The 492,156-nt window shown below is 46.7% G+C and overlaps 1 protein-coding gene across 1 annotated transcript; it reads left to right on the forward strand.

Moving 5' to 3' along the window:
- The first annotated feature begins 139,401 nt into the window (after positions 1-139,401).
- On the forward strand, positions 139,402-398,204 carry GPN3 (GPN-loop GTPase 3). Its single transcript, XM_069619549.1, has 8 exons — positions 139,402-139,579; positions 266,700-266,808; positions 269,290-269,457; positions 271,177-271,301; positions 287,307-287,422; positions 335,662-335,758; positions 395,228-395,356; positions 396,235-398,204. Exons 1-8 carry the CDS (start codon positions 139,532-139,534, stop codon positions 396,301-396,303), a joined length of 861 nt encoding a protein of 286 aa, XP_069475650.1. The 5' UTR covers positions 139,402-139,531; the 3' UTR covers positions 396,304-398,204.
- Positions 398,205-492,156: the final 93,952 nt, after the last annotated feature.

Here is a 492,156-nt window from a genome sequence, read left to right on the forward strand (position 1 = left end):
CGATAATGTTGTTAGCTAATGTTTACACAACACAAGAAGGGTGCTGTCCACTGAACAATTTTGCTGGAATGATTCATAGTGTTGGATGGCATTTCGTCCTTGCTAATTGCTTACACAAAAATATGTGTTTTGATATTTTTGTTTAGAAAGATTTTCAGTGCTGGATGAACTTTGGGGATTGTGGCCGTGGTGGAACAAGAAATGCCCAAACAGCATATATAGAACAAGTTTCAGACCCTGCAGGCAGCTGTCCAGGGCGGTGGAGCTAGCAGGAAGACCAGCAGACAGATACAGATGGCTGGATGGAGAGTGAGAGCACAGAGGCTTTGCAGTTGGGAGGGCCATCTCCCTCGCTTTTCGTTTACTGGATTTTAAAGCCACCAGGCTGGATTCTGGCTATTTTGAGTCCCTAAAGGTCTCTGCCTATTGGCTTTTGAACAGAACTCGGATTTTGTTTGTGCTGCTTGAGGAACAACTTATTTCCCTCAAACAGTGAAGATCAGCTCACCACCAAGAGCAGACACCTTAATCTGGATTGGCTATATGCTGGCACCATTAATCCCAATGGACATTCAATTCTTTTTTGAAGAATCTTATCCTATGCTTGATACTTTTTTGATGAAAAGATCATGGTGCATTAACAGGTGGCCTTTAAATATTTTTTGAATGTTTTCATTTTTCATTTTTTCCTGGAATTAAGGATTCCCGCTTTTTATGCCTCTTGACCCACTCTGCCTCTCTCTGTATTGCAGTTCTCACCAGCCTTTAGGAATGTGACACTGAGTTCCTGCATGCCGAAGCCTCATGTCCCAGATCCTGTGTTCCTGCCCCTGTGGAGGTTGGAGGGGTTAAGGAGTGTTCTCCCGCTATAATGGGCATTCAAGAGAGGGGGAGCATCTCTGCATGTGGTAGGGTGAACTGCTGGCCTCCAGTGATCTGCAGTAGGTCAAGGCTCTGACAGATTGTAAAGACCTTCGTCTTGGGAGATTTGATAGCAGGATTGCAGACTGTGTAAGCCAAACGCTTCATGCATAAAGCTGAGAACCTGCACTTGGTTGAGAAGTTAGCTGATGTACAAAGTATGTTCACCACCAGACAACAAGTAGAACAACCTTCCCCTAGCAATAATCAAACACTTATCTGTCAACTTGTTCATTTCCAGCATTACTGTGGACCCAGGCTGAAATGGAAATGCAGACAAGGCTGTTATGACAGGACCAGGGGTGGGACTGGAGATCATCCCACCATCAGTGCCCATGCCATTAAGGTGAACCAAGAACCCAAGAATGTCCAGGAACGTTAGAGTCAATGGGCCAGATTCTCAAAAAGCACAACAAATGAAAGGAGCACAGAGAATGCACTGCTTTCAGAAATGCTCAGATCATCTTACTCTCAAGGGTGACGTGAGCATTTCAGGAGGGGCTGGACAGTGGTGCAAAGATGCCTTGTCCAGCCCCCTTGCATACATTACTGTCAGAAGCGTGCACCCGAAACTAATGTGTGACAGTCACTCAGTCACTGTGTGGTTGATGGGGTGCATTTTACTGAGACGGGTCGTTAAAGTGGCCATCTCAGTGAAATGATCAGAAAAAAAACAATTCCATCCCTGTTTGGGGGATGGAAATGCAATTGTAACAGCTGAGGTTTAATCTGCGACTGTCACATTTCAATAAAAAATCATGGCAGGGTCAGAAATTGTTTCAAAAGGCGCAGGGGCCGGCCCCTCATTTCTAGCCATTTTAAAATGTATACCATTTGTGAATTTAGGATGCGCTTCAAAATGCGCAGAAAGGCCCCCTTATTTGAGCAAATGTGCAAAGGGGGTGTGAAAAACCAGAGGGTGTTTCACTGCCTAGACCCTGGGGATCCCTTACTCAGGTGGCCAGGGAACGGCAATTGCCTTTGGATCCAGACCTTGGGGGTGGACAAGTGCGTGTGGATCACCTGTATGCGGGTCCCTGGGGGGGAGGGGGAGGAACGCCTGATGGTGAGACATGGTATCCCCCTTTCCAAATTGCCCTGTCCCATCCCATTTTATAAGATATTCCAACTTCCCAGATTCCCCCTTTCCTACACAAACACTGAGCCGAGGAAGAGGAGGTCTGAGGCTGAAAGGAGAACCACCCATGCAATACATTGGAGATGTCCCACTTATAAGATCAGGCAGGGTCAGGCACTTGATCTTAATGACATACACCTGGTACCTATTAGCACTCCCCATATGGTTAAAAGGTGGAACACTGAGACACACTCTGAGCAAGGCAGTGCACGAGAAGGAGCAGTTCTTCTAGGACAATGGCAAACCAGGCGGAGCAGATCAGCAAGGCGAGGGCCGGAACCGAGGTACGGAGAAACCTTGGACACAGCGGCAAGAGATTGTTGCCTCCAAACGGCCTTGAAGGTTGTGCAAGGAAGTACAGCTAGAGAGAAGAGACAAACCTCTTTTGTGTCTCAAGGATACCAGCCACCCTCCCGGGTGAACAGCAGAGTTGGGGAGGTGCAGCAGTAGTGGTATCAGCCTTGACTTCAGGATCAAAGCCACAAAAGAAGAAAATGAATTAACACAGCCGGTGAGTTGATGAAATCAATCAAAGTCCAGTCTATGTTAAATTAAACTTGACAGCAACAGTATCCGACGAATTAAGTTTGCGCCTGTGCCAATAAGACGTGAGAGAAAGCAAAGCATTCTAAAGAACTGTAAATTAAAGATACAAAGTAACAGAGTGGTCCGGCGAATTAAGATTGCTCAATCGAAAGTCTCTGTGAAATGTCTGATGCTATATAAGCGGCGGGAAGAAAACGAAACTGAGATGCAAGATTTGAACTGTTGTTAGGTTTGATCCTGGCAGAGGAAAACCTGGATGTGAGAAATGACTTTGAACTGTTAGGTTCGATCCCAGCAGAGGGAAACCTGGATGTGAGAAATTACTTTGAACTGTTAGGTTTGATCCCGGGAGAGGGAAATTTGGATTTTAGAGATATCTTTGAACTTTGAAATAAGTACTGTGCTCAAAACGACATTTACCAAGAAGCCTTGGTGTAGGAGAGAAAAAGTGATGTTGTAAGGTCGAAGTGGTCATGCCGAGGTAAGAGCAAAAACCTTGCAGTTTCGAAAGTCTTCTACAGCGGAAGGAAAGTGAAAAGAGGCATGAGCCCGACAGAGGGAAGCCTATGAAGGCAGGATTGATGCTTGGGGAAGGGAACCCCCACAAATTGTGATTGAAATGTTTGAGCCCGGCAGAGGGAAACCTTTACTAAATTGTAGTAACCAGAAGAAAACAAACTTTTGATGAACTGTATTATGAGATAAAAGGTGACCTCGGCTGGAGTGAGAGAAAGCCGAGAGGCCCAGCGGCTAAACTAGTGACTTTTTTTGTGGAAGGACAAATGGTCCCTGGTCCACGAAACAAACTGCATGCTTGTGTCACAAGGTCCAAGTGTGCCACCTTACCCCGTGCTACAAAATGTGGGGATGGGAGTTTACTTAGCCATACTGACTTTTCTTTTGAACACTGATATTCCTTTTTGCATTACAAATTCCTGTTACACATTTATTGTATTAGAAAGAGGTCAGGCATTAGGTTTATTAGTATAGGCCATTTTATGTTGGCTAAGGACTGACTAGGTCTGTATTCTATTTTTGTTTGATGGTCGAGAAAACTCCTATCTTAGTTATAGGGCAAGATAGGAGTTTTCCATCCCCTTTTAAAACGTACAGCTCTTGTGTCAGTGTCTACTTGTGAAACGATGCCTCCCTTACAGGGGGGAAAAAGGGAATCTAAGTGCATAGAGACGCCCTTTGTGAATTGGGCTGCTGCTTATTATGGTGGAAGTAAGGAGATGCGCTAGCACATCTCTTTTCACCCAAAAGATATTTTGAGAAACTGGTCGAAAGTATTTCCATCCCCGTTTGGGGGATGGAAATGCTAGTGTGACAGCCGCGTGTTAAAGTGCGGCTGTCAAACTTCAAAAACAAATCATGATAGGGTAAAAAAATGAACCTGCCATGATTTCTGCCTCCCCCTGCACCTGTTTCAAAAGGAAAAGGTGGGGCCTCCTTTATGGGCATTTAAAAGCGCATCCTATTTGTGAATTCGGGCTGCGCTTTTAAATGTCCAGAAATGCCCCCTTTTTTGTGCAAATGTGGAAAAAGGACATATGAATGACCGTTTTGAGAATCTGGCCCAACATGTTTTACAATTTATTTATAGGTCATAGTTATTCAATGGATTTCGAAACATCCTAGATTGTTATGCAGTTGTCCACCATGAAAACATGGGTGTCTTTCAATTCTCATCAAGAACATGTGAGATGTATGCATGAGCCACTGAGTACTAAGTCTTCACAACAACAGATGCTCTTTAGGTTTCATGATAGCACTTTATCCAGGCAGTATGGATCGAGAAATACTTATGACCTCATGCAAAGATATGCCAAGTTAGAATGTATATGTGATAACTAGAGACAACATGGCCAGGGAAGCAACTTCAACACCTGAGACAACCACAGAGAAGGACCACTGCCAGTTTACTATAACCCATGTAGTTAACGTCACACCCATGGCAAACACTCACAGTGGTTTTGTCACAGAATTCTCACACATGAATGATGGATGATAAGTACATTGAGAACACCCACTTTACATCACTGTCCCATGTTCTTACTGTGGCTGAATTAGCACACACTCTAAATCCAATGTGTTTAATTAAATGAATTCCCCTCATGCATAATGTCAGATAAGGGAACATGATTCCTCTCGTTTTTGGAAAGAACTTCACTGCTTACTGTGGAGTATAGCTATGTCTCATATCTGTGTACCATCCCCAAACTGATGGTCAATCTGAAAGGAATAACCACTGTTTTGAACAACAGTATTTAAATACACTGTATTTGAAAGCACTAGTATTGGAGCAGTATCTGTGAGCGACACATTGTTAAGCACACCCTCTCATCTTTAGGTAACGGTTGTAGGGTATCCCCTCTTGTGATCCAAATCATTGAGGGTGGCTGCAGCTATACTCCTGATACCTTACCTAGACTGGCTTCATCTAGGTGTTGGAACTTGGCTTGGGGTCTACTGGATGTCAGAAGACTTTGGATCCTAAAATCTGCAGACTTCCTCATGCTTGCCAGACAGTATAACAAAGAAGAGAATAGGTCTAGGAAGTGTATTTCCAAAGGCTTGCAGGAGCTGCTTTATTGCTTCATCCACTTGTCCCAGGACCAACCCATTACAGGGATCCCCTGTTCCTCTGGTCCACAGCTCTAGGTTCTTCGTGTGCACCACCAAGATCCTACATGAATCTGTTTCTCTGAACATCCTAACAGACCTGTTATTTTGTTAACGTGCTTGTCGTGCAAGCTACACATCACTGATGATGGGTGTTGAGCCTAACAAATGTCTGCGGTTGCTTGTGGTCTCGTGCAGAAGGGATTTGACCTAGCAGTTCGGGCTAAACTGGGACCAAGCCCGATTTAGGTATGGCCTTTCCTCTTCTGTAATGCCTTGGCAGGCTGAAAAACTATGGTCATGTGGGTTGCCCAAAGCGATGCTAGAAGTTACGATTCATTCAAAAGCTTCCAACCAAACCATTTCTCTTTTGCACCTTTATATGTCCTCAGCATCAGGTCTACCCTTTTGCCTTTTGCAAAGAGTGAGGGGTACGTCTCTACAATACTTCTCAGCAACTATCCCATCATTACTTAAAGATGAATCATGGGTAGAGGACATTTAGGGGATAGCTGGTCAGAGTCTGGGTTTCTTCTTTGCATGCTGCTTGATTCAGTCTGCCTCTTTCTGGATTGCAACTTCCTGCAACCTGGTGGGTGATGCCACTGAGCGCCTGCATGCCCAGGCATGATGTTCTACACATGGTGTCTCGGACCCTATTAGGGCGGCTGGGAAGGGGAGTTATGACAATTCTGGGAATACCACAAAGAGAGAGGGGCTCTCTACCTGGGGCAGGGATGAACCGCTGCCCTCCAGTGTTCGCCAACATGTCAAGACGCTGATTGTGAGTTTCATGGGAGGGTGAGGGAAGATGCTTTTAAAGTCATTGAAGTCAATGGAAACAGGCACTTCTTTGGTGGGTAGTGAGTGTTTGCAGGAGAAAGATCCCGTTGACGTTTATGGGGGGCGTTTTGCTCTTTTAGAAGAGTGAAGAGAGAGGCTTGCCCACGTGCCTTTCAAAGCCAAACAGGGCTATAAATAAGGCTAGACCTATTCTTACCACACCACTGACACATCACTGGGCATTTACCTGTGTATTGGAAATGAGTCCCCAGGCTGCAAAACACATTTCAGGAGATTGCGCAGAAGAGATATGTTGCCACTGTTAATTTCCACTCAGTGCTGTCGCTATGCAGAGCCTGCCGCTCCCAGGAGAATTTTAATGAATCGACTCCCCGCCAGTCTGTGACTGAAATACTAATGGCTTGAATTAGGTACTGCTTGGGCCTTCAACAGATACAACCATGCGATTGACTGTGCTCTGCGCAAATTTCACGTGTTTCTCGGTGATAAAAAAAACATTTGTTTTTATTGTGATATAACCACAAGGAATTGTTTAGTCAAGAATAACTAATATTCCTATTTATGAGAGAGAGGAGAGAGGAAGCATGTGTGTGTGTGTGTATATACACACACACACACACGATATATATGCGTATGAATACCCATTATCTCTCCTCTTTATATATATATATATATATATATATATATTCATATATATATATATATATTCAGCGCCTCGATGCCCTTGGGCCGCTGTGCGCTTTATAAACTGAAATACATAAATAAATAAATAAATAAATAAGTGCATTAGTTCAATTATCTCCATTAAAGCGCACCAAGACTATAATTCTTCTCTTTGGCTAGAGTACTGATTGCCAAAGCCATCCTGATTGCAATGCACCTTTCACGTTTTGTGCACGAACACAAATGTTAAATCATGGTCCTATTAAATACATCACTAAACTTGTTCTCTTTTTTTCTCGCATTATAGGTATGGGGCTTCAAATCCCAGCATGCAAAGTGATGCTGGCTAGAAAGGTAGAACTGGAAGAATGAGCTCCACTTCACACGGGGGTCAGTCGATAGCCATGTTTAAATGCCATGTGCGACCGGAATCTAGACACAACTATCGCGCCAGAGCATAGCCTGCAATCATAAAACCACTTTAAAAAAAGGAAAGATGGAGAACATCCACATTTTCCCCCTCACCTGGTCGTTGCTAAGTACCTCTCTGGTGAGCTTTGCAGGGGATGCCCTGTGCTACTTGGGTGTACTCTTGACTGCTGATCAATGAAAGAGACCTGCTTTTTCATGTCCCCTGCCCTTCACAGCACTGCGTCTTCTTCCCGCGGTGCCCGGCGGCAGAGAAACGCATTCAGCATCACTAAGAAGCAGAGGATGGCTTCTGTTTCCCGGAGCACGCCCCAGTAGCAGAAGTCCTGAGATGAGCGCGCAGGCGCGGAGAGGGACAGTCGAGGGACCTGTCGCTGAGGCTCACATTGTAAACAAACTGTTAGCCGTGTCAGGAGGGAGAAGCTCGTGGTTTCAGCATAGAATTCTCTTACTTGCATTTATAAACGAAAACTCTAAACTACAAGTTCCAGACTTCAAGACAGACGAGGCAAGACCACCAGGGACAATTGACAAAGGAATACAATCAAGAACCAAGGGGGCACATAACCCAGCCCGAACATGAGCTAGGCCGTCTAGTCTACTGGGCGCAGAGAAAGTGCTGGGACTTAGCCCTCTTTTCAAAGTTCTACCTTGCACATACAGACCCTTGCTAGAAAAGCCCGGACCAGATTGGCTGAAGGGTGCTGCCCAATCAGTTGGGAAGGACGGGAAACAGGAAGTGTGGGTTGTTTGGGTGAGGTCCGAAGAGGAGAAGGAGGACCAAGTGACTGTCAGTAGGAAGGAGGGAGTAGATGTGGTGTGGAGACTATTATTGAGAAAGTGAGGTATTGGTAGTGAGTGCAAGGGTACTGTGGTTTGTTTGTCAGTGGGTGAAGTGAATGAAGACAGCTTATGTAGTGTGAGGGGATGTTTGTGAAGCAGTTGTGTGAGTGAAAGAAGGGTGTGCTGTAGAAAGTGGGTGGAGTAGTAGGTGTGGCAGTAGTGGGAGTGGGAGAGTATTAGTGGGTGGAGGAGAGTGGTAGTAGTGGGAGGAGAGTGATAGTGGGAAGAGGAGAGTGGTAGTGGGAGGAGCAGGCTGGTAGTAGTGGGAGAAGGAATGTAATAGTGGGAGGGGGAATGTAATAGTCGGAGGAGGATAGTATTAGTGGGAAGAGGAGAGTAGTAGCAGTAGAAGGCGGGGAGTTGTGGGAGGAGGAGAGTTCTAGTGAGGAGAGTGGTAGTGAGGCTGGTAGTGGGAGGAGGAAAGTAATAGTGGGAGGAGGATAGCATTAGTGGAAAGAGGAGAGTAGTAGCAGTAGAGGGCAGGGAGTAGTGGTGTGGAAGAGGAGTGATTGAGTGGTATGGGAGTGCTCCTTTTGCAATGACACAGACAGGCTAAACAACGGTGGTGTGGAAGGCGGCCTTGAGCTATGCCAGTGGTTCAGATTTATTCAAAACCTTCCGCCTATCACTTATTTGGCTATGGGAGGAGTCATAACATCAGTGGACAAGTGTGGAGGCGAGAGTGAGGAGGACTGAAACATCGAAGGGTCAGCAGAGTAGTGGGTGGAGTAACAAAGAGGGCATGAGAGTAGAAGAGAAGAGGTAAGCGTGGATGTGAATGAACAAGCCTGGCTCCAACTGAATAAGTGCAAGGCACTTCCAAACTCCCTCAGAACACTAACAACTGGCTAGGGTAGGGACAGCTAGGAAGTCTTAGGGAGTCATCAGTAGCCAAAGGCAGAAATAGACAGTAGGGGTTACCATTCGGAAGCACTAACTGGGAATACAGAAACCTGGGTTAGGGAGGAAATACCATGGGAGACGAGAGAAAGAGGGACAGGGCCGATACTACAACTAGGCAAGGTTAGGCGCTTGCCTATAATGTGAAAATGTTAGAGCGGCAAATGCTGCCAATAGCAATAATCACTTATACAATTTTTGTATACACATATTTATTGTTCGCTCTCTTGAGTCGTGAGGTGGACGACACTCTCAGAACTGCCTGCAGTAGCATGCACCTTGAGGTTTGGGTTGGGACTCGGGCGTGGGCGTCAGGCCGCGCCTGCACATTAACACCGCATGTACCCGCTTGACTGAGGCTTGTGCAAATGATCTTCTCTTCTGGACAGTCATCTGGTCTGGAGCGTCTGATGCCCGCCCTGCACCCTAGCTGCAGCCTGCCACCGTGGGTTGCAGCCCTGCCTGCTGATAGTGACTCAGACACAAACACAGCACAGGCAGGTGGTGAAGGGTGCCCTATTTTTATGATTGTTCTGCCTCTCGGTCTCCTCGGGGGCGGCAACAGCCAAACTGGGTGGGATAGAGAGTTGATGTTTGGAAGCGGAAGGGAGAATGCGTGTATATACACACATGTATGTGTGTGTGTCATTGTGACTCCTGTGGCCCTGGGCCGCATATTAGCTTGGGCCAGCTGGACTATTTCCCTGGTCACAGCTCAGCAGGGAGAGGGGCAGGGCCGATGTTAGAACTGCGTACATTGCATTTAGCTGCCAATGCTGCTTTCCTATCCAATAACAGCCAAGGAAAGCAGAAACCGAGTGATGCAGGTACTGACTGTAACAATTCCAGCACTTCTGCTGTCAACATACGCTCATTGCCCCGATTGGGGTTGTGTGGGGGTGGGGGTGGGGGTGGGGGTGTGCGTGTGCGTGTGCGTGTGTGTGTGTGTGTGTGTGTCCCGTCCTTAAGGAAACTACTCTGCCGTCTGCCACCAGCTTTGCCTTTGACCACAGAACATGTCCTGACAGCCGGCCTGCTACACTGTGCCTTCCAAGACTAAGCATGGACAGTGGTCAAAGTGTACGAAAAGAAGTAGTGGCACTATGTTCCCTACTGGCCTGCACCGCTCCCCACAAACGCCATTGCTGCGCCCTCTACCCCACACAATACCAACCCCAAAACACATGCTCCTGTTGTTTAGGGGAACACTCAGTGCAGTGCCCTGAAAGTGAAAGTTTCAACTTCTTCCTACACTTTTATTTTAAAACTAAACCATTCCGGAACGGTTTATTTTTAAAATAAAAGTATAGGAACTGTAAAACTTAATTAGAAGAAGTAGAGGAGCACCGCTCCCGCCCACTTCGACCACTGAGCATGGAGGACAGACACAGAGCTTAAGTTAACTCTGGCCTGTTATGTGCAGCCCATACAGCTGGTGCTCTCATATGCTATCCTTTAGTCCTAAGCCTATTGCAGTTTAGCAAATGTTTGAGGTGGCACTGCAGTTGAAACCACACATCAAAACGCAGGGTTGGACTGTACACAGATGTTATTTAAATGTTTACTATACCTGGGGAGTGGCAAATGAGGCTGTGTTTTTTTGCCCAACCCCCATCTTCCTTAGTACTTCGTTTTGTGGTCTAGTCTCAGTTGTCCTCTGCTAGTGCCTTTCATCATGGAGACCTACTTAATTAAATAATAACAGTCCCATTTAAATACACTTTTTCACAAGGAGTTGCTATGAGGTTTGTTGCTCTGCCCAAAACTCGGATTTAAAGGCACAGAGTGTCGGCTTAGGTGGGAATACTGTAGGTAATGCTGTGGAAACTTTGAGCCAGGTCTTGCCAGGGTGTATTCAACTAAGGGGGAGGGGCTTGAAAGGAGGCATAGGTGCAGAGGAGAAACTTGCCCTAAACCTCCAAATTATCGTGTCTGCAGAAGCAATTTCTTTCTATGCTGCTACTCAAGTGCTTGAATACGTGCCTTTTATTACATAATATAAAGCCCTTTTCAAGCTTTGTGGTAGAAATGATTATCAAATGAGCGAAAGTAACTTCTCCCTTCTAATGAGTGTGTCACTCTTCCGGAACATTGTTCTGTTTGCCGGTGTCTATAACTGAGCATAAATACTCACTTTTCTGTGTATCTGTTCACAACAACCCTGTAAATGGGGCCAGGCGGCATGTTGCAAGGCACTTGACAAGACAGGTGACAAACACCGACATAACCAGCATTGTATGAATGTGTGATTTTTCAACTGAGAGGGGACATAGGCAGATGGAATGCAGTTTTGCAATGCAGTCTATAGCATTTCAGCTTGATGCCTTAGAGATCCGGAGCTGCAAAACATGCCCTTCTATGCATTTGTAGGATGAGACGGTCTCTCTTTATCACGTGTGTCCCCTCTGTGTACATTTTTTCTGAGCCAGCGAGACAGGTGGCTCTGCCTGGGCAGTGTGCACGGTCATCCTCGCTGATCTGCAGCATGGTCTGTCAATGGAGGGCACAGTAACGAATTGTCAAGCCTTTTGTTATGTGGCATTATATTGGGTGAATTTCCTTATAATTGCTGTGATAGGTGATACGTGTGGGAGTGGCTATCTTGAGGTTTACTTATTTATTAGGCACACATTTCAAAGGCAATATGGCTCAAAGCAAAACCTCCATGTGCCCTTTGTGTCTCCTCTCTTGTAAAGGCCTTGTAAATTGTGTCATAAAGAAAGCGAGAGATGTTAGAAGTGTGTGCTTTCTTTCTGCATAACATATCTTGTTAAGTCACCTGATATTCCACGATTGCTAACTACATTTTTGTCACAGTTATCTATAATTATTGTGCGATAATACATAGGCTTACTGATCTATCAGAAAGCCTTGAGACTGCTGCCCAATTCCTTCATTAGAAAACATGGAATTAATTAAAAAACATATGTTCACCTATCACACTCATTTTATAGTTCTTTCTAACTTAATAACCAATGGAGCAAGCAGGAATATGCAACCATGGTCAGAAATAATATTACCCTTGATACCCTGATATTCATTAGGTTATTATAATTGTTTTCCCAACTTGGCCATTGACAGAGAACATTACCAGGCGATGCCAGCCTAATCTGTGGCATGGGGCCTAGTGAAAGGTCTTTACCCTCTGAGGGTTGAATGTGGCCTGTTTGAAGCATGTGGGCTGTATCAGCAGCCGTCCATAGTGCCCAGCTCTACCAGGACACAAAAGTCCTCCTTGCACCCTGATTTCCAATCTCAACAGAGTGGCTTGAGCCAGAATAGGCTTGTCGAAGAACCAATGTGGGGAAGTTTGAGCGGCTCCCCACTTGGGTGCCATGTCGTCAACACTGTGATTTCTTTTTCCAGACCATCTTAGTCCAGCAACTGTCAGCTGCTTCTCAATACCTTCCACCAGTAGAGGAGTGTACATAAATGTCACAATGCCTGGGTAGCATTTTGCAGGTACTCATTGAGCCTGTGTCAGGGTGGAGCTGGTAGTCACATGCCTGAGGGATGCAGGAGACTGCGGCACACAAGGAGGTGTGCCACCAAGAGTTCAGTAAGGGTAAGTAAGGGGGTGGAGGGAAGTGGGTCGTCAGAAATGTCCGCAGATGGGAAAACTGAAAGTTATTTTCGGTCAAAGAACTCGTTTTTTTCTCCCTCATACATTTCACGTTCGAACAAATTCATGGTCGCCTGAATGTACATGTACGGGCACAGCCAGCATGAAAATGTTTTTCATACTGGCATACATTATTTCCCTCACTTGGAATTTAGGAAAACTATAAGTCCAAGAATCCCGGGCAAAAACAGGACTGGATGGCTTTCTTGCACATTGCCATGGGAAACATTAGAGCTCTGCTCTGTTAGGCAGTATTAATGTGGGCCTTGAAGTACAACATTTCAATATGTGTACCAAGTGCAGCATGAAAGATATGTGTTCAAGTGTCTAAGTGAGGGGGGTCACCAATCTGACACTTTGCCTAAGGTGGCAAAATTCCTTGCACCAGCCCTGGAGAGGGGCGTCCCTAGCAGCACTTCCTAAACCCCTTTCTCAGCCCGGACACAACCTTGAAGTACCTGTCCACCATTTCACTGAAACATTTGATAAATCCAACTTTAAAATACTGTGAAAATTAAAAAGGATTACAACCCTTGAAATTTCCCAAAGTCTCTGCAAGTTATCTGAGACATCTGTGACAACACCTATACAAACTGCCACTCCCTATGGAAACTGAGGTTGGGAATTTCACTGTGGGAAGTTCTCAGAAACACCCTTCAAGTGAAAATCTATGTTTTGCTTCATACAACAAAGCTCTCAAGTTACCCCATTCAATGCGTGAGAATGCCACCCTGTCCCTTTTTTACTTGGAATTTTGGGATTTATATTTCTCAAAAAGGCAAAACTACAAGTCCCAGAATTGCAAGGAATAAATAGGACTGTATGGCTTCCTCACTCATAGAACGGGGAAACGTGAACGATCTGTACACACATGTAAGACGCTAATAAATAGTCATGTAATTGCAGAGCAATTTTTTCAATCCCACTTCATCTAATCACTGTTGAAGATCCTCCAAAAGACGAGAGAAAAACATTACTAGCAGACTTACAGGATTGTGTAATAATGACAGTTTACATAAAGCATGCCATGTTCTGTAATGTGAAATAGTGAGCGACAGAAAGAGGGAGGCAGCGATAACACACGCAAAAGAAGCAAGAGTGAAAGAAAGAGCCCAATGAGGATCAAAAGCAAGAAACAAAGAGAAAGAAAGAGCTAGACACAGAAGTAGCGAGTGGAAGCAAGCACGAGTAAATCGCATTGGTGGGACAGACTCTTTTGACTGGGGTCGCCCAAGTCGGGCACTGACTTATGCAGGGGTGGCATGAAGTACGTGCCTACGCGCACACACACACACACACACATGCACACACACACGTGCGTGCGCCTGAATAGCATTGATTTACTATCTGGACTATTTACTATCATAAAATCATATACTTACGTCTGAATAGCATTGATTTACTATCTGGACTATTTACTATCATAAAATCATATACTTACGTCTGAATAGCATTCATTTTTACTATCATAAAATCATATACTTAAGTCTGAATAGCATTGATTTACTATCTGGACTATTTACTATCATAAAATCATATACTTACGTCTGAATAGCATTCATTTACTATCTGGACTATTTACTATCATAAATCATATACTTACGTCTGAATAGCATTCATTTTTACTATCATAAAATCATATACTTAAGTCTGAATAGCATTCATTTACTATCTGGACTATTTACTATCATAAAATCATATACTTACGTCTGAATAGCATTCATTTACTATCTGGACTATTTACTATCATAAATCATATACTTACGTCTGAATAGCATTCATTTACTATCTGGACTATTTACTATCATAAAATCATATACTTACGTCTGAATAGCATTCATTTTTACTATCATAAAACCATATACTTAAGTCTGAATAGCATTCATTTACTATCTGGACTATTTACTATCATAAAATCATATACTTACGTCTGAATAGCATTCATTTACTATCTGATGCGATTTGCTATCATAGTTTATGATAAATGGGTGGCACATGGGTTGGCTAATCAGATTCCAGGGGTCGCACATGCCACCCCAGGCCACTCCCTGGATACGCCTATGAGTGAATGGGTGAAACAGCAAAAGAAATAGAAGAACATAGAATGAAAGTCCAAAAGTAAGAGCAATAGGGGAAGGATTGACCAAAAGTAAGAGAGCCAAAGAAAACGTAAAAGAGCTTGAAATCGAGAAAGAGCAAAGGAGAGAGCAAGAGAGAGACAGCAGAAGAAGGCCACCAGGGGGCACAGGCAAGATGGACGCCTGAACGGAACGCTCCGCCTCCTGTCCCAGATACATGCGAAGTAACTGTGGAGAGCTAGACCCGGGAACCACATTGCAGGGTTCCTTGGGTGCAGTAGATGGAGAAGGTGGAGAAGCATAGCTTGGCCAAACGTGAGGCAACCACAGCCGGTGGCGATGGAGAACGGGGCACTGAAAGGCAAGGCCACCCCATAGGCAGCAAGTGAATCAGCGCGGCCTCTGCCAGCTCCACGGCTCGAATCGGGAGCTGCGGCTGAGGAGGAGGCAAAGTTTCCAAACCCTGAGCGGCGCACACCCACGACGAGCCCTCAAGAGGAGTCCCAGACACTGCAGGCATGGGGCTGCAGCAGCAGCGACAAGAACAGTGAAACTGCTGCAAGGAGGAGCCGCAGCCAAAGCACCGAAACACACGGTGAGGAAGCCACAAGAGGCTAGTGGGGGATAGCCCTCTCCCTGGAGGCCTGGAGGTTAGGGCCTGGTGATCGAGAGGTGGCCGGCAACCCACTGCCCAAAGTAATCCGCAGAGGAGAGCCACGACAGTGACTTATAGTGGAGTGGGGAGCCCCTTTTGAAGGGCCACGAGTGGAGAGAAAAGCCAATAGCAGGGAAACCTAAAAGTGGCGGCGAGGAGGAGCCCACAAAGGAGAACAAGCCACAAGAATACAGTAGAGGACAGCCCTCTCCCTGGAGGCCAGGAGGTAGGGCCTGGGGATAGAGAGGCAGCCGGCAGAATGCCCTGCATAGAAAGCGACAGAGGAGCAAGAGGAGCATCCACGCCAGCAGTGGCATACAGTTAGAGTAGGGTGACCACTAAGGGCTACAGGCTGAGGGAAAAAAGCGGCAGACTCAAAGGAATTGAAAAAACAACAGAGGGATCATCCCCCAGTGGAAAGGGGGGCACAGGGAGGCACGTCAGGTGGCCAGAAGTAACCCGGGGGTAAATGCAACTCAACCCCGAAGAGGAGCACAAGGGACCAGAGACCTGGACAGTGAATTGGGGCAACGCACCTGAAAGAGGGGACACGAAGTGTGAAACGGAGGAGCAAGCCCACCACAAACCGGAGTATATGATTAAGGAGATTCAAGTGGCAAGGAGATGAAAGAGAGGCACGGAGAGGAAGGTGGTCTTGGGGGGAGAGTGACAGCAGAGGGTATTTCACAACATAGAGGCTAGGCCAAGTCAATGAATGGGAAAACAGCGCTGTCGCAATTCCAATACCCTGACAGGGAAGACATGGCAACCACAAAGGCAGAGGGTGGATCCCCCATGCTCCACGGAAATTGGCACTATAAAAAGTGACATTCAGATGATTGTGGCGGAAATTCGCAGAATGCGCACAGACATTAGGGTGAAAGTGGCGGACCTGTCTGGGAAGGTGGTCACACTGGAAGAGCGAATAGAAGGTGTGGAGGCAAACCAGGCCTCCTCTGGAGTGCTGGAGTCACAGATAGAAGTCCGACTCTGAGACATTGAGAGGAGAGAGGTGGACCTAGGGCTCAAAGTTTCGATATCAAAAATAGAGAGAGGCGCAATAACCTTTGCTTCTTTGGTCTGAAAGGAATGGGAATTGATGCCCAGACTAGAAAGAAAAATCCGGGAAATTATAGGAATGGAACTAAGGAAGGGAACTAAGGAAGGTGAACGAGTGGCCCTAGATCAGGTAAACCGAGCAGGAGGTGGCACCAGGGGACCAGAACCCAACTGCATGCTGTCTCGCCGGAAGACGAAATGTGAGACGGCATGCAGTTGGGTTCTGGATAGAAGAAACAAGATTCAGAAGTAACATCACGGCCGCAATTGTTGGCGGCTTTTCTGGAACAAAGAAAAGACTGTAGAATTGAATCGGAGCTTCTTGAGCTATTTGGAATCAACAGGTTCCCCGAGATTGAGTTGTGAAGAACCCCTCTTGAAGAAAGAGTTTGAATGTTCTGCAATAAAATTGAATATTGAGATAGAATTGATTTGAGTGGTGATACTCACCCTACTCGATGCTTATGGGAATAAGAAAACTCCCCTAAATGTTGTCCTGAAGAAGGTTGTATGAACTAAGGGTCGACGAATGTCCACGTCCCGAAAAAAGACAACCGAAACACGTGTAGACAAATGTCGGTGTGATTAGGAACACACAGACGGAACCATCAGATGATTGGATGGAGGACTTTTGTTCAATGTGTAAATAGAGTTGGAAGTCGTTCATATATGAGGCAAAATATATATGTCAATAATTTGATACAAAAAAGCAAAAAGTAGAATGAATGGTAGGAGTGAATCAGTATGAGTGGAACTTGTAGATATTTGTTTGTTTAAATATTTTAGTATTTTATATGAATTTGATAAGCAAATAAAAGTTTTTGTAGAAATTGACAATTGAACATTTATTGGTATTTATGAATAAATAAATGTATTGAAAGGCTATTCCCTGTTCCTTTGGTCCAACCTTTTTTGACTATTATATGACGCCTGAAGGACCAGGAACTGTAATCAGGCACCCCTTTGTTTTATAATATGGCAGGGAAGGTGAGACAGAAGGGGGCATAGGGAAAGTTGGGTACAGATAAGAAAGTCCACTGACATGGGGGACGGGCAGATCGAGAGGGGAATGGGGGAGGGGGGGCTACATACAGGACCATATCACAACAGAATGGGGGAAGGTCTGACAAAGGACAGAGGTGGAGGGAGGTTAGAAAGAAGGGACGATGGTTAATTGGAAGGTGGCAACGCTAAACGTGAAGGGACTGAACTCCCCAAGCAAAAGATCGCTCACAGTAAATATGATCTGCAAAGCTAAAATAGCAGTATTGTTCCTACAAGAAACACACTATAGACAAGGAATGGCGCGAGCTCTAAAATGGGTAGAGGTAGGGCAGACCTATTGGACCTTGCACAAGACAAGCAAAAAGGTAGGAGTGGGGATCGTCCTCTCGCGAGCCATACAATTACGTGAGGTACAGGTGAAGAGAGGGTTGGGAGGTAGGTTTCTGGCAGTGAAAGGGTGAGTGGAGGGTCGGTCGATCACCCTAACATCTGTTTACGTACCTCCGGAAGGCACTCTTATTGCTTGAAGAATGGGGGGAAGGCATGCTGATAGTAAGAGGGGACTTTAATTTGACAACTGACCCGGCGGTAGACTGGTGGTCAGCGAAGGGCGAAAAGGTCAAGGTGAAAGGAAGGGAGCACAAAGCATTTTCCCAACTGCTGCAGGATGACTTCTGGGTTTATGTATGGAGGTCTAGATTCCCACAGGCGGGAGGATACACCTTCTTTTCGCCCCCATACAACACATTGGGCCTCATCACGAGTTTGGTGGTAGCCCTTAAATGCTGTGGTAGCGCTGTTACCGCCGCATTTAAGGGTCCGCCAAATCATGGCTTTGGCTGATTTCCCCCCCAGCTCTAAGCTGGGGGCAAATCCGCTGAAAATTTGCCGATTTTCGGTGCATTTGCCCCCGGCAGGAAATCCGCCGGCGGTAAAAGCATGAAATCTCCCCATTGAGCCCAATGGGGAATGGGGAATTCCCGAATGGGCTCAATGGGGAATGGGCAATACCCGTTCCGCCAAACCCGTGATCCAGCGCTAATAGCGCCGGTGGGTTTGGCAGTATGGCTAATAAAGCCAGCGCTATTAGCGCCGGCGTTACTGCCCAACTCGTGATGAGTCCATACTTCAGAATTGATCTCTTACTGGTCCCAAAGGAGCAGGAGGCCATGGTATCATCACCAAAGGTAAAGACAGTGACATGGTCAGACCACGAGATGGTCACGACAGATTGGTGGATAAAAGAGGGAAGGAAGGGACAGCTGCGGTGGAGTTGCAATGATGGTCTCATCCGAGACCCAGTATTCTGGGACTTCCTGCAGACAGAGATCACTCAATATTTCGAAACAAATGAAAAAGGGAGACGCAGCCAAAAATGGTATGGGAGGAGGCCAAAGCGACAGTTAGATGCCTTCTTATAGCAGAGGGGGCCGGTAAAAAGAGGGAAAGAGCACTGATAGAGAGGAGGGTGAGGGAGGAACTGAGGGATATGAGGACAAGGTTAACGAGACCATGGGTGGCCAGAGAGGGATTACTGGAAACCATGTGGGATAAGAGACAAGAACTACACTCACTCTTGATAGAATGTAGGGGTGACAGGAGGGTCCCCCAGCTGAGGGGTGAGGACGGGGAGGTAGTCAGACCAAGGGGAAATATCACTCAGCGTTTTGCAGACTACTATGAACTATTGTACTCCCAAACAGGAAAATTAGGGAAGAGGGAGGTCAAGGAGTACCTGGTCAAACTCCCCGTTCCACAGCTGACAAAAGAAGGGAAAACTATGTTGGACATTGATATAACAACGGAGGAGGTGAAGAGGGCAATAGGCCAGCTGTAGGCAGGGAAGGCACTTGGGGAAGAAGGATACACAACAGGCTTCTACAAGCAGTTCCAAGAAATCCTTGCACGGCCCATGGTGAAGGTCTTTAACTCCATAAGACAGGTGGAGGATACGCCCCCTACTTTCTGGGAAGCACTCATAACAGTGATCCCCAAGAAGGGTAAGGACGCAACAGACTGTGCCTCATATAGGCACATATCCCTGCTCAACATAGACACAAGGGTTTTCACCAAAATCTTGGCTTCCCGCCTGGAGATACACCTGCCGCGCCTGATACACTCAGACCAGACGGGATTCATTCAAAACAGGCAGGGCTCTGATAACCTAAGGAAAACCCTACACATCCTAAACGACCCTAAGCTGCAAAGGGAAGGGGCCCCGATCCTCTCCCTTGATGCCAAAAAGGCATTTAACTGGGTCAACTGGTCCTTTATGTAAGGGTTCTTGAGGAGATAGGCATGGGAGATAGGTGTATGGGGTGGATCAGGGCCCTGTACCATACCCCAGAGCAAGAGTGGTGGTTAATGGGGACATATCTCGGACAACAAGGCTGCAAAAAAGAACTAGGCAGGGATGCCCCCTATTACCTTTACTATACACACTAATCATGGAGCCATGGGTAATAGTACTGAGAGGATGCAGGGACATAACTGTGGTACACATAGGTGGACAGGAATATAAAGCAAGTTTGTTTGCTGATGACGCATTGTTACATCTCACAAACCCACGGTCCTCGGTATTGACCCTTCTACAGGGCCTGGAAGAGTATGGGAAACTATCAGGGTTCCTGGTAAATCTTACCAAGTCGGTGGCATTCCTAGCAGTAAACTGGAGTCAGGAGGACAGTAACTGGATAGAGAAATCGGGTTTTAAGAGGAGACAGAAGGGCCTTCGTTACATTGGGATCGAAATCACGATAGAGGCCAAGAGTCCATTTGGCAAGAACTACCTCCCACTATGAAATACAATAATGGAGGACATGCAGTGCTGGGGACGGATTGGTCTCTCATGGATGGCATGGCTAAACTGTATTAAAATTACAATCTTCCCCAAACTGCTGTTTCTCTTCCAGATGCTCCCCATGACAGTCCCAACCAACTTCCTAGCCACAATACAGAAAGCCCTCTTGGGGTTTCTATGGGCAGCAGCAAAAGCTTGAATAGCATATAGGGTGCTAGTACTGTCAAAGGAGTAATGGGGAGTAGGATTCCCTGATCTGGGTGCATGCTACAGGGTGGCTCAATTGCTGATTATGGTAGACCATCTGGATCCAGAAACAAAGAAGCAATCGGTCCACATGGACACCGCGATCTTGCAGCTGGTGACACTGGGTGAGTGGATGTGGGTTCCGCAGAAAGCGATCCCTTGGTGAGTGCTGGAGCACCCCATCCTGGAAGTGTTCTGGTTCATCTGGATCAAGGGGAGCGCTACCCGATGGTTATTAACATGGCCCTCCCCCCTCAGTTGTATCTGGGCACCACCCATACAGGACCTCATCATAGACCGTACAAGGTTCCAAACGTGGTATGAGGCAGAGCTCTCGAGGGCGGGACAGATGTGGGAGGGAGGGGAACATATGGGCTCACCCCATTGATATATTACCCACACATAGGGAATGGGCTGAAGATATGGAAGTTGAATTGACCGATAAGAAGTGGGGTAAAATGTGTAGGGGTGTAAAACGGTCCACGTTGTCCCTGCAACAAAGGATGCAGGCATTCAAACTGCTACATAGATGGCGCTGCCCGCCCGCAGCACTAGCAAAGATGTACCCGGAGGTAGACGCATGTTGTTGGCGTTGTAAAGGAGCTAATGGGGACTATTACCACTCATTCAGATATATTGGAAATATTGGGCTGGCTAAAGGACCTTAATGGGATACATAGACCCATGGAACCTAGCCTACATTTGTTTGGGGTGCACGAGAAGGAGGAAAATGGGGGGGGAGTAGGGCCACATGAGCCACATTCTACTAGTAGCGGCAAGGAGTTGTGTGGCACAACATTGGAAGTGAGGGAGCATGCCCATAGAAAAGGAATGGGATCAGAAAGCGAAATCTATATACAATATGGAATATCTGACTCATCTTTTGGACGAAGCACGAATGGATATAGAGCGGACCTGGCGTCCTTTCTTTAACAAGCATGGACAATAATCTTCCCTTTGGATAAAATGGCATGAGGCAGGGACGTAACGGTTGTGATAAAGAAATAAGAGAAACTTGAACTGCATGTAGGGGGATGGGAATCACAGAAATTAAATGTAGGACACGTTGGTGATACTGTTGATGTTTCTTTGAAAAATGATAAAACATGATTTTAAAAAAAAAGAGACAATGAAAAGAAAGAGAGAGTGTGAAAGGCCAAAAATGCGTGAAAGAAAGAGTTAAACATGAAACAAAAGAGTGAAAAAGCAAAACAAAATGGAAAATGATGGAATGTCAGCAGCATTGGGACTGGGGCTATTGAGCCTACAGGCAGCAGTGCACATGGGGGCAGCAATGGTGCAGAGGAGGAGGAGGCGGCGCAGGTGGCAATTAGAAAACCCTGCACCCATGCGAAACCTAATTGTGCAGCCGGCACACCCTGCAGGCAGCCTGCAATATCCTGCATCAGGGCCTCACCCTGGAACCTGACCCCAGGACAGATCCACACATTATACCGGCTGGACCGTCCAACAATCATGTACATCACCACCATGATTGAGGACGACATCAGCAGCCGCATTGGCATTTCGACAGCAACCCCCCCCCCCTTCTGAAGGTGGTCTCTGTACTGCATTTTCCTGTCACTGGAACGTATCAGCACACTGTTGCTGAGCTGCACAGGCTCTCACAACCCTGTTTCTCAAGAATACTGGGCCAGGTACTGGATGCCCTGCTACACCATGTGTCGGAACACATTGCCTTACCCCGTACCCTTGCCCAGGTCATTGCCACCAAGTTGGCCTTTCATGCCATTGCCGCCATGCCAAATTGCAATGGTGCAGTAGACTGCACCCACATAGAGCTGACAGTACCATGTGCAATGGAGATGGTGTACCGCAATAGGAAACTATACCACTCACTGAATGTACAGATGGTATGTGACGCTGGACAAGTGATAACACATTGCTGTGCATTTTCCAGGGTCAACACATGACTCAATGGTCCTACGGAATTCGACATTGCCACGGTACATGGAATGCTATGCTGGACAAAGCACATGGCTATTGGGTGAGTACAACTGCCAATGCACGGCCCCTGTGAAAAGGGGGGGGGGGTGTCCAGGGCAATGACCTGTCTGACTGGCCTGCTACAACTGCCAATGCATCACCCCCTGGCCAATGTAATGAACAGTCACCACAACCCACACATCACAAAGCTACACATGACAGGTGGGCCAAAGGAGATGCACAACCAAGACATGTTCTGGTAGCACAAGCTAATACGACATGAGCCACTTAATACACCCATACACACTATGCACCACTGCCCCCCAATGCACATGATGTGTGCACATCAGAGAATCTGCATCAACCACATCATCACAGTGTCTATTGACTGACTCCTCCATGTGTGTACATCACTGCACAATGCCATACTCACCAACCACTACTGGCCACAAGGGCAACTTCATATGCACAGCAAGTCGTTGGGCAATGTCCAAGCGCCAATGTGGACAACAATGACCCAGGAATGGTAGTCACCCACTGGTCAGACCCAGTGGTCGAAGTGAGCGGGAGCGGTGCTCCTCTACTTTTTTAAATTAAGTTTTACAGCTCCTATACTTTTATTTTAAAAAGAAACCGTTCCGGAACGGTTTCGTTTTCAAATAACAGTGTAGGAAGAAGTTGAAACTTGCACTTTCAGTCCACTGCACTGAACATTCCCTTAAACAGCAGGCAAAAGTGTTTGGGGGCTTGTATTGTGCGTGTGAGGGAGCAGGGCAATGGGGTTTGTGAGAAGCGGGATAGGCCAGTAGGGAACATAGTTCCACTACTTCTTTTCTTACACTTCGACCACTGGTCAGACCACTGCTTGACCCATATGGATGATTGCCTAATGACAGATGTTTGCACTGCATCTGATCAAGACATGTATACCACAAACACTGACATGTTCCCTCCCTTTACATCCCATGTAGGTGCTGCAGGATATGCACTCACGCCATGGCTGATGACGCCCGTACGGAGGCCAAAGAACAGGCATGAGGAGGCCTACAATAGGGCACACGTCCGCACACGTGGCATGATCGAGAGGACATTTGGCCTACTGAAGGTCAGGTTCCGCTGCTTGAGCAGATCTGGCGTATCACTGCTGTACAAGCCAGTGAAGACAAGTAAAATAGTGCTTGTGTGTGCCATGCTTCACAATCTGTGCATGCGCAGGAACATTCCACTGCCCCCAGACACAGTGGATGATGATGGAGTTGATGATGAAGATGGGGATGGGATGGCTGTACTCCCTCACAGAGGGGCACAGGATGGTCAAGGTCAACATGCACGGGATGCACTCATACGCATTTACTTTTGAGAGACTGCACCCGAACAGCATTGCATGAAAATGATGATGCACGTTAATAAATGGATTCATTGCAAATGAAATTACGGATGTCCACTTGTGAAAGAGTTTTCAAAGTTGATTTATTGTAAACAAAGCAGGAAAGAAGGTCTGTTGGATAGGAAAGATGTACACCCATGCGCACCCACCACCCAAACGTACCCACCCCAAACCAGGCCCCAAACCACTAACCCCATAATGGACCTCCCCCACCACCCAAACGTACCCACCCCAAACCAGACCCCAAACCACGAACCCCATAATGGACCTCCCCCACCACCCAAACGTACCCACCCCCATAAACCCATTGTGTCCCAGAATGTCTTGTGGACAGCCATTCCCACATGGCACTATTTCCGGCGTTGCTTATGTGCATAAGCGTCCTTGCCGGAGGGTCCAGCCAGCCGTCTGGAGCGCCTCCGAGGGGTGGCAGTGGCAGAGCTTGATGAGTTGATGCGGGTGGAAGTCACTGGTGGTGTGACTAGTGGCACACGTCCAAGAAATGCCTGCTGGGCAAACAACATGGATTTGTCGATGGTGGATGTCACACTGTTGCCCTCCCGGACATGGCGTGCCAAGGTGACAATGGTCGTGGCGAAACGTTCGATGGCCCTGGAGAGCCGACGCACCAAGTCGCATTGCTCTCTTGCTGCAGCCCCGCCTCCTCCCGCTGCTGCATCACCTCCTCCCGCTGCTGCATCGCCTCCTCCCGCTGCAGCCTAGCCTCCTCCAGCTGCCTTTCCACAAGCTGCGATAGAGTGGCCTGTTGTTCCTCCATCCACTGCATGCTGGCACTTAGCTCTGCCATGAAGGGTGTTGGTGACTTCATGGGGCTGTGCATTGAGGGGGGGGGCTGAACTGCAGGTTGTTGAGGGATGACAGGTCATCCGTGTTGTCCCCCTCCTCCTGTCCTCACTTCGTACTGCATGGCTGGGGCACTGTCGCCGCTGGATGCAGCCTCCTCCGCAGTGCAGACGGCCTGCAGGATGGAATCTGTGGCCATGGTGGGAGTGTGTGCTACTTGTGTGGCGGCAGCTTGCATAGGGATGGAGACGTCAGCTGGTGCATCGGTGCCAGATGCAGCTGGTGCTAGTGCCTGTGTCCCGCAGCAGCTTGCCTCGTCATCCCGGGCAGGAGAACTGCGTTGGCCATGTGCAGGTGGACATTGCGTCGCCTATTGGGCATTGTCGCTGTCACTTGACATGCCTGTGGGGATACAGAGGGCTGCTGTTAGTTGTGTGGTGGTACTTGATGGGTCCATCACATGCATCACACTGAACGATCTGTGACCACTTGCATGTACACACATTTGACTTTTGATGCACTCAGGTGTGTGTGTCTCTGCTTCTACTCAGTCACGCACTGTGTGCATGTCCAGGGCCATGTATTGGGTGTGTGTTGCTTGTCACCTGGGTGATTGGTGTGTCCGTTGGGTCACTCCTGCCCTGGCTGGGAGGGGGGGGTGATCAGTGGGTCCATTGGGTCACTCCTGCCCTGGCGGGGGTGGAGGGGTTATTAGTGGGTACATTGGGTCACTCCTGCCCTGGCTGGGGGGGGGGATTATCAGTGGGTCCATTGGGTCACTCCTGCCATGGCTGGGGGGGCTATCAGTGGGTCCATTGGGTCACTCCTGCCCTGGCTGCGGAGTAGGGGAGTTATCTGTGGGTCCATTGGGTCACTCCTGCCCTGGCTGGGGGCGTTATCAGTGGGTCCATTGGGTCACTCATGGGGTCCATTCACACTCATAGCTTTGCACTTTGCGCACTTACCGGCATCAACAGGTGGGCTCACTCCTGCCTCTGCGTCGCCAATGACCTGTATGCCCCCAAGGTGCAGGACACTGCTGCACCGCTCCTCCCACAACTGCAGTTTCAGTGGGGATGCTGTGCCTCTACCGGTGCCAGTGCTGTGCTGGTGGTGTGCAACAATGATGTTGCGCACTCTAAGCCGGAGGTCATCCCACCTCTTGTGGCAGTCCTTTACGGTGCATGTGGTCATCCCTACTGCTGTGCATTTGCTTGCTGCTTCAGCCCAGACCTCCTTACGGCGTTGCTGGGTGGCACGCTGCTGGTCTGCGCTGAAAAGCATTTCGGCATGGTCCACTGTATGCTCCACAAGCACTGTGAGCTCTGCCTCACTGAACCTCAGCTTGCGCTGTCTTCTTGCTGGAATCTGGGATGCCAAGGTTGTTGATGATTTTCAGAGCTCAGGGAGGTGATCTGGCTTGTGGTGTGTGAGGATGGCAGTGGATTGTGGTTTAAGTAAGGGCCGCCTCTCTGTTTCCGGTTATCGCAGTCACTGTATTTCTGCTTCCGGTGATTCTGTGTCCGTGACGGCGGGGGCGGTCGCAGGTTTTCCACTGCTTTTTGGGGCGGTATGTCCGTGGGTGTTTACGTGCCGGCGGTGACACCGTTTCCGCATTGGTGTGGTGCGCGCGACCGATAAGCCATAATCGGCCGTTCATTCCGCAACCTTGCGGTCACTGTAACGGTGTCACCGATTTCACGGAATCACCGGATTCCGGTCCGGCAGACTCGTAAGGAAGCCCAATATGTTCCTAGTCTATGCAAAAAGGATGAGCATACTCTTCCTTGGCACTTAAGGGGTTAGCAATGTTTCCTGTGAGGTCATTACATCTATCATTCACCCAGTGGCATGTTTAAGGATAATGTAAACAGAAGCCAAGTTCAATGGGCAAAATTGCTTTCTCCTTTAGCCCATTTGCAAACCTTTTGTGGGGCCAACAAACATTTCTTTACAGTTGTTGCTTTTCCCTGGGGTGTCAATGGTTATTACTTAATTGTTTAAAACAGAAATTGATGCATAGCAGCGAGTGCCCCGGGCGAGTATGTTCGCCTTATTTACATAGGAATGCAGAATAGCCCAGATAATAAGGAACAGTTTTCAATATAAATTGATTGCCGACTTCTCTACGTATTTTAGTCGCAGTGATTTATTTACGTATTTGATATCTGATGGTTCAAGGATGAAATCTTTTAACTTTTAACTTTCAGTTTTTATATTTTGCATGGTCAAGCTATGGAGCCTGCACGTGAAAGATTGGATGGTCTTTGGAGACGTTATGCCGTGTTTTGGCGCCGAACGTTTCGGCGCTGCGCTTTTGGCGCAGGTCCCTTTGAGGTGCGCGTTGTTTGACGGCGCAGAGGTAAATATATTCTCATACAAAGAAGATGCTCCAAAGCCGTCAAGGCAACCAATTTCTGCATGGAGCGTGCCCTCACAGTGCATCTCCTTGATTGCAGACGGGGTGCGTGTCTCTTATCCTTTGCTCTGCTGCCACCCAGCTGCCATTTAGAATATGGGTGATAAGTGTGTCAAAATCTCCTATCTTCTGATGTCCACGTTGGCCAGAAAAAAACGTGCATTTGTGGTTATCTCTGTCACCTGGCGCCATGCAACTTTATACGCACACAGGGAGAGCGTGAATAACATGCAGATACCATAACGTTTTCCTCAAACTAAGTAAATTCCAAGTAACTTTTAACACCACAGTGCTCTTGCTATTGAAAGCCTGGATGATAAGGAATACGTTTTCACTATAAATTGATTGCTGACTTTTCTAGGTATTGCATGGACAAGAATTCATCAAGCTGTGATTGTATTTATTTAAATTTTGCAAATTGAGTGCGTTTTTTAATGCTTTTGTGACGAATGTGGAAATAACGCTTATTGATTGATTACAGATACCATAAAGTTGTTGCTACCCACATCAGCAGGTGTGCTAATCTGATGAGCTGCCCCTCTGAAGGTTTAGTCAACAGCCAGGCAAAGGTGGTTAGCCCATGCCCGCATGAACAGGAAACCTCTACCGAGGACTGGTCTTAGGCCAGGGCCGCCAGGGCGACCGCCTGAGGCCTGAGGGCGACCCCCTGAGTCTTTCAAGCTGCTCCCCCAAGCTGGCATGGTGGGTGAAGGCGCGACAGGCACCCTATTGAAAATAAATGCGCCCCAAGCGCCGGACTTTCTAGTACGAGAGAGAGGAGCATTTAATAACAATAGGGAATGGGGAGTTAAAATACATTTTCCACCCTCCCAGGGGGTGACCAGGGTGCACAGGGGAGGGGGGGGGGGACTCATTTTTGTTTCACTGTCTGGGGCGCTGTCGCTGCTAAAGCCGCTAGTTATTAGTTATAATGCGCCTATACACAAGTGTTACTACATAACTTTCGTTTGGGTTTACACGTTTACCCATGACTGCAAATTCTGCGACAGTAGAGGGCACAATTATATTGTGTGCCCCAAGAACATGGACATCCATGTCCTCTCCAATACCGGAATAGCGAGCTTGTTAGATCAAAACCTCCAGCCAGACATTCACCTCTCCTATCACTGTGCTCACTCTTTACACCAACACACAATTAGAGTGCAGTTACACCCCTCAATCAATTCGGCCTAGCTGCTCACATACGAACAATACTCCATGAACACCTCAGCATCCTAATCAAATGCAGCAATACCCCACGAAAATCAGCCTAGCTGCACACATAAGCGTCCTACACAGGCCTAAAGCAGCCAGAACCCAGTCTTGGTGACCATCATCCAGACTGCACACATTCAACTGATATCAAATACCACCACAACTAATGCTAGGATGCAGCTACCATCAGGCAATCGCACCAGCTGTGCACTTAATCGGTGCACCCAAGCACCCTCTGACACCTTACTCTCTCGACTGACCTCGACTACGGGCCCCAAGGGCATTCCACCTACCAGTGCTTTGAGGTCATACCAATGATATATAGAGCGCTATATAAATGCCAAATAACATAACATAACATCCCGCCCCAGACACCATATGTAAGGAGCTCATGGTGGCAATACCAAAGACAGACACAAGTGATCACAGTTCAAGTGTGTTTATTAAACTGTAGAGCAAAGGTTGCATTCACACTGCGCACAGATTACAAAAGCCCATGCGTAAATTGCATGTATTTAATTGATTGTAGGTCAGCCTGAGACGTGTTTCGAGCTATGTGCTCTTCGTCCGAGGCTTGTGTAGTCTTGGTGTCAATCAATTGTCGAGTGACCATGGGCGCACTTATTGTGGTAGGATGGAGAAAAGGTGTTGAAAGAAGGGGGATACCGTGTCTCACCCGTCGGTGTCCCACTCCCCAAGGACCCCCGCATCCAGGTGATCCTCCCTCACTGGTCCACTGGCAGAAACTGGATCCAATAGCGATGGCTGTGTCCTGGCCACCTGGAAGATGGATCCTCAGGGACTAGTTAGGGAGACACCTTCAGGTTTCTCACATAGGGTAGAGGGCTCTTGGGGAGAGAGAAGGAAATCCCCAGAGGAAATGGCTGCCGATCTAGCCAGTATTATCGCCCAATTGGCAGCCCATCAGATACAAGTTGAAAACCGACTCTAGGAGAATCTAACTAGACTAACTGAATTGCAAGCAAAGCAGTTACTAGCACAATGCTTAGTCTAAGCATATCTTGAAGGCGAGGACTTGGGAAATGTTTTCTTAAACTTCGTACATCAGGCCGAACAACTTGGGAGGGGAGAGAATCTTAAGAAATTCTATTTAGGACCCTTGCTAAAAGGAGAACTCCAAACTTCTTATCAACTACTCAGCCTTGCACAGGGAGCCTCCTTCTTAAACATCAAGGAAGGCTTGTTGAAAAGAGTAGGGCAAACCTGCAATTTGTATCGGCAGAAATGATGAGCCATTAGGTTAAACCCAGGAGAAACTCCTTTAGAAATGGGTGAATGGATCAAATATACAGTAACCATATGGACAAATGACAAAACTCTAGAAGAACTGAAAGAGATGAATGCTTTAGAACAATTTACAAATTCCTTACCCCCTTTTTTGCAAAAATCAGTCCTTCAATTAAATCGACCTACCCTAGCCATGTCCATTGAGACTGCGCAAAACCATGCAGATGAGGCTAAATACTTCCATCAAGCCCATCGATGGGAAGATTGAAGAGAATATAAGCCCATCCATCACCCTACACCCCAGAGAATAGATAAACAATGGGGGTTATATAGAGTCAAGGAAGGGATTTTTTGAGAAAGAGATGAGGTCCAGAAACCTGACCCAAGACACAAAGATGAAAGCAGAAGGGAGGAAGCAAAAGAAAGCAAACCACCTCCTCTGATCTGTTTTTCCTGTAGAGAGATTTGACATCTAGCTAGACATTGTCCAAGGAATATAAAAGAAGAACCTATGGAAATAGGCTGCTTAAAGGGGGAAGAGTGGGAAGAAACTTAGGAAGAGCTAGAGACCTTTAGTATCTGCTTATGTCAAACCCCCACCAACTTCACCTATGAAAAGGCCTGGGTAAATGGGAAACAGGTAAAACCTCTTAACGACTCAGGTAGTAAACAGAGCGCTATGGGGGCCGATTTAGTTACACCACAAGATCTAAACCACGCAACCCTAGTCCGGGTAACGCGTGTACATGGGGATAATTAAATCTATGCTAAGATACCAGTAAACATAGAAATCCGGGGCAAGACATGTGAAATACCATCAGCCATAATTCCAGGGCTGCCTGAGGAAGTCATCCTGGGGTGACACTTCCCCATCTTCTCTACTCTCCTACAGGAATCTCCACCACCTTTGGAGATTTTCTGCCCCAGAGGTCCTGGCAGGAAAATCATCTCCCAAAACTCTCCAGTATGGGATTGGGAAAACTCAAAAACCATGAAACTCAAGACAGCCTTTGAAACACAATTCATAGGTTACTGTAGAGAATCAGATAAAATCACTTCACCTCAAACCACTAAAACTGGCCTTGAGACAAGGCGAAGATAGGTCAAAGTGGTCATACAGGGGTCATGTAAAAACCTCTGTACCGTCAAAGTCTTTGTCCGACAGATGATTGTGAAGAAGGTGAAGTGAATCCTGCATGGTGAAGATTAGTAAGAGTGAACCTGGTAGAGAGATGCTAATGAAAAGGGGCAACGTCTAAAAGTCCTGTGAGGAATTGTTAGTAAGAGTTGACGAGAGTGAACCCAGTAGAGGGAAGCCGACGAACAAGGGCAAAGTCCAATGAACTGTGTTTTGTAAAGTTGGCAAGAGTGAATCCGGCGGAGGTATGCTAACGAGAATGGATGGAGTCTAAAGTCCCGTAGTGCACTGGGTTTCTTAAAGTTGGCCAGAGTGAACCCAGTAGAGGAAAGCTAACGAAAAGGGGTGATACCTGAAGTCCCTGTGAACAGTGTGTTGATAGAAGTAAACTAAATCAAGGGAAAGACACACTACATTGTTTGAAAAGAGATTAAGATTAGTGAAAGCAGGAAATATTGAAGGACAAGGGGAAGTGAAGTGTCCCCCTTGTCAATTTGGATCCAAGCCCTGCCGAGGGAGATCCAGGGGTGGAAAGTCATCTTCCAAAGTTCACTGAAAAAGGAACTGTTTGGTTACTTTGTTGAATACAACTTGTGAAGGGTCTGCGCCCAGAAGAGGGTGACCCAGGGGTGAATTTATCACCCAAAATATATATGGAACAGAACTTTGTGTTTGTTTGTTGAATGCATCAGGCCCTCGAAGGCAAGAGACGTTTGTTAAAAGGAGACCGTCGAAGAACCTGATAGCCAGAATGGAACTGTTATCTCATGCTGAGAAGGCTTGAGTGTGTGCTTTGCTCCAAGGTCCCACCTTGTCTTGTGCTGAAAACATGGGGAAAGGAGACCCCTAGCACTAACATCCTCACTTATTATTTATCCCACACTCTTTTGTGTAATTAGTTGTAAGGAATTGGCAATATGTTTTCTTAATGTAGGCCCTTTTATTTTGACACAATGCCACAAGGACTGCCTTATTTTTCATTTGATAGTCGACGCTTGCTCCCATCTTAGATTTAGATTAGGCGTTTTTCCACCCTGCATTTACATGTTAATAAACACCCTTGAAATGTGATCACTTGTGCCTGTCTTTACTGTTGCTACCATGAGTTCCTTTAGTTCCTTACAGTAGTAAACAAAAGGCAGTTAGGGCTGACCTAATAACCCTGAAAGGTTGGAGGGCGCTTCCCTAGTTTAAATAATATGCGTACATGGAGATCAGGAAATTTACCCTAAAGCAAATGTCCCCATTCAAGTCAAAGGTATAACTACCAACTTTCCTTCTGCCATTATCCCTGGGTTACAGGAAGAAACTTTTGTTGGAACTGACTTCTCTAATTTGTCATCATTATTACATGAAGTCAACCCTTGCAGAACATTCGGGTTTTCATCTAACACTTGGCGAAAGGATACAGTTAAGACAGATAATACTGTATGCGACTTGACTGAGGTCCAGAAAAGGTAACAGCATGAACCACCCCCTTTCAACCATAGAACAACACTCCCTTGTGTGGGAGGCCAGTTGTATAGGGGAAGGGTATGTGTGAAACCTGAGAACGTCCTCACATCTTCCCCCCTGCTATCCTCTGCATAGGCGACCAGGGAAAGACCATTACTCTTGTATCCTGATCCTGGGGTGGAGAAGTGGGGGAGGGTCACCTGGGTAGAGGGCTCTTGGGAAGAGAAAAGGAAATGTCCTCATGGGAAACACAGCATTTTCCCTTTCCACTACATGATGAAACTCTAATCCCAAAAGCTTTGATGGGACATTGTTATCCCATTCCCTTTGGTCAAAATAACAGCTGGAGAAGAGACAAACATCGAAAACCTAGAAGGAAAGATTGAAAAAGTGGGGGGCCTTTTCGAGCGGGACATGGTATCTACCTTTCCCTAGTGACAACCAACCCAACCCTTCCCCAGCCTTTATGGGCTATTGTAAGCCAGATCCCCTAATTTCTCCACAATTGACACTTGACAGTACTGGACAAAGAAGAGGCAACTAAGAGCAATGAAGACTATGCTCTTTTACCACTCTAATACTGGGACGAGGAAGATGTCTGCTAAGAGCAATGAAGGTCAGGCATGTCCCTTTCATTGTGGTCAGGCAGGGCTGAATAATCATCCACAACTGCAGCCTGTCAAGGGACTGCAGGTGTATAAATGGAGCCCAACCCAGTGGCAGAGGGGAACAACAGGAGAAGGAGCAGAAGGCCAGTGCAGGCGGCACAGGACCCTACAGCGTGGCGTGTAAGTGGGGACTCCCTGGAGCAGAATAAGAAAGGTGAAGGGAGCCATGCTGGAAGGCTACCCCGTTCTTTTCTATTCAACGTGATCATTCCCCTATGGTGGAGGACCACCTCAGAAGTGTCTAAGGGGCAGGAACTGGAGACCCAACATGAAAGGAAGGCTGTGTGATCTGTGCTGCAGTTCAAACATTTAAAGCGACCAGGGAGACCTCAAGACCTGAAGAGACTAGTGCATCTTAAATTCAAGAAAGGGAATCCTGAGACTTTTTTCTGTGTGGAACTATTTTATACTTGGGGAAAGGAGCTGAAAGGAAGCTATGAGCTGGAAGAAGCTCAGAACTTTATGTTGAACACTGTTTTCTTGGTTGCTGACTTCCTTACACTTTATATGGATTCATTATGAAGGCAAGCATAGGTTTTGGACACAGACAGATTACTAAATTGAACTATTTAACTCAAGCTTTCCTTAGTTTTGTTTAGGCAGAGAAATCCCACCTTAGTATAGCGCAAGTTAGGCCTTTCTCCATCCTGACATTTACGTTAATAAACTTGGTTGTTTTGAATTTGAAATCTGTTGTCTGTGGCCTTCTTCTCATGATGCCTTCACAAAAGGTACACATTTATTGTAACTGAGATGAAATATGAAATGAGTATTTTTCAGAAGAGAAACAAGCTTTGTCATGGGAAGAAGATTAAGATAGCAGACTAGTTAAGTGCTCTTCGAACATATATGTTCTCTGAGAGCGAAATCTGGGTGTCAGTTATATTTGAAATGTTCTTCTCTCCAAGCGCATATTTTGTAAAGCGTTTGTTTAGGCCAATTTCATTATAGGGCGGCTAGGGAGTGTTGGGCTGAGTGGGCTCAAATTCAGATGGAAATAAAATATACGCATGTGCCATATATTTCATTGAGACGGCAGAACATGTGTCGTATGAAAAAGATCTGTAACAATGTAAAAATATGCACAATGCTAGAAGGTTACAATTTTTTACTTATGTAAACAAAGATAGGTCAGACAAATAATTCCCTCTCAATAGCCCTTCTATTTCTTTAGTTATCTTAAAAGGGAGGACTTAAATTAAAACGTTGGAAAATGAGAATAATTTCATAAAGGAATTCAACATTTTGCAGATTCTGCTTCTCTAATGTCTCGCCAAACTTTCTTCTCTCCTCTCCCTGGGGATAGTGTTGGGTGGCATGGTGCATCACAGTTGGAGTTCTGAGGGTCACACAAAAAAGGGGTCAGTGCAAAAGCTCTTTCAGTTCTTTCCCAAGACAGAGTTCAACTCCCTTCCGAGGCTGGATATGCGGGATTATGTGTATAGATGTAGGTGCGTGGCATCTTTTTTTAATTTTTTGTATTGTGATTGGTTTCGTTTTCAAAACATACAATACCAAGTTTACAATACTCTTATATAAATTGCATATTATACATCAATATTAAACATATAACATCATTCAAGTTCATCACAATTATCATAGTTTGGTGCTAAATCCTCAAAAAACAAAGATATGTTTAAATTCACAGCAGATAGGCGAAATGTCTCTCATTTTTGGTGGATTGCGGGCCATACGGTCAAAGTCTCAAAAGAGATGAAATATTTAGGGATGAGAATATATTCTCGACCCAACAAATCAGCCTTAATTGATTATGTGAAAGAAAAGGCCTAGTTATTGTTACCACAAATGAGACATTTCAATTCACGCTTTTGAAAATTCTCGTTACTTCCGATTTTAACATTTCATGATGCTAAAATGATTCCTTATGGAATTGAAATGTACCTGTATAAGTTGTATACTTACAATTTTGTAGCGTTGGAAGGTTTGTTCTGGAAAGTCCTTTTAGTACTACCAAAGTCAATCCCATGACAGCAATTAGGTATGAGTTAAGCATAGTGTCCATAAACGCAAAGGGTGTTGTGGAAGAGGCTCTAAGTATGTAAAAAAAATGCTACAGCCGCATGCGGATTCATTGTATGACATTTTTAACACAAGGAATGAAGTTTCTGAACATCATTGTGTTACATTTTATAAAGAGCAATTGAAACAAAGGGGCTTTGATTGGTGTCAAACTTGTGAGGCTGTGGGGAATTTTACGAGGTTCCCAGATCTTGCAAACCCTCATGGAAAATTGGGGGAAGTTGCCCTATATTTAAGAACAATTCCAAACTGGAAGCTTGGTAGGGCAATTGTATGCTTTCCATTAAATATATTACCCACAAGGGAGGTTGAGGGGCAATGAGGGAATGGGAACCTTGAGCACCTCCTTTGTAGACATTGTGGCAAAGATGTTGAAAGTCTTAAAAATATACTAATCCATTGTGAGTCATTGCTCTGTCATCGAAAGAAATGTCTTGATCAATTTATGAAGGACCTTAGGTTGAATGAGCAGGACCTTTCATGAAACAGTCTCATAAACTCTACCTGAGCTGCACTTAGAAATGCACTTTGTATGTTTTTAATGAGTGTAGGCCTTGTTTTTTCATCTTATTTGCCCTTGTTTTAATCTGTTTAATCGGTTATTGACTACTTGCTGCTTAATTGTTCATAAACATGCATTCTTCTGATTTTTGTTGACTTTAAGCAAAGTTTTTAGTGGTGTAACTAGGATTTTTCAGGTTTAGTGATTAATTGTTTAGGAGATAATTTTGTATGTGGATTTTATTCTGATTCAGATATTTTTAGGAATTGTCTTGTTTTTGTTGGAGTGGAATGTAATATTATATAAAGATGGACTATTTGTGTAAGGTTTTTAAATGTAAAACCATGTACACAATTCAAAAAATAAATAAATCATCATATTGGTCCACCAAAATGCTTCAAACCTACCTAATACATTCAAAATGTCATCACAGTGATCATATAATAATATTACAAAATCTTAAAATTAGTGCCGTCCAATTCACTTTCTAATTTTCATCTAATTAATCTTAAAATCCATTACAGGGATATGAAATTATTATCATCCTACGTTTTCCTCTCCAGCATACTAAAAAGTGACTTTAAGAACCTTGTAAAAGCCAATATCAAAGAGTTACTCAATCCTTGCATGCGACAAGGCCACAAATATTCAACCACGCCAGAAAAAAAAGGTTGATAAACTCATAAAAGCTTATGCCGTCATGGGCAGAAAATAACCAAATGTTTCAATGTTTCAGATGCTTTTGTGTTGCAACATAACCTACATTTTCTTTCTTTAGCTTCCAGGCCCCATCGTGGGCCTATACATTCTAAGGTAGCTAACTGAGTTAACTTAAAAAGCATATACAAACTTCTCGATTCCCTGCAAGGAAAGAGCTTGAAATAGCTAGGTAAATGCTCACACCTACGAATAAAGGCAGTATATTCATGATAAAGAGAATAATTTCTCATGTGTTCAGTGGTTAGCCTCCAGTCCCACATGTAAAGCTTTTTCTTTGTTGCAGATGGATTACTTAAAAGTTCCCCTACATTGGAGCAGATTTCTCTCAAAAGAGAGACTTGGGGTGAAGCAAATGCCACCAATGAGAGCACTGTATTCTCCAGGAAAAACCCTCCTGAGATCGACAAATAAAGAGTTCTCCGGAGGGCATACATACTTTGCATAGAAGAAGAGCTTTTTTGAGAGTACTAAGGTTTTGAAAGAGATCAAGCCCAGCTCGTGCCTTAGGACACAGTTTGGAACACATAGTGCAAGTCCTAGGGGTCTCGTCCATAAGGTGCCTTCCAATGTATTTAGAAGCCCCCCCCCCCCGAGATCTAGTGCCGTAATCTCCAAACCATAGATCAAAGTGGGAACTATTTTCACAGAATAAAATGTGATCAATGGTAGAATTGAAAACTTACATAGGTGCCAATAAATAAGTTGAAGTTTAGGCCTGTAAGGGCTTCATTTTATCTCTCAATCTCTGCTTCTGGAGTACCCTGCAAGAATGATTAGAGACAGTAAAACCCAAATAGGTCAAAACCTCTGCTCTATCCAGCCAACTGTTACCTACCGTCCATCGACAGACCCTGGGGACATGCTTCCTAGTGTGGTGGGCAAGATAAGGCCCCCTCGACCAGCCTCAGTTTGCAGCAAATAAGGAGATGAGACAGGTGGGTGATCATTTAAGCCTCTTGTATTATATGGCAAATACACAGTGTAGAGGAGGTCCCAAGCACAACCCGCACTCAAAGCGCCCATTTTGGAGTGCCAGGAATGCTCACCCCAAGATACGTGACGTACGATGAGCAAATAAACCAGCAGAGAGCCGCAGTAGGGCTCTGCCCGGTACCGATCAGACCGACAGCACCCATTGAAGTACCAACACCAAAGAAACCTTGGACAGTAAGGTACCCATTGAGAAAACCATATCGACAAGTGAGACAGAATGACGATTGTCAAAACATGATGCCGGAAGAAGCCACGAAAGTCCTAAAAGAGGACGAATGGTGACGTCACAAGAACTTGGACTGACTCGCAAATAAAGAAAATGACGACCTGTGAATAACAAAAAGAGACGAAACACCGTGAATAAGCGACATCCTGCGTGAAATTAAAAGGACAATGTCAAGTATAAGAAGCTTATGCCATAAAAGCGATGAAGATATGCAAACAGTTTACACGTGTACATATGCTTGGAAACGCAAGAAAGCTGAGGAAATTGTGTGGGTTGCTATGCTTAATAGGAAATTAGATGCGGCAAGCGCCACATATATATATTTACCTCAATAGGAGCACTTTATATAACATATATGTCCACTTTAAAAAAAGGCAGAACCAACCGCAAGTTACCAGAGGCCCCAGGAGAGAAGGCCCTCAAACACGGTAATTGAAAGCCAAGGACAGAAAGGAAACTCAGAGGCATGAGGCCTGTGCAAAGAAACCAAGGTCATCTTAAGCTGACACAGGCTAATACAATTTATGACACCAAGAGCGGAGTATCCTGTTCAAAGGAGTCGAGATAAGCAGCACAAGGCATTTGGTGGACAGAAAGCTAAAATCAAATACATGAATTAAAATGAGACTGAGACAATTTTACGGTGCCTAAGACACGTGACCTGCCAAGCAAGTAGAGCTGGGGCCTTCACACCTACGCGCAGCCTTGAGCCATGCACAGATATCTGAGTTCTCCCATACAGAGAGGCAGCGTCAAGGCCTACAAATTAAAAACTAATTGACACATGGCCAGTGGGTCAGTGATGGATGGTGGTACTGGTTGGTGGGAGGCTAGGGCACCTGGCCGGCCATTCTGCATGCTGCTAGGCAAAGTGGAAAAGTACAAGGTGACGTGGTATCAACCCAATCACAATGCACCAAGTAATCTAGGATCCTATAGCCTGTAGAACCAATGAGACAGCGTTCTCTTTGTGACATTTACAGTAGTCATTCTGAAGGAAGGCCTTAGATGCCCCACCTGACGGTAGTTACCCAATCCCCTCTCCTCGTTACCATATACAGATATAATACCTATATTAAAGTTACCTTCCTATAACCAATAGAATTGCATGCAACATTTTTAGCGTTTCGCGTCAGTGATGGCTAGTTTTTAGTATAAAGGATGTCATTTCTGTGAAGTTCATTGGAGATGAAGCGAGGAGGAAGATCGCGCCACTGCTGAAATTCATAACTCCCCGTGTTTTGTACTTGTCATTAAACGGACTCCCTTTGCCAAACCATTGAGTTGTCATTATTGATTTGATGCTTGAGTACGAATCTGCATCCCCATCCATCTCACGGGTGCTGCTATTCCATCTTAAATTGCTGTTTGGGTAAAGCCCAGTCCTATGGGCCGGCTGGGGTCCCTCCTGCACAACAGCATACAGAGTGATCAGCAGGGAACACAGCACGCAAGTGTTCAGGCAGTCAGCATAAGGAGCTCTCTCTAGGGTCCCCACCCTAGAGTGTCAGTTTATATAGCCTATCATAGGCAAAAACTAATATGTTTCAGTACTTTCACACTGGGGGTGTTACTTGGCATGCTATTGCAGATCTTTGGCAAGAACTGTTGACATCTCACTTGTGGCCTTGTGACGCTGCCCTCTGGGGACATTGTGTTGTATTATGGATAAGCGGCATTCGCAGAAACCCCTTCTGTTATCTCCCATATATGGGGCTAATGCTATACTTGTAGAGAATAAACAGAAGGGATGGTCTGATGTGTCCTCTACCCTACGAGGGGTTTGGGCCTGTCCGGGTTGCTGCATGTAGAGCTGGCAGAGGGAGGCAGAGGGAGGTGACATGGAGGCTCTCTATATGGGAGAGCGTAAGGGAGCATACCATAGCATAGCATTATATTGCATAGCAAAGCATGGCCTAACATAGGATAGCTTTGCATAACATAACATAGCATAGCAATCCTGCCACATCAACCTACCGTTTGATCGGCCCTGTGACAGGGCGTAGACCATCGGGAGCAGGATTAGTACATAATCTCAATCAAAGATACCCAGGCATATGGATCACATGAGGAAAGGGTGGAGAGGCACAGGGATTGCTATTGAAAGGATATTCTTTCTTGAGACAGACATTGTGGCACTAGAAATTCCACCCAATCAGTGTTGTACATCTTTCATTTCCTGCTCAAATGAGCCGTCCTGCGTATTGTGAGATGTCTCTATTCCAAGTGGCAGCAGTCCCGCCTTGGTGGGCAAGTGTGAGACACCTGTCTAGCAAAGCATGGCAGAATGCCGCATAAGAAAAACTATCATGGCAACAGTGACAATCATAACAACAATAATTAAAATACCATGTAAAATAGAAAAGCCCAGTGAACCAAAAGTGTTTGAAAGTGGTGAAAGAGATCAGATTGTGTGGAACAAATGCGGTCGGTATCCTGGGTGGTAAAGTATTGGCGTAGCTGAGGTAGAAAAGAATCCCTGGGAAAAGGAATGGGTCATAACACCATTCAGCAACATTGAACGGGATGGGGATTAAGGGAATCCCCCCCCACTGGCATACATAGGAGTGTGGGAGCATATAATTTATTAGGTCTGTGTAGGCCTGAGAGAAATTGAGAAATGTGTTAGCATCTGGGTGTAGGATGGTGGATGTAGAGTGAGGCAGAACAAATACCATGGTAATTAATACCAACATGGTGCAAATACTTCACATATAGTCATGCAACAGCAATACTATTCCTAGCTTTAGCATTCCTACCCTACGCAGATTGGGGCCTTATGACCAAAAGTTCGAAAAGAGTGTCAGTCGTTCCAGGTCCTTGTAGACAGGAGGGACGATAATACAAATGTTCAGGATCCCTGCAAAGATGATGATGACAAATGCGTAGAGATGGAAGAAATCAACTGCAGTGCTGGGCCCACCTAGCTGGCCTCCAAAAACCTGTTTGGCTGTAGCACTTATGCACCTATTCTGCCAGTTTGCAGCGTTATTGTGGCTGCTTGGTGACAAATACCTTTGAGAGTAATGGGCCACCCGCAGGACAGAAGGGTAATAAAAGATTTTGAGAGCGATAGGCCACCCATATGAGACGAGGGTAGCAAACCTTTGAGAGCAATGGGCCACGAATATGAGACAAAGGTAGCACACTTTTGAGAGCGATGGTTCACCTGCTAATATCAGGAGAGATGGTGGCCGCACTCTGCAAATTGTACCTTGGGATAGGCAGCGAAACTTCGTCTTTGAGTAGTGCTGGAGGCGAAGTCACCAGTGTTTTAGGTGCTGGGAACTCAGTGAGCTGCTGAAGAGGGGTCTCTTTTGCCTGTACCCCTGCAGATTGAAGCTTTGCTGTGTCTTTGGTGATGGAGAACAACGCATTGTCTTCGTCCTGGACTTTTTGCTGTTTATCGTTGAGTGGCTGGCGTGAGCTGCGGCGTGGGTTGTCAGGAACTTTCCAGCGAGGATGCAGGGATTTTTTTCACTGATGTAAATTTCAGGACCACCCAGTCCCCCGGCAGGAGTCGGTGGTACAGCATTTCAGGTGGTCGAGGCAGAGCCTCTTATATTGGCTGGAAGTGAGAACTAACAACGAGCATTAGTCTTTTGCAATATGACACAACAAGATCATTCAGTTGTAAGTCAGAGTTCAGGGGAAAGTGGTGCCGTAACTGGCCTTATCATGGGTTTCTCGTGGGGGAGACCTCTGTCAGAGTTTATGGAACTGGAAGGCCAGGATGGAAAGAGATGCTAGGGGGTCCTCAAATCGTAGGAGAAACAGCGGCACATCAACAGGAGCCTGAGAGCCATGGAGGGTGCTGTCAGAAGGCCGAGTGTGGGCCCTGCACTTCATAATGGCCAACTTGGTATGTAGCAGAATTGCAATAAGCGCAGCTTTAACCTACGGTGAATTGAGAATCGGAGTACCTTGTGTAGTTGGGTAGCCTCTCTGTTTCCAGAGGGTCCCGTAGTTGTGTGATATACAAAAAGCGTAATGTGAATCAGTGTATATAGTGGCTGTGCGTTGTGTGGCGATCGTGCAAGCCCGTGTTAGGGCAATGTTGTCACCTTTTGTAAGGAGAAGGGCAGCAGCAGCTACCGCTCTGAGACATTTGGGAAAGGCAGAGGCTACAGTGTCTAAAATGCTAATAGGTCCCTGTGCGTCTTTGTGAGTACGCCTAAGGCATACCCCTCTTTCTCATCACAGGACCGGGTGAATTAATTAGAGTAGTCAGGAAAGGCCAGGGGGGTAGCAATGTAGAGGGCAGTCTTGATCTTGGTGAAGGCTGTGGAAGCGTCAAGAGACCATGTTAGCTTGTCAGGCTGGGAGCCATGTAACATCTTCTGCATAGGTCCATATCAATATATTACACAGCCACGGTAGTGGCCGTGTAGTTATGGTTAAGTTGCTGTTTCCATAGGAAGAGCACTTTTTGGGCGGCTTATAACTTCGCGCCCCCTGGACGAATCCTCACCAAACTTTGCAAAACAAGTATATGGCCCACTCTGAATTTGTTTGCAAAGTTTGGTGATGTTTGGTCCAGGAGGGGAAAAGTTATAGGGGGGGTCCCAAAACATTTTCTTTTCCCATAGACTGAATGGGGGAAAACTTTGCGCACAGCTACAGGCGAAACCGCTGGACAGATTTGCACCAAATTTGAGGCAGGGGCTTGGGCGTGAAAGCGTGCTTTTATACAGTTTGTGCCAATCCATCCAGTAATTCCCTTAAAAATGATCAAAAAGTATGTCGCTAAATTAGTGATATCTATGTCCACTCCGCGGTCACACTTCCCTGTTCGCTCCGTGGAGAACATTGCAATTGGCTATTCCATGGCGTGCTGCCCGTGACCATGTTGCGCTTTCACCGATTGGTTGTGGCACAGCGTGAAGTGCGTCGTAATCTTTCGATACGTCCACCATGTTTACTTCGTTTTCTGTTCAACGAGAACATCGGCGCTAACATACGTAAACGAAGAAGGCACCAATGCACTTATAACACTTATGGAACACTTTTTCGAAAGGTGAGCGTTAATGAGACATGGTAGTAGAAAGTCAAACTTTGAAGTATTCTTGTTAGCACTGGCATACGGTACAGTGTGACTTGCTACTGATTGTACGACATGAACTTACTTCGTCCATTTTACAATGCATAAACAACATTACTGTGGTCAGAGTGGTGGGAATCTGAGGCAGCCACCTGCTCTATTTCGTACACACAGCCCTTCTGCATGTGTACGCCAGTAGCGGTTCTCATAAATAGACGCTGATATGTTGTTGCAAAATGAGAATGTATTTGCATTCGGAGTGAAGGCCACTGCATTTTCTCTTTTCAACACAAGCTCAGTACGGCCGCATATTTGTCGACACCCATAAGGGTCCCTTGTTTTTTAACCTTGAAGTACAGGGAAAGTAGAAAGAATGTAGGGAGTAACAGTTTGAAAAACATATCGTTTGATAAGGTTATGCTTCAAAAACCTTTGCACCAACCATGAGAAATTAGTTCCCGAACAGGCAGTCTTCCAGATACACTAGTGTCTGACTACAGCTAAAGCAATGGAGGCGCTCCACATCATGTAAGTGTATTTTTTCCGCCTAAATTCCGAATTGACGTTATTTTTTAGTTTGTAAAAAAATAAAATATTTTCCCTAATGTTTTACAAGTGTTATGTGCTGTTGCAATTTTTTCCCTATTATGGACATTGCACATTGTCGCCGTTTGTTGGGTGCCACTACATTTCCCCAAATTAAAATAATATTTAATAAGAAAGGTATGTGTTACAATTTTTTTTTTGTACAGAGGTTGTGCAGTTATACATGTTTTATTTCCCCTTCCACCACGCAGCTACTTCCAAAGAAAAATTGTATTATTAATAACGACGTTCCAGCTTTCTGTGTCGTTCGATTTATTTTTCCAATTATGGACATTGCAGATTGTCGCCGTCCCTAGGGTCCCACTACATTTCCTTCTATTGAATACATTTTTTACTGAAAATGTTATGTAGTACAACTGTGGTTTATCCAAACGTTGTGTATTCATACATCTTTTAATTCTCATTTCCTCCTCAGATACTTTCTTCCCTATTGTGATTGTCACGGATTACAGATGCCAAGTGATGGGTTTTTTAACCGTCAAATGCAACTGTTAATAACCGGCTGTCTCAGCATCATCATTCACTGGGATATTCGTGTGGGCCCTTTGTGCCCTTACACAGCTGTCGCTATAAGAAGTAACATTCCATCCTTTCTGGTGGTGTAGATCATAGCGATTGACGTCGTCTTGCACATCAATGTGGGAGGAAACGACTATTGTGGCGGCAACGCTTACTTTCTGTGTTTGGAAAAAAACAACGTGCCATTTAACATTGTAAATGTCGACCAAAGAGACAAACTTAATACTTCTATGGAAAAGCAAATAGTGATATCTTTTTGCACAGTTCATTGTGAAACAAAACCATTTTAGTACTTGCATAAAGCGAAGATTTTGCTCACTTTATTGTGAAATAAAACTACTGGGCACATTTTAAAATGTTAGTCTTTTCTTTACAAATTTACTCTCTGTTTGCACAATGTGGCATGCTACGTTGCAGGTTGTAGTGTGTTCTTTTGTAGGTGCTACATCACGGCACGTACGTCCATATGGACGCATTTGTTTAAGATGCCAAGGAACGTTATGGAGAAAGGTACTCCATACCACTTGCATTGGCTACCAGAGGGTCTGGGCCATCTCATATGCATTAGTGCCGTCAGGCCAATTTCTGTCACCGTCAGCCCAATTTCAGTCACCCAGATGCCCTATGCACAGAAATGTTTGTACAATAATATATGGTTAACCCTCCCAATACACATATCTTCACACCTTTCCACCTGTGTCACTTACAAAATTTTGTGTCGAAAGGTGAGTGGTAATGGTGTTGCATCCAGTATTTCTGACGTCATTCCGCTTCGCATCACAGAGTTTGTTTGGTATTTTATGTCAATATAAGTACAATACTCCTTTGCTGTTTTAACACACATTTTTACAGAAAAAACTTAGTACATGTACAACACATGTATGTAAAGGTCAATGATGACTGAAAAGCTTTGTGTTGTGCATGTGATAGTCTTTTCATATTTAACGGTACAGCTTCCGTCTCTGAGGAATAGCCTCTATTTATGGGTAGTGCCCACATTGTCGGGGGTATGCCTACTGGCCTTTACTGCAAGGGAGAAAACATTGCATTGAGGTCGCCATGTCCACCAGGGACTGCCTTTCTGGTAAAAGTCTTGTTCATAACCACATATTTATCAAGGAACACAAATGTGGTAACACAGTTTCTTTTTTGCTTTCTGCAGCCTGCAATGGAAAGCGAAGAAGGCTTTCTATCCAATGCCCGTCTTCCCTTTGTATGGTGGCCATCTTGAAAAAGGATTTGTTTTTTTCAGCCGGTAACGCCGGAGGCGTTCCGGTTGAAGATAAAAAATCCTCTTTTTTGGTACGACGAATTACTGCTGTAAAATCTCGATTGCCAATGGCATTCATCCCCCACTCTTTGGGGAGGAATGGGGGTGAATGATCCAGAAACGTCGGTATGCATTCTTGCCTATATTGTGTTGCACACTTGCATTGTGGAGTTCTGTGGCGGAAATTTTGCAGTTAGAAGGTCTTACAATAATACCTAATGTATTTCGCACTATCAACCAGTTACACATGTCATTGTGAAGTGTGTATGACTGTTCGAACATGCCCCCATGCTATACGTCAGCATATGACAATGTAGAATGCTTCAAAAGGTGGGCAGTTACTTCAAATGTTCCTTTACAGTCGTATGCTTACGTGTTACTATTGGAACCCTGATAAATGTAGTCGAAAATTTTTCTTACAGTAAGGTTATGATGAATTTATACTACTAAAAACCTATGGCATTCAGTTAAAAAAAGTTTACTACAGGGAGGTTACGGTTACGTTGCCCTCCCAAAAACCTTTAAAATTCACTAAAAAAAAAACTTTGTTGAGGGGACGTTATGGTTAAGTTGCCCTACAAAAAACCTGTGCACTTCACTAAAGAAAAATGCTCACCCTTCCCATTGTGGTTCAAATTAAAAACGAAAAACCCCTGAAATTCGCCTGTTATGGGAGACTGAGCCCCCTTACTTGCCATCGCCACTGTGCACTGCTAACACTAACACCCAGAACATGAAAGCTGTCCTCTGAAATGTCACAGATGGCATCACTGACGACATTACATGTTTAGCCTATTTGTTTTCGTTGCCTGCCATATATATATATGTACATTCAGTAAAAAAACTTTGTTAAAGGGATGATATACTTCACAGTGAAACCAAAGAACACTGCACATTCCCTCATTATGGTAAGCTAAGTAACCATAACTGCCCGCACCACTGTGCACTGCTAACACTAACACCCAGGACAAGAAAGATGACATCATAAATGTCATTGATGACTTCACTGATGACATCACATGTGTAGCCCCTTCGTCTTTGTTCACTGTCATATCTAGGCCAGGTAGGTGTTTTTACTGACAGTCAGAAAGTTACCTTTGAAAAGGTATTACATTTATAGATATTGCTATTCTCACATGTTCTTACATTACTTTCCTTAGAATTGAATCGCATTTTATGATGTACATATATAGGGGAAAAAGCAGGCCTGAAGCACAGCAATCATTTTTGTAAATGACTACAATAATTTACATTATACACAGTTGCTAATGATACTGCCTCTTGTATGCTTACTTTACACTCCATATATAAGCCCCATATTTGTATGCATTGCAGTGTATTTATGTTTTGTGTGCATTACTACAAATATGTATTGAGTGATGCATTATAAACAACTGAGTACATGTTTCAGAGACCAGAAAAGTCTGGTACAGAAGCATTCATCATTTTATAGTACAACTTTGGAAAGTAGAAATATAGCACCTCTGTGGTGTATGCTGCAGCCAATACCTACGTTTTTGTATGAGTAGGGTTGTGTACTAGAAAGAACACTGCAATGGAATTTTCTTTAGAACACTACATTGTGTGCTGAAGTATGAAGTTTATTAGACATGTCCCGATAATCCCTGATACTTTTTTTACCAAACATACATTCTCAACCCCTTGTCTGAAAATTAAATTCACATGTGATGTCATCAATGACATTTTTGATGTCATCTTTCTTGTCCTGGGTGTTAGTGTTAGCAGTACACAGTGGTGCGGGCAGTTATGGTTGCTTAGCTTACCATAATGGGGGAATGTGCAGTGTTTTTGGTTTCACTGTGAAGTATAACATCCCTTTAACAAAGTTTTTTTACTTAATGTACATATGTATATATATATATATATATATGGCAGGCAACGAAAACAAATAGGCTAAATATGTGATGTCGTCAGTGATGCCATCAATGACATTTCAGAGGACAGCTTTCATGTTCTGGGTGTTAGTGTTAGCAGTGCACAGTGGCGATGGCAAGTAAGGGGGCTCAGTCTCCCATAACTGGTGAATTTCAGGGGTTTTTCGTTTTTAATTTGAACCACAATGGGGAGGGCGAGCATTTTTCTTTAGTGAAGTGCACAGGTTTTTGTTAGGGCAACTTAACCATAATGTCCCCTCAACAAAGTTTTTTTGTAGTGAATTTCACTGGTTTTCGGGAGGGCAACTTAACCATAACGTCCCCTTAACAAAGTTTTTTTGTGTAGGGAAGTGGGTAGGTTTTTGGAAGGTGGAAGGTAAGCATGAAATTGTGGCAATGAAGTTGGTGAGCAGAATATACACTGAAATCATGTGATTTTGAGAGATATGTAGTATAATCTACGTACTTGACATACATTTAACATGGAACATACAGAACCCCCTCCCTATTGATATTGGAAAGGTAAGGACTGAGCGCCTGTTTGCAGACCGGGGCGGACAGGATCAACATTACCGAAAGAGGCGGGGGGGTAGTAGAAAATGTACTATTGTCTTACACAAAAAGTGTGCAACGTAGAAGAAGGACATAAAGATATTATAAGTAGTAATAAGTAAATATGGAAACCTGAAGCTGGGAAAATAAAACAACCAATTTAATATGCATGTAGAATGAAGTGGATGGTACCATAAAAAAAAAGGATGCCTCCAGAGTAATCACTTCATAGAAACTTGGCAGTCTGGAACGACAGTGGACGGACGCAGTAGGACAAAGGGAGATTACAGCAAAAGAATGAGTGCAGATCATTTTTTTATATGCGTAAGGTTTTTTTTGGTATGTGGTGCATAAATAATAATTTCTTTCTGTTGTTTTCACTCAGAAATGGCTAGTACTTTGGAGTGGCTGGAGGAGAATTTCCCGCATGGGGAAATGTCTGAAGACACCGACAATAATGGTACACATTGCTCTGCATATGCAAAATAGTGACCAGTATTTTAGAGGCATTGAACTTATGTATTTTTGTTTTGAACAGACCAGAAAAAAAAGACGAAAGGGTAACAAACGAGACAGAAGAAGACAGGATAAAGAGGATAGAGGAGAAAATGGACATATTGAACGCCAATTTTCAAAGTTTACGGGAGTTTGTGGAGGACTGTGTGAGAGGAAAAGTTTGTTATCATTGCCCACCTGCACCTGCCCTGCTTCTCCATTCCCTAGTGAACCATCCCCAAACCTTGGACAGGAAAATAGACGTTTTGACAAAATATCCATCCCTTCTTCCCCTCACAAATCTTCTCCTCATAACCAGCCCGTGTTGAATCCTAATTCTCCCATATTTGTTTCAGTGTCTGCTTCCCCTGCTACTTCTTTCGATTGATGTGTATGTGTGTTTGAAATGTTTTTGTACAGTAGTTGTAGAGAAAAAGTTTGTGTGTAGATTTTTTTTTTTTTAAAAGACGTAAAATGTTTGCGAACAGCACGCCTGTTCGACCTATCCACAAGGAATGGAATGTGGGTCTGTGTAATGTCAAGTAAGACGGATGTGATGTGTAACTGCACCATCTGTTGAAATTGTGCGTACATAAATAGAAAGGGGTGTCCAAAGGATATATTACCTTGGCGTACTGCTTGGAAACAAGATAATACATGTTCGTAGAACACACCAGATGTCCAGAATGGGTGTAAATGAGGAAAATGGGAGTGTGTGAAGGACAGTATAGCGGTCCGTATCGGGCGCAGCCAAAATGGTGCCATCCATAGAACAGGCACGGTTGCCGGCAAGTTCGTAGGCAAACAAAATGGAGTTGTCCTAAGGACACAGGAACTGTCCGTACAGTGAACATAGCATGCGTGCACATGCGCAGTAGAAACGTATTGCGATCATCGCGCCTGTTCCTAACTGTCCGTCTCACTTGTGTCGCACTTTGAAGTAGTTTGAGAACCCGAACACTGTCCGTAGGACACTTGTGCGCATGCGCACGTTTGATTCTTTGCATTTGCTGTCCAGGAGACTTTCATTACTGGGGCGGATGTGTTGAGGACATCATCATGTGACCGCACCTACACTGAGCGTGGGGACTAATTTCTGCGGTTGGTGTGCTTCCGCAACAATACAAATGACATTGTAGACACAAGGCAAAGTATTGTAGAGTTTAAAAATGTAATTTCACACATCCCAAACAATAGGCCACCTCACGACTTGCTGTGTAAAATTTGTGTACGGCTTTGTAGGGATGAAGACAGTCACGAGGCACACCCCTCCACCCCTACAAAATGCCACACCCCCAAGCACATCTTCATTGTCCTTCTAGCTATAACAGATTGAGGTGTGTTGCCTTTACTGCTGTAAAGACCAAAAGGAAACTAATCGGTATGGCTTCCATGGCTGCTGTTGGGTCATTAGCCTGTGCACCACCCCCAAACCCGCCACCACCACCACCTCACCAAGGGCCTGCAGAAAAATATATGGGTGAGGATGTAGAGATCGAGGAAGAAGAGGAGAAAGAGAATGAAGTGGAGGAACTCCGCACTAGGAGCACTCGGCGGGAGTCGTGGGTGTGGCGGTTGTTTTCTGTTTATGGGAATGTACCGAAAGCATGTGCGAACCTGGTGAAGTGTAACCAGTGCGAGGTGGTGTTGAGTCGCGGGAGATTTGGAGCGTACAGTTTTGGTACGACAACCATGAAGCAACACCTCACTACGTTCCACACTGCGAACATTCGCAAGGTGATGCCATGTGACGAGCTTAGTCGTTTGAGTTCCTCCACAGCATCCTCAGTATCCAATCCTCCCACCACAAGAGACACTCCTGTGGGGGAGCGCCTTCCTCCAGCTGCCTCACAAGCCATTTGCAATGCTGTTGACCCTTACCTTTCAAAGGTGACAGTAGTGTGCACGTATTGTGACGCAGTACTCTGAAGGGGGGAGAGTTTTCGAAGTGCTTTTGAGGCTGCAGTCACCGAGCACCAGAAGATCTGCTCCTTACCTAAATAAAGATCACCCTAAATATTTCTCTTTCAGTTGCCCTTTCTTATCCCTGTGGCTAGTGTCCCTACCTTACCCTCCTTTCGCCTCGTCTCCTAGTGTGTCGTGTGCTGTTAAACAATGAAAGTAAAAACAACAAAAATTACAGAAAAGGCTCTTTTCAGAGCCGCCTTTCTCAGTATAACAATAGAACTATGAAGTTCTAGCCGTAGACCCCTGTGGAGTTCTGAAAAGTTTGCGGACAGTCGTGGAGGAAAAAAGTGAGGGTGCAAGCGGAGCAAACACAATAAAGTGTACGTTGGGAGTAAGTGGCGGCTCTGAAAAGAGCCTTTCGGTGGTGTGTTGTGTTGGTCAAAAAAAGTGGATTGGGGAAAACGGATTGTCAGATAGGGTAGTGTGATTGCAAAAGAGGTTGCAATGCATTTTGGACATTGCAAAGAAAAATCTGATTGCCAGCATATGTGAGGTGGACTCCATCTCTGTGGAAAATGAAAGTGCTGCGAAATTAAATGTTTTCATTGTGGAAAGAGGACAAGCCAACATCTCTTAAAAATGCACACACAGCCTTATTCACATTGTGTCTCGCTTTCTCCATTTGTGGACCAAATGCAGAAGAACGCAGCCATATTTGTCTTTGGGCAATACAGGAAAAATGTATTTGACAATTTGGAAACATGTCCATGAGCTTCGCGAGTCCTTCCTTCATTGCAAATTGAAAAGAAATTCCAGACACATGGCGTAAACTGTTTCCTCCACAGTGAATGATCAGTATATCTGGAGGACGCTCTGTCAGTAAAGTAACACAAAGAGGTACCAAGTCCAGCCATCTCATGCCACGCACGCCATGCCAGTGCACTTCCGCATGTGGAAATCCGAGATTTGTAGATAAACTGCAGCTTTCTGCATGCACCTTCAACCAATGTATCCATGAGTCTCCCAAAATCCAGATAATCTGTTTTCGAGCATGGAAAGCCATGGCTGTGTGGTCTCCTGTGAGGGAGAAGACAGTCTTACTAAAGTACATCGGTCAGAACACACCTACTGAACTTTATGACCAATCCCTAGCTCCGCTCATTCTCATTTACATGCGGCTCCACCCTTGAGTACCCGGTGGTCATATGTGCTGGCTGCTAACTACTGCCATGTTAGCGGACATGTACAGGATCAGAGCGTGACGACGGTACATTAAAGTACTATTCCCCTTTTTCCCCTTTAAGGTAGGCTCTGAAAAGTGCCGTTTATTTTTATTTTTGGCCAGATACCGTACAGACATCTGGTATTTTATGTATTTTTTTGTATTTTTTGTCCTTGCTTTACTCTTGCAAACATTACAGAACCTTCTCTAAAGCAAGCCTTACTTTCCAAAAGAACATCGCATTTCCCAAAGAAGATAGCGCAACACCATCTCCTTCAAAGTAAAGCGCATTGCTTGGAACAATGTTATCGTGGCTACAAAAAAACATACCAATGCGTAGCATGAATGCACGCATGCCGCGATTGATGATACACCTCCCGATGCTTTGATCTGGACAGAAAACAGAAGTGTTGTTCCATTGTACTCTCGGGAGTAAAGCAGAAAAAATTACTTTCGTTGTTGGGAAGATGGTCATGAGTGCTTCAACCAACTGTGCCAAATCTGCCAACAAAGTACGTGAAGTCAGGTATCCCAAATGGCAAGCACCGTAGTGCAAAATTACCACATGAGGAGTGGTCATTCTGCGCATATCTCTACAAACTTGCAGAATTGCCGCAGCATTGGCAGCGCTCCACACCACCTCCACTCCTCGCACATCGAAATGGTGCGCCACATGCCTACTCTCGGCATAGTGTTGTAAGCCTAGTACAAAAATGTCTCCAAGCATCAAAACACTGACCCTCTCCACCTCTACCATCTTCAGTGTGCGCACTGTCTTTCAACACAAAAGAGTAATGTGAACATCTGATTGGCTGATGCCTACAGTCGCCTTTCCATGCAGGATTTGCTGTAGAAACCCGTATGTGACACACCCTGCCAGCGGATAAGCGTTGGCTACGTGCGGCACGTAACTCTTACCCAGTCCTTCCACCCTTTCTACAGCGGTACCAAAGCGAGTCCCTCATTGGACACAACTAAGTGGTCGCACAATCATCCACCAATCACATAGAACATCGCTAATTTGAACTCCGTCATCAACATTGCGCACTTCAAAATTACTGTCGATGATTCTTACTGGAAATCGCATACGATTGCAAAGCACCTACTTTGCAAGCTACTGTGCAAGGATTGCGAATTTCTACATACAGCTCCATACATGTCCAGATGCATCAGTATAGAGTACAGGTATGTATATTTTAATCAGAGAACATGTGGAAGCCTTATGATTTAAAATAGACAAAATAATGCCGCTAAATGTCCATAGGGAATACATAACAACGCTCCCCCTTTAAAGTGCAAGATTGCCGATTTGTCATTCACAAATCGCACGACTGCTTACTGTCTTCCGCATAACTTGTACATACGTTTCAAGCATGCCTATTTAGGGCAGACCTCAATTTTGTTTGTGAAAATGTCAGAGTTCTGTACTCTGTACTGCCTACAGTAATGCTACTTGCAATGTGATCGTATGAGAATAGTAAGCGCTCCCGATTGTAGTGCTGACATGTCCTTCTGAGGGTCTCCCGATTTTTCGACATTGTGCTTTTCATTAACAAGTACAAAGTGTTTCCCCATCTAGTACTTTGCCCTATCGCTTACAAACCTCTCTCCTATGCATAGTACACTTTGTAAAGAACATGGCATTTCCATACCCTTAAAAGATTTAGTTATTTTGAAGGACTTTCAAGTACCATATTGAAAGTACTAGGCAAAGACTGCACAGAGTGAAGTGAAATGTGAACGTGCACTGGGTTGAAATATGAAAGTTCAATCCTCTGACGAAAGAAGCACAAGTAATGTCTGCAGTATCATCACTGCTGCAAACACACAAAGTAATTGATATTGTTTTTTTAATTGCTCACCGCATCGCCGCTCTCTGCCCCTACTTCCAGTGCTATGCAGACGATACCCAGCTCATTTTCAGGCTACCCTCGGCCTCCTCCTCTCCTTCCCTCATCTCCGACTGTCTGTCTGCTATCCAGGAATGGTGTGCCGCCAATGACCTCTGCCTCAACGCCAGTAAGACTGAGATTCTACTCATCGGCACACCCACTCCCTCCTTCCCTGCAGCTCTCTGGCCGGCCTCCCTTAGCCCCCTTCCTGCCCCTACCTGCAAGGCTAAAAACCTCGGGGTCATCTTCGACTCCACACTCTCCTTCTCTCCTCATATATCTGACGTCTCTAAGAAGTCACACTACCAGCTGCACCTCCTCAGAGGTATTCTTCCCTTCCTCTCCTTCCCCCAGAAGCTCACTGTCTCCCGAGCCCTGGTTCTCTCAAGGCTGGACTACTGTAACAGCCTCTATCTTAATCTGCCTGCCTCCACTCTCCGCCCTCTGCAACTTATCCAGAACAGAACTGTGAGACTTGTCCTTGGCCTCAAGCCCAGGGACCGTATCTCTCCAGGACTGAAATCTCTTCACTGGCTCCCAGTGGCTGCGAGGATTAAGTTCAAAACCCTCTGCATTGTCCACAAGGCCTTCTGGGGCCTGGGACCTAAATACCTTCAACTCTCTCTTCCTAAATATCTTCCTTCACGAGCCCTTCGCTCATCCGTCTCCAACTCCCTCATGGTCAGCCGCTTCTCGAAGCAACGAGCTGGGGGTAGATCTCTCTCCGCAGAAGGGGCCTCCCTCTGGAACAGCCTTCCTGCCTCCCTGAAACTTGAGGAGAACCATCTCCGGTTCCGGAAGCACCTCAAAACCTTCCTCTTCGCTTCTGCCTTCTCTCTCCCTCTCCCCTGCTAATCCTGCTTAACTCCCCACTGAATTCAGCACTAAACCTGCATCTGGGCCACTCTCGGCAACCTCGGTCCAGGGCCCAGCCACTCTCCACTTGCACTGCCTCCCTGGCTCCCCCTGCACTGTGGGACTGTCACTGTATCCCTACAGCCCCCTTCCCAGCACTTGCTCTGCACTTACCTCGCACTTGCCACCAGCTGGCCCTTTTTATTTATTATTTATTATTTTTGACGCTACTTACCTTGTACTGCACTTCCCCCCCACCCCCTCCCCCTGCACTTCCTCCTTTTCCCCTTACCTCTGCACTTGCGCGATCTGAATGACACCTGGCCTAGTAGGATCGTTTGTCTGTCTTCCCCTTGTTTCCCTCCCTCCCTGCCTCGTCGCGCCTTGAAACACTTGTGTATAGGCGCGTTACAAATACCATATCATATCATATCATATCATAATTCGCAGTGAAGACTACTCCCGAGAATCAACAACCTCTACACTGCAGACGACATATCCGAAGAAACCTGGTCATCTTGCACAAAAAAAGTAAGTACAGTACAACCTTTATATTGTAACTACTCCTTAAAGAGGCTGCGTGGGTTATTTCTTTATTTTGGGCACCAAAGCAAGCATTGATTTGTAAACCATTCTACCTACAAATATCCATTTATTGAACAAAGAATAACAGGCAGAATGGCTGACAAATCCCTGTGTGTTTGGTACTGAAATGACATAGGTAAACCTTAAAAGGTTAGATTGTGAAAAGAAGTTACTGTACCAAGTTTTTGGCATTTCAGTTATTAATAATGGTTCTCGTCACAAGTAGGCCACTTTGTACTCTCATCTGAAGCACATTGTAGTAGTATACAAACAGTAAAGTAGCCTTACCAAATAATTGTTACAGTTCACTGTATGTTGATACACCATGCCAAAGAGCTTCCCCATCAAACTTATGCACACATACATTGGACAACAGAGCAAAGAAGAATGCCTACCAAAAAGCAACTCCGTAGAAAGGAACGCAGAATTAGAGCAAAAAAAAATAAAGGAGCCCAATGTAAGCATGCACCTGTTGTAGAGTTTGTAGAGAATCTTGGTACAAACCAGCTAATGCAGTTGGGTAACATAATAAAGGAAGTCTCAACTACCGAAACTGTACCTCCTCCATCAAAAAGTGTCACAAAACACAGAAATGTTATAAAAAAATGGCTGCCAATGCAGCTAACAATGTTCCTAATAATCCTGATAGTGTAAGAAGAACCCATAGTAAAAAAAGTATTTTAGCAAAAATGTTTTGTCACAGAGTCCTTCAGAATCTACTAAGAAGAGGACCAAAAGTATCCTCACCCCTTAAAACGTACCGTAGAAAGTAAATTCTACAAGCACTCGTGGACAGTGCAATCGTTCTCAAAAGGAAGTTGTTCATATTAGTGTTAAAGAGGATGAAAGCACTAACAAAACTAAGTACCAAACTACAAAAGAAACTCAGCAATAAACAGAATGTGAACAAAAATAATTTCTTGAATGTTTGTGGTGGTGAATGGAGTCACACAACAACCACAGAGCCATATTTTAATGAAGAAGCATACAAACAAAATCAAACAAATACAATTGTCATCCATAGCAGTGGACGAGGGTATGAGAAAATCAATACTACCATCATGGAACAAGAAACACTGCTTACAAAACTATCTCCTGAATTACCTCTCGATTCAGCATAACCACACCGTCCAGTATACAAATGGCTGTGCACATCAATGTGTGCCATTCCAAACAAAGCTTTCAAATCTTTAGGTCAGTTCCTCAATCAATTTGTACAATGTAAAGACAAAAGTAAAATGAAGGTGCTGCAAAATATGGATATTTGTGCAGTGCGGAAAGACACAGGACTAAAAGGACATTCATTAGCCTGCATTTCTGGGCCTATTTGCAAAAGTACCTTCCATGATATCAAAAGAATATCAGTACATCATTCCAAAGTAAGAACTTTAGTGTATAAAATATACTATGCAAAAAGTCCAGCTTCAGAATTAGGCAATTTGAATACCACTCTTCTGCATGGTACACCCAAATACTTACAAGAAGAAATGGACCGTATTCAGAAAAAGTATTTTGGAAGTGAGAGCCACATAGAAAATGCAACAGTTTTAGAACATAGAAGCGACAATTCTGCACATAGCAACCTTCTATTACACACATACAGAAAAGAAATAGTCAAATTTAAAAGGTCATCGGCTGAAGTACCAAACCATGTGTGTGTGTGTTGCCGCAGAACGTTTTACAAAAGGAACACAAAAAATGTGGACATAGCATACAAAATAGAAAACAATGAAGACTCTAAATGGTTTGAATTAGCTTTGTACCTTTTAGCTGAAAACAAATATGAAATAACTGAACGCCTAATATGTTGCAGTTACTGTACTGCAAAATTAGACAACCACACTCCTTCACCTGCTATTACAAATAATTTGGAATTGTTTCCATTACCAAAAATCCTGCAACATCTCAATTTGTATGAGAGCATAATAATTCAAACAGTTCACCCATTTCAAGCAATTATACGCCTTTATCCAAAAACAGCAAAATTACCTTCCTCTGAATTGGTGAAAGGCATTCGTGGCAAAGTAGTTTACTTGCAATTAGATCTAACGGAAAATGTACACACTCTAGGAGTGGAACGTTCAATAGAGCATTCTTTAATAGTCTTGGTAAATGGAGTACCAACAAAGGACAAAAAAATTTGGCAACAATTAGTGGACTTACACAAAGTTAGACAAGCATTGTGATATCTAAAAGACAATAATGAGTATTACAAGGAAATAAATATTGATGAAAGCTTAAGGCAAACAACTGAAATAATTCAAGAGCCATCAGAATCTGGCCAATTCGAACTTCTGGATCCAGCTACAGTATCCACTCTTTTGGACGATTATACAATTCATCCATTGCATTCCAATGAAAGCATAGATGATGCACTAGAAACTTACCAAATGCGACAAACCAAAGGGTCACCAATGAGTATTTGGGAAAAAAGTATAGAAGCACGTGCTTTTCCACTGCTATTTCCTACTGGCAAAGGTGGAAGATACGATGATAGACCCACTCAAATTGGGGCATAAGAATACCGCTCATTACGAATGTATTCACAAGATCCCAGATTTAGACAAAATGTTGAATACATATTCCACCTACTCTATGAAAGTGAATTAGCAACACTATGTTATGGAGTTGCACACATTCTTAAATCTGGAACGCACTTTCAAAATATGTCAGCTTCGCAGTTAATACAGAAAGTACAAGAAAAAGATGAGGTGTTACAATCAAGTATAACAAATTTGTTTGCAAACATGCGTGGTACAAAGAAATACTGGTTCAGACGGCACAGAGACGTGCGTTGCATGATCAGAAACCTTGGACCACCAACTTGGTTTGTTACGCTAAGTTGTGCAGAATATGCATGGGAAGATTTACATGAGTTCCTACACATAGCAAACAGCAACAAAAACAACATAGATATATTAACACCTGGAGAACTTTGCTTTCTAGATCCAGTTAATGTCTCAAGATATTTCCATCATCGTTTCATTGCAATGCTACACTTTATTTGCAATAAAACTGTTCCTCCTCTTGGAGAAGTGCAACACTTCTTTTGGAGAAAAGAATATCAAGCGAGAGGAGTACCACATATTCACATGCTGTTATGGATCAATGGTGCACCGAAATTTGGGCACAACAGTGATAGCACTGTTTTGCAGTTTATCCAAAAATATGTCACATGTGAAATCCCTTCACAACAGACACGTAGTCTCCGCATGGGCAGATTTTACAATTTCAAAGACACAAATGTGGCAAATATTGTCGCCGCAAATACAAAAAGAACGATAAATACTACACCAAATGCCGCTTTGGTTTCCCTAGACCAGTTACAGAAACAGGTGAAGTAAACAACTTCATGTCTTCGGTTGTCATAGTGTTAAAGGTAAATCACCTAAGAACACGTATTACATAAAAAGAAGGGAAGAATCAAAAATATATCAATGATTACAATGCAATCATTGCCCTCTTATGGAATGCAAACATAGATGTGCAGTACATTGCAGACAATTCAACTGCTGTTGCACGATATGTTACAGCCTACTTAACAAAGGCAGAAAAAACAGAGCTTCAAGACCTCTGGGATGACCTAGCATCAGACAAAACATTATCACAGAAATTGTACAGCCTAGGCATAAAAATGCTCTCTCATAGAGAATGTGGGGCCTATGAAGCAGCAGATCGTTTAACCGGCACTGCTTTGTATGGAAAATCAGACAACATAGTATGGCTCAGTCTTGGTCCTGCAAAATCTAGAAAAAGAGTGCTAAAATCATATGAGGACATAGAAACAATTGCCAAAAATGATCCCAACAGCCAAGACATTCTAAAAAACAATTTACTGGACACATACTATCCAAACAGGAGTACCACTCTGGAAAGCATGTGTCTATACCACATAGCGCAAAACTTTGCATACAAAAATAATGTAAAACCCGATGAAAGCAAACGTAGATATAGAGTGACCGATTATGAAGGGAGATTAGTGAAACTTAACAAACAAAGCTTAATTAATCATGTGAAATTGTCATTAAAAACTCCTCAACAGAAAGAACTATATTACTTATCTCTGTTACAACTTTTCAAACCATGGAGAAAAGAGGAAGACATACTAGATAATTATGAGTGCTATGAAGATGCTTTCAAAGCAAATGAAAGCACTATCACCGATGTGAACTTTACGCAGTAAAAAACAATGTTACACAACGAGCAGCAACAGGAAGAAGAACTTCAGGCCCAACTAGATAAAGACTCTTCCAACAGTAGTGAACCTTCTGTAACAGGAAGTCAAGAACCATTAGGACAACCACTAATAGCAAATGAGACTGAAGAAGCTATGGCAGAAGTAGAAAACACCATGTATCAGTATCAAGAAGATACAGAAGACAACTGTACAACAAGCAAAACTTAACAACGATCAGCACGCCATTTTTGAAGACGTAACAAAACGCATTGTACATGGTGAACAAAATGAAAATAAAGAATGTACCTGCCAAAATTACAAACCTATACTGCTGTACGTGAGTGGTGAAGCTGGATCAGGGAAAACATTCTTAATCAAAATCATCAGCAAGTTCCTTCAACAATTCACAAACAACAAACTGTCAGCTGTTGTAACGTCCCCCACAGATTTAGCTTCCTACAACATCGGTGGTGTGACTTTACACCGATTACTATTGCTTCCAGTAGAGCATCAAAATAAATTAGACTACTACAAACTTTCTGCAGAAGCTGCAATGGAATTACGTAGAGTATTGAAACAAATGAAAATGCTACTAATAGATGAAGTGAGCATGGTCTCCAACCTAATGTTGGCTTTGATTCCTCTCAGATTGCAAGAAGTACTTAAAAATAATAACGAAGAACTCTTTGCAGTGAAACACATTATCGTTTTCGGAGATCTTCTACAATTAACACCAGTGAAAGGTGAACCGATTTTTAAAACCTTAGGCCACAAACTCTGCCGGAAAACTGTTGGTAGCATAGGTAATGTTAACCTTTGGCAACATTTCCAATACAGAGAATTAACTGAGAACATGCAGCAATCTGCAGATCGCACTTATTCCAACATATTAAAAAGTATTAGAGTTGGTGTATTATCGTAAGAAGCACAAGCTGTATCGAAAAACCGGCATATACATGCAGTTTATGGCGATACTGCATGTGCAACTGATGTTATGGAGCAAATAGCGCACAAAAATTTCAATTGTATGGCCTTAATGCCAACTCTTGCAAGCTGTTTCAAATTCAATGAAACAATGTTAAAGAAAGAAATGCAAGCAATAATAGAAATTAGCGCCACAGACAAACTAGACGTACATGGTATGACAGTACCCATGTGTGAACAAGCCACAACAAGACTAAATAGTTTAGAAAATTCAATCTCCAAACCAGCTGGGTTGGAACAAATATTGAAATTATCATTAAATTGTAGAGTAATGCTGTCATGATTCCTGCCCCTCATGTCCCCAGCCCTCCAAGATGTCAGGCTGGAGTCAGGCCACGATCGCCTACATGGCCCTCAAGGGCCTCTCCATCCCTCCAAAGACCCACTTGGAGTGAGACTTGGCGCTTGTGGCACCAGACTCACTCACTCCCATAGAATAACATTGGGGATTGGACTTGTAGTGCATTGATGGGGACAAGATGGATGCCCCCACATATTTTGTTTCCCAGAACTGCATGTGCAGTCTAGTCTTTTGGGTGTGGTTCAGCCCAGAGACACCTGGGATACCCAGAGACTATTTAAGCCACGCCCAGGCTGAGAAACATGCTTTGTGTTTTCTGCACCTGCAGCGTGACACTCACCGTTTTCGGATCGGTCTCCAGTAGGCCTGCACCTTTCTTCTGCGCTCAGCTCCTGCAAGAACAAGAACACCGTTAGGAACAGCCTTACCTTGCGGCGCTTCTGCCCATCATTCATAGCTTCTTCTGTTCTGCGGGCATCTTCGGCGGTGTCATTCCGATCCCGGCACGCCGCTTCCTAAGGAAAAGGGAAAAGAACAGAAAAAAGGCATTAGTAAGCATTCAGCAAATCTTTGCTTATTTTTAAAGACTGTACGAGCTTCAAACGCTTACCTGAATCCCAGCCGCTCTGGGGGAACTCTGTCTCCGGAACTTCTCATCCATCTGCAAGAGGGAAAATGCACTCCAGGTTAGCGCGGAAACATCTAGAGGCGCCGCATACCACGCTTACTCACCGCATTTCTTCTTCATAACCGGCATCCACGCTGAAAACGTCGCGGCACCTAAAGACACAGAAAAAGAACTCCGTTCAATACAAATACGAAAGGTTCGCATCGCGCATCGCGCTCTCACTCACCTTCAGTGGTACTCATCTCAGCAGCACGTCACCATCCCCGGATGCCGGCCATCATCTAAAGAAGGAAAGGAACGAAGTTAGAGAACTGTTCAAAAGACTCATTATACTTACCTGTCGGACTCTTGCCAGTGAAGTAACTAGGCAGCAACGAGCCTGCATCAATCAACGTGCCCCTGCACTGAAAGCAGGATGGAGAGCACACCTTCCAAGAAAACAAGGTGAGCTGTGGATCAAAGGAAGGGTTGGACCCCGGGGAAGAAGGGGTTCAAGCACACAGAGACAATAGGGAGTTAAACTCTACCAATCCTGTGTTTCAGGCCCAGTCTCCAGTCGAGTAGACTCCAGGGAAGGGTTCGAGGTCATAAGAGGCCAGAACAGGCTGAGTGACATCCCCGTGGATACCAGGTGAGCGTTACAGAACACAAAGCCTCACATCAAAATCCACCTGGGCGTCATGGAAACGTCAGAAACCGACCAGTTAGCCCACATGTTGGGGCAGCTACGTTCCGAAGTACATGCAGCCAGGCAGGAGACCAATACCCTGAGGAGAGAGCTGATAGTAGCCAAAGAACGCAATGATGATTTAAGCCGGCAACTTCTCCAGTCACAAGCAGGGCATGCACCATTGCCGGGAAGCGTGCTCTCGATGCCAGCACCATCAGCCAATCCTGTTCAGATAACCCTTCCTGGGGCAGTTCCCTTGGCCCCGCCTGAACGATTTACGGGGGATCCCAAGATGTTTGCAACGTTCATGAACCAGTGCCGCCTGCACTCCCTTTGTAGACCAGGGGCCTTTCCGAATGACCAATCACGGGTCGCTTTTGTGCTATCCTACCTGAGTGGTAGCGCCGCGGACTGGTCTGTACCCTTTGTGGCCTAAGAAGATCCTTTGCTGCATGACTTCAGGGGCTTTCAGCAGGAGATGGAAAAGCTGTTTGCCCGTCGTACTGATGGGCAGGCATTAGACAACGAACTTCTGTCCCTACGCCAAGGGAATCAAGACCTATTAACAAACATAGCCCCGTTCAATAGACACGTAGTTGAAGCAGAATGGCTAGTGGAGAAGAGAACCACGTTATTTCATTGGGGGGAGCTCAAGGATGTTCTCGCACAAGTAGTGAACCCCCCGAAAGACTGCTCAGAATTCATTGACCTTGTTGTTCAACTGGATCATAGGTTGCAGGACCGAAGAGCAGATCGAACCAGACCGGACCCTCGCCCTATGTATGTGCGTTCAAAGGAAAATATTGCCCGCACAACGGAAGGTTCAGGAGAACCAATGCAAATCGGGGGGGTCAGATCCCCCTTGACTAAAGTGGAAAGGGATAAAAGGAGAGAGCAGCAGTTATGTCTGTACTGTGGAAGGGCAGGTCATTTCCTTAAAGAGTGCCCTGTGAAGCCACCGAGGAGGACGGTAGGGGCCACGGACAAGGAAGATACCATCAAGGAATCGGAAAACTCTCCAGCCCGGCAAGTGTAGGGGTCCACTTGTCGAGCGAAGAAAGTGAACTACAGACCTCCCATTTTGCACTATCTGTGGTCTTGATCAATCACCAACAACCATCTCGGATGCACGCAGTAAGAGCGTACCTTGACAGTGGAGCTGTTGGGAATTACATCGACCAGGATCTTGCGGCAAAGATGGGGCTTCCGTTACACCCTAAATCAACCACCGACACTGTTACCACTGTCGACGGCACGGAAATAGCTTCTGGTCCAGTATCCCAATGCACTCCAGCTTTAACCCTTCTGTGCCAGGATGGACACCAAGAATCTATCGGTTTCGACCTCATTAAGGCACAACAGTTCCGGTTGATTTTGGGAATGCCATAGTTGGTAGCTCACAATGCTCTAATCGATTGGCGAGCAAAAGAATTGGCCTTTCCCGAGACTCGCGCCCACAAAGGTTATTGCCAAGAGAAACAACCAACAGACACCAGAACCTCCACGCTTGCGACTGTGGCATTCGGCACCCTACCAAGTGAATACCAGGACTTTCAAGATGTCTTTGAGAAAGAACAGGCTAATACCCTGCCACCGCATAGACCATACGATTGCCGAATCGACCTGATACCGGGCGCACAAATCCCTTGTGGGCGAAACTACGCACTCACAGAACCAGAAAACCAGCACCTGAAGGCCTATCTTGATCAATACCTGCCCAACGGGTTCATCCGTCCCTCGATGTCTCCAGCAGCCAGTCCTCTATTCTTCGTACCGAAAAAGGAGGGGGACTTGAGAATGTGCATCGACTATTGTGCACTGAACCAGATTACAGTAAAAAAACGCTACCCCCCTGCCACTGATCCCTGAATTGCTTGATCAAGTCAAAGATGCCCAAATCTACACAAAACTAGACCTGAGGGGGGCATATCACCTTGTTCGCATAAAACAGGGGGACGAATGGAAAACCGCTTTTCGCACCAAATACGACTTGTACGAATATCAAGTAATGCCCTTTGGCCTTTGCAACGCGCCTGCAGCATTTCAATACTTCATAAACGATGTCCTACAGGAATTGATTGATGTCTGTGCTCTAGTGTACATCGACGATATTCTAGTATATTCCGCATCAAAGCAGGACCACGTTAAACATGTCCGATCCGTATTGGAGAAACTGTCAACACCAGCTCTACGCCAAGCTCGAAAAGTGCTCATTCCACGTCTCCGAGGTGGAATTCTTGGGCTTTATTCTCAGCCCCAATGGAATCCGAATGGAGATGCTATCCTGAACTGGCCATCCCCAAATTCATTCAAGGGGGTTCAAAGTATGCTGGGTTTTGCAAACTTCTACCGCCGGTTCATCACAGGATTTTCGCAAATTAAGCATCCCATCACGTCATTGCTAAGGAAAAGCAACAAAAAGTTCCAGTGGACAACAGAAGCCAAGGAAGCTTTCCAGGAACTCAAAGCAAGATTCACATCTGCCCCAATCTTACGCCACCCTCGCCCTGATCTCCCATACCTGGTGGAAACGGACGCCTCAAGCATGGCTATGGAAGCGTCCTCTCACAAAAGGACCCAGAAACGGGCCAATTACACCCTGTTGCCATCTGGTCGCGTAAATCACACCCCCTGAACTCAATTACGCTATCACAGACAAAGAACTCCTGGCCATTAAGTCAGCCTTTAAGGCATGGCGGCACTACCTCATGGGCGCCATACACACAATCACCGTAATAACTGACCACCGGAACGTCCAGTACCTAAAAACAGCAAAGGCCCAATCCTCATGACAACTACGTTGGGCTCTTTTTTTTGCTGAATATGACTACGTGATTACATTTCGACCAGGGGTGAAAAACGGGAAGGCCGATGCCCTTTCCCGTATGGGGGGGGGAGAGCAAGAGTATCAGACCCCTGGCCCAATGGAAATCATCCCGAGTGACAAGCTCCTAGGAATCACAGCAACCATAACTCAGAAAGAATGACATGAAGAAATCCAAAACCGGATGAGTCCAGAACAATTACAAGCGTGGAGTGCACAAGGAGAACATTACATGATAAAAGATTGGTTGCCCTACTTCAGGAATCGTTTATTCTTACCAAACCAAGAACTACGAGAACAAGTCATGTCCGGTTATCATGATTCCTTGATCGAGGGCCACCCCGGAATCGCTAAAACCCTAGCCAAGGTAAAACAAAATTATTGATGGCCCACGTGGCGTAAAGACATTATCCAATTCATCCTATCTTGTGGAGTGTGTGCTCAAAACAAATCATCCAAGCAGAAACCGGCTGGGCTATTACAACCATTGGAAATCCCACCAGCACCCTGGTACACGTTGTCCCTCGATTTTATTACTGACTTACCATAAGAAATGAAGGTTTTTTTTAATCCGAGAAGGATTTTTTTTCCCCAGACCCAAGGATTAGAAAAGCAAACACAGAAACTGAGCGCAATGCACAGTACACTGGTTTGTAAACTAAATATGAGGGTCCAAAAAAATAAGTGAACTGTCTATTATGCAATGTAGTAAATTAAAGAAAAAATGCAAACACTAACACACCTTTTTCTTTCATTACAGAAATGGAAAAAGTGATACTTCCGCCAAGTACGATATCCAACTAAAATAAAGTATGTGGACTCTGAACAAAGTAAGGAGTAAGTATATTGGCAGGCATTTTCTACACATGGGAATGTACTTGTCTAATCTATGGTACTAATATGCTGCAGTGCCTGTAGGCTGCCCTTCCATCTTCGGTGATTAACCTCTTAAGTGCCATTGAGGTCCCCCCCCCCCCGTGCCAATGGGTTTTTTTTTAAATCGCGGTATTCACTGCCCAAACCCGCCAACATTTCCCCCCTCATTAACCCCTTAAGTGCCACTGACGAGCCGGCTCGTCGGTGGCAACCTGGAGCGTTTTTTACCGACGAGCCGGCTCGTCGCTGGCATTTAAAGGGTTAACCTACCACCTACAGCTTACAACCAAGGTATAAGGAGTATAGTTCCTATCCACAACCATCGCTGCATATGGAAACCATGGTCTTTGTGAATTAGCTGCTTATAAATTTACTTTTCGGACCATTGTCTGCAGCCATGAAGTTAAGACACAAGGGCATCAACACAACTACCACATTTCACCACATCCATATTAACTTGTAACTCCACTGCTTATGACTTCAGTCTTGCGTGCATGGGCTTTAGCCATGCACCCAAGAGTGCAGGGTCTCCCCACAACCACCTCTGTGATGTGTGGTAGTGGGGGTTATTCTATAGATGTGTTATCCTTCAGTACCTCTGCCCAGAGGCTTCCCTCCTAGCTGTATGCCTGTAGATCTTACATGGGATGGGTGTGCAGTGTCTTCCAAGTCTAGTACTTACCACTTTGTTCTTGGTTGTATGGCCTTCGGCCATGCACTCAAGACTGCACGCACTCCCCACAACTTGCCAATCAAAACACAACACTACGGGTGTATGCATGGGTGGCACATGCGGTGGTGGCTGTGGCCAGGGCCTACAGTCTTGGAAGTAAGGCCTTCGGCCGACGACCATGCATCCAAGACTCTAGGCCCTGGCCACAACCACCGTAGCATGTGCCACTCACGGCGGCGTACTAATGAATATAATAATAGCCATTGGAAAAAATAATGCATTCACGTCATGTTGCCAATTTCAATGTTCCCTAACACCACACGTGTCCTTACAAATGTAACAACTCCCCCGTGCACTGCACGGGCTGAAATACTGGCCTTATTGGACCCCTCATTTTCTATGCGTACAAGGAGGCCATAGAACATACGTCATTAAGTAGGTATAAGTGTACTGTGCGTACAAGATGTCCATAGAAATTACATCATGACGACCGACCCCCAGAACAAATGCATTGGTCACCCATATCTTAAGACTGTAGCCCCTGGCCACAACCACCGTAGTATGTGCCACCCATGACAGCGTACTAATGAATATAATAATAGCCCTTGGAAAAAATAATGCATTCACGGCATGTTGTCAATTTCAATGTTGCCTATGTATACGCGTGTGCTTTCAACAGTTACAAATTTCCTGTCCACTACATGGACTTAAGTGTTACAAATTTCCTGCCCACTACATGGATTGAAGTGCTATCCTTATTACACCCCACATTTACTGTACGTACAAGGTGTCCATAGATTTTACATCATGACGACGGAAGAACAAATGCATAGATCACCCATTTCTTACTGTCTGAACCTTTCCCAATGCTCTGTGACACAGCAAAATAGTTTAATGAAAAAAGCATGTGTACGCTGGTTGTTGCTCCGCTTTCCGCGTATCCAAGATGTCGGGCGCATCCAAACCATCTGACGCAGAACACGTATCGCAGCAGCCAATGAGCAGAGACGTCGCGTGTCCGTGCTCATGACGCCAGCCCCTTAGCCAATCAGTATCTTGTTCGTCGACCGAACAGGGAAGTGTGACCGCAGAGCGAACATAGATATCACTAATTATTTCAGATGTACTTTTTCATAATTATAAAGAAACATACTGTACGTATGGTGACCAAATTTACAAAACCACGCTTTCTGGACCAAGCCCCTACACCTGCCGCAGATTTTGTCAAAATCCGTCCAGCGGTTTCACCTGTAGCTGTGCGCAAAGTTTTTCCCCCATTCGGTCTATGGGAAAAAAGACGTTTTGGGACCCCACTATAACCTATTACTTTGCCCTCCCCTGGCCCAAACATCTCCAAACTTGCGAAAACATTTTGTAAAGTTTGGTGAGGATTCGTCCAGGGGGAGCCGAGTTATAAGCCGCCCAAAAAGTGCTCTTCCTATGGAAACAGCAACTTAACCATAACTACATGGCCACTACCGTGGCCATGTAATTATATATATATATATATATATATATATATAATCAAGGATCCAGGGGGGACAATAATCGCTCATTCCTAAAAAGAAGTGTAGCCGCCTTTCAGTGGCACGCATGGCACAATGTAAGATGCAGAACACATAAAAGGGGGCAAGGTGCCTGGCACAGTGGGAAATGTCGTGTCCTTGGTTGCCCACTGTAGGTAGGCAGAGCTGCAATTCAACTATACTTTGTGACCTTTTGCTCCCAGGGCAGTGAGGAGCCTTTCAGAGTCGGTAAGGGAGACCTGAAAGGAAGGTGATGATAACAGTAGGTCATCCACGTATTGGATCATAGTGGAACGCCCTGGGAAGATGACATGCTGGAGGTCTTCCTGCAGAATCTGGGAGAAGAGAGATGGGTAGTCAATAAAGTCAATGGATGGGGACGGGGACAGAGAAGAAGGCAGAGGCAAGATGTAAGTGAAAAATGGGGCGTGGGATCTTGGAAGTTGAAGTACATCACACAAAGAAAGCCGCAGGTCGCAGGCCTCTGGCCTACAGAGCCATGTGGAGGACAGCAGCCAGAGGATGGGTGGAATGGGCAGGGCATGGAATAAAAGGGGGTGCAGGGGTATAGGAAATGAGCAGCGAACTAAAGGGGGAGAGCCTGAAAGAAAAAGTGAACAGCAACAGAATACATAAGAAAACTAAACAAGAAAGAGAAGCAGGCGTAGTTCAGAAGAATAAAGACACAAAATAGGAGGAGGATACGACTTGCAGACAGAAGGCATGATAATCATGAATAAGAGAGCTAGAGGAAAAGCCAGAAGTAAAAGACAGAGTCAGGAGGCAAGACCCAGAGAAACAGTGTGAGGGAGAGTTCATGGAGACAGAGGAACGTCAGGAACATGAGAGCACAGTGGACAATTTGCCTGGACCAAGCGAGAGAGGCTAAATCATTGGGGAGGAGAATAGATAGCTGGAGCCCGTAAAAATCATTAAGGAGAAACAGGAATAAGAGACACCGAGGTCAAAGGGTGTTCTGGACACATAGGGCGAGGAGGAATAATAGAAGTGAATGAGTCTGGAAATCGAGAGAAATACCAGAAATAAGAGATATGTGAGTGTTGGGTGGGGGGAGAGTTTGGAAACAGGATAACAATGAATGCGAGAACGGGAGGCGAGGGATAGTAGGGAAACTCATAAACAAGATAGGCGTCTGGACCAGCGACAAGTGAAAGAGAGGCAGCACTAGTCTGTGAAAAGAGGGGAGAGATGACATGCTTGATACCCTCCTCTGCTTGAGGTGATATTCAGTACTGGGGCACATGTAGGAGAGGTACCCCTGCATTGAAAGTGGTGCAAACAGGTTAAGCAGAGAGAATGTGTCCTACCATATTGGCATATGTTGCCCAGAAGGCCTCTGGCAATCAGCCAATAAGGTTTTGTACCTGTGTAGCTTGTGCGGGTGTTAGTAGTGAAGGAGGCTCTTTAGGAGACTCCTCTTAAGTAGGATGTCGGAGGAAAAGCTAACAATCATCTTGCCTAGACTGTCGAACCTCTAGATAAATACCATCAGGAGAACAATAAATGGTATAATGCATCTTGCATAGCAGATCAATACCTAACATATTAGTAGGTGAGCAAGAGCTTAACAGAAAGGGGTGGTGTTCAGTGATGGAACCAATGGAAACAGATAATTCAGGTGATACCGGGTGTGAGATAGTGGTGCCAAATATGCCAACAGCATTGACAATTTCCTTGGAGACATTTACATTTACAATCATCTTGCCTAGACTGTCGAACCTCTAGATAAATACCATCAGGAGAACAATAAATGGTATAATGCATCTTGCATAGCAGATCAATACCTAACATATTAGTAGGTGAGCAAGAGCTTAACAGAAAGGGGTGGTGTTCAGTGATGGAACCAATGGAAACAGATAATTCAGGTGATACCGGGTGTGAGATAGTGGTGCCAAATATGCCAACAGCATTGACAATTTCCTTGGAGACATTTACATTTAGAAATCCATTAGCTCGCTGCGTGGAGTGCCTGGCACCAGTGTCAAGTAGTAGCAAAGAAGCAGGCAGCACAGCTGGGTCCGTCTGGAAATGTCATTGTGGATCATAGGATAACTAAATGTCCTGGTAGCCCCTCCGCCCCCCTGCCAGGAGGAGGAAGTGATAGTGGGGCAGGTGGAGTGGGTGTAGGGTAGCAAAATAGAACTGGTAGGATGAATGAAATCATTGCGAGTAGTAGTGGGGCCATATTGACGTGGTCTGGAAAGTTTGGTAGGACATTGCAATACAGACATAGAGGTTGCCTTGGTAGGGGCTGCTGGGCAGGCAACAAATTGGTGTGCAGAAATCTGCTGTGGCTGGTGTCCCTGGATAAAAGGCGGCAGAGGATTCAGTTGCGCATAGGGCTGGTGTGAAGACCCAGGCATCCACGGCCCTCAGTCAGTCTTTTGGTGAGCCTGCTGTATCTGCGTCCTGAGGCGGGTAGCCCCATCTTGCTTCTGGCATTTGAGTTTGTCATGGAAATCTTGAGCTGCTTGTTGTGCTTTTTCAATAGATTAGGCTTGCCCTCCCCGCCACCTGAACATTTTGCATATCATTCGAAATTTCCGGAAGTAGACCGGTTACAACAAATTTGGTAAAAATCGTCAGTCAGTCTAGATAGTCAGTCATAGGGTATTCACATTGGTTCTGTTTAAAGATGTGATCTTTGCCCAGTCAAATTGGACTGAGTATTTACTTTGATGAGGGCGGTAAGAGCAGTAACATTAGCAGTAATAGCCTCACCTTCTGCCAGTGTGTCAGGCCATTACAGTTTGTCCATAATTTGTTTTTGTATAGAGTTTCTTCAAGCACAGCTTGTAGGAGTTGTTTACTGTCCCCGAAGGCAGGATCATAACAGGCAATCACAGTGTCCAAATGTTCCATGAAAGCAGTGGTGGTTGTCAGGCAATGTGGGGAATAGTTATAAGTCAGTGGAGCTCCAGGGAGTCTGAATACTCAGAGGTTTTGCATCAGTATTAGCCTGAGGGAAGGTGAGCATAGGCATAAGGGCAGATGGAGCGGAGGACGTTGAAGCGTTCACTCACAGTGTATAGCGAGGGTTTCTCAGACATTAATGAATGTGACAATTGTATGTCTTGCCCGGTAAATTGTCCTGGCCTGGAGATAACAGTGTGGGAGTCGGACAGTGCCTGCAAGTCCTCCATGTATTTCTGGCATGCGCCTGTAAGACGGGGGTACCCAGGGGAGTGGATGTAGGTTGAGGTAGGCGCTTGGAGCGCATCCAGGGTGTCGTGTAAGTAGAGGCCACTGGCAGCGGAAGTGGAATCGGGCAGGGGGATGAGGATGAGGTTGTGGTGGGAGAGGAAGATGAGGCGGCCGGGGTTGCAAGCGGGGGTGTGAGAGGCAGGGGAGGGTGATGGGGATAGCTGGTCTGGCAGCTTGCCATGGTGTGGGTGGTTGGGGGAATGTGACAGTTGGCGGTGGCATGGCGGGTGGGGGCAGAAAAGGAGGTTTGCAGGCCCTCAGGTGAGGTGAGCAAGGTGCAAGTTCATCTAAAGGTTCTTCAGGTGGCGCTACAGGTGCTTCTGAAACAGACCCTTTAACAGTGTCTGCAAAAACACTTAGGTATATGGCTGTTTTGCAAGTGTGTTTACTGTTTGAGGGATGCATGTACTGCCTGAGAGTTCTCAAGCAACCTAGTCTGACGGTCCTACAATCTGTCTGTAGAAATTTTGGACCAGGCGAAATAAGATGACCAATGACCAACAGACATCTTATACTTTCTTTGTTCAAAAGCCTCGTGCAAGACAAAAAGGTGATCCGCATGAAACGACCCCTCAAGTGGCCACTGAAACTCCTTTTGAACCCGCGTCAAAAATTCCACACGTTTAAATATTTGCAGGTGAATGCCTTATCTGTTGAAAACATGAAGAAGGCATCAGTCCCTACTGCAGGTGTAAGTTGTGTTTTGAAAAAGCTCAGAGCCCATAGCTAGAAATCAACAGAGCAGGGAGACACAAAGGGAGGTAGGCCCGCAGGAACTGCAGATCAAGAGGGGTGGTGCAAACAACCTCCCAGCGAATGTACCGGTGGTGGCAGCAGAAAGACAAACCAGAGAGGTGGTACACAAAGGAAGACAGGAGCAGGAGCAGCCAAGTATTGATAGAGTTTGCTGAATATAAAGATAAAGTCATACACATGAAGGACCAGAGGAACCGTGTCCGGCTTATCTCAGCAATCACATTCGGGACTTAACTGCCGAATGGCCAAGAACATAGGTATAGACTGCAGGACTCTGAGTGTTGTAATAGGTAAACCAATGAAGATTGGAGGCCACCAACACAATTTAGTTTTGCAGGAATTTTGTTCTTGTCACACAAGGGCTCCCAGTGCCTCGAAGCAAAGCATGTAGGTAAGTTGACTGTGGCATGAATAGGGCATCAGTGAAGAATAGCAAAATAAATCAGTCAATTCATCAACCCAAAAAATATCACAATGACACGAAACCCCAAGGGAATATGGCAATTCCCTAAACACGGTAGGCCTGCAGGCAGCATTTTAAAGATAACTGGTGTAGGTGAAGGATTTGTGGTAATGGCATACCACGGTGATCCTCTGAATGTGTGGCAAGGCAAACTACGACTGAATAACACAGCAGCGGAGAAAAAAACACCAGACAACACTGTCAGCTGCACTCCCAGAAACTGTTGCGCACAGTGCCGGTGCTTCCGTCCTCCCCATTCCTGTGGAGTCCACAGGAATGGGGATTAACAGAATTGCCGGTGCCAAATTTACCGGACCCCCGGGGCTGTAATGCCCCGGTTAATCCGGCAAGTCCGGTGCCGGTAAATCACTACGGGTCCTTCGGCAGCCTGCCGGTTTTATCGACATGCTACTGCCAGACTCGTAATGAGCCCCAAGGTATCCCCCTTTTCCTATTGATGACCAATCTAACCCTTCCCCGACCTTTATGGGTTACTGCAAGACCTCTCCCCTCATTTTCCCACATTTAACATTTGAAAGTACTGGGACGAGGAAGAGGCGACTAAGAGTGATGAACGCTACACCATTTCACCACTCTAGTACTGGGATGAGGAAGATGCCTACGAAGTGCTGTGAGGGTCAAGTATGTCCCTTTAATTGTAGTCAGGCAAGCCCAATTGAGAATCTACACCTGCAACCTCTCAAGTGGTTGCAGGTGTATAAACAGCAGGCTGGAGAACCGCAGAGAGAGATGTGAGAAACCTGAAGTTGTCTCCCTAGCTAGTCCCTGGGGATCAGCCATCCAGGTGGCCAGGACATGGCTATTGAATCCAGATCCTTGGCGTGGACCAGTAAGGGAGGATTACCTGGATAGGGGAACTCGGGGGGGGGGGGGGTAGAAGTGGGACACCGATGGGTGTGACACGGTATCCCCCTTCTTCCAACACCTTTTCCCCCATCCTACCACATAGGACATTCAGAAACACTGCCCCCCCCCTTTTCCACACAAACACTTTTGCACATCACGAAAGACAATGGACTTAACAATAGAGCCGTTTACCTGATATGTCCTAATACAAAGGTCAGGCAAAGTCAGGCAGTTGACCAGAATCACACACACCTGACAGCCCTTTCCCTTCCCCACAGGGATAAAAGGTGGATCACAAGATCACAGTACGAGCAAGGCAGACCGCACAACAAGACAGGTAATCAAGCACGGCAGTTCAAGAGGAGGAGAAAGGCGGCGAGAACCAAAGGGGTGACAAGGAGAGTAGAGACCTTGACCTTTCCGACCCAGACCTGCAAGACCTACGTGGAAGGAAAATGAAGACCGCAAACAATAGCCCAAGTGTGTTGAAGCAGATGTCAATGGTACACGGAGCGTGCCTACGCTGATAAGCATGACAGAAGGAGACACCTGCTACAGTGGTACCGGCCTTGACTCCAGACATTCTGAAAAGCCAAGCGGTTCATCATAGCCGGTGATTCGAAGGGGAACTGATAAAGAAACCGAACTGTGTTGAATAAAAAAGTCGCAAAATGGCAAATTGAGGAAAGTTCAAAGAACCGTAAATTATTAAGGGAAGACCTGCTGCAGAGGGGTCCGGCACCACGTCAGTGCTCACTCGAGAGACTCTGGTTGGTCCCAGGTTGAATGAAACTACTAATACCAGAAGGCCCTAGGGGAGCCACAAGGAAAAGGTCAAAATGGTCCTACAGGGGCCTAGCTAAATCCCTTTACAGTCGAAAGTCTTTGACAGACAAACCATTGAGAACACAAGGGAAGTAAATCCTGCTTCAGAGGAAAGTAGAAGGAATTGTGAAATGGCACCTGCAAGAGGGGCAAAGTCTAAAGACCCAAGAAACAGTGTGTTGTGTGAAATACCTGAGGGTATCTCACATAGCAAACCTCGAGAAACCCTTATTCAGGTGGCCAACGAAGGGCTGATCTGCTCAGATCCCAACTCTAGGGCTGAAAGAACGAGAAAAGCTCACCAGGATGGGGAAGCCCAGGGTTGTACTCAAGGGAATAATAACACAGTATTGTACCGGAGAAGGAGAGGAAGGCAAGATCCCTAAAACCTTTGTGGGCTGCATTACATCTGCCGCCCTTCCTCCCATTAGATCTCTCCTGTCCCAACCCGACGTGCCCTCCATATCTGGCAAATACCCCAGGAGCATGAACCCTATTAGACTTGAAAACCACATCTCGAAGAAACCCTGCTTTCATGCTTTCGACGCGAATACTTGCCTCTGATAATTTTTTTTACGCACTCCCAACCTACTCAAATAAAACACTCCCATTCCCACAAACCCCGCTGTTCATTTCACAATCCTAGCGATTCCCGTTTACCTCACAAACCATCCTACTCATTTCAAAACACCTCTAATACAAAGGTTGTAATTCCATATAGCACTGTTTTCCCATCCTACCCTGTAGAACAATCTGACACTCTAACCCCCCATTTCCGACCCAAACACCTTTTTGCCCCACAAAAGACAACAGACCCATTGAGCTGTTTACCTGACATGTCCCGACACAAGGGTCAGGCAGACTCAGGTATTTAATCAGACTCACAGACACCTGGCAGCCCTTTACTTTCCCCACAGTGATAAAAGATGGAGCAAGAGAGCACAGTACGAGCAAGGCAGACCGCATGATGAGGCAGCTAATCAAGCCCGGCAGTTTAAGAGAAGGAGAAAGTCGGCGAAAATCGAGAAGGTGCCAAGGAGAGAGACAACCTTGCCCTTTCCAGACCAGACCCACGATACCTTCAAAGAAGAAACCATAAATCCGGGAACAATAGCTATACAGTCCTGCAGCAGATGTCAACGGTACACGGGCATGCCTACGCTGATAAGCCGGGGCGAGAGAGACTCCTGCTACTGTGGTATCGTCCTTGACTCCAGAGGCGAGTAAAGCCAAGCGGTTCATCACAGCCGGTGAGTCGAATGGGAAGCTGATAAGAAACCGAACTGTGTTAAATAAAAACCACAAAATTGCAGATGGAGAAGAGTTCAAAGAACTGTGAATTTTAAGGGGAAGACCAGCTGCAGAGGGGACCGGCACCACGTGGGTGCTGACCCGAGAAACTCTGGTGAAACCCAGGTGAATGGAAACTACTGATACCAGAAGGCCATAGGAGAGCCGCCAAGGCAGGTCAAAGTGATCATACAAGAGGTCGAGCAAAATCCTTGGACAGTCGAACGCCTTTGACCAAAGAACTGTAAAGCAAAGGAAGTGAATCCTGCAGATAATGAAAGCGAATGTGAATGTGAAGTTGGCAAGAGTGAACCTGGCTGAGGGATGCTGACGAAGAGGGGGCAAAGTCTAAAAGTCCCAAGAAGCAATGTGTTGACAAGAATTAACCCGGCATAGGGATGTCCACTATGAACTGTTTGAAAAGACATTAAGAAGCAAAGGGAAGTGAATCCCGCTAAAGCGAAGAGAAAGCTGAGTGAACCCGGCGGAGGGAGGCTGATATTTGGGGGACCCAGAGGTGACGAGAAGTCACCTCAAGTGTAATCCGAAAGGTACTTTTGTTTGTTGTTTTTTTTAAAACCTATCAGGCCCTCGGAGCCAGGAGGCAAAACCACTGAAGGCCCTGATACTGATAGGACCTGTTTTTGTGGATCCAAACTCAGAAGGGGGAGATCCAGGGGGTAGAAAATGTTACGCTCACCTTGACTCCGCGGGGGCGCTGGTTCCGTCAGGAGGGCGGGTTCTGCTGCGCAGTCCAAGAATTTGCAGCTGCTTAGGGTTCCCTAGCAGAGGAAGGTATGCCTGCAAATGAGAGGGTCACGGTAAGTTCGAGCCACTGATGTAGCCCTGGACCCGCCTCCCCTTTGCCCCTGTACGTGGTTCTTGTGGTTAGGGATTCTTCTTACCTTATATATATGTCATGTTTCCTGCCCCTCATGTCCCCAGCCCTCCAAGATGTCAGGCTGGAGCCAGGCCACGATCACTTACATGGCCCTCAAGGGCCTCTCCATCCCTCCAAAGACCCACTTGGAGTCAGACTTGGCGCTTGTGGCACCAGACTCACTCACTCCCGTAGGATAACATTGGGGATTGGACTTGTAGTCCATTGATGGGGACAAGATGGATGCCCCCACATATTTCGGTTCCCAGAACTGCACTATTTAAGCCACACCCAGGCTGAGAAACATGCTTTGCGTTTTCTGCACCTGCAGCGTGACACTCACCGTGTTCGGATCGGTCTCCAGTAGGCCTGCATCTTTCTTCTGCGCTCAGCTCCTGCAAGAACAAGAACACCGTTAGGAACAGCCTTACCTTGCGACGCCTCTGCCCATCATTCATCGCTCCTACTGTTCTGCGGGCATCTTCGACGGTGTAATTCCCATCCCGGCACGCCGCTTCCTAAGGAAAAGGGAAAAGAACAGAAAAAAGGCATTAGTAAGCATTCTGCAAATCTTCGCTTATTTTTAAATACTGTACGAGCTTCAAACGCTTACCTGAATCCCAGCCGTTCTGGGGGAACTCTGTCTCCGGAACTTCTCATCCATCTGCAAGAGGTAAAAGACACTCCAGGTTAGCGTGGAAACATCTAGAGGCACCGCATACCGCGCTTAACCACCGCATTTGTTCTTTATAACCGGCATCCACGCTGAAAACGTCGCGGCACCTAAAACACACAGAAAAAGAACTCAGTTCAATGCAAATACGAAAGGGGTGCATCGCGCATCTTGCTCTCACTCACCTTCAACGCTACTCATCTCAGCAGCACGCCGCCATCCCCGGACGCCGGCCATCATCTAAGGAAGGAAAGGAACGAAGTTAGAGAACTGTTCAAAAGACTCATTATACTTACCTGTCGGACTCTTTCCAGTGAAGTAACTAGGCAGCACCGAGCCCGCATCAATCAACGTGCCCCTGCGCTGAAAGCAGGATGGAGAGCACACTATCCAAGAAAACAGGGTGAGCGGTGGATCAAAGGAAAGGGTTGGACCCCGGGGAAGAAGGGGTTCAAGCACACAGAGACAATAGAACACTCTATCAATCCTGTGTTTCAGGCCCAGTCTCCAGTCGAATAGATTCCAGGGAAGGGTTTGAGGTCGTAAGAGGTCAGAACAGGCTGAGTGACATCCCCTTGGATACCAGGTGAGCTTTATACCAGTGTAAGCTGGTCCAGGTAAGCGGAGATGTAGCAGTCGTTGCAGCGGGCATGGCTGACAAGGATGAGCTGATTCAGGTAAGCAGCGGTGGAGCAGGCGTTGCAGGTAAGCGTAAGCTGGTCCAGAATTATGTAGATGGGCCTAGGATGCTGAGCGCCGGTGAGCGTGTGCTGCTTCTTGGAAGCAGAACAACGCGAATCACAGGTTGCTGGAAAGGCGTGACTTATATAGCCGGCCCTGCCCAAGGATACAACCACACCCTAAACACTGGCCCGCATGCAGAGGTTCCGATCCTGACTGCTCCCCGCTATGTTGAATCACCTAGAGAGCTGCACTGAAGCGCCAGGACTGAATCCAGGTGGGCCCTTTTCCATGCTTGAGGGAGTTGATGACCTGGCCATGCAACACTGGACCATGACAGCACTCCTCCCCAAGGTCCCTCTCAAGGGTGGTCTCTTCTCGGGCCCGGGTTTAGATGGGTTATTGTGGTGGTAGCACTTGAATAACCATGGTGCATAAATATGGTCGCTGGGCTCCCAGGACCACTCTTGAGGTCTGTATCCCTTCCAATCCATGAGATAAAATACTTTGTTCCTGATGATTTTTTAATCCAGGATGTCCTTAACCTCGTATTCGGGTTCGCCATCCACAATCATCGGGGCAGGGGGTATTCGGACCAGAGTTCCAGGTTGTACTGGCTTTAAGAGGGAGACATGGAAATCCCAGTGAATTCGCATATTTGGAGATAAGGCCAGCTTCATTGCAACTGGATTAACAATTGCCTTGATGGTATACGGTCCCAGGTATCTGGGACGGAAGGTTCGAGGCCATTTTAACACAATGGGCCTCATTCCGAGTTTGGCGCAAAGGGATACCGGGCACCGGTAAGGACACCGGTGCCGGTAATCCCTTTGTGCCCTATTCCGAGTTCCCTTAGCGGGTACCTTCCTTAACGCCTGGTTTTACGAGGAAGAATTGTTAAAAAGGATGGGACAAACCTGCAATTTTTATTGGCAGAAATTACGAGCCATTAAGTTGAAACCGTGAGAAACTCTTTTAGAGCTGGGTGAACGGGTTAGAAACACTGTGGCCCTGTGGACCAATAATAAAACTTTAGAGGAACTGACAGAGATGATTACCCTGGAGCAATTTACAAATTCCTTACCCCCTTTTTTTGCAAAAATCCATCCTTCAGTTAAATCAACCTACCCTGGCTGTGGCCATTGACACAGCACAAAACCATTCAGACGCAGCTAAACACTTCCACCTAGCCCATCGATGGGAAGAGCGGAGAGATCGTAAACCCATCCATCGACCTCAAACCCAGGGAATAGATAAACAAGTGGGGGCCACATAGGGTTAAGGAAGGAATGCCACGAGAGAGAATAGAAATCAGGGTAACTGATCCAAAGGAAGAATTGTTAAAAAGGGTGGGACAAACCTGCAATTTTTATCGGCAGAAATTACGAGCCATTAGGTTGAACCCGGGAGAAACTCCTTTGGAGCTGGGTGAACGGGTTAAAAACAAGTTGGCCCTGTGGACCAATAATAAAACTTTAGAGGAACTGACAGAGATGATTACCTGAGAACAATTCACAAATTACAATTTACAAATAGCACTTTGAAATACATTGTGTATAGGTGTATATAAATAAACACTCAATCATCCTGGGGTGAGATTTCCCCATCGTCTCTACTCTCTTACAGCAATCTCCACCTTCCTTTGGAAATGTTCTACCCCTGAAATCCTGGCAGGTGAACTGCAATTACCAAAATGCTCCAATATGGGGCTGGGAAAACTCAGAGCCAATAAAATCCAAGACAGCCCTTGAAACCCAATTCATAGGTTACTGTAAAGAGGCTGATAAAACCACCCCGCCTCCACCTATTAAAACTGATCAGTGGACTATACGAGAGTTCCTGGACATCTCTCATCCCTGTTCTCTGCCCAGTCATAATAACAGGAGACCTGAACAAAGAACAGGCATATCCACCTCGCATAGTGGAAGGGTATGTGAGAAACCTGAAGGTGTCTCCCTAGATAGTTCCTGGAGATCTGTCATCCAGGTGGCCAGGACATGGCCATCGCTAATGGATCCAGTTCCTGGCGGTGGAACAGTGAGGGAAGATCACCTGGATAGCAGGGCCTCAGGGAGTGGCAGTGGGACAGCGACGGGTGAGATGCGGTATCCCCCTTCTTCCAACACCTTTGAAGAGGGAGACCCGAGACCACCCCTCTGCAACCCCAAGTTCTAGTCAGTACAAAGAGCTAAAAACACTTGCCGTCATTCCTCTTATGTTTCACCAATCCTGAGTGCACCAATGATCGACAAGTATCCTGAAAGATAACATCTCAGCTAGCCATACAGACCAAATACAATGCAAGTCTTCCCATATGTAGGAGAAGAGCCAGCATTCGTGGACAGGGAAACCTATATGGAAAGTCCATGCTTTTATTATTTTTGCCATTTGCCAAATGCAGAAACATGGAACCGCAAGGCACAAGAGATCCCAAGCAAGCTTGCTGATGCTTAAAGCCGATAGTCGCATGGATATACAAGAGTATATACGTAACCTGATAGAACCATGTAAAGCTCATCTATAGGGAACGAAGCACAACATAGACAATGTAAAAACCGCATTATAAGATTTAGGAAAATTACAGCAGGCCTCAAGCCACTGAGCATGAGACAAGAAGAGCTGACTAAGGATGCACAGAGAGCAAGATGCGTGAGACACGCCCACAGCCAGGGTCAGAGATACAAAGACACATTCAAATCTCCAGATGATAAAGGGACCAGCTGCAGAGAAATTGAATAAATGCTCATAATTGCAAGCTTCAGAGCTCAAATTCATGGTCTCTAAACAAGTGATGCAGGCAGATGAGACAATGGACAGGCATCCATGATGGGAATGGGAGCCGATCCCAGCAAAACTAGATCCAGACTGTAAAAAAGTCATGCAACGTGAGAAACATGGTCTCATAGGCAAAGGTGTTATACACAAGCTACAATACAGACACATAGTCATTCACATCACCTTGAAGAGGTACACAGCAAGCTGAGAAATCGATCGTGTCCCAGGCCTGGGGGCATCAGCTCCGACCAATCACAGTTTAGTATTGCAGGGGTGGATGGCAAAGGGTACGAACCAATGGTACGCCCACTACTCTGCAACAATGTAATAGATAGCTCCTGGCAGGGCCGGTCTTTGCGTCAGGCAGCCCAGGCGGCTGCCTGACGTCAGTCAGCCTCTAGGGAGCGCTGCACCAGCAGTCCACAGTGCTAGAATACACGTGTAACACGTTAATTTTCTAACATTATAAAAGTGAATGTGCCTGTTCATTTTTATAATGTTAGGAAACAAACGTGTTACACGTGTATTCTACCACTGGAACTGCTGCAGGCTGTGGCCTCGGCCAGGGCAGTTTCTAGTCTATTTGGTGCCCAGGGCGAAACACTAGGAATGCGCCCCCCCCGCACCCCATCACATGCGCCACTCCCGCTCCACTCCCGCCGCACCCCGGGCTCCATTCCCACCGCACCCCACGCTCCACTCCCGCCGCACCCCGCGCACCACTCCCACCACACCCGCGCACCACTCCCACTGCACCCTGCGCACCATTCCCAAACTACACCGTTAAGGAACTCCTACCCAAAGTCAAACAGTCTGTCACACAAGGAATGAATTGCCATTTGCAACGGTGGGCCACTTTTTCACTGGTGCCCAAGACAATTTTATGCCCCAGCCCCACTTAGGCTGCAGACAATGAGGACTGGGCACGCCAACCAAGAGACCATGAATATGGCAGAGGATGCAGTATATACAATCAACAAAGAACACAAGATGCTGAAGGGGGTTTGGAGGCAACCTAAGCCAAAAGGGTAATGACAAGGAGACACCTGAACCCAATAAACAATCACTTTAACATTCTTTGAATGGGAATCAAGGGTTATGCTTTGATACAGTAAAGTCTTGACTATTGTAAGGATACATGGACCAGGATTATTTATTCATGCAATGTTTGTCGGGTACCTGTATATTTATTTATTTATGTAATGTGTGTTGGATACAGGTATCCGACAAACATTGCATAAATAAATAAATTATCCGTCTCCATGTACCCGAAAAACATTGCATAAATAAATAAATAAACTGGTTTGTAGCTTAAAGAATATTTACTCAGCAACACTGTTCAAAACTATTATCCGCATAGTGAAGTAACTCATCACCAGTGCCATGGAAGTGGTTTAAAGTGTAATTGATATATAGTTTGGAAAAGAAGCAGCATGAAAGAAATAGCACTGCTTTAAACTATTATTTTGGCCATTTTCTGGCTTGCAGGGACGCACCATGGGCCCAAACGGGTCGGGGCCCCTGGTGCATCCCTGCAAGGCACGCACACTCCCCAGAGCCCACTGCACCTCCCCTCCCATCTCAATGCCAGCACAAAACCATTTAGTGAATAATGGGCCACCATTAGCAGTTTCCTACTGGCATTGTGATGGAAGGGCTGGTCTTAGCTGCAGTGGGACCTAAAGTGTTTTTATTGGTGTGCTTATGCCCCCACCCCAAGTGGTGCAAAAGTGGTCAGACTTCTGTAATGTCACGTAGTACTTTTGTACTACGTGACATTACAGTCGGAAGGGGCAGCGCCAGCACCTGACCGGCGGAACTTTCCCCACGTCAATGCGCCGCTCCACAAACTGGGGAATTCCATCCCCTCCAGAGGCTCCAGGGACCGGGGCAATTGCGTCCCCCGGGGCTATTGCACCCTAGGCAGTTGCCCACCTCGTCCGGGCCAAGAAACAGGCCTCGCCTCGGCCCTGAGGCAGGGCAGGGCAATTGGCAAATAAATTAGCAACATTTGTTGCTTTATTACCTTCCCCCGGCCCCGGGTGGCGCCATTGCTGCTGGCGCCAGCCATGCCCATGGGCGCACGTGCGGTGTGCCCTCCTCCAGGGTATAGGCGCGCACTGACACTGAAGTGTGGATCGATTGGGGATGGATGGTGTTGTCGGCCCCGGCCATTACAGAAAAGAGGAGCGAGTGGGTCACTAAATCCTGAAGTTGTTCCCATCACAAGCACACACTGCCAAGCAGCAGCAGAATCAGCAAATACAAACAGTTCCTGCCCTCACTGATTGGCCTTGTTTCAGGAAAGCCGGCAGTAACTACAGCCTGCCGAAGCAAGCACACTTCTTTCCTCCTGCTCCCGTCCTCGTAGGTGAGGCCTATTGCTGCATAGGCGTTTTATTTAATTTAAAATGGTACTGCGGAGAAGACTGGGCCATCCAAGAACAGCCTCTGAAGGCCACAAAGCTAGACACTTTTGTCAAGGCTCAAGTAGTCATGAAAAAGGAAGCGAGCACTGGTGGTGGACATCTTAGACAGTTTCACATTCCAGCAGGGTTGGATTGGTCGGTCTGTTGGCCGGGCCAAAATCACTTCCAGGGCTAGGCCCTGGGGGCCGGTACCACGCTTGGGCCGGTTTGGGGGTTACTACGCCCCCCTAGTTCCCGCTCCCGAGCATATTGTTCGTCGTTCCCTTTCCTGGGCATGCACTGCTGACTTTATTTTAGTGCAAGAGTTTCATACATTTCACTGTTCGCTCAGACTTGTCAGTTTCACATTCCAGCAGGGTTGGATTGGTCGGTCTGTTGGCCGGGCCAAAATCACTTCCAGGGCTAGGCCCTGGGGGCCGGTACCATGCTTGGGCCGGTTTGGGGGTTACTACGCCCCCCTAGTTCCCGCTCCCGAGCATATTGTTCGTCGTTCCCTTTCCTGGGCATGCACTGCTGACTTTATTTTAGTGCAACAGTTTCATACATTTCACTGTTCGCTCAGACTTGTCTTATACTCTCCTATGTCGTTGTGCTTCTTTTGTTTGGAATAGTAATCACGCTAGTCTAATGAGATAAACAAACACCTACACTAACGCGCCTTGTGAATGATGGTGTGAAGGATGGATGCAGGCGCTGGGCCAAAACCTGTGCGAAGTCTGCACAGCAGCTGGCTTGGGAAAGCTACTCAGCAACTACAGTAGAAACCATCTCCGTGGACGGTTGATCCGTCTTCCGTATAATTCAAATACCCAGACTTGTAGGATGCATGCCTCACGTTCTTTGTTCCATTGGGGGCGACATGCTGTAGCATCAATTCATGGCCTTTAAAATACCCTGCACGGTGCAGCTTCCGATCTCCTTTAACACAAACGCTGGCATATGGCCATGACTAGCTAACGCCACTTTAATCAAAGCCAGGTCTCTAAAGAATGGTTCAAGTGTTGGGGAATCACCTGCTCACACTTTCTGTCGTGTGACCAACCAGTGCGCAAAAGATGTTTCAGAGCGTGGGGCTCTTGATGCCACCCATTTCTGCATTTGATACACCAGCAGCTAAACACACCCTGGGGAGGCAGCTCCTTCTGCATAGTCCATTTCTCTCCCAGGCTCGGGACAATGTTCTTTACCATAATGGAGAATGTGAAAAAGCGCAGGGCTGCAAGGCTGGGGGTTGAGGGTGGAGGGCAAAGCGCACTACGCTTGGGGTACACTGGAGATGCTTCCCCTGATACCCGCAGTACTCCAAGTCCCTTGAAATGAAATTCGTCTATACACTGCAGTCATAAAATCGAATAAATAATGTCGAATTACAAAAAATTCGAAAAAATAATGTCGAAAAAAAAGTTGAATGTTTTATTTTTATATTTATATATTTTTTTGGGTTCCGCATGTAAAAAAAAGGAGAAAACAAAAAATAAAAATAAAAAAGGGGGGTTGGGGGTGGAACCCCCCATTTCGAATAAAAAACGTAATAAAAAAGAAATTCAACATTTTTTTTTTCGACATTATTTGTTCGTTTTTTTGACTTTCGACATTATTGTATTCGATTTTATGACTATAAACCACTGCACAATGTGCAAAGGCCGCTGTTATTCAAGCAGCACGCGACTAGTAATTTGCAAAAAGTAAACTTAACGAGTCCCAAGAAAAGGTCATCTTCCACCCTTTAAGAATTTGATTGTTTTTGTTTTTATGTTGGGATGGTAGACATCGTTTTTCTTTGCGATTTTACAGTTTCATGGTGCTGTCGGGAGCTAAAATGAGTGATCACGAAGGAAACATTTAAGAATTTGGAAAGTTCACAAGCATGAGCGAAACAAACCCCAATACTCGAACTGCCATTTCTCTTCCGCGTTAATGCACTGCAGTGTGTTTCAATGTAAAGTCCACATTGTAATGTCATAATTTTAGGACGCCACCTCTCTAACATTAACATTGGGAGCTATGTTGAATTGTACATACATGTTAACTCTCTACATATGTTTAAAGTAGACTTTACCACTCACATGGAGTAGTGATATTGTTTACGTGTGTCCCTCCTAAATATATTTAACTTCCCGTGAAATATTTGATGCAATACATATTGCATAAATGCATGTATTTTAATGCCGAGATAGACGGGCTTGTACAGCTATCGGTGGGTATGTTGCTGGTGCTTGTTCTTGGAGGTTTGAGTAACACTGTTCAAGACCAGTTCATTACCTTTTAAGAGTGGCTAAATGTTTGAGGTCATACGAATGACATTAGTGTAGATCTGAAATTGTCGATTCGCTGACCCGAGTCACAGCAGCAAACTGGTCATTGTTACTAAAAATGAATAGCAAAAGCAGACTAACATAACCAGGCCTGTTCGGGTTTGACCCTCTTATTGCTGTTTTCTGAGGTTCATGAAATTCAGCAGATGCCAGCATTGACAATTTTGTTAACTGATAGTCCCCACTCCCACTGCTCAGCCCATGACACATGCATGAGATCACAGGTCGGGGGGGGGCGCCAACCATGCTTCCCGCCTGGGGTGCAATCTGTTGTAAGACCGGCCCTGGCTCCTGGCGATGACACAGGCCAGCCACCTGACATGCGAGGACCAGTAGAATAATACCTATAGGGTCCACTATATGTAGTAGGGACCCTTGGTAGCCTATCCCGTGGGGCGATAGATTGCTGGCGGAAGGGCTCGAGTGATGATGCAATATTGCTAGAAAACCGGCCTACACACCATGGAGCCTCAAGCTGTGCCTGAATCTTGCTGTATTCATGTACTGATCCCTGTTGGTTTTATTTGCAACAAACCGCAGTTTGTACATGCCATTTGACTGAGTCCTCTGTTTATTCTTGGGAGGGAGTTAGGCCCTCTGAGTCCGCAGACCCCCAGCATCACTCTGGCATACCTGTGAGTCCTACCTAAAAAGCTGGTAGCAGAGCTGATGGTTCGCTGCGTCAGCCCGACACAAAGCTGTCTCCTCTGCCGCGGAACCTGAAAGGCTGCAGGACCCTTGCATATTTCGAGAAAGACAGGGAACGCGTACCAGTGGAAAGGCCGTCAGGAGACAGCTTGGAAAGCATCCTGGCCGAAGTCAGCGAGGTGTCCAGGCAGACCAGGACTGGGAAGTAGCAGGTTCTGGGGGACACGGCAGCTGAGCAGCGCCAGCATACTATGGAGTGTAAGTATTGACCCAGTCACATGGCAACTGTGGGTGTGAGGGAGGGTATTGGGTATTGTGGAGTAACGTTTAGTATCATTGAGTATTGTCAAAGTATTGTCTAGCATTGTGAAAGTTAGTAAGGACAGGAGCAGCGGTAGACAGCATTGTGTGTGGGTAGGGCGCATTAGTGCTTATAGGTAAATGGTTCTGGTGAATAACCTAGACTATTGACTCGAGGGCACGGATGATATGGACTCTGATAGGAACAGAGTATCGACACTGTCCCCCGAATGACAAAAGCCTAATGGATTCAACCCTCCTACTGTGGTTGGCACGGGTGCCTGACTACAGGGAACCTTGTGGCAGCCAATGGGGGGAAGAGGGATTAGAGAGAGTTGTGGATGGGGAAGGGGAAGTTAGGGAAACAGGAAAAAGGTAAAGGGGAAACGTAGTTGGATAGGTATGGGGAATTGAGGGAAAAACTCATGTAACCAGAAACACCTGCTCCTAACCTGACCCTGACTTGACTTGCCTCCTAAAACAGTGACCCTAAACCATACTCCTACAATCCCTACTCCGTAGATTTGACAAGGCAACATAGACACAAATCATGAACACATGAGGGTCATAAATGTGCACACAAACTAGCCATATGGAAACACACAAGGGATGCTTTCCCACATGAAGTACAAACGCATGGCCCGTTGGGTAAAGCAATCATGGATCAACACTAAAAATGGACAAATATTGTCTGCGCTCCCCCGACCACCAATAACGGAAGAACACCTTGGAGTGTTAAACAACCCGATCACCACCTTTGAAGTTCAGGGAGCAATTTCTAACCTAAAAGCAGGTTCAGCACCGGGACAGGACGGCTATACACCTGCCTTTTATAAAGCCAACAGTACCTCCTTAACCCCCTTCCTCACCAAATTATTTAACTCAATTTTGGAAACGGGCCAAGCACCTAAATCATTTACCGAATCCACGATTATCGTAATCCCCAAGGAAAGCAAGGACCCCCTAGAATGCTCATCATACCGCCCAATCTCCCTCATAAATGTCGACGCAAAGATCTACTCTAGTATCTTAGCGGCTCAGTTAGCGGTAGTCCTACCCCAACAGATTCACTCCGATCAGGTTGAGTACATAAGGGGAAGACAGGGGGCAGATAACATTAGGATCTCATGGCGACACTTCGAGAGGCAGGAGAGGGCCCCCTTCTGTTATCGGTCGATGCCGAAAAGGCGTTTGACCGTGTTGAATGGCCTTTTCTGCGGGCAGTACTGAGGTGGGCCGGTCTGGGAGGCACATGGATCCAGGGGGCGAGAGCACTCTATCACACAGCCCAAGCCAAAGTATCAATTAATGGAATCCCCTCGGCATCGTTCACCCTCAAGCGAGGCACAAGACAGGGCTGCCCGCTGTCCTCCCTAATATACGCCTTAGTTATTGAACCATTTGCCCAGGCCATAAGATCAAGCCCCCTGATTCATGGAATTCCGCGAGGAGGTGAGGAATACAAACTAGCTATGTTTGCAGATGACATTTTATTATACCTCACCCAACCTACAGAGTCCGAACCTGTCCTTTTCCGAGAACTACTTCGATACGGGGCCCTCTCGGGCTTCCGAGCCAATCTACAGAAAACCATAGCGGTCCCTCTAAAGCCTGACACCGATTCGCTGGAGCAATTAAAGGCGGATTGGGGATTCCTAGTGCAACCCCACTCCGTGAGATATTTGGGCGTCAACATAACAGTCCCCATGTCAGGCCTATTTGACGCTAACTCCGTCCCTCTGTGGAAGGCCATTCAAGCAGGCGTACATCGATGGACGAAGTTACCACTGACCTGGGCTGCCCGCTTCACCTCCATAAAAATGAATGTCCTACCTCGATTTTTGTTTCTGTTTTAATCCCTCCCTATAATCGTCCCGGAGTCGTTTATGACCGAGGTCAAACGAACGCTCCTAAGATACCTTTGGGCCGATAAGAAACCCAGAATCCCATATTCCACAATGATTCAACCCAAAGAGTCAGGCGGCATGGGGTACCCAGATTTAGAGGAGTATTACAGAGCATCCCAGCTCCGAGTCCTATCAGATCATCTCTGGGAAAACCCCGAAAAACAATGGGTGGCCATAGAAAATGACATCTTTGCACCAGTCACATTGTGAGAATGGATGTGCGTCCCTCCACCGGCAATGACCCGCAGAATACGAGAGCACCCAATTCTGAAAGTCCTGTGGTCCCTGTGGCGCCCCTCCCGGGCAATGAAGGGAGTTACTACATGGCCTTCCCCTCTTAGTTTCATCTGGACCTCCGCCATTCGAGATCTTATAGCTGAGGTGCAACATTTTCAGCCGTGGCTCGAGGCAGGGCTGACACGGGCGGGTCAGATGTGGAGGGAGGGTAAATTCATTACTTATGAAGAAGCACAAGAACCAATGCGAGGCAACGAGGTGACCCCCATGCTGTACTTGCAGCTATGAAGTGCCCTGAACGATGCTAGGTGGGGCACGACGTTAAAACATCCCCTCACTCCATTCGAGCAGATATTAAGCATCCCCCAAACAACGAAGGGTCTCATCGCACGTATGTATAAAGCCCTGCTCATGAGAGGTCATCTGAAACGTCCCCAATCTGAAACCAGGTGGGAATTAGAGTTGGGTCTCGCAGAACAACCAAAAGTCTGGGATACTATTTATAAAGCAGTGTGGACATCATCAATCTCAGTGCAATATAAAATGCACAATGCACGCCTGCTGGTAAGGTGGTACTACACTCCCCAAAGGCTGTCCAAGATGTTTCCCGGCACGTCTCCCCTCTGCTGGAGAGGTTGCGGTAAAATATGTGATTATTGGCATCAGTGGTGGGACTGTCGGGAAGTGCAAACGTATTGGAAGGAAGTTCTGGGGTGGATACAAGTTATAGATGGGATACCCAGAAATTTAACCCCAATTTTGGTCCTGTTCGGAGTAGAATCAGACGAAGAAGACTCCAATGTGACTCTCACACACATGCCCCGCAACCTAATGCTAGCAGCGAGGGTCTGCTTAACGATAAAGTGGAAATCCCCATCCCTGCCCACGAAGAATGAATGGGTTACTAAAGTGCACACCATTTATGAGATGGAAAGCCTCACAGCAGCTGTCCAAGAGACTAAGAAGAATATAAATATGATATGGCTGCCCTTCCTAGAATTCTATTCATCACACTGGGATACCGTAAGACAAAGCTATAGAAACACACCATCGTGAACAACGAGAAACACACAGAAAATCGCTCCCACTGGCCCATTGACCCACACTAGATAGTAGGAACTGCGCAAAACAGTGTTCCAAGCCTTATACAAATATCCAACCTGAAAAGTGCGGAAAGAAGCACCTCACATTCTGTTCGACTGGATTTAGTTATATCTTCATTTGAGCGGTTTTAGGGAAGGGAGGGGGGAGGGAAAGGAGGGGAAAGAGGGTTGTTTATTTACGTATATGTTATCTTCATATTGTTGCCGTCTCTTTCATTTCATGTTCATTCCAAGGTTACTATAAGCATTCCAGGATATATGGAAAAGTGAAATTGACATGTACTGTTTGGCACTTGTTGGAAAAGAAAAATAATAAAAATATAAATAAAATAAAAAAATGGACAAATAAAGATTGTAGCCTACTCGGCTCAGAACTGTACTCAAGAGTATACTATTACAAGTATGGTGGTAAGGCAACAACGGTGCCGGTAGCGCTACCTGCACTGTTGCTACTGTACCGCCATACTACGAGTTCAGCTCGCGGTTGCCTTTGCAGCCACCAGGTCTAACCTGGTGGCCGTACTGGCACACGCGAGCAGAACATGACTGTAGCAGCGGTACCGTTATTAACAGTACTGATGCTACCACCTTCCCCTATGGGGCCGAATGGAAATGGGAAGTCCCTTATTAACGTCACCCGCTAATGGGCAATTACCGGGTCCACCATACTCGCCATGACCCGGTAATTGCGCATTCGCGGGTGCTCGTAATGAGGCCCTATGTGTCTTTATGAGAACACACACACACACACCCTCCTTTAGACGGTGCGGGATTCCCGCTTCCTACAGCAAAACTCTGCTCCACTTATCAAAAGCGAGTTACTGCTAGCAGAATCATCAAGTTCAAAGCAAAAGGCTGCTACCGTGATTATCACGTTGAAAGCAAAGGCTGCTAGCGTAATTATCCAGTTCCAAACACACTGCTGCTAGCATAATTGTAAAGTTCAAAACCCCCAACCACCAGAGTTTTCCGATAGTATGTGTGAGCCACTAGTGCTTTTCTCCAAAGTCACACGTGTGTGTTCCCCATTGAGCACCGTATATGCATTCTAATTATCTGAGGGTCCGGGAGCCTCACGGGACTGCCTGGACCAGAAGTAGAATGGTAATAATCTCGGGAAACACGTCCTGTCACCACCCTGACCCGGGCGGCTTACCCCTCATAGCCCAGTCCTCTGCCGTCGTAGTTCCTTCAGCGCTCCTCTCCTCAACTGCTGACCAGTGTCTAAAATAGTTCAAAGCTGATTGCGCAACCAGATTACAATGCTTTCCCAATGCTACTGGGAAATAAAGTTTCTCATGCCTCCAGATTAATCTCAGCATTTACCTCGCCTAAAGCTTCCTCTTTGGCCCCAACCACTAATCCGGACAGTACCTCCTCTCACAGGGTCTTTCCCAGGACCTGGCATCTCAGGATGGCGTATATGAAATTGTCGCACCAATCTTGGAGCATGAACCTGCCGGTTCCCATGAACAGTCTTCTGGGCCATAACCGGCCCAATGAATTAAATACCATGATTCACATTGCTTCCTCTTAGAATCCATGATTCGTTTCACCTCGTACTACACTTGGCCTTCTTTCATGATAGCAGGTGGTCGTTGGCTAATCATTCCAGGAGCAGCAGGTTTAAGCAAAGACACATGGAACAGTGGATGTATCTTTAAAGTTTTGGGCAACTGCAATTTCATAGCCATAGGTGAAACATAATGTACAATCTCATAGGGCCCAATAAATTGAGGCACAAACTTGTGTGGACCCACCAGGGAAAGATTTCGAGTGAATAACCATACCATGTCCCCAACCTTATATTCTGGTGCCTCTTGTCGTTTCTTGTCAGACTGTGTTTTACATGCCCTCTTAGCCTGTTCCAGATTGAATCGTGCCTGCTGTCTGATGTCTAGAAGCAACTGCTTCCTCCCTTGTAGAACAGGGACATGTTCAACCTCGGGCAAAATTTCAGGTATCATATTCTGTTTGTGGCCATACAAACATTCATTTGGAGCTATACCCAAGGCTCTCACCCACGATTCCATACCGTCCCTGTTAATCAGCAGGCGGAATCACAAAATCAGTTATCAGCAATGGAACTTTATTCTGTGTTGAATAGTTCACAAAACAAGCATTACAGGATAATTCTCCTTGTTAAGCGTTCAGTTCATAGCTTCTGATAGCGTTATTTAAATGTCTCTTTGAGCCGTACAACGTGAACCAAAAAAACGCAATTTAAATAAACTCACGGCTTGGCCTTGCACAGCGGTCTGATTCCTACATTAACATTCCTAATGGGTGCCGTAATACCACTGTACTGCCGTGTTCACTGCAGAAGGAACAGGCACTTGGCTCTGTGCCGGGTCGAGCCGCTCAAAGTTCATAAACACTGAAAATGCCGCCCTTGCATTTAGTGATTCTTTAGGCTTAAACAAAACCCTTCAGAACTCCTTTCCACTTCGGGTTTTCTTTCGTTTCCCTTCTGGCATAAGGAGTCATCCAATGCAGGTTTTCCTCTGACTTAATATGCCCAATTCCAACTGGTAGCGTCCTCCGTCCACCCTTCTCCCTCTTCACACCGCTCCTAGATCCAAACAGAGAGAGAGCCCCTGAATTCATGCATGCTGCTTTTACTGTGTCTTCACCCCGCCCCTCCCCTGGTGTAATCAATTCCTCCCCACCCATCTCCATCAACCCCTCCCGTCACTCAGTTTCAACTCTCTGTATTCCTGCCTTCTGCTCACTCTGTGTCATACATTGTCCCATCATCTTGGTTGGTTTTCTGCCCGCCCTCAAAGTCCTCCAGCCCTGAGGATAAGGTAATGGTCTTTCGTTACGTTTTTTATCTGTTTGTGATTCAGGGCTTTTCATATGGTAGCCTGTTTGACTTGGTTCCGGGAAATGAATTATGGGCGCAGGAGTTCTTCTGGCTATAAACAGAACGCAATTAATTTCTGTTGTTGCTGTTACCTCTGCTTTATGTACTCTTTGGACCGTGGGTTCCTCCGTCCCCTCTTTGTTCCCTCCCAGACCACTATACTCAGCACCTTTTGCCTGGTATTCTCTCACCATCATGCTTGTTTTGTTTTGCGATTTCTGATGTCTCTTAGGTCCAGCTTCACAGTCCCCCAGGTAACATAGCAGATATTGTTCCAATGTCTGACTAATCCTTCCTGTATGACCGTCAGTTTGTAGGTGATAGCTCGTGGACAGAGCACAATCAATTCCCAACATCTGACAGAATGCACACCAAAACCGAGAGGTGAATGGTGGCCCTCGGTCAGAAACAATACTTTGAGGACGACCATGCAATGAGACAATATGATGTAAAAATAATTCTGCCAACTGACCAGCCCCTGGAATTCCTCTACACGGAACAAAGGGAGCTTGTTTAGAAAGATAATCCACTACCCAAATGGTGTCATACTGATTGTCTGGTGGGAAGTCTGTAAGGAATCCATAGGAATGTGTGTCCACGATTTCTCAGGTATAGGTAAAGACTGTAGCAATCCCATCTTTCTGGAATGGTCCGCACTGTTGCGAACCCAATTTTCACATTTTTGAATGTAAGTGACAGTATCCTTTCTAAAATTGGGCCAACAAAAGTACTTTTCCAACATGCTCTGAGTCTTTTTCTTAGCCGAATGGCCTGCTAACGGGGACTTATGGCAACAATAGAATGCCTGATCTTGTAATTCCCTAGTGGGCAAACCTGCATAATAAGGAAGACCATTCCATCCTGTCCTTAAAGAATGACCCACTTCCCACCCTTGTAATTCCTCCTGACTCATTCCCTTGCTGACCTGTCCTAACAGATCCTCAGCGACTGCCCCAATTACTTTCTCTGGAGGAATGGTTGCTTTGACTTCAGTGATCACATTCTCCAAATTCTACTGCCTCGTCAAGCCTTCCCATTCCTCTTTCCGGGGACAAAAAGTCACCATGAAATCAAATTCGTTAAAGTATTGAGACCATCGTAACTGCCTAGGACCGAGTGTCTGTGCGGTTTTGAAATACTGTAAGTTCTTGTGATCTGTCACCACCATCACCTGATGCCTAGCCCCCAACAAATAATGCCTCCATTCCAAAAATGCAGCACAAATGGCCAGCAATTCCTTATCTGTGATTGAATAATTCTGCTCACAGCTCGTGAGTTTGCGGGAGTAGAATTCCACCGGATGCCATATACCCTCCTCATCTTTCTGAAACAATACTGCCCCCATAGCCACGTTGGATGAATCTGTCTCCACCTGAAAAGGTTTCTGAAGATCTGGATGTATTAGCACTGGTGCCTTAGTAAGTAGTTTAGTTATTGGGGTCACAGTTTGGGAGAAGATACCACTAATCCTCCTGTAGAAATTGGCAAACCCTAAAAATGCCTGCGGAGAAGGCCAATCTGTAACTGCCTGCACCTTTTTTTTGATCCATCACAATGCCAGTGGGTGTCAGGATACACCCCAAAAACTCCACCTGAGTTGTGTTAAAAGCACATTTCTCAAGCTTGACATACAATTGGTATTCATGCAACTTTTGCAACATTGCCTTTACATGTGTTATGTGTAGGTAGAATATATCAAAATATCATCAATATACACAATGACAAAGACATCAATGAATTCCCTGAGCATCTCTTTCATAAGAAACTGAAATGCGACCGGGGCATTGCACAACCCAAAGGGCATCACCAAATATTCAAACAAACCAAATTTGGTCCTGAAAGCTGTCTTCCAATCATCCCTGCTCGTCATCCTTATCAAATGATAAGCTCCCCTCAAATCCAATTTTGTACATACCACTGCCGACTTCACCTGATCTAATAAAACAGCAATCAAAGGCAAAGGGAACCTATTCTTGATGGTAACCTTATTCAAGGCTCGATAATCAATACATGTTCTGAGTTTTCCTTCCTCCTTGGGTACATAAATAATGACAAGGATACTGGCAATGTAGAGTGCCTGATGAAACACTTTCCCAGCATCTCATCCAGATATTCCCTCAAGTGTTGGTTCTCTGCTTCTGTGAGTGCGTATATCCTGCTACAGGGTAACTTAGCCCCGGGTTCCAAGTCAGTCAGGCAATCATAGGATCGATGGGTGGCAATCTCTCTGCCCCCCCTTTGTCAAAGATGCCTGCAAACTCTCTATATTGGGGTGGACCCCTTGTCCCAACTGCTCCCACCACCTGCGGTACCTGTGCCTTTTCTGCCAAAAATATAGCGGGTCCAATTTCCTCCTGCACATTCCCCTCACACACTTGGCCTTCAAAAAACACTTCTTGATTTAACCAATCAATTCGAGGATTATGCTGCACCAGCCAGGGCATCCCAAGAATAATACCAAATTGCTAAACCGTTATTAAGTCAAAAATAATCTCTTCCTCATGTCCTGAAGCACATACCATCCGTAAGAGTTGAGTTTGCTGTCACATAGGTCCTGAAATTAATGGTGATCCGTCCACCGACTGCACTCCCTTCACCCGTTGCTTGTCCTACAAAGGTAATCCCAACTGTTCTGCCAAAGCTACGTCAATAAAGTTACCTTTAGTTCCTGAATCGGCCATTAGCAACACTACCTCCTTGGTTAGGGCGAAGAACAATGTCAGCAAGATATATAAATGAGACGTCCTACTCCCTATTGTGTTTGCCACCCAACTGGGGAACCTTGATTCCATCAGGCCCATCACCTGTGTTCCATCTCAGACCGGGCCAATCCTTTTCCTGTCTCCACCTTGCTCCTATCTCCCCCGCCTCTCTTAGGTGTATTGGGGCAGGTACGAATAATGTGTCCTGATTGCCCACAATACCAGAATAGATTATTTGTTTTACGCTGTTCCTTCTCCATGGGAGACAATGGCCCCCTCACACTCCAAATCTGCATGGGTTCTCCCTCTACACTTCTAACCCCTCGACCCTTATCTAGCTGTACAAAGGGCCCTACTTCTGGTCTCTTCTTGTCCCCTTTACGTTCATTCATACAATGATCTAATCGTAAGGCCAGATCAATCATAGTGGTACAGTTAGAAAGTGGTGGCTCTACCTGAGCTATCGCATCCTTCAATTCCTCCTGTAGACCCAGGTAAAATAACACTGTCTTTTTGATCTCGGGCCAATCTGTCTCAATCACAAAAAGATTGAACTGCGACACGGGCCTCATTACACGGATGGCAGTAAGGGTTTACCGGTACCAGTATTTTACCGGTTCCGGTAAATCCTTACCGCCTTACTACGAGGTCCCTTTGCGGGTTGGGGAATTTAACGCCTGCTTTTTGCAGGCAGTAAAAACCAACCCGCAAAGGGACCAGGGAGCTAATTACGGTACCGCAATTTGCGGTACCGTAATTAGCGCCTTCCCCATTCCCATAGAGCCCTATGGGGCAAAAATGGGAATGGGGAAGGACAATGGTGGAAGGGGGAATTACCGCCCCGCCAACCTTGGAATATGGCGGTAATTCCCCTTTCCACCAAGGCGGTGCCGGTATTTTACCGGCATGAACCATGGCGCTAATAGCGCCATGGTTCACCGCCATCCGTGTAATGAGGCCCATAGGTTACCAAATCTTGTGTCCCCTGCCACAGGGCCAACAGTTTTTTATCCTGTGCTAACGACACCTCCTGCCTGTCAAACAGCCTCCCAAACTCAATCAGGAACCTGTCCCAATTGTACAACAAAGGATCAACCTTCTTAACTAAAGGCATGGCCCATGCTGCTGCATCCCCAGTCAAGTAAGATATTACGAATGCTGTTCCGGCCTGTATTGTTTCAAAGGCAGTAAGTTAACATAGAAAATGCAGCCGACATTGTGTAAAGAACATCATATATTTCCAAGGATCTCCAGAAAATCTTTCCGGTGTGGCCAACGGAACGCTACTAGGAGGTTGTATGATTACAGTAGAAGGTCGACTGCCCAGTCCTCCCAGAGATGATCCCAGGCTGCTTCCAAAGGGGTCCCTTGAGCCACTAGCCCCTGTACCTGAGCCTTTAAGGTGGTAAATTCCTGTCTAGCATGAGACCACTCAATGTGAATGTCCTGTTTTGCCTTCAGCACATCTGCTTAAGGAGGAGGATTCGTCTCCATTTGGCTTGGGTGGTAAAAGTATCCCTTTACGGGGCGGATTATTATGTCACAATAACTCTGATAGGAAGAGAGTATCAACACTATCCCCCGAAACACAGAAGCCGAATGGAGTCCACCCTCCCACCGTGGTTGGTACGGGTGCCTGATGTCAAAACTGCAGGGAACCATGTGGCAGCCAATGGGGGGGTAGAGGGATTAGGGAGAGGTTGTGGATGGGCAAGGGGAAGTTAGGGAAACCAGAAACAGGTAAAGGGGAAACGTAGTTGGATACGTATGGGGAATTGGAGGAAAAACTCATGTAACCAGAAACACCTGCTCCTAACCTGACCCTGACTTGACTTGCCTCCTAAAACAGAGTAACTCTAAACCATACTCCTATAATCCCTACTCCCTAGATTTGACAAGTCAACATAGACATGAAGCATGAACACATGAGGATACATGAGAGACATAAATGTGCACACAAACTAGCTGTATGGAAACACACAAGGGATGCTTTCCCACATGAATTACAAACGCATGGCCCACTGGCCAAAGCAAACATGGATCAACACTAAAAATAGACAAATAAAGCTTGTAGCACACTCGGCTCAGAACTGTACTCAAGAGTATACTATGTGTTTTTATGAGAACACACACACACCCTCCTTTAGACTGTGGGATTCCTGCTTCCTACAGCAGAACTCTGCTTCACTTATCAAAAGCGAGTTACTGCTAGAGGAATTATCAAGTTCAAAGCAAAAGGCTGCTAGTGTGATTATCATGTTCAAAGCAAAGGCTGCTAGCATAACTATCCAGTTCCAAACACACTGCTGCTAGCATAATTGTAAAGTTCTAAACCCCCAACCACCAGAGTTTTCCAATAGCATGTGTGAGCCACCGGTGCTTTTCTCCAAAGTCCCACGTGTGTCTCCCCTATTAAGCACCATACATGCATTCTACTTATCTGAGGGTCTGAGAGCCCCACGGGACTACCCGGACCAGAAGTATAACGGCGACAATCTCGGTAAACACGTCCTGTCACCACCGTGACCTGGGCTGCTTACTCCTCATAACCCAGTCCCCTGGCGTCCCAGTTCCTTCAGAGCTCCTCTCGTCAACCGCCGTGGCCGTCAGGGCAAACTGTCACACTCACCTGTATCTTTGCAAGAGCGATGGTCGAGCCTCCCTTGACACTGAGTCTTCACTTCCCTTGTCTCACCCAGAGGAATACCTTGATCTTTAGTAGGGTGTGCACTCCATCCTGCATTTGGAGGGGCGCGATTCACTCATGTGATTGGTGTCAATGTCTGTAGGCTGAGTTCAGATGCCAAACGCTGTTTTATGACTTCACAGCGAGGCCAAGAGTTCAAGGCGCCAGTTTCTTCACTGGCTAGAAAGTCCTTCCCACAAGTGAACGTTGCGCGGAGAATGTTGAGTGTCCATAATTGTCCGTATTGTCTACGTTTGCCGGTATTTTTGTGGGTGAGTAGCGCTGCGTGTAGAAGCTAGCTGCTGGTAGGTTTGCGCAGCGCCTTCAATTCGAGCGCGCCTGGTAATGTCTCTCCCTTTCCCTTGCAGGAGAAATTATGTGGTATTAGCGCCTCGAGTCCGGGTTCAGCACTACTGGAGACTTGGTGGTTAGGTACGTTTGCACGGAGGCTTTTGGTAAGTATGCACTGCGTAGAGAGAGAGAGCGCAGTGAAATAAGTGTCTGCGTTATTAGAGCGAGCGCAATGAATAATGTCTCTTCTTTCTTACAGGGGTTTGTGCGCTCGTGCAACTAACCTGGATTCCAGCGTCGCAGGAAGATTCGGTGAGTATGCGCAGAGTTACTGATGTGCGCGCGTTAACGCTGTTCTTCTTTGTTCTTACAGGTGCCGGTGTAGAAGTCCCCTCTTGACTGGAGATAGCTGCGGCATGGAGTAAGAACCAGGTAAGCTGAAGCTGAATGATCCAGAGCGGGCAAGCAGAAGCAGGATGATCCGGAGCAGGCAAGCAGAAGCAGGAGTATCCGGAGCAGGCAAGCAGAAGCAGGACGACCCGGAGCAGGCAAGCAGAAACAGGATGATCGGGAGCAGGCAAGCAGACGCCGGCCGATCCAGAGCACGGCAAGTGCGCCGCCGACATAGCCCACAGCAAGCAACATGAAGCACTGGAAGAATCTTGGGTGTGGCTTATATAGCCAGACACACCCAAACAATAGAGAGCTCATGAGTTATCATGCACTTCCTGTTTCGCAACAGGAAGTGGTAACCAGGAAGTTACTACAAACACTAGGAAGGAATGAAAGGAGGGATTTGTTATAGGTTCTTTGTGTGCCTATGCCAGGCCTGCCAAGCCTCCACCCAGCTTGCCCCAACTACCTGCCTGATGCCCATGACACACTTCCTCCTCAAGACCCCTCCCAATGGTGTGTATGAGGGCTTTGGTTTCTCAGGATGGTCCCGATGGAATTTCCGCACCAATCGGGGGGGCATGCACGTGCGTACTGGGTTCCCATGATCTTTCCTGGGGTCTGTACCCCTTCCAGTCAATCAAATAATACAGGGTCTTTCGTACTTGTTTGGAATCTAATATGTTCTTTACTTCCTATTCTGGTGCTTCTTCACCCACTTGTATGGCTGCAGGAGGTGTGGAAGTTCGGGTTCCTGGGTGTGCTGGTTTTAATAGTGAAACGTGAAATACGGGATGTATACGCATATGTTGAGGTAACGCCAGTCTCATGGCTGCTGGATTAATTACTTTTTCTTTGTATACGGGCCGATGTATCTAGGCTGAAATTTCTTGGGACCCTTTAAATCAATGTGTCTAGTTGCCAGCCAGACCAAGTCTCCCACTTGATAATCTGGGGCTTTTCGTCGATGGCGATCAGCGTTTCTTTTCTGTGTTTCTTTGGTTTGCTGTGGGTTCCTGCTGGCTTCTCTGGCTGCTTTCATGATGCTGGCATGTAGATTCTTTACTGCGGGCATTTCAATCTTTTCTGGCGGATTGTAGACCGACGGTCTGGGGTTTCGACCATATATAGTAAAGAAGGGTGTTGCTTGGGTTGATGAATGTGTTGAGTAGTTCTAGGCATTCTTAGCCATCCATAGAATTTCTGTCCAGCTTTGGCTTGTTTGGTGTAATAGACAGCGCAAATACTGTTCCATGGTCTGGTTCGTCTGCTCGGTTTGGCCGTCCATTTGAGGGTGGTGACTAGAAGACAGATGGACTTCTACTCTTTTCCAAAAAAGAGATACAAATTGGCTGCCTCTGTCAGAAACGATTATGGTAGGGAATCCATGTAACTTGACGATTCGGTCTAGAAAAACCTGCGCCAGGCTCTGAGCGTAGGGAATACCCTTTAGAGCTATGAATTTGGCCATTTTGGAGAAGAGGTCCACTACTACAAGGATGGTATTATAACCTGAGTTAGGAGATAGATCAGTGACAAAGTCCATTGATACTGTGTGCCAGGGCGTTGGCGGAATGGTGATTGGCTGAAGGAGGCCGACTGGTTTTTGCCTGGATGTTTTGTATTGTGCACACACCTCACAGGTGCCTATGTAGGTGGCAATATCTTCTCGCGAAGTTGACCACCAATAACATTTGCTTACTTTCTTCATGGTTTTGGCTATACCCGGATGGGCTTCTAACAGCGAGTCGTGGTAGTCTGATATGATTGCTTGTTGCAGATCCTTACTTGGAACATAGAGGCGTTTTTGGTAGTATTTTAGTTTGACTTGAATGGTGAACTGATCTCCCTTCGTGTCCCAAGCCAGTAGGTCTTCTTCAGACATATTTTCTTTTATTGTTTCCTGCAGAGTATTTAACGGAGATGGGCCAATGCAGAGGCCGAGAATGTTATGGCTGGGTATGATCTCCACTGGGTTAGGGGCATTGTAGACTTCCTCTCCTGTGCCAATGCAGGATAACGCATCCGCTTTCCTGTTCTTAACTCCGGGGCGGTAGGTGATTACACAGTCGTATTCCATTAAGGATAGGGTCCAACGGAGCAGCCTAGAAGACTGAGCTTTTGCTGAGCGTAAGTATTGCAAGTTCCGATGATCTGTTATTATTGTGATGGTGTGTTTTGCTCCTAGTAAGTAATGTCGCCATTCACACAGTGCAGTTTTGATTGCTAGGAGTTCTTTCTCAGAAATTGCATAGTTTAATTCTGCTGGGGAAAATTTCCTTGACCAAAAGGCAATGGGGTGAAGGCATCCGGTTTCAGGATTTTGTTGAGACAATACGGCCTCCATGGCAATGCTTGAAGCATCCGTTTCCACGATGTACAGTAAATCGGGCTGTGGGCGCTGCAGAATCGGGGCTGAGGTGAATTTTTCCTTGAGAGCTCAGAAAGCTTCTTCCGCCGCTGGTGTCCATTCGAACTTTTGGTGTTTGCGCAGCAAGGACGTTATTGGATGTACAATATGTGAGAATCCTGGTATGGAGCGTCGATAAATGTTTGCAAACCCTAGGAAACTCTGTACTCCCTTTACAGACGTGGTTGAGGACCAAGTGAGAATTGCCTCCACTTTTCTATTCTCCATCTTGATCCCCTGCAGTGTCAGTACATATCCCAGAAACTCCACCTCGGTGACGTGGAAGGAGCATTTCTTTAGCTTTACGTACAGTTGTTTTCACGCAGTTTGCGGAGTACAGCTCGCACGTGGGTTACGTGCTCTTGGGAAGTGGTAGAGTAAATCAGAATGTCATCAATGTAGACGACTGCGCAAACATCGAGGAGTTCCCGTAACACATCATTCATAAAATGCTGGAACGCAGCCGGGGCATTGCAAAGCCCAAAGGGCATGACCTGGTATTCATACAAGCCATAGCGGGTACAGAACGCAGTCTTCCACTCGTCCCCTTTCTTCATGCGTACCAGGTGATATGCGCCGCATAAGTCTAGCTTGGTGAAAATCTTCGCTTGTCTCACCTGGTCTATGAGTACTGGTATCAGAGGTAACAGGTACTTATTTTTTATGGTGATTTGATTTAGGGCCCGGTAATCAATACACGTTCTTAAATCCCCCTCTTTCTTCGGCACAAAAAAGAGTGGGGAGGCGGCTGGTGACTTAGATGGTCTAATGAAGCCATTGGCCAGGTATTGATCCAAGTATGTCCGTAGATGTGTTTTCTTCCTCGGTTAATGCATAACTGCGTCTGCACGGTACTTGTGCCCCTGGTTGCATGTCGATCTGGCAGTCGTAACCTCGATGTGGTGGTAGTGTATTAGCTTGCTCCTTTGCGAACATATCCTGGAACTCCTGGTATTCCCCTTGTAAAGTGCCCACCAAGCCTAAACCTACTATCTTTTCCTGTGACGCTAACAATGGGCTTCCTTTGATCCCTTTGATTTCGTAACAAGCAGCGCATTCCATGGAAAAGAGCAATCTATCTTTGGGTTGTGCGTCTCTAGCCACGTTATCTCAAGAATCAGCTGGAATTGGGGTGCAGCGATAAGGTCGAATCTAATACTTTCTCTGTGGCCATCTTGGCAGATTAAGGTGATGGTGGAAGTACACTGTGTTACTGGTCCCGAAAGAAGTTCTGTACCATCCACAGCTGTCACGCTTTCTGCGGTGTCCTTACGGTGGAATGCTAATCCCAAGGTCTTTGCAGTGTTTATGTCCAGACAGTTCCCAATAGCCCCACTGTCTATGAAAGCCTTGAGGGCATGCATTCGGGTGGGCTGTGAAGGGTCTACCCAAACCACAGGAATACTGAAATGTGAGATCTGAGTGCTCGGTTCCTGGCTCGACAGACCGACCTCTACATCTGCCGGGCGTTGGAGTTTTCCGCTACCACACCTGTGTCTTCCCGTATGTTATCTAATACCCCCATTGTCTTCCGTGGGGGTTTAATCGTGCAGTTCCGGAGGAAGTGACCAGATTGGCCACAATGTAAGCAAAGTTTTTCCTGACGCCTCCGTTCTCTCTCCGCCTTCGTGAGTGGTCCTCTGAGAACACCCAATTGCATGGGTTCTGAGTGTGTTTCTGAGGCCTGTCGATGGGATGCTTCCTTTGGTCGAACATACACTGGTCTCTGCTCTGATCTGGTTCGGTCGGCCTTGCGATCCTGTAACCGGTGGTCTAGTTGCATAGTTAGGCTGATGTATTCACTGCAATCTTCGGGAGGATTAACTACTTGCACCAAGACATCTTTTAATTCTCCTCTCAGTCCTCGATAAAATATCGTTATTCGTTTCTCCTCTGGCCTACCTGATTTGGCTATTAAGCGATTGAATGTGGCGACATATGAGATTAGATCATGACCACCCTGTCGCAGAGAGAGTAGCTATCCAGAGCCCGACCTCGAGTCCGATGGGCAAATAGTTTTTACAGTTCACGCTGAAAACCTGGGTACTTTCTCAGTAAAGGGTCGTCCCTAAGCACTAACGGGACAGACCAGTCCGCCGCGTGCCCTCCTAAATAGAAGAGGACAAAAGCTACTTTAGCTTGGTCATTCAGAAAGGTGTCTGATTTGCATATGAAATGTAGCCTGCATTGATTCATGAACGCTCCAAATTTCTTGGTATCCCCAGAGAAGCGTTCCGGAGGTGCTAAAGGGATGTTGCCTGGAAGCAATACCTGAACGGGTGTAGCTACAGGTGTCAAGGTAGGTTGCCCCTGTGGAACTCCACCTGGTAGGGGTCCTAGACCAGCTTGGGTCTGTAGGAGCTGTCTTGCCAAATCGTCTGTTTTGTCCCTGTTGACTACCAATTTGCACCTTAAGGCATTTGTCTCTGAGTGGGCTGCATGCACCTCGGCCCGTAGTTCACCTAACAATAGGGAAAGATGGTCTACCTCAGAGGTTTCCATCGCTCGGGCAGAGGTATTGAGAATGGCTTTGTGTTCTGTCACACTCACCTGTGTCTCTGCAGGAGCGATGGACGAGCCTCCCTTGACCCTGAGTCTTCACTTTCCCTGTTTCACCCGGAGGAATACCTTGATCTTTAGTAGGGTGTCCATCCTGCATTTGCAGGGGCGCGATTCACTCATGTGATTGGTGCCAATGACTGTAGGCTGAGTTCAGATACCAAACGCTGTTTTATGCTTTCACAGCGTGGCCGAGAGTTCAAGGCGCCAATTTCTTCACTGGCTAGAAAGTCTTTCCCACAAGTGAACGTTGCGCAGAGAATGTTGAGTGTCCAAAATTGTCTGTTTTGTCTTTGCCAGTATTTTTGTGGGTGAGTAGCACTGGTTTGCGCAGCGCCTTCAATTCGAGCGCACCTGGTAATGTCTCTCCCTTTCCCTTGCAGGAGAAATTATGTGGTATTAGCGCTTTGAGTCCGGGTTCAGCACTACTGGAGACTTGGTGGTTAGGTAAGTTTGCACGGACGCTTTTGGTAAGTATGCACCGCGTAGAGAGAGAGCGCAGTGAAATAATTGTCCGCGTTATTGAAGCGAGCGCAATGAATAATGTCTCTTCTTTCTTACAGGGGTTTGTGCGCTTGTGCAACTAACCTGGATTCCAGCGTCGCGGGAAGATTCGGTGAGTATGCGCAGAGTGACTGATGTGCGCGTGTTAACGCTGTTCTTCTTTGTTCTTACAGGTGCCGGTGTAGAAGTTCCCTCTTGACTGGAGATAGATGCAGCGTGGAGTAAGAACCAGGTAAACTGAAGCTGAATGATCCGGAGCGGGCAAGCAGAAGCAGGATGATCCGGAGCAGGCAAGCAGAAGCAGGACGACCCGGAGCAGGCAAGCAGAAACAGGATGATCCGGAGCAGGCAAGCAGGCGCCGGCCGATCCAGAGCACGGCAAGTGCGCCGCTGACACAGCCCACAGCAAGCAAAACAAAGCACTGGAAGAATCTTGGGTGTGCTTATATAGCCAGCCACACCCAAACACTAGAGCGCTCATGAGTTATCATGCACTTCCTGTTTGGCAACAGGAAGTGGTAACCAGGAAGTTACTACAAACACTAGGAAGGAATGAAAGGAGGGATTTGTTATGGGTTCTTTGTGTGCCTATGCAAGGCCTGCCAAGCCTCCACCCAGCTTTCCCCAACTACCTGCCTGATACCCATGACACAAACACTCAATAATCCGCACCTGAGCACAGGCGTCCGGTGTCTAAAATAGTTCAAAGCTGATTGCGCGCAGCTGATCCAGCGCGGGCAACCAGACAACAATGCTTTCCCAATGCTGCTGGGAAATGTAGTTTCTCATGCCTCCCAATTAATCTCAGCATTTACCACACCTAAAGCGTCCTCTTTGGCCCCAACCCCTAATCTTGACATTGGCGTTTTAGCTCAGATCATAGATGACAGTATTCCTGCAAGGTATATCAATGAACATAGGACAAAGAGAGCACGAGACGGTGAGGAGCTAGCATTAGAAACCTGGGATTGACAGATGAGGTGAACAAGTGGCAGTGCGCAGAAGGCGTATGCGCAAGTTTGTGGGTGTGCCTTATTAAGCAGCGATTGTGGAAAAAGGGCAGTGCACGGAGCACGCCTGGTAAGGTGTCGAGCCGGAGAGGCTCGTAGTAACATAAGAGCATCGTGATTGCATTGTGTTCCTCCATTAACAGTGGACAATCGAGACCCTCAATTTGAGGTCAGGTAGACGCAAGAGCAATGTATCAAGGGAAGTGCAGGGGAACACGCCCCTCCAGCACCCGTGTAAGACACTCCCACCCTACATGGACAAAATATGCAAATATAGTATAGAATGGTCCAAAGGTACCAAGGGAAAATTAACTAAACCATGGCCACCTTGCGGAAAGTTCTCCAAAGATGTGCAGCAATCACTACTGACACACATACAGGGCATCTATAAGGGGAAGACGCTTGCAAGTTACATGGCAATATTCGAGCTGGGGCGCATGTTCCAGGAGGGTAAGGGGGATGCAGTGAGGTGTCAGTGGATGCTGAGCCAGTAGGAACTGCAGGGGCCAACACACCTGCCTCCCTCACACGTCCCTCCGAGTGTAGTATCTGATGACACAGAGGATGACAAAGAGATGTAGCAATACGAGAATTGAGAGCGGCAGAGGGGTATTCAAATCAGGCATTAAACTGCCACCATATATTCGAGAAGAGGAGCCGAGAGGCGCAGGGGAACGAATAATGAGACACAGAAGGACGAAAAGGAGTGGTTAGGGGGAATAGCCACGGGTGAAAGGATATGGGGACAGATCCTCCTAAAGCTAGAAGGGAAGACAGATGGGGGAGCAGAAGGGGCAACTAAGGCAATTGAAGGGTTGAAGGGGAGCAGGGAAGCATCGGATAATATGGAGGAAAAGGACAGAAAGGAGAAGGAAACAGAAGAGGGACTAGAAAGTGAGGACAGGGAGAGGAGAACGAGAGGAAGAGAAGGAGCAGGTGAGAGAAAGAGAAGAAAGGATAGAAAGGGATCACAGAGAAAGCAAGAGGGAGGAACGGTAGCAGCAGGACAGAAACATAAGTGAAGGGGAAGAGATTGAGAGACAGAGGGAGGTAGCAGAGCAGGAAAAACACAAGTTGACTGAGGGAGAACAAAGAAAGTTACAGGTAGACAGACTGGCTAGAGAACCCGTATACAAGGAGGCGAACGAGAGAGCAATAAAGGCTGTAAAGACACAATGGGCAACGGACCAGGGGAAGGACACACTTGAGGAGGGCAGACGAGCAGAGCCAGATAGCACAAGCTCACGGGACAGGAACACCATGGAGCGAGACAGAACAGGCATGGGGGTCTGGGGGGGTGGCAGCAGATACGACTTGCGGGACATCAACATTGACACAAAACCCAACACAGACACGACAACTAGGAAACTGAGTTTTGTAGATGACTTTTGTAATAACGCAGACTCAGGGTCCAACAATGAAGGACAAAACAGTGGGGACGAGAGGGGGGATATCCACAGGCCTCGATTAACGGGACCAGCACAGACAAGCGAGTGACATCGGAAACAGGGACTGGTACAGGGGGAGCAGGAGGAGGCAGCATGGACGAGCGGGGACGAGCGGGCATCCAGGTTGAGGGACGACCTATGTACCATCAATGACATAGCAACATACGTGGAGAGGCTCCCACGGATGAAGGAAGGGGAGACAGCTATAGTATGCTCAAGGGAGACGTTAACAGGGGAACATGATGGCAGCGTCCGAATACCCATACCAAAACCAATAGACACATATATGGGCATCGTTGATGCAGACAGACAGGTTAGGCTAACGAGGAGCACAAATGGGGAGATAGGGTTCACACAGAGGCCTCTGCTGGAAAAGGGAGGGGGCGACCCCAGTATATAAAATTGAAACACGGAAACAAGGAAAACGTGAGGTGCAGGCTACCTTCATTGAGCGCGGGTGCAGGAAAATTGATTTATAAGATCGAAACGCATGGCAGCAGGACAGAATTTAGCAGTGGGAGATGTAAAGGGACTACTTGAGGCAATCCTCAGAGACCTGCTGATGGCGTATGGAAGAGGACGGGGTTCCCTGGGGTGATGACTCAAAAGACTGCATACATTGGTTCGCCGTTTGCAAACTGCAGGGCAATTAGGTCCCAGAAGATTAAGTGGGACGAAGACCCGTAGAGTACATTCAGGCGATCCAAGAGCTTTGGCGCCTTGAAACTCGTGAACCATGGGACAAAACAGTAGCAGTGTTCTACCATATAATATGCCAAGGACTGCCAGAACCAGTGCAGAAGCAGCTGAAGAAGCTAATCGGCATTGAAGCAAATGCTTGGCCAGAAATACATGCTGACGATCATCCACCACTGTAGGCTGTTGCAGTAGAAGCTTAAGAAAAAGGAGGTGGACTGAAAGATAGATGAGGCAAAGTTAGCGCAGAAAACCTTATCGAAGTACGCCATAGAAGGGGTGGTACTGATGAGCGCATCCGCACCTGGGACACACCAACAATACACCCAGCCGCCCATGAGGGTAGGGTTCATGGGGTGGGGTAACATGCAGCAAGGATTTAGAGGAAGAGGGGGCCACTGGAGGGGCCACGGGTATGGACCACAGACACATCATAACCAAGGGGGATTACGAGGAGGGTTTCGAGGGCACAGTCAGCAGGTGCAGCAGGGAGGGAGCCGCCACAGTGCTGGTCATGTGGACAGCTGGGACACATTTCGAGAACTTGCAAGAACAGGGGGATGCAGCAGAAATGGGCAGGGCCATACCATCAGACGAATCAGGGGGACCAGGGTGATTACTATTCGCATGACCAACCACAGATACTGCAAGGACAGACACAGGGGGTGCCCCAGCAGGCACACCAGCCCATGACACAGATACCACAGATGCAAGCACCCGTACCATAGTATTTGCAAGCACCACAGATTCGAGGAGGCACACAGCAGGTGCCACAAATACAGGACAGCGTACAGCAAAACGACGGCACAGGCCCACTTATGGACTCCATGGGCACTGTACCCATTAGGAACTGGGAGGGGTCACCATGATAGGGAACAACCCATTTACAGGGAACAGGATCTCCATGTACCCTCAATAGGACAGTCCACAGAAGGACTTGATGTGTTCCATCCTGTTGATCACACCCAACCCTGCGGAGGAACCTCACATGAGGTGGTGATAGGTGACAAGTCTTTTTCCTTTCTTGTAGCTACAGGGGTAACTAGGTCCTGCATTCAGGAAGAAGCATTTACATTGTCAAGCGATGGCATGAATACTCAAGGATTCTCTGGGGCTCAGGAAGTGGTTCCTTTTACAGATGACATCTCTCTTTCTATAGGAGAACCTGATTGATCTCTGCCTTTACTCTACTCCTGACAGACACCTGTAAATATACTGGGACGAGACATTATGAGCAGATTGAACATGACAATTTCATTCACAGACAAGGGGATAGTTTGCACTACACCAGGAATACACATGCTCAATGTAAGAGAGATCATTCAAGCATATAGTGGACGGAAGGTACAGAGGGGGGTGCCAGTGGACAAAGAGCTGTTCCAGTAAGGAACTGACATGGCAATTGCATGGCTCCCATGGATTACAGGAAAGATGTGGTGGATGCCAAATGAGTACTTGTTCAGATCAGAGATCCCTATGGATGAAAAGGAAGGGACAATAGTGCCAATAGCGATCCAGGCAGTAGTTCTAAGGGACGATGGATAGAAATACATGGGATGGATGACACAGGTCGGTCATGGCGAGCGCTGATTGCGGTGGCCGGACATGACTACAGTGACAGACAAATAATTATTTAGAGAAAAATGATCAGAACACCAGGTGGTGTTTGAGATGAGTGTGGCAAACTGGCTGAGGATACACTACAGGGAGGTGTCTCAGAAGATGGCAATGGCACTGGAGGCGCCACCACTCTTCTGTGCAGAGGATCTGACCAAGATACTCAGCACCCTATGGACCACAAGTCCCTATAATGTGGGTCTACTAGAGGGAATAGGGGGATTGAAGCTAAAGTTGCAACCAGGAGCAACTCTACCCACATTAAAACGGTATCCACTTTGAAAGGAGGCAGATGAGGGCATTTATGAGACAGTTGCTTCACTAGTGAGAGGGGCATCCCGGTACCATCAGAATTCCCATCCAACATGGCTGTGTAACCTGTCAAGAAAGCAAAGGGGGGGTCATGACATTTCATGCATGACTTACACCCTCTAAACCACATTGTAGAAGCAGAATATCCTTTGGGCCCAAATCCAGCAACAATTTTATGCAGCATTCCGGCGGAAGCTGCTTGCTTCACGGTAATAGACTTGAACAATGCATTTTTCTCAGTACCACTACACCCAGGCTCACAAGACTTGACTTCCTTTACGTATAGAAACCAGAAGTTGAAACATACAAGGCTCCCACAGGGGTACTGCAAGTCCCCCTCGATATTCAACAGGGTCCTCCGGATGGACCGAGGCAATGTACAGATGGAAAGCATGGTTTTGCAGTGCGTAGATGACATTTTGATTTGCAGCACGGCAGAAGAGACATGCTGACAGTGTTAGCAGATAAGGGATACAAGGTGGACAAGGCCAAACTACAGTACTGTCAGAAAGAAGTACTATACATTGGACAGACAATTTCCCACAACGGCCGACAGATCACGCCAGTGAAGGGCGGAAACAATATGCAGGACAGCCAAACCCACGACAGTAAGAGAAATGCAGCAGTTCTTAGGATAATGCAATTACTGCAGAGCATGGTTATTCGACTACAGTACATACACAAGGCCATTACTGGGTGCTCTGAAAGAAGCACAGAAGAGGCACAAGACAATTAACTGGACAGATGAGCAGACTGAGGCATTTAATGAACTAAAGGAAGCAATATGCACAGCTCCAGTGTTAGGGATCCCAGACTACAAAAGGGATTTTTTTACTGTTCTCACAAACTGACGAGATAGTGATGAAGGCAGTACTGACACAGAAGACAGGTTTGGGGCACAAGTCCATAGCTTAATACCCCAGGAAACTTGACCCAATAATGAGAGAACACTATCAGTATGAACAAGCTTTGGCGGCTGCTGCATTTGCAGTGGAGAAATCAGCAGGGACTACCATAGGATGCACTACCGCGCTTTACGTGAAGCACGCACTCTTTGCGATACTGCAGAAACCAAAGAGCATGTTGACAACACAAAGAGCATCAGGATACGAGGTGATACTATCAAATGTCGCACTGAAAATAGTGAGGTGCAGAGTGGTCAATGCAGCAATTTTTCTTGCAGATATTCTTCAGGTGGGCGACTACGCACACGACTGTACAGCAAACATACAGATGTTCAGTGACACCCGCAAGTTTCATGAGGATGCATTTGAGGGGGGAGACGTGCTGTACATTGACAGGTCTTCGACAATTGACCAGACAGATGGGGTAAGACATACAGGGACAGCAGTGGTGAGATTGAGGAAGGATGGGACAAGCGAGGTAGTGGCAAGTGCGTGATTACCACCACACTATTCAGTACAAGCAGCAGAATTGATGGCCTTAATACTAGCATTAGAAGAAAGCAGAGAAAAAGAAGTGACAGTATACTCGGACGCAGCATATGTAAGGTCAACGATAAATTCAGGACTGTCACAATGGATCAGGGGCGGATTCAGGAGAGCAGATGGGATCCCAGTGCAGCATGCACTTTTATTGGGCACACTGATAGAAGTAATTGATCATCCTAACCAGGTAGCCATAGTGAAATGCCAGGCACACACACAAGGGGATGTTGCTATTTCAAGAGGAAACAAAGCAGCAGACTCAGAAGCAAAGCATGCAGCATATTTTGGAAAATTGATAGAGATGGAAGCAGCATCAAATGTCTGTTCAGCAAGGACAATGATACTAATGGAAGGGTACAATGTGTTGCAAGAAGTGCAGATAATGGAGTTGCAGGGAGCTGCACACAGGGAAGAAAAAGACTTATGGACAAAAAGGAGATGTTCAGTATCTCTGACTGACGCCCTATGGAGGAAAAACAACACAGGGAAGGTGGTGATGGCTCTAGCACTATTGAACACAGCACTGACACAGGTACACTATCCAACGCACACAGGGAAAGAGGTAATTGCTGCCAACATGTGAGAAAATTGGTTCTGTGCTAATTTGGCAGAACACGTGGCTGAATTTGTGAGCAATTGCCTTGTGTGCAAACAATACACGGCAGGACATACATTGAGAGTTGTGAGAGGAGCCATACCACATCCAGCAGATACATTCCAGCATCTACATGTTGACTACGTTGACATGATCCAAGTATGCCAAGGGCATTGCCAGATGATAGTGGTTATGTGCCCATTCTCCCGATGAATTGAGGCATTCCCCTGTTCTCATCCCAATGACCTTAGGGCTGCAAAGATTTTGATCCGGGAAGTGTTCCCACGATGGGGCATGTGTGAGGTCCTGCGGTCTGGCAACGGCCCTCACTTCGCCAATGAGATTTTCAAGCTGGGCATTCAACACATGTTCTCCTATGCGTACCACCCGCAAGCAAATGGAGTGTGTGAAAGCCTGAACGGCCTCCAAAAGGAGGCAATAGCCAAGACGAAGCAGAGCACAAGCAAGAATTGGCTGTACTGCCTACCCCTTGCCTTGTTTGCATTGCGAAATAAGCCTGGGTCCGACCACCATTTAACGCCCCATGAGGTGGTGACAGGACGGCACATGCAACTCCCACTGGCACCTCCCACTAGGGCTTTGAAAGATGCTGAGAGAAGTGCAGATGTATTAGGTCAGGAAATGTTCAATTACATTACTTCCTTGATTGCTAGTGCCTCTTTTATCTCTCGCCAGATACAATGGTTCCGGGCAGGCCCAGAAGACAATGGAGAAAGCGACAGTGACAATGGACAAAAAGACTCTGGAGTAAAATGACAGATCAATATGGGAGATACGGTCCTGCTCTGCAACTTTATAAGAAAGTGGGAGGCACCCAGATTTATGGGTCCCCACACCATTGTAGCAGTAGGAACCAGTGGGAACCACTTGCCAGACATCAAGCCCGACAAAACAGCTGCCTCGCCTGGCAACATGTTCAACAGGGCCAACGATCTGCAGCAAGCTAACTCTGTACTTACTCTGCCAAGTGGAGGAACCCCAATGGTTACTCACTCAAGGGCAGTAGAGTTAGGGAATGGACTACTTATTGACTTAGAGTGAGGATACACAGGGCCTCATTATAAGTCAGGCGGTAAGGGGTTAACGGCACCGGCACCTTTACCGGCGCCATCAACCCCGTACCGCCTGATTACGAGGTCCCCTCGCGGGACCCGCTCTGCACGTCTGGTTTTACCAGACGTACAGAGCGGGTCCCGCGAGGGGAAGAGGGAGCAAACAACGGGCTGCTCGTAATCGGCCCGTTGTTTGCTCCCTCTCCCCTTCCCATTCAGCCCTATGGGAACCCAGCCATGCCACCAATAGTGGCATGGCTACAGCCAAAGTCGTAATGACAGCCACTGTCTGTTTGTTATTTTATTCTCTACACACATTTGTCGAGAAAGTCGACTGTGATATTACTGATTGTTTATGTTACCTGTTGACTATCACCCTGATACCTTCTCGAACCAATTTTTCCAGAATATGAGAAGACCCAGTACCTTCCGAGCATGTTCACCCAGAGTGTATTATCTCGCCTTTGTAGAATATTTGGCCCAAGCTTAACCACAGCTCGTGCACCCCCTTCTATCCTAGCCACACTGAGAGACCCAGGAGTGAGGGCAGTGTTGGAGCAAGTGTTCATTTTTGCCATCAATGATTATCTAGTTTGCAGGGCTTAAAGAATTAACTAAATACTAACAAGATAACACACACTTTTGCACATTTCGGGGGGGCGGGCAACTACATCGTCAAGCTGCACGGATCAAGGAGCACAGGTAAAGATGGGGGAAATAATAAAAAATGTGACTATATTATTGTGTCTCTTTAAGTGGAGTTTTTGTATTTATATGTTGGAGGATTTATATTGTTGCTAGTGCTACCGCTGTATCCTCTACTAACATTCCCCCGACCCAAGCAGGCGGAACAACCATGTCAGGTGGACAGGAGAGCACTGCAAGCACGTTAAGGAGAGGTAAGCACAGTGCTGACACAGACATGAGAAGGGTAAACATGTATCTCACTTAAACTGCTTGAGTGTTTAACAACATGTGGTACAAACACATGACAAAAGTAGGTAAGGAAACCACTGGAGCTGTTATGACTGCTCATTAATCCCCTATGCCATGAGTGCCTCCAGAACGTCTATAGCAACTGAAATACCAGCAGCAAGAGCTCAATGCCTTATGTGCCTGTCAATGGTAACAACTCGAGGAAGATTTCAGGGGAAAACAGCAACACGGTGATGGATGTCCCAAGCAATATTCTCGTACGAAGACAATTGCATAAAGACATTGGACATGATGAACAATTATTGGCAGTTAGACGAAGCAATACAGTATATCACTGATGGGCCTGAGAAAGGGGAAACAAGGACTATAACACTGAAGGAACTGCCATGCCCATGGACAAGAGTAACAAAATAGGAGGAGAACCTGGGTGCTGGAAGAGACAACAGATGCTCGTGTATGGTCAAGTGTACACAGAAGACGAATGGAAGGATGGGGTGGTAGGGATCAAGGCCCTGACCCAAGTGCAATCACCAGTAAACAAAGTACAAGAAGAAACTGATAAGTGCCTGAAGGAGTGGAACACAAGTGCGAAGTTGCTCACATGGGTGGAAAATGAAGCTGGGCCAATACCAATAATACCCTTGAAGACACCTGCACTGTGTTATCAAAATGATGGTGAAGTGGAAGTGGGGGAAAACACAGGATGCCAAAGCATAGAAAAACAGGCGGCAATGAAAATAAGCACTGCCGTTCTAATGGATCATTACTGGGCCTGCGGATCCAAGGAATACGAGAAGCTGCCTCCCAAATGGGGAGGAGTGCGTTCACTAGTGATCATCAATATGCCATCATTGGTGAAAGGACGTGCAGCTCGATGAGTTCCTAAAATTGGACACTAATAGAAGGAAAAGAGGCCCATAGAAGAAGATCAGATAAGTAAGATTGTGAAGCAGGGCAAGAAGCCGGCGGAGTTGAAGAGAGTAAAGAAAGGAGGCAATTACTTCTCTGAAGCATCAGAAACAGCACTCGGTGAAGAACCAGCCGAACACCGGCTGTTCAGCCAGACACAAATGTTCTTTTCATCGTTTATCCCATCTGTACAAACTTAGACAAATGCGAAATGGCTGCAGATTACCCGTTGGGAGCTGATGGTGACAATCAACTACACAGTAAATGGGTTCAACGCAATAAAGAAAGAGCTCTGAGCAGTACAGTTGGTGGCACTCTTTAACCAATATGTTCTGGATTAACTCACAGCAATGGAAGGAGGAGTTTGCACAAAAATTGGGACATCCTGTTGCACATTCGCACCTGCCAACTACGAAGATAACGGCACACTGACGGAAGCAGTAAATCAGCTATCACAGATGCATGCAAAGATGGAGGAAGAGGCTAAGGGGAATGGAAAGGATCAGAGTTGGATAGCATACATATGGTCATAGATGCCGTCATGGCTATCAGATGGGCTGAAGGAGGTATTGGGAGCGCTAATATTGGGAGGAGTGACAATGTGTGTGGTGAAGATTTGCATCATACAGTGCCAAAAGAGAGCAGATGAAACTATAGGAATTAAGGTTTTGATGGATGTGAATATAGGAGGAGCAAGAGACTTGCTTGTGGAAGAAAGAGACAGGCTAAGGGAACGTATAGTGAACTGTCAGTTGTTCCCACACAAGTAAATGAAGCTGGACAACCCGTTCATTGTGAAGTACTACGAATGAAAATGGGTGTGGTGCAACCTGGAAGGTGCACGCAGTTATATGGAATGGACTTTCGACGATCATGTGAATTACTATGGACACCTCAGAGGGATTACAAAGATATGGCAACGAGAGCAAAAAGATTAACTTATAAGGATGTGGTTGACAGGTCGACCAGAGGAGGGACTGAAGAGGGAGCCCCGAGACCACCCCTCCATGCCCCCCCTGGTCAGGACAAAGAGCTAAAAACTTTTTCTGCCATTCCTCTTATGTTGGACGAACACTGAAAGATATCCTCTCAGCCAGCCATACAGACCAAATACAATGCAAGTCTTCCCATGTGTAGGAGAAGAGCCAGTGATCGTGGACAGGGAAACCTATATGGACAGTCTGGACTAGACACCAAGAAGCCATTGTACTGACGTCATTAGTGACCACACGACATATCAGTGTTAGACATGAAGCACATGTGCAGACCACACTGCACCACATGAACATACACCTGTATACATTAAGAACATGAGTACACTGTTCTATAGCTAGAATACAGATACATTTACATACTGTCCATGCTTTTATTATTTTTGTCATTAGCCAAATGCAGAAATGTGAAATCTCAGGGCACAAGAGATCCTGAGCAAGCTTGCTGATGCTTAAAGCCGATAGTCGCGTGGATATACAGCAGTATATACACAACCTGGTCGAACCACGTTTAGCTCATCCATAGGGAATTAAGCACAACATAGACAATGTAGAAACTGCATTATAAGGTTTAGGAAAATTACAGCAAGCCTCAAGCCACTGAGCATGAGCTCACTAAGGCTGAACGGAGAGCAAGAACCATGAGACAGGCCCACAGCCAAGGTCAGAGATATGAAGACACATTCCAATCTCCGGATGACAAGGGGACCAGCTGCAGAGAAATGGAATAAAACCTCATAAATGAGAGCTGCAAAGCACAGATTTGTGGCCTTTAAACACGTAATGGAGCCAGACGAGACAATAGACAGGCATCCATGATGGAAAAGGGAGCTGATCCCACCAAAACCAGACACAGACTGTAACAATGTGTTGCAACGTGAGAAACATGGTCTAATAGGCAAAGGTGGTATACACAAGTTACAATACAGACACATAGTCATTCATATCACCTTGAAGAGGTGCACATCGAGCTGAGAACTCGAGTCCCAGGCCTGGGAGCATCAGCTCTGACCAATCACAGTTTAGTATCCCAGGGGTGGATGGCATGGGGCACGAACCAATGCTAGGCCCACTACTCTGCAACAATGTAATAGATAGCTCTTGGGGATGGCACAGGCCAGCCACCTGACATGCGAGGACCAGTAGAATAACACCTATGGGGTCCACTATAGGTAGTAGGGACCTTTGTAGCCTATGCCGCGGGGAGATAGGTTTTTGGGGTAAGGGCTCAAATGATGATGCAATATTGCTAGAAAACTGGCCTGCACGCTGTGGAGCATTGAGCTGCGCCAGAATCTTGCTGTATTTGTGTACTGATCCCTGTTGGTTTTATTTGCAATAAACTGCAGTTTGTACTTGCCATCTGACTGAGTCCTCCATTTGCTCTGGGGAGGGAGTTAGACCCTCCGAGTCCGCGGACTGTCAGAGTTCAGGCCAGAGCAGGGGCAAGGAGGGTGGTGGGCAGGACAACCAGGGTGGTAGCTGCCCTGGCAGAGTGCAGACAGCCTTCAACCAGGCACTCCAGGCGTGTTCTCCATCCCTTTCACAGGACTGAAGCCCTGGGACGGAGAACAGCCTGGATACTACAGTTCCCAGCAGGCTGTGTTCAACACAAGCCTGCTGGGAGGAAGATAGCCACGCCCCAAGCCGCGCCCGCACCAACGCGCATGCGCGAGCCGCGCCCAAGGAACGGGGCTCGCAATTCTGACCAGCGCAGAGGAAGGACGTGTGGCAACCAAGCTCCAGTGGCACGCCTTTCACGGGGCACCCGCCCGCCGTAGTAGAAACCCCAGCCCCGCGTACACATCAAGATAAGTGCCGCTTGCAGTAACGCGCGCAGCCTGCTGACATAACTTGAAGGGCCGGTGTTAGAAACCGACCCCCCTGAAGTCAATCTGCACTTCGGACCTGCAGAAAGCATGACAGGGGGAAGCTAGGCTCTCCCGAATTAACCCCGCATGCGAATGGAACCTAGGCGCATACGCGTTAACCCGCATGAGAGAGGAACTGATAACCGCTGTATGTGTTCTTAGACAGTGCTTGGTTGCATGAGCCCACAGTTCAGACCAACTAACCTAAGTTAGAGCCACGCAAGGGGACGTGCTCTCTTATTGACATTCTTGTTCCTCCTTTTAGTGGAGCTTGACACCGGAGGTGGCACCGAGGGGAGCCAGTACTACAGGGACCTGAAAGGACGTTTTCTTGGACAGAAGATGAAGCTAAGTGTTTTAAGGCTTGTGTATCTAGAGTATTGCATGGGGTAATGTGATATTCGTTGTATTACTGCATGAAGGCAATGCAGAATTGCTAAGCAGCAGGAAGGGTCACGTTTGGAAACCTTGCATGAAGCAATGTAAGGTAGTGCATAGAACATTAGCACCCGTAGCACAGGATGTACAGTGTCCTGGTTTAGGGGCTCCAGCACAAAGGCCCCCTACAGACCCTGGGGCATATTGTGTGAATGAGAGAAGAGTGCAAGGGCGGAGTACCGCTGAATCAGGAGCAGGAGCCAAGGAGCATGTGTACCTAAACTCCCCCAACCCATCCACAACACCTCCCTAAACCTCATTCCGGTGTACCTAACTTCCTCTACCTATCCACTCCACGGACCCTAACCCACTTTCCCCGAAGGGTCAAGGTGGCCTGTGTTATCCTCTCCCAGGTGCCAAGACCTAACGGGGAGGGAGGCGTTTGTGCTGCCTCTGCGCCAGGAAGAACCAGGATATGACACGGACCCCCATTATCACTCTAGCATACCTGGGATTCCTACCTAATACCTTTTCCCATCCTACCACGTAGGACATTCAGAAACACTGCCCCCCCTCCTTTTTCCACATGAACACTTTCGCACATTACGAAAGACAACGGACTAACACCAGTGCCGTTTACCTGATATGTCCTAATACAAAGGTCAGGCAAAGTCAGGCAGTTGACCAGAATCACACACACCTGACAGCCCTTTCCCTTCCCCACAGGGATAAAAGGTGGAGCACAAGATCACAGTACGAGCAAGGCAGACCGCACAACGAGACAGCTAATCAAGCACAGCAGTTCAAGAGGAGGAGAAAGGCGGCGAGAACCAAAGGGGCGACAAGGAGAGTAGCGACCTTGACCTTTCCGACCCAGACCTGCAAGACCTCCGTGGAAGGAAAATGAAGACCGCGAACAATAGCCCAAGTGTGTTGAAGCAGATGTCAACGGTACACGGAGCGTGCCTACGCTGATAAGCACGACAGAAGGAGACACCTGCTACCATGGTACCGGTCTTAACTCGAGACATTCTGAAAAGCCAAGCAGTTCATCACAGCCAGTGAGTCGAAGAGGAACCGATAAAGAAACTGAACTGTTTGGATGAAAGTAGCAAAATGGCACATTGAGGAAAGTTCAAAGGACTGTAAATTGTTAAGGGAAGACCAGCTGCAGAGGGGTCTGGCACCACATGGGTGCTCACTCGAGAGACTCTGGTTGATCCCGCCTTGAATGAAGCTACTGATACCAGAAGGCCTTATGAGAGCCGCACTGAAAATGCCAAAGTGGTCATACAGGGGTCTAGCAAAATCCCTGTACAGTCGAAAGTGTTTGAACGACAAACCATTGAGAACACAAGGCAAGTAAATCCAGCATCAGAAGAAAGTAGAAGGAATTGTGAACCCGGCGGAGGGATGCCAATAAAGAGGGGCAAAGTCTAAAGACCCAAGAAACAGTGTGTTGACAAAAGTGAACCTGGCAGAGGGATGTCAAAAGTGAACTGTACAAAAAGACATTTAGACTTGTGAATGCAACAGGTGACAGTGTTTTTATGAGAGCCAGAGTAAACCCGACAGAGGGAGGCCAACATTTGAGAAGGGTCTGAGCCCGGCAGAGGGGGATCCAGGGGTTGGAAAGCCAGCACCCCACCGACACATGAATGCAACAAAGAAATCTTTGGAATACAAGCCAGAGTGAACCCGATGGAGGGAAGTGAATATTCAAAAGGGGTCTAAGCCCAGAAGAGGGGAACCCAGGGGTGAAGAATCATCACCCCAAGTGCTATCCGAAAGGAACTTTTTGTTTGTTATTTGAACCATTCAGGTCTTCAAAAGCAGGAGAAACAACCTCTGAAGGTCCTGATATTGATCAAAACTGTTTGAAGGGTTTGTGCCCGGAAGAGGGGGACACAGGGGTAAAGTCATCACACAACGCACATTTGGAACAGAACTTCCTTTTTGTTTGTTAATTTTGGAACTCTTCAAGTCCTTGGAGGCAAGAGACTTTTTGTAGAAAAGAGACTTAACCACTGAAGGTCCTGATACGTGAACCAGAACTGTTGTCTCGTGTTGAGAAAGCTCAAGAGTGTGCTGTGGTCAGGATACCTGCCTTGTCCTGTGCTCAAAACATGGGGAAGGAAGACCCCCGGCTAACACATCCTGACTTATCATTTGTGAACACTTCTTTCTTTCTTGCAAACCTTTTCCCACACTCCTTTTGTATTTAGCGTAAGGATTGGCAATAGGTTTTTCTTAGTATAGGCCCTTTTATTTGACACAATGCCACTAGGACTGCCTTATTATTATTTGATGGTCGTAGCTTGCTCCCATCTTAGATTTATGTTTAGAAGAGGCGTTTTTCCAACCTACCTATACAGTTTAATAAACACCCTTAAACTGTGATCACTTGTGTCTGTCTATTCTTGATACAATGCCTTCCTTACAGAGAGAAACAGGGAGGCCTGTGTGGGAGAGACCAGCAGGGGACCCTTTTTATGTGGAGGCAGCCATGGTGGGACCGGAGAAGGAGCCAGGACGCCGGCAGAGATCTCAGAGGATTTATGGGGAACCAAGACAAGTGGGCCATGCCGTTGCCACAGGTGTGGGAGCCTTCATGACAGAGACCGAGTAGCTGGAGCTGCGAGCGAACCATGAAAAAGATAGGATGCCGTCCGCGTCCAAATATAAGCATTTTGAATTGCCGGCATGCAGAAGAAAGTACCCGGCATTCGAGCAGGGCTTGCAAAGTTTGTCTGCCGGCCTCGCAAGCAGAGAGGCAGCAACGGGAGCCATCGGAAGGAGATGCAGAGAGCCGAAGAGTGTCAGGGAGAGCACTAGGCCACTGGGGCGCTCCTAGCAACCCGTAAACACCCCACAGCATCCAATAAGACACCCCTCTCAATCTGGGAAGTAGAAAACATTGTCAGGAAACTTAAACCTTCAAATTGCCAAGGTGATGCCTGCCCTGCCCCGATCATCAAAGCCGCTGCGCACGATCTGGCACCATTCATAACCAACCTCATCAATGCCTCCTTCAAAACTGGAGTAGTACCTGATAACCTAAAAGATGCGTGGGTCATCCCACTCCTTAAAAAACCTACTCTTGATCCAGTCAACCCGTCTAACTATAGACCGATAACAACTGTACCTTTCTTATTAAAAATACTGGACAGAGCAGCCTATTTACAAATACAGGCCTACTTGGAATCAAACAATCTCCTAGGACTTAGGCAGTCAGGTTTCCGACCAAGACACGGTACGGAAACTGCATTAATAGATCTCACTACCCAGATCCAAATCCTGAAAGACAATGGCAAACTTGCACTCCTCCTATTGCTTGACCTGTCAGCAGCTTTTTACTTGGTCAACCATCAAACACTCTGTCACCATTTGAAAACTGCAGCACACTTCTCAGACGCAGCCACGGCTTTGATCAGTTCCTTCTTGGAGAACAGAACCATGAGGGTCTTCTCTCCCACTGATTCTGCTGAACCCTCACCAGTACCCTGTGGAGTCCCGCAAGGCTCTTGCGTGTCCCCAACACTCTATAATGCATTCACAAAGCCCCTCTTTGATATCCTTGACTATCTGGGTGTCACGTATACCAATTACGCGGACGACACCCAGATACTCATTCCTATCTCGGGGAACTATGAAACAGACAGCAAAACCCTTAATGAAATCTACTCAGTAATTCAAGCATGGATGGCACATCATGGACTCTGTCTCAATGACGAAAAAACCGAGTTGATCATCCTTGGCACTCACGCCAAACTCAATAATCTCAATCCCGCATTTAAATCCTTAACCATAGACGGCAATCTCATCCCCGTGTCAAATAACACCAAAACCCTTGGTGTTTACATCGATGCCACATTATCCCTCTCCAAACAAACTAACGCAGTAGTATCATCAGCCGCTTACACCTGTAAGCTGATCACTGCACGTAGACCGTTCATCTCCTCACCCAATTGCATTACTCTTGCTAGAGCATTAGTCCTATCCAAGATAGACTATTGTAATGCCCTTTACTTAGGCACTAGCTATAAAAATATCAACAAACTGCAAGTAATTCAAAATAATGCCATCAGGGCTGCCCTCAACATCCCCAAAAAGATGCACATCTCGGAGACCAGACGCAAACTACGTTGGCTCCCAGTCAAGTACAGAATATCCCTTAAAACTCTGGCCCTTACACATAAAGCCAGGGCCAACCATGCACCTGCCTACCTCACCAACCAACTTACACCTCTCACTTCTTCAAGACCACTTAGAGCAGCACAAGCTAACACTATGTCCATACCGAGATTTAAACTTCATAACTCGGGTGGTGCTAGCTTCCCTGTACAAGCCTCTAAATTATCGAACACAATCCCTGCGCTTTTGCGAGCAGAACCTTCATTTAACCTATTTAAACACGACACGAAGTGTTGGCTTCACAACATGGACGCTATGACAGCCTAACCGCCTGATCCTAGCATGATTGACTCTCACTGGCACATTTTGTAATTAATGTACTTATACTAGACTATGTATATATGCATTTGCATGACTAAGTTTGTACCCACCTGTATCTGCAATGTAACGTAACCCATATTGACTGCTTTCAATTGTAACTGTAACCAGATCTAACTTATGCGCCCGTTTGCCCCTGGGCCTGGCTGCGCTTTATAAATAAAATAAATACAAATACAAATAGTATATAAGAAACTGTCCTTGAAAGTAAGCACAGCGAATGCGTATTGAAAACTGAACTGAACAGACACTTGAAATTAGGCATAACAACTGCATCTTAAATACCAAATCGAAGGGAGAATCTGAAATTAAGCATAACGCATGCATATTGAATACTGTACTAAATGGAAACTTGAAACTAAGCATAACAAATGCATCATAAATACCAAACCGAAGGAAAAATCTGAAATTAAGTATAACGGATGCATATTGAATACTGAACTGAATGGAAACTTGAAATTAAACATGTTGAATGCAAATTGAACACCGAATTGATTGAAACCTTGAAGTTAAATATATTAAATACTGAATGGAATGAAACTTTGTGGGCAAAACAACACAACTCCCCGAAAAGTGAACTTTTATGATTGAATGCAGTGCGGCAAGGCCAAAGACTGACAATAGGTGTGTGACACGTGGCTAATAAGGAGAAGCCAGAGAAGTGCAAAACTGCACATACAGGCAAGAGGCTGACAAAGAGGAACTAAGTGAAGGTGACTTGGTACACAGGGGCAAGTGCTTAAGAACCTGTGTGGGCTGGAGAGCCTAGGGATCCTGGTTGTGCAACCTGTGATGGGTGGACCCTGTGGTCTGACAGCTGCGCCTAGACCAATGAGCCCTGAATGAGGAAAATCAAAGACATTGAGCATCATTATGATGCCGTTAACGCTACCGGCACCGTTGCTACCATACCGCCATACCACGAGTTCTGCTCGCGGGTGCCTTTGCAGCCACCAGGTCTGACCTGGTGGCCATACCGGCACCCGCGGCATAACAGGACTGTAGCACCGGTACCGTTATTAACGGTACCGGTGCTACCACCTTCCCCATTCCCATTCAGCCCTATGGGGCCGAATGGGGATGGGGAGTCCCTTATTACTGGCACCCGCGAATGGGCCATTACGGGGTCCACCAAACTCGGCATGACTCGGTAATTGCCCATTCGCGGGTGCCGGAAAAAAATGGATACCGGCGGCAGTCTCGTAATGAGGCCCATTGTGAAACAAACAAAGGAGAAGCACTGTAAATGAACTGGTGAGGCAAGCCAGAAGGAGGGTCAGGTTGGCCTCGAGTTATATCAAACCTTTGAAAAGACTGAAAAAAGTATAAGTGGCAGAGTTAAAATCTTGGGAAGGGAACCCTGCGACTTGAGCTACTACACGTGCTGTCATGCGAACAAAGTCTCAAGAACGCTTTACTTTTGAACTGTGTTGCCTGGAACTTGGAGAAGGGAACCCCAACGTGCATGTGGAACTGTATTGCCTTGAACGTGAGAAAGGTAATCTTGAGACTTTTGTGGAACTTTCTTGCACTCGGGGAAAGGGAGCTGAAAGAAAGCTAGGAGCTGGAGGAAGCTCAGAACTTTGAGTTGGGCACCAATTCTTTAATTATTCACATCCCTACACACTGTGTAGCTTTAGTTGTGAGTGCAAGCATAGGTTTTGGACACAGGCAGACTTTTAAGTTGAACTCTTTGACTCAAACTTTCCTTAGTTTCGTCCGGGTACGTAAATCCCACCTTAGCACTGGGCAAGTTAGGCCTTCTACCATCCTGATATTTAAATTCATATAAATATTTATTGTTTGAACTTTAAGTCTGTTATCTGTATCTTGCTTCATGTTGCCTTCACATTAATCAAAACCCTGCGTCCCTTCTTCTCACCCTCTTCTGACTTGATTGCCAACAATGTTCTCTGCTTCTGCTGCTGCTACTGCTGCGGCCATTCCGGCTACAGCTCCCTCTCCATCACAACCTCCACCTCCATTTACATCTAATAGCCTGCACCTGAGGAGGCCTTTTAAGCTTCTCTGCTTCCCTCAGGTGCGGGTCATTAAGCTAAAAAGGCTGACTACTCCTGCAACATGGCTCTTGAGCCCTCTTCCTCGTCCCAGTACCTAGGCAGTTATGGGACTTATAGTCCCAACCATTAGAATTAGGTTTTTGTGTCAGCTTTCTAATTTTAAATTTAGATTTATTTCACTTATCTGCATTTAAGGAAAAGTCACAAGAGTGTATATGAAAAGATGAAGGCAGTTGGTTCAAGCAATTATTTATAGGTTTGCTGTCACTATACCTCTGGGAGAAAGGGGGATTTTTGATCTTAGAAGTGTTAACTGGTCTTTCCTTCCTTCAAGTATTTAAAGATGTCATACCAGCTTTACCCACATCCATAAGCTTAATAAATGGTTCAGATATAACATAGCGACAATAGGCCATTACATGGCTTTGAGTCTTTAAAAGGTTCTCCTCCTTCAAAGATAAATACTGTCGCTCATCCCATGGGATCTCCTAACCACCATGGGCCTTGTCATGGGCCTTGTCTCCTCCCAGGTGATCCTCCCGCAGAACACCACCTGCAAGGTCAGTATCAGGAAGCGTCTGCCTTTCCCTGGCTATCTCGGAGGAGACATTAGGCAGGGTTTTAGTGAGGGAACAGCAGAATTAATCACATAACGTAAAACAAATAAAATGTCTTCACAAACTTTTAAAGGGAGGATCTACTATGGCAACTACTCATGACCTGTACTCTGATTTTCCCTCAGACTTGGCAGGTCATAGGAGGGGTTGCTGGAGGTAGGTTTTCCCCACCGTTAATTCGACTGAAGATGCACAGGAGCTGTGGATGCAAGCAAAGTTTCAGTCGGGTCCAGGAGCTGAGTGCTTCTGGTGTGGTAACCCAAAATGGGGTTGGTCAGCCCATCAGTTGGCCCAGGGACATTTCTTGTGGCCCTGCTGTTTGCAGTCTTCAGAAGACATCGAGACTGGTTGGTCCCACCAGTCCAAAGGGTTGAAGCACCAGTGAGGGAAATGCGAGCTAAAATAACATGGCGCCAGTGCGCAGCCATCTTGGACACACATCTTCCATCACCGTAATGAAAGCCTATGTTTTTCATGGGCTCAGCAAAGTAAACGTGCATCCCGGCAGTGAAGACAAAGCAAGGTCACATAAATATTGTTGCTGAGTGGACTTACTGTGGAGAATAGTTATTGTATTGTCCGCTGAAGGACGAGCCAGAGAGGGAGTTGGAGCGCTCTGCAGGTGCAGTGATAAGGGGTCCTGGGAGAATGCGAGGAGAAGGAAGCTGGGCTTTTCCACTTCTGGCTGGTTTTTTCCACTCTTTGCCCCCTTCCACTTGTGACCTGCTCTTCGGTCGAGGGCAGTCATAACTGAGAAGGGCGGGTACATGCCTCCGTAAAAAGAAGAGGTTTTTCCTCTGTGAAAAGCAGTTAGAATCTGGACACCTGGGTGATGCAGTCTCGCTGAGAGGGAGGACGCTCCGCTCCAGACCCCATTATTACGTGTGATCTCTTCGCCTAACTGCTTTGGGACTAAGCAGTGTCGTAGTGGCCAAGATGAAGGTGTCTTCTGCAACATTGATAATGGTGATGCTCATTTTTTCTATATTTCTGTAAATGTTTATTTTGTGTATGATGTGTCCATATAAAAGGAGTTGATAACGAGCCTATAACGAGCCATTTACATTTTTTACCATAACTAATGGTCTATTTGTGATTTTTGCCTGTCTGAGACCAATAACTTGCTTTGCCTGGAGCAGGGGAAAGGTAAGTCTAAAGTTCTCTCCACGTGGTCAAGGAGAAGCAAAACAGATCAGTAGCCAGACAGGGCTCCATCGGAACAGCAGCAACAAATGGTTGCCAGGCCTCTTCAGGATGGGTGCTTGGGTCTTCATTCATCTGCACAGCTACACATTATACTTGACTCCTCTTCAGATCTGCTGGAATGGTTGCAGGACTCCTCTTTTTATCCTAAAGCTCAGGCAAGCACAGAAACTCAGCCCTCTGTGAGTGAGGAGTCAGGAATGAAACTCGGACACAGGTAAGATGTGATGTTGGCTAAAGATGTTTATTGATACGTTTTTTAAAAAGTGTTGGTGAAATGTCTCGCTGTCCCTGCACTAGATGTGCTTCCCTATCGGAACTCAAACTAAGGATCTGTCAGTGTCAGAATGTCCAAAACAAAACTGTCCTATGACCAAAGTACTATTCTGACCCGCACATTCTAAAGAAATTAACTGTAAAAGTAAAAAGGATAATGTCCTTGGCCTCCAGTGTTCTAGAAATGTTAAAAGAAAGAAATAGACGACGCAAGGATATGGTTCTTTTCTCCAAAGGGTACTTCGCCTCCCCTGGAATCAGCTTCACTCTCCTTTGAATTAAAAAATAACAAATGTTGCTGTTCCTCTTGATCACTGCTATTCCAATATAGAAGCTCCTCAGGTATCTGTGCTCTGGGGTGGTTCTCTTCCTCTTGTTTCGTCTCACTTTTTTGGATGTTAGAGCTTCCATACAAAAAAGGCTTTACTTCTCTGAATGCTAACAAAAACAAAGGTTCTCTTAGGGTTGCAAGCCTCTGTTTCAGAGGTAGGTTCCTTGTCCTTCTCCTTTGAATTCCGTGGGTTTTGGGTAGCCAAGATATTTCCTTCTCAGGGCTTCTCTTTCATTTGTTTAGTTTACCCCAAAGTAGTTAACAGTTTGGCTTTTAACTTAAGGTTCTCAAGATACCTGGTACACTCACCTGCCAGGGCCTTTTTGTTCTTTGGGTGTACCCTTTGATCAATAACAAAATCATAAGCAACTTTGTTTGGACTTTGTTTTGTCAGGGTACCTGGTGTCCTTTCCTGCCAGGTTTTTGCTGCTTAGCTTCTATCTTTTTAGTTGTTCATATATGCTCCTCAGTTTGTCCTTGCCTGGTATGTTTCCCTACCAGGACTTTCTCTCTACACTTGTACATGCCTGGGATACTCTCCTGCCAGCTTTCTTGGAATCATGCTCTTGCAATTGCCTGGTATACTCTCCAGCTAGGCTTCCTGGAATCACACTCTTGCAATTGCTTGATATATGCTCCTTTCAGGGCTTCTTGCAAACATAGATCTGTAACTGCCTAGTATACTCTCCTGTCAGTGTTTTCCACTTGTGTGCCTTTGCTCACACTTTCACAATTTCACTCTTGATAGTTCACTACATTAGCTTTATTGGCTAATACAATCTTTCTGTTGTATACTATCTTGTTAGCGTTTCTTATATGCATATGTGGCACATATTCGCAAACTTCAAAGTCTCCCTTCTTTAGAAGATACTCTTTCACTTTCTCTCTCTCAGTTCTTTTATGTTTAATTATTTGAAATTGGCGAGGCCGCCAATATGTCCGTGTTCCGTCTTTCCCAGCGTGGACTCACCAGCTCTTCATGGTGTTCCCTATTCCTCTTGCAGTCCACCGGTACCCGTCTTCAGGTGTTTTCTTCCTCAAGACCATTCGCTGTCTGCGTTCCTGCAACCCGCTGCTCCACCTGGGCTCATCTGCTTCACACAGGTCTCCGCGAGGTGAGCTGCTGCTTTCCGACACTGGCAAATGCCCAGGAGCCCTGTGCTGGCTTCTGGCGTTCCCGCTGTGTGTTATCTTCTCTGCGCAGCCTTCTGATTCTGAGCTCCTGAGCCGGTTCGCTCCACCGACCTTCTTCCAGCCGTCAATCACATAGAGAGGAGTAGCCTGCTCCCACCAGCAGTCTCTCTGAGTTTCTTGCGGTTCTGATTTAAATGTCCCATGCACATGTGTGTGCTCCAAGCAACCAGAGCGCTGCCTGTGCGCGGGGCTACTCTTGCACTGCATTCCTCCAATACTTCTTCTTCGTCGCAGTGTTGAGGTGTTTATGGGAACAGTAGTCCCCTTTTGGAAGCCTGCACGGAAAAGTTGCATGAATGTCCATAATGGGTTTGGATGGCAAGTCAGTCATGGAGGATTGGTATATGGAGTTATGACAAATGATTTTAGCAGATTTACAAGGCAAGTCCATGTTTGAGAGTTGGTCTATAGGTTGTGACAAAAGGGATTCAATACCTTCCATGGAGTGAGCAGGGGAGGAATTACAATAGGCCATTAGAGTGTTGTAAATGGGAGGTTCATCCTGCAAGGGGAAAGTGAGATACTATGGGCCTCATCACGAGTTGGGCGGTAACGGCGGCGCTATTAGCGCCAGCGCTAATAGCCCTACCGCCAAACCCTCCCGGTGCTATTAGTGCCGGATCACGGGTTTGACGGAAGGGTTATTGCACATTCCCCATTGGGCCCATTCGGGAATTCCTCATTCCCCATTGGGCCCAATGGGGAAAATTCACACTATTACCGCCATCGCACCGAAAATCAGCAATTTTGCTGCGGATTTCCCCCCAGGTCACAGCTGGGGGGAAATCCGCCAAAGCCATGATCTGGCGGACCCTTAAATGCAGCGGTAATAGCGCTACCGCCGCATTTAAGGGTTACCGCCAGACTCGTGATGAGGCCCTATGTCCCACCTGCTGATATCATCACCCCCTCCCGGAGGTTGTCTCCCCCATGTGATCCTCCCTCATATAGCCATCCCCAAGGTCAGGGTCAGGTAGCGAATGCCATCCCCTGGCCACATGGGAGAAGGTCACCACTGAGAAAGGAGTGATGATACCATCTGATTCATCACACCTCCAATAGAATTATCTGCCCCACACATACACCCCAGCCGTGATCGAATCAGGGACCACTGTGGGCAAACTCATACATAAACTCTAGACACACTGAAACCAGTATCTGGATTAATTCTAGTTTGGGTGAGCTTACCAATGGTCATTCGTCGTGAAAATGAAAAGATGAGAAACTGTTTGTTTTCAGTGGAAAAAGTGATTCCTTTTATTTGAAAATTTAAAGCCTTAGTGGATGACAGGTGTTTCGGCAAACAATGCCCTTTTCAAATCCAGGCCTGATTGTAGTTCAAAATGATGACAGCATAATGCAGTGGTGTGCAGTTGGGTCATGGGATCAATCCCGCCTCGTTACAAAACGTCCTCCGTGTGCCGTCAGTATCTGGATTAGGCCCAGACAGTTCCAACCCATTTCCTGGGTTCCAACACCCATGGCCTGCACTAGATCACGTAAAGCACAGCTTTCCCGGGCAGGTGCATGACCATAAAAGGAATTTCCTGACCTGGCAAGGCCAAAGAACAAGCGAAAAACCTCACAGCACCGCCATGTTAGGATACAGTTAGTATCTAAACACTGTAAACACAAATGAGCTAAAATACAGTAAGAATGGTAAAAAGATAACCGTTGCCACCAGCTTGTCTTTAGGCACATTTTAAAGTAATCAAAAATCCTTTGAGTGGAGGTCTATGATGATATGAAAGTATCCCTATTGCACTGTATAATAATCATAACAATAATAATAATAATAATAATAATAATAATAATAATAATAATAATAATAATAATAACTTTATTGTACATAGTTCTTGAAAGAACCCAAACATCTGAGGATTTTATGGAGTTGTAGTTGTGAACAAACTGACCCAGCATGACCATATAAAGGCCACCCATTTGGGGGCACTCTGTAAGAACATGTTTGGCAGACTCTAAGTTGGTTTCAACCTTGCACATTCTACAGAATCTGGCTTCTGGTGCCATATTCAACTGCGCACCCCGCACAGTTCAACACCGGCAGTTGGTTAATCCGAAAGCCTTAATCAGAAATTGCATAGTGCTGGATCTGGACATAGCAATAAATAACGTTCTGGCTGCATAAAATGATAGACCACATTTCCCACTCTCACATGACCCTTTAGTGTAGCAAGGTGGTCAAAGTTACGATGCCACTCCCATTTAACCACACAGCGGATAAACACCCCTTTTTAGTGTTGAAAACACAGAGCATCTGTCAAAGTCAGGTGACCAATCCATCATCATGCATAATTTGTGAAATAATTTCGACTGGGGAGAGGAACCTTTCCCCTGCTTGCCCAGGTCGTAACTCCTACCCAGATTTACTAACAGAGGACATATTGGGACCGTCTTTGCCTTCTACATCAAAGAACCTTTGCAAACTAAAAGTTGTGATTTCAAAGACATCATGCCTAGCTCAAGATGGTTCTATGTCATTTCAAAGCAGGATGTTATTTTGCTGGGTTTTTTACAGCAGATTTTTCAACGAAAAAACTCATTGCGTTTTTGTTTTTTTATTTTTGGGGGGTTCTCCACACAACCAAAACCCCCATCCCCTTTTATTTTTTTATATGTTCCAGAACACCCACACCCCAAATATATATTTTTGTAACCCCCAAAGATTTCGATGAGTTTTTTTTTGTAAAAAAATCCACAGTAAAAAAAACCTGCGAAAAAACATTCCGCGATGAAAGCACGTTGTACCGCTTAAGATGGACATCTTCGATCGGTGTAGAAGTAGGTAACCCCAAAACAACTTTCCAGAAACGGGATTCCACTCCATCCAACAATTTTAGATCTTTCATACACAGTGCTTCCAATCCGTACAATACAGTTGGGCATAACCACTGTTTATAAAGTAACAGAACTCCTTTTAGTGAAAACCCAGCATGTTCCAACATGAATTTCTAGCCATATATGTAATCTGCCTAGCCCCTCTTACCTTGGACGTGTAGCCGCGGGCCACTGACATTTCGAGTCCCAACTATTTGTAGGCATCGGTATACTCCACTACGCCCACTGAGGTCTCTAGCTTAATCCTATGGATTTATTTTGGCGAGACTAACATTACCTTGGTTTTGCTAAGGTTTATTGTGAGCCGATTCTCATTTGCATACCTCCCCAGCTCATTCAACATACCTTTTAGGCCCATTAACAGATGGTCAAAAATTGCCAGGTTGTCTACATTTAGCATCCCACCAATGGGTAAACGACCAATCTGAGGCAGGCAGGCGGCTCTTGCCATCAACCTGTTGAACAAGTCCGCTACGTAGATGTTAAAGAGCAGAGGGGCCAACATGGAGCCCTGCCTCACCCACCTGGTAAGCACTGTATTGAAAGATCAATTGTGTAATATGAAAAAGTGACCCACAACAGATAACATGTAAAAAGAAAAAAGGAAAGATATTTTCCCAGTACTGATAGTCTGAAGGACTGGTCAGTTTCCCCATAACAAATTAGCAAAAGGCCAGTGGAGTGAAGCTGAATGCTTCACTTCACTATAAAATGTCAGGGCAAGGTGTAAAAACAAAAGCAAAATGTTTTGTTTTGGGGTCCATAGAATACAGAGGAAAAGCTTCTTAAAGAGAAAACTTTCCTGACAATCACCTGTGCTTGCTCTACCTTCAGGCCCTTCATCGCATCCTCCATGTGTGTGGTTCTCGATGCCGCTAGTTTCTGGGCCTTATCCAATTTCAGTATCCTCGTCAGTAGTAGTACTGGTTCTTTGAAAATCTGCTTCTGCATCTGGTTGGAACTGCACTTTTGTATAATTTGCCAGCGCAACTCCCACTCCTCGTCAGGGAAAGCGTATGTTGCTGCTAGTTGGCATAGTCTGGTGTAAAATCCATCCAGGGTTTCGTGTGGTCCCTGCACTGCTTGCTGCATCTGAAACCGCTTATAGTCCATGTTCACCAGTGAGGTGAAGTAGTTGTTCAGGGCTCTACACGCATTGCCATAGGAGCCATCGCCCTGAGGCAGGGTCTTAAACAGTTTGTGTACCCCGCTTCTTGTGTAGATCATAAGGATGGACTTCTTATGGGCGTCTTCCATTACACTCACAGTGTCGAAAAACGTTTCGAGATGTTCCACCCAGAGTGTCCACCCAGTGTTGACGGCAGACTCTGCATGTCAAATTCTGGGACTGGGCAGCTATGTAACTACGTGGTGTGATTTTGGAGGTCGGCCGCGTGGCTGTGTGGCACTCCTCCCCGGGGTCTTGGACGATGGCGAAATATCTTCATCCCCGCCATTCACTTCTAAGTGCCTGTCCCTGTATATTGTGGTGCTTGGATGTGTGGTGTTCCACCAGGTTAGGCAGCCTCAATGGTGTACTGTGCTTGCCCACAGCTGCCAATGGCAGGGCGTTTCAGGCAACACACGTTTCCCGAGCTGCTTTCACTCCCTCGAGGTGTAATGTCTAGGACTTTGGACATTTGCAGATCAGAATTCCATCGGTGAGTGCATCTCGCTCGGACCCTCACTGGGTGCTATTTTGGACTCATTTGTCCCATATATTTTATTGAGTGAGCCCTGTGTGCTTGTATTGAATACCCAGTCCCTCTCCCACTTCCTGACCTGAAATCTCGCCTCCTATCTCTCACAAACCGCCTGATTGGCCTGTGGTTCGTGTGTGTGTGTGGCCTAGTCCACCAGAGCTGCAGCCCGCTCCCCCTTGCTGATCAGAATTCCATTGGTGAGTCCATCTCGCTCCAGACCCTCCCTGGGTGCTACTTTGGCCTGATTTGTCCTATATATTTTATTGAGTGAGCCCTGTGTGCTTGTATCGAATACCCAGTCCCTCTCCCACTTCCTGACCTGAAATCTTGCCTCCTAGCCCTCACAAGCCGCCTGATTGGCCTGTGGTTTGTGTGTGTGTGGCCTGTCTGCTGCCAATTGGCTAGTTTGATCCACTTAACAGACCCTCCCAGGACAGCCCTCTTCCCATGCAGCCCCTGCGGCTAACGGCCCTAAGGCAAAGGGCGGCTCCAACAGAGGTGGCGCCAGATCGTGTCTGCAGATGTCCGCAGCGCAAGCCAGTTGCCAGCCGTCAACCAGCATCTACCAGGTCCAGTATGGTAGGAGGGGCCTAGAACCCCATCCATTGTCAAATCCACCTACAGTAGCACAATATTGTATTAATGTTCCATCTGGATGAAGGGTCCAAATTGCAGGTGCGGCTCAACAACTCTGGAACCCTATTAATTCCTATCCATGCCACCAACGGGCTTCGACAAGGTTGTGTATTTGCACTCACAATCTTTAATTTGTATGTCTCAGATGCTAGTGCAGTTATAGAAGCCACTGCTTTTGCTCCCCTTGTGTTGGAGGGAGTAAAAATCAGTTGGACAGCCTACACGGATGACTTTATTTTATTCGATCAAACTCTGCGTGGGCTGCAACGACTACTGAACAAGTTTAGAGACTATACATTGGCGAACTGTCTATATTGTTAAATGCTAAAAATAAATGTGATTTTAAGACTGCATCCTAGACCTTATATTCAGAAACATTCATGGTACTTGAATCACGTTAAACTGGTGTTTAGCTCACAAGGTGTGCAAATTAACATGTACCGCCGTCAGAGAATGACATGATTAATGGCTCAATATCGAATGAAGAAATGTAACGAAGCATATGCAGAAATTCTGATACTAGCATGTAGATTATTGAATATTTTTTGTTTCTTTTTCTGAATTTGTTATTTTAAATTTGTAGTATTACTTTTTGAGTTCAGTTTGTTTTATGTTGTGTTTGAATTATACTTGTGTATTATTGCACAAATTACTCCCAAATGATCAGATTTTTAAAATATCAATTAACGCATTATTGTATATACTATTATGCTTGTTGGATCTTATCTTTGTAAGTGCCAAGGACGAGTATACTCATCCTTTTTACATAGACTTCAATAATAGCCTGGCACTTAAGGGGTTAATGATGTTATTTTTAGCATGATTAATCTTATACAGGACTTATTACCTGATGCTTTATACTTTGTCGAATTTTTTGTAAATTCAGCTTTCTAGTTTTTCTTTAAGTTTTCATTTTCTCTTTCCTTTTTGTAAAGGTTATGTTATAACTAAATACAAATAAAGAAATAATGATATTGTATTAATTCCACCTTCTGCAACCTCACAGGTCTCTCAAATCTAGCTGTAGCCTTCTTTAAATTGCACTGTCTGGTATTCAGGTTGCATTGATAGGCCTCTCTCCCGCTATGCAGGTCTCTCAAATCTAGCTGTATCCTTCTTTAAATTGCACTGTCTGGTATTCAGGTTGCATTGATAGGCCTCTCTCTCTCGCTATACAGGTCTCTCCAATCTAGCTGTATCCTTCTTTAAATTGCACTGTCTGGTATTCAGGTTGCATGGTTAGGCCTCTCTCCCGCTATACAGGTCTCTCAAATCTAGCTGTATCCTTCTTTAAATTGCACTGTTCTGTATTCAGGTTGCATTCATAGGCTTCTCTCCCCCACTATACAGGTCTCTCAAATCTAGCTGTATCCTTCTTGAAATTGCACTGTCTGGTATTCAGGTTGCATGGATAGGCCTCTCTCCCGCTATACAGGTCTCTCAAATCTAGCTGTATCCTTCTTTAAATTGCACTGTCTGGTATTCAGGTTGCATTCATAGGCTTCTCTCCCCCACTATACAGGTCTCTCAAATCTAGCTGTATCTTTCTTTAAATTGCACTTTCTGGTATTCAGGTTGCATTGATAGGCCTCTCGCCCACTATACAGGTCTCTCCAATCTAGCTGTATCCTTCTTTAAATTGCACTGTCTGGTATTCAGGTTGCATTCATAGGCTTCTCTCCCCCACTATACAGGTCTCTCAAATCTAGCTGTATCCTTCTTTAAATTGCACTGTCTGGTATTCAGGTTGCATAGATAGGCCTCTTCCCCAGTATACAGGTCTCTCAAATCTTGCTGTATCCTTCTTTAAATTGCACTGTCCGGTATTCAGGTTGCATTGATAGGCCTCTCTCCCACTAAATAGGTCTCTCGGGTCTAGCGGTGACCTATCTCAAATTATCTGATACTCCGGTCGCATTAGTAGACATTGTCAATTAAACCCATCAGGACAATTCTGTAGTTACTAGCTATACCCCTCTTAACACCAGCAAACCTCTTCCAGGGAGACCCACACTAAAGACAGCCACTTGAATACCCAAACGATATAACCCTAGCAAACCTCCCTTACCTCACCCCAGACAACGACTGAACTAACCAACAATATTAGCTAACAAGACACCAAACAGACTGAGCCCAAACTTCCACCGGACAACTCCCGACACCTAGTACCACACCACAAACAGCAGGACCAAAGCAAAACAACTGTGCATCAACAAACACAAATAAACATCAACAAAAATGCTCAAGCTCAAAATGCCACGCAAATGACCAGGACCAGAGGGAAGACAAAGATCAGAAAGAACAAACACAACCAACCACCACTGAAGACTCACAACTCTGCACCACAACCCCACAGACAGGAACGACAACCAAACCAAGGCTGAGAGAAGAGAGAAATCACTATACCTAACTCCATACCTTGCAAATAACGGTGTCCGGTCAAATGTTCGAATGCAAAGGGTCGAATGACCTTTCAATTGAAAGTAAAATGACCGAAAAAAAGTATCGTTTTTTATTTATTTATTTATATTTTTTTAGTTTAGCATATATAAAAAACTTTTTTATAAAAAGAAAACGGGGGAATGGGGGAGAACCCCATAAAAAATAAAAAATTCAACCCTTTTTTTCGGTCATTTTACTTTTCGAAAAAAAAGCATTTGAGCCTTTTGTTTTCGAACTTTTAACCTAGAACCGCAAATAACCAGTCACCAGAACGAACCAACCGAACAGAAGAACCAACAACAGACAACCAAACACAACCACACAGAAGAAGAATGGACAACGCCAGAAACAAGAAGCCAACCGACGCAATAACACCCTACATCACCAAAACTAGAGGAACTTGCACCCAACACCCACAAAATTCAGACGAAGAATCTGATGAAAACAAAAACCCAAGACTGAACCTAGAAAAACTCTTCGACAACACAGACGCACCCGTACCAACACCTTTACTAGAGATCGACCTGGAAGAAAACCGTAACACCAATCAGGGGACAACAAAGCACAAACCAAACCACACCTTTAAACTCCACTGCAACCTAATAAACGCAAGATCCATGTCAAAACACTCAACAGAGATCTTTGACCTTCTCTGCGACAACGGCATCAACATCCTATTCATCACAGAAACATGGCTGGACGACAACTACAAAATCACGCTCCAAAGCTGCCACCCAACCAACTTCAAATGCCTTCAGGTAAACAGGAAAAACAAAAAAGGAGGAGGCCTCGCAATAGCATTCAAAGGACACCTGAAAATAAAAACAGACGAACCTCTCAACATCATTAACTGCAAAACCATGGTCATGCACCTATCAGCGAACCCAAAAACTAACATCACATTAATTCTGATGTACAGACCACCGACATACGATCCAACCTTTGTCGCCAACTTCATTGAAGCCATCACCAACTTAGCCATCAAGCACGAACATCTAATAATCCTGGGGGACTTCAACATCTGGTTTAAAGAAAAACATGCCAACTCCGAAAACTCCCTAATAGGGCGGCTAACCACCATGAAACTATGACATTTGGTCAAAGGGGCAACACACTCGGCAGGACACACCCTCAATGCAATCTTCGCCAGGAAAAACTCATCATCCCTGCACCGCCAATACAAATACTGTGGAGCGACCACCTCATCATCCCATTCGTGATCACACTCCCAACCCAAGTCCGCATCCAGACCCCTAAGCTCACAACCATCACAAAAAGGAACTGGAAAAACGTCAAGGCAAGCAACCTAATGGAACAACTGGATATGACATAACACTTGACTACAGAACTAGAGCTGGCTGACCTAGACGGGAAAGCAGAGCTACTCCACAAATGGATAGCTGATACAATCGAAAACATCGCCCCGGAAAAACCATTCACCCCCTCAAAAAAAAGGGCCACGGCAAAATGGTTCACCCTGCTACTAATCACCATGAAAAAGGACAACAAAAAGATGGAATTGGAATGGAGAAAAGAATACAGTCAAGCCAAGAAAATACTGTCCCATAAACAAATCCGAGCCTACAAGAAGGAAATACAAAAGGCGAAGAGAAGGCATTATGATAACAGAATCACCTATACCAGCAACACACAAAAAGAAATGTTAAATATCATTAAAGAAATGAGAAACCCACCTCGCTGCGACAACACCCAACCCCCTCAGAAAAACTCTGAAACGAGTTGGCCGACGATTTCAAGAACAAAATCAACGACATCCGACAAATCATACAAAACAGACCAACCAACCATAACACTCAACCAATTGGACCTAAAGAAGAGCCTCGGCACAAACTCCAAAATGGTCCTAAAATTTCAGCAGAGGCTTTCATCAAGCTGGTTAAACACAGCAAGAAAGCAGGATCACCCATGGATCCCTGCCCCCCCCCCCGACATCTACAAATCAATCCTTGCACAAGGAACGCCATCAGAATACTACTGAAACCTCCTAAATCGCTCACTCGCAACAGGAACAGTACCAAAATCCTTCTAAGCACCATATATCAAACAACTTCTAAAAACACACGTCGAAGACCTCTCCAACTAAAGACCTATTTCAAACATTCCCTACCCGGCAAAACTCCTAGAAATGTATGTATACAAATTAACCCAAGAACATGTTGAAAAACACCACCTGCTAGACCAAGCACAAGTCGGATTCAGACCCGCAAGAGGAACAAAATCTGCACTATTATCCATCTGGGACGACCTAAAAACAAACGCAGACTCCAACACAACCTCAGCTTTGATTCTGCTTGACCTCTCCGCAGCCTTCGCACAGTTAGCCATGACACCTTAATCAAAAGACTGGAAGACATAGGCATAACGGACATGACACTATGCTGGATTAAATCATTCCTAGCAGACAGAACAGAAACTGTATGGCTAAAACCCTTCAAATCTACTCCACAAGTTAACGACTGTGGAGTACCACAGGGATCCTCACTATCACCACTATACTTCAACATCTACCAGACTCAAGTAATCAGAATCTACAATAAATACAACATTACATGCTACAATTACACAGACGATACTCAAATCATCTACAAAATCGAAGACACTCAAGCCGATCATTCAACCCTAATTGAGTGCCTAAAAGAAGTCTTTAACTGGATGAGCACCAACAACTTGAAGATCAACCCAGCAAAAGACATAAATTATGATTATATCCTATAACCAAGAGAACAACACCTACATTCCGTGGCCGACTGAAATAGGAACAGCTCCAACTCCATGTACGGTAGTAAAATATCTGGGAGTCCTGATAGAGAACACCCTAACTCTAGAACCACAAATAAATGCAAATGTCAAGAAATGCTTCTTCTTCCTTCACACAACAAGAAGAATCCTACCTTTCCTCTCCTTCACCCACAAAACACTCACAATCGTCGCCCTCATCATGTCAAGAATCGACTTTGCAAACAGCCTCTATCTCGGGATGCCAGAATACCTCATGAAGAAACTACAACGCATCCAAAATGCAGCAGCCAGACTTCTCCTCAAACTATCCAGAAGAGAACACATCACCCCGGAGCTAAAAATACTACACTGACTCCAAATCAAACATTGCATCACCTTCAAAACAATGTGCATAACACACAGGGCAATCAGCGGACAAGGAGCAGAATTTCTACAAAAGAAAATAACAATCTACAAGTCAACGAGACTTCTCAGATCAAGCAGCGAAATCTGCATGGAACAAAAACCGTACCTCAAAAAATAACTAGGAGGCTCCTCCTTCTCCCACCTGGCTCCAAAAACCTTGGACCAACATCCCGAAAGGAATAAGAAACACCAAAGACCACCCACAATTCAGAAAACTACTAAAAACCTGGATCTTCAACACTGGAATTTCCAACTGAAAAACTAAACAATCAAACGGGAGACACAAAGAACAGGATTACAGATTTTAGGATGACACGATCAAACACCAAGTCCGACCAAGTAAACCCCTGCAATTACAAGAGAGACGACACTAGATCACATAGGGCGCAAGTAACACCTCATAAAGAGAGAATCGGCTGCCTTGGCCAACCCTTCCTACAAGCTCACCATTCCTTAAACACTACCAGATACCATACTTGAACTGAGTTGAGTGGATGTTGGAAGCCGCCACACTTGAACTGAGTTGTGGACATTGGCATGGACTAGGCCGGGATAGACTTGTGATTGATGGCATGTGCTGCGCATGCATGCATTGGCCGGCATCGCATCTGGATGGGATCGTGAGTGTCGGCATGTGCCGCACTTTGATGGATCTGTGAATGTTGGCATGTGCCGCAATCGGATGGAATCATGATTGTTGGCACGTGCCGCACTTGGATGGAGTTGTGAATGTTGGCATGTGCAGCACCTGGACGTAGTCGTGAACACTGGCCGGTGACGTGTCTGGATGGGATTGTGAGTGTCGGCATGTGCCGCACTTGGACACAGTTGTCAATACTGGCATGTGCCACACTCGGATGGGTCTGTGATCATTGGCATGTGCCACACTTGGATGGAATTGTGGTTATTGGCACGTGCCGCACTTTGATGTAATTCTGAATGTTGGCAGGTGCCACACCTGGATGTAGTCGTGGACGTGGGCCGACGTCACATATGGATGGGATTCGGGATGTCGGCGTGTGCCACGCCTGGATGGAGTGGTGGGTGTTGGCATGTGCCACACCTGGACATGGTCGTGGGCATTATCCGACATCGCATCTGGACGTAGTTGTGAACGTTGGCTGGCGTCGCGTCTGGATGGGATTGTGGGGGTCGGCATGTGCCGTGCTTGAATGGAACTGTGATTGTTGGCATTTGCCTAATTAACCAACCCACTAACAATTTCACCTCTCTGCATACACCTCTCAAACTCTAACCAAACACAACCACAAGCCTATAACACAACAATCTGCACAAACTTCACTACACTGCAACAACAAAACAAACCACACATAGACTTGCACAACAGCACACAACAACTAATGACCAGAAAACAACCCAAGCCCAGTCACAGGATTTACCAGGTTGAGGCTGCCAACAGCACATCACTGCTCCCTTGCACTTTTCCAGCTTATTCCCACTAACTCAACCCCCCTGTTCCACCTTGTTTTCAGAGCAGCCAGAGCGCCAGGGGACCATTCCGGTGGTGATAGTGCTCAGTACAAATATCCATTAACATTAACATAACATGGCGTGGGGCGTTGTCCTCCTTTGAATAGAAACGGGACCCCTGGGTGTAGGCCCTCTGAGAGTGGCCAGCCACACAAGCACCCTCCGCGTGGAAAGCCACGGTCGGGCACCTCACCTGTGTAGTGGTGGGAGCAGTTACAGCCATGGTGTACCCGTCCTCAGTCTGTGCTGCAGTGAGAGGCTTGCACTGCTTCTTCGCTGTCATGCCCGAGGCCAAACAGTGCGGCCTGCCGATATGCCGCATGACAGCCTCCCACGCTGGGTCCTGTGGTGACTGGCAGCTAAAGTCACTTCTCCACCTCGTCGCCAATTGTTATGGATGGCGTATAGTGTATGCGTTACTTGCGTGCCGTTAATGAGCGGCATTCAGACTACTGTACTGGTGTAAGTAACTGGCAGCCGCACTCTGTCTTCTTGCCGAAAGATTTTATCCATCAGCTGTGATTATTGGATACCAAGGCTTGAGCCTCATTACTCCATGGATACCGAGGCTTGAGCCTCATTACTCCATCTTCTCGGGTTGAATATGTAGTCGTGGGTTTGGATTCTTCATGGTCTGTGTGGACTTGTCACAGTAGGGCTGGTTTCACAGGGTCTTCGCTGTGATGGACCGCCTCCTTTTATTCAACATGTGACGAGGCACACACCTATCTTGGTGTCATGCTCACACCAGCACAGCTTCTAGAGGCATAATCGGCTGGGGCTACCAGGGGAGTTTTGAGAGCCCCATCCCACTTAAAGCCTTTCATTTCCAAATATGTCTTGATGAATAAGAAAAATACAAGCTTCAGGTTTTGCCATAGAATAATAGGACATTTCAGCCACCACATATTCTTCCTACAAAAAGTATGGAGTGGAACATTAACACATTATATCACAGAAAAATCAACTCTACTTAATCAGACCGGTGAGGCAAGCGCTCTGCTCTGGTTTGGGCTCTGTGCTAGAAGACAACGCTGTATAATAAGCCATATTATAAAAAAAGTGGTGAAAGCACGCTTTCACCACTAGACCGCTCGCAGACATTAGAACTTGTGGCGGCCATATGAGACGAGGATGAACCAGCTAAGATCCCATGAGGACCAAACGCCCGCCCCTTTATAAAATATGAATCGATTCAGTCACACTTAAGATGACCGCCGTGCAGACGGAGCAAACTCACTCACGCGGTCTAGTGGCTAAGATAACTATTATTAGTTTCTACAGTTAGTCCTTCCTCCATGTCTCAGCTCTGAGTTGTGGTGCAATGGCAGGTCTTGTGCTTCGGGATGAGTGAGTGGGGACCTGCTGGCTGATATTTTTGTTCCGGTGCGTGGGGCAGAAGTTGAGCAGGCAAACGAGATGCCTCGTTACGCGCAGCTGGTGATGGGGCCCGCCGGCAGCGGCAAGGTAAGAGCAATTAGGGAAAGCAGAGATCTCAGATGTAAAGCCAGCGCTTACTGTCAGCTGGGTAAGGTACCAACATATAGACAGACCTAGGGTTAATGATTTTCATCACATTATATAACCGTCTCCCCGATTTTGCAACCTATTGCTGGACACAAACAGGCGAAAAACCAGGACTTCCAGTTATGCTCCGTTCCAGTTCCAAGCAATAGTCACCGATAGCCACCTGCACCAATGCCCAGCACATGGAACATTAACGCACAGCTGCCTGTTGGCTAAATGAAAGTAACACGTACATTATGATTGAAGATAAATGTGCATGGGCAGTGCTAGAAGTGGGATAATAACTTTGGGATTGCATGATGGGGGGTCAGGGAGAGTTGTGTTTTGTTCCTGCACTAGGGTGTAGTCGTGGCAGAGAAGTGCCAGGCATTTACAAAGTGCAAAAACGGAAGACTACAGTAAGTGATTATTTTAAATATGCAAACATTGCATAATAAAGCAACCTGACAAGACAGTTAAGCAAATAGAGTATGAGTCCTTGCTTTATTCCCCATCCTGAATAAAATTTACAAATACCGGCATACTGATTATCGTAATCCCAAAAAATGCCTCTGAATTTAGAAAGAAACAGTGCAAGGAAAAGCAACTGGTTTTACTCATGATATTGCACAGCATGCGTCCACCCACCATTTGCACCTATTAAGTTGCGACAGCTGCTCCTAGTCCTTCACTGCACTTTTATGTGCTTAAGTGCAAAATAAAGGATAACACGTTCATTCATAAAGACAAGCGAGAGCAGAGCTCTTTTGAGTTCGGAATGTCTGACTGCTGAGAAACAGCATGTGCAATATTGATGCAGTGTATTGAAGTTGCTCAGCAAGTGCCTAGGCTGTTTGTTCTGCCAGATTCAGGATCCATGGAGATACGTTTGCCAGATAACGAACTCACGAAAATCCAATTCCAGCACTGTCCACATTATGCACTTGTCTGCCTCTCATTTAGTGTTGTGCCATTAAGTCATGGCAAAAGCAGCAGTGTTACATTTAAAAAAAATGTATTACAAAAGCTTATTGTAGCATCCTCTAATGTGTGGAATGTGAACATAGAAAATGGAACCTGGATTGTGGGAGGAAATATGCAGTACTGTGTGTGAGTTAAGAGGGAACCAGAGAAGAAGCCCTGTGGATCTTTTCAGTTATTGTTTTTTTCTGCAAGCTCCATTGGCATTTTCGTGGTCTCTTCGCTCTTCAGTGGATCTGATGGAGGGGATTGGGTTGTGTAAGAGGGGAAATACAAGGTAGCTTGTCTGTTGTGTTGATGCATGGAGTTTGGAAGAAGCCCCCATGTACAGTGTGCAAGTCTGTTTCTAGGTGTCTTTAAGTCGAACAAGAATGAGTTGGGGGATATAGGTTGATGGTAGAGGTGTTTTTGATGTTGGATTTCTGCACGGGAGAGGTATGCAGTTGTGTGTAGTTGGTATGTGCATTGTTTGTTAGAATGTAGCAGTTGATTGTTAGTGTGGGGAGTATTTTTTGGCGTAACTGACGGGACTTGGGAGCCTTTATCTGGTGTAACTATGGCAACATTGTGTTGGTGGTGCACCTCGCAGAGTTTGAATTTGAGGGGAGCTGGGAACTATTTAGCTCCTGCTTGTGGTCTAGAAGAGACTGGTTAGCTTGACCCAAACAACTACCAGAAGATACTTTTGGCTCCCCAGGCCAAATGATGGCGTACAAACACACCTATGTGAAATTAACTCTGTGCATTTGAGACAACCAATAAATGAGCATTAGGACCCGTCTATATGACACTTGACATAAGGGGGGTCATACATTATGGATTAAGTGATATGTTTGCATCCTATGTGGTAGTTAGATTTGCAGAATGCTGTGGACTAGCTCCTGGTTCCCCAGTGGTAGCTCCTGGTCACTGGTTAATGCTGGATACCTAGGAGCAGATTTTAGGCCCTGCTTATTGCATCTTTTAATTTCGATCTCTGACCTCCGGATAATGTGAACCCTATGTCAGGTTGGTATACTTGGCACTGAACATTTTGCAGGGACTACTCCTGAATGTAGAGTGAAGAAAGTGGGGAAGACGCACAGGAGCAGGCAGCATTTGGTATTCTGTAAAGAGTGGCAGTGGTGTGACTTGTTTCAAGGGAGAAATCAGTCAAAACACCCAGGTGCATCTCACATTGGCCAAAGTGTCATTTGGACTCCGGGGAACACATCAGTGGGAAAAATCATAGCCGCTCACAAAGGATGAAATAGTAGCTGGATATCAGAGTCTGAGAGTACAGTTGAACATTTCAGCACCCATCCTAGAAGCAGAATTATAGTGGGAGGTCTGGGAGCAAATTGCAATGGACAACTGGTAGTAAAATCACATCTGGCAACATGAAATTGGGACTTCTCTTTTCATGTGGTCCATGAGGTCCCGCTGATGTCCAGTGGTGACTGCAATGGTCCTGCCTTGACATGCTGTACCAAATCTAGTGTGAGGTCCCATAACGGTTCATGTTTCCTGGATGGATGGTGAGACATGTTTTATCCCGTGGATGATGCATTGCGATTTCTCGATGGTTGGTCATTCCTGAGCTGACCTGTGTTAAACCTGGTAGGCATTCTCTCTTCGTATATCAGTCTGTTGGCTTTGATTCACAGCCAACACCTGGAGCTGAATCTTAATAGCAGTGTCTTGATTGGTTTTGCTGAAGCACCAGGTCTTTATTATTTTTGGGAAAGTAAGTTTATACTGGATTGTGCACATTCTCCTTATCAGTGATTTGCAGAGTTGGGATGTGTTGTTGGCAACGTCCAACCATCTCTGTCTCTTTCTGATGTGTTGCAGGATTGGTAGTACATCATTACGGGAGCTATGGGGTCTTGTCAGGTGGTGTGGGATGATTTCCTTTACAAGAACTTAGTTCCACCACGCTGAAGATCATGGAGGTTGATGCAGAGGTCTTTGAAGTTTTATTTGTTTTTTGATGTGTAGTCTGTGGATGTTCTTAAAGCTGGTGTGATGTGGTCAAGGTTTAGTAGCTCTGTCCTGGATCTGTTTTAGTTTCTTTAGTAGTTGGTCCGGCGCCAAGGTATAGTCAGTTGACATAGTTGATAAAACCACTTAATGACAACAAAAGCTGTATGTGGTAAGACCAGGACAGGCATAATCCACCTGATTGAGTGCAGGTGACAAAAGTCCTTCTTGACAATGGTGTATGTTTGTGGTTCAAGGGTTAGCCTGCTGTCCACCAGAATCCCTAAGTTCTTGACCACTCTCACTGTCTTTAGGTAATGCTGTAATATCAACAGTGGTAGGATTGCCGTCTTCTGGCTATTATCTTCCCAACAGTTCACTTAATAGTGGGCTGCTTTTATATTGTTACTATACTGTGCTGATACCAGGACAGAAACTCAAATTCACATCTACCCAATATGTTGGCTCCACCCACTCATTCATATTTTTATGCAATCTGGGAATCGTTATTGAAGCAGCAAAATTCAATTTATTTCCATTAAAGTCAAGCTTGTTTCCAAGTTACACAATCCCACATGATTCCATTAATGTTATGCTTGATATGAAGGCGACCAATGTTTCGGGCACGTGCCCCTTATCAAGACTTCCATTCAATCAAAACAAAAAAAGAGCAGCAAGCACGTACAGTCCATTAAAAAATATCATCAATCAATATAGTCTAGTCATCTGCATACATATACATCAAGGAAAGCAATAAAAATACATGAATATGGATGCATTCAACATATTTTCATTGAGGCGAAGTGTGGCTCTAAGTGTGCAGTCGGCAGAGCTGTGTGGCTGCTACCTCTTCACTGCTATCTTTGGGCAGTTGTGGATTACAAGTACTGTGAGTACGGAGGGCCGAGTGTTTGTTTGGGGTTGATGAGCAGTGCTGGAGATGCAGGCTTTGAAAACGCACTGATTTAAACTGAACTCCACTAAACTACAAATCGAAATTCATTAATCCATCTTTGGTTGGGAGTCCGATCCTTCGCCCTTGACTATCCTCACTGTTGCCCATTGGCACTGGATTCCACCATCAGTTTTTCACTGGGTGACTGCGGGGGCGCGCCCCTTTGAGCCTGGTGGTTGAGCTCAGTGCAAGTGGCATGCGTGAAGTGTAACGGTGGTCTGACGAGGGGCTACAAGGAGCTGTTGTAAGTTATATACACTCTGCTACTTTACATATACCCAGCCACCTCGCCTTGCTGACTATGGTCTATATATTTATACTATGAAGTTAAAGACTACGGGTAGAGTGAGCCTGGGCAGTGATGTCGCAAGGAGGGGGAAACTATCTACGAGCCCAACGCATACCCGTAAATCTCAGAAAGTCCCCGAAAACCAAAAAGGGGAAGGAAGACTGCAGCCTCAACGGCTGTGTTCCGCCCACCACACAATGAAGGATCTCAGGATTTTTCTCAGGATTGCGTAGTGCTAATACACAATTGAAGAGCAATAACGCATCGGACCCGCTTTCAAACTCTGATTTAAAACTAATGCAGCAGGGTACGAAGGCGTGTCTGCTTATTGCACACATTGTATGCCTGATGAAAATAACACACATTTGTCCTGTTCCACCCACTCCCTCGATAATAGTGGTTCCTTGTTGAACATGAGCAGGACTTCACAACGCAATTCCATCTGGCCAGGTTTTCCCATGAACTGTGATATCCTGGCGGGTAACTTATCAAATAGCCCTAATCTTGATGCACTGGCCGCAGACTTGGAATCTGATGCTAACACAAACCTTGAGTCTGAGAACACAGCATTGCTGTGTGACCCATAACACGCTTACAGGACTGGGCCGCTTACCCACTACTATAAGGTTATGCTGGCTAAATTCGAAGCTATGTTTGTCCTCTGTTCCGTTTTGGATACGGACCAACGCAAACTGAAATTGACGATGGCCAAGGCCCTAGAAGCTACTGCGGCCATATTGCCCTGTCCCAAACCCATGCCCCTGTAGGTCTGCTACAGATCTTGATCTTGTGGACCCTGTTTTTATCGGATGGGGCCCCTGAAAGACCTACAGACATGCGGGTAGCATGGAGTGAGGCCAGAACGTTGGATGGCCAGGGCTCCAGGAGCCTTTTCTACACCGATGAGTCTGAGGTCCCTTGGAGGTCTCAAGGTTCAGTAACAATTGCAGCTGAGAACGAGGAAGACTCATTGGAGGCATTGTGTGCTGTGATATCCATGATGGGGGGAAAAGTCCCTCCCCTCGGTACCCAATCCTAATACCATCAGGAGGGAGCAGAGTGGAGACGCACCAAATAAGCCAATGTACCGCTCTCCTGTAAGTTTGCCTGGTGGACGGGACAGGCTCTTAAGGCCCCCAAGGACTGATGATGTATGAGCACCTAATAAACCTAAAACAATTAAAGTGCAAGTTAATGGAACCAGGCGTACTGTGATGCTGCAGAGCCCCCTGGACAGATGGGCCCTTTCAAAGGCCAGTCCTAATTTGGTTAACATCATGGAAGGCATTGGGCCACGAAAGATTAAAAAAAAATGAAAAATGTGGTCAGGTAAAGAAGTGCACGATTGGAGGATGTTGGTCATAAATCTAAATATCCCTCCTCACACAAAATGTTTGGAGGAAGCGTAATCTCTCCTGGAAGTAATTTGGCAGTCGTTGATGTGAGTTATGGGGATTGTCCCATTTTGTTGGGAGGGGATCTTAATGCAAGATGCTTAGATGAAATTACAGTTTGCTGCCTACCATAACGTGACTAAACAGTGTGGGATGCAACAGGGCAAATGTGATAACAAGGGAAAACTATGGGTCACCTTCTTGAGGGGGAGGGACCACTTTATGATGAAGGGTAGAACCAGGGGGGATATCCCAGGCCAATATACTTGGGCTGGGAATAATAGCCAGGCTACACTTGACTATTTTTTTGGGAACAGCGCTTATCTCACAGCTAGCCAGGATCTGAGTGTTATTGCTATTTAGCATAATGACCACAATATTCTGGCTCTCACCATTTTCATCTTAACGTGCAGGATTCTCGTGGTTGCTCCGGTTCACAGCTTAACCATGCTGTGAGCTGAATCCATTGGCCTGCCAGAAACCTCCAAAAGGTGGGGGAGCGGGTCTCTGAGCTTACCGGAGACGATGTTAAGTCCCTGAGTGCACTTGGTTGTAATGAGGTTAAAGCATGGCTTAAATGCCTAACCACTAAAGTAGGCTCCTGCCCAAAGAGGTACCTGCTGGTTTGTAACAAAACTAATAACAAATTTGATAGTGCCATCCGTGATGGCAAGAGACTTATGTGTAGGAGAGCAGTGTGAGGCTGCAGGTGGCTGGTGATTGAGAAGATAAGCCGGGTGAAACTCATCAGGGACAACTATAAGCGCTGGAGGTGCTCTATTAAAAGTAAAAAAATGTTTTAAAAAATTTAAAAAAATACTCATTGGCCAAGTATGATCTCGGTACTCAGGAGAGCTAACACCATGAATACATGGCTAATGTTATCTAGGGCTAAAGGGGATAGCAGGGGAAAACATTTTAAACCCTATCCAGGAGCCTGAATGGATCAGTTATTCTAATTTCTAATGAGGTGTTGGCCATTGATAATTTGGGAGGAAGAGATAGAAATTACGACTGTGAACCTTAAAAACTCCAGGGCTCCCGTGCCAAATGGCCTTGCTAATGTTTTATTGAGGCCTCTATTTTAAAAATCTTATTCGACAAAGTGTGTGCTACACAGGAAATCCCAACCACTTGGCAGCAATTGGTACCGGTCTATAAAAGATAAAAATGGTGATCGATTTAGTGCCAGCACACTACAGACTGCTGTCTCTACTAGATGTCACAGGAAAACTCTTCTCTACATTTGTCCTTAGGGCCTTGCAGAATTGGGTTGATGAGGCACAATTACTAAAATGTACGCAGTCGAGTTTTCATCCGGGCTGTTGTACCTCACATAAACTAAGGATTATGGATACACTGTTAAGAGAAGCTAGCTCACCCGGGGGGTCCACATTGTATACCATCTATGTGGACTTCTGAGTGGCTTTTGATGGGGTGTGCCGTAACAAGCTATGGCTTAAGATTGAGGGTGCCTCCAATGACTCATGAATGTTCTTAAGGGCCATCATTTTAACACACAAGCGCATGTGCGATTGGACGACCAGGGTGGCTTGACCGCACCGGTCAACATCTATAGGGGGATAAAACAGGGCTGTACTCTGGCTCCCCTTTTGTATAACATCTATATGTCTGATCTACCCTCGCGATTCACCCAAGTAGTTGGTTGTTGCCCAAGAATCAGTGGCTGGACAATACCTTGTATGATATATGCTGACGACCTGGTATTGTTTAACCACGCTTGCAGTGGAGCGAGGGCCATGGTTGATACTTGGGTCATTTTCAACAGCATAATTTACCAGTGTCAACATGGACAAAACTAAGGTAATGGTGGTTGTGCCTAAGAAGGTCAAGTGCCCAGACTTCATCGCTAGTTTGGGGGTGCTTGACATTGTGGTAAAGTACCCCTATTTGGGGTTGGAAGTGAGTTCTAACACTTAGTTCATATACTCCTATAAAAGAGGCCAAATTCATAAAGGCAAGACGTATGACCCATCTGATGTTTGCAAACCAAACTGCAGGTAATTCTCTCTAGGGGGAAATGACCCTCTATAGCCACTGTCTTTGCCCTATGATACTCTATGGCTTAGAGGCCATGGGCTATTTACACTGGCTTGACAAAATCTAGGGTTATTTTTGGAAGCGGATATTAAAATTATGACCCCTGTTGAATACCTTAGATTAGAATTGGGGTTAGTCTCGCTAAAGGGCCAAGCGATGATTAAGCAGGGGTTGCTCCACCTTTTAAATCACACAAGGCCAAAATGCCATTACGTGCTTTGCTGGGACCCGCTCAAGATATATGCAAAAAGCCTAAAGGAGAGAAATTTAACAGCCTAATTGTATGAGAATATTGGTTGGTTCCCTGATTTCAAACAAGGTACTAGACTTAATATCTTACATCAGTTATTTAAAAGTAAACTGAAAAAATGGGACTGAACAAATAATTATATGCACCTCTCAACATTGAGTACATATTCACATGTTCCAAATGTTACCCATAGTTTTGTGCAAGCTCAGAGACATTTGAGACAGTGCCCCAGCCCTGTGATCCTGTATTTTATATTGAGACTATCGACAAATCAACTCCCTTTGCTAATATTTCGTGGTGCACAGCTCAAGATCCTGCTACAGCACAGAACCTGTTGCATATGTAAAACACCTGGCACTCTTGAAACAGCTAAACACTTATTTACTGAGTGCAAAATGCTGGGCCAGGCTATTATTACTACAGTGGGTGGCTTTGTGTATAATTATGATTCTATAAAACACAACGCATTTTGGAACTTCTGCCTTAATACAGAGAGTGACGGTGTATACTAGCCCTGTACCGAGTTTGATGTATAACTGTGAAATCATTACCCAAGGATAACCGTTTGTGTTGAGGATAACAATCCCACCTTGCTAGCCTACAAAAAACGTCAATTGACCTACGGAACTGATTGAAGTGTACTAATGGTTCCTTTTTTATTTCTTTTAATCTGTATAGCTAATGAGTGGTACATTTTAGTATTTAACTGTTTTTTTTAAAGATTTCATGGAACGTGTATAGTGATTTAACACTTAATACTCTGTATCTGTCTTGGTGGATGTTAAAATGGATGGATTAATTTCATATATTGTTTGCACACCTCCTGGATGAGATTCGCAGGCCGATTCATGGAATAATTAGCGCGGCGCAAGTGGGCAAAAACGTGCGAATCGCAGTGGAATAGCGAAAATCGCAGTGCAATTGCGAAAATCGCACGAAAAGCAGCGCACGTCGATTCATGGAAGGCCTTGCGCGAGAAAACCAGCGGATGTGCGATAAAAAAGTGCGCGGCGCACGTTGGCGCACAGGCCATCTAACAGCGTGCGCCAGGTCACAGCGAAAATCGCACAGGCCACAGCGAAATTCGCACATAGCGCGGCGCACGCAACAAAAGTAGGCGGAACACGGGCGTAACACTCGGAATGGGGAACAACTTGCCAAAACGTGGGCGTCACGGGGGAAGTACAGGGCACAAGTGCGCGGAACGCCCACACGCTCGCCTACAACACGTATTCATGGAATAGAATAGGGGAAAAAAGCGCACGCTCAAACCAGCGCACAGGCACAAACGCGACCGCCACAAGAAAGCAGGCGGTAGCGTCTCTGCGGCTGTAAGAAATGTGCGCCAAAAGGTGCGCCAACAAATAGCACCTATATACTGCCATGATGAATGTCCCATACTGTGGCCCTCCAGGAAAAATGACGTGCAAAGGGGTACCCACAAACACGGACACCCGCTGACAAAAAATATGTGTGCGTGTATACCGGGGTGCGCGGGAAGTCTAACACGCGATTTCAGCAGGGTACGTGCATCACAGGGGTTCGCGTGAAGTTATTCACGCGATCGGGCCTGGGGGAGCGGGCTACGTGTATTACAGGGGTTCGCGTGAAGTTTCTCACGCGATCGGGCCTGGGGGAGCGTGCTACGTGTATTTCAGGGGTTCGCGTGAAGTTTCACACGCGATTGGGTCTGGGGGAGCGGGCTACGTGTATTACAGGGGTTCGCGTGAAGTCCCTCACGCGATCGGGCCTGGGGGAGCGTGCTACGTGTATTTCAGGGGTTCGCGTGAAGTTTCACACGCGATCGGGCCTGGGGGAGCGGGCTACGTGTATTACAGGGGTTTGCGTGAAGTTCCTCACGCGATCAGGCCTGGGGTAGCGGGCTACGTGTATTACAGGGGTTCGCGTGAAGTTCCTCACGCGATCGGGCCTGGGGGAGCGGGCTACGTGTATTCCAGGGGTGCGCGGGAAGTTCCACACGCGAATAGCCTGGGCGCGTGTATTTGAGGGGTGCGCGGGAAGTTCCACACGCGAATAGCCTGGGCGCGTGTATTTCAGGGGTGCGCGGGAAGTTCCACACGCGAATAGCCTGGGGGCGCGTGTATTTCAGGGGTGCGCGGGAAGTTCCACACGCGAATAGCCTGGGGGCGCGTGTATTTCAGGGGTGCGCGGGGAGTTCCACACGCGAATAGCCTGGGTGCGTGTATTTCAGGGGTGGCGGGAAGTTCCACACGCGAATAGCCTGGGCGCGTGTATCACAGGGGTGCGCGGGAAGTTCCACACGCGAATAGCCTGGGCGCGTGTATTTCAGGGGTGCGTGGGAAGTTACACACGCGAATAGCCTGGGCGCGTGTATTTCAGGGGTGCGCCGGAAGTTACACACGCGAATAGCCTGGGCGCGTGTATTTCAGGGGTGCGCGGGAAGTTCCACACGCGAATAGCCTGGGCGCGTGTATTACAGGGGTGCGCGGGAAGTTCCACACGCGAATAGCCTGGGCGCGTGTATTTCAGGGGTGCGCGGGAAGTTCCATGAGTGGGGGCCTGGTGGAGGGTGACCCTGCACTGCTGGGGTGTGGGGGTGGTGGGAGACATGAGTGGGGGCCTGGTGGAGGGTGCCCCTGGTGGCTGGGGGGTGGTGGGTGACATGAGTGGGGGCCTGGTGGAGGGTGCCCCTGCACTGCTGGGGTGTGGGGGTGGTGGGAGACATGAGTGGGGGCCTGGTGGAAGAAAATGTTCCTTCAAAAAACAAACTAAATACAGGAATGTACCAGGGTCCATGAGCCCAACACCATAAAGGAAACCTACTACTACCTAATGAAAAAAATATATACAAAAAAGTGGCCATTGTCCGAGCGGTCCAAAATAATAAAAACAAATAAAGGAAACCTAACACTAACTAACTATATAACTATATACAAAGGCAGCGGGCATGTAAAATGCCATTACGTGCTTTGCTGGGACCCGCTCAAGATATATGCAAAAAGCCTAAAGGAGAGAAATTTAACAGCCTAATTGTATGAGAATATTGGTTGGTTCCCTGATTTCAAACAAGGTACTAGACTTAATATCTTACATCAGTTATTTAAAAGTAAACTGAAAAAATGGGACTGAACAAATAATTATATGCACCTCTCAACATTGAGTACATATTCACATGTTCCAAATGTTACCCATAGTTTTGTGCAAGCTCAGAGACATTTGAGACAGTGCCCCAGCCCTGTGATCCTGTATTTTATATTGAGACTATCGACAAATCAACTCCCTTTGCTAATATTTCGTGGTGCACAGCTCAAGATCCTGCTACAGCACAGAACCTGTTGCATATGTAAAACACCTGGCACTCTTGAAACAGCTAAACACTTATTTACTGAGTGCAAAATGCTGGGCCAGGCTATTATTACTACAGTGGGTGGCTTTGTGTATAATTATGATTCTATAAAACACAACGCATTTTGGAACTTCTGCCTTAATACAGAGAGTGACGGTGTATACTAGCCCTGTACCGAGTTTGATGTATAACTGTGAAATCATTACCCAAGGATAACCGTTTGTGTTGAGGATAACAATCCCACCTTGCTAGCCTACAAAAAACGTCAATTGACCTACGGAACTGATTGAAGTGTACTAATGGTTCCTTTTTTATTTCTTTTAATCTGTATAGCTAATGAGTGGTACATTTTAGTATTTAACTGTTTTTTTTAAAGATTTCATGGAACGTGTATAGTGATTTAACACTTAATACTCTGTATCTGTCTTGGTGGATGTTAAAATGGATGGATTAATTTCATATATTGTTTGCACACCTCCTGGATGAGATTCGCAGGCCGATTCATGGAATAATTAGCGCGGCGCAAGTGGGCAAAAACGTGCGAATCGCAGTGGAATAGCGAAAATCGCAGTGCAATTGCGAAAATCGCACGAAAAGCAGCGCACGTCGATTCATGGAAGGCCTTGCGCGAGAAAACCAGCGGATGTGCGATAAAAAAGTGCGCGGCGCACGTTGGCGCACAGGCCATCTAACAGCGTGCGCCAGGTCACAGCGAAAATCGCACAGGCCACAGCGAAATTCGCACATAGCGCGGCGCACGCAACAAAAGTAGGCGGAACACGGGCGTAACACTCGGAATGGGGAACAACTTGCCAAAACGTGGGCGTCACGGGGGAAGTACAGGGCACAAGTGCGCGGAACGCCCACACGCTCGCCTACAACACGTATTCATGGAATAGAATAGGGGAAAAAAGCGCACGCTCAAACCAGCGCACAGGCACAAACGCGACCGCCACAAGAAAGCAGGCGGTAGCGTCTCTGCGGCTGTAAGAAATGTGCGCCAAAAGGTGCGCCAACAAATAGCACCTATATACTGCCATGATGAATGTCCCATACTGTGGCCCTCCAGGAAAAATGACGTGCAAAGGGGTACCCACAAACACGGACACCCGCTGACAAAAAATATGTGTGCGTGTATACCGGGGTGCGCGGGAAGTCTAACACGCGATTTCAGCAGGGTACGTGCATCACAGGGGTTCGCGTGAAGTTATTCACGCGATCGGGCCTGGGGGAGCGGGCTACGTGTATTACAGGGGTTCGCGTGAAGTTTCTCACGCGATCGGGCCTGGGGGAGCGTGCTACGTGTATTTCAGGGGTTCGCGTGAAGTTTCACACGCGATTGGGTCTGGGGGAGCGGGCTACGTGTATTACAGGGGTTCGCGTGAAGTCCCTCACGCGATCGGGCCTGGGGGAGCGTGCTACGTGTATTTCAGGGGTTCGCGTGAAGTTTCACACGCGATCGGGCCTGGGGGAGCGGGCTACGTGTATTACAGGGGTTTGCGTGAAGTTCCTCACGCGATCAGGCCTGGGGTAGCGGGCTACGTGTATTACAGGGGTTCGCGTGAAGTTCCTCACGCGATCGGGCCTGGGGGAGCGGGCTACGTGTATTCCAGGGGTGCGCGGGAAGTTCCACACGCGAATAGCCTGGGCGCGTGTATTTGAGGGGTGCGCGGGAAGTTCCACACGCGAATAGCCTGGGCGCGTGTATTTCAGGGGTGCGCGGGAAGTTCCACACGCGAATAGCCTGGGTGCGCGTGTATTTCAGGGGTGCGCGGGGAGTTCCACACGCGAATAGCCTGGGTGCGTGTATTTCAGGGGTGCGCGGGAAGTTCCACATGTGATTTGACAGTGTGGGTCCTCCCAGGTGTACCCTGTACACCCTCCACGGCCCCTGCAGGCAGCCCACCCAACAGGGGACTACCCTGCATCCCTGGTCATGTCCCGCAGGCAGCCCACCCAACATGGTCATGCCCCCCAGCAAAGGCACATGTCTCCTTGAACTAATGAACACCAACTCATGTCCCCTTGCACCCCCACCCCCCAGCACTGTGGGGCACCTGCCACGGGCCCCCACCCATGTCCAACTCATGTCTCCCACCACCCCCACACCCCAGCCACCAGGGGCACCCTCCACCAGGCCCCCACTCATGTCTCCCACCACCCCCACCCCCCAGCAGTGCAGGGGCACCCTCCACCAGGCCCCCACTCATGTCACCCACCACCCCCACCCCCACCCCCCAGCCACCAGGGGCACCCTCCACCAGGCCCCCACTCATGTCTCCCACCACCCCCACACCCCAGCCACCAGGGGCACCCTCCACCAGGCCCCCACTCATGTCTCCCACCACCCCCACACCCCAGCCACCAGGGGCACCCTCCACCAGGCCCCCACTCATGTCTCCCACCACCCCCACACCCCAGCAGTGCAGGGGCACCCTCCACCAGGCCCCCACTCATGTCACCCACCACCCCCCAGCCACCAGGGGCACCCTCCACCAGGCCCCCACTCATGTCTCCCACCACCCCCACACCCCAGCAGTGCAGGGTCACCCTCCACCAGGCCCCCACTCATGTCTCCCACCACCCCCACACCCCAGCAGTGCAGGGGCAGCCTCCACCAGGCCCCCACTCATGTCACCCACCACCCCCACCCCCCAGCCACCAGGGGCACCCTCCACCAGGCCCCCACTCATGTCTCCCACCACCCCCACACCCCAGCCACCACGGGCACCCTCCACCAGGCCCCCACTCATGTCACCCACCACCCCCACCCCCCAGCACTGTGGGGCACCTGCCAGCAGGCCCCCACCCATGTCCAACTCATGTCTCCCACCACCCCCACACCCCAGCCACCAGGGGCACCCTCCACCAGGCCCCCACTCATGTCTCCCACCACCCCCACACCCCAGCAGTGCAGGGTCACCCTCCACCAGGCCCCCACTCATGTCTCCCACCACCCCCACCCCCCAGCAGTGCAGGGTCACCCTCCACCAGGCCCCCACTCATGTCCCCCTGCACCCCCACCCCCCAGCAGTGCAGGGTCACCCTCCACCAGGCCCCCACTCATGTCTCCGACCACCCCCCAGCCACCAGGGGCACCCTCCACCAGGCCCCCACTCATGTCCCCCACCACCCCCACACCCCAGCAGTGCAGGGGCAGCCTCCACCAGGCCCCCACTCATGTCTCCCACCACCCCCACCCCCCAGCCACCAGGGGCACCCTCCACCAGGCCCCCACTCATGTCTCCCACCACCCCCACACCCCAGCAGTGTAGGGGCAGCCTCCACCAGGCCCCCACTCATGTCACCCACCACCCCCACACCCCAGCAGTGCAGGGTCACCCTCCACCAGGCCCCCACCCATGTCCCCCTGCCCCCAGGTCCTGACGATACACAATCATGGCAGTAATGGGCAGCATACCCAGCACAAACACCCAGGCAAGGATTGCATCCACCCACATAGTGAATGCAATTACATGACACAACCCCAATGGCAAGTATGTAAATGAACACATGTCCGTCACACACACATACACAATGGCTGCAAGTGAATGTCAAAACCCATATCATGACATGTATGAAACCAAAGACAAAATAAGACAAGTGGAAGTAAAAATAAAAAATGTATTAAAGATTAAAAATAAGTAAACTAATCAAACATACAACTATGTGGATAATAAAATAAATGGTCCATGTTGGAGAACAAAAGTAAAAATCAAAAAACGAAAAAGGAATACAAAAACAAATGTTGACCAAAGCAATATCAAGTAGAAGCAAAAGAATGAAAAACCATTTCCACATGGTGAACACAATAATGAAAAAAAGAAAATGTTCCTTCAAAAAACAAACTAAATACAGGAATGTACCAGGGTCCATGAGCCCAACACCATAAAGGAAACCTACTACTACCTAATGAAAAAAATATATACAAAAAAGTGGCCATTGTCCGAGCGGTCCAAAATAATAAAAACAAATAAAGGAAACCTAACACTAACTAACTATATAACTATATACAAAGGCAGCGGGCAAGTCCTGCGGCTCACTTGTTGATGTTGCTGGCCAGGGCATCATCGAACTCCATGTCGATGTCCTGGAGGCGGGACTCTGTCCTGGCCCCGAGGTCTCGCAGGGATAACCCCATGTTCAGCTCAAACTCCCTGCGAGCTTCCTCGAGGCACTCAGCCCGCCTCAACGCCCGACGCATGGAGAACTCCGCCCTGACCATGGCGAGCCGCTCCTCTTCCGCCCGCTGCCGCTCCGCACCTATCCGCTGGACCAACTGCTCCCACACGGAAGACACCACCATCCCAGGGTTGCCCTGCCCTCCGGCCGATGCCTGCCCCTCTGATCTTGATGGCCCCGAGCCATGATGCCTCCCACGTCGAGCCCGCTGCTGCCTCCGACGCCACTGCCTCTGCCAGCACGACGGCATCCAGGCTGATGGAAACCACCGACGCCGTCGTGCACGTGCCCTGCCTGATGATGCTGTCACATCTTCCATCTGCTGGGGTCCAGTTGCTGTGTTGTCCACCCCTGCTGGACCTCCGACTCCCAACTGTGGCAGGGATGGGATCCCCACCGAGCTGGCTGCATTGGTCGGGGCAGGTCCACAGGGGGCCCTGGTGGCATCTGGGCTGGAAGACGGCAAGGGGAACGACTGGTGGATAGCCTGCACAGAGGAGGAGAGGGCCGCCACATTGGCCAACACATGCAGGAAACCCCCGAACATGGCCGATCCCAATTGGGCCACGTCGGCACGGTGCACTTCGTGATGACGTGCGTGCTCCTCCCGGGAAGCACGCACGGCATCACGTATCACAGCCGTGCGCATCGCGACCCCAATCGGGACCTTCTCCGCACGGCCAGGGGTTCCCACGTCCGCAGGTGGAGGGGAGTCCGGTGACATGGACATCCCCTCTACCTGCGGACAGGCCTGGGACGGGGCATCCCTGCTGGTGCATGGTGGTGCACTCACAGGGTCAGGGACAGCGACATGCACAGGCCCCTCCACGGTGACCTGTGCTGCCTCCTGCCCCTGGCCCTGGACTGCACCACTTGCACCAGCAGGGATGCCCCCACCAGGCCCCATGTGTGCCCCAGTGGCGGCCTCCTCCTCCTCTGTGCAAACCACCAACCTGGATGGCTCCTCACCGTCTCCCACCGTAGCAGGCCCCTGTGGGGGCTCACCCACCCCTTCCGCTGCAGCCGTGGGGGCATCCCCGCCGCCTTGCTCCACAGCGCCGTCTCCGCCCTCTTCTTCTCTAGCCGCTGCGTAGAGGGAGACAAAGAACACAAGCATCAGGGCGCTGTACAATGGTCCCCTAGACAGGAAGCAATAGCAGATGAGCACCACTGTCAAAGTACACTTCCATCATGTCCCTCCACAACACATGGGTCAGTCCAGGCAAAACACACACAGTAACAGGCATGGTGCATGCCATGGACATTTTCATGCATGTCCAATGGACTCTTGAAACATTCAATGATATGTAACTCACATGCATCATGGCTCATGCCTATCACATGCACACACTTCACCTCAGTCACATCCATCTGGCCCCAAACACACCAAACACAGCGGATACAAGGGTAATTTGGCTGCTTCACTGAATCTGTGCATTGTCACACACGTGTCATGCATCCATGGCATGCACAAGTCACAGACACGCAGGTCAGGCACACAGACATGGCTACCATATATGTACCTGGCATCAGCACCCATCCCTCACCCCCACCCATGTCCAGGTACAGAGACTGCCATGCTCTCATGTTCAAAATCTGCATAGGGCTCCCCATGAGGCATTTCAACACATGCAACAACCATGTGGATCACACATCACTGGTCGCACATGCATTACCATGATGTCCCTGCACACATACATGCATACATGGCCTATGGCACACATACAGGCAAGTATCATAGAACCAGCACACCGCAACATGCCCTGTCTCACACAGTAATGCTTGGACACTTACCGCTCAACTCCAGACGGGCCTCCCTCTCAAGGATCTGGGCGTGGAGCGCTGGGCGTATGCGTTCCAGGACCCTCATCTGGATGGAACTCATGCGGCCCCCCTCCACGAGGCGCCGGGCCTTCACAAGGGTCCTGGACCTCAAGTCCTCCCAGCGCTTCTTGATCTTCAGGACGTCGCGGGTTGCCACCCCCTCCGCGTTGATGGCAACCACACAGTCGGCCCAGATCCTCTGCCGTCCTTCCTTGCTGGCGTGGGACGATCCAAAGAGGGCATCATACTGCCCCAGGACATGCTCCACCAGGACACCAACTTCGGTGACAGTGAAGCTGGTGCCCCTCTGCCCCTCTGGCCTGGGGTTGCCACTGGTGCCAGATGTGGAAGTGCACGACATGGCAACCCCAGAGGCAGGTGTGGGTGGGCAACTGGGTCCTGGGGCTGGGCTGTGGAGCGATGTAATCCCAGTCGGGAGTCTTCAGTTCCAGCAGGGGTGGACACAGCAACTGGACCCCTGCAGATGGCTGATGTGCAGGCACCAAATGGCAGGGCACGGTGGCGGCAGGCAGCAGCAGATGGCACGTGGGAGGCTGCTCGGGGCACTGGGGGGCAGTAACTCGGCCTTCTGGGCAGGAGCGTGGTCTTCCGTGTGTTTTCGCGTGGCCAGCTTGATACGGAGTGATTTGGCACGTGAAAATCCTGCACGTCAGCGTGAAATCCGAGGAAAGGCCCTTAGCGCGTAAGCGCGTCAGCACGCATACGCGATTCTATTGGACCAGAGTCCCTCAGCGCGTAAGCGCGTCTGTGACGTGACCCGCACGGGTGTTCCCCACTCAGCACGTGATGACGGGGCACACGTGGAAATACTGCACGTCAGAGTGTCATCGCGTGTAATTGGACAAAAGTGCGCGTACACGCGATTGGCCTATGTACGTGTATTTAATGGGTGCGCGGGCACTTACACACGCAAGTACGTGAGCGAACCTGTATCCCGTGGTGCGTGTGAATTTCCACACGCTATTGGACTGGGAACTGGATTCCAGGGGTGCGCGGGTCACACGCTGTATCCCGTGGTGCGTGTGAATTTCCACACGCTATTGGACTGGGAACTGGATTCCAGGGGTGCGTGGGTCACACGCTGTATCCCGTGGTGCGTGTGAATTTCCACACGCTATTGGACTGGGAACTGGATTCCAGGGGTGCGCGGGTCACACGCTGTATCCCGTGGTGCGTGTGAATTTCCACACGCTATCGGACTGGGAACTGGATTCCAGGGGTGCGCGGGTCACACGCTCGCCTAGAACACGCGCAAAGCATACATTTGCGGACTTTAACAATAACAAGCTCAGACGCCAGGATGAACATACCGTTCCTAGCAGCAGTGGCAGTGGGCTACCAAAGGAGGAGGAGGAGGATAGTCAGGGCCAGAATATTCACACCCAGGTGTATGGGAGGTACAGGTGTCCACCACACATTATACTGGACCTGGTGAGTGAGTGGGAGGATGACCTCACATCACCCACCCTGTGCTCCCAAGCACTCAGCCCCCTGGAGAAGGTCCTCAATGTACTGCACTTCTTAGCCACTGGATCATTTCAGCGGACAAGTGCCATAGTGGGTGGGGTGTCACAGGCCACCCAGTCACGCTGCCTACACCAGGTCTTGAACATCATCACTGCACGCCCATCAGTCCGCAGGCACATATACCTGCCCAGAACACCTGCAGAAAGGCATGCTGCCGCCCTGGATTTTTACGTTGTGGCACGATTCCCCAAAGTGCTAGGTGCCATCGACTGCACCCATGTGGCTCTACGTCCCCCCAGGGCATCTGAGCACATCTATAGGAACCGCAAGCACTGGCATTCCATCAACGTGCAGGTAGCATGTAATGCCAAGGGAATCATCACCTCAGTATATGCCAACTATCCTGGCTCCACCCACGACAGCTTCATTTACCGAATGTCCACCCTAAGCCGGGACCTAGAAGCTGGGCGGCATGGCGATACATGGCTGCTTGGTGAGTATGTATGCCACTGCACATGCATGCATGTTGGATACTGAGCAAGGTCACAACCCCACCAATGATACCAATCACCACCTCCACAGGGGACAGTGCCTACCCTCTCAGCCCACACATGATGACGCCAATTCGGAACCCCACCACGCCACCCCAGGTAAAATATAACACAGCCCACATTACAACCAGGGGCATAGTGGAGCGCACATTCGGAGTGCTAAAGTCACGCTTTCGCTCCCTTGACCGCTCTGGCGGGCAGCTGTTATACGCTCCCCCAGTAGTGTGCAGGATCATAGTGGCAGCATGTGTCCTGCACAACGTTGCAACACGCCGGGGCCTGGCCGTGGACATGGTGGTGGCCCCACATCCCCAACCACATGCACAGCCGCTGCGCATGGGAGGGGAAAGGGCACGGGGGGAGGCAGCCCGTACACAGCTAGTGGCTAATTACTTCACATAGAAATCACACCCCTGTGGAGTGCACACTGCCCTGGCACATTCCATCTGACAATCAATGATGACTCAACCTGACACTGATCCTGAATGTCTGGAGAATGAACCGGGAATACCATGTCAGCCTGAGATTGTTCACCTGGAAGTGTCACAATGTGTGCATCCCTACCCACACAGACACCACCAATGCAGTTTTGTGAAGTCACACATTGAAGCAGCTAAAATGAATACCCACTTGCAAAATGCAACAAGAGGACAGTGCCATGTCAGCCAACCCAACCCCAGCACCGCCACACGACACACCGTGCCATGTCATGCTAATTGCAGGTAAACAAAGTAATCCCCACAACATGACATCAGTCTCACTATGTACAGTGGCACTATTAGAAACCTGCAACACCTGAAATGCTCACAGCAATGCCGGACCAACAACATACTTGAGCACGTACTACCATTAACATGACATCACAAATGTTACATATTAGTAGTCTCACCACCTGGAAATGCCTGCACTCCCACCACTACCAACTGTGCAGTGTTGTCGCCATGTAGAGTTGTAGGTGCACTGCTGCCAACATGGACCCCATCTCCAGACTAGAGGTCCTTGTGTGGACATGAGGAAGGGACCTGCAAATTGGGAGGTAGACACAGAAGAAGAGTTACACATCAATGCAACATGCAGTGTACAACACAACAGCAATATGCACTAGGAATGTATACACAGTATTGACTACAGACTGCCCACACAGCTCATGGGAGTCCAACGTCACTGTGTAATTCACTGTCACTTGGGCACACCCTTTGCAAGCCCATGGAAACGGGAAGCAGGAGGGGTGTGTGTGACTCAAACCCAAGCATCTGAACCAAATACATTACAAGCCTGCATGTGCCCAGCCACAATGCAGCGTATGCCCACAGGAACCACGGAAGCCAACAGATCGTCCCAAAAAAATTGGGAATAAAAGAAATCAAAATAAAAATAAGAAACAATCAAAAATGGCCATTGATGGGCCCGGGGGGGTTGGGGAGGCCACCCAGGAGGTCCGAGGACAGGATGCACACCAGAACCCACCTGCGTGGATCCTGGGAAGATAAAACACCTCCATGGGCTCATGGCCCACACGGCTACCCTATTGTGGGAGTATCACTGCTGTCGCTATTATCACCCTGTGCAGCTGCATCCGGAGGTGGTTGCACTATGGGAGGCAGCCCACGCAAGGCCCTAGTCTGCTCCTCCATGGCTGCAAGCATGCGGGTGTGGTAGGTCTGGTTCTGGAGGATGAGTGTGCGGAGGTCCCCATGCAACAACTCACGGGATGCCCGGACCTCCGCCCTCGTTGCCTGCATCTCAGCTGAGAGCGTACGGGTGAGACGCTCCAGCTGCTGTTCTGTCCTTTGGTGTGTTGAAGCCTCAAGCTCAACAAGAGTCGTCCTGAGGTGAAGGAGCTCCTGCCTCAGGGCTTCCCTGTGGCCCTGGGACTCAATGGAGATGGCCTCCTGCAGAGTCGCCAGTGCCGCCCGCCTGTCCCTGTTGGACCCCAACATGTCCTCCCTGTGTGACTGGCAGATGGAGTCGGTTGCCTGCTCTAGTCGCTCCATCAGCCTTTCTGGGGGGACAATGGAAGTGGCCACCCTATCCATGGGCTGAGCCATCATCTCGGATGATGCAGCCTGTTGGGTTGCCATACCGTAAATGGATTGCTCCCATGCGGTATTGCCGGGTGGCGTACGGCCACCACGTCGGCGGGCACCACACCTGTCTGGGGCAAGGCGAACTGCGCCTTGCTGTGCCGGCACTGCCTGAGGCTGCAGGACTGCATTCCCCCTTTGATCTGCTGGCCCAGGAACAGGATCAGATGTCGCGGAGTGTGACCCTGCATCCGTAACCACCGAAGGCGTAGCTGCCAACACTGACATCCCCATGGAGGGTTCTGACCCTGGTGCAGGTGGGTGAGACAGAACAGAATCCCTCCCTGGAACACTCACCTGCGACGGCACGTAGGTCTCATCCGAATCAACACCTGAGTACAGCTCGGGGGAGGTGCAGCCAGAGACACCCCTTGAGAGCACGACCTGCAGCACTTGTGGGTTCTCCCCCACCACCACACCACGTCCCTCACTGGTGGTTGGTCGGCCCTCGGACCCCTCCTGGGTCTGCACCATCTCCACAACCCCAGCAGTATCAGGTGCGTCTTCCCCTGCAAAGACATGAAAACAAAGAAATGGAAACAGGCATTAGCACCATGGCACACAATGAGGGCTGAGAAGCAAGAGAACCAGTACTTGATTGACACATGTCCCACATGACTAAAACCCTCCCATGCATGCACCCTCACTGCGTATGAAGTGCAGGCAAATGGCACACACTGATGACACCAAGATGGAAGATGAACACATTTTCTGCATGCTGCCTGGCAGTGGCATCACACATTGGCCTGTGATTGCCAGGTGAAACACACATGCCATCACACAGATGGCATGTACCATTGCTATTGAGTGAAGATGGAGAGGAGGGCAGCACCTATTCATTCAGTCCAGTTCCCGCATGTAATTGCTTTTCTAATTCTAACAGGTCAGATTTTTCACCTGGAGCTGCCAGTCTGAAATGGTCCAATTGCACAGGGACATGTGTGTACAAATGATATCCAGGTAACAAAGTCACTCCACTTTACCATACCCATGTCAGACATGTGACTAGTGGACAGCGACATGCCTAGTGAAAGTGGTGGAATGCAAACAAACTGACTGAATGAACAGTGAAAAATAAGCAAATATGTTGTGGCAAGGTGACACTTCAAGGGCAACTGGCGTGCAGTTGGGCTAGATGTCTACTGTTGGCAGAAGGGATACTGCTATGGCCAAATGCAGCTGCGCAGGAAGTATTGCATGAAGCACATGGCTGACCCATACGACTCAGGCGCACACACTCTCACCTGGCACACAAACAGAAGCCCTCACACACACACCATGCACATGTATGACACACACATGCATGTGCACTCACCGGACAATGCCTCGTAATCAGCCAGATCTCCCACGCCTTGGATCTGTTCCTCCGTGACATAGGTCCCAGCGACTGACTCATGTGGAGTGAGTTCCATGTCTACTACTGGAGACCCACCTCCAGTCACTAGAGTTGCGGCATGACTTGAGGCCAGCTTACTCGTTGCCCTGCGCTTTAGGTGATTCCAGCGCTTATAGCAATCATTGGCTGTGCGCCTCACGATTCCAAGGGCACTTACGATGTCCGCAACGGTCTGCCAGTGTGCCTGGCGTTGTGCAGGTGTGGTCTTGGATCCTGCAACAATGACCATCTCGTTGTCATGTCCGGACACATACTCGACAAGTGCATTCAGTTCGTCATCCGTGAAGCTGGGCTTCCTGGACGGGCCGGACTGTGTAGCCGTGTCTGGGGCATCAGCCTGTGCCGGACGAGCACTCTTCCTCTTCGCTTGGAAGGTGGTGGTGATCCTGAGTGTCCTGCGCCGCTCTGGACACTAGGGGCAGGAGCCCTGGTGGACTCTGTATCAGGAGTGTGGGATTGCACACTCAGCATGGGAGTTGGTGCAGGCATTGGCTCTAGTGTGATGGTGTCAGGGGGAATGTCAGCAGCATGGACTAGGACCGACACTGTCCTGGCTGGGTGTGTGAGGGCTGGGGTGGATGGAGCCGCAGCTGCCCCTGCAGCCTCTCCGCCCTGCCTCCTTGGTGCAGCAGATGACCTTGCTGCCCCAGATCCACGTGGCATGATGGCATCAACGTGCACCAGCGCACGTGTCGTAGCCCTGCTGACCTGGAAGTCAGCCATGGAGTCAGCCAGGTCTGGTGCCACAATGGGCTGGTCCAACAAGGGCTGAGCATGGATGGTGTCAGCCACATCAGCCTCAATGGGAGGGGGGGAGGGGGGGATTATGGGTGCCCGTGACTGGTCCTCCACACATGGGGGGACAGGCTCACCCTGCAAGTTACGACCACGTCCCCTACCGGATCTACCACAGCCACCACTTGTGGCTCTTCCACCTTTGCCACCCTTACGGAATCCTCGCCTCCCAGCCATGGCACTGATGTTAATGTGCGTATGGGAGTGGATGTAGACTATTGTCCTGGGCAATTGGGGGTCAAAGGGGTTGGGTACCAGATGGTAATTGTACCCTAGTGCTCTAGCCAGGCTGAATGTAACCCCTGGGGAAAGATGACGGGTCACGCAACGCACAGGAGGCCCAAAAAAGGGAGATGACGTGCACGCAACCCCTCCTAGACCACGTGTGCAGAAAGAAAAACCTGCACTACGCTGTGGCACCCAGAAACACAAGAATGAACGTATGCGTGTCACACGCAGCCTAGAATGACCTCTGAAGGGGTAGGCTACACACGGGGCAAGCACAGATGTTAGATACGTGCGTGACTCACCGTCTGCCTGGTAAACGAGAGTGTAAAAGGAGCACGTTTGGTTGGCAACACCCCCGCCAAAAGAAGATTTGTACGCTGTCTGAGGAGACAGGACAACAGTAGAAGGGAACACTGTTTGAGGGAACAGGCCCAGGTAAACCAGTAAAAGCGAAAGAAGAGAAAAAGCTGTCAGAGGTAACAGGGAATACGAACTTGAAACGCCGTGAAGTAAATCGCGTGTGAAACGACGAAGTACAGAATTCACCCACTCGCTCTCCACGAAAAGCACGTACAAGGAAGTGGTGTTCTACGCGTACCTTTTATACAGGCCCACACGTCCAGCGTCACTTACGTGTACGCGCTAGGGCCATTTCCACCAATTACACGCTTTGTCACTTCTGCGTGTAGGGACATTTCCTCCAATTACACGCTTTGTCACTTCTGCGTGTAGGGCCATTTCCACCAATTACACGCTTTGTCACTTCTGCGTGTAGGGCCATTTCCACCAATTACACGCTTTGTCACTTCTGCGTGTAGGGCCATTTCCACCAATCACACGCGATGAGACTCTGACGTGCAGTCTTTCCACGTGTGCTCTGTCATCACGTGCTGTGTGGGAAACACCCGTGCGGGTCACGTCACAGACGCGCTTACGCGCTGAGGGCCTTTGGTCCAATAGAATCGCGTATGCGTGCTGACGCGCTTACGCGCTAAGGGCCTTTCCTCGATTTTCACGCTGATGTGCAGGATTTTCACGTGCCAAATCACTCCGTACCAAGCTGGCCACGCGTAAGCACACGGAAGACCACGCTCCTGCCCAGAAGGCCGAACTACTGCCCCCCAGAGCCCCGAGCACGCTCCCACCTACCATCTGCTGCTGCCTGACTGCCTGCTGCCCACGTGCACTGCCATTTGCTGCCTGCACATCAGCCAGGGGTGCTGTTGCTGTGACCACCCCTGCTGGTACCGAAGACTCCCGACTGGAATTCCATCGCTCCACAGCCCAGCCCCAGGACCCAGTTGCCCACCCACTCCTGCCTCTGGGGTTGTCATGTCGGGGCAAACACCATCTGTGACTACTGACAACCCCCGGCCAGAGAGGCAGAGGGGCACCAGCTTCAGTGCCACCGAAGTTGGTGTCCTGGTGGAGCAAGTCCTGGGGCAGTATGATGCCCTCTTCGGAAGTTCCCGCGCCGACAAGGAAGGACGGACTCGGATCTGGACTGACATCGTGACTGCCATCAACGCGGAGGGGGTGGCAGTCCGGGACTTACAACATGTCAGGAAGCGCTGGGAGGACTTCAGGTCCAGGACCCTGAACAAGGCCCGGCGCCTCTTGAAGGCAGCGGATGCCAAGGGGCGCCGGGGCCACTTGTCGGAAGAACAGATGGGGGTCCTGGAACGCATATCCCCAGCGCTCCAGGTCCTGGAGAAGCAGACCCGTCTGGAGTCGAGCGGTGAGTGTACATGCATCCTGATTGTGAGCAGTGCGTGTGGTGATTATTCGGTATTGTGCAGGTTGCACATCTGTTTGTATGGGGTCGAGTATGGTTGGGGGTGTACATGGCCGTGGGGCTGACACATGCGAGGGCTGTAATGTGTGAGACATGGATGGTGCTTGTGTGTGTAGGCTTGCATGGCAAATGCAGTTGTGCGTGCACACATGTTTGTATGTATGTGTATGTAGGTAGACATGTCCGTGATGTCACGCATGTATGTTGTATTGGGCTGCATGTATGAGCACTGTGTACATGTGCATGTGTGTGTATTTGACAAGGGTGCAACAGTGATGCAACATGGATGCATGTGACTGCGGTATGTGTAAGCCTGATTGGCAGATGTGACATGGATGCCCGTCTGAACAGTGCGACACTTGGCAGAGGTGTACACATGCATGCAAGTGTGGTGGTGTGTGTACATGTGTGGTGCACTTCCTGTGTTGCATGTGATGTCTGGGTCACCTTTGGCTGCTCATGCTGTTGTATGTGTATGGATGGTGGTGGCAGTTGCGATATGGCTGTGGTATGGCTCATGTGTGCGAGTTGCAATGACATGTGTGTTGGGGATTGTGATGACATGTCTGAGGTTTGCCAATGCCACTCATGTGCAACTGTCATGTGTGTATGTGTCCATTGTACAGTGCCCTGATGCCTGTGTTTTGGTTCTCCCTGTCTGCAGCGTCAACTGATGAAGAGGGCGGAGAAGGTGCTGTGGAGCACAGCGGCGGGGATCCGACCGCCAGCCGGAGACGCAAGGCCCGGCTCCCCTCCCGTGTTGTCATCTCGTCGGGGAGTGAGGAGTCCGGTGCCGCGTCCCAGGCCGCAGCTGCCGGGGGGAGGTCCAAGAGGCGGAGGTTGGAGTTGGACTCCTCGGCAGCAGAAGGGGCAGCTGGGACCCCACAGGGCCCAACAGGGGAAGATGGCATGAAGTCATCCAGGTTGGTGGGGGGTCTGGTGGAGGAGGAGGCCGTGCAAGCACCAGAGACGGGGTCTGGAGGTGGGGATCCCACTGGTGCTAGTGGTGCAGTCCAGGACCAGGGACAGGAGGCAGCACAGGCCGCCGCGGAGGTGCCCGTGTGCAATCCTGTCCCCGATCCTGTCCCTGCATCATCTTGCACCAGCAGGGATGCCTACGTCCAGACCCGTTTCCAGGCAGGGGATGAGCTGACGTCAACTGGCCTTCCTCTGCCTGCGGACGTGGCTATCCAGGTCCGGGTTGAGCCTGTCCTGGCTGGTGTGGCGTTGCGTCAACGGGCCATGCGAGGTGACCTGCAGTCTTTTCATGGAGAGACTGCACGTCATCTCGAATGGCTCGTTGACCACGTCAGCCTGCTGGGACAGGTCACCCAGACCGGATTCCTCCGTCTGATGGGGCTTGTTCCGACCCCCTCCTCAACTGGACCCCCTACGCGCCAGTCGTCCTCTGTGCCATCTCCCCACCCATCAGTCACCTGGGTGCCCTGTGGAGCTGCCTCTGACAGTGCGGCCAGGCTGGTGGAGGAGGCATCCCTGCCACAGTCGGGAGTCGGACGTCCAGCAGGGGTGGCCACATCAACAACTGCACCCCAGCCGGCGGAGGATGTGCAGGCAGCAGGAGGCAGTGCACGGGCAGAGGCAGAGCAGCAACATGGTGGGAGCCATGAAGGCTCGGGGCCTTCGACATCGGAGGGGCAGGCATCGGCCGGAGGGCAGGAGGACCCAGGACAGAGAGTCTTCCGTGTGGCAGCGGTTGGGCCACGCCATAGGTGCGGAGCAGCGGCGGGCGGAAGAGGCGCGGCTCACAATGGTCAGGGCGGAGAACTCCATGCGGAGGGCCCTGAGGCGGGCCGAGTGCCTTGAGGCAATCCGCAGGGGGTTGGAGGAGGACACGGCGTCGTCCCTGCGGACCCTCGGGGCCATGGAACTGGACCGCCTCCGGGACATCGAACAGGAGTTCGATGATGCCCTGGCCCGGAACACCACGGAGTGAGCCGCTGGACTTGCCCGCCGCCTTTGTATATAGTTCTTTAGTTTTAGGTTTCCTTTGTTTTTTCTTATGATTTGGAGTCGACGGACACTGCTCCACTTTTTGTATATAGTTGATATTTAGGTAGGTTTTTTAGGAGGTTTCCTTAGTTCAGTTGTGATGATGGACCCTTGTTATTTTTGTACATAGTTCTTTGTTGCATGGAGAGTTTTTACATTTCACTTTGGACAAAATTTTATGGATTTGATTTTCTACTTTTGTGTTTTTATGCGGACATGCAGCTTATTTTTTCACATTTACATTGTAGTTATTTTTCTTTCTTTACCATTCGTATTTTTGTCCAATACATTTTTTTTTTCCATTGTTCACTGTGTGGTTTCATCTCATTGGTTTCATGCATGTCATGTTGTGTGTTTTCCCATTCAATTTGAAAATCTGTGTGTGACGGACATGGGTTCATTTGCTTCATGAACATTGGGGGTGTAACATGTGTTTTCATTTCCATGTGGGTGAATGGGTTACTTGGTAGGGCTTTTTGGCTGTGGAGGCTGACCATTACGCACATGATTGGGGATTGTGAGGACCTGGTGGGGGCTGCACATGGTGGCAGGGGGGTGGGGGTGGTGGGAGACATGAGTGGGGGCCTGGTGGAGGGTGCCCCTGCACTGCTGGGGGGTGGGGGTGGTGGGAGACATGAGTGGGGGCCTGGTGGGGGCTGCCCATGGTGGCAGGGGGGTGGGGGTGGTGGGAGACATGAGTGGGGGCCTGGTGGAGGGTGACCCTGCACTGCTGGGGGGTGGGGGTGGTGGGAGACATGAGTGGGGGCCTGGTGGAGGGTGACCCTGCACTGCTGGGGGGTGGGGGTGGTGGGAGACATGAGTGGGGGCCTGATGGAGGGTGACCCTGCACTGCTGGGGGGTGGGGGTGGTGGGAGACATGAGTGGGGGGCCTGGTGGAGGGTGCCCCTGCACTGCTGGGGGGTGGGGGTGGTGGGAGACATGAGTGGGGGCCTGGTGGAGGGTGACCCTGCACTGCTGGGGGGTGGGGGTGGTGGGAGACATGAGTGGGGGCCTGGTGGGGGCTGCCCATGGTGGCAGGGGGGTGGGGGTGGTGGGAGACATGAGTGGGGGCCTGGTGGGGGCTGCCCATGGTGGCAGGGGGGTGGGAGACATGAGTGGGGGCCTGATGGAGGGTGACCCTGCACTGCTGGGGGGTGGGGGTGGTGGGAGACATGAGTGGGGGCCTGATGGAGGGTGACCCTGCACTGCTGGGGGGTGGGGGTGGTGGGAGACATGAGTGGGGGGCCTGGTGGAGGGTGCCCCTGCACTGCTGGGGGGTGGGGGTGGTGGGAGACATGAGTGGGGGCCTGGTGGAGGGTGACCCTGCACTGCTGGGGGGTGGGGGTGGTGGGAGACATGAGTGGGGGCCTGGTGGGGGCTGCCCATGGTGGCAGGGGGGTGGTGGGAGACATGAGTGGGGGCCTGGTGGAGGGTGACCCTGCACTGCTGGGGGGTGGGGGTGGTGGGAGACATGAGTGGGGGCCTGGTGGGGGCTGCCCATGGTGGCAGGGGGGTGGTGGGAGACATGAGTGGGGGCCTGGTGGAGGGTGACCCTGCACTGCTGGGGGGTGGGGGTGGTGGGAGACATGAGTGGGGGCCTGGTGGAGGGTGACCCTGCACTGCTGGGGGGTGGGGGTGGTGGGAGACATGAGTGGGGGCCTGGTGGAGGGTGACCCTGCACTGCTGGGGGGTGGGGGTGGTGGGAGACATGAGTGGGGGCCTGGTGGAGGGTGACCCTGCACTGCTGGGGGGTGGGGGTGGTGGGAAACATGAGTGTAGGCCTGGTGGAGGGTGACCCTGCACTGCTGGGGGGTGGGGGTGCAGGGGGACATGAGTGGGGGCCTGGTGGAGGTTGACCCTGCACTGCTGGGGGGTGGGGGTGGTGGGAGACATGAGTGGGGGCCTGGTGGAGGGTGACCCTGCACTGCTGGGGGGTGGGGGTGGTGGGAGACATGAGTGGGGGCCTAGTGGAGGGTGACCCTGCACTGCTGGGGGGTGGGGGTGGTGGGAGACATGAGTGGGTGCTGGTGGGGGCTGCCCATGGTGGCAGGGGGGTGGGGGTGGTGGGAGACATGAGTGGGGGCCTGGTGGAGGGTGACCCTGCACTGCTGGTGGGTGGGGGTGGTGGGAGACATGAGTGGGGGCCTGGTGGAGGGTGACCCTGCACTGCTGGGGGGTGGGGGTGGTGGGAGACATGAGTGGGGGCCTGGTGGAGGGTGACCCTGCACTGCTGGGGGGTGGGGGTGCAGGGGGACATGAGTGGGGGCCTGGTGGAGGGTGACCCTGCACTGCTGGGGGGTTTCGGTGCAGGGGGACATGAGTGGGGGCCTGGTGGAGGGTGACCCTGCACTGCTGGGGGGTGGGGGTGGTGGGAGACATGAGTGGGGGCCTGGTGGAGGGTGACCCTGCACTGCTGGGGGGTGGGGGTGGTGGGAGACATGAGTGGGGGCCTGGTGGAGGGTGACCCTGCACTGCTGGGGGCTGGGGGGTGCAGGGGGACATGAGCAGGTGTGCAGGGTAGTCCCCTGTTTTGTGGGCTGCCTGCTGGGGCCGTGGAGGGTGTACAGGGAACACCTGTGAGGACCCACCCAGCCTAATTGCATGTGAGAATTCCCACGCACCCCTGTAATACACGTACCCAGCCGAATCGCGTGTAGAACTTCCCGTGTACCCCTGTAATACACGTACCCAGCCAAATCGCGTGTGATAATTCCCACGTACCCCTGTAATACACGTACCCTGGCCAATCGCGTGTAGAACTTCCCACGCACCCCTGTAATACACGTACCAAGCCATATCGCGTCTGATCATTACCACGCACCCCTGTAATACACGTACCAGGCCAAATCGCGTGTGATCATTCCCGCGCACCCCTGTAATACACGTACCCAGCCGATTCGCGTGTAGAACTTCCCACGCACCCCTGTAATACACGTACCAAGCCAAATCGCGTCTGATCATTACCACGCACCCCTGTAATACACGTACCAAGCCAAATCGCGTGTGATCATTCCCGCGCACCCCTGTAATACACGTACCCAGCCGATTCGCGTGTAGAACTTCCCGTGTACCCCTGTAATACACGTACCCAGCCAAATCGCGTGTGATAATTCCCACGTACCCCTGTAATACACGTACCCTGGCTAATCGCGTGTATAACTTCACGCGTACCCCTGTATTACACGTGCCCTGGCTAATCGCATGTAAGACTTACCGCGTACCCCTGTAATACACGTTCCCTGGACAATCGCGTGTTGAACTTCCCGCGTACCCCTGTAATACACGTTCCCTGGACTATCGCGTGTTCAACTTCCCGCGCACCCTTGAAATACACGTACCCTGGCAGCCTGGCTAATCGCGTGTATAACTTCACGCGTACCCCTGATATGCACGTTACCCGCTTTGCGTTCCTTGTTTGGCAGCCCTGTAAACTGGTCCAGGGTTAGCGCAGCCCTTTGCGATGATTTAGCGATTTTGATGGCTTTTCCTTGCGCGAGGGCGTTCTTGGGGGCGTTACTGGCGCTGCTGCAGGGTCGCTGCGATACTCTGCGCCACGGCTGGTTTGGGAGCCTAAAATCCATGAATACGCTGTGCGCGGAAATCGGTTTTAGCGCACGTGCCTGGCGCAGACAATCGCACGCGGACACTCTGCGCCAGCCGCTTGCGACACTTTTCTGCGAAATTCTATGAATTACCCTGTTAATTGGCTGGTAAAGTCCTAAAATAGATTCAATTTGTGTAATTTAGTTTATGGAAAATATTGTGTATTGTGATTCTATGTGATGTTAATAACTTGTTTTTAAGTTTGTAAAAGTTCTTGAACTAAATATAAATAAATAAAATATTTTCATTAGAGTCATACTTGTTCTGAAACCATATGATCAACATACTTCATTAACGTCCTGTTTGTAGTGGGGTCAAATTATACATATGTCCTATTTGATCCTATTCCTTATGTTATTAATCTGATTCATACAGCTAGGGATATCCGCTTGCGTGTTTTCTGTATCACATAGTATACTTGTGTAAACATATTAAATGGTATCAAAACAATACAATCCCAGAACACTGAAGGTTCCATGCAGTGGGACAGATTTTGCTCGGGCCTGTAACTATGGGCCCCAGGGCTTTACCTGACTCTGTAATGCCCCGCGTCTCGGGGCTTATTGCATAAAGATGTATGCTGAGGTTGGGAAAGGGCCCAGTTGTTTTCCACTATTGAAATGTAAAACAACCTGACAAAATCAAAGATCAGATGATCCACCCTGCCTAATTATTGATACTCTGTGTCCATGTTGCAGATTCAGTTTGATACACCACAAAATCCATGTACACTGTATTTTACGTGATCTGTTAACACTAAACCTGAAACATAGACCTCTCAAAAGCAGTGTAACCCATTTTCTAAATGTATCGTCCCTTATATCAACAAAGAAAGTGGCTGAAGTGCTGCAAAATTGATTTGGTGAAAGGCTCACGGGTTGAGTTGCCATCACAAGTAAGGTCTCCAGTATTTGATCTTTATTCACTTATGTCCAATGAAGAAGCCCTTATTCAATACAAAACTTATCTCCTGGATACATTAGGCCGGGTGCAAAATGTCCAATCACCATTGGCTGGTGATTTCTGGCTCTTGGAGAATGTGTGCTGTACATATGTATGGAATTTAGTTGGCAAGTGACCTTTTTTATGGCTGGCTAGTAGCTAGCAACTAGAATTACTACTGCCTGCGTTAGGCTATAAGATGTTTTTATTGCATGTACATACTTAAGGCACTTTTGTCATATTCATTAAATAGAAGTCTTGATAAGGTGTGTGTACCTGAAACATGCGTCGACTTCATATCAACCATAACATTAATGGAAACCTGTTGATTGCAAACTTCAGAACAAGCATGACTTTAGTGGCATCGAAAGAAATTGAAGTTTGTTACTTCAATAAATATTCTCAGACGTGATTCACTTTGAAGAAGTTTGCATACACATATTAATGAGTGAGTGGAGACAACCTACTTGATCGATGGGATTTTATGAGATCTTTGTCCAAGTCCCATTTCTCTAGACCATGGAATTATATCCTTGGCTGGGAAAATCAAAACCAGTATTTGTCAGAGTTGGATTTTTGGTTGTCTCTCCTATGTGCATTCACCTCTGCAAGGCATCTTGTGAGGTTAGCATTAGTCTTTTGTAGTCTGTCATTCTGAGAATGACTTTTGTGTCCTGCGTAGTTGTAGCAAGGGAGTCTTTCTCAATGAGTCCCTTGAGTGGAGTCGTATATTTGTTGACAATCTGTTCTGATAAACGCAATGCTTTCAGCCCTTCACAGGTAATGTTGCAGGAGTTTGATCCTCATCAACTTGTTATTGCTCTCTCTGAGGAATGAGTCCTACACCATAGTGTTTCCTAGGCTTGCTTCCTGGAGTCTCTTTATTAGTGATGGGTGCCTCACTATGTTAAACACTGCAGAGATGTCCAGGATTGTGAGGGCTCAGATGATGTTGATACCACCATTGATTTTTAGGCCATTCCATATGGGTAGAAGTGCCGATTCTGTCCCACTCATGGGTGAAAATCCTACTTCGGTGTGGTCCAGGATATTGTTTCACTCAACATGTTTTTAGGATAGCTCGCTGTGATTTTTGCTGGGAATGGTGTATTGGATATCAGGGGGTAGATTGTGTTGTCTTGCGGTTTTCCAGTTGTGCTTTTAAGCAGCAGTTTAATTTAGCCGTCGTGAATTATAGTGGCATGATTCCAATCACCATTGGCAAGTTCATGAATTCCCAGGAGATGTAGACCAAAGTTTCCTTGATCGTTATGTATTTTATAAAAGGCAGAGAGGTAGTGGAAGTTGCTGAACCTGCTCTCTTGCTCTCCTCAGCCAATTCGGAGAATTACATGTTGGTGGTGGGTTTAAAATGGGTGAGCTATAGTTGTGCATTGTTTTTGTTTGTTCCTGTTGCATCTACGGCTTGCTGGATGTTCTTTTAGCTTGTTTTGGAAGTGGTTGGTTATGTTGTTGCATAGTCTTTAAGAAGGGATAATATTTTTGTTGCACCAGTAGTAGTACTCATTTCATTGATGATTTTGAACATCTTTTTTCCATTCTGACGCCTTCTGTATAATGTCGTTTTTATGGTTATCGGCCCATAATTTTGCTGCAAAAAATGGCGTACACAAAAATGTAGCATTTCAAAGTGCGCATATCCACAAAACTATATGAGGCTTGGGTTGGGGTAATACAAACTATAAGTGGAGTATGGGGGCTGCAGGTACTCTCTCCCCCCCCTCATGTAATTGCAGTCACATGTGCATAAATAAAATCGCCATTTTCATGTTAAGCATTTCCTTTCCGTAGTAATCACACAGATCAGTTTTTATGCCTTTAGGACTGCTGCTGTGTCTTTATGGCTGTAGCTTTTGGCTGTAGCTTTTACCTCTGTGTCTGTTTGTTTCCTGTTGTATTTCTTGAGGTTGCGTGGCTGCTTGTATTTTGTCTGATGTGCTGAATGGTGTCATCACTGCCAGAATTTCTAGTGTTTTCATAATGCATTTGTGGGAGTGTTAGTGCTTATTCGATTTAGGACTTGTGGGTTTAGGTCAGTGTCATCCATTTGTTTGTCTGGGAAGGTGTTTTCCAAGTTCTCCTTCTGATGGGAACTTGCTTTGTCTCTTATGTGTTGGGAGTGAGTGAGTAGGCATGTCTATCACAAAATGTACCATGTGATAGTCACTCCACAGTACAGGGATTGGTGGGGCCATCTTTGTTAGGCCCTCTTTGTGTAAAATTGTGCTTTGTATTTTTTCACTTCTTCTAACCAGATTGTAAAATCTCCTAGCATGACTAGGTGGTCTTGTGCGACCATGAGGTTGGTGAAGGTGTCTGTGCACTTCTGTACAAAAAAAGAGAGTTATGAAAGTGGTTGATATATATGGATGAAGGACATGCCTTCCTGACTGTCACACTTTGTGTATTCGGAGTGACTCAGAGTTTCCGATGTTGGTGCTGTTCTTACCCTGAAATGATTGTGCACAACAGGGATTCCTCCTGATCTTTACTTTCCAATTGACATAAAGAATATTGACGTTTTTTGGGATGGCTTTGAGTGCATTCATCATCATCTCACATCCATGTTTCTGTGGTGGAGAATGTCAGTGCCTCTTTCAGTTAGTAGTTACTGGATGTCCCGTTCTGTGCTTGGACATAGAGAGCCCATTTATCAGATTACAATGCATCTTATTTTTCGCTGGCAAACCTCTGTGGTCCTGCTTGTGGTCTGTTCCTATTTGTATGGGGGTGATTATTTTCCCCTGTGTTCATATTCCTGAATTGTCTTGGTATTGAAAATATGGAGTTTCTTCTCAACTGTATTGGGTTCCCGATTGAACTTTCTAGTAGGTCACATTTTGGGTCATTGTGTTCTTTTACCATCTGGTTTCCAGAGAATGATTGTGTTGCTGACGAGTGGCGTTCCAGTCCTTTATGATGCAGGGTCTGTTTAGGTGCTGGACGTCCATTGCTTTCTCCGATGGGTCTTAATTGTTGTGTGGACATTGGTCAATTTTTGCTGTAATAGGATGGGCGTTCCTAGTGTAGCGCTTTGGGTGTCCATGTGTTCTATTGTGTGTGAATCTTTCTTGGCCACCTGGTCCTGACGGTCTTACTGCTGTTTCTTGTATCAACAACGTACTTGGGTTCCTATTGCGCTGTGTGCATATTGCCATCATGTCGAAGTATGGGTGAGATGTAGTGTTCACTGTCTGGATGTTGGTTGTGGTCTGCTCTCTACGTGTATTCCATATTCAGTGTTGGTGATGGTATTCTTCTTTGAGTAGTGTAGTCAGATGTGGGTGCTTCCCTTCTAGGCCAGCTATCATTTTGGTGCAATACATAGAATGCTTGGATGTTGGATTTCAGAAGTCTGCTCTCGGTGGGTGGGCACATAGCAGTGCTGCTTGTCTAATGATGCTCGTGGAGGGGTTGTTGTAACCCCATGTTCCCTGTTAGGGACTTTCCTAAACGTATGTAATACAGACCACCATACACGAGAAAAACAATCTGAGGAAAATAGCTTGGTACACCTCTTGCAAGGAAAACAAGATTTATTTTCTATACAAAAAGGAAAAAGGTGACAGAAGGTGCCATAGAACCCAAAGCCACTGAGCTCACTGGGTTAGTTCAAAGCTGACAGAACATTTTAAAGTACATCATCTTCACTCGTTACGCAAACAGCATACAGTGTTAGTCCACCACCCTCTTTGCCCCCCCTTATGTATATACTACCAGTGCCTTTTTAGTATCTCAAACGATTGTCCACATCTTATCTACTCCAGCTCCCCCAAGATGTCGTATTTTGCCCACCCAACCTTGGCTGATGCTTGTATGATTGGTGGGCATCTGGGAATGGTACCCTCACCATGGACCTTGTCACATGATGTGGATTCTTTTGACGTCAAATCGGTCCTCCGTAATAAAGAAGCGCTTCTCGTGATCCCATACATACAGGCACCGCTGTCATTCCTCCTTTCTCATAGAGTTGGATTTGTTGGCATCACCCCTTGCACTTTGTAGTACAAATTGCAGAACCGCTCACTCCTTGCTCCCCCCCCAATGCCCCTTTTCAGCTGCCCCGCTCTGGTGCGTCACCTGGGCTTTCCCAGGACCCCACTAATCAGCCAAATTGTGAAGGATTTAAGTGTTCTGGTTATGGGCATCTGGCAGTTCAAAGGGGATGACCATCATTCTGGGGGGCGCTGGTGCCCTAAATCTAAACTTGACATGAACCAAGCTTAATGTAAGACAGCTTTTCATATCTCGTGTGGCCTGCAGGCATTGATAGCCGAACATTTTTTGTCAAACATACAGCACACTTTAACACAGAAGGTTAGTGTGCACACTTGCTGAACAAATATTCTTAGGCTCTGCAAGAGCACCGATGTCCAGGAAGTGGTGCTTTCCTGTTCTGGCAGATGAGCAGACCACAAATGATAGCTAACTGCCTGTTTTAACTGCACATGGGTAAGTGTGAGCTTTGACTTCACACCAGTAGTTGTTATCTGAGGGTAGCCAGGGGAACTTACAAGGGGAAGTGTGGTATCTGATAAAGATTCAAGTACAGGAAATAGACAGACACGAACAAGAAGCATTGTGCACGTTTGCGTGGGTAAGGCGCATAGAGTACAGTGGAGACAATTCACTGAATGGGTGCAGAGCTCTCACTGTGAGGTGTGAAAATGCACCTAATATAGTTTTAGATAGGAAACCTAACTTGACGAACACAGTGACACACTAAGCCCTAGTCCTCACTGTTCAAAATAGCAGATATGACTACGCACACATGCAGGGGAACCATGTTACTTGATACATATAAAGGCCACGCACAAAAAGGGGAAAGGAGGAAGCCCAGCAGACTTGCAAGTCCATTCAGACCGGAGGGGCTGGGGAGGAGTGCATAGCAGCAGCAGCATAGGACTGAGACTGCCAGGCCCAGCTAAGCAAAACTCAGCAACCCAAGAAGGGACTGGTTCATTTGAAGCACACTCTGCGCTAAACGTAAGTGACGGGTGGGGGCATGCTTTTAGACTGATGGCGTGTAGTGTATAGTGTAGTGTAGCTTCAGGACACATATATTTTACACATGCTGAACCACCATTTGTTTATTCAAACATGCTCTTTGCCCACATGGCAATCTTGTTCATAGGTGTGATATGTTATAGCTGCTTTCGCTTTAGCTTGTTTGATCAAAATAAGAACCCTCATGAGATAGGGGGTTTATATTAAATGCATTAACATAACTCCTGTGTCAAGTATATGATAGTTGTATCTGAGTCCAGGAACCCTACAATTCCTAGCTGTATATCATGTTGATAAGCACATGAGCCTAGGCATGCCTGTCTTTTAGCGCTGAGACACAGCCAAGGGTGAAATTTGACATGAATGACTGATGATCAGGGGTGTTTTCACAGCCTCAAACGAGGTGGAGATAAAAGGCTCTTGGTCATGCCCAAATCATAGGCAATCAAGACAAACTAGGCTTTTAGCAGCTCAAGACCTCTTCCCCGGCTCCCACTAGTTTGGCCTTTAGGACGGGCGCAGCCCTGCCTGTGCTAGGGCCATTCGCATTCCTTTTTGCTTTCACAGGCCTGCAACATGATACAATTGTGTTCTATTTATCTACCAGGACTGAAGGCCTTCGTGTTCAGCTCTTTTTCTGGGGAATAGGATGGGAAAAGGACTTGTGACTCCTTACCATTGTGTGGTAGACTAGGACTTCTAATATGGTAGTGCTTCAGTAACTCCCGCGGTGGTGACTAAGGCTGGCTGCTACGTTATTCTTCATTGGGCCTCATTATAAGTTTTCCGGTCCGGAAACGAGGGTGCTGGTAAACTCACTGGCAGCCTTGTTTCCGGACCGGTAAACTAAAAGTTCTGCCTGCCGGGGCCACTATGTTACCCCGTCTTGGCGTATTTCACCCCACTGCGATCGTGCACATCCATCTTTGCATGCACTTAATATATTTAATATAATTTCCCTCAATCTAAATCGCTTGGGGGAGGGGGTGACACGAGCTGGATGGCATCCCAAATTCCCCCCGCCCTCCCTTTTAAGTAATCCTCAATTAACTAACACATTTTACCTCACAAGCCTTGTACTGGTCATCTTTGGGTACCTACACCCTGCACACATGTCACAAACCTTCCCCTGCTTTGGCATATATATCTGGGGTGTACATGAGGTAAATGCATCTACCTATCCCCAGCTAAGTTGACCCAATAATCTGTGTAGTCTTCAGGATCTGTTTGAGCACACCAACTTTTGTATTAGGAAGTGCCATATTTGGCCCTATCGAGACCATTACCTTAGCACTGTTCAAGAGTGTCTTTACGTAGCATGTATCATTTTACATGTGCAGCACATCATCACCAGGATAGGGATTGATCTCTTCACCACTGCTCTGCGCCAGGTTGATGCTCAAGAGAGCATTGTGTCAAACCAACTTCAGCTTCCACCCCTGCTTCACTTTCCATGTGTGTCTTTAGTTTGTGAAGGGCCCCTATGATATGCCATGGGGACACGCTTTCTGCATCGTTTGGGGGACGTATGTGCAACATGATATTTCAATCTTTTTTCCTTCCATGGCATAGTTAGGTCGCCCATATGGTGAGACCGTCCTTGTTCACATTCCATATTACTACTTCTTCTAACCCCGCCCCACCCCCTGCCGTGCAGCTCACTTCTGCTTCCTGACACCTGTTGGACATGAACAACACACCGCCCATCTTTAGCAGTGGGCACGGTTTACATTGTGGGTCTTTTGTAATTTTTTGCACATTTATCTTTGTCTTTGTCCGTCAGCACAACTTGTACTTTGTGCCCCTGAAACGAGCTGCAAACCTGACATGGTGCTAGATGAACCAAACACTGGCCATCTAGAGATGGCATTTCCTGGGGTACTAACCTTTTGGGTGCCTCTGAATCGTGGGGGATCAGAGAGCAAAGATCTCAGCTCCCGTTCACCCTCTGCTTCCCCACGGAGTGCATGTGACTATACCATACGTTACAATGAATGACGTGCACCATCCAGATAGCAGTATCAAATATGACCCCTTATTACTGGTCATAGTCTCTCTTCTCATCCACCCCCTTTTTTTTTTAACTTGCCTGTTTCCATTGCCATGTAACTGTCAATTACCCATGCCTTTTTGTAGGTTCATTTGTCAGGAAGACCCTCAGTGCAGACAATACCATACCCAAACAGATCATTTTCATTTTGTATACACCCTTCCCTATATTACAACCCCCTTTATATGTCTCAACCATATATTACCTGGCTGAATGTATACATGAAGAAACCTAACATAAATACATCAATGAATTAATCGATGAGTGTCATGCGAGATCTGCAAATGGCGAGATGTATTAGGTAATCCTGCAACACCCAGGGCATGCTTTGTAGTTACAAATGCAACTATCGTTTCATAGCATTTAATGAACATTATAGCAGGAGAAATCCACATTTCCTGATTGCATTGTTATCGTTGTTGGAAGAGATGAGGTAGCAGTGCTGTATTGAGGTAGTATGGTTGATGCAAGGAAGGAAGGCAACTCTTGACACAGAGAGTGAGCAAGGAAAACAAAAAGACAATCAACTGAGAAAGAACATTCTCGTGCACAGTAAAAAGTGATGTTTTAGTTTGGTTCCAAACTTTTTCATCTGTCTTTAGGATGCGTTGTGCAAAGAAAATTTGGGAGAGAGAAGGAAAGGGGAAAAATGTCTTGAAATTTTAAATAAGGCACTGAAGGGTATTAAAGTCACTTAAGTAGGTGATACAGATTCGAGTGAAGGAGGTGCTGTTCCGGGGGTCCACCTGACATCTGACAGTTACCCAGTTCCACAATTCTTTAATTTTGACTGCAAATGTAGTGGTATAGATGACTGTAAATTGGCCATTGTACATAGGTTCACTCCAACTGCAGACAAAATTGCGAACATCCGCTGAGTCTGCTGGTGACAACTGAAGGGGGGGCGAGCTCGCAATTTCCAGTGCACCGCTGTTTTCTTCTTGTGTTCTCCTTGGTGCTATCTGTTGAGAGATGATCTTTATTGACTTCATCAGGTTACACAAATACATTTTAAATTCGTCACCCAGAATGGACACAGCCCTGTGAGCATCAGAGGTGCTTTGTATGAGCGAGTGGTGTGTGCATATGCCATCCTGTCACTATTTCATGAGGGGAAAAGTGATGGTCCTTGCAGGGCTGTGCCCACATACTGAATAGGGCCAGGGGCAAACAATGTACCCAATTCATTTTAAGGCTGACAGAGTTTAGACAGCTTAGCCTTTAAGAGACCATTGATCCGCTCGACCATTGGCTTAAGGATGATATATGGAGCACAATCTGTGTTTGAACCCTGAAAGAGCTGTTATTTCTTTAAATAGCTCATTAAAGAAGTGGGTGCCATTATCGGATTTAAGTCCTTTGCACACTCCCCTGTGAAGAAACACTTCTCGCACTAGAGATTTGGCTGCTGACTTAGCTTCTGGATGTGCACATGGTCCAGCCTCAACCCAATGGGTGAAGGGGCTAACAATTAAATAACAAAAGGTGCTGCACCATTCTCCCATGTTGGCAAAATTGACGTTTTTTTTTTCTCTGAGCGGTCCGCTGGGGCACAGTAGTGCTCCTCCCAGCATCCGTAACATCTTCCCAATGTTCTTTTTGACAGATCACACCATTTGAAATCAACACATTTAGTAGCTCTTGTATATTTGGCATGTACCAATCCCAAGGCAGAAAATAAGCAGTGTCGCATAGCCATTTGCTATGCAAGTAGGTTTGCTAATCAAATGGGCACTTGTGTAGCAAAGTTAGCTATTTAAGTCGCCCTCTACTATTAAATCACAGCTCGCCCTGCATTCCACTTGTCTTCAGTGCTCTCTTCAATCTCTTTTTCACTGTTCACAAGTGCTAATGGAATGAGAGTGCAGCAGTAATCATCTCCTCCGCTTTTAAGTGCCAAAGACATTTGTGGGAGTGCTAGGCAAGAATTTCTTTCTTTTTCAAATAGTTGCGAATCAGAAATAATTGGGATGATACTTTTATTAAGTTTACATTTCCTGTCTGGCAAAGACCACTATGTGTCAACTTTACATTTGTTAAAAAGACAAATCGTGCAATTCCATTCCTAAAATGTAAGTTGTTACATAATGCATAATTACAGTATTGATACTGTAAAACACTGCATCTCCAGTAAAGTTTAGGTTAGTGTTCTAAATTTCATATTGTCAACTATATTTCATTTTGTTGGGGAAGATGCATCATATTGACAAGAGAACACATTTGAAAATGTACATGATCAAATGCTTTTGATGGCAAACCTAGTTCTGTAAACTGCAGGTTGATGCATCTTGCAACTGGTGCTCCCATGAGCGAACCCATACTATCACCCTCTTGCTTTATACCAGTACCGTGCAAGTGAGATGACCACAAACTACAATATTCCACCTAGTTTTCTCAGTTCTCTGCCTGCTCTGCAATCCACTCTGTTAAGTTTCTTTCTTGCCTCTTACATAACGAATACACAAAGCGAACTAGATGCTTATGCAAAGTAGTGATCAATAGTTCCATCCAGTCTGTACATATACAGATCTACTGCAATACCAAACACTTTGCTTTGATTGTTTTATATATTGCAACCTGCAGGAGACCGCTGGCCAAACTGGTTTCAGAGCCTTTTTATCTTATGTATTTGTGTCCATTCATGCGGCTAGCCTTCTATGTTTTACAGACACTCATCTAAGGCTCACAAAGTCTTTTCACCCACCTCCATAGTCAAGTGTATTTTATGAAGGGTGAGTAGCATTTGCAAGAGATGTTTGAATCTTTTATTTAACATTTACTTTGTTTGCAGTAAATGTCAAATAAAATGTCAAAACTTTCACTGTGCATAGCGGCCTCTGGGTGGCAGCAGTTTTCCGAACATAAAGTGGGTTTGTAGTAACATGCACCATTTTACAGAAATCGCATTTAAATTTTTAATTTGTTGACCTCCGTTGCTTTGGGTAGAGTGCATTTCTCTTAGGTTGAATAGGTAAACTAAGTTACCCGAACTGAAGGTCTAACTGACTCCTCTCACTAATGTCTTATTTTAGCGGTGCGCAAAACTGCTGTATTTTTGCTAATTTCATGTCTTGGGTACAAATAACCTCTTGTGACATTAAAAATATTAGTACAAAATTGCTAATCAAATGGGTCTGTTTGCTAATCAAAAAAGATTTAATTAGCAAACTCTGCTAATCAATTTTTGAAAACTAATTTATGCCTTGAATCCTCCTGTATGTCTGCACCAATGTGCTGTTTGGATACATGGGAGGGATGGTGCAGCTGCTCAAATGCTACCTTCACCAGCTCCTGGGGCATCAACACCTTACCCATGGTACTCTGTCTCGATATTAGATAAGTGTGCGTTTGTTCACACCCTCTTTTCTGCTGTAGGATTTTTGGCCTGCGGTGCTTGACCCTGTAGTAACTGGTAGTTTTGTGTACAGAACGTCTAGTTGTAGTTGCATACTCGCTATCTCTGGGTCTTCTGCAATGTCTGTTACTGGGATAAGCTGCTATTTTAGCTGCCCGGTGTGCTGCATTGTTCCCAAGAGAAATGGTGTCTGTGTTGCTCCTGTGCTCAGGGCACTTGACCACTGCGACCAAAGTGGACCGCAAAAGCGCATCAATTAACATGCCTAGCAGGGTAGCATGTTGCACCACAGACCTGTCTGTTCTTCTAAACCACTGTCTTTGCCATATTGAGAATCCAAAGTGAAATGTGATGGTGACGTATGCAGGACCAGAATAGATGGTAACTTGACAGCCCTGAGACACCTCTAGTGCTTCTATCAAGGCAATGTGCTCTGCAGCTTGGGCAGAGTAATGCGTGGGCACTCTTTTGCAATAACACTTTATATTCCCTATCCACTAGCTGAACTACTGCGGAACCTGTGTGCCTTCTGCCCATCTCCTGGTCAATAGTCAACAAAGAACACCTCTCAGTTGTCAAGAGAACAGTCTTGCGCCTTTGGAATGTCATTGTTAGGTCCTTCGTAAGTGGCACAGTCATGTACATCGTCAGTGATCGGTTCAGTCAGGAAGGTGGTTGGATTCACAGTTTTGCATCAAACAATGTGAATGGAAGCACTGGGCCGTATGACCTTGTACACCAAGGCTTTCTGTGTAGTCTGGGTGGATTTGGACCTCTAGCATGGTAAACGCTGCATGCTCAACATATAATATAACAGAACACCCCATCATGATGGTGGCAGACTGCTCGATAGCAAAGGCGGCTACAAATTACTGAATTTAGCTTGCAACTGTAATACGCTCAGTAAGGCTCATGTTACATAGTTTTCTTTTGTGTCAAAACCGCTGTCATCATTTGGCCATCTGAGTGTGAGAAAAGGTCAAACTCTTGGGAATAGTCGGGCATCGCTAAGACTGGGCAATGGCAATAACGTCCTAAAGCTCTTGAAAGCTAGTGAGCATTTCTTGAGTCCATGTGATGGTGTTTTTTGTTTTTTAGGCCTCTGAGTGCCTGCAGTAATGGTCAAGTGTATGTCTAGTAATCGTAAATCCATGCCCTGAAATAATTGTACAACCCATGTCCTTAACTGTCACTGGTTGGTGTGTGTGCTGCGCACTGCTGCTGCGTGCTCTGGATTTACTTTCTTGACATTAACAGAAATCAGTTGGCCAAGGTACAATACTGCATTGTTGTCCATTAGCGCTACACACTAGCAAATCTACATTCTGGATGATGGTACTTGCCACATGTATTTTACCCAAATCGGAATGTAGAATCCTGTTAAATATACTGTGGGACTCTCAGTACTCTTGTGGGAGCTTCGTGCGCTGGGACTGCCTCCTGTCATGTGTAAATGCTGTGAGATATTGGGAATCTGGGTGAAGTAGAACAGAGAAAATGCATTTTTCAAATCAATGACCGTGAAATGGGTGGGTCCAGTGGGTATGTTACATAGTATTGTCGCAGGGGCGTGTACAACTGGAAACTCCACCTCTATCATATCATTCAGAGGGCATAAATCATGAATCATCTTCCGACTAGAACCCTTTTGATTTATTTTTTATTTTGATAGGTTATATAGCTGTATTGCATGGAGAATTGGACGGCACAATAATGCCTTGGTGTAAAAGTGCTCTGATGGTGTCGTTTATTCCCCCCTCTGCTTCTTTGGACAGGGGGTATAACTCAACCCTAGGCAGCACTGCTCCTGGTTTTGACCGTAATCTGTACTGATGCAACACTCTGTAAGAGTCCTACGTCATGGGGATAGTTTTTCCACACAGAATCAGGGACCTGCGCTAAATCACTCTGGGCGAAGGCTGGGATGCTTTCTCTCAGTAACATGGTGCACAGGACATTTTGATATTGTATCATAATTGCACATGGGACACACACTGCCAAAATGATCTCCCGATCATTGTCCTCAAACAAGTTGCAGTCTGTTACATCGTTTAAGATCTATGTTGGGTCTATTCACAAACTGTATGCCATGCTCCCCCCTCCGTATCTGTTCCAATCAGGACAACCTTCTCTTTTGACATTAGCACCCCTTCTAAATCTACCATAATGATGGCCCCTTTGACATGTTCCTGGGGCTGAGTTGGCCTGAATATGAATTCAGACGGTACTCTCCAGCACTGATTGGCCATGTGTGGCACTGCATTAAACAACACTGTAACCTTGTAGATGAACAGATCTGTGTGTACCAGTATTCCTCTGGCTGCTGCCTCACTTCCTAAGGCGTGTTTAACCAACATGGCTCTTGTGTGACATAGCCCTGGGATGGAACACCACTCTTCTCTGTGAACGAGATGGTCATGCTCCGCTTGCTGAGCAATCTCGCCCCAGCAAGTTGACAGACACTGTCAAAAACAACTGGGCCCATACCACCCTGTCCCCTACCTTGATGGCCAACTCTTCTGTGAATGGAACCGCTTTTATTGCCCCAGAGAACTTCTGCATGTCCATAACCTCACCGATGAAAGCAAATGCCCCTTTCGCTGATGCAAGATTGTGTTGCAACTGTGTCTACCATGAAAATGGTTTGTCTCCTATCTCCATGCCCACCAAGGGTTCCTCTTCTGGGTTGGCAGTGACTGACAGGACTGGACAGGCTAATGTTCTCTGTGGACTGTCCTATTCTGGGTATGTGTTTGTCCCAGGGAAGGTAAAAGGGTCCCCCCCATTACACTGACCCCTTGATAGTGTTTTAATGTGCCATGTGCCACTGACCCCTTGATAGTGTTTTGTTGTGCCATGTGGAACTGCATTGTTATTAGCTATGTGGGGGCCCTTCTGCTGCAGGAGATGTACCACATATGCTGGTGTGCTACCAGGGGGTGGCGCTTGCAATTGTGGAAACTATGGTGGGGGGGGCAGGCAGGGCCATAAGCGTGGTGCACCATAAGAGGCAGCTGGGGGAATGGGGGCATAAGACTGCAGGTTACGGGGTCTACACATACAGGGGAAATAGGCTGATTGTATTTTATTTGTTTATTTATTTGAATTTATAAAGCGCACAGCGGCTCTGAGGCATCGTGGCGCTGTTATAGAAGGTTTACTTGTACATTGGAAGGGAAAACATTGCATGTTGATTGATTGAACATACTGGTGTGTTCCTTGGTTACAGTGGAGCACATGACATGGTTCATAGTAAATACATATTTGGTGTGATCCTTGGTTACAGTGGATCATAGTACAGAAGAATCTAGTTGAATAACTTTGTTTTCAGGGCTTTTCTGAAAGCCACCTGCCTACTCCTACATTCCCGTGAGAAATGCCCCATCCTCCCACATGTCCAATGCTGCCCCTTGTTCCCCCCCCACCCCCTCAGGCCCATTCACCAAAACCTCCCCTTCCTCCTCAGGACCTTGCAAATCCCACCCCCCTGCAGATACCCGCCCAGGGGCCAGCCTTGATAATGCAGTTGAAACCCACTGGTCCAATCGTAGCCACCCCCCCATGCAGGGGCCGCTTGTACTTCTGCCTGAACTGCCCTGTGCTCCGTCTGCACATTTTGCAATTCTGCTACTACCGCCTCTTCTAACAAAATCTTTGCTAACTTCTTTTGTACCAGTTTTGCTTTCTCCATCTGTACTCTGTGCTGTTTCCTTTTCTTTCTCTTTCAAACATTTACAATGATGTACAATTATAGACTGTATTTCCGCCCACCCCTTTACTTCAATCCCTACTATTTTGTCAAGTGCTTTCTGTATCTCCTTGGGGAGCCCTTTTTTTTTTTTTACCACAAAATGGAAAAATGGGATTGATTGTTCCTATGATTCGCCTGTTTGCCTCCCCCCACATCCCTTGTGTCTGTAAAATATACTGGGCTGGATCTTCATCCTGCATTGTGCATTGCATGAATGACTGGGGATCAGTGTGTCTGGGTTGGCACGTCGTTGCACCACCTACACCCGAGCACTGATATAATTAAAATGAGCTCCATCGTGGCTGTCATCCCCTAATCGCACTACAGGGTACCCCTTTATCCCAAATGACATCTGCCTGATCTCCTAGTATTGCGGCAAATGTTTTAAGTCCTGTTGTCAGCTTTTCAAATGCGTAAATCCACTTTCCTGCCCCAGCTGTAAGGAACGACAGCATTTTTATCAAATTATTCTGGTCCATGTGCGGCCATGGTACATACTGTGTCCTCCCTGGTCCTTTTGTGCAACTGTGGGAATTTTGCCCCCACCGCCTTTGTTGCCTTCTTTTTCTCCACCTTCTTCCCATTGGCAACCGCCATGAGCCCATACCGGTTCCTTAACCTCAGCTCCCACAGGCTCTCGACCTGTGGTGATTTCAGGGATGTGGCCTCTTCCCTCTCCAACTCGTCCACCATATCCCATTACTCGTCCCCCGCTCCATATCCTCAGACCACACTGTCCCATAATCCAGGCTTCCTGCCGATGTATTCCCCGTCCTCTATCCTCTTTTTCAATGTGCCCGTCTCTGATTGCTGTACTATCAATTCTGAGCACAATGTCTCCCGCCCTCCACTCGTCTGTCCAAACAGGTACCTGCTGCTGTCTGTCCCTCCTATCAAGCGATGGGGTTCGGGAGATTCTGGGCCTGTGAGGAGAGGGAGGATTTGTGTACCCTGCTGCTGTGCGTGTGGGGGGTAACGCCCTAATTGGGGCTGCTGCGCTTCTTGTGGTGGTTGTATAATTTGCATCGTCCCTTATGGGGCAGAGCATTCCTGTATCACAGGGACTCTGGGCGTGGTCCAGGTCGGAACACATGATGGAGGTGTTCTGCCAACTGTTTTTGCAGGGCCAGGCGAGAGTCTACTAAATCCTGTAACATCTTCTATACTTAAAACTTCCTTCCTATTCTTCAACTTATTCCCCTTATATTTTGCTGCCAAATATGTGTACCTGTGGCAAGAACATCCTTGTTGTTTGTCCTCCTGTTCTAGCCATGGTTTGAACATACCCCCCCTTTCAGCGACTCGCACCCGATCATATTTCCTGATCTTCTCATACAAGGGCAGGGCTGCTTAAATATACTCCAGTTGGGTTGCCGGCTCGATTGTAGCTGATATATCTTTTCTTATTCATGTTCTGATCCAGCGTGCTTTGTCGACCCATTACCCACGTCCCCTCCCCGTTTCCAATACCGTGTCCCTCGTGTCACACCACACATACGCACCTCACTTTCCTCATACCAATTGTCATGGTCATTGAGCCAAGGACACAGACCTTACAGGGTCACACACACAATGGGGGGCGGATGGACACAGTCCTGGTGCCTTTGGCACCAGCTTCATAAAGAACAATAAACAAGACATTCATTTGAGGAAGAAATGCTTTTATTATGGACATGCCATTTTCATTTTGGCTGCATAGTGTATTTCACATGGAACTTTCATCTTTAACCCCTTAAGTGCCACCGACGAGCCGGCTCATCAGTGGAAAGCGCTCCAGGTTGCCACCGACGAGCCGGCTCGTCGGTTTTGGCACTTTGCTTTGCTCGATCCCTTCGAGTGGACACCTGAGCCAAGGGAGGAGTGCAGGACAGCCCCCCTCCTCCCCCATTATCTGCCCCTGGGGAGGGCTACATGAGATGGGCCGCCCCTCCAATTTGGCCATGAGTGGATTCCCACGGGTGTCCTCTTTTGGGAAACGCATGGGGTTCCCCGTTTCCCTTGCTGACTTCGACGCCCTAGGCCCAAATCTGTAGGTTGCCCACATGAACAAAATGGGTGGTGGCGAAAGACTTGGGGTTACTAGTGGGTTACCCTTTTCCTTTTGCACCCCTGGTAGGTGCACCCACACATGTGAAGTACCATTTTCATCGAGACACGTGTGGGGACGTGGGAAGGTAGGCCATGTGTTGTTGGCGGTGTGTTTCGGTGGGTGGCCAGAGCGAAATGTCTGAGAATTGTCTTCATTTCCAGCCAATTTCAGAGACATTTCCCTGTGTCCACTCACCGAAACAGGTCGCCAACAACGGATCTTCTCTCGCCCCCCCCCCCCTTACAGCAACCTAGGATTCCTGGGTGGCGTTCCGACCGCCTACATGTGGCGAAAAAAGGAGCCAAATTTGGCCGAGATATCTCATGTAACAAAAAAGTTACAAGCCATTGAATGGCCACATACCAAAATCACCAAAAAAGGCCCTGGCACTGGGGAGAAATACCCATGGCACTTAAAGGGTTAATGCAGCCCCACATGTATTCTTGGGTGGGGCCACTGTTATTTCCTGGCACGTGCTGACTCACTAGGAGTGGCAGGGTGTGGCAGGCAAGCCTATCCTAGTGGGCGTGCCCACGAGCACAGTTCTAAAAGCTGCTCAGATCCCTGAAGCAAACGGTTTGCGTTATTCTGCACTTCCATGTAGCGTAACGCTCACCGCCGCTTGGGATTCACCTTACCTTAGGAGCCTTGTCTCCTGCCTGCCTCCATGCTTACCATCTGGGGGATCCTGCTCTCACATGTGTGCGTCTTCATCTTGGCTCCACAGCTCACCTCCAAATCTTCCGGAGAGCAGACATCTTCATCAGGGTACCGGAGCTCACTTCTACATCATCCAGGACGTTGAAATCATCATTTGGACACTGCAGCACGACGCGCTTCACCCACGACCGCAGATCCTGCGAATTAAACAAAAGGCAAGCTTAGACACTCAACAGACATTATGTTTAAGCTCATGCTACCACCAAACCTTGCGCTTTCCCTTAAACCATCACTTACCTGTTGTTGGACATCGCGGTTTCAGTCATCTGTCTCCCGGCCGCGTGCCACGCCTCCACAGTTGCTTTGGGCCACATTTCCAGCTATTGGGAAGAAAACGGAAGAGAAAACGTTATTCAGGAATTAACAACAACATTGAGAGCAATAATATCAAGGTAATAAAACAGAAAGGGGAAAAGGCATGAGACATTAATAGACACTTACCACCAACCAGGAGAGCATAGTTGCAGCTGGACTGGACTATTACTTACCTTGATCAGTGAAGGAACTAGATCCCACCAACAAGCAGCCCTGCCAGAAGTGACAGGACGGAGAGCTCATCTTCCATACTGACCAGGTGAGCCTTATGGGACGGTATGTACCGACTGAAATCGCACCTTGGGTAGAAGGGTTGGAGAGGAATAGCAGTCACCAATTAGCGCACTCACGTTTTCTCATACCCACACAGGAGCACTACCACCAATTGTCGCCGCCCACAGCTTATTTGCAGGGGGAGAGGCCTGAACGGGGAGATCTAATTCCTAGGAGGGCTCCAACCGTGCCCCAATGCCTCCGCAGAGACCAGGTGAGCGTAACAGAACGCAAAGCCTCTACAGCTCGCTGCCTGGGCGTTATGGAAACTTCAGATCTATTGGCCCAGCTACTAGGGGAATTATGGGCTGAAGAACATGCTTCAAGACAGGAGATCAGTGCATTAAGGAGGGATCTCATTGTAACTCGGGAAAGAACTGAAATAATCTACAGGCACAAGCGGGACAGACTCCCTTGCCTGGGACAACCCATGCTTCTACGCCACAGCAATCGACACCGGTTCAGGTGGTTCTTCCAGGTGCAGTGCCCCTAGCTCTGCCCGAATACTTCAACGGCGATCCAAATAAGTTTGCCACATTCATGAACCAATGTCGCCTATATTTCTTATGCAGATCAGGAGCCTTTCCTAATGATCAAGCCAAGGTTGCATTCGTACTCTCATACCTAGGAGGCAGCGCGGTGGACTGGTCAATACCATTCGTAACTCGAGATGGCCCTTTACTTCAGAACTTTGGGGATTTCCAACATGAGGTGGAGAAATTGTTTGCTGACATACTCAAGGACAAGCTCTGGACAAGGAGTTATTGTCACTCAGACATGGCAATCAAGACCTATTAACCTACATTGCAACCTTCAATCATCTCATAGCCCAAACCAATTGGCCAGAAGAGAAAGGAACTATGTAAGATGTGCTGGCTCAAGTTGTAAACCCACCAGAGGGGTGTGCGGACTACATAGACTTAACAGTGCAACTCGATCATATGTTACAGAACAGGAAAATGGACCGAGCCAGAACACAAAGAGGGACAGTTTACGTATGACCCCGCGAGACCCAGGCCAAACCAGACGAATAGTCAGAACCAATGAAAATCGGTGGGTTACAGAGTCCTCTAACCAAGGCAGAAAGAGAAAAAAGAAGACGGCAACAACTCTTCCTATATTGCGGTAAGGCAGGTCCTTTCCTAAGTGAATGCATGGTGAAACCCCCCAGGAAAATGGTTGGGGCAACGGACAAAAATAACAGAAGTACAGGACTCGGAAACTCCAATGCCAGCAAGCAAAGGGGTCCACTTGTCGAGCAAGAAAATGTAATGCGTACAGACCTCACATCTAGTCTTGTCCTTCCGGTACATTTGGTAAATAACAAGCAGCCGTCAAAGGTACATGCCTTGGAGGCATACATTGACAATGGGGTAGTAGGAAACTACATTGACCAAGATCTGGCAATCTTGATAGGCCTTCCTCTTAAACAAAAGCAGAAATCGGAAAACATCACTGCGGTGGATGGAACTCGGCTATCATCCAGACCTGTGACACAATACACAGAGAAAGTCAAGCTTCGGTTGCAGGATGGGCATCAAGAGGACATTTTTCCTTCGATCTCATTGGCGCTCCTCAATTCCAGATGATATTGGGAATGCTTTGGCTGGAGACCCATAATCTTAGGATCGACTGGCAAAAACGAGTTCTGACCTTTCCTCAAGATTGTGCCAACACCTGTTACAACATAGACGTCATTAACCTGAAGCCCAAGAAAGCTATCGTGCTGGGCCTCACTGGCTCTCTACCACCTGAATATCTGGATTACCAAGATGTCTTCCAAAAAGAACAAGCCAACGTTTTGCCCCTGCATAGACCCTACGACTGCCAAATAGACCTCATGCCGGGAGTCCAAATTCCATGCAGCCGGATCTACGCTCTAACGGATCAAGAAAACCAACATCTTGAAACCTATCTGGATCAGTATTTGGCAAACGGTTTTATCCGCCCATCCAAGTCCCCTGCTTTGTCGCCTCTTTTCTTCGTGCCTAAAAATGAGGGGGACTTAAGAACCTGTATTGACTACAGAGCAATCAATCAGATCACAGTAAAGAATCGATACCCCCTTACCACTTATACCAGAGCTCCTGGATCAGGTGAAACACGCTCATATTTACACAGAGTTGGATTTGCGAGGGGCCTACCATCTTGTGAGTCAAAAAAAGGAGACAAATGGAAGACGTCATTTCGCACGAAGTGTGGCCTCTTCGAATACCAGGTCATGACCTTTGGGTTATGTAACGCCCCTGCGGCTTTCCAATTCTTCATCAATGACATGCTCTGTGAGCTATTGGATGTCTGTGAAATTGTTTACATAGATGACATTCTCATTTACTCGAATTCCAAGTAAGAACATGTCGGTCATGTCCAACCAGTCCTAGAGGAACATCGAAAACATCAGTTGTATGCCAAGCTGGCAAAGTGTTTTTTCCATGTGACCGAAGTCGAATTTCTTGGTTGCATGCTCACTCCACAGGGTATACATATGGACCCACAGAAGGTGGACTCAATCCTGCAATGGCCCTCACCGAAATCCACGAAGGGAGTACAAAGTGTGCTCGGATTCGCTAATTTCTATCGTCGATTTTATACCTGGGTTCGCAAAAAATTGTTCACTCAATTCCTTCCGTGCTGAGGGAGAAAAAGAAATTCCATTTGTCCACAGAAGCTGAAGAAGCCGTTCGGAAGCTAAAATTAGCATTTACCACAGCGCCAGTTCTTCGACACCCTCGACCAGATCTGCCATACGTGGTTGAAACAGAAGCTTCAAATGTAGCCATGAAAGCTGTGTTGTTCCACCGGGGCCCGAAACAGGACAGTTACATCCCGTTGCATTCTGGTCCCGCAAATCTTCTGTCCCAGAATTGAATTAAGCAATCACGGATAAAGAACTACTCTCCATTAAAGCAGCATTCAAGGCATGGAGACACTATCTTCTTGGGGCAAGACACGCTGTCACCGTCATAACGGACCACCGTAACTTACAATATTTGAAAACTGTCAAAGCACAATCCTTGCGCCAACTCCGTTGGGTGCTCTTTTTTCGCAGAATACGACTTTATCACCTGTAGACCTGGAGTCCGGAATGGGAAAGCAGATGCACTTTTACGCATGAGTGAAGAAAGAGGCTTTTATAACAGATCCCGTGGCCATCATTCCCGAAGAACGAATCCAAATCACGATCACTGATACCACATGTATAGATGACTTAAAACCCCGTTTGTAGTCCCAGATGAATCAAGCAACACAACAGCTTTTAAAGGGAGACCAGTACACGTACACCATTGAAAACAATTGACCATATTTTCACGGATGCCTATATATACAAGACAAACTGCAAACTCGAATCATCACAAACTATCATGATTCACTAATAGAAGGGCATCCTGGAATAGCCAAAACGCAGGCTAAGATGAAACAAAACTACTGGTGGCCCACTTGGAGAAAAGATATTGCCCAGTTTATTGCAACCTGTGGAGTCTGCGCACAACATAAATCTCAGAAGCAAAATCCTGCTGGTTTACTACGTCCCTTTATGGTACTGCCAGCATCTTGGCACACACTATCAATGGACTTTATCAAGGCTCTTCCACCCTGCAATGGTTACAACACCATCTTAGTCATTGTGGATTTATTCTCCAAAATGGCCCATTTCATTCCCCTAAAGGGACTTCCAACTGCATCGACTCTCGCTATTGTGTTATTAGAACAAATTGTCCGGTTACATGGATTTCCATCAATATTAATCTTGCACCGTGGAGGAACTCGATTTGTTTCCGCCTTTTGGAGGAGGTGTTGTGCAATTGCTAAAATTGACCTCCGGTTATCCACAAGCCAGGACCCCCAAACCGATGAGCAAACCGAACAAACTGATCGGATGTTAGAGCAATATTTAAGATGTATGCTACAGCACTCGAAGACTCCTGGAAAAACATACTCTGGGTAGCCGAGTATGCATACAACAACTCAGTTCACATGAGTACTGGGCAAACCCCATTCTATACTGTATACGGAAGACATCCACGGACATCAGTGTTTGATCCACCCAATGCGCTGGAAATGCCAGCAATAAACACCTTGCATAAAACCATCACTCAGGTTCTTGAGGAAGCGACAGAACACTTGACTAAGGCCAAAGAAAGTCAAAAACCGTTGCTGACCGACACTGAAGAAAGGCTCCCGATTGCCAGATTGGGGATAAAGTTTGGTTGCCATCCAGACACATACCATTGAAAGGACCACGGGCCTTCCGGCCCAGATATTTGGGCCTTTATACTATCAAAGCAATAATTAACCCAGCCGCCATGAAATTTCACCCAGTATTTCATGTCTCTCTCCTCAAACATATGAAACCGGATAGACGGATTAGTCCTCCGCCAGAGCCCGAATTACTTGATGGGGAACCAGAGTATGAAGTTAAATCCATTTTGGACTCCAAGGTAGTCCGGTCCAAATTGTATTACCTTATAGACTGGAGTGGTTACGGACCTCAAGACCGAACATGGGAACCCAGTGAACCTGTCCATGCTCCACGTTTAAGCAAGTAATTCCATCGGAACAATCGCACCAAGCCAAGATCAGGAGGAAGACCACCCTTGAGGGGGGCCTTGAGGGGGAGTGCTGTCATGGTAATCGGGCCAGGGACGCAGACCTTACAGGGTCACACACACAGGGGGCCCGGATGGACACAGTCCTGGCGCCAGGCGCATAAAGAACAATAAACAAGACATTCATTTGAGGAAGAAATGCTTTTATTATGGACATGGCATTTTATTTTTTGGGTGCATAGTGTATTTCACATGGAGCTTTCATCTTTAATGTAGCCCCACGTGTATTCGTGAGTGGGGCCACTGTTATTGGATTGCCTGGCACATGCTGACTCACTAGGAGTGGCAGGGTGTGGCAGGCCAGCCAATCCTAGTGGGCGTGCCCACGAGCACAGCTATAAAAGCTGTTCAGATCGCTGAAGCAGACGCTTCGCATTATTCTGCACTTCCATGCAGTGTAACGCTCACCGCCGCTTGGGATTCAATTTACCTTAGGAACCTTGTCTCCTGCCTTCCTCCATACTTACCATCTGGGGGATCCTGCTCTCACCTGTGCACGTCTTCCTCTTGGCTCCACGGCTCACCTCCAAATCTTCTGGAGAGCACACCTCTTCCTCAGGGTACGGCGGCTCACTTCTACTTCATCTGGGAGGTTGAAATCATCATTTGGATACTGCAGCACCTGCAAATAAAACGAAAGGCAAGGTCAGACACTAAACAGACATTACGTTTAAGGTTGCGTTGCCACCAAACCTCACGCTTTCCCTTAAACCATCACTCACCTGTTGTCAGACATTGCGGTTTCAGTCATCTGTCTCCCAGCCGCGTTCCGCACCTCCACAGTTGCTTTGGGCCGCATTTCCAGCTATTGGGAAGAAAACGGAAGAGAAAACGTTATTCAGGAATTAACATCGAGAGCAATAATATCAAGGTAGAAAAACAGAAAGGGGAAAAGGCATGAGACATTAATAGACACTTACCACCGACCAGGAGAGCATAGTCGCAGCTGGACTGGACTATTACTTACCCGGATCAGTGAAGGAACTAGATCCCACCAACAAGCGCCCCTGCCAGAAGTAGCAGGACGGAGAGCTCATCATCCATACTTACCAGGGGAGCCTTATGGGCCGGTACGTGCCCACTGAAATTGCACCTTGGATAGAAGGGTTGGAGAGGTATAGCAATCACCAATTAGTGCACTCATTTTTCTCATACACACGCAGGAGCAGTACCACCAATTGTCGCCGCCCACAGTTTATTCGCAGGGTGAGAGGCCTGAAGGGGGAGATCTAATTCCTGGGAGGGCTGGGAGGGCATCAACCGCGCCCCAACGCCTCCGCAGAGACCAGTTGAGCGTAACAGAACGCAAAGCCTCTACAACTCTCTGCCTGGGCATTACGGAAACTTCAGAGACAGATCTATTGGCCCAGCTACTAGGGGAATTACGAGCTGAAGTACATGCTTCAAGACAGGAGACCAGTGCATTAAGAAGGGATCTCATTGTAACTCGGGAAAGAACTGATGATTTGGCAAGGCAGATGATACAGGCACAAGCAGGACAGGCTCAAAGTCAACAATACTAAATGCCACGTGGTCTTCCTACTGAACAACCACACCCCAGTTGCTGTGTTACCACTCTCCCACATCCACCAACAGTCATGCTTTCCTCCTCCCTCACATGTTGTTGTTTTCAACCGCAAAAGGTGCACTTGCATCTATGTTCTCTCCTGAATTCCACCCCAGAGTTCCACCCATCATGGGGACCCATCAACGGCCTACACAATCCGGCAGCAGTGCCCCGCTCCAAAGAACAGACTGGAATTCTGGCAGCCCAGCTCATGTAAACCTCTTTAATCTGTACGCAGGGGACTGGTTGCTGCTGATGGGCGCTGTCCCTTTGGATGGGTGGCCAGGAATCCTCTGTCCCTGTGGAGAGTCTGGGATCATGTTTGGGTCACCAAATTTGTAAGGCAGACCACCAGGCTACCAGACACAAGAAAAACAATCCTATGAGGAAAAACGCTTGGTGTACCTCTTGCAAGGAAAACAAGATTTATTTTGTACTCAAAAAGGAAAAATGTGACAGAGGGTGCCGTAGAGCCGAACAGCCATGGAGATCACTGGGTTAGTTCAAAGCAGACCGAACATTTTACATAACATCATTGTCAGTTGTGACGCAAACAGTCTACAGTGTTATTCCACCACCCTTATTGACTACCACTATGTATATGCTATCAGTCCCTTATAGTGTCTTGACCGATTGGCCAAATCTTCTGGCATCTGGGAATGTTACCCTCCCGATGGACCTAGTCATGTGATGTTCACCTGGTCGTTGATACATTTGAGGTCAAATTGGCCTTCTGGAATAAAGAAGTGCTTTTCGTGATCCCAGACACGCACCCCCCACCCCCCGCCATGCCTCCCCGTCATAAAGCTGGATTTGTTGGCATCACCCCTTGCACCTCGTAGTTCAAATCACAGGGCTGCTCACTCCTTGTTCCCCACCCCCCTTATCGGCTGTCCCTCTCTGGAGCATCTCCTGGGCATCCCCAGGACTCCACTAATTGGCCGAATTGTGAAGGATTTTGGTGTTCTGGTCATGGGCATCTGGCAGTTCAAAAGGGATGACTGTCATTCTGTGGGGCACTAGTGCCCTAAATCTAAACTAGGCCTTTTGGCATCTAAGGGCCTCTGTCCGGACTCACATGGGTTTGTCCTTCGGGATGGGCACAGCCCTGGCCATGCTTAGGCCTTTCACATTCCTTTCTGCTTTCGCAGGCCTGCAACATGATACAATTGTCTTCTATCTAGCAGGCCTCAAGGCCTTCATGTTCAGCTCTTTTGCTGGGGAATGGGATGGGAAAGTGTTTCAGGACTTCTTACCATTGTGTGTTGCTGCTTCCACTGTGGCCTATGGCAGACTAGGCCTTACTTCTATGATAGCGGTGCTTCAGAATCTCACACGGTGGGGACTAGCGCTGGCTGCTACATTAGTCTTTTTCTTTTTGTTATATTCTACTGACGCGCACACACACGCCTTGTACTTGGGCCTACCTAAAGTTCCACACCTTGGTACGGTTCCCCATATGTTACCCATTTGTTGTGATCGCGCACGTCCATCTTCGCGTGCACTTAATATAATTTCCTCAATCCAAATTGATTTGGGGGGCTAGGGTGGGCACAGGAGCTGGACTCTGCATCCCAACACCTATTCAGAATTATAATCTTATCTTTAAATTTTCTTTTTCTGATTACAAAACTTCACTTTTTATACGGCTATCCGTAAGTATAACTTCTGCATAGTTTTAAAATGTGTGTGGTTTAAACACCAGCTGTTTGCCTTGGTCCCACACACTGTTTCTAGAAAGCCTGCACAGTGCAGAGTAGCTTTGGTTTCTCCACCTTCTAGCAAGCCTGTGCCACGGGCTGGCAGCTTGCTGTCCACTGTTGCTTCCAGAGTGTCTGCATATTTGTGGTTGCAGTAGCAACTTCCACTGGCTATTTCGGAATGGTGGGTGCACTACCTATAGCAGATTGGTAGTTCCGAGTCCACAAGTCAGCATAACATAAGATAACCTACTAGTTGTCTTGAAATGAGGCACCAGGGATCTCATCACGAGTTGGGCAGTAGCCCTTAAGTGCAGTAGTAACTCCATTGCTGCCACATTTTAGGGTCCGTCCAAACATGAGTTGGCAACATTTACCCCCAGCTGTAAGCTGGGGTAAATGTGCTAGAAAAATGCAGATTTCCAGTGAAATTACTGCACGGTAATGCCGCTGGCAGTAATTGCACCAAAAAGTGCCCATTGGGTCCATTACCGCCCAACCCTTGATCCAACGCTACTAGCACCGGATGGGTGGGCGGTAACGCAAATACAGTTGTGCAGTATCCCAGTTGGGATACCGCCCAACTCGCGATGAGGCCCCAAATGTTTTTCTACTTATTACATGTATCATCCTCGTTATTCTCTGGTTCTATTGGTTGATGGGTGGCGTATTTTGACCATCTAGTCACAGAAAATATGGCAAACGTGCTTCCATACTGTAGGAAAATGATGATCAAATGCAGAAAGTCCTTATTGAACTGATGAAGCTGCCTGTCAAACACCATTGCTTAATCTTGTACAGCTCTTCAGTCCACCTCTGCAGAGGTCTTTGCACTGGTCTTGTGCCTGTGGTGTTTTGCTGGCTGTCCTGTTCTCTCTGAGTCAGGTGCCTGTTTGCCCTGATAATAGCACTGGTGACTGGGAATCCTTAGAAAAGAACGTATGGCATAATTGTTCCAATTTCAGCAGTACGAAAATGATGTACAGCTGAAATAACCGAACAAGTATGCCATACGTTCACATTACATCGAACAAGGGTAGCAGGGGTGTCCCCCGCACCCTTGTTTGCTGTAATGTAATTAGGGGTTGCGGGGTGTGCCCCGCTATGTGATAAATAAAGACATTTAAATAGAAACATTTAAAAAAGCACCCTGCGATGCCGGTTCACGGCCACGTAAGTGGAAGGAACTGGCATCGCAGAGAGACAGGGGAGTCGGCGGCACACAACGTGCCGCTGTAAAGGAAGTATGGGGGGGTAGGAGGGAGAATTAGTGAAGATTAGTGAGGGAGACGGAGCAATGTGAAAATGTTGAAAGAGAAATGCAGGTTAAAAAACTCTGGTTTTCCCTCCTGCAGACTTTTCGCTTTTGACACTTTCATGTACATCTGTGACTGTGCAGGGCTGATTGCAGTTATATGCCAGCACATTTTTAAGACTCATCGGCTGGGCACGTGCCTGCATATAGACACCTTCTCTAACACTTGAGGGACTAGAAGTCTCAAGGAGGGGGGAGTGAACCAGATATTGAAATATATACCACAAGAAAAACAAACTCCATGCCTCTTAAGGTCAGGTAAAGTACAGTAAAGCAGATCACTAGACTTGTCGGGGATGGGTCACATGTATACACTCTTAACATCAGGTCTTTGTGTGTATGGAGGATTCAACCAAATCACACTAAAATTAATCAAAAAAACTACAGTAAATTTAATACACATTCATAAAACACAAATGTAGTAAAACATCATTAAAAAAATCTCATAAAGTGACAATGTGCAAGTGCAACCTTATACTGGTAGAATACCTCCAAGGGGGGGGTCTACCTATATGAGGTGCAAGTAATATCGAGAGCAAAACATACATGGGAAAGCACCTATTTAACAACACACTCAAGGTATAAATATTTGAATACAACAATTAAGTCAATTTAAAGCAATGGTCTAATAACCATATTAGAAAACCACATTTAGAAAAAACAAACGGAAACCCAGGAGGTAGAGTACTAGACAATTCTGCTTACTCTATGGTTGGTACTTTTTGTCTTGTATTGATCTAATAAGCAACCTTTGAGGATGTTAATCTCATTCAGAACATTTAGTATTAATGTTGACATGAACAGTGCCATACTGGCTGCATACTGGAAGAGAGTGGCAGTGCCCAGTGTAACAAAGACCTGCATATGCCCAGTCAGTGTATCCACGTGCAAAGGTGCAACAGCTGTGCGTCTCATGTGCCAACCACACCCCTGGCATTTGCATGTACGTGCCCACCTGCCTACTGAACAAGTTTGCTTCACTTGGGACTGTGGCTGCTGCCCGGACCACAAGCTTTAGCCCTTCCCTTTTTTACGGCACTGCTGCCAGCTATTAAAGTAGCATAGAGGTGCCAATGTTGTGCAGATTGGCAGGAACATTGTGCAGGAATAGCTAGCATGTGTGGCCAATACTGTCACCTGATTGTAATTCATGAAAATTGATGGGAGAGCTGATCAGGTAAATGAATAACAATGAGCTGGTCCGAAATGTGCAGTCATGTGGTCCGAGCACACTGTTGTTGCTTGTTGTGTGACTATGTTCGACAGTCTGTCTCAATAATAATGTTGCCAAACCACCACATCTTAAACTGAGTCTGAGACAATAAATCGTAAGGCTCAGCCCAGGCAAATGCCCTGGCAAATTAAGGATGTTTTTTGTACTGATTGGGAACATAATGTTTATATGTGTCTGTGTTACGCTCACCTGGCTCCCACAGAGGCGTCGATCTGAACTGGACAGTTGCGGTCTCCACCAATGTGATGCGTAGGGCCGAGATGACGGACTGGACTGGCCCACCTAGCTTCGTTTGCTTGGCCCGTAGGAATATTCTTCTGCAAATGGAGAAAGGGGATTAACCTCCCGTGGAGTTGAGCGTAAATCCCCCCACCCCCGCTATTCTCCCCACAGATCACCTTTGATGTCCCCTCTTATAGTCTCACCTGATGGTTTGAAAAGATGAGCTCTCCATCCTGCATTGAGCGCAGTGGCGCGTTGATAACCAGTTGCTTCACTGGCTCGAAGGAATTGGTGAGTTCCTAGAACAATATTGACTCCGAAAAGTATGTAGTTCGTAAGAGTTCACATGCCTGACTTTCACTATTGTTCGATTCCTTGCAGTTTGCAGCTAAAAAGGCCAGAATGTAACCTGTTGCTTGCTCCCTTATTCAGGCATGGAGAGAAAATATGAAGTTCGGGGAATAATGCCTCCGGCAGTAAAACTAGGTAAGTCTATTGTGGCGAGAAGAGTTCCCCTTGTTTGTCCCTTTGTCTCACCTTGTTGTCCTTTTGTTCCCCTTAGGGGCCGGGGTACGGCGAGGATGCAATGGAGGCTGCGCCGACCCGTGAAGAGGAATAGTAACCCCGGCGGTAATCAGGTAAGTCTATGGGGGTAGTTACTATTGCCTCTGTTTATTCCCTTGGCTCACCTTTGCTGTTCTTGTGTTCCCCCTAGGTGCCAGAGTGCGGCGGGAACGTGCAGAAGGATGCAGTGGATCGTGAGGTTGCTGCGAAGGCCGGAGAGTTCAGCGTGGCGCTGCAACAGGCGAGGCGACGCGCGTAAAATGCTTCTTTCTTCCAGCTCGAAGGCGCGGTGGATCCGGAATTCAGGTAAGGATCGAAGGTTTTGCTCTTATTCTAACCTCTTCTCCTTCTGTTCCTCCCTTTTTCTTAGAGCTGCAGACTCGAGGCGGGCGTGGCAGAAGACTGGATGCAGGCTTGCAGACACCGTGAGCGTTACGCTGCTGGATGCAGAATAATGCGAAGCGTGTGCTGCTCTTCTGACGTGGTTTAAATAGCCTCCAAGGTAGTCCCAGGTAAGTATTCCTTCCCAGCCCCACCCGAGTAAAAAATAGTCCCTTCCAAGCCTCATTTGGCTTGGAGCTCTGCAGCATTGTCTGCATCAGGTAAGTTCTACTCTATGAGCCTGGCGCCTATGGCGCAAGGACTGACTCTTCATATGAGCCTGGTGCCATAGGTGCCAGGACCGCACCCAAACAGCCCCTAGCATGGGTTTTTGGGCTTGCTCAAAATAACTTGATGCCTGCTTTCGGGGTTGCTGGACCTGGTCTGGTGCCCCGGGGGTAGGCATCATGACAGTCTGTAACATAAATATTTATGAAAACTTCACACACCTTTCCATATTTGTCTCGGTCATGTCTCTGCTGAGGCACAGAACTGGTGATTCTAGTAGTTTCTGGATGGGGGTCAGGGTGTGTACAAGCTTCCAGAAACATAAGTAAAGGGCAATGATCGCTTTTGTACCCATGTTAAGTTTGACATGTGGGAACGCCCCTTTAAGCCAGAAGTCCCACCCTAGAAGTGGCATCATGTGGGTTACCCGGAAGGATCGCTTTGCCGGACGCCCCACCCCGGAAGTGGTCACCCAGAAGTCACTCCCTGCTCCTATCCCGGATCTGACATCAGGTGGATCACACGGAAGTCACACCCTGGAAGTTGCATCTTGTGGATCACCTGGAAGTCCCATCCTGCTGGACTTCCTATCCCGGATGTGGCATCAGGTGGGTCACCCGGAAGTCCCACCCTGGAAGTGGCATCATGTGGTTGACCTGGAAGCCCTGCCCTGCCAGACGCCCTATCCCGGATGTGACATGTGGGCCACCTGAAAGAGTACCACCCTCTAGGTTGTGGGTAAGTGCCATTACCATTTTGACCCGGTAGTAATCTGTGTGAAGGCCTGTTTGTGTAACCCCTACACTGGTTTATGGGGTGATAATCTAATGTGGAAATGATGTATATGCTATTGACCCCCGCAGGTATACCCACAAGATCCGGAAGCATGTCATAGGGTTTATAGTGCGCTGGGGAGATGAGGCAGGCATTAACCTTGATGCTTTGGGGTAGGTGTGATGGAGGCAGGGCACTTTTGACCCTGAAATGTGTCATGGTGAAGCAGGGCGCTGTGGAGATTATGTTGGCGCGGTTGGCCCCTATGGGTGGAGTGAAGGGTGTGCATGTATTTATGTATGCATGTATGTATGTATATACAGAAGGAATGCCGGAGAGGGGTATACATCGCTTCTGAAGACTTAGGAAACCTGCTTACACAATGCCATTGATGCCCTGAATCATGAAGCGCTACAGCTGCTACTCTAAGAATACCTCAGGGACTGATGACTTGAACACAGTTGAAAACTACTAGAGCCTGAAAAGTCTGATAATCACTCCTGTAGCTGATGAGGAATCTCAACACCCTGATGCTAGTGCTATGTAGTGTGAGGATGATCTGTATCCGCGCCTTATGATGAAGCTTGGTGATATGATGCTTTCTGTTCCCCTATCAAAGCTGCTGCTGAATGCTGTGATGGTGTAGATGCTGTTATAAACGATGCAGACGCTGTTCTAACCGATGCAGACTGCATTGATATGGATGAGACTATGAAGACTATTAAACCCTCTTGTATGAGGACCTGGGTGTTCTGGGTGATCTGTTTGCAGAGGCTGCCATGTCCCCAGACCTAGAAGCATGTACTAATGAAGCTGCTTATGGACACTGTTAATGCTAGTGAAGCGTGTGGTCTTGACCAGTGCAATCTGGTATATAAATGTGTGTATATGTGTGTTTGTGATTGCAGAAAACAGCAAATACAGTTGACGGTGCTGAGAGTCAGTGGTCTTTATTCAATACTGTAAATCTTTAGTGCGCGTGCTGTTAAAAAAATGATGGAAAGCCCAGCAGCGCAAAGCAGTAATAAGTGTAAGAAATGTCTGCCTAAAACGCTTTGAAGGTTCTGATAAAGAAGAAGAGGAAACTATGACCCTATCGGAGACCTTAACTGTTCAGGCTTTTGTGGCCTGTGTAGTGAAAACATGCTTGATGCGTTATTATTACTATTGGTGTTATGGGCATAAATGCGATGACCTGCAACAGGATGCTCATGAATGCCTACAACCGCACGTTTTGCAGATGCTTAAATGTTTTATCAAAAACATTCCTGGAAATAAATGGTTGTCTCAACCAGAGGAAAAAATGAGATCTTTACAGGTGGCCGACCCCGTGGTTATTAGAAATCGGATATCCTGATTAATGCAAAAAGGTTTTTGTGACCTATGCCTTTTTAGGAACCCCCATGAAGAGTATCTGATATGCCGGAAACTGTTTTAAAGAGAGACAAATATATTGAGCTTGCACCTTTTTATGTGTACGTTTGTTTCTAGGATAGAACTTCTGAAGTTCAAGCAATGCGTGTGGAACGTAAACTGAAGCCAGGACTTGTATGTGTGGAAAAACTGTTATACACTATGCTGAAAGATATAATATCTGAAATCGTGTCAAATACCTTGAAATATCTTTGGGTATCTGCACCCCAGCGCAATTGTCCTTGTAAAAGTGTAATGTGGATGAATACTGGCATTTGTACAAATATGTGAACTCTCTATACTTACACCCTGCTGCGGTATTGCAGCAGTTCCTGGATGACCTGTATGAACACTACTTCAGCATTAAAGGATACTTTTTACAGGACTGGGAGTTGTATGAACTTTTAAAAGTTTCAAGTCTTGTATGCATGCAGTTATATGTGGGGGAGAGAATGGGGGGGTCTTTTAACGCCATTTATAATGCTGTGGAAAAAAATCACAATTGGTAACATTGTGTCCGACCCTACATGTACAATATCTGTAATAAAAATTAAATGTCTTTCACCAGCCACGGCTCTGTTTATTTTTTAGAGTGCTTCAATGGATAACTCATTTAAGAATGCATAAAAGCTGTTATGATAAAAGTGGAATTGATGGTTTTGGTGGTGTTGATGCTCTTTATCGAAAACTATAACTCGACAAACAGCACGTCACACGTGGAGCTGTTTTGGAATGACTATCTGGTCATGAGGCATATACCCTACATAAAAATGCTAGAAAACGTTTTAAAAGAAGAATGACCATGGTATCTGACTGTGACCGACAATGGCAGGCGGATTTAGTGGCTGAGTCCTTTTGAAAAGCAGAATGACTGTGTACGTTGCATCTTGACGATGATAGATATTTTATCAAAATACGCTTTTGCTGAGGTCTGGAGGGATAAGACTGGTTCAAGAGAGATGGCCGCTTTCAAGCATGCCTTCAGTAAGGGATGGGCGACTGCAAACTGCTGCCGGAAAGGAGTTTTTAAAGGGGCCCCTCCAATCTTCTAAAACACGGAGAGCATCATTTTATAATGCACAATGAGGTTAAGGCTGCTATTGTTGAGTGCTTTAATAGACCCTTCAAATCTAAACTCTGAAGATTTTTCACAGCTAATAATACACATCGTTATGGGACATATTACAGCCTTTTATAGATGTGTATAACAGCTATCACCGGTCTATTAAAATGACTCCAGTGTGTAACCCCAGAAAATTCATTAACAGTGTGGAGAAACTTGAATGTGAAAAGGTTATCGGAGAAGGCCAAGAAAACACCCTTGCGGGTAGGGGACCATGCCAGAGTTTCCAGGTTAAAAGGTGTCTTTCCAAAGGTGTATCTACAGTCATTTACTGATGAAATTTGTATAGTGGCGGCTGAATTCTCTGTGAAAGAGGGAATATACATCTACCAACTGGTTGATTATGCTGGGGAAGGTGTAAGCAGTCATTTCTATACCGAGGATTTAGAGGGTTACAGATGATCCACATATAGAGTCGAGAAAATTATTCAGAGTAAAGGTAAGGGGTCTAATAAACAAAACCTTGCGAAATGGGTGGGTTGGCCTCAAATCGAGTCAGCACTGCATCTCTAAAGGATCTAAAAAGCCTAGGAGTTCCATGTTAAGATGGAAAACACAGCATTTTATATCACCTTACCCAGTTACACTTCTTTAGATACATTCCCCAACAACGAGATATTGAACTATTGTGTTAAACTGGCTCAACCAGTGGCTATACAAGGCTTGTGGGAAGCGGGGCTAATGGAGATTCAATAACCCCATATCTGGGACACGAAGATAGAAGGGAGGCAAAGTTTACCATCGAGTGTGAAGGACCTGGTGAACTGTTACACATGGGTTTTCCTCATGGTTTTTACCCCAGCATACAAGGGCTGCAAGATGCTGGCAACAAGTTGCACGCAAACATCGGGAGCTATTTTGATATACAGCTGTTTCTGGATGATACCCAGAAGAAATTATTGCTAAGATCGGCCGATCTTACTACACAGTTTATATTGTAAGGAATTACCAGGTTACTCACCGCAGTGACCACCTTACTCCTAGTCCATAGTCCCCTTTCCTCCATACTTATGGGGATATCTCCCCGTCCTGTGGGACGGGACCGGAGCACTTTGTAAAAAGCATCCAAATGTTTTTCAAAAATTTGTCCCTCCTCTCTTTTCTGCGCGGGGCCCGGCACGCGGCCGTAACCCCGCCCACCTTGGTTCCGCATCGCCCATCAGTCCTTTTCTATCGCAGGGTCCAAGACCCATTAGCAATAACAGAGGAACCTTATTAGAGGGGATGGCGGGCGAGCGTATGGAGGAAAGGGGACTATGGACTAGGAGTAAGGTGGTCAATACGGTGAGTAACCTGGTGATACTCCTACGTCCCGTCCCCTTTCCTCCATACTTATGGGAGATTCCCAAGCACTCCTTACAGGAACTATGGGTGGAAGGAAATACCCCTTACTGAAACAGGTTCTTCAGCACAGCCTGGCCGAACTGAGCGTCGGCCCTAGAGCTCATATCGAGGCAGTAATGCTTACAGAAAGCAGATGGGGAGGCCCAGGTAGCCGCTCTAGCGATGGACTCCCAGGGAACATATTTCTCAAAAGCAACCGCAGCTGCCTTGCCTCGCACTTGGTGCGCATAAATACCTTGAAGTGGTTTCAGCTTTTGGACGGTGAAAGATTCCGTGATACAGGCAGCAATCCATCTGGAAATGGATGCCTTAGACACCGGCATGCCCTGGGGTTTACCGAAGGTCACAAATAGTTGGGAAGAGCTCCGAAGCTCGGCAGTCCTGTCCAGGTAGATCTTAAGAGCTCTTCGGACATCCAGGCAGTGTAGAACCCTTTCCGCCTCTGAGGCAGGGTTCGGAAAAAAGACCGGAAGGGAAATCGACTGATTCAGATGGAATTCGGTCACTACCTTTGGTAGGAAAGCTGGGTTCGTCCGAAGGACTACCTTGTCCTTGTGAAAAACCAAGAAAGGATGCTCCACCGACAATGCCTGGAACTCACTCACTCTCCTCGCTGACGTAACGGCGACCAGAAAGGACACTTTCCAGGACACGTACCTGAGGTCAACCGTAGCCATTGGCTCCAAAGGTTTATGGCACAGCGCCGTCAGGACTATGTTTAAGTCCCAGGGCGGGTGCAGAGTACGAACCGGAGGGTAGATGCGTGTCAAACCAGCAAAATGTCTCTTCACCACCGGGTTAGTTAACGAATAAGAACACCGGTCTGTAGAGAGGTAGGCGGAAATCGCCGAGAGATAAGTCCTGCAGGACAAGACATGAACCCCTGACTTTGCTAGGGAGGAGACAAAGGACAGCACTGTCAATCGTCGCCACCCTCGGGTCCAATTCTTTCTTCAAACACCAATGACAGAACCTGAGCCATTTACTCTTGTGTTGGGATCTGGTCGAGGGTTTCCTGGCTGCCTGGATAACGCGCATGTTATCCGCAGACAAACCCAAAGGCTCTAGCGCCGTGAACTCGGGAACCATGCCGCCAAGTTGAGCGATTGTGGGGAGGGGTGCCACATCTGCTGTTCCCCTTGTTGAAGAAGATCGGGAGTTACTGGTAACCTGATCGGCGGACACGCCGACAGGTTTTGAAGTTCTGAGAACCAAAACCTGGCCGGCCACCACGGAGCTATCAGTAGAAGAGAACAGTTGACAGAACTTTTCAACTTTGCTCGATGAACCAGAGGAAGAGGCGGGAAGGCGTAAGCTCTCATGTTGTGCCATGGGATCTCGAGTGCGTCCCCCAGAGAGGAAGCTCCCAGCCCGCCTCTGGAGGCGTACTGAGGTAGCTTCTTGTTCATCGCTGTGGCGAAGAGGTCCACCTCCGGTGTGCCCCAACGTGAGAAAATCCATGATAGGATTTCCGCCTTCAACTCCCACTCATAGCTGACCGCTGTCTGCCAGCTGAGGGCATCTGCGGTGACATTCAGCCGGCCCGGGATGTACACTGCAAGCAGCCAGACCCCATGAAGCGCGGCCCACTCCCAAATCTGAATGGCCAGATCCACGAGAGGGGGAGACTTCGTTCCCCCCTGCTTGTTTATGTAGTACATTGACACCACATTGTCCGTTCTTATGCGGACCACCTTGTTGACAATGAGAGGTCTGAATGCCTTGAGTGCCAGAAAAATCGCCAGAAGCTCCAATTGATTTATGTGCAGGAGCTTGTCCTGAGGTGACCAGAGGTCCGAGACCTGAAGAAGATCTAACGTCGCACCCCAGCCGAAAAGGGGGGGAGTCTGTCGTGATCGTCACCATGGGGCTTGGGTCCTGGAACCCGACGCCCACTGACAGGTTGCTGAAAGAAGACCACCAGTCCACGTCCACTCTCATGGAATCCGGAATCATTATCCGTTTGGAATCCGAATCCACAGCCTGATACCAGGAACTCCGAAGAGCCATCTGGGTCCGCCTCATTTTGAGACGAGAAAGAGCCAGCACACACGAGGCCATGAGGCCCAGAAGCCTCTGGAACCACCAGGCCGACATGCTCTCCGACTGCGTAAACATCTGACACATTGCCAACAGATCCGCCATTCTGTCCCCGGTCAGATACACACGGCAGTCTATCGTGTTCCAACGAAAACCCAGGAAAGTCAGGTCCTGTGAGTCCGTCATGGAGGATTTCCGCCAGTTCACCGACAGCCCAAGATGGAACAGGAGCTGAAGGAGAGACTGGAGGTTGCCCGCTGCTGCCAACGGGCAAGGGCTGCGTAGGAGCCAGTCGTCCAAATAGGGATACACATGGATACCCTGGAGACGAAAATGGGCCGCGATCACCGTCATCATCTTTGTGAAGACACGCGGCGCCGAACTGAGGCCAAAAGGAAGCACCCGAAACTGGAAGTGCTCCTCTCCCAGAGAGAAAGGGAGATATCTCCTGTGTGGGTTCCAAATCAGGATATGCATGTACGCATGCTGAAGATCCACCACGCTGAGCCAATCGCCCGCCTGCAAAGAGGAGCGAATTTGGCCGGGCGTGATCATCTTGAATTTCTCTTGGGGTAGGGAAAGATTGAACTGGGAAAGGTCTAGGATGGTGCGCAGGCCAGCCTGGTTGGGTTTGGGCACCGTAAACAGCCGGGAGTAGAAGCCCTCCCCTCGCTCCCTAAGGGGAACGGGTTCCACAGCTCTGAGGAGCAGAAGTTTCTGAACCTCGGCCTTGAGGGAGGGTGAGCCCGACAGCTGAAAAGGAAGGTTGAGGGGTGGGGTAGGGGGTAAAGGTAAGCGGAAGCCCGCTCGAGCGACTGACAAGACCCATCTGTCTTCTGTGATGGTCTGCCACGCCTCCCAATGAGACGCAATGCGTCCTCCCACCGGGATCTCGTGCGAGCACGGGAAACCCTCATTTGGCAGGTTTATCGTTGGCGGTGCCACCTGAACCTGATGAGGAGGCTGAGGAGCGGGAGAAATACCGCGTACGCTGTTGTCTTCGGCAGTTATTCCCCGCAGGAGTATCCACTCTGCGATTTTTGCGGTCGAGGAAGCCCCTAAAACCAGATGAAGGTCGACCTTGCGACAATGGCCTTTGAGTCTTGAAGGGAGGTTTAACCAGAACAGACAAAGATTTAGCTGTCTGAGTGCTGTCTTTGGTTTTGGTGAGCTCTACATCAGTAGAAGAGTGAAAAAGCTCCTTACCATCAAATGGGAAGGTCCAGGACCGTGTCTTGCACCTCCTTCGAGAACTTAGTGGCATGCAGCCATGCTTGCCGCGAGTTATCAACCCCTAACATCAGACCCCGAGCCGAGGTGTCTACGTGATGAGCCGCAGCCTCCAGGAGATCCTGGGCCAAGACCCTGGCATCGGAAAGGCCTCCTCTGAAATCCTCCAGCTTCTCGACCGGGATATGCTCCTCAAACTCCACCTCTCCACATCCGCATGTTAGCTCCCGCCAAAATCAATTCTGCATTGGCCTGCCTGAGCTGCAAGGCCTAATGTGCAAAGATTTTCCTCCCTAGGGAGTCCAGGAGCTTGTCCTCCTTCCCCAAGTCCTGAGTCGCCGTCGCGGAGGAGGAAGCTGCAGGTCTGGATTGCAACGTGGCCGCAGCCACCACTGTGGAGGAGGGAGGCGGACAAGACGACAAGGCCACTTCTTCCGAGGAATGTAGCCTGTACCTCGCGTCAATCTTTTTATTGACAAAAAGTCCAGAGTGTGGCTTTTCCCAAACTCTTCGCAATTCTGCCAGAACATCCTTCTGCAAGAACAGGCTGGTACGCTCCAAAGGAGACCAGGTGAACGCCCGCCCTCCTGCGGAGCAGGTGCCTCGGGCACCGGAACATCCAAGAAGCTCATCATGTCCAGTACCCGGTCATGGAAAGCTCTGGTAGAGCGGGGCAGGTCCTCGTTGTCCTGATCGCCTTGAGGGTCATCTGACAAGTCCGGCTCCTGCTGAGCCAAGTCAGGCACTGCCTTGTCCACTGGGGACAATGTCGGCACAGGCAGAAGCACAGGGGGAGGCACCATGGGCAAGGGAGGCGCCGGCAGAACCGCCGACGGGACGGTTGGAGCCGGAGGCGCGGGTGGACATATCTCCTTGAAAAGCCCCTTGAAATATTCCCTCATGGGGTCGGTGCGCATAACCGCTTGAAACTTACCGAAAAAGGTGTCCTCAGGAGATTGTTTCGGAACCTGAGGAGGCCTCCCATTAGGTGGACAAACCCAGGGATGCAACGGGGACGGGTGCCACACCGGCCCCTCCGCCGACGTATCCACATAAATCAAGGGAGCCGCCCCCGCGGGCAACGAAACATTGTGCGGAAGAAGCATCCGGGCGTTCCAATAAAAAACTGGCCGGTAAGGATGCGCACAAGGGACCTTAGGTTCACCCAAAGGACCGAACCCTACACCAGGGGCCGATGGCGTAGTTGTAGGGGTAGTACCTAAAATGGCTGCCGCGGTCGTGGCGGGAACGGGCGCCCCTTTTGTCCTCATCTGAGGGGAACTGCGGCACGTGAGGAAGTGAGGCAGGGGTCCCCGTCGATTGATCAGGGGTCTTAATTTTAGCCTTAACGTAAGGAACCTCGGCAGAGCCGGTACTATGAGGCCTGGAATGTTTCTGCGACATACCAACCGCCAACTGAGCCTTCGAAGGAAGAGCCTCGGCACTGCCGGTAAAAGAAGAAACCACCTTCTTTGCCCCCTCAACAGATCTGGGGTCGCCACAAGAGTGGGAACGGTGCGCCGTCACCGACAGTGCCTTGCCCGGCCCCTCAGAACTGTTGGTAGCCTGTACGAGGAACCTCGGACCTAAGCCCGGTAGAAGCCTTATCGGCACGGGCCTCGAACATGCGTTCGGTAACCTCAAGCCCAGCCAAGACCTCGGGGCGTACCCTGGTTTTGTTTTTGAGGGAAGCCGAAAGAACGGCCCCAGAGCAAGCTCCGGTACCCCACGACTCAGTAGAACTGGGTCTACACACAGCCCCCACAGGAGGGGCCTCGGAGTGTACTCCGGTGAACACAGGCCCCATACGGAGACCCTCGGAGAAAACTCTGGTAGAATTATTAGGCCCGAGAGGCACCTCAGGGCGAACCCCGGCAACAGAGCGATCGACGCCTCTCCCGGCTCGAGAGGAACCCAGGAAGGTATCCCCCGGCCGGGGTGCTCTGAAAATCAAAGAACTTACCGTGCGTTTTTTCTTCTCGTCGATGAACGCCTGAAAATGCGAAGGAGGAGTCCGACCGAACACCTCCTCCCACCGCTCCAACCGACGTTGAAGAGCCCGAACCGAAAGGGAGTCACAGTAAAAACAGGAGTCCCAACGGTGTTCCGGACCCAAACACTCTAAACAAAGAGGATGGGGATCCGCCCTCGCGAAGCGACGGTGACACAATGAACATTCTGGAAAATCTAGTTTAAAAGACATAGTAAACGAACGCTAGCGAGAGCCAGAGAGGGAAAAAGGGAAGAAAGTCTTCCGAGGATGCAAGTGCGTCCGGCTCCAATCGTGCGGAGAAAAGGACTGATGGGCGATGCGGGGCCGGAGCCAAGGTGGGCGGGGTTACGGCCGCGTGCCAGGGCCCGCGCAGGAAAGAGAGGAGGGACAGATTTTTGAAAAAAATGTGGATTTTTTTTTTTTTTTTTTTTTTTTTTTGATGCTGCAGTTTATTTGCAAACTTTTTCATCATTTACTTGATTTAGAATCGGTTTTTAACTTTTGTTTGTTTAGTTCGAGTATAGAAGATAGGAAGAGAGCAATTGTGTAGGTGTACTTGTTGTTGTGGCCGCTTAGGAGAGCGGTCCATCTTTCTTGCGTACGCATTTGTGTCGATGAGAGTTGAAAGAATGCACCGAATTCTTTGCGTTGTGTGGCGAGTTCGTTGCATTCCATTACGAGGTGAAAAATGGTTTCCTCGATTTTTTGGTCTTTACAGAACCTGCAGTAGTTGTCTTCGGGCTTGATCTGTCTTTTTGTGTATAGGTATGCTTTTGTAGGAAGAATGTTTAGGCGAATTTTTAGGAATGTTGCTCGAATGGTTTGGTCTGGGAAGGTTTGCAGGTACGCCGGTGGTTCGTGGATTCTCCTATTATCTTTTGTGCATTGTAGGTTCTGTTTGTAGGTATTTTTTTGTTGGATGGTCTTTATCCAGTCGTTGTGCAGCAGTTTTGTTTTTGCGTGTTGTGGACGAAGTGTGAGCAGTTCTTCTGTGATATTTTCACTATCCATTTCTTTTCTCATTGTATCTTTCCATTTTTCCAATATTGTCGTGTTGAAGGTGTTTTCTTTGTGTCGAAGTATTTGAATTGCTGGAGTTTTCCCATCTGTCAATATTTTCCGAAAAATGTCTAGTCTTTTCCATTGTACGACTGATTCGATTGATTGAGTTGCCAGTTCGTAGCGTATTCTTGGCATTGGAAATGTTTGCGGGAGTCGAAGGACTTTGCGCCAGAAAGTCGCTTCATATTTTGTCCAGTTGACTCTCTGAGCGTTCAACATTGCTTCGGTACCGTAGGTGAGAATCGGAATATACTTGTGTCTGTAGTAGGAGATAATTGGCTTAAAGGAGAACTTGCCGTATTTTCTGTGAAGGAGGCAGCCTTGTCTTGATAGAGTTTGAGATGTTTGTTCGATTTTGTCTATCCACTGCTCTTCTGATTTTGACTGGTTTATTGTGATCCCTAGGTATTTGAACGATGTAACATTTTCTATTTCTGAGTTGTCGATCGTGAAGATATATTGGTTTGTTCTTTTTTTTGATGGTTTGGTGAGGGTCATTGTCTTTGTTTTTTCCGTATTGATCGTTAGTTCGTTTTTTTTCATGTAATGGCTTAGATCTGCTAGTGTCGTTTGTAGCCCAGTCGGTGTTTTGTCTAGTAGCACAATGTCATCAGCGTATGCCATGATTGGGACTGGGATCGAGTTGATTTCGGGGGGATTGGTTTTATGTGATTTTAGATGTTCTTCGATATCGGCAGTGAACAAGTTGTAGAGTGTCGCTGCAAGAGGACAGCCTTGTTTAAGTCCGTTTTCTGTTGGTATGGCAGATGTTGTAGCTCCTTGTCTCGATAGTCTGACTTTTATCGTGGTTTTTGAATACAGCAGGATAATTGGTTCTAGGATATCAGATGGACAGTTCCATGTTCTGAGTTTCGACCATAGTTTTTCGCGTGAGATTGTGTCAAAAGCCATTTTTAGGTCAATAAATGCTGCGTAGATTGTCGAGTTGGAGTTGATGGCTTCATGTTTGATTGCTTGTAGTAATATCAGGTTGAGGTTTGTTCCAACATTGGCCGTGAATCCTGTTTGTCTGGTCGAGAATTTATTGTTTTTTATGGCCCACGCGGTGAGTTGGTTTAGAAGTACTGCTGCAAATAATTTTCCTAGCGGATCGAGCAAGGCGATCGGTCGGAAGTTTTGGGGGTCTTCTCTAGGGCCTTGTTTGTGGATTGGTACGATTACTGCTGTTCTCCAGGAGTTTGGTATTCTGTGCAGTTTATTGATCAGTTTTGTGATGTGACACAGGAGGGTTGCCCAAGCGTTAGGATCTTCTTTGATTATGGCATTGGATAGTCCGTCAGGGCCTGGGGCTCTGGAAGTGTTGAGTTTGTTGATCAGGAGGATGTAATCTTCAAATTCTGCATGTACTTTCCATGTTGGGTCTGTTATGGGTTGTGTGTTCTGTTGAACCGTTTCTCGTGATGCATAGATGGTAGTGAAGTGCGTTATCCATTTTTCTTGGGTTACGTTAGCTGTAAGCTTCTGCTGTTTTTGTTGATTGTCATTGAGTAAGTTCCAGAGTTCTTTTGTATTGTGGGATTTGTGGATTTTCAATATGTTCTCTGCATCTGCCTGCTGAATGAGGCTTTTTTGTGATTTAGTCCAGTTTCGATGGTTGTTTTTCAGAGTTTTGATCTGGTTTGGGATATCGAGAGCTGGGGTTTTCTTTATCTGTCTTATTGTCCGATTTAAGGCTTTTTTCCTTTCAGCAATTTCTTGGTTGTAGAAATGTCGATGGTCTTTCTGCGGGCGATTTTTACTGGTTTGTCGGAACGGAATTAGGATCCATTCGTAGTCAATTTTTAGAGCATTTGTCAGACTTGTCTGTAGGAATTTTTCCGGTAATGAGGCTAAGGATGCTTGTGGGATTCTCAGTCTTGTTGTTGTTCCGTTTAGTTCTAATAGAGGAGATGGTAGCCCCGTCTCTATTTTTTCCAGTGCCGCTTCAGAGTGGGCGGTAAGTTGATTATGGTCGCTCCTATCTGTTAGTATCGTCTGCACGTTTGTGACTGATCGGTGAAGTTTTTCAGATAGGAATATATAATCGATGATCGCATGGGATGAACCTCTGCTCCATGTTGGTGTATAGGGTTTCGAAGTGTTCCCTTGACTCAGAAGGAGTAGGTTGCGTATCGTGGTTTCTTTCATCCATCTCTTTGCGTTTGCCGATAGGTCTGAGTGCTTTAAGAGGCCACCGTTCTTATCGTATAGTTTGATGTTCAGATCGCCACATATTATTACTTCCGATGACGGATGTTTAGTTGTGGCCTCATCGACTGAGATGAAAACTCCATCTAGGAACATATCTGTTGATATTGCTAATGGGTTCCAATAGAGATTTAGGATTAGGATTGTTGAGTTGTCTTTCTCTTCTCGTTTTTGCTGGTTTTTTGTATATATTATTGTGGTCAGTTGAATCCAGGGGTTTATGTTTTCGGAGAGTATTACTGTGCTGTGAGGGTTTATCTTGATTAGGGTGAGTAAGCCTGAAGCGGGTCTTCCTTGTTTTTGTACGATAGCTGGGTTTAGGAGTGTGATAAAACCATCACATGCTGGTGGGTCGCTGAGCCAGGTTTCTTGGAGGCATATGAATTGGTATTGCTCTAGCTCAGCAGCTGAGTCCGTAAATAGATGGAGATTTCCTCTGGTGTTCCATGAGCACAGTGACCACGTAAATCCATTGTTCGTTAATTGTTATGAGTTAGAGTTCATTGAGTATTCTGTAGATTCTGTTTCTGAGAAGGTGGTTTCGAAGTCATAGATTCTTCTAATTGCATGGGCATCTTTGTCTGGTTGTTGGCTTCTTATTGAGTCTTCTATAGATTCAATGTCTGATGAAGGAGTTTCAAAGCTTGTTCTGTTAGATTTGTTATTTCTGTTTAGGTATGCTTCTTCTGAGGCACGATTTGAGTTTCTGTCGTCAGTTGCCTGTTTTTGTTTCCTTTGGTCGTTGTTTTTTCTTTCGTATCTTGCTGTTTTATATTTTGGTTTGCTTGGCATTCTTGTGGATGTTGAGGCCCAGCATGAGAAGCCCAAATTGTGCAATTGTCTTCGTGTTGATATGATGAGTTCTTGGTTATTGGGGTCCGAAAGCTCTATGACGATTTTATCCAAGTTTCGATCGTCTTTAAAGGTTATCAGATCAAGGTCTTTTGTTGTGAGTTTTTTCAAGCAAGGTATTACGCCAAAAAGGCGTAGTAGATTTGTTCTATTTAGGATTACCGGTTCCAGGTTTTTATTTGCATTTTCAATGTGGATTTCATATATTTCATTTTGTCGTAGTGGATTAACAAATGTTGGTCGCATCTGGGTTTGTTGACTGGAGTCTTGTGGTGTTGTTGTTATCGAGATCGACGAGATGGGGTCGTAAGCTTCGTCTCTGGTTGTGGATATTGAGATGTTTTCCATTGATAGCATCGAAATTTCTTCTAGGGAGAGTTCAGTAGAATTGTCTTGATTTTGTTTCGCATGTTGATCAAGGATTGTGGTATATTCATCGATTATTATGTAACTCGTCTGGATTATTGATTGCGAAGCCTGTTGATTGTTTTCTGATGGTTGTTCTTCGTGGGTGGTCATGTTGAGCAGTTCCTCATCGATCGGCGAGTGTGGCAGGATAGGTCCCGCTAATTTGGGTTTGGTCTGGGCTAGATGAACTTGAATGCTTTGTGTGTTGGCAGCTGATATTTTCTTCTTTGGTTGTTGAACAGTTTGGGCGTTCTGGTTTATATTTCGTAGAAATGCTCGAGAGCCCGTTTGTCGTTTTTTGTTATTTTTCTGTTGGGTGGGTTTTGTTTCATTTGTTATTTTTTCTTTTTCGAAAATCTGAAAGTTTTCATTTGGGTTCTTTGTTATGTTACTTGGGGTGATGGTTTTTGTTTTTTTGTTAATAATATTTTGACTTGGTTCTTTTGGTACTTGTTGGGCGAGGTCCGAGGTGGTTTCAGATAGTTGTTGTGTCTGAATTGGACATTGTGACGCTTTTAGAGACGGCGGGGTTTGTAGTCGTTGATCGTTTGGTCTGGTTGCTTGCTGGTGATGGTGTTCTTTGAGCATCTGTACTAGTTCTCCTGTAAGTTTTGTTTTCTCTTGTCGGTCTCCTCTCGCAATCTCGGCTAGTCTTTGTTGCCACCGGTGTGTCTCCTCTGCTTCTATTGTGAGTCTTGATTCCACTGTCGAGACAAAGTGTTCGATGTGTATCTGTTTTGAGTGAATTAGCGCTAGAAGGGTCGCCTGATCTTTTATTGCATCTTTCATATCTTCATGTAATTTCAAGAAGGGGATCATCGACTGGGAAAGTGTTGCGATGAGCATGTTTTGCAAATCTAGCATTGTTGTTGGGATTCTTGGGTGTGGGTCTTCTTCGGATTGTTCGTGGTTGTCGTTTTTCTGTTGGGGGTCTTTTGATTTTTGATTCTTGATTACTGGATCTGGAGTATAGTAAGATTCATCTGTGTCATAGTTGAATCGGGATGGGGCAGTTTTACGTTCATCCAATTCTGGTTGACGTTCTTTTTTCATCAGCTTGTTTTGGTTGCCCTGGGGGATACCTGGTGTTGATGTTAGTTGCATTGGGTTTGCTTCCGTTAAGTCTCCAAATACTTCTTTTCCTTTTTCTGCAGTAGTCATGATTGACTCAATTTCGGTGATGTCCAGTGATAATTTTTCCAGTCTGTTTCTTGTTTTTGATGTTGTTGGTTCCACTGGGCTGGTGGATTTGACGGAGTTGTGGGTTTTAAGCCACGCAAGTCGTGCTAATCTTGCTTTTTCTTTTTGCTTCTGTTGTTCTGGTGTTGGGACTGCTGGTTTTGTAATTTGGTCTTGTGTTCGTTCAATTTGTTGGCAGTTTGAGGTAGGCTTGAAGCCGATATGTTGAGCTGTGCGTTTTGGTTCTTGGTTGTTAGCAATTTCCTGAGGATTGCTGACTATTTCGTGCGGTTTCTTCAGTTCCATGGATTGTTGATTTCGGATTTGTTTGTCCGATGTTAGATCCTGTTTTGTCGGTGTCTGCAACTGTTTGTTTGTAAGGTCCATGGGTTCTTTATTGCTGATTATAAGATTTGTCAGGGTGTCTTGTGTCCTATTGTTTGGAGGGTCTTGTTTTGTGGACTGGTGGGTTGTGTTCAGAGCAATTGGAGGATCGATCAGTTGCTGTTCAGGTTCGAGTTGAAGAGCCGGTGATGATGATACGGACATGGTGGTTTGTCCAGTTGTTGTGATTGGATTCTGAGCTTGAGTTTTAATGTCCGGACTCTTCATCTCGGTTGAGGTAAGTTGCTGATTTTCAACTGTGCTGTGTGATTCCGCTAATAGTCGAGGGGATATCACAATGGGATTAGCAGATTCAAGGTTTCTTTCTTTGAAGTCTTCTGAGTTCTGTTTAGAGTTTGAATTCTGTGTCAGGGACTTTGGAATTTCTTTATACAATGTCACTTTCTTGAAGGATTGCTCCAGTGTTAGCTGCAGTAAATTTTCGTGCGTTGTGTTAGCGCTCACGGTCTTGGCTGTTTGTCTTGTTTTTGGACGTTGAGTTGGGTGTTGTTTGTTGGTGCGAATTATTGTCATTGTTTCCAGTTTGTAGATTGCAAAGTTTAGGTTTTGGGGGGTTCCTATTTGGTTTCTTAGAATACTGGCCCCCTGGTTGCGGCTTGCTACTGTTGTCTATTTGATGAGGTCAGGATCCAAGGGTCGAACCCTTTCGGTCTCCTGATCAGCGGGGCTGCGCAGGTTTGTCTTCGTTCTGCTTTTCTGTAGAGGGTCAAGTTGCGCTTTCAGGATCCAAGGGTCGAACCCTTTCGGTCTCCTGATCAGTGAGGCTGCGCAGGTTTATCTTCGTTCTGCTTTTCTGTAGAGGGTCAAGTTGCGCTTTCAGGATCCAAGGGTCGAACCCTTTCGGTCTCCTGATCAGTGAGGCTGCGCAGGTTTATCTTCGTTCCGCTTTTCTGTAGAGGATCAAGTTGCGCTTTCAGGATCCAATGGGGGGGACCCTTTCGGTTTCCTGATCGGTCAATGGTACGGGGTTGTGCGATCGTTTTGTTCCTGTGGGGCGGTTAGAGCTAAGTTTTCGGGATCCAAGGGACGAACCCTTTCGGTCTCCTGATCAGCGAAGATAAGCAGATGTTGGAGTCGGAGTCCTGACAGGTCTGGTATAGGGCGTTGAGGGGGCTGCTGTACAGCTGCGGGTGTCGGGAGTCAGCGCGTTGAGTGGCCGGGGCGGGGCTGCGAAAGCACACGCGGCAGAGGACCCTGTTCGGTGTTAGGTAGATGGAGCACGATTACGCCAGGCACAGGCAGGCTCCGGTGTCAGAGGAGAGTCAGAGGGGAATCGTTCAGAGGGGTCGTTCAGCTCCGGGCCAGCCGATACGGACACACGAGGGGACAGCGCAGCTGTCAGCGGCGAGAGGCAGGTCACTTGCAAGGTTTTGAATGTCTTCGAGTGACTCGGTGGGCGGATTTTTCTGGGGGGGCGCCGCGGAGCCTGCAGAGCCTAAAGACCAAAAGACTCTGCAGCAGACTCCGCGGCCGCTCCGCGGTCTTCTGGGTATTTTAAAGGCACCAGGTGAAAGCAGGTGAAACAAAAAAAGGACAAGAAGCAGGTCCTCACAGGGTTCAGGAGCAAAAGCTGTAGAGTCCTCTCGCAACCGCAACCAAAAGACTCTGCAGCAGACTCCGCGGCCGCTCCGCGGTCTTCTGGGTATTTTAAAGGCACCAGGTGAAAGCAGGTGAAACAAAAAAAGGACAAGAAGCAGGTCCTCACAGGGTTCAGGAGCAAAAGCTGTAGAGTCCTCTCGCAACCGCAACCAAAAGACTCTGCAGCAGACTCTCCGTGGATGCTTTTTACAAAGTGCTCTGGTCCCGTCCCACAGGACGGAGAGATGTCCCCATAAGTATGGAGGAAAGGGGACGGGACGTAGGAGTAGGCATGGTATCAACAGTAAGACGAACACAAGTGGCCACAGTTCAAGGGTGTTTATTGTACTTAAAAAGGGTTTTAAAAATGTCTTTCTAATCCTAAATCTACAGATGGGAGCAAGCTGTAACCATCAAATAATAATGCAGTCCTAGTAGTGTCTTGTCAAAATATAAGGGCCTATACTAATAAACCTATTGCCAATCCTTACCTCTAAATACAAATAGTGTGGGAAACAATTTTACAAAAAAGAAAAGTATTGACAAAATGATATGTCAGGATGTTCAGGCCGTTGCCCTCCCTTCCCCATGTTTTCAGCATGATATGATTGGTTATTGATAACGCACTTAATACCCGGAGGTTTCTAAGCGTGGACCCTGGGATCGAACCTGTGTTGCTCCGTGTCATCTTTCTTCCAATGTAGGAGGGTTTAGGCCTAATTTACGTGGGAAAAGCTCCTGCAAAAAGAAAGGATTAAAACGCTGCATTACAAAAATTAAAAATCAGCATCGAGATCTGCTCAGAAGAGAAACACAGACTGAACAAGAGAAATTAAAAAAAAAAAGCCCCAAAATTAAATATTTTCTAAGATTGCCTTCATCCATTGTGCCTCTGGGGAATGTGTCAAATCCGAACTAGACCTGTTTGCCATACCCCCAACACAGACGAGCATTGAAAACAGTTTGTTGTTGAATGTTGCGCCCCTTGCTGAATTATCTCCACAGAGTTTTTCATATCTGGCTCGACGGAAACATACCTGGATCTGAATGACACTCTACTTTACCTGACCTGTAAAAATAACAAAAGCCAACAGGACAGCTATTACAGCCGCTGCTAAGGTAGCCACAAGTTCCTATCGGAGTGCATATCCTGTGGCCACTCTTTAATCAGGTTGACATCACTCTAGGCAACCGCCTCATTACACAGAGTGACATGTTTGCCTATAGAGCATACATAGAAAGCATTCTGAACTCCAGCAATGACGCATTGGACACTCGGCTCACAGCAGGCATTTTTTGAAAGGACACAGCAGGGCATATGGAGGATTATGCTATAGATGAGTCTAAACAGGGGTTTATAATGCGAGCAATGTATAAAAAACTTATGGTGAACGGCGTTGATCTGAAAATCAAACTCTCTCGAAATAAAGATGCCTTTCCCTTAATAGCGATGACGCAGAATCCTATGAGCTGGTAATAATATCAGCGAGTTTATATATTAATGATATGATATGGCATTTATAACGCGCCTATACATGAGTGTTTCAAGGCACGACTAGGCAAGGGAGGGGAACAAAGGGAGGACAGACTATGATCCTACTATGCCAGTTGTCATTCAGATTGCGAAACTGCATGGGAAGGGGAGGGAGGAGAAGTGTGGGGGAAAGAGGACAGTGGACAGTGCAGTACATGGGATAAGAGGAAAAACAAAATAAAAAATAAGTGAAAGTACAGGTGGCAGGTGCAAGGGTAAGTGCAGACATCAGGTGTCAAGTGCTGGTAATGGGACTGTAGGGATACAGAAAACAGTCCCCAAGTGCGGGGGTTGCCAGGAAGGCAGTAGAGAAGTGCAACTGGCGGGGGAGGGTACCTGGGCCGGAGATCAGAGGGTGACCAGGAACCAGTGCAATTTCAATGTCCGCCAGGAAGTCAGCAAGGGAGAGGAGGAGAAAAAGCAGAAGCAAAGAAAGGTTTTGAGGTGCTTCCGGACCCGAAGATGATTCTCCTCAAGTTGCAGGGAGGCTGTTCCAGAGGGAGACCCCAGCTGAAGAAAGAGATCTACCACCAACACGTTGCTTGGAGAAGCGACTGACCCTGAGGGAGTTTGAGGTAGATGAGCGAAGAGCTCGAGAAGGAAGGTATTTAGGGAGAGAGAGTTGAAGGTATTGAGGCCCCAGGAGGCCTTGTGGACGATGCAGAGGGTTTTGAACGTAATCCTCGCAGCCACTGGGAGCCAGTGCAGAGATTTCAGTCCTGGAGAGATGCGATCCCTGGGCTTGAGGCCAAGGACAAGTCTTGCAGTCCTGTTCTGGATACGTTGCAGAGGGCGGAGAGTAGAAGCAGGCAGATTTAGAAAGCGGCTGTTGCAATAATCCAGCCTAGAGAGAACCAGAGCTCTGGAGACCGTGAGCTTCTGGGGGAAGGCAAGGAAAGGAAGAATACCTCTGAGTAGGTTCAGCTGGTAGTGCGACTTCTTAGAGATGTCGGAGATGTGAGGAGAGTCGAAGATGACCCTGAGGTTTTTAGCCATGCAGGTGGGGGCAGGAAGAGGGCCAAGAGAGGCCGGCCAGAGAGCTACAGGAAAGGAGGGAGCGGGTGCGCCAATGAGGGGAATCTCAGTCTTACTGGCATTAAGGCAGAGGTCATTGGCGGCACACCACTCTTGGATAGCAGACAGACGGACAGTCCGAGATGAGGGAGGTAGAGGAGGAGGCTGAGGGTAGCCTGAAGATGAGCTTTTTAGGGACGGGGTTGTTTTACTGTCCAACACCTATATCCCCAGTTTTTAACACAGTTTTTAACACAAAAATATGGTAAGGGAGTATTTGAGTCTAGTCTCCATCAGTGGTAAACACTTGCTTGATAAAGGCTTTCTGATACTGCATGATGTCTGATGGGGGGGTTACACGCTGCTGGCCTTTGATCACGCTGCTGGCCTTTGATTTGAGACCCGATAATGCATCATCCGGCCATTATAATCTGATTAGGAATGGTAATCTATGCATCGTGGTATGCTTTGCTGCAAATTTACCAAACACAGTGAATCTTATCATTATGGCTCTATTTGACTCTGTCATGGAACTTGACCATCCACACCAGGTGCTGTACGATATGTGATGGGTACCTACCAGATTAAACGTTTCCTGAGTAAAGACACATGCTAAGAAAACATTCTGCAGTGTGTTTTCATGTGATAACCTTCCAAGAGACAACGGTGCAATAGCGGTCTTTGATAGCCTGGGGTACTGCCCTAGCCACCAAATATACAGAGGCGTAATATTGGACTGTTAAACATATTGCACCCATAATACGTTGTAATAGAACACAGGTGCAACATCCTGACGCTGTGACGCATAGGCAGCACTCCTGCTACTTTGTATCTAAAATGTCTGAGAAACATTCTCTGTTGGGGGGTTATGCAGACCTATTCACTTGATCACAGGCAAAACGATCTGATGGTACCTTCTTTTGTGAACAAGAACAGACATCGCAGACCCCCTGTACATGCTTTGATTCTTGTCAAATGCACCTTTGTTACTTAAACCCTAGAGCTGTGTACATGTGCAAATAAAGACAGTTTATTTTAAACAAAAACCTTTTTCTCTTTATTTTTTATGTATTTAATACTTAAAGGGTGGCTGTATGTCTAGACATGTTTGAAATGATTAGACATAAAACGTTTGGTGGGTATAAATAATATATTTATTACAACCAGCGCCCTTTAATTTTACAGAATATTACAGCTGTTAAACATTTTTTCTTGAACTAAAAAAAAACACATTTACACAGTTCTCTTTTCTTAAATGCATTATCTAGAGAATCAGCTTTATCGTCAGGGTTTTAACATCAGACTTTTAAGGTTTCGACCAGCTCACGTTGACCCATATTTCCCACCAAGGTGGTGGGTATGTTTATTCTCATTTTTGTCCTGAGATTCATTGAATAGCTGGTCATCTTGTGGTAGTCTGATAAATAATGTTGTCTTAGGATCTCTGGCATTTCAGAGTCGATCCTTAGGGTGGCTGATTTGTGAATATCCGGTTCTTCACAATTCTGGGTACTCGAACCATCCAGCTGGCATTTGTCAAACAAATACCTCTTCTGGCTGTACTCCATTAACCACCCCCTAAAAGTCTAGTGATCGGAGACAAAGCAAAACCTAGTAGCGATCCTATGAACTCCCCCCAGATTCTTTTAACAATGTCCTTTTAGCTGCACCTTGTCTTTGTTAAGGCTCCTAACTGACGGGTGGATAGTGGAAGGTTCCCCTTTATGGTATGGAATGCTATCTCGGCTATAGCCGATACTAGATCATCAGAAGCTGAGCACAGAATGGCGTTTCGTTGTTGGGTTGGTGCTGTTAATAGCTTTTTAAGGAGAGCAAAGTTCTACGTATTCATGCCATCATGCTGGCTGTTTGGTGGTACTATGAGGAAAGATTTTTTTTTTGCTGGGTTTTCTAGAAGTCTTTTGTATGTAGACCACAGGTCGATCAGGTGGGAAAAGACCGGCACTCAGAGCTACACAATGTTATTTGGTTTTCTTGTCATAACTGCAAGGGCAGTTTCTAAAAGCTGTTTAATAAAATAGCATTTACTGCAGCTGGCAGGGCCCGCTAACATGCATGCAAAAGGGTGTTGTAACCTGGTGTCCATCGTACGCGATGCTTCCTTTTTAATAGCCGTAGGGTACTGTCTTGTAATAATCTGTGAGCATGTGCTTATCAAATACAACCCTCAAAGTTTTTTTGTAGCATTTGGGTGCTGATCTCCCATCGTTTTTTCTCAGGCACTATGGAGGGCTGCTGGACCACAATAGTCTGTCATCTTTTTTGAAGAGTACTCTTGCACCAACTCCTTCAAGCTATCAAAATTGATTTTCATAATGTTACTGACATTCATAGTGATGCCTTTTACCTTCATGCAGACCGCCCCTGAGGATGTGCGATACAAACCGGTTTTGGGACCTGCAGTAACTAATTCTACAATGTGTTCACCCGGAGCTCATTCGCTTGTTAAGTTGCCCACATAATCACCCAAAGGTTGGGTTCTCCTGACTGGGGGCACTGACAAAAATGACAGTCTGTATCATAGTACAAACAGCGCTCTTGGAGTGCATCCATTACTTTGTACAACTCCAAACAGGCATGGGCAGTTGTGAAACGGGCGATGATGGATGTTGTTGGAACACACCGGTTACTCTACAGCATTTTTCCTGCACAGGCACGCTGCTTCCTCATCTATGAACTGCAAGCTTGAAATGTCTTAGCTTGCGTCAAAAAATAAGTGGTCAGCTTTGCTGGGTCGTTATGATCGTTGTGTTTGGGAGATTGGTTCTCTGTGCATATTTCCCCCAAAAGGAATTTAAACCTAGTTTAGCTAACTGACTCCTGGAGAGGTGATTTTCAATTAATTTGGATCTCCACTGGATCTTCTGATGTTTGTAATACTCTTCTATGTAACGCTGTCAAGAGAAGGGGTCCTTATAGTTCCCTGGATATCCTGAGGCCTCATATTTATTGTGCAGGAACAGACTCCTGTAACCTCAAAACAGTTTTACTGTGACCTTCTCAAAATGCATATTTCATGACTCCTCACCAACCGATACCCTTTCTGCAAGGCCGCTTCCTGCTCAACAGTGCACCGGGTACCCGTGATCGACCTCTCCTCATCACTTGATGTGCATTTTTCAGTTTGTTTTGACTTTGCACAGGTCATGCATAGAGGGAACATTAACTTTCCAGAAACCAGCTGTGGGAGCACCAGAAAATAAGTTTCTTAGGCGGGTACACCTGGCATTTGATCATGCCAAAATACTGTTCTACATCCCCAAAATCTTTATAGATGATACAGGGATGCCTTAGAGGGTAGGGTTTTGAATTGTTGACAAAGGGGTAGAGACTGGTAAAGTCACAGTAATGTACCTTTCCACCTAGCACTGTTTTGTGGTACAGCTTGACCGCTTTAGTCCGCCCGCTAAAAAGAGGTGTCACGCGGTTCTAGGGGTTCTGGTAGATTTTTCTGTTTGCGAACATTTTTTAACCTCATCGTTTTTTCAATATCTCCGTCCACCTATGCTCGCAAAGCGTGAAAACACACAAACCTCTGAGAACATTTTATATTTTTAAAGCGTTCTATGTAAATGGACGTAGGTACAGTCCATCAGGGTATTATAGTCCTCTTTATTATAGCAACGGGGCACCTTTGAAAATTTAGAGAAGCATAACTGTCCAGAAATCAGGGCCCCATCCTTTTCTCCCCCCTGCACAGGGCATGTTGTATAGGTACATTGACCTGATCAGACACATGCATCAACCACTGTATGGAAGGTGTGGAGAAGCGTTTTGGTACAGGTCTGGCAGTACGAGGGATATCGTTTCTGGCTCTAGAAACAATTGTTTGTATATATTCCTATAAATGCTAGCTAATGTAATAAAGGTAAAGTAGGCTACATAGCTATCATATTTTACCATCTCTGGAGTGCCCAGGTTCGGATGGTGCCCCTTTGCAGGTCAGCTCGATGATAACAGGCTGTTCTAAAAGTATGTACATCTTCACTGAAATAGGTTTTTAGCTCCCTCTTAAAATAAAAAATACACTTACGGGACTCTGAATACAATTTGAGAAATGCTTCCTGAAATGCTTCCTTCTCTTCAACCGTCATGAATTCTGAATCATAACACTGCACAGGGGGAGTAGGTCCCCCCTCATTTTGACTCTGTTCTGTGTTAATGAAATGTGGGCAATAACCTTTCGAACATGGGAATCCAAAAGCTTTAGGCAGCTTACTTAACTTCATGGGCAAGAAATTCAAACTGTCACTAAAGCAGATTTTACGCTCCGATACCGGTAGCAGCTTCAGTGTTGTACCCTTCGTTATGCGCTTGATGGCTACTTTTTCTTTAATCAACTGCTGTATTGGGGGAAAAAACATCATAGCCTTGGCTATTCTGAGCCAGAAAGCTATGGCCCCTGAATTTCTGAGCCAAATGTCTAGCATATAGTTTGGAATGTGAATGCCTGTCTCTTGCATGCACTCCATATCAAAGACAATGTATTTCTCTGTTTTGGGCACATCTTTTGGGGGAGTCATGTAACACATGTGATTCCCCCATAGAGACAACTTCAATTTCACACCTGGGGCAGATGTGTCCTTTACATTTGTGATCGGCCCTTATAAAGCGGCCACATGAGACGCATGGCATTTTGAGAGGAGTCTGCTAACCCCTGAGATGCCTTCTCAATATGATTTTTTTCAGATTTAGATCTGGCAAATGTATTGCACTTGAGACATTTAAACCCTGATTCAGCAATAACCTCACGGTCATCTCTTTGGCAAGCGTGACCATGGAATTTACACCTGTGAGCCATACGGTTGCTGTATATGTGGCAGCAAAAATGGCTACATTCCTAGTCCCTAGGAAATCCTGGGGGTGTAAGATACCCATTGCCAACGTTAGGAGCAGGAGCTTCCAGGACGAGCCCCCGCTGGTAAGCGCTAAGCTCGTACGCACCTTCCTGAAAAATCAACCTTTAAATCTTGAATCTGCATTTTCCACCGATCCGCGCCACTTCTGAAGGAAGGCTTTGCTTCTATGCAGCCCAAATCATGAGAAACTAAATTTAATCATTGGTGCAGTACAGGAAACGCCATTAAAGTACATGAGATACTTTGCCTTTTCAAAATGGCTGCCCGCTTTCCTATTGCCTAACTTCATTGCCTATTGAGGCTCCAGCATCCTACCTGATAAGCAGCCGTGCGTTCTTGATCCACCATTGGCCACCGGCAGGTGAAGCCGGCCCACATCTCCCAAGGCCCACTGCAACAAGGCCAGCACCTGTTAGATGCCTGTTTATGCCTGTGTCTGCCAGACCCCCTGTCTGCCGCACGCCAGGTAACTTCTAAACCTTCACAACACTAACATTGTGGCGCAACGCTGGGGAGCATGTCCTTCTAACGGTCACATTAGTAAACTCTATTCTGAGTAGCCATGACTCTGCCCAGCAGCAACAAAACTGTATTTAGATTGATGTCATGTGATTGACTCTTGGCCATACTAGCCACTGCTTTAACATATTGCACCCAGAGTATCCCAGACTCTGCTTAACCACATAAATTGTCTATAGACTGCCTCCCTCTTAGTAACTGCATTTAAACTGCTGCAACTTGTATGACCTTTGCCTCCTTGCTGCATATATATGTATATCAACGGTAGCCTTGGTTGCTAAAATCGAATTTAGATGACCCTTGGCTTGTGCATGTTTCTATTGTCCTTATGCCTTGCCCGGTTGCTAAAAATTGAACTCGGATGACCCTTTGCTTGTGCATTTTGCTATTGACCCAATGTTTTGCCCTGATAGCTAAAATTCGAATTCAGATGAGCCTCTGCCTGTGCATTTTGCTACTGACCTTATGCCTACGCCCTGGCTGCTAAAAAGTGAATTCAGATGACCCTTTGCTTGTGCATATTGCTATTTACCCTATGTTCTTGCCCTGGTTGCTAAAAATCGATTTCTGCTTTGCCCTGCTTTTGCCCTGGTTGCTAAAATTGATTTCAAATGACTTTTTGCCTGTGCATTTTGCAATTGACCGTATGCTTTTGCCCTGATCGCTAAATATCGAATTCAGATGAGCCATTGCCTGTGCATTTTGCTATTGACCCCATTCTTAGATCCTGTAGGTCACTCCATTCCTATAACACAAACGTACTGAAGTTCATTTTAGGGTACACTATGTACTCTCCAGTCACCAGTGTCGTAGGTCTTCATGTGCTCTCCATGTGCCTGCCTTAGGCCTTAGGCCTTTTGCGCCAAAATCGAATCCAGATGTCGGTATGCTTGAACATCGCCACTGCATCTCTACAATTGAAATGCACTAAAGGTTACTTAATTGTACATCTCTACAATTGAAATGCATTAAAGGTTACTTCATTGTACTTCCCATTTTAGGCGTATTGCTGAACACATCTGCTACCCAAAGTAAATATCTAGTCGCCAGCACACAGTATGCTCCTGGCATAAACAGAAAATGTCCCCTACCGACCTTATTAAAGTCACCGGGACCATAATACATAGCATAATGGCCTCTACTATCAAAACTAGCCCCCCTAAGGACAGAAATATGAGACTCGGGTCCAGAGTACTAAGTATCTACCTGTAAGAAACCACCAGAATAATGCTAACAGACGTACTACTACCCTGCCAAAAAACTTGTCTCGCCCAGTCAAGCTATCCACCTACACCAGCGATCAAACGTCTACTAAAACTCGCGCAACTCTAGATACCCTACCACCAAAAATTGATCAAACCAACAAACCTAATAGCTCTTTAACGCTGATAGGATCCCTCATTAACGCGAGATCAGTGGTGGCCCACGCCACAGAAATTGCCGACATCCTAAATAATGACAACTTGGACCTATTGGCCATAACTGAGACCTGGCTTCACGAGGCTGCAGGACCAACACTAATGTTTACTGTGCCCGATAAATACCAAATTCTCAGAGCCGACAGGCCTAATGCCAGAGGCGGTGGACTAGCCATCATTTTTAAATCTACCCATCCCATCAGACTTGCCACATCAGTCTCCTTCTCATCCTGTGAAGTACTCGCAGCCAAAATGTCCCTCTCTAATAGCCGCACGCTCTCAATCCACCTAATATACAGACCGCCTGGGCCTTTAGGTACTTTTGAAGACGATCTAACTAACCTCATAGCTAATAACACTAAAGACCACTCCCAAACCCTACTACTCAGAGACTTTAACCTTGGCTTTAATAATACTGACAATAAACATGCTGAGTCAGTTGCAGCCCTGCTCAAGGACCACGGCCTTGATCAAAAAATCCTCTCCCCTACCCACATCAAAGGAAGGACCCTTGACTGGGTCACCGAACTGAACTGCAACATCAGCATCACTGAGATTGCTCCACAAACCTGGACCGATAATTATCTAATAACCTTCTCAGCCACACTAGATCTCCTTAGCCCTAAAATTAACAACATGGTTCCCCCTCTCCCGACCAGAAGTAAGAAGGATATAACTGCTGAAAATATTATCCCCCTCCTCCTTCCGGCCATATCCAGACTGGAAAGCAATAACCCTGACACCCTAGTAAAGACTTTCAATGATGCCATGATTAAACCACTAGACGCAGTTGCTCCAAATAATCTACGCAAAGCTAAACAGGAAGCCCACCTAAATGCCTGGTTTACGCCCCACCTCAAATCTTTAAGATTACAGAAAAGAAAGCTACAATCCATCTGGCGCCATTCACCGACTGAATACAACAAAAATAACCTAACTGAATTTGCCAAATCTTACAAAAAAGAAATAATCAAAACCAAGAAGAACACCTTTAACGACAGGATTGCAAAAGCTAACTCTAATACTAAAGAGCTTTTTGCCATCCTCCGTGAACTGGAATCCCCTATTCAACCAATAGAGAACACCCCCAAAAACAAAGACTGGTGCACAAACATACAAAACGCCCTCTCTAACAAAATGTTCTCGATCCAATGCAAAATTGCTAAAAAAAAAGGCCACACTGTCACCACTGGACCAACAAATACCCCAATCTCAGGAGAATAAGAGTATTGCACCGTTTGGATTCAAGACTAGCTCCATAATTGACACAGAAAAAATAATACTCTCCCTCAAACCTTCAAACTGCAAGGGTGACTCCTGCCCAGCACAACTAATAAAGGACGTAGCTAGGGACCTAGCTCCCTTCATCTCCAAGCTCATAAACTCCTCCTTTAAATCTAACACGGTACCCACCAACCTCAAAGAATCATGGGTCCTCCCATTACTAAAAAAACAAACCCTGGACCCCACCATCCCCACCTACTATAGACCAATCACCACCATGCAATTTCTACTAACAGAGCTGCCTACGTACAAATCCAAGACTACCTGGAACCTAACCACCTGCTTGGCTCACGACAATCTGACTTCCGCCCATTCCATGGCACAGAAACAGCTCTGTTAGACTTCAAGACACAAATTGAGGAACTAAAGGATAATGGAAAAACAGCCTTGCTCCTCCTACTGGACTTGTTGGCAGCTTTTGACCTAGTGGACCATGCAGTCATATGCAACCATCTCAAATCTGCCGCCAACTTCACAGGAGACGCCATAGCCTGGGTCCAATCCTTCTTAGCTAATCGCACCATGCGAGTCTTCTCCACCTCTGACTCTGCTGACCCGATCAAAATAACCTGTGGTGTCCCACAAGGATCATGTGTCTCCCCTACCATGTATAACCTCTTCACCAAGCCTTTGTTTGACAGGTTGGACAGACTGGGTGTCACCTACACGAATTACGCAGATGACACTCGGATCCTCATACCCCTTTCGGGCGACTACGAGACAGACTCAGCCTTGGTGAACAAGTTATACACCGTCATTCAGGCATGGATGGCCTCACATGGCCTCTGCCTGAATGACGACAAAACGGAGATACTAATCCTAGGCTCTGCAGCCAACATCCAAAAACTAAGCCCCAACTACACATCCTTCAGCATTGATAGCAGCCCTATCAAGGTGATGTCTGTGGTTAAAACCCTTGGATTCTATCTGGACTCCTCCCTCACGCTCAAGAAGCAAGTCAACTCCCTTGCCTCTTCTACTACTTACACCTGCAAACTCATCCGCGCATCCAGACCATACCTATCCAGTGCCAGTTGCATCACCCTAGCTAATGCTCTTATCATGTCTAGGTTAGACTACTGCAACGCCCTGTACTCTGGAGCCAATAAATACGTCACAGACAAACTTCAAAGACTGCAGAATAATGCCCTGAGAGCAGCACTAAACATCCCCTACAAAGAGCACGTCACCAAATATAGGAAAGAGGCTAACTGGCTAAAAACAACGGATAGAATCCTACTCAAAACAGCCTCCCTCACATCTAAATGTTTAAACAACCTAGCCCCCCCCATACCTTATGGAAAAAATCACTAGGAAAACCTCCACGCGACCCACGAGATCTGCCAACACCTTCAAATTAGAGACTCCTAGGTTTAAACTCTCGACCGCGGGAGGAACCAGCTTTCCGGTCAAAGCTGCTCACTGCTGGAACAAGTTACCGCTCGACCTCAGAACTGAACAACCGTATCCTAAATTCAGACTCAAGATAATCAAATGGCTGCGTGCCAACGACACATAACCTGACTAACACCTAGCATACTGCCACCTTAGCTCATACCCTATCTTCTGCTCACCTGGACTTCTCCACTCCTAAAAGCCGAGCATGCATCCCTCCCACCCACCTAGCCTATATTTGACACCAGATTTATAGTCTGACCTATAAACCTGTTCATATAGCCACCTGTGTAGATAGTCACGCTAGAGTGATTCGGACATCCCAAGATATGCCCTGATTCTGTACATATGTTTGTATATATTCCTGTATATATTTGCTCTTTCTTGCCTACGTGTTTATACTCATGCCAAATACTGTAACAAGCTTAAGTTTTCCTGTACACTGTTGCGCCCGGCTACCCAAGGGTTTGGCGCGCATTACCAAATAAATAAACAAACAAACATACCGTAATAATGCTGATCATTATGTAGAATGTACACGTGTTTTTATTAGAGGTGTCACCCGACAGAAAAGATTTCAGAAGCCGGTCTTCGTTATATAGAATTTTGATCGGTACTCCGAAGTAATCTTCAAATGAACTCAACTCATTGAAACCAACCATAATATCTGTGGGTATACCCAAAACCTTGTGGGCCTCCAAAGCCTTTGTATGTAACCGTCTGTAACGGTTCTAGCCTCCAACAGACCTATAATGTTAGCAGCCATGCAGATGTTTAATGGCCCATAGTTAAAGTCCAATAGCCAACACCTCTTCAATGCCATAATCGTGCTGTAAAGTGTTCTTTAGCGGCCTGTACACTCCACCCTCTCTAGCTCTCACAACCTGGGACACAATCCTCTAAGGCTCCATTATGGTGGGCTACGCTTTACTTTGTTACAGTCTCCCAATAGTTTCTAAGAACTCCAAAACATCAAAGGTTTGTGAAATTAACGCCTGGTGAAAAGAAGCCTGTTTAAAGTAGAACTGTCTAAACAAATCTGCACAAAGTTATTACGGCCTACTGTGTCAAGGATGCATAAAACAAGCCTTTCAACTGCTTCTGTTATTAATAGACTGTGGCTGTTAACTGATCTAGATTTAAAAAGCGAAAAATTGCATAGTATTGAACACTTTTATATTTTGGTAGATCTCTCTGGTATGTTCCCACACTCTGTAGACAAACAACGTCCATCTTGGGAGGCTGTGGTGTGTTTGGGGCTGGGCCACTAATTCTTTCCTTGTGCTTTCTTCAAGCTTTTCAAGAACATCTTCACGGGATCAAAGCCACTTTAAACCCCAGTCAGCGAAACCTTTCATCGGTAAATGCAGTCTTTCAACATGACAGGCGGTGTCATTGGATTCTCCAACACAGACACAGGGGACTTGGGACAGGCATTTAGCTCTGTAGGTCTTGTGTGCTTCCCAAGCAATGGCCCAGGTCTTGGAGTTAGGGGTCCTGCAAAACTAAAAGTAGCTTCTACAAGGCTTTTTAACCGACCTTTCTTTTTCTGTGTGTACTTTCCAGAGTAAAGTGCAGGTTTTTAAAATTCTTTTTGGAATCTTTTTTCTTTTTTTAGATTTCAACTTGTACAGGATGTGTTTGGCTTTAAATACACTCTTACGCATGTCAATTAAAGAATTCTCACGCATGTCAATTAAAGAATTCTCAACAGTGTTGGGTCTTAATCTATACTTCTGGCGTCATAGGGTTGTGCTGTTATGTATGTCAAACATTAAGAGTTTTCACTTTCTGGCTCGTGTTTTACAAATAAATGTTTAGCTGTCACACTCCATTTATAAATTGGTGTATTTACCCCAGCGTTGGGCTAATGAGCATGTTTAGACATTTGTGGCTTAAGTGCCTGCTTATTATGGTTTAAGTAGGAAATGACAGTTATACCTTGCCGTTTGTTTACACCGTTTGGTTCTTTGCAAGAAATATCAAGGGGTCTTGGGGCATTGTTTAATCTGCGAATGACAGGCATATACAAATTCTTTGGCTCTGTTTTTAAGGGGGAGTCTGTAATAACGATCACAGCCTCAGAATATGGGGCTGCAGGTGCAACAATGTCCCCCAAGGGTTGTTCTAAAACTTTGGGAATGTTAACATACCACTCACGGCTGGGGATGGATCGTGGGTGAAAACACATGGGGCGGTGTCACCAGGAGACCGTGGCTGAGGGGTGGCAACTGCTGGGGCAATAGATTTCTGTAACTATCTGGTGAATAAATAAGGGGTACTTTAATTTTGCCACAGCCCCAAGAACACGGCCTAGGGCTGACAACCCTCGGGGGCTAAAACGGTATTCATATACAAAGGTGTAGAGGTACGATACGGGTGGGGTATTTGTATGTCAAAGGCTTTGACAGTTGGAGCCCATGGGGTGTTTGTAGAATTTTGCAGTACTTTGGACTGCCCGAGTTTGTTACCAAACAGATTATTATTTTTTGTTTTTCAAAATAGTTTGGAGCCCCTTGCATTCCTGATAACGTGACGGTTGGCATGTGCTGGTGTTGTGTTCTGTCTGACCTGCAGTCTTCAGAATGTCCATTAGTAGGGCCACAGAGGTCTTATGCTCTAGGGCTGCTTCCTTATGCCCACTCCAAGACCCTAAAATAAAAATAAAATGTATCAAAAACAAGGATTTGTGTAGAAGGTTACAGAGATTTATGAAAACAGCTGTGCAGAAAAAGTATCATGGAGTCTTATGCCCACACCAGACCCAAAACATTACCTGTATAGGTAAGAAAACATGTTTTTTGTTAGTAGTTGAGAAACTATACAAACGTACCGTGCGACCTGTCATTTGGATTTTTCCTTTTCAGAGCCGGGACACCAGACGCTTCTGCTACAGGCTGATGTAAGTCTGAAATAAAAGAAATAAAAAAGATTTGTGCAATTTACCTCTGGATATTCTCGTAAGAAGCAGATGACAAATGCAGCTTTCAAAGGAGGCTCAATATTGTTCTAACTGAATAAGCATATGTTACAAAAAAAATACAGCTGCAAGAAAAGATTGTTTCCTCATACCCACCCCAGTACCTAGTACAAAAAACAAAAATGTGTGTAGAGCTACATAGATACATGCAGCTGTTAACTTGTATAAATTGGAATAAACGGTTCTGTTAATAGCTCAGTACTCGTACAAATGTACCGTGTGTCCCGCCCCTGGAATACTTGCTTTTCAGTGCAGGGCCATTATATAATACTGCTGCAGGTGGGTGTGACTCTGAAATAAAAGAAAACATTTTACACACACCAAAAGTACAGCTGCAAGAAAATAATTACTGGAAAACACCAACGGGTATAGACTGGTTTCTTTTTAAATAACATTTTTATATATAACTCTTTTTATTGATTTATTGGCAATCCAGGATATGCATACCATACATTGTTCATACCAATAGAAAAACAAACAAACCCCAGCATTCAAACAGAATGGGTCGCAAAACCGTATTGATTGTCTCATAAGTATGGTGATAAGGAGAGGCATTGGGTGTCGGTGTGGGGGGGGGTGAAAGGTGAGAGGTAGAGGATTTCGGCCCCCGCTCCCCTCCTGCATCATAGCCAGCTCTCCGTTTACTACAGCCGATCATATAAGTTCAGTCCATTTTCCCCAGACCTTCAAGAACTTCCCCGGACAGCCCCTGGTGTTGTATATGCACTTCTCAAGGGACGCACAACGGTCCATTTTGTTAGTCCATCGGTTTAGGCTCAGCCAGTCTGAGGCCCGCCACATAGAGGCTATGAGTCTTTTTACCAGTCCCATTGCGACCAAGATTAACATTTCCTCATACATTTTGTATTCCACTTCTCCCCATCTCCCCATATCCCCAGTAATGCCATTTTAGGATCTTGCGTAACAGGAGAGCCCAGAACCCCCTGATCTCATCGATACATTTGTGCCAGAAGTCTTGTATGACCACACATTACCAGATCATGGGGAAAAAGGTTGCCTCAGTCCTGCAGCAGCGTAGAACGTCTCATCCTCTATCTCTCCCCTCCCCCCATTTACTCATCGAGGATCGAAGAGTGGTAGGCCCGGTGTAAAATCTTGTATTGTATTGGGTGGAGTCTGGCGCCTGTGCCAATCTCTCGTGGAAACATTAGTGCCTCAACCCATTCTTCTGATTCCAACGTGCCCACCACCCTCTCCCACATTTCCCGGAGATAAGACAGCTCCCGGGTCCCGAAGGCGGTGATCAACACTGATAGTGTTGATGTGGGTTTCCTCAGGATCCTGGCCGGAAGGATGTTTGCTTCTAGGGGGGGAACACTTTGGGATGTCCGCCATTGTCGGGAATTGGGCCTTTAGAGCATGTGTTAGTTGTAGGTGTCCGTACAGTTCCCCAGAGGGCAGAGCAAACCTCTCTCGGACCTCCCCTAACGACAATAGTTGTCAGTCATGTATCACGTCTGCTAGGGTCCTTAACCCTTGGTCCTCCCATCTGGTAAAGTGGCCTATTGTTAGAACTTCTGGAATATATCTATTATTCCATAGGGGTTGACCTAGTGTCTGTCTGTCCCCCCAGCCAATGTGTTGTAGAGCTTCTACCCACATTGTTCTAATTTGTTGCAACATCCCAGGCATAGTGAATAACATTTCTTGATGATGCCATTAATTGACTCTCAAGATAACTGGTGTGTCTCTTGCTATCTTTGAATTCCCAGCCTCAACATTTACAGGGGTTGACTGCATATGAGTGATCCGCTGCAATAGCATCTAAAAGCATATTCATTTTTATTATATATTTTAAACGGTAGTGCAGAGTGTGTACACATGAGATATATTCAGGGTTGGGGGTTTAGACAGCATAAGTTTATAAACGGCTGCTTGGGCTCTACTGCTGGCAGGAGCCTGTACAAATTCACATTTAAAAAAAATATATATATTTGAACAAAATCAGAAGAAGATGTCTACCCTCTTATTTGCAAGCTAAGTTTAGAAAAAATTAAATTCTACACTGAAACAAAACAGTCTGTGCTTGCATGTCTAAATCTAGAAACGCCCAATGGGAAAGATGAGCTGTCTGTTATCACTTATTAAGCATAGATTGTACATGTTTCTAATATTTTGTGAACGACTGCTAAAACATTGAAAATATACAGTCATAGCAGGTTCAAAACATGGGACATTTTACTCAAAAAATCCGTAATTCTTACACTACATAAGAATAGAATAAATGGAATCATTTTTAGCATAAAGATGAACACGGTTTTCAGCAAGAATATCTATGATCACTTGAGAGCCTATAGCAATTACACATATGCTGTCTTCATCATCAGACTAAACAATGTAAATAATTATATTCTAAAACTCAGTTATGCCAAAACTGCACCATAATTACACAAGCTCACTGAGCTATCTGCAGAGGCACAAAGCACTTTGCAAGCACACACTGCAGACAAACAGCCTCTCTGAAAAACAAGGCCTCCTATCTGCTTTACAGATCAGAGGGGTTCAGAGCTCCAAGGACATGAGATGCAATGAATGCTTAAAAATGATTTTTTATTTTTTTTAAAGAGTGCGCACACACGAGCAATGTTAGGAATTTGGAGTTTAGACAGCATAACGTTATTAACGGATGCTTGGGCCCTGTCCATATCCATGTTTGATTAGATGGACACGTCTAGATGGTATTTGCAAGCTATCCTGAGAATAAATAATTCTACATTCCAGGGAACAACCAGGGTTTACAGGCCTAAAGCTGAAAGTCTCACAGTGATAAAGATGAGCTGTCCATGTAAATACTTGGCTAACTACCTACCATTTGCTTATTTTTTTTAAAACATTTTTGCTAATATTCTACCAGGAACTGCTAACACATTGAAAATATACAGTCATAGCAGGTTCAAAATGTAGGAGATTTCACTCCTTTTTTTTCCTTCAGAATTCTTGTACTACAGGACAAGAAATATAAATGGAATTATTTTTTACCATGAAGTTGAACACCATTTTAAGCAAGAATATTAAGCAGCACTTGAGAGACGGGAGCATCTACATCTATGCCTTCTTGTCCTTCATCAGAAGACTTTCTAAAACAACAAAAGAAAAACATTAAAATAATTATATTCTTTAAAAAAAAAAATCTGCCAAACTGCACTGTAGTTACACAAGCCCACTGAGCTATCTGCAGAGGCACAAGGCCCTTTACAAGCACGTGACCAGAGCTGTTTTAGTCATTACGCAGTTTTCTGGATCGAATGACGGCCACGACCAATGTTTACAGTGTAAGAATAAACAATGTTTTAAAAACATAATACTACTTGACACACACACACTCTCACTAATTCACTCACACACATCTGTATTTCACATTAATCCGCATTAGAGCACAGCACACGAGGCGTGATCCTTGTTTACAAGCTTTTAAAAAAGAAAAGACACAATCTAGCCTGACTTTTAGGCTTACAAGGCTTACAAGGCATAAGACCCCAGACAGCACAAACTTAAAATACAGACTGGTAAATTCTTTTTTTTCAAACTACCTTTTTTAAAACATTTTGGTATAAACCATTTTACACCTTTTAAAATACATAAACAATTATAGGATAGCTCACCAGATCTTACTAAAAAGTCTACACAATCCTAGAAAGAGGGGGCTGCATAAATCTAGAGGAGAGTATATAAGAAAATAAATAACTAAACCGCATATTAAACAGAATATTTTACGCTTTTCAGAGCAGCCAAAACGATGAATTCGCATTCCAGGTGTTCCAGCATGTTTTCTCTGTCTAAAGCATATGTGGGGTTAGCAGATGGCGTGGCAGTTCTCTAATGCATGGCTCTGCAGGGAAGATATATTTTTGTGGGCTTCTCCTCGAGACAGGCCGTCCGATGTAGTCCATATGCGGCCTGAGTATCCCTTGCGCTGGTGCACACCACCTGTTACATTTTATCACAAGACATTCCCCACAACCTGCCAGAATATGCATATCCGGTATCCCCCCCTCCCCCCACAGACAGAATACGCATGTCTGGAGCGACAGCATTTGTTACAATTCCAATAACCAATTACAATTTACAATTACAATCACATGGATTTTGACAGGGTTACAGATCACACATCTGCAGCAATGCCTCAGCACCTGTTTAGAATTCATCACAAGGAATTACACAAGTTTGACAGAACATGGTAGTGGTGGTGGGGGGCAGGGTGGATATCATGTGTTCCTATGCGCAGCCTTGAAAACCTTGTAAAGCCTTACGTCGGCCCCGTATATAACAGCTAGTCTCCTGACACTTCTTGCAGTGGTATAAATAGGAGCTGTAAGTGGCTCATAGAATGGCAGCAGGGCCATACCTTGCAACAAAGTTGCCAGGTAAGTTCTAATGTTAGGTTCATACAGCTGGATCAGGGCCTAGCAAATCTTCACCACATTACAGCGGTTTGTTTTTTTAAAAATTATTTTGTAATTATTTATTTAAACAGGGCTGCAAAAAAGAGTATAAATATTAATATGTATATTACACTTCTTATTACAAGGCAACACAAACCTTAGTACTGCTCGATACTGACAAGCCTCTTTTTCACCCCAAAATCACCAACCGTACCAGGTATTTGGAGATGTTTTTAACCGTGGTATATTTGGCCTTCAGCCCAGCCATAACATCACATACATCAGGATAGAAAGGCTTCTAGAGCGCTGTATACCTCTCTGGTACTCCTTCTGTGTACATATACCCTTTACTCCACCCCTACGGGCGACACTGCACCAACATCCTCTCCAGTAACTTTCCCAATGGGTCACTACACCGGACATGCCGGTATGGGTCCCAGCTCTACCAACATTACCATTTGGCCTAACCATTTTCTGTCTGAGAAGGTGAAAGCCAGTGAGCTGTAGCTGGTGAAAAAGTGCAAAGTAACAGTTCAACTCCCTAAGCATAAATTGGTTGGGAATTTATATATATGATTAGAATTTTAGTTCCAGCAGGCATTACACAAGGCAGAACATGGGCTATATTTGTACATCAATTGTATACTTGATTTGTAGAGCTTGAAGTGGCCCTTGTTCTAAGGTGCAAACTGGTTCTATTGTTTTAACAATTTATATGTAATACTTCTAAATGAGCAAAAAGCCTTGTTCTGAGAATGTACAATTTGGCAGTTAAACAAACGGAGGTTCTCTAAGGAAAAGCATTTTGCTCTAGCTGTCAAAATGTTGATCTGTGTGGGAGCCAGCATTAGAACCCAAGTCACCTGAGCACACAGTCGCACACTTACGTTACCATACCCTCACCCCGCCCCTAGCTGAGTTTGCTGGCGTACACGAAAAACAGTTTTTGCATATCTTTGAAACGCTGATGGGGTTTGAACTGGGTCAGTCACATGCTTTCCTCTCAATTCACAGAATGTCCCTAATCCAACAGGTGATCTTTATCATCTTGTTAGCCTCTGCCCCGGCATTGAGTGCCATTGCATGAGGGCACGTTGAATACTAGTTTATTCATAATGTATTTCCTTATTACAATGTTCAGTAGACAGCAGTATAAAGTAAAAGCCTAACCAACAAAAAGAAAGTCGTGACTTACGATGGTACAGTGTCAATTAGAGACATAAATACAAACAATTGTGCAAAGGTCCCCTTGGTAGCTAGAATCACTTAAAACTGACGTTCGGGAGTGCTCTGTACAGGCAAACTGCGCCCCATGGTTACCCATGTGAATCCAGGTATTTTGACCATGTGCACAGAAACCATTTTTCCTCCCCTTTTAAAATTTTGCTATAGGTGTTTGCTTAAGCGGCACGTATCGGCATAAATTGCATGGGCGTACAGCTGGGAGGGAGATGACGTGTGAGGAGCGACACATAGCTTGTAGCTAATCATAGAGCTTTGCTATCGCTTCCCAATTTATGGCTGTCCATGGGAGCAAGTAATATAGAGGAGTCAGAATGGTCCAATACTTACTTGATGTTGCAAGAAGCTGTAACCGTAACACTTGCTGCAGGACTCACTACAATGTTTGTGAGGGTTGCCAATTGTAGACAAAATAAAAAGTAATCCAATTCAGGCCGAGAGGATGAAATTGTGTGTCAAAGAAATCAGACCAATTGTAAACCTATTTAAAAACATGGTAGTAGTGGTCATTTATTTTAGTTACCATTGTTGTGGTCAGTTACATGAAGTAAGTGCCAAGGAGTAACCCGACTGTACATCATGAATGCTGAAAGTTTTGGAGGATCTCTTGTGCTTGGGTATGAAAGGCTGAAGTGAAAATTATTGTATGGTGGAACAGAGAATATGTTCAGTGCCATGCATGTAGTGTCACTGATTATTGTTGGAGGGTACGAAATTAAGATTCAATGGGAGCTAAAACTTGCTCCTGGTGGTCCGGCATCACCCAATAGGCTGCAGCTACCACTCAGAAACCAGGAGAGAGTACCCAGCACACTGCAAATCCAACTTCTCCATGAAATGGACACTTAACCTTTTTGCCCATTGTGTATGATATATTTTAAGTAAGTGTGCCTAAGATGTGTCCTAATTCTTAATTTTCATTCTCAAACACTCAGAATGAATGTCTCATATGCATGTTTGTAAGGCACTAAATGACATAGTAGGGAACCAAAAGTAGGTTAGAAGCGGGAGCTAAATAGCCCAAGCAATTCCAAACCCGGCTGAGGCAAATCAAAAGGCACGAAAGGATTTGAAAAGGTTTGAAAAAACCCTTTAATCTGAAATGTGAAAGTAGGAAAGTCCATTTGAGCCACGTCACACATTCCACAACGCCACCTTGTAGCCATTGCTGGAAGTTCACCTGCAGTTCTGATCCGCAACAGCAAGGCATTGTGGGTATGCAAATAAACCCACATGCTAACCTTTTTTCTTCAGGAAATTGTTTTTGTCTTCGAAGGCAGTGCTACTTCATACATATCTTAATCAACCCAAGACCGACGTTTGCAGTATACAGTAATTGAAGTGCAGTACAATTGAGGGTAGTGGTTATCGAATTTGTATGTAAACAAAACCAATAGGATTACATTTGGTAGCTTTACTTCGTTGCAGATGGTGATTGAGACGCCTGTGGTGCTTTGTGAATAAAGCACAGTATAATATGTTAAGCACCGTTTATTTTAAATGTTTAATTGCATGCTATTTCACATATTCATGTACTTTTTAGGACCTCCTAAACCATGCATTCTATGTACTCTGTTTGGTACAACATTAATGTTGCTATACTATTGTTGTATTGACATTAAATAATCATTGGCTCATTTGGAAAATTAATCCATACGGATTAAAAAAGAAACAACTACATTTATATGAGGGTAAGTTTGACAATATTTTAAATTGAAGTGTGTTGTACTTAAGGGAATAATTAAAGTGCTTCGATACCTGTTGGCTTATTATAGGATATTTGATGTTAGAAGTGTTGTAGTAAGAAGAATTGTGATGGCGTATTTGAAGTGTAGTGTAATGAAGGGTATTTTTAAAGTAGTTGGTTACCATTTGGTGTATTCAAACTGTTGATAGTACTATTAATTAGGCATATGTTCGTTTTGCTAGTAACCTATGTTTTAGATTAACGGAAGTGTTCTTACATTCAAACCCGCCACTTGTTTTTTTAACATATGTAGTATAGTGGCCTGAAGTGGTTGTGGCACCAGTGTGGTTGATTATGGCTACTGTTGTGCAGGTTGTCTTGCCAAGATATACTGGCCGTGTGTGAAGCTAGTAAGCTTACAGTTGTTTCTGGTACCATCTGCATTGTACCTTAAAAGCATTTGTATCAGATATGGGCTATGTGAGTTTATTTGTATGGTGGAACGATTGTCCGAATTGCAAAATGTGCATAATATGCCATGATTTGCATTTTGCCAAAGCTGGTGAAATGGAATGGATTCACAATTTGGTATGGATACATACATACATACATACATACATCATTCATTAGGGATGCTCTCTTGTGAAATAAGGTTGCAGAGACTGCATGTATGTTTCCATGTGTAGGAAATCTGGAGATTGTATTTATAGATATGTTTATGGTCTGTAGTACTTGCATTAGAAATTCTTGTGGATCTTCCTTTGTGGTTATGGTGAATTTCACAATTCCTATACAAAATCCAAATCTTGCCTTACATCTGAGACACTGTAGGTGTTGTCAGGGTTATTTCGGGCATTTCTACAAAGGACGAGCATTTGAAAACACAACTGGTCTGAGCCGTTCAAGTAAATGTTTTGAACAATTGGTGGTAATTGGAAGTGAAGATTAATTGCTACATTTGCATAGCAATTTACTCCAGTTGTGTTGCTAAATTTTTAAATGGACCAGAGAGTTCTGTTTCTGTGTTGTTTGATGAAATATGTGTCTCTTCATCTTCTGATGGAATAGCAGTTGTTTTTGTTTCTTTGGTGGTATTATTTTGAGATCTCTTATAGGTTCTGTTTGTATTTTCTCTTTTGAAAGATTTCATTTTTTTAGATACCGGGGTGCATAGCTACATAGGGGGTGTACAGTCCACGTAGCCTGTTGTATTCTAGGATGCAAGGAATGTCGGCGTTGACTTTGTTTGGAATAAACCTTCAAGTGTACATAGACATGAGTGCTAGTCCTTAACTAATGTGCTGCCAATATCAATCAATGTTGATGTTAAAGGATATTTGTACTGCACACTATCACCACAGAGTGGTCCCCTGGCGCTCTGGCGGCTCTGAAAAAGGGAAGGGGGTGAGTTAGTGGGGAATAAGATGGAAAAGTGCAAGAGAGCAGTGATGTGCTGTTGGCAGCCTCAGGCTGGTGGGTCCGTTGGCTGGGCTTCGGGTGTTTTACGGTCGGTAGTCGTCATGTGCTGTTGTGCGAGTCTATATGTAGTTTTTGTTGTTGCAGTGTAATGAAGTTTGTGCGGATTGTGGTGTTGTAGGCTTGTGGTTGTTTGGTTAGAGTTTGAGAGTTATATCCAAAGGGTTGAAATTGTTAGTGGATTGGTTAATTGGCATTGATGTTCTTGCAATTATGTCTAGGTGTGGTGCTTACTATCATTCACCATTCCATCTGAGTGAGGCACTTGCTAATCTTCAATATCCTATCTAGATGCGAGGTAGGCTATTGATCACGCTTCCATCCAAGTGTGGCACATGTGCTAACATTCATAATCCTATCTAGATGCGACGCAGTCTGAAGTTCAGAGTTCCGTCTAAGTGAGGCAGAAGCTAACATTGTTATATGTGACGAATGCTAATCTTCACAGTTCTCTCTAGATGTGGTACTTGTTAACATTGGCAAGTATATTAGTATGTAATGCATGGCAACATTTACAGTCCAGCCATGAATAGATTTAGGCTGGTGGTCACAAATCTCTCTAAGTGTGCATGGTGTAAGTCTATGGCAGGCTACGTTATGGAAAGGTAAGGTAGAGTGGCGGGGGCTTTCTGGAGTAGAGTAATTGCTCTACACCCCACCGAAGCCACACTTACAGTTTTTGTTGGTGTCTGTTGGCTTCATTGGCTTCCCCTGCGGACACCTGCAGACACATCTTGGAGCCACCAATGTAGGAGCTGCCCTTTGCCTTGGGGCCCTTAGCCACAGGGGCTGCCGGGCAGACAGCTGCCCACATCAGGACCAGGAAAAGGAGTGGTGGACAAATCTGGGCCGGGGGGAGGGCTTGGGAGGTGGGAATGGAATGGAGGGGAGGATGGGGAGGGAGCAGCGCAGACCTCGAGGGTCGGATGGAGTGGGAAATGAAGCGCTACTTAATTTTAAAAGTGCCAAGGGCACTACAAAAATGTAACGCTTACCTGAAGCCAAGTTGGAATGTGTGATCTAGGGTTGGACCTTGCGAATTGTGAATAGGGATTGCATATGCAAGAGACAAAGAATTGTTCTCTGCTTACGTACATGCCTTTGAAAAGAAGGAATCGTGCTATTGTGCAGCCTATTTTCTTTTAACTTCCGCAAGTTTGTCAAAGTGGATGTTGACAAACTGAATGTTGTCGTCATGTGGATATGTTTGGAAGCCAACAACTGTACCAATTGTTCCATTGACTAAACCTTGTTCTACATCAAGGCTACGTTTTAGAATTACTCGGCACTTTAGACACAATGTTAACATTTTCTCCAATCCAGCTGTGTTGGAGATAGATTTTCTAAGCTGTTCTTTCGTGCTGTTGCTTGCTGACACATAGGGAGTGTCATGCCGTGTGCTGCTAGTTTTTCAGTGGAGCCGATATGCACTATGGGTTGGCGTCAAGGACATGCATTTTATAGTTTGAGTTAATTGTTCCATTACATCAGGAGCAGATGTGTTTGGCCCATACAGCTCATGGATTTTGCATCTTTAGTAAGCAGATCAGTTCTAATGGTTTTTAAAATGTTGGCATAGGTGAGGTCTGCGGACTGACGCACGTTTTGAGTTAGTTCTATGTACTGAAAATGTTGCCAGAGATCTACATTTCCTATGCTGGCAAGTGTTTTGCGGCATTGTTTATGTCGTAATGTTTTGAAAGTAGGTTAACCTTTTACTGGTGTTAACTGTAGGTCTCCGAAAACAATAACGTGTTTTCCGCCAAACAGTTGTTCGTAGTCTGTTTTTAGGACATATCCTGCAACAGCAGTGGAATTGTCTAAAATATATTGTATGTCTATACTTGCAATCATTACATTGTAATCATTGATGTACTTTGATGCTTTGTCCCTTTTAATGTTGTATGTGTTTTTAGGCAATTTGCCTTTTTACACTGTGCCTAACAGAAGACATAGTTATCTTCTTGTCCTTTTTCTGAAACTGGTCTAGGGAAGCCAAAGTGACATTTGGGATAGTATTTACCTTTTTGTTTTTGTATCTGTCAGCAGTATTTGCTGCATTTATGTTTTGGGAAGCATAGGATTTGTACTGTGGTTTCTGAAGGGATGTCGCAGTTGATGTCTTTTTGAACAAACTGTTAAACGGTGGAATCACTGTTGTGGCCAAATTTGGGAGCATCTTTTATCCACAAAGCATGTGGATGTGTGTGTGGTGCTTCTCTGGATTGATCTTCTTTTCTCCAAAAGAAGTGCTCCACGAACACCCATTGGGCAGGAACCGCAGGGCGCATGTGCGTGGGTGTTCGTAGAACAGGCGCGGTGTCCGCAGACTAATTAAAAGTGCGTTATACAAAACCGGACATGTTTGGACACTGCGGCTGCACCTCCATTTTGATTGCAAACACCTCGGACAGTGATAGTGTCCGCGGACTCCTAATTGGGGTTTTAAATATCACACAATGATATAGAACATATTTATAGTATAAAAAAAAGAAAATGGGTGAATTAGGAATTTTGGTACAATAATGATCAGGAGAGGAAGGGAGTTAGGTTTCATCAAAGTGTCATTGATTTAAATTTTCAGAATTTGATGGGGATGATTGCTGGGGAAAAGGGGGACAGGTGCAAGAAGGACAGTGATGGGGAACATTTTTAATGACCTGATTTTTCACATGTTGTAAAAGTTCTTTGAAATCATTACTTAGTTCATCCAATTATGTAGACCAGTTCATGCTTTGATTATATACCGTTGGGGATAGGGCTTCTGTTTGTGATTCATGGGATTGTCTATAATTAGAGTAGGGCGTGGTTTCTTCCTGAAAACTATGTACTGTAAGAAAAAAATTATTTTAGTGAGGTCTATACAAATTACATTTGTTTACATTAAAATGGTACGAAGTGAAAAGATCTTTTTTTTAGGTCTTCCTAAATCTAACTGTCACGCTCCTGCCGCACACAAGTGTGTGCAGGGGCTGACAGGCAGGTCGGGACCCAGAAGCGCAGGACCAGGAGAACGGGTAAGTGTGTGGGTGGGTGGGTGCGTGCGTGCATGTGTGTGTTGGTTTGTGCATTTGTGTGTATGTGTTGGGTTGATATATGCTTGTTGGTTTGGGGGAGTCTCGGGTGGGGGCTGGGGACTGGGTCTGAAATCCTTTGGGGGAGGGGTTGAGCTGAAATCCTGCGGGAGACGGTGGGGGTGGAGGAACAATGGAAGGTTTGGGGGGGTCAGAACCCAGAATATAAAAAAAAACATTTTTTAAAGGTTGTAAGAGAAAAAGCCCCTTACAATGCTGTTTTTATGAGCAAAAGAAAATTGGGCATTGTCAATCAGTCTTTTTCTCATGAGACCTTTTTAGAATGAGCTCTTTTGACATAGAACCATTAAAACATGTATTGTATACCAAGAGAGATGTTATCGTCATTCATTTCTTCTTTTGGGAAGTTCTCCTCTAACCATAAAGTATGTTTGCCATTACTGGCAATTTTTGATAGTGCACGCCCCTGATGAATTTCCCTTTACTGTGTTTGGTGTGAATGTATGAGGAATGAAACATGTCGGGCTGATTGGGTGTGAAGAAGTGTAAGTTTCAGTGTGTAACTGAGTACAGTTTAGTTTGATGTAGGTTAACTTGATTACTTCCTGAGTGACCTCTGATAGTGATTGTTCATTCATCTTGAATGTGGAACCAGAATTAAGGTGGATCCTTTACTCCTGCTTTCCCTGTGTACTTTGGTTTTGAGTTTTCCCTTGTTTACTTTTTGTAATTTGTATTGTATTGTGTCGCTGGATATTAACAGCCTTTTGAAGGTGTCTATTTTTACCATTGTTAATGAATTAAATTAAATATATTTGTTGAAATCTTGCTCATTGTATATGGTGCAGTGGTAACCTTGCTGGTTGACTCCTTACTTTGGGGCCGTTATAACCGCTTATTTTGATGATTGATCCAGCGTGAGGTTAATGCCCCACCTGTGTCCGTTCACTGTCCACCACACCCATTGTATAGTAGTATATATAGGTTTACCTAAGTTAGGGGGCGAGTTTGGTGGAGCAGTATAAATGCTTTATTCTCCTCCCCCACCTCTCTGTGTGTCGGATTGCAATTTTTGATACCACATATGTTGGACTGCAGAAGCGCAAACTCAGTGATATATGCAAAATCCAATGACTTAGCTATTAACCTTGATAAGTCAAAAATGTATGAGATTTGGGAAAACAAAAAAGGATAGACTGACTATCCCGACAATTGTGGGAAATATGAACAAGGTCCATATCTACTGCTTTTTAGGATATGGTGGAGCCCCTCAGCAAAGGGAAAAAAGAAGGTGGGTGAGGCGCGCACTCCCGGTCCTGGTCAATTAAACCTGTTGCAAAAAATAGGTAGCTGGGTCACATCCCAAAATGGACAAATATTCACAGGGTTAGATCCCTTCTGCTGAAAATCAGGTACTCAGTATTAACAGGGTTAGATCCCTTGCTGCAAATCAGGTAGTCAGTATTAACAGGGTTAGATCCCTTGCTGCAAATCAGGTAGTCAGTATTAACAGGGTTAGATCCCTCAGCTGCAGTTCTGTGGTCTGTGGTTGTTCTCCTCCTAGCGCTTTCTTATCTCAAATAATCATCAGGGAGGCTGTTAAGCAGGTGTGTCTAATTAGACTCAAAGGATTCTGCTAGCTGTAGTGAAAAAAGTTTTTTTCTGTTCAGGTTGCCAGCAACCGACACCCCTCCAAAGCACAAGTCCTTCCCAAATTTGGGGGAGGGGAGGGATCTAACCCTGTTATTACCGACTACCTGATTTGCAACAAGGGATCTAACCCTGTTAATACTGACTACCTGATTTGCAGCAAGGGATCTCACCCTGTTAATACTGAGTACCTGATTTTCAGCAGAAGGGATCTAATCCTGTGAATATTTGTCCATTTTGGGATGTGACCCAGCTACCTATTTTTTGCAACAGGTTTAATTGACCAGGACCGGGAGTGCGCGCCTCACCCACCTTCTTTTTTGTACCTCAGCAAAGGGAATCATTACTTTTTTTAAAAAAAATTTTAAAACGTCATATTAATGCAGTGGCCATTCTGCTCTCTTACAAAATTTCACCTGCCATGCAAGATTTATCCTAATTGGTATTGTTACGCCCTATTGTCAAAAATTGGTTGCTAGTATTTTTTGTGCTTGGAATGTTTGTATAATAATTGCGACTATTGGGTTAATATGTTGGATGGTTACTTCTGTTGCCACATATTGGGGCAATCCAACACCACCCCAATTCAGACAATAAGAATAGAGCTCAGTCTGACTTCCTTGAGCATGGTGGTGAAAATGAATAGAGGTAAGCGGTTTATACAAATTTTGTGTGGTTAAAAATATTTTGCACTTAATATTGAAGGAAGAAATGCTAAAGGGGTCCAGTACTGCCTTATTGAAGTTTAAAGCTGCTAATGAAAATGTTTTCATAAATATTGCTTGGACCCCGGATGTGACCTTGGGGCTGGGCACATTGTTGGGATCCTTTAAAAAGAGATCATTAGAGTGGGACTGGGCCATGAATCATGACCATGCGGGTAGGTTGCCCTCTTTGTGTGCTTTCTCAAAATTATACTTTCCGTATTACAGACCACAAAAGTATATATTTCAATTTCCCAACCCGACCATGACGCGTATTTTTATGCTGTTAATATTACATAGTTTACTGGTTACGGCTGTCAAAGGTGCTTGGCAAGGTCTATCATTGGAAGAGCAACATTGTCGCTTGTGTGGAGATTGCAATGCTATTGAATCTCAGACATGTTCTTAACTCCTGCAAACCTATGACAAAATACCATGCCAGATACTGTATGTATCTGGCTGATGGATTGCTGGAAATAAAGAACTAATTGTTCTGACTAAATGGCGTTTCTAGGTGTAGCTTGTCTAGATCAATTAACATGGTTAAAATATGGCAGGCCTTTGTGCATGAACTTGCAAGCACACTGTAAATGTGTAAATGTTTTTGTTGAAAATAATTCAATGAAATAAGTGTATGTTCTTTACACTATTTTATTATTTTGTTATGGAATATTTCTGAACATTTGCTATATGAATGTGTGCTTTTAGTCTGTTTTTATTCTTTTTATGTGAATAGTTCGATATGAACTGTAAAACAAAAAAAAGAATTATCTAATCGGTCTCTTCTTCATGAAACAGCTTCTCCCTAACGCCCATTTCCACACACATTTTCTCCTCACCTAACTTGAGACTGGGCGATGTGGTCCCATCTGTTTCCTCTCCTGGTTGCTTGTAGATCCCTTGCTGATGAATTTCCCTCCCCGTCATTACCTCCTTGATTCCTCACGTGTGCTTCCCCGTATGACTTGTAAAGTGCTCCTTTGCTTCCAAATCTAGGTCATCACTCAAAATATAGCATAAAAATGATGTCCGGGGCCAAAAATTCAAGATGCAAGTTACTATCCAGACACTAAAAAAATAGTAACTTGCCACCTCAATTCTAAACCAGCACACACCATTTCTTACACGCCAAGAATCAAATGACAATAGCCAATGGCACCCTGATAATGTTCCTGTTTTGAACAATGTTAATATAAAATGTCAAACCTTTAACTATAGATGCTAGTGCCGCTGGTCTAGAAGCTGTAAAGGGAAAGAAGTTGATTGCAGGTTTCTTTGGAGCTGAGAATGATTTCTTATAAAGTCCTACATCATCCAATCTCTAATGGATGTATGGAGATTGAGATTTTGAGCAACACATGATTTGTGCGCTGCATGCCTTGTATTATTTATGATTATTTATTAATTTAGAGTGCGCCAGACCCCGCAGGCATCAGGGCGCAACAATTGCACAATGAGACAAAACATAAATAACAGACTGGACATTCAGACTCCTATTAGATCGAGACCTGCTGAGACCTATTGTTACTTAAAAAGGAAGGTTTCAGAGCTCTGCGAAATGCCAGACTATTTTCTTCCAATCTGATAGCCAGCAAGGGGGGGGTTGGGGGAGTGCCACAGCTTTGCAGCTCTTACTGGGAAGGAACTGCCCAATCTGTTAGATTGTCTGAAGTAAAGGTAATTAACCCGTCGCTGGTTTGTCGAGTGCAACAATCTACTTGGTAAATAGCGAGAGACAAAAGACTTCAGGTAGGTCGGAGCTGTTCCAAAAAGACATCGATGCACAATGGAATTTGTTTTGAAAATGATGCAATCCTTCACCACCAAGCTATGTAGGTCTCTCCTGTCGGATGAAATATGCTCCCCTTGTTTTTTTCTTAATAATGTGCACTGGATTGTTCTGTATGGTCTGACATCTTGCCAGACAAACTATTAGCCCCAATTAACAGTGCATTACCATAATCCGGCCAGAGAGAATGGTTGCTCGGGCAATGGTGGTACAGTCCTTTTCGCTAACATATGGTCGAATGTAGCTAAGCAGACGGAGATGATACTGGCAATTCCTGCTGATTTGATTCACATTGGCTTCTGCTCTCAGTGAGGATTCCAACATAATGCCTAGGGTTTTCACCTTGCCCTGAGCAGACACTACAGAGCTCTTGATATTAAAACTTTTGTAATCTGAGCTCAGCTTGGCATGTACCTGCCAGGAACCGAAAATGAGAAGTTCTGTTTTGCCGCCATTTAGACACATGCAGTTCCTAGTCATTCAGGACTTGGAGGTCGTAGGCACCTAAGAGGTTGATGGAATCTTGTGCATGAGCGCTGCTTACCACTAGTGCCAAGTATCATTGGCGTAATTTGTAAAGAATACGCCGGAGTCCTCAAGAAGCGAGCAGAGAGGTCTTGGGTACAAGTTGAAGAGTACAGGGGACATGCTAGCGCCCTGCAGCACGCCACACTTGCTGGGCCAGAGGCGAGAAAACATTGCCCCAGTGAATTTTAGACATTCAATTTGATAGCAATTATTGGATCCATTTAAACTCCCCCCCCCGCCCCCCCCCCCTTTGAGCAGTTACCTACATGTTCAAGTGACCAGGGAAGCAATCGAGTAAGACCAGCACTCTAGCTTTCCCCCATCCATGATTTTCAACATGTGGGCCTGTAGGTCGATAAGTGCTGTGTGCTGGCCTAAATCCCGATTGTTTGTGTAGGATGTTTTTGAATTACACAAAACTTTGGAGTTGCACCGTAGCACACTTGTCAATAATTTGTAACAGAAAATGGCGATTGGTAATTAGCCTGAGGTTACTTTGATCTTTGGTGTCCAATTCAGATTTTTGTTAGCAGATCGGTTACCGTAACAGCCTTGATAGATTCAGGAATGAGATAGTCTCTAAAAGAAGAGTTAACCATACAAGTAAAGAAAAGGATGAAAAGATCTTAGAGTTCCAGCACTACTCTGGCGGGGGGAGGGTGATGTTTTCAGCACAAGATGTGGGTCGCATAGTACACAACATGGTCCTCATGTCAACAGTAGCGATCGGTGCAAAGGTTAAATTGGTAGTCGTGCAACATGTTTTCACTGGTCAGGGGTTCCAAAATCAAGGTCGGGCTAGTGTTTCTTTGATTTTGTCCCTAGCCTTAAGAATGTTAGCCTCAAAGGCAGATCTGCCATGCACCACAACAAACCAGGGTTTATTTGGTGTTTGGCTTTTTCCTTTGTAGAGGTGGTTTATTTGAATTGTGTTCTGTTTGTTCTAAGCATATTAAAATGTTCCGAATTTCATCTGGATTGAGGTGGAACATGTAAACATCAGAAGTGCGAGATGAACGTGCATAGATTGGTCATAATATACAATAGTCTTCCTTTTATCTTGTAGCCTATTACTCAGGAACTGAGATCCCAGGCGAGGCAGGTTGTTGTGCTCAGTGCCAGGACATTAGGAATACAGGGGTCCTGGGTTGAAGCAACATGCAGTTTTCTACTGTGGGCCTCCCAGTTTAGAGACTTCTCACTTCTCTTGGGTGCAGTCTGCATCCAGTCTCTGAGGAACACTGAGAATACACAGACCTGTGCACTGTGTCTGATGAACATGGAAAATAAAGTGCTTTGCCTACTGTGCAACACGCAGGATCCAGAGACTGCCTTGCTGCCTTCGTAATATCCAGAATACTGGGAGATGTTTCTGGAAGTGGCAGCTTGTCCTCGAAGCCTAGCAAATTGGGTTATTATTATTTAAATCTTATAATGCAGCACACACCCATAGGCACACAAACATGACATACAAACATACATAAATGGAAATTCTAAATAGCTAAAACATGCCCAAGGCAGAAAAGATTCAAAGCCCGGGGATGTAAACAAATGGAGATCGGAAAATGTAATGTCTATGATTAAACAGATATGTTTTTACAGCTCTTATGAAAGCAAACCAGCATGGAATGGCTTGTAACGAGGGCTTTAAATTGTTCTTTCACAAGGAGCCCATGCGTCAAACCTTGTGCCCCCACATTTATTAAGCTTGACGCAAGGCTGAAACACCTTATCTCCATTGGAGCAGAGTAATATCTTATTGTGAGCAATCTTCAGTTGGGTGTAAAGAGGTGCGTTCCCAGACCTACATTTGTGGGGGAAAGTGAGAATCTTAGGAGAGATTCACTGTTTGACTGGCAGCCAGTGGAGTTCCAACCTAGTAGGGGTGACATGATCCCTCCTACCAGTGCCCTGTATAGCCCTCGCTGCCCTCTTCTGAATGGTCTGGAGTTTCTGCAGGTTGATATTCGAGATACCCGAGGTAGTCCAGTTTGGAGTTACCAAGGCACTGCCAGGTAAGGATCTGTTTTTATCAGATAAGTAAGGTCTAATTTTTCTCAGCAGTTTAACTACATAAGCACACGTAGACCTCAAATGGAGGGTATGCTGCTGCATGGATAATTATGTATTGATGCAAGAAGCCACTGGGATTACACAATCAGCAATTGTAAATTATTTGTAGCAAGATTCCAGTTTCTTCAGCCTGGACGTGAGCCCAAGATCAGAAGTCCTGTCTTGTTGTCATTCAAGTCAAGGGAATCGGTAACCATCCAGGAATGTAAAGAAGTATAAATCTGATTAATAGCCTCTGAATCATGGACATAATCTTCTGTAAATTCAAGGATGATCTGAGTGTCCTCAGCGTAGTTGGCATACCTGACACTGAGGCCAGCCAAAAAATCGAACAAAGACCAGGTATATATATGATATGTTGTCGGGGAGAGGCAAGAGCCTTGTGGGATGTTACAAGGAAGTGTAACTGGAGTGGCTTTGAATCCATCCTGAAAGACCCTGGCTATACGCTTACTGAGAAAGGACTTTATCCGGGCCGATGCATTACTTGACATGTTGGCCACCTCGGCAAGCCTACTGACGAGGATAGTATTGTCAACTGAGTCAAAGGCTGCCGAGAGGTCCAGTAACATAAGAAGAGCAGTATGCCCATTTTCAATAATTCCGAAGATATTGGCTTTAATATCTAAGAGGGTTGTCTGTGCCATGCTTTGCGCGAAAGCCTGATGGACGCTAACCAAGAAGTTTGTTAGCTTCAAGGTATTCTTGAAGTTGAATGTAAGCTATTCGATCCCGAATTTCTAACAAAAAGGGTGCATTCATAATTGCTGCTAATTACTTGCAACAGCAGTATACTAAGTCTTCTTTTTTTAAATTTATTTTTTTAACAAAGGTGTAATCCATGCCTCTTTCAAGATTGAAGGTACGGACGAGGCTAGGAAAGAGAAATGCACAATGGAGTTAACGTATCTAAAGATTCCTTTGTTTGTAGGGTAGATATCACCCTTTACATGATGTTGGCTTCGTGTTTTTACAATATTAACAACCTCAACCTCCTGAAATATACCTAAATGAGAAGCTAGGAATACTAATATTGGGGGGTGGCTGAACTGATTTTAATGGGAGGTGTTGTAGACACCAGGCATTGCTGTTTTATTTTGATGGACTTTTGGTCGTTTTCAATTTTACCCATTAATGCATTCTGTATTGGTTGACACCCAGGAGTCACTTTTGTCATTCTCTGACTTCAGCACCCTTTTCCCTTTTTAGTTCTTTCAATATCAAAGAGTTCCCTCGAACAATTTAAAAAAAAAAATAATTGTTATTGATTTTAAGCAAACACAACAACCAAAACAAACCAAACAATAAATTCCATTCTTACTATGTATCACACCATGTTTACCACTGTTACCCGTCCCTCCTCCCCCTCAGAGCTTACTCCTCCCCCCCCACCTACTGTGGTCGTCGCCTCTTGGGGTGTCCCCCTTCCCTCACCCTCCGAAGAATCCTCTTACTCGGGGTCAGTTAAAATGGGATCCGACAAGGTTGCTACCAGATGCCTCCAGGCTCCCAGTGTCTCCGCTTCTTCTTCCCCTCCCCTATTGGCCGCCTCACTCCATACCACTGTTTCCGCGTCCACCCATTTCTGAAGGTCATGCCACCATACGTCCACTTTCGGTCTATTAGCTGATTTCCACCCCATGACGATTCTGCTTTTGGCCAGTATATGAACCAGGTCCTTGAGTTTGCTGACATGTGCTAGCTTACGTGGTCTAGAGAAGCCCCCCAGCAAGCACGATTCCACGTCTAATTTGATCCCTTTCTCTGACGAGAGGTGCGCCGCCTCCCCTCAGAATTTTCTTGTTTCTGGACACGGCCCAGACATCATTCCCGCCTCCGCCTGCCTGCATTTGGGGCAGGTTTGTATCCCAGCGTTCTTGAACCTAGCAATCCTTTGGGGGGTCAAGTACGCCCTATGTGTGATGTATAGCTGGATTTGTTGCAGCGGAATGTTTCTAGATATCGTCTTGTGGTATCTCTGAACCCTCATCCACAACCCTTCATTCATGGTTCCCCGGCTTCCTCTTCCCACTCTGTTCTCAGCTGGAGCACCTCCTTCCCCACCTTTGACATCATTAGTTCATAGATTTGGGAAACCTCATGACCTCCATCTGATATATCATGAAATGTTTCTTTGGCCATATCAGGCGGGTCCTCAGTTCTATTTCTGACCATGTCTCCTTTACCTTTTGCACTAGACTAGTATAGGCAATGTATTGTTCCTGATGTAGGCCGGTGTCTGAGGCAAACTCCACTGCCTTCCCCTCATGCCAGATGTCCCCTAGCATAGCTATTCCAATCGCACTACCATTCTCAATTGCTCGTCAACTCCTTTCAAGACCACTAGCGGCACTTGTGGCGAGCACAGGGTCGGGTTCCCCATGACACGACATGCCCTTCGCCAAATCTTCCAACCCAGGTCTAACGGTCTCACCACCCTGCCCTGCTGTGGCCTTGGCACCCATATCCATTCTTTAAAAAGTATGGGCCGCACTCAGCCCGCAGTAGTCGGAACTCCGCTGTGGAGTCTTCCAATAACCATCTGACCACGCATTGCAACTGACTGGCCAGATAGTAAACCTCAAAGTTGGGCACTTTAATGCCCCCTTAGTCATATGTGTTCTGAAGCTTCCACAAAGCTGTCCTTTTTCTAGTGTTGTGCCATATGAACCCTGTGCACATGCCTTCAAGCTTGACGAAGAATGGTATGGTATGTTCCCAAATAAAATGCAACAATCTGGCCAGCACTACCATCTTCACCAATGCTACTCTCCCCATCATGGCCTGGGGGAGCTTAGCCTAAAACTTCATACTATTCTCTATATTAGCCAGTGCCTTCTCAGTGTTATGCTTATGTTCGGATTCCACTGTATGATCTACATCAATCCCCAGGTACCTGAAGGTTCTGGTCTCCCATCGTATCTTTAGTACCGGCAACTTCTCTCGAGGTAACCTTCTATAGCTGCCTAGTGGAAATCTACTTGACTTTCTAGGGTTCACCGTTATGCCCGACAGCGCCGCATATCTCTCCATCACTTCTAGTATGTATTGCAAGTTCTCCGGATATCTTAAGTATAGCAGCATATCATCAGCATACAGTGATATAAAATGTTGCCCTTCCTTTGTGCTGATCTCTACCTCGCCATATTGCTGTCTCAGGTATATCTCCAGAGGCTCTAAGCCAAAATAAACAGCATTGGGGAACACGGCATCCCTGTCTAGTACCCCTTCCCAGCTGCCATCGCTCTGAGATAGTCACTCCCGTTTTTGAGCCAGGGGCGCACTGTATAACATCTGTGCCCATCTCAAGTACGTGGGCCCGATCCCATACTTCTTCAAGGCGGCCAGCAGCCAAGTCCACCTAACCGAGTCGAAGGCCTTCACTGCATCTAACGAGACAATAGCAACCTCCTGTGTGTCTTCTGTGTATGGTCTATAACATTGTGTATTCTCCTAAGATTATCCGATATACTCCTGTGTGGTACATACCCGGTCTGATCAGAGTGAATGAGTTTACCAATTGCAGCATTCTGTTCGCCAGCACTGCCGTGCGTATCTTGCTACCTTGGTTTTACAAGATGCGGCAGGCTGCAGGAGCAGCCTCCCCCCCTGCAATGTGCCTAGGATGCAGAGGTAGGCCACCAGCATATTACCAGCTGCAGTGTGCCCCTCGTGCATAATTCTGCTTCACTTTATCTAAATTCTGGAATCCGCCGTGGGAAGCTGTCTCTTTTCATTCAGCGTGCCATCCATATTCGATTCTCGTGCAGGTGCCCATATTCCAGGGAAATCTGCACCCCCACCATTGGAACACACGAGGGGTTCCAATCTCTAAGATGGCCGCCGCCACCAAGGCACCCTGTCCTTTCATCTGCCTACTTCCGCACAGCTCGTAGGCGTAAACTGATTGGCCAGGTACCTCGTCTCATACCTGCCACGATTCGCCGGCAGGCGAGAGAGCCGGCCCTCGAGGTAAGGCTCTCGTGAGAAGGCTCTGACTGAGCTGACCGAGCGCTACCAGCGCCAGGCGATGTCCCTATCTTCAAATTGCTGCAACTGCGTTTCCAGTGCCCTTCCTGTCCGCCAACCAGCGGTGTCTGTCTACGTGCATTTCAAGGTAATCCTTCAAGCGCCATTAACCTATACTATTAACTTTGTATTACGGCGTTCTTTCTATGCATCCACAGTGCACGCCTTTCATCCGTAGCACCTAATGCTTTAAGGCCTCACTGCTTGCGTCCAGCCGAGCAGAACACACGCCATGCGTGTTGTGCCTCATAACTTGAACTTGAGTCTGTTCGTCCACAATTGCTACCAGCCTTAGCACATAGGTATTGCCTAATTTTGCCCCTAGTAGCTTGTGCCTTTAGATTGCCTCATACATGACACACTAGCTTTGCAGCGTTAGGCTCAATCTTATATTCAGTGGCCGCCCTTTGGCTTATTGGCTTAAGTGCTCTCCGAACCCAGGCGTTGCCTAACCCTGCCCATGTACTATAGATGCTGCCACACTGCACCCTGTGCTGCACCTCAGGATCACTAACAGACTACACTTGCCTTGTGTTGTGCCTTATGGTCGCTAATAGACCACATTTGATTTGTGCTGTGCCTATGGTTGCCAATAGACCACATTTGATTTGTGTTATGCCTATGGTCGCCAATAGACCACATTTGATATGTGTTGTGCCTTATGGTTGCTAATAGACCACATGTGATTTGTGTTGTGCCTTATGGTCGCTATTAGACCACATTTGATTTGTGTTATGCCTATGGTCGCCAATAGACCACATTTGATATGTGTTGTGCCTTATGGTCGCTAATAGACCACATTTGATTTGTGTGGTGCCTATGGTCGCCAATAGACCACATTTGACTTGTGTTGTGCCTTATGGTCGTTAATGGACCACATTTGATTTGTGTTGCGCCCTAAGGTCGCTAATAGACCACTTTTGATTTGTGCCATGTCCTAGCCTCACACGCTATGCATTATAGTCACTGTTTGATTACCATATCTAGGTGCCCTCAGTCTCTATATCTTAGCCCTGTTGGAACAGGCGTATTTAGGTGCCTCCCATGCTATGTACCCTAGAAACTGCCCATTCATGCCTCATATACTTGTGCCCCTACTAGTGAATGGTGCCTTGACCTTACAGATCTAGCCACACAGCCTTAGACACAGTTACCGACATTTAGTACCTTGACGACCAGTTATCCTAGCCCGCACACACCAAGTGGCATTACTAGCCAATAGGAATAGCTCCGCACTCTGTCTAGCTCACTCAACATTTACCTTCTAATGATTATGGCCACACTGCACGCCTCCCCTAAGAACAGCCACACTGAAGTTCCCCCTTGCAAGCCAGCTTTCGCGCCTCCTCTCCTACTCACCACACCCAAGACACCTAACTACCCTGGCCACATCAGCCCCGCGCACCAGGCCATGCCATGCCAACTAGTCTACACCTCTCAGCCTACCCCAACTCACGAGAGAAACCTTAAATTACGCACCAGACTTAATAAACTCTATGAACCTCTTAGAAGATCCCTCCCCACTATAAAACGCACAACGAAAGACCAACACATTAGAATATGCACTGCACCCCCTCAATCCCCCCCATCAGTGAATATAAACATGCTCAAGACAAATACCAAATCATCCAACTCGGCCATAACCAAAATGGACCCTAAAGGACACTCCCTCAAGGGAGCACTCCTTAATGTAAGATCCCTAGTGGCACACGCCATTGACCTAGCTGACTTAATCACAGAAGCCAATCTAGACTTTATTGCTATAACTGAGACCTGGCTACACAATGCGGCAGGCCCATCGCTCATGTTGGCCATTCCTGACGGTTACAACATATCTAGGCAGGACCGAAAAGGCTCCCGCGGAGGTGGAATCGCCATTATATCCAAAATAAACTTATCACTACGCCTAGTCCCTACCACAACTATGCAATCCTGTGAAACTCTCACTGCCAAAATTCCCATAAACGACACCCAAACTCTTTCAATTCACCTAATTTACAGACCACCGGGTCCACTTGGAACCTTCGAGGAGGACCCGCACAGCCTTCTGTCCAACAATACCAAAACTACTTCCCAATTGCTGATATTAGGGGACTTTAACCTTGGCTTCAATGACCAAGCAGATGCCCATGCTTCTACTATTGCCAATACCCTTCGCACCTTGGGACTTACCCAAAAAGTTAGCACCCCCACACATGCAAAGGGTAGAATACTTGACTGGATCGCTGATTCCAACTGCTCAGCCACAGTATCCTCTATTACGCCCCTCTCCTGGACAGACCACTCCTTGGTGTCCTTTAATTTACTAACCACCAAACCACCCAGCCCTGTCCCACAGGCAGCTCCACCATGCCCTACAAGAAACAAAAAGAATATTACAGCGGATAATATTATTCCCCTGATACTTCCTACCTTAAATGCACTGTCAGACAACCTCGACCCTAGTGCATTGGTCAACGAATTCAACAACATCATGCGCACCACTATGGACAAAGTTGCCCCCCTCAAAATGCGAACAAGCAAACCCAAGGAACATTTAAACAAGTGGTTCACGCCAGAACTTAAGGCCTTGCGACTAAACAAAAGAAAATGCGAATCCAACTGGAAATTATGTCCAACCGAAGAGAATAAAGCTAACGTAACTAATATCTCTCTGCATTATAAAAATGAAATCTGTCTAGCGAAACGTAATTCCTACAATGTTCGCATTGCCAATGCCAACTCAAGTATGAAGGAACTCTTCTCCATCTTGAAAGAACTTGAGTCCCCCATTGCCACACCTGATACCTGCATCAAAGACCAGACCTGGTGCACAGATATCCAAACAGCCCTAGCAAATAAAATCACCACACTGCAAAACAAAATCCAACTAAAAAAAGATTCCCTAAACCTCACAAACAAGCCGCCACTTAACAACACCATTAACGACCCAACCAACAAATTCTCCTTTACAAAAACTACCAATCTAGAGCTAGAGAAAATCATCCTTTCCCTCAAACCGTCGAACTGCAAAGGTGACATCTGCCCAGCACAACTAATAAAAGACTCTGCCAGAGACCTTTCACCGTTCATTTCAAAATTGATCAACTCCTCCTTCACCACAGGTAATATCCCGGCGAACTTAAAACAATCATGGGTGCTCCCACTTCTCAAGAAGCAGACTCTTGACCCCCTCATCCCCACTAATTATCGGCCCATCACTACCGTACCTTTCCTACTGAAGATACTAGACAAGGTTGCCTATACACAAATTCAAAGACACCTTGAATTAAACAATCTACTGGGAGCCAGACAATCTGGTTTCCGTCAACTCCATGGTACTGAAACTGCACTCATTGATCTAAAGACCCAAATAGACGAACTGAGAGATCAAGGTAAGGTGGCACTCCTCCTCCTACTTGATCTCTCAGCTGCTTTCGATCTGGTGGATCACAGGGTCCTCTGCAAACACTTAGACACTGCTGCACACTTCTCCACGCATGCCACCAAATGGATTGAATCCTTTCTGAGTGAGAGAACAATGAGAGTCTTCTCCCCCTCGGCAGCAGCCGACCCTCTTCCAATCACGTGCAGCGTCCCTCAAGGCTCCTGTGTTTCACCAACCCTGTACAACATATTCACTAAACCCCTCTTCGATTATCTGGACCTTCTAGGTATCACCTACACTAACTATGCAGATGATACACAGATTCTCCTCCCGTTTTCTGGGGATCACAGCAAGGACAGGGAGTTGGTGAATAGGGTGTACCTCATTATTCAGGCATGGATGGCATCACATGGCCTCTGCCTGAATGATAAGACTGAGCTGATCATTCTGGGCACGCAGGCCAATGTCAACAAACTAGGCAAGGACTATGCCACGTTTAACATAGATGGCAATAGCATCAAGGTTTCGAGTGAAGTAAAAACACTAGGCTTCTATTTCGACTCCACCATGTCTTTTGCCAAACAAGTTAACTCCTTAGCTTTCACGACAGCCTATACCTGCAAATTAATAAGAGCAGGTAAACCTTTCTTATCTAACAGTTGCATGATCCTAGCGAGAGCCTTAATACTATCGCGACTCGATTATTGCAATGCCCTTTACAGCGGTGCTAACAAAACTATCACCAAAGGGCTACAAATCCTACAAAATAACACCCTTAGAGCCGCCTTAGGCATAAACAAAAGGGAACATATCTCCTCCACTAGCCAACAATACAAATGGCGCTCCACCGACAATAAAATTCACCTAAAAATGCTCTCCTTGACGCACAAAGCCCTCAACAACGCTGCCCCCATTTACCTGATGGACAACATAAGAAGAAAAATCTCTAGCAGACCTACAAGAACTCCCAACTCCAACTGTCTGGAAATTCCAAGATTTAAACTTGCCAAAATTGGTGGCACAAGCTTCCCTGTGCTAGCCGCTAAATGGTGGAATGCCCTACCATACAACCTTAGATCAGACCAACCTTTCCCTCACTTTAGAACGAATCTTATCAAATACCTCAATGACAAAAACATGTAAGGTTTGAAAGACTTTAATTTGTGTTATGTTACTTATCTGAATGTATATATGTACCATCAAAGATTTATCACTATTGTACATTTTTAATTATGTAACATTGTAATTTGCTGTAACACTGTAATTTCTATGCAACATTGTAAGCTTCGTATATTCTGTTCACTGCGCCCGGTTACCCTTGGGTCTGGCGCGCAATACAAATAAACAAACAAACAAGGATAGAGGTCGGTATGACCCACAGTCTGTGCAAGGTTTGTTGGGCTTGAGCAGTGGAACGATAATCGCCTCCCTCAGAGACTCCAGCAGTATACCCCTATCTAGGGCTTCATTAAGCATTGCCAAAATCGGGCGGGATCACTTCCGCCATGTATGTTTTTTGTAGAACTCACTCAGGAGACCATCCGCGCCTGGCGCCTTGCTAGTGGGCAGCACCTTAATCACAGCTTATAGTTCCTCCTCTGTGATCGGAGTCTCCAGGGCCTCCCTCTCTGCAGTCCCCAGCTTGGGAAGGCCAATATCTGCAAACGTTTCGATCACCTAGTCTCCAACCCCCTGCCCCACGTCCTCATATAGTTGCCGGTAGAACTCTAGAAAGCCCCTGTTAACCCCTTCCTGGGTATCTAGCATTTGTCCCTCCGTTCTTCGTATTGCCCTAATTGGTTGTCTAGGTGCCTTGCTCTTATAGAGCCTGGCTAGTAGCCTGCCGGGTTTATCTCCTTCCGCGTGTTGTGTCTCTACGTATGTTTTATGGCTCAAGTTACATAATCTCACCCACTGTTCACCACACTCCTGTGGCCACTGTCTGTCTAACCTTTTCCCTGCCTCCTCAGGGGAGTGCTCGGCCTGTCGCATGACTCCCTCCATTTTCTTCTCCGTCTCTTGTAGGTTCCATACTATTCCTCCTAGCAGGCCTTTAGATCTAGATATTGCCGCCCCCTCATCACAACCATAAATGCCTCCCATACTGTGCTTGCTGAGTCCACACTACCCGTGTTATGTTCAAAATATTCCACTATTTCCTGCCACATATCCTTCCTAAATATGGCATCTTTCAGGGCCTCGGCCCTGAGTTTCCACATGGGGATCCGTGCTCTAGGTGGCATGTATTCTCACGTGATAATGAGGCGAGTGGTCAGCAAGAACTCTGGATTTATTTTCCACCCTGCCACCTCCCCCCCATCAGCTCTGACGCAACAAATCTATAATCCAGTCTCGTGTATAGATCGTGTGGGGCAGAATAATGCGAGTACTGCCTATCTTGTGGGTGGTGTGTCCTCCACACATCAACCAGATTGATATCTTTCAGTAAGGACAGCAAGGTCCTGGCTGCTGGGGTGGGCTGCTTGTTCTTCCTATCTGATCTATCTGCCTTGGGGTTAAGTGTACAGATAAAATCTCCTCCCAATATGACTGCTCCACCAAAATATAGACCAATTCTGTTGTATACAGTCCTGAAGTAACCCGTAGCATCTTGATTAGGGGTGTACGTATTGACGATGCTCAATTCTCTGTTATCCACTAAGCCCTTAATCAAGACTGTCCTCCCGTCGGGCTCTATGGTGGACTGTAACAGTTTAAAGGGGACATGCAGCACCACCCACGTTATAACCCCTCTGGCATACGTTGAGTCCGAAGGACCCTACAGTGATTCCCTTCCATTTCCTTTCCACCAACCCCTGTTTATCTTTAGTTAAGTGAGTCTCTTGCAATAGGGCAATGTCAATTCTCTGTCTCCAAGTTCATCATAATCGTATTCCTTTTTAGGTAGCTATTGAGCCCCCTCACTTTCCATGTCACTATCCTGAGATCACCCATCCTATCCATTTCCTGTTCCGCCCTTCACCTCCTTCGCCATCCACAGTACGGTATCGGTGTAAGCTCGCCCCCCCTTAACACCCTTAACTCCTGTCCAAACCATGTCACCCTTCACTCCCCACCCTCCATCCCACCCCCCGCCCTGTCCACTTCAAACTCCCCCACTATCAACTCCCTTCCCTTCCCCCCCCTCAGCCCCAACTGATGCCCAGCTCCATCCCTGGATCTCAGGCTACCCCGCCTCTAGCCCTTTTCTTGGCTGCTGCCAATACTCTGGACACAGCGGGGGGTATCGACCTACTGGCCATTCAGCTACTCTAACTACTGGGGGTAGGTTGTGCTCCGCCTGTGTCTCTCCCATTAAGCTATGGTATGCCGCATACTTTCCATACTTGACTGACGTTGCACACCTTTATATTCCAGTCCAAACAAGTCCACATGTTGAGTGTGCTAAATCGTTAATATCTGCACCCTACTGACGTGCCCCATACGGCTCCACTAAATATCCCTGCTACATCCGCTTAATATTAGCAGTCAATAATGTGGCATTAGTTCACTTATCCTGTCCGCCTCGCTGCGGTCCATCCGCATCCTCAGGGCAGCCTTGTGCATTCAACCAGTTTGTTGCCTCCTCCGGTTCTTCAAAGAAGTGTGCCTTGCCCTTGTGTAAGACCTTTCGCTTCGCAGGATACAACAGCATATATTTGAATCCTGCTGCTCTCAATCGCCTCTTCACTGCTACGTAGCTAAAGCGTCATCTCTGCACCAGCATGGTGTAATCAAGGTACACGGTGACTGTCGCTGACGCTCAGGTTATCGGTCCGCCCTTCCGAAAGTATTCCAGGATCTTCTCCCTCTCCCTGTAGTTTAAGATTTTTGCAATGATTGCACGAGTGGGAGCACCAGGTTGCGGCCTCCTCGATAGTGCCCTATGTGCCTGTTCGTTCGCAAACCCTTGGAAGAGCTTACCGGCCACAATTTCCTGGCTCAGCATATTCTCCACATAATCCGTGGGGTCTGTGCCCTCTTCCCCTTCAGGCAGCCCCACCATGCGGATGTTGTTGCGTCTCGCTCGTCCTTCTGCGTCCTCTGCTCGGTTTTCCAAATTGCGCACTTGTTTCAGTATGTGGGCATCCTTGGCGTTGGCAGTGCTGACCTCCGTATTGGTTTTCACCACACTTTCCAGATCGCTTGTGCGTTCCGCCAGCACCCTCAAATCCTGTCTCAGGAGGTTGACATCCACGCCCACCGCATCAATCTTGAATTCCAGTGACGCTTTAAGATCCGCTATTGTGGTCCCCCACAAGGACTTCAACTCTGTGATGGCGTCTAGGATCAGGTGGTCTTCCCGTGGCGAGGCCGACGTGTCCTGTGGTCACGTTTTCACCTGTGCGGGTGTGTTCGAGGATTGCGGTGGTTTGGTAAAAATGTCCATTGTTGGCTGTTTACCTTTGACCTTACCACCCTTGAGCGCCATTACCCCTGTTGTTGCCAGCCGGCTTGTCTACTGCTCGGAGTCGCGTGCCACTACTGCAGTACATTTCTTGTGCTGGGCTTCAGTCCCGCCACAGCGAGTATGTGGGACTTTGAATGGCACAGTTTCTTATTTGTTTTTTCCCCCCGGGGGGCAGAGGGGTCTGCCGTGTGTGGGGATCGGCGGTCACTCTTCCAATGGCCTGCTGGCCCGTGCTGTCATTTATTCCCCAAAGGGAGCCTCATTCTCTGCCGATTCCCTTCCACTGCCACAGGGCCAACAAGGCGCTACTCCAGTGCACTTGCAGTTGCACTAGTGTGTGTCCCGGCAGTGCTGCCTGCCCAGAGTACCCTTCTTAGTTGGACCTGGAGGGCGCTCCTGCGCTTGACCTTCCGTCTCCCGACCCTCTGCCTAGTCCGTGGCTTGCAGGCCTCGCTCACTATATCCTGATCCTCAGCCCTTAGGTCTTAGCTTGCGCCATATCTCGTTGACAGGCCTGGCCTCATTAGTGCTGCCCTGTGGCTCCCCTTTTATGCACACCTGAGCACTCTAGGCCAGGTTGTGGGGGAGAGCCCTCCGCAGCATCTCTCCCTCCTCGCCAAATAGTGCCAGTCCAGCTTGCCTCTCCGTCACTGCGCTGCCCTGGCCTTTGTGGCTGATGCATGTCATTAGCCCATGTCAGTGTTTCTGGGCACTCATTGCCAATGTTAGTGGGCCGCAGGTCCGGCCAGCGCTGGTTCGCCTCAGGTCTCCCGCCTACCGTGTGGGCACCAGGGCCTGGCTGGACTGCCGTTTTGTTTCTGTGGGGTACTCCGCAGTGCGTCCCCAGCATCCGCTGGCTGCTCCTCACAGGATAAGGGCTTCAGTGTACCCGTGCCCTCTGCTATCCATCCGCGGGCCAGGCTTTATACAGGGCTCGTCTCCCGAGTACCTTGCTGTTTCTCTCCTAGCCATTCCAGACTTTGGGCAGCAACAAAGTTTCTTCGTATCTCGCACCCAGACTGCAACAAAGGGTTACCCCGGGCTTGCCGCGCGTACATCCGATGGAGGCCGTCTGCTCCCGCTCTCGCGGGCACAGCGGTGTCTCAGCAGTCGGCTCCTTCTTCTCTGGAGTGCATCGCGGTCACAATGCTGGTCCCGACCTGCTCCGCAATGTCTTCCTTTGTATGCGGGGGTCCGCCATTTTGTTTCAACGCCTCTGGACCATTCTACATTTCGAGACCTCATATCTTCTGCATGCTCGCCTCTTTTCGAGCCGACAGGCGCTCAGCATGTGCTCCACATGTTCCAACAACTGTCAAGCAAAGTTAAGCTTCAGATTTCTGCTTTTGCACGTCACGTGCATCAGGATCACTGCAGGATATTCAGGAGCTCACTGGAAACACAGCCTACGCCATGGCTGCCAAGCCACGCCCCCTCCCCTCGAACGAGGTTTAGATTTTTAATCCTGGTGTTATAAATAAGACTGTTTAGCCAAGAGAATGGTTTATTTTTAACAGGCAGCTGCGGCTTTGTAAATGCATTTAGTTTCAAGACTGAGTTCACAAACCCTCTTGTCCTGCCTACATTGAATAATCTCATCAGAGAACCAAGTATTCTTCTTTAACTCAGCTTTGATCAGTTTAAGCCTTTCATGTGCTAAGAGTATTAATGACCACAGTTGTAACGTACTGAAATTGGTTCACCAATTTTTTAACATCAGTAATTGGAACAAGATTAACTTTAATGGGTTTGGCAACGGCCTCAAAGGCCTCTGGGGTGACATTTTTTAAGTTAATCTTCTGAATTTTTGTTCTGACATCCATGTGTTGAAGTTTGTCCGGGCGTTGTAAATCAAAAAACACAAAATAATGATCTGACCAAGGACATGGAGTACCTTAAGCAAGGAGATTGTGGTGTTCCAATCCAGAGATTTTCCCTCTATATGCGTAGTGAAAACTAGTGAAGTAGCTTCTAAATTAAGGTCATTGGAGGCCGTAAATTGAAATCGCCAAGAATAATCATGTGGGGAGGGGGTTTAAGTGTATCATTAAGTAACGCTAAAAATTGTTCCTCAATTGAGCCTTTTTTCCAGTGGTCTATATGAGATGAACTGATGGAGGTATTACAATCTACATGCAGTGGGTACACATGTCTGTTAAAGCAACACCCAGTGTACAGAGACTCCCTGTGGTTCCACCTGAACTAATCTACAGAGTACCATGGAGGATAAAGGTGGGAACGCAGTCTCTTGAGGCACCCAGGATACAGAGCGACACCTGCCGAAACGGCTTGTGTACTCACTACCTGTAGGACACACAGAATGGAAAGACACCAAGGTGACATTAGCCTGTGTTAGGGTGGCCCTGGTCCCCTACATTCGATTTCAAGTGTTAGCGGCATGGGTGGGTAAAGCATTTCCTAGCCATGTTATTCATGGCTGCTGATAAAAACCTTGAAATTTGATTTGAATAACATGCTAGTTGAGAACGGCTTCATTTTTATCTCCCAAACATAAACATTTGTATTTTCCGTTTCAGAGCACCTACTGTTCTACTTTACTGCAGCACTGTGAAGAATTAAACCGATCAGTACAGGTCGTCAACCTTGATCCAGCAGCGGAACATTTTGACTATCCCGTCATGGCAGGTAAGAGCTCTTTTTGTTAGCCACTATTGTGCCATCGCATTTTTCAGTGTCTGTGAAAGAGGTTTCAATTCAAAGTTATTAAAACGCACAATAATCGAGAAGAATGTATTCTGTATTGGGTTGTAAGGACACGTTGGAACCAGTCATCCCTTCTGGTAAGCGACTTACATGTCTGTTTTCCTCCTGAAATGTAGGCAGTGACAAATAAGCAGGTGTCTTCTAGTTGCTGGCTTCACTGCTGTGTGGCTATGTCCAGACCAAAGGCATTGGCACCTCGTCCCACATAGGGGAGCTATGCTATTGTGTTGTCTGACCTTGGGGGTGGGTAGATGGATGGGGGCATAAGAAAACAAATCTTTTCATTCATGGTACTTAGTGGACACTGTGTGTTAAAACAAAAATACCTATATCTTTACAATTGAAATGTGTTTTTACTTGCCTAAAAATACTCTGGTCAACAGTGAGAACTACTTCCGTACTCCATGCAAAAGTACTTGTATTCCCACTTCCAGAAAAAGAAAGCAATATATCCCCATCCCAAAATCCTATTTGGAGCCCTGTGTTCCCATAAAGCTGATGCATAATTGCCACATTGGGGTTCTCACAGGAGTTTGATTTAATCTAGCCAATCCGTGTTTACGTTGGTAATGATGTGAATAATCTTGCAGGGGGCCTACCCAGAAGACTCTGGTCACCAAGGACTGGTGAAGCAAGTAATCATTGTCAATGCAGCCTATGCCTCGCGTTGGCTCCCTTATTGCTCTAATGCTTTGAACTTCTAGTACAAGCACAATCTATATTCTCACCAAGGACGTGCTGGTAATTGGGGCTGATTTTGCCAAAGGCTAAATGAATTATGTTGAATTCACTTTGAAAGTCCTGGGTGTTCTCTGATAACCCCTCTTTCTCCCACCAACATTGGGGTTCGATAGTGCATTGTTGTTCTGGTGGTGGGGGGGACCTTGTAACAGTGAGGGAAAATAAGGGACTATTGCTTATTCCCTTGTGAACAGTGTGTTGACAATTGAGTGGGCGAAAGCAAAAATACTTCATTAGGGCTCCAGTGTGCAATTACCAATTGTGGGGCTTGTCACCCCCACATAGGTACTTGGCGTTGGACCCTGGCAACACCAGACAATCAGAATCTTCTAAAAACTGCTCCTGCAGAATGCTATCGGGCTAAAACCTTCAGAGAGTGTTGTTCAAGGAGCAGCATCCAATTGCCTTTTAACTGCCCTTGTGTCTTATAGCTGTGTCTTAACATTGTCCATGTTTGCCCTTTGTCAGTGTATATGTCAGGGTTCGAAATTACCAGGAGCTATTTGGCTCCTGGCCATAGCCAAGGGGAGCCTGGTTAGCTTGAAACCAACAACTACCAGTAGTTACTTTTGACTCATGTGGCAAGTGATGTCTTAAAAACCAAGCTATGTGAAATTAACTGTTTATGTTTGGGAATTAAGAAAGACCAGAGGCAGCTATGCGCACGCAGCAGACTTGATAGTTAGTAACTGTGATTTAGTGGCCAGTTAATGCTAGTATGTAGCAACTAGAGATGCCTGCACATATGAAGTGGTGTAGTTTGCAACTATCTAGAAATGATAGCATATTGCAAAAACAGCAAACGTGTTTCAAACCAAAGGAAGGATCTTTGTTAAGGTGACTGAGGTGGTCTGTGGGTCCACCAGGAGACTTGGTCCTTCCGGGGGAGGACCAATAAATGGATGAAGGACCGTGGAGGGTCAGTTAAAATGGCTGGATATGGGTGATATGTGCATTTTTAATGGCACGCTCTCTTGGCAGTTTACTGCGAATTCACTAAAGTGCTTTGTTATTCTGGAGTAAAAAATAGTGCAGCAAGATTGCTCTTTCAGTGGCTCTGCAATTTAGATTTCTTAAAGTTCAGAGAGTTGCCCTGTCGGGCTTGTACGCAGCAGCCTTTCAGTGTGGAGAGGTACCAGCCTGACAGGGCAACGCACCGAACTGTCAGAAATCTAAATTTCCGAGCCACTGAAAGAACCATCTTGCTGCACTATTGTGCGGCACCATTGGTGGACATTTCCCTGGTGTTGCTAAATCGTTCTCTAAAGCAACTGCATTGGACCTCCACAAAACCCTGTAAAATACATATTCACGTGACTTTTCTTCTAAACCATAAACAAGTGGGTTTGCCCTTGAAAACAAGAAACAGTATATTCACCTAAATACCTACAGCAGTATAATGGAGATGTTTTGAAACCCTTTAATGTGCATAAGACCAGGCCTTCTTTGCTTTGGTTCTTTATACATAACCTGTTGCAATTTTTGCTAGCAAATTTGCATGTGCACTGTGACGACCTTTCTCGGTTTGCCGATGGTTAATGGAGCACAGGCTGGTGTTTCGGGAGGCGTGTTGCTTGCTAAAGTGATCCCGATCCATACACCATGAAGATAGATGGCTGTCATAGTTCATTTTAAAAAGAGCAAATGTTGTTACTGCTACAGATATCCGAGAGCTGATTGAGGTTGATGACGTGATGGAAGATGACACCCTGAGGTTCGGACCAAACGGCGGGCTGGTGTTTTGCATGGAATACTTTGCAAACAACTTTGACTGGCTGCAAAACTGCCTTGGACACGTGGAAGATGATTACATTCTCTTTGATTGTCCAGGTAGGCTGAGACCCATCGCAACACTTGGTGCTCTGATTTGTTTTTTTGCATCTATGAACTTCATCTCTCCTAAAGCATTGAAAAGCATACAACTTCAAGAAGCCTTAGCGAGTTCTGACCATGGGCTATTCTTAACAGCTCTGTTTTCCAAGCAGTTACATGAGTTAAATCAACCGGTTTTCAGAGTCTCGTGTTCACAGGTGTGCTTTTGTTCTCTATGCTGTAGTCTTTAATCTTTAATCTCCATTATTTCTGGTTGCCTTGAAATTCATGATTTTTAAAAAAAATTATATGTATCCCAGAAACTGGTGAACCGTGCTGCTTTTTCGGGTTGTGGCAATTGACTACAGTAATCTGCGTTTTACTCGAGATTCAGGGCTGCAATCTGGGCTTTTCTTAAGAAACGGAAGGACGTATGAATACTTATCTAGAAACTCTAGGGTGGGGGCTATATTTGAATGGGTGGGCGGGGTAGAAGTAATGTTTCATCACTGTCGAAGCATCACATCCAACTCTTCTCTTGTTTGTTGTGGATGGGTAGCGAGCACTTAACCATCATTGAAAGAGAAACAAGTAGAACTGAAATATGTGAACTACCTGTGGTTTCAACAGGTGTCGCTAAAATGTTTGAGCCAATAAAGGGCTTATTGTTTACCCTTTCTTAATTCCAAGAGAACTTTTTATTCTGCCCATACCAAAATAGGGGAACACTATTACAATGTCTGTACTATATAACATTTTTGGTAAGCCGTTTTGCAAAGGTGCCCAGCATATGCGTAAGGACGCACAACGCAAATGTTGGAAAATGCTAAAGGAATTCAAATTTTCTCTTTGAGCCATCATTTGCCTCCTTGATTTACTAAGGACTGAGTTTCAGTGTTAGCTAGGTTAAAAGCTGAATTAAAAAGTGCCATTTTCTGCCATGATGCCTCCCTGGGTAATCTATATGGCTGGGAAGCCCTTTGTCCATCCCACCCTTTCCTGTGCCATGTGATGCAAAAAGTGTTTCACTTTAAAGCATCTCTTCTGGCAAAGTGTCCACCTCTATCCCACCCCCCCCACCCCCCGCCCCACCTCATATTAGGTTTCGAGCAACTGCAAAATCTTGCTCTGGAGGAAGAGATGTGGAGAGCAGGCTTTGACTAATTAAAACATAGGAAGAATCGCCGGAGTGGTTTCTATAGACGAAGATCCGAACTGTAGACTGGAACTTGAGGATGCAGAAGGAGGATGGGCTGATCAACCAGTGAATTGTGAACCCCAGTCAGGCGTTCAGAGTGAAGGACAAGTATGCAAATAATCCTGATTGATTTTCATTATATGTAACTATTTCTTCTACATATTCATTGTGGAGATCTGGAAAATAAAAGTGGATTTGTACTATTTTATGGTTTGTAGAGCATGGCCCAAGTCTCAAACCAGTAGGAGTTAAGAGATGGCAAAAGCAGACAAAGGCACGATTCAATGGGGAATAGGAGCAAATAAGTATGAAACTCTATTGAGGATGAGTGTACAATAGTCATGTGGTTCATAACTGTTACTCGCACAAGTCAACATTCAACTGAATTCTATTTAGGAATCTTCTCGTACTACTTATGAAAGTCTTCTATGTGCGGGTGATCCGTGTTGAGCAATTACATTGCAATCCATTATACATTGCAAATGTACACCTAACATCTGAAATATCCTTTGCTGACATGCGTGACTCCTATTTCCTAGGTCAGATTGAGCTGTACACCCACCTGCCCGTCATGAAGCATCTGGTGGACCAGCTGCAACAGTGGGAGTTTCGCGTCTGTGGTGTTTTCCTCGTTGATTCGCAGTTTATGGTGGAATCCTTTAAGGTACCTGCTTTGAAGCCATTCGGCTATTAGTGATATTTTGATTCTTTTGAACTCTCTGCAATGTACACTTTACTGAAAACCAAGAATGGGCGAATAATGTATTTATTCAGAATATATTATGAGTGTTTCTTTTTGGATTGGGCCAGTTTTAGCTACCAGAGGGTGAGGTTAGAGCTGCATTTTAATACGAATATTAAAAAATCTAAGTAGCAATGCCACTAGAAGTTTGCAAATATTTCGATGAACAAATATTATTCACTGTTTTTTAAATGAATTTATTTTAAACTTGCAACAAAAAAAAGTGCCAGTTTCCATTATGCCCAGTTACCACAAATAGTGACACTGGTTTCAAATATACCCACTTAGCACCTTATTGCTAGCTTACATTGAGACTTCCAAGCACTATAATTCAAACAAAAAAGAGCATCTGAGACAGAGTTTCAAGATTCCAAGACAAATTTTAATATACACATACAATACACTCGAGCAGACTTCAGGTTCAACCACGATCAGTATTTCGTGGAGAAGTGAAGTACCTGAATGGTTCATGGTGTCACCTTTCATACAAAACTGAGCCTGCATCAGCTTAGGTAATTTGTTATTCATTTGTAAAAGCTAATAGCGCAAATATGTTTAAACTACATACACAATAATTCAACCAATCCTTATCTAATCTCAAGTGGGTAGGACAAACTGTGTATTCGGCAGATGGTCTTGCTATGTGAAATTCACGGTCTGTGAATTGTATTTGATATAATTAAACATAATGCCGTCTGCCTGTCGTTCCAACAATGGTAATCCTATTTAAACAAGCTTTCAAAGAGACCTATTAACCTTTTATGGGCTGATGAGAATGAAAGAGGCTGAGCACTGCGATTCAATGTGTAATTAACCTTCGCTCAGTGCCGTCAGCCTTTACACAGTATTAATCAACAGAATAAGGCTATATTTAAACAGGTTTTCCTCCTCTGCTAAATGCAAGGACCTGCTTTTAATATTTAACGGAAGTTGTCTCTGCGAAGGCCAAGAAACTTAAAACGTATTTTGCACAAGTCCAGTTTTTCCCACAATAACATGTTTTTGTAATGATTAAAGAAAAAGGCCATGAATACATTTCTATATTGATTCATTGTGTTAAATTGACAAATGCAACCCTTTTTGTACATTGCAAGAAAACAGGGTTTTGATCGCAAAAATGTATTAGCTTAGGGCTAAGCAAATGGACATATTATATTCTAACAAACTCTCCTTTTAGTCTAAATTCATTTTTTGGATAAGTAATCTAAATCAGTTGAACTTTCAGTAGCAAATGTCCATTCAATCCTTAATTTGCATTTCTTTCATCATGACATTAGTTTGATGACTATCCATGGGAAGGGGCTTCATTTTTTTCACTACCCTAACACAGCTCTGAGATAAAAGGGAACAACAAACAGGAATACACTGGAGGCAACAGCAGAACCTAACATTAAGCCCAATACCACTAACAATATAAGACCTCAATTTCCATCCCCAATCCTTTAACAAGTCCCAAAACCATTGGGACCAGCTGTTCTCCTGTCTGAGCTCATAATGTACTGCTTCTCCCCATACATGTCATCGATCAATGGCATCAAAGATATCTCTGGAGCCATCAGGTGTATAGGTACAGCAAGAGGAGCCCACTATTTTACAGACCCCTCTTTTTGCAGCCGTGAGAATGTCCAACACCATCCTATTTTGAAGTGCCACCAATCTAATAGCGTCTGCTCAGTTGTTAGATTCTCAAATATATTTGCAGTCTCATTCAACATTCTTTCGACCACTCTACTGAGCCTACGGATGCTTCTGCAGTTAAGGGCAACCCCTAACAATGGTATTATCCCCTTCTCAAAATCTGCTGCCACCTGGGAATTGGTATTCGTCTGGTCCTTCTCTTTTCCCTCTCTGTAATTTTACACGCTGGTGTATATTTTCTGTGGAGGCCACATAAACACTAGGGAATACATTAGAAGGTAACGTATGCCCGTGCAACCCTTCTTCAAACACTTTACCGTCCTCACAAACATAATACCAATTCCAATAAGGGAGAATGTCATTAGTATAATTGGTGTAGTCCACGATTGTATCAAAAAATTGCATTTTATAATATTTTCTTCCTCTAGCAAACGGGGGCTCTCCTATCCTATGGGTTACTTGGAATAAAGGATAGGTAACATTCATATAAGAGGTGTAGGACTGCCATGGGAATTTAGACATCTTACTCAAACTTGAAAGATTGCTATTAAGGTTGATATTACATATTTCAGGGTTCATAATAATAATAGTGTTAACCACTATCCTTCCAGGCGGGGCACATGCTCTATCCCAATCATTTGCCAAGCTGCTATGAGACAGAAAAAGTACAGCACATAATATTGATCGGTTAACTGGGACTGCATAATAAGGTATTCCTATTCCATCTCCAATCTGCGGGACATGTGAGCAAAGCCAACAGTCTGTTCTATCAATATCTTTTTGAACTTTGTCCAAGATGCATACATTCAAATTATTTCAGTAACCATATCTCTGAAATACATCCAAGTTGTGATGGGTATGTGGTAAAACATGGGTGCGTAAAAGGGAGCTTGGTAATGGCTTCATTATCATCGGGAAGAAGTGTGTTTAAAAGATGTACAGAATCATGCTCAAGATAACAAATACCGCATCGCTAGCATAGTACATAATGTCATTATTACGATTCGGTCCTCTTTTGCCCATTTGTTTTTGTGAGCGAGAAGCTAGTCACTTTATTGTCCTTCATTTGAATTTTATCACTGAGTTGATGCACCTCCATAATGCAGGTTTCTTCAGTCATTGAAGATACCTAGTTACCTCCTGGTGTGCACAGGGATCAGGACACGTTGGTGTCTTGTGGGTGCATGGCTGACCTCCATATCAGACCTGCATTTGTAGGTTTCTAGTGTGTACAGAACTGACATCTGTACCAGATCTGCACTTTCCTACCTTCATATGCCCAACCCTATTCTTTTCTGGGTATTCGTTTGTATCTGGTCACTCATGGAATAGCATGATCTTCGAACAAGGTGGGTGTCCATACTGAAGGCTTTATATCAGGATTTGACTAACTCATAGGGGTGCAAAAATCCTTTGTTTCAGGCAGAGGAGGATGATCCTCATTAAAAGGTGAGCGTAAGGGAACCAATTTGATATGAGCAGCGTGAATCCAATGTTTTTTCCCCTCCGCTCGAACAGCAGTCTGGGTGGCTAACGGCACCTCGTATGGTCCTAACCAGTGTGGTTCCAGTGCTCTGTTTGTTTGATATTAATTTTCTTTTTTTTTGTCTTTACCAGATTTCCAGGTTTCACCTGATGGCCCTCTCGCAAATATTTGTCCGGCTAGCTATCCTACGCCTACTGGTGACTAGAACGCAATTGTTCAGTCAATTGTTTGCAATAATCAACAAGCAGTGGGTGCTCAATGTCCTTCAATGTTCATGGTCTAGGAGCACCCCAACTATTAGCTGGTCTACCCATAACTATTTCATAGGTGGATAACCATGATTTGGATGCAATATGGATGCAACTGTAGTCCCCATAGAGAGTAATGCTAATGGTAGAGCATCTGGCCACTTAAGTCCTGTATGTGCACAAACCTTATCTATTTTGGTTTTCAAAATTCTGTTGTGGTGGTCAATTAGCCCTGTATTCTCTGGGTGATTAGCTGTGTTTTATTTCTTTTTGATCTGCAGTCAATTACACACGTTTTATATTACTTCTGCAGTAAAGTGGGGGCCGTTCTCAGACCAGACAACCCTGGGTAATCCGATTCTGGGGAAATAGTCTTTCAATGTAACTTTTTTAGTGGAAATGGCTGAATTGTCTTTCAAGGGAAAAGCCTCTACCCATTTGACGAAGGCACAAATTACTACTAGCACATATTTCAGATAACTACATTTTACTAATTCAATAAAGTCAAAATGCAAGACTTCAAATGGAAAGGTAGGAGGGTCAAAATTTCATGCGCAGACCCTAGTCCCTCAGCCTACGTTATGTTGCAAACCTATCATGCAAGTTTTAACCACATTCTCAGCTGTCGTAGCGATTAATGAATTACTCCAAACATTCTCCAATTGTTTGCAAATGGCTTTATCATGTATGTGGGGGAGGGTCCTCGGGTCATGCATACTACCAAAGGTACATAGGCATTAGGTAACATCCATTGTTCTTTAGACCCTAAAACCCAACATCCCTCTTCATTCGTTATGGCAAGGCTATCTTCCCACCTCCTCATTTCCTCATCAGAGCCCATTGCTTCTATCTCCTTAATCCTGACTGAGGTTTCCTCCATTAGTCGTGAATCCTGGGCCCATCTAAGATTCTCAACATTATACATCCCCGAGGTACAATCTAATGCTGTTTGTTTGGTTTATGGAGTCAGCAAAATAATTTCCTTTATGAATTTCAGTCACTATCTTCTGATGGGCAGCACATTTAATTATGGCTAGTTTCTTTGGTAGCGTTGGCGATGACAACAGCCGCAATATTAAGGAACCATGCTGTATCTTGGTTCCATGTGAAGTCAAAAATCCCCTTTCTGCCCATAGTTTTCCAAAATGATGCGCTACTCAGAAGGCACACTGCTTGTCAGTAAAAATATTTACCGAAAGGTTTTCTGATAGTTCACAAGCATGGGCCAAAGCTGCAATTTCTGCTGCTTCTGCTGAATTAAAGGGTATTTGGTTGGTCTCAACTATAGTTTTTAAAGTAGTAACTACATAAACTGCGGTTGTAGTTCCATCAGGCATTTTAAAACGTGACCCGTCACAATACAGTTGTCCTTACGCTTCCGGAAGGAGGGTATCTCTCAAATCAATTCGTCCCTTGGTGTCTTCAGTTGTTAAGAGACAATCGTGGTTGGCTGACTCATTCTCCCCAATACCCTGATTTGGTATGGGTAGTAGCTGAGCGGGGTTGAGTATATTGCAGCGCTTTTAATGTGAGGTGAGAACAATATCAATTCATATCTGGTAAGTCGGGCTGTAGTCCTATATTGGGTCTGAGTCCTATTTAAAAGGACATCGACTGAGTGAGGTAGCATCACGGTTAAAGAATGACCTAAAACCATGCCTTCAAATTGTTTTACTGACAAAGCTGCAGCTGCTACTGCACGCAAAACATTTAGGCAAAGCACATTCGACATGGTCGAATGTGAAGGAAAAATAGCTGCCCGGACTATTCCTTTCTCCATGTTCTTGTGTCAATGCAGCCAAAGCACATCCGTTTCCTGATCTTTCCTGAGTGGATTCCTGCCTCTATCATTCCCACGCAGACATACTCCTCTTTCGAATGCCTCTTCTGCAGTCTTTCTCTCTTTCTCTATTTCTCTTTCTCTCAGTCGGCAGATCTCTCCTCCCTCCTGACCTCAACCACTCAACTCCTCCTTCTTGGTGACCTCAATATCCATCCAGACTCTACGTGTTCCTCCTCTGTGCTCTTCAGTGACCTCTGCGGTTCCCTCTCCCTCCTCCCCTCTGGGCCAAATCACTTTGCAGGGCACACACTTTAAAAAAAAAAAATCTGTTTATTGGTTTAAGTACGAACCAAGGTAAACAAGTCAAACATCAACAAGGCAAGGTCGCATTACAAAGGTCCAGAGTATCTCATTAATCAAACTGCGAGGCGGGAAACCAGGTGAGAAAGGGTCTTCCGAGAGGGAGGGGGACATAGGGTCCCAGGTCCCCATGCTCCCGGGCCCCATGAGTCCGACAACATAGGAGATATCCAAGCTAGGTGTTTACACAGTTCCAGTCTATTTCCACCAAACCTTCAGGAACTTCCCAGGGCAGCCCCTGGCGTTATAAATGTTTCTCCAGGGACGCAGAGTGGTCCATTTCATTGATCCATCGGCTAAGGCTCAGCCCATCTGAGGATCCCCACATGGTGCCATTGCCACAGAGAGGAACATCTTTTCTTACTTAGTAAACTCCATTCCCCCCCCCCCCCAGGTCCCGAGTATTACTATCTTTGGGTCCTGCGGAACTGGGGACCCCAAAACATCAATGATCTTATGGATGCATCTGCACCATAAGTCTTGAATAACGTCACAGATCCAGATCATGTAAAAGAATGTTCCCTCAGATCTTTGGCACCGCAGACAGTCTCAATCCTCCACCGCCCCCCACTTCATCATCGAAGCCCGGGAGTGATAGGCCTGGTGCAATATTTTACACTGTATTAAGCAGAGTTTATTGTCTATGCCAATCTCTTGTGGGAACATCCGTGCCTCAACCCATTCTTTGGATTCCAGCAGGCCCACTACCCTCTGCCATTTCTCACAGAGCTGGGACAGTTCCTGAGCTCCAAAAGCAGTTATTACCTGGTAGTGTTGATGTGACCTTTGCCGGGAACCCGACCTGGCAGATGTTTGCCTCTAGAGGAGAACACTTTGGAATATCGGCCAACACTGGGAATTGGGCACGGATAGCATATGTTAATTGCAGGTGTCTGTAGCGCTCCGCAGTTGGTAATGCAAACCTGTCCTGCATGTCACTAAATGGTGATATGTGCTGTCCAATGTCGCATCCGCAAGGGTCTGTATCCCCAGTTCCTCCCACCTGGTGAAGTGCCCCATTTTTTAGGACTTCAGGGATAGTCTCGGGAGGATAGCTCAGCGGTAACATGCTCGCCTTGGAAGCAAGACGACACGGAGAAACACAGGTTCGATCCCCAGGTCCACGCTTAGAAACCTCTGGGTATTAAGCGCGTTATAAATAACCTATCATGTGCATGTTATTCCATAGGGGCTGGTCCAGTGTCGGTCTCATGCCCCAGCCTATATGGTGGAGAGCTTCTGCCCAGACTTTGCAAATCTGTTTTATAATTCTGGGCATATTGGACACCTCTCTTTCTGTCCCATACAACACTCGAAAGGGTGTGATTACGCCCATCCTTCTGGTCTCTTCCCCCCTATGTATGGGAGCTCTGGATCCCCGTGAAGCCAGTCATTCACCACTCCCAACTGTGCGGCCCAGTAATAAGCCGGGAGGCATGTTAAACCTATCCCCCCCCTCCCAGACAGAGTGCTGTGGGGTTTTTAGGGCTATGCAAAGCTGTTTCCCCCTCTACCCCATCCCTGAGGAGTCTCCGGAGGATGACCTCTATGGATGTGAAGGCCGTGTGGGGGATATTCAGCGGGGCGTTCTGGAGGACGTACAATAATCTATGAAAAGAGAGAGCATTTTAATGAGGGCCGCTTTGCCCATTAAAGTCAGTGGGGGGATTGCCAATGGGTAACGTCTAGTTCAAATCTATCCACCGCCGATTATAGATTGAGACGAAGGAAGTTGTCGGAGTTGGGGCTCACTCTGATACCTAGGTAAACAAAGCTCTGAATGGAGACAGAGTAGGGGCAGTGTGCATGGCACACACTTCCAGTCTTGATCTCCTCCCACCTCCCACTATTCATCCCTCTGACCACTCCTCTCTCCTGGAGCGATCACTCCCTCCTCTCCTATCTCTTACCTCTCTTCCCCCCAGGCCAAGCCAATCCAACACTGCCACCTACCTTCTCGGACATCCAGCCCATGAATCGTGTGTCAGTTGAGGCCTTTGCTGCCGCCTTGTGTTCCCCCACCCTCTCTGCCTCTGATTGACTCACATCCTGATACAGCCCTGTCTATGCTCTACTCTTTTATCTCCAACACTGTTGATGCTCTTGCCCCTGTCATGAGGATCCGTTTGAAGCCCAAAGCCAAGTGCAATTCTTGGTACGACTCTTAGCTACACTTAAACGTAAGTGTAGGGTGGCCGAGATGAAATGGAGGGCTTCTTGTTCATCCTCCGACAAACTGGCCTGCCGCCTGCTCCAAAGGCAACACTGTCTCTGTCCATACGAAGAAGAGAGTCCACGTCCAAGCCTGTGTCTGATCTCTGGCCCTCCTACAACCACCCCCCACCTTCTTTCTCTTCCTTTCCTCTTTTCTCCCCTGACGAGGTCTCCAGACAAGTCCGATTTATGAAAGTCTCGTCAAAACAGGTTCTTTCCTGTTCTTCCAAAACCATCAAAGACCACATTGACACCCTCGCTCCTGCCCTGGCTGATTTCTGCAACCACTCCTTCACCTCTGGAGCCTTCCCCTCCCCTCTGAAGCACTCTTGTGCACCCACTTCTCAAGAAACCCACAGCTGAGCCTTCTTGCCCAGCTTACTATCGCCCGATCTCATTCCTTTTCTCGGCAAACTACTGGAAAAGCTGGCCATCTCGCAGCTTAATCTTCAGTTTGACTGTTGGTTGTCTCCACGACCATCAGTCCGGCTTTAGAGCTGCCAGAAGCACAGAAACTGCTCTACTGAACATCCGTGAAGATCTGCGCACCAACCTTGACTCTAACATCCTCTCTGTCCTCCTCCTATCTTCTGCATTCGATATGGTCAACCATACATCCTTTCCTCTGTCTCCCTTTCTACCTGCAGTGTTCCCCAGGGGTCTAACCTCTCACTCTGGCTTTTCAACCAGTACCTGGCAACTCTCGCCCACCGTATTACCATCTTCTGCTCCAATTTTCAGTGCTATGCTAACAACACTCAACTCATTTTCAGGCTTCCCTAGCCACCTCTTCTCCTTCTCTCATCTCTGATTGCCTGTCTGCCATTCAGCATTGGTGTGCTGCCAACGATCTCTGCCTGAATGCCAGCAAGACAGAGATCCTCCTCATCTGCACACCCTCACCCTCCTTTCCTGTCACTCTCTGGCCGGCCTCACTTGGCCCCCCTCATACCCCTACCTGCGAGGCTAAGAACCTCAGGGTCATCTTTGACTCCACGCTTTCCTTGTCTGTCCACATCTCTGATATCTCTAAAAGTCATACTTCCTACTGCACCTCCTCAGAGATATTCTGCCTTTCCTCTCCTTCCCCCAGAAGCTCACTGTCTCTTGAGCCATGGTTCTCTCTAGGTTGGATTATTACAACAGCCTCTTTCTAAACCTACCTGCCTCTACTCTCCGCCCTTTGCAACTTATATAGAACAGGACTGCGAGACTTGTCTTTGGCCTCCAGCCTGGGATCATATCTCTCCAGCCCTGAAATCTCTCCACTGGCTCCCAAGGATTCAATTCAAGACCCTTTGCGTTGTCTACAAGGCTTTCTGGGGCCTGGGTCCAAAATCCTCTGTAAATACCTTTCCTCCTGAGCTCTTTGTTCTTCCACTTCCAACTCCCTCAGGGTCAGTTGTTTTTCAAAGAAACTAGCTGGGGCTAGATCTCTTTCTTCGGCTGTGGGCTCCCTCTGGAATAGCCTCCCTGCCCCTCTGAAACTTGGAGAACCATCGCCGGTTCCGGAAGCACCTCAAGACCTTCCTCTTTGCTTCTGCCTTCACTCCTCTTCTCCCCTCCTGATCTGTTCTGCCTCGGAATCGTGCACCTGGGTACCCTTTGACTTTCAGGCCCAGGTACACGCTCACACTGCCACCCTGCATGCTGTGGTATATAAGCCAGAAGCAGCTCCCACATAGGGAGCTGACAAATAGGTGGTTTACGCAATTTTAAAAGTGCCGTTAAGTGTGCGAGTTGCTCTGGGATACTCATTGTGGATGCATTATCTATTAGTGCAAGATGTTGCAACTCTGTGGAAATCTCGATCTCGCCTTCCTCATTTTTCTGCATAATTGCATCTAACATTACTTACATGGTATGCATCCACATCTGGGAGGCATACTGACAAAGGGTACTGAAAATAACCGAAAGAGGTGTCCCGGAGTGGTAGCCCATTTGATAGCGGTACGTGTAATTAATAGCAATTCCTCATCCATACTCTTACGTCCCGTCCCCTTTCCCCTATACTGTATGGGCGTCCTTTCCTAGGGACGGGAGTGGAACCTTTTTCACCAGAAAAACCTTCTTTCCCTTTAAATTTAGAGGCGCGTGGGGTGCGGCCCTGGGAGCATGTGCTACCCCGACTCCGCCCTCCAGCACCACTCCTCAGTCCCCTTTTCTACGTCGACTCCTCAGTCCCCTTTTCTACATCGACTGGAACAGGCCGATTTCACCAGCGCTCCTGGGTTTGACCTCGTCATTTAATTCCATGCGCTCTTCCCCGGATTCTTCTTATCTTTTTGTCTTTGTCATCTAGGTACTTGGTCCTCCGGCGTCACTCTCTTCCCCGGCACATGTCAACTTCAGCAGGGGTCCAGCCTGCAAGGGACTTTTTCCCAGGTCTGACCCCCACGCTCTTTGCCTCCGCTACCTTGGCCCTGACCATGGCTGGAAGGGTTGTACCGTGTGCGACGGACTCCACGCGCACTGAAGAACAGGCTAGCCAGGTGGAGGGAACTCTTCCAAGCGTCGCCTCCAGAGGAAGAGGTTGGTCCAGCAGAGAACGAGGCCCAACGGAGGGCCGTTCTTTTCCATCGCACCCCATAAGGGCGACTCCTTTCTGAGCAAATGCCCAAGCAGGAGTAACCTCTTGGGTTCCGTTACCAGCACACGCATCAAGGCTAACCCAGTTACCGGCCTTATGGCAGAATGGTCTCTGGACTCTAATGGTATCAGTGCTGAGGGACTGCAAGGTTCTTCTAGCGGGTCTACACCTGGAGGGCCCTAGTACCGGCACCATGTCCGAGGGGGAGCCTGCATGCAGCACTACCGTCGACAATACTGAGGGCGGTACACCTTCCAGGCCTAGCCCTCAGGTGCGGGATAGGCCTCATGTTCCAACACCAAGAGCCTTGGGCTAGGCCGTGTCCAGAGGGCCATGCACCACGACTTTGGCATGTGGCACGCAGCCTGACAAAATGTCTGCCGCACCAGACATGGCCACTTGGCCGATGCCACTCCTAGTAACAGAGCAGGTGGGTGAACGAGTTTCAAGGTGAGACTGGTGTCAACCAGGTATGTGGCCTACGGTGTACCCATCAGTAGCGCAGCGCAGGTTCCACCTACAACCAAGACGGAATGCGCCCCGGCCCCAGAAGCCCCCAGCCACTCTGTCGGTATCCCCTGCCTCCTCTTCAGCCTCCGAGGACAGGTTCTCATAAAGGTTTTTGGGCCCCCCCACCCCTCAGATGGGTGCCATCCTGAGGGATGCACTCAGGGACTTGCTCCCTCCGGTCACTCCAATGGCGCCTATAGTCATTCCTCCCATGCCTCCGGCACCACAGGCCCCAGCACAGCTCCTGCTGCCGGCTCCATTGAATTTGCCCCCATTTCAGCCGGTTCGGAGCCAATCTCTGCAGCAGGCTCCGGTCTCCACACTGCAGCTCAGAGCGCCCAGCACTCTTCCTCCCGCGGCGGACCAGCTGGACACCCATGTGGATACAGACGAGGATCCTGAAAGGCCGTCGTCAGCGAAGGCCTTTCACGACAGGCTTGCAGGTTTGGCCGAATCTCCGTGCCTTCCTCATCCCAAGATGGAGCAGCCCGAGGAGGGGTCTTGGTAGATGTCCTCTCCCTAAAACCCCCTACCAACCCGATAGGAAACATCTGGCGGGCCTGTCCAGGCTTTACCCGCCCATCAAAAGCCACACCCTGTGTGGGACCTCAATGTGGTATTGGGCGCCCTTCGAGCCAATGGTGTCCGCAGACATCAGGCTGGTCACCATCAAGACAGTTCTGCTAGTAGGTCTCACATCTGCTCGCAGAGTCAGCGAGATCCAGGCTGTGGTGGCTTCAGAACCTTACACCACTTTCCACAGGGATAAGGTGGTCCTGCGGACTCACCTGGCGTTCCTAGCTAAGGTACCCTCGGCGTTCCATCTAAATGAGGAAATAGTCCTACCTACATTCTTCGCTGACCCCAAGGACAAGGCTCAGAGTGTCTTGCACTGTCTCAATGTCAGACGCACCCTGAAATTCTATCTGTATAGGACCAAGGGCTTCCGCAAGTCAGACGCACTTTGTCATTGTCACCTTTGGGGGCTCCATACCCGGTTAACAGGCATCCAAGGTCTGCATACCAAGGTGGATGGTTGCGGCCATCAAAGAGGCCTATGAGGGGCAGTGCAAGCCATTGCCAGCCAACATGCACACCCATGCCGTCGGGTCCAAGGCCACGGCCATCACATTCCAGCGGCAGGTTCTGTGGCAGGTCATGAGCAGGGCAGCTATCTGGGCCACCCCATCAGCTTTCTACAAGCATTACTGTCGGACGCGGCCTTCGGATAGGTGGTTCTAAGGAACTTATTTGCTTAAGGAGGGTCTCCTCTCCACCCAGGAGTTACATTCAGTTGTAATTGTTCATACAGTATGGAGGAAAGGGGATGGGACGTAAGAGTAATTGCAAGTTTCTCACTGTAGTGACTAACGTACTCTGTCCTTAGTCCCCTTTCCTCCATACGTCCCACCACCCCCCCCATTAAAACTGTTGTCATTAGGCAATGATAAATATTGTTGACGCGTCAATGGGGACCGAGGAGTGTCGCTGGTGGACGGAATCGGGGTAGCGCATGCTCCCAGGGCTGAGCCCCTGCGCATCTCTTAAATTTAAAGGGGAAGAAGGTTTTTGGTGAAAAAGGTTCTGTCTCCCGTCCCTAGGAAGCGACGCCCATACAGTATGGAGGAAAGGGGACTAATGACTAAGAGCATGTTAGTCACTACGGTGAGTAACTTGTAATATATGCAGGGTTCTTTGCATACAATGGTATAAGCGGGCTGTTGGACATATTCAGAAGTATGGGCTTCAGCTTCTACTTCCAAAGCTTTTTCTTATCCTTTCATTTCACTAAATATCTCCTAAGTCCTTTAAAATGTGTAAAAGCAATGTTTGTTCCCACTGGATCCGGATCTCGTCACCCAAACATTCTAATGGAATCAGTAGCTCTGGACCTTGGCTTTAAAGTACTTCCTCGACCGCATTCTGTCTGACTCAGCTCGATATGAGCCAAATAGCCTGCTCCCTTAGTTTTTTCCGTTGGGTAGGCATTAAGGCGGCACGTGTATTCCTAATAAAGGGTTTTAATTCCCATCCCTTTTCTTTAGTAAATGGACCATTTATATAATCACTGGGAGGGTCAATGCGCACATCTGATATGTCCTCTTCCTCTGGCGAGAGTTAAGGATCTTGGGCATTGGGAATAGTGGGAGGGAATTTGGGGCCCGGGGGCCCTAATACTAATGGGTTATGTGGTTGACAATATAGGGGAGGCAGTGCAGAGGGAAGATGGGGTTATTAAGAATTTGTTCAATCACAGGATCTTAGGTAGGGGTAGGTATAACTGGGTGAATTTCTGTTATTTGTAACTGACAATCCCGGTCTAGTTCTCTATTATTTTGTTGGTGTTTCTGCTGATCTTGAACTAAAACTTTATCTGCCTTTCGGCGTGGCTTCCTTGCGCCAGTCGTGGATAACATCAAAAGCAGAGGGTCTATCCCTATTCTGTAATAAGACAGATTCTAGATGCTGAATTATGGATACATTTTCTGGCCATACCAAGCTAGGCATATGTTTAGTCTGTTTGTGCCATGAACGGTTGAATACTATCGCCACTAACCCATATTTGACATACATTTCGTATGCCGGGGAACCTTCTGGGGGTGCAGGCTGACCAAATTACGAGTCATTTGCAGAGCGAACGCAGCAAAGTCCAGATCAATAGTTACAAAGCTTACGGGGACCAGCCATCATGAAAACTCTGATTTTAACTGGCAAAGAAGGTATTTGCAAAGATCTTTGGTTTAACCCAACCAATCAAGTCTTACCTGCCAAACAGCTATACTTAATGACAAACTTCATTCTCAGTTGCCCTGGGCGAAATATCGCGTGCAGTTCGAAGGGCCGCTGTCGGGAGAGGGCTTCAATGGAGAGAAGACCACCGATGGAGGCTAGTGTCAGCTGCGAGCAATCAACCAAGTGGTCCAATCGGCTAGCTCCTCTGTCATGTATAGCAATAGATGGTGCCCTCAACCTTGGTGGTGCCCCGCGTTGGGCACCAGTTTGAGACTTCTAAGCGCTATAATTCAACCAAAATAGAGCATCTGAGACAGAGTTTCAAGATTCCAATGCAAATTTTAATATACACATGGAATACACTTGAGCGGATTTCAGGTTCAACCACGACCAGTATTTCATGGAGAGTGGAGAAGTGAAGTACCTGAATGGCTCATGGTGTCACCTTTTATACAAAACTGAGCCTGCATCAGCATAGGACATTTGTTATTCATTTGCAAAAGATAATAACGCAAATATGTTTAAACTACATACACAATAATTCAATCAATCCATATCTAATCTCAAGTGGGTAGGACAAACTGTGTGTTCGGCAGATGTTCTTGCTATGTCAAGAGTCTTAACTTTGCTTCTGGGTCAATTGTATACTTCATCCACCAGTTTGGTCGGTGACTTGTGTTTCATATCATTAAACATAACCCTGTCTGCCTGGCGTTCCAACAATGGTAATCCTATTTAAACAAGCTTTCAAAGAGAACTTTTATGGGCTGATAAGAATGAAAAAGGTTGAGCACTGTGATTCAGTGTGTAATTAACCTTCACTCGGTGCCGTCAGGCTTTACACAGTATTGACCAACAGAACAGAATTACGCTATATTGAGACAGGTTTTTCTCCTCTGCTAAATGGGATGACTTGCTTTTAATCTTATTTAACCGAAGTTGTGTCTGCGAAGGCCAAGAAACTTAAAACATACCCTCTGCACAAGTCCAGTTTTTCCCACAATAAAAGGTTTTTGTAATGACTAAAGAAAAAGGCCATGAATACATTTCTATTTTGATTTGTTTGGTGAAATTGACAAATGCAACCCTTTTTGAACATAGCAAGAAAACAGGGTTTTGATTGCAAACTTGTATTAGCTTAGTACTAAGAAAATGCACTTATTATTTATTATTATTATATTCTAACAACGTTATACCCATTTTGCAAATAAATTGTTTGGCCCTATATGATGCCCAATTTTCTGTGTGCTCCTCTAACCCATCTTTCGTCTGGTACCTGAACCAGCCACACAATTACTACTTGATTTAACATTTCAGTTAAAAATGAGAATATGCGCTTACAAGTAAGTCAGCCACATTTGCTTTCCTAAATTGTATCAAAATAGTTGCATTAGATTGATTGAATTAAGTTCCAGCAAATTGCACTAACCTTTTGGGTAACCTAGGAAGCTATACATTTCTTTATACAATTCCTACACCTCGTTACCCTTGCGATATAGGGAATAGCCATGACTCTATGTTCACATCAGCCACCTGTTCCAGGAGAGCCTGGTTAGCTTAAAACCAACAGTTACCAGGAGCTACTTTTATCTCCCAAGGCCAACTGGTGCCTTAGAACATGTATAATTGACACTGAGTGTTCGAGAAGGGAAAGAATGATTTGCACACATTTACGACACATTTAAATATAATGGATCATACATTACGGGTAAAAGGTTAATGTGTGCATCTCATCTGGAAGTTAGATTTTCAATGCTCTTGTTTATTCGCTTCTGGTTGCCCAGTAGGACCCGAATTTAGCTCCAGCTCCTTGAATCTGAATTTCAATCCCTGGGTCGTACTTAATCATATGGTGATCTGTGGTAAACGGGCAGGCTGTTGGTGATCTATGGCAACATGCATGTACATGGGGGCAGGGTGGTAGCAGCAAAACCACCCCAGGAGGGGTATTGGGTTGGGAGGTGGGAGGGCGGCTTTGTAGGCATACCCCAAAATTGTTTTGGCTTTGTTCTTGTAATAGCATGGACACTTTCTTTGAGCTGTTGCACAGCACATGGTGTTTATTTTTAATACTGTTGTGTGATTCTTCTCCCTCCACCCCTATTCTTAACCCTTTTGCCCTCTCAAAGGTGATCAAATGGCAAATTATGACGACCTGCGCAAATTCTGGAATCTCCTACAAAAGGGTTGCAACTATATGCAATCTCCAATATTTCGCAGAAATGTTTTTTTCAGATTATTTCCCATTTGTTTGATTTTGGTTTGGCCTGTGCGTATCGGGTTTTAGGTAGTCAAAACGTTCTCTTTTTATAAGTATGCTGTTCTAAAGATGAATTCTTAATGCCATTTTCCTTTTGTTCTTTAGTTTATTTCTGGCGTCCTTGCAGCCCTCAGTGCGATGGTGTCACTGGAGATTCCTCAAGTTAACATCATGACGAAAATGGATTTATTGAGCAAGAAGGCTAAGAAAGAAATAGAAAAGTGAGTTCTGATGTAGCATCCACTCATATGTGCTCATGTTTGTCAATGTCAGGTGTTGGTCAGTTCAGTCTGGATCTGAAAAAAGCCAACTAGTGTTTGGCAAGTAATTTTTATTGTAGTGGATGTGACTGAAAGGCCGTGAAAAATAGTTATCATTTATTGTAAAAATGTGTGCGAAATAGCCTATTTACATTGCAGATTAAAATAGTGCGATTGTTAGGCATGCTGTATTTGGGTCTAAAAGATTGTAAGGTACCACCATAACTGCACAAATAAAACCTTTTGATGTTCACGTTATAATGTATGAGTAGGAGCTGGGTTAACCCAGTGGTCGGTATAAGAGGTCTGACTTGGAAAGAACTACATTCATATGTTCTGGTAAGCAGCATCTTTAATACACTGCACCTGCATTTTAACAAGCTCTTGGTGCTGATTACACGCTGCAAACAGATGCTGCCTGCAGTTGTCAGTTTCCATAGGAAAAGAAAAACCAAGGTATTCCTGGTAGGAGCAGAGAGGCCTTGCGATCATCCTCAACACCAATGCATTTGTTTTCAGTGGGTCAGGTGTTCTAGAGTCAATTTTCCTTCAGCAAAGCACTTCACACTTAGATTTTGCATCCTTCCTCAAAACACACGTGCAGTTAAAGTGGAATTATGCATGCTGTTTACTGTACAATGGCCGTCCCACAAATACTTGCACACAGTCACTAAGTTAAATGTTTTTGATTGTGTTGTGGTTCTGCTCTAGTTTTCCATAAAAAACTTTAAGAATTTGTTTTTAGAAGAGTGTTAGGAATGATGTGTGAATCCCTTTGTTAAAATGCACAGCAATGGGCTGTTATGAAATAATATGCCTTGTCTGGTAAACCATCAACTATAGCTGTTTTAGAAGTACGTTTTATATCACTAGAGATTGGTATTCTATCAAAATATTTGTAAGAGTGACTTTATGAACAGCACACCACAAAGTAATTTGTCTGCTGGTACTACAATAATCTGAAAACATAACCCCACTCAAGTGGTTATCAATTTGTTGATGTCCCACTGATTAAAGCACTGACTTGCCTGTGCCGAGATTTAACACAGAGAGTTGCAGGTACTCGGCCACCTGAGCTAGAGTACCATCTGTTGGAAACATTGGAAATTCTCAACCGAAGCGACCAAATCCTACAGGTGCGGTATAAGAACTAGAGTTAACCCAGCCCATACCCGCTATGATTAATCTACAACTAATGCATATTGTTCTAAAGGAACAGTGAGTAGGTAGTGATAATTCAAAGTGGGGCTTCTGTTACAGCCGGTTATTTCTAATCTCTTCCTTCTTCAGAAACCTCAACACCCTATTCTTGCGAGTCTGTCTCGCTCTTTTGAGACACCCTTTACCAAAACAGCCTTTGCTAATGGATGGCCATCTGAATTTTTAAACCCACACGTCTGCAGTGTTTAGGCTCCTGGTTACCCTACGTTTAAGTAAGTAACTCAAGTTCCAACGGATGGCCCAAAACAAATGTTCAAAACCTACTTTTCAAAAGTCCATCCATAATCTACAACGCAAAACAATTCTTCAGAGTAAGCTCTTGGACCCAATACTCAGTCTGGCCATTCTACCTCTGCCTCTCTGCTACCCCTCGCCTTTTAAAAAAACCTGCCCTTCATGTGGACATTGCAGTCATCATGCCTTCAAACACTCCTTTGTTTTTTTCCCACTTCCAGTAGCTGGTGCTAGTTCCTTTTAAGTTCTCTGTCTATGTCTCTTGTTCTTCCCTCTGTTAAGACAACCTCCTGTGTCAGACTGGGTTGACCTGGTTTTATTCAAAGTTTCTTCACAATCTCTTTGGGTGCCTCGGGTCCTTCTTGGGCCTTTTAATTATTTCTGCTATTTTAAGGGGCCAGCTATTACGGGACCTAGGATGCACCCTTGGTTTCTGGTCAGATCCTCCCTAGACTTTGTCTTGGATTCAGGTTTCACAAGGGTTCCTTCCAGGACCATGGCTTGATGTCGGGCTTCTCAAATGGTGTTTGATGTTGGGCTTCTCAAATGGTTGGACTTTGGCTTTAAGATTTCACAGATGGGCCTTCCTGTACCTTGCTTCATGTTTCATAAATGGTCCATTCAGGACCTTAAGTTCAACTTGCACTTTCTCATTGGGTCCTTTTTGGACCTTGGGTTGATTAGTTTTGTGATTAGTCCCTCCTTGACTTCGGGTTCAGAATACACAATGGTTATTTTTCTTCCCCCTATTATAAGCCCTCTTGCCTTGAGATTGATATTCTTCCCAGGTCCCTTTGGGTCACTGATTAAAGGCCAAGTTAATGGCTTCCAGAGTGTGGCAGTTTCTTGCCAAACAGTCTGGACAACCTTACTTGCAGAGGAGAGGTGATCAGATATTTCCCAGGCTTTGGGACTTGCTCAAATCTCACCTATCTGTATAGTTCTCCTCCATACTTTCTTTCTCCAACCTCTTTCTTTCTACAGGACCGTCCATTGGAACAACGTAGGATAAGAAGGCGTGTCTGTGTTAAAGCTGACATTTTATTTCTGATGAGCTGTGAACGTAGAACATCGACGAAGCAAAACCGCAACCATAACTAGGAGATGTTATGGGGACGCAGCCATGTTTTGAGGGAGGCATGAAAAGAGATCAAAGTGGCTGGCATGCACATGAGGGCACCTAACACTTTGAGAGCATTACGTTAGCCTCTGTTTGTGTTGCAGGAAAACCCATTAGCATACTCTACTTATTAATGAAGGCGTGTAGAACGCGAACTTGAATCTCGTGGGTACTAGATGCTAGATCTGGCCTTATTATTTATAATGGAAAGATCCATTGGAGGCAGTGGTCTTTATCACGTAGGTAGGCTGAGCTGAATTGTACAGGTCGTGAATGGTGCTGTAAAGCCATGCCCTCCAAGGTCAGAAGATGCTTCATTGTTAATTTAACCAACTAAATGTATCATATTGACTTTTCTGTTTAAGGCTAATTGTGTAAAATCCTATAACAACCCTGAGGCTTCTGAGTTCGGCTGCCACAGTTTCTGCATAATTGTATGGAAATAAATCCTGTATCTAGTTTTGCTACCTGAGGTTGTTTATTTGGATTATTTGGCTATGTATTTGTGCGTCTACATCTGCTTCCTTCTGTGCAGTTTCCTCAAGTACCTCTCTTTTGATCTCTCTTGGTCCCACTCCTTTCCGAGCTTTCTTCTGCGCAGTTTCCTCAAGTGGCTCTCAATGTATGTCTTGCTCTACCTCCCCAGCCCTCTGTTCCCACACTCTCCCTATCTGACACAATGCCGTCTTTGATGGTGGGAAGCCTGAACTTCTTTTTCTGTCAAGAAGATGAAACTATAGTGGGAATCCCAACCTTCTCTTCTGCTGAAGAACTCAAATGTTTTCAAGCAGAAGCTACCTTGTGGCCCGAGACACCATGCACAGTAACACTAAAAATAATGTATTTTAAGGATAGTGTCTAATGAGCAGGAATAAAGTGCTGTTGGCAGCTTTGTCGACCCAGAGAAGTACGCTAATGCGCCTCAGGGATGTCCCAACTTGCTGATGCCAGTGTGAGGTGTCCCTAACGAAGAATAATTTGACTCTCTAATAAGGTTGCAAAACAAAAGGAGGTATTGTGGTATTTGGAGGTTTTAAGTGATGTATGTTTTGTATAAGGTTTTATGCGAACAATACAATATTTTAAAGTGCCAGGCAATGTTTTGCTTGGAAATGATCTAAAGGACCTAGAACTGGTTTCCGGCATTGCAGATCCTCCTAGAAGGATAACTGCCATCTACCAAACCAAAAAGGCTCAGTCTGTGGCATAGGGGATTCCAAAGGACAAGAGGGGAAGAAAATCTCCACCTAACCTTAAACCAGAAACTTCACCTAAAAAACCCCTCTCAAAATCCTGCTTCTTTTTGAGAGTAGGCGGTTGAGGTACAGACTGATATTGATCGTAAGGACTATCCAGAGCTGTAGAGCTGAAAACCTTCTTTGAAGAAGGTGGTCCCTGTAAGGAGGCTTTACGTAAGGGTCAGAGACGGTCTCACTCCCCATAACGTCTGAGAAGGCAGGCATGTTACCATCTAGAGGTTGAGCCTCCTGGGAAACATTGGTGGGATGGGGTCCTCTAGGATGAACATATGGAATCCACTGTTGGAGAAGACTGAAGGTTAGTGGTGCCCCAAACAGTCAGCTCTTTCCTATTGTAGTTGGTCCATGAGATAGTTCTGCCAGGTTACCTTGGAATGAAGAGGACTGCAGAAAGATTCTCTGTTTCTACTGGCCCAAACTGGGGGTCCAGATAGAGTACCAGTGCTGAAGTTGCACTGCGTACCAGTCATCAGGCAAAGTGGACACTAAGATCCAGAGAACCTCGGTGCCCATCCCTTTATCGGGCGGGCAGTTGAGAGGGTAGGATTGACCTAGTCCCTTTTGCCCTTCTACATCTTCAGGACACAGTTTTATATTGGTGGTGGTTGACCATACCACCAGGTATCTTGAAGCCCATCCCTCTGAGAACTATAACCGATAAGGCTGTTCCTAGAGCTCTACTTGGTATTTTTACCAAAGTTTGATTTGCAAAGGACGACAGGAGAGCCACCTTCACGTCCAACTACATGAAAGCCAAATAGAATGAGTCTAGTGTAACCTTTAAGTTCTCTACTTAGGATCCTCCACAACCAGTAGGTTGATTGAAAGATTTCACTTGATCATGGTCTTTAAAGGAACCTTTGAAAAGGAAATGATCTCCTTCTACCATGTCTTCTATTTGCCTACAGGGAAGTTCTGCATGAGGGTATATACTTTAGCTCTTTTGAACTACTGTTTGGCCATCCTATCAGAGGCCCTGTGACCCTGGGAAAAGGTGATTGGGAATCGTGCCATATTACTCCCATCTTAAATTTTCAGGATTATGTTTTATGCCTTAGATGGAAGATGACACTCATGACGGCTGATGCAAACAGCAACCTAAAAGCTGGTTAGGCTTTGGTAAACTATTGGCATGATCAGAAGGCTTCTCGGATAGAATTCACTCCTGGTCAGGAGGTAATGGTCATAGAGCCAAAAAGTCCTCAAGCCTTATTGAACAAATGGTTGGACACTATAAGGTTGTGTCAATCCATGGAGAGGTCAATGGCCTAGTAGATTTTGGGAGTCCCAAAGGAAATCCTAGAGTCATCCTTCTATATAGATTGAAGGCCTTCATCCCTTGAATTGAAATGGGAGCCCTACTCTGTCTCAAACAGAGAGGAAGAGGAAAGTGAACCTCTCCCACACCTGCACAGGAGTAGCTGTTCAGATAACTCAGTGGAGAGCGTATCCAACTTGCCACATCTCACACTGCAACAAGCAGAATGTAGAACCTTGCTTGGGTGATTCTCCTCCTTGCATTCACTCTTAACCCAGGGTTGTCTTCTTCGGACGAGCATGGCATTGACACTGAGGAGAATATTCCTGTCAAAAGTAAGGGGTTACAGGAGGTCAAAAAGGGTGCAAGACCCATCAAGACAGTGGTCCACAAGATGTTATATCTTGGGTTTATAGTGTTCTCTTTTACTCCCTGGTCGAGCCCTGTTTGGTTAGTATCACAAGAAGGAACAAAGGATCATCTAGGTTTCTGTTGTCTGTATGGCTCTGAATACTGTCACTAAGACGGAAGCCCATCCCTTGTCACAAATTGATGAGGTGGTGACTACAGTAGGTCCTGCCAAATTCTTGAGCACCTTTGGCCTTCTTTCTGGCTGTTGGTAAATTGCCTTAAAGGACTTTGGCACAAAGAAAACTGCCTTTTCCTACTTCAGCAGCTCTCTAGCAATTCAGGGAAATGGCATGATTGAAGACTAAACCTACCCCATTCGCAAGGCTGCTAATTCATCTGCTGAATGGGTTCTAGAAGACCTTTGTACAGCATGATCTAAACAATATTTTGGTATTCAGTTTCACACCTTCAGACAGTGCTGCAGGCTCATCACAAAGCACACCCGACCATAAAGGCATTGAAGTGTCAAATTGACCAGGACTCAGTGGTCCACCTTGGGCATGAGGTAGTAGCGTGTAAGATCCAGCATCTCCCCATTAAAGGTCAGGCTGTAGAAAGCTTGGAGGCATCCATTCTGGCCCGGGTAAGAGCCTTGTCTTGCATATCTGTGTAGCGAGTGTGCCTTCTCGTCTGACTTGGTGGACGTGCTCAATGATTTTCAAGGGGAATTCTTCGGTCAGTGCGACTGGAGGTGCTGAGGTGGGAGGCAGAGGCACAGATATGCTGAAAGATAGATATGCAGGTGATTGAAGCAAGGCATTGGAATTATGGCAGTTGGCTTTGGTCGCACTGTAGCTGTGAATGTGGCCTGCGCCAGTAAAGAATCGGTGTACTAGTGCATTAGTGAGATTGTTTCCAGCTATTGTACTATTCTATCAGATAAAGGGAAAAAAGGACCACGGGTGCATGTCGCCAGAGAGGCAGCTGCTTAAGACAACCTTTACCATGCAGTTCCTCAATGGAAGTGATGAAAGTACACTCCTCTTCTGTGGTTTTTCAAAAGTGACCGTAATGTGTGTGTGAATATCTGACCATGGCAAGTAGAGTTGCAAAGAAGGGTGTGGTGTGTTCCAACTTTGAGCGATTGATATATTTGACACAACCTGGCAAATGTGGCCAGCGGCCAAGGTCGGAAGGCAGCAATTAATGTCATTGAGGAAGGGGCCCTGTTGTTTTGCAATGACCCCAACAAACTGTAGGGGTCCCAATGGCCTCTTCTTGACTTCCTACCATTGCCCGTGATTTATCTCCGGTAACAAATCAGGAGGGTACTAAGGGCACCAGAGCAAAGCACTCTGGGGACAAATTGGGTCCTAGTAACTGCATGGGTATGCCAAACGGGGGAGCTACAAGAAACATGGCTGCGCCATTTGCAGCTACAGAACAGACCACTTATCGTATGGTGATGGATCCTATCATTCCCCATCTTCAAGCAGGTGAGGAAATGAAGGCCCCATGTCAATGGATAAGGTGGTCTTGCCCTATGGTCAGGCACAATTAGAACATAACCTGGAAGAGATCACTGAATAGGATTTACCAGTATCCAGTCATTTTATTGCGAACAAAACAGAGTGGTACATAACCGAGCGGACAATAACACAGAAAAACTGACCCACAGAGCCTATCTGACCCCAGGAAGAATAGCCAGGTTTGGAGGCTCAGCCGTACAGAAGTGCCCCAGTGTGTGGAGAGGAGGAGGCAGGGTTGCTGCCTATGTTCTGGGCTTGCCCAGAGGTGCATAGATTCTGGGAGGAAACAAAGATGAAAATGGCCAAGTGGGGTGTGGTGTTGGATGTGGGGTCTGCGGGGGCATGCATGCTCGGGAATTTCCCCAGGCCACGTGATCTAAAGCATGTTAATAAAATGAAAGACCTGGCATATGTCCTGGCCAAGCGCAGGATTGCAATGTGTTGGAAGGCGGCCCACAGGCCTAGAGTGGAGACATGGTGGGCGGACCTCCTGAGATGGGCAGAGGCAGAAACTGCGGTCTGGTTTGAAGCCGTCCCCAGAGGAAGAGGAGGGGAAGTGGGTCCCCTTATGGCCTGGAGGCAACTGGTGGCCTCATTGGCCACCCCCCACCAGGCCAGCCACGAAATTGAGGACTCGGACGAGTCAATAAGCACTGAGATCCCCTAAAATGCTTACGAGGATGACTGATGAGTACGGCTCGTGTTTGTGGGGAGGGAGGGGGGAGGACAGGAAATGTATAATAAAAATTGTTTAAAAAAACACAGAAAAACTGAAAAGATTAAATAAATATATAAATGGTAGTGGGGTTAAGAGGTTAAAATGGGTCTGGATGGGGTTGGGGTGGCTTTAAAACGGTGGAAGAAGGGGGGGGGCTTGGGCAAATAAAAATAAAATCAGTGTTTTTTGATGTTTTGTCCGCTCTGTTATGCACCACTCTGTTTTTGTGGTTGGTAAGATCACAAATAACCGGATTTACCATTAAGAGGACCAGTTCTGTGAAGGTCTTCGGTCAATCAGTCCATCTAGTTTCTTGCACCCGGCCTCTAGAGACGCCATGCAGCTGCAATTTCTGATGCTGGTGGTCAGACTTTAGAAGCGGACTAGGATGTTGAGTCAACTCGAATAAAAGAAAATCCAGGACCAATTTCTGTCGGGGGTGGGCGCAAGAGGGGCGAAACATGGAAGTGACTGACAATGGTTACAGATGATCTCCAATGACAAAACCTCGAGCAAGGGCCAAGAGGGTGCCAAACTCTTGTCCCCTCATGTGCCATATATAAATTCCCTTGCTTGCAGGGTAATACAGTGGTAAAGTGGACCATTGATGTTTATGGGGCCAACGCTCTACTCTCTGCATTTTATGGCGCAGAAATGTGAGGATACTGTCAAGTACCCTACAGAATGCCTTCATGAAAAATGGTTTGTTAATGTTAAAGGATATTTGTACTGCGCACTATCGCCACCGATGTGGGCCCCTGACGCTATAGCATGTCTGCAACAAAAGGGGGGTAGGTTAGGGCGTGTTAGTAGGACAAACGTTTGGAGAAGAGCAAGGGAGCTGTGGAAGTGCTGTTGGCAGCTTCAGGTCGGTTAACACCGTTCGCCAAGCTTAATGGTGTGGTATTTGGGCCTGAGTCTGTCGTGTGCTGTTGTGTGGGGATCTGTGTTGTGTGGTGACGTGTGTGTGGGTTGCACAGGTGTGTTTGGTTAGAGTGTGAGAGGTGTGCGAGGAGTGGTGAGGTTTTTAGAAGTTTTTGGGGGTTGGTTAGTAGCCTTGTTGTTAGGAGAAATGCACACTCCTATTGATTCTCCTTCGTAATTTAGCGAAGATTGTCTCCCTTTCAGTAATTAAGTTTCAGCATAAGGCTGTCTCATCTCTGTCATTATGCTAAGTACGCTACTTTTGTGTTTCTATCTTTGTATTTGGCCACCCCCTATATCGGTTTGTTGTTGCTGCAACCTAGTACTTTCGGATCGATTTACTTGGGACCTATGCCGGTACCCTATGTCCTTTCTGGTTGGCTAAGGTTGGTTCTAGTGCCTTTGTGTTAGAAATGTTTGCTATTCTGTTCTCATGGGGTTATCGCTCGCGTTCTGTCCCACCTAGCATTGTTTCTCTTGTTCTTGCAGGAGTTTCCCTTAGTCGGTCCTGGGTGTTGTCTGTGCCGTTATATATTCTGTCTGTCTGTTATTTTGTGTTTCCTGTTTGATTGGTTTTTTTTTTCCGTATGGTTCCGAGGTGTTGAAGAGCCAGGTTTTTAGACGTTTTCCAGATTTCAGGTGGTCTTTGGTGTTTATTTCTTTCAGGAGGTTGTTCCAGGTTTTTGCAGCTAGGTGGAAGAAAGAGGAGCCCCCTAGTTTTTTCCTGGTTTATGGTTTGGTTCCAGGCGATTTCATTGCTTGATCTGATGAGTCTCGTTGGCTTGTAGATTGTTCTTTTTCTTTTTTGTAGGAACTCTGCTCCCAGTTCGCTGATTGTCCTGTGTTATGCACAATGTCACTGAAGACCAATCTCTGGGAGAAGCTCGATCGTTGGTGTTAAAAATGACATGGTCCATCTCTAACCCAGAGGAAAAAAACTTGATATGCAGATTGTAGTGCCGGTTCCACAGAAGCAAGAACTCTTCTAAAACTTAATTTAAAATCTTGACGGGAACAATGGGCCAACAGGGTGTAACTTTTCCAAATTAAGAATCCAGTCAGATGCTTTGGGGCTCATTACGAGTTCGGCAGTATATGTTAAAGTGGTGGTAAGGGATTTACCGCCTCTTTTACCTTGCTGCCGAATTAGGGGATGGCACCAATTCTGTTGGTGTAAATGGCCCCAGCGGAATTACCGCCAACATCAGGTGGGATTAGCACCTGCGCTCATTCTACTGGCAGAATTACTGCCAAGATGCAAAACAGTATTTCCCTCGTATCACAAGTTCAAATACTGCAGAAATACCACCAAAAATGGGCAGTAATTCTGCCGAAAACGCAGTGCAGTTACCTCCACCTAAAAGATGGAGGTAAATGCATACAGGTGATGTAAAACAAGTCACAGGTGCACCCAATCCACTCTGAAAGACTACAAAAGGTTTGCACCTGACCCAAACACACTTTCCAACACCATGCTGTCACTAACTGGGACATGTAGCTCCTCTTGCTCCACATTGAGCTGCAGAGGCAGGAACAGCAGCACAGGGCTCAGATAGGAGGAGACTCCAGCTTATTATCCTGTACCAGCTGAACAGGAAGACCACTGTAGAGTTACTCTTCCTGATCCATGATGACATAGAGAGCAGGATTAATTTAAGAACTGCCTTTCCCCCCCCGCTGCTGAAGCTTTTGTCAGTCCTTAATTTCCTTGCAACTGTGAGCATCTTGCATGGCATGTCTCAGCCCACATTTTAATTTGTGTTTGGGCAGGTGCTGGAAGCACTCCTGCACCAGTGCCTCCCACCACATCTCCCTGCACCCCACCCCGGCACAGATTATTACCATGTTTCTACGCAGCAGCCCACCTGCCCAACGTAATTGCAGCTCTGGACTGCACCCATGTGGCGTTGTTGCCCCCCAGGCATCTGACGGGGCCTAGCGAAACAGGAAGAAGTGTCACTCAATGTCCAGTCACCTGCAATGCTGACCTTGTGATAACACACTGCTGTGCCTGCTTCCACTATGCTATGGTCCTACGTAACGACAACCCCATGAGAACTAAGATGGATTTCTAAACTCAGACCAGGTGGGCAGAAGTTTTGGAGGCCACCTTGGTTTAGTGGAACAGGGGAACCTTCTGGACAAACAAGACCAATCTACGGTAGCTTGACAGGCAGTCAAGATGAAATCACAGGAGGGGTGAGAGTGATCAGAAGCACACAATAAGTGCACACAGTAAAACTCCACAGATTAGACAGATGTATCAGAAATACATTTATTATAGGCCTTATAATCAAAACCCAATTAAACCACAGTTATGATGAATTATTTTTCCAGAAAGGTAGCAGGCTCTCCTCTCCAGAAAGGCCATGGCATGATTACCTGTTTTGTGGCTTTTTCCCACTTTGAGAGTTTGCAGCCAACGCTTTTTGCTTACTGTACCTTTCACTGATGGGAAATATCCATCAGTCTTTGTCCCGCCCACATGAGCAGTCCGCACCGAAATGCTATGGCAATTCCCTTCTGAACAAGAGTACCAACAGCAACCCCATACATGATGGCTGCGAACTCTCAAAGTGGGAAAAATCCACAGAACCGGTTATCATGCCATGTTCTTTCTGGAGAGGGGCGCCTGCTACCTTTTTGAAAACCGTTATGAAGAAACAATACCACACACGTTAATCTACTATCTAACATATATACAATAATGCGATTATCCTAAGGCGGATGATTGGGGGGGGGAATAACCACGACCTTTAACAGTAATTCAGTTAAATCAACACAGATACCAGTTCAGGCAGTCCTTCAACAATATCTAACTTATGTAGTCCAGCCCTACAAAGAGAGGAACCTAGCACTTAAAGTACAGTTGTGCGTTAACAACGCATGGTCGTGCGTAAACGAAAAAGCAGGTTCTCTTCAGTGGGCTGTAGCTGCTCAGGAAGTAGCTTGCGGCGGTGAAGAATTAGTTCATATTCTTAGAAGAGGGTCTGCCCTTGCAGATAGAGCGACCTTCGGAGTTCGGTGGGAATAGCTGGGGGGACGCAGGCTATCCTAGGCAAGGTGAGTATCTTTTGAGGGACACTTGTGCGTAAAAAAAGTGAATGGATGTGCCAGGGGACCACCGGTAAATTAGGAAAGTACTCACTGACCCTCGACACAGTCCAGACCAAACTTTGGCAGTCTAGCCCACTTCGCCTATAGGTATTAACCTGCAGTTTAAGGACGCTGCGTCTCTCAGCGGCTGCAGTACGGGGCAATCATCCGTGATGGGATGTCTGCTTTTTCTCAGCCCTTGAAGGAAGGCGGCTTGTTCAGGTGCGGCTCGTCTCGGGACACCGTAGGCAAGAACTGCAGGCACTTTCAGCGATGGTCACCAGAACGAGGCAACGCAAGGACCGCAGATGCTTGCAACGTGGTGCGCTCTCGTGAATCGCGACCCAGAGGAGCTGGGACTAACGTTTTGGCGGGAGAGGACCCATGTTCACAAGCTAGCGATTTCCAGAGTCTTGAATCTCAACTCAGGACGGCAGCTTTCCTGTGCGATACTCTGGGTTCAAACTAGTCAGTTCACTGGATGGCCCAGGAACACTTCCGAAGAGGCTTTTTTCCGAGGGTAAGTAGGAGAAGCCGAGAGTAGTGTTCCCACTTCTCCTAAGGGGCAAAGCGCCCTTGCAGGCCTTCTTGGTTCGATGAAGCAACAGGGGTCCGACGGGGCAACAGCGGTGTCAGGGTGCCAAAACTTTCAAGCACGTCACCGGCGGTTCCTCGAGTCTGCTTTTTTCTTAAGGATACTTGGCTCCTTATGAGGTTCGGTGTGAACCTCAGTAGATCGACATGAAATGGATGCAGAGCCCCTTCTCTTATGCAAGATTCGGTTTGTGCTCAAATCTCAGATAGCCAATGCAAGATTTGCTCTCTTGCATGCACGCCAGACGTGGCCCGCAGTGGTTCCAGTCATTCATGGCTACCAGACCTAGGGGCACCAGTAGTGTGAATTGGGACCAGACCGTCCCAACCCTCTTCCTGGGCACTAGCACACGTGGCATGCAGGAGCCGGCGAAAGTTGTGGTTTTCGCGGTAGGCTGCATGCCCAAATAAGGAATATCCAAGTCTCTCGACCTGGGGTACAGCAAAGCGACAATGTCCAAAGGACAGGACGAAAGACTTTGTGGCACAAAATACTTTAAAAGTAAACTGCTGCCACCAGTTGGTCCTTGGCACACTTGTACAAACACCAAAAAATACTTGGTGGCTAGGGCCATAAAACAAAAGGACCCCAATGCTCGGTACTGTAAGGTACTTGACACATAGATAAAATGTTACCAAGAAATAGCAACAAAGTCAAAAACTAAGGGAAACATAGTTTCCCAGTACCGACAGCCTGAAGGACGTGTCAATTTCCCCATAACAAATGAGCGAAAGCCCAGTTTCCCCATAACAAATAAGCGAAAGCACAGAGGAGTGCAGCTGAAGGCTGAGCTTCTCTGGTAAAAAGTCAGGTGAAGTACTCCAAACAAAAGCAAAATGTTTGGGGCGGGGAAGGGGGTTCACAAATTGAGGGAAAATTTCACCTAAGGGAAGTCCTACCTAACAGTAACAGCAGACACTGCCTGCATACATGAAGAGCCACAGAGGCCAATGAACATGGATACTGGGCGAGTACAAGTGCCATCACATAAACTAATCTCCCAGCACAAGTGAAATGCTATGTGAAGGCAGGGGGAGGGGGGGCTGCATTACCACAACTGATCAATCCATGCCCTGTTGAGACCCTATACATGCAGGTCCTACCCTCTCACCCCACACATTACAGCCACCAACCGACAGGGCTAGGCCATGCAGTACAATGTAGTAGTATGTCAGTAATTTACATTGCCACAGACAGACACACACACACATACACCCCCACCCCCCCACCCCGCAATGCAAGTGAACGCATCCAATGCCACAGTTCAACACCGCACTAAGACAATGCAACACTGTCAGAAAGTGACGCCATGTAATCTGGTAACTATGTATGAGAAGCCATAAAGGAAGGAACGCAGACACCGCCAAAATGCACAAGAACAACTAATCACCCATCGGGACACATGCATAATGACAACACACAGGCAACATGCACTCTACAATGCCAATCATAGACTATGAAAGTGACGACTGCTGGTTGTGAGCTATGTGCATGGCGTACCATGACAGTGCAAATGTTTCCCCCATAGTAAATTACACTACATTCAATTACTGGGATGGAAAAATGCATGAACAGTGTGTGCAACATGCCTTTGCAACACACCCACAATGCACTGACCTTTTGCCCTTGCAGGTGACGCTGGATACCTCCAACTATCTTGGCAAATGACACCTGTACGCAATCCAGGTACGCCACAGGAGGTAGCCTACAATGAGCCATCTGTCAGGACCATGCTGTGAACGGAGCAGACCTTTGGCCTGCTAAAGGGTCGTTTTCGGTGGGGGTGTACACCAGACCGAGGGGCCTTAATGTACAGGCCAGAGAAGGTTGGCAAAATGTCATGCCTGTGCCATGCTGCACAACTTCTGCCTCGGGCAAAATGTCCATCTGCCCCCTGATGAGGGCATGTCTCCCCTAAAAGATGACTTGCTACCTGCAGTTTCTGTGCTGCCATACAGTGTGCTGGAGGAGAGAAGGGATTGTTGTCTGGTGTGGCAAGTACTAATTGACACAAACCTCCCCAACATCCATACCTAGCCACCCACTGCCCCATTCCCAACCAGCTCCCCCGTGCCCGGTAAAATAGTGTAAAGAAGTGTTATTTCCTTGGCCTCTTGCCAAGCTGTTTCGGCTGTGGACATGCCACATTTCTCAAAGAGCGCGCTGTGGGCTGTAAGCTGACGATCCCTCTGTGGGGGTGTGGGAAGTGACTCAGGTTGACGGTTCATATTGTGGCCCCTGGATGTGTTGGAGGGTTAGCAGCATGTTGGCCTGCATCAGCTCAGCAAATTCTGAGATGCCCTCCCATCAGCTCTCACCATCTGGCCCACAGCAGTTGCCACCGACTATTGCTGTCGCTCCCGGTCCAAGGACCTTGCAATCCTCCATGAAGCGCCCTGCCCAGAGTCTCGGATAGTTTGTAGATGATGCATTTGTGTAGCCGCTATGTCTCCACATTAATCTGCCACCTCTCCATCACGTCCAGCCTCCTCCATATTGCATCGATGGAATGGGCTATTGGGAGGGCTGGGGCTGAAACAGTGGGACCTGAAATCCCTGTTGCCTAAATCATATGGTCCACTTGCATCACTGTCACCCTTTAAATACAGGTCATGCTGCACATGTGCCGAGGGTGCAGCACCTGCATCTTTGTGTGTTGTGTTGCTGTCGGGTGTAGTGCCAGCAGTGGCATGTGCAATGCTGGTGGTGGGAAACGCATGTCTCACTGGTGGGGAGGGGGTGGAGGGTGGGGACTGTTTGTGTCTCCTTTTCTTGCAGCCCTGGTGCCTCACACCTGCCCTTCCTCCTTCTGGGACATAGATGGGCCCGCATCCTCCTGTGAGTCGACTGTGAACCTGTTGGGTGGACAATGACATGCTGCAAGTCATCATGCATACCTGTACTGGGACTTGCAAGTCACTCATGCTACATGATGGAAGGTCATCATACACATGTGATCTGATGGGCAGTGGCGATTGCAGGCCAATGTATATGGCTATTACAATGTGGGGTTGGTGTCTAAGGGTGTGCATGGGCTCATTGCCTGTTGGGCTGGTGATGTGGCTTGTACATGGGGTTGCGGTGGCTTTCCCGTTGGCACTTGTCCTTTCCCAGCACACAAGGGTGCTGCTCATGGTTGCATGGGCTTGCATACAAATTCCTATCACAGTGCATGGGTATGTTCAGTCGCCCCACCTTCCTTTGCATACGTGTGTGTTGGCATTACCTTTGCACGCATTGGCATGTAGTTCCATATTCTCCTGTTGTCCATTGGCCCCATCTATGATGAGGGACACATGCAAGAGATGGTTATTTGGTCAGTGCATTGTCATTGGGGTGGTGGGAGGACATTCATACTCAGCAGTTTCACCTTGACTGCTGACTCCGACCTGGACACCCTCAATCCCTTCCATATGGAGGATGCTGCTTGCTTTCTCCTCCCAGAGGGTCAGGACATGGGGGTCCACAGTGCTGCTTCCTGTGGCAGATGTCTCGCACCTGTGTTTTGACAGGAGCCTGGCTTTGAGGTCATTACAGTTCTCACTGTCCATGAGACTGTCCCCACTGCCACAACCTTATCACATATACTGGCCCAGATGGCAGCGTTCCTCTGCCCGGATGTGTTCCTGTGCCTCGAGCCATGGGCCACAACCTCATTTGTGAGAACCTGCAGCTCAGCCTCACTAAATGTTTGCTTCAGCCTCATATCTGGCACCTTCCTTTTTGGCTTTCTCCTGCAACATCTTGTGTTGCTTCTGGGCTCAGATGGCAACAGGAAATGGGGGATTCAGAGTGGGTTTGATTTTTAAAGATGGCAGCCACCATGCTTCGCGTTAAGGCGATGATGATATTTACACTGGCGGTAATACTACCGGCTGTAATTCCGTCAGCTTAATTGGCAGTAACGGCAATTCATCCGATTTTCGGGTGGAATTACCATCCAAAACTCATTTACAGTGGTAGTTCCGCCAGATGGAATTACCGCAAATGGTGTGCACGCTCACAACAACTTGTAACACAGCAGTAATTCCGCCAGACACTGCGTCGGTAACTGTAATTCTACCTAGGTGTAATTACTGCCCAACCCGCAATGAGGCCCTTTGTTTTTTCTTGGCACTTTTATGGCAAGTGAGATACTGTTGCCATTTTTCCTTTTATGGCACATATTTTTGGAACACTACTGGGCAGTCCCTAAGGCTGCCAGTAAGAGTCACTATACTGAATAGTGCCCTTTCTTTGGTGTAGCTGTACTACTCTTTTTAAGAGTAAAAGTGCAGGAGGTCCCGGGTCCATCTTTTCCTTTATCATAAATGGATTTTGCACTCGTAAGCATACATCAAGGTTTGCTGATGGCATTGTGACCTCATTTTGATTTCCTTTCATGGTGCACTACTATGAACCATTATTTCTCCGGTGAGGTAGCCATTTGGTTAAAATGGCTACCTCTTTGTTTAAGCCCTGTCTCTGGGAGCCACTGACTTTGATGGCAGTCTCCCTAACACCACACACCCATAGCCAGGTTAGGAAATGGCCATATATGGCCATGTCTCGTCTCAGGCTGTGGCCAGAACCCGTGAAAGGCAACCGGGTGCTTAGAACTGGTCGGGACTAGTTTAGGGTGCAGATACTGTACATTCTCAACATGACTGATATCCTGAGTGTCTCTGCATTGGTATCCAATATTGGGTAACTACTCAAGGAGTTTCATTAGTGAACAGTCCCCAAAGGTGGTCCCCAAAGGTGGGCTGGGGTCACCAACCCCAGAATTTTAGTATATCTGAGGGAGTTTTGGAGCTATTCTTCGGTTGACCTCTGAAACCTAGCTTGTGAAGCACCTCGTTGAACATCTTCAGGAAGCTTGTAGAAACTGTGGGCCTGTGTTCTGCAAGCATCTGAAGTGGAGACTCCTCATACTTTTATATATTGTACAGCTTTCAGTGCCTTGCTGGAGCCTTTGTCCTCCTTCACACTTCCCTGTAGATCTGTGTTGGGTCCGCTTCTTCCAGCTTCTGCTTCATTGTGGTCCTTTCACATCATACCTGCGGAAGCAGAGGTCCTTCATCCTAATAGTTCAAAGTCCAGCTCCTAGTGGTAGCCTAAACCATGAGGTCATGAACAGAGACTGAAACCATTGACCTGCGGGAGCCATCTGTCACCTTAAGCTACCTTTACACCCACAACCCTTGGAGCCATCCTCCTCTCCCCCAGCCGCTTCCATCCCTATGCTTATCTGGACTCATTGGTCTTCTTGCTCTCTGTTGTGGAACTCGTGCTGCATACCTGTTAAGTTGCCCCTGTGCCTCCCCCTCCCCCATTGAATCCAAACGGGCATAAATGCCTACTTAGCAAGTACCCTTGCTTTACATTTGGTGACTGCCCTACTGTGCCTCATAGAGCACTTGAGTAAAAAAACGTACAGATTGTGACACTAGAACCATCTGCCTGTTGCCTTTACCATCTATTATCTAGTTTGGCAAAACAATTGTATTGCTGAAAAACTCATATCACTAAGTGATTACCTGTGGCTCTGACCAAACTTCTTCAGAGGATAAGGATGGACGTCTGAATCCATTTGTTCAGCTTGCATTGGTTTATCTTGGGGTCATCCAAGACTTGTGATATTGTTGCGAACTCCCATGTTCCTCCCACTTTGCAATTGCAACAGTGTATCCAGGGTGTCAGTTACAAGCTACTATCCAGGGAGAAGTCACTTACCATGTTTAAGTGTAAGCTTTACCTTTCAATCACATTTATCATTGGGGTTTTGTCAAACTTGATGGCAACCCTGCAGAACCACCACAGATTGGACTCTCCAGACGCCACGCAAGTAATAGGAAATGCCTTGTAACAAGGCTTTACAAATACCCCAAATGAAATGTAAGAAAATTAAATGCCAGAAGAAAGCAGGGTTAGAGCAGGGTTCTGCAACCTTTGACTCCCCAGATGTTTTGTACTACATTTCCCATTAGCCCTAGCTATAAAAGTCAATGGTGAGGGATCATGAGTCGTAGTCCAACATATCTGGAGAGCCACTGGTTTCAGGCCTCTGATTTAGAGTATATGTCTGATGCACAAGACATCTGCTTTCATTAATCCTCCCAATAATTCATCTGCGGATGAATATCTGAGGGATGCCGTACATGAAATGAGCAAAGGATTAAACAGATGTCACAGATGGCCTCAAGACCACACCAACTCCTAGGTGACGTTCAAGGGCTTTTATTTTGATTTACAGCGGGCTTAGTGGTTCCCCTCACTCTCTTGCCTAGGGATGATCAATACCAGCCTAACCCAGACCCTCCTCGAACTGCACTGGCCCCTGCTACTCTATGAAGGTCTCCCCCAAACAGGTTTCCCCTTGCTCTTCCAGAACCATTAAGGACAATGGTGGATCTCTTGCCCTTGCTGATTTCTGCAATCACTCTTTTCCTATTGAATCTTTCCCCTCCTCCCTAATGCACTTCCTCGTGCACCCCAACCTGAAAAAACCTTCTGCAGACCTGTCTTGTCCTAGCAACTACTGCCCCATATCCATCACCCCCTCCCTTGGGAAACTCTTAGAGAAGCTGGTCTTCCCCCAAGCTGACGCACGATACCCTAGGTATTTTGGAGCGGGCACTGAACTGCTTGACCTCCTTCCTCAGTGACTGTCTATCCAAGGCTATTCTGGGCACTTTCTCCTCCACATTTCCATCCCCACCTGTGGTGGCCCCCAGGGCTCAGACCTTTGTCCCTGGCTTAACTATCTTTCTCGCTTGCACACCTCATTTCATCCTTCTCCCCCAACTTCCAGTGTGATGCAGATGACAGACAACTCTTCTTACTTCCTCCATCATTCCTGACTGCCTATCTGTCATCCAGTCTTGGTGTGCCTCCAACAATCTCTGCTTCAACACCAGCAAGATCGAGATCCTTCTATTGGGATGCCTGCTCCCTCTGTCTTCCCCTAAATCGGGCCATTTTGTATGGGCTGTCCCCCCTCCTTCATCTGAAGCCAGAAAACTTGGATCTTCCACTCCTCTCTATCCTTCCTCACATTCTGGACTGTGCTAAGAAGTGTCACTTTAAACTGTACCGCCTCATAGGAATTCTTCCTTTCCTCACATTCCCCCAGAAGTTCAACGTCTCCAAAGCTCCGGTTCTCTCTAGGCTGGACTAATGCAATAGCCTTTTCCTTAATCTACCCTCTTCTTTATGACCCAAGGCATAGAATTCTCCATCCCTAAAAGCTCTTCACTGGCTCCCTGGTGCTGCAAGGATCAAATGCAAATGCCTCTGCATCCTCCACAAGGCTGTCTGGGGCCAGGGACCACGCTACCTACAACTTGCTCTCAGTAAATACTCTCCCTCCAGATCTCTATGTTCTTCCAGCACCAACTCTGTGTGTCAAGCGCTTTGCTAAACAGCGAGCTGGTGGAAGTTCCTTCCTCAGCAGGCTCCCTCTTATGTAAACGCCTTCCTCTTCGTCTTGAGCCGGATCTCCTCAAATTCTGCAAGCCCCTCAAGATTTTCCTCTTCACCTCCTCCTTCCCTTCCCCCACTCCTCTGCTTAACCCTACAGCTGCTGAGATTGGTGACCAAGGCCCTTATGTGTACTCCTGGGTCCTGGCCTTCCACCCCCATGCGCAGTCACCCTTCACCAGCTCCTTGCACTTGCATCGGCACCCCCTGGTTTATGCCACCACGAGCCTGCAGTTATTTAATGGCAGCTGACCACTCACATAGGCACTTCCCTCTTGTGCACCTAGCACTTACCACTTACCCCCCTCCCACCCACTCCCTCATCCCTTCTCTCTATCTCTCTCTGTCTCTCTCTCGTTCTCTCTTTCTTTCTCTCTCTTTCTCTCTCTTTCTCTCTCTTTCTCTCTCTCTCTCTCTCTTTCTCTCTCTCTCTCTCTCTCTCTCTCTCTACTTGCATGTTCTGAATGCTCCCAAGGCCTACTAAGTTGTCTCTCTTATATTGACTTTCAATCCCATGTTCCCTCCCTGCTGCCCTGTGGGTGCTTTGAAAAATAATTCTTTTTTGTATAAGCGCCTTACAAATGCTCAATAAATAAATTAAATAAAGCATGCATCCTCTTCAGACCCTGCTGCATCATCTGCAAGGCTGTCACCCTGAAGTCCCCAAGCTACCTCACTGCGAAACTAAGCATCTGCAAAGGACTACGATCCACCAGAAGTAAGGGCATCTGCAGACTTTAACGCCATTGTTGCAGGAAGGAAGAAACGGAAGACGTGCCTTGTCTGGCCAAACCCCAAGACTCTGGAACCTCCTCCCCGTCAACACCAGGCCCGCCCCATGTCTTCTACACTTCAGGGAATGGCTCTTCCCTATCACCTAGGTCCACACAGTCCACCTCACACCTTACCAGAGACTGGCTGATCTGCTCCCCCACTGTTTCCTCCCATTTTTGCTTGTAGGTCCCTTGCTGCCAAATTGCCCCCCTCTCCGCACTCCCTTGCATCACTGTGTCCTGCTCCCTATGATTTGTAAAACACTCCATTGCTTCCTGAGGCTAGGTCTGTGCTCAACAAATGCCTTAATAATAATCCAGACTCCCCTCAATCCCGGATTGGTTCTACGATTGGTAACTCCTCCATCATTTAAAATCTAATTTTAAATGATGGCCTAAAGGAAAATACATTAGCTATCTAGCCGCCCTCCGGGAACAATCTAGGATTCCTAACAAGCAATTTCCCCAAGATGTGGGTTAAGGGACATGCCTTCCAGACACCCCGATTGTTGCACTCCCTGGTGCTTCTCCTCTCCCTATATCTCACTGTCACTCTCCCTTTCTCCTCCTACTACTCTTCTCCCTCCTACTCCAGCAGCCATCTCTCCTCTCTCTGGTTCTTCTGTCCCTCTGATGTTCCTCTCTCTGTTTACCTCCACCCTTCGATCCTACTTGCTACTATGCTCTCACCCCCTTTGCGCTGCTACTCCCACCTCTGCACTACCAGTAATGCGCCTCCCTTCACACCACTACCACTCCTCCTGCCACACTCCTACCACTCCTCCCTTCACGCTGCTACCACTACTCCCTTGACACTAATAATCAGTCACCCACCTTTCACTCCCTCAGTCATCCTTCACTCCCTTCCAACTGCCACTCTCACACAACTGGAACGCACAGTCGCAACATATTACCACTTTAACCCACCAGCCAATGCCTCTTACTCTGGAAATCTCCTCCATGCTCCTCCACATAGTCTTTTCTCCTTCTGGTCTCTTGGTCTGCCGTTGGCGCCTCCTCCTCTGACCTAACCCAAATAACCCACCCCTTCCTGTTTTGTGTCCCTGTTTTTATCCTTCCCTTCCTTCTCCCATTGGAGCTTCCTGTCTGGTTCCCCTGGCCAATCGATCCCTGTATTCCACAGCTGCTGAGGTGTCCCTGTTAGGGAGATTTATAGTTTTTATGCTTCATCTTCTCTTCTAGGTGTACCCCCCGAGCACTTTTTGCTGGACTTCTGGACCTTTTCCTTTAAATCCTGAATGAGTGGAGCCTTTGTCCACTTATTCAATCGTATGGGCTCCGTCTGTTGGAGTATTCTACCTATACTATGGATTCTGTCTGCTCCATAGCTCTTAAAGGCATCTGTATTTTTTTTTCCAGCATTCAGCTCCTTATGAGCAGTGTTGTTGGGGACACTTGGGGTCCTCCTTTTGAGATTCTTTTTCTGCATCCTAGAGTAACTAGACTTCGAGGGGATTGGGTCCTCCGACGAATTCCATATCTATGACAGGTAATGTCCATAGCTGTGCTGCTTCGGAAAATCTTTGGCGTCTGCGTCCTGCGTCGATGACATCGATGCGCCGTCCCCGAGGACCTCCTCCGACGGCCGATGTCACCCGATGTGATAAGTAGGACGCACGACGCCCATAGCCTCGGTTCCGTTTTTTCCGCAAACATGTTCGCTTCGTGAATCTCGGTACGCCTCGTCTCGTTGGAGTTTGCTGTTTTCGAATTCTCAGTTCGTTTAACCTGTTTGGTTTTTTGTGAAGACCTGTTCGTGGAGATGTCTACTTCGTCTTCAACACCGCGTCCGGGCTTCAAGAAATGCGGGGACTGTGGGTCCAAGATGTTGGTCACGGACTCGCACGACGCCTGCCTCTGGTGCCTCGGACGACTGTGTCGACTGCCAGTCGCTCACGGCAAAGGCCTTGCGAGAACGCAAGAAGAAGCTGTCGGTAGGCCGGGTGTCTAAGCCCCGGAAGTCGAGGTCTGCGGGGCTTTCGACGGATGACTCGAGGGGCGACTCTCCGCGGCATCGTCGGAAGTCCAGTGGGTCTCCTTCCAGGAGTCGGTCTTGCGACTTTTCTGCCTCTGAGGCATTCCTGGAAGCGCCGGGATAGGTCGCCTTCCCCGTCCTCTTCCGAGGACTCTGCCCGTCGGCGGGTCGCATATCCCTCCATGCAAGCGACACCGGAGGAATGGGCTAATCGCAGGGCACTGGTCCATCCGCGCCTCCGAGTGGGGTCAGTCGGCACCGGTCGAGAGACACCGCTCGTACGCCTCCGGGCTCGGGTGGTCGGCACGGCTCGCGGGAGAGGTCCCGCTCGGACAAGGGTAGCCGTTCTCGCCATGCCCATTCCAGGTCCCGGTCCTCGACGCGCTCGAGACCGCGTGATCCTGTGCCGTCTTTGAAGAAGACGTCGACGCCTGTGGTGCCAAGGTCGTCGGGAGACACGCTCGGAGCTCCGGCTTCGAGGCCTGTGTCGACGCCGCCGATGCTGGCGGTGCTGCAGCTGACGTCGATGCCGATTCGCTCGACGTCGACGCCTTTTCTGACGACGCCGGCGCCGACTCGTTCGACGCCTTTCGAGGCGGTGGTGTCGGAGGGGCCCCGTGGCACGGGGTTTGCCCCTAGAAAGGCTCTGGCTAAGGTCAGGCACTGCTTTGGTCCCCAGAGGTCTTCCTCTCCCCGCCTGGAGTACATTTCAGAGGGTGATGAAGGCTCTGATGACGGCTTGGTTCTGGTTACAGTTCCAGATGAGCTTATCTCGGTCCATAGCCAGTTTGATGACCTGAGGCAGTCACTGCATGATGCCAGTGGACTGGACACCTCTCCGGAGGTGGAGTTTTGTAGGCCGGAGCCTGGCACTCATGCCGATTCTTCGTATCGGTGCCTTATGTCTCGGCTCACCGAGTATTTGGGTTGGTCAGCTCCCCCAGGGGAGATCTCATGGACATCCTTGATCTCGGTCCCCCCATTGACCCGGTTTTGCCATTTCATATGGCTCTGCAGAGAAGGGTGGCGGCGGCTTGGACTGCTCCGGAGATTCTCCTGGCAGTGGGCAAGTCTTTGTCGCGAAAATACCGTCCAGCCAGTAGCGACCCCCTGCTACTTGTCCAGACACCCCACTCCGGAGAGTTTTGTGGTGCAGGCCCCGGCAATGCAGGCGTCGTATCCTACCATCCCTCCGGATACGGACGACAAACGTTTTGACGGCTGGGCAAAGAAAGTGTTTTTTTCAGGGGATATGGTGCTTCAGGCGGCCAACTCCATATGTGCTTTGTCTCGTTTCACACACACTCTGTGGAACTGTGTTGCATTAGCGGCTGAACATATTCCTGAAGGGGACGAACGGGATGGTTTCCTTGCTATGGTTCAGGATGGCAAGGTTGCCATGTGTGAGGCCGTTCAGTCGGGTTTGGACTTGGCAGATTGTGTCAGCCGGTCCATGGCGGCGAGCACCGTAATGCGCAGGTTTGCGTGGTTGCGGAAGTCTGGGTTCGCTCCTGATGTGCAGTCCCGGCTCCTCCTTTGACGGTGAACACCTTTTTAGCAGCAAGGCTGACGAGAGCCTTGAGAGGTTGCAGACCCCCAAAGCTGCAGCGAAGTCATTGGGCGCTGCAGTTCGCCAACCTCTGCCTTTTCGTCCTAGGGGACAGCAATGGAGGGGAGGTTCCTTTCGCTATTACTCGTCCTTCAGTAAGCGAGGGGAGCAAGCAGTCAAAGAGGCCATCTTAAGAGTGCCAGAGGTGGAAACAAAGGTACTCGAGGTGCCAAGGCCGCTCGGGCAGTTGCCTCTTTGCCCTCAGGCAACGCCGCAGCCGCTACCACTCAGTCATGAGGCCAGGTCCCATGGTTCGCCGGTTGGAGGAAGGCTGGCGCAGCATCTTGTAGAGTGGCAAGCCATTACTTCGGATGTGTGGGGACCATGGCTACTTTCTTCCTTTTCGGCAGAGGCCTCAATCAACCAGGGAACCTCTTTGAAGTGTCCGGATCCGCTCCTTGCGCAGGAAATTCAAGCCCTGCTGGAGAAAGGCGCCATAGAACTAGTGCCTGTAGCGGAGAGGAACAAGGGATGGTATTCCCCTTATTTTTTGATTTCGAAGTAAGACGGGGGATTGAGACCCATCATGGACTTGCGCGGTTTGAACAAACTCCTCAGGAAGGACAAGTTCAAGATGGTGACTCGTTCTCAAGTCCTCCAGGCCCTTCAGCTTCAGGACTGGTTGGTGTCTCTCGACCTCAAGGATGCTTACTTCCATGTGCCGATCCATCCCAAGCACAAGAAGTACCTGAGGTTCGCAGTTGACAACTCACACTTTCAGTTTCGGGTCCTGCCGTTCGGATTGACCTCCGCCCCGAGGGTTTTCACCAAGCTCATGGTGGTGGTGGCAGCGCATCTCAGGAAAGGGGGATTCACGTCTACCCCTACCTGGACGATTGGTTGGTCAGGGGGAGCTCTCCCGAGCAAGTCCTGGATCATCTGTCCGTCACCTGCCACTCCCTTCACAAGCTGGGCTTCTCCCTCAATTTAAAGAAGTCCCATTTGACACCAACGCAGCGGCTCCAATACATCGGAGCAGTGCTCGACATGTCCCTTGGGCAGTGTTTTCCTGCTCAGGTGAGGGCTCTTCACATTCAGCAAATGGTGAACAAGTTTCAATTTGCCCAGGATCTCCCAGCGTCCGAGTTCTTGAGACTGCTCGGCCTTATGGCATCCTGCATTCTTCTGGTGCCAGAGGCTCGTCTGCGGATGAGATCTTTGCAGTGGGCACTCAGGCTCCAGTGGTCTCAGTCCTCCGGCAGGCTGTCGGACCCTGTTCAGGTGCCACCCTCGGTAGCCCAGGACCTTCTGTGGTGGGCCATCGAGGGCAATCTGATGAAGGGGGCCCCATTTTGGCTGCCCTGGCCGGAGGTGACGATCGTGACGGACGCATCCCTCACGGGATGGGGAGCTCATGCCAACGAGTTGACAGTCAGCGGTCGTTGGTCTCTGTCGGAGTCCAGACTCCATATCAATCTGTTGGAGCTAGGGTTGTCAGGCTAGCCCTGAAGGCTTTTCTGCCGACTGTGCGTGGAAAGAGTGTCCTTATTCTAACGGACAACACGGTGGCCATGCACTACCTCAACAAAAAGGGGGAGGGCAGGGTCACTTCCGCTGTGCAGGGAGGCGATGCAGCTCGAGTTCTGGGCCATCCAGCAGGAAGTTTCGATCTCGGCGGTTCATCTGGCCGGAGACGACAGACGCTCTGAGCAGGCAGAGCACGATCTCTCACGAGTGGGAGCTGGCTCAGGAGGTTCTCCTGGAGATCTTCGCCATGTGGGGGACCCCTCAAGTGGATCTCTTCGCCTCCAATGTCAACCGGAAGTGCGAAAGGTTTTGCTTGCGGGAATTTCCTCCAAAAGGAGCCTTAGGAGACGCGTTCGTGGTGGAGTGGTCATTCCCACTGCTGTACGCGTTTCCTCCAGTCTCCGTCATCCCACAAGTGCTGCGGAGGTTACGGAGGTTCGGTTCCCGGATGATCCTTATTGCTCCATCGTGGGCCCGGAGGACGTGGTACCCGGACCTTCTAGACTTGTCCATCTGCCCTCCACGTCGTCTTCCCTACCGAGACGATCTGCTCTCATGGGAGGGGGGGGTCAGGTTCTCCATCCAAAGGTCAGATCCCTCAGTCTTCACGCTTGGCTTCTGAAAGGTTGAGGTATAAGGATTGGGACCTCCCTGAAGACGTGATGGAGGTGTTGCTCTCGGCCAGGCGGCCGGCAACAAAGTCTCTGTACCGTTGCCGTTGGAGAAAGTTCTGCGACTGGTGCACGGTTCAGAATGTGGATCCTTTTGAATGTGACATTCCCATGGTTCTGTCTTTTTTGCTTTCTTTGGCCCACAGGGGCTTGCAAGTGGGGACTATTAAAGGTTACCTGGTGGCGCTGTCCATATTTAAGCGCTCGTCTGAAAAGTGTTCCTATTTTAAGATTCCTTTAATTTCCAGTTTTTGAAAGGGCTCACTAATGTGTTCCCTCCGTCACCTTTGTTGGTGCCAGGTTGGGATTTAAACCTTGTTCTTAAGTTTCTTATGGGTGCTCCGTTTGAGCCTTTACATTCTTGCCCTTTGAGGCTGTTAACTCTGAAAACTGTGTTTTTGGTTGCGGTTACAGGCACTTTCAGTTAAGCCACCCTTCACTGTGTTTCATAAGGACAGGGTTGTCCTTGGAGTTCGTCCTTCTTTTCTTCCGAAGGTGGTTTCGGAATTTCATTTGAGCCAGAAGGTTGTTCTTCCGGCGTTCTATCCTCCTCCACATCCTGGTAAGGAAGAGTAGAGGCTCCATAGGCTTGATCCTAGGAGAGCGTTGAGCTTTTATATTTTGCACATGTCCCGGGTCAGAGTGGACAATCAACTTTTCATTGGTTACGCTGGAAAGCGTTTGGGACAAGCTGTGACGAAACAGACTTTGTCTCGTTGGATTATTTTAGCTATCTCCGAGTGTTACAGCTTGGCGAGTAAGGATCCTCCGGCTGGCTTGCGGGCCCATTCTACCAGGGGAGTGGCTGCGTCTACTGCCCTGCAGAGGGGAGTTCCTATTCGTCACATCTGTGGTGCAGCCACCTGGGCTTCAGTACATACTTTTGTACGTCACTACTCCCTCGATTCCATCAGAGGGCAAGATCTGGCCTTTGGCAAGGCAGTTCTCTATTCCGCAATTTGATTGGGCATGCTAAATTTGTATTCTAAATTCTTTCCCACCTCCTTGCTTGGTACTGCTTTGGGAGTCTGTCATAGATATGGAATACGTCGGAGGACCCAATCCCCTCGAAGAGCAAGTTACTTTCTTACCTGGTAAAGTTCTTTCGATGGGATGGTCCGACGACATATTCCATATCGCTCCCTCCCTGCCTTCCCCGCTGCAGAATTTCTTTTGCGATTGCAGCTTGCATTCCGCAAGGCCTTGTGTGTCTGACTGGCAGAAAACTGGAGGCACACGATCTGGGAAAAAACTATAACTGAGACTATGGGCGTCGTGTGTCATACTTATCACATCGGGTGACGTTGGCCGTCGGAGGAGGTCCTCTGGGACGGCGCATCGACGTCATCGACGCAGGACGCAGATGCCAAAGATTTTCTGAAGCAGCACAGCTGTGGACATTACCTGTCATAGATATGGAATACGTCGTCGGACTATCCCATCGAAAGAACGTTACCAGGTAAGAAAGTAACTTGTTCTTCTTAATGATAGAGAGATACCTCTCCTAAAAACGTTAGTCTGAGAGATTGGCACACACCACCTTATGTGGAGTGCCAAGGGGACACCTAGTATCCCCCTTCTCTCTGCTCCTGTGACATTTTAGTCACATAAACAATCTTCTAGTTATGGCTGTTGACAGTGGACGTGTTCTACCAACTATTCATTTTTGTACTGCAGACCATGTCCATAGCCTCTGTAGTGCACAATAGTGGCACCCAAGTACCAACTTGAGGCCTCCCTTCTTTTTTCGACATTGCTAGCGTGGTTATTCTTTGTTAACCCTTCTTCTACCATTCTGGAAAAGGGAGTTCAGTTTTTTGCCTTTGGCGCGATCCCTTGAGTGTCCTGCCTGGACTCCAGAGAGTCTGGGCAGGCAGTAAGTGGGGGAGGGGTTTTCTACCCCATGTCCTTTGTCTGCCAGAGTACCTGAATAGGACTAGCTCCCACTGGGGGTCTTGCTGCCCCTTTTTGTAAAATGCTCAGTGAGATTGCAGAGGAGTGTGCTGCAACTGTATAAAAGGTGAGACTTCTGGAGTGAAAACCAAGTCGACCACTGGAAGCTGAAGTAACCGAAGAAGACTACGACCAGAGACTCCTGCAGACCCTTTGCAGCACTGTGAAGCGACCTCTGATGTCCTGACCCCATTTTTCTGTGCGACAGAGGAACTCCGAAGAGGACAACTCCTTACCTTTGGCTGGTGCGAACAACCAGTCCCAAGACGAACTTTGAATTGAGCCATCTCCCGAGGTCCTAGGAGTTTCCAGAACTGCAAAACCCCAATACCAGGAGACATGCTGCCCATTTCAAGTGCATCGTCGTAGAAAGGACGATTCAGTCCAAATCTTTGAGTTCTCAAGGACACTCGCTCAGACCCGCTCATCGGAGCGTGGGACTGCAGGAAGCGAAGAAGATTGACCGGACGATCCGCGTCCTTTGTTGGTACTGCCGAAAAGGTGCCAAAACCCCAGAGTGAACCAAGAAGTTGTTGAAAGTTGTGCCCCAGGTCCTCCATCGAGACTGCTGCTGAAAGACTCCGTCCAATGACCTGCGTTCCATCATCAGACCAAGGAATCCAGTGGTCGGGTCCTGAGCTGTAACATTTTGGAGCATCCAGCACAAACATTTTGTTCTAACCTAAGGTATGGTGGGGAAAAGGTATTGCTTACCCGTTCCAGAAAGTTGCTCCAGAGCTTTGGAGTGCACGTAGAGGTGTCCAGGGCAACCCTTTCTTACCTCTGACTTAAGCCGCTGCTTGTGTCCTTTCATTGTGTCCCGTTTAGGATCTCCATCATTGGTTATTAACTTGCTGTTTCTAAAAGGTTAGAGACTAAGAAAGCCACAGGAACTCTTCATATTCTGCTGCCTCTCAAGACTTTGGGTCCTCTCCGAACTGCTTTTAACTAGGTTTGTGTCTTTGGACTTAAAAGACTTGCTGTGTGAAGAATCCCTCTATAGAACTTTGAGCCAGACTAGTATTACTCTAACCATGTTCCTTCCTTTAAGTTACTTTTTGTATATGTTTACAGAGTAAATGTCCTACCATAAATCTACTAAGAACAGCATGTGCTCGTAATTACCGAGAATGCGATAGCATTGTCTTTTCCCTTTCTAACATTGCAATAAATGTAACCGCGAACAAACACAAAAGGGAAGTGTCCTTTGAAATAAATTCTAAAGTATTCCGAAGTGTTCTAGTGTAAACACATGAGGTATTTAAAGTGATTTCTGGTGTAAATATAATTGTATAATTTTACATAAATCATAAGTTTAAGTGCTTCTTTGATGTAAATGTCTAACTAGGTTCACTGTACTTATCTACAGCTCACATCTTCCTCTTAAAATAAGCCTGACTGCTATGCCACTCTACCAAGGTCCTGAGTTAGAACAGACTACTTACTAAGAGTGGGGGGGGATCTACAAACTACTGGGATAGCTTATTGTCAGTAGGTCTTTAGGAGAACTCCCCTAACAGTCTCAATTGGTCAAATGCACAAAAAGGTGGCTAATACTCGTCCCTTTTCCTCACACAGGTCCACTGATCTTTGACCATGGTGGCCGGCTCTGTAAAATATCCCAGTTCGTGTGAACGACATTGGATTTTCAGCATTCTTCAGTGAGACTGTTGAGATGGATTTCTGCAATCTGGCCTGGTGGACAGATTGTAGGCCACCACCCTAGTTATAGTGAACAGGGAATGCTGAGAGGTTTGTAAGAAACCTGAGGATATTCTCACTCTTGCTCCCCTGGGATCCTCTGCGCAGGTGTCCAGGGAAAGGCCATTGCTCTTGGATCCTGACCCTGGGGGTGGAGAAGTGGGGGGAGGGTGTCCTTCAGGTTTGGGAGTGGGGAACCCTTGGGCAAGACTTTTTCCTATTGATGACAAACCTAACCCTCCCCCAACCTTTATGGGCCATAAGCCAGCTCCCCTCATTTTCTCTCATGTAACATTTGACAGTAGTGGGACAAGGAAGAAACGACTAGGAGTTATGCAAACCAACATGCAGTTACATCACTTTGGTACTGGAACGAGGAAGAGGGCCTCAGAGGAGTACCATTGCAAAGACCAGGCATGTCTTACTAATAAGCCTAACTATAGTCGGGCAATTAAAAGAAGGGGCTCGCACCTGCAACCCTTTTACACAACAGAGGTGTATAAAAGAGGTGTGGACAGTAAGGTAAAGAGAGAGAGGCGATAGGCTGATGGGAGCTGTGGTGAGCTGTTCTGCGGCCTGAGAAGCACACTGGGGACTGAAGCAGCTGAGGGTCCAGGCGAGTGTGGCGTGTGAGTAAGAGCCCTGTGCGGTAGAGGCAAGGTGACCAGATATGGGGTCGTCCTTCATCCCATCGGAGGGAGTGCTCGTTCTCTGGCTGCAAGAGCGCAAGAGTGTCTGAGGGGCAGAGAAAGAACCCCTGGAAATAAGCTGCCAGGTTTGTGGCCAGCACGATACGGAAAAGCACTTCAAAGTGAGCCGGCGAGTTACCAAGATAGAGAAACCTTGTGTTACTTTAACTGCAAGTCTCAAGAAGTGAATCGCTATTGTTAAATGAAACCAGATACGTGTACAATGTATCAGAATGGTTGCATGTCTTATTAAAGAAACTGGTCTCTGAACGTTTGGAATCCTTCCTTCTTAAGCAATTAACGTGTTAAAGTGGTTGCGTACCTTGGTGAAAAGAAGGAACGTTGTTGATCAACTAAGGAATGAAAGTAAAACATGTAAAGCGTGTGAACTGTGAAATTATTGAATTCCGAACTACAGAGAATCCTAAAACTAAAGAAAGACTATGCATATTGAATACCGAACTAAAGGGAAATTTAAAGAAAACCTCTGCAGGTGCCTCCTCTGGAATGGCCTCCCTGCCCGCCTCAAACTTGAGCCGGCCCACCTGAATTTCCAGAAGCAGCTGAAGACCTTGAACTGCGCACTTAGGGGCTGTATCTGAAACACTACAGTCCCATGTCTCCTTGCACTTATCCAGAGCCGAGCTGCCCTGGCTGCACTTACTCATAGCATTGCTGCCCTGACTGCACCTCCCCCTTCCGTCCCTCTGGCGCTTCTCCTCTCCCTCCTCCCTGCACTTTGAATCACGCACTTGCACGATCTGAATGACACAAGGGCTAGTAAGATTGTTTTTGTCCTGTCTTCCCTCCCTTGTCTTGTCACGCCTGGAAACACTTGCGTACAGGTGCGTTATAAATTACATATATCATATCATATAATGCATATTGAACACCAAATTCAAGGGAAATTGAGCATTGAAGCAAACAAGTAAACTTTGAACATTGAATATAATTAAGCAGCATAAGATTGCATTAAACTCTGAACTGCAATTTAATAATACTGAATGCATGTTGCACAACAAATTAACTTAAACCTTAAAGTTGAATACACACCTTCCAGTTGAATACATAGAAGGCTGAAGGAAGCCCAAACAGCGAACTTTAATGAGTGAATGCAGTCTGGCAAGGCTACCGTTTTGAAGGGGGTGTAACACGTGGTGGAAAAGCCACAAGGCAACTAAGGAGAAGCAAGAGCACACCCATGGCACACAGGCCAACAAAGGGAATCCAGTAGGGGTGACTTAGTGCACAGAAGCAAGTACCAGGGGACATTGAAGTCTTGGGGAAGGGAACCCTGAGACTTGGCGTCCTATATGTGTTGTCTTGGGAACGGAGTCTCAAGACCCCCTTTGTTTGGATTGTATTATTGGGAACTTGGGGGAAGGGAACCCCAGGATTGGTTCCGAACTATATTGCCTTGAAATGGAGAAAGGTACACTTTTTTAGACTCTTTTTCATGGACCTTTCTTGTGCTTGGGGAAGGGAAGCTGAGAGAAAGCTGTGAGCTGGGAGAAACTTACAGCTTTTAGTTAAACACGGTTTCCTTTGACATCCCTACCCATTTGTTTGTTCTAGTATTGAGGGCACTACTAGGTTTTGGACACAGACTTTTAAGTAACTCTTTGACTCAGACTTTCCTTGGTTTCGTTCAGGTAGGGAAATACCACATTAGCATAGGGCAAGTTAGGCCTTCAACTATCCTGACATTTAAGTTAATACATATCTTCTGTTTGAATTTGAGGTCTGTTGTCTGTGTCGTACTTCATGATGCCTTCACACTTTAGCCAAAACCCAATCAAGGTAGCAATGGCGACAAGTTCACGCTTATTATCAGGAGAGTGAGTGGGGCCAGGGCCGTCAATGAGTCCACACAGTGTGGCACACAATAATTCAATTTAGACAGCAAGTATAAACCATACAGTTATTTATTATAGGCCTGCTGAACAGACTGAAAAATTGAACACACTGAAAAATAAATTAACTGGTAGTATCATCGCTTAATACTCTGATACAAATATATGCATTCATCATAGGTTCAGAAATGTATTCAAAGAAACTTATTCAGCAAGCAAGTAAGTAGATTAAATGCAGAAAATGAAGGAACCAGGTCACAAGTTAATTCCCTAACTTAAGCATTAGAATGGGGCCTTTTGCCCAAATGTCACAGGAGCCACATTGTGTTCTCCCTGAAGGGAGTCTCTGCAGTTAAGTTCCAGTTCTTGTGCTGGTGGTAGTTCAAACAGTTCTTCAACAATTTTACTAAAGGTAAGTAAATGTTTTCTTATATTTTAGGTTACTTGACCCGGATTTGACGACCAAATTGTGAGTGGAAAGGAATTCAGGAGACAAAGGGACTTATCCCCAATGTTATCCTATGGAGGACAGGGTGGGACAGATGCATTGCGTTTGCTTACTGTAACGCTCACCTTGCATCCACAGGGGCACCTCTCGACTGGTCTGGGATGCTTCCAGGTACACTGCACCTTCCCCGGGGTTCATTCTGCCAGGAATCAGTTCTAGAAGACAGGAGGTGGATTTTGGCGACCTCTCCTTCCATCGAGAGACCCACCTCCCTGCGTTACCCCTCGCGGTTTGCCCTTGGGACTTCTCTCACCTTGATTTTCGGAATGTCGCGCTCTCCGTCCTGCCGTGCTGGGCGGGGTGCATCGTCGTTGGCTTGGTCCGCCGAGTTACTTCACTGGCGATAGCCTGGAGTCCAGACCGGCTGTGACTCCACCTTTCAGGTAAGTCTTTTAGTGTTTTCTCTTTGAGTTGAGTCTGTATTGATTAATGCTCCAATAACCTTCTTGTCTTGTCTTGCAGGGCTGATGGAGTGAGCCGAGGCCGACTGCAGAGTTTGTGAAGGTAAGGATGCGCTAGATGCGGTGCTGAAAGCGTCCTTGCAAGTTGACTGACCTGTGCTGCTGTTCTTTACAGGTCGCAGAAGATTACTGGAAGCAGCGATATATTGGGACCAACCTCCGAGGATGAAGTTTGGAATGGCGGAGGTCTTCCAGGAGAGCTGAGTAAGTAGCTTCTGATTCTTGACTCTATTGTCCTTGGGATGTAGCAGGAGAACGATGGAGAAGTTCCCGAAGGCTCTGACTGGATGGAGGAGCTGGAGTTGAACAGGTAAGGATGGCGTGGTTCTTTACAGTCTCTCGCCCGTACAGGCCAGGATGCAGAGCAGGACCCGGTGAACGTCACGCTGCAAGAGCAGAATAACGCAAAGCATGGGCCTCGGGTCGGGCGTGGTTTAAATACCCGGCAGGTATCCCAGGTGTCTTTGGGCTGTACCCCGCCCTGATGCTACACTGCTTGTTGCAGTTCCCCAATGATCCTTGTGGGGGCAGCCATGTTCACCCCTTGTCCATTGGAACCCATACCCGTCAAATGAGCCTGATGCCAACGGCGCCAGGATTGCATCCAAGGCATCCATGACTGGCTGAAGTGGGCCTTTCTGGCCTTGTTGGAGTTTTGTGGCGGGGGCCAAGGTGCCCGTGTCCCATAGTCTGGGGTTAAGGACGTGACACTTACCACCTTCACTCAGATTTTCTCAGATGCCATTGTGGATCGTCTGGGGCTTGATCTTCCGCCGTTGGTTCCCATGAGTGATGCCCAGGAGTTGCGAGTTCGAGTGTTCTTCTTGTCGGGTGCAGCTGAAAGATGCAACCTCTGGCGATGAAGAGATAAATGAAACACTGATGCAGGCCTCCTCAGGACATTTCACAGGTTGGAGAAAGACTAGTTCCAGCAACAGTTTCTGCCCACCGGTGACGACGGACATCCTCCCAGTAGTAGCCATAGAAGCTGCTATAGGACAGGATCCCTTGATGCAAGGACACAAATTCGGGGAGAAGGCGACTTGTGGCACAAGTTGGCAACCACTTAAGTTTCAGGCTTGAAAACGGAACAGCAACGTTCTGGCGAGTGCGAGGTTGGCATCATGGAGAGAGACACAGACAACAGATTCAATGTATAACAAAAGGTTTTTATTAAAGAAAATGTCAGGATGGTGTAAGGACGAAGTTGTCCTGTGCTAAGGCGGGCTTTTACCCCCTAAAACTAAGGATAGTCTGTGTCTGTAAGTTCAACTGAAAAGTCTGTCTGTGTCCAAAACCTATGCTTGCCCTCACAACTAATGTGTAGGGATGTCAGCCATAAACTAAACAGTGTTCCAAAAGTAAAGTTCTGAGCTACTTCCAGCTCAGGCTTACTCTTCAACTTCTTTTCCCCAAATGTCAATCGGTTCATTACAATGTTCAATTTACCTTCTTTTGGACTTGAAGTAAAAAAGTTCCACACTTTTGTAAATGTAAAGATGCCCTTCCCCAAGTTGAATAATGTTCTGGGGCAGCATGTCTCGGGGTTCCCTTCCCCAAGTTTAATATCAAAAGATGAGATCAAAAAGAAGTTTCTTGAAGCTTTGTCTTCAAGCTGTGTTTCAACAATTCTATACAGCTCAGGGTTCGCTTCCCCAAGTCTGGTATGCAGTAGATTTCCTTTTGACACAACCGCAAACTTCCTTGTTATCATATAGAGGTTCTCTGCTTTTGGTGCAGTTGTTAGACCAAATGGTCCACTCGTTACAGGTCACGTAACTAGGAACCTTGCATTCGCTTTCAACAGTTCTTTATTCAACAGATCTCTGGTCTGGGAGCAGTTGTTGGATCGCACAATCCACCAATTAAAAGTCATGCAACCAGGAACTTCCAGTTCTCCTTGAGTAGTTCAATATTTTAGCCAAACAAGTGGTTTCTCAAGTGTAGCTTCACAACTTTAATATACAAGGTTTCTCAACCTCGACTCCAACTCTGCACTCAGAGTCCTTCATTCAACTTGGTTTCCCTTTTGCTTTCAGTTAATTGTTCAATATTTAGCAGGTTTGTTATTTGCATTGAATCTGGTATTCAATGTTGGCAGTTGTGCTGTTTCATGCAGTTTAATATCCAAAACGAATAGTCTTGCCTTTTTTTTGGTATTCAACATGTGCCGTTTTGCTCATTCCATGAAGTCCATTATTCAATAAATGCAGCTTAGCTTATTTCATTCAATTCAGTATTCGATAAATGCAACTGTTCCTTACTTTCATGAACCGCTACTATATTCACGGTCCCTTGCAGCACCCAGGAAGTTCTAGTGTCCCTGACACTAACCAGTAGCCGGAAGCTCCTCTTGACGGATACTCCCCAAGCGGGGAAAGCCTGTTCTCCGGGTGCTTTAAGAACCCGCCAGCTCCCGTGTGCTGCTCTGCCTCTGCTCCACAGCAGCGTCTGCTGCCCGCCTTCCCTTCCAAGGGATCTCTGTCCTGCATAGTCCCACCAGCAGGACTCCTGGGATCTCGGTCGGCATCTCGGCTTCAGCACGGCTATGTCTTCCTCTTCTACTGCTGCTCTTGTGCTTCTGCATTCCACCTTTATGCACCTTTTAATGGGCTGCAAGTGTATTCCCTTAATGAATGCTGCCTGGCTCCGATTACAATGACATGCCTGACCTTCATGCATTTTCTTTGCCCCAGTACCAAAGTGGTGAGAGTAAATGGTGTAGATTGCTTGCAGTTGCTTCTTCCTCGTCGCAGTACTAGAGTGGGGAAAGTGTGTAATGTTCAAAACGTCTCAGTACTGTTATGTACCCTAAGTGGGGAACAAACGGGAACTGCCTTATAATTACCCATAAAGGTTGGGGGAGTATTAAGCTGGTTATCACAAGGATAATGGGGGTTACCGTGTCTCAACTGAAAGCATCTCACTCCAATCCCCAAGGACCCATCCCCATCCCCACCCCCCACCCAGGTGGTCTCCCTCGCCGGTCCACACACAGGGTCAGGATCCAATAGCAATGGCCTTTCTCTGGCCACCTGGATGGTGTATTCAAGGGGAGGAGGAGTCAGAATACCCTTGGGTTTCTCACACAGGGTAGCCCACAAGTGAGCTGGGCAGTCCAGGGACACTTCTGAATGCTCAGAAAGGCAGGATCCTCAAGAAGGCATTGAGACCAGTTGATATCACTAGTCCAGGGGCTGAAGCACCGCTCAGGGTCTTCAGAGATCAGGTTTTCACACAGTTCTTCACTGGGATGGACACAGGAAGGCATGCCAAGCCACTCCAGGAGTCGTCTTCGGATCTTCAGCAGGGTATGCTTCTTCGAGGGATTCTTGGCTCCAACGATGATCAGAAGAAATGGCTGCAGAGATCCTCTTCTTATCCAAAATCCAAGCTGGAAGCGAGTCCAAGCCCACTGTTAGGAAAGATTGCTTTTTTTGGCAGCTTTCCCTCCATAGTTCTATGGACCCCCAAATATTTTGCTGTGGATTTCAGAGCCAGTCCTGACATTTTAAAGGCAAGTGAAGCCTCCAGGACACTTCCGAAGGCTCAAGACGACTGGATCCTCTATAACGTGTCGAAACTGATTTGTCCCACCAGTCCAGGGGTTGAAGCATCACAAAGGGCCTTCGCAAATCAGGTAGTCCAACAGCGCTTCAACAAGCTAGACTCAGGAAAGGATGCTGGGCCTCTTCAGGAGTCTTCTTCAGTCAGCTGTTCTTCTACAAGGAATTCTTGGCTCCATCGCTGATCTGAAGAAAGGCTGGTGGAGTCCTATTCTTATCCAAAATCCAGCCTGGAAGCATGTCCAAGCCCACTAATGCTAAGGATCTGCACCAGTCAAAAAGCCACTAGTTGTCCAATCGGGAAACTATTTGCTTCACACATGCCCCACACATGGACTCACTGGCACCACAGATGTGGTGTGGGACCAGACCGTCCCTCCCACTTTCTGAGCCATGCACACACAAAGGAAACCCTAGCCCACAACAGCAGCATCTTTCCCTTGCAAGTGCGTGACGTTATATAGGATTTCCTGACCTGGCAATGCAGGAACAAAGCCAAACCACAATATGGCCAAAGAACAAGCAAAATCTTGTGGCGTGGCCATTATAGGGCACTAAACACATTAAGTAGCCGTACGCGATAAACACGCATGTGCATACTTGAAATAACACCAGAATTGTACATATAATTGCTGCCACCAGCTTGTCTTTAGGCACATATAAAAGTAACCAAAAATCCCAAGTGTTAAAGCCTAGGGTGATACAACAGTATCTCCATTGCACTGTATTGTAAGATACTGTGTGCACTGTAAAAAGTTACAAAAGAGTAAAAGTCAAAAGTGAATGCTTCCCAGAACTGATAGTCTGAAGGACTATCAGTTACCCCATAGTAAAATGAGCAAAAGGCCAGAGGAGAGAAGCTGAAAGCTTTGCGTTCCTTCAAGAAAATCAGAATGGGTTTGGGGAAGACACAAATAGGAGATAGGGGCAGATGGAAAAGGCAGTGGTCTGCCCGAGAATGGGGGGAAAACGATGGCTACTGTAACCAGGTAGGCCACACATTATACACCTCCGTGTGATTACAAAAGTAGTTGAGGACTCATCGGACCAAACAGTTCGGCAACACTACATTACAACATTTCCCTTCCCGTTCACCCCTCTCTTTGCGAATCCGCAATTTACTCAAGGTCTAGACGCCAATTCATTTTCACATTGGAAAATGGCGGGGTGTACGACATTTTGCGAAATGTTCTTGGAGGACAATAACAAATCATTTAACTTGCGCAAAGAGGAATTAAGGCTTCAGGAGAATCGGAGATACCAATATTTTCCAAGTTCATCACTGGTTTATGGCCCCTTCAAATAGATCTACTGCACAGAGAGCCCTCACACCATTTGAGACATTTCTGGCATCTAACCCGGGAGACAAACGCTTGATCTCAAAGATATACACATTTCTGACAGATGAAGCCCCACAGACAACACGGTTACCAAGCCAGGTGGGAGAGAACATTCGGATATACACACACAGAAGAGATGTGGGCAAACCTATGGGCAGATATTCCCCGACTGACTAGATATCTCCAGATTAGGGAATTCTGGCTCAAACTGATGTTCCAATGGCATTATACCCCTGAACACTTACACAAGATGTCATTGAACATTTCTGACTCCTGCTGGAGAGACTGGGGGAAAGCGAGACTGGTTACACATCTGGTGGTCGTGCCCTAAATTACAACCGTTCTGGGAAGAAGTGAATAGAAATATTCAGGATAGGTTTATATTAAAATCGGAGCGACTCGTAGGCGAATGCCTTCTTGGCATGGCTAGACCAGAAAATAGACAATGGCCGAAACATAGAAGGAAAGCATATTATATCCTCCAGATGGCGTCACTGCTTGTGGTAGCTCAGAATTGGAAATCCAAAGACAACCCCCCACTTACCAGAGAATGGTACCACAAACTCTGGAATTGTATGTCCTTGAAATGGGTCACATATGTGATTGAAGGGACACAAACCAGGTTCTCGGCTGAATGGGCGTTGATTTTAGACTTTCTACATGGAAACTATATGGAACAATACTGTCCGACAAAATTACAGCTATTGGGCATATCCTGAAATCTGTCGAATGAGGGTAAGACCCGTGTACTGGGAGGGAAGAGGTGAGAGGAAGGGAAGGGAAGGGTAGGTTGGGGTGGGGAGGTTTGGTGAGTGGGGAAACTGGGGTTAGGGGGATAACTTGTTAAGTTTGTTATATTTGAAAACCCAATTTAAAAAAATCAGAATGGGTTCAAAAACAGAGCAAAAAGAATGGGGGTCCATAAGAACTTTGAAGGGAAAAATGCTTAAAGAGAAGTCTTTCCTAACATACCCACTTTGCAGCTGGTATACAGGTGAGCGAATCCCTGTCTGAGAGTGGTCTACAATCGTGTACTGACGCTCATCTTGATGGCCAATGTTGCATCACATAGCGGTACTTTATCTTTTATTTGCTGGTTGGGGAGTGCTGGTGGAGCTGGATCTCTAGAAAGAAAAATACTCCATCTTTTTCAGACAGCGATGGGGTGATCAAGAACAGTCTGCAATCACTTGTACAGTCACAAAGAGAAGGGACAGGGACTGGGCTCCCCCAGCTGACACCTTCCCCCTCTGGAGTAGGAAGTACTCTGTTATCTACCCTGGTAGGCCTCCCATCCCAGTCTGAGAAGGGTACCCATGTTACGCTCACCTGGTATCCATGGGGACGCCACCTAGCCCTGGTTGGATTATTTGCACTCTCAAACCCTCTCCCGGCCCCTTGGTAAGGCCTCTGGTTAAAGATGGGTCTGCAATATAGGAGAGCTGGATTCAATACCAGATTGTCTTTGTTTTCCCACCTCCCTTGGCCTCAACTCCTTCCTCCCCCTTGGGCCTTCTCCTCACCTTAATATTGTAAAAGGTGGATTCTCCGTCCTGATCCTCGTGGCAGGGGTGCGTAGATGTGGGGGGCGAGCAGCAACCAAGGTACTTCACTGGTGCAAGCCCCCCTGTGGGAATCCAAGCCTGCTGAGACTCCGTAGGTTTTTATATGCAGTTCTTATGTTCCTCTTAGTTTGAATAATGTCTTGCTTCTTTCCTTTTAGGTATGGAAAGGTATTTTGGTGTTGTCATGCAGTTTGAAGATGAGCATGGGCCGGTAGGTGAAAACGCGGTGTGAGCGATGCTGTCCGGTGAGTAATGCGCGATGCACGGCACTGTTTCTCCTTTTATATTGCTAACTTGTGTCTTTTCTCTCCTTGCAGGTTGCGATGTACCTCGCCGAGCGCCGTAATGTCCAGCAATGATACTGACCAGGAGATGACTACCCAGGTAAGTATTGTGTGGCTTTCTTCATTCGGGAGGAAACCTGAGTAAACACTTACTAATGCTGTCTTTCTTTCTCCTCTTTCCAGGTTATGGTATTCCAGGATGCATGCAGTGCCGGATGATGGAGTTCGTACCTTCAGGTGAGTGGAACTGAAGTCAGCGATGGATTGAAGACAGGACACTGTTCCAGGTAAGTTTCGTAGTATTATTTCTCTCTGCAGGTCCTTGTTTTCAGGTAAACTGGCATCAAAGAACTGGACACGGTGAGCGTTACGCTGCCCACAGCAGAATAACGCAAAGCATGTTCTGCTGTTTGGGTGCGGTTTAAATAGTCTCAGGTAAAGTAGTCCAGGTAATAGTCCCAGGCCTGCCACACACAAAGTAGTCCAGGTAAAGTAGTCCCAGGCCTGCCGCACCCAAAAAACTAGACCGCATAGCTCAGTTCCTTGTAACTGAGCTATGTATGTGCCTCCATGTTGGCTGAAGTCCCCCCCCCCCCCAAGTTAAATAGTCCCAAGTAACTAGTCCCATTCTAATGTTGGTCGTCATGATGGTTAGAGCCTGGCGCCAGAGGCGCCAGGACTGACTCCAAGAGAGTCTTGGATGAGGTTTTAAGGCCTTTGACCTGGCCCTAACTGGAAGGCTGACTTGCCAGTGAGGGCCAGGGGCAAGGGTCATGACACCCATCCCTCCTTGAGAGGGCCAGGCGCCTGACCCTTTCACAATTGTCTTTTTGATAGTGTTTCTCCTGCTCCCTTGGTTAAGGCAGTGATCATCTTTGCCTTTCCAGGTCGGCTCCCATAAAGGCCTCAGCGCCATCAACGCTCCACACAGCCTCCCTCTAACACTTTCCTTTGTGTTCCTTCCCTTGCCTTTTCCCCCTCACTCACACATGCCCTCCCCCTCCCTGATTGGCCCAACACACAAAGCACTCTTAGCCAGGAGCCCCAAGGCAGCCGGTTAAGGGCCAGAGGCAAAAGGCAGCTCCCATCCCATGTTTGCACCCCATCCAGGCCCCTAAGGTGTCTGCAGCAACCCTCAGGTAAGAGACAGCGGTTATTTCTCTGTTATGTAATGTCATTAATGCTGAAGTTAGGTACCTGAAATGCAGTAGAGTATACCAACGGTACTGAAGTCGAGGGCATGCCTGAAGTATGGCTACTGCTCTGAACTCTGGCAGCCCTAGCCTATAGCCACCATTCAAATTCGGAGCATAGCCACTTTCTTGCTGCACTCCAAGGCTAGCCAATGTATTGCACTTAGAAGAACTGGGAAGGCAGCTTATGTGTTGCACGTAGAAGAATTATGAAGGTAACTTAGCCAACTCTGCTGCGCAAACCAGAGTTTCAGCAATTTTCGCTATCATCTTCTCCCGCTTAGACTACGCCAACTCCCTGTATCTGGTCACTCCTGCCTATCAGCCCTGAAAACGCCAGCAAATCCAAACACCACAGCTAGACTCCTCCTTGCCCTCTTACCCAGAGAACACTTCACCCCTGCCGTTGGAGTACTACTCTGTTTTCCTATCAGCCGACAGGCAACTTTAAGGCAATGTGCATCACTCACCCTCCACAAGACTGGCCCAGAATTCCTCCAACACCAACTTACACGCTACCAACCCTTCAAAAACCTTAGATCTGCCTCTTGTGATTTCCGCACCGCCCCCTCTCCCTTTCAGCTCCACCAGAATTGGAGGATCTTCCTTCCCTGTCCAATGTTCCACCCTCTGGAACCCCTTCCACTGAACATCCGCCACGATAAGGACTTCAGGAAGTCCATCAAAACCTGGTTATTCCATCCAGCAACTTAAAGATCTTGCCTTCCTCCTCACGACACCTAGGCCTTGTCACAGTCTAGGCCTTGTCACAGTCTGTGCTTCCTAGTATACTCTGACTGACGGCCAGCTCTTTCACAAGCTTTGACACTCTCCTTCCTGATGGCTACAGGATCCTCTCTGAGCCCAGAGCCAACCATCCCGTTGGCAGTGTAGCCTTGATCTTCCCAGAGTGGATCCCTGCTTTGATCATTCCTATGCAAGACTACTCCTCCTTTGAATGCCTAGTCTGCAGGCTCTCTCGCTCTCCTCTGGCCTTTCTCACAATGTGGCCACTATCTACAGGCCGCCTGGCCAAGTCGGCCCCCTTCCTCTCAAAGTGGGCAGACCTCTCCTCCTCTCTCCTTTTCTCTACCTCTCAACTTGTCCTCCTCGGAGACCTTCACATCCACCTGGATGATACCTGCCATTCTTCAGGACTCTCTTGCAACCTCTGCGACTCTATCTATTCTTCCCTCTGGCCCAACACACTCTGCAGGGCACACCCTGGATGTTCTGATCTCCTCAGACCTCCCCTTCTCCAACTCTCTCACCACTCATCTCTCCTAGACTGATCACTTTCTCTCTCTCTCTTTGTCTTTGTCTTTCTCTCTCTTTTTCTCTTTCATTTCTCTTTTCTCTTTCTCCTTTCTCTTTCTCTTTCTCTCTCTCCTTTTACTCTTTTTCTCTTTCTTTCCTTTTACTCTCACTCTCTTCTTTTACTCTCGCTCTCTTCTTTTACTCTCGCTCTCTCCTTTTACTCTCGCGCTCTCTTCTTTTACTCTCGGGCTCTCTCTTCTTTTACTCTGACTTTCTCTCTTCTTTTACTCTGACTCTCTCTCTTCTTTTACTCTGACTCTCTCTCTCTTCTTTTACTCTGACTCTCTCTCTCTTCTTTTACTATCACTCTCTCTCTTCTTTTACTCTCACTCTCTCCCTCACCTGGCACCTCTTACCCACCGCATCACTTCCTGCTACTCCAACTTTCAGTGTTATGCGGATGATACCCAGCTCTCCTTCAGGCTCCCCTCAGCCACCTCTTCTCTCATTCCAGATTGTCTGACTGCAATTCAGGAATGGTGGCCCGCCAATGATCTCTGCCTTAATGTCAGTAAGACTGAGATCCTCCTCATCGGAACACCAGCTCCCTCTCATCTCACTCTGGCCCTCTTCCTGATCCTACCTGTGAAGCTAAGAACCTTGGCGTCATCTTCGACTCCACCCTCTCCTTCTCTCCTCACATCTCTGCTGTGTCTAAGAAGTCAAACTATCAGCTGCACCTCCTCAGAGGTATTCTTCCTTTCCTCACTTTCCCCCAGAAGCTCACTGTCTCCGGAGCTCTGCTCCTCTCTAGGCTGGACTACTGCAACAGCCTCTTTCTAAATCTTCCTGTCTCTACTCTCCAACCTTTACAACTTATCCAGAACAGGACTGCAAGACTTGTCCTTGGCCTCAAGCCCAGGGATCGTATCTCTCCAACTCTGAAATCTCTTCATACCCTCCCATTGGCGGTAAGGCTCAAGTTTAAAACCCTCTGCATCGCCCGCAAGGCTTTCTGCGGCCTGGGACTGCACTACCTCTCTTCCTAAACATCTCCATTCTCAAGCTCTCCGCTCATCCACCTCCAACTCTCTGAGTGTCAGTTGCTTTTCCAAGCAGAGAGTTGGGGGCAGATCTCTCTCTCTTCGGGTGGGCCTCCCTCTGGAACAGTCTCCCTGCCTCTCTCAAACTTGAACAGAATCACCTCTGGTTCCAGAAGCAACACAAGACCTTCCTCTTTGCTTCCGCCTTCTCTCTTCCTCGCCCCTGCTGCTGTCCTGACTGCTCCACCCACTGGTCACCTGGCTACCCTCTGAACTTTGGCCCAGGCTCCTGCATGTCCAATTGCTCTTCGCAGTGCCTCTTGGTTCCCCTAGCACTTGTGGTCTGGATCTGCCACCCAGAGTCCCTTCTCCCTGCACTTATGAGCCACCCGTTGACTGCACTTTGTGAGTTACCTGCACTAAGCCACACGCTGGCTGCACTTTTGAGTTACCTGCACTTTTTCCACTTCCCTGCTTTTGCGCGATCTGAATGACACAGGGCCTAGATAACTTTGCTGTCTCCTCGGAACTTATCAACCATCTGTCACTTAATATTAAAGAAGCAGTTAACGGTCTTGCCCCATTGAAAATGAAGGCAATAAAGACTGAAACCACAAAGTACACTTGGTTCTCTAACAACATTCTTGACGCCAGACAAGAAAAAAGAGCTCTCGAAAGAGCCTGGAGGAAGGATCCTAATGATAACACCTTAACAAACTACAAAAAATCCATCCTTAGTTACAAAAAACTCATCATTAAGGCCAAAGCCACACGCTATAACGAAAGAATTGTGTATGCACTATCTAACACTGGTGAGCTATTCAAAATCCTAGCAGAGTTTCAAAATCAGCCTCTACCCACTAATAACATCATCAAGGATGATAAGTGGTGTCAGGGCATTCATGATGCCTTTTTATCCAAGATCGACTCACAAAGAAAAAAATCAAGAAAGCCCTTGGCAATGTAGCACCGACGCAAACTTCTACAGACACCACTCCTTCCAACACTATTGAAAACACTATTCCTCAATTCTCAATTACGCACTACACTGAAGACGAAGTCTCCAGTCATACAAGACCTCAAAGCCACTTCCTGTCTGCCGATGACTGTCCCACAAGCATTCTTAAGGATTCCTCGGAAACCTTGTTTCCATGGATCACCAAATTGGTTAATCTTTCCTTCGACGAGGGTTTGGTGCCGGACATGTTAAAATCGGTATGGATTACACCTTTATTGAAAAAGGAAAACCTTGATCCAACCAACAATGACAACTACAGGCCCATAACAAAAGAGCCTTTTATCCTTAAGATACTTGATAAACTTGCCTACCTGCAGTTACAGGCCCATGTTGAAAAACATAACATCCTGGGAAACCCGTCAGTCGGGTTATAGAGCTCGTCGCGGGACTGAGACAGCTATGCTAGATCTCAAATCCACCCTAGCTAGCATAGCTGACAAAAACCAAGCTGCATTGCTCATGCTATTGGACCTTTCTGCAGCCTTTGACCTAGTCGATCACAACTTACTGGTGTCAAGGCTTGGAGAGGTCGCTAACTGCTCTGTAATACCATCCAGATTGATTGCTTCCTTTCTGGGTCCCAGAATGGTTAGGGTTTGCGTTGGCAATAATCAATCTTCCCCCATCTCTTAGACATGCAGAGTTCCTCAGGGCTCTTGTCTGTCGCCTTTGCTTTTTAATCTATACATCCGTCCCCTTCTCAACCTCCTAAACAAATTAGGAGTACAATACACAAACTACGCTAACGATACTCAGGTAGTCAAACAGCTGAGTGGCTCTTATAGCAGTGGTGTGGAAACCATCAATAAAATATACAAAGCCATACAAGACAGGATGGCCTGCAACTCCCTTGCTCTGAATGACAAAAAGACCGAATTCCTCATTGTATCATCTAAAAATTTTCGAACTAAACTTGACTCCAACTATGCTAGTTTCCCTATTGCAGATAATATCACCGTCCAAAAGAAAGTCAAGACCTTAGGAGTTGTTCTGGATGAAGAACTCTCCATGAAGTCCCACGTTTCCAGCATTAAGTCTAGCTGCGGTCTCATAAACAAGTGAATAAGATACATTCGCCCATTCATCTCGGAAGAGAACTGTGCTCTCCTGTCCACGGCACTGATTAATTCTAGATTAGACTACTGTAATAGTCTCCTAGCTGGTACCACAGCCTCCAACATCGAATCCCTACAAGTGGCTCAGAATAAGGCTGTGCGTAATATCTTAAACCAATCTCGTCGAACACACATCTCCACTTTTAGGAAAAAACTTAATTGGCTTCCGTTCAAACATCGTATAACGCACAAGGTGCTTACGACCGACAAATGCCTTAGTCTAAGCCAGAGGTCTTCAAAATGTGGGGCGCGCCCGCATCCCAGGGGGGGCGCCAGAGCCAAGCATGAAATGTAAAAAAAATATATATCTTTTTATTTTTTTTATTTTTTAGATTGGAGGAAATGGGAAGGGGCAGCTTACATGGTCAGAATGGACCATAAAACGGTTTTAGGCACCAATGAAAATATGGCCAGCAGTTGCAAATGGATATTCAGTCCTTTAGTCACAGACTGTTTGAATAGTACCCAAGGGATTGTTTTTTGTTCAAATGTAAACAAATGGTGATATTTAAAGAATATTTATTCAGCAACAATGGTCAAATCTACTAGCTGCATAGTGAGGTAACTCCTCAAACTGGCCCACATTGGCCAAAAAAGTGGCCAATTTTGACTGGCCTACACTAGCATTTTGCATTTCTGGTACGTTCATCGCCCTTTTGCCCTATAGGCCAGTCCAAGCATGCCGCCTCATCCATAATGGGTGAGGGAGCGTCCACCCACTGGCCACCTCAACCATTATGGAGGAGCCGAGGAGCCAGCCCAGTGAAACACTGAGCACTCCTTCAGCTGCTTTTTCCAGCTGAGGAAGTGTTCCTGGACTGACTGAACTGTCAAAGGGAAACGCTGTTTGCCTTTGACAGTTCATTTCCCCAGCCGCACATGATCACTGAGCCATGCAATGCTGGGGGTGTTTTGCTTCGCCAGCCTTGCATAGCTCATTGGAATTGTTGGCTGGGGCACTTGCATGTATGTGTGAGGGGGTGCTCATGCGCCTCCTCGAACATACGGGCAGAGCACCCTGGAGCGGGGCATTCTAGCAACCATGCGCAGGCCCCTGTAGAAGGTACATTTATGGCGACTTATTTTTTTATTTAAATGTGTATGGATGAGTGTATGCTTGTGTTAGGGGACTGTGGTGGGAGCAGGATGGGCGGCAGCACTGGGATAGTGGTGGGACTAGGGTGGGGAGAGCCCAGGGTCTGTACTGGGAGTAGGGTGCGGTGACGGCACGCAAAAGTTCTTCGCGTTTTCTACATACTGTTCATCTGGCACTTTTGGGGGGGCCCGGCCTGCCCAGACTTTGCTCAGTGGGGGCCCAGGGCAAAAAAGTTTGAAGACCACTGGTCTAAGCAGTCCTACATACCTGTCAGCTCACATTAGAATCAAGCCTAATGAGAGGAGTCTTCGTTCATCCACTGCGATTGTCCTTAAACAACCCAAATCTGGAATAACTCGTTGACTCTTTTCTCCTCTTCTGCCTTATGTGCTTGTTTGTCCTTGTCTTGTCTTTGTGTGTGCCCTGAGGCCCACGGGCATGTTGGCGCATTACAAAAATTAAAATAAATAAATAAATTGTTGTTTTGTCCCCCTTATGTTTCCCTCTCCTTGTCTTGTCACGTCTAGAAACATTGTGTACTGGCGCGTTATAAATGTCATATATCATATCAAGGTAAAGTACAATTCTCTGAGCATACTGGATGACTCCTCTGAGCCTCAAGGTACGCAGTCGAGCACTACTTCGGTGGACACCAGCCGCAGGCATGGCCACCCACTCACACGCCTTCACCTCTGTACACCAGACTAATACATGAAGCACAACATCTCTGCCATCAGAATGCAACTACGACCTACAACACAAATGTGGTCTAGCTGGACACATAACGAGTCTCTTGCAGACTCTCCTGACCACCTCCCAGCACTTATCCACATGCCTGACCATCATGTGTTGCTTTCTGGGTCACGGCCAGCCCACCAACTCCCTATCCCGTCCTAATGCGCACGGACACACACACACACGGCCACACACACACACACACACACACACGCACACGGGCACACGCACACAGACACACGCACGCACACACACAGACACACACACACGTTATTCAGACAATTTCCCATACATTGTGCTCCGGTCCGCCGGGGGTCGTTCACCCTCACAAGTGCGTTGATGCCATACAAATGGGGTACATGTGCTATATAAATTACCAACTACTTCTATTACTATGATGGAAAAGTGGGTTTTGGGAATCATTTCCAATTGTGTATTTTTTTTAGTTTAAATAAACAGTTTGAAATAATACAAGTCACTTTTGATTGCCGTTGTAACTGTAATTGATTTTCTTTGTCTTTTTTGTGGTGTTTGTTTTTAGGTTTTTAGACCCAGATATGTATTCTTTGATGGAAGATTCTCCAAGTGTGCTAAAAAGCAAAAAGTTCAAAAAAATGACAAAAGCAATTTGTGAATTGGTAAGTTTTACTAGAATTGTGTGTATTGTGTCAACATATTAGTAGTACAGCTTCTTGTTAACCATTTGTGTGCGTAGGTGCCTTGCATGACTTAAAATTCTGAATTGAAGGCAAACTAAAACCGTGCAGTATTGGATCAAAGAACTGTTGCATATCTCCTTGTCCCCCTCCATACACACAAAATGTTTTATGTGTTGCCACAAGTTTATGATGCTTTGATTCCCAGATGCAATTTGTTGACTATTCATCTTCCCTTATATCAACTTTTTTGTTGCAATGCACATTCAGCATTGGAAGGTGCTGTGGTGTTTTACGACTTCAGGAGGGACTGAAAGAGATCACCCCTGCAAATGTTTTCCTTAATTTCAAGCAGCCAAATTTTTTCCTTTCTAAAGATGAGTGGAGAACTCATTTCACCTTTCCCTTCTTTGAAGTACATTGGATAGCTTGGTTTGCTGTATGGGTGGATGAATCGCAAGCAATGACTTTCAACACCTCTTTAAGGTGTTGCTGAACTTAATGTTCTGACCTGTTAGGGAGAATTATCAGAGATGTGCTAATTCCCTTCTACCTTGGAGACCCCCTGCTCTTTTGCTGGGCTTTAGAACTTTTAATTTTTATCCTGGAGAGAGTGAGACCTTTTTCCCACCCTCTGATGTATTTTCTTTGATTTGAACTCCGTGTTTCTTTTGGTTTTGGAGCCTGACAAACTCCATAGAGATCATCTTTTTACTTTGTAACGCACAGCACCTTCAGTGCAATGGCACAGGGAGGTCTTTCAGATTTTCCAAAGATTTAAATACCTTCTCTTGATTAAACTACTGTTTCCAAGAGCAGTGAAGCGAAATTGACTTTACTTACATTGGTAACTTTCTAGACCCAGCACACACTATCTCACAATAGGTCACTGGAGGGGTTACTTAGTATCCCCTTTGTCTAGTTTCTCATGTAACATTTATATGTTGCCTGTTCTACAATTAATGGCTTGTGGCAGTGGTTTACTTTTTTCTACCATTGAGTGTTTCTACCACAGGCTGCAATTGCAACTGCAGTAAAGCACTCATGGGTGCCCGTTTCGTTAAAATGGCCCTGGTCTTCTTTTTCTGCCATTTCTTGTTGGAAAGGTCCTTCTTGAGATTTATTCTGCATGCCAAACCAGGTTTGGTCCCTGTTTTGTCATTGGCGGGATTCACTGGTGAACCCCGCCTCTGGCTCCAGCGTGTCTGGTAGGACAGGAAGCAGGGGAGGTTCCAAAAACTCCCTGTGCTTGGTCTCCTTGGTTACAGGAATGCACCCAAAGGTGATTGGCTGGCTGGCTGGCTGTCCGTGGAGGACAGCCACCCTGCTGTGTGAGTGACAGGTGTTGTCTTTTGCTTGGAAGGCAGTGTCGACCATTGGACGCAGGAATTCGAAGAAGAACTTGGAAAAGACACTTACTGCAACTCCTGGACCATTGGTTTGCCCAGTGAAGCCCTGCTGCAGTGCTGAAGCTCCGAATTCGCCTCGACTAGAAAAGCCCTGCAAAGAACGACCTCTCCCCTTGGGTTGGTGGGACCAATCGACCCCAAGACAAACTCCTTTGGAAATCCACTCGGAGCTGGCTGTACTTCCCTTGCTGCTGCAGGAACCGAGGAACACCAGAATAGAGTGCATCGTCTTTAAGTCGGACCCGAGCTGCAGGAAGATCCTCCGGACTCCCATGAAGCAGGACTGACGAAGCCTGAGCCACCTCAACAGAGTGCTGGACCCCAGATGCGAGGAAAACCCATAAGGTAACCGAGAACTGCAGTGGTGCTATTCGCGCGAGAAGCTGAAACCGCAAAGTGCCGCTGTTCTGAAGTTTGCCCATTGCTGCCAGCGACCTTTATACCGTAGTGCAGGAGTCGCCAGACATCGTCCCTCTTGTCCCCACGACTGAGGCCCAGGAACAACCGGATCTGCCATACAACAGAAGCAAGCTGGAACCACTTTCTTCAGACCTATGGTACTGTGAACTAAGGGATAATTTCCTCTTGCTGTGTTGTTTGCTTGTCCTCAATTGAGGCTTGCATTTACTGCCTTTTGTAGAGTTGCTTGCAGCTTTGCTTTTCACAAGCCTCCCAGCTTGTGGCCCAACAGTGATTTCTTTTTCAACAAAAACTCTCTAACATTGTGCAATACTTTTTTACTTACCTTCAAGAACAACTTCAGCTCCCCTAGACTTTGCTCAATTGACATTGGCTGTCCTGCCTCCCTGATGGACTCTTCTAACCTCTGAATTTGTGTTTTGATCTGTCCCTCCAAAAAGTCATTCATTCTTTACTTGTATTGCTGGGAAAGGGTTAAACAACATTGCATTGGGGGAGGGGGGATTCAAAAGTACTTAGCAGTTTCAGAAGATTGTTAACCATTGTTTCTCCCTCTAACCTTTTCCTTTTTGACATCAAACTAAGTATTGCTCTAAATGTACCAGTGATATATCAATGCCTACAGTGTCCTAGTTATTGAAGTCGCCTGAGGGTGTAGGAAGTGTCTGTGTGCCATCCCATAAGGGTATCCACTCATTTATTGAAACTGTGAGTTTGTATTTTGAAGTATATTTAAGTGTTAAATGTTTTGCTCCCTTCTAAAGAAGGCTTATTCAACTGACTGTTAAATGAATAAATATTTGTTTAATCAAGAAACCTTGAGTGTAAGTGTTTATTTGAATACTTGTCACTGTGAAACTCTGTTCCAACCCTACAGCTCACTTTGACCACTCTTGAAATAAGCCTGTCCACTCAGTCACTCTACCAACTTGTGTAGTACATGCTTATACCAAAGGTTGGGTTACCTATTGCCAAGAGGACCAGACTGGTGCAGTGTCCCACAGGGTACTGCATACAATCTTGCCTAACACTGGTGGGAAGTGGTGAGGATCTATTGTAGAGTTGTTACATTGAGTATTTTGGTTTGCTGGTGTTCAACTAAACCTTGCTTGTGTTCAACTAAACCCCCAGAAGGCTAAGCTCCATCAGAACAGCAATTGTAACATGTCTAATATGGATAACTTCAAACAGGAAGCCCTGATCATTTTAACAGTAGATCAACTGAAAGAAATGTGTAAAGTCGGCAGTCTCACTGTAAAAGGGAAGAAAAATGAGTTGATTTACAAGGTTGTTGAATCACCAAAGGGTGGATAGTAGGCCTACAACCACTGCTAATACAGAACATTTGGAAATTGATAAGGAGGATGATAGTTCAGAGTCTAACTCTAATGTCTTAGAGGAGTCATAGGAGGTAGGGAAGTCTCAGGATAGGAGCCCCTCTTTGCCTCAAATTGCCCTTTTGCCTCAAACCATGTCCACTCGAACCCCACAAGATCCAACACTGAAAGAATGTGTCTCTTGAAACACTGACTTTAATTGGAATTTAAAAGGTTGCAAGCTCAAGAATTGGAAATGCAACATGCTCTTGAAATGAAAAGATTGTTTCTTGAAAGATTTTCCCCCCCAGAGTCCTCTGGATCTTACAGTCCCAAGAGGCATCGCCTGCCTAAAGAAGCAGTGAGTATGTATGATGTGAAACTTGATATTTTGTATTGGTTGGGTACCTTTTAATACAATTGTGGGATTCAGGGGCTCACATGGAATCAGCTAATTCCTTGGCGTTTGTCTAGGCTAGATTTGGGAAAACTCCTTCCCAGTACCTCAAGAGGTTTATGACCCTCAAAAAGACTGATGGTACCACTTGGGCTACCTGGGTGTGTGAATGTTTGACAAACTTAGACGGTTGGGTTAAGGGTTATACAGTGAACTCCTTTGAAGGAATGAACATCTATGTTTGTTAGTCTATTTTTGATGCCTGCTCTCCTGAGCTGAGACAGCATTTGGCTGACTCAAGTGAGATTGATCCCAAAAAGTTTGCAAGGGCTGCTGACTTGTGGGTTGCCAACAGGGCCACTCGCATGGATTCTGGGGCCACTCACAAAAAGGATGAGGGGAAGCAGCACAAGAAAGATGGAATTCAAATTCCAACCACCTAAAAGAGGGCCACAAACAGAAAAAGGGTAAACACCATAGGAAACCAGGTCAGTCTAGTGGAACCTCTGGTGCTAAACCAGAAGGAGGTCTGCAGAAGCCCCCATTCCAGAGAACATTTGGTAAATGTTTTTGGTAAATGTTATGCTTGTGGGTCAACTGACCATGTGAAAGGGGTTCCCAGATGTGTAAGGGAAAACCTTCAGGGGTCCACACTGCCTCCATAGCCTTCATCTCTGATGAAGAGGTTCATATGGCAAGTGGTAACTTTCAGCTACTGGCTGAGGACCCCATTTGCATCTCAGCCAGTGTTTCTTTAGTATCCCTGGGTCTGTGGGAACAGCAGAATTTAGATGTGTATAACTCTATTACAGATAATACCAAAGAATGTTACAAGGACAGTGTACTTGTGAATGGACAGGAGACCCCTGCCATTAGAGACACTGGGTCAGCATTACAGTAGTAGATGAATGTTTTTTCAAACCTAAGGGTGTTGCTAAAGCACCCATGGGTCCTGCTAAACTTGCTGGAGGCCCTATCCAGATGGTTCCAATACTACCAGCTCTCATCCAGTGCAACAATATGACTGTAAGAATACCTGTCAGTGTACAAAATTAGGTGCCTGGTAGAGTCCTGTTGGGGAATGACTTAAATACTCTTGGAGTTGTATCAAGCACCCCCATGCCTCCCAGTGAAAGGAAGCATGAGCAAACTAGATTGGCCAGAGAGGCAACTTTAGATGACTCTCAATGGGGAGTTACAGAAGTCCCTATAACTTCCAGTCCACAGGAAGGACACCCTTCTAATTCCTGGACAAAGGAGAAACCCAAGGTCTCAGGAAGGAAGAAAGGTGCCACGCCTGTAAGGACAAAGATATCCCAGAGAGGACAGTCCAGTCACACCTGTGACTCCTCCATCAGCTGAGGCTGAGTGGATGGAAAAACCAGAAAGTGAACTGGTGAAACAGAGCTGGAGGAAGCCCTTCCCCATGTTGGGAGATCTGGATCCTAAAGACCATCCTGAGCTGCAGACTTTGCTTGCAGAGGGTGAACCTTCTAGGGCAGACTTCAGCAGAGGTCAAAGAGTGGCCTACTCTTGAAGGACTTCACCAACAGGCAGCTTCCCAGCTGGCAGGGCAAGAGGCAGGGAAGCACAGGCTGTACTGGGAGGATGGCCTCCTTTACAGTAAGCCTATTGAGTCTACCCCATGGGACTACAGAAGACTTGTAGTGCCTCAGGTGGCGAGACACCAGTTTCTACAGTTAGCCCATGAGATTCCTCTAGCAGGTCACTTAAGTTTTGAGAAGACCAAGGAAAAAATGTATCTGTATTTCTACTGGCCCAAGATGGGGTCTGATGTAGATAAATTCTGTAGAAGCTGTCACACTTGCCATACTTCTGGCAAGAGTGGAGCCAAGAACGTGGCACCCTTGGTGCCTCTCCCAGTGGTGGGAGTTTGTTTTGAGAGGGTAAGGATTGACATTGTTGGTCTCCTAGACCCTTCCACATCTTCAGGGAACTGATTTATATTGGTTGTGGTAGACCATGCTACCAGGTATCCTGAAGCCCTACCTATGAGGACTGTTACTGCTAAGGCATTGGCTAAGGCCCTCCTTGATATTTTTACCATGGTCGGTTTTCCTATGGAGGTTATCTCAGACAGGGGTACCAAGTGTATGTCCCACTACATGCAGGCCATGTGGAAAAACTGTGGAGTGACCTACAAGTTCTCAACAGCCTACAATCCCGAAATCAATGGGTTGGTGGAGAGGTTTAATAGAACTATGAAGAGCATGATTGGTGCTTTAGAGGAACCCCTTAGAAGAAAGTGGGACCTGCTACTGCCATGCCTTCTCTTTGCTTATAGAGAAGTCCCTCAGGAAGGTGTTGGTTTCAGCCTCTTTGAGCTCCTCTATGGCCATCCGGTTATGGGTCCATTGGCCCTAATCAAGGAAGGGTTGGAGAGTGCTCCTTCCCTGAAGCCAGTGAGAGTCACTGACTATGTGTTAGGTCTCCGAAGGAGAATGACACAAATGATGACAGAAGCTTCTGATAACTTGAAAGCAGGTCAGGCTCTGGTTAAACATTGGCATGACCAGAAGGCCAACATGGTGGAGTTTACTCCAAACCAGCTAGTTGTAGTTATGGTGCCTACAAGGCACAGGGCCCTACAGGACAAATGGATTGGACCCTTCAGGGTTGTGGGCAAACTTGGAGAGGTCATAACTTGGTGGACTTGGGCAATCCCAAGGAGGCCCCTAACGTCTTTCACACTAACCGCCTAAAGGCATATGTATTCAGACCAGAACTGGGAGCTTCGCTCTTAGTACCTGATCAAGAGGAGGAGGAGAGTGAACCTCTACCTGACCTTCTCAGGGGACAGCCTTTAGTTGGAAAAATGAGTTAATCTCTCTTCTGATCTGACTCTGTTACAGGAGGAGTGCAAAGTTCTGTTGAATCAGTTTGCCTCCCTGTTTTCACTGACACCAGTCTTGACCCCTTGGGATCAGCATGATCTACTCACTGGTGCCTGTATCCCTGTCAAAAGCAGGGGTTACAGAATGTCAGACCATGTAAGAACCCACATAAAGGAAGAGGTCAAGAAGATGCTTGATCTTGGGGTAATGGAGCCATTTACAAGCCCATGGGCTAGTCCAGCTGTGCTGAGGCTGAGACGCAATTGCACTGAACTGGACTAATATAATAAATATGCCAAGGTTCTACAAAACAAACTAGCAAAGAGGGGCTACCTGAAAAAAACTCATTAAGACGACGATCAAAAGAGCCAAATACACACCGAGAGAGAGCCTACTAACACCCAAAACTGCCAGTTCCAACAGCGAGGATATCCTAACTTTCGTGTCAACGTTTGGACCCAACATGGAAGTATGGGCGGGAATTCCGGAGGAACCGGACTCATGTCCAGTGCCTCGAGTATTGTTAGATCGGGAGGGGGGTAGAGCGCGTATTTCGCGGATTTATAGGGCCCTGCGGGTGGGGAAACTCAGGGGGTGCCAAATACCAGAGAAAGAATGGGCGCAGGACTGGGAATTGGTCCGGAAGACATCAAGGAATGCCCCTTTCCAACTAGTTCAATTTAATATTTTACATGGGTCATATGTGACCTCGGTTGTACTTCGGGCAATGAACGGGGACCTATCTGATGAGTGTCCCAGATGTGGCGCGGCGCAGGCAGGGTTTTGGCATATGGCATGGGAGTGTGAGGTGATGGTAGAGTACTGGAATGAGGTTCTCAGAGGAGTGAATAAGTTGTTTGGGATTCATTTGGAATGCCGTCCGGAAACCTGATTGTGGGGAAAGCTTCCAGGGGGGGAAGAGGTACAAAGTACGGAATAGGATGGGCCGGTTCTTGCTTATACTGGCTGAACACCAAATGGCGATGGCATGGAAAGCCCCACAAGATCCGGCGATTCATCTATGGCGGAAGGATGTGCGGAGGTAAGGGTTGGCAGAATTAACGGTTCTACAAAACATGGAGCCTGAGACGGACAGGGAGGATGTGACGATTCACTGGTCCCAATTGTTAAATGACCTATCGAAGGACAATGATCTACACCCGCCATGGAGGGGGTTGAGCAGAGGGGAAGGGACGGGAAGACCGGGAGGAATGGGGAAGATATGAACTTGGGGATGGATGGATGGATGGATGGATGGATGGATGGATGGATGGATGGATGGATGGATGGATGGCCGGCCTAACCGACAAAGGAATCGTGGTTGGAGTAGGACTGTATGCTGTGACCAACGGACTGAATGGAAGCTGGGTAGGTGATTCTGGACATTGGACAGGGGAGGGTAGAGGGGCGGGGTGGTGGGAGTAGAAAATTGTTGTTGTTGGGAATAAAGTGTTGAGAGAGGAGCAGGGAATGGTGGGGAGGGGTCGGGGATATAGGTGGGGGGAGAGTTTTGGGTTCTTTTTTGGAGCTGTTGTTTAAAAATGCTAATAAAGAGTGTTTTAAAAAAAAAACATTTGGACCCAACACCACCAAACTCCAAGGAATACTTGAGAAATTCTGGCCTCTGGTACAACTCAGCCTACCAGAAGAAAAAATTCCCAGGATGGCCTTAAAAAGATCAAAAAACCTAAAGGATATGCTAAACCACGCCAGGATAGATAACAAGACGCAAAGATCTACAATCTGGAACATGCAAGAAATATGGGGCCACCACCCATGCGGCACTTGCAGAGTGTGCTGATTTACCAAAAAAATGAATTCATTCCGGATCGGCAGAAAAGAATGGCAACTTAGACAATTTACAAATTGTAAATTGTCATCTACATAATAGTGTCTGTGTGGCCTCCGCTATGTAGGACAAACCACAAGACAAATTCACAAAATAGGAGAACACCAATCTCGTATTAGATGCAAATCCTTAACAGCTCCCATGGTCCAACATTACATGGAACACCACCATGGCCCTGATGATGGATTCTGTCCCAAATACCAGCAATGCCTTGAACTCACTGAATCACAAAGAGGCCTGGTGGATTTTTAAACTGAAAACTATCACAAATGGGTTTAACAAGGCGGAATCCACAGGCCCATGTGGTTAAAACAACTCAGAGTTTATCCTCAACTTTATAGCCCATAGAGCCACCTCCAAGCCCTCCCTCCAGCCACAGAAACCTGCTTACAGGCCGGAAGTCTTCACCTCCCAACCAGACTGGAAGGGATGCAGCAGGCTCCATACCTGCACACCTCTAGGCATTACCACCTCAACCATGCCCAGACATAACACTGTCAAGTAGCCCTGGTCGCTCTTTATAGGCCACCTACACCACACCAGACATTTAACATCTTGCCATCACCTGGCACATTGGCAACAACTAGGAATTGTTTGCCTATGATATAAACTGGTCTCCTGTGACACCAAGCCCGGATGGCCATATGAGCATAATCTCTGCGTGCAGCGCTTATGCCCCTAGCCACATTCTGGCAGCCAGCACATAGCGCCCCTCAGATGGCAGCGCACAATATAAGCCGCCCTCTATACACAGCAAACACGCAGACTAAACTTTTGCCAATAAACAACGTGTTGCTGTGACTATGCAACGCTTTTTGGACCGCAAATGTGCAGTACCACGAACACTATCCTTTTGTACACATGCGTACACTAGAATATGCTATACAGCTCAGCGTTTCTTTCAAAACGCGAGCTTACTGCCGCCCCTCCACATCGCGGCTCGGATGGGATTTATTTCCTGGTAACGGACCAGTGTTAAAGGTAATTAGCTTTCCTGCCGCTCCCCTGCTCCTCATAGACAACACCAACCTTTGTTACCCTCACCACTACATTTCTTTTTACCCCAGGCCAGCGTCCAACATGATTTCCATTGAATGAAGCACAACCTTTGCTAAATCCATACCCCAGGCCAGCAACCAATTCAAATTTCAATGTATCCAGCTCAGCTACTTAGCAGCACTTCTCAGCACGACATTCAGCTAAATACGTCCACCTAGCAAGGTGACAATTTTCCCTCTACCTTGCACTCAGAGCAATGCCAACATCACGTGTCGCCCTGTTAACACAGCGCCTGGCTTGAAATATGACTTTTGCTTTTCTGTCTGCCCAACAGTAGCCAGGAGCTGTTTTGACAACATGTTGACCTACGTTAATCCTACTCTCCACTCGTGGACAACACAACCTTAGGATCTACCACGTTAAATACCCCAAAGGTCAGTCCTGTGCTTTCCTGTTTTTAGCCTTTGCTTTTGGTGTACCATAATTATTAATGTCCTGTAAGATAGTTTCTAACCAATACCACAGGCACTAATAGAGCCCCCTCCCCTCTTTATGTCCCAACTTTAGGGAGACCTACTCCAGGCCCAAGAAGAAGGCACCTATCCAAAATGTCTGAGGACTAGCACCCCACTGTGCCACTGTTGTCCTCCCAACTCCTTATAACTACTTGATTTACATCCAGATGTCGACCATGTGTTAGGTCACCCTCTTGCCTGGCAATGCAATCTAACGTGACACTACTAGTTGCCCTGTATGGTTGTAACCTATACATGTTCTATCACAAGTCACTATAGGTGGTGGATGTGCACAATCTTGAACATACGAATGGGTAAATAATTTTGTTAAAAAATCAGTTTTGTTGCCAATATTTTCACAAAAGACTATGTGAAAAACAAACCACTTTCAGAAAACTGTATATCATAGAAAAAAATGCGTGAACAGCAAAAGAATTAAAAGCTGACTCTACTATCTATTTATGTCTGTCTACTTAGTTGTTTGAGCACTATTACATACAGAATTAATTGGATTGTATGGTACATGACAGAATAGTATTGTTTTACAGCAATTAGAAAGTAAACCACTGAATACAGACGTCGAGACACCCCCCCCCCATCCCCGTGTCTCTGTGCTAGTGCGAAAGGCAGGATCCAAGAAGTTGAGATTCTGTGATGACTATAGAGCTCTTAATGCAGTCACCACGACTGATGCCCTTCCCTTACCTAAGACAGATGAGCTGGTGGATAAACTTGGTTCAGCCAAGTTCCTCAGTACATTTGACCTAACGTCAGGCTATTGGCAAATAGCTCTGACAGACCATGCCATGGAGGAAACTGCATTTTCCACCCCAGAAGGCCTCTACCAGTTTAAGGTTATGCCTTTTTTGGACTAGGAAATGCACCTGCTACAGTCGAAAGGATGGTGAATCGTGTTCTGAATGGGATGGAGGACTTCTGCATGGCATACTTGGATGACATTGCAGTGTTCAGCCCCACTTAGGAAGAGCATCTTGACCACCTTGGATATGTTTTGCAGGCTCTTGAACAGGCCCATCTGAACATAAAGGCTAGCAAATGTCAAATTGGTCAGAGAAAAGTGGTCTACCTTGGGTATGAGGTAGGAGGAGGTGAAAAAAGGCCATTGCCTAGCAAGGTACAAGCTGTACTAGACTACTACTGAAACCCAGGTGAGAGCCTTTCTAGGTCTAACAGGTTACTATTGGAACTTCATTGAGAACTATGGGACCATAGCTTCTCCCTTGAATGTAATCTCCTCACCCAAATTCCCCAAGAAGGTCAGCTGGAGTTCCGAGTGCACCAAGGCATTTGAAGGACTTGAGGAAAGCTCTTTGTCAAGCTCCAGTCTTGATATGATATGATAGTTTATTTATATAGCGCCTATCACGGCAAGGGAGGGAACAAGGGAGTAATACAATGACATTCTTACAGGCCATGAACAACAAAAATGCGAAATTAACGATCGTACTCAGCCTGGTGGCATTTCAGATAGTGCTGGAAGGGGTGGAGGGGAGAACAAATCTGGGAGGGGAGAGGAAACAAACGTTGTTGCGATCAAACTAGGTCAAGGGACAATTCTGCTAGACTAAGTGCATAGAAAAGAAAGAGGGTGGGAGAAGGGAGAGGACAAGAGAACAGAGAATAAACAGTGAAAAAGAGCAGAGAAGCAGCGGGGTGAGTTAATACAGTTGCAGGGGTCAGTAAAACACATAATGTTGAAGGGAACCGAGAATGTAGGCAAGGAAACAAGAAGAGCGCAACATGATTCAGAGCCACCCTGAGTGCGAGATCCTGGGGAGGTCCAGCATGAGAGTTGAGAAGGTGAAACAACAAGTCAATGCGCCTCATTAGGACCCTGGCGCTAAGTGTTTAACGGCGCTGTAACAGGCTGTGGCGCCGTTAAACACTTAGCGCCTTACTACGAGGTCCCTTTGTGGGACCCGACCTAAACGGCTGGTCTATACCAGCCGTTAAAGTAGGGACCCGCAAAGGGACCTTGGTGCTAAGTACGGTACCGCAATTTGCGGTACCGAATTTAGCGCCTTCCCCATTCCCATAGAGCCCTATGGGGTGAAAATGGGAATGGGGAAGGGTCATGGTTCAATGGGGAATTACGCCCCCGCCAACCTTGGAATGGGGTGGTAATTCCCCATTGAACCATGGCGGACCCGTTACAACACCAGCACTAACCATGGTGCTAATAGCGCCGGTGTTGTAATGAGGGCCAATGTGTGCATAATGTCAAATCCAAGCACTGACAACAGGTCGGTAACTTGAGAGCTCCCGACTACAACCAATCCTTTATTGTACAAACTGATGCTTCAAATACAGGAATAGGTGCAGTTCTGAGTCAGCTGGATGAGAAAGGCAGGGAACGCCCAATCTGCTTCATCAGTAGGAAACTGAAGGACTGTGAAACAAGGTTGGCAACAATTGAAAGAGAATGTTTTGCAATTGTGTGGTCTTTGAAGAAGTTTAGACCATACTTGTATGGATCTACTTTTGTAATTCATACAGACCACCAACTTTTGAAATGGTTAATGCAGATGAAGGGGCAGAATCCTAAATTGTTGACATGGTCAATCAGCGTTCAGGGGTTTGATTTCACCATAGAACACATGTCAGGGTGTAATCCCCAAAATGCTGATGGTCTCTCCAGAAAGTATTACCAACTGGAGTTAAGCGATTCATCCAGGAGTGGATTTCCTCCTCTCCCTTAGTCTGGGGGGGGGGCAGGGAAACGACTGTTGGGAGAATTCTCAGAAATGTGCTAATTCCCTTGTACCTTAGAGACCCCCAGCTCTTTTGCTGGACTTTAAGGCTTTTCCTTTTTATCCTGGAGAAAGGGAGGCCTTTTTCCCACCCTCATGTATTTTTCTTTGATTTGAACTCTGTTTCTTTTGGTTTTGGAGTCTGACAAACTTCTAGGCATCATCTTTTTACCATGTGACGCACAGCACCTTCAGTGCAGTGGCACAGGGAAGTCTTTCAGATTTCCCAAAGGTTTAAATACCTTTTCTTGGTTAAACTACTGTTTCCAAGAGCAGTGAAGTGAAATGGACTTTTCGAGAGGATTAGGCCCTCCGACGTATTCCAAATCTATGACATGTAATCACCACAGCTGTGCTGCTTCTGAAAATCTTCGGCATCTGCGTCGATGACGTTGATATGCCGCCCTCGAGGACCTCCTGCGACGGCCGACGTCACTGGATGTTATAAGTAGGACGCACGTAGCCTCAGTTCCGTTTTTTCCGCGAACGTGTTCGCTTCGGAGATCTCGGCGCGCCTCGAATCTTTGGAGTTCTTGTTCTTTCTCGGTTCTTTGAACCTGTTTGGTATTGTGAAGTCTTTCTTCGTGAAGATGTCTACCTCGTCTTCCACACCGCGTCCGGGCTTTAAGAAGTGAGGGGACTGTGGGTCCAAGATGTCGCTTACGGACTCGCATGACGCCTGCCTCTGGTGCCTCGGGGAGGTCCATGACACGAATGACTGTGTCGACTGCCAGTCGCTCACGTCTAAAGCCTTGTGGGAGCGCAAGAAGAAGTTATCAGTAGGTAAGGTGTCCAAGCCCCTGAAGTCGAGGTCTGCGGGGCTTTCGACGGACGATTCGAGAGGCGACTCTCTGCGTAGTTGTCAGAAGTCCAGTGGGTCTCGATCCCAGAGTCGGTCTCGCCACTCCTCTGCCTCTTTCGAGGCACTCCCGGAAGCGCCGTCATCAGTCGCCTTCCCTGTCCTCTTCCGAGGACTCTGCCCGTCGGCGGGTCGCTTACCCCACCAAGCATGCGACCCTGGAGGAATGGGCTTACTTCGGGAAGAAAATGTTGGCGATTCTCTAATCGCAGGGCACTGGTCCGTCAGTGCCTCCGAGTTGGGTCGGTCGGGATCGCTCGAGACACCGCTCGCACGTCTTCAGGCTCAGGTGGTCGTCACGATTCGCGGGAGAGGTCCCGCTCGGACAAGGGGAATCGTTCTCGGCATGTCCGTTCCAGGTCCCGGTCCTCGACGCGTTCGAGACCATGTGAACCTATGGTGTCTTCTAGGAAGACGTCGATGCCGGTGGTGCCGAGGTCGCCGACTAACTCTTTCGAGGCCCCGCCTTCGAAGAAGTCGTCGGCGCCCCGGCTGTCAAAGGGACATGCTCGGGGCCCCGAGCTCAAGGACTGTGTCAGTGCCATCGATGTTCCCTGCGCCGCATTCGCCGTCGACGCCGGTTCACTCAACGCCTTTCGAGGCTGTTTTGACAGGGGTTCCCCGGGGCTCGGTGGAACCACCTAGAAAGGCTCTGGCAAAGGCCAAGCATGGCTTTGTTCCTCATTCTGTGCCTTCTTTCCGCCAGCTTGAGTTTATTTCAGAGGTGGATGAGGGCTCTGATGATGGCATGGTTCCGGATACGGTACTGGACGAGATTTTCTCGGGCCATAGCCAAATTGAAGACCTGCGGCAATCCTTGCACGATGCCAGTGGGCTGGACACCTCTCCGGAGGTGGAGTTGTGTAGGCCTGAGCCTGGCACTCATGCCGACTCCTCGTACCGGCGTCTAGGGTCACAGAGTACTTGGGATGGTCTGCTCCCCCAGGGGATTTTCTTCAGGATGACGTTACGGATATCCTCGACCAAGGTCCAACAACTGACCCGGTGCTGCCGTTCCATATGGCTCTACAGAGGAGGGTGGTGACGGCTTGGACTGCTCCGGAGAGTCTCCCGGCAGTGGGCAAGTCTTCGCCGCGAAAATACCGCCCAGCCAGTAACGACCCCTGCTACTTGACCAAGCACCCCTCTCCGGAGAGTTTGGTGGTGCAGGTGGCTATGGCCTACCATCCCTCCTGATGGGGACGTCCAGCGTTTTGACGGCTGGGCGAAGAAAGTGTTTTCTTCAGGGGGTATGGCGCTTCAGGCGACCAACTCCGTATGTGCCTTGTCACGTTTCACGCACACTCTGTGGAACGGTTTCCTTAGCGGCTGAACATATTCCAGAAGTGGACGAACGGGATGGTTTCCTTGCCATGGTTGAGGATGGTAAGGACGCCATGTGTGAGGCCGTTCAGTCGGGTTTGGACATGGCAGATTGCGTCAGCCGGTCCATGGCGGCGAGTACCGTGATACGCAGGTTTGCGTGGTTGCAGAAGTCAGGGTTTGCTCCTGATGTGCAGGCCTGGCTCCTCAACATGCCCTTTGACGGGGAACATCTTTTTGGCAGCAAGGCTGACGAGAGCCTTGAGAGGTTGCAGACCTCCAAAGCTGCAGCAAAGTCGTTGGGCGCTGCAGTTCGCCAACCTCCACCTTTTCATCCTAGGGGACAGCAATGGAGGGGAGGTTCCTTTCGTTATTATTCGTCCTTTGGTAAAGCGAGAGGAGCTGCCAGTCAAAGGGGCCACCGTAGGAGTGCCAGAGGTGGAAAGTAAGGTACTCGAGGTGCCAAGGCCGCTCAGGCTGTTGCCTCTTTGCCCTCAGTCAACGCCGCAGCCGCTTCAGCTCAGTCATGAGGCCATGTCCCATGGTTTGCTGGTTGGGGGAAGGCTGGCGCAGCATCTTGCAGAGTGGTGCGCCATTACTTCAGATGTGTGGGTTCTGGAGATCATAACCCACGGCTACTGTCTTCCTTTCCGGCAGAGGCCTCAAGACAATCCACCGGGGAATCTCTTTGTAGAGTCCGGATCCGCTCCTTGCGCAGGACATTCATTCCCTGCTGGAGAAAGGAGCCCTAGAACTGGTGCCTGTAGCGGAGAGGAACAAGGGATGGTATTCCCCTTATTTTTTGATTTCCAAGAAAGACAGGGGATTGAGACCCATCATGGACTTGCGCGGTTTGATCAAACTCCTCAGGATGGTTACTCTCTCTCAAGTCCTCCATGCCCTTCAACTTCAGGACTGGTAGGTGTCTCTCAACCTCAGGAATGCTTATTTTCATGTGCCGATACATCCAAAGCACAAGAAGTACCTGAGGTTCACGGTTGGCGACTCGCACTTTCAGTTTTGGGTCCTGCCGTTCGGATTGACCTCTGCCCCGAGGATCTTCACCAAGCTCATGGTAGTGGTGGCAGCGCACCTCAGGAAATGGGGGGGATTCACGTCTACCCCTACCTGGTCGATCGGTTTATCAGGGCACGCTCTCCCGAGCAAGTCCTTGGATCATCTATCAGTCACCTGCCACTCCCTCCACAAGCTGGGCTTCTCCCTCAACTTAAAGAAGTCCCATTTGACAACAACTCGGAGGCTCCAGTACATCGGAGCAGTACTCGACACGTCCCTGTGGCAGTGTTTTCCTCCCTAGGTGAGGGCTCATCACATTCAGCAGATGGTGCACAAGTTTTAGCTTGCCCAGAGTCTCCCAGCGTTCGAGTTCTTGAGATTGCTCAGCCTCATGGCATCCTGCATTCTTCTGGTGCCAGAGGCCAGGTTGCGGATGAGATCTTTGCAATGGGCACTCAAGCTCCAGTGGTCTCAGTCCTCCGGCAGGATGTCGGACCCTGTTCAGGTGCCGTCCTCGGTCACCTAGGACCTTCTGTGGTGGGCCGTCGAAGACAATCTGATGAATGGGGCTCTGTTTTGGCTACCCTGGCCGGAGGTGACGATCGCGACTGAAGCATCCCTCATGGGATGGGGAGCTCATGTCAACGAGTTGACAGTCAGCGGTCGTTGGTCTCCGTCGAAGTCCAGACTCCATATCAATCTGTTGGAGCTGAGGGCGGTCAGGTTAGCCCTGAAGGCTTTTCTGCCGACTGTGCGAGGGAAGAATGTCCTGATCCTGACGGACAACACGGTGGCCATGCACTACCTCAACAAAAAGGGGGGGTGCAGGGTCACTTCCTCTGTGCAGGAAGGCGATGCAGCTCTGGTTCTGGGCAATCCAGCAGGAAGTTTCGATCTCGGCAGTTCATCTGGCCAGAGACGGAAACGAGACGGCGGAGGCTCTGAGCAGGCACAGCGCGATCTCTCACGAGTGGGAGTTGGCTCAGGAGATTCTCCTGGAGATCTTTGCCATGTGGGGGACCCATCAAGTGGATCTCTTCGCCTCCAGTGTCAACCGGAAGTGCGAGAGGTTCTGCTTGTGGGAATTTCCTCCAAAAGGATCCTTAGGAGACGCGTTCGTGGTGGAGTGGTCATTCCCACTGCTGTACGCGTTTCCTCCAGTCCCCGTCATCCCACAAGTACTGCAGAGGTTACGGAGGTTCGGTTCCCGGATGATCCTCATTGCTCTGACGTGGGCCTGGAGGACGTGGTACCCGGACCTTCTCGACTTGTCCCTCTGCCCTCCATGTCATCTTCCCTACCGAGACGATCTGCTCTCACAGGAGGGGGGGGTCAGGTTCTCCATCCAGAGGTCAGATCCCTCAACCTTCACGCTTGGTTTCTGAAAGGTTGAGGTATATGGATTGGGACCTCCCTGAAGATGTGATGGAGGTGTTGCTCTCGGCCAGACGGCCAGCAACAAAGTCCCTGTACCGTTGCCGTTGGCGTAAGTTCTGCGACTGGTGCAGGGTTAAGAATGTGGATAATTTTGCTTGTGACATTCCCATGGTTCTGTCTTTGCTTTCTTTGGCCCACAGGGGCCTGCAAGTGGGTACCGTTAAAGGTTACCTGGCGGCGCTCGTCTGAAGAGTGTTCCCATTTTAAAATTCTTTTAATTTCTCAGTTTCTGAAAGGGCTCACTGTGTTCCCTCCGTCACCTTTCCTGGTGCCCGGTTGGGATTTGAACCTTGTTCTCAATTTTCTGATGGGTGCTCCGTTTGAGCCTTTGCATTCATGCCCTTTGAAACTGTTAACTCTTAAAACTTTATTTTTGGTTGCGGTCACTTCCGCTTGTGAGTTACAGGCACTTTCAGTTAAGCCACCCTTCACTGTGTTTCATAAGGACAGGGTTGTCCTTAGAGTTCGTCCTTCCTTTCTTCCGAAGGTGGTGTCGGAATTTCATTTAGGCCAGAAGGTTGTTCTTCTGGCGTTTTATCCTCCTCCACATCCTGTAAGAAAGAGGAGAGGCTCCATAGGCTTGATCCTATGAGAGCCTTAAGCTTTTATATTTCTCGCATGTCCCGGGTCAGAGTGGACGATCAACTCTTCATTGGTTACGCTGGAAAGCGTTTGGGTCAAGCTGTGACGAAACAGACTTAGTCTCGCTGGATTATTTTGGCTATCTCTGAGTGTTACCGCTTGGCGGGTAAGGACCCACCGGTCGGCTTTCGGGCACATTCTAGCAGGGGTATGGCTGCCTCTACTGCCCTACAGAGGGGGGTTCCTATTCGTAACATCTGTGATACAGCCACCTGGGCTTCGGTCCATACTTTTGTATGTCACTACTCCCTCGATTCCATCCGGGGGCAGGATCTGGCCTTTGGCAAGGCGGTCCTTTACTCTGCAATTTGATTGGGCATTCTAAATTTCTGTTTTGAAGCTCAGAATTTGCCTCGACTAGAGAAGCCCTGCAAAGGACGACTTCTCCCCTTGGGTTGGTGGGACCAATCGACCCCAAGACGAACTCCTCTGGAAATCCTCTCAAAGCTGGCTGTACTTTGCTTGCTGCTGCAGGAACAGATTGCCAGGGAGAATAACACCAGAATCGAGTGTATCGTCTTTAAGTCTCTCGAGCTCCAGGAAGATCCTCCAGACTCCCATGAAGCAGGCCTGACCAAGCCTGAGCCACCTTAACAGAGTGCTGGACCCCAGATGCGAGGAAAGCCCATAAGGTATCTGAGAACCGCAGTGGTGCTATTCGCGAGAAGCTGAAACCGCGAAGTTCTGCTGATCTGAAGTTTGCCCATTGCTGCCACCGACCTTTAAACCGTAGTGCTGGAGTCCCCAGACACCCTCCCTCTTGTCCCCACGACTGAGGCCCAGGAACAACAGGATCTGCCATACTACAACAGAAGCAAGTTGGAACCACTTTCTTCAGACCTAAGGTACTGTGAACTAAGGGGTACTTATCTCTTGCTGTGTAGTTTGCTTTCTTCAGTTGAGGCTTGTATTTACTGCCTTTTGTAGAGTTGCTTGCATCTCTGCCTTTCACAAGCATCCCAGCTTGTGGCCCAACAGTGATTTCTTTTTCAACAAGAACTCTCTATAACATTGTGCAAGACTTTTCATTTACCTTCAAGAAGAACTTCAGCTACCGTAGACTTGCTCAATCGACATTGGCTGTCCTGGCTCCCTGACTAACCTCTGACAGAGTTTTGATCTGTCCCTCCAAAAAGTCATGCATTCTTTACGTATCGCTGGGAAAGGGTTAATCTACATTGCATTGGGGTGTTAAAAAGTACTTACTAGTTTGAGGAAAAGGTTAGAGGGTCTCCCCCTCTAACCTTTTCCTTTTTGACACCAAACTCAGTATTCCTCTAAATGTACCAGTGATATATCAATGTCCACAGTGTTCTAGTTATTGAAGTCACCTGAGCATTTAGGAAGTGTCCATCCCAAAAGGGTATCTACTGATTTATTGAAACCGAGTTGGTATTTTGAAGTATATTTGTGTTACATGTTTTTCTCCCTTCTAAATAAGGCTTATTCAACTTACTGTTAAATGAATAAATAATGGTTTAATCAAGAAACCTTGAGTGTGTTTATTTGAATACTTGTCACTGTGAAACTCTGTTGCAACCCCACAGCTCACATTGACCCCTCTTCATATGTGTCTGGCTGCTCAGTCACTCTACCAACTTGTGTAGTACATGCTTATGCCAAAGGTTGGGTTAACTATTGCCAAGAGGACAAGGCTGGTGCAGTCTCCCACAGGGTACTGCATACAATCTTGCCTAAAATGATCTTGTTCAAAGGATGGTAATAATGGAATCTATGGGCCGTGGCCGGTGTAGTCCGGAGCAGGACGGTCTCTTTCACATTCTATTTTACTATTAGTTTGAATGATGCTATGGTGGGAAAAACACTAACTGCAGTCGTAGCATATTGTAGGCAATATAGTGCAGAACTAAAATGCGACCCCTTCCCCAAGTGTGTGCAGCTCACTTCCATACTGCAAACTCGGTCCCACTGCACAACCACTCCTTAGTCTACAGTATGTATTTCACCCCTCTCCCTATTGATCTCCTTTCATTTTCTCTCCTATTTTTCTTTCTCTCATCCGTCAACTATTACTCAATCCATATAACTTCTTTTATTCTTTTAGACCACTCCCATAGTCATCCCTTCGCCTCTCCTTTCTCGCTTGGCTGTTTGCTCTTTCCTGGCCTCCATATGCTGTGCTTTTACATCCAGTGTTCTCTCCCTTTCCCTCTATTCTTTTTCTTCCACTCTCCTGTCCTTTTTGTTTTTTCCTTCCATCCCCTGCTTTCCTTTGATTTGCTAATTGTAATATTTCATTCCACACCTTTCTTTAATTTTGTAATTCTAGTTCCCGTTCTTCTTTTTTTCAGGTTTGCCTTTCCTTCTCATTTCTGTCGCCATCCTTTTTTTGCCCATTCTTTTCCTCCTCCTGCCTCTTAACACCCCCCCACCCCCACTTACCATTTTGCTTTCTCTTTAGTCCAGTTTGGCTCTTGTTACCATTATCTGCCCCATTTGGCTTTTTCTCACCATCTCAGTCATTCTTCTTCTGCCCTGGCAAGTGTTTCTGTGGGGGATATCGGTCGCACCTTCTCACAGGATGGCAAGGCCCCATCCAAGTTGAGGTACATTTGGACTGAAAAGCTGTGCTAATGCTATGGATGGTAAATGAACGAAGTAAATGCTAATAGTCACACCAACTCTCTGGCGGCCTTCACTGTTTCGACCCTTAATGACAGCATCCACCAATCCCCTGAGGCAAGAGCTGATGAGCCTCGCACCTTACATTAAAGAAGGCGATTGGTTGAGGTGGTGTGGATTTGCCCCCTGGGAGGAAAAGGGGCCAGGTTCTGCTGGGAAGGGACATCACTGGAGCCAAGTGCATTGTGTGGTGCAGTGCCGAACAGCAGGGGTGGGGGGGGCAGTATGCACTCTTAAAGTATCATCTGAACTCTGGCAGCCCTCTTGTATGTGTGCTGCAGATTCCGGCTACCTTCTTGTTTGCGCACTACACATTCCTGAGGTATATATGCACAATGGAAAGAGCGGGTCACAGGTGTAGAGTAGTGATTGTTCAAGCACAGTGTGTGCCACAATTACTTGCCGGAAAGGCAACTGTGAGCTGTCTCTACTATGCTGCCTGCATGTGGGAGGGCGGAGGTGGCGGACATTGAATAATACAGGCCAGAGCAGGCTTCGGACCTCTGCCCAATTAAAGTGTTAGTCGCAGACTTTTGTTTTGTAACTTACTATTTCACAACTGCCTTTCCATCTCTTCTTCCCACTCTGTGATCTGGACATCTGCCCACGTTCACTGTCCCTTTAAACTCCCCTGAATCCAGTAGACTGCGTCCCGTTCAGCTTAACTGTTGTAGAGTTTATTTACTTGCATTCAGTTTTAAGACATCTGATCCCAAATAGGTTGAAAACGTTCAGCTGAGGCAGGGTGGATGCGAGTTGAGGAGGAAACGAGGAGAGAGTCTGTTGCTGCAACTGAAGGGCCCCACAGAGACTGCCTTCATTTTTTATTTTTCTTAATTTCTTTACAAGCTTTGTTTATTTTGTTTTTCAGCATTGCATGACTTACATTTCCATTAACGTTTTGCTTTCTTTTTTAAGCTGGTTCACAGACCAGACTTGTGTTATATAGCCTGCTTGGCAAAAACTTAAAATTATCAACTTTAACCAAGCAACCGACACCTGGGTTTCAAGGAAGCATATTCTGTACATTTCCCCCTTCACCTGCCCCTTGCCATATAACAAAATTCCGCAATAATCCAGGTTTGTAAAAGTATTCTTCTCTCCCATTTACATGTTCTTGAAATGGGCGTCACACCTGCATGCATCTCTGGAATTCTCCATTAGCCAGAGAGTGATCTTTTGCTTTGCAAGAACTCCCCACCAACCCCCCATATCTTTATCCACCATTGTGCCACTATTGGGCCCTCTTCCTATTTCCAAAACTGGGCCAAAGTTAATTGAGCCGCATTCAACAGATGTCATCAGCGTGGCGATTTGCCCCCCTTCTTGGGTGGGACCCTTCTTCAACATTACCCAGATCCAATACCAGCGTGTCCGTAGGCAGTTGGATACCCGTTCTATTCTTAATATGCACTAGGATTCCTTTCCAGAACATCTGGGATTTTCTGCATTTCCACCACATATGGCCCAGTGACCCACTCCCCCCGGCCCCCTCCCTTACAACATAATGGTGAAGAAATCGCTGTGATACCGTGAATTTTCTGAGTAGTGTAGTACAATCTATAGCAAATGTACATATTGTCTCCTTAATGTTACTATTTAGACTCTCTACCTCACCTTAGGAGGCAGCTGCAGCCACGGTGTGTGCTGCTCCATTACTTCTTAAATATTTATGTGCCAATTTTAATTCTATTGTGTTTTAATCCCTTAGCCAAAACCTCCCTTGTCATCCTTATTTAATTTAGGTGGTGTGCTTTTAACACTCCTCGAGCATTTTACTTCCTGCTTATGCAGGAGTCTTTCTTCCATCGCTGCATCTCCCATGGTCACGTGACCTTCCTGTTGGCACTTTTGTGCTGGCAGTCAAGGCAGCGCAGCGGACACGCCTAATGTGCGCCTTTAGGCAAGCCCGCCTGGGTCTTTCGGGCTTCGGATGGTCCTTGGTCATCTGCTGCCACTCCAAGTAAGATGCTGGGTAAGTTCTATTCCAGGATTAATCTACTTGCCCTAGCACCCAGCAACACTAAATCCCATGTACATTTGACAGTGTGTTCAATTAGTTGCGCGAAAGCTCACACTATGGCGACTAAGCAGCTTAAATGCTTTTTGGCTAATGGACGCTCCTTGCCAGCCCACACCATGGAATGGTATGAAATTCTGAATGAACACCAGCCTGATTTGTTTCTCCTGACTGAAACCTGGCTGAGTGAATCATCAGGTCCAGATATGGTTCAAGATTTGCCAGTTAATTATAAAGTTCTCCGTCAGCACAGATATGCATTCAGCCACTTATCTTTTTATCTTCAATTAATTGTACGATTATGCCTTTCATACACACTTGTTGTTCCCGCTACACTCAAACACAAAATAAAACGACTTTGGATCCCTTTCTGTGTGCAAACTATCACTCTATTTCTTTACTTCATTTTCTTATGAAGCTCCTGGAGTCACTTTTTTGGAAGTCCATCCCTTTTTTTTTTTTTTTTATATCCTTTTCAGTCTGGGGTCAGACAGGGACGAGGAACTGAGTCTGTTCTGGTGTTGGTCGTAGATTACCTCTCTCGGTTGTCTGACTAGGGGGCATTGATTCTTTTAGATCCGTCGGTGGCTTTAGAAACTGTTGACCACCTCACTCTGCTTCTTTGACTGGCTAGTGCTGGGATCTCTGGCTCTATCCTATCCTGGTTTGGATCATCACTCAGTCACTCCCATTTCGTCCTTTTCATTCTGATTCTTTTCTAATCATATACAGTGTTCCCCAGGTCTTCTGCTATTTCTCCAATACTCTTTAATGTCTACATTCAGCTTTAGCCCGACTCATCCAGTCCCACGGGTTCCATTGCTATTGTTACGCCAACGACACTCAAATTGTCATTTGGCTTGACCTGGTGGAAGCAGACGCTGCTATTTGTGTGTGTGGCTGCCTGGAGTCTGTGGGTAGCTGGATGACCCATAACTGGCTGAAGCTGAATGCTGACAAAACAGAAGTTCTGGTGGTTGGGCCTCCTTTGTCTGCTTATTTCTGCACACAAGCTTTCTGGCCTACTTCTCTTGGTACATCTCTGACGCAGTCACAGTGGTGAAGGACCTAGACTGTAAAATCTCTGTCTCTTTCGGCAGAAGCCCAGGTCAGTATGGTTTTCAAGAATTGATCATTCATACTTAAAATGTTGCAGAAAGTACTCCCTTTTTTGCTTAAATAGCTCTGTGCCCCTGTTGTAACTTCCTCTATCTCCGGCCTACTTGATTACTTTAACTCACTGTATCTGGCACAACCTATCTACCTTCTTAATAGGCTTCAGGTGCTGCTGAACACTGCAGCCAGGGCTGACACTGGCACCCCTTTGCGTAACTCCATCTCGCCAGTTCCTCACCATCTACATTGGTTGCCGGTGGCCCACCGTATAGAGTTCAAGGAATAGTCCACCATGCTTCTTATGGAGTCAGTGCAGAGTTCCTTCAGGAAGAAATCTGTCCCTATAGGCCCCCTCGAGCTCTGAGATCGGAGCATGCATACCTGATTCAGGTTCCCAGGTTTAAATGTGCCTGTGTGAGGGGCCTGTTTGGTGGCAGCAGCTGCTTTATGGAACAAACTGGCCTGCTCTCATGCTAACAGGCAGTGCAGCTCTTCCTGTTTTTGGTTTGGTGTACGGACCCATGGGATACGCTTATGGCACCCATGGGTGGGGGTACAACCCTGTGCCCCAGAGCAGGGTATGGGCTGGTGGCAGCTCCATGCTGAATTTGACAGGGCACTGAGTATCCTCCATTTTGGGATACCCAGGCCCTGCCATTGTAATCAGTTGATTCCTGATGGAAAACAAGATGGCCCCGGTGGCCTCTTGCTTTCTATTGCCTGTTACCTTGCTTTCCCAAAGTCCTGGGAAGCCCTGACTCTGGCCCTTCCCCCTGACTGACTGTTGGGTGGAAGTTCCATATATGGTGGTGTTGTGAAGTCCAGGCCAGACTGGCTGGAGCCTTCCCAGTGACTGTATGTTGTGGGTACACCCTGTGGGTGGGACCTGGGTGAATGGAGTGTGTGACCAGTATGCACTTCTTGTTGTGGCTGTCTGGTTTCTAGTATGAGAGGCAAAGACTGAGACAGCCCTTCCCGAAACTGGCCTGAATGCAGTGTGTTGTGTTGAATGGCTGGGTACTTGTCCCAATCCACATTCCTTGTTGTGAATGTCTGAGAGGGATGAGGATGGCCTGAATGCACTGTGTGCCTGATTGGCTGACTGTCTGCATGAATGCCCTTCTGTATGATTGGCTGCTGAGTGTGACGCAGCAGTGTGGATAGAGACAGAATAGTATATCTGGGGACCTCTCAACACTGGAAATTGTTCAGAAGATGTGTCTACACTTGAAGAGTAACTGGAACTGCTGATCCTCGACGCCCAGCTGGAAGAAGACTTGCTTCGACCTGATCTGAAAGCTGCCGAATTCGTCGAAGACTGATCCGAGAGAGGACCTGGTAAGGCGCCCTCTTCCCGTGCTCCGAGGGACCTTCGAGCACTGGTAACCTTCGTCGAAGCTCCCTGGAAGTCAGACCCTCGAAAGGCTGCCGACCGGAGACGGGGACCGCTGAGGAGAACGAAGTGAAGCACCAGGACTTCGCCGCGGTCAAAGTCCATTGCCGTCGACCAGGGTTTGCAGGTTTGTGTAACCGCTGGAGGCCTGTCGAAGTTGTGTTGCCCCAGAAGAGGGGACCGCTTGACGCTGTGCCAGAGCCGCCCGCTCCTTTGCCTGAGAACATTTGAATCGAAGGACACCCTTGTCCACACCGACGACCACTTTATCCTGCCAGAGAAAGTCAAGGCAGCCGACGCGCCAAGGAGAATCCACCGGTGGGTTTCCCGCCACCTGAAGGCCACAAAGACTTTGATGACTCGACGCCCTTGCTGGGCCACAGTTCTTCAGAAACTCTTTGCGGTCCTGAACAATCAATCGCTGAGGTGCCCCGCACACCTCATCCTTGCAGGACGTCGCCGACGAGCACCGCCTGGATCATCGACGTGGTCTCGGCACCCTCGAACTTCTCATCAATGTCTTCGACACCAAGTTCACCTTCTTCGACGCCTCTCGACGATCCGTGGCTCCTGTTCTGCAGGGAGTCACTCAAGAAGGATCCCTCGACGCGTCTTCGAAGAACTCTACTCCACCAGGTACATTGGGGGCGTAAAAACCTTATAGGAGAGAATAAGACTATTGATCAATATATGGACTGGGCTTGTGCTATAATCTTTATTTTACAGGTTGCCCAGGTTGGGATCTCCACACAGAACTGTGCCTAGGTAGCTGGGCCAGTATTCTGCCAATTGTGTCAACCATCTTGCTTTCCTTCCTATCTCTTTTGCTGGTTTCCTTGTTATTGATCTGTGTGACATTCTAACAGTATAGTTGATGCACTTTAATGAGATCTGATAATATTGGTGGTACCACTATAGAATTGTATATATTTACCATTGTTGATTTCTGAGTACAAAGTGCGTTATTGTGATGGTGTACATACCTTTGAATATTAATTATATAAAGACTGTTTTCGGTAATACAGTGTGTGGACATTCCTTTGTGGGGGCTTGGGGACTACACTGTACTTAAGAAAAGCAGCCTGCATCACCTCCTGAGAAGCTAGGCCTTGATTGCTCGACTACATTACCAATAATAGAGAATCTTGGCCTGGGTCCTCTCTGCCTCTCCTCTACCATATAGAGAGCAGAAGTACAGACACCCCCCCCCTCCAGTCTTTGCACACGGTATTCCACATTTCCATTTCAGGGAGAACCCTATATCCCAGAGGTGGCTGTGGGGTGTTATCCCTGACCACTGACCCAGAAATTTCCCAAATATGGTATCACTCTAAAAGCACCAAAAGAAGGATAAAGAAAAGAAGGGGTAAAAACAAAACAGGCGAGACATGGTATCCCATTTTCCCTATTGATGACCAAGCTGATCTTTCCTCAACCTTTAAGGGTTTTGGAAGTCAGCCCCCCTCATTTCCCCTCTTGTGACTGTACTGAGACGAGGAAGAAGCAGCTGAGAGTAATGAGCACAATGCCATTTCACCACTTTAGTACTGGGACGAATACGATGCCTGCAAAATGTTGTGAAGGTCAGGCATGTCCCCTTAATCATGGTCAGGAAAGCTGAGGGGCAGGAGTTGACAGAAGTATGTGTGTTCCATGTGGTGATGAGTGCCAACGATGAGGCCAGTGAGTTTCTGGCAGATGAGATACCTGGTATAACATGGTGCCCGAGTGCCTGAACATTTCCATTGTTGAAATATACTTGGTATCAAAGTGATCGCACATATCGGGAAGAACGTTTTCGAAAGACTCAGAATGCTGAGCATTTTAATTGAAGTAAAACAAATGAATACTGGGCTGAATGGAAATTGAAAGTTAAGTAAAACGGGCTCTCCCGACTTGCAATCCCTGAAGTTATGGACGACCAGTGAAGTGATGTGCCTCTATAATATTATCTGGGGCTGATGACCCTGATATCTCTTCAAAATGCTACCGAAGATGCTCTACAGCCGGTAGGATCTTCCTACTTCACTAAAATTGTGGGAGATTTCAATTTGGAACTAGAGCCCCGTAATGAACTAATCGGGCTCTGGGATGACCAGGACGAGGCCTGCGACATTCCGGTTGTTAATGTCGCTCACCCTTGCCGTCTGTACCATCATGCTAGGGAGTCCTTGTGTATCTTGGCCAAACTACAGCTGAGGGCATGTAATGGCCAATTTGAGAACGGCCAGCCGGCCGGAAAGACCTTTTGTGGCTCCAAAGGTAGTTCATTAATTGATTATATTCTGATTACAGGCAAGGACTGGACTAAATTTCAGGGTTTTGAGGTTTGTAAAAGGCCAGAAAGTTACCATCACCCATCAGTAGCGATTCTTCTGGGAACCAGGTCTAAATTGCCCGGGGTGCTGTGGGTCAATGGAGCACACCCTCTGAGGCAGTTAAGTCATGCGCGAAAGGGGGTCAGATGGCCGAATCTATGAAGCAAGGTTGTACACTTTCATTGTATGTTGCTATACTAAGGAACATCTCTGCAATTTGTGACCCGGGCAGCAGCAATAGCATTGTCGTGTACGGATTTGATCAACTTAAAGGGAAGCTAACATCATATGTCACTCTTCCTGTCCGTGAAGTGAAAAAGCACCCTTTGGTTGGAGGTGGGTGGTATGATGAGGCTTGCCAGAATGCCAAGAGACCTAGTAGCTTGTGTGGCTTGTCCTTCTGAGATAAAAGTCTGGTTGCGGCTTCTACGAACAAAATACAAAGATCTATTAGCCAAGAAGAAGAGGGACTATGCGGCTGACAAGTGTGTGAATCTTCATGGAGCTTTAAAATCAAGAGATGTGTGTGCATTCTGTAAGTTAGCAACTGAAAACGAGTTGATTGGAGATAACCTAATATACTGTAATATTAGCGCAGCTGCTTGGCGGGCCTATTTTTCGAATCTCTATAAAGATGACATGCATTTAAACTGTAACCAGCTTAGAACTCTTCTTCCAACCTCAGCGACTTTCTCTTTCACAGTTGAAGTAGGAGGGGGTACATTTACCACCTCCAAACAAAACAAAACAAAAAAAAAATTGCAAAGCGACCAGGCCCGATCAAATTCCTGTAGACTTTTTGAAAGATGACAGCAGGATATGGGCCCCCGTACTGTGTAGATATTCTAATGCTCTGTTGCTGAAAGGAGAAATTCCAGAATCAAGGCGTAGGGCAATAATAGTTCCGATCTATAAAAAGGGGGTAAAGATATCCCAGCTAACTAGCACCCAATCTCCCTCTTTGATGGTGTAGGGGAAACTCTTTGGCAAGCTTCTATTGAAACATCTCCAACAATGGGTCGATCGTGAAGAGATAGTCACATACTTACAGGCTGGTTTTAGACCTAAGAGGAGTACTTTGGACCAATGGTTTATTTTTTCACTGATTATTGCCAAATACACCACATTAAAGAAAATGTATTTATATGCGGTGCCCCTCGTCTTGTAAACCACTTTGGACATGTGTGAAGGGCTACTTTATGGCAGATTTTGCTGAACCGAAGGGCTCCTCCAGAGCTGGTGGCCATCATCCGTTTGTTAAGCTCCTCCAACACAGCTACCACTGGGAATGGACTGATGGGGGAGGGGGTGTTTGGGGGTGGGGGGGAGAGCTGACACAGGAATTTGGGGTGGAAGTGGGGTCGAGGCAAGCGTGTGACCTGGCCCCACTTCTGATAAAAGAATATATATAATTATATATATGCATATTTCAAAGAAGAAGAAGTTATCACACTTCTTCCAAAGTGAGACGGCACTCGTCAAGTTACAGCCGTATGCCAATTCGTAGAATTCCTTCAGGTCAGCCCATCGCACAACAACGTATGTATTTCTTATATCCAGTTTTATTTAGGCATCGGTAGAAACAGATTCGCCACGTACAACACGTTTCGCAACGGTCCCGTTGCTTGATCACGTACAAAAGAACAGACATACATCCAGCCATTAAATACAGGTACAGAAGTAAAAAAACTCTATGGTTCTACTGAGTTTCTTTGTCCATTTTCACTTTCTTCCATATTTGAATTCTATGTTTTCCATTGTTCAAAGCATTCGGCCATTTTGTAATGACTTTTATATTCACTACACCTTTAGTTTAAAACCTCATTAGTGTGCATCTTATAATAATATAGTCGTTTGTGTATTCCATATGTTTTCAGGAATGAGTATATCGGAGAAACTACTTTACTCATTTTAAAAAGATATATAAAGTGCATAGTGCATAAAAAAAATATATAGTAGTTTCCCGGTGAAGAAAAATCCTTATTATAATTTACAAAAATATTTGCTCACAAACCACTTTTATGCACTCCCATGATTGGATAAAAAGGTGGAGAATAGGGTTAAACCAATAAGAACCTTGATGTTGTCATTGTGTATAGATGCTATATGTATATATATTCATATTCATTGACACTTTGTTGAGTGGGTGTCAGGATCCCCCCCAAACTGGAGGCGGATAAATATCCAGCGCTTTTCTACACGGATGATCGGATGATGCGGTTCTGTTGGCTACTTCACCCCAGGGATGAAGACATGCTTCGAAGTTATTTGCCTATAAATGCACAGTACTACAACTAGTCTTAAATCTTGCTAAATGTAAAGCCTTGATTTTTAGACCACCGTGTGCAAAACAGAGACAGATAATTTTATCAGTAGATGACTTCATGTTGGACCAGGTCTACCAATTTGATTCCCTAAGAGCGCGATACGAGGGCTCCAGTAGCTGGTGCCCCCACGTAGCTAAAGCAGCAACAACACTATCTAAATATTGTGGGGGCATACAGTCCTTTTATGCAAACTGTGGCGGAGGTGCAATATCCACAGCGCTTGAGTTATACCATAAACAAGCTATTCCTGCAGCGATTTATGGTGCTGAGCTGCGGGGGCATTCATCTCTAAGTTATCAGTCTGTGAGAACACGTTTATAAAAAAGTTGTTGCTCCCCATGTCGGCACCCTCGGCCCTAACTCATCTGGAATTAGACAACTGGCGGATCACGGCCGAAATCTCATTTAAACCGTTGTGGTTTTGGGCCAGGATCCGGAAGGAGGAGGGCCTTGACAAACACTGAAATGCGCTGCTACATGTTATGGGTTTGGATGGAGGGAAAAGTTTTACATTGGCTTCTCCACATAAAGAAATGTTTGTTACAAATCAACATACTTGAATTGTGGAATTATGGAATAACCCCCAGTCAATTCAGCTGCAGGATATTAACTCCCTGAAGTCCAGAGCTTTCACGCAATCACAAGACCAATTGGTGGTAGATGCACGAAAGCTCCATTTGGGTGCATCCTATCTAGAAACTATGGTGGACCCAGCTTTCAAGAGATACCTAGACTATATATTTCTGTCTTTTGAGAGGTCAGTGTATCTACGCTTCAGATAAGGTATCTTGCCAATTGCAATTTCTACTGCTAGGTGGCATGGGGTAATGAGTGGCAGTTGCCCCATAAGTGGTATTGCTCAGGAAAATGTCACCCACTTCCTATTCTTCCAAAAAGCCAAAGGGCTGAGAAGCATGCATATCAAACCAATCTTAAATAATGTGGGCATACGGCAGGTAGGCATTGCCATAAGATTTCTAACACAATGCCTGGATCCACATGTGGTCTGTGGAACAGCTCGATTTATTCATAGGGCTTGATTACAGCAACTCTGAGCACTAAAGAGCTTCATGATGCTTTCAAACAGTCAATTCCCTCTAACTCATTCTCCCTAAAGTAGCTCTTACGTACTCCTTCCATGTGCATTTTGATCACCAGATCTCCTAAGACAAGATCATTTAGGTGCCATGGCTCCCTACTCTTCTCTTGGGTAGCGCCAAACAGGATTCTCACCAGTACCGGAGCATGATCCGGGAGACACCCAAGACCAAACTCCACTGAAAGGATTCCCGGGACCCACATGGATGAGATTAAAATCATATTGATCCTGGAGTGGCCCCTCTGAACCGCAGAAAAAGGGGTATGAAGCGCCACGTTTCTATCAACGCCAATTCTATAAACTGGCGTGCAAAAGCATCTCTGTTTTCAAGTCTCCTGCCGTGGGGGGGGGGGGGGGGGGTTTATCCATCTCTGGTTCTATCATGCAGATAAAATACCCCTCCAATCACCACATAGCCCTTACAAAGTCCCCTTAAGTTTCCCAGTATTGCGTTCAGATAGTGGTCCTGGCATTCATTTGGGTCATATGACGCTACCAATGTGTAAAGTAGTCCTTCCAAGATAACCTCAACAATCCGGTAAATAATTTCCGGGTCCCTATTTTTTGTAAACCGTACCCCTCTGTCCATAAGTATCGCTACCCCGCACCACTACAGGCAAAATATTGTAGAGGCTATTCCCTACTGCTTAGTCTCCCTTCATACTGCAACAGCTGGTGTGTTTCCTGTATAAATGCCCTATTGGCCCACAATTCTGGCAATTCCCTTAGAATCGACCACCTCTTCTGGGGGGAGTTAAGACCGCAAACATTCAGGGTCACAAAACCTTGGTCATTCATTGACCTTGGGGTGACTCTCTACACTCCAGCATCCCGCCTGAAAGACCAGGGTAGCCCATTTCCTTCCCCCAACCACTTGAATGTGTCGACACCGTCCATTCCTCCAATCAAACGGTACTTAAACAAAATTCACATATCGAATCTGAGTTTACCCAACATCCCAGTAAGTGTGGGGCAGTTTCCCCAAACCTGGGCCCACCAGTACCTCCTGAAGCCTCACACAGAACCTCCCCCGAACAATTAAATCAACATTCCCATCCCTTCACCCACCAACCCTCCAACACCCTCCTTATTTCAGTGTTTCTCCACCGCTGTAATTGTTTGCATCCCATGCATAGCCCCTACTTAGCTACCCTCCCACCCCCTAGAAGATAAAGAGCATGTCCCTACCGCTTCTGCTCAAGTCTCATCAAGAGTAGACATCTTTTTGAGGGCCTTTAGTTTTTCTGCCAACTCTACTTACTCGTGTGCTTGGCCACACAGCGTGGTATCAACCTCCTCCAGCCTCCTCTCCGTTGCCCGTACATGCTTATCCAGGTCAACAATAAATTTAGCTAGGCTTGGGGGGGTTTGGCATTCACTGCCAGTTTATTTTTATAGCAGACACATCCTCTGCAGGTGAACGTGCAAGCGGGTGTGAACCTGTGCCAGTGTCTGTTGCTGATTCTTTTTGGAGCTTTCCTGTGCCTGCATTAGGCTTTTGATGTCGGCAGTTTGCGTTCCCCTCTGTTTGGTCATCTGTTTCGACATTGGAGTGCCAACTAACGATGTCTCCACCGATCAAAACCTCTGCCTCTTTAGCACAAGTCCCCCAAGTGCAGTCTCACCAGCCAGCTCCACTGTCCAGCACTGTTCCAGTAGGTGACCACCCCTCCTCCACCTCTGCTCCTCCAACCTCCAGTGTTACCTTTCCCCAACCAGCTGGGGGAAGCCTCCAGCTCTCTTCCCAACGAGTTGCCAGTACCTCCAGGCTTAACGGCCCTCTTCCTGCTCAATCTTCCAGGCCCGGACACCTCTCTGGATCGAGTATGGGACAATGAGTCGCTCAAGGCATAGAGGAGCCTGCCCAGCTCATGCTGACTCCCCACACTGATGGGCCATCAGAAAATGTCTCCCTTTTCGGGGTGTTACGCTCTGGTCCCCGCTCAAATCTCTCCACTCTCGCTTCCGATTCAGGTCCCTTCCGACGTGTTTTCGGCTTCAGCACTTCTCGTATTGTATATCCCTTTGGTTCCCAACAGGGACCATTCTGACCTGCATCTTCTTAACAGGCAGGCAGCTCTTATCCTCGGAATTTAACCCTAGCTCATGCACACACTTCAAGAGTGTTACTCAAATGTGTTTTACATCAGAAGGGCCCCTGTGGGCCTGCTATCGCTCTATCAGGGGCTGCTGTCATTTACTACCTGATACAGCATCTTCCGAGACACCAGAAGGCACACGGCTAACAGAACTCCAATGAGAAGTGACTATGGCTTCCTAGGTTGGCCGGGCCCTCCTTGGATCATTGTTTTATGTACTCTAATAATTGGTGATCCCATAGGAGGAATTGTCGTGGAATCATAAGCACTTGAAGAATCATTGATGCAGATTTGTGAAAGTATGCTGCAACTACAGTGCCATATTGCCTAAGCTTTTGTCCTTGATCAATCCGGATTTAAAGGAAACCGCCTGTTGTGTAACAGTTTCTTCACCAGGGTTGTAATAATTTTGACCACATTAGTAGAGCAATGCACCTATGTAGTATCCAATGGGATACTCATGTATTTTATCCAAGCCCTTTTGTTTGTGGCGATGTCTTGATAGTTGCGGTCCACGAGCCATGGACAAAATGACAGCTATGATGACCTAGGCTTACCCAGAGTCGAAAAGGCACCCTTTCTTTTGGACTAATGTAGCCTAGACTGCTTTTAAAGTCTGCAAGATTTTACATGTTTTACACTGGACTGGAACCCTTTTTGTTGGTTGGTAGGGGAGAAGAAGGTCCCTCTTGTGTCCTTTGGCAATTTGCCTCTTCTGCTGCACCTTTGTGCTAAAATCCTATTGGATTCCTCCTATTGATCTCTATGGGGACACTTTTTGGGATTTCTTAAACTGACAGTGACATGTACCTACCTCTCCCCGGGAGATTCGAGTTTTATGAGCGACTTGATCATTTTAGGGGGCACTAGTGATGTATTATCTATTTTAGAATAATCACTGCAATTTTCTCTTTACCATAGGATAACATTTGGTATTTTTAGGACCCAACAGCAACGCTAAAAGCCTTAAATTGTGATCTGCACTTTTATCTTTCATTGATGTAAAAAACCTTCCAGCCATTGGAGCCATTGGATTCAGTTGGAAAATCCCAGCTCCCATTGACTCTCATTGGCGGAATGATCCTATTTTTGAGGAGGCTTTGTGCTTGCTGGGCAGACTGATGTAGGAGCTGCTTTGTACCCTGAATATGCATGGGGTTGTGAGGGCGTGGGGTAAAGTTAGGGTTTGCACACTATTACATGAAGCAGATATGGAAACAAAAGTCTATTCTTTGCATTGAATGAAAGTCTTTTACTAGGTCTGTGTGCAATGTAATCCTGTGCGTGTATTAGTACTCTGTCAAATTACAGTGCGTTTTGAGATAATTTAGTTTGCAGGAAGTTATGCTTTCTCCAGTTTACATCATACAATGGATGTACTGCTGAAAATTGGGGTTTGCATTTCATTTTAACGTGTGCATTCAAGTATACAGGACAGACGTGCTTTACATTCTGTGCTGAATTAATATTGCATTTTTCTGTTGCATTTGATTGAGACAATACATGTATTACAATACTTACCAAAAATATTTCATTTATTTGTACAGTGCAAACATCTGATTTGAAAAATATATTACATAACATACCTCATTTCCCCTCTATAAACCTCCCTAAAAAATAGATGAATGTAGTAGTCTAGCTTCATTGAAACAACAAAGCATTTGTAACGTATTGTCACTAGACTAACTTCATGTGTAAGGCACTCCAAACAAACATTGCAGTAATCTCGGGCAGTGCTGGGGCAGCTTCATCACAAGGGTGTCCTTACAGAGGCAAATGATGGTATTTTGGGGCAAAGTCATCACAATTGTGTTTTATGAAGGAAATTATTTGGCGCCTACTAATGGCATTTCCGCGTTGATGTAGCTATTGTTGCTACTATGGTACAATTGATTCATGCAGGGTTTTGCGTATACTTGCGCCTGTGTTGCCCCCATACTTCATTGAATAATTTAATTTACCATTTTGAAAGTGACACTCATTTGTCAACCATTGGTGCTTAGTACTCCTATGTTGGTTTTTTTTGTACTACAATATATTGGTGGTAGTAGGGAACATCTGTTCAACACATTTTGATGATTCTCTGGATCCTGTCACTTCACCCCCAGAGGGGAGCCCTTCCCTGTGAGGCTAGGGAGGTGAGCCTGCTATGCAACATTCCCCCTATGGGGTGGCAGTAATCGGGACCTCGCAGGGAGAGACTCCCCTCTTGGGAACAAGGACACTTTTTCCGTCCCAACTCCCTAAGCCTCTTTATGAGAAGCCACAAATACTATCAGAGCTTCATAAGAACTGTCCCAAACAAGTCTGTTTGTTATTGTAACATCACACAAAATAACCTACAGAAACACAAACATACTGAGAAGAGGACGAGTGAGCAGGAAATGAAGATTGCTCAGTGGTTGGGAGCCAACCATACTGTGAGGAAGATCATCGAGCGAATAACAAAGAATGCTCAAGGAAGAGAGAACAAGGACTACAGGTCTACGATGGGGAGGACCCAGCACTTCCCAATAAAATGGAAAGTAACACCAACGTAGAATGTTGGAGAAGCCCGGGAAGTTTCAAACCTAGAGAGAGCGAGGATCTAGGAGAGTCCGGGAGGTGCTCTGTCGAGAGGACGCTGACAACCGAGAAGGGATGGAGACACAGAGGGCAGAAAGCCAATTTGTGTATACCCAAGAAAGGTTGAGGCGTGGTGTAACCCAGAGGAGGTGGACCGCCTAGTCTTCAAACGACACATAGACCACAGTAGAATGGGCTGCGCGGAGCTGCACCTTGAAACAGGAAGACATAAGAGATGCTAGAGGCATTTGAGCTACTAGAGAGAACCTAACCCCACAGAATTAAGGTAACTGGAGCGGCGGGAGACCCGGGAGGGCAACAAGGCAGGAAGAGCACACAGGGACTCTGCATACTCGTCCCATTGGTTGTGAATACTTTAAAGAAAGTGAAGAGTACAGAGGGACTCAGTATACCCATCCCACAGAGTGATCTATCATAAAAATAGTGAAAGTCTTTGAAATACAATTCATTCAGCTCAGTATGTGGTTGAAAACCAAACTAAGGATAAGAAAGTAAAAAAGAGACACTGCAAAATTCCCAAAGGAGTAAGGGTTAAGACCTTATCTTAATAAAACAAGGAACTGGGTTTAAAGAACAGGAGAGACCCAGGAGGTGGAAGAGTCCGCTTGAAGAACTAAAGGAACTGGCTCATGAAATCACAAATAAGTATTTGAAGATATAGTATTGAGGCTAGAGAAGTCTGTCCAGGAGAAGGGAGTCATTCTCCTGGACCTCTTTTCCTTTGATGTTTTGATTAGTGGTAGGTTCAGCGTATGGTGTTTTTTGTTTTTTTTTTGACAAAGGACGGATTGTTGATTTGGACTACTCTACGGATGGCAAGTACTATAGTTGGTTTAGTGGTAGGTAGGGCAAACCCCTTTTTTTTTTTAAGGTATAGATGGGCCTTTTTACTTTTAGTTGAATAAAAAGACCTTGTGAAAATGACACCATTTGGTCCGTCTTCTTCTTCTGACCTACTACAGCATGTTTTGGGCATTTCTGGTTCTGTGACTGAGAATAGTTATATTACATGTCAAGGACCCCCTTCCCTTTTAGAAATTCAAGTTGAAGGGTTTACACCATCTATTATCCCTGACACAGGTTGTGTTATACTTTAATAAATATAGATGTTTCAGTATATCTGTGTTGTCTTCGATTGTGTAATCTATTCAACCCAGCTGTACTGAGCTGCCAGTCCATCCCTGACTTCTCAGCTACATTATCCGTGGATAGAGTTTGGGTCCAACGTGTTTGTTTTCCTCCTTAGGATACATCTCCTCACCAGATGACTGCGGACGGATCTCCCTAACACAGGACCTTTAAAAAAAACTAAATATAAATGATAGACATTGGGCCTCATTACAAGTTTTGCATTACATTTGCTCATGTAATGCAAAAATAGTTAACCCTGTTTGGACCCATTGATTACCACGGGATTACAAATGGCGGTATACAGCACAATTTATGGAGCCCATTGGGCTACATAGGAATTTCCAATGGATTTACCATGAGCAGTAAAAGCGTGCTAGTTTTGGGGGAGGGGTGAAGTGGAGGCTTCACCTCCATCAAAATGCTAGAGGTACATCCTCAACTTTACCTTACGCTTAATCATGCAGGTCATCCACCATCGTTTGGGGCTTTGCCCTTCTACTCTAGCTGCCAATGTGCACGTTTTTACACGTTTTGTTTGTCTGTGCTTTGCTGAAATTACATTGGTGCTTAATTATGACCACATATTCAAATCAGTTGGTCTTTTAACTTTACAAAGTCTAAATTTCCATTGGAGTAGATTAAACCTCATATGTGTATCTCGACATTTTACTAATGAGGTTAAAATACTGCACAGTGTAGGTCAGCGTTTCCCAGCTGCTGAGTACACCTAAAGGTTGATGCATGTTATTATGGAGTAAAGGATGTCTTGCGGGCAGCATTGGAAATTAGTGATTTAAACATTTTATGAATGTATGGAATAATGTTGTTGATTTGGTGATCTCAAACAGCAAATTACTAATCAATCTGTGAACTTTTTTCGGCGGCTCAGCCTGAAAAGATGAATAATACATTGTTAAATCCATGTTGACACCAACAATCTCCTCCAAATCTACCAATCTGAGTTCAGACCCAAATGCAGCACAGAGATGTCAACCAAACAGGTGGTCAACAATGCCCTCAACATCCTTGATGATGGCCACCTCTCCCTCCTGGTTCTACTCGACCTCTCGGCCGCTTTCGACAAAGTGGACCACCAGGTGCTTATGGACACCCTAAATCAGCACTTTGGGATCAGCAACCTTGTCCTGCGCTGCTTCAAGTCCTACCTACCTAACCAACTGCCAGCCATTTCTGGATGGACTCCTCCAGATCACCAATGCTACCAGTCACCTGTGGAGTCCTACAGGGTTCCATCCTCTCCCCAGTGATCTTCAATCTATACATCGAGCCGCTGGAAGCCCTACTAGCCACACACAACATCCACATCCAGCAATACGTTGACGACACACAGCTATACCTCAATATCGACTCCATCAACGACATCCATCTTAAAACCTGCCTCTCGCTGATCCAGTCTTGGATGTCCAGTGCACACTTGACGCTCAACCCCTCCAAGACCAAATTCCTACTCCTCAACAACGAACACCCAGACATACAGACCTGGCTATCAACCATGAACTCTGAGGCATTCACGCCTGAGCTCACCTACTGTGCCAAGTCCCTCGGGTTCCACATCGACAAACACCTTGCCTTCAAGGCACACATAGCTAAGAAAACTTAGCTTGGTATCCGCTCTCCCTCCTGCGAAAAGGCAAGCCCCTCTTCCCACCAGACATCTTTACATGCACCATTTAAGCACTGGTCCTATCTCACCTGGATGGGGGCAATGCACTCCTCAAAAGGCTCCTGTCATCCTCCCTTGTGCCCCTGAGAAGTGTCCTACATGTGGCTGCACGCCTCATCAAGGGTTTATGCGGATACAACCACATCACCCTGCCCCTCGTCGACCTTCACTGGCTCCCACTGCACGCACAGATCACCTTGGAAGTCTTGCTGCATCATCTTAAAGGCAGTTGCCTTCAATTTACCCAGCTACCTTGCGGAGAACCTCAGCATCTCTGCCGGACAGCGCACCACCAGAAGCCAGGACACATGCAAATATGAAATTTGCTGCTACAAAAAGGAAAGGACTAGAAAACAAGCCGCCTCTGCCTATGCCCCAAGACTATGGGACCTCCTCCCCATCTGCATCAGACTCGCCGTCGCATCCCCCTTGCACCATCTGACTAGCTAGATGCCACCCACCCCTCTTCTCCCTGACATGCGGTACAGCTGTACCCCTCCTCTGTATCCCACTCTCCATCCCACTCTTTATATCTGTTCTGTTGTTACCTCTGAAAAGCCCTTAGTTATGTATCTGTATAGTTGTATACCTATGTAAAGCGCTCTGTTGCTTCTCAAAGCCAGATCCACACTCAATAAATATCATAATAATGAGGGAGGTGTGGCCGTAGGCGCCTGTAAAGAACGCTTTCGGATATCGCTCTTGCAGCCCGTTGAAACAAATGCCTGCACCTCAGTAACCCTGAGCAACCAGCCGGCCCCTGTGGTGGGATCTAGAGCGGGAGTGGCTAGAGGAGCTGCAGACATGCCGAAGTAGCCGGTGGAGGACTGCAGTGGACTGACTGGCCTGCTCTTGTGGCGGTGCACCCTCGCTGGACAGTGACAAAGCCGTTGCTCGCTGCCGTGCCGGTGGACATTGGAAAGCCGCTTGCCCAGCAGAAAGTGCCCCACGGCACCAGGCTGGGGCTTCCTCTGTGAAGATCGTTCCTGCGCTGCCTGGCGGGAGCCCTGCAGCGTGCTTCCTGAGAGGCCAAGAAGCAGAGGAGAGTGGCATTTCAGTGCGTGGCCTCCTAACGGCCTGTGTCTGGAGGCAGCCTGCTGTAACAGCCAAGAAGCCCTCTGGTGAGCACAGTGGTGGGGTGCCCTGCTCCGCTGCTATTTGAACTGTACCTTGGAGCGAGGAATCGAGACCTGCTTTGGATTTTTGAGGGAGGTGCTGGTGCACGATCTGCCCCACTCTGCTCTTGGAAGCTGAGGCCCATAGCCCTACCGGACTGGAAGCAGGTGGGTGCTGGACCACAAGGGAGGTAACCAATGTACCTGCTATATTACAGGGAGCCCGCCTCTAGAGCAGGCCCAATGTGTTTGGCCTTCCTGTTCGGGGCTTCCTTGCTGGAAGGGAGACTATATAACAGCTGGGGGCTGACTGGGGTCAAGCCAGGGCCTAATTCTAGTGCGAGTGCCCTCAATGCAGAGTGCCTCGCAGGAGTAAGCCTCTGAGCTCCTTTTGGACCCCGGGCCACCCTCACAGTAAGGAAATGGATCAAAGGCACCTGTCTCACAGAGATACATCCACACATGTGCAGTCTGGTCCCGCCACCAATACTCCCCATGTACTTACGAAGCAAGACCTCCAAGAATGCCTGTGCACGCTGAAGGAGGAGTTTACCCAATCTGTCAAGGTAGAAATTCAAATAGCCACAGAGGAGATTAAGAAAACTATCTCCAACTGTCAAAGGATATCAAGCAACTGACTACTAGGCCTGCAAATACTGAATCCTTAGTGCAATCCCTCCAGGAGGGTATTATACATCTTCAGGGGGAGTTGGCAGATGCCAAGCAAAATATGGCTCTACTAGTATCAACAATTGAAGATCTCAAACAGTCACAGGAGGTAAAATTTGAGAATCGGGGGGGGGGAAGGGGGCAGCGGAAGGGCGTGGAGGGGCCGAAACCTCAGGATGTGGGTTCTCTGAGTATTCCACTTTGCTTTCCCGGCTGCCTCAAGGGACGAATTAGTACTTGATAGGGCTCACAGGGTGGGCCGAGTGTGCAAGGGCACCAGGACGTAGGCTTGGGTCATAATCTGGAAATTCCACTCTTATACCACCAAAGAAGACTTCCCCTGGGCCTCTCCTTCCAGGGTCTGTGCCTCCTGATCTTCCAAGATATAGCTGCTCTGCCTCTCTGAAAGAGGGCCGCCTTTCGCCTAAGCACGGACACTTTGCAACAAGAGTATTAATTGCAGCAAGAGAGTATTAAGTACAGATGGACTTTCCCCTTTGGTCTTCTCTTTAGCTGGGAGGGGAAACAAATATGCTGCACAATACCGGTGGAGGCAACGTATGCCACGAGTCTGCAGTTGCCGGTGGACCTGGCAGTATCCACCGAGAGGAGATGGGTGAGGAACCCGTCAGGAAGGCAAGGCCATTCAGTGGTGAAGCCCCAACCCTCTGCACCAGAGCGGCAGCTGGCATCCTGAAGAGAGAGAGTGCAGGGGACTTGCATGTTATTCACAGAAGGTTTCAGGGGGGGGGGGGGATCTCCGGGGCAATAGTTGGGTGGGCAATGGCCCAGAACACACTGGAAGTCTGTACCAGCTGTGTTAAATGGGACCTGACTACCATATCACAACAAGGTCCCGCAACTCGTTTTCTTTGGGTGCTTAACCTGATTTATTATGTTTTGATTCCGTTTTTTCAGTTGTTTGTTCTCCGTTCTCATTTGACAATATGCTCTTTACGGCCACGGCTGAGTTAAAGCTTCCGGCCAGCACTGTAGCACCAATGGGTTCTGCAGGGTCCTGTTTACGCCTCTATCTAGCATTCTTTTGCCTTTGACCTTACTGTTTAATGTCCTTTTATATAATGTGAGCGGTCTCAGCACCCCTCAAAAGAGCTTGTAAGTGCTCTCTGAGCACAATTTTGACAGGCAACTTACATTTTTCCTTTGACCCTAACAGGGATATTTCTAAAGGTTCCTAGAGGTGTGCGACCTAACCCTTTCTGAATCTCCAGAGTAGATTGGCCGAGGCTGGTCTGACACACACACACACACACACACACAAGTATTAAGGAGTACACCTTTTTTTCACAGGTCCATAGAATTTTCTCTAGCATTGACTATATTCTGGTAGGCTCCAGGATTCTTCCACACACAGAGGCCTAAAAAATAAGCGCCATTACCTGCACAGACCATGCCTCTGTGGATATCACTTTGGATTTACAACCTCGGGAGACAAGGCCGAAGTTATGGAGATTGTATCCTGCGCGTATGGGGATGACATTAAACATTTCTTAAGAAATAGTTTTCTGGGGAGAATTGGCTGAGATGCCTTCAAGGCATAAATGGGGGGGGGGTGCTATATCCAAGGGGGCGGGCCTGAACCAAATCGTAAGGGAAGAACCCTTCCTGCTTCTGGGCAAGCTTAAGGTCCCAATGGAAAAATACTTCTCCACCGGCTCTCGTAAAGCCTTTAAGGAGCTAGAGTGTACGTAACCTGGTTAACACGATCAATGGGAAGCGGGAAGAATTTACCCTAATGAAACCTAAGCAAGGATCTTATGAGCATGGTAATAAAGCTGGCAGATTGTTGGCATGGAAAGGAGATTAATAGGTCAGGCGACAAGGTCATGATATATTAAGCTGACAAGTTGAGAGCCTTAGAGGACTCTATACTGCTCTGATGACCCAGAGAAGATTCCCTTTCCAGACCAGTTGCCCTCTCCCATCTGCCTCAGACACTGAGAGGCAGATATTAAATGGAGAAATTACTAAGGAGGAGATACTGTAAACTATCGAACAAGTCCCCGGGTCTTGACTTGTTTACGCCAACATTTTATAAAGCTTTCTCAGGAAAGATTGTGAGATATTTTTAATCAAATGTGGCTCCAAGGCTTCTCTTCATGTTCCATGGGGAGGCTAGGATTTCTCTGATCCATAAGGATGGTTGCGACCCTAAGCTGTGTTCAGTGTACGCCCCTTGCGATTCTCCACATGAACATGTTTGGGTTTTACTTTTTCTTGTTTGGTATTTTTAGGAGGTGGTTTGCATTTTTTTATGTTTAGGTTTTATGATTTAATTGCTGGGATTCTAAAATGCCGGGTTTTTTTTCTCTCCTTTTTCTTGTAACTTCTAAGTCTTGCAATTTTTAAGATTTGTAACATTAATTGTATTTGTAATTGTTCTATTTCAATGATTCAACTTTTTTCATTTTTTAGAAAATAAATATTGTAAAGCTGATTTAGTTCAGTTGTATCAATAAAAAAAAAAGGATACAAAAATGTATGAAAGTCCTGGCAAGCCGGTTGGACCGCGTTCTGTCAGACTTGGTGGGGATAGATCAGACCGGTTTCATGGCTGGAAGGCAGGCGCCGGACTATATTCGCAGAATTATTAGCCTCATAGATATTGCACACAGAAGGAAGGTGCAATCTGTAATTCTGGGCCTGGACGCCAAGAAGGTCTTCGACCATGTTCAGTGGCCCTTCCTGGGGTCGGTACTTGGAAGATTTGGCCTGGGAGCGGTGTCTTTGCCCTGCAATCATCTATCTCCATCAGCAAGGATTTCAATTAATAGATATTTGTCAGGGGGATTTTGTCTCTCCAGAAGTACCAGACGGGGGTGCCCGCTTTCGCCCCTCTTATTTGCTTTGCCGGTTGAACCCCCCCCCCCCCCCCCTTGCTGCCATGGTTAGATCAGACCCCTGCATTTATGGCATATCGTATGTAGGTGCCTTGGGCCTTGTATGTGAACAATATCTTACTATCTCAGACCCTGAATCCTTCCTCCCCCACATACTTAATCTACTACATACATTTCAAGAGGTCTCCGGCTTTAAAATTAATTTTGATAAATGGGAGGCACTTGAATTTGAATATTCCATGGGGAGGTTGGAGCAGGTGAAAGAAATCTCATTCTACTGGTGGGTGACACCTAGCATTAGATACTTGGGGTTCAGTTAACCCCTCACTCCTCGGCATATTATCGGGCTCACTACCCAGCCCTGCTACTATCCATTAAATCAAATCTCAGGAAATTGAGTTTACAATCCCTTTCCATAGTAGGTAGGATTGCCTCAATAAAGATGAGCATCTTACCCAGGTTACTGTATCTGTCACAGGCACTCCTCGTATTCTTACCAAAGCTAACATTGGGGCAGCTAGCATGAGATCTAGTAACGTTTCCGTCCCTGTTAGATTGCCACGTCAACCCTATATAGATCTAAGATTAATGTAGGGCCTAGCTGTGCCAAACATTCTGAAATATGTCTAAGCCTCCCAACTGAGTGTTCGTAGAGACTGGGTTGACCTTAACTCTCCCAAAGGTTGGAGGAGCGGTATCGCCCCAAAAGGTTGTATCCAGAAGACCGTACAAATGTTTTTCCCGCATTAGGCACACATAACATCACAAATCCTAAAATACCGAGGTAGGTGCACGGGGGTGTCCCCCGCACTCCTTCTTTGGTATTTTTTGATTTCGGGGACTGCAGGGGTGTCCCCTGAATACATGAAAGTGAATGCGGGGGACTTTTAAAAAAGAAACCGGCAAGATCGAATTGCAAAATGTGGCACAGTGGGCCTCACATTTTGCAATTCAGTTTTTTCGTCCTACGTTATTTTAATGTGCAGGGTATGGACAGACCCCTTGGGTTTGGGTATATGCCCTGGATCCCTCATACTCATAGACCTCTGGGTATGCTCTCCCAACTTCCAAAACCCAAGTGTGGTACAGAGTGTCAAGGAGACTGAGGCTGACCTGGGTCCGGCAACACCTATGCACTTCAACCAATATTTCGATCAAGTGAAGTGGTGCCTTCATGTCATGGAGATACAGGGGATGCGAATATCTAATGCATAGCTCTGAGAGGGCTCAGATAAGGTCATTCGACTCCTGCTAGCAGATGCGTAGACCGAGTAGGGCCTGAGTGGGCAAGGTCCATCCAAAATCTCTAAATGCCCACTCAGGATCGCTGAGTGGGCCTATACAGATGTTAATGTCACTGCAGAGGGCCCAACTACATAAGCTTCAGGCCCAGACCATCCTGGCTATGCCTCTTCTTGCAAGCAGACCTTTTGGTCTTCCTCAAGTGAGCGTTTCTACTTTTTTTGATCGGGCATTGGGCCTTGGAGGGCGGCAATAAAAGTCAGGGATCAGACCACTAACATCTTTTTGACAAAATATTATTCTCTTGCAAAGGCTCGGTGGGTATCCTATCTGGAATATATAGGTGACTAGTCGCAAAGTTAAATGAGGACCTTCTGTCATTCCCTATGGTGTGGCACAGAGACCTTGGGATGGAGCTTAAGAAGTGGTCCCGGATCTGGAGAGGGGCCTGCCACTCCATGGTTGGCTCTATATGCCGAGCAAAACTACAAAATGATTTGAAGATGATACATCACTCCAGATAGAGAGGCACAGATGGAGACTGGTCCAAGGGGGTTATGCTGGAGAGGCTGCGGGGGGGTGGAACCTTCCTACCTATTTGGTGGAATTGCCCTAAGCTTCAGCTCTATTGGGCGGAGATAGTCCACCTCCTGTGGAATTGCACTCCAGAGGCCTGCTTACTGGGCAATATAGAAACTCAACAGATCAATGCTGGCTTGGGCTTGGTGGCCCTTTTAAGGTTGATGCTTATTGTATCAAGGAACACCATGGCAACAGTATGGACAGCCGCAAGATTTCCAACAGGGAACAGGGTTGGATGGACAAAATGTGGAGACCCGATTTGTGAAAAGGTGACATACTCACTTAACAGGCTAGATCAGTTCTTTAATACATTGAGCTGCTTCCTTGAATATGTTAAACTTCTTAATAAGGACTATCCTTGCCCTCCCTTGATTAAAGCCTTGGGTTTTCTGAATATTTCTTGACTACTCCTCTCTGCTCCCCTCACCCCCGTGACTAGGGGCTTCCTCCAACAGGAGTGCTCTGGGTTAGGTTTACCACGAGCCAGGTCAGGCGTCCTGGCCTCCCACATGTTGGTCAAAATGCTCACACTCGCTCCTGTTTTCCCTTTTTTTTTATCTCTTCTCCCTCCGTGGGGGAAGGGGTGTGTATATCGGCACCCATAATGACTCCCCCGACGCAATGATATGTTTATGTGATGTGTCTGGTGCTTAAATAATAGCAGCAAGTGATTAATGTGGAATTTGACTGTGTTACTGGAATTGTTTTGTGTTTCTCTCTCCCCTTTCCTACTCATGACATAGCATGATTTGTATAATAGCATAGACTGTTCAGTTTAATAAAAATTGTTGAGACAAAAATGTAAACAGAACTGAAAACCGAAAGTGTGCATAGAATATAGAAGCATTGTATTAACAACAATTTCCTTAAAACAGACTTAAAGTAAACTTGGCGTAAACATTAAAACAAATTAGCTCAAGGTTTCAATATGAATTGATGGCATCAATTCATAATATACAGAATAAGGAAATGGAATCAATTCATGCAACTAGACAGCATGTGCCTAAGTGTGTTATTAGCCAATTTACACTATTTCCAAATGATACATGTTAAAAAAAAATCCATAAAACAAACTACATACAATCAATGCTAATGATTGTAAAGTTCCTGAACGAGTGATCATAACACTAAAAGTCTAAAGGGTAGACTGGATCTTACGATAGCGCAGTAATTTCACATTTAAATTACATTGCGACTTTTAAATAGGCTTTTGTTCTCGTCCAGACATTAATGATGTAGGTGCAATCGAAATAATCCTATGCAGAAACTGTCTTTTTACACCAGGGCAAACTCCCATTCCTAATCCCAGTATTTAATTGCTTGGGTCTTGACCATCTGTTTCTTATCTCTCATCTTTCCTCTCCTCTCCTCCTCCTCTCTTCTCTCCTTTTCTCTTCTCTTCTTTTCTCTTTTCTCTCTCTCTCTCTCTCTCTCTATATATATATATATATATATATATATATATATATATATATATATATATATATATATATATATATATATATATATATTTCTGAGGCTTGTGGAATCTGCTTAGATCACATGCTGTGCGTAGGTCAACATCTAGTGGAAGCTGCGGAGTATTACAGTTTGTTTTTCGAAACTCCAAAATGAGCGTCGACACAGGGGGTGCCAGTACACTATCCCTAGTGTGACGTCCACTCTACCTATGATCCCTCACGCGTGTAGGACCCTCAGATCGCTTTTTTCCGCCATACTTGTCGGAAGCATTGCACAGAGTTCCCTGGCTTTCAGCCATATTTTGCTAAATATCATATAATTTCCCTGTTCTTCCACTCCCACGTCGAGACATCGAAGATCGATGCTGGTCCGGAGAACAAACAACCGTCGAGTGCTGCACGATGGACTTTGGGCCTCGGAAGGCCTCTGGCCTCGGCCCGGGCCTTGGAAGGCCTCTGGCCTCGGCCCTGCAAGTAGGGAGAGTGGGGGGGTGGAAACATACTCTACACTTATTCTTCCTACACACTATCCCGCTGCCACAGGGTGCGTGTGGAGGGTTCCCCATTTAAATTTTGCCCCAAATGCAACCGCAAGTACCCTTGGGTTGACAAACACGGCACCTGTAACCTCTACTTGCCGAGGGATCACTCCAAGGCGAACTGCAGAGCGTGTAGCCGGTTCAAGGCTAAAACACTAAAGGACCACTCGACCAAACGTTAGGCCCACCCCGCCAGGCAACTGGAGGCCATGGAAGCGGAGGGCGCCTTCAGTGATTGCAGCGACGCCGTACTTTCGGACGGCGAGGGCAAAGGGGTGTCGAAAGACACCCAAGTGCAAGTCCCTGTCCTCAGAAGGTTGTCCGGCAGGGCAGTTATGGGGAACACACCCAGCGACACGAGCGCTACCCACACAACTTCTACACCTAAACACTCGAAGTCCAACCGAGACTCGACATGCGTGTCGAGTTCTCGGAAAGAGGCACGAAGAGAGCGGTCGACCGAATTGGTGGCCTCTGGGCGTTCCCGGTCAAGATCGCCGCACGACACGAGGCAACCGTCCAGTTGCCAAAGGTGCCTCACTCACCAAAGACACGGAGGTACGCTCGTCAGAAGACTAATTCGACCTCCAGCCCCAGGCCGCACACCAGAAGTCGGCTCCGGCAGACCCTTCGGCGGCTGCTTCTGAGTCCCGACGTGCTCACTCGAAGGAAAGAGACACTACCCCCGAATTCGACGCCAGGCGTCGAAAAGCTCAGAGAAGGTGAAAACATCAGGGAAACACTCTTCTACTGGGGAAGGGGGTAACCAGCAGAAGAAACCATCTCACCCTTCTTCTGCACCACAGACACATAAGGACAGTTCAAAGTCTTCAGTTAAGCATAAATCCAAGACCCCTGTCCAGGCCCTTAGGTCCAAACAAGGAATAGAAGGGGAACCCTCTCAGGAAATGGTCATTCCCAGTTCCAAAAAATGGACCAGTGAAGATATAGTCAGGGTAATGACTAGAATGTCCTCCCTAGCTGACTTCTACTCCAAGAACCCAGAGCACTTCCTTACCTATACCCCGGACAGTGCTACTCCTTCAGGATCCAGAGACCCTCAGCCCCCTACTAAGAAACCTCAGGTTGAGACTCCAACTCAGGCACTGATTTCAGACCCTTTTTACATACAGCCTTAAACTCAGTATGGCGAGGATCCACAACAGTACGATGAGGGTCCAGACTTGGTAACGTTGGGTGACCAAACTGGGGTGGACTATTATGGGGATAACGAGGGCCAAGAGGGGGAGGAAGATGATGTTGCAGAAGTATACAGGATATACTCTCCTGTTCACAAAGAACCTCAGGTTACCGACTCTCCGGTAGACAACCAGCCGCTCCTAAATGAGGTCTTGGCTAGAGCGGCGGAGCACTTCCGCATAGACACTCGGGGGTCACAGGAGGAGAGGGACTTTGTAGAAGTACTAGTGGGAGAGAAGAGACCCATTGCCCAAGCCATTCCAATTCTCAAGTCCATCCAATGGAGAATTGATCCTTCCCTTCTTACTCCTAACCTCTCCAGGGCCGTAAACCCCAGAATCGAGAAACTCTTCAGGGCCGCCCAGTCAGACCCACTTTACATAAGGGGTCTACTGAAGCCCGACTCCTTGGTAGTTACTAACACCAGAAAGAGGGCAGGGACACCTCTATCATCATCTGAGCCCCTCCCCAGACAAGGAGAGCAATAGAATTTACGGGTTAGGAAGGAAGGTAGCCTCCACTTCCGCTTACCAGATCAGGATTGCCAACACCACCACTCTGCTGGCAAGTTATAGTTGCCACCAGTGGGAGCAGGTAGCTGCTGCCCTCATTGACTCCGCACCGGAACCACTAAAGGGTCAGTTGGCCCAGGTTGCGTCGGAGGGGAGAGCCGTGTCCAGTTGCATCCTTAAAGCAACCTTTGATGCCGCAGATAACGCGTGCAGGCTCATAGCAGAGAGCATGGTCATTAAGAGGCATGCTTGGTTAAGACAGTCGGGGTTTAAACCTGAGACACAAGCATCCCTAATTGACATGCCGGTGGAACCGAATCTCCTATTTGGCAAGGCGGTTGAGGATGCATTAAAAACTGCCAAAGACAAGTATGATACTCTGAAATCCCTGGGACAGTTGACCAACAAGCCCCCTAATCAAAGAGGCAATGGTAATTTTCATCACCCACGCGGCCAAAATTCACAACGGGGTTCCAATTATACACAGGGGGAGGGTACATCATGGGGTAACAACCAGCAGACTACCCAAAGTTACGGCAGAGAAAACAAAAGGGGCCGTGGTAGAGGTAGAGGCAGCCCCAGCAGAGGCGGCACGCCTCCCGGAAAACCGTGACACTGCGCACAGGGTCCCTTCTCACGCATCCCCAGTAGGGGGACGCATTTCCAACTTCACCCAAGCTTGGGAAGGGATCACATCAAACAGATGGGTGCTGTCCACCGCGTCCTCAGGATACTGCATAGAACTGCTCGAGCGTCCCCGAAACCACCCCCCACGTCAAAAGATACATTTCTTGGACCACCAAAAGATCCTCCTCGAGGAGATCGTCAATTTTCTAGCAAAGGACGCGATAGAACTCGTCCCGGGCAACCAGGTAAACAAGGGTATTTGTTCAACTTTCTTCCTTGTGCCAAAGAAAGATTTGACAATGCGCCCAGTACTAACTTACGCCCTGCAAACAAGTATGTCAAGCCAAAGTGATGCGTTTGCTAGACATGATGGCGTCATGTATTTACCTGGTCCCCCACGCGCACCTGCGCATGCGGCCCATGCAAGAATGGTTGGCGAAACAGTGGTCTCAGGCAAGTGGTCAGTGGGATGATCTAGTGGTCGTTTCGCCAACACATGTACAAAGGCTTCACTGGTGGACAAGGGAGAACCTGTCAAAGGGGAAACCCTTTTTACGATCCAGAAGTACAGGCTGTAGTCGCAACAGATGCATCCCTGTCAGGGTGGGGAGCACACCTCCTTCACCACACAGCTCAGTAGCCAGGAATCATACCAATCTGCTAGAGCTTCTGGCAGTATTCAGAGCACTTCAAGCGTTTGAGCCCCACCTGTTGAACCGGTCAGTGCAGATCCTGACAGACAGCACAACAGCGATGTTTTACCTAAACAAACAGGGAGTTCGCCAAATCTGTCCAAGCTTGCCCAGAAAATTTGGATATGGGTACTCAGACGGAACATTTACCTGTCATCTCAACATGTTCCAGGGGATCTCAATTCGATAGCGGACGCTTTGAGCAGAGATCCCCTCCCAGAAGAACACGAATGGTGTCTACTCGGAGAAGTCGTAGAAGACTTCTTCTCACAGTGGGGTTTCCCCACTACAGACCTATTCGTCACAAGCGAAAACAGGCAATGCGCATCCAGGTTTCCTCAGCCAGACTCCAAGGGGAACGCCCTGTGGATGAACTGGTCAGGAATGTTTGCCTACGCTTTTCCACCAACCCCTCTCATGAGGAAGGTGGTCAACAAGATGCACAGGGAATCAATGACGCTCATCCTAGTTGCTCCCATGTGGGCGAGGCAACCGTGGTTCCCACACCTACGCAGACTAGCGGTGTACGAACCCATCAGGCTCCCGTGCTGGTACAACCTACTGTCCCCGCAACAAGGTCAAACAGTGCATCCTCAACCCAGCTCAATGAACCTGGCAGCATGGCTCCTGAAGTCATAGAGTTTGGACATCTCAACTTACCACAGAGATGTATGGACATCCTGAAAGAATCTAGGAAACCTAACACGAGGCACTGTTACTTTGATAAATGGAAAAGATTATGGTGCCAGAATAAGCAAATCAACCCGGTTGATTGCACTCCTTCCAATATTGTCACATACATGCTCCACCTGCTGGATGCAGGGTTGGTATTTAACTCACTCAAGGTACACCTGGCAGCGCTGTCAGCCTACACCACCTCCCACAACAAGGTTTTGTGGTGGAAGGTACCTGTGGTTAAAGCCTTCATGGAAGGGGTAAAGAGACTCCACCCTCCAATTTCAAACCCACCACCTGGATGGGACCTTACTGTGGTGCTTGCTAAGCTCATGGGCCCTCCCTTTCAACCCATGCATAAAGCCAGTTTCAAATACCTGACCTATAAAACTGCCTTCTTAGTAGCCATTACATCCATAAGAAGAGTCAGTGAAATTCAGGCTCTGTCAGTGCAGGATCCTTTCTTTACTGTTCATAAGGATAAACTGTTTCTACGAACACACCCTAGGTTCTCACCTAAGTTCATTTCTAAATTCCACGTTAAGCAGTCCATTGAGCTTCCGGCCTTCTTCCAAGAACCGAAAAGCTCTGCTGAGGTGAAACTATACACTCTAGATGTGCGAAGAGCGGGCCTCTACTATGTAGACAAGACCAGGCCGCTAAGAAAAACAGACCAACTGTTTGTCTCCGTAGCTACAGGCAGAGAAGGAGGTTGTGTCTCTAAAGGTGCCATCTCCTAGTGGATAGTCAATTGTATCCAGCTATGTTACTCCCTTTCTGAAAAGACTGCCTTATACGCCAAGAGCCCACTCTACAAGAGGCATTGGGGCCACTCTGGCTTTCATTGCAAATGTACCCCTTGACACCATTTGCAAAGCAGCTACATGGAGCTCTATTCACACTTTTACTCAGCACTACTGCATTGACACTCATTCCAAGACAGATACTCAAGTGAGACAAGCGGTTCTAAGACATTTATTTGCTCATGACCCTTCTCACATCCCACCTCCTAACACTGCTCGCTAATCTATGCACAGCATGTGATCTAAGCAGATTCCACAAGCCTCAGAAGGGATACATTACTCACCGTAATCGTATTTCTGATGCTTGTATCTGCTTAGATTCACATGCGCCCGCCCTTCCTCCCCTCTGCGAGAAGGCGCATGGATGCTTGTAGTCTTATCTTTCTATCTATCTGCTTGGATAACCTGTACTCGTGCTACTCCTCATGTCAGTAAAAATACAATCTGAGGGTCCTACACGTGTGAGGGATCATGGGTACAGTGGATGTCACACTAGGATAGTATTATTGGCACGCCCTGTGTCGACGTCCATTTTTGAGTTTCAAAAAACAAACTGTAATACTCCGCAGCTTCCACTAGATCTAGATGTCGGCCTATGTATACGATTACGGTGAGTAATTTTATATATATATATATATATATATATATATATATATATATATATATTTCTGAGGCTTGTGGAATCTGCTTAGATCACATGCTGTGCATAGGCCAACATCTAGTGGAAGCTGCGGAGTATTACAGTTTGTTTTTCGAAACTCGAAAATGGGCGTCGACACAGGCGTGCCAGTAATACTAGCCCTAGTGTGACGTCCACTGTACCCAAGATCCCTCACGCGTCTAGGATCCTAGGATCCGGCCATACTGGTCGGAAGCATCTTGCGGAGTCCCCTGGCCTTAGCCATACTTTTGCTAATTATTGAAGTTTAAAATTATTTAATTATTGACATCCTTCCCCACCCCAACGTCGACCCTCTACACTCGACGACGGCTGGAGAAGACATCGACCGTCGGCTGCTGCACGACGGATCTGGGCCTCGGAAGACCGCTGGCCTCGGCCCGGGCCTAGTAGGCCGCTGGCCTCGGCCCTGCAAGTAGGGAGAGTGGGGGGTGGTACATACTCTTCACTCTTGGTATATAGGTACACCTTATATATTTCCTACACTTACCAGCCCGCTGCCTCAAGGTGCGTATGGAGGGTACCCCTTTCCAATTCTGCCCCAAGTGCAACCGCAAATACCCTTGGGTCGACAGGCACGCCACGTGCAATCTCTGCTTGCCGAGGGACCACCCCGAAGCGAACTGCAGAGCGTGTAGTAGGTTTAAGCCTAAGACACTTAAGGACCGTTCGACAAAGCGTTGGGCCCACCACGCCAGGCAGGCGGCCATGGCAGCGGAGGGCGCCTTCAGCGATGGCAGCGACGCCGTACTTTCGGACGGCGAGGGCATTACGGCGTCAAAAGACCGCCGAGCGCAGGTCCCCGACCTCGGAAGGTTGTCCGGCAGGGCGGCTATGGGGAAGACCCCCGGTGACGCAAGCGCTACACACCCTACACACACTAAGCACACTAAGTCCAACCGAACCTCGTCGACTTCTCGGAAAGAGGCACGGATAGAACGGTCCGACTCGGTGTCCTCTGGGCGCTCTCGATCGAGATCGCCTCATGACGCAAGGCAATCATCCACTCTTGCCAAGAGTGCCTCGCTCCCTAGATTAACGGAAGTTCGATCGTCGGAAGACGAAGACGACTTCCACCCCCAGGCCGCGCTCCAGGAGACCGAGGCCGCAGTTAACACCAGCGAGGCCCCACGCTCGAAACACACAGATACCTCTCCCGACCCTCGACGCCAGGCGTCGAAAGTCTCTGGGGCCTCCAAGGGGCAGGGAAAACATTTTTCCACGCACGGGGAGGGGGGGAAACAGCGGAAAGCACAGCCTTCCACTCCTGTAAGACCATCCTTCCACCCTAAGCAGACAGACAAACACAAATCTACTGGGACATCAACATCCAGCAAGGGTACCCTTGATAAGTCCTCTAAGTTGCCTACTAAAGTCATACCCTGTTCCAAAGAATGGTCCAGTGAAGACATAGACAGGGTCATGTCAAGGATGTCTTCCTTAGCTGATTTTTATGACAAAAACCCAGAACATTTCCTTTCGTATGACCCTCAAGGGGCCACACCCTCAGGCTCCTCTGATCCTATCCCCTTAAGTAAAAAAGCCCGGTTCGAAAGACCTGAACCCTTCGAGGTGCAGCCTTACTCTACTCCATACTCTACTCCACACCCCAGATACCAAGGACAGCCTTTCCCTGAAGGGGACCAGGAGTTTAAAATTATGGAGGAACAAACCGGGACTGAATACTATGCGGATGATGAGGACCTGGAGGAGGTAGAAGATGAGCAGGAAATTTACAGAGTAGATTCCCCGGTAGAGACCGAAGCCCCAGTTACCGACTCGCCAGTTGATAACCAGCCCCTCCTTAACGAAGTTCTCGCTCGCGCAGCAGAACATTTTCACATCGACACACACGGTGTACAGGAGGAAAGGGACTTCGCAGAAGAGTTGGTGGGAGAGAGGAGGCCGGTCGCTCAGACCATCCCTATCCTTAAATCCATCCAACGTAGAATAGATCCATCCCTGGTGAATCCTAACCTCACCAGAGCCGTCAACCCCAGAGTCGAAAAACGTTTTCGGGCAGCCCAGTCTGACCCTCTTTATATAAGAGGACATCTTAAACCAGACTCCCTAGTGGTTACCAACACTCGGAAGAGGGCTGGGACACCCTTATCGTCGTCAGAAGCTCCTCCCGACAAGGAGAGCAAAAAACTGTACGGGTTTGGCAGGAAGGTAGCCTCAACGTCTGCCTACCAAGCAAGGATTGCAAACTCCACCACCCTGTTGGCAAGTTACAACTGCCATCAATGGGAAGAGGTCGCGGCGCTCATAGCCTCTGCTCCTGAACCGTTAAAGGGCCAGTTGGCTCGGATCTCGGCAGAAGGGAGAGCCGTGTCTGGTTGCATATTAAAAGCAACTTTCGACGCCGCGGACAACGCAGGAAGATTGATAGCAGAAGGTACTGTTATCAAGAGACATGCGTGGTTACGGCAGTCGGGGTTCAAAACAAAAACCCAGGCTTCATTAATAGACAAGCCGGTGGAACCCGATCTATTGTTTGGGAAAGCGGTCGAAGACGCACTTAAGAATGCCAAGGACGAATACGAGACTCTCAAATCCCTTGGCCAGCTTACCAACAAACCGCCTAACCAGAGGGGGAACAGTAATTTTCGTCGCCCACGCGGCCAAAATTCACAGAGGCAACTATGCCCAAGGACAGGGTACACAATGGAACAACAACCAGCAGTCTACCCAAAGTTACGGCAGGGGTAACAAGAGAGGTTGTGGAAGAGGCAGAGGAAGCCCCAACAAGGGAGGTGGCACGCCTCCACCAAAGCAGTGACGCTCAGTTCAGGGTCCCTTCTCACGCAACCCCAGTAGGGGGACGCATTTCCAACTTCACCCAGGCTTGGGAAGGGATCACCTCAGACAGATGGGTGCTGTCAACAGTGTCCACAGGATATTGTATAGAATTACTGCAGCGTCCCCGGAACCACCCTCCACGACAAAGAATACACTCCTTAGAACATCAGAAGATCCTTCTCGAGGAGATCGCCATTCTGCTAGAAAAGGACGCGATAGAACTCGTCCCAGGACACCAGGTAAACAAGGGTATCTATTCAACTTACTTCCTTGTGCCAAAGAAAGATTTGACAATGCGCCCAGTATTGGACTTACGGCCTGCCAACAAGTATGTCAAGCCCCAAAAATTCCGTATGACCACGCTACAAGAGGTAATCCCCCTCCTAAAAAAGGGGGATTACATGGCAACCTTGGATATGAAAGATGCTTATTTTCATATTTCCATGCTCCCAGCGCACAGAAAATACTTACGCTTCAAGGTGGACAGTCGCCACTACCAATTCAAGGTACTGCCCTTCGGGATAGCTTCAGCACCAAGGGTATTCACCAAGGTACTGGCGGTGGTAGCTGCACACCTACGCAGGGAGGCAATCCCAGTGTACCCTTATCTGGACGACTGGCTCATAACGGGGGAAACCCCAGGAATTTGCAGGTCAAACATTCAGAGGACTATCGACCTCCTCCACGAATTAGGCTTCTCTATCAACGAGAAGAAGTCAAGTCTGGGGCCAAGCACCTCAAAACAGTTCCTAGGAGCAATCCTAGATACTCAAAAAGGGTTGACCTTCCCTTCGGAAGAGAGAATTCGGAATATACTACTGCAAATTCCACATTATCAGTCAGGTCAACAAATAACGGTACGCAAAGCAATGCGGTTACTGGGCATGATGGCGTCATGCATTTACCTGGTCCCCCACGCGCGTCTGCGCATGCGTCCCATGCAGGAATGGTTGGCGAAACAGTGGTCTCAGGCAAGTGGTCAGTGGGACGATCTAGTGGTCGTTTCGCCAACACTCGTACAGAGCTTACACTGGTGGACAAGAGAGAATCTCGCAAGGGGAAAACCCTTTTACGATCCTGAAGTACAGGCAGTGGTGACTACAGATGCATGCCTGACTGGGTGGGGAGCTCACCATCTCCACCACACAGCTCAGGGTCTCTGGTCTCACTCAGTAGCCAAGAACCACATCAACCTGCTAGAGCTTCTGGCAGTATTCCGAGCGCTTCGGGCGTTCGAGCCCCATCTGCTAAACTTGTCGGTGCAGATCCGGACAGACAGCACGACAGCCATGTTCTATCTGAACAAACAAGGAGGGACTCGTTCGCCAAATCTGTCCAAGCTTGCCCAGAAAATCTGGATATGGGCACTCAGACGGAACATCTTCCTGTCATCACAACATGTTCCAGGGGAGCTCAATTCCCTAGCGGATGCCCTAAGCAGAGACTCCCTCCCAGAAGAACACAAATGGGTCCTTCACAGAGATATCGTAGAAGATCTCTTCTCTCAGTGGGGTTTCCCCACTATAGACCTATTCGCCACAAGCGAAAACAAACAATGCCCAGGATTTGCATCCAGGTTCCCCCAGCCAGACTCCCAAGGGAACGCCCTGTGGATGAACTGTCAGGGATGTTTGCGTACGCTTTTCCACCAACTCCTCTCATCAGGAAGGTGGTGTACAAGATGAACAAGGAATCGATGACGCTCATCCTAGTTGCCCCCATGTGGGCGAGACAACCATGGTTTCCACACCTACGCAGGATGGCGGTGTGCGAACCCATCAAACTCCCAGCCTGGTACAACCTACTGTCCCAGCAACAAGGTCAAACAGTGCACCAGGAACCCAACTCAATGAACCTGGCAGCATGGCTCCTGAGGTCATAGAGTTTGGGCATCTCAATTTACCACAGAGGTGTATGGACATCCTAAAAGAATCCAGGAAACCAAACACAAGGCACTGTTACTTTGACAAGTGGAAAAGATTCGTTATTTGGTGCCAGAATAAACAAATCAACCCAGTTGATTGCACTCCTTCCAACGTTGTAACATACATGCTCCACCTGCTGGACGCAGGTTTGGTTTTTAACTCTCTGAAGGTACACCTGGCAGCCCTCTCGGCTTACACCACATCCCATAACAAAGTATCGTGGTGGAAAGTACCAGTAGTTAAAGCCTTCATGGAAGGAGTAAAGAGACTTCACCCTCCTATTTCGAACCCACCGCCAGGATGGGACCTCAATGTGGTGCTATCTAAGCTCATGGGACCCCCTTTCGAACCCATGCATAAAAGTAGTCTCAAACACCTGACTTATAAAACGGCCTTCTTAGTAGCCATTACCTCTATAAGAAGGGTCAGTGAAATTCAGGCTCTGTCAGTGCAGGATCCTTTCTTTACTATCCACAAAGACAAACTGGTTTTACGCACACACCCCAGGTTCTCACCTAAATTTATATCTAAGTTCCATGTAAACCAGTCCATCGAGCTTCCGGCTTTCTTCCAGAACCCGCAAAGCTCAGCTGAGGTGAAACTACACACCCTTGATGTGCGTAGGGCGGTCCTCTACTATGTAAATAAAACCAGACCGCTAAGGAAAACAGATCAACTGTTTGTCTCCGTAGCTACAGGCAGAGAAGGGGATCGCGTCTCTAAAGGCGCAATCTCGAAGTGGATTATCAACTGTATACAGCTGTGTTACTCTCTTTCTGAAAAAACATTGCCTTTTACGCCAAGGGCCCATTCTACTAGAGGCATTGGGGCCACTCTGGCTTTCATTGCAAATGTTCCCCTCGACACCATTTGCAAAGCAGCTACTTGGAGCTCTATTCACACTTTTACTCAGCATTACTGCATTGACACTCATTCCAAGACAGATACACAAGTGGGACAAGCGGTTCTAAGACACTTGTTTGCTCATGACCCTTCTCACATCCCACCTCCTTCTTCTGGTACTGCTCGCTAATCTATGCACAGCATGTGATCTAAGCAGATTCCACAAGCCTCAGAAGGGATACATTACTCACCGTAATCGTATTTCTGATGCTTGTATCTGCTTAGATTCACATGCGACCCACCCTTCCTCCCCTCCGAGAGAAGGCGCATGATTGCTTGTAATCTTACCTTTCTGTCTATCTGCTTGGATTATCTGTACTCACGCTACTCCTCATGCTTCCTCATGTCAGAAAAAATACAATCTGAGGATCCTAGACGCGTGAGGGATCTTGGGTACAGTGGACGTCACACTAGGGATAGTATTTTTTTTTTTTTTTTTGCACGCCTGTGTCGACGCCCATTTTCGAGTTTCGAAAAACAAACTGTAATACTCTGCAGCTTCCACTAGATGTCGGCCTATGCACAGCATGTGAATCTAAGCAGATACAAGCATCAGAACTACGATTACGGTGAGTAATGTATCATATATATATATATATATATATATATATATATATATATATATATATATATATATATATGAGAGAGAGCTGTGTTTGTTCAGCATACTTCCCAACATGCAAGAAACCTGACATTTGGCATGTGGGTAGGTTCCATGGTGTAGACAATGTAAAGTATAAAATATAAATGTGCTATACCTTTTGTCTGTTTGTTGTTGCAGGAATTACTGTGTTAAGCACTGGTGCAACCTGGTAGAATGTGTACAAGTGCGCAGAGAAAAATAAACCGGCATTGGCAAAGCCAACTGTTTGGGGTTTTTGTTAGGTATATGTGATAGGCATTTGCCAGGTACTGATATTATGCTACTACCTGCTTATAAAACCGCAACAGCTGGCAAATGTTGTGATTGCATGGACATATGATAGCAGTGCTTGGCAAATGCTTGTTTTTTGTTTTTTGTACAAGGAACAGATAATAAAGTGGCTGATGACACACTTGGTTAATGTGTTCATTACAACATTAGCCATTTACTGCTGCAATTAAGCCATTAACTCTTAGCAGACTACTTAGAAATAAAACAAATGGACCTCAAAGAGATCCGCAGGGAAGGGGGATGTTGGGGGGGGGGGGGTTCAGCAGGAAGGGGCAGGAACTGGCTGGGAATGTCCATAGGGATTAGCATGGCCATGAACAGTCAATGGGTGGGCAAATAACCAAACAACACCTACAAGCTGTCTGTCCCTCCTCGCATGCCATCGCCCTTCTAGCTGTACTCCGATCCAATAAATTTGACTTAATCGCCCAAAATAAAAATGGAGTTGTCTAGTCTAAAGATGTACATAATGGACAGAGTTTTTAACGTTTCATTAACCAGCCTGCAATATAAGCAGACAGCAACAGTAAGCTTACTAAAAACATCTGGTACACCTAATGGAGAGCAACACACTGTGACTGCAACATTAAAGGCGACAATCCAGTGGATTTTGCTGTCTGCAAAACCTAAATATTTGTACTTTTCTAAAAATAAAAAAAAAATTCAAAAAGTAGCTGTGGAAACTGGGATGCATGATGGTACTTTTACAACTTAAAATTATGAGGGTTTTTGTGTCTTCCTTTTACATTCATGTTGAGCCATGTCCTTTCTATGGGAATATACACTTTGTGAATGTGCTCTTCTTGGACCATTGAAGGTCTTTCTTGCTCGTCCCCTGTTTCTGCGCTTTAGATGGTATGCGCCGCCAGCATTCAAGAACTCGCATTCTTCTACAGACTGTATTGATTGGCACCAACTCACCTCCTAATAAAATATTAAAATAAATCAATGTGTTTATGTTCGGACAGTTTCTGCCCTGCCGAAGTGACATGTCTTTGTTTTTCAGATTGATGACTACAGCATGGTGCGCTTCTTGCCTTTCGATCGATCTGATGAGGAGTGTATTAACATCGCACTGCAGCACATTGATTTTGCCATTCAGTATGGAGAGGATTTGGAATTTAAGGAGCCAAAGGTAAATCCTGGCCATTGTGGGTGTATTTCTTTATAGAATCCTCAGTGTGCTTGAATGTCTGTCTTCCCTTATTGTAGCTTGACTAACATTTGGGGATGCCCTCAAAGTTGCAATTGACTAAGCCTATTTGAATGTTCCCCCTTATGTGTTGGTGCATATGGGTGTGCTGTAACAGCTACTAATCATAGATGTAGGGAATGGGATAATGTATATATTTCTGTATTGCCACCTAGTATAAAAAGAGCTGAACTTGGAACTCCACAACCTTCGCTTCTCCCTACATGGTTCTTAACTAGCGGGGAGTACAAACCAGTTGCATTTTGCCATTGAGACATGGATGCAAGGCTGCGAAGCTGCTCTCCAATCAAAGACCTCCTCCTGCATACAGCATGAGCGTTTAGTGCTCTCAGTTCAGGTGTTTTTACAGTGTCTGCTTCATGCCGGTTATTCCTGAATGCAGGGGGACGGGAATACACGACATGTTACTGCTTCTTTGAAATTGGGTTAAATGTGTGTTTAAATTTACTGCTATGTGGCTGTTCGGTGGAAGGCGTGTTCCCTACCAATGGCTGCAGAATAGAACGAAAGGTGGCTTTTCTGCATGATTGTGTGGTGGGAGGTGTCGGCAGATTAGTAATGCATGGACTTGAAGGTGTGCAATGTGTGTTACCACTGCGTTGCTGCTATAAGGGGTGGCAAGTGTGTTTTTTGCCATCATTGCCCTTTTCCATTGCATGGCCCATTATGTAATAATGCTGTACGATCAAACCTGCATTGCCACTGTTGTAAACGTGCTCCATTACTGCATTGGTAAAACTGAACTCAACACGGTGCTGGCAATAGTAGTAAATAATGCTGTTTTATTTCTATTCTGGCAGGAGGTCGAAGAAGATCCGTCGTCCAACTATGATGAATTTTTTCAGGACCGTGCGGATGAAGAAAAATAGCTGGATTGGTTTCAAGTTGTCATCGCAGTGTTTTCCAGAAAATCTGAGGCTAACGTGTTTCCCTTCTCTAAAGAGCACACTGTGGTTTCTACATGAATGCCTGTAGACCATCTCATCTTGAACACCAAGCGGCGACTCAGTGCAAGGGCATCCTACATCAATGTAGCATCTGACAGCACGGCATGAAGCGCTTGCCCTCCTGTTTCACCTCTAAATGGCCACCTCGGGACCCTTTACTGGTGTTAATTGGCAGTAAGAGTGCTGTAGGGATCTGTGAATTAATACTTAAGCAATATTTCAGGTCTGTTATGCAGTGCATCGTTTACCCTCATGACAACTACCCCTTTTCAGTTCTTTGGCACCTTAGTCAACCATAAGGCCTTGTAAAAGAAAAAAGTGAATTACTGCCCTTTTAGAGTGTCTGAATTTCTGTACTGGCTATCAAATAAGGGCATTCAGCTGCTACTCATGTTTTTCATTTTCGTAAAGAGGTATATAAAAAGGATAACTTATATATTCTTGGTGCAGTTAAATGTAAACATTGCATAGATTATTTTTCAACCAGAGCTGCTGTGGTTGCATTCAAAGCTCCACAACCTTAGACTATTAATGTCGAAAACCATTCCGAACCGAATTGATTTTTTTATTTTATGTTTTTACATGTTGCCATTTTTATATCTATTTGAAAGGATTCCCATTTTCCCTGCCTTATCACACAAGTTTTCCAGTTTCAGCGTACCCCTTCTCGCACAACTGTACTTTCGCAGTTTAGCGCCAACCAAGCTAAATTTGATCTTAAAGGTGAGATCTGCCGCAAGAAGTCACCCGTCTGTGTTTCTTCATTATTGCACAATCCAAGTGGATTCAATCGTTTCCTACAGGTGGATGCTTGGTTAGCTGCCTGATTTAATTTAAGACCGTCAATGAGACTGTGTCAATTTTTCAAGTTCAAAGAGGATTAGAACTCCCAGTGCCCAGGAGAAGAAGGGCATAGCTCTGCAGAGTGCCCCAGAGTTTTTGCAGTTGTTGGAGTAAGACTCAGACACAGGTCTTCTATATGGCTGCAAATACTGGTGCAATTGCGTTGCCATTGATGATGAAAATATGCCAGTGATCGTGCACCAGTTAACGTGAGCACCAAAGTGCATTATCTAGAGATTGAAATACATCTTGAAAATGCAGCTTAGTCTGAAACGTCGACGCCAACCAATGCAATGATGGAGCTGTACAGTGTGGAGTTCCCAATATGGTGGGAGATGTACAGTGTGGAGTTCACAATATGGTGGGACAAAGTGTGTATAAAAACTCCAAACTATTATGGATTCTGGCTCCTAAATTGTGTGTTCCCATTACAGGACTGTATAGCTCCACAAACTCTTCTGAAATGTTGCACTGGAAAAAGGAATTGGCTGCACAGTTACAAGTCGTTTTTTGTGCTGGAAAGTTTGGGGGTATTCTGTTTGTAGACTTTCAGTGGTCTGATCAAGAGCAACCTTCTGCAGGAAATCTGGCTCTTGTAGTCTGATGCATCAGGTGTTCTCCCAACCCACAAATCCTTCCAGCACATGGATGTCCAGGAAATGTTTTTGTTTGTTCAGTGTTGTTTAGTGCTGGTCTCATCGACCCACTGAAAAGTAAAATCATTTAGGTTTTTAGAATAACCCACAGACATGCAAATAATCTGCACTGAAATTCATTGGATGCAAATTCTTCCTCATGCATATCTGCGATGGATATCTTGAAAACCTGATGGGATATTACTTATCAGTGAATGTGGAAATTGGCCCTAGAGTTTTGTAACAGTTGTTTTCTGTTAACCATTATATAATCAAGTCTGTATAGTCCTTGCAAGAGGATTCTCCCTGTGCCTCAAACGAAAAATAAAAGGTTTGATATTTCAACATTTGAAATGGAAGTCAAATTTGTTGATTCACTCTGCGCAGTTTTTTTAGTTTAAAATATTAACTATTATGGATGTACAGAACAGCAGTTATATAAGCCATTCTAAATCTGTAAATGACAATACACAGAGTACAGATCTAATATATGAATAAACAATACCTACTGGATAAGACAGTTCTAAAAAAGGGGGGTGCATTAGTGGTTACAGACATGGTGTGTGGAAACGTACCCAGTGTTGGCATGTAGCGGCTCAGGTCACTATTCAGGTAAGTGCAATGGGGGGGGGGTATGCAAGAATAAAAATAGTCTGTGATTAAGGAACCATATTCTGTAGAGTTCAAGGTGGACCGTATGTAAAACAGTCGATTGTTAAGGAGGTTTTGCTCAACAGATGTATAAATCTAGTTTAGACTAAAATGTTTGATTGTGCAGTTTTGCTTCTTGTTTCCTGAATGCAAGCTCCCCACAGTGTTGTATTTGACAAACCCACGGCCCACCAAGTTATGGCATGAGAGCTAATTAATATTCTCCTAGCTTCGCACAATCAATTTGATACCAGTGGCAAGTAAAACATCTAATAAAAGGAAATCCTGAAGATCAGGTTATTTAGTGACCGGGAAGGTGTTTGCCCATAAGCAAGTGGGTTGAGTATCCATTATGAAGTTGACCTGGAAAATGTGGCACATTTCTTTTTCTGTCTCCTGCCGGAAGAAGCAGAATTTGTCCCACATAAACTTTGTATGAATTAAGTCTCCGGGTTCTTTAGAGTAGTGCCAGCAAGTAGATGTTGTTTGGGGATTAATGTGTGAGAAAATGTGACTACCAAATATTATATAAGAAGTTTATGCTATAGGTAATCTCCAAATAGCAGGACGTGTATTCTGAATCACAGGGCAAGGGAGGGTTTGGAAAAGCACTCATTCCATTTGTTCAATTACTTTATCTTTAGAATATTTGGATTTTAACAATTTGTAAATCCTCGAGTTATGCCTGCCAATTGTAACGTTTTTCTGGGGCTTGATTAAATTCAGGGTGCTCCTTGATAATTGCATTTGGAGATGCATGCTTAGTTATGCAAAAGAGTTATTTGTTTATTTAATATAGCGCAAAAACCAAAACCCTCAGGTAGCTGGGCGCAAGCATTACAAGAATAATTGAGAAACTTAGTTACAAAGCAATGCAAGAATACTTAAAAGCTTGGTTACAAGAGTAGGAAGTTACAAACAGTGAGTAATGAAACCGATGAAACAAAGGTAGTGTGGATGCAGCCAACTGTTGGCAATGTCTGAGAAAGTGCCAAGTGAGATTCAGAGACACAAACAAATGGAAACCAGAATATACATTTGGCAATGGCGAGACGTAGTAATCATAGGGGGCATTACAGTAGGCGGGGGTTGTATGGGAAAAGAGGCGGTCAGGTTTCCCATTGCAAAGATCCTTCACTAAAGCAAGGCAGGTTTTGATCATTGAAATCTGATCAAGATGCAAGCAATTACTTATTTAGTTGTGTATGTTTCTGTTTATCACAAAGGATGGTTCCCTTTACCAATTATGCTGCTCAAATTCTCAATTCTTAGTCCACATACAAAAGGATGCAGTTGGCACAACCGTGTACGCAGACTTTGTGGGCAGTAGAACAAAACACGCTAGAAGTAGATCTTGTCTCGGTGTCTCTCGAGACACATATTTCAAATGCACACAACCAAGCTTTAAGGTGTAATGCACCACCTTCTGACACACAACTATCTCCTATCTTGCTCTCCCCTAACATACCCATAAAAACCTTCAAATAGACAAATTTGGCATAAATTCTGATACTCTATTGCTGCCTTTTGTTCTGTAGATGTGTAGAATGTACAGTTCACTATGTAACATCTTAGTGAAGTGCTTTGTTGCCAATATGGCTGTCTTTGCTGTTTGAGAAAATAGTGGGCACTTCCCACTTTTTTGTTGACGGGGGTGAGGGGTGCCTATTCCGTCTGTGGAAGGAACAATATACTCTGTCAAAACAACAAGAGAACAGGCTAACCCTCCCTTACCACAGTGGATCAATGGCCTAGAGATATGGTGTGTGCTCAGGTTGAAAAGATCCAATGCACATCAGTCAGAGGAGGCTTAAAAGTCAAATATAATGAAGAAAACTATGCAAACATAAACTACAGACACAAGTATGAAACGTCATCCTAAATACAACTGTTGACGCCCCACATACATGTAAATAAAACCTTATCCGACTGTGAGTTAGCACAGCGTTGTGACCATTACTGCAAAGAAGTTCAACAACCCAGCTCAATAATATGAGCTCACCACCTAAAAAGTAGAGACCAAATGGCATCTTGGCAGTATTTTCACAAAGCGTATTTACCTAATCTGAGTTCGTAATCCCTTGATTAATTAATACCCAACACGCTATGTACATCATCCTCATACTCCGTTATACAGGAAAGATACCAGATGGAACACTACAACACAACCTAATCGATCACACATCTGGCTCATATAATTCATGAGTCAGACAAAGGTTGACAAAGGTTTCTGGCCCATCCTAAGGGACCTGCTTATTCTAGACAATCACAACTGTTCACCACAGGGCCCTTCATCAGGACACATCCACAGCCACCAAATGGGCACTAGAAAGCTTGCTCTACTGGGAAATATACTTCTATTATTTGCCAAAGCCTGTTAAATATACTGTAAAAATCGGCTCGCAGCTATCTCAAAATATTTGTTTATTAATTGTCCGTTATTGCAAATTGTGAGACGATGTTAAGGGGATCTTGTTGTCGGGAAAACAGTTCAAGGGCTCTCCAGCCTGAAAATCTCTGCCTCCAGTGCTCTATGCCAAGCAAGTGTATTATGTTTTCAAAGGAAGAATGCAAAATTGAAACGGGGCACCGATTTGTAGTAAAAGTTCAAGGAGAGGCTCAAAGTCGCCATCTCCAGGGGCACCCTGTATATACAGACCTGTGATCTTGTAACTGAAAATAAGACTGCGGTCACACTTCTGTGGTTACTTTCCAAGTTAGCCTTTCTGGCTTCTATACACAACCATGTCTGCACCATTTTTAATATTGAGACGTGGAACATTGGGTGGTGTAAGGGTGCATAACTGCGAGTCTGACACAGTGATGGCATATTTTCAGGCAAAGAAAAAGGCCTCTCTCCCTAATTATTGCAGGGGTTTCCCTGCCTCAAAGTAAACTAACAGAAATGTCAGGAAGTCCAAAAGCAAAAAGTCTGTCAGTCGTGTCAAAACCAACTTCTGTCCCGAACACTTACAATCTAAAATAGCTGTGCAAGGGTATTCTTTACTAAAAGAAACAGTTTTCTTGATGTTCTCAATAAACAGAAAAGTTCTCGGGTTCACTGGTAGTAAAGTGGTGAGAAGAAATGTTTAAATGAAAACACAAAGCTCCAAGACTGGGATAACACTCCTTTATCCTAGACTTATTCTTCTATTAAGATACTGGATCACAAATAAAGTAAAGTCTCTTATATTTCCAGTTTTTATATCCTATTGACTCGGAATCCATCTCCGCCAAGTATAGGATTCACTTGTATTATTCCCAGGGTCTTTGTACCCCTGGTTTCCAGCCTTCTATGTGGTGCCGAGACCCAGACTCGCAAAGGTGTTTTGGTGTTGTCTCTTGCCAAACTGGATAATTCTCGGTACATCTCTCTTCCATAGGGTCTCAGACCCTCTTGTCTTTGGACCTTGGTTTCTGATATGTACTTGCACAGCAGCATTACTCCCCCTTGGTTCACTCTCCTGTCAAGTGGATAACTGTCTGATTCCTTTTGTGGGTCCCAGACCCTCTTTTGTATCTTAGGTGTACTCATGAACATCCCCAGACCACTAACAACTTCTGGTAAACCCATGTACCTGGTCTCTTCCTCTTGAACAGTACCAGAGTTCACTCAGTCTGTGTTGGTCGCTGAGGCTCCGGGAGCTTTTCGGCGAGAGACAGGCTCTGCAGTGCTTCAGGCAGTGTCTCGTATCCCCCCTGCTGTGCATCCTGCCTTGTAAGTGGTTCACCGGAGCTCAGGTAGGCCTTGAGGTAACTACCAGCACCAATGCACTTGGTCCTTCCAACATGGACATTTGTCTGCTTTTCCTCGACCTCGCTCCATGGCATACCGTTTTGTTTCCCTCTGTCCGCTTGGTGCAGGCAACATGCTGTGCCTTCTCGTAGACCTGTTCTTTTGAGGCACGCACTTGTGAGGCTCATCTCCCTCAGGCTTGTCTCTTTGCTGTTTGCTTCGTTTCCCTGAAGTAATCTTCATCCCAATGCTAGTTTCCCCCCTGTGTGGTGAGAGACTTGGAATTCTTGGATATTTCAGGTTTGTCAAGGGTATCAAGATGGTAAACCTTAAAATCCCATCTCATTCAATATGCTCATTCTGTCAGGGGAAATCTGTTTGTTTCTTAAAAAAACAAGTGTTCACAAGAAAAACCTGGTTAAAAGTGAAAACAATATACGTTTTCAGATTAAATAACAATACTGTTAAGCAAATGTTCCAGGCTCCTACAAAGTGATAAGTGTTCCCATATAAATGGCAAGTACCAAAAAGAAAAACCGGATTGGAATGGGGAACATCTGTTATTTCTCTTTTACTTTGGAAGGGCCTTGCTTTATTTTAATCACACGTCTTTGAATGTTGTTGGAACAGCTGTTCTTGTATGTTAAAAAAAAAAAGAAACAATGCATCTTTATTGCTTTTGTTGCTGATTGGCTGTTGGATTATATCTTTTTGTTGAACTTGAACATTTATGTACTTTTCAAGCCAAAGTCAATACCCTTAACACCTTAGAGTTACTTTTAGAATGCAAGGGCTAGGATAGGATTTCTGACACAGGACATTTTTGCTTTGGACATCTTGACACAGAACAGGCCCTTCATTTTTGGTTGAGGAAGGAAAATACCTCCTAGATTCGGGACAGCGAGGCATTTAAAAATAAGTCTATAGCCAACACCATGAGTCCTCTGTGTCCGCAACTCAGTCCTGGCCCCTCACACATACTAGACAATTGATAACAACATTTGCAATGTGCTTATTTAAATTAGGGGCAAGCCACGCCTCTGAAATAAGTACTGGAAGACATTCCCTTGTTATGTGAGCTGGATAGTGCAACTGTTCTGGTGCTACTGTGAGCAGCCTAGGGGCATAACAAGTTTTCCAGGTGATGTCCTGGGATGCAAATCCTGCGCTTCTTATGGTGCCCTTCCCCGCAACTTGATAATTTGTGCTATGGGTAGTGTATTAAAGCCCTCCTTTATCATGTTGCGTGTATGTGATTATTTGTTTGGGGCAGTTGCAATGTCAGATTCTTCTGGGAAATATGCTGCCCTTGTTGCTTCTAAATCAGTGGCCTAGTTGTGGGAAATCATGTTTTCACCAGTGATGTGCGCTGTGCACTTCATTACGGTGATAGCCAATGGAAGTTCAAGTGCGTGTCTATCAGCCTTTCTAGTAATAATAATTTAGCATTTATATAGCGCTATGAACCCTCAGGCATCTGAGTGCTGCTTATTATTACCCATGGTGTGTGGTGCTCGTTTATCGACCTCAGAAGGATGAAGGGCTGAGTTTGGCCCTGCCAGGATTCGAACCTGCGTCAGCAGGCTCTGCACAGATGTCAAAGCACTGTGCTATCGTACCGGACTCGTAATGGCGCATGCTGTACTGTTCTGCCATCTTCTCTCAGGAAATCCCTCCTTTTCCAGTGTGACAGTCATGTGTGTACTGCTGATTTCACGTCAGCGCAGTTGGAATACACCATTACCGCCTCATGCATTACAATCGCCAAAAGCAAAGCTACCATCTCTGCCGCTTATGCTGAAAAATGCGCTGGAAATCTTGTGCTAGTTACTTTTTCCAAAACCGCCATTCTCCCCTGCTTTCACTACTGCTGTTCTACTGTGCCTTTCTCCAAAGTTCTGATCTGTCGTCGATGACCCATCATCCAAGAGAATTATCCCCCCCCCGCATCTAGGGCATTTTCTTTGATGCGAGGTACTTCATCATACTTCATTGGTTGCTGCAAGGATCAAGTTCAAGAACCCCTGCATCATGCACAAGGCTTTCTGGGGCATCCAACTCTCTCTAGCTAAATACTGCACTGCTAGAGCCCTTCGGTGTTCTAGCTCCAACTCTCTGCAGATCAGATGCTTTTCCAAGCTGAGAGTGGGGGGGTAGGTCTCTCTCTTCCACAGTAGCCTCTGTCTGGAATGGCCTCCCTGACGCTCTGACTTGAGCCGGATCTCCTTAAGTTTTGGAAGCTTCTGAAGACCCTCCTTCTTTGTTCCCTCTCCCCCGCTAATGTCCCCCTCTGCCGCATTGACTGGCTGCCTGGCTCCTTCTGATTCTTACAGGGTTCAGGCCCCCTCCAGTCTCCCACATCCCCTCTGTCTCCCCTGACCCCTCCTCCTCCTCCCAACCTGCACTTGCCCTTCCAGGCTCCCTCCCCCTGCACTAGCCTGGCTGGGCCTGTACCCCTGTCTAGCCCTCCAGCTCTGTCCTCGCACTTAGCATGTGGACCTGCATTCCCTGCACTCTGCTTTCCCCTGGCACTTGTCCACCTGGCGTTACCTTAGCACTCGCCTAGCACAGGGGCCTTTCTCCCTCTCACCCCAGCACATGCATGCTCTCCACTCAGACCTTCACTTCCTTTCCCTCCTTTCATTAGCGCATTCTGTTCTGACTGTCACCCCCCCACCTCCCCTCCACTTCTTGTTACTGCACTTGCACAATCCAAATGACTCAAGACCTAGTAGGACCGTTTTTGTTATTTCATCCCTCCCCCCCCCTTCTTGTGTTGTTGCACCTTGAAACACCTCTTTCTGTATAGGCGCATTATAAATACCCAATAAATAAATAATATAATAATCAGTGTAGATAGTAAAATCATGTACATGTGCTGCTTCCGTCACTACTTCTGCTATGAATCTGTCTGGGTTCACTATTCGGCACCGACAATTTTGTTCGATGGATTTTATATGATCACTTCATAGCCTGAGGCTCTGTGTCGTCAATGTACTTTTGGCACTTTTCAAGGATGGCGAAAAGAGCATGTTCAACATATAATGTAACTGAACAGCCCATAGATATACTAGCCGATTTCTCAATTGCAAAAGTTGCTGCAGCCACTGCTTGCTCACACAGGCCTCACATTACTGCATCTAAGATCCCACTGTAGCAGACTAATGGCTTTTAACCTATAGAAGTTGTCTGTGCGAGCACAGCCATCAACACTACTCCATTTGAATGGGAAAACACTTCATTGTAATCAGAAATCCCAAACACTGGAGCTGTACTAATTGCTAGTTTCAACTCATCAAAGGCATCTATCATCTCACCTGTCCAGGCTTTGTCACTTTGTCTTTCTGTGCTTCTTTCAGTCCTTTTAAGAGTGGCCTGACCTAGGTCCTATAGTCAGACTCATGCCCTACAATAATTGCAAAGGCCTAGAGATTGCTGTAATTCTTTCACTGTCTTCTGCTCTTTCAAGTGTCCCCTTCCTCCCTTCTTTTGATATTACTGGCCTATGTATAGGACCTCCTCCTGACCATACTGTAGTTTCTCTTTGTCCACTGTGTATCCTTTTTCTGCTAATACTGTCAATAGTTTCACTGAGTTTTTCCTGCACTCTTCCTCTGTGGTGCTGCAGACTAAAATGTAATCCACATATTGGGTGACCGCACCGGCCAGTTGCACATTTCCTAAGTCCATCTGTAGCACCCTGTTAAAGACCAAGGGTGATTCACAGTACCTCTGGGGTAGACTGCAATATTGCAATTGGATATGTGAACGCTGTCACATATGGAGACTCCTCATGAAAGTGAATTGAAAAGAAGGCATTTTTTAAATCGATCACTGTAAAATGTTTGGCTGTAGACAGAATATCACATAATATTGTGGCTCGATTTGGCACTAATGGGAATTCTGCCTCAACAATATTATTCAAGGCCGTAAATCCTGTATAAATCTCCACAAACCCCCTATTGTCTATTTAGTTGGGTACACCGCCATGTTCCATGATGGCACTAATATACCCTGTCGCACTAAGGCAGTGATAGTTTCATAGATACTCTTGCTAGCTTCCTTGCACATGGGATTCTGACTTACTCATGGTAAAATGGCTCCCTTCTTCAGTTTCATTTTGACTGCTCCTACTCCTTTTAATAGAGCAACATCATATGTACTGCTGGTCCATATAAGTATTATTATAAAATGTGTAAAGCGCGGACTATGGCCCGAAGGCATCTAGGTGCTGGTGGGAAGAAGCAGCTCGCACACAGAAAAAATGCCTCAGGTGGAATAAGCAGCAAAGGATGAACTGAAAAGGTGAGTCTTTAGAGCCTTCCTAAATGGAAAGTATTTGGCTAGGGCTCTCAAATATAGTTGGAGAGCGTTGAACAGACTGGGGGCCAGCACAGAAAAAGAGCGGCTACCCAGGCGCTTTCGATTTATATTTTGGAATTTTAAGCAAAACATGCGCTTCGGAATGAAGGCTGTGTACAGGGCAGTACCTTTCCAGTTTCCTTGACAAATAATGGGGGCCTACATTGTGGAGGGCTCGGTGGACAGTGCACAAAATCTTAAACTCGATCTGTGCTCCGATCGGGAGCCAGTGCAACCGGTGAAGTGCAGCAGAGGAAGTCAGATGAGGCGTTTTAAGTGCCAAGCGTGCACTATTTTGAAGGATCTGCAGCCGCTGGATCTGGTACTTCGGTTGCCCCAAGTAGATCCCATTACAGTAGTTGAAGGTGCCCATTATAGTGGATGTGACCAATGTAATACGATTTTCCGAAGGAAGCGAGGGAAGAATTTTCCTCAGAGCTTCCAATTTGCCAAAGCCAGCACCACAAATGGCGGCAATCTGAGCTTCCAGTGATTTGTTAGGAAGGAGTTTCACTGCAAGGCTCTTAACCGAGGCACAGGGGACAGGGCAAGGGCCAAGAGATTCTGGTCAGTATTGGGAGTTCCAAAGGTAGTCCCTTCTGTCTTTTTTCAATTTAGCTGCAACCAGTTGACCACCATCCAAGAACCCATTTTCTCCAGGCAGTCACGCAGCTTCTTAGGTAAATCAGCTTGGGAAGAATCCAGCCGAAAAATCAGCTGTGTATCGTCTGCATAGGAATAAAAGAGTACTACGCACTCAGTAATGAGGTCGGCCAACATTCGAACATGTAGGTTAAACCAAAGAGGAGATAAAGCCGACCCCTGCGGAACTCCACAAGACAGCTCCATGAGAGAAAAAAGACATGCCTGGAAGGATGCTGTTTGGGAGCGATCCTCCAAAAAAGACCTGAACCATGCCAACAGGGAGCCAGTGACACCCGCTTACTCCAGTTGAGTTAGTAGGATTTCATGATCGACTGTATCAAAGGCCGCAGAGAGATCCAGGAGAATAAGAACTCTGGCCTCTCCGCGGTCCTGGAGCAGCGCAAGATCGTCCAGCAATATCATCATAACGGACTCCATCCCCATCTTGGGATGAAAGCTCGATTGAAAAGGGTGAAGAGAGTCGTTATCTTCAAGATATCTCGAGATCTGAGGTGTGACTATCGCCTCCAGCAGCTTAATCATAGCAGGAAGCAGGGAAATGGGTCTATAATTGGCAGGCGCCTGAGGATCTAAGTTGGCTTTTTTTTTTAAGAGTGGGAGAACTACAGCGTGTTTAAGAGCCAATGGCACAGTGCCCATAGAACAGGGATTTTGCACTGTCAGACAGCAAGCACATAGCCTCCTGGGGAGAGCTTCCAAGATATGAAGAGGGACTGCATCAAAGGGAGAAGCTAATTTAAGGCCCAAAAGAGTTTTACGAACAGTGTCTACACTTATTGGGTCAAGTTTAAAGTTGTTTGTGGTAATTGGGATACCTGAAACATTAGTCAAACATGGTTGCAGAATTTCCTCCACCTTGACACGCTTCGATGCACTTGCGGGTGTCCACAATCTTTTCAAAGAAAAAAGTACTAATTTCATCGCATCTACGTTGAGCGTCAGGGAGTTCAATAGAATTACTCACTGGACAGGCCAAAAGATCTTTAGCTACTCTGAACAACTCATGAGAAGCACAAACTGCTTCGGTTATTTGAGTAGCATAGTATCTGGCCTTACCTGATCAGATCATCTGATGATAGGAAAGCACTGCCTGCTTGTACAAGATGCGAGTGACAATATATTTCAATCGCCAGTTTCTTTCAAGACATCTGCACAACAGTTTCTGAGTTCGGAAGTGTACTATACCAGGAGTCAGCTTGGTATGTGTGCCAAATCTTCTTGAGGAAAGGGTGGTACTTTCCTCACTAATGACATTCCCTGAAGAATCTCCCTGTCCTCAATTTGCAACTGATATATGAGACTGATGCTAAACATCACTTGGTCATCTGAGACCTCATCTGTAAAATAAATTTCATCTCAAGTCATTCAGTCTATGTACCGAGTCAAGACCCTACTCTGCACCAATGTACCCCTTCGTCATCAATGTAAGATTATCCTGTCCTCTCACTATTGCTGCTTCTAGCTCAATTGTAATTATGTGCCCTTCTGCTACGTCGGTGGGTACTTCCAGTCTAAACAAAAACTCTGCTGGTAATCTCAATAATGTGTCTTGTATTCTTGGAAGCCATGCTAACAACATGTGTACACGATAAAGGAATACTTCTGGGTTTAGTGCCACCCCTCTTGGTACCTTTCATCCATAAAATGCTGTTATGAATGCTTGTTCATTCACATAACGGATCCCTGGGGTAGAACATATCCCCTTTTCAGTAAATGTTATTGTAATGTTTAGTTTAATCAAGTGTCTCTCCAATATGTTAACTCCCATCTTGCAGGAATAGAACGGCATGGCCATGTCTTGTTCTCCTATAGTTATGGGTAATTTATCTGTACAAGGAACCATTGTTGTCGCTCCAGAAAATCCTTGTGCGCCCATGGAAATACCCGACATTGGAAGTTTTCCCTCTCTAAGACAGCATCGAATCGTCCCTGTATCTACCAAAAAGACAAATATTTTGTTACCTATGATCACCCCAACCCTTGGTTCCTCTTGTGGGTCTGGTGCAATCAAGTTCTTCTGTGGGTTGTTGTATTGTGGGTACATATTCAGTCCCGTACCAGTAAAAGGATTTGCTCCCACCACTGTCACATCCCCTATTCCAAATGTCGGTGTCTGCAGTAATGTGTTCGAGTTCCATGGCATCACTACATTCTGTTGTACTGGTGCCTGCATTGGTGCTTGCTGCGTCTAAGGCTGCACCTCTTGTTGCATCTTCTGTATATGTGGTGCTTGTGTCTGGTACTGCGTATGATCTTGGGCATAATATTCCTGTGGTTCTGCACTAAATGGTGGGACGTGTGCCAAATGTTTGCCACTGCATACACGTGCAATGTGTCGTAGCTGTTACGCTCACCTGGTCTCTGCGGAGGTGTTGGGGCACGGTCACAGCCCTCCCAGGGATGAAATTCCTGTTGTTTGTTCCTCCCTCTGCGTCTGTATGGGGAACTGCGGTGATGAGCAGTGCAGTTCCTGCGTGAATATAAGGGGGGGGGTTGTATGAGTATGCAGCCTGTGGGTTGCACTACTCTTGAGACTCACCTGCTGAATGATGATGATGATGAGCTCTCGTCCTGCTGCTTCTGGCAGGGGCGCTTGTTGAAGGGAACAGAGTTCCTTCACTGGTCCCTTGTCGTGTAAGTCCATGCCAGCTGCGACTAGTGTACTTCTATTGTAAGTAAGTGATTCACTTGTTTCCACTTGCCCGCTTGTCTTCCGACTGTTATAATTGTATTTGTAAAGTTTGTTCTCTGTCCTTTGTATGTAATGTCTCTTTTCTCTGCTCTCCCCTTGCAGGTGGTGTAGCGGTGCCGGCGGTAGCTGCGGTAGAAGAAGCGGAGCTAGGCGGTACGCGGCTGAGATGTTCCGACAGCTGGTAAGTAGCCTTTAAGGGTGCCTTAAGGTGCGCGTTGAGTTTTAAATGCGGCGCAACACTGGGTTGGGTCTTTTCGGGAGTTCTAACCTTGTCTTTTCTCATTTCAGGACTTCGGCTTCGTGGGACATAGAGCGCAGGTGCTGCGGCATCGATTCGGGATCTGCCGAGAAGATGGAGCGTTGCCTTGAGATGCGAGCCAGGGTCCAGGTAAGGATGCTGTTGTTGTAGGATCACATGGGCAGTAGCTGGTCCAGGCGGCGGTGAGGTGCAAAGTAACACAAAGTGTTTGCTTGAGGGATTGGTGGGTTATATAGTCTTGTTTCTGGCCACGCCCAGTAGCTCTGGCCGGCCTGCTGCCACACCCTGCCAGACCCGTTGAGTCAGCACCTGAAGAGCATGCCTAGGGAGCCACGCCCTATGAGTCAGCACATGGGGATGTTCTCTGAATATAGGCTTTCAGCACCTGGAAAGTTCTTGTAAAATAAAACCACTCCAGCACTGAAGTAAAATAAAAGCACTCCTGCACTGAAAAAGTGTGCACTGAAGAAAAATTAAAGCACTCCTGCACTGAAATAAAGTGTTCCTGCTCACAGCTCTACGTGAGCCTAGCGCCAAAAGCGCCAGGACTGAGTCCAGCCAGGGCCCCTGTGTTTGAGTCCCAAAGGGACATAAGTGAGTCAAGCGACCCATTGCCCCCATCATTAGATGGTGTGTTTTTTGTGTTCTGGGGCCCGAGGTCATGACACTAGCTTCCTGCATGCCCAACATTGTGGTGGAGGCCCTCCAAACTGTTGCTGTCCCCCATTAAATCCTCCTACTTGTGGGTCCTGAAATCTGAACCCTCTACCTCCTCGGTGCAACTCTTCTTCCCCGGGGATAACATTTATAATCCCATCTTCCCACAAAGTTCCCGTTCAACCCTGGCTGCATCTGTTGTGTTTCCTGCACATTGCAGTTTTCCCCACTATTTGTCATATTCCCAATTTGGATAGTTTTTTGAGGACCAACTTTGCTTCTTCCACCTTCCTGTCCTCAACCTTCTTGCTATACTTTTCTTGTTTTAACCTACAATGATGGACAATAGTTAATTGTATCTCAGGCCATGGTTTTGCTTTAATTCCCACAATTTTCTTTAACTGCCTCTGTACTTCTTCTGAAAGGCCCCGTCATATGATAAAACAATAGTTATATTTCTTTCCCATGCTTCCCTTGTCTCTAAATGCCATATCTCCTGTATATATCCAACGGGGTCATCACATGATTCCATATTTCACGTTATATGGCACTCATAATCTGATGTCTGGCAATTGTATTCAAAGTGCCTTCCACACCTCTGCTCGAGAATTATTAAAAGGTTCCCCCGTCTTGTTTTGAATTTTGGCAGGTCACCCCAGGATACCCTGTTCTTTTCCAAATGTTGCCTGATTGTTCGCCCAATTTAGCGGCAAACAAGCTCTTCATGTCACTAACAGCAAACCACAGTAGATACTGTGCTAGTCCTTGACCTTTTGTAATAGAGGGAATTGTCATCCCGGTGTGACACAAAGGTGCTGTTGTGCCCTTCTTCCTTTTTGGTACTTCCGCCAGGCTAACTTTCTTTTGACCCAGTAAATAATCTTGCAGTCCATTTATATATATCTCCACGCCATTCAGGCTCATTTCTGGGGCCATGGGTATTTCATAGATTCCAGCCTTATCGCTGGTTCTCTTACTACTCCCGTGCCCATAGATGGGGCTTTGCAGCCCTCTGTTCCCCACTCTCCTCATCCTCTCTTTTTTTTCCAACATTGTGTCTTTGCTGTCTTCGTCATCCTCAGAATCTAGTCTTCCAAAGGGATTCACCCTATATGTTCCACTCACTACCTTTTCCAATATGCTGCTGCTTCTTCCTTGCTTATATGTTCCCCAACTACCCCTTCTCTCGATACATCCCTTCTGTTCCGGGGTAAACTTACTTTTTCTTCTTCTAAACTCTCCTTTTTTGTAGACGTGTTTGCTCATGATCTCAAGTTCCCTTTGATGTCTCTCTAAACTTCTCTTTTTCTGTTTCATAATTTGTTTTCCTTTTCTTTAGACTCCCCTTCTTGTTTCTCTTTCCTTATCCTCCTCCCGTCTGTTCTCATTTGCCTCTTTGTCTTTCCATTTCTCTCTTCCTCCTTCTCCTTTCTTGCGCTACCTTCCCCTGCCTTCTCGTGAGACTCATCAATGGCCTTTCCATCGAATGTGTGTATCATTTGTCCCCCTATCCATTCGTTTGGCACGATTGCTGTTGATGTCTGAACCCTGTCGCCTCACCTCTCTCTCTGCTCCTCCTCTTCATCTTCTGTTAGTTTCGCTTGCAAGCTATGGTGCTCGTCATATTCTACATGCATGGATGATGCTCTCTGTTTGCCTATTGTCTCTCTGCCTATAAATATCTTCACTATAGGTGGGGAGCGCATATGTGGGAGTAATATACCCTGCTGCTGCTTTTATTTTTAATGGGTATAACCCCTGGGGGGAGGGGAGGGGGGGGGAGGAGGAAGAGGAGGAGGAGGAGGAGGAGGAGGAGATAACTCAAGTATACCTAGTTTGTTCTTTACCTGATTGCCTTTATAAGCAGCATCTAAATAGGTGCACATATGTTACAGTACTGTCTTAGAATGAGTGCCTTCTTGAGGCCAGGGCATAAACATCTTGCCCAGTGTGTCTTTAACCCATTCCGCGTGAAACTTGACAATTTTGTCCTTATATCGGGGCAATTACTTTTATAACTGAATGATTGAGTGTCCCCCATGATGATAATTCGAAGCACAACTTGCCAATGATCAGTAACCACTGCTTCTCTTCTTGCTCACCTTTTTTCCTCCTTTACACACACTCCCCCAACAATATTTTCCCACAAATTAACACAACCTTTGTCTCTCTCCAAGGTCACCCCTCCTGCATCTCTCAACCCTTCCCAGTGGCACCACAAATGCCACTTGTGCTCTGAGCAGCCGACCTTGCTGCTCCCATCCTGGACCACGCTCCTAGGTCCAAAGCACCACTTCACATCCTCCACAAATATACAAAAAAACACTAATTAAAGGCCGAAGCTATCCCACAACATAAGGCTGGTGCCAGCAATCATTACACCAATAAAATACAGCTGTTTTCTCACTCTCTGTGAGGGATCAGTCTCTTTATTACTGCCCAATAACAAGGCTTACTACAAGATCTTTTCCAACCTTGTTGGAAGCTATCTCTTTCTCAATCTTATTTCTTCCAAACCAATAATATACAAAAAGAAAACTCCCCTGTTTTGCCATGCCTATGTCATACTTGCCTCCATGCATCTGCTGAAAAGTCTTCGGCGTGAAGTTTTCCCTATCAACCTGCTGCCTTCCATGCCTTAAAGGGTGGCCTGCATGGACTGGACTGGACATCTCTCCAAAGGGGGCTCCTGTCGACCTCTCTGTTGCATGTGATCTCGTTCTCCAAAGTTTGGCTCTGCAGTCCTTGGGCCATGGCGGGGACCCTGCGACAGTCCGAGGACCTTTAGCCAACCATCCTTTGCTACCATATGTTAAGGTGACCCCAAAATCCCAGATAGGCCCAGAGGAATCAGAATCAGTCCAAACCAGACTCAATGACTGAGTAAACAAAGTGCACAGCAAAATCCAGAGTTATTAACATCTAAACAAAGCCGGGGCAGAATTCAAGCACTGAAATCTCATTGCTCTTGCTATGCTTATCGAAAACAATTGCTTGAGTACTACAAATGTGTCATCAATGATGTTTTTACATGATAAAATACAAAATGTATGAGAACTGGGGATAGTTAATGAGTTTGGCTACATATAGATTTCATACGGTTTAAACAGTAAAGGAGGTGGCGTAGCTGTCATCTACAAAACAACGCTAGAACTGAGAATAACTAATAACGACCACCTTCCCTCAGCAGAACTACTGACTGTTAAATTCTCCACTTCTGCCACAGCCACTATCACCATGCACCTGATCTACCGACCGCCAGGTGGCACCACCACCCTTGAAAATGACATATCACAACTACTATCTGACAATACCAAATGTAAATCCCAAGTTATAATCCTAGGTGATTTTAACCTAGGTCTTGACGATCCTAAAGATGGTAAAGCCTCCACACTTAAAGACACAATGTCAGAGTTGGGGTTTACACATTGTATAAATAGTCCAACACACAACACGGGCCGCACTCTAGACTGGCTAGCAGATCTTAATTGCTCCATCAAGATGTTGGGGAACACACCCTGTGCTTGGACAGACCATCATTTAATCACCTTCGCTATTGATAAAATGATAACTCGTACCACCCCTACTAAGGCACCATCATTAATGGCAAGAAGTAGATGGAACCTTACCTTAGAAATTCTGATAGCACTACTACATCCTTTAACTCAGACTAATTCTAGACATTCTGACCTTTCTGATCTAGTGAATCTGTATAATGAGACTATGACCAAAGATATCAACACGCTTGCCCCACTAAAACTACAGAAGTCTAAGCCTCTCGTCCATATAAACAAATGGTACACACCACACCTAAAGATCCTTAGGAAAGAGAAACGGGCAGCAGTCTCAAATTGGAAAAAACACCCGTCCGCACAGAATAAAGACATATTCAGTGCAGTGTCATTCAACTACAAAACAGCCATTATCCAAGCAAAGGAAGATAATTACAATGACTGCATAGCAAAAGCAAACTCGAATACGAAGGAATTGTTCAATATACTAAAAGAACTCTAGTCACCTGCCCCCCATACCTGACCCTTGCATCAAAGATACTCAATGGTGTACTAATATTCAAAATGCGCTCCAAAACAAAATTACAATGCTCCTCGACAAAATCAACACGAAAAAAAAACTCATTAACACCCTACTTCCCAATCCGCCTACTCCACTGCTGCCAGCACTGCCACAATTTAACTTTCAACCTCTATCCATCAAAGAAGTTGAACAGATCATACCTAAACTTAAACCATCTAATTGCAAGGGCGATATCTGTCCAGCCACTTTAATCAAAGAAGCAGCCTCTGTGCTTTCTCCGTCCATTACTAAGTTTATCAATGCTTTGTTTGCTACGAGTTCTGTGCCTACCAGTCTAAAAGATGCATGGGTACTCCCTTTGCTAAAAAAAAAGCCTACGCTCGACCCGAATAACCCATCCAACTACCAGCTGATCACCACGGTCCCTTTTCTGTTGAAAATACTGGATCGAGCAGCCTATCTCCAAATCCAGCATTATCTGGAACTTAACAATTTACTAGGCCTAAGACAATCTGGATTTGGTCCCAAACATGGGACAGAGACCGCACTTGTTGATCTAAAGAACCAAATTCAGGCTTTAAAAGATAAAGGTAAATCTGCCTTGCTATTATTACTAGACTTATCGGTGTCATTCTATTTAGTGAACCATGATATATTATGTAAGCACTTGTCATCTGCTGCACACTTCTCTGACCAAGCCAACATGTGGATTAAATCATTGCTTGATAATAGATCCATGTGCGTCTTTGCTCCATCAGCCTCAGCCTCACCATCACCTGTATCCTGTGGAGTCCCCCAGGGATCTTGTGTATCACCAACACTCTATAATGTTTTCACTAAACCTTTATTCGATATTCTTGATCATCTGGATGTTGTGTATACTAACTATGCTGATGACACCCAGATCCTCATCCCTATCACTGGTGACTAAACTGCAGACAGCAAAACTTTGAATGATATCTATAGCATTATACATAACCATACCATGGTTTATGTCTAAACAACGACAAAACTGAACTTCTTCTACTTGGATCCCCTACCAAATTGAGCAAACTAAATACTGCCTTCAAAACCTTCATCATCGATGGCAATACCATTAATGTAGCACACAGTGTGAAAACACTGGGTATACACATTGACGCATCACTATCCTTCAAGAAACAAACTAACGCACTTGCATCAGCCACAGCTTATACATGCAAGCTTATTACAACCTGTCGCCCCTACCTATCCACAAATAACTGCATATCAGTAGCAAGAGCACTAGTGTTATCCAAACTAGACTACTGCAATGCGCTTTACTTAGGTACCTCACAACAAAACATAGATAAAATGCAAGTAATGCAGAACAATGCAGTTAGATCAGCATGTAACATCCCAAGGAAACAGCACATTTCCACAACTAGACAAAACCTCAAATGGCTAAACATCAAAGAATTGACCTCAAAGTTCTATCATTAACACATGTCCCTACACAATCAAGCGCCATCCTACTTCTGCAACACCTTTACATGGCATACTTCAGTAAGACGTACTAGAACAGCCCAAACTCACTGCGTAAATATACTCCGCTTCAACCAACAAAGGGTGGGTGGAGTTAGTTTCCCTGTTCTTGCTGCAAAAAAATGGAATGCACTCCCCCTCACCACAAGAACTGAGCCTTCATTTACGATCTTTAGGAATAAGGTCAAATCAGGTCTCTGGAACCAAAACCTCATTTAGCCATCCTACTGCTATTACTATGTCATTTTATAGGTGCACCTGTATATATGGACATGTTTACTATGTAATTATTGCCTCTCCTGTTGTATGATACTGTAAATTGTTGATATCCGCTGATGCACAAAACGTGAAGTTATAAAATGTAAGATATGCACTCAGTTGCCTCAGGGCTCTGACGCGCAATACAAAAATATATATATACTTTACTTACATTTCATTATGTTACAGGTATCTGATGGCTCCTCCTGGAACCACCTCTATAGTGCTAAAGGTTAAAATGCATCCTCTCTACAAGGGGTTGGTTGGCATGTTATATGATGGGAGGTATGAGATTTTTGATGGGTTGGCGTGGTGCTAACCAACCTTGGACCCTTGACAAGTTGTCAAAATATGAGCCAGAGGTAGAGTAGGGGGAGAGAGATCCATGGAATATTCTTCCTTCAATTAAACGTTCCCATCCCTCATTCTCAGGCCATGAGACTGGGCAATCCCTTTGTACTTGGCCTTGTGCTGCGATTTGTGTCTGTGTGATTTTAGGGAGTATCGCAGGTGCCATGTCTGTTTCTAATGAATGGCCAGTGTTCTCCAATTATGGTCATGTAAGATGGGACCATGTTTGGAATAGATTTACCTCCTATTGCGATTTCAGCTAATATTAATGTGTATGTTGTGTTGTCTGTTGCCACCAGGAACACTGAGTTATTCTTCATAGTCTTTTGGCTTACTGGTGTACTGCACCTGACTAGCAAAGGCTGGTTGTGCTCTTATACAACCTTAATTAATCTGGGCATATACTGCTTCCGTGTTGGGAATTTTTATCTCGTGCCTTCATTTTGATCCTACCTTATTTCACTCTAAGCTTGGCACTAGTTGCCATTCACCGTCTGAGCTCTGCACGTATATGTATTTCTGTGGATTCAAAGACATGCTGTGGCTTCCATTTTTAAAAAGATATGATATGGCATTTATAACGCGCCTATACACAAGTGTTTCAAGGCGTGACGAGGCAAGTGAGGGGGAACAGGGGAAGACCGAGACAGTGATCTTAATAGGCCAGGTGACATTGAGATCATGCAAGTCCAGGGGCAGGGGGAAAAGGAAAGTGTGCGGGGCAAAGGGGAGGGGGCAGTGCGGTACATAGGAAAAACAGTAATTAATAAATAGAATAAATAAAAACACTAGGTAAAGTGTGGCAAGTGCAGGACTAAGTGCAGGCATCACGTGTCGAGAGATGGTGGGGACTGTAGGGATACAGAAACAGCCCCCAAGTGCAGCGGTTGCCTGGGAGGCAGTGCAGGTGTGCAGCTGGTGGGGGAGGGGACCTGGGCCTGAGATCAGAGGGTAGCCAGGTGACCAGTGCAGTAACAGTCGGGCAGGAGTTCAGCAGGGGAGAGAAAGCAGAAGCAAAGAGGAAGGTCTTGAGGTGCTTCTGGAAGCAGAGATGGTTCTCCTCAAGTTTCAGGGAGGCTGTTCCAAAGGGAGGCCCCAGCTGAAGAAAGAGATCTACCACCAACGTGTTGCTTGGAGAGGCTACTGACCCTGAGGGAGTTGGAGGAGGATGAGCAAAGAGCTCGAGAAGCAAGATATTTAGGAAGAGAGAGTTGAAGGTATTGAGGCCCCAGACCCCAGAAGGCCTTGTGAACAATGCAGAGGGTTTTGAATTTAATTGTTGCAGCCACTGGGGGCCAGTGCAGAAATTTCATTCCTGGAGAGATATGATCCCTGGGCTTAAGGTCAAGCACAAGTCTTGCAGTCCTGTTCTGGATGTGTTGCAGAGGGGGGAGATTAGAAGCAGGCAGATTTAGAAAGAGGCTGTTGCAGTAGTCCAGCCTAGAGACAACCAGAGCTGGTAGTGTGACTTCTTAGAGACGTCAGAGCTGTGAGGAGAGATGGAGAGTGTGGAGTCGAAGATGAGCCCGAGGTTTTTTGCTTCACAGGTAGGAGAAGGAAGAGGGCCAAGAGAGGCCGGCCAGAGAGCGATAGGAAAGAAGGGAGCAGGTTTGCCGATGACGAGAATCTCAGTCTTACTGGCGTTAAGGCAGAGATCATTGGTGGCACACCACTCCTGGATAGCGGACAGTCTGAGATGAGAGAAGGAGAAGAGGTGGTGGAAGGGAGCCTGAAAATGAGCGGAGTGTCATCCGCATAGCACTGAAAGATGGAGCAGAGAGCGGCAATGCGGTTGGCAAGAAGTGCCAGGTATTGGTTGATCAGCCAAGGAGAGAGGTTAGACCCCTGGAGAACACCACAGGTAGAGATAGAGGAGAGGAAGGACCCAAGTTGGACCTGGTAGGGTTGATCGGAGAGGAATGAGGTCAACCAAGCCAGGGCCTGATCGGTGATACCCAGGTTATCACAGAGACCGTTGAGCAGGATGGCATGGTTGACCATGTCAAAGGCAGAAGAGAGATCAAGTAACATGAGGACCCAGTGGGTGTTGGAGTCACGGTTTGAGAGCAGATATTTACGGATGTTCAGGAGAGCAGTTTCCTTGCTTCTGGCAGCTCTGAAGCCAGATGATGGTCATGGAGACAACCAACCTCTTCAGTGTGAAGATTAAGCTGGGAGATGGCCAGCTTTTCCAGGAGTTTGCCCAGGAAAGGAGTGATGGAGATTGGGCGATAGTTAGCAGGGCAGGAGGGTTCAGCTGAGGATTTCTTAAGAAGAGGGAGCACAAAGGAGTAATTTAAAGGGGGGAAGGGAAGACTCCAGTGCCGAAGGAGTTGTTGCAGAAGTCGGCCAAAGCAGGAGCCAGGGTGTCAATGTGGTCCTTGATGGTTTTAGAGGAACAGGGGAGAACCTGTTTTGATGAGGTTTTCATAGACCAGACTTGTCTAGAAACCTTGTCTGAGGAAAAAGGGGGGAATGGAGAGGGAGGAGGGGTGGCCACTGAAAGGCCAGATGAAGAGATGGGAGTAGACTGAGGAGAGGAAGAGAGAGAGGGCAGGATGTCCTGAGTTTTAGAGATGAAATGAGAAGCCAGGGCCGTGCAGAGGGCCTGGGAGAGGACAGGAGAAGTAGAGATTGCGGCAGGATTGGCCAGTTCCTTGCAGATTTTAAAGAGTTTGGCCGAGTTGTTGAATGCTGCAGGGACGCGGGCTTGGATGAGGGTTCTCTTCTTGGTGCGGACAGAGCCGGTATTGCCTTTGGAGCAGGCGGCAGGCCAATTTGTCAGAGGATGTACAGGAAGCTGGCTATGTCCTCTCAGCCACCCTGCACTTGCATTTAAGGGTAACGAGGTCGGAGTCATACCAGGAGCTGCACTTGGCTTTGGGCTTCAAGCAGATCCTCATGACCGGGACAAGGACATGAAGCATATCAGATATAGCAGAGTGGAGCATAGAGAGGGCTGCGTGTTAGTGTGCGAGTCACCCGAAGTGGAAGGGGAAGGGGAAGGGGGGAGGCGAGAAAGTGGGGTGAAAGCCTCAACTGACGCACGCTTCATGGGTAGGATAACCGAGAAGGTAGGTGGCAGTGCTGGAGTTGGCTTGGACTGAGGGGTGGAGAGAGTGAGAGGAAAGGAGAAAGTGAGCTCTCCAGGAGAGAGGAGTGGTGAGAGGGATCGAAAAGGGAAGGTCTGTAGAGATCAGAATATCCAGAGTGTGCCCTGCAGAGTGAGTTGGCCAGAGGGGAGAATAGAGAGTAAGAGAGAGTTGCATAGGTCACAAAAGAGTTCAGAGGAGGGACAGGAGGCATCGAGGTGGATATTAAAGTCTCCAAGAAGGAGGAATTAAGTGGTCGAGACCAGGAGAGAAGAGGAGAGGTCCGCCCACTCAGAAAGGAAGGAGGAGATCTGACCAGGTGGCCGATAGATGGTAGCCACAGTAAGGGAATGGCTAGGAGAGGGAGAGTGATGCGCATGCAGACGAGGCATTCGAAGGAGGAGTAGGCCTGCATAGGAATGATAGAGGCAGGAATCCACTCGGGGAAGATCAGGGCTACACCTCCTCCAGAGCGATTGGACCTGGACGCAGAGAGGATCTTGTAACCATCAGGGTGGAAAATGTCAGGGGAAAAGGGGAAGAAAAGAAAGTGACCACGTGGTTGCCAGTCTCGGGTCCCTTCATAGACATATGATCCCCATGTTTGGGATATGTAAAGGTTGCCCCATACTTTGAAAAGCATGAGGAGAGGTCTGGCCTGGAGTGTGGTCCGAGACAAGATCCAGTAGTAGAAGTCAGAGGAGGGGAGGGGGGGGGGGTTCCTGCCCCTCCAGGGAAACAGATCCGGGAGGCTTGGGGAGCAGTCCCAGTCCCTGAGCCAAGCTCACCCTGCTAAACCCACTGGAAACTGAGGATGAGGAAGCATAGAAGGAGACTCACTAAATCAAAGCACTGCCTGGAGGCAGGGGGGTGCCACTGGTGACTGGCACGGGGGGCTCGGCAGAGGAGGAGTGTGACACGCTTGGATGTTTGGGGGCGCCCTGAGTTAGATCCAAAAGGTGCTAAATATTAGGAGAGGGCTCCCCACCCAGACATGCAAGGGGCCCACCACAACCGCCCCCCCCCCCCCCCCAAGAGGTGTCGAGGATATTATATGAACAGGGAGGAGACCCTATGGGCGGCCCCAGAGGGGGTCCAGTCCCCCCTATAAGGCGAAGGGGCTCACTGGTAGCTTACACAGTAACTGCCCTACAGGGGACAGGTGTGGGGGAGAGCAGGGGGGGACACCCAAGCCCCCCAAAATGGTAGAAGTTGAGGACAGATGGAGAGGAGAACGAGGCCTGGAAGGAGAGAATACTGAAAAGAAGCAGGCCCGGGGTGGCCCAAGATAAGAAGTGAAGGAGGCCTAGGAAATCTGCTGAACTCAAGGAGACCCAGCAAATGTGTGGGCCCCTGGGTCTGTATCTGGGGGGTGTGCCTGTCTGTGGAGGACTCCCTCCCCACCCGCAACCCCCCCAACAGAAGAGGGCCCTGGTCAGACAGTGGAAAACAGTGAAGACACGACAAGGGGGCGAAGCCGACCTGCAGACTGGGCCCCCTATCCCCCTGCTGCCTTGCGGGGCTTCAGTGGAGCCAAAGGGAATCGGAACGAGGTGAGGACCCCCGGGACACACCTCGGGGAACAGCAACATTACCTGTCACCAAACGTCATGACGGGTGACCCGGGTACAGGCAATAGCCCCACCCCTGCCTTGATATGATATGGCATTTATAAAGCATCTATACACAAGTGTTTCAAAGCACCTTGGGGTGGGGGGGTGAAGAGGGTGCACACGATCAGCAGGCATCTCCCCCCCGCCCCAGCCCCCACGGGCACCTAAGGACCCGGACTGCAGGGCAAAGAAGAAGAAAGGGGAGGGCCACCAGCAGAGGCGAGCCCCCGAAAGTGAGTGCCGCAGACTCCACTAAAGGGCTGGCCATACAGCAAGGGTTCGGCAGGAGGAGACCGAGCCCATTGATAGAAAACAGAATCTTGTCCCGCACATGGACTGGAAGGCGAAAGTGGGTTACTTTGAGTAACCGAAAGAAGATGTGGGGAGCGAAATAGCCTGCTCCAACATGTCGGAGGTGGGGAGCAATGCCATGTCCACCAAGAAAGATATTGCCTCCCTCCTGGAAGAGATCAGAGGATTGAGGGCGGACATAGGCGGAAAAGTTGACAGAATTAATGTCAACTACAGGCGGTGGAGAACAACCAGACCTCTCTCTCGAGACACGGGGAACCCAGATGGACATGAGGTTAGTGGAGCTGGAGGGACAGGAAAGCGAGGTAGCCCTAAAGATGGATAATTTCGAGAACTGTGAGAGGAGGAATAATCAGCGATTTCTTTTTTTTTTTTTTTTTTTTCTTTTTTTGGAATCCTGGAAAGGGAAGGCAAAATGGAATGTGATCTAAGGAGAACCATCCATGAGGTGGTGAAGGTGTTGTTCGGGGATGAGATCATGGATGAACCTAAACTGGAGAGTGTCCACAGAGCTGGAGCTCCCGGGAGTGACCTGTGCTCGGTGCTCGCACGCTTCCATAATTATCCGGCTAGACAAAAAATCCTGGAGAAGGCGAGGAGGCTGGGCTCTGTGTCCCTGGGAGATGCAAAGGTGATGATCTACCTGTAACGCTCACCTGACTCCACGGAGGCGCTGGCCTGGTTCGCGCTGCTGTGACCTCTTCTAAGGTGATGCGCAGGGTTCGGAAGACGGACTGGACCGGGCCCCCAAATATGGCTTGTCTGGCTCGCAGAAGTATCCTTCTGTAGGCGAAAATAGGGGATTAACTGTCTGCGGGGTAATGCAATCAGCCTCCCACTTTCCCCTCTCACCCTCCTCGAAACCCTTCTGTGATTCCTCGTAGCGTCTCACCTTAGGGTCTGGAAGGACAAGCTCTCCATCCTGCTTCTGATGCAGGGGCGCGTTTGTATCCAGTTACTTCACTGGATTTTCGGAATGGTGAGAACCAAACTTGCTTGGCTTCCAGGTAAGTTTTTTGATAAGAGGTTCCCCTTGTGTCCATGCATTAATGTACTAATGCTAGTGTCTTTTTCCCCATAGGGGCCGGGGTACGGAATGCCGGGGAATAGGCACCGACCAGAGATGAGAGGTGAAATCCTTGTAGAAATCAGGTAAGTCTTTAAAGAGCGTTTTTTTGGTAATGTCTTTTCATTCGCTCATTAACGCTGATGTCTCTTTTTTCCCCTTAGGGGCCGGGGTCCGGAAATGCCAGGATACGGCGTGGACCCGAAATGAAGAGGGAATGAATCAACAGGTAAGTCTTAACATGGAGATTTAGCTTTCCTTATTCCCTTCTCTCTCTCACCTTTTGTTCTGGTCTTTTTCTCCCTGGGCGCTGGGGCGTGACTGCGAATCCGGATGATCGCTGCTGAACATGGAGGCGCCCAGTAAAGGTGAGTGGAATGCGGCGCTGCAGCGATCGACGCGATGAGCTTTTAAATAAGTCTTCCTTTTCAGGATTGTCGGCGAGATGTCTCCGGGATGCGGATTTAGCAGGTAAGGACTTTTCCTTCTTCTGTTCTCTTCTTCTCTTCCTTGGCAGGTGATCCAGGATGCTGGCAGGCGTGGCAGAAGTCAGGATGCAGGAGCAGACACGGTGAGCGTCCAGCTGCTAGATGCAGAACAACGCGAAGCACGTGTGGCTGTTCGGGTGGGGTTTAAATAGCCTTGGAAGAAGTTCCAGGTATGTATCCTTCCTCCAATCAGGTATGTATCCTTCCCCGACCACGCCCGGATGGTAAATTAGTCCCACAGGTAAAGTAGTTCCTTTCAGGCCTCAAGGAGGCCGGGATCCTGCAGCATGGTCTGCATCAGGTAAGTGCACCCAAGCACATTCATAATGAGCCTGGCGCCTATGGCGCCAGGACTGATGTCTTTTATGAGCCTGGCGCCATAGGCACCAGGACACTGTCCAAAGGGCCCCTATATGGGATTGCTGGGTCCTTCCTTGGGGACTGGATGTCTGCTTTCGGGGACGCAGGGCTTGAACCGGCTCCCCGGGAGCAGGCATCATGACAGCACTCCCCCCCCCCCCCCCCCCCCCCGCCCGGGCCCTCCCAAGGTTGTTCCCTCCGGGGGTTTTGGTTTGTCTGGGAAGAGTCGGTGGAATTTCCTGACTAATCGAGGTGCATGCACATGGTCGCTGGGTTCCCACGACCTCTCCTGAGGTCTGTACCCCTTCCAATCAATTAGGTAGAACAGTTTTGACCTAAACTTTTTGAGTCTAAAATGTTCTTCACTTCGAATTCGGGCTCCCCATCTATTAGAATAGGTTCTGGAGGTTTGAGTAGTCGGGTTCCGGGTACCACTGGTTTCAGAAGTGACACATGAAAAACAGGGTGAATTCGCAATCTAGCTGGTAAATCAAGTTTAACAGCCACTGGGTTAATTATTGCCGTAATAGAATAAGGTCCCAGATATTTTGGGTTAAAAGTTTGAGGCCCTTTGAGTGGTAAATGTCTGGTAGCTAACCACACTTGATCCCCAATCTGATACGGAGGTGCTTCACTCTGATGTAGATCAGCATTCTCCTTGTATTTTCTCTTGGCTTGTTGTAAATGCGTAGTTGCCTCTTTGAAGGCTTGGGTAATTGTAGAATGCAGATGTTCTACTGCAGGCATTCCGAGGTTCTGAGGTGAGTCAAGGTTTGAGGTTCGAGGGTAATGCCCAAACAAAGTATAAAAAGGACTGTGGCCAGTTCCAGAGTGTACCGAATTATTATATGCGTATTCGGCTATCCAAAGAATGTCTTTCCAGTTGCTTTCAGATTGCTGTAACATACACCGTAAGTATTGTTCAAGGGTCTGATTTGTCCTCTCGGTCTGACCATCGGTCTGAGGGTGGTGACTGGTCGATAATCTTACGTCGATCTGCGCCATTTGACAACATTTGCGCCAGAAGTGGGAAATGAATTGGCTTCCCCGGTCAGAGATTAGTATAGATGGGAATCCATGTAGCCGAACAATATTTTAGAGGAATTCTTTGGCTAGGACAGAAGCTGAAGGTAAACCTTTCAAAGGAATAAAGTGGGCCATTTTGGAATACAAATCCACAATTACCAGAATAGTATTGTACCCCGAACAAGGAGGCAGGTCCGTAATAAAATCCATTGATAGGGTGTGCCAGGGTGCTGGCGGTATGTCTAGAGGTTGAAGGAGACCGGCTGGTCTTTTCTTTTGACTTTTATTTTGGGCGCAAACACCACAGGACATCACAAAAGATTTAACATCTTTTCGCCAAGAGGGCCACCAAAATTGTCGTTTCACCTGTTCCTCTGTCTTGGCAATACCGGGGTGTCTCTCTATTAATGCATCATGATAACCGGAAATAACTAGTTCGTGTAATTCCTTATGTGGCAGGAATAAGCGTCCTTGAAAATAAGGTAAACCATTATCTATGGTAAAGTCTGATCCCTTTTGTATACAATCCTGTAAGGTTGTAGGGTCCAGGAGGTGTTTCACTCTGGCTTGAATGTCTTCAAGCGTCTGTAACGAAGTCATGCCTAGAATCCTCTGTTCGGGAATTATTGGTACTGAGTTTGTATCAGATTCTCCCATTCCAATTCGGGATAAGGCGTCTGCTTTGCCATTCTTGCAGCCAGGTCGATAGGTAATCACGAAATCAAATTCAGCGAAAAACAAAGCCCATCGGAGCTGCCGTGATGACTGAGCCTTGGCGGTTTCAAATACTGTAAATTCCGGTGATCACTGTGATGGTATGTCGAGCGCCAAGCAGATAATGGCGCCAGGCTTTAAAAGCGGACTTAATGGCTAACAGTTCTTTGTCTGTGATTGCATAATTAACCTCGGGTGCCGAGAATTTTCTGGACCAAAATGCTACGGGATGCAGTTGGTTGGTTTCGGGATCTCTTTGGGACAGGACAGCTCCCATGGCTAGGCTGGATGCGTCAGTCTCGACGACATAAGGGAGATCTGGACGCGGGTGTTTCAATATAGGTGCAGAGGTAAACTTAGCTTTTAAATCCTGAAAGGCCTGCTCGGCTTCTTCAGACCATTCAAAACGTTTATTTTTCCTCAAGAGTGCAGTAATGGGTTGTACCACGCGTAAAAAGTCCGGGATAAACCTGCGATAGAAATTGGCAAAGCCGAGCATGCTTTGAACCCCTTTTACAGAGCTAGGTGATGGCCATTTGAGGATGACATCCACTTTTCTTGAGTCCATTTGGACTCCTTTGGGTGTCAGGATGAAACCTAGAAACTCGACTTCTGTGGTATGGAAAAACATTTCTCCAATTTAGCAAATAGTTTGTGTTGGCGCAGTTTTTCAAGTACTGCCCTGACTTGTTTTCTGTGATCAGATTCCAAAGAGGAGTACACCAGAATGTCATCGATATATACGACAACACAAACATCGATGAGTTCCCGAAGGACATCATTCATGAAGTATTGGAAGGCAGCTGGCGCGTTACACAATCCGAAAGGCATCACCTGGTACTCGAATAATCCGTATTTAGTACGGAAGGCAGTTTTCCATTCGTCACCTTCTTTAACTCGTACCAGATAAGCCCCCCGGAGATCTAACTTGGTGTATATGCAAGCGTCCTTCACCTGGTCAAGGAGTTCAGGGAACAGAGGCAGAGGATAACGGTTTTTAACCGTTATCTGGTGCAATGCGCGGTAATCGATACAAGTTCTAAGGTTGCCTTCTTTTTTGGGCACGAAGAACAAAGCCGGGGGACTTTGACGGGCGAATAAAACCATTAGCTAGGTATTGATCCAAATATTGTCTCAACTGCAGATTCTCAGGTTCGGTAAGGGCATAAATCCTGCTACAAGGGGGTTGTGCACCGGGCACCAGATCGATTTGGCAATCGTACGATCTGTGAGGAGGTAACGTGTTGGCCTGTTCCTTTTGGAAGACGTCCTGAAAGTCTTGCTATTCCGGAGGTAGTTGCATGGAGGCAGAGGTTACAGATGCTAGATTAATCTTCAGGTTTTCTGGGTAGCAGGTTTGTGTACAATCCGGGAAGGTTATTCTCTTAGCTCGCCAATCAATTTGAGGATTATGTGTCTCTAACCAAGGGATTCCAAGAATAACCTGAAACTGTGGAGCCTTGATTACATCAAACACAACACCCTCCCGATGGCCGTCGGGACCAATAAGAGTCACCTCAGTAGTGTAATGTGTTACCGGTCCAGAGGCAATTTCAGTTCCATCGACTGTGGTGATGACATCTTTGCTGGTTTTAGGACGGAGAGGGAGGTTAATCCTAGAGACCAATTCACGTTCCACATAGTTTCCAATAGCCCCACTATCGATGTATGCCTTTATTGCATGCAACCGCTTAGGCTGTTCTGGATCTACGAGAACCATTGGCACAATGAAATGCGAGGTCTGAGAGTTTTTTTCATGCTCGGCAAGCGGACCCCTACACTTGTCGGGCGGAGTCATTTCCCGAAACAGTGTCTTCATGGTTTTTATCAGCGGCTCCTACTGCCTTTCGGGGCGGTTTTGCCAGGCAATCTCGTAGAAAGTGTCCAGAATTCCCACAATAAAGACATCATTTTAACTGCCGCCTCCTTTCACATTCCTTTTGAGTTAAGGGTCCTTTAACCCCTCCGATTTGCATAGGCTCAGAGACATCAACTCCCTTGGGATTAGCATGGGTCTTGACCAACACCCGGGTCTCAAACCTGGACCGATCTGCTTTTCTGTTTTGAAGTCTGTGATCCAATTGGACCACTAAGTCTATATACTCTGTGCATTCTTGAGGCGGATTTACAACTTGGGCCAAGACATCTTTAAGTTCTCCGCGTAGGCCTCGATAAAACAACAGGACTCTTTTATCCTCTGGCCATCCCGTTTCCACAATTAGTCTATTAAAGGTTGCAATATAGGATAGGAGGTCCTGATTGCCCTGTCGCAGGGATAGAAGTTCGTCATCCAGAGCCTGCCCCTGAGAGTGTCGAGCAAATAACCTTTCCATGCTTGCTTGAAACCTTTGAAAATCACGGAGAATCGGGTCATCTTGAGTAACCAGTGGAACTGACCAATCGGCAGCGCAGCCGCTGAAATATGACAATACAAAGGCTACCTTGGACTGATCATTAGGGAAGGCCCCAGGTCTGCATAGGAAGTGCAAACAACACTGATTCATGAATACGGCGAATCGTTTGGGGTCCCCAGCAAAGCGTTCGGGTGGGGCCAGCGGCATGTTTCCAGGTAGATTAATCTGCATAGGGTTACTGGAAACCACAGGAGCGGGGTTCCCTCCGGAACCGGGTAGAGGAGTTTGCCCAGCTTGACCTTGCAAAAGCTGTCTGGCCAGGTCATCAGTTCTTTCCTTTGATATTATTAATTCCCTCCTGAGGGCATTAGTCTCTTGACGAGCGGCATGTACTTCGGCCCGTATTTCCCCCAGTAATTGGGCCAACTGATCAGTCTCAGAACTTTCCATAGCGCCTGGGTGGGAATTTGTAGGAAGGCTTCGCGTTCTGTAATGCTCACCTGACTCCCACCGAGGCGCTGGTCTGGTTCGCGCTGCTGTGACCTCTTCTAAGGTGATGCGCAGGGTTCAGCAGACGGACTGGACCGGGCCCCCAAATCTGGCTTGTCTGGCTCGCAGAAGTATCCTTCTGTAGGCGAAAATAGGGGATTAACTGTCTGCGGGGTAATGCAATCAGCCTCCCACTTTCCCCTCTCACCCTCCTCGAAAACCTTCTGTGATTCCTCGTAGCGTCTCACCTTAGGGTCTGGAAGGACGAGCTCTCCATCCTGCTTCTGATGCAGGGGCGCGTTGGTATCCAGTTACTTCACCGGATTTTCGGATTGGTGAGAACCAAACTTGCTTGGCTTCCAGGTAAGTTTTTTGATAAGAGGTTCCCCTTGTGTCCATGCATTAATGTACTAATGCTAGTGTCTTTTTCCCCATAGGGGCCGGGGTACGGAATGCCGGGGAATAGGCACCGACCCGAGATGAGAGGTGAAATCCTTGTAGAAATCAGGTAAGTCTTTAAAGAGCGTTTTTTTGGTAATGTCTTTTCATTCGCTCATTAACGCTGATGTCTCTTTTTTCCCCTTAGGGGCCGGGGTCCGGAAATGCCAGGATACGGCGTGGACCCGAAATGAAGAGGGAATGAATCAACAGGTAAGTCTTAACATGGAGATTTAGCTTTCCTTATTCCCTTCTCTCTCTCACCTTTTGTTCTGGTCTTTTTCTCCCTAGGCGCTGGGGCGTCACTGCGAATCCGGATGATCACTGCTGAACATGGAGGCGCCCAGTAAAGGTGAGTGGAATGCGGCGCTGCAGCGATCGACGCGATGAGCTTTTAAATAAAAGTCTTCCTTTTCAGGATTGTCGGCGAGATGTCTCCGGGATGCGGATTTAGCAGGTAAGGACTTTTCCTTCTTCTGTTCTCTTCTTCTCTTCCTTGGCAGGTGATCCAGGATGCTGGCAGGCGTGGCAGAAGTCAGGATGCAGGAGCAGACACGGTGAGTGTCCAGCTGCTAGATGCAGAACAACGCGAAGCACGTGTGGCTGTTCGGGTGGGGTTTAAATAGCCTTGGAAGAAGTTCCAGGTATGTATCCTTCCTCCAATCAGGTATGTATCCTTCCCCGACCAAGCCCGGATGGTAAATTAGTCCCACAGGTAAAGTAGTTCCTTTCAGGCCTCAAGGAGGCCGGGATCCTGCAGCATGGTCTGCATCAGGTAAGTGCACCCAAACACATCCATAATGAGCCTGGCGCCTATGGCGCCAAGACACTGTCCAAAGGGCCCCTATATGGGGTTGCTGGGTCCTTCCTTGGGGACTGGATGTCCGCTTTCGGGGACGCAGGGCTTGAACCGGCTCCCCGGGAGCGGGCATCATGACACTACCAAGACCTATCGGCACTCACATTGGGAGAAGGAGATTGTGCTCCCCCCCCCCCCCCCTGAAGAAGTGGCTCAGTGAGAATGGGGTGAGATATCGATGGGGTTCCCTTTCTCATTGTCCTTCGAAATTGAGAGCTACAGCTACAAACTGGTGACTGAAGAAGACATAAGAATGGTCACACAGGAGTTAAGGAGAGGAGATGGGCAGAAAAGGGCTGATGAGGGCAAGAGCCAGGAGGACAGGCGATGGCGCATAAAGGGTAGTAAAGGGTCCAAGTGCTTTGTCAAGCCGGTACCAGTGGGAAGGGGACCAATGGTGAATCAATCCCATTGGAGGAGATGGAGTTGGGCGGGATTGGATGCCACAGGGGGTGGGGGGGTTTGGCGGGTTGTTAATGTTCAGGGGATGTTTGGTCTCAGAAGTTATGGTGAGGGGACCCAGTTAAGAGGGTGCCAAGTTGGCATTTGTCTCGGAGGATGGGGAAGTAAAGTGGTATGTTGGAAAACAGGTGATGTCTGGCCAGGGTGAAATGATCATCGGCTCCCTAAATACTTGGGGGCTCAACAGTCCTTCCAAATTATCTATGGTGCTCTGGAAATTCAAAAGGGGTCAACTCAACTGGATGTGTCTCCAGGAATCACATTGGTAGAGGGGGCCCAAATTACGCTCTCGGAAGGTGGGCGAAGTAATTATGGCCTTGGATGTTAAGAAGAGGCGAGGGGTCACAGTTTTGGTTGCAACTCGGATGGGCTTTACGGTCAACTTGGTCCTGGCTGACCTGAACGGAAGGTACGTGTTTGCAAAGGGTCAACTACAGGGTATTAAGCTTACGGTTGGCTCAGTGTATGCGCCGAACGTGCACCAATGTGAATTCTGGGAGAGGGTCAGGCATAAATTGATCAGATTTGCTGAAGGGCAATTGGTGGTAGGGGGGATTTTAACATGGTACTGGATCTGTTGAGGGACCGCAAGAGGATGGGGGGGGGAGACAAATGAGCAGGATAAACCCTGGTGAGTCACAGCGCTTTAAAGAGGTGAATGATGTACTGGGGTTATGTGATTCCCTCCACCCAATACCTGAAGGGGACATGCCATTATCCTACTACTCTACAGTCCACAACTCCTTTTCACTTATCGACCTGACCTGATGGAGGCAAATCTAAAGGAAAAGGTCCTAGAGTCCCGGATTGCCCCGATCCCATGGTCAGACCATGATATGGTACAGGTTTCAGTGGATATGGGAGTGGAGGGGGGGGAAACAGGTGGTACCCGGGGGAGCTGGAGATGCAATGACTTCCTGCTAAAGGATAGGGTGGTTCAACAGGAACTGCTTAGAGAAATTAAGGAGTACTTCCTATTCAATGGCACAGGGGAGGTGGAAATCAGTGGGAGCGTTTTAAGGCCACTATTCAGAGGACGCTAATGCAAATGGGTTCCAAGAAAAAGAGAGAAAGGTGGGAGAGGGAGGACAAGCTCTGCAGGAAAATAGAGCAGATACAACCGGGTGGTATCCAAGGACAATATATTTCCCCTGCCAAGGCGAAAGAGCTCAGCTGATATAAAATGCAAATGAAAGCAATTCTGACGCAGGGCACGGAAAACAACTCCTATACCACAAGAAGGGGCGCAGGGCGGATAGGATCTTGGCCTGGAGACTGAGGGAGGAGGAGGAGAAGAAGAGGAGGACCATAGGGGCTATAAAGACAGAGGAGAACAGGTGCCTATATGACGCTCAAAGTATTTGGAGGGAATTTGCAAAATACTGCAGTGCCCTCTACTCGTCGGAATGGGAGGGGGGAGGAGGTTGAAATAGACTAATTTCTGAGAAGGCTACCAATCCCAGGACTCCCCAAAGAGATGGTGGAAAACCTTGAGAAACCTGTAACAGTGGAGAAAGTCATGTGGGCTATCATTGTGATGAAATCGGGGTCTGCCACTTGGGAAGACGGTTTCACCATGACATTTTATAAACTATTTAAATCCTTCTTAGCCCCAGCCCTAGTAAAATAACAGACCATCAACCTAATCCATGGGGCACAACGGGGGGGGGGGGATTCTGGATGCATGTCTAGTGATGTTAGACTCTGAGAAGGCATTCAACATGGTCTAGTGGCCCTTCATGATGAAGGTCCTGGGGAGGATGGGACTAGGTGGGTGTCAGAGTTATACAATAGACCCAGGGCAAAGGTTTGGATAAACGGGGGGCTCTTGAACTCACAAGAGGAACTAGGCAGGGGTGCCTCCTCTCCCCACTGCTGTATGCCCTGGCTATTGAGCCCCTGGCAATTACAATTTGAATGAACGACTGTATTAAGGGTATAGCGGGGGGAGGGGTGAAATTGAGTGTAAAATCTTGTTATTTGCAGACGATCTACTGGCCTACCGTACGAATATCGAGGCCTCCATCCCGGCGCTAATTGCCCAAATAGCCGAGTATGGCCGCCTCTCAGGACTCAAAATCAATGTTGGAAAATCTGCTATCCTACCAGCACTGGAACAGAGCCCCCCTCTTAGATGGGAAAGATAATTATCAAGGAATGAGCTTTAGCCAGGCGAACATTCAATACCTGGGCATTATGGTGACAAGGAAGCTTGAGGAGATGGTGGATGCTAACTATGGCCCCTTCGGCGCACAGTTGACGGCGAGCTTAAAGAGGTGGCACCCACTTATACTGACGTGGTACGGGAGGATGACTTCCATAAAAATGAATGTGCTCCCTAGACTGCTATACTTGTTTTCTGTGATTCCAAGAGAGCTACCAGAAAAGTTCTTCTTGGAAGTTATTGGGGAGATCCGTAGATTTATATGGGGGAATAAGACGCCAAGGGTGAAAATGGCAACCCTTAAGGATAAAGGGGGCTTTGGGTTTCTGGACATCCGGTTATATTATAAAGTGGCACAAATTAGAGGGATGGTGGAGCACATGAGGGAAGATCTGAGGACCTACTGGACCTACCTGGAAGACCTTGCTGCACACCCCCTGAAGGTCAGGGACTGTTTTTGGTCCCCACTCCGATTGATACCGGAGCGATTTCGGTCCCACCCTACGATGGGGAGTTTTTTGGTCAGTTTGGCTGGATTCCAGAGACACACAAGGCTGTACATCATGGCCCTCCCCTATGTCGTGGGTGTGGGGTCCTCCGTTTGACCTGGAACACCAGGATTTCACTCATACAGAGAGGTGGTCGGATGCAGGCCTTGAGAGGGTTGGACAATTGTTTGTGGGGGGTAGTTTCCAGGAATGGGTTAAGGTGCTGGATGTGCTGGGAGGAGACTTCATTTCAATCTTTGAATATCTCTGTATCAAGGACATACTGACAGATTCAAAATGGGGGGGCAGCTAGAGAGCTAACAGTGGTTGAAAAAGTCCTAGACCAATCCACAACGAGGAAGGGAATACTGTCCAAGCTGAATAAGGCCATGAATGAGACTTGTCTACAGGGGAGACAAACCTTCCAGAGGTACTAGGTAGATCTGGTGGGTGTAGAGATCCCAGAGGAGGAGTGGGCATGAATATACAGGGTGGTCTTCCAGAGAGGGCTGTTCACCTCAACGATTCATTTTAAAATGTTAATGGGATGGCACAGGGACCCGGTGAAATTGTCCAAAATGTTTGGGGTGCTTCCTCTATGTGCCCTAGGGGATGCAGGAACCAGGGGACTCTGGCCCACATGTGGTGGCGATGCCCCAAGGTACAAGTGTATTGGAAAGAGGTGTTGCGTTGGATTGAAAGGATTACAGGGATAGAACTGGGCCTAGATCCACTGCAGTCGCTACTGGAGCTCCTGTAAAGAGATAGGGAAGAACATAGACTTCCGAAGATGTGGGAAGCAATGTTAAGAGCAGGGAGATTGGCTACATCCCAATGCTGCAAAAACAAGAAGCTCCCCTCGAAGGAGGCGTGGGAGGGAAAAGTACAAAATATTATTATAATAGAAAAACTGACTGCGTTGGTGAACAATAGGATGGATGACTTTCAGATTGAGTGGTGTAAATTGTTGCTCAAATGGGGAATGGAGGAGGGTAATCTTCAGGATTAAGCAAGTGTGCAAAAGGAATGGGATGGCGAAAAGACCCGGAAAGGAGCTGACAGCGGAAACATACAGACACTAAGTGAATCTTCCGCTCCGAGACATTAATATAAGGGAACTACACCATTGAACAAACGTTAATTTAGATGAGGGGATGTGGGTGGAGGGTGGGGGGACTCGGTAAAGGGTTGGGGAGGGGTGGGGGTAAGGGTGGAGGGGAGGCTGGTAGCCTTAGACTGTTTGTGTTAAAGTGGGCTTCACTTAAGTCTTTTGTTAATGATTGAAAATGTCTTGTTCTCTTTATAAATGCCAATAAAATAAATTTAAAAAAGAAAGAGGAGAAGATTGGCCTGAGGGCCTTGGACCAAGACAGTACCATTCAAGTAAACATTAATGATGACGGTAGGGGAGTGGAAGGAGGCCATGAGAGCCTCTCGCCAGGTGCCACCATTAATGGGAGAAGAAGAGAAGGAAAAAGCACAGAGACCATATGAAGAGTCCATAGGTCTGGCGAGGGAACGTCAAAGAGGATGTCAGTGAGGGATTGCCTGGAGGAAGCACTGGTATAGGTGTCAGCGATGGGGAGGCCTGGGTTGGCGACCGGAGTTCCCTTTTTAAACTTCTTGCTACCAGATTTAGTGAGGAGAGCAGGATAGTTGATAGAGAAGCAGTTAGAAAAGATAGGAGAGACAGAGAGCTCCATAGAGTAGGAGAGGAGAGGAGAGGAGAGAAGAGGAAGGGCGGGGAGAACACTAGGGAAGGGGACAGGGAGAGGCACAAGCAGAGGAGACCAGGAGAGACGAGACAATAGTAGACAATTGAAATAAACGACAAGAGCTCAGACAATGGTAGAATAGTTTGCTAGATGAACACTTTGCTAAGAAGGCAAACCAAAGACTGCGCTACTTTCACAATCCAATTTAAATTCTTTCACAATGTAATTTAAATACCGTAAAAAAACACACCTAGGTCTGAGGGTCCTGTATGGTGGGAAAGAGGCCTAGGTTTCACAAAGCAATTTAAATACAATGCAATTTAAATACTTCCACAATTCAATTTAAATACCAGAGAAAAACACACCTAGTTCTGAGAATGCTGTATAGTGGGAGAAAGGCCTAGGTTTCACAATGCAGTATAAATACATCCAATAACCCTAGTGTTATCTCAGAGGGCTGCCCTGGGAGGGTCTGTTAAGTGTAGCAATCAAGACAATCAGGGGAGGAGGGCGGACTGGGAGGAGGGTGGGGAAGGGGAATATGAAACCCAAGGGAGTCAAGGTAACCAAGGATGCCCGCGAGGGCTGGGGCCTGCAATAAGGGCTAGCAGATTTTAAAGTAAGGCCCAGGAGGGTCTCAGGACAGGCTCACCTCACCGCGATGCACGAGGTGGAAAGGCGAACGCGGGTGCTGCTGAGGACTAGGCAGCACGAAGGATGAATAATCACCCAATCAGGGGAGGAGGGCGGTCTGGGAGGAGGGTGGGGAAGGGGAAAATGAAACCCAAGGGGGAGCAAGGGTGCCTGCTGGGACTGGGGGCCGCAACAAGGGCTAGCAGATTTTAAAGTACAGCCCAGGAGGGTCTCAGGACATGCTCACCTCACCGCGATGCGCCAGGTGGAAAGGCGAACGCGGGCGCTGCCGAGGACTAGGCAGTACGAAGAATGAATAATCACCCAAATAGGGGAGGAGGGTGGGCAAGGGGAAGCAAGAATGCCCACAGGGCCTGGGGGCCACAACAAATTTTAAAGTAAGGCCCATGAGGGTCTCAGGACATGCTCACCGTGATGCACCAGGTGGAAAGGCGGACGCTGCCGAGGAATAGGCAGCATGAAGGATGAATAATCACCCAATCAGGGGTGGAGGGTGGGGAAGGGGAGAATAAAAAACACAAGGGGAACGGGGGGAAGCAAAGATGCCCGCAGGGCCTGGGGGCTGCAACAAGGGCTAGCAGATTTTAAAGTAAGGGCCAGGAGGGTCTCAAGACATGGTCACCTCACTGCGATTCGCCATGTGGAAAAGATGGCTGCCCAATTCCACTCTTGCCTCTATGTTTATCAAGCTATATGTCGTTCATGCTGCATTCACCTTATACATCGGTCCGGTTTGTGTTCTTCATGTCTGTGGAAGTTGTTTGTTTTCTTCATGTCTAAATGCATACATTACCTATTGTTCTTCATGTGGAGTGCATGTTTGCTTCGTGTCTAAGGCATGCACTTCTACTGTAACTACATTAGTTTAAATGCTATAACCATGTTCAGCTTACATTCGGCCTCATCACGAGTTGGGTCGGTAGCCCCTAAATGCGGCGGTAATGCTATTAGCACTGCATTTAAGGGTTGGCCCAATCCAGAGTATGGCCACATTCACCTCCAGCTCTGAGCTGGAGGTGAATGCGCCGGCTGCATGGGCTATTTCTGCACTATAACCGCCAGCGGTATTTGTGCCAGTGGTAATAGCGCCACCCATTCCCACTGCATCCATCTTCCAACACAACCATGCTCCCACTTGTGGTAGCAGTCATGGACCTGGAGGCTCTGCATGCAGGAATGCACCTGCGTGAGCAGGATTTGCAACAGTGGCAACAGGCTGACGTGCCGAGGAGGATGATGATGCAGAGGAACAATGGCCAGAAAGTAAAGTAGCAATCCGCGGGCAAGCACCCATACCCTGTACAAGTGCCACACCCTGACTGACAGGCAGATACACACACTGTATCACCTGGATAGGGAGACCATCCTCGCCATAGTGGACCTCATCCACGACACCATCCAGAGTGTTATTGCCATCCGGACTACCATATCCCCCTTACTGGACGTGGTGTCCGTGCTGCATTTTCTCGCCACCGGCACATACCATAAACAGGTGGGGAGCTGCATGGAATCTCCCAGCCCCGATTTTCAAAGGTGCTTGTGCAGGTCCTGGAATGCCCTCCTGCGTCATGTGTCCCAGCACATGCCCAATGTACTTGGAGTGCTCGACAGCACACACATTGAGCTAGTGCCCGGCCATGCCATTAGGAGGTATATCTTAACTGAAAGCTGTACCACTCAATAAATGTACAGTTTGTCTGCAATGCTGACTGGACCATCACACACTGCTGTGCAGGTTTCCTGGATCCACACATGACTCCATGGTCCTGTGCAACAGCACGCTGCCAGGGTACATGGAGCGTTACGTTGGACAGCAAACCTGGCTTTTGGGTAAGTCAGAGTACCTACACACACACCTTATTGCATGCATTCTGTGGAATGGGGGGTAAATCAATGACACCAGTGCACAGGCAACTTGTAAATGCATGGACACAAACAGCGAGTAAGAGCAGGATGCCATGCCTGGCATGAAGCACATGAGTAAACGGAAGGACAAACATCATAATCTGGGAACTGATGGACGCCACATGACATGCACCACAGGTACCAGAATGCATCACACCCATTACTACTGCATGTCTTCACTGTGCCCATCGTCCACCGCCACAATCACATCCATGTGAGTCCAATCCCACACATGTCCCGACCAGCAGTAACTGTCACAGGGTGCAGCAAGGTGATTGTTGGGTCACAAACCCACATCAAGACTTGCCTGCATTGCCCAATCACCCCAATGTTGTTGCCCTCCTTGTGTCCCTCCCATGCAGGTGATTCTGGCTATCCCTTGCTGCAAGGGCTGATGACACCTGTCAGGCATCCACAGACCCACCAGGAAAATGCGTACAACCGTACGCACATCAGGACAAGGTCCACCATTGATCAGAAGTTTGGACTCCTGAAGTCAAGGTGTTGCTGCCTAAGCCGATTAGGGTGAGGGGGGCACTAATGAACAGGCCAGTGAAAAATGGCAAGATAGTCCTGACCTGTTCCATGTTACACAACGTGTTCATCAGGCGTAACATTCCCCTGCCCCCGGACATGGACATGCCTGGAGCGGAGGGAGATGACGGCAGTGATTCAGATGCAGATATACAAATGCGCCATTGCAGGGATGAGAGGGACTGGCATGAAGCCCGCAATTAACTAATTTGAATTACTCCTGAGCACAGAGCACCAGCGCACGGTCCAGGCCACACACCACATGTGAGACTGCACAAATATGAAGGTACACTACCACAAAAACGATTGTCTGGACATGAATTTCAATGCTAAACCATATGTATTGACAAATGTACAGGACATTAAGAGCTTGTGTCCCACAAACCCCTCCCCAACAACCCCTCCCCAATATGTCATGCCTCAACACACCATAGTGTGCAATACTTGCATAGCATGTGTGTCCAAGATTCATTTTTGTTGCAATTAGCCCTTCTGTGGCGAGGCTGCCCGGCGCCTTGGCCAGCTCTGCTGGGAGCCAGCTGGTGGTGTGCTTGATGATGGTGGGGCCGAATCAGCCATCTTCCTGTGCTCAATTGCTGCATGCAGGGCATGTGCAAGGCTCTCAGCCTCAGCTGACACAGCCTTATTACCCTCCTGGACCCTCGGCGCCATGAGGGCAACTGCTGAGGTAGACCGTCCCCCATGGCATGGGCACATCGCTGGCCAGTGACCTGCACACACTCGCGAATCAACCCCAGCTCCACCTGCATCAGAGTTGACTCCTGGCAGTGCTTGCGCATGAGCCCTGCCATCTGCTCATATCTCTCCTCCATGCATCGGAGCCATGCATCCATATCCCTGATGCCAGGGATGGGCGGTGGTTGTGGGTTGTGCATGCCATGGAGGCTGAACGTGGGACGGTCATAGGGTGTGTGTTCTGATGTGCCGTTGCTGGTGTCACCAGCATACCCTGCAGCATCCTCATCTGTAGATGCACCCATATACATGGGTGCCTGGCGTTGAGGGGTGGATTGCCTCCCTGTAGGTGCTGCTGCAGGTGTAGCCAGAGTGGTGGCAGCTGCTGATGTTGGAGCTGCTGCAGGTGTAGCTGGAGTGGTGGCAGCTGCTGATGTTTGGATATGCTGTGGGTGTAGCTGGAGTGATGGCAGCTGCTGATGTCGGAACTGCTGCAGGTGTAGCCGGAGTGGTTCCAGCTTCTGATGTTGTATGTGCTGCAGATGTGGCCAAAGTGGTGCCAGCTGCTGATGTTGAATACCCGTTCACTTAACAGCCATGCTATTGACGTACATGATTACATCCAGGACACAGACCTGGATGTGATGTGCGTTAATGAAACGTGGCTCAAGGACTCAGGTGGCCCTAAAATAAGCTTGGCCACTCCCCCAGGTTTTAGTTCCATCGCGTTCATGGGACTGGAGGTGGAGTTGCGCTTCTAGCAAAGACCAACATGCACTTTTTTTTAATCAGCCATCGAATGTGCAGGCTGTGAGATTATACATCTAAAGTTCCTTTCCAATGACAATTGTATAAAATTAATTCTGGTCTATCGCCCTACTTAGAATATGCCCGATTTCAACAAAGAACTGGCACTGCTCCTAGCCCCTCTTGATAAAACCAATTGTTCTACCATCCTACTGGGAGACTTCCGCCATTGGCTGAGGAACCCTGTAGATAAGGAAGCCCTAGAGCTAGAAAGACTTTTAAAAAGCTTGGACTTTACTGTGCATAACACCGAGCCAATCCACTCTGGTGGAAACATTTTGGATTGGATTGCCTCTAGAAATATCCCCATAAAGATTGTAAACACCAATGCCTATGCCTGGTCCAACCACTCCTTTGTGGAATATCTTATTTATCTTGCCAGCAAACCATCTAAAGTCGACAACTTATCCAAAGGAATTGTGAGCAGGAATCTGAAAAAGATTAACCCAGAGGAGCTGGAATCGTTTCTGGAAACAATTATGGACAATACCTCAGATGGGGACTTGCCTGAGTTCATGGTGGCCACATATCATACCCAATGTACACTCTTTCTAGACAGAGTGGCTCCTTTAAAATCCAAAACGGTCAGAAATAAGACATATAAACAGACTTGGTTTACTCCTGCAATTTTCGATCTAAAGAAAAATAAAAGGCAGGCAGAACGATTATGGCTCCAAAACAAAACAGCAGAAAATAAGACTATCTTGAATTCCTTACAAATAGCTTATAAGAACCTCATTTACGAGGTAAAAAAGAATTTTATAACAAGGAAATCGAGCTGGTGGGCAACCATACCAAGAAACTTTTTGAGATATATAAAGATCTTGAGAAACCCATGTACCGGCTCCAGCCCATGAGGACTGTAGGGTGCAACATGCCTTTGCCAATAAGATCAAAACCGCTCAGAATCAAATAAGTAATTCTTTGACCACCAACATCCAGCAGCAACCCCGATTCAGGGGAAGAATGGCATCTAGGTTTTTCCTTTAAACCGAAATCTGTGGTAGAGATACGTACCTTTCTAAACTCCATGCGCCCCACCTCTTGCCCTGGTTAGACCATGCCTGCTTAACCTATTTTTCGTTACCCGGAACTCTTTGCTCTTTTCTTGACACGTTTTGTTAACACTCCGTTCAGCTGTGGCTCAGTCCCTGATACCATAAAACGGGTTGTTGTAACACCTCTGCTGAAAAAACCTGGCCTGGACCCAAATGATCCCAGTAATCTGTGCCCCATCACGAACAGTGTTTCTATTAAAAATTACAGATAAGGTAGCAACTTCCCATCTTCAGCAACATCTTGAAGTTTCTGGTATTTTCCATCCCAAACAATCTGGTTTCCAAGAAAATCACGGAACAGAGACTGCTGATCCTTTCAGATCTGTCGCCCGCCTTCGACCTACTCGACCATCGGTGCTTACTGGACTCCATGAGTACTATTGGTGAGTGCTCAGAGGGGGGTAGAAACTGGATCAGTTCATTCCTGAGGGATAGGAACTCACAGGTATGCTAGGGTGAGACATTCTCTGAAACTGAGTCAATATATTGTGGTGCTCGACAGGGGGCCTGTTTACTGCCCACTCTATTCAATTTTTACATAGAGCCCCTCTGTGATCTCTTATCTTTTCAGGGTCTCCACTTTACGAACTGTGCGGATGACACCCAACTCCTGATGAAGTTGAGTGATGGCTACAAGGTCTACTCAATCAGACTTGCTCATACCTATGACATGATAAAATGTTGGATGTCCTGTAATTGGACGTGTCTAAACAGTGCCAAGATGGAGCTAATGATCTTTGGATATACAAAGGCTAGAGCCAAGTTGGGCTCAGAGTACACTGACATGTTCATTGAAGGTAATCACATCAACGTCATGGATAAGGTCAAGGTACTGGGAGTGTATGCTGAAGCTTCTCTTAGCTCCGATGCTCACGTGGACAGGGCGGTCAGCGGCACAAGGTACCACCTAAAGGTGCTGAGGCACGCCAAACCTCTCTTGTCTCTTAAAGATCGGCACACTCTGGTTAGAGCCATTGTCATGCCCCGCTTGGATTATTGCAATGCCCTCTTGTTTGAGGCTAGCAAAAACACCATAAATAGGCTCCAAATAATCCGAAATGAAGCAGTCCATATAATCTGCGACATTCCAAGGAAGGTGCACATTTCCCATGCTAGAAGAAACCTCCATTGGCTGAATGTGTCTGCAAGAATAAAATTCAAAGCTCTTTCTTTGATCAACAAATGTATCAATGGCAGTGCACCTGTCTATCTCAAGGAACGAGCAATCCTCCTATATGCCCCCCTAATATCACTCCGTTCAAGTTATTGTGGATACTTAATCGTACCAAGATGCAAAAGACCTAGATGCTCGGGGCGATCCTTTCCTGTCCTGTCAGCACAATCTTGGAACAGGCTGCCTATGGACTTGCACCTGGAACCAGGGTATCATGGGTTCAGGAAATGTTTAAAAACGTTCCTATTTGAATAATCTTTTCCCCAGGCTGCTCCTGTGTACACTAGCCTCCATTCTTGGTAATTGCGTTATGCGCTGATTTATGTTCTGTCCCATCATTTTTCTTGGTCTTGTGTCTTCTTGTAAGCGCCCTGATGCGTTTGGGCTTTGGCGCTCTATAAATAAATAAAAATAAACACAATTGCAATAGGGGCACACAACGCTCTCTTGTGGATACAGATACGTCATGCTCCCTCACCAAAAATCACCTTGAAACATACCAGCATGTATAAACTGTGTAATTCTGATCAGCAAGCATCAACACAACACTACTTACCAAACACCCCTCGCATGCCAAAATGTGAACTGTGTTAAGAGGGAGAAATGCAAATAATAGCACAAGCCCCATTACTCATCTCTGCAAAATGGTGGTAACACACATTCTATTGTGGTTTCATCAAGTTTTCAAAAGTAGTTCTCAACAAATTGCATTTAGTCTCATGGCTGATCAAAGTGTACAAGACTTTATTAAGGAGTGAATTTTACTTTTACCTCTAAATGAATCCTTATCAAGCAATAAGATTGACTCAAGGTTTAAAAATGGTGCGTATGATGGGCATTCATCTGGTTAATGTTGGAAAAATTGACTGAAAATATTTTATTATCAAAACAAGAAGTATATATAACACCAATGAAAGGTGCAGTGTTGACATTGTATATTGGCCACTTGCAGGATATTTAAAAATGAGTAAGGCTATGTATTGTCCTCGATTACTCTTGTGGTCCCACTATGTGGCACAATACGCCAATGATTCATTCATTTACACACAAATACGCAAAAGCATTGGAGGAAACATTTAAAATGACCTGCTATTTTGGCTAACAAATCTGGGGATAGAATGCATTAAACAAAGGAAAAGTACACCAAGTCTGCATTAACTATAATTTCACATCAGACAATTGATACAGCACCAAATACAACAAGGGAACTGTTTGCAGTAGTAAAGGGTGTATCTAAAGTATGAGAGCGCTCCGATATTGTACCATCACAATCCCTCATTGACCAACTAGCCCTATACTATGTCAAAATGTTTCAGAATAATATAACTGAACTGACACATGTAAATAACAACTCCACTGTGCCCAACCCATTAATAGGCAAAGAAACTGCATGAAAATATTGAAACTTTGTTATTTTAAGATGCTATAGCACAACACATTGAAACATCTATTAAACACTGCTAACTGTACAGGCTCACCTCTTGACTCTGTACCTCCTAAAGTAGTCTTTCCACATATACTTGATGATCTCCTCTGCCTACTTAATCTTCTCTAAGCAGTGGTATCCTTCTAAATAAGTGGAAATGTGCAACAGTCAACCCTATTTTTTTTTTAACTAGACCATACGGAACCATGGAGCTTTAGACCATTTCACAACTCCCACTCCTATCTAAACAATAAAAAAGTGGTAGTTTTCAGGTCAAAGAGTATGTAGAATAAACTGCTACATCCAGCCCAACATGGCTTTCCACATTCTTGCAGTACTGAAATGATTACTACTGCAGTCCTGGATCACCTTAGACAAAGGGTAGACCAGAGGGGCTTGGGAGCACTTACCTTATTAGACTTCCCTGCTGCCTTTGATACTATAGACCATCAAATTCTACTTTCAATACTGGAAAACTATGGTTTTCAAGGCACAGTCATGAAATGGCTACAGCAATTTTTAAAAGATTGATCACAATTATGTCTTGGCTCTTTCTATTCACAACTATATGCTATGGGCTTCAGGGGGGCACAGGGCTCAGCACTACAATTATTTTTAATCTGTAAATCCCCTAATGCATATGATTCAGAGCTACACTCTAGATGTTTACAATGATGCAGTTGATACACAGATCGTCTTGGGTCTAAAAGTCGCTAACAACCTATGATCCCACACAGTGAAAGATTGCTTCATTGCAATTAAAACCTGGGTGGATGGTTAGTTTTTAAAGATCAACCCAGACAAAACAGAGATCTTAACAGTCAAAACAAATCCATTATACTGGAGTCCCTCCTTCTGGCCAATCAATTATGGACCAATGTCCAGAACGTAAACATGAAGTTAAAAACTTGAGCTTAACTTTTTTGTTCAAATCGTACAGATCACTTTCGTCATGCACAGCTTCAACCATAAATATTGTAATGACAAGGTTACATTTAACTCCATTGTTCGCCATACAAATACATATTAGTTGCTCTGTCATTTCCTATTGCTTTCAAAAACCTCCCCCTTTGCGCTTGCAGGTCAAAAACAGCTTGTTTTCCTGAGCTCCCTTTACTTCGTAGCGATTCCCAAACGTCCTCCTCTGGTAACAGGCCAAGTATTTTCAGTCTTTAAGGAATGTACATTTGGTTAATGTCCTTAAGCACATATTGCACGAAGGGTGAGCACACCTTCCTGACTTGAGGGATAGTCCCATTAAGCAGTGCTGTGAACTTTTCGATGCCATAAGCCTCCAACACTGCATAGTACCATTGCATATCCGATGAGGCCTTCTGTTTTCTCTATTGCTGCGCACGCAATACACCTCTTCGCACATAGCAACATATTAGCACATAATCTACCAGATCGTCCCCCTCAGATTCGTTCCTCGCTCTGGATGTACATTCAATAGTGCCATTGCCATATCAAGATCTAACGGGGTCCCTAATATCTCTGTTATTCTGGATTTAATCTCTTGCCAAAAGTGGTGGAGCGGTGGGCAACCCACCACACATGTTTGATAATCCCCCTCCGCCCCACATTCTCTCCAGCACAGAGGTATTTCTCATTCATTTTAGCTGTTTAGGTGTGTACTGCCATCTGTGTACAATTTTGCATTGCAGCTCTTGGCATTGCACAGTCTTGTGGTTGATAAAAAACCTCTCCAAGCGTTCTCTCCCACTCCTGGTCTGTGAAAACTCTTTCAGCATCTTTTTCCCCATTTCCCTCTTGATCCTAACTAGCCCTGCTCATTACTCTCCATCCGTATTCTGTAATGCCCACTATTAGTAGTAGTACTAATCAGTAGCTCCCAGCTCGTTAGCAGCCTCACCACTCCCTCTGCCATTGTCCTAGATGCTGCCCAATGTTTGATCTGCTTATATGTATACAGATCCTCTGTTCATAGATTGAAGTCTCCGCTACATTCTAGAAATTATTTGAACTCCCCACAACCCCCTGCTCCCTCAGGCCGTCTTCTATCTGTCGTGCATACCGTTTGTAGTCCATTCCCGGTGGGAGGCCGAATTTCTAAATATTGGCATGTGTGGCGACCGCCATTGGGCGAGTCCACTCCCTCTGTTGGCCTTATCCCATATTTACAATGTACATTTTGTTATGGGATTCTGCTGTAGCGCCTTGGCTCGATCGCCGTTCTTCATCTAGCAGATTTTCCATATATTTTCCTCTGCTATTGCTTGCTCAATCTTGACCCACCCTTCTCCCTGGTGTCCCTGCCACATTCCGGTAGCACCCATAGCTGTGATGCCTGGTAGTATTTATGGATATGTGGACAACCCCCTCTCCCCCCCAAATCGCTTGGTCTGGTACAGAGTCCCTCTACTAATTTGTGGTTTCTTCCCTTTTCAGACAAAGTTCATAATGTTTGTCTGTATGCCCTTCAGAACTTTGGTGGGCACTAGGATTGGTAAGGTCTGAAACATATACAAAAGTCTGGGAAGTATGTTCATCTTAATGATGGCTATTCTCCAGTGCCAGGATACCTACAGTCCCCTCCATCCAGCAAGGTCTTTCCTGATCTCCCCTAACAGGCTTGGATAGTTCGCCCCATATATCTGCTGCATTCTAGGTGTCAGTTTTACCCCCAGGTACATGATGGAGGTTTTAGCACATCATAACAGCACCTCTCATTTGAAACTTGCCACCTCCTTCTCTACTGTCAGAATGTCCGATTTAGTGGTATTTACCTTAAACCCTGATACCCTTGAGAAAGCCTCCATCTCCCACATTATTCCTTTGAGGGAAGTTCTAAGCTCTGTCACCATCATCAATACATAATCAGCGAAAAGGCCTATCTTATGCTGCTCATCCGCCCACTTGACCACCACAACATCCCAACTCTCCCATATTGTGCAAATGGTTCCGTAAACATTGCGAATAGGAGAGGTGACAAGGGGCACCCCTGTGTGGTCCCTCTGAGTATTACAGAGGTCTCGGTTAGTCTCCCGTCTCACCCTTATCCTGGCTTCAGGACCCTTATAGTTTACCTGCGCCATCTTTGCAATTATGGACCCTATCCCCATCTTATGCAGCACCTTGAACATAAAGGCCCAGTCCACTCCAATCAAACGCGGTCTCTTCGTCAAGGGCCAGTAGCAATGTTAACTCTTTGGCACTTTGTCTATGATGTGCATTACCCTCCCAATATCATCAAATGCATTTCTTCCCTGGATGATCCCCGGCTGGTCCTGCAAAATCAGAATCGGCAACACTCCTTCTAATCTAGCTGCAAGTATTCTGGTGTATACTTTTGTGTCTGTATTTAAAGGGCTATTGGTCTGTAAGAAGTGCTCAGGAGTGACTGCTTACCCGGTTTCGGGATTAAGGTAATGTGGGCCATATCCATTGAGAATGTTATTTTGCAGCTCACCCTAAATTCATTGAAAAGCCTCGCCAGTTACTGTTGGCTAAATGTTTTATAGAAGACCGCCGTAATTCCATCAGCCCCTGGACTTTCGGAAGTTTTAATGTGCTAATTGCTGCCCGGACTTCATCCTCCGTAGTGGGGCCCTATAACATATCCTCCTGCTCTTCTGTCAACCATGGTGCCTTCTATCCTGCCAAATACTCATTTTGTTTCCCCTGGTCATACTATATAGTGCCCCAAAGAACTCCTCACCCGCCTTTTGCCCTTCTCTGATGTGATTATGTCTTCTAATGCTTCTAAAAGTAATGACTTTTGTTCCTTTTACTTCAGCTGCCTCGCCAGCACTGTCCTGACTTCCCTTCATGTTCATACGACATGTCTGCCTCGCAGCAAGGAGCTCTCTACCATTCAGCTGTCCTCTGAGGTGCTCCGACCTCCTGGCTTGTTTGTCTGACCTAGAACCTTTGTGTGCCTGCTCTAGCTCCAGTATTTCCTTTTCTAGGTTGTGTTGCGCCTCCTCCTGTGCTAATCTCAGCTCCTTTGCTATTCCTATCAGAAAGTCACGGAGATGGGTCTTAAAGCCATCCCACCTCTGTCCCTCACTCCCCTTAGCACATAGTATTCCATTCTCCACCCCGTTTCCCCAGACGCACTCTACCTTCTTCCCACTCCATACACACCGGGGCATGATCCGATAGCTTGATCATACATATGTTCACTTTTGGTGATGCCCAAACCACCGCTTGTGACACAAATATATGGTCTTGAATTTGACCTATCTATGTGTGAATAGCAATCTCTATATGTCTGTAAGCCCCAGTTCTTCAAATTTGCCTTCCAGTGACCTAGACATTACTCCTGCGCTACACCCCCGCATGCCCCCATTCTATCCTTTTGTGCATCAGCTACCATAATAAAACCTCTGCCTATTACCCATTCCCCTTCAGTGAACTCTTCCATCTCCCAGAGAAATCTCCCCAGAAACCTTTCTTGCCCTTGGTAGGGTTCATATACTGACACAATGGTGTAGACCTGCCCTTCTATTTTCCCCTTCACAATCATATGGCTTCCTCCTTGATCCCTTTTAACAGTGCTGTCCTCCATTGTTAATGCCTTGTGAATGAGAATCGCGACCCCTGCCTGTTTTGATGGCGCATTCACTTGGTACTGGACTGGGAATTCTCTGTTCACCAGCTGTTTCGCATTCTCCCACTTCATGTGCGTTTCTTGAACACGCACTATCCATGCTTTGTGCTTGCACAGTTCACGCATTATGCTCACCCTCTTATTTGGGGCATTTAGTCCCCGAACATTCCAGGATATCAACCTAATCATTTCCCAATAGAGGTGTGCATACTCTCCCTCTGTTGGCCGTTGGGTTGCTCTGAGTCTTTTCCCCTTCTTCTAGTGTTATAGTTCCTTGTGCGCCCAAAGTCCCCCCATTTTCTTCAGACCTTTCCCCTTGAATTTGTTGTCTCTTACTCCTGGAGTCATCTTCCAGGTTCTTAGCATGCCGATTTTGAGAAACCTGAAGGTGTCTCACCCGCTAATCCCTGGGATGTGTCATCCAGGTGGCCAGGACACGGCTATCGCTTTTGGATCCAATTCCTGGGGGTGGACCAGTGCGGGAGGATCACCTGGGTGAGGGGTCTTGTGGGAGTGGGATACCAGATGGTGAGAGGCAGTATCCCCTTCCCTGTAACACCTTTACCCCATCCTACCAGGTAGGATACGTAGGATCTCAACCACCCCCTTTCCCAACATGAACACTTCGTCACAGACAGAATACTACAAGAGTAAATGGACTAGCACCCAAGCCGTATACTTGACATGTCCCAATACAATGGTCAGGCAGGGTCAGGCAGTTACTGACCATTAGACACACCTGACCTCCATTAGACTTCCCCACAGGGATAAAAGGCAGAGCACGAGAGCACAATCTGAGCTAGGCAAAGGACACGAAGAAGCTGCAGTTCCAAGATGGCAGTTTAATACAAGACGAAAGACAACAAACCCGAAGAGGATTACAAGGAGGGTAGTGCCCTTGACCTTTTCACCTAAAGACTGTTAATTTCAAGAACATTCAAGAATAGGAAACGTAAGACAAGGAATCAAGGTTGAAGAATCCTGCATTCTGTGTCGGAGGGACCCGGGGATCTCCCGTGCCGATAGTCAAGACTGGGAGAGTCGTTTTCTGCCGTGGTACTGTCATTGGCTCCTACAACAAAGCGCCAGTTAAGTCAGCAAATGGCAACATTGTGTAATGAAAGGTGAAGAGAACAATGTATGAAGCGTATAAGGCAAGCAATGCAAACAGACTTAAACAGCAGATGAGTGATTGAACTTTGAAGTCAAGATACAATACGTTAGACAGAGTGGTCCGGCACCACGTGGGTGCTCTTTTGAGAATCTCTGTTAGGTAGCCAGCTGAAAGGTTGCAAGTGTGAAGAGTGATAAGGAATTGTGAAATCAAAGTGGTCCTGCAATGGGTCAAGCAAAACCTTGTGCTCATTTGAAAGTCTTCAATAGTTGATGACAAAGTAGATGAGGTTGGTCCGAGCCCAGCGGAGGGAGATCAGGGACAAGGTTTTGGTTAAAGCAAGTTTGTGTTAAAGGTTATATTGGAAATTGGAATTAGTCCGAGCCCGGCAGAGGGAGACTAATTGAACATTGTGTTAAAGGATCTGAGCCTGACTGAGGGGATCCGGGATCTGAGCCCAGCTGAGGGGTATCCGGGGTGAACCGTGAGTCACCCGAGAAAGACTACCCAACAAGAAATTGGAAGCATGAGTATATCCTACGAACATTGTGTTAAGAGGATCTGAGCCTGGATGAGGGGGATCCGGGGTGAATAGTAAATCGCCTGAGAAATTGAGCACTTGCGAAAATCTGAAAGAGGAAAATAACTTAATGTTTGTTTGTTGCATCAGGCCCTCGGAACAAAGAGACTTGGGGACAGAAGGGCCTGATGCTAATGTTTAAAATGCACCCTTGTGCTAGAGAAGCCAGAGAGAGAGAGAATGCTAAGCTCGAGTGTACCACCTAGTCCCATGCTGAACACAAAGGGAAGGGAGGGCAACAGCCAGAATATCCTTACATATAATTTCTTGGACACTTCTTTCTTTTATATAACATTGTTTCCCACACTATTTGTATTTAGAGGTAAGGATTGGCAATAGGTTTATTAGTATAGGCCCTTTTATTTTTGACAAGACAACACTAGGACTGCATTATTATTATTTGATGGTCGTAGCTTGTTCCCATTTGTAGATTTAGGATTAGATGGGCATTTCCCAAACCCTTTTGAAGTTCACCTTGAACTGTGGTCCCTTGTGTCTGTCCTACTGTTGATACCATGCCTCCCTTACATGTGGTGTCAGGAGTTGGATGTGATTCAACTGAAAAAAGTTGAAACCCCATGCTAATAATCGTTATACCACCAGGAGGAGAAAATAGGATTTCTGAACTCCTTGAGTCTGACAGAATATACACCATAAAAGAAGCCTTGTTCCCCCAGCTTCAAACCCCAATTGGACAACAAGATTTGTTTCTTAAAACCCAGGTGTTGTTAGATTCCCTTCCACTCTCCCACCATAAAATACAACAATGGGATTGAATAGTCTTAAAAATAAGACATGCATATTTCTTCATTAGACCTAGTTCCTTGAATCCACATTTCCCTGAATCTTTTTTCTTTGGTACAAAACTAGTATCAATTCCTGACCCATCGGGTGTAGATATCAACCCACCCAGATCTTCTCCTTCATCAGTATCCAGGTCGGACAAGTCAGACAATTTCCAAACCCTTTTCAGAGCGTGAAACACTTTTTTTCTGATTCAGAAAGTGTTATAGAGGGAATCCTTACTCCCGATCTTGAAGATGTCATGGCCCAACTGGCCACCCATCAGATGCAGGGCAAAACCTGTCTTCAAGAGTGTTAAAATGGATTTCTGAACTCAGACCTGGTGGGCAGAGGTTCAGAAGGCCAGCTTAGTTTCTTGGAGCAGGGTAACCTTCTGGACAAGCCAGACCAATCAAGGTAGCATTGGCAGCGGTTAAGACTAGGTCTCAGGAGGAGTGAGGGTGACTGAAAGACCTCAATGAGCACATAGAGTAAAGGACACTTACAAATCACTCCCAGACAGGCGTATCTATATTACAAATATAAGTACATTTATTCAAGGCCTTTGAGTTTCAACACACAGTAATTATCAACAGTAACACTTTTAAACCAACACAATCCTACTAAAATACATATATACAACTCCAAGTGGCCTAAAGGGTAAAGAGCACAGAATGGGTCCACAACCTGAAAGGAAAGGAAACCAGTGGTGCAAATACACTTTAGGCAGTTCTGCAATGTTCAAATCCTTACTGAGAGGCAGCCCAGTCCCTACAAAGAGAGGAGCCTAGTGCTCAATGTACTTTCAAATGCTGGTGCAGACGATAGTACAGAAGGGCGAAAACGGGATCTCCTGTAAGGTCTGTAGCAGCTCAGGAAGGTGGTCGAGGTGATGCAGAATAAGTTCCCACTATTCGTGGAGGGTCTCCCCAAAAGGGCAGAACAGGTTCCAGGAGTTAGGAATGGTTCAATAGCTCAGGATATCTGTGAAAAGGAGAGTAGCCCGCAGGGGACACTTGTGCGTATAAATGGGTGGATGCGCTAGGGGCAACCGGTAATGGTTGCAAGTACTCACTGACCCCGGCTCACTCCGGACTAAACTTTGGCAGTCGAGTCCACTTCGGTTGCAGGTTCAAAGGCGGCAGTACTGCGGCTCTGAGGCTTTCAGCGATGATTCCTTGGCAGGACAGTGGCAATTTCTCTGGTCCTGGTGGATGGATCAGGCCAGTTTGACTGTTGCAAGGCACCTGCGAATTTCGTCACCACGGCGGGGCAACACGGTAACCGTGTGTACTCCGGTTCGGGCGCTCTCTCTTTATTCCAGACCTGGGAATGGCAAGTGTACAAAATTCGGTGTGAGAGTGCCGTGAACACTGAGCTTGCGATGTACCAAGTTTCAAGGGTCTCCTCTAAATGGTAGCGGTGTCAGAGCAAAGGTCCTGCGCAAGCTGGTCAGCCCACTGGTTGGCCCAGGGACACTTTCGAAAAGGCTTGCTTGCAGGGTTTGATGAAGGTGCAGAGAATAGTTGGTCAAACTGTTCCAATGGGTCAAGCATCTTTGCAGAACTTCTAATTCGATCAGATGCACAGTGGTCCAGCGGGACGACAGCGGGCTCAGAGTGCCAAACCTTCCACTGGGTCACCAGCGGTTCCTCAACTCGGCTTCTTTGTTTCAGGATACTTGGATCCTAACCTTTGTTCAGTGAGAACTCAAGAAATCGACCTGGTGTGGGTGTTTGGGGCCCTCTCTTATCCAGAATCTCCTTCACGCCAAAACGAAGAGGACCATTTGGGAGATCTGCTCACATACAGGCACACCAGACGTGGACCAATCACAGACCAGGGTGGTCCCAGTCATTCACAGCACACCAGACTCTCTGGCACCCAGGATGTGTATTGGAACTAAACAGTCCAACCCACATCCTGGAAGCACACACACATGGTATGCATGCCCAAATAAGGACTGCCCTGGGTCGGCACGACCTGGAGAAGGCAAAGAGGGAAAGATGGCCAAAGTACAGGACAAAGAACCTTGTGGCATGGCCATTTTGGAGCCAGCCCACCTTCCTGTGCCAACCGCGGTAAACTCGGGTTTGCATGGCAAAGGGTTCAAATAAAGTGAAAAGATAAGCTGCCACCAGCCCTGTCCAAGGTACATCTACAATTCTCCTGAGAAATCCTTTGAGGGAGTCTAGGGCCTTTGGAAATGAAAGGATGACCCAAGCGCACTGTATTGTAAGTTATTGTGTACTTGTAACATGTTGCAGAACGGTTGCAATATTGGAAAGGACGAAGGGAAACAAAGTCTCCCAGTACTGACTGTCTTTAAGGGCATGTCAGTTTCCCCATAACAAAGTGAGGGAAAGCGCAGTGGAGTGCAACTGAAGACTGTGCTGGTGTTTAAACCGCAGGAACACGTTTGGGGGTACACAACTGGAGGGAAAACTTCACATAAATGGGAATCTTTCCTAACAAAGAGAATTAACAAAATTAGTCGAATTACAGACCAGACCCATACTACCTCAAGGGAAACTACAGCCTTATCAGGAAAGTGAAGATCTAGGGAATTTCTTTTTGAATTTTGAGCGATTAGCTGAGCAATTGGGGTGGGAAGAAACCCTTATCGAAAGGCGAACTACAGACCCCTTGCCAGCTACTTAGCCTTGCCCATGGAGCTACCTTTATATCCATAAAAGATGGGCTTCTTAAAAGAGTAGGCCAAACCTCTAACTTCCATCGACAGAAACTAAGGGCTATTAAATTAAACTCCAGGGAAACCCTCCTTGAATTGGGGGAAAACGGTAGCTCTCTGGATTAACAACAAGACCATGGATGAATTGGTTGAAATGATTATTCTGGAGCAATTCACCAATTCTCTACCTCCTTTTTTTTTTACAGAAAGCAGTATTACAGTTAACCCGACCTAGCCTAATCATGGCTATTGAAACCACCCAAAGCCACTCAGACGCAGCAAAACATTTTGACTCTGTATACAGAGGTGAAGAACAGAAGGATCACAAACCAACCTACCATTCCCATACCCAGATGCCAGATAGGGGGCTCCGGCTCCCTAAACCCAAAGAATGGACCCAGAAAGAAAGAATACAAATCAGAAGACCAGACCTGAAGGGTAGAGAAGAGAGCAGAAAGGAAGAATGCAAAGGAATTAAACCGTAACCCCTAATTTGTTTTTCGTGTAAAGAAACTGCCCATTTGGCTCGACATTACCCTTTTTCAAGCCACACATCTGTCATGGCCACTAACCCAGGGCCATCACTTTCATCCTCCAAAGGGTCCAAATGGACCCTGTCCTGGCGCCTCTGGTGCCAGGCTCATAAGAAAGTGTGCTCTGCACACTTTGTGTCCAAAGCATGTGCAGCCAGGCCGGGCATGGCCATTGGAAAGCATTGGAAGGCATGTGCAGAAGTCTACGGGAGTGGTGAGGTGGGGCCACAAGGCGGAGCTAAAGGGGAGTGGCTGGGGCCAGGCTATTTAAGCCAAACCCACACGCATGTAGAGGCTTCGCGTTAGCCTGCTGTGTGCAGCATAACGCTTACCGCCGTCTGAAGCTCTTACCTGTTTCCAGCTCAGCGCGCATCTCTTCATGTCCTGGACATCATCTTCTGCGCGCACCTACCTGATTCCAGTTTTGCATCTTCAGCGCGCATCTTACCTGAATCCTGCCATACCATCGCTCACAGCGCAGCTACTTCAACTCTACCTTTGCGACGCGCATCTTACCTGAATCAGCCACACCATCGCTCGAAGCGCAGCTATCTTCAACTCAGAATCTACAGCGCGCATCTTACCTGTCTCTGCAAATCCATCGCCTGCAGCTCGGCTCATCCTCACCTGTCCGAGCGCACCTACGCGGGAGTCTTCTTTTCGTCCAGCATCCTCACGGATCTTCCATCTATCAGCCGCTGACAGGTTCTCGGATCAACGCTCTCCATCATCCGACGCTAGGCTATCCCTGCAAGATAAAAGGAACACACAAGGTTAGAAACTGCATAAACATTTAACGCTTGGCCGTGCAATACCTAAGGCTTGCGTACCACCTTGAAACCGTACTTACCTTCTAGTGGGGCCGCTCCATTCCCCTTCTGGCACCGTGTGGACTCGCTTCCAACACCGCAATGCAGCGTGGCCATCATCACACCTATTGGGAAAAGGAAAGACATTATAAGAATTACGGACAAGAATCATTGGGAAAGACATTGCAAAAGCATACGGACAATAATCATTGTTACAAACACTTACCTCCAAAGTGGATTAGCAGCCAGTCTGGGCCATCATGTATACGGACCAGTGAAGCAACTAGGTGTATGTGCAGCGCCCCTGCTGAAGAGAAGCAGGATGGAGAGCTCATCTTTACAAAACAGGCGAAAGTTTATGGGAAAACGCATGCTCCTCTCATTCTAGCAAGAGCGGTTCGAGGGGGATTGCAATTGAGAAGCAGTGTTTTCACTGCCTCTTACCTTCTCCCAAGGGCATTGCCAGTGACCAGAGCAGTCCACACTACAGCAGCTGGGGGTAAACCCGGATCCAGGGGAGCCAAGTTCAGGGAGGGCTCCAACCGTGCCCCAACGTCCCTGCAGAGATCAGGTGGGCGTATCAACATCTTGAAGGTACAAAAAATGATTCAAATAGTGAAAGTAATATTCATTAAATTTATCTGGGTAATAAGAAACCCAGGATTTTCTTTTGAGAAGCGAAGTCAAATTAAAATGAACTGAGATTGTGAGATGCCAGATTGTATTCATTATTATCACGCTTCTTTTTTTTTTGTTTTAGGGTTTTTATTTTATTTAGTGCCAAAATAAGCAATAACAATCTGAGTATATATGAACCATCAGTTACATGTCATAACATTTTATATCATTAAAAACATTTTACAGTGTAATAACTAGAATCAAGCATAGTATGAAACTCATTAACTTTGAAGGAATTTGTAATAAATAACTAAGAGCAGAGTCATTAAACCTTCATTAACATATATGTACGTTACTCAGATTAATTAAGAGGAGAAAAAGGGGGATATTGGGGAAAATGGGAAGGAGAGAAAAGAAGAAAAAAGAGGAGATGGGTTTTTATCTCAGATAGGTGATAGGATAGGGCGAAAGAGCCATAAAGCTGTAAATAGAATTCACAATACAGGTGAGGTTAAACATTTGTATTATTTAAATAGTCAACAAAGAGATTCCATCTTCTATCATGTCTAGAAGAGAGTGAGGGTGAGGTAGCTATACATTTCTATAGTCTGTAGATACCACATATAATATTCCACCAACCTTTTATGGAGAATTTAGTGAAATCTTTCCAACTTGATGTGATCAGACTTATTGCTAGAAGTATAAACAGGTCAAGTATAACAAAGGATGATTTAATCTTACTTTCGTTGAGAGCTAGGCTCCCAAGTAGGATGTTAGTTACATTTAAGTGAAAAGTGATTTTGAAAATCTGTGTAAGAAAATTCCAAACTTGGTTCCAAAACATATTTACCAGGAGACATTCAAAGAACATATGTCTAAAGGACCTGGGTGTGGATTGACATGACCACCACAAATCATTATCTGCCAATTTAGATTTAAGAAATAGTTTCTTTGGGGGGTGATACATGCTCTATGTATGAAGAAGTAAAGAGTCTGGGTTAGGTTTGCTGATGTTGATATTTTTATTTTGGTCCAAATAATGGACCACATTTCCTCGCCAAAGTGAGTTCCACAGTCTGTCCTCTTCCTGTTGCAATTCAGAAGACTATACATTGTTGGGAGTTCTTTCTAACCTTATAATCTTGTAGAGGCTGGATGCTTTGATTGCATCTGGGGATTCTATGAGACGCATTCTAGGAGGATCTACAAGTAATTGCTGGGAGCTATTGCTGCTGCTAGCATCTAAGCATGCAGTCATTAAATTAAAATATTGACTCGAAGGTAGTGTGGGTAATTGGAATTTGTTCCTAAATTCTTATGCAGAGAGGATATTGCTGTCTTCACTCACTTGATCTATAAATGTAATGCCTTTGCTAATCCAGATTTTGCAGAATATAGGTCTATCATTTATGGTTATAGACTATTTACACCAAATAAAGGGGCCGGGGGCCTTTGCCGGCTTGTTAATTTGATAAAACAGAAAGTCCTTCAAGTAAGAACTAATGATGCAGATCGTTTTAGAGAAGAATGATTTGGATCCATTGAAAATATATATTGTGTTTCTGATATCAAAAGGTGAAACAAGGCATTTTTCAACAATCAACTAAGTAGGTGGGTTTATGTCTTCATTGATGGGGAACCGATTGGGGGCTTGTTTAAGAATCACGGCTCTATGATAGTTTTTAAAATTCGGGAAGTTGACACCACCATTTCAAAATGGATACCTTAGCTTAATAGCAGCAATTCTTTTCTTTCTCTTAGACCCCCCCCCATAGGAAATTAATAAGTATTTTATCAACCGCTTTAAAAAAGGAGGTTGTTAAAGGAATATGTAGCATTTGTAAGTAGTATAGAATTACAGGTATAAACATCATTTTAATGGCTTCCAATCTTCGATACCAGGTCAGGTATATGGGGGACCATGTGGTTACAAACTCATTTAGCTTGGCTTGTAGTCTTTGTAGGTTAATTTGAATAATTTGATGGAATGAAGAGGCAATTGAAATGCCTAGGTAATCAATAGAGATAGGATTCCAGCGAAGACCAAAATGGATCAAATGCTCTTTAACACAATAAGCACGAAGCTGAAGTATTTCTGACTTATCCTTGTTCAATATCTACCCAGAATGGAGAGAAAATATTAATTGAATCTAGTAGGTGAGAGAGTGATGTAGACGGATTGTCTGGAAAGATTAATATGTCATCTGCATAAGCAGCTAATTTAAAATCAATATCTCCACATGTAATACCAGTAATATCTTTATTGGTTCGTATCAATTCTAGTAGCGGTTCCAGGGTTAGTATGCACAGAATAGATGAAAGGGTACATCCTTGCTTAGTAGCCCTATGGGAGGTGAATCTAGGAGAGAATTGGTTATTAATAAAACATTGAGGTCTTTGAGTCTGAGTATAAAAGCTTGACTAAATTAATAAATCCATCCCCAATACCATGCCATTTTAGTGCTTGAAAATAAAATCCTATTCAACGCGATCAAAAGCTTTTTCAGCGCCTAATGCGTTTGCCATATTTGATTTCTCTTTTGTATCTAATGCAACAGATTCATGAACAGTCCAGAATTTGCTGAAATAATTCTGTTTTTGACAAATCCCACTTGTTTGGGATTAATTAATTTATATATAATGGATTCTATTCTATTGGCTAAAATCTTGGCAAAGATTTTACCATCAGAGTTAATCAACGAAATTGGTCTATAGTTCTTGGGTAATTCACTTTGTGTTTGTAAATAGGATTAGTCATTGTGCTCCTTCTGTAAAGGAGCCCATTGACTTATCTGCCCTACAGAAGAATTTATAAAGTGATACTAGCTTGGGTGTGAGGGTAGATGAGAAATGTGCAAAGACATCCATAGAAAACCCATCAGGTTCAGAGGCTTTGCCTTTTTTAAGATCTTTTATGGCCTTTGTAATTTCGCTCATATGAAGAGGGCCATCAAGGCTACTTAAATCCATATTAATGGGGTGGTTGTGTTTTCAAGTGATCAAATAATTCATTAAAATTAATCTTAGAATGAGTATGATTGGAAGTATATAGATTTCTATAGAATTTAGTAAATATGGCCAGGATGTCTGCATCAGTGGTTACTATTTTACCTGAGTCATTTTTAATAGCAGATATTCTGGATCTCTCTTTTTTTAACTCAAGATACAAAGACAATGCCTTACCAGCTTTATTGGACGGTTGGTATACCTTGCATTTGAATTCCATGACTACAACACATGCCTGCTCCGTGTATTTTTTATTAATAGACTAACAGAGGGTTAGGATTTGTTTAAGTAAGGCATCATTAGCAGTAGTATTGTATGTTTTTTCAAGAGCTCGCAATTCATTGTACAGGGCATCTAAATCTGTATTGGCTTCCTTCTTTCTTTTGGCTACAAATGAGATAATGTGTCCTCGTAGGGCTGGTTATATGCATCCCAGTTGTTAACCAGGGAGGTGTCCTCATCCTTATTAATATGAAAGAAAAAGTTGTGAAATTTCAAGAAACGATTTTTGAAAATTGATGTCCTGCAATTGTGAGTTAAATCTTCATCTGCTTACACAATCTTTAATGCATCCTAATTCAATATTGGTGATAACCGGAGAATGATCTGATATTAGTGAGCATTCAATAATGGAGTCAATTATTTCACATGCCAAAGATTTGGTGACACAAATGTAATCAATACGTGCAGTGCTCCAGATATGATTTTGTGGTGGGAGTATTTTACTCCCTATTTTTAAACTTTGAGAGTCAATGAGATGTTAAGCGAGTAAAAATTACTTTTCTCATTTGCAAGAGAATAAAATGTATGTGACATCCAGCTGACGTGTGCAAAAACTACACTGCAGCTTTCTCCATTGTGACAGAATACACCTTTCTTTATTTCGCTAATGTCTGGCCATTTGATCTCTCCTGTATATATTGAAATGTTGAAATCACAAAAACCTAGCCAATTACACAGTAAAGCAAACATAAATTGTATTGTGTGTTTTGAGGTTCGATAGCAGAATTGTCTGATGTTTAATGCAATTCCTCATTTCCTGCTGCTATTACTAACTAATGGTATGCCAATGTTATGATACAAGAGTACAGGGAGGCAAGGACTCCATGCTAAATTCTCTATCTAATCTAATCACATTTTTGGCAAAGCGCTGTACATAGAACATGTATCACAATTATCACCAAACCAGAATCGGTACTCCTTTATCGAGCTTGAAATGATGAAAGGCTGAGTCGGCCTTGCCGAGATTCGAACCTGCAACCTACAGATCACGCACAGATTGAAGCAACAAGTGCTCAACCGGTTGAGCGATCTTATTGGCTAACATCTTTCAGTGGTCGGTTAACTGGGTATCGACGGAGGTATAATATTCGCAGCACCTAGATGTTGGACGTACCATTTATGATGCGCTACATAAAGGTAAATACCTATATGGATTAACACAGGGACAGTTTTTGCTGTGTTTCTATTACAATTACCAATGTAACTTTCATTTGTTTGTTTTTGAACAGCGCTTGCACTTCCTGGAAAGTCAGGGTTTGAATGTTTTAATTGTAGTCTTGAAGATTTGAGAGGCTAGAACACATGTGACTGTGATTGGTGTAATGACAATCACTCTCCCTTGAGCAAAGACTCTGCTGCCACTGACCATTTATATTAATGTACCCCATTGACTGCAAGGTTGAATGGATGTAAACTAGACTATGTATAGTCATTTTACACACTTTTTATAAATAGAGTGTACATTAAATTAGAAGTGTAAAAAGGATGCGCGTTCGCGTGATTATGCAGGCAGTACCGGAACTCTGAAAAATACAATTGTACAGTACTGGTTTGCTTTCACTGGAAAAAAGCATAATTTGTTACAAGTTTTGATTCTCAATTGCAACTTAGTTTTCCATCTTATTAATTATACAAAACAGAGGGGTGTCTGGGAAACTCTCTACCAGCACAAACACAGCCCATTGACTTGTTCTTGGGTGGATGGCCCCTGGGAGAGTCTCAACCAAGTGTTTATCTCACTGTTCTTGTCACAGAGAAGAAATGTCCCCGCATATCAGTCTTTGTCCTGCCCAAGGGCAGTCCTGCACCGAAATGCTAGGCAATTCTCCTTTGAACAAGAGTACCACAGCAACCCCATACACGTGTTTCAGCCTTGTTGGGCATCACCCATAAAAATGGGTATAAAAAATAAAAGAAAAAGATAAGGTAACAAGAAAAAGACCAACATTGCAACATCTGATAGTAGGGTGTCTTCACGTAGGAGTTTGTAACTTGGTGATGATTAATATGTTTCAACCCAATGAATGTGAAAGAGTAGGAAAGACTAAAAATATAAAGCTCGGAAATCAGAGTTGCAATGCCAAATGCCAGAAGGGAGTGTAGGCGCATCCCACAAAGGGCGGAACAGCTAAATAAAACCGGAGGAAAATCCACTCCAGAAGATCCTGAAGGTGACAGTTCCAGAGGGATACTTTTCCATAAAGTTCCTTGTTAAAGAGGGTAATGAGGCACAGAACCGGTGAAGAAGGGAGGAGAGTTATGTGTGTCTAGTGTTTCCTGTATCAATCGCTTCCATCTTTTGCAGTCTTATGTAGTTCTTTAGATCAAATGGGTCGTCGAAAGAAGACGTCTTGCCATTGATGGTGACCTTGAAATGCATGGGGAGATCAGACCGTATCTACCATTTAACTGCTTAAGCGCAGGGAAATAAGAGAGTAGATCTTTCCTCCGCTGTGCTGTAATTTTAAGGACATCTTGTGAGATGAAGATCCTGTGGCCATTCCAGATTAGATGATCCATACTTTTAGCATGTTGCAGAATCAATAGGAAATCGGTGTATTCAAGGAGCAGGAAAATTATTGTTCTTGGTGCATTCTTCTTATGTGATTCTGTTCTTGTAGGTCAATCTGTGTGCTCTTTGAATATTAAGGGCAATGGGCGGCTGCAACTACAGAATGTTTGGAAGATTTTTTTAAAGAAAGAGATCTACATCCTCCCCCTCTGATCCTTCAGGAAATCCAAAGACGTGCAGGTTATTCCTGCAATTTCTGTTCTTCAAATCTTCATTCTGTTTCTGAAAGGTAATGATGGATTGTTCCATATGGGTAACTCTAGCGGTAAAATCTTCAGCTACGCTCCCTCTTTTTTCTACTTCCTCAATTCAAAGCTCACCCATCTTTCACCTAATTGTTGAAGCTTAGTGTTAGTGGTTTGCATGAAGGGCTTGAGTGCTCTGATTTCAAGCAAGATGGTTTCCATGTTTGATTCCAAAGGTGTTTGTGCAGGCGGAGTAGAGTCACTTTTGGGCCTTTTCAAGGTGGTCGCTGCTGTTTCTTTATTAGCAGAGCCTTTACTTTGATTTCTTTGTGAGGACATCTTGAAATGTGGTTGAGAGCAGTAAAGGGGTTTTAGAACTGTAGCAGAAATGTTGCAGATTATTTGTTCCCATTACCATTAATTCCACTTCAATAGATGGATAAGGCACACAGAGGGTACATTGTGCACCATTCGCCCCCGAAGACCACCTCCTGTATGTGATAACACACAAAAGTTTGAATGGATATTTAATTTAACAAATTAAATGAGATTGTGCCATAATATTTCCTGAAAATATTCGGTAGGCAGGCAGTTATCACTTATTTAACATTTGAAAGCTTCCTGGGGCTGATTGTGAGGAGATATTTCCAAGAAATTTAGAAAATGCTTGTTTGTAAGTTAAATGTACCTCATGTACAGCCTGTGTTGTGGAGAAAGTAGGTTCCCAGTCAGAAGCAGCGGTGTACGTCATCTCGCAATCCGACGATGCTGACAGGAAATGCAGTGTCTCCAGCTGCTGGGCTCCAGTGCTTTAGGCCTTGTGAAGTCGTCCCTCACAACAGCGAGCCAGAGCGTAGAAAAACGCTTCCCATGATCCAGATGGGTTGGGCTTTGAAGGCATGTGGAGAGAAAGGTAAGCTATGTAGTTTTAAGTCCCTCTGGGCAAAATGTATTCATGCGGGAGCAGCAGCTCTGATTTAGGCAGCCATTCCGTGCCACGCTTGGCCATGACCCCTATTATCACACTTCTAGATTCACATGTTGGAATCATTACTTAATGGCATGAAATCAGAGCTCCAATTAGAAAGATGATCAGGATTTTGAATCAGTGTTTGCTTGTTTGTATACTGCCACCCAAAATATTGTAAAAATAAGAAACGTACAAGTTTATTAGCAAAATTAATTCAGTTTGGAACCCACTTGTGACCCATCAAGGTGAATGCGTTAGTAGTTCTATGCCAATATGGATCACAGTTTGGTTTCAGAGTGAGAGACATTATGGAATACAAAGATGGATCACTATATAAATACTCAAGTGTTCACATTGTATCAGAAGAACAGGGAATACATGGAACACTTTAGTGTAAAGAAAGGTGTCAGGCCCTGCTTCTTTTACATTTATATTTGAACAATATAACAAAAGAATTTGAAAATATTTAATCTCTTTCCTGTCTTCTACTTAATCTGCTGGGTTCTGCAGTTGCCTCACATTACATCTTTTGCTCTTTTTCACTTTACTTCTTATAGTGCCTCTCATTCCATCTGTTGTTCTCTGGCCCCAACTAGCTCTTCTCTCTCTTTCAACGCTTGATTCTTGGTGCGTCCTGGCCTCTTTCCTGTATTTCAGATGATATGTGGCTCTTAATCTATTTATAATTTCGTCTGCTACTCTCTGTTCTTCTGGTCTAAAGGTTAAATACATGAATCTAGCAACATGCCATAAAAACAGACCTGTGGGCCATAATCTTATGTATACACGTTTTAAAGAAATGGGGCATTTTGGGTCCAATAGTAAAGAACAACATGAGAAAAGCATGAGAAAAGCCCTGGCAGGACAAGGCCGCAGTGTTGTGCGATGCAGGAGACACTGCCGGTCAACGTGTAGCACGTTTTGCTATGTTCGACGCCTCGGATCCTTTAAGAACCGAGGAACGGACCCTCTGCGGCAAAGCCCACGCAGGACAAGGCTGCAGTGTTGTGTGATGCAGGACCACAGGAGACCGCTGCCCATCGATACGCAGCGCTACATCCCACACATCAGATCCTTTAAGAACTGCGGCTAAGCCCTCACAGGACAAGGCTGCGTTGTTGTGTGAGGCACTCAGCACAGCCGTCAACCAGCAGCGACCGCAAGGTGAGATAGGTGCGGGCGGGGGGTGCAGCCATTACTGCATCCTACCAAACTGCCCTACCTCGCGCTCACTTTCATTTCAATGCAAATCTCACCCTGCACTGTTTCTACACATTCATGAGGCTGTCCCTTCTAAGTTTTTGGCCGCCTTCACTGTACGGTGACTGTATTAGCCTCTATCACTGTTCTCTGCATTTCTCCTGCATTCTTTAATTTCTACTCTAGCTAAGTGTTCCTGGGTGCACTTGCACATGGCTTGCTCTTTCCACTAGGCCGTTCTCCTTTTTTCTAGGATCATGCTACTGTGTGATCACTACTTGGCCTCCCTGGACTTTTCCTCTTAGGTTGAGCATAGCCTGGTCAGCTCCCACCACTGTTTCCACTCATTGCCTGTTGCTGCCCTTATTTACTTGTCTCTGTGTGCGCTCTGTTGTTGCCAGTTATTCCCTCTGTTACTCCCCTTTTTTCCAAATCCCCTCCTTGTAAACCCTGTTTGGCATAGCTCTGTGCATGCAGTGTTGCCTTCTCTTCTCCTCCTCTTGCCTGCCCTTTTTCTTTCATCTGTTACACCCACTATGGTGCTCTCAATGTCCCCCATCTTCTCTAACTGCTTTTCTATCTCCTATCCTACTCTCCTCACTAAGACTGAAAGGAAGAGGCTCAAGAAGGACACCCTGGTCTCCAGTCCAAGCGTTCCCATCACTGACACCTATGTCAGTGCTTCCTCCAGACAGACTCTCACTGACATCCTCTTTGTCGTTCCTTCTCCAGACCTATGGACACTTCATATGGTCGCATTTCTCTCTCCTTCCTCCTCTTCTCACATTAATGGTGGCACCCGGTGGTAGGTCCTCTTGGCCTCCTTCCCGTCCTCCAGAGTCATCATTAATGTCTATCTAAACAGCACCATCATAGTCCAGGGCCCTCAGCTCAATGTCCTACAATTTGATAGGTGCCTCCCTCGCCTCATCAACCTTTTTCCTTTTCCTGCTATTCCTTTTACCACTTCTCTGGCTCCTCTGCCACCTCCTTCTTCCACTGCTCTGGTGCCTATGGCATCTACTACCTCTCTGGCCCCTGAGCCACCTCCGTCCTACACCTTTCTGGCTTCCTTGCCATCTACCTCCCCTCTGCCTCCTCTGCCAGCAACCTCACTCCTGGGGCCCTTGCCACCTCCCTCCTCCCTGGAAGTCTTTCAAAAGTGGCAACCTGGTCCATGTGGGTACTCTCAACTCTCACTCTGCAGTCAATACTCCTCTGACATCTGCCACCTCCTTGAACTCCTGGACCTTGATGTTCTCGCTCTAACCGAGACATGGTTCAAGGCCAGCAATGCCACAAGCTTTGACACACTCCTTCCTAAGGGCTAAAAGATCATCACAGAGCCCAGGCCCAATAGGCCCAAAGGTGGAGTGGCCCTGATCTTTCCTAAGTGGATCCCTGCTTCCATCATCCCCACGCAGACCTATTCCTCCTTTGAATGCCTGGTCTGCAGGCTCTCTATCTCTCCTGGCCTCTCTCTGAACGTGGCCACCATCTACAGGCCACCTGGTGGCCAGGTCACACTCTTCCTCTCTGAATGGGCCGATCTCACTTCATCTCTCCTTTCCTCCACTTCCCAACTTCTCCTCCTATGGGATCTCAACATCCACTTGGACTCCCCAGACTCCTCTGGGCTTTTCCGCAACCTATGCAACTCTCTTTCCCTCTCTATCCTACCTTAGGTCTGACGCACTCTGTCGGACAGACCTTGGATGTTCTCATCTCGTCAGACATCCCCCTTCTAATCCTCTCACTGCTCCTCTCTCCTGAACTGACCACTTTCTTCTTTCTTCTCACTTGAAGCTTCCTGTCCCCCTTGGCAAAGGCCCACCCAGCACTTCCAACTTCTTTCGCAGTCATTCGACCTCTGAAGAGAATGTCAGTGGCCGCCTTTGACTCCACTTTCTCTCCCCCACCTACTCCTGCGGCTGACTCCCATCCTGGACAGTCCTTCCTTCCCAACCTTCACCTTTCCATCTCTAACACTCTGGATATCCTTGACCCTGTTATGAGGATCCGCCTGAAGCTTGCCACCAAGTGCAACTCTTGGTATGACTCTGATCTCGTCGCTCTGAAAGGTATGTGCAGAGTATCTGAACAGAAATGGGGAGCTTCGGGTGCACCCTCTGACAAACTGGCCTGCCGCATGCTCCAAAGGCAATACAGACTCTCCATCTTCTCTAAAAAGAGGGTCCATATTCAAGCCTGAATCTCTGCGGCCTCTAACAACACGGCCAAACCTTTCAAAATATGCAAGGAGCTGGCCAATCCTACTGCAGTATCTGCCTCTGCTACACCTTCCCAGGCCCTCTACATGGCTCTGGCTTCTCATTCCACCACTAAAAATCCAGGACATCCTGCCCGCACTCTCCTCCTTTTCTTTTCTCTCTACCTCTCCCTCTCTAAGGCCCCCCCTTGGCCGCCCCCATCATCCGCTTCTCTCCTCCCTCTCTCTTTTAACACCTGATGATGTTTCTAGACAAGTGCGGTCTATGAAAGTCTCATCCAAACAGGTGACCCTCTGCTCCTCCAGAACCATTAAGGACAACATTGGTTCTGTTGCTCCAGCATTGGTTGATTTCTGTAATCACTCCTTCACCACTGGATCTTTCCCCTCTCTTCTCAAGCACTCCCTTGTGCACCCCCTACTAAAAAAGCCTTCTGCCAACCCTGCCATTCCGGCAAACTATTGCCCGATCTCTATCACTCCTTTCCTGAGCAAACTCCTGGAGAAGTTGGCTATCTCCCAGCTAACCCGCCACACTGAATCTGTTGGTTGTCTCCATGAGCATCAGTCTGGCTTCAGAGCACACCGAGGCACGGAATCTGCACTCTGAGCACCCATGAAGATCTGCTCACTAATCTTGACTCTAGCTCTCCCTCTGTCCTCATTCTCTTCGACTTTTGCTCTGCATTTGACATGATCAACCACAACATCCTGATGTTTCGTCTCTGTGAAACCCTGGGCATCATGGATCAGGCTCTGGCATAGCTGACCTCCTTCCTCCAATACCAATCTTTCCAGGTTCAGCTTGGGTCCTTTCTGTCCACCACCTCTCTCTCCACATGTGGTGTTCCCCAGAACTCTATCCTCTCCCCCTGGCTTTACAATGTCTATCTGGCCCTTTTGGCCCTCCTGATGTCTACCTTTTACCCCAACTTTCACTGTTATGGGGATGACACACAGCTCTCTTTCAGGCTACCCCTGGCCTCCTCCGCGCTCATCCCTGACTATCTATCTGCTATTCAGGGTTGGTGTGCCTCTAACGATCTCTGCCTTAATGCCAGTAAGAATGAGATCCTTCTCATTGGGACCCCTGCTCCAGCTTTTCCTCTCTCACTCTGGCCATCCTCCTTGCGCCCTCTGCCCTCACCATCTTGTGAGGCAAAAAACCTTGGGGTCCTCTCGCCTCCACTCTCTCCTTCTCTCCACACATAACGGACCTTGCCAGAAGGCCCATTTCCAGCTGTGCCTCCTCAAAATTATTCTCTCTTTTCTCACCATCCCCCAGAGGCTCACTGTATCCATATCCCTGGTTCTCTCTAGGCTGGACTACTGCAACATCCTCTTTCTCAATCTGCCTAACTCTACTCTTCGCCCTCTTCAACTCATCCAGAACAGGACCGCAAGACTTATCCTTGGCCTCAGGCCCAGGGACTGCATCTCCCCAGCCCTGAAATCCCTCCACTGGCTCCCTGTGGCTCCAAGGATCAAGTTTGAGACCCTCTAAATTGTCCACAAGGCTTTCTGGGGTCATGGCCCTCACTGCCTTCAACACTCTCTTCCTAGGTACCTTCCTCCTAGAGCCCTCCACTCGTCTACTTCTAATTCTCTGCCGGTGAGCCACTTCCCCAAGCAGAGAATGGCGGGTTCATCTCTCTCCTATGCAGGTACCTCCCTCTGGAATGGCCTCCCCACCTCTCTCCATCTTGAGCCGGATCACCTTAAGTTCCGGAAGCTCCTCGAGGCCTTCCTTTTCTCTCGCTCCCTCTCCCCTGCTAACCTACCCTTGCTCCTGCTCTGTCTGCTGACTGCCTGCATGGTGTCCTCTGAGTCTTACAGGACACCAGACCCCCCTGACCAGTCCCCCTGCACTTGCCACCTGACCCACCTTGCACTGCTGCCTGGTTTACCTTGCACTACTGGGCTGGGATTGCCCCCTATAGTTCCAGACTTCCTTGCACATAAGGGCCCTGCTGCTCTGGATGCACTTCTCCCTGCACTCTCTCCCCTGGACTTCTTATTGCGCGCTTGTACAATCTAAATAACACTTGGCCTAGTAAGATCGTTTGTCTTGTCCTCCTTTTGTTCCCCCTCCCTTGTTGCGCCTTGAAGCATTTGTGTATAGGCGCATCATAAATAAATAACACATCAATCAATCCATCAACATATTTCTCCACAAACTAAGTAAAAGAACAAAAATGCTACTCAAATATGAAAACAGTGCATCTTGGGGGTGGACTGGACAGAGGCTTTAAAAATAACAGTGTGACAAATAACTCTGGCTGTAATTTGAACCCTACCTACTGACAACAAAGAACTGGTCTGATTTTCAGAGACAGTGTTGTACACTTTCTGGCAAAATGACAGGGGTACCTTCAGAGATCAGTTCTCATTTGCAGCCAGGCTCTGGCAATGGATGTAGAGCAACTGAAAATAATCTGTAACATGCTAGATGAGGAGAACCACCTGCCAGCCGAACCTGCAACTGTTATCTGCATAAGTGAAAGTAGAGCCTATGCCTGCAATGCCAGGGCATCGTCACTGGCATCCCTGGCGTACACAATGCTTGCAGCAAAGCTGGGCATGGAGACATCTCAGGGAAGGCACCATAAGAACTTAATTACAAAAAGAAGTATCTATCAGAGCACACCTAATTACTCAAAAACTAAATAACTATTTAGAGAGATTTTATTACAATTCTGGGTGCTGGGGAGGAATACACGCCCTGACACTGGAGCATGTGTTAAACATAAAACAAAAAGTGTCTAAACTTAAAGACACTCCCGTCCCCTGCACACCTTACAAGCTGAAATAAATCAGTCAAATTTCATAACATTTGCACTTTTATATATAGAAAGAATTGTCAATTTAGAACATAGGTAACAAAATATCTTCATAAAAGTACAGAAAAAAGCTATCAACTGACTTCCAATATGGCCAGCATGAAAAACAAATCAAACCAGACAAAGAAATAAGCTCCCAATTTTGAACTGCAGCTTCAAGCTCTACGCGTTTCGGGGACTATCCCCTTCTTCAGGAGCAAAAATATCTGCAAGTATAGATATATATACAATTAGAGGAGATCTCACATATCATTAAAAGTTTGGACAAACTAAACACATTAAATAAAGAGAATACATTAAATAATTATGTACACATAAATCGAACCACAATTCTACATATCATACACAAGTGGTTGTATATTCACAGTGGTACAACTGGTATGGCTCCAAATGTAAATCTCAAAATGCATTAAAACCTAAAACACTTATTCGTATGTACCTCACAGTGGGAATGTTGTCAAAGAAAATAGAGTCTCTGTCTGTGCATCTGTCTGTGCACGACGTACACATAACCAGGATCCCTGCGAATACTCCTGCCGTCCTCAACAAGTGAAATGTGATTGCCGAACTCTGGAATACCAAAGTATATCTATCAGCTCCAATTACACGTAATTAAATCACCAAACCTTAATGACTAAACAACTAGTTCAAAAAACACAATTACTCATTGGCAACTAATCTGTGCAGCTCAACGATCACCAAAATCCACAACCTTGTGCCACCACCTCATCTTTGTGCCAACACATCAACTTAACACAGAAAGTTAAAAAGCCCAAATCCTCAAAGAAAACCCAAAATTTAAAATGTGCAACTCTTCCAACATATATTATTTACCTAAGGCAAATCAATAGCCAATCCAATCCAAATTCAGGACTTCCAGTACTCCGCATCCAATGTAAAGCATCCTGCTGATTATAGATATGTATAATGCAACTAAAAAACAAACACAAAATATACCATTTACAAACTAACACCACCTTTCCAATACAAACATAAATAAATATAAACACATCCACACAGCTTAAACTTACTTCCAGAAGCGCACCTCTTCACCTCAGATTCAACGGCTCCTCTCCAATTTACACGTAACAGATCCCAACCCACAACACACTTCCTGGCTCATTTTATACTGTTTCCTGGTAGTCACATGATAAAGTCACGTGACCCGCCGGCACTGAATACTAAAAGAATGCACAAAACTCCCTGCAACCTGCCAAATACACAGCTAATGCTAACTAAGCACACAGGTACTGAGTGAGTAAATCAAACAAAATAAAAAAGACACCAAAGATAAATGTGTGTGTAGTTAAAAAGGAGATAGACATAGAAGAAAGACTGCATTTTTGAAAAAATAAAAAAATAATAAATAAGTGCCTTAAAACTATTGCTGTCCATCAACCATACTTAACTACGCGGCAAATTCAGAAATAACCAAGTAAACTAGTTATGTACTAAAGATAAATGTGTATGTATTTAAAAAGAAGATAGACATAGAAGAAAGACTACATTTTTGAAAAAATTGAAAAAATAATGAATAAGTGCCTTAAAACAATTGCTGTCCATCAACCATACCTAACTACGCAGCAAGTTCAGAAATAACCAAGTAAACTAGTTATGTACTAATTACCCAAACCCAATAACTACTATTCCATACACCTCTAATGGAACAACCAGTATGTAACACCCGGAAAACACAAATCCCTCCATGTGACCTCAAACTCATATCAATTTATGCATTATGAACTACGCGGCAAATTCAGAGATAACCAAGTAACCTAGTTATGTACTCATTACACAAATCCAATAACTACTCTTCCATACACCTCTAATGGAACAACCAGTATGTAACACCCGGAAAACACAAATCACTCCATGTGACCTCAAACACATATGAATTTATGCATTATGAACGACTTAAACCATTCACCAACCATACCTCGACACCTACACAAAACAATTCAAAGAGAACTCTTCATTGAGCCCTCTTGGAGATAAAGTCCCCAAGAGGTCAATCCAAAACATCTCTCTCTGAGCTAATATTCTCAAAAAGTCACCTCCTCTGGGTGGTTTCTTCACCACTTCCAAAACATTAAACCTCAATTGTGCAATAGTATGTCTAGACATATTAAAATGCCTAGCAACTGAAGATTTCTCATTTTTACACCGTATTTGAGATTTATGTTCAGTCCATCTTTCACGTGCGGATCTGGCTGTCTGTCCAATATACATTAATCCACACGGGCACTTAATGCTGTAAATCACCCCTGTGGATCTACATGTGGCAAAATCTCTAAGAGTGATTTTTTTGCCCGTCTGCGGGTGAAGAATGTATTCTCCTTTAGCCACATTGTTACAATGACTACACGACAAACAAGGAAATGTTCCCTTTTTTTTAGTCACCAATGTCATCTGAATTTCCTTCGGGCCTCTTTCGGCTCTCACAACCCTATCTCTCAGGTTCCTACCTCTTCTATACACCATCATTGGTGGAGATGGAAACAATCCCAGAAGTATAGGATCATGATGGAGAGTCGACCAGTGTTTATGTATGATTCTTTTAACATGCCAACTTTGTCGAGAGAATTTGGAAATATGCAAAATTGAATCAGACTCCTTCTTCACCTTAGGTGTAAGCAATTGCTCCCTTGTAATCGGGAGCGCTCTGTTCTGGGCCTCATTCAAAAGTTGTACTGGATACCCTCTTTCAGAGAATTTTTTAGAGAGCGACTCACATTCAACTTTAAATTCATCAGTATCCATAACAATTCTCTTAATTCGCAATATCTGACTATATGGCAGACTAGCAATCATTGGCTTTGGATGAAAACTCGCAAAATGCAATAAATTATTAACATCAGTTGGTTTATGAAAGAGTGATGTTTTGACCTGATTATTAACAATTTCTAACTGAACGTCCAAAAAGTGTAACTTGGGGTCACCAATTTCCAAAGTAAATTTTATCCGTGAATGAACAGTATTTAAATACTCAAGAAACACTTTGAGTTCACCTTTGGAGCCACACCACACACCAAAAATGTCATCGATGTACCTTTTCCAAATAATTATCTTACTGGACCATTCAACATTGTCTAGTACAAATTGTTTTTCAAACCAGTACATGTAGATATTAGCATATGCAGGGGCCATCGCTGACCCCATTGATGTTCCAGAAATTTGTGCAAAATATGAGTCTTGGTACCTAAAGTAACTGTTGTGTAGAATAATCGTAATCAACTCAATCACCAACTGTGGATCACATTCTACATTCACAGACTGTAATAGTAACCACTCTACTGCCTCAATTCCCTCCTGGTGGGGAATCGAGGTGTACAGGCTACATACATCCATAGAAAACAAAATACATTCTGAGGATAGACAAACAATTTCATTTATGTTCAATAAAAAATCAGTTGTATCCCTTAAGTAGGTAGGTATCAACTTCACCAAGGGTTGTAAGATCTTATCAACATATTTAGACAGTGGATCTAAAATACTGTCTGTTCCTGCTACTATGGGTCTCAAGGGAGGATGCGTTGTGCTTTTGTGTATCTTTGGAAGACCATATAGTACTGGTATGATTGGATGTTTATTGAGGAGAAAAGACCTTGTTTTAATCGAGATCCACTCATTATCCAAAGCTCTGTTCACACAGGCTTCAATCACTGATTTAATCTGTATAGTAGGATCACGATCCAATCGCAGATACGTGGAATTGTCATTAAGCATCATTTGACATTGGGTATGATAGAAAGCAGAGTCCATGACTACTATTGCCCCACCCTTATCTGCTGTTTTTATCGTTAGATCTAAATCTTTAGCCAAGGCCTCAATATCTTTAAGTTGAGACTCTTTAAGATTAACTGGAGTTTTTGAATTGAATTTAATTTTCTTCAAATCATTTTCCACCTTGAATTTAAACATATTGATCACTGGATTTTCTATAGGAGGGTCAAACGTACTCTTAGGTTTAATTTCCAAAACATCCTCCATTTCATCAACTGTTCTGTCAAAAGTTTGCATAGAGAAAAACAATTTCAGTTTGATTTTCCGCAACAACAGATGTAAATTAATTTTTTCTTCAAACAGACTAGAATTACTTGCTGGAACAAATGACAGTCCCTTATTCAAAATATCCAACTGATTAACGGTGAGAGTTTTACTTGAAATATTCACTACTATGGATTCTCTCACTTGGTTTTCTTTTTGGACCTTGTTCCCACGTCGGGTCTTTTTTCTAAAAAAGGAACCCTCTGCGGAGAACGTGGCAATATCGGTACAGTTAAAGCAGGTTCGCCTGAATCTGCACTGTCAGCCAGAATACGAGTTGGCAAGCTTCTACCTGGTATGGGGTCACCAATACTCCCCTCACTAGTGTTATCCGAGCCTGATGATTTAGATGGTGGTTTAGGAAACCTACTCCTATTTCTTTGAGCATAAAATTCCTGCCACGAGTATACAATATCGTTGTAATAGTCAAAAGTGTCTCTCCTAAATTTACGCAATTTACGCTGTTCAATATCTTGTTTGTATGAAGCGAACTTCAGATTGATATCCTCCAAAATGCACTTAAGGTCTTGTTCAGTCTTCAACTTTAAAAGTTGATTAGTCAGATCAGTAATTTCTTTCTGAATAGAATCTAAGGAATTAGCGAGTTCCTGTATGGTCAAGAGGATGAGGTCCAATGAACATTTATTCAATATCTGGTCCCATTTAATAATGAACTCCTTGTTCTCCTTACATAAAGTTGGCCTCAGATATACTCTGAGGCCTCTAGGAATTCGTTGAGATTTATGATATTCAACCAAAGTTGAAGCATGAAGCTTCTGAGAAATCTCACGTCTAATGACGCGTTCTAATCTAGAAATCAAACGATCCGGACTGTCCTGTGTGTCTGTAAGTTTTTCAGTTTGACCAATTAGAGCCAAGATCTGCTTGGCTTCCTCGTTAGTAAATGCCAAAGTAGTGGCATGTTTATCAGTAATCTCATTGATTTTCGAAAATGACATAATATAGTGGGTGCTACCAATGATCAGTGTACACATAAAGGGCAACTACCAAATTACAAAAAGAAGTATCTATCAGAGCACACCTAATTACTCAAAAACTAAATAACTATTTAGAGAGATTTTATTACAATTCTGGGTGCTGGGGAGGAATACACGCCCTGACACTGGAGCATGTGTTAAACATAAAACAAAAAGTGTCTAAACTTAAAGACACTCCCGTCCCCTGCACACCTTACAAGCTGAAATAAATCAGTCAAATTTCATAACATTTGCACTTTTATATATAGAAAGAATTGTCAATTTAGAACATAGGTAACAAAATATCTTCATAAAAGTACAGAAAAAAGCTATCAACTGACTTCCAATATGGCCAGCATGAAAAACAAATCAAACCAGACAAAGAAATAAGCTCCCAATTTTGAACTGCAGCTTCAAGCTCTACGCATTTCGGGGACTATCCCCTTCTTCAGGAGCAAAAATATCTGCAAGTATAGATATATATACAATTAGAGGACATCTCACATATCATTAAAAGTTTGGACAAACTAAACACATTAAATAAAGAGAATACATTAAATAATTATGTACACATAAATCGAACCACAATTCTACATAGCATACACAAGTGGTTGTATATTCACAGTGGTACAACTGGTATGGCTCCAAATGTAAATCTCAAAATGCATTAAAACCTAAAACACTTATTCGTATGTACCTCACAGTGGGAATGTTGTCAAAGAAAATAGAGTCTCTGTCTGTGCATCTGTCTGTGCACGACGTACACATAACCAGGATCCCTGCGAATACTCCTGCCGTCCTCAACAAGTGAAATGTGATTGCCGAACTCTGGAATACCAAAGTATATCTATCAGCTCCAATTACACGTAATTAAATCACCAAACCTTAATGACTAAACAACTAGTTCAAAAAACACAATTACTCATTGGCAACAATTACTCATTGGCAACTAATCTGTGCAGATCAACGATTGTGTTTTCCGGGTGTTACATACTGGTTGTTCCATTAGAGGTGTATGGAAGAGTAGTTATTGGATTTGTGTAATGAGTACATAACTAGGTTACTTGGTTATCTCTGAATTTGCCGCGTAGTTCATAATGCATAAATTGATATGAGTTTGAGGTCACATGGAGGGATTTGTGTTTTCCGGGTGTTACATACTGGTTGTTCCATTAGAGGTGTATGGAATAGTAGTTATTGGGTTTGGGTAATTAGTACATAACTAGTTTACTTGGTTATTTCTGAACTTGCTGCGTAGTTAGGTATGGTTGATGGACAGCAATTGTTTTAAGGCACTTATTCATTATTTTTTCAATTTTTTCAAAAATGTAGTCTTTCTTCTATGTCTATCTTCTTTTTAAATACATACACATTTATCTTTAGTACATAACTAGTTTACTTGGTTATTTCTGAATTTGCCGCGTAGTTAAGTATGGTTGATGGACAGCAATAGTTTTAAGGCACTTATTTATTATTTTTTTATTTTTTCAAAAATGCAGTCTTTCTTCTATGTCTATCTCCTTTTTAACTACACACACATTTATCTTTGGTGTCTTTTTTATTTTGTTTGATTTACTCACTCAGTACCTGTGTGCTTAGTTAGCATTAGCTGTGTATTTGGCAGGTTGCAGGGAGTTTTGTGCATTCTTTTAGTATTCAGTGCCGGCGGGTCACGTGACTTTATCATGTGACTACCAGGAAACAGTATAAAATGAGCCAGGAAGTGTGTTGTGGGTTGGGATCTGTTACGTGTAAATTGGAGAGGAGCCGTTGAATCTGAGGTGAAGAGGTGCGCTTCTGGAAGTAAGTTTAAGCTGTGTGGATGTGTTTATATTTATTTATGTTTGTATTGGAAAGGTGGTGTTAGTTTGTAAATGGTATATTTTGTGTTTGTTTTTTAGTTGCATTATACATATCTATAATCAGCAGGATGCTTTACATTGGATGCGGAGTACTGGAAGTCCTGAATTTGGATTGGATTGGCTATTGATTTGCCTTAGGTAAATAATATATGTTGGAAGAGTTGCACATTTTAAATTTTGGGTTTTCTTTGAGGATTTGGGCTTTTTAACTTTCTGTGTTAAGTTGATGTGTTGGCACAAAGATGAGGTGGTGGCACAAGGTTGTGGATTTTGGTGATCGTTGAGCTGCACAGATTAGTTGCCAATGAGTAATTGTGTTTTTTGAACTAGTTGTTTAGTCATTAAGGTTTGGTGATTTAATTACGTGTAATTGGAGCTGATAGATATACTTTGGTATTCCAGAGTTCGGCAATCACATTTCACTTGTTGAGGACGGCAGGAGTATTCGCAGGGATCCTGGTTATGTGTACGTCGTGCACAGACAGATGCACAGACAGAGACTCTATTTTCTTTGACAACATTCCCACTGTGAGGTACATACGAATAAGTGTTTTAGGTTTTAATGCATTTTGAGATTTACATTTGGAGCCATACCAGTTGTACCACTGTGAATATACAACCACTTGTGTATGATATGTAGAATTGTGGTTCGATTTATGTGTACATAATTATTTAATGTATTCTCTTTATTTAATGTGTTTAGTTTGTCCAAACTTTTAATGATATGTGAGATCTCCTCTAATTGTATATATATCTATACTTGCAGATATTTTTGCTCCTGAAGAAGGGGATAGTCCCCGAAACGCGTAGAGCTTGAAGCTGCAGTTCAAAATTGGGAGCTTATTTCTTTGTCTGGTTTGATTTGTTTTTCATGCTGGCCATATTGGAAGTCAGTTGATAGCTTTTTTCTGTACTTTTATGAAGATATTTTGTTACCTATGTTCTAAATTGACAATTCTTTCTATATATAAAAGTGCAAATGTTATGAAATTTGACTGATTTATTTCAGCTTGTAAGGTGTGCAGGGGACGGGAGTGTCTTTAAGTTTAGACACTTTTTGTTTTAACCATAAGAACTTAATTCAGCCTCCAAATGTCAGACAAAGGGGAGGGAGGTTGACAGCCCAGCGGGTTAATGGGCCCTCTCATGACCATCTTTCGAAACTGTCATCCAGCCCAGCCAAAATGTTTAGGCTGGCTCTGCCACTATTAGCGGGGCAGAGTGGGCAGGGTGTGTCCAAAGCGTGTTTGAGCGTCTCTGCACTGTTGCTTGTCACATTTTGATCTTGCTCCTAAGTGACTCCTATTTGAGTCTTTTGAGTTGTGATAAAAACTTCAAAAACAGAAAAAAAGATGTAATCCTATTTTGAAGGTATATAATTGTGGGGTGGAAGACGAGCCCTGCATTTGGAAATCTTCCATCTGATTTCCAGGGTTGGCATGTAAGCCAACCTGCTTTTCTTGCAGATCCCATGGCACCAAGAGAACATGAACATGCATACCTCTCAACTCACATGCTTTTGACGGGTGAAACCCACCATGTAAACAGGACACTCAGCCGCCAAGCGCTGTATACACACATGCACTTCAATGGACTTTTGTAAGCCAAAAACAAGCATGGTAACATTGAACAGTATAAAACTAATAACATCATATAGCTTGAGGGCACAGTAGAGGAAGTAAGGATGTTGGACTACTGCATACCTATCAACTCATCTGCTTTTTGTGGGTATCACCTGCCCTTCAGTCAGTTCACTTACCCGCCAATCCTCTTGCACATCTATAGCATACATGCCAACCCTCCCATTTTAGGTGGGAGACTCCTGACATTTCTGTGAAAAATGCTGCTATTGTTTAATTTCTCCCACCTAAAATATTTTTAACCCCAATGCAGTCCAATGGAAACATTCTCTTCTCCCACTTTTTGAGAGCCACTCTCCCTGCCAGGTGTTGGGGCTTACCCTAGTGGGACTTCCACTGGCCTAATGAGCTGTCCCGCACAGCGCCCGATTCTTAAATAAAGTGTGGACCACAGAGAACGGGTAGACACGTTCTTTATTTGTATCATGCTCTGTTCCTTCGCTCGTATTCCTCCATCACATTCTGTGTTGTCATGCAGATCAATGTCCAAGCTGAAAACCATAATGTCATCACTGTGGTTCTGACATTCTGGAATGTGTTTGATGGCATTGTGGATTTCGGCCTGGAAAATCTCTGTCACCGAAGACACTCTTAAACTGAGCCTCTTGTACCGATCTAGCACTAGGTGTGTCACAAAGGTGGTGATATACGGTGACTTTGGGCTCAATTCGAGCTGATGATACCCTTTTTTAAGGCTAATTTTGAGAAGGCTTTGGCTCTGTTGAGTAAATGTATCATGTCTCTGATGCGTGAGCTTGATGACACTCCCTCCTGATTGCTTGATTTGGTCGCCTTGTGTGCATGCAGCGCCTGATAGTATCGAAGCCCTTTTTTGGCATGGAAACAATGGGGGACCTTCACGGGGTGGGGCCCAGACGCTGGTTCTATAATGTCTTGTTCTAGCAACCTGCCCAATTCCTCTTCAACCTGTCGCTGTATATTCACTGGTATGCCCCTGTAGTGTTGGGCTAGCGGATGAATAATGAGGTCAATATGCAGTTGTATCTGCATGTGTTTCTGTTTTCTTAGTCCCTTGAACATTGACAGGAAGAGTTGTTCCATTCTTGCTACAGTGTCAATGTATTTATGCATCATCAATCTATAAAGGGTATCCGGTCACTGCATTGAATACAAAGCATCGACAGACCATAACATTGAAAAAATGCATCGAAAAAACACCATCAAATGCATTTTTTCAATGGTAAAGGGTTTAGTTTAGTAAATAAGTGTGTTAATGTTTTAAAAAGGGGGTTGGGGGGAACCCCCGTAAATAAAAATACATTCGATGTTTTTTTTTTAGATGCCTTTTTGTCAATGGTATGGTTGTCGGTGGTTTGGCTGTCGATGCAATCACTAGGAACCTCTATAAAGCACATGTATCAGACCCATGTCCAGTGCGACCTTGCCACTTTCTGCTGCCGCCTCCAGAACAAGTATAGACAGCTTCCTCGCTTGCGTCTTGTATCTGAATGTGGCTTCAAACTATCCCTTGTGCAATAATGGTGCTCTTGGACCCATACGGATAAATGTCTACTCTACCTCGGCGGGTAGTAAAGGCGGGGCTTTTGAGATGTTCTTGTAAACCTCTTCACGGATTACATTTACTGTGGGCCTGTGTCTACTAGGAATTATGCTTGTAGGTTGTTATTTTGTAGTAGAAGGGTCGGGCTATGCTCTATTGCTTGCTGATTTCCCAATGCATACAGATAGACCTTGCGTCTTTAATCGTCTGCCGATGTGCTCAACCCACTTTCCATTGGAGACTGCTAAATTAAGTAGCGCACGTGGCATTGCGCCCTCCTGGGTTGTGGTGACGTCGATGAGCAGGCTGTACGTCTTTCTGGTGGTCTTTGATCGTCTGAGAATACTTTTTACCTTCTTAGGCTCTCCTTGTACCGTCTTGGCATTCTAGAGCCTCTGAAAGGGGCAGCCAATGATGATCTCTCCTTCATCCTCATGACTGGGTGGCCCAACATCTCTCCTCTGAACGGATTTCAAGAAGTACAACACACTGCTTTGAAATGGTTTTCACCTCAACAGGCCGAGCATAGTTGGCTGATTGCCGGGCATGGTCCTTTGTGCAGGAATTTGTACCCACACTGGAAACAGAATTGGTCTGCCTGACTCTGTGGATGTGTTGCTGTCGCCATTTTGTTCACCACGGCCGGAGCAGACGGGGTTATCTGTGCATTACTCATTGCTTCAATTTGGTGCTCTACTGCGAACACTGCACAAGCTAACATCAGGATCTCCTCCAGTGCTCGTGGCTTCGGGAGTCACTTTTTCCTAAAGTTTGGCGATTCGCACCCTGCGATTATCTATAATCTGAGTGCTTCGTCATTTCAGTAATTGTGAAGTGCACAGTGTTTCATTCTTAGGCGCATTGCAAATGTATTATTTTCTGTCGTGGTGTGAAACACGGTGTGCAGTCATAATGTCGAAAAAAAAATGTCGAATGACAAAAATGTCGAAAAAAAAGGAAAAAAAAGTCGAATATATAATTTTTTATTAATATGTATTTTTTGGGTTTGGTAAGTATAAAAAATGGGTAAAGTATAAAAAATAAAAAAATAAAAGGGGGTTGAGGGGGGGAACCCCCCCCATTGCGAAAAAAAAGTATTGAAAAAAAATTTCGACTTTTTTTTTCGACATTATGACTTTCGACATTTTTGTTTTCCAGCAAATGACTAAAACCGTGAAACACATGTCTCCCATTGTTGATGTTTGTGTGAGAGTGAAGTACTCTGACAGCACCGTTCTCAGCCCCCTAAACGTGTTGACCGTGTCTTCCGGTAACTTGTAACGTATATAGGATGGCTGGACCTACTGATAATGTAAGGAGACATTTTTTTCTATGGTCATCCAGGGGAGCAAGTGTGTCGATATATACTTCAAAATCTCTCCCATATCTCGCCCATCTGGGTCCCATGTTACGTGTTTCTGTTACAACAAATGCTCCACGTAGCAGTAAGGATAAGGATTCCTGAAGCAGTACCTGAAATGGATTTGGAGGGGGTCGCTGCCACTGTGGCTGGCATATCTTCCTCCGACATGGTGATTAGCATGATGCATTGTTTCCTGTGTCTTCAGCCAACTCCTGACTCTCATGAGCTGCCCTCACCCCTTTCTTCGGTGTGTCACCACCGCTCCCGTGGCCACCTGATTCACTGTTGAGAGTTGAAGAGCTGCACTTGCCCTTCTTGTCACTGGTGCGTCCTGGTTCGCTGTGATGTAGTTGGCGGGCCCGCAATGCTGGAGCCTCTCCCTGGTGCCTTGCGCACCTGCTTTGTCCACAGAGCTCTTCCTAGTATCGCCCGCCGCCTGTGGCGGGTATTTGTGCACGAGTGGGTCATCCATGTCGTCGGCAATGTTGGGGCTTAACCCAGTGGGACTTTCAGTGGGTTTAAACGAGACATCTGATACTTAAATAAGGCGTGGACCACAGGGAATGCGTAGACACGTCTTTATTTGTATCTTCTCCGTCACACCCTATTTCCCTCTCCTCCCTCAGGCCCCACCTCTTCACACAACTAGACTGTCCCAAACCTTTTACGGCACAACACTACAATCAGCACTCCAAAATGTTGGCATGTACATGCCAACCCTCCCAATATAAGTGGGAGACTCACGATTTCTAAATACAAAATATTGCTCTTTTTAAATTTATTTTTTACTTTCTCCCTCCTTAAATAATCCCAACCCCAGTGCATTTGAATGGGGGCATTTTATTCTCCTTCTTTTTAAGAGAAAAGCTCCCTACCAGGTAGGGTGGCCAACTTTTTGATGTCCTTTTGCGGGACACTTGCCCACAAGGCAGTGATGACATCACAGCGTCATTCACGTTTGGCCCGCCCCATTTTTTAATTTAAATTTGTTAATGGCTCTTAACACCTGGCTTAATTGAAATTCAAATGGTTTGTCCTTGGGAGGTGATAGTCCCATTTTTTAACTGCAAACCGGACCATCAAGACCCCAGGAACAAAGCATTAGCATTTGAATGAAGACAAGTGTCAGAGCATTAGCAGCTCGACCTACAGGCTCAAAAGGAGCCAGTGCTGTGGAACCACCCAGAGAAAGAAAACAGCAGGTGGCAGCGCCGTGCTGTGTAGATGGCCACTTCAGTTTGCAGAGTGGGTGTGCTGGAGGCAGGTTGTACCAACTTGCTGTCTCCCGAGAGTCACACTCCAGGGAACAAAGCAAGTCGGGACAACCTGCGTCCCGCACAGCCACTCTGTAAACTGCGGGGCAGAGTCCCCAATTACGGGACAATTCCATAAAATATGGGACAGTTGGCTACCCTACGTCCGGGTGATGCAAAATGTTGATATGTATGGCTCTCTGACCAGCACGAACAAACTCCTTGTTGTTCAACCGCCTTGGCAACTCAACAGGCATGTTACTGTGAGGAATCTTTGATTTCGTTATTGTATTGTGTTGCGTGGTACATACGCATTGTGCGCATGCGCGCGCCTCATTCCGGGCCACGCATGCGCGTTGTTAATAAAGGAGGTCCCGGACGGCAGTTGCAGCCGGGACCCCGTACCAACAACACGCGTCCCGTGTTTGTTCCTGTATGCATGCGTGCGATCGTGTGTGTGCATGCGTGGGGTCTGGGGGTCACACGCCACCTCTAACACTGGCGACGAGGAACTGCGACGGTGGGGAACGCGACGTTGCTCCGGCTGCTGCCGAGTCGGAGAAAGTGCTTTCCTTCCCCACGCAGTTGCGAACCTACGCACGTGGCCGGCGACCATCTTGGGATACACACGGATCACAGCGGTTGCGGCCCACACGGGTGCTTGTGCACCGGCTGTGATCCGGATCATCCTCAGACAATTTTTGGACACTCCATGGCCCTTTTGTGATAAAGGACCGTGGTTCATCAACAAAAAAAAAAGAAGATAAAGGCTGAAGGTTCCTCCTACACCTGCTGCAGGCCCACCACACCTCCATCCAAAGCCTTTGGCACCTGGACAACATCCTAGACTCCTGAAGGTCAGTGCAGGCAATCCAGGGCTAACCCATCTGAGATACCCTCAACCCAGTCACCACCATGGTTGAGGAGGAGGGAGAAGAGGGATCCCCAGCGCCAATTCCAGGCAGGTTGCACAGTACCTTTGCACCCATGCCTGAATTCGAGACCACAGGCCCACCATCCAAGCTGGGGCTGAAGTGGCTATTGTGGGTGAAAAAGCTAGAAATGTTCTTCAGGGCCTCAGGAGAGACGGGTGACGATGCGAAGGTGGCCACGATGGTATATTCAGCTGGCACGGAGGTCCACAGGATTTATGACTCGCTCAATCTTCAAGTGGTCACCTCTGATGCAGTGAAACAGGCCCTCCAAGACCACTACCTCAGCATGGCGAATGTCGACTTCGACAGATTTGTAATGTGTGCGGAGAAGCAACAAGGGGAGGAGTCTTTGGACCAGTTCTGTGCACGGCTGAGACACCTCGCAAGCACCTGCAGGTGGGTGAATGAGGAGGAGATGGTGAGGAACCAGCTGATTCAGGGGTGCAGCTCCAGAAAGCTGAGGAAGCAGGTGCTTAGGGAGCCAGGCCTGACGCTGCCGCAAATTCTTGACACTGGGAGAGCGTATGAACTGGCGGAGTCCAGAGGTGCGAAAATGGACACAGCAATGCACCCAGGGAAGGGTGAAGACGCCTTCGCCATCGGGCGCTCCGCCCAAGGTAGGGCGCACTGGGCCCCCAGAAAAGTAGACAGTCCCTCTGCACCCGGAAATACCCAGTCGTGTCCGTATTGTGGATATGACTTGCCACACATGGGGGAGTGCCCTACAAAGACGAGAGTCTGCGGACGGTGTGGCACACCGGGACACTATGCGAGAGTGTGCAGGGCCTCAACCCCAGTGGCTACATCGAGGGGGCCAGCGAGGTCAGTCGGGGGCAATGCCCGGCGAGTGAGGGGTATATCGTCAATTGAGCAGGGCGTGCAAGATCTGGACATCGCCGAGGAGGAGGAAGAAGAAGAAGAGGAAATCTTTTTCATCTCGAGCATAGCTACAAGGTCAAGACAGAGCAGGCAGCCGACGTGCACGGTGAACATTGGCGATGTGCCCACCCCAGTCTTGATAGATACAGGGGCATCGGTCTGTGTGCCCGTATATACTCCTTCGGAGGGGACACGCCGCTGCTGATTCAGGGAGTCTTCGTAGCCTTGGTGTCACACAGGCTGAACAAGATCAAGGCGAAGTTCTTTGTGACAAGTGTGAGCCCGCACTCCCTATTGAGTTGTGCCGCGTCCGAAGCCCTCGACATCGTGCATTTCACTCTGGGTGTGTACCACACAGACATTGATCGCCTGCTGCAACGGTTCAAAAGCATCTTTCAAGGGGTAGGAAAGCTGAAGGTTGACCCCATCAGACTCCACATTGACGGGTCAGTAAGGCCAACGGCCCTCAAGCTTCGAAGGATCCCGTTCCCCCTGAGGGCGCAGGTGGAGAAAGAGCTTCAATCACTCATCGATTTTGGATATTATCGAGAGGGTGGTGGGCCAACCCTGTGGGCCTCACCCATAGTGGCGGCACCAAAGCACAAGCAACCAGGGGCCGTCCGCATCTGCGTGGACATGAGACTGCCAAATTCTGCCATTAAGAGGGAGCATCACCTGATGCCCACGCTGGACGATATAGTGGGCTAGTTGCAAGGGGCAAAAGTCTTCTCCAAGCTGGATCTGAGGTCCGGGTACCACCAGCTGGAACTCCACCCGGAGTCGCGGTACATAACCACCTTTATGACCCATGAAGGGCTATATCAGTTTAAAAGACTCCGTTTTGGTGTCTCGTCAGCGGCGGAAGTCTTCCAGAACGACATCCGGGGAGCTCTGGCGGGACTCAAAGGAGTAAAAAACATGTCGGAGGATATCCTGGTCTTCGCACAGTCAGAGTCTGAACACCTGAAGAGACTGTAACGTGCATTGGAGAGACTTAAACGTTTTGGGCTGACCCTGCACCGAAAAAAATGTGAGTTCATCAAGATAGAGTTTTTCGGGTTCGTATTCCATGCCGGGGGCATATCGCCCGACCCCGAGAAGGCGAGAGACATTTATGAGGCGGCCACGCCCGAGTCACCGGCAGAGATAAGAAACTTCCTCGGCATGGTGAACTATTGTGGACGGTTCATCTGCGACCTGGCGTCACTGTCAGAGCCTTTACGGGCCCTAATGAGGAACGATGTTGCATGGTCATGGACGTCTAAGGAACAAAAGGCGTTTGCCAAGATCAAGAATGCTCTATCTGGCCAGGAAACCATGGCGTACATTAGCCCGGATAGGGAGTCCGAGATAGTTGTGGATACCAGCCCAGTGGGGTTGGGTGGGGTGCTCATGCAAGCAGACTCTCAGGGGCTCATGCGTCCAATCGCATATGCCAGCAAGGCGCTCCCAGAAACAGAAAAACAGTACTCCCAGATCGAGCGGGAGGCCCTAGCTATACTGTGGGGCTGCAAGCACTTCATGATCTACATTCTGGGTAAACCGGTTGTAGTGATAACTGATCACAAGCCGCTGATTCTGATAATGGCGGGCGCCTCCTCTAAGCCACCGCCACGCATCGAGAGGTGGATGCTGTCGCTGATGGAATATGGGGTCAAGCTGCAGTATCGCCCGGGCATCCATAACCCCGCGGACTACCTGCCCAGACATCCAGGGGCCGGGCGCCCCCAACACACGGCCGAAGTGGTGGACTGCGTCGAGATGGTGCACAACGTAGTGGAGGCAGCCCTGCCGGTGGCCCTGGCGCGCCAGGATATTGCAGATGCCTCAAATGAAGATGAAATGTTCTTAATCATTAAGGAGGCCATGGACAGCGGGGAGTGGAGAGAGGTGCTCACCAGCAATGCCAGGAGGGAGACAGGGGCCCAAAGAGACCTCCAAGCGCTGTGGAAGGTGCGCAACGAGCACTCGGTTGCGGAGGACGGCCTTCTGTTGAGGGCACCAGATCGTCATCCCGCGAGCTTTGGTGATGAAAGTGCTACAGCTGGCCCACAAAGGACACCAGGGAACCGCAAAGACGAAGGCATGCCTAAGACTGAAGGTGTGGGTCCCGGACCTGGAGAAAAGGGTGGACAAGTTTGTGCGCTCATGCGTATCGTGCCAAGCGGCCAGTCCGGTGGAAAGGGGACCACCAATCAGAGCGATGGAAAGAAGTGAACAGCCGTGGGGCACGGTGCACACTGACTTTGGATCCACAGGCAGAGGTCTGTATTTTCTCGCAGTAGTCGACCAATGGCCACGGTATCCCGAGGTGGAGCTGGTACAGTCAACGGCCAGCGACCACACCATCCTGGCACTGGAAAAAATGTTTGCCACCCACGGGTTCCCCACTGAACTTTGTTTGGACAACGGCCCGCCATTTCATGGTCAGCAATTCGCCAGGTACTGTGAGGAAAGAGGGATCACACACTGGAAGGTCACCCCGCTATGGCCCAGGGCGAATGGTGAGGCCGAGTACTTCATGCAGACACTCAATAAGGTCTTCCGAATCTCGTTGGATGGGCGAGGGGAATTACGCCAAAACCTCTTCGAATTCCTGCGAGAGTACCGCATGACCCCCATCAGTCCACCGGGGTCGCGCCGGCCAAGGACCTATTCAAGTGGTGCCCCAGAGGATTGCTTCCGGAAGTGGAGGGGCACTACCCGGGGGTGATTGACAATAACCGTGTATGCGCAGAGCGTGCGGTCAAGAACGAGCAGGAAAGTGCCCGCAGGAACCTGCCCGAGAAGGCGATCGTGGTAGGGGACACTGTGCTGGTCCGGAACAGAGGGCTGGAGGGGAAGCTGGCACTCCTGCACGAGGCCCAGCCGCTAGGGGTGACCCACGTCAAGGGGTCCATGGTCACGGCGGCCAATGCAAGAGGAACCATCACGCGGAATGTCTCGTTCTTCAAGCGGATCGAGGCCTCCCTACCTCCCGTGCCGCCGGAGGCGTCGTCTCCAGGACCGGGACCAGGACCGCCACCGAGGGACGAAGACCCCCCAGAGGTCCCAGGGACACCAAGACCACCTCGAGAGGAGTCCCGAAGGTACCCGAGCCCTGAAGGTCAACAGCGCCCGCAGAGGTTCCAGGATTTCATCATGGACCCGGTCTCCTTGGAGGTCGAGAAGTATTCCGGTGTTCCCAGGTTGTGTGTGTTACTTGTTAATGTTGGACTTGTTCATTGTTTGGGGGAAAAGGAAGGATGTTGCGTAGTAAATACGCATTGTGCGCATGGGCAAGCCTCGATCCGGGTCGCGCATGCGCGTTGTTAATAAAGAAGGTCCCAGACGGCAGTTGCAGCCGGTGTAATGTCGAATTCTGCTCATCGTCAAAAATGCTTAGGGTGCTACTGCGCATGCGCTGTGTTGGTGCGCATGTGTAGTAACGACTGTCAGGAAAGCATTTTTCGACAGGCAATTTTGCCCAGGATAGCGCATTTTCCGACATTACACGGGCCTGTGAAGACATCTCTGTCCCTCCCAGGGAGATGCAGAGTGAGAGGGAGGCAAATCCACTCTGCAGAGGCGACGCCATTTGCTCCCCTCCCTTTTCCCCTTCGGCTGACAGGTAGGAAAGGGAGCAGCTGAGGGTGGGGGAGTGCTTATGCAGAGCATTCGGGTGCTTCTAAACTCGAGTCCCGTTCTGGTTTGGCATCGACACCTGTTCTTGCAAAAGAAAAGTAAAGTGGCTGAGGACCGCATAACTTATGAAATAAAACGTAGTCCATTTTGCGAAACAGGTTCAAGGCTGTTTGGCTAAAATGAACTGGGGAGGGGGAGCTGTTAAGCGCATGTTGTGCGTTTCAGGTTACTCAGCACAAAACAAGATAATGCAACTCAACAAGGATTGGTTTGGTGTGGGGTTTTCTTTGCTGTGGAATCTCACCAGGAAAATCAGTGAAAACAGACAGGCCACACATTCATATGGTACTTAGCTGTTGTTACTGGCTTTACAATTTTGCTCATTGACAAAATGATGTAGTGAAAGACTGCTTAGTCCATTTTTATATAGTGTTGGTTAGCTGTTCCTTGCTATGCTGTCAGGTTGAGGGTTCTACTTCCCAGGTAAGGGTAAGCAAGGTGGTGTTTAACTTTCCTCTCCCCGTTACTGGCTTTACAATTTTGCTCATGGACAAAATGGTGTAGTGAAAGACCACTTAGTCCATTTCGTATAGTGTTGGTTAGTTGTTACTTGCTATGCTGTCCCTGCCCCTATCTCCTTGTCCCCCCGCCAGTGTCTTCCTGCCACCGCCAGTGTCGCCTTGTCTCCCTTGCCCCCCGCCAGTATCGCCTTGTCCCCCCCCTGCAAGTGTTGCCTTGTCCCCCTGCCCCCCGCCAGTGTTTCCCTGGCCTGCCTTCCCCCTGCCAGTGTCTCCCTGTCCTCCCTGCCCCCTGCCAGTGTCTCCTTGTCCACCCTGCCCCCCGCCAGTGTCTTCCTGTCCCTCTGCCCCCGCCAGTGTCTCCTTGTCCCCCCGCCAGTGTCGCCTTGTCCCCTGTGCCCCCGCCAGTGTCGCCTTGTCCCCTGTGCCCCCGCCAGTGTCGCCTTGACCGCCTGCCCCCGCCAGTGTCGCCTTGTCCCCCTCTCCCCGCCAGTGCCTTCCTTGTCCCCCCTGCCCCCCACCAGTGTCTTCCTGTCCCCCTGCCCCCGCCAGTGTCGCCTTGTCCCCTGTGCCCCCGCCATTGTCGCCTTGTCCCCCTGCCCCACCAGTGTCTCCTTGTCCCCCTGCCAGTGTCTTCCTGTCCCCCTGCCCCCGCCAGTGTCTCCTTGTCCCCCGCCAGTGTCTTCCTGTCCCCCCTGCCCCCACCAGTGTCTTCCTGTCCCCCTGCCCCCGCCAGTGTCTTCCTGTCCCCCTGCCCCCTGCCAGTGTTGCCTTGTCCCCCTGCCCCCTGCCAGTGTCTCCTTGTCCTCCTGCCCCCACCAGTGTCTTCCTGCCCCTGCCAGTGTCGCCTTCACCTACTGTCCCCGCCAGTGTCTCCTTGTCCCCCCCGCCCCCTGCCAGTGTCTTCCTGTCCCCCCTGTCCCCGCCAGTGTCTTCCTTGTCCCCCCTGACTCCTGCCAGTGTCTCCCTGTCCCCCCTGCCCCCGCCAGTGTCTCCAATCCTATTTATCTTAGCACTTACTCTTATCATCAGTCCCTGGATCACTAATAACAGCTTGTTCGTCCCCCCTTTTTCCCTTCTTGTCTTCTCCTCCCACTCCCTCCCCTGCGCTATCTTGTAGATAGTCACTTGTTTTGTTCCTCTCCTTACCGCTTTCCATTTCCCCCCTTACCTCCCCTCCCCCCCTCCTCTTGTCACTCTTGCACTGCAACAAATGTCGTCGGGCATAGTAATGTTACTGCTAGTTTTGTCTCCTCCCCCCCCTCACCTCTCCCTCATTATTCCATGCACTTGTACTATCTGTTATGATTTGATAGTTATTTTTCACATTCCGACCTGTTTCAAGGACCTGTTTGAATGTAATTGTATTCTCCCATGTTCCCACCCTCCTTGAAGCGCTTTGAAACACATTGTGTATAGGCGCTATACAAATAAACAATCAATCAATCAATATGCTGTCACGTTGAGGGTTCTACTTCCCAGGTGAGGGTAAGCAAGGTGATGTTTAACTTTCCTCTCCCCGTGCACATAATTATAGGCTCTCTTCATGAGCAATGCTACATAACTGTTTCCTCGGAGGGGGGCTGGCAGACTCAGACGAAATAATAAACTGGCCATCGTCGATGGCTTTTAGAAGTGAAACTGTCATTTACACTTATACTAACATCATAGCCATTTAAGACCCCTAGTGACCTCAAAAGGGCACTACTATGTGATATGAACTTTATGTTAAAGGTACTTATCTAGCACACCGTCACCAGCGGAATTGGTCCCGAGGCGCTCTGGCAGATCTGCAAATGAGAAGGTGGGATGGGTTAGTAAGGTGAAGAGGGAGTAGGATAGTGAGAGGAGTGGTGTACTGTTGGCAGCTTCAACTCGGTACACACCGGTTGCTGAGCTTTGGTGCGAGTATCAGAGTCAGTCCGCGTGTGCTGTAGGTCCGTCTTATGTGTTGTTGCAGTGTGGTGAAGTGTGTGCGGCTTGTGAGAGAGATGGTTGTGAGGTTTTTTTAGAAAGATACGTATGCAGAGAATTCGAGCTTATATTGGTTAGTGGGTTATATGAAATTTAACATGCTAACATTCACAGTTCTGTCTAAGTGTAGTACTTGCTAAGCTACATATTCCGTCCAAGTGTGGCACTTGCTAAGCTTCCCAATAGTTATCTCGATGTAGGGCAGGATGATGTTCTCCATTCTAAGTGTGGCACATGGTAACATTCAAGTTCCATCTAGGTGTGGCACATGCTAACATTCACTTTTTCTATCTCCATGTGATGCAGGCTGAGGTTAAGAATTCCATCTAAGTGTGGTATATGCTAACATTGGGAATTATGGTCGTAAGTAATGCAAAACAACATTTACAGTCCAGTCATGCGTAGATTTAGGTCGGAGGTCATTCATCTCTCTAAATGTGCATGGTGTAAGCCTATGGCGGTGTACTTTAGGGAGAGGTAAGGTAGAGTGGCGGGGGCTTTCCGGAGTAGAGTAATTGCTCTACACCCTACCCAAGCCACAATTACAGTTTTAGGTGGTGTCTGTTGACTGCTGGCTTCATTGGCTTCCCCTGCTGACACCTGCAGACATGTCTTGGAGCCGCCATTGTAGGAGCTGCCTTTGGGGCCCTTAGCCGAAGGGGCTGCACGGGCAGGGGGCTGCTCTGTGGTGTCCTTGATGAGGGCGTTGTGCGCCAATCAGGACGGGGGGGCGTTGCGGGAGGCGTGTAGAGGGAGGTTCAGGAAGCGGGTTGGGAAGGGGTGAGGGACCATGCGCCGAATGCGCTCACCGTGCTTTTAAGCACAGGTGCAAAAACGATTTTGGAGGCCACAAGATGGCACGGTCAGGGGGCACCTACCTGATCAGCATCTCACGTCGAGAATTAGGAAAAAGATGTTCATGAAAAGATCCTGTATATCAATGGGAAGGCTGTAAACGGCTACCTTTCACCCTGCGATTGAACCCACATTAGCCCTTTATCTCTCCAGTATGGCAAACAGTTTGGTGCAACACAGTGCAGCTAAGTGAAAAGGGGCATCAGCGCTCAGTAAACATTGGGCTGCTCTATGTTCACATTTAGGGATTCTGGAGAATGTTAGTGCAGCTACTGCACTAAGGGATGAAAGAAAGCACTGCTTCAACATGTGCACAGAATCATCATCTGCAACACAATCTGTGGGGATTTCATACTTTCTATGCATATGTTGACTCAGGCTTTCCTTATGGAGTCAAGTGTCTTGTTTGGCCTTAGTGTACCTTGTTATGAATGATCATGCAATGTTAGGCGATGTCACCTTTATGACAGGGTGCAAATTCAAGACCGCAACTTCCAATTTTTCATGGAGCTTCCCTCCTGAGCATCGACAGCTCACAGATATTTCAACCTCAGGATCACTTAGCTTTTTATGGGGTGATGAAACAATGTGGCCCAATGGAGATGCACCATATGCCAGCAACTGAATTAGCCAACCATACACAACATTGTTACCGTGCACATGGCAACTAAAGCATTACCGTGCTGACAGGTGCATCTGAATGCAATCTTATGTTAATGCCCATTTGCAAAGTATAAACTCTCCAACCTAACAAACGCGCTAACAACTCAACAATAGCACTCTCCCACTTGTCTTACACAAATTAAGCACTCATTACAACCCACAACTCTTGCCACCTCAGAATGCCTGCAGACAACGTATTACAGCTTGTTCAACATCAACACCCAGCAAAAACCTAACACATACTACACGCAAATACTGCACACACTAGCACAAAGGCAATGACAAACCTGGCCTGCTTCGAGCAGCGGACCCAACAGCAACTTCTTATACGCTCGATAATTCACTGAGAACCCAACCTTTTTAATTGCAGTACCCATAGGGCAAAGAGTTCATGCAAATGTAAAATGCCATGCTTTAAGAAGACCCAGTAAAATAACTTGACAAGTGTCCTCCACCAAGGAAAGAAAAGACAAACTAAGATCCTCCTGTGGTATGGGCGATGTTCATTGGTTGCATTTCTCATTTATGCTCTTGTTCATTGAAGCATGGATCGGCAATGACAAGGACTATGAGTACCCCAGTGTCAGGGACTCACAGGTGGCAAGCATGAGTGGGAAGCACCAATCAGACAATATCAGGGTTATGCAGCAGTGTGGCCATAAGAAAAGGTCTAAAAGACCCAAACACCTTTATTTCAAGACACTGCTTTGTTTTATGTGCAGGAAAAGGGCTTGGTGTGTGGACTAAGAACTCTCTGGGGCATGAAAAGGACCAGTACATTTCCCAGAAGGCTTGCATGACCACTAGCCTCCGGGATCCTCTAGGACAACGCCCAACCAATCGAAGATACCAGCTTGTGCTGGAGAACACGAGAGAGAGAGAGAGGACATGTGTTCCGAGGGCTCCTGTAGGCTGCGAACCGCAGGGCCATTCCCCGCCGGCGAATACTACAGGCCCTGCATTCAGCAACAGATGAGTGCTTTTATCTAACAAGTCTGACTATTGGTTAATTCTGGAGTGTTTATTTGGATAGAACGCAAGCAGCGTTCGGGCAAGGCAGCGCTCTCGGGAGGAGCATTGTGTTCGGGGAGTAACTGAATAGAACGCAAGCAGTGTTTGGGCAATGTAACTCTTAAAGGCATTGAGAAGTGTATGGAGTACAGAGGTGCTCACAGCTGATAGCAACTTCCGATGCACAGTAGAATGAGTGGCGGAGAACCGGCACCACAAATCGACTGCATTTGCATGCTGTAGACCGCCAGTGGGCAGTTTTGGTAGCTTGTAAAGGGTTCTGTTATACTGTTCTGCAACACAAGCTCACACGTGCTTTTGATTTCTTTGTAGCGGCGCTCCGCTAGATCGAAACGGCTTGAACATTGGGACCGCAGCTCATGGCAGACGTACCCCGCTGCACGACACAAAGCTAAGTGCCATCTTGTTTCTTTAGTTAATGTGTGTTGGTTGTGAGTTCCAACAACAAACGCATTGCATGTAACCAGTGGGTATATGATTTCAATGTACTAGTGAACCTGTTTAAGGTGTGCCGGTTGTGAGTTCAAACAATCAGCACAATGCGAGTGCATGCCAGTAACGTACCAGAGAATCCTAAAATACAACGTGCCAGGTATCAAAGCAGAATTACTAGGGCCGGAGAAGGCCAGACTAGGCAGAGCTTTGGGGGGGGATAGTGTGCCAGTGTGCAGGAGTGGGTGGGCAGAGCATCAGCGATCTCAGGAACCCCAGTAAGGGGGCAACAAGCCATACCTTTTCCCTGAATCCCCTTACCCATCCATTACCTCTTCCTGATTCTCTATCCGGTTTCCATAATCACCCCTACCTATCCAATCCAGCAGATCCTAACCCTCTTTCCGCGGCGGGTCATAGAGGCCTGAGATTGTGAACAATCCAGGCACCAAGATCCAACGGAGAGGCAGGTGTACGTGCTACCTTCGCGCAATACCAAGAAACCTGACACCCAGTCACTAAGTAGAGTAACTTGAATTACTCATATGTCCTGTCCCCTTTCCTCCATCCTTGTGGGTGATTCCACCGATCAAGACAACCGGGTGGTGCTGTGACAACCTGCCTCAAGATTAAGAAGAAGCAAGAATGTTCTCCAGAACCGCCTGACCGA

The sequence above is a fragment of the Ambystoma mexicanum genome, chromosome 10, assembly GCF_040938575.1.
Source record: "Ambystoma mexicanum isolate Mex_15411 chromosome 10, UKY_AmexF1_1, whole genome shotgun sequence".
Classification (NCBI taxonomy): domain Eukaryota; kingdom Metazoa; phylum Chordata; class Amphibia; order Caudata; family Ambystomatidae; genus Ambystoma; species Ambystoma mexicanum.

Coding starts and splice junctions, on each gene's coding strand:
- GPN3 (XM_069619549.1), top strand. CDS start 139,532: ATGCCTCGTTACGCGCAGCTGGTGATGGGGCCCGCCGGCAGCGGCAAG. Junction 269,458..271,176: donor CATTCTCTTTGATTGTCCAG/GTAGGCTGAGAC, acceptor CCTATTTCCTAG/GTCAGATTGAGCTGTACACC. Junction 271,302..287,306: donor TTATGGTGGAATCCTTTAAG/GTACCTGCTTTG, acceptor TTTGTTCTTTAG/TTTATTTCTGGCGTCCTTGC.